Raw genomic sequence first — 504,235 nt, forward strand, 5'->3', positions numbered from 1 at the left:
AAAAAACAGAAAATGATAAATGCTGGAGATGATGTGAGAAAATTGAAACACTAATGTATGGGTGGAGTTGTGAACTGATCCAACCATTCTGGAGAGCAATTTGGAATTGTGCCTAAAGAGTTATAAAAATGTACATTCTCTTTGGCCCAGCAATACCACTTCTAGGTCTGTATCCTAAAGAGATCGTAAATACATGAAAAGAACCCACATGTACAAAACGATTTATAGCAGCTCCTTTTTGTGGTGGCCAAGAATTGGAAATTGAGGGGATGTCCATCAATTGGGGAATGGCTAAATAAGTTATGGTCTATGAATATAATGGAATACTATTGTGCTATATGAAATGATGAGCAAGTAGATTTCAGAAAAACCTGCAAAGACTTATATGAACTGATGTTGAGTGAAATGAGCAGGAGCAGGAGAACACTGCACACAGTAACAGCCACATTTTGTGATGACTAACCTTGATAGACTTAGCTCTTCTCAGCAATGTAAGGATCTAAGACAGTCCAAAAGACTCATGATGTAAAATTCTATCCACATTCAGAAAAAGAACTTTAGTCTGAATGCAGATGGAAGTATGCTATTTGCTCTCCTTTTCTTTTATTGTTTTGTTTCTTCTTTCTTATGGTTCTTCCCATTAGTTCTAATTCTTTTTTACATCATGACTAATGTGAAAATATGTTTAATATGAAGGTATAAGTAGAGCCTATATCAGATTGCACACCATCTTGGGGAGTGGAAAGGAGAGGTTGGGGGAGAAAATTCAAAACTCAAAATCTTATGGAAGTGAATGTTGAAAACTAAATATAAATTATATATAAAAAAGAAAAAACTTAGAACAATTAATTAAACTTTAAGAAAAAAAAAAAGAAATAAGCCCAGAAAATAATAGCAGGAAGAAAAGCTCCACAGATCAGCAAAGCAAACCGACCACCAGGAGTTACACAGAACCAGTAGAGAACACGAAAACCCAGCGCAAGAGAAGTAATATATGGGAATCAGGATCCTATAAGACCATTGTAATCCAGTTGAATACACTGAAGGGAGCATGCCAAGCAAGTGTTCTATTGCAAATCTATTGGTAACTGTGCAATATCATCGTGAACGAAATGTGTCTTCCGACTGAATAGAGAAAAATAAACTCTTTGGTGGGTGTAAAAGTTTGACTCATTAGAGTACCTTGAATCTAGGGTTGCTATATGGGTGTGGGTCACGTTTTAGAGGGGTGTGCTGCAAGGGTGAAATAATACAAGGAAATTGACCCATAGGAGTGAAATGATCTGTCCAAGGTACTACACTAGAGAAACTGGTATTTGAACCCAGATGACTGCAAATCTAGCTAAATCTATTGCCTCTCCCTCTTGAATCTAGGCCACATAATAGTTACTCCATATCCTTACTTAGATATCACTCCAGGCTTCATTCATTCTCCTCATACATTCATATTCAACATTCCCTGCAGAACAATAATCTTCTGTTATACTTGTTTAATCCTAGGACATCTATTTTGTTCTTTTTGTTTTTATACATAATGCTATTATGATTATTTTTGCACATATGATATAATGATATTATTGTCATTAGCCTCCTTGAAAATATAAACCCAATAATGAAATCTCTGAGTTAAAGCTATGAACATTTTAGTATTTTTTTGTTGGATAATTCCAAATTGTCTTCAAGAAGGGTTACAGCAATTCACAGTTCCATCAGCAGTAAATTAGTGTGCTTATCTTCCTGAGGGAAGGCTGTAGTCATTTCAACAGCATATTGTTCTGATTTTCTCACCTTTACTAATATTATGGTTGTGAGATATGATTCCTCAGTTGTAATTTAATTTGCATTTCTCTGATTATTAATGATTATGGGTACATTTTTGGCTGGTTGTTGAAAGTTTGTATTTCTTTAGAAAATTATTCATATCTTTTGGCCATGTAACTATTGAAGGAATGGTTCTAAGTCTTATAGGTTTTTTATATAGATTTGTGATGTCAGACTTATCTGAGATATTTAATGCAAAGATTTTTTCTGAATCATAAATTTTCTGCTAATTCTAACTGTACTGATTCTATTTGTGCAGAAGTGTTATAACTTTATGTAAGTGAAATTCTTATTTTGTCTTTTAAATCTCTATTCCATGCTTAGTTATTAATCCTTTTCCTATCTATAGTTGTGAAAGATATAACTTCTTATCCTTTTCTAATTGTTTGCATGGTAAAACGTTTTTAATGTTTTGGTTATCTATTCATTTGGAATTGATAGTGTTGTATGGTTTAAGGCCATTGTCTGTCAAACTGCTTTATAATCTTCCAAGTAGTTCATATTGAATAAATAGTAATTTGTATCCTTGCAATTATGAAAACTAGACTAGTGCATGTATCTGTTTCAACAGCAGGTATTTCACTGATCACGTTTTCCATTTTGTAATATAATTTGGTGTCTGGTAATGCCAAATCTACTTTGTTCCTAATTTTTTTGAATATTTCTCTTGATGTTCTTGACCCTCAGTGCCTCCATATGAATTTTTACTTTATCAAAATCTATAAAATATTCCCTTTGCAATTTGATTGACATTGCACTAAATCTGGAGATTAATTGGTCAATATTATCACTGCTACTATACAACCTATAGCAACATAAATATTGAATATTCCTCCACTTATTTAGGGTTTTCTTTACTTCTATGAAGACTTAAAATTTCGTTTATATATTAGTAGGCTATCTTAACTCTCAGACACTTAAGTGTTTTATTATTTTAAATAGAATTTCTCTTCCTCTTGACTTTTTATTAGCAAAACAGAATTGCTCATTATTTTTGCAGATTTATTTTGTATCTTCTACTTTATTGAAGATTCTGTGTCCCACTTTTTGTTGATTCTTTACAGTTTTTTTGTTTTAGTAATTCCTCACCTGCCAATAGATCTAATTTGGCCTGGGGTTTTTGGGGGTTTTTTTTTTTTGCCTATGCTTATGCCCCTTTAATTTCTTTTTCTTTTCATCATCACAGGTAGCTTTTGTCATACTATGTTACATAGAACTAGCTATTACAGGGATCATATTGGAAACACTTTCAGTATTTTTCCATTGCAAATATTCCACCAACAAGGAGAGTCTTATGCAAAATAGACTTAGAACTATGGGTTATAAAAGAAAATAAGGTTGATATGGCATGATCTATTATTGATGGAGCCATACCAACTCTTTGTGATCACTGCTTCCTCTTCTGGTTGTATACTAACCATCTTTTTAATAAGACATTCCAAAATTCACCAGGATTTGAAATCAAGATCACTGGCTTATAGTTTGCAGCTTGTATTCTGCTCCTTTTGGGCAGGGGCTATGTGGGAATCAGAACATTTGTGACCATTCTCCATAATCTTTCAGATATCACTAACAGTGTCTTAGCAATCCATTCACAAGTTCTTTCAGAATCTGAGAAAGTAGTTCATCTGGGCTAAGTGACTAGAACTCATCAAAGGCATCATAATGCTCCCATACTATCTCCTTTTTATTGGATAATCATTTGTTCATGACTTTTCTCCTCCAAAAGTTGTTCTTGATAGAAGAACCAGAAGTCAAATAAAAGCTGAGCAATTCTGCCCTCTCTCTTGTTGTCAGATATTATTACCCCATCCAACTAGAGTTGTAGTCCTATCATTTCTTTGATACTCTGCTTTTCCCCAATATAGTTAAAAACTCAAACACATCCCTTTTTGGTTGTCCTTAGTTGTTCCTTAGCACTCCAGACACTAGTCTTTATTTTTACATGAAAATTTTCTTCTTTTATCCTTTTTTATCTCCAAATTTATTTAGTTATTTATTTTCAGTTTTCAACAATCACTTTCATAAGTTTTAAATTTTCTCCCTCTTCCTTCCCCCTCCATCCCCAAGATGGCATGCAATCTTATATAGACTCAACACATACATTCCTGTTAAACACATTTTCACATTAGCCATGTTACACAGAAGAATTAAAATGAATGGGAGAAAGCATGAGTAAAACTAAACAAAACCAAACATAACAGAAGAGAAAATAATCTGCTTCATTCTGTGTTCTGACTCCATCATTATTTCTCTGTATGTAGATGGCATTTTGCATCAAGAGGTCTTTGGATATGTTTTAGGTCCTTGCATTGCTGTGAAGGGTTAAGTCTATCAGAAACAGTCCTCGCACACTGTGGCTGTTACTGTGATCTGCTCGTTTCACACAGCACCAGTTCATAGAAATCTATTTCTGAAGTCTGCCTGTTCATCATTTCTTATAGTACAATAGTATTCCATTCTATTCATGTACCATAACTTGCTCAGCCGTTCCCCAATTGATGGGCATTCCCTTGATTTCCAGTTGTTCTTGGCCGCCACAAAAAGAGCTGCTATAAATATTTTTGTACATGTGGAACCTTTTTCCATTTTATGATCTCTTTGGGGTACAACTCTAGAAGTGGTATTGCTGGGTCAAAGAGTATGTACATTTTTTGTAGCCCTTTGGGCATAGTTCCAAATTGCTCTCCAGAATGGTTGGATCAGCTCACAGTTCCACCGACAATGAATCAGTGTTCCAGTTTTCCCACATTCTCCCCACCATTTATCATTTTGCTATTTTGTCATGTTAGCCAATCTGATAGGTGTGATGTGGTACCTCAGAGTTGTTTTGATTTGCATCTTTCTAATCAATAGTGCTTTAGAGCATTTTTTCATATAACTATAGATAGCTTTAATTTCATCCTCTGAAAACTGCCTGTTCATATTCTCTTAACATTTGTCAACTGGGGAATGACATATTCTTATAAATTTGACTCAGTTCTCTATATATTTTAGAAATGAAGCCTTTATCACAGACACTAGTTGTAACAATTTTTTTCCCAGTTTTCTGCTTCCCTCCTGATCTTGGCTGCATTGCATTTATTTGGGCAAAATCTTTTCAATTTAATGCAGTCAGAACTATCGATTTTGCATTTCATAATGTTCTCTCTCTCTTTCTCTTGTTTGGTTATAAATTCCTCCATTCTCCATAAATTTGACAAATAAAGTATTCTTTGCTCCCCTAATTTGTTTATAGCATCAGCTTTTATATCTAGATCATGTACCTATTTGGACTTTATTCTGGTTATAGGGTGTCAGGCATTGGTCTATGCCCAGTTTCTGCCACACTATTTTCCTGTTTTCCCAGCAGTTTTTGTCAAACAGTGAGTTCTTACCCTAGAACCTGGGGTCCCTGGGTTTATCAAACAGTAGACTGCTAAAGTCATTGACTATTGTGGTCCAGACACTAGTCTTATGGGACCATGCAATGCTTTTATGTTCAACCTTTTACCATCCTTGCTTCCATTTCCTGTTCATATCTTTTTAAAAAAATCTAAGCTGGTTGCTATGTATTCACCCTGGTCTCTTCAAATACTTCCCATTTGTTCTCCTCAACAGTATTATTATTATCATTTTTTGCTTACTGAATCTGAATGTGAAAGGTCCTTTTCATCTTTGGTTTTCTTAGGAGCAATGATGAAAAGGATATGATCACAGTCATGTAAATGAAAAGAACATGAAACAGGAATCTGAGTAATTATAATGACCAATCAATCCTGTTCCCAGAGAATAAATGAAACATGTCTTCCTTCTTTTGGTAAATAAGAGGGGAATATTAAGAGGGGAGTGTAGCATACTCTCAAATGTATTATCTATTCAATTGTCTTTGCTTAACTGTTTTCTTTTGTTACAAGGAAGAAGCCACTACTTTAGAGAGGAGGTCAGAACAATGTTTATATACACACTTAATATCTGGAATTTGGTAGAGTGATTCACAATTTTTGGAATTGTTTATGCAGCATAGGGATTATTTGCTACATTATGTGGTATAAAAACAACAGACATCAATAAAACTTTTTTTTAAGAGAGTACGTGACCATATTGAAGATCCATATTTTTCTATGCAGGAGTATGTTCACTTTTTTGCCAGATATGTTATTTTGAGAATGCAAGCTGGCTTTCTTTTCAGTTTATAGCAGTTTGTGCTGGCATCTGGCAGTTTCTTTCATTTATAATTGTACTGTATGATCTGCCCTGGTGTTCCTTGATATATGAATTGCCTACTCTGGTTGCATTCAAGATGTTTTCTTTGATACTGAAACTGGATCTTAGAGACTAAGTTTCTCAGCAAGCTAAAAATTGGGACTCCTTTTTAACAGTGTCACATGAATTCTATTTATGCAGATTTTACCTTCTATTTCCAGTACTTCTTGGCAATTTTCTCATATGATTTTCTGAAATCCTTTTGTTTCATCATGTTGCTGTGTGGAGGTTTGTTTCATCAGGTTGCTGTGTCATTTGTTTCACTGAGTTTTGGTCAGTTCTCTTGGTTTTAGATAACTTGTGCTCTGCTAGTTTTGTTTTTACTTTTGTTCTAACATTTGTTGTTCCATTTCTGCATTTTAGGATTCTATTTATCATTCTCTTTTTTAAAAAATGAGGCATTAAGATTTTTTTCTACCTTATCTTCCAAATTGTCAACTCTCCTATCCTTTCAAATTCTTTAACAACTCAAGTATTTCTCAAGTCAACCTTGCAGAGTTTGTTCTAAGAAAGAGATGAAATTAGATTATGTTCATGTTTTTAATTTCTCTCAAGCTGGTGAAACACATGGACTGCATCGGAGTTACAGTCCAGAACTGGGTCCCCCTTAGGGAGCCAGTCCAGAATTGACTCAATTTGGGAGCTGGGGGCACAGAGTTATATGTCCTTGGAAGAGCAGGTGTTCCTACAGGATGTCAATCAACTCTGATTGATCAACACACTGGAAGCTGGGCTATATTAAAATGAAGGTCTTGGAGTACATGACTTAGGTCACTACATCTGGGTCAGAAACATCAGTAGGGAAGAATCTTGACAATAGGGAAGAATCAACATTTTCTCAGACTTGTCAGGGCAGTACAATGAGCAGGAATAGACCCACTTAGATTAGATCTTAAGTCCTTCCGAAGAAGAAACTGAACATTGGAAGAAAGGCGAGTGGGGAAAGCTCTGAGTCTCCAAGATAATGATTACCAAGGAAAATAATTTTTCACATTCCTTAGAGTTTCCTCTATTTATTTTATTGTGCATCTAAATTGCCCTGGTGGGTTACTCCATTCTCAATACTATTATTTCAGTATTATTCTTTTCTTCTAGAAATTTCTCCTGTTTTTGTTGACTAAGAATTTCCTCAATATAATATTATAGTCATGCCTTGTATTTTAAACACTGTCACTTTCCAATAAACTCTAATGGAACCTTCCCTAGGGGAAAAAAGCAAACAATTAGCCAAAATAAGCCATCACAGCAACCATATCTGACAGCACAGGCAACATTCCATACCTGCAGTTTACAACCTTTCTCTGGAAGGAGATATGTAGCTCATTATTAGTCCTTTGAAAACAATATTGGTCATTGCATTTAATCCAAATTCAGATATTTCTTTTTCTCTGTCCTCTGTGTGTATGTGTGTGAGGGAGGGAGGGAGGGAGAGAGAGAGAGAGACAGAGAGACAGAGACAGAGAGAAGGAGAGAGAGACAGAGACAGAGAGAAACAGAGATAGAGACAGAGAGAAGGAAAGAGAGAGAGAGAGAGAGAGAGAGAGAGAGAGAGAGAGAGAGAGAGAGAGAGAGAGAGAGAGAGAGAGAGAATATCAGGGTTAAGTGACTTGCCCAGGGTGACACAGCTAGTAAGTGTCAAGCATCTGAGGCTGGATTTGAACTCAGGTCCTCCTGACTCCAGGGCTGGTGCTGTATCCGCTGCATTATCTATTTGCCCCCAGATATTTCTTAATATTTTCACTTACATCACTGCAGGTCATGCATATTGGCTTTGCCTCCTTTGCTTCCTTAATTCATATGAATTCTTCCTTTGAATTATTATAGCACAATAACACTACATTCCATCCCATAATTCAACTGTTCCCCAAATTATGGACACCGGATTTATTTTCAGGGTTTTTATTTTTGGTTTTCTTTTCTTTTTTTTTTTGCTATCACAAGAAATGACACTATGAATATTTTGGTATATATGGGTCTTTTCTGTCTTTAAACCTCCCCGGTTTATGTTGTTAGGTTAAAGGGTATGAATACTTTAGTAATTTTTCTCACCTACTTCCAAATCATTTTCCAGATTGCTTGGGCCAGATTCACAGCTCTGTCAATACTGTATTGGTTTCCCAGTCTTCTTTATAGCCCTTCCAATTTGATGAGTGTAAAGTGAAACCTCAAAGTGGTTTTAATTTGTATTTCTTTTAATGCCATTGATTTGGAGGATTTGGTTTAGTAGCGTGGTACATAGTGTGCATGACCTATTTTGAAAATTGCTTATATTCTTTGGTCATTATTACTGAGGGATGATTCTTAGCTTCATGTATTTCAGCAATTGTCCATCCAATGTTTATCAGAAATGTTTGATCCAGGGTCTTCCTTTCCTCATTTGACAAGCTTTTCTCATTCTTCCTACAGTGATTGTTTGCCTGTTTTGTAACTGAAGGTAAATGAAATTATCTATTTGTGTGTGAAATCTCTCTGCTCTTCATTTGGTTGTGAATTTTGCTCTTAGTCATATTAGTAAAAGATGCTTTCTTCACTTTTCTGACTTTTTCTTTATAATGTCACCTTTTATATTTAGACTACATATCCTTTGGGGGCTTTTTGGGTATATAGTACAAATGCTGGTTGAAACCTGTTTTCTGCAAAGCTGCTTTCTAATTTTCCTAGTAGTCCTTGTCAAATATGGAGGGCTTCCCTGGTTTTGTTCTTGGCTTATTGAATTCCTGTGTTAATTTGTTCCTAGGTCTTGTTTATTTTGTTCAAGTCCTTGTTTACCTTGACCCTTGGCATTTGTTCTCTGTATTAGGTTATCTTTTTTGGCTCATGCATTTTTTTAGTGTCTTTGCTGGTTTTTTCCATGAGATCCTCTTTGTAAAGATTTCTTTCCTTCCCCCCAGCGCCATTTTTGTTGATAGTTCATAGATTAAGCCCTCACTTCTTGCTGTTTTAGGGTATTATAGAAGAGCAGGGCTTAGGCAAGACTGTTCATTCACATTTCTAGTTTTGATTCATATCTCTGTGTCCTATTCAGGTCATATGTTCATTGTTCCCAGTGTATACAATGCCCATGGCTGCCTCCTTTGTTCATAGCCTCCCTGTCCTTGCCTTTGTCTAGTCAAATCTCATCTCCTGCATGAAGTCTTCCCTGGCCACCCTGCCTCACACTGAATCCCCTCTAAAATCCTACAAAACATTGTTCCTCTCATCTAACAATAATTATTTATCGTTACTGCTCAGTTGTGTCTGACTCCTCATGACCCCATGGACCAACTGTCCATGGTGTTTTCTTGACAGAGATACCGGGGTGATTTGCCATTTCCATCTCCTGCATTTTTTTTTTAAATGTAAGCAGCAGTTACATGACTTGCCCAGGGTCACACAGCTTTGGAATGTGTCTGAGGTCAGATTTAAAAATGCCACCTTATACATTGCCTTAAATCAAATTATCCTTTCTTGTATATTGTGAGGTAGGTGACAGTGGATAGGCCTGGAATCAAGAAGATTCATCTCATGAATTCAAATCCAGCCTCAGACATTTACTACCTTTGTGACCCTGAGCAAGTCACTTAACCCCATTTGCCTCAGTTTTCTCATCTGCAAAATGGGCTGGAGAAGGCAATGGCCAACTACACCAGTATCTTTGCCAAGAAAACCCCAAAAAGGGTCATGAAGAATGGGACATGACTGAAAAATAATTGGACAACAACATATTGTTACATCTTCCCAAGACTGGCAACCTCTTGAATTTCTAGATAGGGACTGCATCTCATCTTCTGTCTCCCGTGGTAGGCACTCATTATGCTTGTTGATCAATGCTCAGTCAATTTGGACTGAGTAACAGCACCGTGTACCTGAAATTTAACCCATTTCCCATCCCAAGAGCTTCACATTCTGTGTCAATTCTGTGCTGGGAGAGAGGAAACAGGAGACACCAATATCTAAAAGGGCAATTTATTTCAAACCCGAGCTACAACATAGCCCATGAATCCTTTCCCTCCCTTTCCCCACTAACCTCCCCACCCCCAATCACAGACCCAATGAGACCCCTGCCTAAAGGAAAATCCTTTCTCCTTCAGGGCCTGTGGTTAGTGGAGGGAAGCACCATGGAGAGGTTGTGCTTATTCCAAAGATGCAGAGGGTACACAACCACAGGGAGTGACACAGACAGAGAAATATGTAGCCATACAGACATACATAGAGATATGAAAACACATTCTCGGTCTCTCTGTCTCTCTCTCTCTCTCTCTCTCACACACACACACACACACACACACACACATACAGAGAAATATGTAACCATACAGATGCACATACAGATATAAAAACACATTCTCAGTCACACACAGAGATATAAAAACACATTCTCAGACACACACAGAGACATATGTAGCTATGCAGACATACATAGAGATATGGAAACACATTCTCAGTCTCTCTCACACACACACAGACACACAGAAATATATAGCCATAAAGACACACCTATAAAAACACATTCTCAGTCACACACAGAGAGAAATATGTAGCCATACATGCATATAGCTATGGAGACATATTCTCAGTCACATACCCACACATAAGTTTATAGCCACACAGACACATAGAAATATGAAAAAATTCTCAGTCTCATGCACACAAATATGTAGCCATACAGATATAAAACACATTTTCAGTCTTTCTCTCTCTTACACATACAAATATGTAGCCATACAGACATTCATAGAGATAGGAAAACAGATTCTCAGTCACACACACACACACACACACACACACACACACACAAAAGCATGTAGCCCTACAGACATACATACAGATATGAAAACACATTCTCTGTCACACACATGCAGAGTCACATAGGCACACAGAGATATAAAGCCTTGTACAGACATACACAGAGATATACGACTACGTACAGATATGTAGCCACAGCCATAGAGACACACAGATATGGATACCTCCAGGATCAAATATAAAGTCCTCTTTTTGGCACTGACAACTCTTTCCAACCAGGCCTCTTCCTATCTTTCTGGTCTTTTTACACTTTACATCCCTCTAAAAACTCTATGATTCAGCCACATTGGACTATTCCTTGCTTACGAGATTGTGTCCCTTTTCTGTGTTTCTTCAGTGATTTGTTTCTCATGTCTGAAATGCTCTCCTTTCTCCTCTCTACCTTGTTTCTTTAGATTCCTTGAAGTCTCAGCTCAGGCAGCTGGGTGGTCCAGTGAATAGAGAGCTGGGCTTGGAATCAGGAAGTCCTGAGTTCAAAATTGGCCTCAGACTAGCTATGTACTAGCTATGTGACCTCGGGCAAGTCACCTAACCTCAGTTTCCTCAACTGTAAAATGAGGATAATAACAACTATCCTGCAGTTATTGTGAGGATATTTCTAAATGGGATAATATTCGTAAAGCACTTAGCACAGTGCCTGACACATCCTTATTATATATGCTTATTCCCTTTCCTCATATGTGTGCATCTATATGTATATGCATACACATACACACACACAGACACAGACATATATATATGTATATATTCCCTGTCCTCAAATTCCACCTTTCTGGGGCAGTTTCCTGGTCCCATCAACTACTGGTGCCTCCTCTTCCGACATTGCCTTCCATCTAGCTTACGTATATGTAAGTATTTTCATGCTGTCTCCCTCATTAGAATATGGGCTCCTTACTGATTCAAAGTTATAAAAACAAGAACCATTCTTCAACAGATAAGTGGTCAAAGGATATGACAGGCATTCAAAGGAATAATAATCTCTATGCCTCTATGTCAGGCACTGTGCTGTTTTAAAAATATTATTTTCTTTTATGTAAGCTATCAACTCCCACATGAAAAAAGCTCCAAATAACTGAGAATTGGAGAAATGAAAATTAAAGCAATTCTCCAGTTCCACTTCACACCCACCAGATTGACAAAGATGACAAAAAGTGGAAAATGACAAATGTTGGAGGAGCTGCAGGGAAACAGGGACACTAATGTGTTATAAATAGAGCTATAAATTGGTCCCATCATCCTGGAAAGTAATTTGGAATGATGCACAAAGAGTCACTAACTTGTGCATACTCTTTGATCCAGTTATACTACAATTAGGCATATACCCCAAAGAGACCCCCCACCAAATAAAAGAGGGAAAAGGACCCATATGTACAAAAATATCTACAGCAGCTCTTTCCATAGTAGCAAAACAAGAAAAACAAAAAAACCCAAACAAACAAACAAACCAAAAAAAAAAAAAAACACAAAACCAACCAATCCCTGGAAACTAAACAGATGTCCACCTATTGGGGAATGTCTAAACAAATCATGGTATATGGACAATGGGATATTAGTATTCTATAAGAAATGAAGAAATGAACAGTTTCAAAGAAAACTGGAAGACCTGTATTTGCAGAGGCAGAGTGAAATGGGTAGTAATTTGTAAAATAACACTAAGAAAAAGAATTCTGAAGGGCTTCAGAACTATTGAAAGCAATAACAATTTATGATTCCAGAGAACCAAAAGCTGAAGCATGCCACCTACGTCATGGTAGAGGTGATGGATTCAAGAAGCAGAATGAGACATACACTTTGGATATAGTTAATGAAAAAATTTGCTTTGCTCGACTATGCATACTTGTCATAAGGGTTTTTTTCTGTTTTTTTGTCACTGAGGATTGGGGGAAGTTGAAGAGAGAGAAAATAAACCCTCAATTGAGAAAAATTTGGAAATTTGAAAAATTTGAAAAAAATTATAATAACATAAAAAAGAATGTGAACTCCTTGAGGGGACTTTTATCCTTTCCTTTGCATCCTTAGTGCTTAGCCCAGTACACAGTAAAGGTTTAATAAATGCTTGTTAACTGGCTGACGCAACCACTTGTGGACATAAACACACAAGCATTGCCACACACACACACACACACACACACACACACACACACACAGACAAAGCTATACATACACACACGCTGGCCAGAGAGAAAGACATTCCAACACACACACAGATCATACACACACAGAGATCTAACTATAGGAAAATATTACTATAAAGATATATTATATTATAATATATATTACTATAAAGATACTCAATCACAGAGAAATACAAAGCTACTCAGCCAGATTCTCTCTCACACACATATATACATGGCCACAGAGAGTCACAGACACACAGATACTCAACCACACACCTACACACTCGGAGAGATTTTTTCACACATGCACACACATATCCAACCACAGAAATATATTTACAGACACCCAGTTCCACTGCCATAGACATTCCTATCCCTCCACACAAATAGTTGGATACCTCCCTCACGCACACATTCATATGCAAACAAATACCCAGTCACATGCATATTTACATACAGATATCCAGGACCTCTACCCTCCCCCCACCCAAACCCCAAACCTCAGCCCTTTCACACATACAGTTTCATGCATGTAGACATATAGTCCACCCAGAAATCAATACAACACACACAGATAACTACCCCAGCTATTTATTCCTTGTGCACAGATATACAGCCACACATGGATAATCACACAGTCATTCACATACATACTCAGTCACATAAAGAAATGATCACTACACAAAACGAGCCAGTCAAATATATACCTGGCCACAGAAAAAAGAGATTAATGGCACAGATACCTTGCCCCATAGACATCCACAGGCACACAGAGAGACAGGTATTGACACGTACAAGGAGATTTACAGTCACATGTATATACACTCAGGGTGATTCTCACATTAAGGCATCCCTGACCCATCTGTGTGTCTGATTAGGGCAGTGCTGAACAGATAGGAATTGGGGGGGTCAGTGCAGCATTAGGACATATGATCTACTTTGTTCCCTCTCTTTGCCAGCCCAGTCCCTGGAGTGTAGTATGGGTAAAGACCATCACTTGGGAACAAGACCCTCCATGATTCCAAGCCCAGTTAATATGTCTTGAGGAGGCCTCTGGCCCCAAGGGCTCCTAATAGTCTATGTGCAGCCACCTCTTTTTCCTAAATTGGGATCATGAAAGGGGAAGGGAAGGGGGACTAAGGCCAGGGTTGGGCAGACTACACACTTGGAGTTTAATTATTCACCCATTCTCCAAGAGAAGGGATCTCAGTCTATCTTTTCAGGCAAGAGGACCCAGGAGCCTGCTTCAGAGTTTCAGAGATTTCCATCTGGGCTGTTCTCAGAGGGGAGAGATCATGACTTAGTGGGAGTCATGATCAAACCTAGGGACCAAAGGGTTCAAGATCATGGTTATGAGAGCGTAGCTGAGCCTGAGATTTAACAAGGGCTGGGATGGTGGCCCAATGTCCTTCATATGGAAGGAGAAGAGTATGAAAATGAGCTCAAGGAGAGGTTGGGACCATATAACCCATATCCCTTTGGGAGTCAGAAATAGGGTTTTATTCCCTGTCCTAAGTTCAATCTTCTGACCTACCTGCTCCCCCTCCTCTACTTCTCTAACTTGTTTTTCTTCTCTCAAACTAGATGACCACTAAGATTCGGTCCATTTTTAATATCTATGGTAGTTTATCGGCAGAGGGACTTGTATCAAAGGGCGGAAGAGATGAGGAATACTGCCAGAATTGGAAGTGGTGGTAGCTGGACTTAGTTAATGGAAAAAAGAGCAGGACCAGTCACCTTGTAGACCCAGCGATCAGTTCTACTTCCTCACCCAAGTTTGTTCTGAGAAGGAAACTCCCAGATGAGAAACAGCGAGAAGGAGGGTAAGCGAGAGGTGGGGAGGGGTGGGAGATGTCCCGCTTTCAATTCAGGCAGATCTCATCTTTGTGCTTTTAATGACCAACCATGTGCAAAGAGGAGCTAAGTCAGGGGGTGAGGAGGGCCCCTCCTCCTTTGGCCCCTCAAGCTCCCACAATCCTATCTTTGACTTGGAGCCACAAGTATATGTGGCCTATGAGGAACATTGAGTAATCTAATAGAAAAAAGGGGGAAGTAGGGAGATGGAGGGAGAGGCATATGAGGATAGGCTGGAAGAGAGGCTGAGGCCACAAAACCCATATCCCCTTGGGAGTTAGAAATAGGGTTTTACTCCCTATCCTAACTTCAATCTTCTTATTTTACCCTTTCCTTCTCCAAAATGCTCCTAAATTAATAAAAAAGTCTCTCAAATTAGATGGCCACTAAGTTTCCTTTCAGTTCTAATAGTCTATGGTAGTTTGCAGGTTTAGTCTTGACTCTACCCAAGGAGACTACAAGTCCTAGGATGAATGGGAGATAGGTTCTTAGAAAATGGAAGCACTGCATCCTGGGAGTAGCCCTAGCATGGGTTGTGAGACTAGCCAGGGAGGGAGTTTCATATGACTTTCTCTTGGGTAGGGGAGGGCTAGAGGATGGGACTAGGATTGACCTTCCCTTTCCCTCACCATTACTAGTCTCAGAGGAACAAGGGTAGATGTATGTGCTAAAAGCTTTCAGATAAACCTTATACAAGGGGCCCAAGAATATCCAAAAAAGATTAGATTTGGGGAGTTGTGAAGGAAAAACTGGTCACAGATCAGAACCAAGGGCCCTAGTCCATAGTCTCTTGGAGATGGAGCTATGGTAGCTGGCTAAATCTGGAAAATTATGGGTTCAAAGGGAGGTGTGATAAGGGAAGAAGTGAGTTCAGAGGCAGGACTAAGGTCTTGGTGAGGGGAAGGGTTGGAGTAGACTCTCTAGATAAGGATTATGGGCTAGACTCAAGAATGGGGTAAGGAACAGTTTTTGAAGGGTGGTGATGGTGAAGTATCTGGAGTTATACCCATGATGTCCCCAGAATGGGCCCTCTAAGGGGCTAGGAAAAGGAGAAGGGAAGTGAAGTTCTGAGGTCAGGGTCTCTGAGCAATGAGGTTTGTAGAATAAGCAGGGTTAGGACACCCAGGTAAAATAGGCAACTTCATCCAGATCCACAGGGTAGTCAGTGAGCAGGATGGGAGCCTTGACAAAGAGCTCCCCTTTATAGCTGCGCCACTTTCCTGCCGGCAGGTACACGTCACGCTCCTGCTTCCCTGGTTCCAGCACAGGTGCCACAAGCAATGTGTCGCCAATAAGGAACTGAGAGTCCACTCGATGGGCTGCTTCATCCCCAGGCGCAATCCACCAGAGAGGACGAACTATGGGATCACCTGTGTCAATCACCTCTCCAGCCAGTTCCAGGAGCAGTGGGGCTACCAGCTCTGCCCTCAGGGCTGCGAATTTACGGGCTATCTCTACCACCTCCTGGTCATAAAGCCAGGGCGGGATGGAGAACTGCATGGCTGGCATGAAGGCTGCGACCTCCAGCCAGCGCACATAGAGCTCACGCTCTGGGATTCCGGTATTCCCACCCCCCTGGCCGGCTGTATGCCCTGGCACTGCATTGCCGCCTATCAGGTCAGGCAGGATAAAGGGATAACCCAGCATGCTGATGGTCAGTACCGCTGGGATCAAGGAACGCAGACCCAGTTCATGGCCCCACACCGAGTCACGGTCAATAAGGCGGAAAAAACAAGAGATGTTCTGTGACTGGTAGCCCACGCGCACTTCAGCCAGCGAGAAGAAAGGCAGTGCCATCTCAGTGTACCGTCGGCTCCACAGGTTGGGGTCAGCCAGTGCGCGGAATGTGCTGAAGTCTCGGGGCAGATAGCTCACTTCCCCAGCATCAAACTTGAAGGAGGAGATTGAATACTGGGTGCGAAGTCTCCTCAGGTGACCCTGGAACCATTCCCGGGCGGCTGGATTGGTGAAATCCAGGACAGCACCGATGCCGTTCCACCAGCGCACCAGGGCCGGAAGCCGACCCGTGGGCTCCCGGACAAAAAGCCCCCGCTCCACGCCTTCACCAAAGCTGGATGAGTTATAGTTGACAAAGGGGTGCACCCACAGGGTGACCCGCAGACCAGCCTCCTGTAGCTTTCTAAACATCTCTGTGGCATTGGGGAACTTGGCTTCATCAAACGTGAAGTCCCCGTAGGCAGGCATGTACATGTCATCTATTTCCAAGTAGCTACAGTTGAAGCGATATTTGCGGATCTTCTCCGCAAAGTGCAGGACCTTATCCTGGTCCACTGCTCTCCCGTAGAGGGCCCAAGTGGACCAGATGGGGTCACGAAAGGCTTCTCGGGCTGGCACCTTGGACGGCTTATTGAAGTAACGCCGTACCATGTACTTATGGATTGATGTCACGTCAGAACCCACACAAACACGGTAACTGAGCTCCGGCAGGGGCTCCCGGCCCACAGGTGGCTTGTAGGATGTGTCATGATAGCGGGCCTGTAACAGAAGAGAACGCCCAGTGGCATTCCAACCCAGGTGGAAGGGCACCGAGTCATTCACCTTGATGGCCGCTGCTTTGGATGACAACCAGTATCGTTCAAGAATACCGCCAAAGGCGGCCTGAGATGAATAGACGTCACTGGTGACAAAGGGCTGGGGTGCCTGGAGGCCAGCCAATTGGATGGGCCAGTGCTGGGTGCGCATCTCGGCACCACCATACCAATGCACATCGCCTAGGAACATGGTGTGCTCCACAGAAGGGGTTGGAGCCAGCTCCTCCCAGCGCACACGGTAGCACATAACGGTGTCCTTGGGCCGCACTGTCTGGATGAAGAAATTGAGGGGGCCTCCTGTGGAGCGAGTACAACTCAAGATGTCACCCTCTCGTGCGCAGGATTCCAGGTCCAGGGCCCCAGAGGTGAAGGCCAGACGGAACACTTGCTCTCCTTGCTGGTTTCGAATGGAGAAGCCGCCTGTCCTGAGTTCCAATAGCTCAGCCCTAAGGCGCTCTGCCTTCCGGAGAGATGTGCTGTAATAGCACCAAGCAACCACAGCCGCTAAGACCAGTAGGAGCCCCAGCACTACAGATCCCAGCATAGGTTTTAGCTCTTTAGATGGCTTGGTCTTGGTTGGGGAAAAGTTGTCAGGGAGGAAGGTATACATGGTTGTGGCAGCTCTGGCAGAAGCCTGAGAGTCCTCGGCTCTCCTTCCCCTTCGATGGTAGCGCTGTCTCCCTTTTTGGGGATCCTGGGTCATAACCTCTCAAGCTGGGTATGGAAGGGGAAGGGTATTACTTTCCCAATAACCAGATCCATTGAGGCCTGAAGAACCACAATGTCTGAAAAGGGGGTGGGGGGTGGAAAGAGACAGTGTTTAGTTCTTTATTGTTACTTCTGAACTTCTGTGATCCTTTCCTCCACCCTCCTCTCTACATCCTCCTGTCCTTGCCCTTCAAAAACGTATAGTCAACAGTATAATTTCCATGGAGTAGACATCAAGATTTTTTGAAAACACAGGGTGTGAGATATGGGAAAAAGAAGAATCTGAATAAACCATTCCTAGTACTCCAAAGATGAGAATAATAAAAACTCACATTTATACCAGTGTTTTAAGATTACTAGGCTCCCTGAGGGTAGGGACTCTCCTGCTGCGCATCCCTAGTGCTTAGAAGCTAGTTAATGCTTAATAAAAGCTCTTTCATTCCTTCATAAAGAGGATTCCTCATAACTACCCCATGGAGACAGATGTCTCAGTATCAGACTCATAACTATCAACTCTGATGCATGACAAGCAGTAAGATAAAATTAATTGCAGACAGGAGAGTGATATATCAAGGTCCTTGGGTCATTGGGACACAAAATCACATAGAGGGAAAGACCTCAGGTCACTGCTGGGGGTGGGCCAGAGAGGCCATCCTCTGGGTTGTGGAACCATCTGGTCATCTGGTAGTTATCTATTTTTTTAACTAAAGATTCTTGCAAACTAGATGCACAGTTCAGTTGTACTTAACCTGCTGAAGGAGTACAAGCATGGTCAATGCCTTCTAAATTACTCTGCTTGCTCTATTACATACTCCAAAGATCTCTAATTTAGTTGACCTGTGTTCTCTATCTACCTTTCTAAAGTCTCTCCCATCCTTCCCTTTGCTTCCATTCTGATGGCTATCACTACAATTTGGGAATTTTGCCTTTTGCCTGGATGATACAACAGCTTCCTAACTATTCTCCCAACTTCTTGTCTTGTCTCCCTCTAATTCATTTCAAACATGGTGGACAAACTGACTTTCTTAACGCAATAACCCTGACCTTTGCTCAAGCTCTCCCTCCAATGGCTTCCCAGTGACCACAAGATAAAGTCCCATTCAGAGTGGTCTCAAATCTAACAATCGCCTCTGTCCAGCATTACTTCTCAGTGCTTCCTTTATATGAACCCTCTACTGATCTTTTCTCCCACTTTGAACATGTCATAATAATTTTCGCATATGTTTGCCTTGTTCTCTCTGCCTATTTAAACCCTAACCTTTCTAAAGAACCATTTCTTCTAATTAGTCTTCCCTATTGCTGCCCATAACAACCTACCTTTTCCTTTTGACTTTGTATCATTTATTTGACCCTTATCACACATTCCCACCTTGCATTGTTTGGTAGCTTTTCACCCTTGAGTCTTATTTTCTCAAATAGATTATAAACACTTTAATCAATTGTTCATGCTTCTCTATATTCCCCCACAGTGCCTGGCACATAACAGATTCTCTCTAAATATGTATTTATAGTTTTGCTGGAGAAGAGGTAAGGGCTTTGACTTGAGAGTGGTACTCTAATGCCATGGTCAGAGAGGGGAATGAAGGGGGATATATTACAAAAAGTAGGCATAGAGAAAAAGACACCAGTTTCTTTCAGTAGAAAGTTATGAACTGATTTCTTTTTCCTCCTTGAGAGCAGAGCCTCAGGGAAGATCTTTCTCAGACCAGCCTTCATCCCAGCTATGGTCACACCAGGTCTCTCCCTTTCCCCTATCCCCATTTCATACCTCTGACAAACTGAGACATGGGAAAGACCTTAGCTTAAAAATGCCAAGGCATTCCACTGCATTTGGGGCCATCTCCAGCCATCCTGACCTATGTCTTGCCACTGGATTCCAATGACTCTGGAGGAGAGTGTGAGGGTGATGACTTTGCACAGCCCTGCCTCACTTAAATCCAATTCAGTTGCAAGTCACTTGCATCACCCTCCTTTTGTCGTTGGTCCTCTTTGAGAATGAAGGATGGAAAACAATCAACACCCCCATTCCAACAAAGTCTTTCTTTAAAAGTTAATTTGGAGGGAACATCTTATACCATTTGTCCAGGGATGAAAAAGTGGCTGGTTATGGCCATTTGGCAAACCTTAAATTGCTGTATAAATGCATCATCTTCATCATCATTAAGACTGTCCTCTCCCTTGCCTCTGCCTATCCCATCCCCCACACTGAGACTCACGCATACAGCCAGATACACAGAATCACAGAGTTCTGGAGCCAGCCACAGTCACATGCAAGAATACAGAGAGAGTCACAGACAACATTAAGTTGCCCTGGATCTGTCTCTAATTCTCCATTGCCAAACTTCTAATCGGGGCAAAGAGTAGAGCCAAAATAGAGAGGAGGGAGATAAGACGTCATGCTATATTTACTCTTTCTATCCCCAGGAAAAACAAATCTGGAAGGCGGTGCCAGTTACAAAACAGTACTTTGAACTCAGCCATCCAAGCTTTTGCCTTCATTGCTTCCAGCTCCAGGCAGAGTGGATGAAAGTGAGACCCAAGGTAAACTGGCTTACCCAAAGGTTGCAAATTCCTTGATTCTGAAACTTCACTGTAGTGAGAGCTAGGTTGAACTCATGTCCTTCCCACCCACCCCTTCACATTTTGATGGTTATTCCAGGTCTAAGTCTTATCTCTTAGCTCCTATTGGTCAGGAATGGCTTCCTGTCCCACGGGTCATGTTGTTTTGGTCTGATATGAGGTAAGACAGGTATCTGTGTGCAGGGTCAGATAATCTCCTCAGATCTCAGGCTCTTGGGCACCCCTCCCCATGAAATCTCCTTCCAGTCAAACATGTGTGTGTGTGTGTGTGTATATGTGTGTGTGTTGTGGGGGCAGGATATAAAATTTAAAAAGTTAAAAAGCCATCTCTCCTTCGTCAATAATGAGACTTAACAGTATAATCCAAACCTTGATGAGATAACCAGAAATATTTGACTTGATAGCTTTTGTGGCCTCCTGCAGCCTCCATAATCTAGCCCACAGCCATCTATGAACCCTTGGCTGGACTATAGTTCAAAGGCCTATCCTCACTTAACACACTTTCCAAGCCACCAGCAGAATCCTGGTCCCCCTTCCTAGCTTTCCACCCCTCCCATTTTGTGTGCACAGGGTCTTATACGGAGCATATTGTGAGGGCAGAAAGGAAGTAAACAGGAACAGGAGAGAGGAAATGTCTCTGTTCTCAGGGATATTCTGAGCCACAGGTTCTGAAACCTTTTGGTCTCAGGACCAATTTATACTCTTAATGATAACTGATGATTTCTCCCTCTTCCCCCAAAAGTTTTTGTTCATGTGAGTGATATTTATGAATATTTTCTTTATGTGAGTTATATCTGTTGATATTTATTAGAAATCTAAAGCTCTTCATATCATTATAAAAACAATACTGATGTCACAGCCCTGCTGCAGTCCCAGGACCATATTTACTTTGAGCTGACAGAGGACCCCTCCAGCCCACATTGATTTTTTTCTCGTCTACTTTCTCCGGTACTTATAGTCTAAGTCATGAACTCCCCCGGAATCTGAGAATCTCCAAAGTTAGGAGGGCCTTTAAAAGTTAGCTAGTCCTTTCCCGACTCATTTGCAAAGGTGAAGGGCCCAAAAGGGTACTATATTGCATATAACATGAAATTTTTTATTAATTGGTTTTTACCAATTTTTCCTTCCCTTAAAAAATTATTTGTTACAAGAAATGGGTCTCTGAGATTGGGAGACATACGGGGGAAATCTAGGTAATGTAATAAACAAAAGATATAGATGCAAATCAATTTCTTCAAGTCATCTATCTGGTCCAACCCATACCTGAACAGGACTCCCTCAAAATATCTCTGACGGTAGTTATCAGATTTCCAATTAAAAGCCTCCTTTCACAGGGAAATCCCTATTTCTTTTAAAGGAAGACAGGAATTTAAAAAATTCAGAGCCGTCAACGTCCAAAGCAGGAGAAGATGTAGATTATTATCTGTTCTGTTTCCCTCTACCCCCACCCTCAGCACTGAAACATTTACTGTATTTACTATATTAGAAATCTTTGGAAAAGTAATATTGGAATGTGGAAAACTTCCTACAGAAATCTACTAAAATCATTATCAGCACCAAACTCCTTTTTCCAATTCAATTTCATATGGACTCACTATATGCAAAGCATATCACTTGGTTTTGGGGAAGCTCTAATTATTAGGAAAGTTTTCCCCTATGCTGAACAAAAGTCAGCCTTCTTGACTTTGATCACATCTTTGTTTTGCCTTGTTTCTTCCACTAGACTTAGCTCCCCAAAGGGGCAGTCTTCTCTGTTTCACCCATACATAGACCAGCACGGAGGCACTCAGGAGATTTGAATAAATGGAAGCTTCCTTATGCCCCAGCGGGCAAAGCTAGGGCCAGTGGATGGAAATTCCAAGGAGGTAATGAAAAAACTCACAATTAGAGCTGTCCCTAAACAGTCCCTGGACAGTGTAAGTTAAGAAGGGAACTCCCCATCAATATAAATATTCAAGTTGCATTGCATGTAGACCTAGATCGGTCCTCTAAGTTTCCTTGGTCCTCTGAGATTCTGTGATGGGGCAGATAAGACCCATACCCTAGGGGAGATGAGGATAGGAAACAGACTCACTAATGAAGAAAGACATGAGCATGTAAATACAGACATGGACAGATACTTCATGGTGTTTACAAATGACAGGCATATTTATTGGACTAGAGAGATGTCATTGGAGTTTCTTATGTAGGTGGATGGAAAAACTATTTAGCTCAATGGTATTCAAGCTGCTGCCAGTCTGGGCAGCTGCTGAAAAGGAGTGGCTTAAAATCCAAATTGGACCTACACTGGGGGAGGGTGATTTCTGGAGGGGTCTGGCAGCTGTTCTGCGGTTACTGATAACCCGTTGGCAGATTCACCAGAACACCACCCTGTAATCAGCATGGTCTCCCCTGCTGTCTGGCTGTGGGATACTCATTTATCCTGGAAAGGGATGCTAGGTCTGCCACGCATTTGCCCTGGATCCTCCTCCTCTATTCAGCCACTTATAAGTCTGAGGGGAAGTGCCAAACTCCTTCCCACAAGCCTTGGTGTCTTGCCCTTGTGGCTCCCCGTTTTGTCCCCCCCACACACACACCCTTTTCCTGCCCTTTGCTATTTACAAGTCTCACTCAAAAGTAACTTGATCGCCAGCCCAGACCTCAATTTTGCCATGCAGGATAGTGCCAAATGAAGCTTGGATCGGATGCTAGAGAACAACTGGCCTGGACCCAGGATCCCAGCCCCCACCTCATGAGCTCTTCTTTGCCCCCCTTCCTAAACCCACAAGGGCCTTCCACGGTGACTCCTCACCCAAATTCTCAGTTCACCCAGCCCCCAGTAGAGCTTTATCAACCCCACTCCCTGGTCCCCCGGGGGTAGTTTTATTCACCCAAACAGCAGCTCCATTTCCCAGAGGGGTGCCTAGAGAGGACATGTAGGTCGCTAGTCACACTGGAAGCCATAGCCTGATTTGGGAGTAGACTTGGAACCTAAAGGACCTGCAGAAGCCATCTGGTCCAGTCTTCTCCTTTTATGTGTAAGAAAACTAAAGTTCTTCTTATGGTCACCCAGATGGTAAGCGGCAAAGCTGGGACCAAACCAAGATCTCCTGACAGCTCAGCCTTTTTTCCATGACACAGGTGTCCCACTTCTTTGCCTGGGGCTCCTCCCCCTCTTCCCAAAGCGAGGGCAAAGGAATAGATTGAGCTTCCCAGAGGTTCTATGTTCAACTCCTCCACTCAGTGTTTCACAGCCTGTAACTGATTGAGACAGAGCTAGACTGACCGGCTCCTTCATCCACCCCCAAAACCCTGCCTGCAACCAAGCCCGTCTGACCTACCCCCAAAGGAGGCTCGGGGCACCAGCAGTCACTGTTCCTCGCTGTTCCCAAGTCTCCAACCCACTCGCCCCCGAACCCACCTACCCGAATCTAGGAGGAGGTGTCCTTCTCACAGAATTCCTTAGAGTGGGTCCCCTCCCCTCGGTCAGATTTAGCTAGAGCTCAGGGGCTGGGCTGGGTTCTAGGGACAGGGGTGGGGTGGGGTTTAGGGTTAAAGTCTGAAGCAACAGGCTAGGGCACTGTTCAGTTCTGAGGCCCTAGAGGGATTCCTCCCCTCCAGAGCTGAGTCCCACCCCTCGAACCCCTCCCAGCACATCTCCCTAGTCTCCCATTCTAGTTCCCTCCTCAGTAGCGCCCCCACCGCGACCCCAGTCCCTCCCAGCCGCTGCTCTCCCTTCCCCAAAAGCTGGCTCCAGACTTCAGCGCCGCCCCCCCACCCCGGTCCGGGAAGACGGAGCACTTACGACTAAAGCTGCGTCCCCCCAGCCGGGCAGTTCTCGGACCCTGGCCAAAGGTGTACCAGGGCTAGCAGAGCCTGCTCCCAGGCGGGTCCGGCCGCTTTCAGCGCGTCCGATCGGAGCTTGTTTACGGCGCCTCTGCAGCCCACAGTCGGCCTCTTGGGCGTACCGAGGGTCCCCGGGAGTCCTCCAGCCCCGCGGTACGCGCGCCCGGGGGAAACCCCTGCCCGGACCCACTGGGGACACCCGCCCCCATCCTGCTCCTCCCCCAGCCCCGTTCCCCGAGCTCCGCCCCACCCTGGGGAAGCCCATGGCCCCAAAGCCAGCTCCCTCAGTCGGGCCCCGGAGGAATCGCGTGTTCCCCGGAGTTCCTGCGTTCCACCTTGGCAGCACTCCTCCCCTTCTCGGGAGAGCCCCCAACCCCGACAGTTCCTCCCCTTCCCTTCTCCGGAGATCCCGCCACCCCGAGAACCCCGCCTCTTCCCTACCCCTAACTCGGCCCCTCCTCCAGCCCTCGTCCTTTCTGGACCCCGCTCATTCCGGGCCCCTAACTCTGGAGCATTCCTCGGTTTCTCACCTCTCACACCCCAACATGGATCCTCCCTCCCTTCTCTCCCCCACAGTCCTCTGCAGCCCTCGAAGCCAGCCTCCCCTTCCCCGGGCCCGCTCTTCTCCCCATCCAGGGCAGGGCAGCTGTTTGTTGGGCTGGACAACGTTTTGGGAAGGGATAGTGACCCACCTTCTCCCCTTCCCTCCTCCCCCCTTACTGGAAAAAGTAGTTTTAGAGCTTGAGTTTTAACCTTTTATGTCCTGAACCCCGATGGCAGTCTGGTGGTCGATAAACACACTCTTCATGTAATGGTTTTAAATGCTTGAAGTGCATAGGATTACAAAAGAAACCAATTATATTGAAATTTATAGTGTCAAAAAACGTTTAAAAAAAAACAGCTTCACGGACACCAGGTCCAGAACCCTTATTTTAGCGACTCATTGCAGGAGGCGCAGGGTGAGAGAGAAAGATGGAGCCAGTGTTTTGGGTTTGCAGGGATTTGGTGAGAGGATTTTGGAGAGGATGGGGGAGGGGGTAGCGTGGGGTTGGGGTTAGGGGACCAGTAACTTTCTGCTCCCCTGCCTCTCATCTAATTGGTACAAAACCTGGCCTTTGGCTGCTAGGGGTTCCAGATAAGAGAGTCTAGGTATGGGGGCAGGATGCCTTCTCCCCCCCAAGTTGATCAATCAACTTGTTGAATTGACAAAACTTAATTAAGCTTTTCTTAAGGACCCAGACCCTCTCCCCTGAAAGATTCAGGGAGTCTCCCCTTTTTTTCTCACATTCATCCCTAGAACCTGTTCCTCTATTTTCTAAATACTCAAAGGTGGTGTGTCTTCCTAATCTCCATGAAGGTTTGAAGACCTGGGGCCCAGTTCTGGCTCAGTCACTAATTGACTGTGACCTTGTCTACCAAAAGGGCCTGGACCAGAGGATCATTTGAATCCTTTCTAACCCTGACATTCTGTGGTGCTATGTTTAGAATCCCCTTCTTCATCCTATGAACAACCTAGGCCCCCCTTCCCTTCCACCAACCTCAGGATTATTTATAGTGTTACTTGTGTTCTGGCTGGGAGACCATGTGAGTCATTGTCTATTTTAAGAAGAGATAGTATGAGCTGGGATAAATGGGAGTGTCCCCCAGCCATTCCTTCCCTACTCTCCTCCACTCAGGGGCATCTCACAGGGGTTGGTGTAGGGCAGGACATCAAAATAAGACAGTTCAATTTGTTCACGTCTTTTTGTTGTTTATCTGTGTCTCTTTCGTGACCTCATCTGGAGTTTTCTTGGCAAAGATACTGGAGTGGTTTGCCAATTTCTTCTCCAGCTCATTTTACAGATGAGGAAATTGAGGCAAAGAGGGTTAAGTGACTTGTCAAGGGTCACACAGCTAGTTAATATTTAAGGCTTGATTTGAATGCAGGTCATCGTGACTCCAGCCTGGCACTCTGTCTACTGATAGTGTCTGCCCTCCAATGTCACAGGTTTCCTAAAACCTTCCTTTGGGGGAAGGATAGATACCTTTTGATAGGCTAGACTACAGAATCTGCATTAAGGGAAGATTTCCAATCCACAGTCCCTATTCTGAACTCTTCTGCTGTTGCTTTACTTCTTAGATCCTTGGAGGGGGAGCCAGAAGTGTCAGAGTTTAATGAGATGAGGCACCAGGGATGCTGGACTGTAGTGGCCCTGGTGGAGCTGTTGAGTACTGAATTGAGAGGATGCTGGGCCAGGGATGAGACCACTGGAAGGAGACTAGGAAGAAATGATACTTTGGGGGAGACACTTTGGGGGTGATAAAACCTGGATTGGGGAAAGTTAAGTCTTGAGGAGGTATGGATCTTGTAGAATATGCATGTAATGGAAATAGGTGCTATAATGGAAAGGGTATTAGATTTGAAATCAGAGAATCTGGGATTTGAATACTGCCTTAGATGTTGATAATCTGTGGAAACTTTGGGCAACTCACTTCCTTGGGCCTTTGCTTTCTCAAGTGCAAAACAAGGGTGTTAGACTAGATAATCTCTAAAGTCTCTTCCTGTGATCCTATAGCTTTCTCAAGTGCAAAACAAGGGTGTTAGACTAGATAATCTCTAAAGTCTCTTCCTGTGATCCTATAGCTTTCTCAAGTGTAAAACAAGGATGTTAGACTAGATTATCTCTAAAAGTCTTTTCCTATGATACCATGCTCATAGTAAGTTTTCAGATATTGTTGATAGGTGGGTTAAAAGCAAGCCCCTGGAAAGCACCGCAAATTATCTCTGCACCTCACCCTTTGCCTCCACAGTGCAGGGTCCAGAGCCTAGGTCTACTGCATTTTGGTCTATTCCATGATTCTAATGGTCCCTGGTCTACCATGATGGCAGGAGATGAAGGGAAGAGGGTGAAGTCCTTGGGTTAGACAGTTGTGTGAAAAGAAATTTTTATGGAAAGGCTAGGGTATAAGAAGGTATGACAAGAGCCTTTGGAGGATAATGACAGAGAAGCAAAAAAAAAAAAGTCTGGTCGCCAAAGACCAGATGAGGGAGAGACAAGGACTATTCATTGATGTCTTTGCATCTCCAGGGCCTAGCATAGTTCTTAGCGCATGGTTGTTGTTCAGCTATGTTCAACTCTACATGACCCCATAGGCTTTGTCCAGGGGGCTTTTTCTTGGCATGTATGCTGGAACAATTTGCTATTTCCTTCTCCAGTGTATCCCCATTTTAAAGATGAGAAACTGAGGCAAATAGGGGTTAAATAACTTGCCCTGGGTCACACAGCTAGGAAGTATCTGAGGCCACATTTGAACTCAGATCTTTCTGAACTCTGGGCTCTGTGCTCTATCCACAGTACCACCTAGCTACCCAGTATATAGTAGGTGCTTCATAAATACTTTTGTTGAGTTGAATTGGACTGGGGCACACAGTTGGGCTAAGTGAGCCAAGCATCGTTGCTTTCTATCCTTCTCAGGCCCCAGTGTAGGGGATTCACAGAGCCCTCTCCCAAGTACCTATTGGGATGTGGCTTAAGTCTGGGGGTGGGGGAGAATGAGGGATCTGGCAGAGAGAGGAGTTGAAGGGGCTACAAAGAAGAGACAGATCTCTGCAGGCGGGGTGGAACTTGATTTACTAAACCACCCCGCCCTCTGCCCTGACCACGGCTCGGCTCTACCAGCAGCGGTGGACAGGGGCCTCCGACACGAATTCGGGGTGGATGATGTAGTTATTTCTCTGGGGTCCTCCAATCAACTTGAATTGACTGGTGTTCCACCTGCAGGGGTGAGAGGAAATTGGAACAGTCCATCCCGTTCATAGAGATGATCTGAGCCTTGCGCAACTGACCTCTAGAACTCCTTAACCCTTGGGTTCATATTATGGTGGGAAGGGCCTGGTCCTCCAGGCGCCATTCAGTGGTCTGCACTGTATTTCATTCTGAGGCCCACATGGTGAGAGGGAGGGCTACAAAACACCCGGTGAGAAGGAATGTGGGAGTTCCTGATTTCAGCCCATATCCTCAACTTCTATATCCAATATCTCCTGCCCTAATAATGATCCAACTCTGAAATCCTGAGACTGTGGCCTGTGGATCCCATTGTCCTGGAAGCTTGGCCCAAAGACTAGGCTCCATGACCAACACCTGTTAAGACAATGGTGTCCCCTTCCAGGGCTAGACGTAAAATATTCCCAGTTAAAAAAAAGGACAAAACTGAAGGAGATGTATCCAAAGAGAGGAAGGGGAGGGAAGGCCCACCCACCAAAGGAGTCAGGTGCACTTACTTAAGGTTTGTATATGATGGAGGGAGGCGGGGGTAAACCACACAGTTCATTCCTGGCCTGTGATTGTAAGGCGGGGCACTCCTATAAAGCAAAAGGAAAAGGGATATCAGATTAGGCAGTTGAAGTATTATCATTCTCTAGTTCCCTTTCCCTCTCAAACTCAGGTCTGTGCAAACCAGAGTTAGTAAATTCTTGATACCTGTGGACTTCTGTGTCTGTCTGACCATCCAAATCCTGCCTGTTCTTTGATGCCCAGCTCAAGGTCCGCCTCATTCGGGAAACCTCCCAACTGTTCCAGTCTACACTGTTCTCTCTCTCCACTGAACATCTAGGGCACTTATCTTCTGTACCTGTCCTCTGGACACTTACTACAAATGACCTTATGCCACTCTACATCCCAGGGTTGTCTCCCTGACCAGACATCAAACTCCCCAAAGACAAAGATTATGTCTTTTCCTTCTTTGTCCTCCCTGGAGCACAGGTCTAGACACCCGGGGGGGGGGGGGTCAGAAATGAAAACTTAATGTAGATTAAATGCCCCAGTGGTTTCCATGTGATATTCTCCATCCTGGGGCCTATGTCTTTATACTGCAGAGGCACCAATTTCTCTGAGCTCTTGGAATGAACTTAAAAGATCCCTACAGACCTTGTGGGATCATGAAATTATTGATCTGAAAAGATCTTTAGAAATGATTTAGTCCAAATTCCTTATTTGACAAGTGAGAAAACAGAGACTCAGAGAGGAAAAACTCACCATTATACAGCTAAGTTAGTGGCCTAGCTATGAGGCGGTCCTTTTGGTGGGACCACCCTCCACTGAGGTTCCTGGGGATGTGTCAGTATTTGAGCCCCTTTGGATGAGAATTCAGTTGTGGTTGAAAGTGTCCTATGGATGGGGACCTTGGGCCTCACCCCTAGATAGTTCTTAAGTCTTCCAAAGTGCATCCACCACTATTACTAATGCTATATGAATGTGGACAGATTACTTCCCCTCTTTGAAATCTGTTTATTTGTAAAATTGGAATAACAATCCCTGCTCTGACCATCTTCCAGGATTATGAGGATTAAAGGAGAGAAGACATATGCCAGCACTACGTAAATATAAAGTAAAACGTAGCTGCAATGAATTATGACCCTCAGTGTTTCTCCCTCACAACACTTCCTCGAGGCTGGGAGAGTTAAGGCTATTTGTTTTCATTTCAGGGACCTTCATATAGGATCATAGGATTTAGATCAGAAGGATACTTAGAAATTAACTAATCCTGCTGCCTCATTTTATACAGATGAGGTCAGAGAAATTAGGTGACTTTCCCCAATATTACTCAGATAAGGAGCAGAGCTGGAATTGATACCATCCCATATTCTTTCCTATATACCACTTCCAGTGCTCACACAGAGAGTCAGTGGCAGAAGTGGGACTAAAATCCAGGTGCAGGGTCTCCTGAGTCCTCCAGTCCCACAGGAGGGGACTTTCATTAAGGTCTAAGGATGTGCTTTATTCGAGGGCCCCTCCCAGTTAAGTCTATTTGTTAAAGTGGAGGGAGGCTGCCTGGGAGAGAGGAAAATAGCCAGGCTGGAAGCTCTTTATGGCCATATTGAGAGGGGAAACTTAGATTCCCTGGGTCTGGATTGGGAAGGCAAACCTGGGCCTCCCAGAGCAAATAGGAGTAAGTCTGGGCTAACCATGGGCAGAAGAGGGACACATGGTTGGGGTTTTGGAGGCCCCTGGCATCATCTTGTCTGCATTTCTGCCTTCATGCAAGCCCATCTTGTCTACCCTCTTAGTTCTGTACAATACCAAGTTTGTTCACCACCCTCCATGAGAGGCCACCCTGAATTTCCTCTACAGTGCTAATCACTGTGGGGTAGAACTGGACGATCCCTTTGAACCTTACAGTCATTTGGGCAAGATGGCGCTCGTTGCTGGGCGCCCCTGTGGCATAGTAGTCCATGCCTCGAAGGCAGTAATGTCGGCCTGTGCAGGGGCTCTCATATCCCTGGAATGGCAAACGGCCAGGTACAGTGTACCTTGGCTGGATGGACGGCAGCTGGTTCCTGGACAGTGAGTTCAGCATGTTGACCACCACCTCTCGCTCTGCCAGGGCACAGAGAGCCACATGCAAGAGAGAAATAGAAGAGAGACCAGAGACACAGGGAGATGGAGGAGAGACCAGAGATACAGAGAGATGGAAGAGACACCAGGGACACAGAGAAATGGAAACGACCAGAGACACGGAGAGATGGAAGGGAAGACCAGAGACATAGAAGACAGAGATTATAGAGAGAATAAAGCACAGAAAGAGATGGATAGAAAGAGACAGAATCATGGAGATGTGGAGGGAGATTGATGTACATAAGATACAGAGGGACAGAGACAATAGAAGCCCAGAGATATGGACAGGGACGTAGAAAGGAAAAGGGGGCAAAGATGGAGAGACATAGCATTAAGAGACATGAATAGGAAGATAAATACAGGCAAAAAGAAGAAGCAGAATTAGAGCAACAGGCAGGTAGACAAACAGAGAAGGAGAACGAAGTAGGCAGTTACTTAACCTCTTCATACCTCTAAGAACCTCCCCAACCCATCCATGCCTTTAGACCCATACCCATGACCAATTACCATAGTTGTTGAAGCGATCGGGTTTGGGGGGACCATCCAAGGGCATTCCCCGAACCGTTGTTTCCATTCCAGTTTCCTAAGTGAAACAAGAACGACTTTAGACTGAAGGAAAGAAATTCAAAGGCCAGGATCCAATGTAGTTCCTACTTCCTTCTTTTTCTAGCCCAGGAAGTCCTTCTGACTTCTACCCCTCCCCCAGCTCCCAATCTTCTCTAGGGCCCCTCACTTTTCTCTCTCTCTGAGTTCATAGTTTCCTAGCAACATCTCCCATCCTCTCTCTCCTCATATGTCTTACCCTCCTCACCTTTCTCCATTCATTTTCTTTGTACCTTCCTTCCTAGGGTAACTATATCCAGGCCTATTTCCTGCCCTAACTCCTCTGAGATGTGCCTGTCTGAGATGAGTCTTTCATTAGAAGAAGCCAGAGGGTGGAATATACTTCTACCCCCTCTGCCCTTTCTCCTTAAGAGTTTCTCTGAGAACAGAGTTGGTTTTCTCTGTTAGATTTCATTACCTTTATCACTCTCAATGAGGGATTGAATACGGATCCACGGTTCATTCTCCCCCCTCCCCCGTTGGATTTTGGAAGGCTCCAGGAACAAAGCCTGTTTTTCTCTCTCACTTTTGAGAATGATCTCACCTGGTGGTCACTGGTCCCAACCTCTCCCCCTCCCTACTGCCATTGACATCACAGCAAGCCATTGTCCATCTTGCTTTCATCACAGAGAACACAGGGAGGGAGGGGCTTCTGGGTTTCAGGATGGAGAGAAGGAAGTAGGCAAGTGACTGAATGGGCCTACCCTCTGCCTCCAGGTACTATACTGCTTCCCTATCCAAATAACTCTCAACATTTCCATCCCCAAATTAGGCACCCAGGAAAGAACACTAAAGTTGTATAAGGTGCTTTTCAGAGTTGGGTAGACTGCTTAAGGTGAACTCCATATACCCCTCCTTCTCTTGTATCTCCATGCCATCCATGCTCCCCCATATGATCTGACACTAGAACCCAGGTGTCTTCCAGTCAGTCATTAGTTGTCTATTATATAACAGGTACTATGGTATGGATACAACAAAAATGAGACAGTTTCTGTCCTCAAAGAGCTTATCTATCCAGATATGTACACATTCTTGAGTTCAGCGGCTACTAACTTTGAACCCAATCACTTAGCAACAATCCACACTGGGCATTCATTTTTCCTCTCCTTTGTCTCTACACTGCCCCTACCATCTGAACTTCTACTTCTATGAAGAGGAAACTGAAGTACTGAGTAACTCCCTGTATGCCAGATTAAATACCACCTCTTCCTATAGCCTACACCCCTATTCTCTTGGTAATCTCTTTCTCCCTCTGAAATCTGAATACTCCTGACATTTGTCTCTTCTCATTTAGCACTGAAAACATGTCTGGCATTATTAGTTAATTGAAAGGTGTTTTTTAAATCTTTTCCAACTGTACTATAAACTCCTTGAAGGCAGCAGCTGTATCTTACCTACTTGTGTATCTCCCATAGCACCCACCACATTGACTTGCACAGGGGAGATGCTTAGGCAATACATTGACCAATGCGTTGACATGTATCCATAGATACGTTGATGACAGATGGCAACGGTGTATGATTTGTGTTTTTTAAAAAGAGACATTGGAGAGGGCCCCACATGCAACCCAAAGAAAGAAAAAGCTGTAACGGTGTTTTAGGCATGATGCTAGGGTGGAAGGCAGAGAGGGAAGGTAAATGTTACCTGCATGAACCCTCTATCCCGCCCTCCTCCTGCCCCCATACTTGCCCATGTTGTGCCAGTTGAAGGGATACCTTTGGCAGTCTTGGGAGGTAGGTAGTATGTTTGTTCCAACACGCGCTGTTGTATGGTCCTGTCCTCCACGTTGAAAACCTGTCTTCACTAACAAAGGTTGGGTTGTATCTCTCTGTTAGGCCATGATGAGTAGGGGTGAGGAGAGATAGAAAGCATGTCATTCCTTCCTGCCCCACCACTAGTCAGGGCTCCAGCCTCAAGAAATAGGCTTCCCTTCTGTGTCCTCTCCTGGTTGGTAGTCAACCATAAGTAACCACACCCTCTCAGGCCAGGTGTCCTCATGGAATAGCAGCGTCTCCTTCCAGGTGTGAGGAGGGATCAGGAGAAGATTTGATTCCAGGGGTGTCACAGGGCTCGAGAGAGACACACAGTTGAACTACATTCAGCTCAGAAGACCTATTTTCTTCAGAGGCCTTCTGGACTCTCTATCTAGTCCCAAGATCAAGCCTATGCCTACTCCTCTCCCCAGCTCCCACAGGTGGTTAGATTCTCTGTCTAGACTCCAGTCATCTTACTTGCCCCACCCCCTCAGCCACTGATAATACTATTTTTTGAGTTCCCCAAGCTCAAAAAAAAAAAAAATCTCAGAATCGTTTTTGGATCTTCTGCTTTGTGCTATAATCCCTTTCATCCCATCCCATCTCCCATCCCCCATATATCCCATATCCTATGTCCCATCGCACCTTATCAGTCAGTGAGTTCTTTGAATTCTTCCTTTAAAAAGTCTCTGGAATTCCTTCCTTCCTTTTCTTTTCCATTCTTTCTGAGACTGTTACAAGAGCCTCCTAATGGATTTCCCGGAATCATATCTCTTCTCCTTCCCCCCTTTTCCTGACCACCATCTCTAGAGCCCCCAAAGTAATCCTCCAAAAGCACTTTCACTCTGATTACTCCACTGCCTGTCTAAAATGACTTCCTATTGTACGTAGGATAGATTAAAACTCTTCATTTTGAAATTGAGGGGCCCTTAAAAATATGACCCCCTCACTTGAAATAGTAGGGGTGAACGTGAGAGCCATCATCACAGGGCAAGACGAATTAACAGGACTTGGAAACTGTTTGGATGTGTGTGTGTGTGGGGGAGCTGGTAGTGAGGGAGAGAGAAGAGTTATGGACCTAAATGAATGAGCAAATTCTGTTATCCTTAATTAAAACAAGGAAGCCAGAAAGGGAAAAGATGGTGGGTTGTTTTAGGTACATTGAACTAGGAGATATCCAGGTGATGTCCATCTAGTCATTAGAAATGCGGGTTTGACATTTAGGAGAAATAAGGGCTGGGGATATAAATTCAGGAGTCATCCATATAGATATTCTGATAATCAAAGTTAAGACAGTGTCTGTGTTAACCAAAGTAGGAGATTACAGGGGAAAAACAGGAGACAAATGAAAACAAAGTCTTGACGCATGACTATATTAATAAAGTAAATAGAAAAATAAGGTGACGGGGATGGAGAGAAGCTGGGAAAGGAGATAGAGTAGCAGTGGTTATATGGGTAAAATGAGAACCTGAAGAATTCAGTGTCACAAAAGTCAAGAGAAATGTTTGAAGAATGAAGGGGTGTTTGATATTGTCAGACACCACAGAGAAGTCCAGGACGATGGAACAAAGGCCTTTGATAATTAGAAAATTATTCATGTGACCAAAGGACCACACCCCTTTGGTGGCGAACAATTTTTTTTCTTCTCCAGTCCTTCTTGACCTAGCCAAACCTTAGCCGACAATCAAGGTTGTAGCTCAAATCTTCTTTCATGAAGTCTTTCCTGTAACCCACCAATGATCTCCCTCTAATCTGAAAACAGGTATCTGAGCCCTCAGTCACACCCTGCTGTTCTGTTTTGTCTTTTATTTCCTGTATCTTTTCTCAGACTGTGAGATCCCTGAAGTCAAGGGTTCTGTTTTTAACTGTCTTTCCTGCTTAGTATAGTTCTGGTCAGCATGGGCACACAGGGTGGGGAGGGGTATGTATTTAAGGCAGAGAGATAGACTTAATAAATGAATTTTTCTCTGATAGGGAGAGGTTGTCTTGGGACAAGAGTCAGGGGATCCCTTCACCCAAGGGTCAAGGTTCTTCTCAACTAGATAGGGTACATGGGTTAGAGTCCCCAGTCAAGGGTCATAGGTACCTTCTTGTTCAGAAATCCAGTATTTCTGGGGTAAGTAGGGGTTTCCAGGCACAGAACCCTTGTAGCTATACTCCTCTACAGCACGCTTCACCATTTTCTCCAAAGATTGTCGATCTACGTGGTGTTCCACCATGGGTTTTTTGAGGCCCTAGACATTGTTAATGGGAGAAGAAGGAAGAAATAATAAATACATGGCTGAATAAAGGGTCTTGTACCCAAAGACAGAGGCTGTGTGGCCCACAAGAGGATACAGGAAAGTCAATTCCCAGACCCTGTCCTATGATCACAACAGTGGCAGCCCAAAGTCCACAGTGTCATACCTTGAGCTCAACTCTCTCTCCTCCTGCCCCAGTTGTCTGTTCCCCTAGAATTCCCTTCCTGACTTTGCACTGCTTTCCAGTCTACTCTATGAAGTACCTTTTCTCCCAGTATCTTCATACATTACTCCTCCCAATACCCCAACTCCTAACGTCTATACTACTTACATTACCCCCAAACTTCTCCCTATCTCCTTAGGGTTCTCTCCCCCAAACCACGCCCCTTGCATTAAGGATAATCAACATTCTGGCAGTCAAAATTAGGAGTACTAAACATCCTAACACACTGGAATGATTAGTTAGATCTAATAAAGTGGAATTTAATAGAGATATACACCAAATCCTACATATAAGGCTCAAAAACTCAGCTGCACAAATGTAAGATGGGGAAAGAGGCCTAGTTTGAGATAAAGAATTAAGGTGGAAAAAACCCAAACCAGAGGGATTTAATGAATTGTTGCATCTGAATCTGCAATGTGACATGACATAAATAGAAATCCAGTGCCAGGAATGAGAGAGATAATAGTCCAGCGCTACCCTACTCTGCCCCAGTTCAGACCACATCGGGAATACTGTATTTAGGAACAGCTAGGTGGCGCAGTGGATAGAGCACTGGGCCTGGAGTCAGGAAGACCTGAGTTCAAATTCAACCTCAAATACTTTGTAGTTGTGTGATCCTGGGCAAGTCATTTAATCCTGTTTGCCTCAGTTTCCTCATCTGTAAAATGAGCTGGAGAAGAAAATGACAAACCACTTCAGTATCTTTTCCAAGAAAACATTAAAAGGGGTCACACCTGAACAAAACGACAACAGTGAGTGATCAAATGAGATAATATAGGTGGCAACACTCCTGTGACTGGAGTGGAAGGGGCGGGGAATCTCCTTACTTTCTCCAACTGGGGAACTACATTACCCACAAGGCTTTGTAGGCAGAGTCCTACAAAACACTAAACTTGAAGAGACCGAAGAAGCAGCAGGTGGGGCAGAATCAGAGTGATGATATCAAGCCTAGTTATAACTCTCTCTGATACCTAGCCCTGGGGATTGTGTGGGTGCCTGATGTCTCCTCCATCCCTGAAGCAGTGTGAGTTGGGAGCTTTGAAAGGAGAACTTGAACTGGGCTTCTTGCCTATTTTTAAAAATACAAGTATTAATTTCTTTTTTTTAAATTTATTTTTATATTACAACATTCATTTCCACAAAATTTTAGTTCCAATTTTTCTGTCCATCTCTCCCCTCCCCCACCCCATAACACCTTGCATTCTGATTACTCTTTCCCCCAATCTGCCCTCCCTTCTATCACACCCCACCCTTCCCTTATCCCCATCTTCTCTCTTTTCTTGTAGGGCAAGATAGATTCTATACCCCATTACCTGTATTTCTTATTTCCCAGTTATATGCAATAACAATTCTCAACATTCATTTCTAATACAAGTATTAATTTCTTGCAAAAAGTTTGAGCAGGTGACATATCTTCACTTCCATTCTTAATTGGTTATCAATGAGGAGAATGGCTGGGAGCTGCCAGATTGGGGAGGGGCAGTGAGTTCTATCTCCTACCCAGTCCCCATGTGTCCCCAAACACATGGCACCTCTGTTTCTTTTGTGAGTATTATTTTATGATCTTAGGTGAATAAGTATCCTGAGATGGGAGTACCCAGGTGACCAGTGAGATGAGGCAGTCCATGAAAGCCATCCAATCTGAATCTCAGAGCTGGTGATTGTAGCAGCTGAGTTCTATGAGAAAATAGCACAGTCACTGGAGCAGAGAGTGAGAAATCATTTCCTTGAATCTTTTCTATGCACCCTCAGTTCCAGCTAAGTCATAAACTGCACTAGCTTCTCAGCCAACCAAAAAACATTTCATCAGGAATGAAAATGAAAGTAATGTAATGAAAATGAAAGCTAGTATATATTGATGTTTTATGGTTTGCTCTTTACAAATATGATCTCATCTTATCTTTATAACAACCCTAGGAGGTAAGTGCTATTGTGATCCCTTTTACAGATAAGAAAACTGAGGCAGAGGTTAAATGACTTGCCCAGGGTCACACAGGCACTAAGCTGCCTGAGGTAGTTTCTGCATTCAACCTTCCTGACTCCAGCTCTAGCACTCCATCCACTGGACCAGCTAGCTGCCTCATTGTATCACTGTACTATCCCTTTAAGTAATTCATGGTTAGAAAGCAGTTTCTTAAAATTCTTGTGTTCAGCTGAAACCAGGCAGAGAATACTGTGCATGCTTCTCTGTCACTGACCAGGAAGAGTATACCTGCTGATGCTCTAAGGATTAGGCCCTCATTGGATCTCTTCTTTTAACCAAGCCAATTTGATAGTATATTAATAAAATGACATTATGTACAAAAGATCTTTGGTTGATAGCACAAAATGCAAAGATCATAGAACTTGTGCTAGAGGGGATCTTCAAGGACATTCAGCCAAATCCCATTATTTTACTGATGAGAAAAACTGAGGCACAGAGAGGCTATGGTAAATAACCTCAGGCAGCATCAGTGCTGGGATTTGAATTCCTAAGCTTTCAAATTCAGCATTCTTTCCATTGCACATTGGAGGGCAGAACCAATCATGACCTGATTGAATAATCCATATACCAAAACTTTAGACAAAGGAGAAAGAATCTGGGATACCACCAATGAAAGGTTAAACCAAAGAGTCACAGAAGCTGCCATATAGCCTGAAAGGAACCCTGCTATTCAAGCTAATATCCACAAAGAAGGAAGAATGAAGAAGATGAAAGATACTACTACTGAGTAGTCTTCAGCAGGAATTCATTGCCAGCAGTACCTAACCATGGGAAAGGTTGTCAGTGGGGCAATATAGTCAAAGGGGACCTGCTAGAGAATGTTCTAGTTATTTCTGGTTAATTCTAGCTCCTTGGAAGGTCAGGTAGGATATCCACTTAGCTAGAGAGGAAATCCTTGAAGCTTGACTGGGGCACAAATCAGGATGCAGGAATAGCCAAATTCTAATTCAGAGAAATGTAAGTAGTTATTAGGAAGCTTCAAGTGACCTGCCTTTGCTATTTATGTGAATAGCACTCCCTAAAGGTTTAACTCCCCCAACTTGTACTTATACTCAAGGTTGGGTCCCCAAAGGAGTGGCTGCTACCTTAGGTTCTAAAGGGTAACCCTGTGAGTCTGCATTCCTAACACTCTAGTTCACAAGTGTGCTTTCCACGAACAGACAGACAATAAACATAATTAGCTCTTAAAAGGCAAAGGTATTTATGAAGATTTTACTGTTAAAACAATACAAAACATGCTAATCCCACCACAGAACTCTGACTAGAGACATTGAGGTTTGCCAGAGTTCTGAGTCCAGATACACAAAGTGGAAGCCAGCAACCAGCAGAGTTAGGTCAGGACCAAACAAAGCCTCACCACCTTGTCAAGAGTGTGGGAGGGGTGGAACCTAGCCCTGGCACTAAAGTGAAAGTCATGGACTGAGGCTACAGATAGGAGTGAACAAAATAAGACACCAGATACTATGAAAAAAATACAGTGGGTCTAGAAAAACCCAAAAGAGGAGACTAATACATATCAAATATAAGCAAAGCCTCAGAGAAGAAAATGGCTTGGCTACTAGGACTATGAGAGTAACTGGAAGAAATGAAACTAGTTATAATAAATGAGAAGAAAGTTGTAGAGGAGTTTTTCTTTTTTCTTTTTGGTGCCATAGACACCTTTGAAAATTTAATGAAACTTACAAATCCCTTCCTCAGACATGTTTTTAAATGCACAAAATAAAAGACACAGCATTAAGAAAATCAATTGTATTGAAAAATAGTTGTCAAAGTATATTAAAAATAGTGACAGACTGAAGATTAAGAAAACTTCTGCTATAAAAGAAAAAAATTGGAAGGAAAATTACTAGCTTAGATGTAGCCAAAGCAGTCCTTAGACAGAAAATTTATACTGTTAAACAGTTTCATCAATAAAAATTAGAAAAAGTAGACTCTAAATTGAGCATTGCAACTAAAAAATACAAGGATACGAACAAATCAAAAAGCCTGTAAAAGTCAATACAAACATAGAAATTCTGAAAATCAAAGAAAAGATTAAGAAAATTGAAAGAAAGTTGGATTGATAAAACTAGGAGCTATTAAAAAATTAATGAACTAGATAAACAGCTAGTCTGATTTTTCAAAAGATAGAGGAAAAACAAATGATTATCATCAGAAAGGAAAAAAGAAAATTCACAATTAAAGATAAAATTAAGAAAACTATCTAAAATTATTTTGCGCAAATATATGCCAACAAAACTGATTACTTAGATGAAGAAATAAATGAATATTTACAAATATAAACTATTCAGATTAGGAAAATTAAAAATAGAGAATCTGAATAATCTAATTTAGAAAAATAATTGAACAAGTTACAAATAATCTCCCATAGCGTGGAAAATCCAGAGCTAGATGGATTTGCAAGTAAATTCTATCAAACACTCTAAAACAATTCATTCTAATATTACATAAACTGTTTGCAAAAATAGGAAAGGAAAGTATCCTTCTTCAAACTCATTCTATTTCACAAATATTGTCTTGATTCCCAAATCAGAGAGATGGCACAGAAAAAAGGAAATATATAGAATCAATATCTCTAATGATTTCAGTGTAAAAATAATAAATAAGATATTATCAAAGAATCTTCAACAACATATTTAAAAGAGCATATCCTATGGCAAGCTTGTATCTATGCCAGAAATGCAAGGTTGGTTCAATATAAGGACAAACATAGACATGATAGACCAATTAATAACTAACAATAATAACTACATGGTTATATCAATAGATGCTGAAAAAGCTTTTGACCAAATTTAATACCCATTTTTGTTTTAAAAAAACATGAAAATCATAGGAATAAATGGACATGTCCTTAATATATTACAGGGCAGCTAGATGGCTGGCACAGTGGATAGAGGGCTGGGCTTGGAGTCAGGAAGACTCATCTTCTCGAGTTCAAATTTGGATTCAGGCACTTAGTAGCTGTGTGACCCTGGGCAAGTCACTTAAACCTGTTTGCTTTAGTGTTCTCATCTATAAAATGAGCTGGAGAGGAAATGGCAAACCACTCCAGTATCTTTGCTAAGAAAACCTCAAAAGGAGTCATGAAGTATTGGACACAACTAAAAAAAAGACTGAAAAACAACAATAAAATCAATCTAGAACCAAAAGTGAATATAATTATTGGAGAACTAAATTGGATATAGTTAATGGAGAAAGACCTTTCTGAGAAGAAAGGGGTAAAGATATCTATAATTAGCACTATTACTTGATAGTACAGCGCTAGAAATGCTATCAATAGCAATAAAATAAAAATGGAATTGAGAGAATAAGTATAGGCAAAGAGGAAACAAATGTATTTCTCTTTTTTTGTTGCAGATGATATGATGGTCAGAGATGATTCAAAGAATCTTAAAATTAACTTAAACACTTAAGCAAAGTTGCAGGACATAAAATAAGTCCCCATAAATCACCACCATTTCTGTATGTTATTCATTAAATGCAACAGGAAGAAACAGAAGGGGAAAATCCATTCAAAATAAAGAACATAAAAGACATTTTAAAATACTGGCAGATATTATATGAATATAACTACAGAACACTTCCAGGAATGGACAGACCTAAATCACTAGAGAAATATTAAATACTCATGGGTAGCCTGAGCTAATATAACAAAAATGACAATAATAAGAATTATCTAAATTAATTTCTTATTCAAGGATGTGCTAAACTACCAAAGGATTATTTTCTGAAGCTAGAAGGAAAAATTAAACTCATCCAGAGGAATTAAAGTTCAAGAATATTAAAGGAAATAGAGGAAAAAAGTAGGAATGATGGGGCCTTAGAAATACCAGATCTTAAACTGTACTTTGAAGCAGTAATCATCAAAATGATTTAGTACTGGTTAAAAAAATTGAAAAGTCAATTGGTGGAACAGATTAGATCCACAAAATACAGAATCAAATTAATGTAATAGCCTAGTGTTTGATAAACCCAAAGACCCCAACTACTGGAATAAAGACTATTTGACAAAAGCTGTTGAGAAAATGGAAGGTATCATCTCACTCTGTATTTAAAGATAAATTCCAAATGGACACGGTATGTAGGTACAAAAGGTCACATCACACACAAATGAGAGGGACAAGAAAAGAAGAGAAACCTTTTACAACAATGAATAGAGGAAGAGTTCATGGCCATTGAAAATAAGAGATAGGAAGACTGCAGAGGAGAAAATGTACAATTTTGATTAATAAAAATTAAAAATTTTTGCACATCCAAACCCAGTGCAGTTAAAATTAGAGGGAGACAATTAACTTGAGAAAAAAAAAATCTTTGCAACAAGTTGCTCTGATAAATGTCTCACATCCAAGATATTCAAAATTATAAGAACAAGAGAATACAAGAACAGGCGTCATTTCCCAATAGGGAAATGACCAAAGATGTGAAAAGGCAGTTCTCAGAGCAAGAGTTACAAGTTATCCACAGCCATATGAAAAAATGCTCCACTCTAAAGTTCTATCTGATACCCACAGGATGGAAAAAGCTGACAAAAGGGAAAATAACAATTGTTAGAGGGAATGTGAGAGAACAGACACACGAAGCTGTGAATTGATTTAGCTGTTATGAAAATCAGTTTGGAGCTACGTGGTCCAGTGATACCAATATTAGGTCTTGAAGAGACTAAAGAAAGAGTGGTAGATAAAAAAAAAAAATTATAAGAACTGTTTTTAGCTATAGCAAAGAACAAGAAACTAAAGGGGAACCTGTTGATTGAGGAATGGCTGAACAAATTAAAGTATATAAATGAATGAATAAAGCATTTGTTAAGCATGTGTTTAGGGTTAATTCATAGGGCACTATACAGGAGTGACAATGGCGACCACAGAATGCATGGTAGACAATGAATTTAAAATTATAATTATCCATTCTTTTTATAAAGAAGATTTGAAATTTATGGCCCAACAGTCCATGCAAGAGTTGGAACTCAGTGGACTGAGGGAGGACTACCTATATTTGGATTATGGAATACTATATTTGGAGTTTCCCAGGGAAGTCATGAGTTTTATGAGAAAGTAGAAAACAAGATACTTGAATATTCATACCTAACCAACACTTCTGTGGTTTTACCATGGTTTTAAACTAGCTCACCATGCTACACTGGTAAATATAGTTGACTTAAATTGTGAATTTGACTCAAGGGACCTGGGCTCAAATCCTGAACCTACCACTTACTACCACCTTTATGACTTTGAGAAGGCTCTTCTACTGTCCTGAATACCTCAGTTTCCTCATTTGTAAAATGAAAGGATTGCATAGTATAGCATGGGCATAGCCTGTGAACACCATACGGTGTGCAATCTGGCATCCTTTCTCTCTCTTTCTGAACTGGTTCATTCACTCCAAATTGCCCTCGTGGTGAAAAGTCTGGGTTCTCGTGCCCCATACTAGGGAGATTAGCTACAGTTATGATCACTATTCACCACTGCAGCATATGAGCCTCCATTGGTATGATTCCCATTTGTACAAAATCAGCACAAAACCATGTACAAAACCATGATACACCATTGACTCAAACATAAAACATTTGCTTAATGATAAGGCAAAAGCTGAAGCAATCATAACACTTAATAGAAAGCAAAAGCAGAAAAAATTATAGATTTTACTCAACAGAAGATTAAAAACTGGAATAATCAAAACATTGTCACCCACCCACAAAACTATGTCACACTTCCCATCAAAGTACACAGTTTTTTGGGGAGAAAATGAGCATATACTTATAGAAATTTAGCAGGGAGACACATAGTGTAGAAATGTATGTGTCCAGAGTAACACACAACTCTGGATTACAGGTCTTGAAGTCCTTGGTCCTTTCAGGAACAATATGTACCACAGAAAGCTGATTCTCGGCTAGTTGCATCCCTTCTAGTTCTTGAGACACCCCTGCTGGGCAAAGCCAATTCTCTTCCATGGATGAAACTTCTTGAATTCACAGCCACTCTTATTAGGGTGCTGAGAAAGTATTACACTTTTATAGTGACAGGCAGTTCCCTTAAGCCAGAGAACTGCCAAGCTCCTCAGATCTGCAAATCGCAGATTAGGTCCAATACTCTTCTCATAGCAAAACACAGGTTCCAGCAAGACAGATACAAAGCTTGTCTTCCCCCCCACCCCGACCTGAGCTGCGCACCTCGCCACACACACACACACACACACACACACACACACACACACACACACACACACACACACACTTTTTTCTTCTCTCAAAGCAGAGATATCCCTGAAAGGTTGCCTCTCAGCCTGTAGATAACACAAGAGACCAATAAACCTCAACAGTTCTTTACACAATACCAGAATTCTGTTTGTCTTCCAATAAGCATCCAGTAGTTGTTCCAACCTTTCTCCAGGCAATAAAGCAAAACAATGCCTCTCTTCTAATCAGCAGTTCCCAGCAAAGGAGCTAAAGAGTCAGCTGTCTCTGCTCAAAGCCTTCTATCTTTTGTCCCCCCTTGTTTGGGACTCCTAAACTATTTTGCTGTTCATCTCTTCCTACAGCTTTTTCTCCTGCTTGCTTCTTAGTAGCTACTACTACCTCAAAGCAGAGCCTCCTGGCCTTTAGTGATTCTTCTTTACCTAATGAAGTAAAACTCCAGGAATCAGTCTATCTACAAGGTTATGAACCCAATAGTCCTTATGTAATTTCCCCATAATACCCGAATAGTCAATTGATTAATAATTTTTTTTGGTTATAAACTTTTCCTGACCTCAATCTTAAATTTTCCTATTTACAGCTTTCTCCCATTGCTCCAAGTTCTACCTTCTTGGGTAATCTGAACAATTTCCCTCTTTAGTAATACAGACTTTCAAATACTTGAAGAAAACCGTGTTTCCTCAGTGCTTTCTTACACAGGCTAAACATCCACAGTTCCTTTAGCTAATCCGCTAAGGCATCAACTTGAATCACTTTATCATTCCAGTTGCTCTCCACTGACACTCATCACCTTTATCTACATTCTTTCTAAGGTGTAGTGCCAAAATAATTGTGTGCAATGTTCCAGATGTGGTCTGACCTGGTCAGAGTACGGAGGGGCTATCACCTCCCTCTTCCTGGAATTTATGTCTTCCTCAGTATAGTCTGAAATCATATTAACTTTTTTGGGTTGCCATATAATATATTTGATTCATATTTAGCTTGCAGTTCATTAAAATTTCAAGGCTGTTTTTATAGAAAACGACAGTCTGCCATAATAAATTATGAAATTGATTTCAGAGAAACTTGTGAAGACTCCTATGAACTGATGAAGACTGGAGTGAGCAGAACCAGGAGAAAAAATATATACAATAACATTGTGAAGACAAACAACTTCTAGAGGCTTAAGAATTTTGCTGAAATGAATGTGCAACCATAATTCTGGAGAGCTGATTATGAAGCATGCAACCCACCTACTGATAAAGAGATGATAGACTAAAGATGAAGAATAAGACATACATTTTTCAGGCATGGTTAATGTAGGAATTTGATTTTGCTTGGCTATGTATATTTATTATAAGAGCCTTCTTTTTCTTTTTCCTAATTTTTCTTCTTAATAATGGGGGGGGGGAAGGATAGGGATAGGGATAAGATAAGGGAAATAATAAAAAAAAAAGAAAGAAAAAAGGATTGTTAAAGCATCTTTTTTTTTAATGCACAGAAGGAGGAACAGAAGGAAAAACCAGAAAGAATCACTGTAAAAGAGCACAGCTTTAAAAGTTATATGTTGAATTTATTAAATTTAAAAATTGAAAGCTGTACATAATAGATACCTGCAATTTCATGTAGAATCTACTAGAATCCACTTCTTATGTTCTACTATGTATATCAAAATACCCATTCTATTTGGTGTTTGTCAAATTTAGAATAAAAAAGTAAACTTTATTTTAAGCACCTTTCACATGTGAAGACAGTTTCTTGAATCTAATTATAAGATCTTATATATCCTTATTAAATTCCATTTTGATCCTTTTGTATCTTGACTCTGACATCTAGTGTGTTAGTTATCCCTTCCAAGTTTTATATCACCTGCAGATTTGATGAGTATAGTATCTGTGCTTTCTGTTTAGTTTTAAGAAATTGTTTTCCCCTCTTCCCCCACCTTTTTTTTAACTTTTTGAAAGAAAGGAAGACTTGATGGGAGGGATATATTTGGAAATGACGATAATGTAACAACAAAATATATATATGTATGTGTATATGTGCATATGTATATATAAATTTAACGGTAGGCATAAATAGATGGTGCATTCTCTTGGGAACCTCTTCCTAGGTTGACATGGAAGCATTAAGGACCAGTCTTTGAATCCATTTAACATGTTCCAAAATTTATCTAAATGTACTTACTGTCTAGACCACCCTTCCCACATACCTCTGTATCTTTCCCACAAAAGACGAACAAAAGATACTTTATCAAACACTTTGCTACAATCTAAGTATACCGGATCCACTGCATCCCCCCCATGTAAGGCACTGTGCTTTTATGGTCAAAGCAGAATTTCCGTAGCTCAAAAGAAATGTGAGATTACAAATTTAGAAATATCTCCATTCCAAATGTTCATATGGATTATTTATGCCTGACCTTTGGTAGAACCTTCTGAGCTCATATTGGTCTGATCAGCCACAGTAGGATACATTGTACCTTGACCTTGATATAGTGACATCATTTTGGCTCCCTTTGAGTATGAAAGACAACACCAACCAACGAATATACTGGTTAAGTAACATGATCAAAAAAGAAAATAATGTCAATCTAACATGACCTATTTTTTCTCTTTTTACTTTTAAATAGCTTTTGTTTTTACAAATATAGAACTTCTTCTTTCCCCAGTGTTAATTCTTGTAACAAAGAAGAAGAGCAAAAAAAAGCAATTCAACATAATTAACCCACATACAAACTGAGTCTGACAGCATATGCAATTTTTTCATGTCCATAGTTCTCCACTTATGAATAAAAAAAGGAGGTAGTGCATTTTCCCTCAAGGACAAACTTAGTCATTATATTTATACAGCATTCAGTTTCAGGTTGGGTTTTTTTTTTTTCTCTTTCATTTAGATGGTTGCAGATAGCTAGATGGCTTAGTGGACAGAGGGCTAAGCCTAGAGTCGGGATACTTGAATTCAAATTTGACCTCAGACACTTACTATATATGTGATCCTGGGCAAGTCACTTAACCTCATTTGCCCTAGTTTCCTCATCAATAAAATAAAATGGAGAAGGAAATGGCAAACCATGCCAGTACCTTTGCCAAGAAAACCTCACATGGGGTCACAAAGAGTTAGATATGACTGAAATGTTTGAACAAAAACCACAAAAGCCATTGTACATTTTTTTTGGTTCTGCTGATTTCACTCCGTATCAGTTTATATAAATCATACCATGATCTTCCAAATTCTTCAAAGTCATTATTTCTTATGATGCAGTAACATTCCATTACACTAATATGTTATAATTTGTTTAACCATTCCACAGCGAGCGTGCATCTACTAGGCAACTCTCCTTCTGTATTGACCTCTTTCGGGTATAAGCCTAACAGTAGGACCTCCAGTTCAAAGAGTGAACATTTTAGCCACTTTTAAAAGACATACATAATTCAAAATTCCTTTCCAGATGATTGAATTGACTTATGGCTCTGCTAACAAGTGTTTTAGTGTTCCTGTCTTTCCATAGTTCCTTCCAATATTAACTATTCCTAGTTTTGGTCTTCTTTGCTAATTTGTTGTACTTAAGATAAAACTTCAGGGTTGTTTTGATTTATATTTCTCTTATTAATTACCATCATATTTTTAGCAATTTGGAGCAATCTTTCTCATGGCAATTAATCATTCGTAATTCTTTTGAGAGCTATTTGTTCATATCACTTGACCAACTATTTTAAAAATATTTTATTTTTCCTCAGTTACATATAAAGACAATTTTAAACACCCATTTAAAAAAACTGAGTTCCAAATTTTCTCTCTCCCTCTTACTTCTCTCCTCATCTCCCCCTAAGATGGTAAACAATTTGATACAGTTGACCACCTATTTTTTATTTATTTATAGTTTTCAACATTCACTTTAATAAGATTTTGAGCTCTAAGTTTTTTCCCTCTGTAATGTTAATGGAATAGGAAGATCTTCCCCATTCATTAATAGGTCTATGTGACCACATGTGTTTAATCATAGATGTCTTGTTGCTTTAAACTCCAACCCAGCTGTGATACTTCCTGAGTCACATAGAGCCCATTGGGGGAGAAGCTTGCTTAGGGGAGGCTTCCTTGTAGGAAGGCTTTCAAAATTTTGGGTTCTAAGGTAATTTGGCACTGAGTCACCAGGGTTGTGATGCCTTCTGGCTCTGAAAATGTATGTATATTCTGAGGTTGCTTTGGGGGCATGCTTATGAGAAGGACCTTTTGATTACCTAGGACTCTGAGTAAGCATTTTTTTAAGAGCCCCCTACCTACTCAGATGTTGTTGGTGCTCCCCCCAACCGGTGGTATATTTAGGGGGTTGTATTTGTTCAGGAAGTTGGAGCCCTGTCTGTTCATCTTTGTGCTAATTACTCTGCTTGTATTTTCTCCATGTTTAGGCTGTCTTTCCTTTGTAAAGCAAATAAAAGAACCTGTGCAGGCAGGCCATCCTGGGTGCACTAGGGTGCTTGCTAATACACCTTTCCAATCTGATTTAGGTTATATATGTACAATTACATTAAACATATTTCCACACTTAGTTTTGTTGTGAAAGAAGAATCAGAACAAAAGGGAAAAACCATGAGAAAGGAAAACAAACAAAAAAAAGAAAATAGTGTGCTTTGATCTGCATTCAGATTCCATAATTCTTTCTCTGGATGTGGCTAGCATTTTCCATCATGAGTCTTTTGGAACTGTATTTTCTGAAATCTGCCTGCTCATTTCTTATGGAACAATGGTATTCTATGACATTCATGTACCACAACTTGCTCAGCCATTCTCCAATTGATGGACATCCCTTCAATGTCCAGTTCTTTGCCACTAGACCACCTATTTTTGAAGAAGCCACTGGGTTTTGTGACGACTGCTTTCTCCTCCAGATATTCACTTGACATGGCTTCGTGCCATTGAATGTAAATAAGCTCAAGAAATGGAACTATTCTATTTTTGTTTTTGTATACCCAGTACCTAGCACAATGCCTTGCTCAGAGGAGATGCTTAATAAATTATTGTGAATTGAGTGGCTGAATATATACTAGATTTTCCCCCCAGGAATTGGAGTCAAGCACACTGTCACATAGATTTCATTTTTTAAAAAAATTGTTATATTTTCCCCTCCTTCAGACCTGTAATACCTCTACCATTGCAATCATTCCATTGCAGTCATCTTTTCCACATTGTGACTTTTCCCATCATGATTTTGATGTCACAGGTTGACATAAGAAATGAAATGGGAATTTGGGGCAAAGTTTTGCAGAAGCTGCAGACAATATCAAAGGTCAGCAGATAACCAAATACTTAACCCAAATTATGCAATAAGGTATTGTAAACACAACAAAAAAGAGAAAAGAATTAGACTTCTTTGGTATTAAGGGAGAGCCAAAAAATTTGACTCAGATTTTCCAAATCAAGGGCACTACACCCCTAACTTCCAGATGTGAAGCTTAACTATCTTCTAGCTATCATGTAATTATTCAATAATCATTCTCCATCAGTTCTTTCAGTACCTGAGAATGTTGTTTGTTTGGGCAGCAAAGTGATCTTTTACTATGTCCTTAATTATCTTGGATGTTAATGCCTTGCTATTTTTTTTTGTTCAGCCCTTTTCAGCCCCACAGTCATTCTTGGCAGAGAAAACAGAACAAAATAATAATTGAACATTTATGCTTTCTTTCTATTATCAGTGAACATCATTCTCCACCCACCCAAACAGTTGTCCTATTCCTCTCATTTTCCCTATTCCTCATCCCCTCACCCCTTTTTTTATTTTGTTTTCCTTAGTTCATTCTGAATGTTAGCACTTCTGTTAATCATTCTAGAGCTGGGACATCCTTTCATACTCATTCTTTGTTAACTTCCTCTTTTAAATCTTTTAAAACATCTAAGTTGATTGGTAAATTTTCTGCATATGCAAATCAGCCTCTTCACACAACTCCATTTTTCCTCATTGGAATTATTTCCCTTTATCTTCAGCATTTCATTTTGAGAATTTCCTATTCTTCCTTGGTCAACTTCTGTAGAACTTTAGTTAATGGAATCCTACACCTAGCCTTCTTTTGAACTCTATGGTAGACTATGTCTGACATTCTTTTCCTTCTCTGTCAAGAACTCTAGGAGGGAATGGTCATTATCCTTCTGGTTTCCATTTTGTAACCCACTTCAGTAAAATTTCTCCCTGTTAGTGAGATTTAGGTCCCAAAAAGCATTTCCCATTCTAGTTCCTTCTCCTTGGGAAAGACAGAAATTATTAGATACCAAGAAAAAAATGAAACAATTCTTGCCCTCAAAGAGTTTATATTTTATAAGAAGAATCAACACATACATCTTTAAATATGTGCAAAATAAAGCTAAGGTAGATTTGAGGCATGGGCAGAGGAGGGAGGCAGCCAGCAGCATTTAAATTGAGGTTTTAAGAAAACAAGGAAGTCTAAAAGGTGATGATAAGAATGGAATATATTCCAAGCATGGGGGATAAGCCATGCAAAGATATGGAGATGGGAAGGAAAATGTTATATATGGTAAATAACAAGGAGGTTAGCTTGACTAGATCTAAGAGTGTGTGAAGGGGATAAATGTATAATAAACCTAGAAAAAATGGTTGCAAAGGGCTATAAATGCAGAACTGAGGGGTTTGTATTTGATTCCAGAAGTAATACGGAACCAATGGGATTTATTAAGCAGGTAAATGACATGCACAGACCCTTGCTTTAGGAATATCAATTTGGCAGCTGTGTGGAGGATGGATTGAAGAGGGGAGAGGGAGACCACTTGGGAATTCATTGCAATAATACAAATGAGTGGAAAAGACAAGGTCCTCAATTAAAGTGGGAGCTGTGTGAGTGAAGAGAAAGGGTTAGATGTGAGAGATATTGTCTGAGTAGAATCAATGAGATTCAGAAATGTATTAGACACAGTGTGCGAGGTAGCGAGACATTGGGGATGATTCTAAAATTCTGATTTTGGGTGACTAGAAGGCTGATGGGTCCCTAACACATACAGAAGGGCTAGGAAGAGTGGTGGTTTTTGGTGGCAAGGAGATGAGTTCTGTTTTGGACATGTTGAGCCTATATTCAAGAGGGAAATGTTAACTAGGCAGTTGGAGGCATGGGATTGGAGAGATAATAGATATACAGATCTGAGAATCATTTTCCTAGAGATGATGACTTAACCCAAAAGAGTTAAAAAGGTCACCAATAAGAAGACTGGCAAGAGAGAACAGAATAGGGCTCAGAGCAGAGCCTTGGGGTACATTCACAGCTAAGAGGCAGGGTATCAATTATGATTCAATGAAAGACGCTAAGAAAACCAAGAGAAAACAGTGCTATTAAAGCCCAGAAAAGGTTCAATAAACCCAAAATCTCAGCTATTGGGGTAAAGACTCACTATTTATTAAAAAACTGCTGGGAAAGCTGATGGCCGAAATTAGGTTTAACACCTCATGGTTTATTCCAAGATAAGCTCCAAATAGATGGATGACCCAGATATAAAAGGTCACATCTTTAAAAAAAATTAGAACAAGAGCCTTTCAGAGCTATTGATAAGGGTTGATGAGTTCAAACAAGGGCAAAGAGAAACACAGAAGATAAAATGGACAATTCTGATTACATAAAATTAATAAGATTTTGCACAAACTCAGTACAGTAAGATTTGAAGGAAAACAATTAACAATTACTTTTGCAGTAAGTTTCTCTGATAAAGATTTCATTTTCAAGATGTATCAGAAATTAATTCAAATTTATATGAATAGGACTATTCAACAATTGATAAGTGGTCTAAGGACACATGTAAGCAGTTCTCAAGGGAAGAGAGCCAAATTATCTATAGCCATATGAAAAAAAATGCTCCAAATCAATCCTAATTAGAGAAATGAAAATTAAAGCATCTCTAAAGTTCTATTTCACACCCATCAGATTGTCAAAGCTGACAAAAAAAGATAAAGACAAACATTGCAAGAGATGTGAGAAAATAGACACATTGATACTCTTGGTAGAACTGTGAATTGTTCCAGTCATTCTGGAAAGCAATTTGGAATTATGCCCCCAAAGTTACTAAACTGTGCTTTGATCCAGCAATAGCACAACTAGGCTTATATCCCCAAAGACATCTCATGAGGAGGCAAAGCTCCTGTATGTATCAAAATATTGATATCTATTCTTTTTGGTTTTTTGTAGTGGCAAAGAACTGGAAACTAATGAGATGCCCATCAACTGTGGAATGGTCAAAAAATCATGGGATATAAATGTAATGGAATACTATTGTGTTGCAAGATATGAAAGAGATAGCTTTCCCTACCCCACCCCTCAAAAAACTTTGGAAGAGTTGTATGAATTGATGCAGAGTGAAGTGAGCAGAACAAGAAAAGCAATTTATCCTGTAACACTAATACTGTAAAAACAAACAATTTTGAAAGACTTAAGAATTCTGATCAATGAAATGATCAATTATGATTCCATATATCTGATAAAGAAGAAAGCTGCCCATCACATAACAAAGAGACTAATATACAAGATAAAAATTATACTTTTGGATATGGCCTACGTGAGAATTTGTTTTAAATGACTATGCTTATATGACACAAACATTCTCTCCTCTCCTCTCTTCTCCTTTCTTTTCCTCTTTCCTTCACCTTCCCTTCCTTTTTCTCCCTCCCTCTCTCTCTCTCCTCTCCTTTTCTTTTTTCCTTCTCTCCTTTTTCCTCCTCTCATCTTTCTCTTCTTCCCCTCTCTTCCTCCTCTCTTCTTTCTCTTCTTCCCCTCTCTCCCTCCTCTCTTCTTTCTCTTCTTCCCCTCTCTCCCTCCTCTCTTCTGTCCCCTTCCTCCTTTCCTTTCTATACTTGATAATTGAAATGACTTTAGCAATGAATTTATAATATATAATAAATAAAATGTAAAAATTTAATAATAATGGTAAAAACTAAAAATTATGTTTTTAAAAAAAAACAAAAAGGAGAGAATAGCCAGGAGAACAGGATGATTGACAGTGTCAAAGGCATGAGGAATGAGAAAAGTCCACTGGATTAAGCCATCAAGAGATGATAAGTAAGAATGGTAGAAAGCTGTCCCATGTCACATAGTTGAAACAATGGGCAATCTAGTAATATACTTAAGGGCATCAGAGAATGAAGACCCACTAAACTATGCATCACAACTACCTATTACTTGTAGTGAATTTTGTCTGAGAACCTGTTAAACCTGTTAAACCATAAGAGACTCGGGGAGTTAGTCAATCAGACTCCAAGAAAAAGGGCCTATCCCTGAGTTGCAGATAGACTGTTAGAGCTGGACATGGTTCAAATGGAGAGGATCTGAAGAGTGATTTGAATGTAAAAGAAATTGCCTGTTGATATCATCCAGAGGATTAGGGAACTCAGGAAAACTGTCCTGGACCAAAGGGGACTTCTGCCTAGATGGTGGGGAGAGTTGAATCCAGACACTGTGCCTTTCCTATCTTATATATGTCAATTGTGGAGGTCCTGAGAGGCCTTCCATAGAGCTTGAGTCATCGAGGGCTGGAAGCAGTGATGTTATATGATTGGTGACTTTACAATGAATATCAGCAAACTGTACCTGCATACCTGGTACAGTGTTAGAAAACTTTGTACTAAGGATTGAGTGTAGCGGGTGCAGTAATTTGGGTTGATGGTGGACATAGGATGACCTTTATGTCAAGATGGCCTTTTAAAAAAAAAATCTGAATTTTCACTGATTTTATCAGCATAAGGTAGGTCTGGGAAACCTGCAGCCTTAAGGCCACACGTGGCCCTCTAGATCCTCAACTACAGCTCTTTGACTGAATCCAAACATCGTAGAACAAATCCTTTTATTAAGGGTCTTTTAGGGAGTTCTTGGTAAGAGAAATTTCTTCTCCGAGGTCAGCAAGTTTTCTACAACTTGTAGTCTTAGACAGTTGCCTGGGGATACTCAGAGGTTAAGTCTTTGCCCAGTTTCACAGTAGGCAATATGTGTTGTACTTGAACCCAGCTCAATTTTATTTGCCCAGGGCAATCATGGAAATTGAAAGGAATCTTCTTACCACAAGTCTACTCAGTACCTTTGCAGGTTGTTAAGTAAAAGTCCTTGAATAATTTGAAGGAGACCCACGCTAGTGACCCAGGCCCAGAGATATGATGACAATTAAAAGAAATGTGGGACCATAACTCAGATAAGAGTTTAAACTGTGGAAACCAGAGAAACAACAAGAGGAAAAAAATGATGAGGCAAATATGGCACAGTGGAAAACAGACTGGACTTCAAGTTAAGAGTACCTAGTTTTGCCTTATTATAGCCTGGGCAATTTACCTTTTGGGGCTTTAGCTTTATCATCTATAAAATAAGGAGACTGGACTAGGTTACCTCTTCCTTCCAATTCTAAATATTTGATCTTCTAAATTCAAAAAATTAACTTAATGCCTAAAATTCTCCTCTAGGTAGCCAGCTAGTCAAGCTAGCTAGGTGTTGCTGGTTGGGGTTTGTATCACAAAAAAGTTAAAGATAGCTCATAAATCTTTCCAGCTAATGAGCTGGCAGATCCTTCACTCTATGGAGAAGAAGCTGAATTGTAGCTACAAATCAACTGGTAGCACCTGGTAGCAATAACTTATCAGAGACACCCAGCAAAGAGTCCATGCACAGAGGCACTCAGCAGAGAGAATGGTGTAATGACAAGTCCAAAGGGTATCAGTGACTCTGCAGCATGGGGGGTGTAGGGGGGAGGAGGTTCAGAGGTCACAGTGAGAATGAATAATAGGTTTAAGAAGAGTAAGACACAGGGAAGTTGGGAGGACATAACATTGTGATCAGAAAGGAGAATTTCAAGAGTTCAGAGTAACTGGTGATTCAGTTTGCTAGGTGATGGCAAGATATGAGGTAATTAGTGACTGAGGGAAAGTATATATATATACATATATATGTATATATATACATATATATATATAGGCTATGGGAATTAAAGAGATTGATAAATTGGGATATAGCTGATAAATAGGGAGACTGACAATGTGGGCTTCTGAGAGGGTATTAGAAGAGACATCAACAGGAATTGGAAGAAGAGGGGACATTAGCTTAAGCCCCCAAATATGAAGATATGGGTGGAGATGAAGGTGATAAACTAGGCACTCAAGTCCTTCATAAAGGAGAGATACTTATATGAGAACCATGAGGATCTGGATAGGGTCATAGAGGCAGATGAATTAAACCTCCAAGGAACAGAGGCTGATCAAAGATAAGAACACCTGCAGGGTTTAAAAATAGCAATGAGAAGCAGAGAGTATGTCATCTCCTCATCCTGGCCTAAGAAGAACATGAAAATGAAAATAGCTAACATTTATATAGCACTTACAATGTGCCTAGCACCATGTTAAGCACCACCGTTATTATCTCCTTTGATCCTCACAACAACCCTGGAAGGTAGGTGCTATCATTATATCCATTTTACAGATGAGGAAACTGAGGGGAACAGGGGTTAAGTGACTTGCCTAAGGTCATACAGCTAGCTAGTAAATGTCTGAGGTTGGATTTGAATTCAGGTCTTCCTGAATTCCAGGAACTCTTGCCACTAGCTGCCCTTGTTTATAATATTACGTTTTAAGATTTCAAAGCATTTTATACATGTTATCTCATTTCATTCTCATAACAACCGTGGGAGGTAGGTGCTATAATTATCCCCATTTTATAGATGAGAAAACTGAGACAAAGAAACATTCTAACTTGCCCAGGATCATACAGCTAATTAATATGTGAGGACTACACGAATGCTTAGAAGAAATGAAGCAAGATAAAAACAATGAAATAAAAATTCTGGAGGAAATAATTAGAAGAAGAATACGTAGCTTAGAAAAACAAGACGTAACCTTGCCCAAGAAATGGACCTTCTGAAAACCAGAATAGATCAAGAAGAGAGCAATGATTTCATGGGACAGTTAGAATTATTAGAACAAAAACAAAAGATTGAAAAAAATAGAAGAAAACATAAGCTATCTGACAAAAACCTGACAAAAAGGAGGAGAGATATTTTAAGAAACACTGAACTCCCTGAAAACCATGGTTTAAAAAAATCAAACCTGCATGCTATATTTAAAAAGATTAAAAGTGAAAATTGTCTAGTTCTTTTAGAAACAAAAGGCAAAGCTAAGCTAGAAAAAAAATCTGCCAATCACCTCCAGAAAGAAACCACGAAAGGAGAAGTCATCTATGTCATAGCCAACATCCATAGCTCTCACATCAAAGAAAAAGTACTTGAAAAATCCAGAATTCAAGAAATATTTCAAGTAACAAAGACCACAGTCAGGATTACACAAGACCTGGCAGCTTCTACTCTATATGAGAGGAATCTTGGAATCCAATATACCAAATGGCTACAAATACAGACTTATAACCAAGAATAACTTAACTATGCAAAGCTGAGTATAATTCTATAGAGGGAAAAATAAATCTTTAATGGAACAGAAGACTTTCAAGCATATCTGATAAAAAGACCAGAGCTGAGTAGGAACTTTGAAATGCAAATACACAAGAGTCAAAGGAAACCTAGAAAAAGTAAATTAAGTAGAACAATTTGAAGGAGCTGTATGATAGTGCTAATGGTCTAATCTGAAAAAAACAAACAAGCATTCCTTCAAAATCTTAAAACTTCAAAGGGTATTAAGGGAGTAAGAAAAACAGAGAGAATTCAGTAGGGAGTGGTGAGTTGGTTTTATTTTGAAAGTTTTAAGTGGGAAAAAAAGGATAAAAATAATATACCATTTGAACAAAGGGTGAAGGTGGGCCTTCCATTTTGTCATAGTTGTGATGGATGAGGACAGTATAAAAATATGGAGGAAGAGGTGGGAGGAGTAGGCATTATGGAGCTCACTCTTACCTGAAATGGACAAGGGAGGGTTGAACACAAGCACTAATAATTTTGTATAAAGTTCTACAGGGAAATGAGTAGGGATTGAGATGATTAAAAGCAAGAATAAAATGGGGGAGGGAGGGTGTAATATTTGAAAACAATGCCAACTTCTTGATCATCAAGGGGAGTTTTAAAAGAAAAGGAGATAATTAGAATCTATGGGGGTACCCATTGACTGGAGAAAGACTAGACAATTTGTGATTGCTTGTGATTGTAATGGAATATTGTTGTACAATGAGAAATGATGAAAAAGATGAGAATCCTGGGTAAAAGTGAATAAGATCGGGAGAAAATTTACACAAGGACAACACTGTGAAGAAATTAATTTTGGAAGACTTAATTAAGAACTTAATCAATGCAATGATGAACCACGTCTCCAGAAGACTAACAATGAAGCGTTATCTACCTCCTGACAGAGAGATGATGGTTCCAAGGTGCAGAAAGAGACATACATTTCTGAATATGGGCACTCTGTGGATTTGCTTGCTTGACCACACTTATTAGCTTTGTTTATTTTGAATCTGCCTTTATTTAACTTATCTTTTGTTGTAGTTGTTTCTTCCTCTGTCATATTGACTCTTCATGACCCCGTTTGGGATTTTATTGGCAAAGATACTAGAGTGATTTGCCATTTCCTTCTCCAGTTCATTTTACAGGTGAGAAAACTGAGGCAGACAGACAGCTAAGTGATTTGCCCTAGTAAGTGTCTGAGACCAGATTGGACCTCAGATCTTCCTGACTCCAGGTCCAGGGCTCTATCTGCTGTGCCACCCAGCTGCCCTACTTAACTTACCTACCAGAGTAGAAATAAAAATCTGTACAAAACCAAATGTTCACTATGATCACTTCTGCAGACAAGTAAAATTCCAATATATTTTTAAAAAGTCAGTGCAATCAGTACCCTCAATTTCAGAAATCCATCGCTTCTGTGAAGCCACAGCAAAACTAAAATATAGTTAAGAATTGTTTAAATTCAAAAATTGGTTTGCTAGAAAGCTAAGTAAGCAACCAGCAGTTGTTGCTTTAATGAAGAATTCAATTCTTCATCACCAACAGTGTCAAGTTTGCAAGCGATGAGGAGTGATAGACTTCACCCTTACTGTGCTTCATCTTTAAGTCTTTTGATGGATTTCCTACCAGTTCAAGGACAGTTGCACTGTATATGGCAGCAATTGCTTCCACTCCTGGACTTTGGAGTCTGTGTGTGTGTGTGTGTGTGTGTGTGTGTGTGTGTGTGTGTGTGTGTGTGTGTGTGTGTGCATAGTAGGGTGTAGGGGTGGGGTTGGGTAGCAATAGTGCTGAAAAAAAAATCAGGCCACGGAAACATTTTTAAAAATGCACAAAGAGAACAGAAGGAAATTTGGGATGAAAAAGAGATTAGCAGGACAGACTTGAAAATAACATGAATTTTGTTGTACAGTTTTTAAAAAAAGCAAGAAGTATGAACTAGAGATTTATGGTTTCATAGCCAGCCTTCCTTTAGCCCTCTGCCATGCATACAGAAATGCTTTTTTTTTTCCTGGGGAAGGGGGTGGAGGGAAGGATTTTAAGTTCGGAATACAAAAATAAATTTAAAGAACCCAATATACGCAATGTCTTTACTACAACAGTGCTAATGGGAAAAAGCATCTAGCACAATGAAGTAGAAAATGGATGTTGTGAAATTACAAAGAATAGGCCTGGCCCCAGAGGACAGATAAGACACTCCACTTTTTTTTTTTTTTTCAGAATTGTCTAAGGGAGTCACTAGGTACAGAACATTACAAATAATTTAAGTTTTATTTTGTGTGTGTTGGTTTTGATGATATTTTTCTCTTCCTCTTTTTCTTTTGTCAAGAAATTCTTTGTTATAAAGAAATGGCTTTCTGGGGTGGGGAGAGAAAGTAGAGATAAAGTAGGAAGTCTAGGTGATGTAAAAAGATTTATATTGAGAAAAAAAAGAACTAGAAGAGACTTTAGAAATCATTTTAATGAGAAGGAAACTGAGGCCCAGAGAAGTTTGGAGGTTCATAGATGTAGAGCTAGAAGGGACCTCAGAGGCCATTTAGTTCAACTTCCTTATTTTAGAGATGAGGAAACTGACACCTAGGTCAAGGTAAATGACTTGATTAAGGTCACATAGTTAAAGATCAGCATTGGGATTTGAATCCAGATCCTCTCGCTTAAGAGCCAATGTTCTTTGTACTCTATTGTAATTTCTTTCCTTCAAAGGGGAAATGATTTATCTAAGGTCATATGGGTGGAAGTAACTGGACCAGGATTAAATCCTGTGACTATATCATTCCTCTTTCTACCATGCCATTTAGCTAGTCTATCTCTCTTCTCTTTCTCTGTGTCTCTCAGTCACAGGATCAAAAATTGGAAGGAACCTTGGAGATCATTTAGTCAAACCTCCTCATTTTATAACTCTTTTTATACTTTATAGAAAGGAAATGTGGGACTGGACTTGGGAATCAAGAAAACTTGGGTTCGAATCATGCTTCTGACACTAGCTATGTAACCATGGGCAGATTAATTTCTCTGGGTCTCAAGTTTCTTCCTTGATACATTGGGGATAATAATATCTGCCATATCCTACACAGGGTTATTGTGAGTCACAAATGACTTAGCACATTCAAAGCATTTTGCAAATGTTAAAGTCTTACATAAATCCCAGTTGCTATTATAACCGTGTACCCAAGTACACATGGCAGAGCCAGAATTAGAACCTGACCCCTCGAACTCCAAATCTAGAACCTTCCCATTTATCATGTTTTCTCTACCTACTGTAATAACTTTCTAACAAGTCTCTCTGTTTCCAGTCTCTTCTCCTTCTAACCATTGTGTGCCCTGATGCCAGATCAGTCTTTCCAATGCACAGGGCTAGCAGATCACATAAATCTGCTCAAGGCAGATCAGTGGTTCCCCATTGCCTGTGATAGAAAGTCCTTAACCTGACTCTGGAGAAACTACTGTATCTCTGTCTCAAAACTGTTTTTTTTTAATTTATGATTTTAAAACATCCTGAAGAAAAGCATTTGCACAGATCCCTTGATGAAAGCATTTCGTGCCAGTAGGTCTTGTGATAAGAGATTGGGCTGGAAAATGGCACAGTATTTAATGGCTCAGCTTTAGTATTAGACACAAATTAATTTTTTATACCATCTCTGAGCCTCAGACACTTTAAGTGGAAGAAACTTAATCTCTCTTGATTAGAAATATAACATCTCAGGATTTTATGTGGACCTTAGCAGTTTCCTGTTTACCCTCCACCCTCCCCACACCCCAGAACCTCTGTCTTCTGCTGTTTAAAAAAGGCTGAGAGAAGAAGAAGTCTCTTCCTCGTACAAAGATAACAAAAAAATCAGAAAGAGCAGGAAACTCTGAAAACTACCCATTAAAGTGTCAAATTAGTGCCTTCACTCTGATAAGTTATAAGCAGGTAGTTAAAAACTTATCCTAGAAGTCCACCTATACAGGCTCTTGATACCAAGTGACAATGAAGTCCCAAGTGCCCACATTTACTATATGTCCTCCTGCCCCAAGTTTCTTAAAATTTAAATAAAATAAATAAATATTTATTAAATATTAAATAAATAAATAAATAAAATTTAAAAATAAAAGATTCAGGCTGAGTTAAAAAAAAAAACTATTAATATTGCTACTTGTATCTTAGAACCTCAGACTCTAAGTTTACATGGATTGGGTTCAATCTTGAAGTCTTCTCACAAGTAACTCTTTCTAGCTCATGCCCTCACAGAGAAATTCTAGAATTTGGTTCATTTTGCTCCTACCCAGTGTCTCCCTTTGATCCTTCAGAATTTGTTTCATGTCTAGTTCTTCTCAGAAGCAGTTTTAGTACAATTCCTGTGCAAGTATTCAAGCTAACAATACACATCTGATATAGGAAAATGTTTATTTCATCACATGGAAAGCAAAAGTATCAAAGATCTCACAGGAACCTATAGTCACATAGTATCTTTTCTTTCCCTTACTGAGGACTATCTTTCTACAGAAACCTTAGTGTCACTCTATTGCTTAGTCTTTCCAAGAAATGAGAGGTAACCCCTTTCTCACTGGACCTGTACCATCTGAATAACTCCCATTACTAAGAGGATATGGGTCATCCAGGTTTATTCCTCCAAAATTGTAGCTCTTTTACTTGCTGACCCTCCAGATCCTCAGGCATCTAGCTGCTCCTTTCCTATCCAGTAGGCACCACTAGGAAGTCCTTCTCTTTCTAGAAGACCGGGTCTAGGACCTCTCCATGCAGCTGGTACATGTTAGAGGCAAGACTTAGAGTGTCTTAGACCAACATCTTCCTAACTTGGAGGCTGATTGTTCTCCGTCTACTTGGTATGCTGTCTCTCTGGGGACCCTTTTTGGGCATCTCACTGTAGCAGCCTTGTAGGAAAACAAGTTTCTATCATTCATGGAAGAAGAGAGAATGATCATTGGCACTTGCCAAAGGATAATGTACCCCAAGTCAGGAAGGAACTATGTCTGCCAAAAAGGATGAGGCTTCTAGAGAATTCTTAGAGAGAACTATCTAAATTGGCTCCCTACAGCTCCCTGACTACTGACCTCCCTGGCTTTCTTTAAGTGTCAACTAAAATCCTGCCTTCTACAGGACACCTTCTTCAACCCCTTTTAATTCTAATGTCTTTCCTCTGTTAATCATTTCCATTTGCTTTGTTTGCATATTGTATCCCCCAATCAGATTGTGAGCTCCTTGAGAGCAGGAGCTGTCTTTTACCTCTTTTTGTTTCCCCAGAAATTAGTACAATGCCTGACACATAGTAGGTGTTTTCATAAATGATTATTGATTGAATTGCCTGATTCAAAAAACCCTTGCCTGATGTTTAAATCCTTTGACTATTTAGTGCCACCTTCCTTTTCCCAACCTTATCTGACATTATTTGTCTCACAGATACTGCTTTCTAGCCAAGTGTAAATATTTTTTAGTCCCTCAAAGACATCCTGAGCTTTTTGCCTACTATGCTTTTTTTTGTACTCTTTGCTTAGAACGTCCTTCCCTTCCTTTCTTTGCTTGCTGAATTCCTAGTTGTACTTTAAAGTCCAATACAAATACCACTTACTACATAAATCCTTCCTTGGTCTCCTGTTGCCCAACTGATCTGGTTTTCTCATTCGTAAAAAAGGTGGGGAGAAGGGGAGGGAGAGATTTGAATTAGATTAGGGATTCTTAGCTTTTTGAGTGTCCGGGACCTCTTTGGCAATCTGTTGAAAACAAGCACCCATTCTCAGAATAATTTTTCAATGCATAAAATAAAACATGAGATTGCAAAGAAAACCAGTTCTATTGAAATAGTTATCATAATATGTATTTAATAAAAACCATAATTTCAGAGACCCTAGGTTAAAAAAACTGAACTATATGATCTTTGTGCCTCTTTTTCTGTCTTAAATCTTATGATTCTATGACTTTAGATATGAATTTATTTTGTACCTCATGAAATATTCTGTATTTTATCTCATCAGTGCTTCTGTGGTCTTCCCCTTTCCTTTCTATTTGGAGGACATAAAACCTTAGGCCTATAAAGTCTTCCACACAGGGAAAGAGAAAAAGCAGAATTTGAGGGATGCCACCAGACTCGAGACTGCTTTGTCTCTAGAAAAGGAAGAGGAGAGTGGAAACTGTCTTTCTCTGAGCTTGCTCAGGGGCAGGAAGCCAAGGACAAACCAAAAGGAAATATATCTGTGTCCCCTTCTCAACAGATTATGGCGAAGATGATTGGTAACGTGAAAGCGGGAACAAGAGCCTTTTTTTGTATACTTCTAGAGATCTTAATAATCTTGCACAGACCTATGAGTAGATAGAATATTGCTGGTATGAAGAAACTATGAGTTTCTTCTAACAAAACAATGAGTTTGCTGGAGAGAGTATGATGTCTCCAAGCAAAACAATGAAAAACACCTGCTTAACTTGCCCCATACTAGTTCCTAGAACATTCTGGTCAATGCTGTGTCCTGCTAATGCAACCATAAATGGTCTCCTAAATTTGTACCTTCCTCCCAGAGCTGTCGTGCTCTCAATTTCTCTTTCTACTCTGTTCAACCACCCCCAGTTTCTCCTTTGTCTTCTCAATCCATTTGTAAGACCATAAACTGATCAACCACACTTAGCTTAAGTGGCTGTGAGACCTGATGGAGTGTCTCCACTTTAGTTTTTCCCTTACAACCACAAGTAATACAACTTATATCGGCTAAACCAGAAAAATGGAGTTCTTAATACTGAGCTGATTTTTCAATAGTGATATGAACTACTTAGAAGAGCTCCTGATCTTCTGAGTTCACCAGTTCAGCTCCCAAAGTCTAGCATGGTAATAAAGTAAATTAGGCAAAATGTAGGTTATTCTCTTTATTTGGGGGTATACTTATATTTGGGGTATGTACATAAGCATAGGCAAGTAAAAACATTACTAAGTGACTCACACATAGGATTTCCATTAAGAGGGGGAACAGAGGAAACAAGTATTCACTAAGTGCTTAATATGTGCCAAACACTGTGCTAAGTTCTTTATAAATATCATCTCATTTGATTCTCACAATAACCCTGGGAAACAGGTATCATTATCAGTATTCCCATTTTATAGTTGGGGGAAGTGAAGCAGATAGAGGTTAAACGACTTGTCCAAGGTTATACAGCTTGTAAATGTCTGAGGTCATATTTGAACTGAGAAAATGAATAAGGAAGAAAGAGGGCTCACCACAATGAATAAATATTAGAGGATAAAAGTATGAGGAGAAATCTCTGGAAGGAAAGAAGAGGTCTGCAATAACAGTCGTAACTACAAAGGAGATAATAGACATGCTGCCCGAACCTCCAAACTGGCTTAGAATTACAATCTGTGATATAAAAGAAGATCTCCAGTCTATAATGTTTGGAATGAAATCACTGAAGGAGGAATTCTAGAAGATGCATATGAGAGATGACAAAGTAGAAAGTATGGTGGAAAATTTCAATGAAGACGGGACTCTTTGAGGAGTAGAATGACTCTGGAAGAATGAAACAGAAAATTGTTTAAGTGGAAAACTGGAAAACCTATGACCTTTAAAGATAAAGCCACAGAGCGAGAGGTCCGAACTTGGTGAATCAATATGAGAGTTCTTGGTCTTTCAAAAAAAATTAAAAGAAAGAAAGGATCTGTTTATGAGATTTTATTTGAGAGTCTATTTTGTTTGCCCATTGTTCTAGCCTATGTCTTGATTTTAAGTTGATTCACATTGATTTGACAGTCTCCTAAATCTTCAGATTTTTTCAGTCTTCTCCATAATCATGTGTCCTCTCTCCCTTCTTATACTTGTGAAATCAATATTGAACCTAAGTTTAAGATTTTTGCATTTGTCCCTGTTCAATTTCATCGTATTAGATAAAGCTCAATGTTTTTAGTCTGACAAGACATTTTCTTTTCTTTTTAGGGGGAGGCAATTGGGGTTAAGTGACTAGTCCAGGGTCACACAGCTAGTAAATGAGGTCAGATTGAATTCAGGTCCACCTGACTGGAGACCAGGTGCTCTATCCACTGTGCTGTCTAGCTGTCCCAACAAGATCTTTTTGTAACCTGCCATTTAGTGATTTCTCCCAGTTTGTACCATCAGTAAATTTGAAGAGGATGCTGGCTATTTCTGTCTAGGTCATTGATAAATATGTCAACCATAAAAGAGAAAAAAAAGAGTCAAGCACTAATTTTTAGTGTACTCCAGTGGAGGTTTCCTTCTATACTGACTACTCTTTTTTAAGCTTTACCTTTCAACCAGTTCCAAATTCATCTAATTCTATTATTAACCAGATGACATAACTCCATCTTTTCTAGAAGAACATGTGAGATACTTTATCAAGTACTTTGCTAAAATCGAAGATAAATGCCTGTATTTTGGCAAAAACACTTAACATTTCTCTGATGTACCAGTTTAAGCAGCTAGATGGTGTAGTGGATAAAGAGCCAAGCTGTCCCAGACACTTACTAGCTGTGTGACCCTGGACCGATCATTTAACCCAGTTTGTCTCAGTTTCCTCATCTGTAAAATGAACTGGAGAAGGAAATGGCAAACCACTCCGGTATCTTAGCCAAGAAAACCCTAAATGGGGTCGCAAAGAGTCAGACATGACTGAACAACAAAAATAAACCAACAAACAACCAGTTTAATAACCCTTGTCGTAAAAGGCAATAAAATTGGTTTAGTCTAACCTATTATGGAAATGGCTTCTTTTTCTAGATGTGTACCACCTATTTCTTTAATTTTATCTGCTATATACTGGAAATTTTGCCAACCTGGGGATAAAAATACAAAAAGAAGGAAGAAGAAAAAGAAGAAAAAGGAGAAGAGAAGGAAAAGGAGAAGAAGAACAAGAAGAAGAAAAGGAGAAAAAGAAGAAGGTGAAGCAGAAGAAGGAGAAGAAGGAGGAAGAGGAGGAGAAAGAGAAGAAGAAGAAGAAACAGAAATGCCTATTCTTAAGGAGCTTACATTCTATTGGAAGGTAAGATATACTTTTTAAGGCATACGCAGAATAAATATACATGGGATAACTACAAGGGAGTTAGGGAGTGAAGGCACTAGAATTGGAGGGGATCAAAAAGGTTTCATGTACATCAAGTGGTCCTTGAGTTGAGTCTAAAAGGAAGTGAAGCATTCTGAGGGAGAGGTGACAAAAGTGCCTTCTAGTTATCGGGGATGGCCCATACAAGGACACTGAACTGAGCTGCATGATGATATATATATATATATATATATATATATACATATATATATATATGTATATATATATATATAAGTCAGTTTGGGCCAGTAGAGTATGAGAAATTTGCAGATTTCTTCCCACTCCATGTTTTTTCTTTTAAGAATGTTATTTGTCTTTCTCCAATCAATCAACGAACAGACATTTATGAAGCACCTATTATGTGCCAGAACTGTGCTAGATACTGAGGATACAGACAGAAATGAAACCATTCTTGTCCTTGAGGACCAGTCCCAAGGTAATCCTCTCCCTTCCCCCTAATCACGTAAATATCACTGACAGAAGCTCAATGATCACATCTGGTAGTTCTTCACATCCCCTGAGGACACAGTTCGTTTGGGTCTGGTGATCTGAATTTTTCAAGGGCAGTTAGGTACTCTCTTGCTTTGGATATAGAAATAATTCCTTTATCTTACTAATGCACATGGTGGTGGAGTTATGTGGGAAAGAGTAAAAACACATGATTAAAAGGAAAAAGAGATAGTATCAATAAAAATAGAATTCTGGCTCTATCTTTAGTAGGTAGGAGGAAAGGGGTGATGAAGATTAGGTTGTTACCATGTGATATAAGGAGGGACTGGCCAAGCCCAGCTCTTAGGAGCATTCTGTGTGATCTACCTGATGCAATCTCCATATGGGTTTTATAGTAGTTATCTCTTCCACATCATGTGGGTTAGGAGTGTGCACACAGCACAACACCCCCCCACCCCACCCCCCCCAATCTGGAAAATCTGCATAAAATTTTTTAGCTCTTCCTTCCTACCAGAGAAAAAGTCTGAATTATTATGGTATTAAAAGATAAAATGTTGATTTTATACAATAATATATATATATATTCTGCATTTCTGAATTCTAAACTTTTTCTGTGTCATCTGCTGGCCTTTGTATATTGTCTGAGGCAAAACTCTCAAAAAATTTCCATTAAATTGAAACTGTGATGGGGAAAGTTGTGACGTGGAAGGGATAACTATATATTGTTTCTGGTCTATTTGCCACATGAAGAAGATTGATTGGCTAAGCTGCAACTGAGAATACTTATAAAAGGCACCAACTATATGATTCTACCTCTCTTTCCTGGCCAGGAAAGACATGCTATAAGCCTCTGGATGGGGAGGAGCCTGAAGCACTCCCCACCTAGGCAGATGTGGGCAGATGTATTGTTTTTCTCTTTGCATTTGTTCTGCTTCCTCTTAGGTGGAGAGCACCAGACTAGTCTGCGACATTGTGGGCTTTGAACGACTGGGGATCCAATCACCAGGGAGCTGGAAAGTGGAGTCCTTGCTTGATGCTGAGTATAGTGAGAAGTGAAGTACTGAGTCACCTGCTTGGTCCAACCTAGCAGCAGATCAAAGGGCACCTGGGAGGGAGCAATACAGTGTCTTCAGAAGTTAATTTGGTGGTGGTGAATGCTTTAAGATTGAGCCCACTTTCCCCAGGGACTAAGATGGTAAGAGGAAAGTATATTCCCAGGTATTTGTGTGAAATGCTTTATAACTGTTCTTGCTTTATCATGGTTAATTTCTCTTTGTAAAACTATTTGGTGGTAATTAGTTAAATGATATTAGATGACTATTTATAGAGGATATCAGTGATGTAACAGAAAGGCTGTTACTAAGGGTTAACATTGGGAAGAATACATAGGAATTGAAGCTTGATCCAGTAGCATTAGAGAAAGATATATCTGGGCCCTCAGGACTACCCCAGAATCTTCCCTGTGGGAGAGATGGAGCTAGCTTTGCTCTGGGGGCACTGGACTCTTCAGGGAAATGGGAGTTTCCTTTGGGAAGATTCCCAGAGCTTATAAAAGAGACAATGAGATAGGTTTTATCTGTGTTTAGTATGGGCAGGAAGTGAGGAGGGATGTTTGTGTATTGTATTAGTGGACAGAAGGGATGTTAAAAGCAGGCAATTAAAAGGTATCTGATGCTGATCAAAAGGAGAAAATATAACAAGCTCCAAATGGAGGGAAAGTTAAATATCACCCCTACCTGTGGCAATCCACAAGTTTTTTACTTTTTCTTTTTGTCATGACTCCAAAATAAACGAAAGTGGGAGGGCAGGGGAGCCAAGTAGAATGACTTAGCTGTTGTAATGAACTACATTGAATTGTTTTAAAGATCTTGGAGCTCTGGTGTGAATTTAAAAATCTATGATACACTACTCTTCCTATCTCTGACCTCCTCCTCTCTGTACCCCCCCCCTTCTTTCCCTTTTTCTTGACTCTCTCCCTCTTCTTTCCTTCTATTCCCTTTCCTCTCTTCTTCCCTCTCCCTCCCCCTCTCTTTTTCTGCCCCTCCTACCTTTTCCCTTTTCTCTTTTCTCTCTCCTTCCCTCCTCCTCTCCCTTTTTCTGCACCCCCTCCATTTCAGCCCTTCCCATTACACTCTCCTATCTCTCCCTCTTCATTTTTCTTGGGTATCCATGGACTGGAATTAGTCGTTTTCTACCTATTGGATGAGGTCTTGGCTTTGGTTATCTAAATGGGAAACTGGCTAGAAGAGGTTCATAGGACCTATGGAAAAGTCTGGATGAAATGCAGTAGGCTATAGTGAGCTTGTGTTGGGATTTCCTGGGACTCCAAGCCTCAGGGAACCCAGACACCTCTGAGGGATTCCCTGGGGAAGAGTCCAGACAGACTCCAAAGTGTGGATGGTGATTGCCAAAGAAATTGCCACTTTATCTACAAGTCTCTGAGTGGGTTACTACTCACCATGGTGAGTTCATCCTTTTGCCCTATTTAGGAGTATAATAATATGAATAAGGGAATGCCTGATAATTTTCTTCTACAAATATCCTTGGTATGCATTTGTTTTTCTGGTGAAAGTAAAGTTGTGCTTTCATTCTCTGACATTCACAAATTTCTTAAGGCTAAGAGCACCAGTCAATAGGTACTGAACTATGGTTAGCAAACTCTCTCGTCTTCTTGTCCCAATTCAGATCGTGCAACACACCTGTCTGCTTGAGGGACAACCACACCACCCTTTGCTGCCGCTTTATCTCATCCCCGTTTGGTTTAGATCTTTTCTTCTCAAATCCCAATCCAGCGCTGTTTGGCTTTTCCCGCTGTTCCCTCTGGATCACCATTCTTCCAGTTTCCCAAATGTGTAAACTTAGCTTCACCTTCAACTCTTCACTCTCTCACGCATGGATGCTAAATCTTGCTGGCTTTCCTAACTCCACAACATTTCTCCAATCATAGTCTTCTCTACTCAAGCACATAGACTACTAATAGATCTCCCTGTTTCAATTCTGTCTTCGCTTCAGTCTATTCTCCACTCTTCTGCTAAAGTGATCATTCATACATTCAAATTTAAATATGTGACTCCCCTGGTCAATCACCTCCAGTGGCTCCCTATTGTCAGTAGGACGAAATATAAGCTTTCTGTTTACCTTTTGAAGACTTTTACAAACTGGTCCTAACCCACCTTTCCAGCTTCACTGGAAAATCCTTCTCTTTTCACATTCTACATTCAGTCAAACTGGCCTTCTCTGCGTTACAGGACACTCCAACTTCTTTTCTCCCCTCCTGTCTATCTCAAAATCCCTTGCTATCATCTCCTAGTCTGTCCTTTACAACAGACTTCAATGAAGAGGTGATCTTCTAAACAAAGCCATCTTCTCTATCATTGATCTTGTCCCTTTCCACCTCTTCCAGCAATTATTTACCCACTCATATTTCTTTAATTTCAGTCCTTACTTGTCTAGTGTATCTTTCGTGATAATCTATAAACATGCCCACATATATCCCACCCTTAAAAAATCCCACTCTTTTGTTTTATTTTTTCTTTCTTGTGGTTCCTGCCATTCATTCTAATTCTTTTATACAACATGACAAAAGTGAGTTTAAGGGGAGTGTATATGTAGAGCCTATATTAGATTGCATGCCATCTTGGAAAGGGGAGAAGGGAGGGAGGGGGAAAAATTTAAAACTTATAGAACTGTATGTTGAAAACTCAAAATAAATAAACTTATTTTAAAAAATTCTGCCATCCCCTCAAACCATTGTCTTAGATCTCTCCTTCTTTTCATGGCTAAACTCCCAGAAAAAGTGGTTTATACTTTTTATGCTCTTCTCTCATTCACTTCCTAATCCCTTTCAGTCTAGCTTCTGACCTCATCACTTATCCGAAAAATTACTCTTTCTAAAGTTGCCTATGATCCCACAACTGTCAGATCCAATGGCCTTTTCTCAGTCCTCATCCTTCTTGATCTATCTGCAGCATTTGACTCTCTTTTCCTGAATATTCTTCTTTGGATTTTCATGATCCTGTTTTTGGTTTTCCTTCTATGTCTGTCATTCCTCAGTTTCCGTGGCTGAATTATGATCTATGAGTTGTTCCCTAAATCTGTTCAGGCCTTCTCTTCTTTCTCTATGCTCTGTCTTGGTAATCTCAGGACTTCTCAGGAATTTACCATAGGCATCTGTAGGCAGATGATTCCCAGATCTCTATACCCAGCCCTAGTCTCTCTCTCTCTCTCTCTCCTGATCTCCAATATCCCACATCACCAGGTTCCTATTGAATATTTTCCTTCAGATGTCTCATATGCATCTGAAACTTAGTATGTTCAGAAGATAACACTGTATCTTTTCCCCTCAAGCTTATCTGTCTTCTAAATTTCTCTATCTCTGTCAAGAGCACCATCATCCATCCTTCCAGTCATTCAGGTTCACAACCTTAAAGCCATCCTCAATATTTTACTCCCTTTTACTCCTCCATTCCCACATCCAATCAGTTGTCAAGTTTTGCTGATTCAATGATTTTAAAAAAAACCAAAACACCTCAGGAATTATAGACATCATTTCAAATAAATGAAACTATTAAGATCTAATATACATTTATCAAATAGTATAGTAACCAAGTCTTGCAGGAAATGCTAACTAAAATGAAAAAATCTACATAGAAAGATACTAATTTTGGATAACCTTAATGTTCCTAGACAAATCTAATAGGACAATAAAGAAAAAGGACATTATAGATTTAAACAAAATGTTGGAAAGGTTTTGATATATCTAAGGAGACTTCTAAAGGGAAATCTCAGAGAATACATGTATGCTCAGGTGCCCATGTGTCTTAAAAGAAATGTATTAGGCCAGAAAGAAATAATTGACAAATATGGGAAAGCAGATATCTTAAATGTCATTTATAGATTATAATGTGAAATTGTAAGAAATGGGAACAAGAGATGCAATCCTAAATTAAGATTAAATGATGATATGCTAAATAATGAGATCAAAGATAGATCACTAGATAATTTTTAATATTATGAAAAAGTATGATCATAATGAGTCAATGAACTAAAATGTATAAGTTATGCCTAAAGCAGTCCTTAGAGCAAATTTTATATATATGAACACATAAAGAAAGGAGAAAAAGGACTAATGACTTGAGAATGCAATAAAAAAACCAGAAGGCTGACAATTAATAATCCCCAAACAAGTATAGAGATTTTTAAATTTTAAATGTGAGATAAATAGAACAAAATATTTTTAAAACTCGAACAATTAAATTAAATAGCTATTTTTTTAAAAAAAGACTAACAAAGTTTATAAATCACTAGCTAATCTTCTTTTTTTTATAAAAGAGAGAAAAACCAAGTTAATAGAATAAAAAATGAAAAGGATTATTCACAACAAATAGAAGGGACACAAATAAATACTAGAAATTACTGTACCAAATTATTTGACAATGAAAATGAAAACTTAAATAAAAGTAACAACTGTAAAAAAGAAACTGCAAACAAATAACATAAAAAGTTAATCCCGGAAAGATAAAAAAAGCTCAGAAAAGTGAGCATCATAAATGAACTCCCATTTAAAAAAAAAGCACAATTCCAGGTTCAGATAGGTTTTCAAGTAAATTTTATAACATCTGAAACTATGCTACATAAACTGTTTTCAGAAACAGAGAAAGAAAATACTCTGCAACATTCCTATGAGATAAACAGATTCTAGATTCTGAAATCAGAGAACGAAAGCAGAGAATAAGAACTATAGACTACTGCCACTGATAGTGATGCAAAAATACATAAATAAAATTCAGTCAAAAGGCAAATAAAAGTCATTCTGACCAAGTTGAAATTATGCCAGGAATGCAAAGATGGATCAACATCTTATACTATAGATTGAAATAAATTCAAAATAGATGAATAAAAAGTCACACTACTAAAAAGTTAAGGGAGAATGAAAGGTTATATCTCACAATTGTGGATAGAGAATGAATCACAGCATAGAAAATATTACAAAAGACAAAACAGATAATTATTAAATAAAAAAATTTTTTAAAGCTTTTGAACAAATAAAATTAAAGCAGCTAAACAGAAGAAAAGATAAAGACTAGGAAAAAAGATCTTTTACACAAACTACTCTGATAAAAGTACAAAATGCAAAATCTATTGAAATTTGACACAGATCCATAAGATCAAAAGCTATTTCCCAAAGGACAAATGCTATAAACAAATGGTTCTCAAAGGAAGAAATGCAAACTATCAAAAGACATTTTAAAAAATGCCCCAAATTATGAATAATCAGAGAATTGCAAATTTTAACAACAACTCTGAAGTATCTATCATGTGACACACATGAAATTGGCAAAGATAGAACAATTCAATGTTGACCAGCGGTAGTCTGGTTAGACTAGGTATCCTTCCACCAGAAGGAAGAAAGGAAATGGAGGTTTAAAAAGAAAAAGTTAGAATGACTGATGAGTCCATTGACTTTAGCCCCTAACATGAAAGAAGTTCTAACACCCTTATATTTATTCTTAACTGATCCATTTATGATCGGCATATTTGATTGGCATTTTGGGAAGTTGTGTTTATGGCAGTTTGCTGCACTTGTAAAAGTCTCTAGTTCCCTGAACCTTTATTTAGGTTGTCATCCTTCCCAAGACCAGAACCCTGATCAAATAGACAGACCAGGGATTCAGCAAAATAGGCATTACTAGTCCCAAGCACTTTAGAAAACAATTGGGAATTATGCAAGAAAAGGTACAAAAGTGTTTATCTTCTTTCTCCTACTTATTGAGATAATATGCAAAGGTGAAAAAGATTTACCTGAAGTAAATCATTAATAGCAATATTATTCGTAATGACAAAAATGTGAAAGCAAACAGTATGCCCTAAGACTGAGGCCAGGTTGAACATATTATGTCAATGAGTGCATGTAATGGAATATTTGAAGAATTCAAAGTAATATAGGAAGACTCAGATAAACAAAGCAGAACCAAAAGAACAATATACACTATTACAACAGCTACAGAAATGAAGATACTTTTAAATGGAAAGAAAATTCAGATAATATTATTGGACAATGTTGTTATCAATTTGTCAAGAATATCTACCTATCCTTTCTTTTAAAAAAATGGAAAACTTCTAAAGGGAAAGATAACTTGCAGAAAGTTGTCATTTTTCAGATAAAGAAAATGAAGATTTAAAGAGGTAAATTTGCTTGAGGTAATTAGGAGCTAGTACTCAAACCTAGGTCTTCCATTGTCATGACTGTTTCTCCTTTGTGTTACTCCCTCTACTGATACATATGGGTAGTGCTTCAGATAGGAACTTGGGGACCTACTCGACTTAAAATTAAATTTATCCCAGTCCACAGACTCACCAACAACAGTTTAACTAGTATAGAATCAGCTCCCAATAGCAAATTCAAAATGTCAGGTTTCTATTTTGGAGATCCTCCCATTAACAGAAGATGAAAGACACTATACCTACCCTATACCAGTAGCATCAATTTCCTGATTCAAGAGCAAAACATATAGACACTCATAATGTGGGGAAAGGAGAATCAAACTCTGTATTTCCAAATGCTCCAGGGACAGGGTTCCTTAGGGAACTAAATCTTGCAATGAGCAACTCTCCATCAAGGCATCCAGAGCTATAAGTTCTGAAAGAACTCGTAGAATGAAGGAGCTTGTGTAGACAACTAGCACTGAGTGGGTGATCAAGGGGAATCAACAGCTTTCTTCTCTGTGGCCCAGAGAGGTGAATCCACTGCCTCATATTGTAACACTGCACCTTTGGGTTCAACATACCAAGTGACCTGTTCCCAGCCTTGGCTAGAGATGGATACAGAAGAAAGACAGCAATCCTTTTCCTACCTTTCTTTTGTCTTAGGGGAAATAGGGTTAAATTAAAAGCAGTAAATAACATCTGAACACTTGCTAGATATTACATTGCTAAAGTTTTGGCATATATTATCTTAGTAGAACAGAATCAAAGAATCATAGACTGGTAGAGCTAGAAAGAATCCCTTACTCAGGACCCCTTGCCATCACTTCCTACTCTGCCGCTGACTAGATATGACTTTGGTCATGTCCATTATGGACCCTCAGTTTCCTCATCTGTAAAATGAAGCCATTAGTTTAGAGATGATCTAAAATCCCAGACAAATCAGTTATGATTGACTTAGCTCTTCTTGGCAATGCAATGATCCAAGACAATTCCAAAGGACTCATGATTGAAAATGCTATCCACATCCAGAGAAAGAAGTGATGGAATAGGAATGCAGTTTGAAGCATGCTATTTTCATTTTTTTTGGTGATTTTTTCATTTTGTTCTGTTTCTGCTTTCACAACATGACTAATGTGGAAATATGTTTTACGTGACTGCACATATATAACCTCTATCAGATTGCTTGCCATCTAGGGGAGGGAGAAGGGGAGGGGAGGGGAGGGGAGGGAGAAAAACTTGGAACTCAAAATCTTTCAAAAAATGGATGTTGAACATTTTCTTTACACATAATTGGAAAAAATATTATTAAATAAAAAAATAAAATCCCATCCAGCATTAACTTTCTAAGATTAATTAGTGAGTTACTAAGATTCGTAATTTATTATTGTAATAAACAGCAGAAGCACAGCATTATAAAATTTTAGAGTTGACCTTTAGAGGGAACTTAGCTATGATTTAATAACAGGAAATTCATTACTACCCCCTACCTACCCAAGGCAACCTTTTTCTGTTGATGAGCAGCTTTAACTATTATGCAGTTTTTCCTTATATTGAGAAAAAAATTTAACTTCATTGCTAAACATTGGTCCTAGTTCTGCCCTTTGGAATCAAGCAAAACAAGTCTAATCTCTTATCCACTGGACAGTCCTTCCAGAAGGAAGATAGCCATTATGTCTCCCTAAATCTTGACCCCTCTGTCCTACTTACTCCCTCTACTGGTAGATAAGAACACAAGCTCAGTAAAGCTTCATAGAAGAAAAGTTGAACTGACTAGAGTGCTAGGTATAGTTCCTATGATAGTTTATGTATATATGTATATATATATATACACACATATATATGTACACATATGTATATATGTATAGTTGTGTATACATACATGTGTGTGTGTGTGTGTAGATACACATATATATCCAATATATAGCCAAGTATAACTGGGCCCCAGTATATGCATCTGTAAGATGAGGCTAGGTGATTTTTAAATTCCCCTTGCACTTCTAAATCATCCATAGGCCTCCTATAGCCTCTCTCCCTTCAGGACCTCCATGGTCTGGTTCCAAATTGTCTCCCATTGTTCCAACCAGGCCCATTTCGTCTCACTGCTTTACTTCACCTGTGTTCACACCACTTTCCACTGTCTCAAATGCCCCTTCCCCTCCACTCCCCTCTCCCTAACCTAATCTACCCCCTTCTTCAAGCTTCCTGATCAGTCTCAACCTAGCTCTTGGTGATGTAGCCCTTAGAGATGCCACTAAGCTTCTGCAGGCATTACTCTCAATTCCCTGAACCTGGATCTAAACCTATATTGCCTGCCATTTTTATTTAAAATCTTGTCTTTTCACCTAATTTTAAGTTCCTTGAAGGCAGAACTAGACCATCTTAAGGTTTTTGTGTCCACCCCATTGTCTAGTCTCATGGTCTTTATAAAATGGTTACTCAATCATCGGAACACAGGATCCAGAGCCAGCAGGACTTATCATTCTATTCTCAGATTCTCTAGTGGGTTCCAACTGATGGATCACGAACCCTTGGTGGCTATGGAGTTGATGCAAGGGGTCTTTATGCAAATCCAAGAATAAGCCTTCCATAGACTGATAATATCACATAACATGTATTACTAATTTTCAAATGTAGGTAGATGCTCTTGTGACTAATAGGCATTCATTTAGAAAGTCTTACTGAATTCATACTAGTTTTTATCATCATTATGTATTTTCTCATTCAAAAAGTGCTAAAAATCCAACTATCAGATATAAACTAGTGAATTTTTTGTGATTGTATTTAAAGGGAGTTCTCATATTTGAAAAAGTTGGAAATCACTGATCTAGTCTGAGTCCTTCATTTGATTTTAGTTTTGATATATTTTTTCAAAATACCAGAATCACATTCTAATACTGTTCCCTCTTGCCCCAACCCCACCCCATCTTCCTTTATTAAAACAATTAAGCAAAATGAACTGATATTCTTGTTTGATATTCACAAAGTTCCCCTCCCCATCCATCTTTCAATTCCCATCATCCCTCATTTTACAGAGGAAGAAACAAACCCAGAGAATGGAAAGGGCCTAAGATGGCAAAGCTATTAAGTGAAAGAGCTAGGACTGAGACACAGGGCAGGGCCTCTGGCTCTGGGGTTCTTTTCCTCTACCACACTGCCTCAATCTATTGGCTAATTATCTTTACCTTTCACACTGGGGGCTTCCTGAGAGGAGAAAGCTTGGTTTCTTTCTCATCCTGTCACTTGTCTCTGTCAGGGAGATGGGAATCTCCTTACCTAGATGCCCCTTGATCTTTGAACCCGGCCTCTATCAAGCCAATATTTCCCTTCTTGGTGACTTCTACCTTCTCTCTCCATATCCTGAGTTTCCTCATCAAGGTTCAAAAACTTATAGCCAAGTTGTAGATTCAGTTAATTCTCTCAATCTTGTCATTTTATACTTCATGCATGACCTCTCTTCCTTCAGGGATAGAGTAAAAGGGAATGAGGCTAAATATTGGAAAGAATTTAACAGCAGAAAATAAAGAATTGTAGAAATGGGTCCCGGAGGGAAGGCAAAAGCAGAAAGGGAAAAAGAAAGGAGCCTGACCTGCTTTATTTGGATGATGGGTAATCCTGACCCACTAGTATCAGGGGCACTGATAAATTGACCCCTAAGAGAGCAGTAGCAAAAAAATATTTAACTTGTTTACAAGCTAGTTGTTTAGTTGTTTGCCTATAATAGGGGCCCTATGGATGGACTAGCTCTGTAATTCCACTGTAGCATTATCATTCAACTCCTGGAATATCAGTGACCAGAGTTGAATCCCATATTCCTATGCCTCTATGCTCAAAATAAATAGCCACCTCAGTCAGGAAGAGTGAGGACAATTCTGTTGTAGAACAAAGACAGACAAAAATGGGTCTCTGATCCAAGTCTCATTTCCCCTTCATTGATACTGATAACTGCGATAATAACTATTTCAGAAATCATGGTGGTGGTGATGGTGACTGAGTCTTTGGAATAATTCCAGTGAGATGAGAGAAATCCGCATCCCTGATCTCAGAGAGTCCAGATTACAGCTTCCCAGCCTGAACCCTGCTGGAGTCATTACCTAGAAACAGTGTGTTGGGGAAGTAGCTATGAGAAGATACTTGGGTTCCAACCCTAGCTATTTCCCACTATTCTATGTAGCCTTGGGAAAATCATTTTACTTCTCAGTCTCATTCTCCCAAATTATCAAGTAAAGATAATTCTTGCCTAGATTAGCCTATGGGGTCAAGTTAAAATCAAGGACATAAGTCATTTGAAAGTGGTGAAGCGCATTTATTAAAGAGAGATAAGGGAAGGGGAAGTTCTAAGGGTTAGGGAATCTCTGCCCTTTGATCTAATTCCTTACTTGAGAGACAAAATCTAATCCCTACAGGACAATTAAAGACTATGAAATCTCATAGGTACCTTGTGTGGTCTCAGCGGGTTGCCTTGAATGACCTCCTCTCACCCTCACCCCCCCTCAGCCACCCTGCTGATTATAGGAGATTCCAGCCTGTTCTCTTTCTCTTAAACAAGAGTGGGTGATTGGTTTCATACATACGAAGGCTTTCACAAATATGTACACTCCTATATAGAGACACACAGATCCAACCATGGTCACACACACACATACTACATATAACAGAACCATAGAATCTTGGAGTTGACACCTCAGAGACTCATGAGTCTAATCTTCCAATCCCAGAGACATACACAAGTGGCAAACATTTCATCTCATGCAGTCACTGACATACATACATACACACATACAGAGGCTTGTGTGTTGTCACAAATACACTCATCCACCATCACACTCTTTCACAAATGGCTCTCGTGATGTCTCATCATGTCTCCTTCCCACACCACTCTATGTTTCCCTTCTTCATTCCCATTTTTATTCCTCTACTCACCTGGGTTACAAACTTGTTTTCTTCCCATGCCCACAGTGGTGGGTCCTTATAGTCTTGTTTAATGGAAGCTGGGGGTCTGTAGGAATCAGTGTAGGTACTTATAGGAGTCTTGGTCTTATGAGCAAAGAGGAACATGGTGGAATCCAGGCACCACCTTAGTGGGTAGTGCCTTCCAGAGTTGCTGGCTGAGCATCTGGAAGTACCCTGTTCCCGAGGATATGTACCACTTGTCTATAGGTGGTGTTGGGCTGCTGTGATCCATCTCCCCTCTTGGGCCCCCCCCCACAGACACCCTCCTATCCCCATCCCCCCACCCTGCTCCCCACTGATCCCAGAGTTGCCTATTGTGACATCATTGCAGACCAGCTCCCTCCCTCCCCATTAGGGTTAACAGATGGGTCCCAGGAGGTCATAGGTTAGAGCTGCAAGGGATCCTGGGGACCATGGAATCCAATTTCTTCATTTTTTAGATGGGGAAACTGAGCATAAATGATTTTGCCCAGGGTCACAGAGCTAGTAAGTATCTGAGGATGTGAACTAAGACGTTCTTGTCTGTAAGGTCCAGCGTCCTCTCAACTATGCCATACTGTCTCTAGATCAACAACCCCCCCAATCCAACCAGTTATTCTCTTTCCCCTCTTCTCCTTCATTAAGATTTCTCATAGGCTCACAGTCTCAAAGGTGAAGAGGATTGGTATATCGTCTAATAAAATTGCTTGCTTTCCCTGTTCCCATTTTCTGGACGAGAAAATTGAAAGATGAGAAGTGACTTGCCCAAGGGAACACAGTCAATGATACAGCTGAGATGAGCAGCCAACCCTAAGTGTATTTCCAAGATGCAGGTTTGTTCTTCAGCCTCTGAAGGATAAAGCCTGAACCCAGAACCTTAGGGATCCCAGAAAGGCAGTGAGCTTCCTGAGCTTAAGGAAGCTTCCCTGTCGTAGAGACCATTGGGGTTACAGAGAGTGGATCCCTGAAGAGCCTTCTTGACGGCTGACTGGACAGTTTTTGATGTTCCAGACATATCAATTTTCCCTCACTGAGACCAGGAGGAGGAACAAGGGGGCTGGGCAGCCCAAGTAGGAAGTGATAATCCTTTTTTTATATAAACTCTAGATTTTGGTAAAGGCCAGAGTTTGAAGAATCTGGACCTTGACAATCCTTTGATATAAACTTTAGATTTTGAATTAAGAAGAGCCTGGACCTAATAGTCTCCTTTGTTTAGAGGATGCCTTTTGATGTCAAGCAAATGGGACTTCCTTACCAGACCCTTCTTCTAGCATCCTAGTGATGAGTAAAACACAGACACCTTGGGTTGTAACTTCAGCTTTGTCAACTCCGTTAAGATAAACAACTTCAAAGGCCTGCTTAGGACAGGATGTCTGTAATCTGGGTGATGGGACTTTTCCTTATCTTGAATCACAAAGGCATGCTATGGAAAGAAGATGCCCATAGCTTGGGATCATAAAACTCAACTGATGCTACTTTGTTTACAGTGTGTTTATCTAAGAGAACTCCTTTCTCACGGCAGTATGTATATAAGCCAGAAGATTTCTGTACTGGGTAGCCAGGACTTCTTTCTGGCTCCACAATGTATTATGTTACCATTTTCTTTAATAGGGAATTGATTAATTAATTAAATCATAAAATGTATTCATTTAGCCTGTTGCCTTTTCTTTAACCAAGTTTTCAGGTCAACAGAAGGAACAAGAGAGCTGAGAGCAGAGCATCCCTCTCAGAGTGTCAGTCCCCTCCCTTTGTAGTCATTCTGTATATACATTTGTACAATGCCTTGTACAGGCAGACTGTCATCTCCCAGCGGTGAGATGGGTAGATACCACCACCACCTCCACAAAGAACTTTCATTTCCTTGATTCTTTCTCCTTGTCCAACAGGGACCCAGGAGGACAAGTACAAAGTCAGGACAACCTGGCTTAAGTGTCTTTCAGCTCTAATGGCTGTGATCCTGCCTCAGGATGCTGGTTGCTTATCTGTACTGGTACAGTGTTTTGTCACCGAGAGTTCTTTACACCATGTAATCAGAGGTTTAGCCTTTCCCCCTTCCTCCCCTCTCACCAACTCTGAATTATAAATAGTTAACAAATGCACATTGACTTGAAAAGCCTGGCTCCTTTTAGAGACAGCCAGGTGGTACAGTGGACAGAGCACTGGGCCTGATGTCTGGAAGACGAGTTCAAATCTAGTCTCAGACATTTACTAGTTGTGTGATCCTGGGCAAATGGCTTAACCTCTGTCTCAGTTCCTTCATCTGTAAAATGGGGATAATAATAGCACCTACCTTCCAGGATTGTGAGGATGAGACCTTAGTGTAGTAGCCTGAAACACTATATAAAAGTTTCCTTATGTCCCTTCCTCAATGTGGGGCTAGGTTGAGGTTATGAACGTTGCTGGCTAGCCAAGGAGACTCAAGGCTCTCTGTAAGATCAGGCCATGCCCTGAGTCATAGTCTAAGGGAGAAGAATCTAGAACCCAGGTATCCTACATCCTAACCACACTTCCCCAGGTGTCTCCCCCACCAACCCCTCACCAGGGAACCAGGGAGACATGGGCAGGCTTGTTCATATTATGCTTTTTAATATCATTAATTGTGTTACACGACACACAACCAGGAACGATGATAAATACTGCGATGGAAATGTTAAAAAAATATTATACATGTCTCATGTCTCCAAAAAACACACCTTTTAAATAAATTAATGCAGAGTAACTGACACTCCAAAGGAAGAGAACCCATAGTCAGGAGGCCTGGGCTGAGGGCCAGGGGCAGGGCTGGGGACCAGCAAGGTTAAGGCAAGTACCTACAAGGACAGGGTCAGAGGGAAGAAGGGAGGCGAGCTGGCAGGAAGGGGTCATATCATGGGAGAGGGGGAGCTGTACAGAAAGCTTGATTCTTCCAAACCTCATGAAGTGGCCTAGAGGCTCCTGCTTCCCTCCCTCCCTCCCTCCCTCTCCCAGCCTGGGGGCCAGACACAGAGGGCAGAATACCTTGGCTCCCAGCAGTGAGATGAGCAGGTACCACCACCACCTCCACAAAAAACTTCCTCATTTCCTTGATTCCTTCTCCTTATCCTACAGGGATCCAGGGAGGGCAAGCACAAAGCTCATCAGTCCAACCCACATCAAAACACAGGCATCCTGTCTGCATTCTAAGGAATTAAGCCCTACTGACTGGTGATGGTACAATCCCTAGTCAGAAGTGAAGTTATAGGGTCCACCTGAGAGGGAAGATGCAAGAAGACAGGTAGGTTCATGGGGCTGACTGTAGAGCAGGGATCTAAGGGAAGAAAGGAGGTCTTAGTAGTTGAAACAGGGCAGTCTAGGTCTTAGGGGTGGGAAGACCACTATTTCTGGGGGTCAGAAGACTTCTTACACATGAATGGGGGAGAAGAATAAGCCAGTCCCAACCTTGGATGGGAGTCCTATTTCTGCCCCAAGGATTTGCAGATCTGCTTGTGTCTGGGCCTCTCATCTCCCATAGGCACCAATGCCACCATTGCCGTACACTGGATGGGGGTGGTCACTGGAGGAAGATGGGGAGCTACAACTTACATGGCTGCCCACTTACCCCCATCACCCTAAGGGTCAGGAAGGTGTTTCTGAGGAGCCAGCAAACAGTAGTGGAGAGGGTGGTAACCTCTCCACTCTTTCAGAGTCACATCTGGCCTCTCTGGGGACATTAAATGGTTCTTGGACACTGAGTGTGGCTGGAGATCTACAGGCATACATAACTATATGTATATACATATACATACATATGTACATAATTGTGTTGGGGCAGAGGGAGAGACAGTTCAACTAATGAGTGACTATACCTGTATGTGGTACCATATGAAGGACTGAGGGGGAAAGCACTCCTTTCCCCTCTACCTATCAGGACAGGGAGATCCTCTTCCCTTGGTAACTAAGCTTGAGAAATTTTGGGCTAGTCTATAACCCCAATCCCACATAAGAGGTGGGAAGGCTGAGGCTGGGCACACAAAGATAGGCTAGAGGGTAGGCAGGGAGGGAAGCCTTGCTGGGCTTATGTCTGGGGAAGGTCCTGCAGACTGTTTCACAAATCAACTTTTCCAGGGTTGGCCCATCCCAGGCTGGGACAGAGAAGACCAAAACTTGGCTTGGTCTGGTCCACTTTGATCCTGCTTCTTCTACCTCCCAGCCTTAAAGGCAGGGACCCTCTGGACTGTCCTTCCCCAAATACCTTTTTGTTTTTACCAAATACATAGCTCCAGAGAGCTAGGCCAGTGCCAGTAAGCAAACACTTTTCCCTTGTACTTGATCAGCCTTTGAGGTCACTGCCCATCCTGAAACTAAGAGCATCCCTTGGCATTTGGGATCATGTTCTTTCCTTCCCTAATAAGGGGAGGCAAATTCAGGATCCAGAACTCTCAGGAAAAAGGGTCCAGGATTTTTTTTGCCTTTTATGGTGCTATTAGGGCCCGATTCCCACTCTGACCCTTCTAATCCAATACCAGTAGTAGCACAGATGTGCATGTCCCTACACACACTTGTACAGACACACACACATATATTCACTCTCTCTCACACGCACACACACATTCTTAGAACTAGATACACACATACTACTGCTATGCCCAAAGACATATAATGACAGACACCTACATGTGTACACATATAACCCCCCCACACACACACACACACTTCCCTGAAGATGCTTATTCTATGCAACCTCCTTGGAGCCTCATGAAGGGGAGGACGTGGACAAAGGTGATGATTTCCCGAGCAGCAAGTTCAGTTCACTCATGAGTGATTGTGGGAAGGAACCTAGCTGTGTGGGTAGGGGAGAGCAGGTTAAGAGGCAGTCCCTGTACTGCAGACCCAAAGGAAATCCTGGCCTACTGGGAAAGGCAGAACCATAGGGCAAGGGAGACAGGCAGGCCTGGTGGGGCTCAGCTCTAGCTAACCACAGAGTAGGGAGGGGACTGACATTAGTAACTCCCTCTCTTTTCCTGCTTCCAGCTCCCCACAAAGGCTTGATGGAGAAAAGGGGAGGAGTGGGGTGAGGCTGAGCCAGAGGCAGCTCCCTCGATTCACCACCACCCCTAAAACCCACAAGGGCACTAACAGAACTAGGCAGGCAGGAGTTTGTCCTCACTCCCACCTTGGTCCTGATCTCATGTACACTGCTGCTCCTTTGTCCCTCCACAGAAAGGAGAGGAAAACACACAGATGGTAGGTGACAGAGAAGGAGAGGGAGAGAGACAGAGGATGACAGCAAAACATGAAGCTGCTCCCCTGGTGATGGAGATGGGAGGGCTCCCTTCTACCCTTATGTCCCCTAGAAAAATGATGGGAAACAAAGCCCAGAAACTGTGCCTGACTTGGACAGAACAGAAAGGGAGGGGAGATGGAGACTAAACATTGAAAAAATCTAAAAATCAGTGTGTAGGTCAGAAGGCAGGAGGAAGACAAGCCAGGGCCAGGAAAGATAACAAGTTCCCACAGTTCACATCTTGAGGCTGAGCCAGGGTCAGTCAGGCCGGGTTAGGCTGAGTAGTCTTGGAGCTGGCCTTGTTGAGCCATTCCAGGAGGAGTCTTTGGGGTGTCCTTCAGCTGCCAGGTGTTCTATTTCTGTAGCAGATCATCATGGGGCAATCTCCAAGGACCTCTGGGGGAAAGACTTTGAGCCTGAGACATCCTGGGACATCAGACTGGGTCATGGCTTGGCCTGAGGACAATCTGGAAGAGCTCTCTTCTGAATGAAACACAGATTGACTTACCCTAGGCCAATGGAGGCCAGAGCTGCAAGCTGCTTCCCTTGTCAATCCCCTTTCAGCCCTCACTAACCCCTGGTATCTCTTCTTCTCCCATCTCCCTCTCCTGCTTTCCCTAGACTTTTGGCCAGTTTATCTGCTGGAGACAATCATGGCTGGGAAGCCAATGGAGGTGGTGGTGGTTTTAGGGAGAAGGGGAAGCTGGCTGAGTCCCCTTTAAACAAATCAATGAACAAAGAGCCCCTATCACCCTCCCCCCACCCCCCCAGTGAAATCTCATTTTGGTTTCTCCCGGCTTCATGAACACAGAGGTACACGTCCTACCATAGGAGGAAGCAATGGCTGTTAAGAAGTTGGCCAGTGGCTACGGCCAGGACCAAGGCCCCAAATGGGAACTAGGGAGGGAATGGGCGCCAGATGTGCCTCCTCCCCGCTCTGCCCCTGTCCTGGCCCATGCTGGCCGTTACTGGATGTGGCAGGCAGTAGAAGAAGTGGCCTGGCAGCACATGCACGTGGGGTTCACAGATTTAGGGGGGATGAGGTCGAGGTCCTCGTCATCAGGGATCTCATCTAACCGGTAACCATCCTTCAGCAGCTGGATGTTCAAGTCTTGGTTGATCTGCTGTAGGCAAAGGGGAGGGCGGTCAAACCTGGGGTGAAGGTGGGGGCAAGCAGGCCTACAGTCCTAATTAGCCCCAGAAATTAACCTGTAGGCTCTATCCTCCACCAAGCAAAACCCATCTCTTCTCCTTCCTAGGCCCCTCCCCCTATCTCTGAGGCCTGACCCTCCTACCTTCCAGGTTCTATTTCTACCACCCAAATACCCTCTTATCTTTTATCCCTCCCCCACCCCCATCTCTAAAGTCCTATCCTTTAAGATTCTACTCCTGCCTCTTGGCCTAGGATGCTATTTCTTGTCTTCTCTTCCTATATCTCAGTTCCACTCCTATGTCTCAGACACTCCACCATATATACCTCCCAGGTTGTAACCCTATTTCAGTCTCTGCTCCACTATTTTTAGCACCAAGGAGAAGCTGCAGGCAGGTACAAGTCTTTCTTCATGGTGAAAAACCTCCAGACATTCCCATGACTCACCTCTGCTGAGGAATAGCCCGAGGAGGAATATCTGGACATATCAAAGTCATCATCACTGTAAGTACAGATAAGAAGAAAAGATCATTGATGATTTCAAAGTCTGGGTCCTCAGTCTCACTTCTTTGGGGGGGGGGGGGGTGAGGACTAAACATTGTCCCTGAACTAGGGCTGTGGATGAATTTTCACTAGTTAATGGACTATCCCTGAAATTAATTTGGATTCTCAGTGCCAAGGCCTAACTCCCCTTCAACAGAAATAGTTTTATAGAGGCTGGATTGTTTAATGGGAAGAACACTGGTTGTGAAGTCAGAAACTATCAAATCTTAGTTTAGATTTAGAGATAACCTCATTTTTACATATGAGAAAACAGGCCTAGAGAGGTGAAGTGAGGTGCTTAAGTAACAGACCCAGAATCTGAATCCAGGTCATCTCTCTCCATCCAGTGCTCTTTCAACTACAACATGCTGACCTCTGTGACTTCCCTTTTACCTAAATGGGCCTCAGTTTCTTCATCTGTAAAATGAAGGCATTGGTTTGAAAAATCTCTAAGGTCCCTTCTGAATTGAAATCCTTAAATATATCTACGATCCTACGAAGAATCCTTTCCCTTGAGGGTGGGGGAATCTGAGGAAAGGATGGGAGGCGGGTAAGAAGAGCCCACCTCCTGGCCTTCCCTCTCCTTATACCCCCATTACAATGGTTTAGGACCATCTTAAATGAACTCTGAGCTCATTTTGTGAGTCCATTCAATCATACCCCCCAAATAGGACTCACGAAGCATCTCTCTTCTTACTCTCTTTTCCAACCTCCTTCCCTTTACTGGTATTAATCTAAATTCTCCCTTTTTTATTTTTTGCTTTTTTTTAATTAAAATTTTTGAACTTAACATTAACAAAAGATGAACACTTTAATATACAAAGTACAGAGAGGACTGTGTACAAGACTGTGAGTATTAGATAGTCTGTGTTTTTAAAAATGTTTCTATTAAATTTAACATGATAGTACCAAACATTACCCTGGTTGTGTCCCTTTTTAAATTTCTGTTCTGCTCCCCTACTTCTTTTTTATTTTCTAGGCAAGTCCTCCCTTTATACTATTTTCTGACATGCAAACTGGGCTCTGGGAATTTCCCTCAAGTGGTGCAGAGGTTCCCAGAGGAATGCTGGAACCTTCCATGTCAACCCACCTATCTTATTCTAAGAATGCTTGAGGTTCATTTGCCCTCCGTTTACTGTTTCCTTTTATAGATGGGGAAGGTCAGGTTCTGAGAGTGGTGATGACACGCCCAAGAGGAAACAAAGATCAGAGGCACAGCGAAGAAAAGGGAGTAAAAGGAAGCAGTCCCCAGTCCTCCTTCAGCACCATCTCTTTTTATCCAGATGAATGAATGAAAGAAGCATTTATGAAGAGTGAATGCTTGCAATGTTGTTTCTCAAAGGACAGTGTGAATACGACAGAAAAGGAAAATGACAAATTTTGGAGGAGATGTGGGAAAACTGAGATATCAATGCCCTATTGGTGGAGTTGTGAACTGGTCCAACCATTCTGAAGACCAATCTTGGAACTATGCCACAAGGACTAAGAAACTGAGAATACCCTTTGACCCCATAATACCATTACTAGGTCTATATCCCAAAGAGATTTTTAAAACAGGAAAAGGACCTATATGTACAAAAATATTTATAACAGCTTGTTTTGTGGTGGCTGAGAATTGGAAATTGAGGTGATACCCATCAGTTGGGGAATGACTGAACAAGTTGCAGTATATGACTGTGATGGAATACTATTGTGCTATCAGAAATGATGAGCAGGATGGTTTCAGAGAAACCTGGAAAGTTTTCCATGGATTGATGATACAAAGTGAAGTGAGGAGAACAAGAGAACATTGTACTCAGTATTGTTGCGCTTGTCCTTCGTTGCTGAAGAAGACCACGCCATGAGAGAAATAATGACATGACTTGCACTTGACTTTGTTTTGAGGGAGGGAGGGCTGTGCAGGTCACCAGCCTCACTTCTCCTCCAGAGCCATGTGAATCCAGTGACCAGATACTCATCAGGGTGACTGGAGATGACCCAGGATGCACTGGGAGACCTTGGCCTCTTGAGGCCAACAGCAATACTGTATGATGATGAACTGTGAATGACTTAGCTCTTCTCAGCAATTAAAAGATCAAGACAATTCTGAGAAACTTATGATGAAAAATGCTCTCTACCTCCACAGAAAGAACTGATGGAGTCTGAATGGAAACTCCATATATAATAGCATACTATTTTTTACTTTCTTTTTTTGTGTGTGGTTTTTATGTCTGTTTTCTTTCATAATGTGACTGATATGGAAATATGGTTTACATAATTAAACATGTATATCCTATATAAAATTACCTGCCTTCTCAATGAAGGGGGAAGAGAAGGAAGGAGGGAATTTGGAACTCAAAATTATAAAAAAATGAATGTTAAAATTGTAATTGGAAAAAAAAAAATTTAACATTTTAACAAATGGACCATGTGGCTCATAAGCAGGATCTCTTACCACTGGTTGGAATCACTTACTCTTATTAATATTGATATAAAATATTTTGCTATTGCAAAACTATACTAGTAGGATTCTAGGGAAAAATTGTGAGCTAAAGTGATTGAACTACATGATCTCTACGTAGGGCACTCAGACAAACAGGGCAGTGCTTGTACTATTATGTCAAATTCAATATAAACTTTTAGAAAATCAAGCTTTAGGCAACAGAGTGTTCAGCTTTAACACTGCAGGACAAGAAGGACATTCCTTTTCCCTGGGGGTGAGGCAGTCACTGAGGTACATGTCAGAGAGAACATGGAAAAGTGAGGAAGGAGGGAACTGTTAGCACCAAGTCTGGGAGCTTAGGATCTGTCAATCATTTCTGCTGTCCAATAAAAACAGCTGTCATTTGCATAGTGCTTCATATATATGATCTCATTTGATCCCTGCAATCATACTGTGAGATGAGAACCACAGGTATTATTCCCACTGAAGAGATGGGGAAACTGAGACTCAGAGGATTGAAGTGACCTGCCCCAATATGGTTACACAGCCAGTAACTATCAAAAGCTGCATTCCAAGGCAGATCTTATCTTGCTGACCCCAGACTCAGCACTCCATTCTCTCTCCCAATGAGAGGAGAGCTACGGGACAAGAAACAGAAACTTAGTAAGGAAACCCTAAGTCTGATGAGGGTGAGGCTGTGAAATGGAAAGACGTTCTATGCCAGGCAAACAGGACTGGGAAGAGTTGCCCTCTGCTACTGAAGTAAAGAATCAAGGCCTCGGGTTCAAATCCTGGCCCCACCGCTTACCACCTTTGTGACTTTGGGCAGATCACATGACCCCTATGGGCCTCAGTTTCCTCTTCTGTAAAATGAGCAGGTTGGACTACACGGCCTCTAAGGGCTCTTCCTGATCTAAATCAATAATCTTATGATCCTATGAAACCACATGGTTGCTAGTAAGGCCAGGCCCCAAAGCGAGCCTGGAGCAGCAGACAAACCACACTGCTTCACAGCCCGAATGAGAAGCTGGCACCGGGCTTCGGAGGAGGTGGACAGAGCAGTTCTAATCTCTCTTGGATTCTGGCTGTTCTTCCATCCCAGATTCTATGTAGACTTTGGTCTCACACTTTCCTTGAAGGACAGGAGGTTCAGGTGCCTTCTTCAGTTACTGTAACCATCCCTCCTCCTACAGGGCTGCCAGCCATGGGCAGATGGCTTCTCTGTCCCTAGTGAGGTGAGGGTGATACTTCCAGGCCCTGGATCCTATCATCGGAGAGTGAAGGGAGGTGACTACACAGTTAGTACATGGTAGCCTAGAGCCCAGGGGAAAAATCCTGGGACCAGGTAGTGCTTTTCTTATGCAGGAGATTATGAGTAACAGTAGGATTTCCAGGGCCTGCAGCCAAAAGTCTCCAGAAGGAGCAGAGGTCAACGAGGTCAGCAGCACATGGCTTAAAACCCAAGAAGATATTTTTGGAAGTGAGGTAAGAAAGCCAGGCTCCAACATGGGGACCAATGTGATTGCAGAGTGGAGGTGTAACAATGGCTTAGGGGTCATGTCAATGCCCCAGTCTAGCATGGTGCCTTGCATACAATAGGTTCTTAATAAACATTTATTGAATTAAACCCCAGGACCAAGGGAATCCACACCCAGGGAAGACTAGAAAATCAGTTCTGGATAGCTGAAAGAACTATCTCTTCCCATCTAGAGGTTCCTTTTTCATCTCTCTCTCTTTCCCTCTCTCACTCTCTCCCTCTCTCTCCCTTTCTCTCTCTCTCTCTCTCTCCCCCTCCTCTTCCTCCCCCCTCACAGTTTCTCTCTCTCTCTCACAGTCTCTCCCTCTCTTTCTCTCTCCCTCTCTCTCTCCTTCTCTCTCACACACACATACACATACACATACACACACACACACACACACACACACACACACACACTTCATTTATTTATTTTAGGTTCAGGTCCATCCTCTGTCCCAGGCCTCCATACCTGTCCGTGTCAAGGGCCACCAATGGCTTCTCATCTGGACTCTGATCAAGTGAAGAGTATCCTTTATTGGGGACAACCAGCCTGGAAAAAAACAGAACAGATGGGTCATGATTAGCGGGCCATGGCAAGCCCTTTCCATTTTTTTGCCTGTCTGTTCTGAGCATTATGCTAGGGAGGTCTAAGCTTTCCATTCCATCCCAAAGGGAACAGCTGGCATACTGAACTCTGGACAGAGTGGTCCATGCCAGGTACTCTTGAATACATCAGGAGCCAGGTACCAAGGGAAGGCCCTGTCTGAAGTCTACAAGCAGGATGGTCAAGGACATAAACCTAAGGATTGCCTAAGTCTGGACCCAGGAGGGCTCAATGCTCCCAAGTCCCTACCAATTATGGGGCCACTGTCTACTTCCTCTCCCATTCATCATATCCCAGGCCCCTATTCTAGAAGAATAAAGATGAAAAGGAAGTTCTGTCAATTAGGGTGATCTGAATGACACAGGAGGGGACAGAGAAGAAAACCTTTACCTTGTCCGGGCCATCACGTTGTTCTTCTTGGGCTGCTGGTTGACTGGACTGCCCATGTTGCCATTTTTCAAGGAACCCTTTCGAGCGAGCTCTCGCTGTTTCTCTGCAGAGGAAACATGGTTATTATGAGGATGAGGCTGATGCCTCACGGCACTCTGGTTCCTGACAACAGACAGACAATGGCAGCCTGGAATGGTGAGGGAAGGAAGCTGCCTTTCTTGCCCTCTCCCACTTGGAGGGGCCTTTAGCACCAGGCCATCCACTGAAAAGGAAGCTCAAATCATCCATTTTTGTAAAGCAGCTGAGTTCTAGGGCCTGATTTAAACCTTAAGAACCTCCAACAAGTTCCTCCCTCCAACTAGCTTTGCTGATTCCTATAAAGAAGATATCAACATCCTCTCCTTGCTATATAACTAGACCCATCCCACCCCTGCAGAAACTGAGGGTTTCCCCAGTCCTCTTGGGAAGATGTCTCTTTACCAGGCCCTATTCCTGAGTCTCCAACATCTCTCTGGAGTTCAGGGTCTCTGCTTTTGTCTGCCAGCTGGTTAGCAATTCTGCCTTCATGTTCATGCTAGTGACAGCCTGGATCACTCTGGGCACAGAAATATTTTCCTCACCTGAGCTAACAAGAATCAGTTTATCCTATCTGATGAATTCTGATACACTCATAAATAGAACAGAAGAACTAGGAAGGACCTTAGGGACCATCTAGTTCAAGCTTGTCATTTCACTTATGAGAAAACTAGGGCCTAGAAAGAGGAAATAACTTGGCTCCAGCTAGGTGGCACCCAGCTCAGCAGAGTCAGCTTCTCTTAAAATCTCCTGAGGCATGGAGGCCTCTGTCCAGCTGCTGAAGGCAACTCTCCACCCTAGGCCTTCTCCACTGCTCCTAATTCTAATCTGTTCCTACCCAGCTCAACCTCAGTCATTGACTAAGTTTTCTTTTTCTTCTGCTTTTCCTACCAAAACCCTTTTCTCTTATTTCCTCTGTTTCTGGTTTTAAAAAAGGGCTGATTTTATTTGATGTCCTGTTTATAGAACCTAGAGCCAGATAGGACTCCTTTGTTTACAAATAAACTAGTCATCTAACACACTTAGACATAGACATTGGCCTATGAGCTACTCTGGTCCCTGGGGCCTATGCTCTGGGAGATGACCCACTATCAACTACCCCACCCTCAAAGGAAAAGCCTGGGTAGCTTGAGGTCTTTCTGCCTCTGCCTGTGTGGATGGGTGTGTGGGATCAAATCACTAGATTCTCTTGCAGGATGTCTTTTGCCCATTCACTTACCTGGACTGACCAGGCTCTTTCTACATTTTGTGAGTTTCACAAGGACAGTTCTTGGGATGTGGGGGAGTGTACTTAGGTTATTTTTTCTTCCTTCTCGCCTGATCCCTACTGAGACAAGAAAACCAGCAAATCGATAATGAAGAGGGTCAAGTACATGGTGGTCACAAGAGCAGAGCATCAGAGATTCAGAACTGGAGGGACTTTATCCATAAGGTCATACACAACGCCCTCATTTCACAGATGAGGAAACTGAGGCCCTAAGAGGCTAAGTGATTTACCAGGGACTCTTCAGGAAAGGAGGTTTCCCATCTTTCTCCCTTCCTTTTATCTATTTTTAATTCTCTCTACTGAAAAGCAAACCTATTAATTTTGTGGCATTGCTATACTGGTTATCTGAGCTCTAGAAAGCACAGAAGAAGGAAACAGCTGTCTGAAGAGTAAGATGAAAGACAAAGAGGTCTCCCTAACCCTAAGTATCTCCCCCACTAAGTGCCATGGGGTCTGAAATATCACCATTTGAAATAAGTCATTTTTGGTCTTGATATATTCCAGGCTTTCTGAGTTCTCTATTATAGCTATACCAGAAAGGGTCAAACTTTAATTCATTATCAATCATCAATGCTTGGGCAAAGATTAACTAAACAGAGAATTGAGAATAAGGTCTTGGTGAAAGGAATGAAAGAATAATGCCTTGGTTGGAAGAGGTTTCCTGAAGGAAGGAAACCCAGCCTTTCCAGACATCACCATTTTGCCATGGTCTCACCTTATCACGTAAGCGATATTGTTGGTGAGTATGGTGAGTGGCAGAATGTATGGGACAGTGGGAAGCCCGGGTGGCATGTATAAGAGGTAGCAGCTGACTGCCCTTCTGCCATGCCTCTGCCCTCTTTGTCTTACTAATCACGAGGAGCTCCCTTCCCTTCTCTGTGCTGTAGCCCCTCTCCTCTTCTATCCCCCAAATCAACCTGCATTTCCACATTGAGAAAATTGGCTGGGTTATGCTAGGAAAGAGACAGGAAAGGATCAAGGGGGTTTTTTATAATCACATTGAGGACATATAACTCATGCATATGGAACAATACAAGGGACACTGATAAGAACAGCCTGGAGGAGGAAGGAGTGGTAGAAAATAAGATTAGAGAGGTAGAGTGGGGTTAGATTGCGATGGGCCTTGAATCAACTTAGAATTGATGCAGTAGGCAACAGGGAGCCAGTCAAGGTTCTTCAGTAGAGAAGTACTGTAATGAAAGCCAGGCTGTCAGAAACTTAATCTGGTGATGGTATGTATCTTATTATGGAAGGGAAGGAAATCAGTAATCCCTTGGTTGATTTGTGTTGATGGCTCAAACAGATGATCTTGGGCCTCACCCATGCCTGTAAAAATACTCCTGAGATCCTAACAGTGGTAGTGGTGAGGTTGGGGAGTGGGGAATACAGCCAATCTGCTCCCAATGGCCTGGAGGAGCTGTCACCAGCCCAGCAGGCTCTAGCAGTGGAGTACGGGGGAAGACTATGTTCCCGTTTCTCTCATCTTATCTCCTACCCAGCTCTACCAGGTGTTGACTACCTATTTTTCCTTTCTAATGAACAGCTCCCAAATTAAAAAAAAAAAAAAGGTTTTCTTGCCAACTGAATTTGTAGACAGTCTCCTGGGAAGGAAGCCTGAGTTGCTGTAGAAACAAATCACTGCTCTTGGGGGAGAGTTTTTCGGGAAGCTGATGGAAATGAAATTGAACCTTCTTATTCATGGCTGGAGTGAGACCAGCTCTGATCCAGGAAGGCAACAGCTGTCCCCAAAGGCCTCCTTCTCCTCCTAACTCCTGGAAGTGCTCTGAACAGCAGCTGCTGGGGCTGGAAGAGGGAGATGGATCTGCATCCTAAGTTACAGGTGGCAGAGCTAGACTAGACAGACTCCAAGGCCTCTTGCAGCTCTAAATCCCATGATCTCATGAGCAAAGCTAGAGTCACACACATTTAGTCTTCTTTGGGAGAAAGTGGAAACTTGAAATTAATTCAGTTAAACAGATTCAAAAACATGATATTTGGGATTTTAAATATCCTTTATGGAACTAAAAATTTACAAACAAATATATATAATTTGGTTTATTTAAAAAAATTATTTCTTTGGTATAACTGTTGGCAGCTAGATGGCACAACTTAAGTGCAGGGTCCAGCACTCTGGCCACGTAGTTATTTAACCTCTCTCAGCCTCAGTCTCCTCATCTATAAAATGGGAATAATAATAGCATCTATTCACAAGATTATCGTAAGGGTCAAAGGAGAGAGCATACGTAAAGTGCTTTGCAAATCTCAAAGCGCTATATAAATGCTTCCTATTACTGTTGTTAAAAATTAATCACCATCATCATAATTATTGTTATCACAAAGATATGGGAGGACCCAGAGAAAAACTCAATCTCTTGGATCCCAAAATGCCTGTTCCACTCCTGCTGGGGTCCAATTTGTTCTTCCCTCCACCAGTGCAAAACATCACAACCCAGATGTGTTCTCAGCTCTTTCACATCTGGGCTCACTATTAATTGTAATTTCTGAAGCCAAGGGAAGACCTTCCCTTCTTCCCTAAAACAAAACTGGGGCCTGAAATCCTTGTGGTGGGAGGCTAAAGGTTTGTACAATTAGGGAGAAGGGTTAAAGTGCCAAATTTCACAGGAGGAGGAAAACAGAGATTGGCATTTATTCTAAGGCATAAAAGCTTGATATCAAGTCAAATCTTCTATGACAACAGTATTTCTAGGACCATAGTTTTAGAACTGGAAGGAGCCTCAGAGGACATTTCAGTCCAGTTCCCTCATTTCACAGAGGAGAGAGGTTACGTGATTGTCCCAGGCTCACACAGCTAGTATCTCATGTGCTCAGTATTCTATGAAATGTGCCTGGTGGGAGGTAGGAAGGGAGGGGGAGAGGGAGAGAGAAAGAGAGGAAGAGAGAGGAGGAGAAAAAAGCCATTGGGTTAGGTAAGTTGCCAGAAGGATGGAAAAGTCACAGAAAGTCACAGAAAACTAAGGCAAAGACAAACGTTTATTCCTTTATGATTGTGTGAAGGTCATCCAGGCCTCATCCCTCCTGGCAGCCATTAGGGCCTCAGCCTCAGGCAACTGTGGGCATGCTGTGGAGGAGTCCCTACCAGCTTAGGCTGTTGTGCTGTAGTCCCCAACAAGAACACTAGGTGGCGATCACAGCTGGGGAGTTTCAATGTGGGGACCTCCGCCTCCACCCAGTAAGAGGCTCAGTCACTCTTGCCCGACCCAGGGCCTCAAATCCAAATCCTGGGGCAATGCCGTAGTGTGGCATAGCTTCACAGGGCTATACATCAGAATGGGAGCTCCTTGAGTTCAGGGTTTGTTTCTGCATTTTCTTTGTACCCCTGACACAGTAGTGCTTGCTAAGGTTGTCACACGGATGATCTATGGTTCATGTCTGAGGGTTGACTTCGCCCCCACCCTGCTGTGGGTAGGGCCTACAGTAGGGTGAGCCCATTAACCTCACACCACCCTGCCCCCAGAGACAAGCTATCTTGGCCAGTCACTGGGGCACCACTCCACCTAGGCCTTCTTTGTGGCCAGAGCCTCATAGGGTGCTCCCCCGAGGTGGGGAGCTAGGCTTGACTCAGGGCATCTCTTACCTTGATGGCAGCCTTTGGGGGCTTGTGTATCCTTCCCTCTACTCTATTTCTATCTGTCACAGATTCCTTTGTCCTCACCAGTTTTCTGGGCTCTCGCCTATGCTAATCTCTTTTAAGCTCCCCACACCAATTTCTACCCTCCAGCTCTCCTGCCTCCCCCCCCACGCCCCCCACTTTAAAGGTTCTGAGTGACACAGCTACTTCCCAGAAAGCTACATCAGGAAATGGAATGACAGAGCCCTGCAAGCTCAGCTCCCTCCAGGGCCTGGCTGGTGAAGGCTGGTATAAGGACCTCACCAGTGTCTCTGCATGGGGCTGGCATGTAGAATCCTGTTCTGAGGGAAAAGAAAGGACTGGTTTGCTGTCCTGGCTTCGAGAACTTAAGAGAAGGCTTTGAATGAGTGTAAAGACCTAGGGGAAGGAGAGGGAACAGGCAGATATTGAATAGGATAGTCCTACAAAATCACTTAATGGGGGCATGGGTGGGGAGAGAGGAGAGGCAGGAGGGGAAAGGCAGAAGCATTTATTAAGTATCGACTATGTGCTAGATACAGTGCTAACTGCTTTAGAAACACTTCATTTGCTCCTGACAACAATCCTGAAAGGCAGATGCAATTATTATCTCCATTTTACAGTTGAGGAAATTGAGGCAGAGGTTAAGTGACTTACCCAGGGTCACATGGTGAGTTAGTGTCTGAAATCACATTTGGACTCAAGTCTTCATGATTCCAGGCCCAGTTGCTTTATCCACTGAGACAGTGGATTAGACTAGAAGGCTAAAATGGGAGGAGGCTCTGTGGCTCTGATGGATAAAGCCACAGGAAGCTTCCAAAGAGACCTACCTGGAGCCTGACCTGCAAGTATTTACAGGAAGTATATCAGAAAAACACTGAATAAGAAGCAATGGCCCAGGACACAAAGAAACCCTCGAGGCAATCCTGGGGGTGGCAGGCCAATGGGAGAGGGCAGAGGTCTTGGGGTAATTGTCCTATCTGTGCCAAGATTCATCAGTTGTTGAGGAAAGGGGCAGGGATACCAAAAGGGAAACAAAGTGGCAGCAGGCATTCTGAGAGGGGTCGTGTTTGGGCAGATGCAGGCCCTGAACGGGGACAGATGCTTTGGAAGAGGCAGCTTACATGTGAATGGTACAATTAAGAAAAGGGCTATCTTTTTATGAACTTTGGAGGGTAGCTGTGGGTAATTACTCCACTTAACCTCTCTGAGCTCAAGTCTGGGCCTCTATAAAATGAGACTATTGACCTATTCTGATCTCTTAGGTCTTTTTTTAGCTCTTAAGTTTTACGACCTGTGTAATATGACTGATTTTTTGAGATGACAGAAACACTCTATCTGCTTTTTGTTTCCCCTAAATAATATTTTTTCCCCTAAAGGAGAAGGTAGACTGGCTGAAGGAAAACATAATATAGGAGAAGTAGCAAAAATTTGTCCTGCATTTGGTCTTCCTAATTGGTCAGTGGTGAATCCAGGCCTGCGGAATGTGAGGGAACCCCTGAGTTAATGCATCCAGGTGGGCAAATTCCCTAACTGGCTTTACTTTTCCTGGGGCAGAAGATGCTAATCTTATCTGGGAGCCAGGAGGCCACGGACCAAGAGAGTATCAAGACGGGCTAAGTTATTCCGAGGGATTTCAGGTAGCTAAGACAGTTTAGGAAGTTTAAGTAACCTCAAGTTGGGGACTAGGGAGCTTTTTTTTTCTTTGAAGTTATGTGGTTTTCTAGTTCCCTGCCCTGCTGCATTTTTCTTGTGTTTATCCCCTTCTTCCTCTCTAGGAAACCCCACTTTTATGGTCTGGAGTGTGTGGCAGACAGGGAGAAGAATGGAAAGATGGAGTAGATGCTGTATGGGGGAGTCTACGACATCTGGGATTGGATGTGCCAAGATGCCAACGAGGCTCAAGAACCACAGAGGTCAAGGAAGCAGTGTCTTGAGCCGGGGTTTAGAGATTCGAGGAGATTAACTGCAAGGAGAGAGTCCCAGGGCCAAAGGAAAGGCCTATCTCAAGACTTTTGAGGAGCTGATGCAGATGAAAGAGGCCCAAGAGGCCTGGAGGGCTGGATCCTTTATGAGGCCAAATGTTCTGGACAGAAAACAGACTGTGAGAGGAGACAACCACGCATGGAGGGAGGGGCATGGGGATGTGTTCAGTTCTTGCAGGGGACAAGATCTCAGAGGAGGGGAGAGGGCTCTTGAGGATGGGATTCGTACACAGTACATCCCTTACTAGTTAGGCCAGAAAGTGCTCTCGCATTCTTCCATTCAGGGCAGCACATATGTGTGAGGGGCTCCTCAGACACCATGAGATCATAGATTTGGAGGTGAACTACAGTCCTCTCATTTTACAAATGAGGAAACTGAGGCCCAGAGATGTGAAGTGACTTGCCAAGAGAGCTAGTAATCTATTTTCTAGGTGTTTGAAAAAGTCAGGATGTGAATACAAGTCTCAAACTCTAAAGATTGTGTGCTTTCCAGGGTCCCATGCTGCTTCTTCCTGGGTGGGGTGGGGAGGACTTCCCAGAGCAAGGAATTCTGTGAGCATAGTCCATAGGATTTCTAATCCTTCACAGACCAGAGCCTGAGTGACCAAGGGCAGGAAACACCATGCTCACTATCCACTCCCTAGCTCATCCCTCTCTAGGATCTTTTTTCACACAGAAAGGCCAGGGACCTGCCAGGTAAGAGAAGGAGGATAGGCCCCAGGGGCTACTGTGTATAGCTGCTCTCTGACCAACTGCCTCCCCTGCCCCCTTACCCCCCTGCCAATTTCAGCAGAGAAACAACAGCTGCTTCACCTAATTAGTATGAATCCCAGCTGGAGGAGCCAGGCCGACGAGCAGCAGGATAGAAGGAGGGGCTGGGGGAGACAGACGGTAGAGGAATAAGCCACTGCAGGATGCTGAGGAGAGGAGGAGATGCTAATGGTATTGATCGAGGGGCTGGGTTCCCCCCTTCAACCTCCAGATTTCATTTCTTATTGCACAGCCTTCCTTTTGGTAGCACAGATGGATAGGGGATCAGAAGGGTAGAGAGAGGAAGGGCTACATGGAATGAGGGAGGGTCTTGAGGAGTTAGGGAGAATGGGGAGAGGGAGCTAATGGTCCACATGGGAAGGGGATAGGGCCTAACATTCCAGACTGGGAAAGGATGAGACCTGAAGGGTTAACCCATGAGGGGCTTGAGAGGCCAGAATGAGAGGATGCAGCCTGAGGGGTTAGGCAGAGAGAGAATAGGGATCTTTGGTCCATAGTATTTTAGAGATGGAAGGGATCTTAGAGATCATTTATTCCAACTCCCTCATTTTACAGATGAGGGAATCGAGCCCTAGAGAGAAGTAGGGCCAGAGGATGGGAAAGAAGGAGATGGGAAAAGATGAAGACAGACACGTGTGACATGTACATGGGTTAGGGCTGCACTGGGCCCAGTGTGGACTGCTGAGACTCAAGTGGGAACAATCATCCCTACTGCAGTACAGGTTATGGGGATGAGAGTGGCAGCTGAGTCCTCAGCATCTTGGACGACATCAAGCAGACCCTCCTGCCAGCGATGGCGGAACTTCCAGACCCTCCTCTCCCTATCACCTCTTCACTCTCAGGTTCTATGGGCACCATGATGCCTGGAAAATCCTAAGATGCAAATGCCCAAGGAAAAAACGTATCTTTCATGATTTCTCTTCCATGCATTGCCTTCCTTCAATTTCCTCTGCATGGATCCTAGGTCAAGCATTCTTGGGTTATGGCAACAGCTTCCTAACTTTTTTCCCCCAATTCAAACACTTTTTGTTGTTCAGTCATTTTCAGCTGTGTCTGACCCTTCATGACCCCATTTGAAGTTTTCGTGGCAAAGATACTGACGCAGTGTGTCATTTCCTTCTCCAGCTCATTTTACAGATGAGGAAACTGAGGCAAGCAGGGTTAAGTGACTGGTCCAGGGTCACGCAGCTAGTAAGTGTCTGAGTATAAACATTCATCAGGTGTCTAACATGGGCAAGCCATTATGCTAGGCACCGGACTATAAAGACAAAATAGCCCTTATCCTCAAGGGGCTTATATATTCCACTGTACACAAATAAGGAAATATTAAATAACGTGAGAAAGAAGAGAACACTGTGGAGAATCCGGAGAGGCTTCCTGTACAAGGTGGTGTCTGAGATAAGCTTTCATCTTGTGAACAACTTTGTACTCCAATCAAGCCGTCCTGCAAAGTCGGCTCTGTCTTCCTAAAAATTCCATCATGTTGTGACTTTGCCCAGAAATCTTCTGTGGCTCCCCATCAACTAGAGAACAGAGCCATGATCTGACTCTTCATCTGAGTCACAGAACCTGGCTTTGCGACCTGGAGTGTGACCTTGGACGACTCATTTACGTTTTCTGAACTTTGGTTCCCTCATCTGTAAAATGAGGCAGCTCCAGGAGGTAATCCCAAGGAATCTTCTGTCTTTCAGTTCTATTATTCTAGCCTTCCAGCCCTGAAACTCCCATGATTCTCTCTCCATTACTGTATTCTAGTGATAATTACACTCTACAACTCAGAGGACCCTGCAGTTTCTTTTCTCTCTCTCTGTTTCCTCTAAACTAGAATGACCTCTCACTTCTTCTGCTTGCCTAAATGCTATTTATCTTTTAAGGCCATCGTTTTGGAGGTAGAACTGATGGGCTGCTTGGGTGCTTGTGCTTGGACCCCAATTCCAAGACCATATTTCTCTCTAGCCTCAAAACACTATTCCTGGCAGTTTCTCTCCAGCCCAAGGACACTATGCCTAGCAATGACTGATGAGCGGGCCCCAGCAAAACACTTATCTCTCTCCCTGGTATAGTAACAAAGCACATCTATAGGAATTATTAGTTTGAATTGGCTTTGTACTGACTCATAAAGATATTCTGTACCTATACCAACTCCCTACCTTTTATTTTATGCATCCTGGACTCCTTATTATATGTATCCTAGACTTAAGACATATGTACACTCCCTGCATCTATCTTGTCAAAACAGTCCTCAGTTGGCCCTGACTGCTAGTCAATTTATTGAAGAAATAGTCCTAAAAACCACAACTCTCTGTGGCCTGCTTTGGGCTTTTCCTGGTGAATTCTGGGTAAAATGCCTGTGTAATAGATACAAAAAGTGCATGTTCCTTTAAGAACTGACCACTCCTTAACCACACCCTGAATCACCTAATTAACATACCTGGTATATGTTTTACTACAATTTATCATATGTAAACTTTTACTGTACCTCTCTAAGGTTGTAGTTTCCTTAAGAACTTTTGCCTGTTGGAACCATAAAAATAAACCTTTGCCAACTTGACTTAAAGATTGCTTGAGTCCATGAATTCATTGCTGACCACCCTGTCCTGCTCTCTGGTCTTGGAGGGATCCCTGAACTCCCTGTAAACCACATCAGAATTATGGTCACAACATTTCCTGCCCAAACACCTGCCACTGTATCCAAAGAGAACAGAGTTCCCAAACCCCTTCCTTAACCATTTTTTGCTCCTGGAAGGTTGACTGTCCCCAGTAGGGTACAAGGAAAGACACTGTAATAACAGGGGACAAGGAAGGTATATTTGTAATCTATTATATATATAGATTAAGCCCATGGATAGTGTTGAGCTGCCCACCTTTCCGTGGTGAGAATACTCAGCAGTACTGCCTAGGGGGCAGAAGCCCATGCACACTCACCCAATTTCACTTGGAGTGGGGATGGTTTGTAATTCATGGCTACAGTCTCTCCTTCCCGAGCATCACAGTCTCCATCTGAGATGGATGCAGCTGCTGGATCCTGGGGAGAGAAAACAGTTGGGAAGAGGTCACGATGAGCCAAACACAAGGACTTCAATACATTGGTTGCCTTTTCTGACTCAGAATCTCTTGAGGGAAAGGTTGATGCGGACTGCGACTTGCTTCCTCTCAACTTTTTTCAGGGGGAGGAGGTAGTCTGGGCCCCATTAATCACTCTGCTATGTTCTACAAATCCTTCAAGACCCAACTCATTTCCCACCTTCTTTATGAAACCTTCCTGGGTGGTCACAATATATATCAACATATTAATATTACATGCTTAATACCGCCCTGATTTTTTCTTATTGTGAATGCAGGGTATGAGAGAAGGGGTAGGACGGAAAGGAGAAACGGGAGACTGGTTAGTCCTCCTGGGCATACACATGGACCAACACTAGCACGGTTTGGGGACAGGGTGGGAGGGAACTGCTCAAGACCCATCCAGCCCAAGAATGGTCCTATTTTTTTGGACGTCCAATTCTTTTGTGTGCTTACTCAGTCACAAACCTTATTATGCAACTTGTTCGCTCTCAATTTCCTGTCCCACAAGGACATAGGTGGCAGTTTCAAGGTCTCCTCCCTCTGACTGGGGCCCCAGGCTTCTTGGAACCCAACCTCCAGAGCCTAACTTCTTAGCCCTGACTGAATTTTTGGCCAGCGGCATAGCCCAGGGTTTGGTTTTCCCAATTAATTTCTTCTTAGTGCCAGAGGGATGTTGACAGGTGCAATAAGATGGAAGCAAATACTTCATTGTCTGTCCTGGCTGGTGGGTTAACTGTGAGCACTTTGAACTGCTGCAGGGGAACCAAGGCTTAGCTCCAGTTCACAGGGAAAGGAGGGGCCTGAGGGTAAGGGGAACTGGCTTCTGGTCCTACTCCATCTCTAGTGCTTTCGTTTTCCTACTGCTAAAAGCAGCTGCAAATCCAGCAAGGTGCCAGGCTGCTACTATAAGCACACCAAAAAAACCACAACTGTTTCCTGAACTCTGAGATGAAAGTGTTAAACCAAAGTTCCAAACATAGCATAACCCATCCCAACGGGCCCTATGGCCAAATCATGAATCTCTTCCTCCTAAATTATTGTTCAAACATTAATTGATCACAATTACTCTCCAACTTCTTGAAGTTCACATCATCCCAATTGTACTGCCCTCTCTCCATCTTTTTCCATGTCACAAAACAATCTCCTGGATATTCTCCCTCTTTCTTTTTCTTCTAAAATTTTATTTTTGTTGATGCTTTTTGTTTCTAAATCACATTTATTTCCAAATATATTCCTCCTCTAATGCCTCACGTGGCAAGCCATCATTTGTGTTGTTGCTGTTCAGCTGTCTTCAGTGTTGTCCGACTCTATGTGACACCACTGGGGTTTTCTTGGCAGAGATACTGGAATGGTTTGACATTTCCTATCTCAGGCTCATTTTACAGATGAGGAAACTGAGGCAAACAAGTTTAAGTGACTTGTCTAGAGTCACACAGCTAATAAGTGTTTAAGGTCAGATTTGAACTCTGGAAGATGAGACTTCCTGACACCTTATTTCCCTGCACCACTTAGCTGCCTCTGTAAGGCTGATTAGTTTTTTTTCAAGCCAGTTCAGTAAGACCAACCAAGATATTCACCATCTGACAACATTTCAAACTCCTAGTCCCCTTCCTCTGCAAAAAGGAGGTTCATTTTCTCAATCTCTCCAAGGCCAAGCTTCTTTCTCTTATACAATTACAAGGCTTTCAGATTCAATGCATTGATTGCTCTTTGCCTTGATGTTGCTGCAGTCCATGTTTTCTTGGTCCGGCTGACTTCACTTTGCATTAGTTCAAGTCTTTCCATGTTTCTCTGAATTCTTCATCTTCATCACTTATAACTTAGTGAGAATCCATTAAATTCATGCTCATTTGGTTCAGCCATTCTTCCATCAATGCACTTTGCCTTTCTTCATGGTTCTTTGTTACCACAGAAAGTGATGCTGGGAATAGTTTAGAATATAAGTGATTCTTCTTTGACCTTGTTGGGGTAAGTACCTAGAAGTTCTTCCACATTTTCAATGGTAATGGCACTTCGTTTACACTCTTTCTCTCTACCTTTTGTTTGCATTCTTGAGGTAAAAGAAAGAAAGCTGGATATGGAGGCAGAGGTCTTGGGTGCAAATCCTATTTCTGCCATCTGGGTGATTTTGGACAGGCACATCTCTTCTCTAGGCCTCAGTTTTCCCATTTTTAAAAAAATCTAATTCTTATTTTCAGTTCCAAATTCTCTCCCTCTCTCCATTAAGAAAGCAAAAATTACAATATCCATTCAGTTTCCTCATCTGTGGAATGAACAGTTGGGTTGTGTTAGCTAACTTCTACACTTCCTTGTCACTCCTACATAATGCTATACCCCTATCACCTACAAATAGAAGCACGTAGAGGACCTTTATGTCTAGAGAGAATTCTTTTTCCATTTGGACTCTGCACAGGAAATCTTCCATGAGAAAAACTTCCGTTGAGCCTACATCTCCCCATTTTATGCCTCATTTGAAATGGATAGTTATTGCTGAACTTTGTCGTTGCATATGCTAAGGATTTTTTCAATGATCTTAATGTAATCAAAAGATACTGAGTTGGAGGAAAGCCTTAAAGATTACTCTAAAACAACAGTATCAGCATGTATAAAACCTTACGATCATGTATTCTCTATTTTTGTTGTTGTTCACGCATTTCAGTCATGTCCAACAATTCCCGATTCTTTGTGGGCTTTTCTTGGCAAAGACACTAGAGTGGTTTGCCATTTCCTTCTACAGCTCATTTTATTGATGAGGAAACTGGGGCAAACAGGGGTAAGTGACTTGTTCAGTCACACAGTTAGTAAGTGTCTGAGGCCAGATCTGAACTCAGGAAGAGTCTTCTTGACTCTAGGCCTGGCACTGTATCCACTGCTCCATCTAGCTGCCCATTCTCTACTTACCTCTCAGTTAATTGTAACTATAAAGATGTGATCTGTTGTGAACAAGTCATTAGTGAAGCCTGACTTCTTCCTTTTAATATTTTAATCAAGAATACCCCCAATGTGTAAGAGGTCATTTTCATAAAGATTTTGTAGAAGTCTTTATACTTCACAAGTCTGTTTTTCAAAAGGCACAAGGACAAACACGAGCCTGTCAGAGGCTCCTTCTCCTATGCTTAAGTCTAACTCTATGAGATGCAGCATGGACTGGTGCTTTGAGTCAGACCTATGTTTAAGTGCTGGTTTTGCTACATTACCCCAGCTATGCCACAGTAAACAAATCACTTATTCTCTTTAAGCCTCAACACCCTCATTTGTAAAATGAAAATAATAGTACTTGTATTACATACATGTAATACATGACGTTGTCACAGACAACAGAACTTAGGGAGAGATGGGAACTTAGAAGATTCTTTGAGGAGAATGCTTTGTAAATTGTAAAATTTAAATTGTAAATTTAATAATTTGTAAATTTGGAGCTTAATAATTTGTACAATTTAATTGCAAAATTGTAAAACCATATACATAAGTAAATTATCACAAATATCATGACCAACTTCCTCTGTGATCTACCACCAGTAGAGAAAATGGGGTGGGCAAAGTATTTCAGTGGTAGGGATGGAGGTGATTGGACATGAGTCACACAAACTCTAGTCATATGCACATTAGCATGTTTCCTTTCTGTTGAACCAGATTCAAAGGGTGCCTAGGATAGAAACAATGGCTCGAGGATGAACCTGTTAGGAGTCATAAATAACTGCTATGGCACACTCTGAATCCTGAAGGTAACTCTACAGTGTTCTCTACACCTATGGAGAAAACTCTTGCTAAGGCTAGGAAGTTGGCAATGCTTGTCTTGTATATCTTTCAGCTCCTCTTTACCTTCTGACCAATGAAGCCCTCACTTCTCCCCCATTAACCAGCCCCACATCCCTCACCTTCAAAGGCAGTGCTCCATGTCCTGTCCACCTCATCCAGTGGTTCCTACTGGAGTTACTACAAAGGCTCTTCAAATCCACTTGTGAATACATAAACAAGCAAGCATACCTCCTAAACACTAAATAAAAATTAGATTTCAAATACATCTTCCTATTTTTAAAAATTTAATTAGATGATGTTGTGATGAATAAAATTCACGTTGATTTAAAAGCATTACTGAATTCAAAGCTTTTTTTTTAATCATTATGTATTTTCCTCAATCATATGGAAGTCTATGAAATTTATTTGTTAAAATGGGTGCCCGTGCTCAAAAAGCTTGGGAACCATTGCTCTAAACCAGTTTTCTCCCTATTAAACCTTGCTCTCACCTAGCTATCAGAAGGGCTTTATATGAAAAGCTAATTCACTCAGAAATTAATGACAGGTCAAGCCTTCATGTGACATCCATCCATCTTAGGGGAATAAGCATTAGAAGTTCTAAAGGGAAATTTCAGGCAATCTGGTAGGCCAGTGGGGAGCCCTTAGTGCCTTTCACCTTCAACTACTCAGGCAGCTCCCTTCTCTGCCCACACTTCATGGAACTGGTCAGACAGCAGGCTGGGCTGGCCTAAATTACAAGGGACAGTCCCCCTGCAGGTCTAAGCTCCATAATGACCTCAGCACTGGGCCCACTGTATCTGATGGCTTAATAAAGTAGGAAAATGTAATAGCCCCACGGACTTCTGTTCCTTCTGAAATAAGGGGGTGGAAAAACAGTGTTTGCTAAAGGAGGGAAAATGAAACTGACCCAAATGCTGAGGAAGTAAGCCTTTTTCATCCTGAGCATACACTGATCTGGCCCTTCTCTAGCTTCCTCCAGCTCTTCAGAGTCTGAACCCTTTATGCTATGCTGTCCTGTGTTGTTCTCAGGCTGTTTTCTCTCACAGTGCCTGAGGAGTCCCTATGTTCTGGGTCCCAGTCTGCTTCTTTGTCTTTTTTTCAGCAGAGTTGGCACAGGACTCCATGGTGGTGAATGGTGGGCTGGGTCAGTTAATCTGGCCTTGATTGATTCTCAAGCACTAGGAAAGAGATGGACCTGAATTAAACGAGAGAAATCCTATGGCTTAAAGATATCGCTTGCCAACCTTCCTTTTTCCCTTCCTGCAGTGTTCTAGTGCCAACGCAAGTCTTTAGGTTGGCAAGGCTGAGGAGCAAGAGGGGGCCCAGGTGTTCAAGTGGCAAGTATCAGAACCATTTTGTCTGCTCCCTAAGAGCAGAGGATGGCAGGACAGGGAGGGATGGTAGCTTACTAGGGAGGTAGTAGACTAGAGCAGGCCTGGCTGCTGGGGTGGGGGTGGGGGGATGCGGAGCTGGGCCAGCATTCCTAAGCTTGGACAAGGACAAATTTTGAGGCGGTGTGGGGGGAGAGCTAATACATGTTGAAACTGTTGGCAGTGGCCACAGGACACCGAAAAAAACACTGCTGGGCAATTACAGAGTAGAATGTGGAAGAAATAAGGAGAAAAAGGGCAGAAGAAAGAGGCCTTTTGAATCTGAAGAGATGTAGCTGCTGTGTAAACATAAAGGGCAGGTGGGAAACAGGCAGGGGAGGGTTGGCTTGAGACGTTCTGGCCTGCCCTTTGGAGTGAAGTAGAAAGCTTGAACCCAGTAGGCGTGGGTACCCATAAGTTGCCGCTGGTGGTGAGCATCATGGTCTGGAGGGCTGCTGGCTAATGACTGATCCCAGCTAAGGGTGCTGGGCTTGGTCCAAGCCAGGTGCCTGCATGTGGCACTTAGAACCCTCAGCAGAGCCCAGCTAGGTAATCCTGGTCACCATCTCCAATGCAGTAAAGGAAAAGGATGTGAGTCACTATCCTATTGTCCTTCTGGTTCTCCAATCAGAAGGCACAGGAAAGACCAGAACTTGCTGCAGACTGGGTCTGGCCAGCACCTCTGTGGAGAACCTTCTATCTCATGGTTCTTCTGAGAGGGGCCTCCAATTGACCATGTGGGGTTCTAGTTTCCATATGCCCAACTTTAACGTGCATTAGGTGTTTGATCTACTTTGTCTAAAAGCAACACACCAATCCTTCTTTCCTCTGCTTCCAGGAGAACCAGGGGAAGTATCTGCTTTGAAGCAGGGGTCACGTCTCTACCTCAGCAGAGCTAGTTTATAAGTTCAGTGCTGGCTGCATCCCTGATGTAGGGAAGACTAGGTTAGGGAGATTTTTAGCTCCCAGTGGGACCCAGTTTAGGTTGCTTGTCTTTCAAAGAATTGCAAGGGCATTTCTCAGGCCAAGCCTCCTAGCAGGTGTCTGATGCACCCCACTTCTTTCCCCTTCCTTCCCCCATCCTCAGCTCTTCCTGGAGTGTGCATGGAATAGTTCAGACTATACTAAGACAGTGGAGGAAGAAGGTTAAAAAGGAGGAAGAGGAGAGAGAAAACATGGATTCTGCCTCCAGATAAGCTTAGCAAGATGTGTCTGTTCCCAGCATTATGCAGATTGTTCTAGAAATGGCACTTGAGGCCTCTAGCTAGGCCCTCCACCAAGCTGTGTGTACTTGGAGCCAGAAAGGGTCTCTCAGGCCCTTGCCTCAACCTCTGAAGCATGAGGCTAGAATAAAAATACATCCCTCTTTTCAGTGGTCCCATTGAGATCAATACATACTATATCCCTGAGGCCTCAAATGATTGGCACTACCCATCAGAGATTCCTGACTGAAACAGGAAATGGACTAACCTTCCTGATGGTGGGCAAGAGGGTGGCCCTAATTCTGATTCCCAGCAAGCAAAGGGCTTGGGGACTAAACAGCAGAAGCAGCCCATGCTCCCAACTGGGGAGAGGACTAATCCAGTGTTCATCCTTGATCTCTTCAGCACCTGAAACTGCTGACCACACACTCCTACAAAGACTTGTCCCTGGGTTTTCATGACACTGTTTTCTCCCTAGTTTTCCTCCTGGTTTGGCACCACCCCCCAATTCTCTTTTGCTAGGTCACAATCCACATCCTATACTCTAAAGGTCTGTGTCGAAGTTTTGGGTCCTCTATACTAACCCTCATAGTGATCCTCTTAGCTCCCAGCTTTCAGTTACTACCTCTATACAGATGCATCCCAGATCTAAATGTCCTGTCCTAGTCTCTCTCCTAAGATCCAGCCCCCATTAACAACTGCCTATTGGACACCTCCAACTGAACATTCCATTATCATCTAAAATTCAACATGTATAAAACAGAACTCATTGTCTTATCCCCTAAACCTACTCCTCCACCAAACTTAACTACCATTTCCCCAAGGCATACAGGTTCATCCTGTTATAATCAACTCTTCCCTTTTCTTCACCCTCCTCCTTGTCCTATTTGATCAGTTGATTCTACTTCCATGAAATATCTTGCATACATCTTCTTTTCCCATGACCACCTCCCTATTTCAGCCCTTAGACCAAGCATCCTAATTTGACTCCCAACTTCTAGTCTCTTCCCTTTTACCAACCTATTTTCCAAAGAGCTACCAAAAGAATCTTCTACCATTCCTCTACTGAAGATCTTTAGTAGCTCTCCATTGTCTCTGGGACAAAATACAGCCTTCCTGACATTTGAAGCCCTCCACAATTTGGCTCCTGTCTAGATTTCTAGGCTTATCACCATTACCACTTAGAATCTATATTGCAACCAAAGTAATCTAAATTCTCAGAATTCTCAGAATTTGGCATTTCATCTACCTCTGCTATGCAACCCCAACTTACTTTTCTTTCTCTTAGAATCTCTATCTTCTTTCAGATTTTGGCTTATGTACCTCCTTCTGAGGAAAGCTTTTCCTGATTCTCCCTAGCTGTTGGTGTTTACTCCCCTATAAATCACTGTTTACATGTTGGAAATCCTCGATAAAATGTATGTTTCTGGAGGGCAGGAACTTTTATTTTCATCTTTTTATGTCCGTTCCTAGGACAGTTCTTTGTATGTGGTAGATACTTTGCAAATGTTTGTTGCATTGGATTGCCACATAATAATAACAGCTAATATTTATTTAGCACTTTATGGTTTACAAAGTGCTTTACCTAAGTTATCTAATTAGATTCTGCAACATCCATGCAGTATATTCCCATTTTACAGGAGAGGAAAGTGTTATTTTCTGTTCCTGGTCAAGCCTGCAGCGGTCTAACGTGCCATGCTACCAATTAAACCCGGATTACAGAATTTGAGTCTACTCCCTTTCCAATCCAAAGCATCATGAGAGCTCATCTTGCTTCCACCCCAGTCCTCTGATGGGAGATGGGAGAGAAAAGACTGTTCTGAGAAAGCTGTGTCAAAATTGGATTCCCCAATTTCTTACTCATGTATGTCAAGCCTGGAAAGTACAACTGAAGCAAGAAGCAAAAAGACTCGAAGGAAAATTCTTTGCTCTCATGAACCTGCACCATATACTTCACATATGGCTTGTCCAGAATTGGCTTAAGGTAAGACCATCCATTGCAGGAATCCTTGGTGTAGATGCCCAAGCTGACAAGCTACTAGTCTTTAGTAGTTGGTGAGCCTATCCAGAGGCTCCAGGATGGAGAGGTCTAGCCATCACCAACCTCATAACAAAAAGGGAAAACTGAGGCAATTGGACAGCACCTTTTTTTTTTTTTTTTTATAATACTGCAATCTGAGGGTGAGAATAACGGCTGCCTGATAATCATGCCACAAGGCACACGCTGGTACATGTGCTGGGGGACACAGTGTATCCAATGAATATAATGATAAATGGCACTTTATCAGGGTTCTAGAGTCCTCAACTTCGCAAACAACACTCCTCTGAATGAAGGGCACTTTTAAATGTATCCTTAGAATCGTGGAACTCCAGATCTAAAAAGGAACTGAAAATTTCCCCCAGAAAATAGAGGATCAGAGAAATGAAGTGGCTGATTAAGACTAGAGGTGGGATGAGAACATAACTAGCCTGACTAACCACCAGTTTAGTGTTTCCCCATTCCAACACACTGATACTTCCATTTATTCTGACAATGCATTTGGGGAGAGATACAACATATAACAGGAAAACAAAGCACAGGGATAAAAAGTAACTTCTCTGGGTGGAAAGCATTCATTTCAGGGATGTCTAGAGACTGGTTCTGAGACCAATATTATTTAAAATTTTCCTTCATGATCTGGACGAGATCTGGATTGCAGAGTAAAATTGCCAGGTTTATTGTTGACACAACTTTTCTGAATAGTAAGAAGCCAAGCTGAGAAGGGATAGACTTGTAGGCCTGCAGAATGTTTTTGTGTGGTAAAGTATATGGTAATGAATTAAACAAAAGATAAACCAAATAATTATTAGAAGGTAATGGGTTCTGAGTTATAAGTAATGACCCAGGAAAAGGACATACCTGCTCTCTGAATACACTGGCCCAATGTTCTATCGCAGCCAAAGACCAAAGGTTAGCCATTGTCAAGAATGGGACCAAAGACAGAATGTCTTTCCCTTGCGTAAATCAGGGTACAATGTCTGAGCTGCTGCCTCTCCTCTCCTCACCATCCCCTACTTCCAGGAATACCAATATATGTCTGATTACTGTATTTCAAGGCTTGATATAATAAAGATGGAGAAGGTCCCAAGAAGGGCAATCAAGATGATCAAAGGGATTGAAGAAATGAATGATGGAGAGGCTGCCAAAGAGGGGCAGACTAATATAATTAGGATTCTTCAGTCTACACGATGAAGCTTGAAAGATGACAGGATCAAAATTTATAAAATCATGCAGGGCATGAAAAAGATACATTTGGACTTATTCCTGAATCCCGGAATACTCCAACTAGAAGGTTGGTAAGGTTAAACCCTGGGGTTAATCAGATCCTAGGGCCCTAAAAGGAGAAATCTCAAAATGGTGTGACTCTAAGGGAAGGACAGGAATAAGAATTTATATAGATTGTGTCAGGGTTGTGCAGTTGTTTCAGTCATGTCTGACTCTTTGTGGCCCCATTTGGGGTGTTCTTGGCAATGTTACTGGAGTGGTTTGCCATTTTTTTTCTCTAGATGAAGAAACTGAGGCAAACAGGGTTAAGTGACTTGTCCAGGGTCACACAGCTAGTGTCTTCCTGACTCCAGCCTGGAACTCTTATACACTATACCTCCTAACTGCACCTATATAGAGAGCCTACCAAGTGCTTTACAAATATTATCTCATCTGATACTCACAACTCTTCTAGGTAGGTATTAAAAAATCCCATTTTACAGTTGAGAAAAATGAGGCAAACAGAGGTTAAGTGACTTGCCCAGGGTCACACAGATAATAAATGTCAAGTATCTAAGGCCAGATTTGAACTCCAAGGCTGGTGCTCTATCCATTTCGCCACCTTGCTGTCCCACCCCTCCTCCCTTTATTAAGGAACTATCTCAAGACAATAGACTCATTGAGCTCTGTGTCAAAGAAGTATAGATACAAGTATACTCTCATGGTATAGTAGAGTCAACAGTTAGAAGTCTTGAATTTTAATCCTGACTGACATTTACTGGCTTAATGCCTCTGGATGAGTCATGCAATTTCTCTGAGCTTAGTTTCCCTATCTGTAAAATGTGGATGATAATACTTGCACCTCATGGGGTTTTAAGGAAAGGGCTGGGTAACTTTCAAAGTTATACCAAAAACATGATCTATTATCATTATTTTAAATATTCCAAAGTCAGCAAGAGAAGGCAGGTTAATAATTAAAGGCATCACATCAAAAACTTGTTCAACACAAGCGGCTCTCTGTCATCCCAGCTCCTGTGTCCTGCATTGGCAGGGTACAAGTGTACACCTGTACTTTCTCTCAAATTGTAAATGCCTTCTGAAAAAGACTGAATTTTCAGGGCACTTAGAAAAGAAGAAAGTATAAAGGAGGCCAGAGGGAAAATGATCCCTGCTCTAGAATCAGATTGGCTCTGGCAGTTTTGCTCCTTATTAATGTTGCCAGGAAATTAACTTGACCTTTTGGATTCCAGATTCTAGTCTGCTTTTCGTGGCTATTGGTGCTGAGTCACTTCAGTTGTGTCTGACTCTCCATAACTCTATTTGGGGCTTTCTTGGCAAAGATACTGGAGGAGTTCACCATTTCCTTCTCCAGCTCATTTTCCAGATGGGGAAACTGAGGCAAATAGGGCTAAGGGACTTGCCCACGGTCACAAAGTTCTTAAGTGTCTGAGGCCACATTTGAAGTCAGGTCCTCCTAACTCTAGGGCCTGTGCTCTCTCCACTGCTTCACCTAGTTGCCCCTAGTCTGTTTTGACTTTATACAATTCCCTGATTCCTCAAGTCTTGCCTGAGTAGCTGAACTGGTCTAGACTTTCCCTAAGAGTTTCTGCCTTTTTGGTGCTTGAGATGTGATATGGTCGAGGCAGTTTGTTAAAGTTTGAAAATGGTAATTTTAAGACTGATGCAAAGCAGTCTTACTTTATGTTCCATGCAGGATATTTAGGGGAGAGGATTTGCAGCACTGAGCAAAGTTTTATGGTGATCATGACTCCAAGAGGTGGTACAGATTGAAAAAAACAACAGGTTCAAAAAGGGCTTAAATAAGTACATGGCAGATCCATAATTGATTTTAAGAATCAGTCAGCAAGTCTATATGGAGTACTTGCTGTGTTCCAGATGAAGGCTAGGGGCTGTAGATAATACAGAGATATATGAAAATATCCCCTCCCTTATCAGGATTTTAGTTCTTATGAGGGGCCAAAAGTAACACACAAAACAGCAACAAATGATAGGTCAGTATAGAAAACACTCCTGATTGGTCTGATCATTGTAATGTGCCACATTTTAGGAGGGGGCACTGACAAGATGATGCATGTCAGTCAGTCAACAAACATTTATGAAGCCCTTAGTAAACACCAGGCACTATGCTAAGTATTGGGGGATACAAACATGCTGAAAAAACATCAAACTGTCATATAAGGGTTGAAGGAATTGGCGAAGTTACTTGGTGAAAACCAAGGGGAGATGTGACAATCGTCTGCAAATATGAGAAGGGTTGTTATGGAAGAGGAATTAGACTTATCTCACCTAGCCCACGTGGGGAAAACTAGCACTGATGGGTATAAGTTTTAAGGAGACAGATTTCAGTTCAACATATAAAAGTTTTCCAATGGGCTTTTTCATAAGACAGTGAGTTTCTCACTTTTCAGCTCTTCAGGAAGAGACTTGGTACACTCTGGAAGGGTGTGATTATAGAGGGAATTCATAATCATGGTAGGGATTTGACTGGACAACCTCTAAAGTCTTTTCAAGTATCACTACCCACAATAATGATTTATTTAGAGGGAATTAAGGTTTACAAAGAACTTTCCTTATAATATCCCCAGGAGTTAGGGTACAAGTACATTTCCATCTTACAGATGAAGAAACTGAAGTTCAGAGGAGTTAAGTGACTTGCCCCCTGGTTACATGATGAGTGTCTTAGGCAGGATTTGAACTTAGGTCTCCAGACTCCAAGTCCAATATGCTAGCCATTATGCCAGACCACCTCTCAGGGCAATAAAATTTTAACTACTTGAATATGAGGCATAGATTAGAAGTGTTAGAAGTCTGGGGTGTATCTCTCACTTTCACAAAGAACAAGTATAGCCTGCCCTAAAATTCCTTGGCATCTCCTTCATAGATAAGGCATTGAGCTGGGGAGATCATGGAGCTGGGTCAGTATTACTGATTGTCATTTTTAACGATAGGAATTATATTCCCTTTATCTAGATGAGGAAGCTGATACCCTGGTCAGACCTAGGAAGAGAACCCAGATCTCCATCTGAATACCCTGCATGAAGCCAAAGTGTCAAAGGGAAACCCATGTAAGAAAATCAAAAGTATCAGTTCTTTTTCTTTTCAGTTAACAATCATTTAAGTGTCTACTACGTACCAAGCAGTGTTGAACACTTGATAAAATTTTTCATGTTATTCTTGTAAAAAAGGTGGAGAGATGCGTATTTGATAATAACAAAAGAGATGGGCTTCAACCCATCGTGGGAAGGCTCAGTTTCAACACGGTAGGGGATCTCTAGGGGAAGGTACCAGGGACTTGTGCTTGGCTTCCAAAGTATCAATTCTAATTCAGCAAAAAGGTCAGCCTTAAGATAGCCATGTTCTTCAGACTAGTGGAAAAGGAACAGGCTGACGAGAATTGTCTGTGTAGGCTGGGCAGGATATGAGCAGTGAGAAATGGGGGTCTTTGTCTTCTGCATGGTGAATGAATGGTAATCCAAATCCACGAGAAGCTCCATGTTGCCCCTTTTAAGGGGGACTCTCTGTACGAAGGGGACAAAGAGAAAGCAGCTTACGGTAGAGAAGGACCAAGCTGGCTGACAGGACCAGATGGAAGTCCTGTAGGACTCAGGCTAAGATTAGGGGAGGGGAGGAAACTGAGCCTCCTCAGTTCCATATGTTAGTAGCAAACAAGACAGTGAGAGTGGAGTGAATGGTTCTATTAGTGATATCATCAGAAGACTTCCTTCCCTTGGAGATATCCTGGAAGGACTCAGAGGATCCCAGGGGACAAGGGATTACCATTCTAATGTTACTATTTGAGAACAGGGCCTATTTCTTGGGACCCTTAGGATTCAGAGCAGGGATTAATCTGGTACATATAGACCTTTGAGGTGTTCAAGAGTACATTTCAGGGGGTCTCTGAATGTGGTTGGAAAAAATTACAGTCTTCTTTTTATTAACCTTTATCTGAGATCTGTTATTTCCTTCAATCATTTAAAAGCAGTATTCTGAGAAAGGTCCATAGGCTTTAAGAGACTGCTAAAGGGGTCCATGACACAAAAATGGTTGAGAACCTCTTAACTAGAGGCAAAAAGCTCCAAGAACTCAAAGGGGCAAGCACTCCAATCTCAGCCTGGAGACTGGCTTTCCTGGGTCCGTAGCCAGGAGACAAAAATCGGCTCCTTTTGTTAGGGTACCATCATTCTTGACTCAGTGACCCCCAAGTATCCTTTTTACCCTGAGATTCTTTCAGTTAGGACTTCAGCAGCACAGGCTGCCCCAGAAACTGCTCAGCTCCCTCTGGTTTGTTCCCCCAAACCTATCCTGCCTCTGTCCTCAGCCCCCGCACATCACCCTTTGCTAAAAATCATTCCAATTGTTCTTGCTCCTTCCGCCTCCTCACACAATCACAGCCATTCCCAACTTAGCTCCTTTCCTCAAGAAGGGCCCCTTTCCCTGAGCATCTGCCCTTGCTCCCCTGATGTTCCCAATGGCCCATGGACTCAAATCTAATGCTTAAACACTCCTTTTCAGCCACTAGCCTGTGGCCCGAGACCCAAGAGTGGATAGGTCTTGTCTTCCCAAGACAAATTCCTTGAGGGCAGAGACTATGTCTTCTTGAAATGTCAAAAGCACAAGACTGGCTCATTCATAGCAGATGATCAGTTGGGGACTCGTTAACTTATGGACTGATTATGTCTCCAGGGAACAGGAGCTGTTTTCTTAGGGGACTCCTGGGAAAGAAGTGCTTATGGCCCAAAACTAACTCTTTGCTCTACTTTTCCCATTTCAAAGGCTAGAGGGAGCAAAATGCCAGGCTTTATGATATCCTACCGGCCAATTAACTCTTGGTTCCTTTTTGCCATATTTTAAGAAAAGCTTGTCAGGGACAGAAGTGTTTGAGGAACATGAGGCCATTGATCCTCAGGGGCTCTTTTGTAGAGATCAGATGGATGGAGATTTCTGATATACTGCTATTCATTTTGGGATTCTCTCCTCCAAGACCCCAGACACATAGGACAAGAGCATCTTGTCAGCCTCTTGCAGCCTCAGCAGTATCCACAAGGCATCTGTATCTGAAGGAAAGAACAGTCAGCCTGACACAGAGCAATCTACTACCCAGCCCCTCACATATGGCTATTGTTTCTGGATATGATTCAATGTGAAGATGATGGAAGGTTATTCCTGGGAAACCAGCTTCTGGTAGGAAGGAGGTATGGAGAGACTGTCTGGGGACATGGAAAGCTACAGTTAAGAGGGATGAGAATTATAAATTCCAAGGGGAAATATGGAAGCTTCACACCTTTAGAGGAGTATAATGGGATTCCCTCTTCTCCTTTTCCTCTCCCCATGTGCCCCAGATACATATGTCCTTCCTCAGTGTGAATAGACAGTCATGGCAACATAGTGAGTTTGGTTTCCTAGAGCAGGTTGCCTCTGCCTACAACAACACACCAAGATCTTTTTCTTACCTGCTCCTCTCTCCAAGGCTAGATGGACCTGAGGGCTTGTGTACTCTCAGGCTTCTGGCGTTGGTTAGTGAAGGTGACAGGAGGACAGGCAGGGCCTAGAAGGACTTCTTGGAAGCTGGCTGGGGCATTCTCAGAGGGACTATGTCTGTGAGGACTTATGGGTGTCTGTGTACGTACAGTAAAATGCAGGGTTGGTCTCTGCCTCATGTCTGGCTGATTCTGCTGACAGTATATCACTAAGCAAACCCTCACGCCAAACAAAAGGGTGGGCAGCTTTATGTCTTCTAGGACTGTCTTACCAGCCAATACAATCCTGAATCCCTGCTGATACTGAGCAGTGCTGCCTTTAGCCCCAATCCTCAAAGCTCTATCCTGACAGAAAGAGATACCTGAGTGGGTAGAAGGGTCAGAGAGGAGGGGAGACTGGAAATAGCCAGGGGAGGGGCATCCTCAGAGAGGAATGAGAGAGAGTAGCCAGAAAAGGAGGGAAGAAGTACAGAGAAGGGACAGGGAGAATTTAAATCCTGGCATAATTTCACAAAGAACTCTCCTGTTTGTGGTCAAAACTCTGTACTATTTCTGTTCTCACAGTTCCATTCATTGGCTGATGCTTGCCTGAGGGATTAATGCAGTGCCAGCCACGGGGCCTCTGATGATAATAAATAGCCAGCATTTTAACATTTACATATGTTATGTCATTTGATGCTCACAAGAATGCTGGGAAGTAGGTGCTCTTATTATCTTGTTTTACAGAAGAGGAAACCAAGGCACAGAGAAGTTAAGTGATTTTGCCCACCCAAACGGTAAGTATCTGAGGCAGGATTTGAACTTGGATCTCTCTGACTACAAGTCTGACACACTACACACTACGTTATCTAGTTGATGAGAAACCCTGGGAGGTAGCACACTGCCTGGGAATTGGCAAAGCTGAGTTTTAAACCTGTTTCTGCTACTAACTCACTATGTGATCCACTTCATTTTTCTGGGCCACAGTTGACTCATCTGTAAAATAAATTGGTTGGATAGATGATCTCTCAAGTTTCTTTAACATTTTATGAAGTAAGATAAGGTGTGGAAAGTGTTTTGCAACCTGAAAGCACTATATTAATGTAGACAGTCCTTATTCTTAAAGCAATGAGTTGGCTTCTATTTCATTGGTGTTTGCTGGTAGTCTAGGAAAGCTTTATAGGTGAAGAAGGCAAGGCCTAGATTGATAGAAAGAAAGGGGAAGAACAAGGGACTGGGAGAGAAAGGTAGAGACAGGGGGCAGGGTTGTGTTTAAGAAATGGCCAGCATGATGAACAGGTGGACTCCAGAAAATCCTAGAAAGACTTATATGAACTAATGCTGAGTGAAGTGAGCAAAACCAGGAAAACGTCATACACAGTAAAAGCCCTAGTGTGTGATGACTGACTTTGACAGACTCAGCCCTTCTCAGTAATGCAAGGACCTACAGCAACTCCTAAGGACTCACGATGGAAAATGCCATTGGAACGCAGAGCAAAGCAGGAGGCTTTCTTCTTTGTTTTGTTTTGTGTTGCTCTTTTTTCTTTCTCATGGTTTCTCCTATTCATTATAATTCTTCTATGCAACATGACTAACGTGAAAATGTTTGTAATAGGAATGTGTGTATACAGCCCATATAGGATTGCATGCTGTATTGGGGAGGGAGCGGGAGAAAATTTAAAACTTATGGAAGTGAATGTTGAAAACTAAAAATAAATAAATAAATTGGAAAAAAAAACTAAAAAAAAAAAAGGAAAGAAATGATCAGCAATTCTCCTGGCCTGAGGCAGTCTGTATGGAAAGATGACAGCAGAGATGATAGGTAGGGTCTTCTGAAGTTCCAGTTTCCCACAGCTGCCAACCATGAGCCAATAAGGTTCACAAAAGACAAAGCAGAGCCAGTCACCCAGGGAAACATGGCCAGGACTTTCCTTAAGGAACACCCCAGTTTCATTGGCCCCTCAAGGCTGCACAGAACTCTAGGGGTTTTCTTGGGTAGTAGTATATCTTTAGGACTGGACAATGATTCAGGTTTGTCTGTCTGTCTGAGCAACAGCCCTATAGATGGAAGACCTTTGCTTAACCCACAAGGCTAGCACCCTTGGAACCCTCTGGGGGAGCTAGAATTGTAACAGAGATACCACATTCATTTCCTTCTGCCTCTGCTCAGCAATAGAGCCAAGATTTCAACCAGTCATTTCTTGAGGCCCCCTCAGTGGATGTTTGAATCTGCTCCAAATCAAAGGGATAGATGCCACCATGCCAAATGGCCAAGCCCCATGTAAAACCCTTTATCCTGCTTCTGGCAGGGTCAGGGACCACAAGGCGTAGCTGTTTTAGAAAATGACAGTCAATTCACTGGGAAGCCTCAGGCTTTGACCCTGGATTTTGCAGTGGGCTACACTAACAATTATCTGGTTGGATTTCCTGGTGTTCTTATAACTTCCTAAGATGTTTCCCACCTTCAGAGTTAACTGAGAGCTTTGGGACAAGGGCCACACAACAGCCTGCTCCTGCTGGGGTCTTGAGTCACCTACAGAGTTCTCTTCCTTCCTGGGGGGCTGAGGCAGAGAACTGTGCTACTCTTCTCAGCTTGCTTTGCGCCACTGTCAACTCAGTAAAGGACTCTAGACAAAGTACAGTTCAGATGAGGGAAAAAAATAATCTAATTAAATGTTTAACTGATTAACTAACAAGTATGTATTGCTCACAGTCAGCTAGGTGGAGCAGTAGATAGAGTGCCAGGCCTGGAGTCAGGAAGACTCATCTTCCCAAGTTCAAGTGTCTGGACTCAGACACTTCTTGCTGTGTGACTCTAGGCAAGTTACTTAACCCTGTTTGCCTCAGTTTCCTCATCTGTAAAATGAATTGGAGAAGGAAATGGTACGCCACTCTAGTATCTTTGCCAAGAAAACCCTCAAAGTATTCATGAAGAATCAGACTCAACTGAAAATGACTAAAAACAACAAAACATACATCGTTCACCTAACATGTGGACAAGACCTGTGCTAGGCTTGGAGGGGCCCTGTACTAGGATTACATAAAACAGTCCTTGATCAAAAGAAACTTACAACCTATGTATGGAAACATGACTAGCCACAGGAAATAATTATGCGATAGAATGGGTATTTTGAATATTACAGGAATCAGAGACATATTCTTGATCTTAGCCTTATATAAATCTTAAAATCTCTAAGATCCAGAATCCTGAAATTTTTCTCCTCCCTCTTCTCTCCTTCCATCTTCTTTCTCTGCCTCATAACTCCTGAATATATTCTCTGTTCTCATCATGCCCACAACCCTCTAGGCTCCCTCAGTCCATTTCCCCTAGCTCTAGCCTCACTTTCCTCCGTTTGAAATCTTGTCTCTAGAGTGAATCCGCTCTATTTCATACTGTCCTCTGCCTTGCCCCCTTCTCCCTGTGTCATCATCTACTGCACCCCCCAGGATAGCAGTCCAAACCTTTCCTTTCTTTCACAGCCTGCCAACACAACCCCACCCCGGCAGAGATGGAGTTTCCTTCTACTTTACCAAGATAACAGAAGCCTCCTCTTCCCCAATTCTAAACCTCAAAATCTCCCATTCAGAGGCATCTTTACCTGTTCCCTACTCTCTGAGGAGCTGGCGCTTCTCACTGACACCCACGATTCTCTTCTCTCTAGATCCCTCCAAGAGTTTGCACCCTCTTTTTAAATCTTTAACCTCTCTCTCACCACTGGCTCCTTCCCAGCTTTCTTTAAACATACCTCGATCTCTTCCACTCTTAAAAACAAAAATACTTTCACTTGCGGCTTCCACACCCTCAAACTGCTTTCCTGTATTTCTCTTCCCTTTCCCAGTTAAACACTGGATAAGAAGGAAGTCTCTTACACTCATTGCCTCCTTTTCTTCCCCTTCAACTTTTTTTTTCAAATTAAATATTTTATTTACTTACAAATGAGCATCTAGTGAATCAAAAGGTATGAGGAATCAAAACGTGTGCTCATTTCATATGAGCACACAAATTAGTTTTTAGGTATTTTCTTCTACTTAGTCATTAAATTGACAGGTTCAAACATTAAGTCAGTATAAATACAAGACAAACACGATGTATGTTTGCAAAGCCATAAATGTCCACTTAATTTTTTTATAAAAGGGAGATAATGTAATTGAAAAAACTGATTACAGATTTAATCATTGCTACCCAAAGCAGAAAGATATTATTATGGAGTACTATTTTATCTCTGAAGCGTCAGGATAGCTACTTGAGCAAAAATAAAGAGACTATAGTGAAAGTTTTGGCCATCTTGTTAAACATCCTGAGTTTTTGTCTGCTCAAAAAAATACAGAATTTCCAATATACAGTTTACTTATCACTTATCACATTAAAACAGAAGAGTGTTAATGTGTTACATGCAAAAGCCACATTACGAAGTGCCAGTTGATTGTAGTTTTCCACAGGTTATTGGCAGAAGTCTTATCTTCCATTTGGCACACATTTTTGTGAAACCATCCATCGAAGCTCTCCTTGGGACAAACCAACAGCAGATAACTATTTTTCCATTTTTTCCTTTCTCTTCTTTTCCTCTTCTCTAGAATGCAGATTTAAAATTCCTCAAGATGAAGACTCCCTCTGTCTCCTTTCTGCAAGCTTTAATCTTCTATCTTCTATATCTGGTGGGTCCTAGGGCCCATCTCCCAGGAAGGGCAGGCATGGCCCCATGTCCACTCTGTGCTGTGTCCCTCCAGCTTCTCGATCCCTTGCAATCTGGCTTCTGACCCAACCACTCAACTGAAATAGCTTTCTCTAAGATTTTCAAAGATCCAGTGGTGGATCTCTTAATTGCTAAAGCCAATGTTTTTTTCCCCTCAGTTGCCACAGTTCTTGATCTCTAGGCAACTTATGATACAGTTAACCACCCCCTCCAGCTGGATATTCTCTCCTCCCTGAGTTTTCATGATATTGCTGTCTGACTACACCTCCATCTCCTTTGCAGACCAGCATGCATGTCTTTTATCTCAGGGGTTGCCCAAGATCCAATGCTGCCTTCTTTTCTTTCTCTATACTGTCTTCTCTTTAGTTTACATGGCTTCAATGGCTCTCTATGCAAATGAGTCCCAAATCTATGTATAAAGTCCTCATCTGTCTCCTGATTTCCTGCTAGATATCTCCAACTGAATGTCCCATTGACACCCTGAACTTGCTTGTTTGAAACATAACTCATTATTTTCTCCCAAATTCACTCTTCCTCCCAAACCTTTTATCTTTCTTTTTTATCTAGAGCACCACCATTCCAGTCCTCTCACAATTTCAGAGCCATCCTTAACTTTTTCCTCTCCCTATTCCCCATATCTATTCAGTTGTCAAGATGCTTCAATTTTACCTCCAAACCTCTCCCATCTGTACCCTTCTCTTTACTCACATAGCCATTACCCTAGTTCAGAAGATCCTGATTATCTATTGCCTGGCTATTGCAATAACCTCTTATTTGGAGGTTAGCTTCCAGTCCATTGAAATAACTGCCATGATAATCTTCCTAAAGCACAATAATCTTCCTAAAGTCTGACCAGGTCACTCACCTGTTCCAGCAGCTTGGGTGGCTCCCAATTGTCTCTAGGATAAGCAGAGGGGAAAGGGGAGAGTACCTTTGGCATGATAGTCAGCTTATGACTCCTAGATCTTGACTACAGAGTCAAGACTGGAGAGGCAGAGAAGTGAAGTCAGAGCAGGTGTAATGGTCTGAGAAATTTCTACATGGTTTTTTCCAGATCACCCCCACCCCAATTACTTTGTATTTGCTTATCTGTGTATGTGTGTAATGAATCAAGCAAACCACCTGTTTGGAATGTAAAACTCTTCACCCTTGGCTCCAGCCTGTTTCTGGACTTTACACTTCTCAGTGGGGAGCTTTCGGTTCCCTATACAGTGCATTCCATCTTCTACCTCCATTTCTTTGCACAAGCTGTCTCCCATGTCTGGAGTGCTCTTCCCTCCCCTCAACTCTGTCTCCTGGAACCCCTAACTTCCTTCATTTCTCAACTCAAGTGCTACCTTCTAACAATTATTAAACACCTACTATGTGTCAGGCCCTAGAGATACAAATACAGTGAAGGAAACTATCTCAGAGGAGGGGAATGGGAGAGGAGGATACATGTAGGTATATACAGAATAAATAAAAATTATTTAAATATGAATTAGCTTGAGAAGGGAGGCATCAGCAGAAGGTCTTCACCTAGGTGATACTTAAGTTTCGTCTTGAAGAAATTAATCCTATGAGACAGAAATGAGGAGAGAGTGCATTGCAGACCTGGGAAACATCCAGTGCAAATGTACACAGATGGGAAATGGAGTGCTATATATGAGAAACAGAGATCAGCTTGGCTGCAATGCAAAGTACGAGAGGGTGAGTAAGTTCCCCTGAAGCTGGAAAGAGGGGTTGGGGACAGGCTGTGAAAAGCTTTAAAAGCGAAACAAGGAGTTTATAATTTGATTCTAGCAGCAATAGGAAGTAACTTGCATTCATTAAGGAGAGAGATATGGTCAGATATGTACTTAAAGAAAATCCCTTTGACAGCAGTGTGGAGGATGGGCTGAGGTAGAGTGAGAAAAAAGAAGGGCCTGGGTGTGGTAGCTGTCGTCCTTTGTTCTGGGAGAGGAAATGATATCACTATGTTGGGATAGAAAAAAGCAAGTGGTCCTTTGTGAGAGATGTGGAGGTACAAATGGTATGATCTGGCAAACCGACTAGATATGCAGGGGGAGGGAGAAGGTGAGCTGAGGATAACAGCAAAATGATGAACTTGGAAGAATGGAATGGTGGTGCTTCTTCATAAATGGGGAAGTTTAGATGAAAAGATTTGTTTTGGGGCATACGTTTGAGATGTTTCCATGATATATAGTTTTAAATGACTAATAGACAATAGGTGATGAGGTACTGAAATTCAAGGTAAAGAGAGGCTGGAGATAGAGGCCTAGGAGTCATAAGCACAGCAATGATAATTAAATTCCACTCAGCAGAATGTAAGCTCCTTATGGTCAGGAATTGTTTTGTTTGTATCCCAAGATCCTGATACAGTATGCTGTATACATGTGATTAATAAATACTTGTTAAGTTCAACAATATGCACAAAGTCATGGAGGGGGTTTAGGGGAGTGTTGAGCATGGCTTATAGGTGGGATAGTGAAAAGACCCTAATAAGAGCAGAATATGCATAACGGGGAAAGGAAAATAAGGTGGTATGATTAAGGTGGAGGTATGTTATTAGGACCTCAAAATGTAGTCAGAGGAAGCAATAGCAAAGGAATGGCAAACAAAATGAGTGTTCAAGGAAACCTTCACTAAAGTTGTACTTGGTTCTTGACAGCTGTTAGTAGCTCTGAGAATCTAGCAACCTGCCATTCTACTTGACAGATAAGGAAAGTGAGGCTCATTGAGGTTAAGTGACTTGACCAAAGTTAAACAACTAGCATGTGGCAGAACTAATATTAATGTCTAGATATTCCGATTCCTAGTTCAGAAGCTCTTTCAAATGAAGGGGAAGCTTTTAGAATGCATGAGCTTTTCCAGGGCACATGCAGGAAGCTCAAAGCTAGGGGATGAACCCAAGAGGTGAATCACTATTAGCAAATGGGGTGGGCTATTAATGCATGAACCACAGAAAGAGGTAGACGAATAAAGAGGAAGGAGGAGAACAGGATAATGCAGTGAGTGCCACAGAAGCCAAAGGAAGAAAGGGTTTCAAAGAAGGAAGGGGTGGATAGGGTAGAAGTCAAGGAAAAAAAATGACAAAGAAAAGGTCAGTGGGTTTGGCAACAAAGAGGTCACTGGTGACTTTACAGGGTATAATTTCATAAGAGTGAAGGAAATAAAATCCAAATCAAAGAGTTGAGGAAATAGAGATAGTTAAGAAGTTTGGCAATTAGGGGAAGCAAGATCAAGGAAAGGATTTTTCAAGATGAAGAAGTGATCATGTTTGCTAGAAGGGAAGAAGTCAGTGGAGGTTGAAGGGAGTAAGTAGAGAAGGGGATAAGAGGAGGTGGGAGGTAATAGGATCCAACCTCCTCCTCTCATAGAGACAAGAGCTGGGTTCCTACGAGAATGGACACAAATACAGAAGTGTAGCTGATGGCCTCCATTTCCTCAAGAAAAAAGTGAGGTCATTATCTCTTGGGATGAGAGGACAGGGAGGGACCTAGGAATGGGATATGAAGACAGAGGTCTGAAACAGCTGTTAAAAGTGTTCTCTTGGGAATCAATATGAAATTAATAAAAAGACTGAGTTCTCTTTGTCTACAGCTACATCATGTCAACCACACTGTGGCTTCTCTATCCCCTTGGGGCTGCAATGAAGACTACCCAGATGATAAGAGATACTAAGTCATTATTAGTTACCAAACACTCCTGTCTGGACCCTGGCTGAAGAGATAATGGAAACTGCCTAGACCATTCCTGGGCCATTCAACCTCTCTTTTGTAAAAGCACTGAACGGTCCCTAACCCCTCTCCGCTTCCCCATATTCCTTCTGATCCACTATCCCCTGATACCCAAGCACAATATCAGCAAGGGGAAATACTTGCATGTCATATGTCACTGCTTACAGTGGGTGGGTAGTAAAAGGCTATGTACAAAACTGCCCTTGGGTCCTGGATGCTAGGTCCCAGAGTTGGGTGGCATGAAGCTAACCTCCCCTATTCACTAGTGTCCAAAAGCTCAGGAATAGGCTTCTAAGTATAGAGAAGGCCCCACTCGGGCTCCCATCATGGGACAAAAGGGCAGCACATTCTGCTATGCTATTGTAAGAATACTTCTCTACAATCTCTCTGTGGTGTCACCAGAAAAGTCTTGCCTGACTACACAGCCAGAACTCTTGTTCCTGCTCAGCAGTGTCCCCTTACCCTGAGTACATTCTCCTCCCTAGAAACTTTGTGTTCTGTTCTTGGGCTATGGCACCAGGCTGCGGGTGGGAGGAAAGGATCAGTCTCAAATAGCAACCAGGTTTGGACTGGTGGGAGTGGAGAGAAGGTGAGTCATTCAGTGGTCAGCCTGAAGCCCCAGATTTACACAGCTCAGGTGCTCATCAAACTTTTATCAGAGTAATTCTTTGAGAATAGGGATATAAGGATTTATGAGCAAGTATATGTAATATACAGATGACCCTCACTTTGAATTCTGGAAAGGTGTCCCTCAAAAGTTATAGGTTAAGGAATTTGGGGACAGAAAATTTTAAACAGTAACTGCCTAATAGAAGAGGCCCCATGGTAAATCCATTTGTAAACTGAAACATCTTTTCAGAATGTGAAGAATCCCCCGAATGGCCTGGCTGATTAGCTTAGATTTGTGTCACTTTCTCAATGATGTTTCCTTCGCCTTGATGTTTTAAGGGGAACAGGGCCCTAATTGTATTTCTGAAAGTTGTCTCTATTTGGGTTTATGAATTCAACCACATTTGGTTTGGAAAAGAACTCAAAACAGAAACACAAGGCAGGGTAGCACAGTGGAAAACATGATGAGTTGGGAATCAAGGAATCAGAGTTCAAATCTGGAGTCGGACAATTCCTAAGCAAGCTTGGGCAAGTTATTTAACTTCTCAATTTCTTCCTCTGTAAAATGTGGTATGGGTAGGAAGGGAGGAAAATGGGATTAGATATCTTTTAAGACCATCACTACCTCTAGCTCCAAAGATAAGATAGTAGGATACTTATATGTGGGAAGGAAACCAAAGTCACTCCGGGCTGATAAGACCTTGCATCCATTTAGCCTGTTTTCCCTAATGATTCCAAAGTACTTCATGTGTATGTTCGGTTGCAAAAATTATGTCTCTCTAGAGACCCACAGACCAGGAAATCAGGAGTAACTAAAGCCAGGGGCAGAAAAAACTGGGATTCATGGTAGAGAACTGAATAAATAAATGTATGTGTGTATACACACACACACACACACACATTAATAATTAAGACGTGGTCCTTAATACATAATGGGCTGCAGTGAATCAGTGACCATAAGGAAGGATTTCATTCCTCTCAGTTCCTCCCCAGCCCCAAGGTGTACTGTCCCAACAACTTGTGCTGGTCTAAGGCAGGCTGAGAAACAAGCAATCCCTTGGGTTACAAAAATAATACTGACAAAGGCCTGGGAGGGGCCTCCCTGCTGATCAAGCCAACTTTGTGGAAAAGTATCATCTGTAATTGCCAGACTGGAGCCAGATGGGTTGCAGGTGGACGTCACTGTATATTTTCAGAAACAGTATACACAGTTTTTGTTTATTTTTTTTATTTTAAATGCCTAAGAGAAATGTATTTTAGGGTACCCTGTAGGGAATTCTTTGATAATGCAGTTATGTCAATTTGTCCTTCAGGGGAATACAGATCTAGAGAATCATAGAACAAGAGCAGGAAGGGACTTCAGGGTCATCTTGTTCAGTTTCCTCAATTTAGTAAAACCTGGGGAGGTGAAGAGGTACCCAAGTGGTGAGATAAAGGCCTGGATCTAGAGTCAGGAAGACCCGAGTTCAAATCCTGTCTCAGATACTTCTTAGCTGAGTTAACTCTGAGCAAGTCACTTAACCTGTCTGCCTCAGTTTCCTCATCTGTAAAATGGGGATAACAATAGTGCCTACCTCCCAGGAATGTTGGGAGGATCAAATGAGGTAATATTTATAAAGCTCTTTACAAATCTTAAAGTGCTGTATAGCTGCTTTTATTAGAGGCAGCTAGATGGGAAAGGAGATAAAGTACCAGACCTGGAGTCAAGAAGACTGGGTTCAAACCCAGCTTTAGACACTTACTAGCTGTGTAACCTTGGCCAGTCACTTGACCTCAGTCCCCCTCAGCTTCCACAACTGTAAAACAGAGATCATACCAGCACCTACTTCCCAGGGCGGTTGTGAGGATAAAAATTAGCTAATATGTAACTGCTAGCCTTTTTCTTCTTACATCATTGTTGTTGCTGACATGCCCAAGGTCACACAGTGTTAAAGGTCAAATTAGAACCCAGGTCCTGACTCCCAATGTAATCCTCTTTCATCATGAGTTGTTGAAAGCCCAGGACCCTTGTTAGATATGCTTTGCTGAGGAGGGACATTTTGTAGTTTTTTCTTCCTGAACAGAGGTTCTGAAACAGGCCACGTAGAAGAAAATGGGCAGTGGTTTGGGGAAGGCGATGAATGAATGAATGAATCCCTAAAGGATAATGGAGAAAAACAGGCATTTAGGCTGGGGAAAAGATTTGAAGAGGGCTAACAAAGTGGCCGAGGTTTACAACCCAGAGAGTTGATCTTGATAAATATTGCATTAAATAAAACATGTCAATTTTCATAGGATCACAGATTTGGGGCTAAAAAGGACCACAGAGGTCTCCCTGTTTTATAGATGAGGATACTGAAAGTCAGAAAGTCTAAGCGATTTGCCCAAGACCACACAGGAGTGGCTGCCCAGGTCCTCTGACATCAAGTCCACTATTACTTCTGCTGTTTTACTGCTGAGTTGTTTTCAGCCACATCTGACTCTTCATGACCCCTTTTTGGGTTTTCTTGGCAAAGATACTGGAGTTTTCTTCTCCAGCTCATTTGGCAGAGGAGGAAACTCAGGCAAAAAGGGTTAAATGACTTGCCCAGGGTCACACAGCTAGTACGGTCATATTTGAACTTAGGAAGTAAGTCTTTCTGACTTCAGACTCAGAGCTCAGCAAGCTCTATCTATCTGTGCCACCTAGCTGCCCTACTATTGCTTCTACTATAACACCGTAAATTGCTGGTTTAGCTGACCCATTTCCTGTGGCCTCCCACAATGCTTTCCCTCAGAGGGAAAGGAAGACCTGGAGCTGTCTTTCAATTCTCTTTGAAGCCTGGGGAATTTTTTCCTCCTGTAAATGAAGGCTGCAAAGGGTCCTTGAAAACACTTAATTTTCTTTCTTTATTTCTTCTTGTTATAGCAATAGTAGAAGGGAAACCCTACCTCAAATAGCACTGCCTGAGGCAGGAAATGAAGAAGGAAATATAAAGCTCGATATATGAATGAGTGTATACCCCCAGGGTTGGACATCTAGTCAGGTTACTGCCTATCAGAGATGCTCTGAAATTTAGAAGTATGAAAAACTTATTTGGCTTTGTGGCTGATCAGCATGTAATTTACTTTGGTTCAAATGAATATGCATTTATTAAGTGCCTACCATGTGCCAAGACCAGGGCTGGTTATGGAGGATACAAAGAAATGATTCCTGCCCTCAAAGAGATTACATTCTATTGTGGGTGTGTGGGGGGGAGGTGACAGGGTGGAGGGGAATTCCAGGGATAGAGAAGAATAGCCTTTGATAACACTGGCTAATTCCCTGAACACAAAAAGTAAGGCCAGACCCCTGGGCTCTAAGCTCCCTGTCCTTGCCTGCTTTCGAGTAAGAGCTGCAATAAAGCAGCATCAACTGGGCTTACTACTATGGCCAATCACTCTCTCCACGCCCGTTGAGAACTCACACTCAATCAACAATTTTTAGAAGCACATTTTGCTATGACAGTCAGTTTTATAATGTGGGGATTTACAAAGATAATTTCCTTATCAGCAGTTACAAAAATGACATCTAATACGATCAGTTAACATCTAAAATCAAACTCACAGCTAACACATAAAGGGGAATAGGTTTGGCAATGGTGCCAAATATTCAGACCTCAGAGGAAGGGACTGCCTGGGATCCTACCCTGCTGCCACTCTGGACTAGCTCTGGCCTGAATGAAGAGGAGTATGATGGAAAGATCACTGAAAAACCTGGGTTTGAGTTCTGAGTCTATCATATAATATAGTGATGTATGAATTACTTGGAACAACGAAAAATTTGATATGGTTCCATTTTTATGATCGTGATAGTTATGTATGTGTGCTTCTGATACTGGCTTGGCTCTGAACATCAGGCTTTTACCACACAAACTAAACTGAGCTAGCTTCCATACCCTAAATGAGTTCTCTTTCATTTGAGTGTTGGATTCACTGCTCTCTTTTGTTGTGCTTTTTAAAAATGAATATTGCTTCAAGAAAAGGTGCAGAAGATGTAGCTCTTAAAGATCCCATTTCAATGACTATTAGAGATATGACAGTGACTACTGGTATTCAAGGATCATTCAAGCATGCGATGAAAGAGGATCAATCGCCCTGAAGTACTAAGGAAAAAGTGGAACGAAAATAAAAATAACCCTAGAAAGTGAAGATCTATTGTTATAAGTCAACTTAATTCTCAGAAAACAAGCAAAGAAGGGTCTGGCAGTGCATGGGTTTGTAAATAATGTTACTACAGTGTGGTATAGACTTCTTGAAATTGGAAGAATATTGAAAAAACCAGTTAAAAAAAAAATCCCAGGTGGTAACCATTGCTTTGAAGAAAAACACTTGTTACGCTCAAGACAAACAAAGATGAGAGTGCTAAAGATTGGAGAAAAAGATAATTTTTATTGATTAAACTCACTTTTTCATTCAAAGCTACATTAAAACAGTTGACAGAAGTCCAGGTGAACCTGTCAAATTAGGCTTCTTCTTTAGACTATAAAACATCCATACAAAAAATATTTGGGGGCATTTTTTATTTCTAAGGGTACTGAAAATCTTCTCCCTTTGAGAGACCTCTGATAAAACACACTATTACACTGAGAAGCAGAACTGTTCTGGAATTATAAAATTCCTAAATGGAGAGAATACACTGTGATATGACCTTGTATGATGCCATATATCTCAAAAAGTTAAAAAAAAAAAACTTATTGAAGAGATGGAGGAAGACATGCTTTAATGGCCTGGGAACTTGTCTGAATTAAATCCTACTGAAAACCTATGTGCTACAATCAAGACCAAACTTGGAAAAATGAGCTATTTTTCAAAGGTACAATTAATATCCAACAAAAATATGGCATGATAAAGAATTAAAAAGCATGCATTAAAATCTTGTAAACTCAGTGCCAAGAGCAAAAGGAGGACATACTGCATATTTAAAGTTTTTATAATTGCAAAAATTTTGAAGGCTCATTGTATATCAGTGTGTATTTTAATCTGATCCAGCTAATTCCCACATCAGTCACTCTTCCTCTGAGTCTCAGTTTCTTTATTTGTTAAAAAAGGATGATAATCCTTGCCCTACCTATCACACCGAGTCGTTGTGAGAATCAAATGAGATGAGCATAAAAGTTTTCTGAAATTTGTAGTGTATTATAACAAGTGAGTGAATTATTAACACATGTGAGGAGGGCTGGGAAGATGGGAACATGAAATGGTTGGCCAAATGCTTTATACCAAACAGAACTAGGTTTTCAACAAGAAGACCTGCAAGGCTGCTCTTCTCTCTGAGCAGCTAAAGATGGGGTCCACCTAGAAGAAACCCTGAGAACACCAACCTGAACTTATGAGCCAGGGGGAACCATGTACTGTCTCTCCGAAGGTCCAATCCACTGGATAAATCTCTGGAGTCTGCTGACAAATGAAACCTTTTTTAGGAAGCCTTTCAGTGGGTCTCAAGCCTGTTACTTCCTCATTTCTCCCCTCTCAGCACTCTCTCCACCTATCCCTACCCCATGACATATGGAGAACTCTTTCCTATAAAATGTCCTTAGGGCTGCAATCTAGGCCAAGATTGTGAGTCCTGACAGCCTCCATCCCCTTTCCTTGACTCTGGATGCCACCCCCCTCCTCTAATAAAATACTGGATCAAAAAACATTGGGCATATGAGAAGAAACTGAGAAGAGGTGGAAAAAATAACTCGCCTTGGTGGGAGCAACAACATAATTTAAACTCCAAAACTGTTTAAATAGATAGACGGTTCAGTTAGGACAGGTGTGCCAGCCACCCACACCCTGGCAGCTGAATGCAAATCTGCGTGTAGCCCTCTAGAAAATCTTTTCTGTCCATGCCCCTGTGGTAGAGCCCAGTGGGAACCCTGGACTTGGATATGGTTGCAATACTCCCAACATTATGCTAGAATGTGTCAATATAATGAGAAGACAGAGAACCTGTATTTAGGGAATGAGGCAAGCATTGTTGCTGGGATGGATCTGACTGAGGCTGAAAAGTCGAGCAAGTCCATCTTGGGTCTAGAATCTCCATGCTTATAGAAGGGGCTAAAAAGACAACTTGAGCTTTCTCCCTGCCACCTTAAAGGTTGGCTTTCTGTCGGAGGTCAGGTAGCAAAGCAACAGGGATAAAATTCAGAAGAATCTCAGGGTTTATATATTTTGACTGAGGCCAATTCAATATGTATTTTTTGAACCCCGTGATTAAAGGCCAAGCATGCACTACTGAAACAAATCAGAGGCTTCTCTCCCTCAGTGGACTCTAAGAACACAAACAAACCCAGTCTGGGTTTTTGACTTTTTGTAAAGAGACAAAGGTGAGTTTACATGAGGCTAAGGCTGGGGAGCAGGAGGTGACAGAGCCAATCTCTCCTGGTGCTTCTGGACTTATGACACAGCAGCAAAGGAAAGGCATGGTGGTTACTGTTAATGCTAATAATGACAGCTTATATTTCTATAGCACATATCATGGAGATATGGTTGACAAGTCTAGCTTGTTGTATGAACTTCTAGATGAGCTCCTTCCCCCCTCACTGGAACACAGAGAATGATCATTCCATCCTTCCTTTCTCTTCTGGGTTTGTGAGAAAGACAAGGGAGAGAATGGCCTAAGAATGCTCTGAGCTTGCTGGAAGAAAAGTACTCTCTAATACAAGGCTCTGTGGGCTACAGGATTAAAATCCTCAGGGGAAAATAAAAAAAGAAATGGGGAAGAGGGTGGAGCTAGAAAGAAAGAAAAGCAGACAAGCTTTCCCTGATATCTGCAGAGGCGCCATAAAATCCAAGGGTCGAGCTTAATGTCTTTCAGTTACTATCACCTTCCTCCAGACTTCCCCAATCCTCAAGGGAGCTTTATGAAAAAAAGAGTAAGATTACATCCAAAATAAATAAAGCCAGATACTGCACAGCTCATCCCAGCAAGAGCCCCTGAATCCTGTTGGTGGGCTGGGGCTGGGCTTGGGGATTGAGACTAGGTTGGCAGAAGGCACTAAAGGCTGCATGGGGAGGTAGTGAAGTGAATAAACATCAAACAAGAGATTAGACCACTCAGAGGAAACTGCTTCCCTATCATCAGAGCAGTGACCTTTAGCATCCCAAATAAGCCTGGCAGGGATGAAGATGGAAGCAAAACTGGAGTCCCAAAGCATGGATTACATAAAACTATGACATGAGGGATGGCAAGATCAGGGAACAGGCTCTCTTCAAGGCCTAACAGGGCTCTGAATGACTGCTTCATTTTCAGGATGGAAAGCCCCTTTCAGGTTTGCATATGTTGCAAACAAATGAAAGATCATTTAAGAGTTCTCATAAAGAACTTTTTGGAGAACGAGCCAACAACAACTCCCCCTAAATATACAGCCTGCAAACAAACTTTCAGCTTCTTCGTCAGTGACTATTTTGGCCAGCATGCTAACAATCCTTGAAGAAGAAACCTTCAGTTAAACAGACAGAGCATTAGACAGAGCATCGAATTATCAATAACACATATTTCACTGATCTAATTATGTTTTTAAATGTTATGTCTTTATTCTTACACATCACCTTCATTTCTGAATATATTCTTCCCCTTTCTCCCAGGCGAGCAGCCATCCCTGCTTTAAAAAATTAAATAAATCAGTTAAATAAGAAGGAAAAGGTGGTGGGTGGGGAACAGTTTGGCAAAACTAATCAACACAGCAGAATCTTAGTGCATGTGAACTTCCTTCACTTCTGCACTTTCTCATCTCTTCTTCTTTGGGGTCAAACTTTCATCTGCAAACTTTCATTTTCTCATCTGTTCAGAGATAACAGCTTATAGATGGTGGATCAACAGATAATTTACCCTGAAATTACCACCTATACCAAGTCTCAAGAATGAAGATATAAGAATCTAAGAATTCACCAAGGATAAGAAAGAAGCTACCACATTATTCTCTAGAAACTTTTCTTTTCATTGATATTTGTGATGGTAAGGTCATAAGACATTGTCTAGTACCTTTCTCCCACCTTCAGGCAAGTCTATACCAAACTATGGACTAAAACAGTTTATCCAGGAGATTATTCCTTTGCCAAGGCCAAACCAGTTGGAGTCTTTCTTTAGCTCACAACTTCTAATAAAGTTTTGAAAGCACAAAAGATATATCAATAATTTAGAAGCCACTTACAACTCAATTAAAGCCCACTCTAGTTCTGAAATCCTACAAGAAGCTGATAGGATCTGCTGCAAAACCATTTCAATGAAGGGACTTTCCAGGCCTACAAGTGAATCAGAGAACAGGACTTACTTGTCTATAAGGACAGGGCCAAGAATAATCAGGGCCTAGCAATAAGGGAGGTTAAGATCCAGATCTCAGGCCTCCAGAGACTTCAAGCCAAATGGCTCCAGTAGAGGGTAAAATCAGGAAAAGGAAACAAATGGAAGCAATGCCAGAACACTGTGCTATTGGCTTTATTCCCATGTTAACAACAGAGACCAACTGGACCTGCAAGCCTTGCAAGCCCTCGAGCTCAATTTTTTGACATACCAAATGATTTTCTGGCATCCATCTATCCATTTGGGCAACCTCAAAAATACAGATATAACTGGGTGGGCAGACAGGCAGGCAGATAACATCAGGCCCAGGGGAAGCCACAACTGATTAACTGTATACTTCACAAACCAGACAGGAAACAAGGCAAACCAGACAGGAAACCAGGTCATTAGATGGACCCAGAGAGAGGAAACAGCTGACTGCGTCAGAATCTGAGAAATGAGCTCCTGAGATCACCAGCAGCAGCTACTGGCTTCCCTGGCATTGCTCCTAAGAGAAACCACATGCCACCCTCACCACCACCCAATCCCTAGAGAAAGACAAACCCTGGCCTCCCATTGAATAACATCCAGAGCGGTTCAGAAAAGAACTAGAGAGAAATTACAGCTACTGATTCAAATGGTGTTAACCATTAAAACAGTGGTTTCCTGAGTTGAAAGAGGAAAAACCAATTTTAACAACTCTTTACATACGGACTGAAAGAAAAATTGGTAAAGACTAAAGACCTTTCTTGCTCTTACTCCACTGCTTTCTTACCTCAGGCCTGCACCACATACCACCCTTAGGCCTGTCTTGCCTTCTGGGGACCCTCCAACTGTCTAACAGTTGTGAGATGGATCACAGACGAACTAGAAGTCTGACTTCTAGTTCTACAGGTTTGGTTTGTCGCTTGCCTTCCCTGTTCTGCTATTTATTACTTTTGTGACCCTGGACAAATTAGAATCTCTCTAAGCCTTGGTTTCTTAATTGGTAAAATAAAGAGATTGGACTAGCTGACCTCTGAAGTCCTTTCTAGCTCATAATCCATGGTGTGATAAATCATCTCTGCTGTTGTCTGTTGGCATCTTAAACTCTGAGTTGTTCTTTCCCTCTCTGGAAAGAAGGAGCAGCTTGTGGCAGAGGGGTAGAGAGCTGGAGACCTGAGTTCAAATCTAGTCTCAAATGCTTACTAGCTAAGTGACTCTGTGAAAGTCACTTCCATCTGTCTCAGTTTCCTTATCTGTAAAATGGAGATCACAGTAGTAACTACTTTCCAGGGTTATTATGAGAATCAAATGAGATAATATGTGTCCCTGACACAGAATCGGTGCTTAATAAACGTTTATTCCTCTTCCCTTTTCTCTTTTTCTGTCCACCCAGAGGTCCCCTATTGAAATTTTGGACTGGGTCCTGTTGACTAGGATAGTAAAGGAATTTTAAATCATACGTAAAGCAAGGTTGAAAGAATTAAGGATATTTACATTAAAGAAAAAGGAGGGGATATGAGGAGAGACTTGACAGCTATCTTTATGCAGCTGAAGGGCTAGCATGTAGAATAGAGTAGGGTGGTAGCAATGGAAACAGAAAAGAAAGGGGAGATATTAAAAGATCTTGAATAAAAGTGTAAGAGTCATTTTGCTTTCAGTCATGGCTGACTCTTCATGATCCCACTTGCGGCTTTTTGGACAAAGGTTCTGGAGTGGTTTGTCATTTCCTTCTCCAGCTCATTTTATAGATGAAAAAACTGAAGCAAACAGGGTTAAGTGACTTGCCCAGGGTCACATAGCTAGGAAGTGTCTGAGGCCAGAGTTGAACTCAGGAAGATGAGTCTTTCTGACTCCATCCAAGAACTCCGTCCACTGAACCATTTTACCTGTTAAGAGCTGTTCAGCAAAGAAACAGCATCTCACAACTGGAAGTTTCCTAGGAAAATCACAGATTTAGAGGTGGGAGGGACCTAAAGTCACTGCAGACAACTTATTATTTTAGAGAGGAGGAGACTGGACCCCAGGAGGCGAAGTGACCTGTCTAGATGGTCAAACAACCTGTAAGCTCCAGGAGTCATGTTGGAACTCAGGTCCTCTGGCTCCAGATGCACTGTACTAAGTATTCAAAGAGAAGTTGCCTGACCACCTGAGATATCAGTAGGATGCTTTCCTAGATTAATGTGGTCTCCTGAGAGACAGCAAATAGAAAGCAGACCTTGGGGTCCAGAAGACCCTAGCTGAAGTCCCACCTCTGACACATTCTGGTTTTGTGACCCTGAGCAGGGAACTTGACTTCTGGGTGCCCCGGGCAATGCTCTAAGCCTAAATTGTAGAACAGCTGCAGATCTGCACTGGGTGAAGGTATGTTTTCACCAACAACTGCCTAAACCAATAAAATCACAGAAGTGAACTCATCAAAAAGTAACTTCTTCATAGGATGGTCATGAGGATCAATGAGATAATGAATGTAAAGCAATTTGCAAGCCTAAAAGCACTATGGGGATGTCAGTAATCGTGACTAAATCCAAGGCTGAAGCACATGGCCTATGAAATACCTTCCAGCATAGAATTCTGCGATCTTTACAGAAAGCCCAGTTTCTGTGAGAGTAAAGATAATACTAACTAGTCTATTTGGAGCCAAAAAAAGGGGGTTAACTCCTGGGGACCAACACGTGTGAGGAAACCTTGCTACCTTCCCAAGTCACCTCAGTGTCACTGGCCCTACTCAGTCCTCTTCATTTGGAGTTGCCTGCAGCACCTGACACTATTCACCACTGCCTTCCTTCCTGCTATTTTCTCCTCACCTGGCTTTGGTGAATGCTCTCTAGGCCCCCTGATGTGAGTAGAACTATCTTCTTCTTAAAGCAAATTGAGGATCAACCTCTTGCCCACATTGCCTTAACTGACACATCTATATAACACATTCCTTTGCTAACTATATTGTCCTGGCTTCTTAGTCATGCCCACTCTCAATTTCCCAGGACAAAGGGTCGATTCCTCAGCATTTGGGGAAAGGTAGCACCACAGAAAATAAAACCTTCTTTATCCATATCCTGAATGGAAAACATAGGTCCACATCCCCTTTCAAGAGCTATATGTACACCTATGCCAAGACAGAGCTGGTCCCAACTCAGTTTGCCCTGGGCCACCAGGAATAAGCCCTACTACGTATCATGGTTCCTTCGGTAAGCTAATCCTTCATTCAGTGACCTTTGCCCACTGTGATTTTAGGCAAATCACTTCAATCAAACTTCCATTTTCTCATCTGTAAAATAAAGATTGCAGTGTGTATGTTATCTGCCTTAGGGAGTTGTGGGCAAGTCCTCAGTAGACTATGATGCACTACGTAAAGGTGTGCCATTAATAATTATGGTGCCTGCCATGCCACCGTAGAGCAGGGTCCCTAACCTAGAAGCCAGATGAAACTTTCCTTGACTGTGCCTTGCCTTCATCAGTCTTCAAAACAAGGGTCTGTCAACCCTATCTTCCCCAAAGCAGGCTACTTTGGGGCCCATGCTGCAGGGACTCAAGATGTTGCTCTTTTCTCCAGCTCACTGGAAAAGAACAAAATATACTGGCTACTTCAAATATTACCCATGAGTCTCTGTGTGAATCTACTACCTTGGACCAGGCCAGATTCCCTCATGTCATGTCTTGCTTTCTCTTGCTCACTAACATCTATTTGCTGCCTATCTATCAAGCTTGTTTTCCATACTGCTGTGAGACAGCACAGATCAAGGCAGAAGGTGGAAAAGACTGGCTTTGGCTCATGCTGTCTACATTTGAGGTCGCTCAATGGTTTCTTGAAGACTATATAACCTTGAGAATAGAGTCTTTTGGGATTCCTTACATATGGCTGTCTTTTCAATCGTTAGGCATCCACAGCAACATACTCTCAGGATTTGGTTCTTAGCATTCCTGATCACTAGAAGAACCATTCTGTCTGGTTATGGAGGACTTCTATATTTGCTATGTGCCTCTACTGTTCTCTAACTTCTCCTTGTTAACCCAATTCCATAGGAACTCCATCATGCCCTCACTTCCTCTTGTTCTCCTTTCTCCTTAGACACGCTCAAGCCAAGTCTTTTTGATCCATTGCTCAGGTGAGTCTGGGATCCCTAGTTATGGCATTCTCCTGATTTCTCCCCCTTTCTTCTGAGGCTTAGGTCCAGTCATTTTAGTACACATAAGCCCAGCTGTACAAAGAAGTAATTAAGCAGTAAAGTGATAAACCAGAATACATTATAGTAAGGCAGAAGCCAGCAGTTACAATTTGCTCTAAATATAGGGGCACCATGGTGTAATGAATGGGTGTCAAGTGGCAGAGATAGTAGTCCTGATTCTACCATTAACAGTTTAAATGACTTTGATCAAGTCCATCTCCCTTCCTGTACATAACTTCCTCATCTGTAAAACACGAGGATCAGACAAGTCTCATCCAATTTTAAAATTCCTTGATTTTACAATACTTTGGTCCACTGAAGGCAGAAAGGCAACAGGCAAACCCCTAAACAACTTCTTTCGGAAGCTCATGCCCAGTACATTCCCCAAGCACAGTATCGAAGGAATACATGGTTTTTTCTCTCTTCCCCTGATTGGAGTGGTTTTCTGCTTTATGTTCAGTGCTTTTTGTGCCTCACTCTGGAAACAGCTGCATTGCAGTAGAGAAAGAGACTTGTGGTTGTCATTGTTTAGGTCATTCTGAAACTTTTTTTTAAGGACATAAGGAAGTTGCTCATGGTGAGTTTCAGTTTCTGTCTCTTCAGAGTGTTTATTAATAATCTTGCTAATCTCTACTCAGTTTCCTAAACTCTGATTCCTATCAGGTTTCCTCAGGGCATTTTTCATTCCCAGTGATTTCTTCAAGCTAGAAGCATCTGCTTCACTTCCTCTTGGATACTTGTGCTCATGAATGTTGCAGATTTAATCACTCTGATTACATTGCTGTGCAGTGGTCACTGAGCTGCTTCAGGGAAACACATACAATCCATGGAGAAGACACATGTAGCACCAGCCCTGTTTCTTGGTTTTCTGTTGGATTATCCTTTCTAGCACCACTGGGGCCAGTAGGAGACGGCTGAAGTTTATCTGCTAAAGCACCTGCACATAGGCAGTTGGACAGGAAAGGCTGATAGCAAGCAGTAGATCAAACTGGGGAAAAAATGGCCAAATACCTCAGAAATAGTAGGTCCTTTCTTGTAAGGGCCAGACTTACAAACAGAACAAACTCAGCCCCAAACTAAACTCTGACAAAACCATGAAGATGATCAGAGAGAAACTTTCTTCTCTCATTTTATCCTTAGCTCTTCCTGTCAGGACAGAAATATCTGATAAAGCCATTGACACTGGTAGGGTTAGGGTTTTCATATTTATTTTATTCCAGCGTTACCTTTGCTTGCCCTGCACTTAAACTTCCCTACATCATCAAACATTTCAGTCAATGCTCTTTCCACCACCTTAATTTAACTGAGACCTAGACTGTCCCTCAGTATACCACATTCCCTGTAACACTCTCCATTGGAAAGCACAGTCATGCTCCCAGCACCATTTCTGTGGTTTCACCTGAGGAACAGCTGTCCTGGGTCCTTTGTCTATCTTACTGAATGTTGACAACCTGTTTTCTGGATGGAGTTCCCTCTAGAGAATTAGTTTCCACACAGATAATCTATCTAAATTAGAGGAATAGGGTGTTGTCCCTCTAGCTCTCTCCATTTCCACGGAGAAAAGTTAGATTCTCCTGACAGGATTAAGTTTAGGAGAAGGGAAATGGAAGAGGTCTGGGGGAGGGATAAAGAGATGCTTCAATTCTGCCCTGATGAAGCTCAGCTCAAATTTAACTTGCTTCCTAGCGACCTAGTATAAGAAGAGTGGTGAATATCAGCCTTAGGTGGTGTTGGTAGTCAAGTTATGAAGTATGATTTGGGAAGTTCTAAAAAACCCCTCTGTCCCCAAATATCTCTTCTCTTGACCTGCCACTGTGACTAAAATTTATATTCAGAGCAATTTCTTAAGGGTGTTCTGGGGGCATGAATTTTAACTGGAAGAAGACATTGCGTTATAAGATTTTAGCTAGTCAACTCTATTGCTCTGTTTCATAAATTTCCAAAGCAAAAGGATTCATGATCAAGGAGCTGACCTACTGGGCTTTGGAGAACAGACAGATTTTGTTGGTAGGTCTTATACCTGCATGGCTTTTTAGTGCCCAAGGTCACCTTATACTAGTATAAACTAGTTATGAAATAAACTTATTAACCTATTATGTCACACAGCTAGCCTAGAGCAAGGACTTAAGCTGACAAAATACAGGACAAAGTGTTAATGGAGTTCAAAGGCAGAGAAAGATCTGGGATGTGGAAAATAGTGAGCAGCATATGAAAAAATCTCTAGCCGTTTCACAATTTTGTTGAGGATAAGCCCTGAATAAGCAGATCCATTTGGGGGTCATGCCCACCAAGTCCTCAGAAATAAGTTAATAACATAACTCCTCTCCTCCGACTTTGCTTCTCTTTTTAAGATGACACTGGCAAAGGATGGCTTTTCCCTCCAAGAAAGTTGCTTACCACAGTGATGTCGTATTCAGCCTTTATGAGGATTTTCTATTTCTGTATCTAGAATCAAGAACCAGGTACTGCTAATGGGAGCTCATCAGTCTCTCATGTACACCTAAAGAGTTCTTCCTTCTCTCCATGCTGCAGATATGTGTGTATGTATGCATGCATGTATAAAATGATGGTTAACTCCTTTCCTTCTCATCACTAACATATAAGACTTCAGAAAGTTAGTATGGAAAGCGCACTGGATTTAGTCAGAAGGTCTGGGCTTAATTCTGTGTGGCTGCTACTTCACAGCTGTCAAATCTTAGGAACTTCCCCTTTCTGGGATGCAGTTTCTGTATCTTAAAAATTAGATAGGTCAATTAGATAATTGTGAAGGTCCCATTCTAGCTTCAATCTTACAATTCTCTACAAAACTTGGACATGAAACACAGCAAAATAAAGGATGGAGCTCTAGCTCTCTGGAAACTTATGATGAAAAGTAGGTAATAATTAAGACAGATACACAGCAAGACATACAAGGACACAGGTTCTGATACCACAAACCAAGAGTAATACCAAGAACCTTGGTCCAGAATATGCATCCATACCATCCCCATTTAAGCCTTGATCCCCTTTGTGGATGTTTGGAAGGGGTACAAAAATGAGTGATAGGAAGAAGCAGTCATGTCGCTACCACTCAGGGAGAGAAAGTTTTGTAAAGAAGGCCAAGAGGGACACAGGATCAGTCTGAAAGGTTCCAAAGACTGCAAGTGGCACAAATACAAGAATTAGAAAGCTGGAGAGAAAGTTTAGGAAAGCTGAGATGATGAGGGGGTAGAGAAAGATGAAAGACTATTAAATGGGAAAGAAGAGGGGAAAAAAGCCCAATCACTAGGAAGCACAATAATGCCTACAACATCCCTATTATATCCATTCAGTTTACTCCAGTTCTATCTTTTTAGAACGTGGATATCATCTGAATTTCTTTTCCAGTTCTAGGCCAGTTCCCTCACTTTATAGATAAAACCAAGGCTAAGAAAGGGGAACTAAGGTACCCAAGGCTACCCAGCTAAGTAATAGTGGAGCTCAGATTCAAATTCAGGTCTTCTGACTCCCTGTCTTTTTCCTAAACCACATCACTTCTCTTTAAAAAACAAAAACATCCAAGCTTGGCTTTACTAAACTATAATGCAAAAGAGAAGTTAGTGGAGAAATAAAATTCAAAGAACTAGATGGGGTTTTCTCTGTCAAAGCGAAAGCTCAGATCTTTAATTGGCCCTTCAAGAGATGACGGTTTCTCTGATTCTTTCTACTATGTGAATTTTAAGGATGTATTATCCATTGTAGGGAATAAACATCACCAATCCACAGTATTTGTGGAGGAACTTTCATCATCAGAGTTCAAGTGGGGAAGGGTAAAGCAGGGTTTGAACTCAGACACTGGTAGGCAGCTATAGCCACAGGAAGGTTTAAATATTTTATTTTTCAGCGTGTGCCTGGAAAATCAAATCTTTCTGTGTAGTTATTATTCTTTAGGAGACTGTATCTTCAATAATCTATCTAACTAGACATCCACTGATATCTTTTTAAGGAGTAAGATTTTCTGTAGCATCTGATCTGCCGAAGCAAATGTACAGACCAAAAATTTTAGACAGTATGTGTATATATACTATATGGACTACTTGTGTAGATAACAGGAACGTATATAGTATATATTTTACACACACATGAACAGGAATATGCACATTCCTATTCCCTACATAATTTCTCTTGTATATGTACATATGTATGCATATACATACATATACATACATGTACACACACCCCCACACAAATTTATTCCTATAGGTAATAGGAATTATTGGGTAAAACCTACTAACTAGTAGTAGTAAGAAAGAGTGCTGGCTCTAGAGCCAGAGGACTCGAGTTTAAATCCTGCTCTGACCCTTACTACCTGTATGACCTTGGACAGGTAATGTAACCTCCCTGGGCCCCAGTTTCCTCATATGTAAACTAAAGGAGCCAGACTCAATAATTTCTAAGATCACTTCCATCTATGTATCTATGATCCTATAATCCTTACACACGTGGTAAGTGTAAAACCCACGCTACTTTTTTTTCCTGATGTAATATCATAACAAGAATACAGCAGGAGCCAACTTCTTAGAAACAAAAATAGAATATGAGTGAGTCATGAGAAGGATGGCATGCAAATACCAAAGAGATAAAGAGACAGAGATTTTGATGAATAAATCTATTGTCCAAGACACAGCAATTTATTAAAAGAAAGTTATGATTAAAATGAAAAAAAATTTTTTTATACCAGTTTTGGAAGCCACCCACTAGCCCTTCCTAGAGAAAATAATACTGTAGCATTTTTAATAGTCAAAGACACAATGTCATATTATTTCTTTGGTATTGGGCATGAACTTGACTATATGGAGCTATTTGAACTCTTGCCCAGTTACCCTCATAACCCCCTAGAAGTCATTACTGTCATTTGAATGACAAGAGAATGATCTCAAAGCTCTAGGGACACCCACACTCACCCCAGCAACAGCTAAAGGGTTTGAGGTGTTTAGTTTCAGGACTTTTTAATTCAAAAGTATCATTTGTACCAGCTAAGAAACAGAGGGGTAAATCAGTAGAATAGATTAGGTACACAAGACACAACAGTCAATGATTAGAGCAGTCTTCTGCTGTTTGATAAACCCAAGGACCCCAGCTTCTGGGATAAAAACTGTCTGACAAAAACTGCTGGGAAAACTGGAAAACAGTGTGGCAAAAACTGGGCATAGACCAATGCCCGACACCATATAACAGAATGAAGTCCAAATGGGTGCATGATAAGGCTGATACCATAAACAAATTAGGGGAACAAGGAATAGTGTATTTGCCAGATTTATGGAGAATGGAGGAATTTATGACCAAACAAGAGAGAGAGAATATTATGAAATGAAAAATGGATAATTTGATTACATTAAATTGAAAAGGTATTGCACAAACAAAATAAAACCAAGATTAGGAGGGAAGCAGAAAATTGGGAAAGAATTTTTACAATTAGGGTCCAATAAAGTACTCATTTCTAAAATATATAGAGAACCGAGTCAAAGTTACAAGAATACAAGTCATTCTCCATTTGATAAATGGTCAAAGGATATGAACAGACAGTTTTCAGAGGAAGAAATTAAAGTTATCCATAGTCATATGAAAAAATGCTCTAAATCACTATTGATTAGAGAGATGCAAATCAAAACCACTCTGAGGTACCACATCACACTTATCAGATTGGCAAACTTGACAAAACAGGAAGATGATAAACGTTGGAGAAGATGTGGGCGAGTTGGAACACTAACTCATTATTGGTGGAGCTGTGAACTGATTCAACCATTCTGGAGAGCAATTTGGAACTATGTGTGCATACCCTTTGACCCAGCAATACTATTTCTAGGGCTGTATCCCAAAGAGATCATAAAAATGGGGAAAGGACCTACAATGTACAAAAATATTTATAGCAGCTTTTTTTTGTGGTGGCCAAGAATTGGAAATTGAGGGGATGCCCATCAACTGGGGAATGGATAAACAAGCTGTGGTATATGAATGTAATGGAATACTATTATGCTATAAGAAATGACAAACAGGCAGACTTTCCCAAAACATTCCCAAAGGACTCTTGAGGCAAAATGCCATCCACATCCAGAGAACTATGGGATCGAAACGCAGAATGAAGCAGAATATTTTCTCTTACGTTATGTTTTATTTTGCTTTTTCTCATGGTTTCTCCCATTCATTTTGATTCTTCTGTGCAACATTACTAATGTGAAAATGTGGTTAATAAGAATGTACGTGGAGAACTCATATAGGATTGCATGCTGTCGTAGGGAGGGAGGTGGGGGGGAAGGGGAGAAAAATCTAAGACTTATGGAATTATAAAAAACGGAAACCAAACAAATTAATTTTTTAAAAAATGATGAACATGCAGACTTCAGAAAAACCTGGAAAGACATATGAACTGATACTGAGTGAAATGAGTAGAACCAGAACATTATACACAGTAACAGCTACAGTGTGCGAGGACTATTTCTAATAGACTTATCCCTTCATAGCAATGCAAGGACCTAAAACAGTTCCAAAGAATTCAATGCAAAATACCATCCACATCCAGAGAAAGAACTATAGAGTCGGGATGCAGAATGAAGCAGACTATTTTCTCTTTTGTTATGTCTTTTTCTTATGATTTCTCCCATTTGTTTTAATTCTTCTATGCAACATGACTAATGTGAAAATGTGTTTAATAAGAACGTATGTGTAAAACCCATATAAGATTGCATGTCGTCTTGGGGAAGGAGGAAAGAGGGAGGGGGAGAAAATTTAAAATTTATGGAAGTGATTATTGAAAACTGACAACAAATAAATTAGTTTACAAGAAAAAAAAAAGCCAGTCAGAGCTCACTGGAGTCATTTGGTTGAACCGAGACAGCTATTTTCATCTACTTTGTAATAGATTTGCTGTTATTAAGTGGCTCATAAAAAAATTAAATGTGTATATCTTTTGACCCAGCAATACTGCTTCTAAGGCTGTATGCCAAAGAAATCTTAAAAATGGGAAAAGGACCACATAAACAAAAAGTCATAGCAGCCCTTTTTGTGGTGGTCAAGAACTGGAAATTGAGGGGATGCCCATTAACTGGGGAATGGTTGAACAAGTTGTGGTATATGAATGTAATGGAATACTATTGTGTTATAAGACATGACAAACGGGCAGCCTTCAGAAAAACCAGAAAAGACTTATATGAACTGATACTGAATGAAGTGAGCAGAGCCTGGAGAACATTATACACAGTAACAGTCACAGTGTGTGAGGACTGATTTTGATAGACTTAGCCATTCTCAGCAATGCAAGGACCTAAAACAGTTCCAAAGGACTCATGATGTAAAATGCCATCCACATCCAGAGAAAGAACTGTGGAGTCGGAAAATAGAATGAAGTAAACGATTTTCTCTTTTATTATGTTTTTTTTTCTCATGGTTTCTCCCATTCGTTTTAATTCTTCTATGCAACATGACTAATATGAAAATGTGTTTAATAAGAATGTATGTGTAGAAACCATATAAGATTGTATGTCATTTTGGTGAGAGAAGAAGGGAAGAGGAGAAAATTTAAAATTTATGGAAATCTATGGTGAAAACTGAAAACAAGCAATTAATAAATTTTGGGGAAAAAGTATCTTTTGCAAAGAGACCCATGGAATCATTTCTTTGGTTAACCAGAAGAGAGGTACCACGGTCCAGAAGATGGGCCATGGTACCAGCCCACTGCAGCTATCTGGGGATGACAACTTAAATATTTCCAGAGAAGAAGCAAACTGGACAGTGTACAGTCACAGAAATGGAAATCAAGAAACCCAGATTTTCTTTGTCAGCAATAGCTCAGTCACTCCTCCAGCTGGACACTCTTAGGCTCTTGCACTTAAGGCAGGTATAAATGTGGTTCCTGTCCTGAATTCCATGCCCTGCTTCTCTGATCAGTTACAGCAGCTTATCCCATCCTGACTCATGGGAACTGGGGACTAGGTAGCATACCCTATAAGGAGGCAGAGCACTTTGCCACTTATCAGCAATTTGATCTCAGATATATCATTTAACCTCTCAAGGCCTGAGTTTTTTCAGCTGTAAAATGATGACACTGGACTAGATATCTAAGCTTCTTCTAGATCTGACAAAGTGTGATTTTGAGTCAGAAAAGTTGCCAACATCAGTCTGTTTGGTTCTACTTGTCAATCATTTTTTGGACTTTGGTCACCAAATTCTACCTCATTATTCTACAATGATAAAATAATTCCATTAGCTCCTGGAGATGATCCCAGCCTCACCAGATTCTGGAATCTATGATGTGTCCACTGATGTCCCCAAAAGGACATTTGGTCAATGATCAGAGACGTCATGGTATCTGAGGACTAACTGGATCCCCCTTCAGGGTGTTTCCTGATTTTCTCTTCCTTAGCTCTGTGCCTTGACAGAGTGGAATAATACTGGCATAATGAAAGTGGTTGAGATTACTGTCCATAATGGACTTGGAAGTCTATAGGGAAAAGTGCTTTAAAAAAAGAGGGCTTTTTCAAAGTATATGAAGATTTGAGTCATGGAAATAATGACTGACTAAAAGAATTCAGTAGAAAACTGTATGGGAAAACAATCAGCATCCAAAATGAGGACAAAGAGTCAGCAGAATAAGAGTATAAAAGGGACTGTCAAATATTGAAGGTGAGAAGGTCTCTCCTTCAAAGCAGTATACTTGCAGACATCCAGGAGAAGAGATCAAGATACAGACTGTCTTTTGGTTTGGTGACAGCTTAGCACCAACTTAGATGTTCTCTCATTTGCATCTGTGCCTTATTTTGTAGTTCTTCATGGAATCTTACACATAGTATGTACTCAATATTTGTTGAATTAAGTTGAATTCCCTCACAAAAAGCCTTCAGCCTGGCAATAACATATTGCCCTATCTCAGATATGCCTCATTTCTAGTCTAGGGGCTACAGAAAGGACCCCACTCTCTCAAAAGCAATGACAAGAAGAGTAGGTAGTTGCCCAAAGAACTCATGTCAGCAAAGAACAAAACGTGTTGGTTTCCTTCTGCTTCATTCAGAGGAAGTAAAGGTCCTGAGCTCCCATCTCTTGGAGGCAGGAGACTAGCATATATCTTGTCATTTAAGAACAGACTGTAATGGGCATTTGGGGAGTAACTTGTATCAAACTTGTATCTTCCTTTCTTTTTTTTTAAAGAACATGAATCACCCTTCTCATCTGAGGATCAATATAGGGGATCAAACTTGGCCCTATACCCTAAGAAATGGTCTTCGTGATTATTTTTCATTTTTAAAAATGCTGAGGATTCATTTTTGAAAAAAAAGTTTTTAAAGTAAAAATCTACGATCACTTGAATCTAGTAAATCTGTTATATATGTCCATGGTACAGATGGGAAATCTGAAGCACAATGAGGTTAAATGACTTGCAGTTATTAGGGAAGGAAGTACTCCTTCCTCCCAGAATCAAATTGAAATCCCAAGGCACAGGAACCTCCCCCCACCCCACCAACCTGATAAGATGAGAAAATTATGCTATTGTGAAAGCTGAAGATGATTTCTAAGAAAAAAGAAATTATCTTGGTTTCAAATGCCCATTGCACTCTGAAAAAAATATCTCCTTTGGGGACAGGGGGAAGGGATCAGCATTAGTTATTGACCACATTTATCTTCATGTTCACTGAAGAAATGTAGATACTGTCTGAGCTGAATGAATCTTTAATTTTAACCAATTTAATATTTAACAAATTTCAGGTAATCTGATAAGCTTTGAGTTTCAGGAAAGTACAAAAAGTTGCTGTCAAAGAAATGCTTTCTTTAAAAAAAAAAAAGGCACCCTCCCTTCTACCTCTACCACATATTGTGATTATTGGCAGGGGAAGTCTTACTTCACTACAATCTACATACTTCATCTTCATAGTTAGAGGGGCAAAGAAGGGCTAAGTAGAGCTGTTGTTTGGGAAAGAAATTCAGTTTATACATTTAGCTAATTTCTGATAGTTTAAAGTAAGTACTTTGTTTCAACTCAAAATCTACCATCTTTTGCCTCCAATGAATGTTTTTTGAATGTCAGGTTCCCCTTTCTAATGCTAAAGGTTTAGGTAGAAGCTTCCTCATTACAGACAAATGAGTTTAGGTAGAAGCTTCCTCATTACAGACAAATGAAACAACTTGCTTAGAGGTGAAAAACTGAGCTAAGATGGCAAGGCCTAAAAGCTAGTTTAACGGTAGAGCTCTGAATTCACTCTCTTCCCTAGGAAATGTATTCTAAGGTCATTTTTGCCCTCCTATGCTAAACCCAGCCAGTCAGTTGCAGATTATCTGGACCTAATGCTAAAATCCTTTCTTTTCTGATTATTATCATTCATGTGGTGCCTGAAGAATTGTAGATAGGAGCAAGCTATGGCGCTGTTCCATCAGACCTTCTAATGTAATTTAGTTTCTGAAATATTAGATCCTGAAAGGTGACATTTTTATCTCTAGGTGACAAGAGAATTCCCAGGTGAACCATCTAAATAGAGAAATGGGTCCTGTCATATGTTAATAAACAATACCAAAAAAAAAAAAAAGACCAGAGAATATTTGAAGGGAAAATAAAAATAATAAACAATGATAGAATTCTTCATAATTTGCAAAGTATATTACATATGCTATCTCATTTGAGCTTCACAATAAGTGAGGTAGGCCTTATTATTCTTATTATTATCACAGTTTACACATGGTGAAACTGGAGCTAATGGAAGTTAAATGACTTACCCAGGGCCACACAACGAAGTAAGTGTGTAAAACCAAGTCCTCCCTAACTCTCAGACTGAGCAGTTGGGTTGGTGACTTGAGGGATCATTTTAGGGGCTCAGAACCTACAGAGGTACAGTCTGGGAAGAGGTAAGACAGATCCAGTACTATATGGGCACTCACTACGTGTAAGAGCTTCCTTTTAGATTCAAGGCTCTTAGGTATTCAAAAGCTTCTTGCCCACTTGAGTCCTCACTACTAACTTCTAAAGATTTGACTTCAGGTCTAATAGCTCACCTGGAAGTTGAGCATTTGAGTCCAATGTAGGAGTTTCTAAGCGCTCTTTGGCCCCAAGGCTTATCCTAGTTGAATCCCTGCTGAAAGACATAGTCAAAGAAGCAATTTCACCATGGAAACATTGTGTACCAACTGTTCTTGGGTATTACCGGCTAAGCCAAAATGGCTTCCCTGGAGAGCCACAGATCAGGCTCAGCAATTAGCATGCAACACACATATAATTAAACACTGAAAGCCAAATCCTTGTGGACATTTTGTCTGCTTTCTGGTCTGCCTTATAACTCATTCTAACTACCAGCGTGTAGAAATCATGAGCAACTAGGTCTATTCTGATTCTTTTCCTGTGCAAAAGGAAGTAGTTCTTGACTTCATGCTTTCTGACATCCTATCAATGTGTCTGGCAAAAAGATTTTCCTTCCAACACAAGATGGGGGAGGCTTCCATGGAGCTGGTCAAACGGATAAGAAGATAAGAAATGAGACACTTTTAGAACAACAGGCCTTGTCTTGAAAAAAGAGGGCTCTGGCAAACAAAACTCCCCAGAAGTACAGATGCCTGCCTGGGTCTTTGCTCTGGCTTGGCAGGTGTGTGTCTTAAAGTGAGCCTCCTTTTTTGTGTCTTATTTCTCCTCTCTACAAAGTAAAGAATATCTGTCCTTTCCTCTTTCCTTCCTCATTGCCTTTGGGAATTAACTAGGTAATCATAACAAAATGAATATAGATAGATATAGGACAAAGACTCATATAACCTCAAAGCTCATTCTAGTTCAACACTTACCTTGAACAATCTTATCTCTAATATACGTCTGTTCCAGTAATTGTCCAGCTGTGATTTAAAGAACTCCAAGTGAGAGGAAGTCCCCTATCTCTTGAGGTGGCTCATACTACTTTGGCCTTATGTTAAGGTCAAATTTTCTTCTTTACATCTTCAACCCATTGTTCCAAGTTTGTTAGATTTGGATGGGTAGGGGTAGCTGCTGCTGTCCCTAGGCCCTCTTCGCTGGTGACCTATAGACAGGTATCTCAATAGAGTAGTGGAGGCAGATGAGGGAATACAAAGGGTTGAGGAGACAGAGTAGGTAGTGAAAAGGTGGAATTTTATAGAGTTTAGCAATGAAATGGGTGAGATGGGGTTGTAGCTGAATGGGGTTATAAAGGTCAAAGGAATGCTTTTTTTTTTTGGATTAAAGTGATTTGAGCATATTTCATAGGCAGAAGGGAAGAAATCAGTAGGGAGGGAGAAATTGAAAAATGCATGCAAGATGAAATGCTTGCTGAGGAAAGGACACTAATAAGCTGGGGAGTATCCAGAAGGCAAGATAGTGAAGGGCCTTGTAATCATTACATATAAACATTAGTTAATGGAATTAGGGCTGTTTTGGTAGGATAAGAGAAGTCTTGGGGGTACAGCAGGGAGGATGGACAGACAGGGTGCCAGGACGTAAAGCTATCCTCAAGGATTACAAAGTCTGTCCTGTAAAAGAGAGAGCAGACTCCTGCCAAAATTGAATACAATACTCCACATAGAGTCTCTCTGGCAGTACCATGCCTTCCGTAGTCCAGAACATGATGTCTTTTTTATTGACGTGTAAGATCAAATTAGCTTCTCTGAGAGCTACTCCACATGGCTGACTCACACTGAATCTGTAATCCACTAATAAATTCAAATATTTTTTCAAATGAAGCACTAACTAGTCAATCTTCTCCGATCTTGAACTTGGGAAGTTGATTTAAATTTTATCTCCTTTGACTCAGCCCAACATTCTGGCCTATCAAGATCTTTTTAGATCTGGGCTATAATCCAATGTGTTAGTTATCCCCCCAGACTTCTGCCATTTGTAAATTTTATAAGCATGGGATGATAATAAATGATCACTGTAATATGTGTGTAAATGATATATATTACACATACACACATGCACATGTATGAATACATATACATGTATGTGTATATGCACACATATATACTGCTTTGAAGTTGCAAAATGCTTTATGTTAATTATTTTATTTGATCCTTACAACTCTTCTGAGGTCAAAGTACAGATATTACTACTGCACTGTGTAGATGAAGAAACTGAGACTCAGATAAGTTAGGTGATTTGCCCACAGTCACACATTTAATGACAGAAGTAGTATTCAAACCAAGGTCTCTCCTGATCACAAGTCCAGAGTTCTTTTCACTTTACCATTTTACCTCTCTTACCCTCCATGCTCTTTTACAGGTCATTAATAAAAATGTTAATACCATAAAGCCACACATAGATACCTGGGCACTCTATTACATACTTCTTTCCACGTTAACATAACCATTCATGACTAACCTTTGGGTCCAGCCATTCAACCAACTTCTAATTGACCTAAATGTATATATCATCTGGCCCATACCTCTTCATCCTGTCCACACAAATTACATGAGATTCTGTAAAAACGTTTAGCTAACATTTACCAAAGTATGTACACAGCATTCCTCTGATCTACCATTCTGGCAATCCCTTCAAAAAAAGAGAAATGAAGTTAGTCTGGCATTAACAATTCTTAACAAAGCTACACTGCCTCTCTGTGATTGCTTTCTTTTTCTAAATGTTCACTGATAATCCTTTTAAGAATATGCTCAAGAATTTTCCCAGGGATTGAAGTTAAGCTTAGTGGCCTGTAGTTTTCTTTCTCTCTTTTTAAAATAATTCTGCTGTACTTCTTGTATTCTCTATGATACTATGATAACTAACAGTGACTCAGCAACCTCATCTGACAATTCATTCAGTACCAGAGGAGTTATTTTATCTGAATCTGGTGCTTTCAATTCATCAAAGGCAGCTAGGTGCTCTCTAACTCTCTCTTAGCACAACCGCTGAGATCACAGAATCAAAATGACTAGAAAAAAATCCCGAGAGGTCATCTTACCCATCCCTTGGAAGGGCTACAGCTTAATCAAACACCACAGGCAACTCTGATTTGGAGGATATTAGGGAGATCAGCGTCTGTCCTCTTCTTCTTGGAAGGGATGCCACTCCAGTCTTGTTAGAAGTGTTACTTCTATTGCTAAGACTGTTACATGAAACTTAATGCTTGGTCAGAAGTAATGAATCAGAAGCAGGAGAGTGAAATGATTTGCCAACATTCCCAAAGTAAAACTGGGACAAAGATGAAATTAGAATTCATAATCCAACCTTAAATTTTTAAAAATTATTTTGAGCTTTATTGACACTTAAAAAAAAAAATATATATATATATATATCACAATCATTTCTGGATATATTCTCTACCCCCTATCCAGTGAACCTTCTTATTCTAGAAAAAGAAAAATGATTAAACAATCTCAACCCCATCTGACAGAATATGGGACATCAAAGGGAGGAAGGTACATTTCTATATCTCTTCTCTTGGGTTAAGATTAGTAATTACAACTACACATTGCTTTGGCTTTAATTACGTGTTCTTTAAGTTGACAAGACTGTGGTTTGGGGTTAAAGTGGTCTCCTGGTTCTGCTGCTGATGTGACTGCAGCAGTTCAGATCCTACTTTCAAGTCATCTGGTTTTATCCCTCATGTAAGGTCTTATTTATTTTTAAGCTAAAGATTTTTTTCAATTTTGCAAGGATTTGGAGATATAATAACAATTCCTTAATAAGATAATTACTACTGAACATCTAATGCAATTAAAAGAGAAAAATAACCATTGTGTCTTATCAAGCAAAGAGAAGTATTATCAATGTTTTGATATACTTATTCAAGTATTACTTGTGACCAAGGGCCCAAAGGTCTAGGTTTAAAAAGATTAGGTTCAATCCTGAAGACATCTCACAAATCACCTTCTTTTGAGTCACACCCTAACCCAGGGTGTCCCTTGAGAACATCATTAGTTCCTATATAAGCACTTAGGCCAACAATACATCAAATAAAAGGTAGACTTAATTTAACTTTATTTTATAAAAACTCAAATTAGGAAGGACTTACATCCAGGGCAAGGAATAGTCAAAAGAAATCTTCTCTTTTTTCATTGGGTCTCCATATTCACCAGGGACCTATAAAGTCTTCCAGATTTTTAGTGCTACCTTAAGAGTGAGGCTCTCACATAGGAAATATGATTTGGGGGGTCCTCAGAAAATCAATCCCTATGTCCTAGGCCTACACAGTCCACATAACACACATTACTAGTGAAGGGGAAGGTCTAGGTTTGCTCCTTATTGTGGATCTGTCCTTTGCTGCTCCTTAGCTTTGGCTACTGCCTAGTCCTGGACCTTCTCCTCTGTTCTCCAAAAGGCCTTATCAGGAACTTCCTCATACTGTCCTGCTGCCATTCTTAGGGCCTTTTCTCCTGGTGTTATGTGGCTGCTTGAAAAGGCTTTGAATATATGTAGATTTCTTCAGGGAACTGAGTCTAGTCTCTACGTCTAGCCCCTCTCCTAGTTTTGTTTCTCACCTCTTTCTCTCTATGTCTCTAGATCCTCTTCCTCCTCAGAGCAATAGCCAAGCTCTGAAACTAGGAATCAATCATCCTTAATTGTCACCAGGCCAACAAAATATCCCAGCAAAAAAGTTCACATCATCAAAGGGAAATCATCAATGCAAGACAGAGCACAAATGTGGAATCAATAGGGACATTTATAACTTGTATTTTCTCCTTCTTTAACCTTGATCAGGTTCCTCCTACACATACCTTCTACACAAATATAAAAAAGGATAAGAGAAATGCATGATTTTTCATTAAATAAAACAAGTTTACAAAGATCTCAGAAAGCCCTGTTCTTTATCTCTCCCCTCCCTTTCTCAACTAAATTCCTCTCTATTACTCATACATTTTCCCTCTCTGTGCTTTTGCATGCCTGGAAATGTATTTCCTTTTTATTGTCACCTCCAGGAGTCCTTCTCTTCTGTTAAGATGCAGTTCAAACCTCATCTTCTGCAGGAAGCCCTTCCTCATACCTTGAAATCCTACTACTCTCCCTCCCAAACTACCTTGTATTGAACCTAACACATGCTATAGGATTCACACTATATGCTATAGTATATAATACTATAATGTATATATTATAGATAATATATTTAACTACCATATATCCCATACACGTATTTGTAATTATTCACTTTATGTTGTATACGTAGCATATGTATGAAGTACATGCATGTGTGTATGTGTGTGAGTGAAAGTGAGAGTGTGTGCGTGTGTGTGTGTGTGTGTGTGAGAGAGAGAGAGAGAGAGAGAGAGAGAGAGACTGAGGGATCTTACTAGAATGCCAGCTTCTTGTCTGGAAGGATTGTTTCACCCTCTTTATGTGTATTTTCAACGACTAACAGACAGTGAATGCTTAATATTTGTTGACTGTTAAGCCTTGTCTTTACTTCTGTCTTTGTCACAGTGCTCCAAGAGCAAATGCTGCAGCCTACTACAGTATCAACTTCTCAGCCACCCAAACCCCAGATATATATGGAAATCTATTCCTTAAAAGGCCAGAAGATCAAGTCGAGGCAGAATTAAATGCAGCTGTCCCAGTTCTACCCAAAGTCCCTTGAAAAATGCCACACCTCCACAACCATTACCAAAGAGTTACCGGGGCTTTCATTAATGTTTCTAGTGTCTCTAGTGTCTCTAAAAGTTCCTGCCCATCATCACATGTAGGGTACCAGATGCTCTAATCAACGTTACCCCTACCCTCAAATTTGTATTTAAAATACAAGGAGGCCTAGCCCACCATAATAGGTACCCCACTATTTTCTTCCCTCATGACTCCTTTGGTTCAATCAAAGTTTCTCTGCTGGGTTCTTACTTAAGTAGGCAGCTCATCTGTGGTTAGAAAGAAATCAGATATGCTGGAACATGAAGAAGTTTCACTACTACCTCAGGGTCTGCTTCTCAGGTTCCCCTGGGAATGCCAACATGGACTCAGAATATTACTTTTGATCAAAGTTCTCAGAGCTTCCGATGGCTCATGAAAATGAAGTATTTGTAAGAGATATGGAGCTAGATTCTAGGGAGCTGAGCCCCACTCCTAACCACCACTAGTGCCCATCAATCTAGAGAGAGTTTGGCAACAAGAGTGCAACTTCACTGCAGTCTCTCATACTGCCAACATTTCTAGTCTGAGGCACAAAAAGAACTTTCAATCAGATAATCAAATCTCTTTTATGTGAAACACCATCACCTGGTTACTTTCTCCATAGCAGGGTGATAAGGAAACACTGTGGGTTGGTTTAAGGGAGAGTCCATGGGGAAAGATCACGTAAATATACTAGGGAATTTATAACTCCCTCTTATTTATTAAATAATTCCCACAGTGATACTCTAAGGTGGACATACCAAACATGAGGCAAAAGAGTGAAGTGACAGACACAATTCAAATTCACAATACCAACTTACTAGTTTGCATCTTGGCCCAACAAATCCCATTCCCCTTTACACACCAACGACCTTCCTCTACAAAACTGTCCCACAAGGTTATTTTTGAATTGAGTTACAACTGGAAGGAAGGAAGAAGACTTTTAGGAATGCCTCTCACTCCATGTCCCAACAAAACACACACACACTCTCTCTCTGGTATTCGTAACTATCATGGATGCCTCTGGTAGTCTGGCAAAGTCTTGGGACTTCATCTTCAAATATTTGTTGCCTGCATTCATAATTGAAGGAAATATTACAAACACTTCAATTAGAGGTTAGTGAAAATGACTTAATTTTTTCCCCATCCAAATTCATAGACCTACTGAAATCTACCCACATAACCTCTGATCTAGATGTCAATAATTAGTCCTGTGGTTCTACACCTGGCTTTTTTTTCCATAGGGTGATTCAGCCAGGGCTAGAGCTTTAGGAATTCTCAGGTTAAACCAAATTGAATTGCAATGACAAGCAAGTGAGCATCAAGGCAGAGAAGACTGAATGCAGTTCAGCTAAGGTCACCCAGGAAAACATTAATTTCATCCTTGCAGACTTTCAGCAGGTGAGGGTCAATCAATTCCCTGTCTAGGTCTCAGGTCCCCATTTGTTATATCAGGATAAAACCTTTTGTCTATCTCCTGTTCTTTCCCAGGTTTATAGAAGGGTTAAATTAAAGCAGGTCTGTAAAGTGCAGAGCTGTTGGGGAAAGAAATATCAGGGAAGTGCAAAGAATATCAATATTCCAGTTCTAAGAGACAAATGCTTTCCAGAAGATAAACTATCCACTGAGGAAGATGAGTTCTCTGACCAACTTTTCTCATCACTGGAGAACATTCTCATGAAAAGCCCTTCCCTTCTAACAAAAGGACTGAAATCTCTTGGGAGATGAATACAACTTTCCATAGAAAATAAGCCAGGTGAAAATGAGGGCAAGGTCCTTTTAACATACAGAGATCTGTAGAACAAGATGGGAAATAAATGAAATAAGTCAGCAGGTTCTGATAAAAGCTTCCAGACTCACTCTAGACACAGCCTGAGCAACAGTCCCCAAGAGAGCTATCCAGGGTCCTGGACTTCCTGTCTGGACTTAGACAGAGAACCAGCTTTCTATGCTGTTTGACCCATAGCCTTTGCTTGCCATGACACTGTACTAACTTGTGTCTTGCCTGCCCTGCCCTGCCCTGCCCTAAGTGTTGCCTAAGTGCTATGCTAGTTTGTTGCCTTATTCTAAAGTTCAGCTCTCCTTAACTAACCCAGATTAACCATTTGCCTCACTGTCTGATTTTGACTACTTCCAATATGTGCTGCTTGCCCTGGCTGACTTCTTGATAAATGTCTCAATGGTGCAGGGTCATGGTATGTATGGGGGAAAATTCACTGACCCTACTGGACTCTTCCTAAGAGATAAACTGTCAACATTCCACCTTTTTAATCAGCCCAGTGACTGTACTCCATGCCTCAGCTGCAACTGTTTATACAAAGACCAGGTTTTCCTCCCTATTTGTACTGCAGAGTCAGTACTGCTGCATGAGTGATTAGATTGTCCTCTGTCTGTACTTGAACAACAGCTATCACTTCTGTTAGAGTAACACAGTTTTTAGAGGGGTTTTGCAAATAGTATTAAGAATTCACCAATTTAAAGCTTTTTAAAAGCCCAGAGGATACCTAGGAGACACAAGGTATAAAATCAGCATTCTTCAATCCCTGCCTCCTCTAAACTGTTACCATACACAGTAGCTCAATTAGCAATGGAGAGGGCTCCCACTTTCTAGTACATGGAGAGAGAACAGCAGTACTCAACCTAGGACTTTCAGGCCTGAATAGCAATATGGCCATTGTCTCAGACGAAGAGGTTTTCTCCAAGTTTTCCAAAACGAATCCCTTCACCTGTTGTCTTAATCCCATCTTCTCTCAGCTGGCTTCAGGACCTTGATGTATCTGTTATCCTTTGGCATCTTCAAATTTCTCTCCACTGGATCCTTTCTCTGTGACTACAAAACAGCTTTAAAGTACTTTTTCTTAACCTTATTGCCACTTCTCTATCACTCGTTTATTCACTTTCCCTGCCTCCTGCCTCCCTCTAATCACTGTCCAATCTCTTGAGAGGTCTATGTTCCCTTGCTCTTTAAGTAATCTGGCTTCAACTCCCTCTACTCTATTGAGATTGGGACTGCAACCTGAAAGGTCACCAGTAACCTCCTAATCACCAAATCCAATGGTCTTTTCTCAGTCTTCATTTTTCTTTGACCTTTCAGCAATATTTGACGCTTCTGTCCACCCTCCTCTTGAAATGGTCTCCCAAACTGCCTTTCGTGACCCTGCCATCTGGACCTCTCCTCTCTGATCACTCCTTCAATGGTGCTTTCTTCTCTCATCCCCCAGCTCCAGACCCAAGGTTTAGACCTGGACCCAGGACCCGTTGTTATTCTATTACATGCTTGCCCTGACCGCACAATTTCAGGGATTCTGCTATCATCTCATGGTTGATGACTCCCAAATCTGAAGCCCCATTTTTCCCCTGAATTCCATACCTACATTTCTAACTGCCTGCTGGACATTTCCATCCACTATAATTGCTGATGTTCACTTCAAATTAAGTTTCTTAAAACTGAACAATTCACATTCCTCTCAAATCCAGCTCCCTTCCTGATTCCTCTTCGCTAATTATCATTTATTCTCTCACTCATCCTGAGTCATCTTTGACTGGTCCCTCATTTCTCATCCACATCCAACCTGCCATGATTTCCTCTGCAGTCTCCTGAATCTATCCAGCCTTTTCCTCTCCCACTGCCAGAGTCCTCATCACATACTTGAATTGTTAGAGTTTCAATTATCGAGTCTTCCTGTCTCTTCATCATCCTCCACAGACGGCTGCCATATATTAGCTTTCCTAAAACACCACTTGGATCCCATTATTCCCTTTCTTGGAAACTTTCAGTGGCCCCTCACTGGTCACAAAATACAGATGGAACTCTTAAAGCTGGGATTCATGGCTAACAATTTGGCCTCAGTTTATTTCTTCAGCCTCATCAACACCTGTTCATCTTCCCAAATCCTTTGTTCTAGTTATATTAGTTTATTCATTATCTTCTGTATATATTTTAAGTTTCTGTATATTTTTTACTTTTGTTCATGTCACCCTTCAACCCCAGAATATCCCTCCTTAGTATTTTCTGCTTATATAAATCCTTTTTAAGATTGACCTTAAATACCACCTCCTCCTTAAAGCCTTCCTGGTCTGCTTAAACCTAACAATTTCTAGTACTTCTGATTTTTCTTTTTTAAATTATTTGAATAAGAAAAAATCTACTTTCTCTCTCTCCCACTGCTCCCCTCCCCATTGAAAAAGGAAGAAAAGGGAAATCCTCATAACAAATATTTGTGTTTGAACAAAACAAATTCCTTCATTGGTCACGTCCAAAATATATACGTCTCAATCTGCACATTGACTACCTCTGATTTTTCATTCTACCTTGACCAGCACCTCCCTTCAGACCTTGATGAAGAGAGAGTAAGACTCTAAGCCCAAGAGATTTGGGAATAGAAGTACCTCCTAGACCAGGTTGGGGCACCTGCAGCCTTGATGCTACATGTGGCCTCCTAGGTCCTGGGGTGTGGCCTTCTAGCTGAGTCAATCCTTTTATTAAGGGGATTAGTTTTGTGAAGTTTGGATTCAATCACAGGGCCATACTTGAAAGCCTAGACCATTAACCCACCCATGCCCCATAAGTCATCACTGAAGTGAGCAACTATTATCAAGGAGCAAACCATCATCTTTATGACTACCACCACCAGCAGCACCACTGCCACCAACTGACGGGTAAGCCCAAGAGCCTTAGGAACAATAGCAGACCCCCTCTTTCCTGACCACATGCTGGGCTTGCAGCCTAGTCCACTCAGTCATTATATAGGCAAGGAACCTCTAGCCATCCTCACCAATTGCTGACTGCCACCTATGGGACAGGCATGACAATCCAGTTGAATCAGCAAAGGATCCTGAAAGACAAGAGGCAGCATATGCTAGGCAAGTGAAACCATTCCACCTCCAAGTGCCACCAACTGGTAGGGGGCACAGTTCCTGCCTCCTTAGCAGCTTCAGCAGCCACAATTTCTGAAGATTTGGAAAAGAAAGCTGTCTCCACTAAAATTCATGGCACTATCAGCTGGTTCATCAGAAATGGATATGGTTTTTGGAGTGGAAATTCAAGAAGATACATTACCATTTGTTTTGCCCCTGCCATCTAAGGACTATGAAACCTTTCCATCTGACTTGCAGCTGAAGCCTCCTATACATAATGTGAGCTCTTTGACCTCAGGGACCATCTTGCTTTTCTATCTGTATCCCCAGCACTTAGCACAGTGCTTTGCACATATTAAGCATTTAATAAATGCTCATTCATATCTTCACTGCCTGTATTGTTTTCTGTCATTGCTTATGTCACTGTAAGGAACTCTTATTTGTCTCTCCTTTTACACTGGTAAGCAGTTTTCACCACGCTTAGGTTTTGTTTCCCCAGTGAGACTATAAGCACCTTGAAGGCAAAGATTGTATCTTACACTTCTTATCCCTCAATGCCTTGCACTGAGTAAAGGCTCAATCATTATTTGTCAAATGACTGATCTAAAACGACATATTCAATAAGTGTGGAGCTGGGGAGAAAAGGCATCTCAGAAAACCTTGTAGGAACTGATGGATGGGGTGCACTGGGAGATAAGGAAAAGATTTTACTAGTAATAACTGTCTTCAGCATAAATTCTTTAGTGCTCTGTGTTCCATCTTTCATTCACACTTGGCCCTCTAGCTGTGCAATACTGAAGAAACTACTCAATGAGATAACAATGCAGTAAGGAGTCTTGTATTTGTGTATATGAACGAGCTAGAGTTAACCCTCCAAGACTTAATTTTATAATACAGCCAAAGAGGGAGATCTGAAGGCTAAGAAGGGCCATCTCAGTTCCTCAGTTCATTAGACTCTGTAAAGAAATTGCCAAGGCCCAAAAGACGTCTGCTGCATCTCCATTTTAAGCCCACATAGGCTTTTCTCTTTTATTTCTACTGGGTCTGCATCTCCCCCAAATTTATGGAACAGACAGCCTTCCTCTCTCTTTACCTTGGTTACCTAGCTGGGCAGTGATTCTGGGGACTCCAGATCCTTTAGATTCTCCTGATTTCATTGTGAAAAAGGCCTTTCATCCTCATGTCACCCCAAGTTAGAGGATGGATTTTTGAAAATGAATTTTACTAGTAACTAAAGGAAGTAAGGAAAAAATGCTAAGAAATAACATGTATATAGCACTCTACAGGTTAAAAAAATACACATAGTTCATCTCATAAAACTTACAAAACTACCGAGAGCCTGAATGAGTCCATTTCTCAAGGCTTCAATTTCATCTTAAAATGAGGAGAGGCTGAAATTAAATGACCTTGAGGAGAAGTGGGAAAATCATTGTCACAAGAATAAGAACACCGGGTTCAAGTCATTGTCCTCACTACTTGAGCGGCTTTGGCAATCACTTAATCTCTTTTGGACCTCCGTTTCTTCATGTGTAAAAATGAGTAGTTCAATTAGATCATTTCCATGAGTCCTTTTCACCCTAATATTTTAAGTTTCTAAGAATTATACAACAAGGAAATCAAAACCTACGATAATCTTAGAATAACCAAAGACCACAGGCACTGCTTCTTGGAAAAATTCATCTCTCTACAATCTGATTAGAATGCTGGTCTGGCTTTATCATATTAGAAGCTGGGTGGGAGAAAGTTATGAAAGTTGTTCTCCTTCCTTGCTAGGGTAATTTCTTTTTACTTTCTCTACTTTAAGGAGGAATGGGGGAAGAGACAAAAAACCCTGCTAATTCTACTCCCAAAAAACATCATGGTAAATGCACCAATTGCCATCAATTGCCTCCTACATTCATCCACAAAAGACCCAATTTACCTGCACAGCCTACCTCAGCTCTTTCAGGAAGTACCCTGCTCCCATTTCTATCAGCCCTGGGCCAACCAAATCGTTTCTTTTCATCTGCTTCTCTTACTACCATATGCTACCAAAGAGCATCTCACTCTCAGACTCTAGTCACCAACCTAAACTAGCAAAATCAAGTGAGATTACACAGACCTGGGAGGTAAACATTGAAGCAAGACCAAAAGCCCAAAGACATGTTATATGAAAGTTCATAAATCAGGTATGTACCCCATTTTTCTGGTTCCTACTTTCTACAGTACTTCCAGACCAAACTGCTACAGGATGCTTGTGGAATTGAGAAGACAGTGTAGTAGAGGGTTCTAGGCTTTTTTTCTGTTCTGAATCCCTTTGGTAGTCTGTTGAAGTCTATGGACCCCTTCTCAGAATGTTTTTAAAATGATAAAATAAAAATACTCATAAGATTAAAAAGGAAATGAATTTTATTGAAAAATAATTGTCAACATATTTTTTTTTTTAAAGAAGGTGATGGACTCCAGATTTAGAACCACTGATCTGAGATATGAGGTTTTAAGTTTAATTCCCCCGCTTCCCATAATTTCTCCTTGGGCCAGATCTTGCCAGGTTAGAATGACTCAGTGGGCCTATACGAGGCAGAGGGGTATTTCTTTATTCAAACCTGCTTACAGTCTTCTCTCTATGATCTGCATCATTCCTATCACTACCATAAAACATGTTTTATTTATTTTAAGCCTGGAAGGAATTTTAGAAATCATCTAGTCCAGGGCTTCTTAAACTTTTTCTATTTTCAACCCCTTAAATACTTCTTAAGCTATGAGTTGTGACCCCCACAGTTTAAGAAGCCCTGAATTTTCACTTCACAGAGAAGGAAACCAAATCCTGTATAGGTGAAGTGACTTGTTCTGGGTCACAAAGCCTGTGTGTCAGTTCTTGTGGCTCTTGTTACTCTTTCCACAGCCCCAAATCTACCTATCTCATAGCCACACACTCAGCCTGGCTTCAGACAACAAAGCTCAGTTATTAGATTCTTCATCTAAAAACTTCTAATCTAAAAACAGATAATTCAGAGAAATACATCACTGACATTTGTGTAGCACTATATATCGCCTTCATATTTACTATGCTCTAATATTTCCAGCAATCTTGCGAGGTGAGCAGGCTAAAGATTATTACCCTCATTTTACAGACAGGGAAACTGAGAGTCCCCCTGTCCCCCAAATTAAGTAGCTCTGCCAAGGTCCCAGGGCATGGCAAGGATCTCTCTCTGGGAACAGAAACAGGTCCCCTGACTTCCATAACACCATGCAACAAGAACAGATAATATAATGAGAACCAATATTATTGTGAGAGGACATGCTAGTTTTTTTTTTCATAATATATAATGACTGTGGTTTTATACTATAGAACTATGGAACTTTAACTGTGGAATCTATGTGATGATGAGGCAAATAAGCAACTCCCCTCCTCTCCCCCCCTTCATGGAGAAGGCAAAAGGGACCAACAAGCATTTATGAAGTACCTATTATACATCAGACACTGTGCTAGGCACCAGAGATATAAAAACAAACAAAAAGAAACACCACATGCTCTTAGCTCTGAAGAACGAAAGAGAGCTGTGAACCACATCTGACCCAGACCTCTCTCTCCAAAGAGATGCCAACCCGACCAGCAGCTGCTGAACAAGAGAACGTGAGAAAAAAGGGAGTAGCAAATGAAGGAGGATACCAGGAAAACATCCAATGGTAGCAGAAAGGGAAGGTGATTCTCTCAAGGACAAGTAGAACACTGAACGTAGGAGAAGAAAAGGTTGTAAGATTCCCAAGAACACAGTATCAATACCTACAGCCAATTAAGCTCTTCATGCTTATCCCAAGTAGGTTCATTCAGGCAACCTTCCCTGAACAGGAACTAAATGAAGAACCGCCCCTGGCCACATCAACAGAAGCTTCTTCCAAATCACCTTTCCTAAGGTCTTGATCACCTAGCTCTTTCTTACTCTTATCTCCATTTTATAGATAAGCAAACTGAGGCTCAGAGACTTGCCCAGAGTCACCCAGGTCTGCCATATACCAAGCTGAGTAAGATGGCTCAGGAGGAGAAAGTGAGGCTGGTGATCTTGCACAGCTCTCTCTCTCTCAAATCAAAGTCAGCGGCAAGTCACAGCATCATCTGGATGTCACGGTCCTCTTCAAGAACGAAGGGCAAACACAACAACAACCAAGTTTAGCGCTCCACAGACTACACCACACTGCCTCAACCATTCCGGAATCTTAAAACTGGAGTGAGTGCAAAAATGAAGGTGTAATTCTCATATAAAAAAGGATTTTTACATAGTCTGCATTGTTAGGGAGGGGCTCAAAATACATGCAAAATTTGGGGTCACATCTTTGGTCTGGGGAAGATGAACCAGCAAATGGCTTTGTAAAGGTCCACAAACATCTTCCAGAAGAGTATTTTGATAAATATGTAAATGAATGACTGCAGCAGATCCCTAGTTCTTTGTTCCCTACTGGCTCCAAGTAAGCAAGTACATTTCTGCATCTATAGATACATAAATTTAAAAAGAATCAGAACCAAAATCACAAATTTCTTGTTAGGAATTTAGTGGACCAAAGGATCTCTGTAATGCTACAGGATCCAGGCATTATCAACTGTGCTTTTAGCCCTCCAAGGCATCATGCTATAGCCAGATAGAGGAAAGAGATAAGGAGAGAGCCGGATGGTTTCATAATGTCTCCTAACAATCAGATGAAGTCCAGAAAAAGCTAAACAGCCTTGTCCTTCTCAAATGCTTTCCTTTCCCATCAGCGTACAATAGTCAAGCTCTGACTGACCCACAAGACCAGATTCAGGGGGCCTGCCTGGACCAGTTGTTTCAGAAACAATGCCTTGATGCTCAAAAAAGGAAGCCTAGTGAATCAGTGAGAGAACATTGAAGAATGAAGGACGAATCACTCAGGAGATGCCTGCCAAGGACTGAAATCAGACTTATTCTTTCACATCTATGTAATGGATCCTTCCTTAAATTGGAAGTAATCTGAGTTTGAGAACTATTGTGCCCACCCTCTGCACCAGAGCACCTTCCTGCCACCCCCTCCTGGCTTCAATGGAAAAACTGAGGCAGAGCACATCTTATAATCCTACTCACTTGCCAGGCATAAGGAAAGAAGCCCTGACTCTAATCTCAGAAACTGATTGGTTCGTTCCAATAAAGGCTCATGGCACAATGGCTAGAAGTCTGGAAGTGTTAGCTCAGCTGACCGCCCAATTCTAGCTGACTGTGGGGCTACCCTCTAAGTCTTTCTGTTGAAAAGACAAAAGGTGGCAAGGGAAAGATGTGATGCAATCAAGTGATAAAAACTGATGGCAGGTTAGTAATGTTACAGGTAAAGAAAGTCTAAGAAAGACGATGAAAAGCATAAATCTAACTTGCTTTATAACTAAAGAAGGCAAAGTATTTGGAAGAGTGGCTGTTGCCAGGTTCTAGGGGAGAATACTAATATCATAACTTGATAACTTTCCATGCTAAAAATTGGTCTTCCTATTACCTAGACTCTTCCCCTCTCTTCTCCATTCTAATCAATAATGGCATTACAGTTTAGTGTAAAGATATACCAACTGTGCATCTCTTTGATTTCTAAGAACAACCTCTAACTATTCTGAAACATGCAAAAGAAGAAAGTAAAAGCAGATGGTATATTTAGTTTGGGACAAAGCTCCATCCCCCCACCCCCTCCCACCCCGCAATGCCTTGACCTCTCCAGGGGAGAAGTGGGTGTAACCACAGAGCAAGTCTCAGTAGCTCAAACTAGAAATAACTATTGGCCATAGCAGGCTTTGAGTAGATATAGGGGAATGACAAAGTATAAAGGGAAATAAGTTCTAATTAAAATAACCCTAGGAAATGAATAATTTCTTCTTCCTATATAGCACAATGAAGTACTAAACAACACTTAGGGGTAATAATAAAAGAATTAGTAAAAAAAAAATTTAATAACATTTGTATAGAGCTTTAAAGTTTGCACAGTGTTTTATATCTATATTCTATCTGTATCTACATTATATTATATTATACATACTATAGATAGCATATATATCTATTATACATAATATATATCTATATTCTCATTTGATCCTTATGACAACCCCACAAGGAGGGTACTACGGATATTCTTAGCTCCATTCTGCAGATGAGGAAACTGATACTCAAAGAAGTCACACAGTTGGTGACAGATGCAGAAATGAGTGGAACTCAGGTCTCCCTAACTCCAAATCCAGTCCCCTTCACATCACACTGGGCTACTGCTATGTTGTTTGTTAATGAGTACTCTTAAGATACTTTATTTTAAAGAAAGTTAAACTAAGATATTTTTTCTCCTCAACCAAATTATAAGGTTCTTAGTAAGGAAAGGAGCCCACTCTTCAAATTTAAGGGCTCCTATCATCCCGACTCCAGAACTGAAGAGTTCCAAGATATACGTGTTGGCAGGGATGACAGCCTCTTGTTCAGCTCCCTCACTTCACAAATGAACCAAAGTGACTCTGGCAGTAACAAAGCAAGAGTAAGCTTGCACAGAATCAGGTCTTGATGGCTAATTAGCCCAGAGCTGCAGTGGATGGAGCATGGATTGAGCACAGAACTGAATTATAGTCATGGCTCCTTCTTAATATTTGCTGCCTCCTTTGTGCACTACAGGCCTACTGATACTCAACCCTGACTAACTCCTACTCTGAGTTCCCAGCTGCTGAATGTTACTGGAGAAAACTATGAATTAAGCTAGACTTTATCTACTACACATTTAGAGTGCTTCACCTCGGTTAGGCCTTTACTGCTGCTCAGCACTACTCTTATTGACTCTTCTCATTCCCCACAGGGACTGTTCCAATTTTTTCCCTCAGTTCTTGTGAGCCAACTGCAGCTCGACCCTGTATCTACCCACTTCACCAAGGAGACTGGCACTGCCTGGAAAGAGCTTCCCAACTCCTCTTCTTCAAAACTACTTCACATCCCTCATCAATTGACCACATGGGGTCACAGACTTTGAGTTAGAGAGGACCTTAAAAATCATCTAGTCCAACTGTCTCATTCTACCAGCAAGGAGGTTAAGTGACTTAGGTCACTTGACTCCAGATCAAGCGCTCTTCCCACTATAGAGTGTTCCCACACATGTGTCTCTAGCACAGTGTATATCACTATATACCAGGAGCTGCTCTATGTACAGGGGACAGAGAAAAAAGATTAAATGATCTCTGACCTCAAAGAGCTTATATTCTGTGGGGGAAACGCATACATGAGTAAGTAAATACAAAACAAATTCATAGGTGGAGCAATGGCTGGAGTGCCAGCCCCAGAGTCAGGAAGACTCATCTCCCTGAGTTCAGGTCCAGCCTCAGACTCTTACTAGCTGGGTGACCCTGGGTAAGTCCCTTAACCCTGTTTGCCTTAATTTCCTCATCTGTAAAATAAGCTAGAGAAGGAAATGACACACTGTGCCAGTATCTTTGCCAAGAAAATCCCAGATGGGTTGAGAGACAGTTGGGCATGACTGAAATCACCGCACAACAACAACAATTTCCATGAAGCAGACTAGCAGCCGAAGGATTTCAGCAGAATTTTGAAGGAAGTTAGGGATTCTAAGAGTTGCTTCAAGGTTTGCAAAGTATTCTACAGTATTATTTCATTTTATCCTTACAATAATATCCCTGGGAAATAGATGCAATTATTATTCCCATTTGACAGGTGAGGAAACAGAGGCAGATTAAGTAAGTGCCTTGCCCAGGGTCACACAGCTAGTATCTGGGGCTGGATTTGAACTCAGGTCTTCCTGACTCCAAGTCTAGTACTCTATACACAGTGACATCTATAGGTAAGGAGGGAAGGCACTGTAGAAAACAGCTTGTACAAGATCACAGAGATAGAAAATGGAAAGCGATGTAAAAGGTAGAAAAGTAGGCCATTTTGGCTAGAACATAGCATGTAAAAAGGGGAATAATGTGTAACAAACCTAGAAAGGCAGGCTAGAGGCAGATTGGGATACCAAAGAAAGGAGGCTATTTTAACTTTGAGCTAATAGACAATCATTGGGTCTTCAGCTTTCTTTCTTTCTTTCTTTCTTTCTTTCTTTCTTTCTTTCTTTCTTTCTTTCTTTCTTTCTTCTTTCTTTCTTTCTTTCTTTCTTTTTTCTTTCTTTCTTTCTTCCTTTCTTTCTTTCTCTCTCTCTCTCTCTTCTGTCTCCTCCCCTCTCCTCTCCTCCCCTCCCCTCCTCTCCTCTCTCTCTCTCCCTTCCTCTCATCTTCACAGACTTATACTTTTTTAGTTTTCTCTCTACCTCTATAAAGCGTTCCCACTGTTTCTACTTCCTCAGGACCTTTACGGCAGATAATTCACTAATGTTTTGTCCTATGGCCTCTTCTTTATGCTTTCTCCTTCAGCAATCTTATTTGCTCAGATAATTTAAATTGTCACTCTATGCAAATCATTCTCCAATCTAGAACTCCAGCATGACCTCCTTCATGAATTCCAGGCCCACAATTCCAAATGCCAGGCTCTCCACTTCCCATTTTAAGCCCCTAGGGTAAAGGATAAGGGAAGTGTTAATAGCAAGCTAGTGCACTGGGAGAGGATCCAGAATGGTGCAAACTTCCGTCAGTGCCAATCCTGGTTCCAGTTTAAGCTCACCAATTCTCAGCCTTCCCTGGCTTCCTCAGGTACTGATTGAAAAGGATGCAGCCAACTAGAGGGAGAATGGTTCACTAGGACTTCATTGAGTGGAGAATAACCAATGCCTGACTGCCTAAAAAGCCCACATAACCAAACAGCAGCAGCAAAGTCACAGGCCCAACAGTATCACTCAGGCATCCTGCTGTGCTACAATTCAGCAGGGCTTCCTTGATTCAGTCTCTCTACTGGGCTTGCGTTGCAGCCTGACTACTTAGGGCTTACCTATAAGAATTCTATGACCTTGGCCATTTCCACCCCATCCCTATGGCCCCAGTTCAGCCAATAGTTCTATTGACCACCTGGAATTTTATCACACTTGCCAAGCCCAATATGGAAAAATGACTCCCTGAGGGCTCACCCTCAAGTATCTCCTGGCTCTGATATATATAACATTAAAACTCTATGCAGTCTTACTCGACTTGCAAGCAAGTTTTAGGAGGGAGAATACTGGAAGGAATGGGGGTAGGGGGAAGATCATTAACTTATTGTCAAGCCCCAAAAGGAAGGAAGAAAGCTCTTTGCAAATACTCATCTGATAATATTGGATCTGCCTGAGAGAACAGCAATTTACACCAACTGCCTTCCAGAACTGTTTGCCACAGTGTTTACTACAAGCAGCAGAAAGACAAGGAAGAAACAATTCCAATGGCAAGTTGGGTAGGCTAAGTTGTTCTGATCCACAAATTACCATATAGACAGGGTGGCAGGACTTCTGTTAAATTAAAAATAAATAAGCAAAAGGCAAAACATGAAAAGGCCACCCACACTGGTCAAAAGGCTCTGAGTGTTCTGTGGGCGAGATGTGGTGAATCTTGTGAGTGACAAGAGCCTTTGCCAACACAGTATTTTTCCACGAGCCATTTTCCAAAGCCAGGAAATGCCTGGAAAAACTGAAAGAGAGAAATAAACCTAGGCAGCACATGGCTCTTTAGATACAACCAGGAGCAGAGTTCACACTAGAATTATGGGAAAAGAGATGCTCTTATCCCAGAACACAGAGGTTAATCGGCTAGAAGTTTTACTTGATCTTAAGACTGTTCAGCCTCAAGGGAGTTCGCATTAATTTCTATTTACATATTGGATATTTAAGCGTTTCTATTTAGGTACTGTACAGAAGAGAACAGACAGTTACTGAGAGACTATTTCCTCAGAGTGGCAGCTGGGGGCACCTTCACAAAGTCTTCACAGGTGGCCCAAACTAGAGTGTTCTCTCCTTACTTTTGGATCCCATAGTACCCTGTTTATGACTTCATTTGCATAATCTGCCTTGTATTGTAGTTATCTGTGTCCTATCTCCACTAGATTTTAAGTTTCTTGTGGAGAGGGGTCAGAGCTTGTCTATCTCCTAATATTTCAAGTAGTAGTCACTTAATAAACGCGTTTTTTTGGGGGGAAAAAAAGCCAGGAGATGGAGAAGACAAGTAAAAAACCAGAAGGGATAAGCAAGACTCTGAAAACGAGGGAGGTCTGTGTAAGGAACACTTTCAATAAAGAGAGAAAGCCTGGGAGTCTCCCTAAGCAAAGCCCATAGGCCTACTGCTCCTTAGCTGGTACCTATATGAATTCAGAAGGGCAGCTAGGTGGTGCAGTGGATAGAGCACCAGTGCAGGAGTCAGGAGGACCTGAGTGCAAATGTCACCTCAGACACCTGACACTCACAAGCTGTGTGACCTTGGGCAAGTCACTTAACCCCAATTGCCTCATCCTGGGTCATCTCCAGTCATCCTCTGGAGGAGAAGTGAGGCTGGTGACCTGCACAGCCCTCCCTCACTCAAAACAAAGTCAAGTGCAAGTCACATCATCATTTCTAATGAGAAGATCTTCTTTGGCAAGGACGAACACACACACACATATGAATTCAGAAGAAAGCTACCAAGAAGGTCACCACAGAACCTGTCTTAGGTCTGCAGGAAGACAACAGATTGAAAATGGCATCCTCTGAGGTCCTGGTGAAATGCTAGGTATTGAACATAAAGCAGCAGCAATTGTGTGCTCTTCCAAAGAGACTTGTGCACAAGCCGAGATGGAATTTCACGACTAACAAAAAATGGTTCCACAGAAGCAACAGTCAATTGAATTCTTTTCAAGGCCTCCCACCTGCTCTTTTCTATCTGTGGACAGTTTATGTGGAAAACAGAAGAAGGCACAATGACCATATCTGCGTTCCCTTTTTCTAGCCCTCTGGCCTTCAAAAATCTTAAATCTTGAAGCAGCAGGGCATTATTGCTATTACTACTGGTCCTAAAGTTACTACAAAGAATCACCTGATGTCTTCAGAGCATCTTACAGAGCCCTTTTAGACCTTGCCACAAAGATGTCAAAAAGGAAGAAAATGGTCTTCTCTTCATCCCATTAACACATGGAAAAACTCCATTCAGTCTATGGCAGAGCTCTGGGAAGTGCTCAAGGCTGCTGAAAGAAGTCAAAGCTTTCCCTCAGTTTATGCCATCTCACTCCTGACTTTGCCCAGCCTAGTCAGTTGAATTCCAGGAAAACAAGGCTTGGATCACTTCCAAAGTCAAGAGAGACTTCTTAAATCTTCAGATGCTGGAAACCCATCCATGTGACTTTTGTGACAAATCTTAAAGCCAATATTTAAAAATTCAGAAGTGGTCAGTCACTGAAACCTTTGAAAAAGGCTAACAGTATAAGTCAGTACAATTAGTGGACTATGGGACTGTGGCTGACAGATATATTAAACCTGTTTCACGAGCAATATTCTTTGCTGCTTCTTTACCTCTGGACAGCCTATGTGTCATTGATCCCCTTATTTTTTATTCCTCATTTTATCTCCCAAACCTTCATCCCATCCATAGAAACACTGCATCCTTCTGCCTCCCAGCATTTCCATTAACCTTCTGGACTGGTCACGTTCTTTATTCAGCCAATGCTCGAACAGATAAGAGAAGGCCTGCTAAAAGCAACAAACCCAGGGAATGGGAGTATCAGTGATCCTAGGAATTCTCTCAGGCTGGGCTTCATGATTCTGTTGGTACAGTAGCACAACCAGCAAATCCCTCTTACCAGCTGATGCAATCTGCATGTTAATTTGCAAGGGCTTATGAATCTGTCTGATTTTGCTTTATAGCTGGCAGCTCCTCCGCTAGACAACAGGACCTGCCCCCAGTTCAATATCCTTTAGCATTTGATTTTTGTATTTGTGAGGAAAACATTAAGCAAACCATTACTGACATATGAGGGCCAGGACACAAAGTACCAGCATTCAGCCTTCTTAGAGCACCAGATGTTTTCTCATCTCTGGAAGGATGTGAGTTAGTCGCTCAATGTTAAAAGACTTGTGCAGGAGCCTCATCATTAGCAGAAATGGGAATTTTGCTAGTTAAATATTAAAGATCCCCACTCTATTAATAGCTTTTTCCATCCTCACAACAAAGCTGGAGAGCACAGTCATCATTTTTGCTGCTAAAGAGGGGCTGACTGGGCCTTCACATGCCTTGCCCATCTTCCTCACCCTCAAAAACTTGTGTGATATTACAAAGTGAAAGGGCTCTAGAAAGACAGATTTGTAACAGACTACCAAAGGTGAGCCCTGCACTTACTCCCCAGCTCTATCACTGAATTACTAGATACTCTGGAGTAAATCTTTCATCAGGGAGCCCAGACCCTCCGTGGCCCAATTAGTTTACACAAGAAATTCCACTTTACTGGAACTCTTCACTGTCTCTCATGTACACCATTCAATAAATTAAGCACCTACTATGTGTAAAACACTGTGCCAAGAGCTAGAAATGCAAGACAAAAATAAAATAATCCCTTCCCTTCAAGAGCTTCTATTTGATGTATGTATGGAAAATGGGATGAGAAAAGATAAGTAAGCACAAAATATGTATAAATTAATGTCAAGGGGCAGAGATCACTAATGATGGGGTGGGGGGGGCATACAAGGAAAGGGCTATAAGGAGGTGGTACCTGGGCTGTACTTTAAAAAAATCTAGGGATTCTAAGAGGTGGGGAGTGCGGACATTCTAGTCACTGGGGATAAACCAGTGGAAAACTGTCTCCTTCTTGAATTCACATGTTTGGTCCTATGAAGGGTTGGCCTGGATGGCCTCAGGACCTCCTTCCAACTCTCCATCCAGGGCCTTATGACTGTGTGTTCTCTCTTTCTCTCTTTCTGGAACGCTCTCTTCTACTTAAATGGCTTCCATCTATCCTTCAAGGCGGAGTTGTGTTATTTCCTTCCTGAAGCCTATCCTCACAACTCCAGTTTTCTCATGTGGTCCTTCAAGATTTGTGACAGTTTCATGTTCTACAACATTTGGGCATTTCATATCTGGTCCTCTGTTTTTTAAGTCCTTTCATGAATGCAACTCATCTTCCCAACACAATCAGAAACTGGATCATTTCCTTCTTCCGTATCCTCTATCCACATCCTAAAAATAGCTGACATTTACACATGATGTCCTAGTGCATTTTTAAGGCCTAACATAGCACTAAGACTTTTGGGACACTCTGAATAGCCTATAGAGCCCTTTAAGGCTTATAAAATACTCAAATCCTGTCTCATTGGGACCTAACATCCTTGTGACATATAAGTATGTTAGGAGTTATGTCCATTTTATAGATGAGGAAACTGAAGTAGAGAAAAGTGAAGTGACTTGCCAGAAGGAGGCTCTGAACCCATCTTTCCTGCCTCCATTTTGAGGGCTTTTCCACTATTCCCCACTGTTTCTTCAAACCACCAACCACTGACCTAACAATAATCATTACAAACATTTATCTAGCACTTAGAATTATCTTATTTGATCCTCACAGCAACCCTGGGAGGTAGGTGATACTATCCCCATTTTACAGATGAGGAAACTAAGGTCCAGAGAGGTTACACTGACTTGCCTAAGGTCACAGAGGTAAAGTTAACAGACATTTAATCAATCACTTACTATGTGCCAGTTACTGTGCTATGCAATAGGGATAAAAAGACAGATTTGTTTAGAAGTCCCTGCTCAGAAGGAGCTCATAGTTTATAAATGAGAGAAACAACATGCCAATACGATGTACGATCAAGACACATACTGAAAAAACTGGAGATTGTGTCAGAAGGAAGGCACAAAGATTAAGAAGGTCTGGGAAATAAGTAGCAAGTCATTAGCAAAATAAGTAGCAGAGCTAGAATTTGACTGAGCTTCTAACTGCAAATCCAGCCTATTTCCCAATGGAAAGAGCACTGCCCACTATCTGAGTAGGAAAACATGTTCTCTGACTCTAAGTCTAGTATTTAAAGAATGTTCTTTCTGGAGTCAGGTTCATATACTGGCTCTTCTTCTCCTTGATAGACTTCCTCTCTAGGTTTCAGCAACGCTGCCCTCTCTTGGTTCTCCTTCTTAGGATCCTTTTTTGAATCTCCATCCAGGATGTGCCCATTCTTCTCCCTCTATACTACTTCATGGTGATCCCGTCAGCTCTGATGGATTGAATTAGCATCCCTTAGACCTACTTATCTAATCGCAGCCTCTCTCTTAACCTCCAGTCTTACATCCCCAAATGTCTATTGTACATCTGGAGTTGGATATTGCATAGACATTTTCAACTCATCTAAAACGAAACTCATTTTTCCCCCTCTGCTCCCCAAACCCTCCCCTCTACCTAACTTCCTCATTACTGTTGAGGCTACCACCATCCTTCCAGTCACCCTTTACTCAGCCTTCTCTTTGTTCTGTCTCTCTCTCTCTCTTCCCCCAACCCTTCCATACATCCAATCTGTTGCCAAATTCCACTGATTCTACCTTTGCATCATTCCTCATATATTCTCTCTTCTGATAACACTCCCACCACCCTGGTGCAGGCCCTCAACACCCTGCACTTAAACTATTGCAATAGGTTTCTGGTTGCTCACCCTGCCTCAAGTCACTCCTTACTCTAGTCCATCCATCACTTAGCTACCAAAATGATCTTCCTAAAACACAGTTCTGACCATGTCATCCTTTCCACAGCTAAGTAAACTCCAGTGGCTCTCTATTATCTTCAGGTTCAAACAGAAGATCCTTGTTTGGCTTTTAAAGCCCTTCATAACCTAGTCCCTTCCTACCTTACTAGTCTTCTCATACCTCACCCTCTCTCTCCCCACATACTCTTTGATTCAATAACATGAGCCTTCTTGCTGTTCTGTTTCTCAGAAACACTCCATGTCTCAATTCCACTTATTTTTCATTGTCTGTCCCATGCCTGGAATGCTCTCCCTCCTCGCCTGGTTTTCTTCAAACATCAGCCAAAACTCCACCTCCTCAAGAAACCTTTTCTATTTGCCCTATAATGTCCTAAGATTAATATCTTATATTAAATACTCAAGTAACAGGGCTACTATCTTTTCATGTGTCATAACGTTATATAAACTTAACAGTGTGCTGCTGCTTGTTAAAAATGCTAATGTAATTCTTTGATACTGCTGAGGATCCACAATCTAAGGGAACATACTACATCAAAACAGCTAGCAACCCATGTATGCCTTTCAGTCTAGGTGATTTTTTGGTCCATGCAATCTTAGCCTGCATCAAAAGAATTATGGTATCCTGACCAAGTTAAACAAACTCACTGTAGTCTGCAATGTTCAAACCACATCTATAATACAGTGTTCTAGGCATTGCATTTTAAGAGACATTGATGATCTAGTCTACAGGATATTAAGGAAAAGATACCTCATAAGGGGAGGGGTTTAGAAACCAAGTCAAATATAAAAGAGTAGAAAAAAATGAGTATATTGAAGGCAAGACAAGAGCTATCTTCAAAGGTCTTAAGGGCTATCTTGAAGAAGAACTAGTATGAACAAAAAATGTGTTAGGGGGAAGCTTTTGGCTCCAAGTAAGTTTTCCTGTTTTGCCCCCTTTCACTAGGGATAACTGTACATTTAAACTTGAACTAACTTTTAAGTGTTCAATACTTCAATGTCTCTGTGGTTTCAGGGCACAGGTGCTTTTTCTGTAAGTAAAGACTGCAATTTGTCCAGGACTTCCATCTTATTCAGATGTTATTCAAACCTTCCTAGAAAATCTTATGATCTATGTGGAACATGAGTTTTACGCTAACAGTCCATTTAGGACATTCATTCAGGGAATAAAACTGTACCATTTAACCACACATAGAAGTGTGAGCATCAGTTTCCTCCTCTGTGAAATGGAAACAATAATGTTTTGATTACCTACCTTGCAAGGTTGTTGTGAGGAAGGCACTTTGTAAATGGTAAAGGAGTATATAAATGTGAGTTTTTATTTTCATAGTTATCATCATGGAAATCATGGTAATTTTGGAATGTTGCTCCAAATTATGCCTAAGAGGCATAATTGTTTTGTCCCTTTTTGCCAATTCTGAAAAAAAAAAAGGACACACACTGGAGCCAGAAGACCTGGGTTCTGCCATCAAGTATCTGTGTACCAGAATTCACATCAATGCCCTTCTCTGGGTCTCAGTTTCCTCCTTTGTAAAATAATGGGGGTTGGGCTAGATTGCCTCTAAACAAATCTGTTCCTGAACTGGTTTCTTGCCAAGTCAGGGAAGCAGGAAAAGACCTTCACATAATGCCCAATCATCGTCATAGAGCCTTGATACTTACAAAATTCTCTACTTTGTAACAGAATAAGCACTTAGTGTATGTTCCAGGCTCTGCACTAAATTCTTTACAAATATCATCTCCTTTAATCCTCACAACCACCCTTGGAGGTAAATGCTATTATTATTCCCACTTTACAGTTAGGGAAACTAAGGCAGACAGAAGCTAAATGACTTGCCCAGGGCCACAGAGCTATAAAGTGTTTGAAGCTAAATTTGAACTCAGATTTTTCCTAACCCCTGGGCCAGTTCTCTACTCACTGTGCCAACTAGCTGCCAATTCTATAAGGACAATTCCTGATCATGCACAGCTGTTTCACACACAACCGCAGTTCTAAGGTTCCTTTTCCACTCCCTCAGCTAAACCTTTAAAGGAGCATGTGCCTTTAGCTCAGAACATCTAGCAGAGGCCAAGTATAGTCATTTTCTTCCCTTAGCTCCAATGGTCCAATATTTCCGGATGGGAGGCAGTGACCTAGAACTCTGGAACCCTCCAGCAATTTTCTTTAGGAGACCAACACCCAGATTTCCTATATAGGAGAAAGGCAAAGGGCCAGACCCAGGTAGACATTGCAACACAGAGCATCATCTCAGTCAATAAAGCATTTCCCTCCTTAATCAAAATGCTACAGGAAAAAACCAACATGGGTCTTTTCTGACTTTTTGTAGCTTGAACCAATTTCACTTGCAATTATCAAGGGTGCTGGAGGAAAAGAAGTTGTTCGAGGGTGAGCCCATCTATTACTAACCCTCTGCCTCAGTGCCAGCACAGAACAGCACTATGGATTGCTACAGTTCCCAAATCACCCATAATGAAGTGAAAGCAGTTTCAAGTAGAGGAAAACACCTGCCTCCTTTCAAATGAATGTCCTCCATATGATTAAGGAACATCTGAGATATTCCACGGAAAAACTAGTTATCAAAAACATTTGAGGGGGTAGCTGACTGCAGAGTTCAACAGGGAAACCCATCCTTGAATTTGAGTGAGTATACAATACCTAGCCCAGATAATCTAACAAACATTACGAATAATAAAGCTAGGAAAGGTAGGGATCACATCCAAAATAATTAACCCTCCCCAAATCTTGTAATTTTGTGCCTTGATGGAATCTTTAAAAGGTCTAGTCTAATTGTTGCTTCTATAACTAACCCAGAACAGACAGAGATAGATCTGGCCAAGTATTGGCAATATAAGACATATGTTCCAAGGCTGCCATGTGGGCCAATTTTCAGTGGTATATGGATCTGCTGTCATGCTGTGTTCTGCTACTTTAAGGACTGGGTACAAGCCACCTGCAAGGTATATGAACCTCTGAGTCTCTGTTTCCACATGGATATCACGAATCAGCAAGGATCTAACCATTCACTCTAACTCACATGCACAAAGGAAAGGAGTCAAATATCTCAACACATTTTTTAAAATTCCCCACTTCTAAATCCATGCTAACATCTCCAAAAGAGGATACAGATTCTCTTGGGAACTGCTTTCATGGGCAATAATGGTGTCACAAGTTCTTCCCTAGGGCTAATTCTAAAACTTTTCTTTTACCAGTTGGAATCCATTTCCTCCACTGTCTTCAAAAAGATCAAGCTTGATTCTAAAAGAAATTTTCATTGGCCTACCATGGAAACACAAACTAGTGATTGTTTTAGGTATCTAGAGATCCAGTAAATCTTGCATGCTCCTGTTGAGAATGTCATGACATGCATGACATCCTTAAATGCTTAAAAACTCCATTTTTCTTTTTGAAACAAATCTTGTCCTCTCTTCTTTCTCAGCTGCAGTTGGAAAAGCCATGCTGTACCACATAAGCAGAGTAGACAGTTCTTGTAGCAGGCAACCTGTCTTGGCTGTTCAGCAAAGACAACAGCCTGAATCAAATGTAACCAATGGGCAAAAGGATGTGGCAGCTGGAAATCCATCCCTAAATCGCAGTGGCACTAGCAAAACTCCCTTACCCTCTGAAAGTTCTTAGGAGAATTCATGATCTTGGGATTGTCTGGAAGGCAGATGTAGTATAAATAGGGCCCAGGGAATTAATCTCATTTCATTTCCTTCTCAAAGGATAAAGAGAGACAACTGGGGCCCAATCTTACCTTGTGAAGATCTCAGGGTCTTGGTCCGTTCAACCTAATGATAAGCAGGCCAGTGTAGCCAGTTTACTATGGGGCTTGGGAAAAAGAGATAAGCAATGGGCAAACTCCATCCCTAAACCTATAGCCTAGCCTAGTTTCACATATAACAGTAGCAGGGCTAAGATCTCTTCCTAGTGACAGTTAATGCTTAAATTAGCACCTTGGAAACATATTTTCTTAGCTAGCTACAGTGTTCCCCACCCCTTTTAAAGCTTAAAGTTCTCCTTGAAGCAAAAAATGAAGATATTCTCTCCCCTGTTCCCCTTCTCCCTACAACCCACAAGCTTATCAGACTTCTAAACAAGGAATACTATTTTTATACTACCACCTCAGGGAAGTTATGAGTATTTCAGTAATTTGATTAGCTGCTGCCATAGAGGTGAAGTACCAAGGGTACTTCAAAGATACAAGGTTGAGAACCTTAAACTCCTGACTGACAGCATAGAAGTTTGTTCCAGGCAGGCCTAATGACGATGCCAACAACAATGCACTGCTCCCCACCGCGTCATAACCTGCTATGTCCTTAGAACTTCAAATTCTGGCAACCTTACTTTGTTCTCTGAAAGGTCTAAACTATTTTAGTAGAGAGAAAGATTCTCAAATTCCCATGACAATTCTAGGAGTTAGAGAAGGTTAGAAGTGAAGGGGATGAATGATTAATCTTTATTTCATAGCTAGGGTAACAGGTTCAGAGATGGGAAGGGACAGACGAATGGACCTCTCTGTCCTACCCAATAACCATTCTTAATTTTCATACCTGCCTAATACTCCTTTAGCCCTCATTTCACTTTTTAAATTTTTTTTTTCAGGATCCAATTTCTGTTCCCTTATGGTTTGAGTTTAGTGTCTGAAGATGAAGGAGAATGACTGGCTTGGGCCTCCAGGAAATACTGAGCTCCGTTCTTAGAGAAAGACTGAATTAGACTCTCGATTCCCAAAGCACAAGCTGCTGTAGGGGTGGGGTAATATAGGTACTTAGTTCTCTTTAAATTGGTGGCTGGGGATCAAGTAAGAGAGAACAATATACTAATTATAGACTAAACTTCCCGTTATTAGGAATTATAACTATGCTACTTATCCCATCACTGAATCACAGCAAAGTATTTCCTTGCAGAGTACACCCATAGCAGACTGAAGGATCTCAAGGAAGTCAAAGAGAGCCAAGACACTTCCATTAAAATGTCTGGTGTCTGCAAGCAGTAAATATAGACAGTTTACAACCCCATTACCATATAACCCCAAAACAGCTAAGGACCCAGCAACATCCACTGTCACTCAAAGCAGAAACAAGCATCAACACAAAATCTCAAAGCCAGAGCTCTGGTGGTCATCCAAATATACTGACATATAATTATTCTAGGCAGCTATGGAAGGCTTAGAACGAGAGGGCTCAAAGTTCTTTCTCTTCCCATGTCCATACCTGCCTCCTTCCCATCTAGACAAGAGAAATCACCCAACTCCTTTCTCTCTCCTGTGGAGATATTCCTCCTTTCAGTCTTACCCCTTTCAAAGCCAGTGCATTCTCCCCTTAAATCCTCTTCTAGACCATAGTCAGAGGACAATCAGAGTCATTAAGGTGATCCATTTCCCATCAACTCTTGAATGTTTTCAGCCACTGCTCTGGTCTAATTGTTTAAGAAGCTGTAATCTATAGATTATTTGCTCTAAAAACCACAAAGCCCAATAGTGTATCTATTAAAGGTCCCCCAGGTCTGGAGAAGAGGAAGTATGCTTTGTAGATTCTAAGCAAAAGAATGGGAGGAAGAACCAGAAGATGTAGATTAAGGGTTTTCAGAGATCATCTCTAGCATGGAATCAAATGAAATCTCTTCCATATTCACAGGTAGAGGACTCACAAATCCCACTCCATAAAGCCCTAGGAGACTCTTCAGTTTCCAGTCATATCTCTGGGGGGCAAGACTCCTGATCTCTCCCTCCCCCCTCCAAAGAATAAAACAACCCAACTGGACAAGAGGTTACCACCTTAAAACCAAGTTGGGGGTCTTTTTTCATTCTCTCCTTCCTCTGTAACACCTCTAGATCCCACTTCAGGCCGCATTCCAGAAAGAGTTCTATATGTGGCAAGCCTGTTACAGAGGATGGTCCTTAGCTAGCATAGCAGCAGACAACCTCTTTCCCCCCCCACCTACTCCCAGGTTCAGATGCCCTGTGTGTGTATTCCCTTCTACTTTCCTCTTCCCAACACAACTGCGCTGGGAACGATTACATCATTCCCTCACTGACACAGGGGCTCAAACAGGCAAAGACTGTTTGCAGCATGTTCAGGAAGGGATAAAGGGAAGCCTTTAGACTGTCCAAACATTCCCCTTGGGTAGTAGGGAGGCGCTGAGGGGTGCGGATAAATTTATGCCTGGGGTTCCTGTACTACCAGCAAAGAAGGACCTGCTTTCCCAGACATCCTTTCCAGGACTTTCCGGGGAACATGAGGTCCCTTAGCCTTTCTGCAATTCTGGCCAGTGCGTAAAACTAATGGTCTGTTTTACAGCTTCACCATCATGCCACAGAGCCCAAACCTTCCAACACACTGGCTATCACAGGTTCCCAGGTTTTAGTCTCCCTTCAACATCTCCATCAGCTCCCCCTTCATTTCCCACCCTCAGCCGCTTGAAAGGGGTGGGGGAGCTCTTCAGTTCCATTCCTAGGGACGTTCGTTGGCCTCCTCCCCTCCCCCCACTCCTCCAAAGGTGGCCCCATCCCAGCAATGCCTACCCTTGGCACGAGTGCCAAGCTTCTGCCCATCCCACCTCCTGCTACCTCCCACTCCCCTCTCGCGGCTCAGCCTGGTTCAGGCTCCCCCTCCCCCCGTCTCTCTAACTCCCCACCTCCAGCGGCCCCGCTGCGGGCATCGTCCTTCTCCCCTCCCTTCAGGTTTCCTAGGCCATCCCTGGCCTCCACCCCCAGCCCCCTACAAAGGGCCTCTTCATCTCCCCCTCGTCGTCCCGGCCGCTCCGCTTCCCCGCGGGCCCCCTCCTTCCAGCTGCTCCCCAGACCTGCTTCCCATTAGCGCCCTCCGGGCCCCGCACCCCCGCCCCGTTCCCAGCCTGTCTCCTCCCCCGACCACGGGGAGATGCTCGCCCTCATCTGCCGGTGCACGCCTCGCCTCAGCTCTCCCTGCGCCGGATGGGGGGGCCCGCACACCTGGCCCCCTCCCCCGCTGCCGCCCGCCCGCCCTCACCAGCGGCTGCATCTCCGAGTGCGCCGTGGGCACCTGGAACCGGTCGATCTCCTCCATCATGGTGCCGGGGGGCTGGGGAGGGAGGGGACGCGGAACGTGGGCGGCGGCGGCGGCGGCGAGGGCGCAGCTCCCCCGGTGCAGACGGCGGGCGAGCGAGCGAGGAGGGAAGGTGGGACGGCGGAGGGGCGCCAGCAGACAGGGCGGGCACCGCGGCCTCTCACAAGGCAGCGAGCGGGGCCGTCGTGGCCGGCCGCAGCCTCATCCCCCGCGCCCGCGCCGATCCCGCTGGCTGCCTCCGCCGCGCCCGCTCCCCGCCCCAGCTCGCCTCCTGTCAGCCAGCTCAGCCGCCGCGGTGACTCGGCAACTCCACTTCCGGGTCCGGGACACCGCCCGCCCCGCCGGGCCGCATAATTCATGAAGGGGCAGCGCCCCGCCACCCCCCTCCCGCCTCCGCGGATTCGGGAGCGCCCGGAGAGGGGCGGGCTCAGCGCCGCATTATTCATGAGGGGGCGGGGCCGCCCCGCCCCCGGGACAATTCCCCCCTCCCTCCCCACGGTGGAGGGGGGCGGTGTTGCCGTGGATGGGATGACCGCTTCGGCGCAGCGAGCTGCGCCTGCGCCCGGGCTTCGGGTCCGTTGCCGGGGTAACGGCGTCAGGACGCAGCCCACTCTGGAGCTCTTCTCCCACACCAGCGAAGAACAAACGGGAAACGGGAGAAAAAGAGGGAGGAAAAAACCCAACTGCGGCAATGAATCCCACCCCGCCCCCCCACCCGCGGGGGGTCACGTGACGGGCAGGCCTCGAAGCGGGGAGGAGGGGTCGCGAGGCTTCCGGTGTGTCGCCCGGGTAACGGATGTACACTTCCCGCCCGCAGGCTTTAAGTCGGGATCCCAAGCTTCCAGGAGCTACCTGTTACCAGGACCGCGATGGCCCCGAAAACTTCGGCCCGTAGATCGGTAAAGCTCTCCTCAGTTCTATGCGTCTGTGCCTTTATTCTCATTTCTGAGCCGAGCCCTCCCCAGGACCCTGTGGCCAGTCGTTCCGCCGACCCTCGGCCGCCTCGCCAGGGTCCCTGAGTGCGGTCCTCGCCCTCACTGCCTTTGCCCCCTGGGCGGCTGTGTGGGGAGATGGCGCTGCGGGATGTGACATCGTGAAGTGTAGGTCGGTGCGAACGGCTGAGTGGTGCTGGAGACGAATCAGAGGAGGCTCCCTGGGGAAATCTGTCACCCTGGTCCCTCGTTTACTAAGCGTGACTTAGCAGAGGGGAGCTGGGACGGCTGAGCTGCGAGAGCGGCTGGTGGAGAAAGCGGCTGGTCCCTGAATGACCCTTACACCGTGGCTGGGCCTCTGCGTATATGTGATATAGGTGCTATATATAGATTTATAGATACATATACTATATACAGATATATATATACCATATACAGAGATATATACACTATATACAGATATACTATATAGAGATATATACTGTATACAGATATATATATACCATATACAGAGATATATACACTATATACAGATATACTATATAGAGATATATACTGTATACAGAGATATATATACTATATACAGATATATATACACTATATACAGAGATATGTACTATATACTATATACAGATATATATATACCATATGCAGAGATATATACACTATATACAGATATACTATATAGAGATATATACTGTATACAGAGATATATATACTATATACAGATATATATACACTATATACAGAGATATGTACTATATACTATATACAGATATATATATACCATATGCAGAGATATATACACTATATACAGATATATATACACTATATACAGAGATATATACTATATACTACATACAGATATATACTATATACAGATATATATATACCATATACAGAGATATATACACTATATACAGATATACTATATAGAGATATATACTGTATACAGAGATATATATACTGTATACAGATATATATACACTATATACAGAGATATATACTATATACTACATACAGAGATATATATATACATATATGTATGTATGTGTGTGTGTATATATATATATACACACACGTCTGTTATATTTGTGTTCCCTTGTGGTGTTTGTGTTCCTGGGGAAAGTCTTATGGATTGCACTTTACTAAAAGATGCTTAGGATTTTGGAAATAGAACACATAAAAAAGAGAGGCAATTATAAAGTAGTAAAGTCATTAACAATTTCATCCTTGACAACATCTTCTGAGTCCTTCCCTTTTCTCCAGCATATTGGTTTAGTGATTGAAGAATCCTGACAAATGACCCCCCAGCTGATATTTCATTATCCCTTAGCCTCCAACCTACTTCATCCACCATCTCCAACAGGAATCCTTAAAATGCATCCCTCTCTATTTCCATACCCATTCTTTATCCACTTTTCCTAAGCCTCTTTTCTTTTGTCTCATACTCTGCACTGGCTTCCCAAATTAAGTGTCTACTCAGTAAAAATCTCACACTGTGCCACTCAAGTCACTGTCTCCTCTTTTGTCCTATTTTATGGGAGTTCTAGGAATCACCCCATTGGGTCAGAGCCATAATCCAATTAAACGAATGTTCTGTTGCCAGCAGCAGCATCAGGCAGGGTTCTGAAGAATGGTATGATTAGTTATGAGCTAGAGAGTCTTATGTGAATGCTAGAGCCCAAGTGGTTCCTTTCTATCCAAACCATTTTAAAATTTGTTCACATTCCTTTTTGCCCCATACCTTAATCTGATGAATTCCATAATTTCATGTAAAATAAGACAATGGGGAAATGTATGCAAAGTGTTCTGCACTTTATAGTGTTTAGCACTATATAAATCTGAGTTATGTTTTTAAAGTTTTATGAGTTTATAAGTTTTAAAATGATGATGATGGTGATGATCATATTTGTCCTAAGATTACTCATCTCAGATTCCAAAGAGAGGTCCCTCTCATCCTAGAATTTGTAAGTTTGGTGAATAGGCTATGTTCAGTTTATTTAGGTAGCACATGATCTTATAGCTATTGATTGTGTTTCCTCTAGTCTCTACTATCTTAGGCAGAAAAGACCTGCAGAATCATAGAATCTTGGAGTTGGAAAGGGGCCTCAGAGGCCATCTTGGGTAACCTATACTTGAACAAGACATCCCTGCCAAATGGTCACACAGGTATCGCTTGAAGTCTAGTGCAAAAGAATCTACTACATCCTGGGACAGCTCATTTAACTTTTGGATCACTTTGTTAGGAAGTTTTTCCTCATATCAAGCCTAAATTCACCTTTTTTGCAGCTTATGCCTTATTTTGTCTTCTGGAGTCAAGCAGCAGTCTAATCCCTCTTCCATGCCGTAGCTTTTCTGCATAGATGGCATCATAAGAGGTTATGAAGGAGCTAGCTTCAAAGCTCTCATTCTTAAACAGAAATAGAAACTCAGAGGAAAAAGCAAAACTTCTAGATAGGCTTAAAAGAAAAATTTAAAAATCAGTCAGGCAATGACTGAACTTAAGAAGAGTCCCAAAACAATGAAAAGTCAAATGGTTAAAAGAAAGAAAGAAAAATACAAGGAGAAAAGTAGATAGAAATTCAGTTGCATCAGAAAGCTAGACTCTTCTCCTATTATAATAAAATGAATGAAAATAGTTACTATGTGCCAAGCATTAGATTAAGTGGTAGGGATACAAATAGAAAAAATGAGAGTCCCTGCTCTCAAGGATCTTATACTTTAATTGGGAGAGACAGTACATGTAAGAGAGTTCAGTTGCAGGGTAGATAACAAGATCCAGGTTTTTTCAGAGTATAGCAGAAAGTCAGATGGCAAGATCCAGAGGGCTTTAGGATGCTGTTTCAGGCCAGATTATAAGGCCTGGTAGTCCTCTGTCTCAACAGAAAGATTGTACTTGGTAACTCTTAGCCCATGCCAATGGAATCAACATCTGTGTCACTCTTCTTGCATGGCCATTCTGAAGAGGTTTGTGCATCTCTGACATTCTAGCTGGAGGTGATTGGGATGGTGAGGGATGCTGAAGGAATTAAATGAAAAAATTCCCCCAAAAAAGGAAAAGCGCTGGAAATAATGAACTGAACCTAACTAAAGAATCTCAGAACAAAATGTTGTTGAGACTAAAAGATTTGGAAATATCTCTGGAAAATATACATATTACACTGGATTCAATGAAAAGTAGAATTATTTTTTACTAGAGGCTAGACTAGCAGAAAAAAAAGGGTGGAAGCAAAAAAGCAAACCCAGAAAATTACTGAACTGGAGAAATGTTTGGAAGAAATGTACAGAAAAATGATAGACCTAGAGGACATAGCAAGGAGAAGAAATTTAAGACATCAATCTTCCAGACAACTGTGAAGAAAAGGATAGTGTATAAAAGCATAAAAAAATTTTCATCAGTACTGGAAATAAGAAACATTATAAATAGATCCAATTCAAAGAATGCCAAAATTCTATATTCATATAGTTTGACTCTTTCCTTTCTCTAGTTCCTCAGTAGAATGTAAGGTCTTTGGGGGCAGGAGCTGTTTGATTTTTATCTTTTTATCCACAGTACCTTGACATAGTAATAAATACTTAGTAAATGTTTATTGAATTAAATCCCTTCTATACATTGTACTTGTCATTCTCTGCACCTTCTCAAAATCTATTATCTTTCCTCTAGTGTAATGATCAGAACTACACATGATATTCTAGGTAAACTGCACTTCATGATTTTATTTTAGGCTTAGGTAATATTTTCTACTTTCAGTCCCTCTCTGATGATGCATTGGGTTAGCAACCTCAGGGACTGATAACCTCAGGGATCTATAGTAATTTCTTAGGTTATGATCCTTTAGAAACTGCTTTATTATGAACAAACTGTTCTTTTTTTACTTTCACTCCTATCTCCTCATTCTAATTGAAACATGCCTTCCCCCTTTCTTGACCCCTTCCCCATACTAGATCCCTTGATACATTTTCTGACTTGTGTTTTTCCTTCTTTATATCTTTAAAAAATAAGACAAAATGTCAACTTGGTCTTGAGTGCTTGTCTTATGTAGATAAGTTGAAAGAACCAGGCACATTTTTAGTGTGCAGATAAGATTCAGGGAAGACATGATACCTATTTTCAACTTTTTGAAGAGTAATCATATGAAAGAGGGACTAGCTTTGTTCTATTTGGCCTCAGAGTACCGAGCCATGGCTAATGGGTGGCAACTCCATAAAAAATAAAAAGACAAATTTAGCTTCAGTATCAGGGAAAACTTCCTAATAATCAGTGCTGTCCAAAAGTGGAATGAGCTGCCTCAAGAAGAGGCAAGCTCCCCATCCTTGGAGGTGTTCATGCAGAGATTAGGTAAACACTTGTCAGGTATGTTACAGTGGATATTTTAATGACATATGACTAGATTAGATGGCATCTGAGGTCCCTTCCAACTCGAATTCTGAGATTCTTACCACTATTAATATTCATTTGCTTGTATCTCCATGAGCCCTCTATAGTTTGTTCCTCCCACACACAAGACTTCTGCCCATAGGATTGTAAACTTCCTCAGGATGGGGAGTTGGTTATTTCCCAACTCCCTCCCCCCATCTTTCTTTCTCTAAAACAGTGCTTAATACAAAACATGTACTTAATGAATATTCACTGGGTTGTCCCTTTGAGACAGTCTGCCACCTTTTGATTCATTGAATATTTAAGCACCTATACGTTCAACATACTGTGCCAGGTGGGGATGGGAAATGATAAGGATCTGTGATTTCATTGATGTAGGGGACACTTCCCATGAGTCTTTAGAGAATTGCTGGGAACGTTGAAAGGTTAAAGTGATTACCAATTTATCAGGAATGTGGAGAAAAAAATGAGTTCCTCAAGGAGTTTATCTTATGGTAGCACCAACAACCTCTCTTCCTTTGAAGTTTCCATCATCTAATTACACCCCCAGTCCTTGGTGCTGCTATCTGTTGATCACCAAGACATTCTTTCACTTTTCTTAATGATTGTCTTCTCTGTCAATTTAATTCAACAAACCTTAACTAGATATTTATGGTGGGTGAGATACTGTGTTATGTTCTGGAGAAAAAAGGCAAAAATACTCCAAGAAAAAGGTCCCCTTTTCTCTGAGTTCACATTCTGCTAGAGAATATCTTCTTCATCCTAACTTCTGGTCCCTCCATTCATCTACATTTTCCCAGCCTATCATTCCTGACTTCAGTTCCCTTCTCTTATAGTCTATGATCAACAGTACAATCCCTCTCCCTGTGACTTTCCCCTGTTTCCACCCTGGTAATCTCCAACACTGGATGACTCTTACTTTACACCCTTCTCAGCTGGTAGGGCACACTGCACATGTATGCTGTCTCATCTCAACTGAGACCTCACTGCTATACGACAATTCTTTTATTCATATCTGACTTTTTTATCTTTAATTTTATTTTTCAACTAATAAGTATTTATTTTCTTTCCCTCCTCCCATTTTAAAAAAAGCTAAAACCCTTATATCAAATATTGAAAGTCAAGCAAAATCCAATGTTACCTATGTCCAAAAGTTTATGTCTCATTCTGCATCTTTGATCCATTGCCTTTGTCAGTAGATAAATAGCATAGTTCATCAGTCCTCAAATCCTGGTTAGTTATTGCATTGAAAAGCATTATAAGTCTATCAAATTTGTCTCATAATGTTTTATTATCATATGAATTGTTCTCCTGGTTCTACTCACTTTGCTCTGCATTAGTTTCCCAAAGTTTTCCCTGAACATTTTTTCACATGGCCATTGGATGGCTTGGATTTTTTTTTCCTTTGAGAACTACCTGTTCCTATCCTTTCACCATCATTCAATATTCAATGTAAGTGAAATGGATGAATATTTACAAAATTATAAATTGCCCAGATTAACAGAAGAAACAGAATACTTAAATAACCTCATCTGAAAAAATGACGTTGAACAAGCCATCAATGAACTTCTAAGGAAAAATCCTCAGGGCAGATAGATTCACAAGTGAATTCTTCCAAACAATTAAAGAACAATTAATTCCAATGCTATGTACACTATTTGGGAAAATAGACAAAGAAGGAGTTTTATGATACAAATATAACACAGATAGATATCTCAACCAGAAAGAGAGAAGAGAAGGAAAATTATAGACCTATTTCCCTAATGAATATTGATGCAAAATTTTTAAATAAAGTACTAGCAAGGAGATTATAGCAATATATCACAAGAATAATAAATACCCTATGACCAGGTGGGATCTATACAAGGAATGCAGAAAACTATTGGCATAATTGACCATATCAATAATAACACCAGGAGAAATCATATTATTATCTCAATAGATGCAGAAAAAGCTTTTGACAAAATACAACACCCATTCCTATTAAAAAAATACTAGAAAGGATAGGAATAAATTGAGCTTTCCTTAAAATGATAAGTAATATCTATCTAAAAGCATCAGCAAGCATTATCTGTAAAGGGGATAAGCTGGAAGCCAATAAGATCAGGGTGAAGCAAGGTTACCCATTATAACCAATATAATGAAAATGATAATTCTACCTAAACTAATTTACTTATTTAGTGCCGTACCAATAAAACTACCAACAAATTATTTTATGGAACTAGAAGAAATCGTAACAAAGTCATATGGAAGAGCAAAAGGTCAAGAATATCCAGGGAATTTTTAAACGTGTAAAGGAAGGTGACCTCATCATACCAGGCCTTAAACTGTTTTATGAAGTGTTAATGATCAAAACAATCGGTACTGGTTCAGAAATAAAAGTGATGGATTAAGGGAATAGATTAGGTACACAATACATAGTAGTAAACAGCCATAGTAATCTAAAGTTTGATAAACCCAAAGATCCAAGTTTTTGGGACAGTAACTCACTATTTGACAAAAACTGCTGGAAAATGTGGAAAATAGTTTGACAGAAACCAGGTGTAGATCAACATCTTGTACCATATACCAAGATAAGGTCAAAATGGGGACATTATTTAGACATAAAGAGTGATACCATGGACTATGATCCTTTAGAAACTACTTTATTATGAACAAACTGTTCATGTTTAATCTCTTCTTTTTACTTTCACTCCTATCTCCTCACACTAATTGAAACATGCCTTCCCCCTTTCTTGACCGCTTCCCTGTACTAGATCCCTTGATACATTTTCTAACATATGTTTTTCCTTCTTTATCTCTTTAAAAAACAGGACAAAAAGTCAATTTGGTCTTGAGTTGATGTCTTAGGGACTAGAAGGAACTAGGCACATTTTTAGTCTGCAGAAAAGATTCAGGGAAGACATGATACCTATCTTCAAGTTTTTGAAAAGTAATCATATGAAAGAAGAACTAGCTTTGTTCCATTTGGAATATTCCATCATGGAATATGGAATAGTTTACCTCTAAGATCTATGGATAAGGGAAGAATTTATGACCAGATGAGATAGAGAGCATTATGAGATATAAATGGATAATTTTTATTACATTAATGTTTTTGCAGAAACAAAACCAATGCAGCCAAGATTAGAAAGCAGAAAGCTGGAGAAGAATTCTTTATAGCAAGTATCACCGATAAAGGCCTCATTTCTCGAGTATATAAAGAACTGAATCAAATTTACAAGAATACAAGTCATTCCTCAGTTGCTAAATGGCCAAAGGATATGAACAGGCAGCTTTCAGAAGAAATCAAAACTATCTATAGTCGTAGGAAAAATGTTCTAAATCACTATTGATTAGAGAAATGCAAGTTAAAACAACTCTGAGGTACTAACTCATACCTTTCATTTTGGCTGATATGACAGAAAGGAAAATGATAAATGTTGGAGCATATGTGAGAAAATTGGGACACTAATGCATTGTTGGTAGAGTTGTAAACTGATCCAACCATTTTACAGAGCAATGTGGAACCATGCCTAATGGGCTATAAAACTATGCATAACCTTTGACCCATCAATACCACTTCTGGGTCTGTATCCCAAAGAAACAGAAAAAAAAAAGGGAAAAGGACCTATTTGTACAAAAATATTTATAGCAGCTCTTTTTGTGGCGCCAATAAATTGGAAATTGAGGAGATATTCATCAGTTGGGGATTGACTGAACAAGTTGTGGTATGTGATTGTGATGGGATACTATTGTGCTATAAGAAATGATGAACAGGGTGACTTCAGAAAAACCTGGAAAGATTTACATGCATGTAAAATTTACATGCATGTAAATTACACATATGTATGTGTACATTATGTGTAGTGAAACAAGAAGGAGCAGGAGAATGTTGTACACAGTAACGTTAATATTGTATTATTATTGTATCCAATGTGAATGACTTAGCAATTTTCAACAGTACAATGATCCAAGGCAATCCTAAATGGTATCCATCTCCAGAGAAAGAACTGATGGAGTCTGAGTACAGATTGAAGCATGCTATTTTTCATTTTCTCTGTGTGTGTGTGTGTGTGTAGGGGGTTTGGGAGGGTCAATGTTTTCTTTCATATTATGACTAATATGGAAATGTTTTCGCATGTTTGCACATGTGTAACTGATATCAAATTGTTTACCATCTCAGGGAGGGAGGAGGGGAGGAAAGGAGAGAATTTGGAACTTAAGATTTTACAAAATAAATGTTAAAAATTGTTTTACATGCAATTGGGAAAAAATAAAATATTATTATAGGAGTAACACTTGAATCATTTGTGGTCCTGATTGTGGCTCCTCAGTACTTGATTTCTTTCAAACTGGCTGTTTGCAAATACTTTTTATGTGACCTGGAAACTATATGTTCACTGGAGTTTTCATTTTGGGGTTTCATTCAGAGAGTAACTGGTAGATTGTTTCCATTTCCACCATATCCTCTACTTCTAAGAAATCTGGATGGTTTCTTGAAATATGATATCTGTACTCTTTGTCTGGACATAGCATTCAGATAGTGCAATGATTTTTAATTCCCCTCTGCCGCCCATTTTCCAGGTGAGTTGTTCTTGCTGTGAGATACCTTACATCAGCCTCAACATTATCATCATTATCTTTTTCTTTAACTTTATTTTAATATTTCTTGTTGCCTCATAGAGTTATTGGATTCTATTTGGTTCATTTTAGTTTTTAGGGAATTTATTGCTTCAGGAAGGTTTTCTACCTCTTATGCCAAGCTTCCTAATTCCCTTCCCTTCCCTTTCCTTCCCTCTTCACAACCTGCTCTTGTCTGAGAGTAATTTTTTTTATTATCTAGCTCTGGTAGTATGCCATTTCTGCCTTTTAGGGATTCTTTCTTTCCTGTTGTACTTTTCCCTGAGAATATTGACCTGAGGATATGGAGTAGAGGGAAAATAACAAGTAAAACCTTCACCAAATAGCTTGATCGAACTTTGGTAGCTTGAAGGAAATACATTGCAGCATTCTGAAGTCTGTCTTTCTGCTGGACTCAGGGGAAAGCAAGATCAAAAGTAGAAAATAGGGAACAGTTATAGAAATAGTAATGCATCAAAGTGAACCAATGTACTTCCTGAAATTTGGGGGAAAAAATGAACCAAAATGAGGTTTGGCTTTGCCTTCTCCTGTGGGAAGGTCAAAGACAAAATCTAATTATACATGGGGCCAATCCATATTTGAGGCAGTATTGCTTTTTCTATAATAACAGGCCAGTAGGTTGGCATTTCTTTTAGCAGTCTGAGTCATATATTTGTCTAGAGCTGGAAGAGATGGTAGAAATCTTGTGAATCCTGGCATTGGTGTAACAGGGAGAAATAGAATTATTCCTCTTTCCCTGAGGGAAGAAGCTGACTGTGGACCAGGGTGGCCAAGTTCAGTGGCTGAACTGATCTGATCTTTTATTCCAGTGCTGATATAACAAGCAAATCCATAAGGAAAGAGGAGAAAATTTGCCAGAAAGCAGGAGAGAAATTCTTGTTAGGCAGAAAATCACTGAGCAAATACAAATATCTTTGTTCTGTTACTTTCTGAGGTCCGATAAAGGGTCCATTGGCTTACAGGTATATTAAACTATCTTGGGCATGTCAAATTACTAAAATCCACACTTACTTTGGTGTTTCCAAGAAAGAAAATTATCCAGCCTTGTTGGCAAATAGCTTATAAATTGGCATTCCTAGGGGTCCGTGTTGCAATAAAATAGACAAAAAAGGTAGATTTTCCCTTCCTTTAGCTTGGTCTCCAAGCATTACTATCACATACTGTATTTCTAACAATCATTTACTATGGAAATGGCTGACATTCACAAAATGGAACTAGCAGGAGATCACAAAAGTATTTTACTAAAATGCCAACCTCAATGCCTTTCAGCAGCTGCTTTGACTTCCTCCCCAAAGTGCTCCTTTCCCCCTTTTCTCTCTGTAGTCTGCTAGTTTGGTTGATATTTCTGCAAATGAAATTACAGTCTTTTGTGCTTCGCACAGAGAAAGGAATATGACAAATGCTCTGTGTTGAAGGTAAGAATGAGTTTAGTGGGATAAGGAGGCTCTTCAGATTTGCTTCCTAGGTGCAGCTGACTGGCATCTAGTGAGGAGTAAATTTTTAGTGAAAAAAAAAACAAAAAACTTAATGAAAGAAATTCTAGGCTGAACATGACGGTGGGTGCAGTTAACCTCTCTGACCAGATGTCGGAAACTACAAATTGATTAGAAATTTAAAAGAGTACCTTGAGAGGACATGTGGTATAATGGGAAGAATGTGGGATTTGGTCACAGGACCTAGGTTCAAATCCAAGCTTTGTTATGTGTATAGCCCTGGGAAAGTAAAAATTTATCTGGGTCTGAGGTTGTTTCCTCATCTTTAAAATGAGGAGCTTGGATTTGGTGACCTTGTCTCCACTGGGGACCTCCTGCCATACTGACATGGAACCGTGAAGTCTTTGAGTCCGACCATCCAACCAGGCACAAATCCATCTGACTGTATTATTGCCTAATCCCCCTCCTTCCATACTCACACAAGAGAGATAACTTTATCAAAAGTTGGCTAAAATCGAGGCATTCTTCTCATCTACTAGTTTAGTAATCCTCAAAAAATGAGAAATTAAGTTAGCCTGTTCTTGATGAAATGAAAGTCCCAGAGGAAAGAATTGTAAGGAGAATAAATAGCTTGTGAAGCTCATCCAAGTCATAGAGTCCCTGAACATTAGACTAGATCAAGCAGAAATGTTAGCACAAAATCAAAAGATTGGGGGAAAAAATGTAATATAATTTTTAAAAAACTGACCTGGAAATAAATCAAGGAAAGGTAATTTAAGAATTCCTGGACTCCCTGAAAACTATGATTTTTAAGAAGTCTGGATGCTATACTTTAAGAAATCATAAGTGATAAATGCTCATGTTTATTAGAATCTGAAAGTAAAGCTAGAAATAATCCACTAATCACCTCCTGAAAGAAAACTCCAGAAGCAGAAGTTCCAGGAATGGTCATAGCCAAAATCTGGTGCTTCCATGTTGAGGAAAAAAATACTTCAAGCATCTGGAAGTCAGGATCACTCAAGACCTAGCAGCTTTTACTGTGAACAGGAGAAGAGACTGTTAATATAGCATTCTAAAAGGCAAAAGATATGTGCTTGCAAACAAATATAACTTACCACAGATTTGAATATACTCCTACAGTGGAAAAAAATGGTTTTGTAACAGAATAGATGACTTTCAAGCATTCCTGATGAAAATATCAGAGTTGAGTAGGAAATTTGAACTACAAACATAAGAGTCCAGAGAAAATTAGAAAGGTAAATTTGTTTGAGCATTTGGAAAGGACAAAATGATGATGCAGTAATATTCTAATGGAGGAGAAGAAATAAGTAGAATGTTAAGTCAATATCTTCAAAGGGTATTGAGGGAGTTAAATTTTAAAAAATCAAGGGCCTGGGGGTGGATTGATTCTGTACTGAAGATTAAAAAAAAAGGGAAAGAGAAGTGTAAATTAAAGCAAGACTACTGTGTAGATATATTTTGCTTGTCTTATTATTTATTACAAGAGCTTTCCCCTGTTTTTGATGGGAATGAGGGGGAGGCTGGAACAAATGATAGTGAAGCCAAGAAAAAAGAAGACCATTGAAATACTTTTTAAAATGCACAGAAAATAACAGAAAGAAGTTCAGAAGGAAGCGCAGACGAGAAGATGGGTAGAGTTCTGGACTTGGAGTCAGGAAAACTTGAATTCAGACCCCACCTCAGACACTTATCTATACTAGCTATGTGATCTTAGGCATGTCACTTGTCCTCAGTTTCCCCACCTGTAAAATGAGAATAATAATAGCACCTAGCCCACAGGGCTGTTGTAAGGATCAAGTAGAACAACATGTAAAGTGCTTGGCTAACCTTAAAGTGCTATATTAATGGTAACTGCTATTCTATACCTTTTTTTTAAAGCAGACTATATGAAATGAAAATCATGAATGACAAATGGGGCAGAGGTGGGGGAAAGGGAACGTTATTAACTTCTTTCTTTTCCTCTGCTAGGAAACCCTGAGGTTGCTATATGTATGTGGAACAGTTAGTATGGAGAGCAAGGGAGTTGTGCAGCCAGGAGACTTGGAAAGAAGAAAACTAGTGTACTATCATGATGAATGGAAGTCTAGTGTCTGCAGTTAATATCTGGAGTACTGCTGTACCTAGCTTTAAGATAGATCAATAAATCAAAAAGCCTTTATTAATTAGCTACTATATGCATCAGCCACTGTGCTAGGCACTGAGAGAACAAGGACAAAAAAAATAAAACATTCTCTGCTCTCTAGAAACTTAAATTCAAGATAAACTGATAGAAGGTATGTGTGTTTGTGTGTGTGTGTGTGTATGTGTGTGTATGGGAATGGGATATATATGTCTACACACATCAATATATATATATATGTACATCTACAAATATATATGTACATATATTTATATCTGTCTTGAAGGAAAAAGGTGGTGCTGAAAAGTTTCTCATAAATCTAATTTTTCGTAGACTGATATATTTAGAAGGAACTAAAGAGATCTTGTAACACAACTCTCCTCACTTACAGATAAAGGTCTTTGATTCTTCATCCTTACACTGAGAGGTTAGACTATACAATGTCAAAGAGCCCTATAATTCTCTGTGACCTATGTGAAAACTGTGGCCCAAGCAGGTTAAGTGACCTGCCATCATGAATCTTTTCTTGTAAGGAATCCCTTTCTACTATAATTTAGTTTGTTTTGTAAGTTGTCACCTTATTTTTCCAAGTACCAATTTTTTCATCAGTAAACTGAAGAGGCTGGCTTAGATGACCTCCAGGTCTGACCATCAGTCTATGACTTTTTAAAAGTATATACATAATTTTTTTTTCAGTTTTCAACATTCACTTCCACAAGAATTTGAATTCCAAATTTTCTCCCCATCTCTCTCTACCCCCCACTCCAGGACAGCATGCATCCCATCCACCCCTTCCCCCAGTCTGTCTTCCATTCTATCACTCCCACTTCTTTCATTTCCCCTCCATTTTCCTGTAGGGCAAAATAGATTTCTATACTCTGTTGTCTGTACAGCTTATTTTCCAGTTGCATGCAAAAACAATTTTTAACATTCATTTTTAAAGCTTTGAGCTCCATATTCTCTCCCTTCCTCCCTCCCTCCCTCCCATCATTAAGAAAACAAGCAACTTAATATAGGTCATACATGTGTAACAATGCAAAACACTTCCATAACACTTATGTTGTAAAAGACTAATCACATTTCCCTTTGGCCTGGCCTGCCCTCCATTTATTCCATTCGCTGCCTTAACCTGCCTCCGTACAATAGTGTTTGCTTTTGATTATCCCTTTCCCCAATTTGCTGTCCCTTCTTTATCTTCCCTCTCCTATCCCCTTCCTCCCTGCCTTCCTGCAGGGTAAAATAGATTTCCATATCCAATTGAGTGTGTGTTATTCCCACACACTCAATTAAGCCAGATCTCATGAGAGTAAGGCTCACTTATTTCCTTTTATCTCCCCCATTTTCCCCTCCACTGTAAAAACTCTTTCTAGCCTCTTTTATGTGAGATGATTTGCTGAATTCTACCTCTCCCTTTCTCTTACTCCTAGTACATTCCACTCAACAGTAAATATTATTTTTTAGGTGTTCTCCCTTCGTATTCACCTTACCCTGTGCCCTCTGTCTATGAGTATGAATGTATATATATATATATATATATATTATATATACATACACCCATATACATACGTACACATATATAATATATACATACATACACACACACACATATTCCCTCTAACTACTCAAATATTGAAAAAGGTCTCATGATTTACAAATATCATCTTTCTACATAGGCATGTAAATACTTCAACTTTAATGAGTTCCTTAGGACTTCTCTTTACTGTTTACCTTTTCATGTTTCTCTTGATTCTTGTATTTGAAAGTCAAATTTTCTGTTCAGCTCTCGCTTTTCAACAAGAATGCTTGGAAGTCCTCTATTTCATTGAAATTCCATTTTTTCCCCTGAAGTATTACTCAGTTTTGCTGGGTAGATGATTCTTGGCTTTAATTCTACCTCCTTTGGCCTCTGGAATATCATATTCCAAGCCCTTTGATCCTTTAGTGTAGAAACTGCTAAATCCTACGTTATCTTGATTGTATTTCCACAGTACTTGAATTGTTTCTAGCTGCTTGTAATATTTTCTCCTTGACCTGGGAACTCTGGAATTTGGCTACAATATTCCTAGAATTTTCCTTTTGGGACCTCTTTCAGAAGGTGATAAATGAATTCTTTCCATTTCTATTTTACCCTCTGGTTCTAGAATATCAGAGTAGTTTTCCTTGATAATTTCTTGGAAGATGATATCTAGACTTTTTTTTTGATTGTGGCTTTCAGGTAGACCAATAATTTTTAAATTCTCTCTCCTGGATCTATTTTCCAGGTCAGTTGTTTTTCCAATGAGGTATTTCACATTGTCTTCTATTTTTCATTCTTTTGGTAGTCTATAGCTTTCTAATTCTGTTTATTCTATCATTCTGCTCATTTTCTGACTTTCTAAAATTTAATTTTAAATATTGGATTTTCTTAAAGTGATTTGTACCTGGATATGAGAGCAGGTAGTAGGTGGTATAGTAGATGGAGTGCCAGGTCTGAAGTTAGGAAGACAACAATTAATGAAAACCTGGATTTGAAAATCCTGACTTTAAAATAAGATAAATTTGGAATTGATTATGTGCGTTATGTAAAGAAGGGATACTCCTATGGTAGCCCTTAATAAATGTTTGTTGAGAGACAACTTTTGTGGATTAGCTGTTCAGGGTGCCATATATGAATAAACCACCAGATGTCAGTCCAAGCCCTTAGCTACCAGCTTGAGTAAACTGCACAGGCGTGAGTAGTCCCGAGCTATTCTAGGTCCTAGACCTTTTTGCACATAGGTAGATAGAGCCTTTCCTTTTAGTGTTTCAGACTAAGTTTATGTCTAATGGTTCAGCCCCCATTCCTTTGAGATTCTGCCATCTTTTCCAAACATCACAGGACTAAAAAAAATTACTCAATCATATAGAATTCATTTTAAACTGACATGAACAGAATGCAGAGTTGTAAGTCTTGGGCAGCAGGACTGCTCCTGGACAGAATTTGAAATCTCAACTACCCGCCCCCAAACTTTGGTCTCACTTGGGCAGCTGGGTGGTGCAGTGCACCGGGCTTGGAGTCAGGAGGACCCCTCTCCCTGAGTTCATATCTGACCTCAGATGCTTACTAGCTGTGTGACCCTGGGCAAGTCACTTCACCCTGTCTGTCTCAGTTTCCTCATCTATAAAATGAGTGGAGAAGGAAATGGCAGACCACTACCGTGTCTCTGCCAAGAAAACCCAAATGAGGTCCTATTTGGACACAACTTAAAAATGACAGAATCACGACCACTCATTGCCTCATGGGCTTTCCTGCCTCCTCCTGGCCAGTAGCTAGACAAAGTTTTGCTGGTTACTTCGTAGGCCAAATCCGAGGGCAGGAGCTGTCGAATTCTTTCTGTGGGTCTTTAAGTGTTTCTTCAACTATCTTGACATAATATACTTTTCTGGTATTGCCTCTAGCCTGAAATGGAACAGTCCCCAACTATACTCCAAACTCAAGCTGGAAGTTCAGTTGCCCCAGAGTTTTCAACCTCCTGTGTTTTTCCCAAAAAGCACAAGACTCTCTTTTTGATGTTAACATGATCTCCATTTATATTAAGCCTCTGAGGCTACTGAGACCCATACCACACCATCTCTTCAGCACCTGCAAGTTGAGGATGGTACTGATAAACAGTGCTTGGGGCAGCTAAGCAGAGCAGGAAGTTAGGAAGACCTGAGTTCAAATCCAGGCTCAGATGTGGTCAAGTTGTGTGACCTCAGGCAAATCAGTTAATCTCTGTTTACCTCAGTTTCTTCATCTGTAAAATGGGAATAATAATTGCACCTACTTCTCAGGGTTGTTGTAAGGATTAAATGAGATAATATTTGTCAAGTGCTCAGGACAATGCCTGGCATTGTGTTATATCAATGCTTTGAAGGGCTACTGAAACCATGTGCTACAGTGGCATTGCAAATACAATGTGACTCAATACAGACATTTAAGACTTAGATCCAGATTCTGGTTGGCCTCCTGGATGTTCCTCAAATAGAAAATCCGTCTCTTGACTTAGCATTTTCCCTTACTAACCCTCATACCTGTGATGCTCTTCATTTCTACTTACTGGTTTCCTTCAAATCCCAACTAAAATCTCACCTTCTACAGGATGCCTTTCTCAGCTTTCCCTCTGATTATCTCCAGTTTATCTTGTCCGTATCTCATTCGTACACAGTTGTTTGCATCTCTCTCATTAGTCTGTGACTCCTAGAGAGCTGGGATTGTCTTTTGCCTTTCTTTGTATCATTAGCACTTAGCACAGTGCCTGGCACCGAGTAGGTGCTTAGTAAATGTTTATTGACTATGGGAAGTACACTTACATTAAGCAAAATATATTAGAATTTAGTAACAAATACATGGGAAGAGGTAAACGATTTCTCCATCTTTCCAAGAAGGGTTGCTAGCTATCTTGTACAAGTGCAGGAATTTGCATCCTTGACAGATTCAGATGAAACTGCAAAGTCTTTGTCTTAGAAGTGTTATTATTTTAGACGTTGCTTACTTCATCTCCATCCCTCTGTTTTCAGAAAGGTATTTTGTGTTTTCCTGCCATATGTCCTGATTTTATATTTTGTTGGTCTTATCATTTTGGGGCTTGGGGCAGGGCAGAAAGGGAGGTACCATGGAGCTTGGGATGGGCAGGGAATCCTCCTATGCAAATATGTTTGATTCTAGGATCTGGAAGCATATGCCAAAACCATGAGGTTTGAAAGACAGCATAGCTCTAGAACAGATTTGGATGTTAATTACTATTCTTTCAGGACTTAAGTACATTTGACCTTTTTAAAAAAAAATCAGAAATTGAGACTAGTAAGGCATTTAGTTTCAAAGCTCAGCTTAATGGAAAAATGCTTATGAATTTAAAAGAAAGAAAGAAAAAAAGGGAAATGCCAAATAGTGTCGAGAGGCTCAGGATTTGATGGTACACAGCCTATGGCTCTCCATATGCCCAAGTGCTTTTTATTTCAGAAGCAGTTGAATTACAGTACAATTGTGAAATTCATGCTGCTGAAGAATACTAGCCTGAGCTCGTCAGGGTAGAGTCTCTGTGACTGAGCCTCTGCTTGGAAACTATACACAAATGTCACAAACATTAGGGGAATAATTACAGTCTGGGGTCTTTAAGTATCATAGAGTTATGGAATTTAAATGGCGCAATTTAATATGATGTATCCACTCATATCTAACCCTTCCCTTTCCTAGGCAATCACCCCAGGTCTGGCTTCACTTTGCATTCTTGATGATCCTTTACAATCATAGCATTTCAATCCTATGCTTTTCTCTGCCCTTGAGCCCTCCCTCCCCCAGCCCCTTGCCTCAGTCTTCCCTTCTTCCCTCCCTGCAAGCCAATCCTTGACCTTGGATAATCCTCACTGGCCCATTTCTCTGCTCCTACTCTCCAGCATCAGAGGGGTGCTAGAGGAAGTCACGAAATAGCCTTAACTGGGTCTGCTACAAAGGTATGCTTTCTAACCTTAGCTGGGCCCTCACTACAATGCAAAAATCCTTCTATTCATCTCGACTTTCTATCACACACTTTCTGTAGCTGTTCAAAACCTTCTCAAAATCAACCTCTCTGACCCCCTTCTTTCCAAGCCATCCAGCTGATTATCTCTCACCTTTCAACATCTCTTTGTCTTCTCTGGCTTTCCAGATTCACTTCAGACAATTGCTTTTTCCTCTTTTCAGGCCAGACCACTCACTGCTCCCCAATCTGAGTGTTGTTCCTGCTGGCTGCATACCTGGAAGGGACTCTTTCCACACCTCTCTAACTATTGAAATTCTCCTCCTTTGATGGAAAACTGAATGGCTCCCACTATGGAGTGACGGTGACTGAAGCCTGTCCCAAAGTGACCCTATACCCTTAGTTATTCAAGTGACTTTGATTTTACCTCTCCTATGAATTTGTTTTCCAAATTGTAGTTTTATATTCACATCTTATTTCCTCAGTAAAATGTGATCTTTTTTTTTTTTTTTTGAGATTAGAGATTGTGTTGTTTTTCATCTTCGTATCCCTAAAACCTACTTTGGTGAACATAACAGAAATTTAATATTTGTTGAATTTCCAACTTGTGAATTTTTTATTGCCATTCTCCACTACTGAAACATGTTCAAGTAGAGACTCGTTACACTGTTTGCCTCCTAGCTGAAACAGGTTTCAGGTTTACATCAGGTGAAAAGATAATATAGTAGATAGAAGAATACCAGACTAGGATTCATGAGACCAGATTCTAATCCTGTATCTTTCATTCACTGGCTGTGTAACCTTAAGCAAAGCACAGCCTCTCTGGACTTCAGTTTCCTCACCTATAAAATGAAAATAAAGGCTACGTTTTGACCTCTCATGTCTCTAATAGCTGATAATAGAAACTAACATGTATACAATGCTTTACAGAATGCAAAGTAATTTACATCTATTAGCTGCATTGCAAACCTATGAGGTAAATGCTACAAGTATTATCTCCACTTTAAAGATGAGGAAACTGAGGCCCAGAGAGGTCATGTGGACTTGCCCAGGGTCATATAGCTAGTAAGTGTTAGAGATGGAATTCAAACCCACATAATAATACCTAACATTTATATAAGTGCTTTAAGGTTTGCAAAGCACTTTATAAATATTCTCATTTGATACTGACAACTCTGGAATGTAGGTGCTGTTGTTTTCCTCACTTTGTAGATAGAAGAAACCAAGGCAGACAAAGGTTTAAGTGACTTACCCAGGGGCACACAGCTAGTATTAGTGTTCAAGGCAGGATTTGAAGCCACTCCTGATTCTAAGTCTAGCACTTATCCCATTATTGCTTGCTGCATCTCATCATATCTAAAAGTTATGCGTTACCCTGGGGAGGTTCAGGGTCCCTTACCTGGCTCTCTTCACAGTCAAGACCCAATTCAACACATTACTGCTAAAGAGGGGTTCAGTTCTACCTGTTATGCACACCACCAGCACCAGAGGGCACTTTGGGGTAACTGCCAATTCCCTTGTGCCTTAAACTGTCGGTTGCCGCTCACTCCTTGGTTTGGCCCCTTTGTGGTAAGTGTCGGAGTTCTCATCCTTCTGAATTTTAAATATCTTATGTTTGTGTGGGTTGGTGTTAACCAGATCAGATCCACTGCCTAATCTCCATTCTACTTAAGAAGACTTCTCTCTTCTTGTTAGGTGCGCCTCAGTTAGCTCTCCCCAATACTTATTAATCACATCGAACAAATGAATGAATGAACAAAATAAATAAATAGATTAGGTAGATAGATAGATAGATAAAATAGGGGCCTTTTTCACATATTCCATTCAGTCTCTGGATCCAGCCCCTCCCAAAGGCAGAAATCCTTTTGGAACTGAAATCTGACTTTCTCCTCTCCTAGCCTGGGGACAAGAGCTGTCCTGGAAGTTTGTTTCTCCTTACTTATAGTTGAAATCTGAGTAAAGGGGGATTTTTCATATTCATATTTTGTTTTCCCAACACCTAACCTTTCCTGACACTTAATAAATGCTTGTTGATTGAAGTGTAATAGTCTGTAGTTCTCACACAGACTTTTCATTGATACAACACAGGAAATAGAACACTTTTGATGGTCTTTCCCAAAGGGTTACATGGTTCTGGCAACCAGAGTAGCACCAGGCACTCCTCAGTTCGCCAACACTCAAGGTGTCAGTTCCATCCCTTCATGTTGATCTCCTCACTGGATCTCTTTGGAATAAACTCTTGGAGCAAAGTTATTGGTTTTCCCTAAAGAGAAAGGTAGTTGTTGTCTACTATAAGAATCACTTCAAAACCAGATAGTATAAAGGGGACAAGAGAGCTATTTATTCCATCAACTCCATTTTTCTCTCTCAGGTCTTTGAAAACACACACATTACCAATGTCTTTCCCAGGTGTCCTGCCCAGCCTTTGTGTGTCTCTTGGCTATCATACTCCTGAGTAGTATCATACTGATTCCTTACATTTGGATGGTACATTATGATTTTTTACTAATAAGTTTGGTTTTTAGCAAAGGAGCTAAACATAAATCTATAACTACTAACAAAGTTTGCTCCCTGAAATAATTAAGCAAAGTAGCATAAAAGAGTTTCACACAAAGTCACTTTTGTAATTTACTATTGGTTAAAAGAAGTTGGGGCAGAGGGGTGGCACAAGGGGTGCCTGTCCTGAGTCAGGAAGACTCATCTTCCTGAGTTCAAATCCAGCTTCTGACATGTTTCAGTTGTCTAACCCTGGGCAAGTCACTTAACCCTGTTTACTTCAGTTTCCTCGTCTATAAAATGAGCTGGAGAAGGAAATGGCAAACTGCTCCAGTATCTTTGTCAGGAAAACCCCAAAACAGGGTCATGAAGAGTCAGACACTACTTAACAACAACCAAAAGAATTGTCATCTGTGTTTTACCTGAATTATGTTGTCCTTTGATATTGTCTTCATTTGCATAGTTGTCTGTGAATATATTCTTTTGGCGCTTCTTTCTATGTTTAGCAACATTTAATATAAATCTTTCTATATCTTGATTCTTCATATTTATCATTCCCTGTAGTGCTTTAAAGTTTTCAAAACACTTTCACATACATCATTTCATTAGCTTCTTACAACAAAGGGAGCTGGATACTGTCCCAGTTGTGATTCTGCATCTGGTACAACAGAACCTGAGGGTTCTGGCAAATAATCCATTTAATAAAAATATATTCAAATACCCTCAGGTAAAAACTGTTCCCAAGAAGGTGAAAAGGTAATTCAGGAAGAGAAAAGCAGGTAAAAGCTCCTAGCAAGGAGGTTAACAGTTGGCAAGAAAGCACCCAGGAGGGAGCCCTCTGCCACTTTCCTAAAAATCAGTTTTACATTCTTTCCCAAAGAGTCCACAACTAGGCCCCAGATCAGTCTACCAGGGGGCAAAGTTAGCCCAAATTATTCCAAGACTTCGGCACAGCCTCCTTGCTCCCAACAGCCCAGGCTGGTTTTGTGGGAGTGTGGGGAATTAACTCATTCTTTCTTATTTCTTCAAGTATCCTGTCTCTCAACAAATGCACACTGTGTAATACAACTTCAATGGGAAAAGACTATGATTAGGAAGTTAGGGAGATTGAATTAAAACCTACTTTTCCTCTAGTCTAATGTCTTTTCTACCCCAGTCTAGTGTCCAGATTGTGATGTATTCTGCACACACACACACACACACACACACACACACACACTTGTTATGAATATTCCAGTATGAAGCAGATCAAATCCAGTAGGTCAGTTTGTCTGGAGCATACAGTGCAAGTGTGGACTGCTGGTACTAGAGTAATTGGTTAGTATTTTAATACAGAAACAGATTACTTCTTACTGATTACCATGTTATAGCCAAGTTTGGTTGTTTTGATTTTAACAAAAGGAAGAAGGGTAAGATAAGGTTGGAAATATTGTTAGGACTATTATCACAATAGTGGTAAAGGTTTAAGACCTTAGAAGAATTAGTAGATGTCAAGGCCCCAGAAAGAAAGACTGGAGGAGTCATTAGAATTGGAAGGGAACTACAAGACCTAGTCTAACAACACTCTTAATTTTACAGATGGGGAAACTGAGGCCCAGAAGAATGAAATTATTTGCCCAAGGTCACAGAGCTAGATAAAGTTGAGAACTGTCCCTAGTCTAATGTTCCATACGGCTCACCATAGCATGGGTAATTCAGCAAGTACAATTACTATTATTATTTTTAACTATTTAATTTTTATTATTATTATTAGTCTTGCTACCTTTAGGTGGGGCATTTGAGGATGGGTGTGACTTCCTGCATGGATTCTGACATGCGCCCATCCTCAAACTCCCAGCCTTTACATACAATTACATTTTATCATTTGAGTCATGGTTATCATAAGCAATGGATCATATCTGCCCCATACTGCCTATTTAATAAAGAAATAGTGGTCTATTTTGGAAGTCCCTGAGTTATTATTTGAATCTTCAGATCTACTATTCCATCTACTGGCCAGGTGGGAGTTTGGTGACAGTCACGACGGGGCAGGATCCATAGTGCTGAGTGAACTCTTCCATGTTTGTAGAAGGGAGAGGCGTAGGAGCAGAGAGACTTACAAAGATAGGTCAATGACAGAGCTCATCAAGTCAATATCAGGAAATGAATAAACAAGTCAATAAATGGACAAGGGTCTGAGAGGCAACAGGAAAGAAGGAAGGTCACAGTCAGAAATATACAACAAGGTCAAGAGGAAGTATAATAGCAGGCAGAGTCTGGGTTGCAGACAATGAGGGTTCAGAGTTAGCTAACAGACCAGGGATCTAGCTGGAATCACAGCTGAAGAGACCTCCAAGGCTCTCTGGTCCAACTCATACCCAAACAATAATCAATAATGATTCTTCTATAACATACTCAACCAATAGTCATCTAGTCTTTGCTTAACACTTCCCTGAAGGAAAGCTGACTACTTCCTGAAACAGCCTGTTCTACTTTGGCATATGTTCCCCTCAGAGGACCTGGATTGATGGTAACAAAAATAACTTTATTAAAGGAGATTAAAAAAAAAGGAAAGATTAATTGGGGGAGATCACATTTCCAACAGGGGAGGGGGCTAGTAAAGGACCCTACTAAGTGGCTAACAGAAACTTTCCATCATCACTGGCTCCATCTAGATAGAAGCTTCATCAGCCAACTAGACAGTGCCTTTTATCTAGACCCTCCTTAATGTATGACAGAATCACAGAGGGCAGTCATGCCATTGCTATAAATAGGAGAGTTCTTGCCATCACTAGCAGGTGGAGTGGGTGTTGGATACCCAGCTTCAGAATGTGGTCACTACTACAGCTGAAAATGAGGGAGAGACCCTTTTCACCCTTTATTTTCATTTGAAGTTTTTCATAAATTCTATCTCCTATAAGATAGCTCTAATTGTTAGAAAAATCTTTATTATAGCCAGCTTAAATTTCTCTCCTTGCAATTTCTACACATCACTTCTGACTCTGCCCTCTGTATTCAACTAGAACACATCTTAACTTTCTTCCACATGACAGCCCTCCAAAAATATTTGAAGAAAGCTTCCTAATTCTTCCCCGGGAAAAATACCACAGCTCCTTCATCTAGTTGATCTGCAAATAGCAAGGAGTCAAATCCTTTCACCATCCTAGTTAACACTCTCTTCCCTGTTGATGCCTTTTCTCAAAGGCGGCGCCTTTGAGTGGAAGGGAAGGAAATAAGCCTTTATTAAGCACCTACCATGTGTCAGGCACTGTACTAGATGCTTTACAAATAGTATCTCATCTGATCCTCAAAAGAACTCTGGGAGGTAGGTGCTATTATTTTCCCATTTGACAGTTGTGGAAACTGAGGCAGACAGAGGTTAAGTGATTTGTCCAGAGTCATACACTAGCAACAGTCTGAGGCTAGAGCTGAACTCAGATCTTCCTGACTCTAGACCCTGTCCTCTGTCCACATGATAATTTTGTTTAGTTGTTTTCAATCTTGTCTCTTTGTGACCCCTTTTGGGGTTTTCTTGGCAAGGATACTGAAGTGGTTTGCCATTTCCTTCTCATTTTATAGATGAGGAAACTGAGGCAGTTCAGCTTAAGTGACTTGCCCAGCATTACATAACTAGTAAGTGTCTGAGGCTAAATTTGACCTGAGCTCTTCCTGATGTCAGGGCTGGCACTGTGTCCACTTAGCTGCTTTAGACAGGCAGCACTGAGAGATTAAGTGACTTGTCCACAGTTATGTAGCCAGTTTTTGGCAGATATGGGACTTGAGCCCAGATCTTAACTGCAACACTGGCTCTCTAAGCACTTTGCCATGCTGTCTTTTGTGCTAAGAAATGACTTTCTCTCAAATATAAGGTACCCTGGTATAATCCAGAAATTCTTAACCATTTTTTTTATGTTATGGACCCCTTAGGCAGTCTGATAAAACCTACCTATCTATACCTTTTCAGAAGAATGTTTTCAATTCATAAAGAATATGTAGAATTACAAAGGAAACCAATTCTATGGAAATACAGGTATCAAAATGTTAAAAAAAATTCACAGACCCCCAACTTTACCATACCCTTGGTGTAGTAGAAGGAACACTCAGACTAGGAATCTGGAAACCTGGATTTTAGTCTCAGTTCTGCCACTACCAAGCTGTGCAATTTAGGGCAAGGCATTTCAACATGGCAGGCCTCAGTTTCCACATCAGTAAAATGGAGGGCAGCATTGAACAAGATGATCCTGTGAGACCTTAGGTGAGTCCCTTAACTTCTCTGGGGCCCATTTCATACGTCATTGGACTCAGCTGGCTCCTTCCAGCTTTGCAGTCCTGTGATTTCATCTTCTGCAATGCTTTCCCCGTCTGTAACACAGTAGTCTAGCTGTAGTGCTGTGACATTGTCCTATTTTTTTCAGTTCATTACTTTATTAGTAGTCAACTACTCAAACAGCTTCAGATTTTCAAGGCCTGACAACTGATGTAGCAAGGAGAGGCAGAAAATGACTGTTGATCAATTGACCTTTTTAGTCACAGTTGTATATAAAAACCTCATCAGGGAATTAGCTTCTGAAGCTAAGGAAAATGTACTCTAAAAATGTATCTATATGAATAATTTTCATTGATAACTTTTGTTTTCACATAAGCAACATTTCTCCAAATATCTCGTCTCAACCTCTTTCTAGAGAGCTATCTCCTATCAAAGATCAGATGACCATGTATAACCTGACCAGAATATTCTGCTGGACTCCTTGAAGTCTGATCAATTAACAAGCATTTTATTAAGCACCTGCCCTGTGCCAGGCACCCTAGTAGGCACAGGGATACAAGGACAAAAATGAAATGCTTCCTGCCCTCCATTCTGTCCAGAGGGGAGTCCTGGGGTAATGAGCTCCCTGTCACTTGAGGTCTTCAGCAAAGACTGAATAACTGGTCTTTGAGGATACTGTGGAGATAATTTTTACATTGGTTAGATTATACTAGAATCTTTCTAACTCTAAGAGCCTAGAATTCTGTGCTGTGTCCTTCAGTATTTTCCAAGATTCTCTAATGCTAGCTGAAATCAATGTTCATGTTATAATTATTATTGGTAATGAAGGTAGTTAAAGTCACAGCTCACAAAGGCCGCATCTGATGGGAATACTCCTCTGCAATCTGATAGCAGTAGCCACTGAATTCACTTTGCCTTTAAAAAAAAAACACACCCTGATCATTAACTTAATGTGATTTAAGCAAGAAAATTTAAAACAGCTTTGCAGAGTACAATATAACATGTGTAGGCCCAATTCAAAATTGAACTGCCAACTTTAAATAGAAAACAAGATCTAGTTACCATCACCCCCCATAAATGGGTCCGTAAAAACATTTATCTGGCAATAAAATAATTGACAAGCAGTTTGAGTGTAATTGTTTTTGGCAGTTGGAAATATTTCAATTAACACGCTGTAAAAGCCACACTATAATAAATGTAAAACAGGCCAATGAAATAAAGCAAGGATCTGACTTGGCTAACTAAGGTGAAAGAAATCTAAGCTCAGATTACAACTCCTATCCCTGAGTCTTTCTATGGGAGGAGCCAGGGCTACTGAACATTAGGTGGCTAGTGAACATCTAGAAAAGCTAGGCCTGTATTCCTGAAAAGCTGTCCATGACTTTTCCATTACTTACTGAATAAGGTTTAAATTCCTCATCAGGGTGTTCAAAGTCCTGAATAATCTGGATTTATCTCCAAATGAATGGAGAACAAGGGTGCATTTAGATGATCTCCAAGACCTTCCTGTTCGCAATCTCTGCCCTTGAAAGTTATCAAGTTTAACCACCTCATGGAAGGAAGGGAGGAAGGAAGGAAGAAGGAAGGAAGGAAGCAAGGAAGAAAGGAAGGAAGGGAAGAAGGGAGGGAGAGAGGGAGAAGGAAATAAGGGAAAAATGGAAGGAAGGAAAAAAGAAAGGAAGGAGGAAGGAGGGAAGGGAAGAAAAGAAAATGAAGGAGGGAGAGAGGGAGGGAAAGAAGAAAGGAGGGAAAAATAGAGGGAAGGAATAAGAGAAGGAGGAAGAAAGATGGAAGGGAGGGAAGGAGGGAGGGAGAGAGAAAGGGAAAGAGGGAAAAACAGAGGAAGGAAAGAAGGAAGCCTTTATTAAGCACCTCCTATGTGCAGACCCAGTGCTAAGGACTTTTACAAATATATCTTGTTAGATTTCCACAATAACCCTGGGAATTAGGTGCTCTTATTATCCCCATTTTACAGCTGAAGGTGAGACCCTGAGAAGTTAAATCACTTGCCCAAGGTCACTGGTAAGGTAGTAAATGCAGAACTGTGGTTTGAACAGGCATCTTTTGACTCCAGATTTGATATTTCTACTAAATCACACTACTTCTACTATCAAGTTCATGTCAGTTAATAAACATTTATTAAATACCTATCCCAAATATTTGAAAGGATGTTATGGGGAAGAGAGATTGGATTTATTTTAATTGATCTCAGAGGCAAAAACCAGAAACAATGGATAGAAACTGCAGAGGAAATGTAAGGCTTGACTTATAGGTAGGAACTTCCTAATAATTAGAACTTTCTAAAAGTACAATGGGTTTCCTCAGGAGATTATGGGTTCTGCCTCATTGAAGGGCTCCAGTTTATCATGTAGCAGACAGATGTTTAATAAATACTGATTCTGGTATCTGTCCCCTTCCTTCTCCCTACTCACACAGTCACCATTTTGGTTCAGGCTGACATCTCTTCTCCCCCAGAGTAGTGCAGTGGTCTCCTGATGGGTCTTCCTGACTCCCTGTTCCAATCCATCCCTCATATAGTTAAGTAGCTGGCATTTATATAGGGCCTTAAAGTTTGCAAAGTGCTTTATATGTATCTCATTTGATCCTCTTAACAACCTTGTGAAGCAGGTACTAATATTGTCGCCATTTTTTGGATGAGGACGCTAAGGCTTAGAGAGATGAAGTAAATTACCCAGTTCCACAGCTAGTAAGTGTCTAAGGTCTGCCTGACTCCAAGGCCAACACTGTAGCATGTAGCTGCCTCAGCCATACAGCTGCCCAAATGATTTCCTTTAGGGCAATGGTGGAAAGAAGTTACTCCCCTTGTTCAATAGACTCCAGTGGTACCCTATCACTTCTAACCCCACCCCCCCAAAAAACAAACAAAAAAACAAAAACCAAACCAACAGTTCTGTCTTTTAAAGCCCTTTAAAACCAGACCTCAAGCTACTTCTCATACTCAGTCTAGTTAAATATACTTTTTGCTGTTTCTTCCCCATCTCCCATCTCTGTGCTTTTGCACACTGGCTATCCCTACACCCAAAATATACTTACTCCTTATCTCTACCTCATAGAAAGGAATTCTATGATTCATTCAAGAATCAGCTAAATCATCCCCTTTTCTGCATGAAGCTCTTCCTTATCCTCTCAAGCGCTAGTGCCCTGCCTCCTTAAACTACCTCTGTTTTATTTAAAATATGAATTTCATGTATTTAATTTATGATTTTTATTTATGAATTTTATTTAAAATATCAGTAGAGGTAGTTTAGGGAAGGCATTAGTGCTTAAGAAGATAAGGAAAGGCTTCATGTAGAAAAGGGGGTGATTAAGCTGATTCTTGAGGGAGAAAGGAATTCTGAGTCAGAGGTCAAGAAGGGGAGAGCTATACATGCGCACGCCCGTACTTGTTGTCTATCCCAATAGAACAGAAGCTCTTTGAGAGCAGGAATTTTTAAATTTTTAATCTTTGTGTCATGGTAGAAATTTACTAAATACTTGTTGATCAGTTAATTCAAGCAGAGGCTAGATGTTAGAGTGAAGAGTCTTTGGGGGATATTATTTGTACTACATGGCTATGTTCCTTCCAGCCCTAAAATTCTACGTTTCTGTGACCAAGATGAAGTAGGTTCAGAATTGTTTAAGAGGCTAGACCCAAAGGATGGTCAGTAAGAGTTTGAGGTCAGTTTAGGAGGAGGTCTCAGGACTGAGTCACTTTTTCAGTATGCTCAACTCTGGTTCTCTGAACAGTAGGACATCTCTTCACTTCCTTTTACAGACCAAGGGCGTGGTTAGGAAGATTTCTTTAATTAAAGGTAAAACATGGGCCTCATCCTTTTTCTTTTGTCAAGTTGATCAGGCAACTGTTCATACTCTGTCAAAGAAATGTACTCAAACATCTTGATATCCACTCTTTGTATAAGGAGTTATCTTCAGGCTATTCCTGGCCAAATTATCTTTACAAGTATTTGAAGTTCTGTTGTTTGGAGGAGAGATTAGATTTTTGACCTGAGAGGGTTAAACTAAAAACAATGAGTCAAGTTACAAAGAGAAAGATTAAAGTTTGATGTAAGGGAAAATATCTTAACAATTAGAACCATGAGTCTAAGAGGGAACTAGGATGTCCAAGAAAGCAATTAGGTCTTACTTATCAAGCAAAGGCTCTGATGATCACTTGTTGGAAAAATGGGGATCATAACAGCACCTGCCTCCAAGGGTTGTTGTGAGGATCAAATGAGATAATAACTGTAAAGTGCTTAGAGCATAGTAAGTGCTGTGTAAATATGAGCTATTGTACTCTAGAAAAAATTCTTGGTCTTTTCTTGTTTGATTACGTGACCCTTGAGGGCCTTTCCAAGAGAGACCAGGGATTCATTTTTAGCTATTCCCTCCACCCAGAACGCCGTTCCTTGCAATCCCTAATGGGCAAAACATTATCTATCCTACAGGGTCTAGCTCAATTATGCCACTTGCTTAATGGAGCCTTGAAATGGTAAGCACTCAGTCAATGTTTGTTGAATGAATAAACCACAAAAACCTATTTACTCAATCTTGTATAACAAGAAATGTCATTTCATGAGATTTTTAAAAAATATTTGTTAGCTTGCATGCCAACTTGTTTTGCAGGGGGAAAGGCATAGAAAAATTCTATGAAGAATGTGATAAGCCCCTTCAAATTAAATTAGTGATATACTTTGGTCCTTGGTAACTTCAGTGCAGTAATTGAATAAGTGAGGAGAGCAAAAAATATACTGTAAAACGTGCTTCAGGAATGAGGAATGAGAGAGACCAAACTTAACAGACTGCATAGAAATCTCACCCATATAGATAATGAACATTTTATTCAGGAAAAAATTAAGAAGACACTAGAAATGGAAAGTTTTGAATAGTATCACAAAAATAAAATCAGTTATATTTTAATAGATAGGAGATTACATTACTGACATGGGAATCATTCATGAATCAACTGTTCATGCAAGCAGACCAACAACGTGTTAGAACATTGATCAAAATTAATAAATGCTAGAAAAAAGCATAAAACTGAGGGGGGAAATGATGTGCAGTTAAAAGAACTCTAGCCTGACCCACTTAAACAAGTTATTTTTCCTTCTCCTCAAATGAGAAATACATACAAAAAGGATATAACCCTTGCGCTTGGTTATAACAAATTTTCAGAAACTTATTGGATATAAATCAATCAATATAACAAGGAGACCCAAAGAATAAAAAAAAAAAAAGCAACGTAAGAAGCAGAGAGAAAACCAAAGAACATGCTGGTTTAAAACAAAGACTTCTCTATAAAATCTTAACAGTGGAGCCCATGAAGATTATGAGCAATATTGCCTCATAAAACCAAGAAACATTGGAAAAGACAAGTTTAAAGAAAGCAGCTTGAGAGATGAACTAAACAATATGATTCGGAGCCGAGGGAAAATGGAAAAGATCTGTAAATATTTTTTTATAACAAATTGTTTTTACCACCAAGGACGGTGAAATTTTCCCATCCATTTAAGGGTCCAGGTCCCATCACCCCATCAGCATCACCACACTCTCAGATATTCTTTTAGAGAAAGTGTAAATTGCCCTGATGAGAACTAAGATATGAAAAGCAGCTGAACTAGACCAACTATGCACAATGGAGATCTGTATTGGAGACAACACAATTTTAAGGACATTGAGGGATTGTCTCCCAAAGTATCTAAAGGAGGGAAAGATAGCAGAGATGTGAAAAAATAGCACATATTATTACAAAAAGGGGAACCAGTTGAGTATTAATAACTTTGTATCCAAATGCCTACTTTCTCAACCATAAAATATTTTTATGAAAATAATCTTCACACACATTAAGGGCATCAAGGTTATTACAAGGGAACAGATGGGTTTCTGGAATATCCCACAGCAGATCATGTCTTTGCTACTACGTCCCAACTTACTGAATAATATGCAGTGGTATGTTGGAGCTGGCTTGTCCAGACTGAAGAGCCTGGCTGAATTTTTTGGTGTCTGCATTTACACCTCAGAAATTGGTAGATGCCACAAATCAGGGCTTGATTTTTTGTTTTGTTGAACTTCCAAATCAGGAAGTGATGGAGAAAATGTTACTAACGTAGCTAAAACTTAAAAGTATGTCACATATAAATTTTTCTTGAGAGGAGTTGTTAAATATTTACCAGTGCATCCCCTGGTTATACATAATAAAGCCAGGAATGTGGAATGGGTGGCTGAAGAACACTGACCTTGGCCCCCTAGCCTTACCATTTGTTTTGGTTCAAATTCGTTGGCAGCTAAGGTAGAGAGGTTTTTAGGAATAGATAAGAATAATATCTCAGAAACTACCTATGTGATCCTGGGCAAGTCACTTCCCATGTTTGCCTCAGTTTCCTTCTCTGTAAAATGAGGTGGAGAAGGAAATGGCAAACCACTTCAGTATCTTTGCCAAGAAAACCCCAAATTAAGTCATGAAGAGTTGGACAGGACCAAACAGCAATCTGAACTGAAAGAATATCTAAACTATTATTGGATAGTTATCTTTAAGAGAAGGTTTTTATTTTCCTCCAGAGATAGCGGTTGAAAAGGAAAGTTCTCATCTTAGGTTAGGGGAACACTGCCAGGTTGTGCTATAGTGTCCTATCAGAGAAAAGTTATAGCCTAGGCATATAGGGTATACCTAGCACCCAGATGTCAGACTGGGGCCCATGGTCCACCCAAAAATACAACATAGCATGAATGTGTGGTTTTCTAAGTCAATGGGATCTTTTTTTGTGGGATCAATATTCATTTATTTGTTTTTATTTGGGCAGCCAGCCCTAGTCAGGAAGACTCATCTTTCTGAGTTCAAATCTGACCTAACACTAGCTGTGTGACCCTGGGCAAGTCACTTAACCTGTTTGCCTCCGTTTCTTCATCTGTATAAAGAACTAGAGAAGGAAATGACAAAACCACTCCAGTATCTTTGCCAAGAAAACCCCCAGTGGGATCATGAAGAGTCAGACACGACTGAAACGACTGAACAACAACAGCTATCTCCCATCTCCGTTTTCTTCTTTCATTCAACGTCAAGTGAAGAAGTACACATGAAATGCTTACTGTGTGCCGGCCAGGTGCTGTTCTAAGCCCTGGCAATACAAATACAAGCAGAAAGAAAGATGGTCACTGAGAAGGCCCTCATCCCCTCTTGCACGATTGCTGCACTGGGCTCCTGTCTCTCTTCTGTTACCTTCTCCAGTCCAGCCTAACTGATATTTTGAAAGCCCAAGGCTGATAGATTCTTTAGGATAAAATACAAACTGCTTGCCACGTTCAGCCTCCAGACTGCCATAGGTTCATTACACATTGTTCTCCTTCACACACTCCTCCTTGCTGTTCCCCAAATGTGACATTCCATCTCCCCTCTCATTGCCTTTCAAGGTGGCCCAGATTCCTGAAATGCACTCACTCCTTATCCCTACCACTTAGAAACACTGGCTTCCTTCAGCCTTAGTTCAAGTGACTACTGAAGGCCTCTCCTGATTTCCTAGAGTTGCTGGTGTCCTCCCCCAGATATTACGTTGTATATATTTCCTATTTGCTTTTCTTTGCTCACGTGGTTTCTCTCATGTAAGCTTCTTGAGGGGTGGGGACCTGTTTCATTTTTGTCTCTTGTGTCCCCGGGGCTGAGGACTATGCCAGGCACATGTCAGGAGTTTGACAAATACTTGTTGAATAAAAAAAATGAAAGGAGAAGCAGTGTAAAGGATGCTATCAAAGAAATTTATGATTAAAAAAAAAAGATTGTTCACCCAGTGAAAGCAAGGGATAACCAGTAGCCAGCCTGCATGTTTCTGCTCTGTTGTTCTAGAAGAGGACCAATGACATCACTATGGTGATGTCTTGACTTGTGCATAAGTCAGATTTAAGTGAGGCAGAGTTGGGCAAAGTCATCAGCCTCACTTTTTCCTCCACAATCGTTGAAGTCTAGTGGCAAAACAAAAGTCAAGATGACTGGTGATAGCCCAGGATGCAGTGGATGACCTTGACCTTTCTAAGGCCTTTGCATGTTTCATTGGTATTCTCAATCCCAAGAACATGTCAGGCAACATGAACAATTATGCAGGATGAGCAGGCATGGCTATGTTGTGATCCTTTGGAAGGGATACTCACGTGGATTAGATCAAAGACCCAATGGAATATTGGAGTTTACGTAATCAAGTGTAGAAACGTAGTCCCATCCCCTTATTTTACAGATGGCGACCCTCAGATTCAGGGAGATGAAGTGATTGTCCCAAAGTCCCAGAAAGACTTAATGGTGAAGCTGGTAGTAGAATCCATGTCTCCTGACTTCCGCTTCATTCTGTTCTACCGTCTCTAATTCAAATAGCATGTATATTTGACTTTGGAGTACAGTGTGTAATATCTTTGTAGATTTTTCCCCCACATTATTTTTCAGCATACTTAGATCAGTGTTTATTTTCCCTACGCCCACATGAAGTAGGTGGCAGAAGAAGGTGGCCTGAGAGCATAATAATATAATATAATAATAGCAGAGCAGACCTGGGTCAACAAAAGCACAAAATAGGTAATTAACATGCAAATAATGCTGAATTCGTAGAAGTACAGAATGTTAGAGAGCTGGAAGAAACGTTAGAGCTCATCTAGTCCCCCCAAATGAAATAACTTGCCCAAGGTCACCCAGTTAGACTTCGCTCCTTCTGATGCCCCATTTAATGTTCTGTCTTAACTACAATCTACTACAAGTCTCTCCTCTTATGACATTTTTCATTTGACTAAACAAATGATTCACTGTACTGCTGCATGCTGACCATAAGCAGTGCAAAAGCCCTATTATATAGTCAGACTCTTACCTACATGCCATAAAGTGGCAGGTCTTTTAGCCAAATATGATAAATTTACTGGATGATGCCAGAAGTCCAGAATCCTGCCTGCAATCATGAACCCCTGGGGACTAATCTCTCTGCCCCCAAAATAGACAAAAAAGATTGTGGAAGTAATTATACTTAATGGTTGTTTGTTTTTTTTAAAATAACAATGCATTTCATTTACCAGTGTAAATGACTTAATTTTGCTCTGTTAAAACCTTCCAAATTATAAGCCATATCATCCAGAATTGCTTGAGGAGCCAACTCATCTCAACGCATCAGGCACACTGAGGTAGGGAAGGCCAGGTATTCCAGTTGCCAATATCCCCCCCCCTTTTTTAAAGTGTGAATTCTTCCCTCTTACCAAATTACCTGTAGGTGATCACTTTCAGTTTGACAGAAATGACCTTCTGTGCAGATGGGACTATCTTTCCTCTTTCCACTGCAGTTGTATAATATAAAGAGCATAAAAGATAGAGTAAGAGCCCTGAGTTTGGACCTCTGCTCTGCCATTCACTACTTGTGTAAAACTGGGCAAGAGTCTTCTTGTGTCAAGTCTAAAGTAAGGAGATTGCACTAGACCAGTGGTGTCAAACTAAAATAGAAATGGGGGCTGCTAACCCATACATAAGGATCCCTATGGGCCACATATTGACTTAGTTTTCAATGTAGTATTATCTATGCTTTGTTGTGTTTTATTTTGTAAAATATTTCCCAGTTACATTTTAATCTGGTTTGGGCTGCGCTTGGCCATGTGTGTGACAGCTCTGGACTAGAGTGCCTCTAGGGTCCTGTCTAGCTCTAAATCTATAATAATACTATCTTAGAATTATTCTTTCACAATACTACCCACAGATACCTTTCCGCTAAAGCCAGACAGGGCTCCTCTGCAGTCCCCCGAATCTGCTACGTTTATTCCTGTCTCTAAGCTTCTTGTGCCACTGTTCTTTCTCCTTGGGCTGCTCCCTGCCCCCTTCCTCTCTACCAATCCAAATCCTACTATCCTTCAAGTCATTTCTACTTTTCTCATTGATCTCATTTCCCTTTGCAGGCAACCTTAAAGTCTTATCACTTCAGCAAGATTGTAATCTCCTTGAGAGGAGAGACCTTTGTCATAGCCCACATTTGCTTCTCCCTTGTCTCAGTGCTGAACACATACTAGGGGCTTAACACATTCTTGTTGAATTGAATTAAACTGAAAATGCAAAACACCTGACACTAATCTTCCCGGTTGGTCTCCCTGTGTCAATTGGGCAAACCTGGAACAGATGGCCTTCAAATAAAGCACCCTCTTTGGCTTAAGCCAAAAGCATGTGCAATCTCTTAGGGAATTATTTTATGTGATTTTTAAAAAGTGGTATGTGCTTTGTCTAAAAAGCCTCAGGGCTCAAACATAATAATATCATTTGCAGCATTACCATGTTTAGGTCAACTCATTTTCTGTTTCTGTTCCTTCTTTAGAGTGGCACTGCACAACAAACTGCCAGGACAACCAGGAAAAGAGTAAGTAACGACTTCTTGGCAGAGTCTTTGTAAGGGTTTAAAAAAAATTCCATCTGGGAAAGGGAAAGTATATTGGTATTTGTACTGTAATTTATTGAAAAAGGGTTGTCATAGTTTTCCATTAAGAAGGGAAATAAATGGGCAACTACGAAGCTAAAAATGGAAGTTAAAATTAAAGTACATTTAAGGTAAATTATGAATTTGAAAAAAACAAACTTGTGTGCATGATCCAATTTCCTCAATACAAAGTCAATCAGCCACATATGCTGGGTAAGATGATGAGGCTCTCCTACATTAATAGAAGAAATTTTGTCCTAGGGGCTGTTCAGTGAATGACTAATGAATAAGCCCCACCTTCCTAGAGGCTACTGGACACGTTGAGAGCAAACTATTAAGATCTTCTGAGCCTGACATGGCCATGCCAGTGAATAAAGGAGAAGTTTTGAGTGCTCATGAGTCCTTAGGGAGAGGACTCTGGCTACTTAAAGATGTCATTGTTACCACAAGTGAAAGAAGGCAGGAGTCCCATAGGATAGGGATACTTTTCGTTGTAGTTTCAAGATATGCTGCCATTGAGATCAGTAATGGAAAATAAAGAAACAAAGGCATCAAGTTACCTTTGGTCTACATCCCTGAGTCCCAAGGTGAGGGCTACCTCCCAGCATTAAGGGGTTGCTAACCAGGGAACTAGAAAGTAATGATGAAGGAAACACGCAAAAAGCTGCATGTAAGCCATCTGTTTGCACTAGAGATTCAGGAACTAGCAGGAATTGTAACCACTACATAAAGTCTATGAGGGGCAACATGATGCAGTAGATAAGAGAGCATGCCTCAAAGTCAGGAAGACCTGGGTTCAGATTCTACCTCTGATATAGATTTTGTGAGCTGCTGTTGGTTACATCCTCTAAGTGACCCAAGTGGCTCCCAGGCTCAAAGTTACACAATGGTTGTTGATCATCGATGGTGGAGGGAGTTTCCATACTAGGAAATTCTCTACCAATGAACTTACAAATCTGAACCAAAAACACAAGACAAAGGATATCACTGTACTTTGCTGGATCTGTGCTCTGAATCTGGATACTTATTTGGATTTGGATACTTATTCCAGCAGTATGTTTAAGAGCCCTCCATGTAAATCCTTTACAAAGAATTTACCTGATGTACTACATTCTTCATTTGGATTGTTTAGTTGTATGGTTGTTTTTAAACACTCCATGGGAAGCAGTGTAGGACTTGGTCTATTCCTCTATTATCTCTCCCTTTCTTAATATGACTGGCTTACATCCTGTTCTAAATGGCATAGATATCTTTTTTGTCATTTTTGTAATGTAAGTCACATATAATAAATGATAATATCCTGCAGCCTTTTTATTCTCACCATGAATCTCTCCATGATCCTTTGGGTTTCCTATAATTTTGGGGTTTTTTTATAGTTTAATATATAACTCATAATTTTATTAGCCTTTTAAAATTAAAATTTAGGCAGCTTGGAAATTTTGACATTTGGCAATCACTTGACTTTCTGGGGGAATTAAAGTTAGATAAATGGCTTGCATTTTACAGGTTTTCCTGAAGATTACAGTTAATGTCTATCTAAAAAGATAAATAGGTGCATTCATTCCACAAATGTTTTTTGTCTGCTAGGCGTAAATCACTGTTCTGGGTGCAGTGGGAAAATACAAAGATGAATAAAATAGTACAATCCCTCAAGGAGCTTGTGATCTACTAAGGGAGATAAGATATATACAGAGATATCAGCAAAAATAGAAGTAGATGATTAATCTTATAAAAGTTATTCATGAAGAAATACAGAGAAGAGAAAATTACATCCAGACAAGATGTAAAATTTGAGCAGGGTTTTGAGGGATACGTAGGATTTTGATAGTTAAAGATGTTGGGAGAGAATTTCCCAGATACTCAAATACAGAGGCAATAAAGTGCTGGATTTGGGTAAGGGCAACTAGTCCAGATCATACAGGGCACAAGGGGCACATATGAAAATGATGGGGACATTGGACAAAGTGGGTTGTGGAGACACTTGAATACCAGTCTGAAGTTTAGGGACTTTATTTTGTAGGCAATAGTGAGTCACTAAAGGTTTTGAGGGCTAGAGGTTTTATGACTAGAGCTGTGTTTTGGTGGGGTGGGAGGAATCATCTGGCAACAGTGTGTAGGATAGTTGAAAAGCAAAGAGACTAGAGGAAGGGAAACCAATGGTGGCACCATGGATATAGTGCAGATAAAAGATTGTGAGGGCCTGGCCTAGGGAGGTGGTGTGGGAATGGGGCATGGATGCAATAGAGATGGATTTGTGCTAGAAAAGAAGGTTTAACCAACGTAAAAGAAAAGAGACCTTTAAAAGAATGAGAGCAAACTGCCCTGGGCATTATTAAAGAGGAACCTTCCCACATCTGCCACTGTCCCCTTCTGTTACTACCACCTAAGGGATCAAGGGGTAGTCTTAACTTTACCTCATTCCTGCAGTTTAGCCTCATTCCTGTTCCATGCCTTACCTCTAACAATGAGTCATTCAAATCATAGTTTATTGGATAGACCTCTCATCTGGAATAAAATAGCTAATGTTTACTAGCTATGTGACCTGACCAGCTCTTAACCTCTTGGTGCCCCAGGTAAGTTTTTATTTTTTCCCCAATCCCATGTAAAAACTATTTTTAACATTCTTTTAAAAAATTCTGAGTTCCAAATTCTCTCCCTCCTTTCTTCCCCACCCACCTCATTGAGAAGGAAAGCAATTTAATATAGGTTATACATATGTAGTCATGCAAAACACATTTCCCTATCAGTTATGTTGTAAAAGAAAACAGACCCCCCCAAAAAAAAACCTAATAAAAATAAAGAAAATAGGGGGGAAAAGCATACTTTGACCTATTTAGACTCTATCAGTTCTTTCTCTGGAGATGGATAGCATTTTTCATCATCAGTCCTAAGTAACTCTTCTTAAGGCTAAGTTGCAGAAATTTTGCCAGTCAGATAAAGAATTTCCTCTCTGGGAGTTCTCTAAACCAATGACATTTCAGGTCAGAACAAAATACCTTTCCTCATTACTCTTCTACCCCCTAAAATGCTATAATACCTATCATACAAAATTGTTGTGAGGTTCACATAAGTGAAGTACAGTGTTTTGCAGACTTTAAAGTAGCATGTAACCTTTGCTGCCATTCTTTTCATATTAGCCCTTTGCAGCCTGTCATGTAGAGGGCAATATCTACTTTGCTATGGCTCAAAGAAAGCTAGAATCTTCGAGTTGGAAGTGACCTTAGAAGTAATCCAACTTTGATTAAGTAACTTGGTGATGGGAAACTCATCGCCTCTCAAAGCACTTGAAGATTTCTTAAATCTTCTTAAAGTTGACAACATGTTTTGCAAATATATCTATTATCTCATTTAATCCCTACCACAATTTGGTCATCCCCATTTTATAGATAAAGGAAACTGAGGTTTAGAGATATTGGTCACATTGTAAATGTTGGAGACAAAATTTGAATCCAGGTATCCCAGACTCTAAATTCATTAATCTTTCTATTGTACTACACTGACTCTCTCAAAAAGTTAAAACTTAAAAAAAAAGACTATTTAAAAATGAAGTTAAAATTAAGCAATATAAGTAGAAGTAATTTAGTCTGAGCTCTCATCTAATTTAAGAATCCTCACAGAATAGCAGATTTAGGGCTGGACAGGGACCTTACAGGTCATTTAGTCTAACTCTAATTTTTCAGATAAAACGTTGTGTTCAGTTTACTCTCTGTCAGCTACATATACATATTGTGGTATGTTTTGGAAATAGTGGCTAAAAGTGAAGGCCTGGCTCCAGGCAAGAAAACTCACCTATCACAGTCCAGGGTGGTTTCCTGAGTTCAAGGTTCCAGTATATGTTCCTTGTGGCGAAAGATGAGGATGATGGCCAGAGTATAGGCAAAATAGTTTGGAAATGGTGGCCTGGATGTGATTGGATGAGGAAACTGGGAGCCAAAATAGTTGAAGGATTTGCCCAAAATTACACAGTTTGTAGTGAGGATCTGAACCCAGGACCTCTGACTCCAAAGGCAGCATCCAGCTTCTGCTTGGATACTTCTAGAGATGGACACTTCTCAACAATGAAACCCATTCCATGGTTGAACTTTTCTAATTTTAAGAGTTTGACTTTATATTGATACAAAATCTGCTTTCCTATAACTTGTACCTATTGTTCCTATTTCTGTCCTTTAAGGCAACACAGAATAATTTTATTCTCTCTTCCACATGGTGACCCTTCTAATATTTGAATGCAATTAACACATATTCCCTAAGTTTTCTCTTGTTCCCAAACTTGGGGGTATTTGTGAGTATACTCTAGCTTAATTTTAGCAGCTAATGTAGCAACATAAAACTGACTTTTCTGTTTCAGACTCCAAATGCTTGGACTAATGACCACTTCTGTTAGTTATGGGCTCTCCTTGGATCCCCTCTGAGCTACCTTAATTCTTAGGTTCTCTAGCCTAGTCCAAGTTCCATAAACTCTCAGCTTTTGTTTTTCTTTTTTTTTCTTAGTCATATTCACAATTCCTGCCCAGAGGCCCTCTCTTTCTCTGGCCCCTGTTATTCTTTTTTCCCCCTCCTTTCTTCCATCCTATGTTAAGATACCTCTAGTCTCAGCCAATCCAGGGTCTATACCCCTAGGCTATATGTATAGTCTGGACTAGAGCTGTTCATCATAAAAGGAACCAAACTCTGTAAATAATTTTGACTTTTTATGACTTGCCAACTGGGAAGAATAAAAACTTTCCAGAGAGACTTGAAAACAGATTTGTTAAAAACCAGATACTTACATTTCTTGTGTGCCATGATGAAAAATCCAAAAAGAGAAAAATGTAGCATTTGGAGCTCCTGGAGAGTGTTCTGTGTCATAGATAGAATCCAGGATAGGTTTTCCCATCAGGGAAGCTGACCTAATCTTTTATTTTGGCATCATCGTTCTCACATAGTTCCATATGTGTGTGTACATACATGCATATACATGTTCTGTATGTCTGCTTTCTCCCCTTATTTTGGTTCAGGTTTTAACAGTGGGGCATTAATACTTGCCCCTGTGTTAAGTCATGCTGACATATCTAAGATTCCCCTCTCCCTCCCTCTTTTACCTTCTGTCACGGTACAGTGGCAAGAGCAAAATCACCTGATTTGAGTCCCAGCTCCAAAGCTGTGCAGTCAGGAAAGTCACTGAAACATTTTTTCATTCCACTTCCTCTGTGAAATGGGAACATAAACCTCATCTCCCAGGGTTGTTATGAAGAAGACAGTTTGTAACCAGGTTAGGATTGTTCATTCTAATGTATCACCCTAACTCTGGGGATTTCTCAACCAAATTATATCATAAAAATAACGATCTTAAATCCTTTAAGCCAACTTGAAACAAGACAGCAAGTGATTGAAAAGATGGAGCTTTGCAACATTTAGTAAAATTGAGCAGGGTTGAATTGCAAACCACACTCTTTTTCTGTTTGGTCCCTTTTATGTCTATAATTTGGGTACCTACCACTAAGGGGACAGAGGTGCTGATGAGACACACATGGGCTCTGCGGTTAGCCTCTATTTCCAGTCATTGATAATTGATGTCTTAAAGCCTCTAGCATAATCAGTCACTATTACTTTTCTTTATAAAAATATAATTTAATAGTATAGGTATTGATTAAGTATTACTTATATTTACACGTTAACTTAAGGGAAATAGCATTTGAAGTGTGCCTTAAAGAAATATAATACCTAGACATAGACTGATGGTCCACTTCTCTGTAATTAACTGTTTTCTAACAGAGCTTCTGTTTTTGTTGTTGTTCAGTTGTGCCTGACAAAGGAAACGTGAGATGCACAAATCTAGAGACTTCTCTATCCCAAATGTTCAAACAGGCTATTTGTGCTCAACCTGTCAGAGAACCTTCTAGCTTATAATGGACTGATCAGTCACAGTTGAACACACTGTACCTTGACCCCAACGTAATGATGTCATTGCTTCTCTTCAAATATGAAGCACAAATAATAAATAAGTGTTTCACTTATTACAGGGTTTGTTTTATATTTTTCTCATTTAGAGTGAGTAAGGTCTGCTTAAACCTTCATTTACCAGTTCCGATTCTATGGTATCCACTCTCTAGTCCTAATAACTCTGTCTCCAGAGGTGCCATAGCTTTCCCTTATCCCTGAGTCCTTTAGGGGAAAAAAAGGAGAAAACATCATTCATTTTTTGCTGCTAGATCTCATCACTGTTAAGTTCTTGTGAAGGAAAACCTTTCTGTGGGTTCCTGATCCTCAAATAAGCTAATGGTCATGCTATTTGCTCTTGTTGGATAGAACTAGAAATGATAGAGAAAAAGCTCTAGGGTACTATGAGACTTGAGCCTAGAAAAGGACAATAACCATTACCTCATCTAACATCACTGAGCTCATGATACTAGGCCTGTTTTTACATAGCCAAATCAAAACAGAGTGGTTGGGTTTTAGGCACCCTTACCTCCCCTCTCTTTCCATTCCCATTTGGCCACATGAAAGAATCATAGATCTGGAAAAGACTTCGGAGGCCATTTAGTTCAGCCCCAAGGACATAGTTTTTTTCCTCTGCCTATCCCCTATTCCTCTAAAACACCATCCCCTTAGGTATTACAAAAGGTGATTTATAAGTACCTATGGTTCCATTTCACTGTGGAAACATGGATGCAGCTCAGCAACTTTTCTGTAAGTTGTCTTCTTGACAGGAGGCACTGAGGCACTGAGAGGTTAAATGACTTTCCTGTGGTCACTCAGCCAGTATGTGTCTGAAGCAGGACTTCAATTCATTAAACAAGTATTAAGTACCTACTGTGTGCCACGCATTGTGCTAAACACTGAGGAATACAATAAAAGCCTAAAGATAGTCTATGACCTCAAGGAACTTACTGTCTACCTAAGACTTTTGGATTGGAAGACTCTAGAGGAAACATAGCCAGGGAGCAATGACAGATGAAGAGCACACAGGTTTTCAAAGATAAAATATCTTTTGATTTAATCCTGATCATAAGCACTAACTTATAGGGCATGAGGTCTCCCATCTTCTTAGCTCCTTTCCTGCCTACCTTCGCCTTGATTTTTTTCCTCTATGTATCAGTTCAGGTTATCTTGCTGTGTATTTGGTTTCTAAGGCTGTTATGTTTAAAAACTTCAGAATCTGTTCCTTTAGTTGTGATTATGGGAGGCTAGACACTGAGGCAGGTACTTCCATCAAGTTAATAATGTTCTTGGGATGCCTTAGTTTAGACTGCTGGCTTCTGGACCTGGGAACATTCCCTTTGCTTTTTCCACTGACGGGTGAGAGGGACTCTTCCTTACCTGGGCCTGAAAAACTATCTCCCCTTGGACTTCTGTCTAGTTACTGCTAGGCCATCCTTTGGAGACTTTTATATTCTGGCCTACTCTAACTTGATTTCACCCATTTGACCTATCCTTTCTTGTTTTGGCCAATTTTCCTGAATCACATTCTAATAGCCAGGTAATCTTGTTGGACTGATTCCTTTATGATTAAATTATTTCTTCCATTTTTGTCTTACATGGTCTTCAGACCTCATGGGCTGGACCATCAGTCAGATTCCCTTCCTTTCTCCATATCTACTGACACCCCAGATACTCATTCCTTCCTCAGTGAGTTCACTGACTGGCCAATAGTGTTTCCTCTCCAACTCTTGCCTTTCTACTAGGGGACTTTACCATACATATTGATATGGCACTCAAACATCTCAGCTTCCCTCAAACATCCTAACTTCTCATTTCCTCAGTTTACTGATTTCTCATGACCTACTCTTCCATTCCACCCCAACTACACATGGCAATGGCCATACATACTCTTGATTTTGCCCACACTCACAAGTGTTTCATGTTTTTGATCTTTGGAATTTCTTTATGTGATCATGATCTTTTCTTGTTCTGTCTTTCCCTCTGCTTTATGACATCAGTCCTTCATCTTTACCATGATCTACAGTTCCTCCATCCCTCAGTTCTTTTCCTGTCATCCTAATGCTGACTATACTTTCCTCCCTTCTTCAGCTTGACCCCTTGGAGAATGAATTAAGTTCTTATTTTCTCTCAAGTTCTTTGCTTCCTTACTTTATCACCAGTCAACTCATCCAAGTGCCATCCTTGAATCACTCCCACCACTCACTGCTTTCACTCTTATTTTTGTGCTGTTCAAGAGAGTTTTTGCTAACTGGGTCCACTACAAGGTTATATTGCATAATATTAACTGGTCCTTCATGGTGGCAAGGCAGTCCTTTCTTGCCAACCTAATTGATTCACAATCCCACTTACCACAGAAGTTTTCCAAATCTTTTCATCCCTCAAACCTCTCACAGCCCTCCCTCATCCTTTCAACTGAGAACTTTGCCTCACATTTCACTGAAAAAAAATGAGGCCATTTTGAGATAACTCCCTCTACCCCTCCCCCCATGCCTCATTTCACATCATTCAGATGCCTTCTGCCCCTATGTCCTCTTTTGCCCGTTTCATACAAACAGACAGTCATCTTCTTTGCTAAGGCAAACTCTTCTGCGTGCATAAATGATCCCATCTTCTCCAGCAGACTGCCTTCTCTATCATCCCTACTCTCTCAATCTCTCTTTTCAGTCTCTCCCTGTTTACTGCCTACAAACACACCCATTTCTTACCCATCCTTAAAAATCACACCCATCCTCACTAGGTATTATTCTATCTTTCCTCCTTTCTTGTAACTAAACTCATTTACAATAGGTGCCTCTGACCTTCTTCTTAACTCTTTGCAGTCTGGCTTCTGACCTCATCCTTCAGCTGACATTGTTCTCCCCAAAGTTATTAATGATCTCTTAATTTAATGACCCTTTAGTTATTTACATGTTATCTCCCACCTTAGACTGTGATCTCCTTGAGTACAGACAACTATTTTTGCCTTTTTTTCTATCTCTAATACTTAGCAGGAGTGCCTGGCACATAGCAAGAACCTAATAAGCAGATGTTTGTTAACTGATTTGTTGATTATTTCAGAGGCTAGGCTCCCTTAGATTGCTCCCAGCATGGGCTTCTCTTCTCTCAGTGAATTTCTCTTTCATTCTGAATCAGTGTCCTCTGGTGAGCCTGACCCTCTCTCTACTCATTGATTGAATTAAGCTCCTGAACATAAAGCGAAAGGGTCAAGAGATGCTGGTAATGGGCACCTTTGCTCGTTCTTAACCAGAGGATCTAGTCATTTCCCTATGCCAGGGTCATGAGACCTAGGATCCAGATTCATGCTTGGGTCTCACCTTTTTGAAATTAGACCCCCCAAAAGTCAACAACAATGAATAACAATAATCCTCTTTCTCTTTTCTTTTTTTAAAAACAGTAATTGTAGATTTTATAATGCATGGTTATAGAGTAATATCAACATATTCTAACTTCTGCCCTGTCAATAATTCAGCAAGAGGTAATTTCATCATAATCTTGCTGATTCTTTCCCTTCACATTGGCACCATTTCCTTTCATCAGAATATGGTCACCTAGGTGACCAACTCACTTGCTTTTGAAGCTTGAAGTTTATATCAGAGTTATTCTGCATTTAATATAGAGGTTTCTTAACAGTGAACAAATATTTATGAAGTTTTTGCTTTGTGCCTATCACTATGCACTGGGGCAAAAATGAGACAATCTCTTCCCTCAAGGAGTTTGTATTCTATCAACATATAAATAAATAAATAAATTCGAAATAAATACAAAGCCGGTTTGTAAGGAAGAGAATACTTGAAGCTGGGGAGGAGGGGTTACTAATTAATTCACCTTGAACGTATATAGTAATCTGGACTGACACAGGTTTCAAATGCTAATTCCTCCAGGAGAAAGAACACAGTGACTAAGATGAACACATAGATTGAGAGAAGATTTTGATATAAAGGGGAAATGAAGACAACAGGAAAATAACAGGCATCTAAATCTAATCCTAGGTTGATCTTATCCTTTTATCCCTTTTGAACCTTTTAAATATATGGAACAAAATAGTTTCAAAAAGTAGTTTTACAGTGGTTGCTTCAGAGGCTTTCATCAGTCTCTGGTAGATCATCAGGTGATAGGACTACGACTCAGTCATCAGGGGAACAACTCATTCAGAGAATTTACTTTGATTGAGAATTATTAGCAGAAATACCCTCATAATCTTAGTTTTTATAGAGCCATACATCTTAGAACTGAAAGGGACCTGCGGAGATTGTCTGGTCAGTTTGGGTAAGGTCTTTATCCCCCTTTTACAAATGGAGTAACTGAGGCCCAGAGAATTTAAGTAACTTGCCAAAGATCAGGGGGTTAGTATAGGGCAGAGGGCATGTTTAAACCCAAGGCTTATGTCTTCTAGCAGAGGATTTTTACTACACCTTTCTATCATTCTTTCATCTTGCTATGTAAAAGAAACGCTACATCTCTCAGCACCACAGCATTTAAAGTCTGCAGGGTTCTAGAGATGAAAGTCCACACTTGATTTCAGTTCTACTTCTGATGAACTAATAACTACCACTATTGAGTAAATATTTCTCTCTCTCTTAAAAGAAAAAGTCACAATTTTAACTTAACTCCAAGAACTTCATAAGTCTTTCAATAGGCAGTAGCATATGGATTAGGGAAGAGGTGTGCTGTTGCCTATTTCTCCGCCATTTGTCTATTGTTAAATAAAGTGTCTAGTGTACTAGACTTGGAGTCAGAAATACTTGCCTTCACCTGTGGTCTCATATACTCACTAGCTGTGTGACCTTGGGCAAGTCATTTAATCTCTCTGTGCTTCAATTTCCTCTTCAGTTAATGGTGATATCATAATAGCATCTACTTCACAGGGTTATTGTTACAGTCAAATGAGATCATATGTGTAAAGTACTTTGCAAATATTATCATGATTTTTATTTCATTGCAGAAACAGCCTTTGGACTCAGGAAGAACAGCTCCTTTCCCAAGCCATGTGTGGCAGACTTTGCAAAATTGTAAATTAAAAAGGCAGTCTGATTTAAGTGCAAATCATCACAGTACTTAACTTTAATGCAGAAAATGCTTTGAACCCTTAAACTTTTTAATCAGAGGTTTGGTTTTTTAATCAAAGGAAACTATATCAGGCAGGGATGTTTCGATCCGTCACTGCAGCAATCTGTTTTCCATGGTTGAACGAACAGCATGATATATTTTGATGTTTAACCTACTTATACTATGAGCTCTACCAGAGGGCAGCAAATCTGGGATGTTTGTTTCTTTTAGGGTGTAAAATGTTCTGGGAGAGAATGTCTAACTACCCATGCCCCAAATAGCATTACTCAATCTAAATGTGTTTGAAAAGATTCTGATTAGAAACTTATGTAACAATAATTTTAACACCAAAAAAAAAGAAAGAAAAAGAAGTAATTAGATGTCATTTGTGGTGCCTTGGGGCAATTAGACCATAGACATGAGCTGCTTTGTTATAATAACATGTTAGCAGTTTATAAGCTCATTTTGAAACAAGAGAACATGGCCAAGGAAATTTAGCTTTTGAATCCTAAGTAGTAAAAACAAAGTGATAAAAATGCGGTCCCTGGGAGACTTTGTGAAAACAATGTTCTTTAAGACATATTTTGTCCTTTCTGAGCTGGATCAACCAAGTCTGGCCAATCTGAACACTTCCATTAGAAAGAATGATTTTCAAAATGGATAGAACTCAAGATCTCAGTTATGGATATAAATTAACTATGCTGTATTTGTGTGTGTGTGTGTGTGCAGGATGAGGACACTGGACCAGATGTGGGAGAAGGGACAGATGAGTGGACTCAGGCCAAGACGCTGATCAAACCCCCAGACCAGTTGGAGCTGACTGAAGCTGTGAGTAAATTTGCTTCTTAGTTTCCAGCCTCTTCAGCCCCATTTCATTATCTTTTCTTTCTCTTGTTATTAGTTATTTCAGTGGCGTCCAGCTTTCATGACTCCATTTAGGGTTTTCTTGGCAAAGATACTGGAATGGTTTGCCATTTCCTTTTCCAGCTCATTTTACAGATGAAGAAACTGAGGCAAGCAGGATTAAGTGACATACCTAGGGGTCACACAACTAGTAAGTATCTGAGACCATGTTTCAACTCAGAAAGATGAGTCTTCCTGACTCCAGGCCCAGCACTCGTATCTACTATACCACTTAGCTGCCCCAAATAGATAGGTTTCTATCTCTACTGAGTAGGCATTTATTTTCTTAGAAGTGGAAAGTCAAGTACCCTCTATTCATATGAGCAAAGGAGTATAGCACGAAACAAGATGTCCACTTTTCCTGTAGATTCATGTTTAAAAGGAGAATAGTCTTTATCTAGTTCTGAAGAGGACCCTGCCAGCTTCCATAGTGGGGTGATCTGGAATGCTCAAGCTACTGGATAGAAAGAAGTTTATACATTTTTATTACCAGGTGGGTTTTGGATTGCCATTTGTTTTTCGGCGATCATCCACTAGGATCACTGTTGTTGCAATGTTAAGTGGATACTTCAGCCAGTTTCTCTGACAGCTTTTGCCACGGTGAGCTGCTAAATGTTTTTTTCTAGGACTGTTGCTAATTTGATGTAAGAGTAGACTTCTCATTTGACAGACCTTGTACCCCGCCACTCTCCCAGAGAAGTATATGATGTATCTGAGGTCCATGAAAGGGGCTAGTATAGAGAAAACTGAGGGCCAGTGACTTAACCAGAGTCACACAGATATGAAGTGACCCCAGTCAAGGTACAACTCTTCTGGGTCTCATTTTCCTCATCCATAAAATGAGAGGGTTGGACTGTATGACCACTGAGATTTCCTAGCTCTACTCAGTCTATAATCATATGATGCTGTGTTGTTTGGTCCTTCTGGACTTCACAAATGGCATCATAGGATCATAGATTTGGGCTAGAAGGATCCTTAAAGGGCATTGAGTTCAACTCCCTCACTTGACATATGAGGAAACTGAAGCTTAGAGATGTTAGGTGACTTCCCGAGGGTCACACAGCTAGTAAGCATCTGATGCAGGATTTGAACCCAAATCTTCCTGACTCCAATGCTGGAGCATTCCATTTGGTAAATCATGCTTGCCTCTGGAGTCTTCCCTGAGAGGAAAAAAAGTGAACTTTGTCTTTGGGGGTCCTTCATGCTCTACTTGCTGTACCCCATTTCCTTCTTCAAAGCACCCCCTATTTATAGACTTACATGCCTGTTACCTCCTTGTTGTCTTCATCTCTTCTTTATATCAAAACCTTCCCTTGGTGCCAAATGTGACGTTCTTTACTCAAACCTTACTCTTTGTTTAAGTCATTATGTTCCTTCTCAGAAGGAATTAGCATTTTAAGCCAATTTCAGTCCTGATTACCAGGTACTTTCAAGGTGTGGGGGGAAAGGCACTAAACTAAGATACTTCCCACCAGGGCTGAACAGAAATATTAAAGAAAAGATATATAGGTATTTGAGCTGCATCAGCCATAGAATGTTTGACTTTGGGGTGCATGAGGAGGTGCCCATGCTATTTTTTCAGTCAAAAATTGAGTTGGAGTAATCTACTCCACCTTACACTTTGACTCGTTCCTGCTCCAGCCCACTAGAGGAAGTCTCAATGAAGGCATTTTCTGCTATTTTAGATCACTTAAGATATCGTTGATTTGCTGTCCTAAAAGAGGTTTCCTATCCTGAGCTGTGTGCCCTGTAGGGAGGCACCAACCATGAGAGTGGGGCTCAGGACAGAGGTTTCTGGGTGGAGGGAAAAAAATAAATATTTACATAATGCTTACTTTGTAGTAGGCACTGTGCTGGGCACTTTACAAATATTCTCTCGTTTGATCTCCAGTGTAGGAATATGGCTGGTGAGAAGTAGGTGAGGAGTATGGAGAGTGAGCTTAGTCAGGAATGAAGGGTGTCTGGCTGGAGCCCCTTGAGAAATGAGGAGTCAGACTAGAGAATTAGGAAATTAAGAAGATCAGGAAAGTGGGCCTCTGGGAGAAGGTCTTTTTTGGGGTGGGAAGGCGATTGGCAGTGAGGAAGAAAAGTAGTCCAGAAAGTGACACAGTGGACTATGGAAGCTAACCACATGCTAGATGCTTAATTAACCACATATACTGTATGAATAAGGATATAATGCAGTGCAGGCATAATGGAATGTAGAGACTGATTTCAGAACAGAAGATGCATACACAGGACAGGATATGAAAACCAATTGTGGCTACAAGATAGGATGTAGAAGAAGGTATGTTCCATTAATCATTTCAAAGAAATATTTCCTATTACTTCTTGACCGTGCATGGATGCCAGTAAATCCGTGTCTGGCCTCAGCATGTGGCATCACTTGCCTAAGACAGCCTTTCTAATTGCTCTATGGACTACCACAGAGCCACATCTATAAGTCACATATATTGTGGGAGCTAGAAGGGGCACTCAAGATTATCTGATCCAAGCCCTTCCCTTTACTCTGGTCGTAGAAAGAGAGGTTTATCCTGACTAAGAGACTTACCCCGGTATCACAGGTAGAAGAGGAATTTTGGTGGTAAGGGAAATTGACTTCATTTGTATTTTATTTTTATTGATGCTTTTTTGGTTTTTGTATCACATTTGTTTCTGAATATATCATTCCTCCTCTACCCAAAAAGCTTTCTTTTATAACCAAAAAAAAATTAAAGAGAGGGAAAAAAGAAGCTTACAGTGTATATGCAGTGAAGAAAATTAGTCACATTTTATCATCTCTTCCCTGGGGCCAAGTTTGGTCATTATAATTGCACATCATTCAGTTTTATTTTTTCCTTCTGTTTACGTAATCATCGTGTGGTACTTTCTTTTATACAGTTTTTTTTTAAGTTTTGAACTTTAACACTTAAAAAAGTGTATATTTGTATGCAGCAGAACACAAAAATAGGATTCTATGTGAGACTATAAATCTCCATTTCATAGCATTTGCTTTTTAAAAAAATTATGTAATTATACACTTTACTTTCACAATTATTCTGATTGTGTCTCCTGTTCTCTTCTGTGCATTAAAAGAAATGTTACAGTGGTCCTCCTTTTGCGGGGGAAGGGCCTCACTGTTTTTGGCTTCCTCTTACTGCAGTCCCCTCCCAGTTAGAGAGAGAGAGAGAAAGAAAGAGAGCGAGACAGAGAGAGAGAGACACACGCAGAGAAAGAGAGAGACAGAGAGAGACACACAGAGAAAGAGATAGACAGAGAAAGAGAGAGACAGAGACAGAGATAGACAGAGAAAGACAGAGAGACAGAGTGTGTGTCTTTATTACAAATAAACCTACTCAAACAAACTGAATCCACACAGTGGCTGTGCCCAAAGATGTGTGTCTCTCCCCCTCGTGCCCCTCACCTCTCTGTGAGGAGGTGAGCAGAATGCTTCACTGAGGGTTCTCTGGGGACATGGTTGGTCATCTCTTGGATTAGAGTTCCTACATCTTTTTCTTTACTCTGATTGCCCTTGTACATACCTAGGTCCTGATTACCTTGAATAAAGAATTTCCCTGAAGTGGTCACTTGTATTCAGATTTGCTCTACATATTTCCATTGAGCTGGAACCAATTACTATATTTTACATAATTATAACTTCAAATAGCACAAATTCAAATATGTTGTGACTGCTTCAGGGGATTTTTTATTCTCTCTGATAGGATCTTAGCTGTAAATTGTTCACTTTGCATCAGTTCATGCTACCTAGGATTCTCTGAAGTTGTGTTTTCTCATTTCTTACAGTGCAATAATGATCTATTGCGTTCATATACTATGATCTATTCAGTCATTCCACAATTGATAAGGACAGCCCTTACATTTTAGATTTTTTTTCTTAACCTTCCCCCATTTAAAAAATCCCCATTCAGGATCAGGAAGTTTGTTTTGAATAAAACTGTTCCTTTCCCAGTTTTATGTTCCCTCAAACCCACCCTCCACACCTCAGTCTGTCTATTGAGTCTGATGATTTTCTACACCAAGCACCCTCATGTTTATTCAGCCCTCCCTCATCCATTTCAAATAAGAGTGAAGTTTTCTTGATGCCCGCTCCACCGGCCCCTTCCATGGTGTTAATATATACACTTCTTCTGATGCGCCCCAGTCATGAGAAACAGCCAGTCCCACTCCCTCCCTCCTCTCTCCATGTGTGAATTCTTTCACTCTCTCCTCTGTTCCCTCAGGATAAAATCAAGCCATTCCCAGGACTTCTGCTTTTCTTCTTTAACTCGATATTTTTGGAAGATGATAAAATTCTGAAGGAATATTCATTTCTTCTCTCCCATCAGAATGTTAGCCCTAACTTAGGCAACTTAGCTAGGTATCCCAGTGGATAGAACCCTGGACTTGGAGTCAGGAAACCCTGAGGTCAAATCCGGCCCTAGTAACTTACTAACTGTGTGATTCTAGGAACATCCTCAAACCTCTTTATGCCTCCTTTTCCTCATCTGTAAAATGGGGATAACTGTATCAATTACCTCCCAGAGTTGTTGTGAGGATCAAAGGAGAGGATATTTGTAAAGCACTTTGTGAATTTTAAAGTGCTGTGTAAATGCTAGCTGCAAGTGCTAACCTCCTAAAACAGCTCCCTCCAATTGCTCAGATAAATTGATCTTTACCTTTCTAACATCACACTTATACATCTCCTCTCCTTTGATGCTGCCACCACCCTGGTGTAGGCCCTTATCCCCTCACTCCTGGACTATTGCAAAATCTCCTGGTTTTTCTCCCTTCCTAAAGTCTCTTCCCCAGCTCTCACCCATCTTCTACTCAGCTGTTATATTAATTTTCCTAAAACACAGATTTGACCATGTCATCCCTTTTTCAGTAAACTCCATGCTCCTTTATTACCTCCGGGATCAAATGAAAAATCCTATGTTTGCCATTCAAAGCCCTTCCCAACTTTTCCAATCTTCTTATACTCAGTTCCACTATATATACTCTATGATCTAGTGACACTGGCCTCCTTGCTGTTCCTTACTCAAGATACTCCATCTCTAGACTCTGTGCATTTGCACTGGTTGTTCCTCATTCCTGAATGTTCCCTTTCCTGATCTCCTCTTCTTGGCTTTCTTCAAGACGTAGCTCAAGTCCTACTTTCTGCAAGAGGCCTTTCTTAGTCCCACCCTACTCTCAACACCTAGTGCCTTCCCTGAGAAGACCTCCTGGCTTCTGTCAAGTCCAAGCTAAGATTCCATCTCTACAACAAGCCTTTCCTGATCCTCCTTAGTGTTGGTGCCTTCCTTTATTAATCATCTGCAATTTATCCTGTTTATATCTTGTTTGTGCATAGTCGTCATTTTTTGTGTTTTCTTCCCCATTAGACTGTGAATTCCTTGAGAGGAAAGAACTTCTTTTGTCTTTTCTTTATATCCTCACCACTTAGCAAGTGCCTGGCACATAGTAGGTGCTTAATAAATGCTTATTGATTGACTTTTATAAGTTTCTCTGGATTCTTGTGCTTGTATTCAAAAGTTCCTACTCAGCAGAAATGCTTGAAAGTCCTCTATTCTACTAAATTCTACTAAAGTCTACTAAAGACTCATTTCCCCCATCCCTGTAAAATTATATTCAGCTTTGCTAAGTTATTTTTGGTTGTAAGCATATAACTTTTGGAATATCATATTCCAAGATTTCTGGTTTTTTTTTAACAGAAACTTCTTGGTCTTGTGTGATCCCAACTATAGTTCTTTGATAATTGAATTGCTTTGTTTGGAATGCTTGCAGTATTTTTTCTTTGACAGTGGGAGATCTGGATTAGGCTGTGACATTCCTGGGACTTTTCCTTTTAGGGTTCCTTTCAGGAGGTGATCAGTAGATTCTATCTTTACCTTGCCTTCTGGTTCTAATCTGAGCACTTTTCATTATGACTTCTTTAATAAGCATTCAGGTTTAAAAAAAAAACAAAACAAATTAACCATGGTTTTCAGGGAGGCTAGTTATTCTTTAAAGATTTCTCTTAATCTATTTTCCAAGTCAGTTTTTTTTATGTTAGGTATCTTGCATTTTTTGCTAATTTTTTTAATCTTTTGATTTTGTTCTAATATTTCTTGCTGGCTCACGGAGGCATTGATGTCTATTGGTATGTTGTACTTTTCAGGAATTCCATTATTTGAGTAATATTTGCCACTTTCTTATCTAAGCTAATTATTCTTTTAATTCTTTCCTCTGGATCTTTTATTTCATTGATCTCTTGCTTTATTTCCTTTGTGTATGCATGTAGTCCCTATGGAAAATCCATTTTTCCCTTTAAGTCTCAGCTTGAATGATTCTTTCTGGGAATCTCTAGACTTGGAATATTTTTGTAATATTGGTTAGTGTTTTCTTTGATTTATTCATCTGTCCAGCTTTAGTTCCTGAAGGCTTTGTGCTAGGACCAGCCTCCATTCCATCTACCTCCCCTTTGGCTTGATATCCCATTGGGTTACTGTGCTAACCTCTTTCTCCAAAGATTAGGTTCCCCTGGATCTTTGTGGTTCAGATCATTGGATCTTTCAGGCTTTCTCTGACATCTTGAGTCAGAGGGACCTCAGAGCTTTAGGCTATCCTGATCTGAGCACTGTGGAAATTGCTCACCATTGCCTTTCCCCCTTCTACTACCAGGGGTTTAAAAAGGTCGCCATCCTGGAATCCTTTTGACCACCCTGGGGCTTTGTCAGAGAAGCCTCCCCTCTTGGTGCCTCATTACACCGAGCATGGCAGGCTTTACACGTCTCATCTCTCATTGAATTGGTACTGACTTTGCTGGAGGGACCACCTCTCCTATTACAGGTGGCTTCTGGCTAATTCTACAGTTATAGGGTAGAAGAAGTGACATACTATAGTTTTTCATTGAATTTCTTCATCTTTACTTGGTGTGGTATGAAGTTCAGGGTTTAACTGGTTTAAGTATATTGGATCTAGGTGGTCCCATTTAGGCATCTGCCATTTTGGCAGGCTATGTAAGGTATTTTCTTAATTTTGCTTACTTTACTCCAGTTCATATACATTTTTCCCATGCTTTTCTGAATTCTTCATATTATTTACAGTGAAAGAACATTAATTAATTTAATGTACCACAACTTATTCAGCCAATCCCAAATTGATGGGTACCTGCACTGTTTCTAATTCTTTGTTATCATAAAATGTGCTGCTGTCAGTATTTTGTTATAGTTCTTTCTGCCTGTCTGCTTCTAACCTCCCTGGGATAAGTTACCTAGCAGTAGACTATCTGCATCAAAGGATAAGGGGACCTTTCTGGTTTTGTAAGAATCATACCATGTAGACAATCACTTATTTCACCCTCTGGTCTGGGGATTAAACAAGTATTTTTATTAATTTTTTTCAGTTACTAATGTTTTTCAGCTAGTTCAGTTTATTCCTTTTCATTATTCCCCACTACTGAAGAAAAACTACAATAATGTCAATGAAAATCCATTTTAATAAATGTACATCGTCAAACAAAACAATTTTTTACATTGATTACATCCAGAAATGTTCAGCAAGCATGCATTAAGCACTTACTATGTTCCAGGCAGTTAAAGTTCTTCCTCCCTTAAAGTCCCACTTCAGTAAAAGGTGATGCTGGGTTCTCAAAGGCTGTGACACAGAGTGTAAATTCCTAACAATTTGGAATGACTTTTAACATCAGTCCAGTGACAGACTCTGTGTACGTCATTCAAGGGCCAGCCTAGCAAAGTTCAGAGAGACTCATCACCAGAATGTGGTTGACCACTGGATGATGAAGTGCTTAGGCCATAAGCAGCTCATGAAGACCATCTACTGAGCCGTGGAGGAATTATGCATTCATAGATGTGAAATTGCATATCTTTTGAAATAGCATTGGTGTTCTTGTCAACTCAATATGCAGCAAAAGAAAAGTCAATTTTAAATATTGTAATTGAGATGAAGTTTGACCCCTCTAAATCTTTAAAAAATGATATTGTCAAGACAAAGAGTTGGAAGAATTTGGTCTAAATGGCTATTGGTGCTTGTTGCTTGGCCATCTCCCGAGAGAGGTGTTGTGGATGACCTCGATGAAGCAAAAATCAGGCACTTGGAATAGTAGGTTAGTAAATGCTCATTGGTTCAAAGCAGGGTGTGAGGACCCAAAGTTATTGTCTGCATTATGTCAAATTCTTGGTCTGTCTAATACCTTCAATAAAACTTACATTTTTTAGGCATGCCAAAAATATTGCCACACTTATTTAAATGATTGAAATATAAAATATTCTCTTTTTTTTTGGCATTCATGAAGTGACTCAAAAGTATTGAGAACAAATTTAAACAAATATGCATTTACATGAGTGTTTTCCACTTTAAATCCACTAGCCAAGCCTCACAAGAAAATGAATATCATTTCTTTATAGACTCACACTCTGTATTTGACCCAAAATCCTCACCTTAGTCACTAGGTTTGTCTTCAGATGACTTTTAATTGCTTGCATATTCAGAGCAACACTTTACAGATGAAGATTTGTCACCACTGAGGACAGTCAGAAGAATGGGCTGCAGGGTCTGAAGGCAATTACCCAAGATGAAATCCAGAAATGTTTTGTGTAATGTCAGTCCCAATGAAGTAAATATCTGGTTTGAAGATGGCATCTCTCACTTGGATATGTAATTTCTAATATGTTCAAAAATCAGTTATGTGTGTGCCTTGTGTAATATGAAATGTTTTCGCAAAGACTAGCAAATACAGCGAATTTTTAAAATAACATTTTACTTTGCCTATGTAGAGATAGCCAACCTAGATTCTTTCGAGTAGGTTAATTAGACAATGACTTGATAAATTTTGACCTATTTATGTAACCACAGAACGGAAGAGTTGGAAGGAAACAGAAAGGCAATTTAGCCCAGTGTGTCTCAAATCAATTTGGCCACCCATTGGGAATTGACATATATTGACAGACTGTAAATACTGATTACCATCTTCATGGTGAAATCTAGGAATATGTTATACTCCTATGATAAATGAGAAGTGGGGAAGTTTTGTAGCAAAATAGAGGAAATTCAGTCTGTTTTCGTGTTTGGAAAAGTCCCATTTAATAAGTATTTTTGATACATGATTTTATACTTAATATTTTAAGCAAAAATATCACTAGTATAAAATCTTTCTCATGGAAATGAATTTACATTGTCCAGAATATTAGAGTGTTGCCTAAAATGGTTTGGGAAATGTTGGCTTGGTCTATTCCTTCATTCTGACAGATAGGGAAAACTATGGTCCAAAGAAAGTAAGTCACTTGCCCAAGAATACACAGCAGATTAGTGCCCGAGCTGGCACTGAACCCTCGTCTCCTGACTCGGTCTTTGTTCTCTCCCCTGAGCCACACTACCTCTCTCTGTGCCACTAAGAAGGGTTTGCATTATTCTGGGTGTTGCAGTGATAGCCAGATTGTTGGCTGGACACATACATTAGGAATCCATTCTGTCCCAAGGGAAGCTTCCTTTGAGCACTGAGTTTTGCATAAAGCACAGAAAGTCTGGGAAGCATGACAGGAATGAAGCTTTGCTAACACGAGAAGGAGAGTCGCTGGGAAAGGGAGTCTTCTTGGCTCCTGCATGGGTTTCTCCTTGCAGATTTGATGTGTGTGTGTGTGTGTGTGTGTGTGTGTGTGTGTGTGTGTGTGTGTTTTCTCAGTAAAAGAGTGAAAACAGTTGGTAGCTAATATGGTCTTTGGCCTGAGTTTCATTAACCTTGGCTCTGCCTAGTGTTGCCCTCCAGCTCTTTAGAAATGTGGTCCCCAGAAGTGGCTGATCGGAAACATAGGGTGTAATGTCATCTGTGTTTGGGGAACTGTGTGAGAAGTTTGCTGGTTTTTCACGGGACTTAGGCCAGTCCTCTGTGTGGAGCATGTTTTTTATTAATGTCTTCTCTGTGTTTCTGTCCCATAGGAGTTAAAAGAAGAATTCACTCGTATCCTGACAGCCAATAACCCACACGCTCCCCAAAACATCGTCAGATTCAGCTTTAAAGTAAGTGTCCTTTGAGCTGTCTGCTTGCAGCTTGTGTCAAAGGGAGTAGATCCAGTACAGGATCATTTCATAGGTCAGAAAGATATAATGGATTTCAAAAACCCTTTAAGTCTTGTAGTGTTAAGAACTTGGGATTTTACTAGGAAATGGATTTCACTTTTCTTTTTTCAGTATTAGTTTTCCTTGTGGTCTTGTGCTGAGGAATTTTAAGAATTCCTGTTTTTTTTCTAGCAGCAAATTTATACCATAATGGTGCTAGGCTGGATCACTTATAGACTTATAGAATTTTAGAGCAAAAAAGACCTTGAGATTCACTTATTTTACAGATGAAGACAATGGGAAGTTGCATGACTTAACTGTGGTCATTTGTCTGGTTCGTGGCCAAACTAGAACTAATAATGATGATGGTGATGATGATGATGGTGATAGCTGCTAACATTATTATATATCACCTGGTTTTCAAAGCTTTATATTCATTATTTCCTTTGGGTCTCCTAGTAGTCCTTAGAGGTCGGTATAACAGGTACAAGGATTATTTTTTTCATTTGATAGTTGAGGAAGCTGAGGGCCAGTAAGGCTAAGAGACTTTCCTGTAGACAAATGGTCAGGAAATGTCCAAGGTGGGATTCAAACCTAGGCTTTTCTGACTTCAAGTCTAGAACTATGGTCTAGAGTGCCAACTCCCAGGCCAGTGCTCATTCTACTATTCCTCCTACCATTTCCATGGTTCCTAGGAATTTCCTACTTAAGAATTAATGTAAAAGTTTTATTTATGTGTGTATGTGTATCCTATATATGTTTATACATGTATGCATAAATAGGTACCATTCTATGTACTATATATACATATGCATAAATTTGACTCTAAGATGGTGCTCTACCCACTACGCTGCTAGTTGCACACACACACACATACATATATGCACACATATAGATGTGTATATGCATCTATGCATATGTATGTATAGTGTTAACCAGCTGCACACATACGATATATAATATATGAGTTATATATTATATATAGATTAGACTTATATACAGTGCATGTGTGTGTGTGCGTGTGTGTGTGTGCGTGTGTGTGCAGCTAAGTAACATAATTGACAGAGAACTAGGAAGACCTGACATCAGATCCTACTGCAGATATGTGTCCCTGACTGTGTCATTTAACCTCTCTCAGACTGTTTAATAGCACCTTTCTCACAGAATTGTGAGGATCAAATGAAATCATATTTTTAAAACATGTTGCAAACCCTAAAGCATTGCATAAATGCTAGGTTTTATTTTTCCTTACTGTATAATTATTATATTAATGTATAATATTATCATTATTCATTATGTTATGCTACCTGTATACATACGTTATACTAAAATTATTTTGATAATAAATATGAGGATGCCCAGGTGTTGTCCTGATAACTGTTCTCACTGTATAAACTGATTAGGATTTTGTTTTGGCATTGATGGCATCACCTTTGTACAAGATGTGGAAGCTTTGATTATGATGGCTGAGGAAGATTGTTTGGTGTGTTAATACTTCCCAGTCAGGCTCCAGCCTCTGTTTCTAGTCTGATTACACACCCTCCATTCTGTATATTTCTTTACACAGTAGTTTCTTATTCCTGTCTCTGGGAATCTGGTAGATCCCTCCAAGGTTCAGCTCAAGTGCCATCTCTTCTTTGGAGGAGGCTTTCCTGATCCCCTCTCCTTGTTAGCACCTCCTGAAATCCCTTTGTATGCATTTTGTATGCCTTTTTGTACTGATTTTTCTGGGTGCATGCTCTCTTCCCCTTTGCCCAGTAGAGTAAGTTCCTTCAGATCAGGGACCATCTTGTTTGTCTTTGTATCCACAGTGCCTGAGACATAGCAAATGCTTGTTGTCTGATTTACTTTAAAAAAAAAAAGAAAGCACTTGATACAGTAACTCAAACTCCTGCATTCAAGATTCTGTGAATCCTATAAGGTATTTCCTGTGCATTTGTCAGAATCATCCAAGATTCCAAATAGGATGATTGTCATAAATAATTAATCATTATTATCAAGGAAGCCACAGAATGAGGAGTTATACTTGTCAGACATGTTTGCCACTGTCATGGAAGATGCCCAGTTTAGATTTAAAGAAGGGCTCCTTGAGGATACTGATCGGAACTTTCGATTTTAGATTCTAAAGGCTTCTGTTTGTGGATGATGCGCTGATTTCATCAAGCCTCAGGCCGCTGCAGAACCTCCTAAATGAAATCCATAACCCCTCAAAACAAAGTTTGGCCTGCTTATCCACACAGGCAAAATCAAATAGATGAAAAGTGGTTATTGTCCAGACCATGATTTCCAGTTGGGTGGACAAGCCACAGAGAAATTCCTTCTTGGAGGGATACTGGAGGTCTTTAGGCAGAAGGGTGACAGTGTCATCTATGGATTAGGAAGGTTATTTTGGCAACTGTGTGAAGAACATGTTGGAGGGAACAGAGGAAGATAGCAGTTAGGACACCATTAAAAGAATAAAAATAAGAAGTAGTGAGGGAACGAACTAGAATTGCAGTGCAAATGGAGAGGAGACAATGGATTTTAAAGTGTTATGTTATGAAAGTTAAATTGACAGCATTTGGCAACTGAATGAGGGAGAAAGAAGTCAGAGATAAAAGAGATTTCAGGATTGAATGATTGGGAAAATGGCAGTCCCATCAACAGAAATAAAGATGTTGAGAGAAGGGCAGGTTTGAGAAGTCAATTAATTCAATTCTGGATATGTTAAGTTAGAGATGGTGATGGTACTACCAGGAAGGACACCCATGACTCAGGTAGTTCGGCTTCAATATTGGAATGAAATGAGACATTTGTAGACTATCTAACTGTTAACAGGAGTTTTACTTAGCCATAGTATGGAAAGGATACGTTATTGATTAACTAGGTTGCAGTTTCCCTACTTCCATGTTGGTCATGTTGGTCTGCTGGTTAGGAGCCTGAGGAAAGAGTTGCTACCTCCTCATGTGTTGGCTTTTTGTACTTAGGTTATGAGGAAGCTACAATATCAACCCTGTGTCTCAAAGATGGTTTCAATTTCTTTTAAAGAAAAACTTAGCCTATACCTACCAGACATATATTGCTTTTACCACAAAGGTCCCACACAGGCATTTAGATATGTAGGACTAGAGTTCAGGGTAACCATTAGAGCTGGATATTTAGATTTGAGAGTCATCTAAAAAGAGGTGATAATTGAACTGATTGGACCAGATGAGAACTTCAAGGGAAAGGGTTTAGAGAAAGGAGAAGAAGATAAGGAAGATAAGATGGAGCTTTGGTGAACACCCCCACTAAAGGCACAGGAGAAAAACACAAGAGATAGAGAAGGAGCAGTCAGACTGATAAAGAAAAACTAGGAGAACAATTTCATGGAAACCAAGGAAGGAAAGGGTATCCAGGAGTATGAGGTAGTTGATGGTATCAGAATTCGATCCCTTGCAAGGAACGTCTCTCTTCACAGGAAATCCACATAGAAAGAGCTAAATCTCACACATGTTCCAGGGACAGAAAGGAAGAGAGAGGACAGTCTCTCCTTTTAAAATCTGCCATGAGCGTGGTTTTTCCTAGGACAGTGATCAGTTCATTTTGATGTAATCTCTCCCCACCCCCATCCTTTAACCATCACAGTGCCTAGGGTTTGCTATGTCATCTTAAAGCACTAAGCCTTGTGACATTTTTCCACGTTCATCACCTAGGAGCTCAGTGGGTGCAGACCCATCAATCACCATGCATACTCCATGGAGTTATACTCCAGTTCACCTTACTTGACAAGGACAATAGGTTGGAGGGAGGGTGAGGAAGGATTATAGTATCAGAGAAAAATAGTGAAAAATAAGGCAATATATTTGTCCCTGTAGGCAGGGAGCAAGCAGTCAGTAGATGGGGAAAAAGTGAAGCTGAGAGAAGGAATGACTGATGGGCAAGCCAGTTTTGGAAGAAACAGGAGACAAAATTAAGAGCAGAAGTGGAGAGCTGTCTAATTTGTCTTCCACCTTAATATCTATAATAGTCAACAATAGCGAGGAATGCTCAGACAGATGACCCTCAGGGGCTATATGATGCTGAATCATCACAGGAAGATTCTATTTCTTTCATGTCTTGCTTACTAAGGCAAGGGGTAGATTAAAATATTTTAGAAAGTATGTAGCTTCCCTACTACATAAGTAGTACAGAAAGAAGCTGGTGATCAGTTGGGTTATAACAGTGTTGCTATTAAAGGAATTTTATTTCCATAACCTTCATTATAACAGAATTTCCTGTAACATGATGGGCAGGCTGTTAACACCCAGATATCCCATTTGGTCTAGATGTACTTACAGATTACGAACTCACAGTTATTTAGATCAAATGGACTCATTGTGGACCAGCAGGAATTGCAGCATGAAATGAGTAGTGACTGGAAGCGTTCAGGTTTCAAAATATATTTTCATATAAGCCAAAATGTTTATGTTTGTTGGTAAGTTGATAATTTTAAAAATCAATTATGATTATATCAATTATCAATTGATTGATTGTATCAATTATAATCAGACTCCTGCCCCTTATTCTTACTAGCTGTGTCTCCTTGAGCTAGTCACTTAGCCTCTATGCCTCAGTTTCCTTATCTGTACAATGGGGATAATAGTACCTGCCTTACAGGGCCATTATGAGGATCAAATGAGATAACATACGTACTGCATTTCTTAAGACTTCAAGCTAGGTATCATAAGTGAAGGGTTGAGGATTGGCAGGATGAGAATAGTAGTAGTGGCAGCTAGGTGGCACAGGGTATAGAGTATTATATTGGAATTCAAATTCAGCCTCAGACCCTTCCTAGCTGTTTGACCCTTGGCAACTCACTTAACCTTGATTGCTTCCTTCCACCAAAAAAAAAAAGAGTGGTAGTAAAAGATGGCAGAGGAGTTGAGGCTGGAAGGCAATGTTGAACAGGTAAAGGATGCAAAGAAAGGAAAATGAGTCCAGCACAAGAATAATGGACAGGGAAAATGGGGAGAGGGGGTTATAAGTACTATAAGTTTTGCTGAGCATGAAGTTAGAAGGAGTGAGAAAGAGAAGACAGAAAGATGCTATGATCAGAGGAAAAAATTCTGAGCTCAATATCAAGAAAGAGGTACTCTTACAGGTGACAAGAAAAGATGTAGGATATGTATATCCCTGTATCAGTAAGCACCCCAAGGTACACAGGGGGACCTGCTAGCACAGGTTCTTAGATCTGCAATCATAAAAGGAAAGGCAACTTTGGAGGGGTTAACAATCACTTTAATCAAGCACATGTATCAGTCCTTTAACCACGGACATATATCATTCATCTATTTCAGGGGAGTCAATACCCCGAACTTCAAAGAAAATACAGAGAAATTAAAAGTCAATAGACATGCTTCCAAAATATCTGACCATTAACATACATACGTTTTTACCAGAGAGAGAACATCTGGGTTTCTCAAAGCTTGAGGGGCAGGGGTGGCTCGAGAGCAGCTTCCAAGAGTCCTCTTCTGGTCAAGCAAACACTTCTAGTCAGTGAGCCCCAAAGTAAAACCTCACCCTCAGAGTATTTATACACTCTTGAAAGCCAGAGGGCATAACCCTCTGACCTAGTGCCTCAATAGAAAACGCAAAAAGGTACTTGGAACCCTCCTACAAAATAACTCCCCTAATCAAGCTTCCCACATCAATGAGTGGGAAAGAGCCTCCTTAGTCACATTCAAACGGAGGCATTATACTTCTTGATTATATTAAAACAAAAGCAGTAAAAGATCTTATTTTACTTGCCATTAAATCCCTGTGAGAGATTAAGGTAGGATGTGAAACTCTAAGTCATGGAAGTTGAGGAGGCTGAACATGGAAGCCAAGGTGTTTGAGGTGACATCATCAGATGTATTGAAGTCCCTATGTACTAGAGCAGGGGTTAGGAGAGAATAAACTTTAATAGGTACATGGAGTTAGAGCTGGAACCTCTTATTTTACAGATGAAGATAACAGGTCCACTACAATTAAATGAGTGGTCCAGCTAGAAAACAGCTAGAAAGTGTCCGAGACAAGATCAAAGACCAGCACTCTATCCATTATACTGTGCTGCTTAACTCATGTTGATCATCTAACCAGCAGGCAGTCTGGAATTAAGAGCCTTGGATCCAAATCTTAGCTGTGATGCTTACTGTGTGATTGTGCACAAGTCCCTTAGTTTCTTGCTGCCTCAGTTTCCACATTTTATAAAATACAACAGTGTTTGCATTAGCTACGTCATGGTGTTGTTGTGAGGAATGCTATAGAAATGAAAATCATTAACAGATTCTCCCTTTCCATGTAAAGATTCCCTAGGCTATGGCAAAGATGTATTTTGAAGGCTGATCTACTAGCCAAGTAATTGGGATGGTTCCTTAGCTAAGAATCTGCCAGGCAGAAGCTCCACCTACCTGGAGAAAATTTTAGTTTCTAGCTCCTGTAAAACTGTAGTTTTTAATCCTGTAAAATCATGAACTTAGTTATAAGGGGAGCAGATATAGAGATGCAAGGAGGCTATAATGTTAATTACGTTAAAGAGAGTTAAAGGTCTTTCCCACCTGCCTGCCCATTAAGGGAAATTTGATTAGGGGAGATTTGTTTTGTAGGAAGGCTCACACCTTTTGTTAATTTCTAAGGAGGAGCTCATTCTCAAGGGTTGTGATGCCCTCTGCCTCTGAAAAGTGTATAAATACTCTGAGGTAAGGTTTTGTTTTTGGACTTGCTCATTGGACCTGTTTGTTTGGCCAGATTAGACTCTGGGGAGCCTCTAAGGAACACCCTTCCCCTCCTTGAAAACGCTGATGTTGATGCTTCTCTCTCTGGTAATCATGTATTGCTTATTGTCTGCTGGTCTTTATTTTTCTGTATTTTCCCTGAAGTTCAGGATGCTGACTTTTTCCCTTAAACTAAGTGAATAATATATGAGCCCAATTAAAGTAGATTGTTGACCCTCAAAAGTTGCTTTCCTTTTAGAAAAGTACATCTAAGAACCTGTCGAGCAGGCCCTCTTGTGTACACCGGTGTCCTTGCTGTGACAGAGGTCTGTCTTTTTTTCTGGTAGAGGGACCGTAGTTTGTACCTTTCTAAACCCCAACTAGGAGAATGGAAATAATTTTATAGTAGTGAGCACTACGCTAATAGAACAAATGGCATTCCTTGCAAAAAGAAATGTCACACAAGTGCTCAGAAAAAATTCAGTTCTGTACAGATGGACCAAGGTTAGTCTTGGGAAACATCTTTCTAATGAGATTGATATAACTTCTGTCTTGACTCCACCAAGAAGAGGGTCACAGGTCCCATCTGAATCTGTCTCATTTCTGGCTCATCTCTACGTGAATTCCAATCAGTTCACCCACAACCAAACAGATTAGCAATAACTATTGTGAACACAAATCATATATCATGAGCATATAAGGACATCAATGAGAATGACTTCTGAATCCAAAAGCAGGGTAGCTGGATCATTCTCCCCTTTCCCTTCCCAGTGGTAACAGTCCCCCATCCGCATATACACTTACAACACCAATAAGACAAGTCTCATAGTGTGAATGGAGCTAGAGAATAACTTTTGCTTCATAGGAGAAATAATAATAATAGTTTCAAAAAAAGAGAGAGAATGCCTATATGCAAATGAGGCATTGAATTTGTGTTTTGTGAAAATGGAAATGTCCCTTGGTGGCAGAAAAGCGCCTTGTCTCTCATTTAAAGTTCTGCACTGCTCCTCTTCTGTCTGTGGAAATTGTAATGAAGTTATGCTGTAGATTTATTTACCCAAGCATTCTTTTATTGCATCATTTCCAGAAACCATTTAGAAATATTAAGTCTGAATAGCAGTATACAAGCATCTTATCTTAGATTATCTTATTGATTATTCTAAGACTTATAACCTAAAATTGTTCAAGTTCTTCAGGAAAAAAAGCCAATCACATCCATCCAAACATAAGAATTTGGGAGGAGAAAAAACAAAAAAGCAACCATCCCCTTCTCTTTCATTCTCTAGGTTAAAGTAACAGGATGATGTAATAGTAAATGCTTTCTTTTCCTATGAAACTTTCCTGGAAACCTTCTAAGGCTATTAACACACTAGGATGGCAAATTGGCCCATTAATAAAGCTCTTCAATAGAGCGGAAGCTGAGCTAGAGAATGCCTGACCCCTAGAGCCAGGCAGCTTGGCTCATGCCCAACGGTGGTCAGTGTTTTGGACTATTTCGCATAGAAACAAAGCTTAGCAAATTGACCAGACTATCCCTTCTGCACACTGCAACACCCTGTCTCTGTCAAATCAGATAATTTATGGAAAGCACTTTGCAAACCTTAAAGAGTTACATAAATGTCAGTTGTTAGAAATATTACTATCAACTGCGGACTGATTCCTAACTGACAAGAAATCCCATTACTGTCCCACACATTTCACAGAGGTCCTCATTTGTAGCCTTCCTTTTAGATTAAGTAAGAACAAGTTAAGGTGAATTGTGTGGTTATCTGCAAGATTTTCATTTTGAAGATTTTATTTCAGAGTACAAATTAATAATAATGAAGAGGCCTGGCCCCTGAAGTTGCCCTTTTCACCGAGGAACTGAATGCATTTTTCCTATTCCCAGTGAGTAAAAGCAGGATCCCACCTGGCCCTGACTGGCAAATGGGAACTCTATCAGGATGCAGTTTGTCAACTCTTCATACAGTATTTCAAAAACCTTATCTGCGCATGAGTTCCACATGGGTGCCTTCAAAAAGCACTCAGTTCCTTTTTTATTTGTAATATTGTTTGTTTACATTTCCTAACTAGGGAGGCAGTGGTGGTGGTGGTAGTTTGAAATTGTTGGAATAGAAGGAAGGGTTGGCTCTCAATGTCATAGGGAAGTTCTCCTGCCAATCCTCACACTGCATCAGCCTTCCACACTTGGGATCTCTCTTCTGATGGGGTAACCTATAGGCAGGGCCAAGGCCATTTTTTAGGGAGCCTGCAATCTGAGACTTAGGATTCCTAAGGCTCTGTTTCTTTCAGATCCCTTGTAAATAGGATGAGAATTCAGATTTGTTGGCTACCCAAACTGATTATTTTGTTTGTTTAACAGTATTACATCGTATATTCACTTTTTTTCAAGCGATTTCCAATGTGTAGCAGACTGTTTCAGTTACTGATTCCTAATGTTCATTTATTCCAATAGAAATCAGTGAGTTTTTTCACTAGACTCCCCAATATACCTGTTTAGCTCAGTTACTGGTCATTCTAACCCTCCCAGCCCACCACCCCACACATTTTCTACCCCAACACCCCATTTCAAAGGGATTGGTATCCTTTCTAGCAGGATACCAGGCTGGGTGAGATTTCTTTCGTTCAGCCACACGTGGCAGAGTACATTTTGAAAGATCCAGTAGTGAACTTTCAGTCAGTACAAGGGAGCTTTCACAATCAATGAACCTCTCTCCCACCCCTCCCACTGAAGGCCACAAACTTCTTATTCCTTTTTGGTTCTCTGAACCAAATCATCCCCCTTCTGCCACTGCCATTCTGTTAAGATGGGATGTGCCCACTTCTCACACACCCACATCCATCTTTCCCTTCTACTGAATGTCTTCATTTACAACAAACTTCAGAATTCTGTTTTCTAGGCTTCATAAATGCATGTATACAAATGCATAAATATTACTAGCATCAGATGATTAAAATTATCTTTAAAAGAAATCCACCCAATCCCAAACTGAATGATAACAACACCTATCTCCATGCATTTGTACAAGCTGTTCCCTGTACTTGGAATGAACTCCCTTTTCATCTCTTATGTCTCAGAAATCTGTATGCTGGAAACATAAAACAACTGGCCCTTGGAAACAGACACACCTGTAAGCTGAACAGGCTTTTACGTTTAATCTGCATCATTAACATTTTCTCCATCCCTTTCTTAAGTCTAGACAGTCAGTGAAGCATCAGTTCAAGCCCTGATGTGTAGCATTTGTTCATTTTCAAGGTGTAAATGCCTACACTGACAGTTTAACTGGACTTTCCTAAGCTAATCAGAGCGAGCTCCAGCGCACCTCTGCTCTAAATGCTTGTTTTTTTGTATGACCCAACTTGGATGCAGTCTAGCCTTCTCTGGTCCTCCTGGCTATTCATATTTTTTCTGTCCTCAGTTTTCCTTGCACTATCTTCATATGTGCATATCTCCTCTCTCCCTAGAACTATGTAAGCAAAGGACTGTTTCAGTTTTGTCTTTGTATCCCCAAATATAGTACGATGGCCTTACACAATTTAAGGGCTTATTATTTTGGATTGAATTGAATCAAGGAAAAATAAGGAAAGGTAAATTAGCTTGATTCACTTAAAATCGCAATTCCATCCATTGCACGGATCACCTGCCAGCAAAATTCAAAAAAGATAACCCCTTTTTTGTATGTCTCTGTACCCCACAGAGGTGAAGTCAGATGCTATGAACATCAAAGACAGCCTTGAAGGGGAAAAGAAGAGGGATCCTAAAAAGACACCAGGCAACCTGAGAAGAAGGGTGGGGACAGTGAGGTAGCCAGCCCCAGCATTGCTTTGCCTGAACATAGACTTTTTTTTTTTTAAAGTAATTAGCAGGTCTTGTCCTGTTGACCTTACGTGTCTGATTTCTTGCCTTAAGCATGGCTCAGCTTGAAAGTCTAATAACTGTAGAAACCAACATCTATAGCCTTGGGCTGTTTGAAATTGGACAAGTATTTGAAAGGTAGCCTATTCCAAATATGACTGTAGTCTTATGGGACATATCTGTAATAGTGTATGAACAAAAAGATCAGTGATGCATTTGTGGATTAGGAAAGAATTCCCATCTGTCCTTGGGGAGCCAATCTATTAGAAATGATTCCAGGAAAGATGATAAACTGAGAATTTATTTATTATCATTGGATGTGTAGCCCCCACATTCTTTATGGCTTTTTAAAATGGTATTCTTTTTTAATGGGCCAAAGGGATTCCTGACTGGAAGAGATGAATCTGGGGTTGTCTTCCTGCTTAGTTGACCATAGGCATGGCAGCACACCATGTTAGCATCCTTGTGTATAATTGGGCCCTTTTCTGGGGTTCTTTGAGGTTCAGTGTCTGGAATCATTGCCATGGAGTTAATGACAGTGAGATGGACCTCCCTTCTATTCAAACTATTTAAGTTTCTTCACCTATCTTGGGGGACAAGAATTTTTACTTTCATGGGCCAGAAAGGGGCATCCCAAGGCCAAATTGTTGTTGACAAAGAAAGCAAAGCAGAGTTTGAGTAAATTCAAGCCAAGAGAAAAAATGTCCTTCTTCTGAATTACTCAGGTATGACCTAAGATGACTCTCCTAAATAAGCAGGGTCAGTGCTGAGACTGAGACACTAGACTGGAGTTTTGCTCTGAAATGTAAAATAAACTATTTCTATAATTACTATTAGAATTTATAGTCATCATTATTTCTCCCTAGAGTTTCTGACTAGTGACAAAAGTACAGACATGGCAATAGGGAGAAATCGCTTCCAGCACACCTCTGTGACTAACTTGGGTGAACTTGGGCAATTCACTTAACCTCATTCTCATTTGTTAAAAGGGTTGTACTGATGATTGCTAAGCTTCTTTCTACCTCAAAACATTGATAATCCTAATATTCCTTCTTAGTGTGAGAAAAACCTGATAAGCAAAGGCAGTGGCAGGACAGAAAAAGGGTAGGGGCTGAGAAGCCAGGAGAATGGTGGTACCACAAACATAAACAGGGAAGTCAGAAAGAGAAGTCATTGTTGGAGAAAAGAGAGTGAGTTTAGTTTTGAACTTGGAGGCACCAATAGGATCCATGGGTAGAGATGAAGAGCTGGAACTGGAATGAAGATATGGAGCTAAGAAAAGGTCAAAACATGGATTTGGGATCTATATGCATAAGGTTGGTCACTGAAGTCATAGGAATGGCTTTTTGATATGACATGCTTTTGCCAGCCTTTTTACTCTTATAATTAGCTGGAAAGCCACATAAATACAGTGGCTTAATAGAGTCCTTCCCTCTCTCCCCACCCTCCACCCTCTTGATGGTAAAATACTTCTACCAGGGATATTGGTCCTTTCTAGTTGGTAGCAGTTGATTTACATTTGAAAGTGTAATCATGGTCAGAAAATTAACTTGGTGAAAATCCTGCTGTAACTCTTCACATGTACATTTTTTTCTTTTCTCTTTCAACAAAAGCCTTTGTTGCTGCTCAATTTATTAACAATAAACTCTAGCTGAGCATCTTCTCCTTGGAATACTCTAGTAAGGGACCTAAAATCACTCTGCATGGTACCAGTCCTAGGCTTAAAATCTTACGTTGAATAAAACTTGAACAAATCAATTTCCTTTCCTATAGTATTTAAATTGTTTTCTAGGCAATGGAGCTCTGTATGAGTTCACTTGATCTGAAAATCTTTTGAGTGAGTGGCAATGTGACATACTGCAAAGAAAACTTGTTTGTTCCTAGTTCCACCACTTATTACATATGTGACTTTCAGTGATCTGTCTGAAGCCTTAATCTTCTCATCTAGAAAATGAGAATTCATAATAGTACTTGCACTTCAAGGGTTATGTTGATAAGCAATTAAAATAATGTAGGCAAATGTTGTATAGGAATACCAGTTATCATCACCATCACCATCACCATCATCGTCGTCGTCATTGTCATTTTAGAGTGTAAAGAACCCAGAAGAGCCTATTTTCTCAAATGGTTGTGAGGATCAAATGAGATAATGGGCATGAAAATATTCTATAATCGAAAAAGTACTCTGGAAATGTAAGCAGTTATTCTATAGTAGTAGTTGCATTGAAGATCAACCTACCCTGTCTCCTGAGTGAAATTAATCCATTCCATGGTTTAACTGACCTGTGGGTTTTCTTTTGCTTCATTCATTGGATAAGCTGAATGCATTACTACTGGCATTTCTTTTAGATATCTTTGGTACTCCTTCTTGAATACCTTGATAAAGAAACAAATCTTCTCTTTGCTTGCTAACAGCAAACAATAATGGCAGCTAGGTAGTGCATTAGATAAAGCACTGGACTTGGGATCAGGGAGACTCATGTTCATGACCTCAAATCAGACACTTACTAGCTGTGTGATTCTGGGTAAGTCACTTAACCCTGTTTGCCTCAATTTCCTCATCTGTAAAATGAGCTACAGAAGGAAATGGCAAACCACTCTTGTGTCTTTGTTAAAAAAAATCCTAAATGGAGTTAGAGTGAGTTAGACATGACTGAAATAAGAAGACTGTTCTAAGGTTTGAGATCACTTTACAAATGTTATTGCATTTTATCCCCACAACCATGATGGGAGGAATATCTTGAGAGGGAGGTGATATTATTAACCTCGTTTTACAGATGAGGAACCTGAAGCACAGAGGGGTTAAATGATTTGTTATGGCCACACAGCTAGAGTAATAGTCTGAAGTTGTATTTGATCTCAGTCGTATTGAGTCCAAGAATGCTTTCTCCTCTCTACCACCCTTGCTCCACAGTAGGTAGCAAGGAAATTAGCAAAAAGTTCTAAGGATGCAATCATATTTAACTTTTACTTTGTATTAATGATTAGGGATTGTGCCCCCTATCTATAAGTATTCCCCCAGGATTTATTCCAGGCTATACTCTTTTCTCTCTCAATGACCTTGTCAATTCCTATGAGTTTAATCACCATCTCTACAGCATCTATCCCCTTTTTTTCCCATGAACTTCAATCATACTTTACCAGTTGCTTATTGGACGTTTCAAACTGAATGTTCTGGAGACATTTCAAATTCAACATACCTAAAACAGAATTTATTCTCTCCTCCATTCTACTCTGCCTCCAAACCCACCCTTCTTCCAAATTTCCCTGTTTTTTCCCCAAGACATCATGGTTTTTCAGTATCCTACGTTCATGAACCTTTGCATTATTCTCAATTCCTCACTCTCACTCCACATATCCTATCAGTTGCCAAATCTTACTGCTTTATAACATCTCTTTCAGCCCCTTCTCTCCACTCACCATCATGGTTCAGGCACTTATCACCTCTTACCTAGATTATTTAAGTGAGTTCCTAACTGGTTTTTCTGCCTCAAATTCCTCCTTGCTCCATTCATCCTCCAAAATCTTGCCCAAGTGACTTTCCTTAAGTACAAGTCTGATAATATCACTGTCCTACTCAACAATCTGCAATGGCTTCCTATTGGATTTTGAATCAAATGTAATTTCTTCTCTTTAACTTCTAAAGCCCTTTATAACTTGGCCCTAGTCTGTCTTTCGAGCTTCACTGGACATTGCCATACCTCCTGTACTTTGAGATACAGCCAAACTTGACTTCTATCAATTTCTTACACATCACCCTTTACTTCCTATCTCCAGACCTTTACATTGACCATCTCCTGTTCCCAGAATGCCCTCCCTCCTCCTCTTTCTCCCTCTCTCTTTCCTTCTTGCTCTCCTTCCCTCAGTCTTAGAGAGCCTTCTTTCTTCTAGGCATAATAACTCAAGTAACACTTTCTATATAGGAAGCCTTCCCTTATCCCCTCAAAGCTAGTACTCCTCCCTTTTAAACTACCTTGCATTTAACTACTTTGAATATATTTTTATTTATTTACTTGTTATCTATGCTGTACATATTATATATGTCTTATTGTCTCTAGTATTAGAATATAAGCTCCTTGTGAGCAGAGATTGTTTTATTGATTTTATTTGTAACACCTAGCATGGTACCAGGCACACCGATCTAACATTTATGCTGCATGTCTGGCCCATGTCCTTGGGTATCAAAACATTATTGACATTTTCTGACTAATAAAAGTTTTGCTATGTTTGCTTTGGGAAACAAATGTGAACTCAATTCTCTTCCCCTCCCCTTCCTTCATAAAATATTGAACCTGCTGACCTGACTCAGTGTTCTCTCTCCTTAGGAAGGAACGTATAAACCTATAAGTTTTGTAGACCAACTAGCAGTCCACTTCAGCTTGGTTGGGAACATGATCCCCAAAGACTCAGATGAAGGCAGAAGGCAAAATTATCGAGCTGAAATGGCACCAGGTAAGTTTCTCAGTCAACCCAGAGACAGCTGTGAAAATGATAGATTCCCTATTCTTCAACAACTCTCAAGCAGAAACATGGAGTCTGCTTCAGCTATAGCAAAATGGAAGCATCTGATTATCCTGTCCTTGAATGAGAAGTACCAGAACTTTCAGGACTACGCTTTGATGGCTGTAACAGCAATGGCAACTTGTCAAATGTTCATGGATATAAACCAGTAGAAAGGCATGAGTCCGAGTAATATGAGCTCAAGGGCTCTCAAATGGGTAGAGTTCAATCAAATGTCTTTTCTTTCTTTTTTAAAGAAGGTTCTCAGGAGGTTGAGGAGGTGCAGCCTTCAGAAACAGAAGGTGGTGGTGAAGGTGGAGAAGGTGAAGAAGGTGGAGAAGGTGGTGAAGGTGGAGAAGGTGAAGAACCAAAGGAAGCAGGAAGCCAAGGGGACGTTCCGGTAAAGTATTTGGTTCCAGACCTGTAGATGTTGGAGCTCAAGTGAGCAGAGCAGCTTTCAGACTGAACAGACTCATTTTATAGATGAGGACACCCAGGAAAAAGAAGTGTCTCACCCAAGGTTCCCTAGATAATTAGTGACAGTACTAGAACTTCATTCAACACACACTGATTCTCTTGGGAAAATCTTTTAAAGTGAAAAAAAAATGAATTTTACGTGTTGATTATACCTGGGACTGTGTTCTAAGTTATACATGCATCAAATAAACCACAGCTTACTGGATCACAAGATGCATCTATTGAAGATGAATCCCTTTTTCAAGGATCTGGGATTTTGTCAGTCTGGATATTCTCCTTGCTTACACAAATTGAAAGCATTTTATGAGCTAGGAAACTATAGTTCAAGAATTTCTGTGGCCAAAAAATATCCACCACCCTACAACCAATCTGGTAATAAGCTCCCATGCATTTAGCCCTTGTGGGCCATAAACAAAGCTTTTCAGCATGAAGTGGGATCTGTCAGTTTGCATTTTACTAGCATAACCTCCATGCCATTACAAAGCCTCAGAGTAGGGCTATAGTGCAGTCTAGATATAATAGCCATTAATTAAACATAAGAAATTATAATTTTGCTTGCCATCTATGGATGTGGGAGAGCTTGGGGTGGGGGGAAGTATCATTCAGGTGGCCAAGATTGCTTTAAAAAGCTGTCCAGGGAAATTAAATTGACTTATTCTTATTCAGTTAACATTTACTGAATGTCAGCAGTATGTGTGAGACACCATGCTGGGTGGGCAAAGTGGGAAACAGGGTGGATGGTTCAAAGAAGAGAGAACTACAGGGCTTACAGTTATGCAGAAAAGATAAGACACAAATACAAATGACTGAAACAAAGCAGAGGGTGAAAAGTGTCATCAGAGAAGCAAAAGCATAGTGCAATGAGAATTCTTAGGAAGAAGCTATTTAAAACAGAGGATCTTAATCTTTTTTGTGTGTCATGGATCCCTTCTGTAGTGCAGTGAAAACAATGGATCCATCTTCAGAATAATGTTTTGAAATGCTTCAAATGAAATGCATAGGATTATACAAAGGAAACTAATGATATTGAAATAAGGTTATTAGCAACAACCACCATAATTCCAGAGAACTGATGCTGAAATATTCTACCTTTCTCCTAACAAGGGCAATGGCCTCAGGGTACAGATTGACACAAGGCAAATGAGGAAATTTGTTTTGCTTGTCTATGTATATTTCTTACAAGTCTTCCCCCTCCCCCCGCCCAAAATGAGAGGGAAGTGGGAGGGAGAAAAATTAAGTGAAATAAGTTAAAAATGAGAAATATACTTATCAATACACATACATACATACATATATGTATGTATGGGCCCATGAACTTATTATATATGTATGTATATGTTGGTTGGTTGTTGTCCTTCATCTTCAAAGAGGACCAAAATGACATCACCATGGATAAAGTGAAGTTTCTGTGTGTCCGACTGTGGCTGATCAAACCAATATGAGTTTGGAATGCTTTATCACAGGTTGGGCACAGATAATCCGTGTGAATATTTGGGGTGGATATCCCAAATTTGCACATCTTGTGCTTACTTTGTGTTGTCTCAATTCTGCTTTGCTCAAAGAGCACAGCACCGTTTCTGATGTGGGCACGTCATGCTGAACAGTCCTGTGCCAGTGTCTCCCTTGTTGCACAGTGAAATCCAAAGTTCTTGAGAGAGACCTTGAAAGTGTCCTTGTATCATTTCTTCTGGCCATCATGTGATCGCCTGCCCCATGCAAATTCTCCCTAAAATAGTCTCTTTTTTTCCATTTTTTAAATTTATTTTAAGTTTTCAACATTCATTTCCACAAAATTTTGAGTTCCAAATTTTCTCCCTGTCTCTCCCCTCCCCCCAGCCGAAAACACCTTGCATTCTGATTACCCCTTCCACCAGTGTGCCCTCCCTTCTAACACCCCTCCCTTTCCTTATCCTCATCTTCTCTCTTGTCCTGTAGGGCAAGATAAATCTCTATACCCCATTTCCTGTATATCTTATTTCCCATTTGTATGCAAAAACAATTCTCAACATTGGTTCCTAACACTTTGAGTTCCAACTTCTCTTCCTTCCTCCCTCCCCATCCATCCCTACTGAGAAGGCAAGCAATTTAATATAGGCTATATATGTGTAGTTTTGCAAATGACTTCCGTAATAGTCATGCTGTAGAAGACTAACTATGTTTCCCTTGATCCTATCCTGCCCCCCATTTCTTCTATTCTCTCTTTTGACCTTGTCCCTTCCCAAGAGTGTTTACTTTTAATTGCTCCCTCCTCCCATTTGCCTTCCCTTCCATCATCCCCACCCCCTACCCTGCTTATCCCCTTCTCCTCTACTTTCCTGTAGTGTAAGATAGATTTTCATATCAAATTAAGTGTGCATATTATTCCTTCCTTGAGCCAAATGTGATGAGAGTAATCTTCACTTTTTCTCTCTCACTGCCTTTTCCCCTTCATTGGAAAAGCTTTTTCTTGCCTCTTCTGTGAGAGATAATTTGCCCCATTCCATTTCTCCCTTTCTCCTCCCAATATATTCCTCTCTCACCCCTTAATTTTATTTTTTTAGATACGATCCCTTCCTATTCAACTCATCCTGTGCTCTCTGTCTCTCTCTTTCTCTCTCTCTCTGCGTGTGTGTGTGTGTGTGTGTGTGTGTGTGTGTGTGTGTGTGTAAAATACCTCCAACTACCCAGATACTGAGAAAAGTTTCAAGAGTTACAAATATTATCTTTCCATGTAGGAATGTAAACAGTTCAATTTTAATAAGTCCCTTGTGATTTCTCTTTCCTGTTTACCTTTTCATGCTTCTCCTGATTCTTGTGTTTGAAAGTCAAATTTTCTTTTCAGCTCTTGTCTTTTCAACAAGAATGCTTGAAAGTCCTCTATTTCATTGAATGACCATTTTTTCCCCCTGAAGTATTATATTCAGTTTTGCTAGGTAGGTGATTCTTGGTTTTAATCCTAGTTCCCTTGACTTCTGGAATATCCTATTTCAAGCCCTTCAATCTCTTAATGTAGAAGCTGCCAGATCCTGTGTTATCCTGATTGTATTTCCACAGTACTCAAATTGTTTCTTTCTAGCTGCTTGCAATATTTTCTCCTTGACTCTGGAATTTGGCTACAATATTCATAGGATTTCTCTTTTTGGATCTCTTTCAGGAGGTGATTGGTAAATTCTTTCAATATTTATTTTGCCTTCTGGCTTGAGAATATCAGGGCAGTTTTCCTTTATAGTTTCATGAAAAATGATGTCTAGCCTCTTTTTTTGTTCATGATTTTCAGGTAGTCCCATAATTTTTAAATTGTCTCTCCTGGATATATTTTCCAGGTCAGCTGTTTTACCAGTTAGATATTTCACATTATCTTCCATTTTTTCATTCTTTTGGTTTTCTTTTATAATTTCTTGGTTTCTCATAAAGTCCTTAGCTTCCATCTGTTCCATTCTAATTTTTAAAGAACTATTTTCTTCAGTGACCTTTTGAACCTCCTTTTCCATTTGGCTAATTCTGCTTTTTAAAGCCTTCTTCTCCTCATTGGCTTTTTGGACCTCTTTTGCCAATTGAGTTAGCTTATTTTTAAAGGTATTGTTTTCTTCAGCATTTTTTTGGGTCTCCTTTAGCAAGCTGTTGACTTGTTTTTCATGATTTTCTTGCATCTATCTCATTTCTCTTCCCAATTTTTCCTCACCTCTCTTGATTTTCAAAATCCTTTTTGAGCTCTTCCATGGTCTGAGACCATTGCATATTTATTTTGGAGGTTTTGGATGCAGAAGTCTTGACTTTTATGTCTTCTTCTGATGGTAAACATTGTTCTTCCTGTCAGAAAGGACAGGAGAGAATACCTGTTCACCAAGAAAGTGACCTTATGGAGTCTTATTTTTTTCCCTTTTTTGGGCATTTTCCCAACCAGTTACTTGACTTATGGATCTTTTGTCAAGAGTAGGGTATACTCTGGGGACCTGTAAGTTCTCAATTCCTCCTAGGTGGCACAATCAAGGGAGAGGAGTTTACTCAGGGTCCTCCGTCTCTATCATGCTCTAGGACCATGCTCAGGGCTGAGATTCAGATCAGCTGCTCAATTCCCCCAGGGGCATAAGCTGAGCTGCTCCAACAATGTACCCAGGCTGGTGCCATGGCTGCTTGCTGCTGCTGCTGCTGCTGCAGCTCCTGCCATCGCCACCCCAGCAGCTGCCTGGACCTAGAACTAGGGGAGGACCCTGCTTCCTTTTTGCTCTAGCTGAAAAAGCCCTTTCACTGACCTTTAGTACCTGTGGGTTAAGGGATCTGTGAACCACCACTTCTGCTGGGGATTCTGTCCCTGAAGCCTGCTCCAGTCCTGCTCCTCCCGGTGTTGTGCGGCCAAGGCTGGGCTTGGCTCTGCTCCACGTCCAATGTGACAGACCTTTGCTGTCATCCTTCCAGGGTTCCCTGGGCTGGAAATCTCCTCCACTCCATTGTTCTGTGACTTCTGCTGCTTTAGAATTTGTTGAGAATCTTTCTTTACAGGTATTTTATGGGCTCTGGGGGAAGAGCTAGAGTATGTGCATCTTACTACTCCACCAGCGTGACTCTGCTCCCCCTAAAATAGTCTTTTTGGCAAGTGTACATTTTGCATTTGAACAGTGTGAATAGCCCATCAGAGTTGTGCTCTCTGAAGCATAGTTTGAGTACTTGGTAGTTCAACTCAAGCAAGGACTTCAGTGTCTGGTACCTTATCCTGCTAGGTGATCCTCAGAATCTTCCTAAGACAGTTTAAATGGAAGCAATTCAGTTTCTTGGCATGGTGCTGGTAGACTGTCCATATTTCACAAGCATATAATAATGAGGTCAGCACAATGGCTGTGTAGACCTTCAGTTTGGTAGTCAGTCTAATACCTCTTCTCTCCCAAACCTTTCTTTGGAGCCTCCCAAACACTGAGCTAGCTCTGGCAATGTGTGCATCAACCTCATTGTCAATGTGTACCTCTCTGGAAAGTACACTACCAAGGTAAGTGAACTTATCCACAACATTCAAAACTTCTCCATTTGCTGTAACTGATGATTCCATGTATGGATGGTATGGTGGTGGCTGATGGAGCACCTGTGTTTTCTTGGTGTTAATTATTAGGCCAAAATTAGCAAAGACAGCAGAGAATTGATCCATACTTTGTTGCATCTCAGCTTCAGAGTCTGCATTGTGTGCACAATCATTTTCAAACAGAAAATCATGCACCAGTACTCCCTGCACTTTGATCTTGGCTTGTAGCCTTTGCAAATGGAAGAACTTGCCATTGGTACAGTAGTTAACCTTGTTGCTGTGTTCATCCTCATTGAAAGCATTTGTCAACATGGCTGAAAACATCATGCTAAAAAGTATGGGAGCAAGCACACAGCCCTGTTTCACTCCATTGGTGACTGCGAAGGCATGAGAGCATTGTCTATCATCCAGAACCTGGGCAAACATGCCATCGTGAAATTGACATACAATATTGATGAACTTCTCCAGGCAACCAGATTTTGACACAATTTTCCATAAGCCCAACAAACTAACAGAGTCAGAGGCCTTGGTCAGATCTACAAAGTTGTATACAGACCTCTGTTCTGCTCCTAGCATTTCTCCTGAAGTTGTCGGGCAGCAAACACCATATTGACTATTCCTTGGCCCTTTCTGAAGCCACATTGGTTCTCAGGTATATGACCATCTTCTAAGTGAAGGATCAGCTTATTAAGGAATCTAGCAAGAACTTTTCCAGCAATGACTAAGAGAGAGATCCCCCTGTGATTGTCATAGGACAATCTATTCCTTTTACCCATATAGAGATGGACAATGGAGGCATTGTTGAACTCCTGGGGGATAACCTCCTCTTGCCACATAACCTAGAAAATTTCAGTCAGCTTTTGTATGAGCAATGGTCCCCCTACCTTATAAAGCTCACCTGGAATAGAATCAGCACCAGGTGCTTTGCCTCATAGAAGGAGCCTCATGGCCCTCAAAGCCTCTTCTTCAGTTGGAAGTTCAGCTAAGGAGGGATTGACTTCAACCTGAGGTAAAGGGTCAGTGACATCAGCATTGATTGATGATGGTTGGTTGAAAACACTAAGGAAATGTTCAGCCCATCTCTCTAGGATCATGTTCTTATCACTAATCAATGTGGCTCCATCAGCACTGAGTAGTTGTGATGCACCTTAGATTTTTGGTCCATAAATAACTTTCAGGGAATCATAAAAGTGCTTTGGATTGTTACTATCAGCATAAAACTGAATTTAATCTGCCTTTTTATTGAGCCAAGGATCCTGCATCTCTCCAAGCTTTGCTTGTACTTTGCTTTTGATGGAATTAAGTGCTACCTTCTTAGAAGTGGATGAACTATCTTGCTGGTAAATCCTGTGGAGTTCATGTTTTTCATTTAGCAGCTTCTGAATTTCCCCATCATTTTCATCAAACCAGTCTTGTTGTTTGTGAGTGTTCTGACCCAGATGAGCAAATACAGTGCTGTACATCAAATCTGAGAGCTGCCCATTCCTTTTCTGCTCCACTGTTGCCAACTGCATGTTGGCTCAACTTTTACTCCAAGTCAGCAACAACTGTTCACACTCAGAGAAGAACTCTAATTTGTTGACATTAATTCTTCTGGTAGCCATTTTGCCTTGGGGGCAGCATATGTGTGAATGTGAATATTTAGCTTGGAAAGGGAAAGTCTGTGATCAGTCCAGCACTCTTCACCACACATTGCCTTTGTCACTCTCACATCTTCTCTGTCTCTTCTTCTTATAATCACATAGTCTATTAGATGTCAATGTTTGCTGTGAGGGTACATCCATGAAGTTTTATTGCATTTTGATAAATGGAGGACAGTGCTGGTGATGAGAAGGTCATGCAATGCACAAGTCTTCAGCAGTAAATGACCATTGCTTTTGCTGTTTCCAGCTCCATTCCTCTCTAGGACTCCCTGCGAAGTCTGGTAGTCTGAGCCTACTCTAGCATTAAGGTCTCCCAGAATTGTAAGCTTGTCCTCTGAGGGTCTCTAGGTCTTCATAAAATTTTTCTTTGACTTCATCAGCGGTTGTCATGGTGGGAGCACTGGCACTGATGATGGTGGCATGGTGTTTTCCTGCTAGTGGCAATTGCATTGTCATGAGCCTGTCATTCACTCCTTTTGGCAGGCACACCAGCTTGCTGATTAGTTTTGATTGCAAAACCCATGCCAGTTTCATGGCACTCCCCTTCACTGTGCCCACTCCAGAAAAAGGTGTATCCAGCTCCAACTTCAGTAAGCTGGCCTTCATTTGCCAACCTTGTTTCATTCAGGGCTGCAATTTGGATGTGATACCTGTTGAGTTCTCTTGCAACAAGAGCAGTTCTTCTTTCAGATCTACTGGATTTTGTGTTGTCTATCAGTGTACACACATTTCATGTGCCGATGGTGAGTGGAATCATCTTTCCAGATGTTTTAGTACATTTTGTACATTTTTTTGTGTTTTGACCACATAGTGGGATTGCCTGCCTGCCGTGGTAATCAAGCCAGGGTTGGGTAAGCAGACAATGTTTAGGGCACCTTTTCTAGTCCCCTTCCTCACACCAGGAGGTGAGCAGTGCGATCCTTAAAAGGCTGCTCAGACACCCAGGGGGTTCCTGAGTCCCACTGCTGCTTCCAGTGAGAAACAACCCTATGGCCTGGGCCACTTGTGTGCAGGGTTGTGACTACAGCTCCCAGTGTATCCACACCTGCTGCTTTATCACTTACCTGTCGCCACAGGACTTTGAGGCATAATAGTAAAATGATATGGGTGATGTCTTTTGATTCATGGGTAAATTGGATTTAAGTGAGGCAGAGTTGCATGAAGTTGTCAGCCTCACTCTCTCCTCCAGAGTCCTCATAGTCCAGTGGCAGGACAGAGTGAAGACAGCTGGTGATGGCTCAGGATGCAGTAGATGACCTTGGCGTCTTTGGTGTCTAACCAAGCTCTAAGTGTTCCACATCACCTGCTTCAGCTGCCTTCATGGCCGTTGGAACAAATTATTCTCATTCGCCCATTCCACCAGAGGAAGTCTTTACATGCTTGGGGTAGACAATCCCCAACTCACCAATGGGTTTGAGAACCCTTGGTTACTGTCAATCTGTTTTGACCGGTCTGCTGAAATGGTTTACTGGGGTGTGGCCGCTGCGCATGCTACGGCTTCTTAGAGCCACAGGTGAGAGTTAGGTGGAACAGGTGGACACCAAAGGTGGAAAAGAGCCCTGAAAAGGACTCAGCAGCCATCACACCAAAGGTCCTGGTCCTCCCTGAACACACCCTATGCCCTGTGTATATATGTAGGTATAACACAAATATATCAACTATATTATGCATATATGTGATCATGTATATATATATATCTGTATATACACATACATGTATATAAATATATACAAACATTTTATTTATATATTATATATGTATGTATGTATGTATACGTGAAACTAGTGAGTGAACCCTGGTTAAGAACCCTTGGTTTTAAGCCTTGAACCAAAAAACCTTTGATCCTGAGAGTTTGAAAAACTGAGGTTTCCTGAATGTTGCTCTTTTATTCTCCTTTAATTTTTTTCTCCATCATCACTGCCCTCAACCCTCACCAAGCAGAAGAGCTGCTTTTTAAATGAAAAGAGATCACAGCAGGGAAAGCTGAGGAGTGTGGATATAGGGAGGGAGAACTGAGGAGGTCCTTGGGCTTCTGTCCCACAGGTGACCCTATTAGACTCATCACGTGTATATCAAGTTTCAAAGCAGAGGCAGAACTAGCTCTATCCCTCCCCTAGAGACCCTCTGAAGAAAGGAATGCAAGTGATAGAAAATGAAGGATTATGCTAGACAGTAAACAGGGCAAAGTAAAAATATAAAAATATGGGTTATTTCTATTTACCATTAACAAAGAGAAAACAATGATAAGCAACCCCTTGAACAAGTATGTAATTTGTGACTCCAGATAGTTTCCCTGGTTTGGGCAGTTTCAACCTCAGGGTAACTCTTTTTATTTTTATTTTCTTTTTCAAAAAGCTGGGACAATTTACTTTTTGTCCTATGTAATTTTCATTTGTGATTTCTTGAAATATAGCTCTGAAAAAACAGGCTTTAAAAAAGCCCAAACTCTTTCAAATGCAGTTATTTGACTAGCCTTTAAACACTCTGTCTCTCATTGAATGGCCAATAACAACTCCCAACCCAAGCCTTTATCACTTAGGTTTTGATGGTTTAGAATGAGTATAAATAGCAATTGTTTTCCATTCTGGCCAGAGAATCTAAGGGTCTTCCCCTCCCAGACTGATAGTTTTGTGATGGTAACTGAGATCATCTTTTTTCTCATTTCTTACCTATTCTTTAATCAATGAATGGATGTTGTCCCAGACCAACTAAAATCAGGAAAAGACCTTAATTTAGAAAGGCCAAGGTCCCCTACTGTATCCTGGGCCATCATTAGTTGTCTTGACTTTTGTCCTGCCACGGGACTTTCATGACTCTGGGGGAGAGAGTGAGGCTAATGACTTTGCACAACTCTGCCTCACTTCAATCTCATTCACAAGCAAGTCATGACATCACCCTCATGATGTCATTGGTCCTCTTTGAGAACAGAGAATGAATAATAACAACAGTAACAACCTAAAACTTCAGCCATGACCCATAAAGTTCTTCTTTAGGTGTGAATTTCCAAGGTGATATTTAAACAACCAGGTCTGATTTGTCAGTCACTTGACCTCTCAGTTTCCTCATCTTAAAATGTGGATAATAACACATATATTACCTACATCACATGATGGTTGTGAGGAAAGCAATTTGGAAACTTGCAAATGAGATCTGTATGATTTGTGGTTGTTCTGGTCTATTGAATAAACACTCCTTATTCAAATGCTGCTGACTTTTCCATCCCAATAACAAACTTCCTTCTTTTTTTCCTTCCTCACCCCTCATCCCTCATTCTTTTCATTTGCTGGTGGGAAGGATCTGGATTTGGGAAACAAACTATTTTAGAATCTTCTTATTGTCACTCCTACCATTGATGCCCATTTTTAAGGACATTGAACATCTAGAGGAGAGTATCTAGGGAAGAGCTAGAGGAGGGTGGCCATGTTGATAAGGATCAAAAGGCTGTGCCTTATGAGGACTGTCATATGGAAAAATCAGACTCATTCTTATCCCCAGACTGTAGAATCAGTGAGTAATATTTGCAGAGGCTGATTTAGGCTTGATGTAAGGGCAGGGAGGGGAGAATTCCTAATAATTGGAGCTAAAAATGGAATGGGTTGCCTCTGGAGAGAATAGGTTCTCTGTCACTAGAGGGTATCAAGGAAAAACAGAACAATCACTTGCTTTCTGGGGATATTGTATAGGGTGCACCAGAAACACTATGAAGTCCCTTCCAACCAAGATTCTGTGAAATCTGTTCCATGTTTCTTCTGTTCCTTACCCGGTATCCATTAAACTAAAGTTCAGTCATTTTTCAAGAGAAAATATAGTCAAAGTGATTCTAAGTTCAAAGCCAAATGTTATTCTGTGCCTTTCCAGACAGCTGAAGAAGCAGCAGAAGGGGAAGCAGAAGTGGAAGCAGAAGAGATTATTACGCCTAAAAAGCCAAAGGAACGGAAACTCACCAACCAGTTCAATTTTAACGAAAGAGCATCTCAGACGTTCAACAACCCTTTACGGGTATGTCGCCACACTGATTGATAACCCTACTTATCTTTTTTTGAGGAAATTTTTCCCTGGATAATCTCAGGGATACATTGGTGAGTCTAAATTCCAGCAGATCCCAGGAGGAACAATCTGGGTATCATCATTAACATCTCCAATAATAATTATTTCCTAAGTTCCTATTAGGTAAGAGATATTTAGGGTGGGAAGGGATATAGGGACACAGAAATGCATTAGATAAGCTTAATGGACCTCCAGGGGCTTAAAGTATCATGGGAATATTGGAAGCATCAATGAAGAGATACATCTTACAATTCTAAGTAGCATATGTCAAGTGCCATATGAATGGTGCAAACAACAAATGCTACGGGAGCTCAGATGGAAGAACCTCTGTGATGGAGTAGTAGGAGAAAGTTGTTTATTATTATCACAAATAATAATAATAACAACATATTTCTGTTACACTTTGAGATTTACAAAGAACAGAAGCCCTATGAGACTTGAGTTGATTTATGGTGGGAAGTAATGGAAAATAAAGTGGTTGAGGTAGGGGCCAGATTATAGTATATTTTGAATGTTAGGAAGAAGAGATTTTACCATTGAAGGGTTGTGAGAAACATGCTCACTCTAAACAAAGAACAATACTCACTGTGAAGCCAGGAAAGTTCTCATTTTATTTTAGCCAGTTATTCTACATTCCTAGTGAACAGGTTTCTCCTAATGGAGAGGACTCTTGCTCAGACAAATGCAACACTTTTTACGCTGTTCCCCAGTTAGAATTTCCTGCCTGACTCTCCATTGGTTAGATGCAGCCTCGTGGACATCTCCCTTCATGTTCTCCTCTCTGATAGGTTCCCTATCAAACAGCTCGTTAAGCATGCATACAAGTTTCTGACCTTGTTATCTGATCAAAAGCCTGTTTCTGCTAGGTCACAGCTCTGACTAGAACCAGCCACCTCTGACTTACATTCTGTTAGCACTCACAGCTGGGAGTTTTAATCCTGTGGAAACAGAATTTCATTTTTTTGTTTCCCACAAATTCCCTCTTTTTTATCAAAATTTTTGTTTCCACACCTAAATCCAATCAATATGTTCTCACTTTCTTTCCCATATGAATTCTTCCCTTCATCTATCTCCCCTTTAAGTAAATATGGAAAAGGAAGGGGAGAAGTTGATCTGTGCATTGACAGATTCCAAGGGGACAGTCCTCTTTTATAAACAAATACAGATACCCAGAGGAGAAAGGTAAATCAATAAATTGTCCATTTAGAAGTTTCATCTCATACAGCAGTCTAGGGGAACATCATTTAATGCAGTTTTCTGGTCTGGATGCTCGTTTAAGCCATCTTCAGCACAGCATCTCAGCATCTTCCCATCACCTTCCTGTAGAAACCCAGATTCCATTCTTCTACAAAACTGCTATCCTTATAAAATCAAAATTGCAACCTTGGCCAATTGGCCATTCTCCGTTCCCCCATCAAGAGGAGGAGATTTCACTAAGGAATTAATAACAGGCCCCAATACCTACACAAATACATTGAGTAATCAATTTTAACTCAGTATATATCAGATCTTAAAACAATTTCAGCTTCTGGTCACATTATGCTTCTTTAAAGCATTTACAAGATAGACCACAAACTATTCTTCTGTTGACGTAAACTAATTATAACAAAACTGAGACGAGAATAATATGCTGATTCCAAAAGCCCCTGAACTGATTGTCTTCATACTGTTACTAAGGATTAAAGGACCCTAATTTGTACAGGAATACATATATTCCTGTATATATGTATTGGTATATACATATATACATACATATACATACACACATACATATATATGTATATATACCAGTAACAAATGTCAAGGCCAAATAGTTGGTCTAAAATCCTAAACCTAATAGCTTAATCTTACTATAGTAACTTCAGATCTTCCCTAACCAACCTATTATGTAATAGATCTATTATTATGCTTACAAAACTTTTGATTATAGGAATTTGCCGTTTAGAGTAGGGACATAGCTAAAGTAAGGTTGCAGCGTTTCCCTAACTCCATGTCAATTCCAGGCAGAAGTTGTGTAAATTGCCAACTGGCATTTAGCCAGGTGTCAGTGGAAGAAATTGAGTCAGGAGAATCCTGCCTCAGCTCTGACAGACATCATTCTCCCAGCCTTCCCATGAGCTCACCCTTTTGTAGTTCAGTGGCTCAGATAGCCTTTCTTATCCATACCTGGAGTTAGACTCAGAAAAACAGTCAGTTAACAGTCCCATAAAATATTAAACTAGCAAGCTCCAATAATCCGTTTCAGATATGACTAAAATTTCACATTGGTTGAGGAACATCTTTAAAGTGAACCTTAAGTAGCTTGCATATATTTCTACACTTGTTCTATTCCTAATTAAATAACATCATAAAATCAAATTTACCATTAAGATCATAAGTAATTGCCCTAATAGATTTGCATCTGTTTCCCAAGCTTCTCTGCCATTCTGTAACCATGCTCAGTCTGAAAGAATGAGATACACATATGATAAATTCAAACACTAACTTCATCTTATGTTTATGTCATGGAATGGATTCACATCAAAACAGAAACATTTAGCTTTTCCATTAGTGCAAAAGTATTCCCCCCTCTAAGAAACTTCTGGAATTCTTTTCCCCAAACTGAAGATGTCTCTGGTTTAGTCTCAGTGATTAATTCAGTCAATTGTATCAATACCCAATGGTTCTACTATCACTTGGAAACGTGCAAGGACCTTATTCTGTACAGATACACCTTTATTATAGTTAACTTTAAGTTGAGTCCCAGCCTTAGTCTATGGGATAATGATTCAACATTGTGTTTGTACCTTTGTTTCTTTTCCTTTAATTATTCCCATAACATTTAGAAAGAATATTCTATTCTGGGGATTTTATCTTTCACCAGACTATACAAGAGTACCAATTTGATACACTTCAGTTTTGTTGGATGTATTTTACGTAGAGACTACAAAGCAAGTTTATCCAAATCTGAGGCGTGCTGCTTTCTAGCCTCCTGCCTTTAGGGTGATGCTTCCAGGCTTTTCCAGCTCCAGCAGTTGCCCCTCCCTCTTCTTCCCTTTTGCCTGGTGGGGAAAAGTAAAAAAAGTTCTCTCTTCCTAATCTGATCTGAAATAAATAGAAAAACCCTGTGACTGTTTACACTTCACCTGAACTCCTCAAATATCAGGCATTCACCCCCAAAACTCAGAAAATTCACAGTAGGTTTGAATAAAACTTTAGTATCAAGTTATTACAACAAATTACAAATAGAAATTTGGTAGACCTAAAAATCATACAAAAGATTTTACAAAACATTTCTTCATAAAAAAAATTTTCCTTTCTTAAAAACAGTTTACAATTGATCACAAAACCCTCTTGAATCTAATTAACAAAAATTATGAGAAAAGATCTTAAATAAGACTTTTGTATAATTACCAAGTTTTCTTTTACAAGCATACTTTTGTAAATGACTTGATTTATGGCAAAAACAATTTTAAGTAAAACTTCCTTTAAAATAAAGATAAAACTTGGAAGTTTATGATTTCTTAAATTACAGTACTTCAGACTAGAATGACTTAACAGCTTTTTAACCCATCCATCTCTTTTTTTTAACAATGCAATTCCTAGTATAACAACATTTAGATAAGAGAAATTGCTTTTTCAACAATATATTATTATATTTTTTATTATTATAAAAGTTTATTATATATTTAAAACTTGAAGCAACCCTTTATCAATTTAGGTGAATGCATTTCCAAATCATCTTGCACAGAGAATTATTCATCTTATCACTAACACTTGGAAACTATCACGCTAAACCACTAAATATATTTTTATAATAGCCAAGATTTCAAAATGGAAAATCTGCTATTAATATTATTATTACTCATTTATGACCAAATATAACAGTTTCAAACTATCAAATTTTATCACATTCTTTTAAAAAACCCATTCATAAGCAACAAAATCCAGATTTTAAAATTGCTTTAATACCATTTCTACCTCAAAGAGAACTTTAGAAATACAATACAGTTTAGAAATATAGTAATAACACAGACAGTAACTTCAGATGATATCAATTGCATTTCTAGAAATTACTGATCTTACTACTTTTGGTATTTAAAACCCATTTCAAAGTTATCAGGTATGGAACAATTACCTTAGAGGGAGAATGATAATGTTATTTCTAACATATGCCTGTCCTTGTGTCAAGCACTTTATAAGGCCAAATAACAATATGTAAACATTTTAATTACATAACTGCATGTGTATTGGTATGTATGTACACACACACATACTTAAGTCCAATACCTCTGGCCTTTTAAAAGGAAGTATTATCCACAAATTTACACATTTCCCCCAAAAAGACACATGACTGTATATTCTCAGCTTTGAACAACCCCTCCTCCACTTCAGCATTTCGACTGGTAACTCCTGTCCTTCGGAGATGGTTTTACAAAAAGGCTTGAATCAGATTAGCTAAGGGGTTTAGCCCAGACAAAAGGCCTAAAGAATTTGAACTAGATGTGGTCTGCTTTCCTCCCAAGCAGAAGTTTTTGGAATTTAATAATTAATTGAACCAATATCTTTACTGTGATCAATACCAATATTGATTCAATAAAACTTTCCCAGAAATCTGTCCTAGAAGGGGATAGACATAATCCTTTCTAACTTTCCATCATTAAATCAGGCTGCAAATTTTCCTTTTCAGTGCTCCTGACCTTACACTTCCTAACATTCCCAAATCTTCTGAAATAAGATGGGGGAAGGGATTGGCTAAGAACCCCTGGACCAAGTAGCTGCTGTCCCACCCAAATTCTTCCTTTTTCTATTCTACCTTCCCGAACCCCACTCTGACCACTCCCATCCTCCTTTACATTTCAAATAAATTAAATACTTACCAATTTCACCCAGCTTCTCTGTACCTTAAAAAATAACAACTAATAATTAAGTTAAATGTTAACAGTTTATACACCAAGAGAACCATGTTTCTCCCCTTATTTTGCAATTTTGCCTTATTTTCCTTCTCAGCCCCTGCTTCCTCTGGGCTGCTTGGGTTCTGATTCTCTGTCAGTTAATTCTAAAAAGCTGCTGGCTATTTATTATTTAACTTTTAGTCTGATGTTCCAATTTGACCAGTGCTGGAACCCAACAGAAAAGAATCTTAACTTCCTGCTGAAAGCCCAAGGGGGGAATTCTCTCCCAATGTTCTCTTTCTCTAATTACAGACCTTAGAAATTTCCCACCACAAAACATGAAACGTTTCTCAAACACACACGTAAGACATTAGACAAAACCTTTGACAAAATAGCATGCATGAAAAACCAATTTAGAATTTGAATTCAGACCAGTCAAAAGAAAACTCAGAGTTGCCATTTCTCTGACTTTTAGCCCATTTCAAAAGGATATCCTTTCTGAGATCTCTGCCACCTCAAGCACCATGGACATGCTAAGATATTTCCATACCCTCCACTAAGGGCCTATTTTAGGAGGGATGCCTTTCTTTCCTAGTTCCCATCCTATTTCCCTGGACTGAGACCTTTTTATGTTACAATCTCACTGTGGCTTCTCCATTCTGTTCTCACAGGCCCGGGATAAGCCACCTTCCTTCAGGTTGTTCACCTTTACCAGAACCACTCTCAGACCTGTAGGATACTCCAACCATCAAAGTGATACTTAAATAGTCAATTTTCTCACTTTGACCTGTGTACAGGGTCTCCTGGTTGTCACGGATATATGTCTCTTATTATTTTACCCACATTCCCAGTCTCACAGTGATTCCAAAAATAGTCTGGGAAAGTTGGCAGTCTAAAGAGAGGAAACTCCACCTGTGGATATTCGGACCATTGAATACCAACGGGCACCTCTCGTTCTCCATAATGGGGTTCTCCATTTATGATGCTAGATTCCCCTGATGAAGTCCCAGATTGGGAGAAAAGTGCTTTCTCTAAACAAAGAAAAACACTCACTGTGAAGCCAGGAAAGTTCTCATTTTGTTTTAGCCAGTTATTCTACGTTCCTAGTGAACAGGTCTCTCCTTAATGGAGAGGACTCTTGCTCAGACAAATGAGACATTTTTTACGTGGTTCCCAATTAGAATTTCCTGCCTGGCTCTCCATTGGCTAGATAGATGCAGCCTCCTGGACATCTCCCTTCATGTTCTCTTCCCTGATAGGTTCCCTTTCAAACAGCTCATTAAGCTTGCATACAAGCTTCTGACCTTGTTACCTGATCAAAAGCCTGTTTCTGCTAGGTCACAGCTCTGACTAGAACTAGCCACCTCTGACTTACATTCTGTTAGCACTCAAAGCTGGGAAGAATTTTAATCCTGTGAAAACAGAATTCCTTCTTTTGTTGCCCACAGGATTTTGAGCAAGGGAATGATGTGTGAAACCTGAGGTGTTAGGAAGATTAATCTGGCAGTGATATAAGAAATATGATATAAAAAATGGATTGAAGGCAGGGAAAAGTAGAGGCGGGGAAACCTGTAAGAAAGTAGTGTGTTGACTACTCCTCCAGAGGGAATCACACTGCTGTGATGGGGTCATTTGAATGGTAAGAGTGCCAAGTTACCCTCTGTGGAGTCCTAGGATTCCTGAAACAGAGCAGAGATGGCCCCAAGAGCATCGAAGGTCAGTATCTATGTCAGTGGTATCCAACTCCAATAGAATCGGGGCCACTGATCTGAACATGAGCATTCTTTTAGGCTGCATGGTAACTTAGTTTTCAAATATATTATTTTCCGTGTTTTATTTATTATTGCTTATTTTATTAAAGATTTTCCAATTACATTTTCAGTTAGTTCAGGGGACACTTGGAAAAGTTGTGACCACGTAAGGCCAGCTGGCTCTGTGTTGGACACCTCTGATCTAGAAGGCTCTCCTTTGAAAATTTGGACTTAGGGGAAGTTCTTTAGGACTGTACCTCATCATTTGACCCCCCCTGGGAATTTCTACCATCCAGCCTTGAGCCTGTTCCTTGTTGAAGAATGCCATGCTGTGTTTCTCTCAGCCTGCTTTCTAATGACACCTTTTTTTGGAAATTTTAAAATTGTTCCGGTCTTAGAGGTAGGAGAAAATTTAGAAATCTGAACAGAAAAAAACTATGCTGGTTATTCCATCTGTCCTCTCCAGCCATATTTCCCATGAGTTCATTCTCTATTCTAACTATGCCTGGACAGTGTTCTATTTTTTTCTGTAAATGTTAGAAGTTTTTAAGGACTTCAGATGTACTTCTTATCATTTTTTTCTCCAGGACCGAGAATGTCAAATGGAACCCCCGCCTAGAGCAAACTTCTCTGCCACAGCTAATCAGGTAAACCCCCTTTCGGTGGGATGGAGTGTGGCCTAATTAATATAAAATGGCCTGGGAGTCAAGTGGCTCCCTACTCTTCCCTGCTCTAACGTAGAAATCATTTTGCCTTCCCGTGTCTCTATTTCACACTTTGTGAACTGGAGGATAACTGCAGCCCTCTTGGTGTTCTTAAATATACTGCAAACCCAGCCCACTCAGACTTTGTCCCCCTCTGCCTTTGCGGTGGCATTAATGTGTAATCTGGGTGCTCTGGTACTTAAATCACTCTATGGATTCGTTTTGCTCTTCTTGATTCCAGTTCCCACATGGTGCCATGGTATTTAAGCAAATGTAGAAATTCATTTATGTGTATGAAGTTATTCAATTACATTCCTATCATAAGCCCTGAGGTTGGCTTGGAAAAAGTGACACTGAAAAGCATTGCTCTTGATTATGTCTTAACCAGAGATCAGAGGATGAAATTGAAGTCCTGGGTAATGTGCTAATGTCTTCTAGGCTGAAGGAAGTTTTTCTGGTAATGAGATGATGGAAAGATTCTGAGAACCAAATTGCTCCATAAATCACACCATAACTTAGGTTTTAGATGAATACATTTAGGAAAAGTGCAAGCAAGACATCTTTGAGCCTTCTGTTTGTCTTTACAGCAGTTTCTGCAGAGTGGCATTATTTTTTCTTCCTTTGCAAAATGAAACCAAAGTTATTATCCTGCCACATCTCCATATTTATTTCACTGGGTATTTGTGAAATGTTTATTTTGGGGCAATAGGAATGGCAAATAACCTTAGAAGGTCCTAGAGACTAGAACCCAGGTACCCTCTGATGTTTTCACAAGGAGGACTCACAAGGGGCTTAGCACAAGACTAAGGATGGCTTTGATTTAGATTTGATTCCAAGGCACTTGGGATGGTAGTAGATGTTTTTAAAATGTAGGGAATAGGATTTCAGAAAAAGATGTCAAAATGAGGATTTGAAATTAGATATATGATGGTGGAAAGAATTTAGCTCAGAGGACTGATTTCTCATGTCCTGCTGGTTCAAAACAGTTCATTCCAAAAAATGATGAAGTTTTAAAGATGATTGTTAATTAATACACATGAAAATTAAAGGAAAAAGGGACAGTAGAAGATGAGATGGATAGAGGGTGTCATGGAAATAACAAAAATGAGCTTGGACAGACTTTAAGAGATAGTGGAGGACAGAAAGGCCTAGCATGCTATGGTCCATGGGGTAATGAAGTATCAGACACGACAAAACAAGGACAGCAACAACACATGAAAATATATATGCCACAGAAAACACTGCCATGGACCCTGCCCTCAGAGGGTTTCCTGAATTTCAAGGAGATATGTCTGGTAATGGTTTATTAATCCTTTGAGGTTAGAGAGTGTCCAAAATGGTGTACATCTTGAACTTGCCTTATTCCCTGCCTTTCTACCAATGAAGCCTGGAATTAGAATGAGGGGAGACTTGGATTCGAATCCTGCCTTCAAAGCTCACTTACTGTGTGGCCACCAGCAAATCATTTGACCTCTCTGAGCTTCAGTTTCCTCCTCTGTAAAACAGATACAGTAGTTCCAACAGTCCTACCTCACTGTATTGTTAAAAAGATCAAAGGAGATAACGTATAGTAAAGCACTCTATAAGCCTTAAAGCACTAGACAGTCGTCTTTGTCTCTTTAGCTGATCCTGAGATTTTGAACATGTGACCCTCACCTAGTATGGTGGCACATATCATTAGAGTACGGAGCTTGAACTTGGGAGCTCTGAACTGATGTGGGCTGCGCCTCTGGGCTTCAGCACTAAGTTCAGCATTGATATGGGGAACCCTATGGAAGGAAAAACCAGGCCAGACTGGAAACCAAGCAGGTTAGAGCTCTAAGGAGATGAGGGTGAGGCTGGGCCTGCGAAGGCCCCTTTCTAAGTAGATAGAGGGAGAGAGACCAACAAATATATAAGTACATGAATGAATGGATACATAAATACATGAATGAATGGATTAATGAATCAGTAAATATTCAAACAGATAAAAAATAAATGAAGTGGCAACCCTGACTCTTCTGCAGTCCGTACAAGTACTGTATTTCCCCTCTTCTTTTTTCTCCCTGCCCTCACCTTTTCCTACTTAGGCTCCTAGGGGAAAGAAAGTCGGGAATAATTATGAAGGCAACATTAATATAAGAGATCTAGAGGAAGTCAAGAGTTTGGCATCCCAAGCAGCAGTCGCCCCATGAAGACACCCCATGGTTTGCTGCTGCTGCATCATGCAGTGTCCCCAGCCTGTGTTATTCTTGTGGTAGAGGACTGACGTGGGGAGGCCCAGGCCCTTGATTCACTGCAGTAAATAGCGTGCATTTCTTCCAGTTCCTGCAGATATTCACCAGCTCTTGAGCTGCACTCACCATCATTCACTGTCATTCACAAGGATGCCCTTGCCATTCTGTGCTATATGCATCATTTGATGGTACATAGGATTCTTAGAGTCACAAGGGAGCCTAAAGTTGTCCAGATCCCCTTATCCTACAGATGCTAATTAGTTAGCTGGGTTGGTGGCACAGTGATAGAGCTCTGGGCCTAGACTCAGGAAGACCTGAGTTCAAATCTACAAGTCACTTCATCTCTGCCTCAGTTTCCTCATCTGCAAAATGGGGATAATAGTAGCACCTCCCCCCCCCGCCAGGGTTGTTTCAGTGCTAAAAACCTTAAAGTGCTCTTTAAATGCTGGTTATTATTATTACAGATGAGGAAAGTAAGGCTCAGAAAGAAGTGATTGACCAAGGTCACTCCAAGGCCATAGTTGTGTCTACTAAACAACACTGACCCCTCTAATTTACCCTTGTTTTCTCTCACTCCACTTTCAGATCTATACTGAAAAGTAGAGATAGTAATATCGCTTTCTAACACAGACCAAGAAAGCCAAGGTAGGAGTGAAGCCCTCATTTTGTTCCATCCTCCAAGGAAAGGATTTTTTTTAAAAAAATCATCACATTCAAAGTCCTACAAATTACCAAAGAGAATGAGAGCTTTAAAAAAATGTTGTACTACTGTGAGATAATTTGTTCCATTTCCTGCTACCTACTGATGGGACCAAGTGGTTTTAAACATGGTCAGTGCCTGGTTTCAGCTGAGTGTCACTAAATGGCACTTGGTTTACTTAATGAGGGAGTCCCAGTTCTGAGGTTATTTTAAAATTACATTTCATTCCAAGTGTAATTTCTGTCTTCATTCTCTCTTGTCCAGTGGGAGATCTATGATGCGTATATGGATGAACTGGAGAAACAAGAAAAGAGCAAGGAGAAGGAGAAGGCAAAAGGCCCAGTGGCTAAAAAACTTGGGAAGAGAATGATGAGGAAATCGATATCCCTGGAATCCCAGGTACTGAGTAGGTCTCAAAGCCTTCTGTCCTTTCTGAATGCTTTTCGGTTTGTCTTTTTTTCCTTTGGTTCAGCAGTGACCAAAACGGTGACGATGCTGGTGCCCAGCTGCAGAAACAGACAAAACAAGCCAGCATTTGTTGCCTACTATGTGGACCCAACCAGTTTTTCCTTGTTGAGTAAACTCTCAGAAATGCACCTTGTAATCTGAATTGTGCAGCTATGAAAGGAGGAATAAGAGGAGGGAAGTAGATGCAGAAAAAGAGGACTCAGAGGCGATAGCAGCAGAAAGAGGGATAAAAACAGGCTGACCACAGGGAGCCAAGCCAGCTCAAGTCCTGGAATTCAGGAATTTCAGAGGTTTAGTAAGGGGAGGAAGATGAAAGAGCCCTGGGATAGAAGCCTGAATCCCCTCCAAGGACTCTGAGAGTATGAGCTGATTGATGGCCCTAGAGATTGACTGTGACCCACTGAGGGCTAAGGCCCAGGGCAGGATCCTGACTTTCTGTGAATCTTTAGAGATTAGACAACTTGATCCCTCTTGAGTTTTGGAATACTTTTTACTAAAACAAATGTTTGCGTGTTGGAAATAAGATTAACAGATAGCATGATAGAGGTCACAGAGAGATTTGGATACCTTCTCCAGTGTTCTACCTTTTGAAGTTCAAATAAAGGAGGGGAAGCAGTGTTAGGGCCAGCAAGGATTTAGGACTGTAGGGGAAAAGAAGGTGGAACAGGGTAGTCAATCCTATTGCAGAAGCCCAGAGACCCTGTACTGAGAGCCAGGAGTAAGTGGAAACTCACCTAAAGTGAGGAAGACAACGAGGGACACATTTTTATATATATGCATTTTTAATCTCAGAGAATTTAATATTTTGTCCCACATAATTTGTGGCAAATCAAGTTACATATATTTCAGTGAAACCCTGGTAACTTGCACAGTGCCTGGCATATAGAAGGTGCTTAATAAATGCTCCTTGATTGAAGACTCAAAATCTCAGTTATATGCACAGGGGATTGTCTTAGTCCTGAAATAGTAACAGTTTCTCTTTTGGCCAGCAACCCTGAGGATCCTCCCCTCCCAGTTTGATTTTTTTTTTTTTTTTTTTTGGTAAAGGGGCCATCCCTTGACTCACTTCTTAAAGAGGACTTTTCAATGAATGGGCATTACCTCACTCAAAGTGAGAACCTGAAAAAGACCTTAGCCTAAAAGGGTCAGGGTCTCCCATTGCATCCTGGGCCATCTCCATTTGTCCTTATGAATGTCTGGTCACTGGAACCAGATGGCTCAGGAGGAGAAAGTGAGGCTGGTGACTTTGCACAGCTCTCCCTCACTCAAACCAAAGTCAGCTGCAAGTCATGTCCTCATCTTCCCAATGTCCTCTTTGAGGCTGAAGGATGAACACAGCAGCTGTACCTAAGGCCCCTTTTATCTGCCCTCTGAGCACACTACACCTAATAGCTGCTGTCTGCCTGCAGTAGTAACATTTACTGGGATAAAGAAGCTTTCTCAGCAACCTTTAATGATGGTCTTCATTTCCACTGTGTTTATTGTAGATTCCTGAGTGCTTGGGAGATATTAGAAGTATATTTTGGGAGGGGAGAGGGGGTGACTTGTGGCTTTAAGAGGGGTTTTTAAGGTAGTTCTTACTTTCCCTTATTTAAATACCCTTTTCCACTTATTCATTGCTAGTTCCTTATCAGCTATACCTCTGCTCTTGATTCCTGGGACATAGGAGGCAGGAGCTCTTTCAGCAATCTTCGTGATTATATGACTGATCTCCGTTCAGAAAGTCTGGCTAATGACTTGGTCATTGTGTTCTGGGCTTCCCAATGAAAAGTAAAGTGCTAGGAGAGCAGTCAACAAGGAGAGACTTAACAGCACTTACCTGTTTCCTGACAACCTTTCTTTGGTCTGCTGATGAGGAGATGTACTTGTAGTGCTCAATAAACTGATATAGGAGAAGGGTCAAGGGGAGAAAGGCTGAGTCCCCTTACTTTGAAAATTACTCTGCAGTGGGAGAAACACGGCCACCATCATCAGCACCAAGAAACGTTGTTGAGCGCCTGGTTAATAGAATGCTTTGGAGTGATTCTTCTGAAAAAGGGAAATTTATTGAATGAAAAATAGCAAAATCATTCCTCAAAAGACCTCGTAAAATTTCAGAAGGCAAACAAAACTACTGTCGTTAGTTCAATGTTTCAATTTGATTATAACAGCATATTAATTTTAGGTGAAGTTAATGCTGCAGCAGAGTGTTCGTTATATTCATTTTAGAGTATATTAAGCCTCTTGCCTAGTCACTTTGTACAGAACCTTTCTGCCTACTTTACAGGACTCAGAGCATCCTTTTTATTATATTATTTGTGTATTTGCTTTTCTGATTATGATTTTTTAAAAATTATTTGTTTGAAGTTGAGTTGTTGGCCAAGAACACAACTCCAAATGATCACTTCATCCCTATTAAGAAAATATATGATTTATGTTACAGTAATCCACTTTATCCCTCAGCCTCCAGAAATACATCAGGAGCAAAAATGGGACCTGACTGATTCTTTCAGAATCACAGTAGAGACTTGTGGCCTTTAGGCAGAGCAGGAGAAGCGCTTCTCAAATAAATGAGGACTGAATGACCTCCTCTGAAAGGGTCTGTTGGCCACCTGAAGATCAGCAGATATGGCCATGTGACATTAGAACAGTTGTCATAGAGGTTTGCAGGAAAAGATACTTGGCCAGGAACACATTTGTCTGTATCTTCATTGCTCTTCTTTTGTTTTCAGTCATTACCAATTACAGAACTGACTGAGGGAAAGGGACAAAGAAGGGCATCCAACGATGATGCAGGACAGTACTTCATGCATAGATGCACCTCGAGATCTAGCTAAGAGACCATGGATTCCTGCTCTGTGGCAGGTTTGGAAAGGGAATCGCTGGTTCTTAAGCATGAACATTTTCTCTGGAATGATTATACACACTGGAACGTTCAGTCATTCAGGTGCAGGATTTATAGGACCCACAACTATTCAGAGGGGTGTCCAGATGGGAGTACCTTTGTCGTCACCTTCCCCAGAACCATAAGTGGTCACCTTTTGCTGAAGAACAGGACCCCAGATCCAAAGTGGACTTACCACTGGCCTAGGAAGTCTTGTGGCCTTCAAACTGAGCATCTTCCTCTGCTCTATCTTAGGTATAAGAAGACTGGAAAGGTAGGAGGGGGTTAGGTGATGAAGGCCCTTAAATGCCAAACAGAGCATTTTGTGTTTGATCCTAAAGGCAATAGGGAGGCATTGGGTTTTATTGAGTAGGGGAGTGACATGGTCAGACATGTGCTTTAGGAAAATCACTTTGGTGGCTGAATGGAAGATGAATTAGAATGGGGAGAGACTTGAGACAGGCAGACCAGGCTATCACAAGTCTAGGCACAAGGTAATGAGGATTTCGTCAGAGTGATGGCAGTGTCAGAGGACAAAAGGGGGAGTTTTCAAGAGATATTACAAAAGTAAAACTGACAGGGCTTAGCAACAGATTGGATGTGGTGGGGTGAGAGATAGTAAGGAGTTGAGGATGACACCCCCCCCCCCATCGCCAAGGCAATATACTGAGAGCAACTAAGAATATGCTTGCATAGTTCTGAATTGCAAAATACGACACTCTCCATATTGAAGGCAGAAGAAAAACAGACACCAGACACCAGAAAGCCAAATCCATCACAGTAACCATGAAGTCAGTACACATTACTGCAGCGGACAAAGCCATTCCCAAGCCTTCCCCCCAACTCCCACCCTCTCCACACACACACAACCCCGCCCCCCCAGGGCCTTCCCAAAAATAAACACTCTTGAGCCTATCTGTGCCTGCTTCTATCTTCTCCTCCCTCCACCTTAACTGCTCTTACCAACTTCCTCCCAGTTCTGCTCCACCCCTCCTGTTTGACTGTTCAGCAAGCTCCTCCCACCACATGTGACTTAGGCTTCCATGTGATTTAAGCAGGCCACATGGGCCTATTAATGAATAGGCAAGATCTTCCCATTTAAATTACCATTACCCCCCACTCCCATTGCAGTCCTGAGGAACTGGGAGGATTGTGTTTCTATCTATAGTAATAAGGAAGGAAAGTGGAGGGGCAGGACTTAGGGAGAAAGAGAATGACTTCCATTTTGGACACATTGAGTTTAAGATGTCTATTGGACATCCTCTTCCATCAGAGGGAAAAGCCTGGAAGCAGAGGAATTAGGAAACTATTACAGTAGACCAGGTGATAGGTAATTAGAGCCTGAACTAGTTGTGTTGGCAGCATGAGTGGAAAGGAGGTAATGTGATGGATGTAAGAAATATTGCCAAGACAGAATCAACAGCACTTGGCAGCTGCTGAGCTGGCAGGGGGCTAAAGGAAAGGAAAGAGGCAAAGATGACTCAAGCCTAATTGATGGCTGACTAAGAGGATTGGTGGTGCCAACAGGAGAAGTAGGAATATGAAAGGGGAGGGGCAGGTGGGGGAGCAGGTGGGGGAGCAAGGGGGATGGTGATGAGTTCAGACATGGAAAGAAATGTTGAGTTTACCATATCCCCTCAGCCTCTCTTGTGAGCTTTATCAGCCTCCTTTTTGGTACTTGTTGACTACTTACATGCATATTATATCCCTGTTATTAGCCTAAGTTTTCTTGGGGGTAGTTGTAATTTATATATTTTTGTATTCCTTAAAATACCTTAAATGTGATTAGTATTTGGTCAGTAATTGTTTATTAAATGAATCCATATGAGAAAGGAAACAGCCAAGTACCATTTTATTGTAGTGGGTTTATCACTAGAAGAGAAATACTGAGACATTTATCACTGCCAACTCAAGACATTTATTTTCTTTTTTCTTATATTTTCTATTTTGATGTGGCAGATGCTTTCCAACCAACACTTAACCCCCCCACAAAGTACATTCTACCAAAATATCTAAGGTCTAACAGAGCAATTGCTATTGGCATACATTCAAAACATTTATGTTCAAAGCACCATGTAATGAATTGATTGTCGTATCTAATTTAATTTGCCTTTGTTGGGAAACTTAGTGTGAAAATCCTTGCCAAGCAGGCCTTTTAAATGGCAAACTATCCAATCTAGGTGGGGTGGTGTCTGGGCATCTTTCTGCTGAACAGATAGAAGTCAACTTGTCATTTGGTCTGAGAGTTAGGAATCAACAATCCCATTAGCGTTATTATATTTGATCAGACTCTATCCTTTTTCAGTTGAGGCATGGGTGGGTATATAGATGTGATCAGTATCCTACCTCCTCTCTCTGACTCGGCGTTTCATTTGGCTTGGTTCCTACCTCTCAGGCCTCAGTTCTCTAGAAGGAGGCCTGACCTTCAGCAAAATGTAAAGTAGATGAATTGTTACTCTTGGTACCTTCCCACCTTTTATTTCAATCTCCTGGACTTCATCTCAACACTTGCCCATGAGTGCCTACTGTTCTTCTTTTGTCTCCTCACTGCTCAGAGCTCAAGACTACTATGTTCCATGCCCTTTGCTTTCCATTATCAGTACTTGCTTTGCAGCAGTCACATGGTAGCTACCACTCAAATGTTAAAGATTTGTGATTGCTTCTCACCTTACCCTTCCTAAGATAATTTGGGTTTTAATGAGTTGATAGTATTTTAACCCAAAGAAACAGAGCCCAAATGAAGGCAAACATGGAAAACTTCTCCTATGTGAGAGACATTTGGGAGCAGAAGGATTTTCATGGTTCCAAATTTCATCCTGTAGGTTGCTTCCTTATCCACTTATTTGTAGGACTGGCACTCTATATTGAACTGCTTATCTCTTGGAAAGTTCCAATACTTGCTATGACTCTTATTTTGTAAAAAAATGTTATCTCAAATTTTTCTTCTTCCTCTCCTGTGGGGGAAAGTCTTTATTAAGAGGTTTCTGCCCAAGAAACCAGGGTAGACAAGCCCATGTACAATATTTCAGTCATACCAAGGGAAATTAGATCTGGGTGGAAGAGATTTTGCAAAAGCAACTGAATGCTTTGTGCCAGTTTGGGAAAGTGAATCTTTTTTTTTTTTTTAATTTTTTTTGATTAATTAATTTATTTTTACTTTTCAACATTCACTTCCACAAGATTTTGAGTTCCAAATTTTCTCCCCATCTCTACCCTTTGTTCACCCCAAGACATCATGCATTCTGATTACTCCTTCCCCCGATCTGCCCTCCCTTCTATCACACCCCTCTCTTCTCTTATCCTCATCCCCTCTATTTCCTTGTAGGGCAAGATAGATTTCTATAACCCATTGCCAGTATCTTATTCCCCAGTTGCATGTAAAAACAATTTTTAACATTTGTTTTTAAAACTTTGAGTTCCAACTTCTCTCCCTTCCTCCCTCCCCACCCATCCCTACTGAGAATGCAAGCAATTCAATGTATGTGTAGTCATGCAAAATGCTTCCATAAAAGTCATGTTGTGAAAGACTAACTATATTTCCCTCCATCTTATCCTGCCCACCATTTATTCTATTCTCTTTTTTGACCCTGTCCCTCCTCAAAAGTGTTTATTTCTAATTACCCTCCCTTGCATTTTCCCTCCCTTCTGTCATCCACTCCCACTTATCACCTTCCCCTCTACTTTCCTGTAGTATAAGATACATTTTCACACCAAATTAAGTGTACATGTTATTCCCTCTTTAAGTAAAATCTGATGAAAGTAACATTCACTCTTTCTCACTTCTTCCTTTTTTCCCCCATTGAAAAAACTTTTTCTTGCCTCTTTTATGTGAGAGATAATTTACCCCATTTTATTTTTCCTTTTCCTTCTCCCAATATATTCCTTTCTCACCCCTTAATTTTTTTTCTGTTTCAATTTTATTTTTTAAATTATTTTATTTGTTTTCAGTGTTCTACAATCACTTCCATATATCTTAGATTTTTTTCTCCTCCCTTTCCCTCTTTCCCCCCTTCCTCTCCACTCTGTCCCTGAGATGGCATACAATTTCATATAGGTTCTTACACATACATTCCTATTAAATACATTTTCACCTTAGTCATATTGCATAGAAGAAATTAAAATGAATGGGATAAATCATAAAACAAAACAAAACATAACATAAAATAAAATGGTCTGCTTCATTCTGAGATCAAATTCCATAGTTCTTTCTCTGGATGTGGAAGGCATTTTGCTTCAAGAGTCCATTGGGGAATTTTTTAAGTCCTTGCATTGCAATGAAGTTCTAAGTCTACCGGAAAAATGCCTCGCACAGTGGTTATTGCTGTGTACAAAGTTCTCCTGGTTCTGCTCCTTTCACTCAGCATCAGTTCATACAAGTCTTTCCAGGCCTCTCTGAAGTCTTCCTGTTCATCATTTCTTACAGCACAATAGTATTCCACTACATTCATATACCACAATTTATTCAGCCATTACTCAGTTGATGGGCATTCCCTTGATTTCCAATTTTTGACCACCACAACGAGAGCTACTATAAATATTTTTGTACATGTGGGACCCTTTCCCATTTTTAGGATCTTATAGGGATACAGTCCGAGAAGCAGTATTGCTGGGTAAAAGGGTATACACATTTTTGTAGCCCTTTGGGCATAGTTTGAAATTGCTCTTCAGAATTTATCCCTTAATTTTATTTTTTTAGATATCATCCCTTCATATTCAATTAACCCTGTGCCCTCTGTCTATATGGACATAATCCCTCCAGCTACCCAGATACTGAGAAAAGTCTCAAGAGTTAAAAATACTATCTTTCCATGTAGGAATGTAAACAGTTCAACTTTAGTTAGTCCATTATCATTTCTCTTTCCTGTTTACCTTTTCATGCTTCTCTTGATTCTTGTGTTTGAAAGTCAAATTTTCCATTCAGCTCTGGTCTTTTCATCAAGAATGCTTAAAAGTCCTCTATTTCACTGAATGACCATTTTTTCCCCTGAGGTATTATATTCAGTTTCTCTGGGTAGGTGATTCTTGGTTTTAATCCTAGTCCTTTTGTCTTCTGGAATATCATATTCCAAGTCCTTTGATCCCTTAATGTAGAAGCTGCTAGATCTTGTGTTATCCTGATTGTATTTCCACAATACTAGAATTGTTTCTTTCTGACTGCTTGCAATATTTTCTCCTTGACCTGGGAACTCTGGAATCTGGCTACAATATTCCTAGGAGTTTTTCTTTTTGGATCTCTTTCAGGAGGTGATCAGTGAGTTCTTTCACTATCTATTTTACCCTCTGGTTGTTGAATATCAGGGCCGTTTTCTCTGATAATTTCTTAGAAGATGATGTCTAGGCTCTTTTCTTGATTGTAGCTTCCAGGTAGCCCCAGAGTTTTTAAATTGTCTCTCCTGGATCTATTTTCTAGGTCAGTTATCCAGTGAGATATTTCACATTGTCTGTTATTTTTTCATTCCTTTGGTTTTGTTTTATAATTTCTTGATTTATCATAAAGTCATTAGCTTCCCTCTGCTAAATCTTTAAGGAATTATTTCCTTCAGTGAGCTTTTGGACCTCCTTTTGCATCTGGCCAATTCTGCTTTTTAAGACATTTTTCTCCTCATTGCCTTTTTGGATCTCTTTTGCCCTTTGGATTATTCTCTTTTTATGGTGTTATTTTCTTCAGCAATTTTGGTCCCCTTTAGCAAACAGTTGACTCATTTTTCATAATTTTCTTTCATCACTCTCATTTCTCTTCCCAATTTTTGCTCTACTTCTCTTACTTGATTTTCAAAATTCTTTTTAAGGTCTTCCATGACGTGAGACCAATTATGAATTGGTCTTGAATTATGAATTTTTCTTGGAGGCTTTGGATGTAGGAGCTTTGACTTTGTTGTCTTTTTCTGTTTGTATATTTTGGTCTTCTTTGTCACCAAAGTAAGATTCTATAGTCTGATTCTTTTTCCGGTTTTTGCTCAAAGAAACAGAAACACTCTTTTCAGAGAAATGTCTTCCTATCTGCCCATTGCTGCTTCTGGAGAAAGGGTCTTGATCATGTGGTAGCAAGAGGACTGTTTTATGTTGTGGTGTTTGCTTTTTGAAGGAAGGGAGAGTGGCCAAAGGGGCATCTTGTTCAATTTGTTCCCTGGTCCTAGGTCATACTAGATCCAGTGGCAGCTTCTCCCTTTGGACTGAGAACTGGGGATCCATCTTTCTCTTAACCTGAAGGTATCCAGGGACTAAAAAAAAAGTGACACCAGGCAATCAGCATAGCACAGTGCCTAGCACATAGTAGGTGCTTTGTAAATGCTAGTTAACAGACTGACAGTCATTTAACACCTAGAAATCTAGGAATCTCTTAGTGGGAAAAGTCCCTTCTATCCCTAGTCAGAGGCCATAAAAATTGGAAAAAAGGAAACAAACATGAGAATTTCATGACTCATATTAATATAATCAGAAATTGATAGCATAAATTGAGAGTTACAAATCCTTGGTCCAAATAATCATGATAAAAGATTGGAGTCCTATTTTGTGACTCTTTTGTAAACCTATGTATTTTATTTTGTGTATTTTTTTATTATTTTATTTTTCCTCAGTTATATGTAAAAACAGTTTTCAACTTTGAGTTCCAAATCTTTCCTTTCCTTCCTCCCCCCCACCCCTAACCCCCACTGAGAAGCAGGCAGTTTGATATAGATTATATATGTGTGGTCATGCAAAACATATCCATAATAGTCATGTTATGAAAGAAAACATAGACAAAAAAATAAAGAAAAATAAAGAAAGTAAAAAATGTGTGCTTCAGTCTATCTATAGTCAGACAGTATCAGTTCTTTCTCTGAGGACAGATGCCATTTTTCATCAGGAGTCCTTCAGAGTTGTCTTGGATCGTTGTATTACTGAGAATAGCAGATCATCTTACAATACTGCTACACAGTACATTTCATTTTGCATCACCATATGCAAACCTTTCATTTTTTTCTGAGAGCCTCTTGCACATCATTTCTTATAGCATAATAGTATTCCATCATAATCACATATCACAACTTGTTCAGCCATTCCCCAAATGATGGGCGTCCCCTCAAATTCTAATTCTTTATTCCCAGAAAAGAGCTGCTATAAATATTTTTTGTACCTTTTCCTTTTTTGCTTTCTATCTCTTTTGGGATGTAGACCTAGTAGGGTATTGCTAGATCAAAGGGTATGCACGGTTTTATAGTTCTTTGGGCATAGTTGCAAATTGATCTATAAAATGGTTGAATCAGTTCACAACTCCACCAACAGTGCATTAATTTCTCATTTTTCCAAATATCCCCTTCGACATTTGTCATTTATCTCTTCTGTCCTATTAGCCAATCTAATAGGTTTGAGGAAGTACCTTGTTTTAACTTGTAGGAATTGCTTTATTTCTCCAGTCAATAGTGAGTTAGAGTATTTTTTCACGTGGCTATAGATAGCTTTGATTACTACATCTGAAAACGAATATCTTTAGATCATTTATCAATTGGGGGATGGCTGTTATTTTTACAAATTTGACTTAGTTCTCTATATGTTTGAGCAATGAGGCCTTTTATCAGAGAAACTTGCTTCAAATTTTTTTTCACAGTTACTATTGCTAACTGTATTTCCCTCCATCCTATCCCCATCCCATTTATTCTAGTGTCTCTTTATTTTCATGTCACCCTCCCCTCCCCACTTCTCTTATCCCCTTCCCCTTCTACTTTCCTGTAGGGTAAGATAGATTTCTATACTAATTGCATGTGTATGTTATTCCCTCTTTGAGACTATTCTGATGAGAGTAAGGTTCACTCACTTCCCTTTATCTCCCCCCTCTTCCCCTCCACTGTAAAAGGTTGTCTTGCCTCTTTCATGTGAAATAATTTACCCCATTCTATCTCTCTCTTTCTCTTTCTCCCAGTACATTCCTCTCTCACCCCTTAATTTTCTTTCTTTTAGAAATTATCCCTTCTTATTCAACTGACACCTATGCCCTCTGTCTATATATTCTCCTTCTAACTACCCTAATAATAAAAAAGGTCTTTTGAGTTATAAATATCATCTTCCCATGTAGGAATGTAAACAGTTTATCTTTATCAAATCACTTATGCTTTCCCTTTCCTGCTTACCTTTTTATGCTTGTCTGGAGTCTTTTATTTAAAAATCCAATTTTCTGTTCATCTCTGGTCTTTTCATCAAGAATACTTGAAAATCCTTTATCTCACTGAATGTCCATTTTTCCCCTGATACATTATAGTCAGTTTTGCTGGGTAGGTGATTCTTGGTAGCTCCTTTTGTAATAGTAAGCACCCTGACATACAGAGGTGAGGGGGCTGCTATCACAGGTTATTTGATCTGTTTTTCTAAAAGAAAAGGCAACTTTTGAGGAGTTAACAATCTCCTTTAATCAAGCATATTTATCATTCACTTAGTTTAGGAAATCAATAGACAACACTTCCAAACTGTCTGACATAAGCAATACATATATCACAAATCAACAGACAGGTCCAACTGTCTGACCATAGTTGCCAGAGAGGGAAGCACCAATGTCTGGATTTTCAAAGCCAGGGAGCTACTTAGTGGCTTCCCAGAGTCTCATCTAGCACACAAATCTTCTTCCAAAAACTAAGCTCCAAAGTAAAACCTCACCCTCAGAGTATTTATACCGTTTTTAGAGCCAGAGGGCATCTCAACCCTTGGGAACCAGTGGCTCATTAACAAAAGGTATGGACCTTCCTATAAATCTTCCCTAATCAAATTCCCTTTATTGGGCAGGGAAGATCTTTAATCACATTAATAATACAAATACATATACTGTTTCTAGTTAAAGAAACTCTTGTTTCTGTACTTTACTCCTAATAAAGACTCTTGGTTGATAAAGCCAAGACTCAATAAGAGGCACTTGAATATACTAAAACAAAAAGAGCCAAAGATCCTACTTTGCTTACCCTTACACCTTTGTCCTCCAGAATGTCATATTCTAAGCCCTCCTATTCTTTAATATAGAAGCTATTAAATCTTGTGTTATCCTGACTGTGTCTCCATAATACTTTAATTTTTTTTCTTTCTGTTTGTTTGCAATATTTTCTTCTTGACCTGGGAAGTTTGGAATTTGGCTATAATATTCCTGGAAATTTTCATTTCGGCATGTCTTTCAAGAGGTGATCAGTGGATTCTTTCTATTTCTGTTTTACCCTCTGGTTCTAGAATGTCAGGGCAATTTTCCTTGATAATTTCTTGAAATATGATATCTAGGATCTTTTTTTGATCATGGCTTTCAAGTAGTCCAATAATTTTAAAATTATCTATACTGGATCTATTTTCCAGGTGAGTTGTTTATTCATTGAGATATTTCATATTGCCTTCTAGTTTTTCATTCTTTTGCTTTTGTTTTATTGTTTTTTACAAAGTGATTAGCTTCTATTTGTTCCATTCTAATTTTTAAGGAATTATTTTCTTCAGTGAATTTTTGGACCTCCTTTTCCATTTAGCCAGTCCTACTTTTTAAGGCATTCTTCTCCTCATTGGCTTTTTGGACCTCTGTTACCATCTAGCCTGGTCTGTTTTCAAAGATGGTATTTTCTTCAGTATTTTTTGTGTCTTTACCAAACTGTTGACTCTTTTTTCCATGATTTTCTTAGTCAATGATTTTTTATGATTTTCATTATTTTCATTGTCAATTCTCTTTCCAGTTTTTTCTCTCTCTCTTACTTGATTTTCAAAATCCTTTTTGAACTGTTCTGTGTCCTGAGACCAATTCATATTCTTCTTGGAGGCTTTGGGTGTAGGACCTCTGACTTTGTTGTCTTCTTCTGGGTATGTGTTTTGATCTTCCTTGTCACTGTAGTAGCTTTTTATAGTCAGAGACTTTTCGTATTGTTGATTCATTTTTCCAGCCTATTACTTAATTTTTAACTCTTTTTCAAAGTAGAACTTTGCTTCCAGAGTGGAGGGTGCACTGTCCCAAGATTCAGGGGATTTGTGCAGCTGTTTTCAGAGATACTTGTAGGGACCTGTAAGTTTTCAGTTCTTCCAAGGTGGTTTGATCAAAGGAGAGGTGATACTTCTCTCCTGATCTGTGAGTGACCACAAGCACTCTTTTCTGCCCTGGAACTGTGAGGAGAGTCCCCATTCTATTGCTGCCACAAACTCAGATGTGCTAGTGCTCCTGGGACTGCCACCTGCACTGATATCAGGATCAAAATATGGGCAAAGCTGCTATCGCTGCTGCTGCTGCCACTACTGATTCAGTCACTCCCAGGCTCTGCTCTTGGTTTGCTGTGCTGGTGCATCCTGGACTGGACTGCACTGCACTTTCACCCAGGTGTGATAGACCTTTCCTGTTTACCTTCTAAGTTGTCTTTGGGGTCTGTGAGCTGAGAAATAGCTGGAATATAGTCTGGAAATGGTCTGGAATAGACCTTTCCTACCAGCCTTCCAAGTTGTCTGGGGCTAGAAATTTGTTTCACTTCATCTTTTTGTGGGTCCTGCTACATTTTTAAGGGTATTTGGAGGGTTTTGGAGGAGAGTTGAGGTGAGTCTCTTCCTTTACTACATATTTTGTGTACTTAAAAACATGATTCTGGGAAGGAGTCCATAGACTTCACCAGACTGTGAAAGGGGTCTAGGACACAAAAAAGGCGAAGAGTTCTAGGAACCAAGATGGCAGAGTAAGAAGTAAGTTGTTCTTACCCTCCCTTACTGACCTCTGAAAGCCCAAAACATGTCACCCCAGGAAAAACTCTGGAACAGGTAAGCCAGCAGAAAGACAAGGTGCAGCCTCTTTGCAGATGATATGATGAAATACTTAGAAAATCTTAGAGAATCAATTAAAAACTACTTGAAATAATTAACAACTTTGGGAGGGGCGGAGCCAAGATGGCAGAGTAGAAGGATGGACCTGTAGAAGCTCCCCTCCATATCCCATAAAAAACCTGTAAAAAATGACTCTAAACAAATTCTAGAGCAGCAGAAGCCACAAAACTACAGAGTGAAAGAGATTTCCTGCCCAAGACAGCCTGGAAGGTTGACAAGAAAGATCTATTGCACCAGGTGCGAAGCAGAGCTCATCCCAGCCTTGGCTGTGGTGCAGCAGGGACAGGACTGGAACAGGTTTCAGGGGGCAGAATTCTCAGCAGCAGCCATGCTCTAAAAGGACCTAGACATCATTTTTCATGAAATTGTCAAGGAAAACCGCCCTGATATTCTAGAACCAGACAGTAAAATAAATAGTGAAAGAATTCACTGATCACCTCCTGAAAGAGATCCAAAAAGAAAAACTCCTAGGAATATTGTAGCCAGATTTCAGAGTTCCCAGGTCAAGGAGAAAATATTACAAGCAGCCAGAAAGAAACAATTCTAGTATTGTGGAAATACAATCAGGATAACATAAGATCTAGCAGCTTCTACATTAAGGGATCAAAGGACTTGGAATATGATATTCCAGAAGTCAAAGGAACTAGGATTAAAACCAAGAATCACCTACCCAGCAAAACTGAATATAGTATTTCTGGGTAAAAAATGGTCATTCAATGAAATAGAGGACTTTCAAGCATTCTTGATGAAAATACCAGAGCTGAATAGAAACTTTGATTTTCAAACACAAGAATCCAGAGAAGCATGAAAAGGTAAACAGGAAAGAGAAATGATAATGAACTAACTAAAGTTGGACTGTTTACATTCCTACATGGAAAGATAATATCTGTAGCTCTTGAAACTTTTCTCAGTATTTGGGTAGTAGGAGGGATTACACACACACACACACACACACACACACACACACACACACAGACATAGAGCACAGGGTGAGTTGAATAGAAAGGGATGATATCTAAAAATAAAATCAAGGGATGAGAGAGGAATATATTGGGAAGGGAAAGGGAGAAATGGAATGGGGCAGGTTATTTCTCATGAAAGGCAAGAAAAAGCTTTTTCAATGGAGGGGAAAAGGGGGGAAGTGAGAAAAAGTGAAGCTTACTCTCATCACATTTGGCTTAAGGAGGGAACAACATGCACACTCAATTTGGTATGAAAATGTATCTTATACTACAGGGAAATAGGGGAGAAGGGGATAAGTGGGGTGGGGGATGATAGAAGGGAGGGCAAATGGGAGGAGGGAATAATTAGAAGTCAACACTTTTGTGGAGGGACAAGGTCAAAAGAGAATAGAATAAATGGGGGCAGGATAGGATGGAGGGAAATATAGTTAGTCTTACACAACATGACTATTATGGAAGTCTTTTGCAAAACTCCACATATATAGCCTATGTTGAATTGCTTGCCTTCTCAGGGGGATAGGTGGGGAGGGAGAAAGGGAAAGAAGTTGGAACTCAAAGTTTTAGGAACAAAGGTTGAGAATTGTTTTTGCCTGCAACCTGGAGATAAGAAATACAGGCAATGGGGTATAGAAATCTATCTTGCCCTACAAGAAACGAGAGAAGATGGGGATAAGGGAAGGGAGGAGTGTGATAGAAGGGAGGGCAGATTGGGGGAAGGGGTAATCAGAATGCAAGGTGTTATGGGGTAGGGGAGGGGAGAGATGGGAAGAAAATTTAGAATTCATAGTTTTGTGGAAGTGAATATTGAAAACTAAAGAGAAATAAATAAACATAAAAAAATAATAAACAAATTTGGCAAAGTTACAGGTTACAAAATAAACCCACATAAATCATTTGCATTTCTGTATATTACTAACAAAGTCCAACAGCAAGAGATAGAAAAAGAAATCCCATTTAAAGCTACAATAGACACTATAAACTATCTGGGAGTCTAGCTGCCAAAACAAACCTCGGGACTATATGAACACAATTACGACAAAGAAAGACAAGGTGCATCAGGCTTCTAGCTCAGGAAGTGTGTGGGATTAACAGGAAATTAATTAAACAGAACCCTCTCACTCTGGGGTTGGGGGAACAGTACAGGACTGGAGGTGTCCCAGCAAGCCAGCAGCAAGCTCTACCTCAGAAAACCGGGGGAGATCCTGAGTCCCAGGGTAGTGAAGCAGGCAAATGCCAACACTAGGACCCCTCCAGTGCCTCAGCACAGGCAGAGGAACCAGTAGACACCAGCTCTGAAAACCCCTGATGTTCTCATGTAGCCAAATTTCCTGGTGCTTCACCACAGCTTCAGACTGGCAGACATCCTCTAGCAGCTAAACATTTCAGTGTTTTGAAGAAGCCTGGGTGAGCAGGTGTCCCCCAGGAGCCAAACTCCCCACCCCCACCCCCAGAGCTCTAGTATTTCTGACCCCAGGTAAGCTGCCAGACCCCTACAGCCTCCAGTTGCCAGCACCTGAGGCCCCAGCCCACAAAGTCAGTGACCAGGTCCTGAGTTCCCAGCACAAGAAGCTTGGATCAATGCCCTCTGCACTTCAGCAGGATTGCTCAACTTTTAAAAGCCAGGAAATAGGCAAACACCATGAGCAAAAAGCAGAAATGGACAGTGACCATAGATTCTTATTATGGGGACAGGGAAGACCAAGGCACAAATTCAGAAGAGGACAATATCGTTAATATACCTGCATCCAAAACTGCAAAGGGGAATATGAACTGATCTCAAGCCCCAAAAACCTTCTTAGAAGAGCTCAAGAAGGATTTTAAAAGTCAAATAAGAGAGGTAGAAGAAAAAATGGGAAAAGAAATGAGAGGTATGCAAGAGAAAGTCAGTAGCTTGGAAAAGGAAGAGCAAAATTGACTTTAGAAAACAAGTCCTTAAAAAATACAATTGGTGGTATAGAACTCGGCTGGGGGCTATGGAGCAGCAACACAACTTCTCAGACATTGACAGCAGTTGCCCGACTTTCCAGCACCACTACTACTCCCCCTCCTGCCAGGAGTTCTGCCTTGGCTGCCAAAGGCTCTCACTGTGCTCACTCACCACCACCACCTGCACAGTGTGACTGGTGCCCTACAGGCTCTTCACTCTTTTTTAGAACAGTATGGTCTTCTCTGCTGCTATCTTCATCACTTTATTAGGTTTGTTTGGTTACCTCCACTTTGTGAAGATTGATCAAGAAACCCTACTGATCATTGGCTCTCTTGGCATCCAGATGACCTCATCCTGTACCTCAGGGAAAAAGAGTACGACCTTCATTGACATGGGCAAGGTGAAAGACATTGTCGACAGTGAAGCCATTTACGTGCAAAAAGTGATCTACTACTTGTGTATTTTATTGAAGGACCCAGGAGAACCATACAGGGTGTCACAAGTAGTACCTATCTTCCAGAGTACTGGACTGGACTGCTTGATTGAAGTATACAGGAGCCACTAAGAGATCCTAGCCTACCAGGCAGTCACATCAACAAGCCTATACATCCCATCCAGCAGATTCTCTTGGTCCTTCCTGTCAAGATAATCCCAGATCCTGGATTCATTTGTTTTGGCCATTTCTAATGGCATGGCACCATGGTGTGGTGGAGAAAGTTCTGGTCTTATAGTTTAAAAGACTTGTGTCTGAGCTCTCCTTCTTGCACATGCTGGCCCTGTGTGCCCAAGGAAGTGCTGGACCTCTGAGGGCCTCAGGCAGGGCAGGTACCCACCTTGGGAGTTCCTTTTACCAGAACAATCACAGGCACAGTCCATAATGATAAGTGCCAGACCATCAGTGACACCCAGCTATGATGATCCACATGGAAATCAGACAGTGCAAAGAACTAGAATAAATGATGGAATGTCTTCACCACTAATCCACTGTGTGAAGTTATATAGATTATTTCTTTGTATGTTAGTTTTCTTTCCTACACAACAGGAACAGTGCCTTATTTTTGTACTGCCTTATTTTTGTACTGCCTTCATTACCTTAAAAACTGTTTGTTGAAAGGCATGTATGACTGTGAAGTGGGGATAACAGCAGTCTACCTCATTGTGTGGGATAAACTGTATTGTGTAGGTAAACTATAAGGGAGATGATAATGAGGGAGGAAGAAGCCAGGTCAAAACAAGGTGTTGTTATATTGTGATTGTTAATAAAATGGAACTCGGAAAATAAAAAAAAAACTATTGGTGAAAAAGGAGGCACAAAAACTCACTGAAGAGAAGAGCTCCTTAAAAAGTAAAATGGGCCAAATGGAAAAGGAGGTACAAAATCTAATAGAAGAAAATAATTTGTTAAAAATTGTAATTGAGCACGTGGAAGCTAATGACTCTATGAGATATCAAGAATCAGTCAAACAAAAACGAATGAAAAAATAGAAGAAAACATAAAATGCCTCATTGGTAAAACAACTAAATTTACAAATTTTTGGTCTACCTGAAAGCCATGATGAAAAAAAGCCTGGACAGAATCTTTCAGGAAACATCAGTGAAAACTTCCCTGAGATCCTAGAACCAGAAAGTAAAATAGCCATAGAAAGAATCCACCTCTGGGGGGGGAGGAGCCAAGATGGCAGAGTAGAAAGACAAACATATGCTAGCACCGAACCCACAGCCCATAAAATATCTGTAAAGAAGAACTCCCAACAAATTCTGGAGCAGCAGAAGCCACAGAACAACAGAGTGGAGGAGATTTCTGTTCCAGAGAGCCCTGAAAAACTGACCTGAAAGGTCCGTTGCACCCTGGACCCGGAGCAGAGCCCAGCCCTGCCTTGGCCATGCGGCACCCAGACGAGCAGATCCGAGCAGGCTTCAGGGATGGAATCTCCAGTGGCCACACAGGTTCCTCCACCCACAGGTCAGTGGGAGAGTCTTTTTGGCAGGCAAGAGGGGAGTGGGGTGTCCCCATAACTCAGGCCCCCTCGGGAGACAGCAGCGGAGGTGGCAGCAGATAGGGGCTCCCAAAGCAGGCAGGAGCCCAGATCCATTGTTGAAGGTCTCAGCATAAACCCCCTGAGGGAACTGAGCCCTGTGTGGCAGCCCTGCCCTGACCTGAGCACCTGAACTTAATCTCACACTGAATAGCAGCCCTGCCCCCACCGAAAGCCCTGAGGCTGGGAAGCAGCATTTGAATCTCAGACCCCAAGTGCTGGTGGGGTGGATCTGGAGGCGAGGTGGGTGTGAAGAGGAAGCTCAGAAGTCAAGTCACTGGCTGAGAAAATGCCCAGAAAAGAGAAAAAAAATAAGACCATAGAAGGTTACTTTCTTGGTGAACAGATATCTCCTCCCATCCTCTCAGATGAGGAAGAACAATGCTTACCATCTGGGAAAGACATAAATGTCAAGGCTTCTGTATCCCAAACAGACAAAATAAATATTCAGTGGGCTCAGGCCATGGAAGAGCTCAGAAAGGATTTTGAAAATCAAGTTAGAGAGGTGGAGGAAAAACTGGAAAGAGAATTGAGAGAGATGCAAGAAAAGCATGAAAAGCAGGTCAGCAGCTTGCTAAAGGAGACCCAAAAAAATGCTGAAGAAAATAACACCTTGAAAAATAGGCTAACTCAATTGGCAAAAGAGGTTCAAAAAGTCAATGAGGAGAAGAATGCTTTAAAAAAGCAGAATTAGCCAAATGGAAAAGGAGGTTCAAAAGCTCACTGAAGAAAATAGTTCTTTCAAAATTAGAATGGAACACATGGAGGCTAATGACTTTATGAGAAACCAAGAAATCACAAAACAAAACCAAAAGAATGAAAAAATGGAAGATAATGTGAAATATCTCACTAGAAAAACAACTGACCTGGAAAATAGATCCAGGAGAGACAATTTAAAAATTATGGGACTACCTGAAAGCCATGATCAAAAAAAGAGCCTAGATATCATCTTTCATGAAATTATCAAGGAAAACTGCCCTGAGATTCTAGAACCAGAGGGCAAAATAAGTATTCAAGGAATCCACCAATCACCGCCTGAAAGAGATCCCAAAAGAGAAACTCCTAGGAACATTGTGGCCAAATTCCAGAGTTCCCTGGTCAAGGAGAAAATATTGCAAGCAGCTAGAAAGAAACAATTCAAGTATTGTGGAAATACAATCAGGATAACACAAGATCTAGCAGCTTCTACATTAAAGGATCAAAGGGCGTGGAATATGATATTCCAGAAGTCAAAGGAACTAGGACTAAAACCAAGCACCTACCCAGCAAAACTGAGTAAAATACTTCAGGGGAAAAAATGGTCTTTCAATGAAATCGAGGACTGTGAAGCATTCTTGATGAAAAGACCAGAGCTGAATAGAAACTTTGACTTTCAAACACAAGAATGAAGAGAAGCATGAAAAGGTAAAGAGCAAAGAGAAGTCATAAAGGACTTACTAAAGTTGAACTGTTTACATTCCTACATGGAAAGACAATATTTGTAACTCTTGAAACTTTTCAGTATCTGGGTAGTTGGTGGGATTACACACACACACACACACACACACACACACACACACACACACAGCACAGAGTGAATCGAATAGGATGGGATCATATCTTTAAAAAATGAACTTAAGGGGTGAGAGAGAAATATATTGGGAGGAGAAAGGGAGAAATGGAATGGGGCAAATTATCTCTCATAAAAGAGGCAAGCAAAAGACTTATTAGTGGAGGGATAAAGAGGGGAGGGGAGAGAAAAACATGAAGTTTACTCTCATCACATTCCACTAAAGGAAGGAATAAAATGCACACTCATTTTGGTATGAAAACCTATCTTACAATACAAGAAAGTGGGGGAGAAGGGGATAAGTATAGTGGGGGGGATGATGGAAGGGAGGGCAATGGGAAGAGGGAGCAATTTGAAGTCAACACTCTTGGGGAGGGACAGGATCAAAAGAGATAATAGAAGCAATGGGGGGCAGGGTAGCATGGAGGGAAATATAGTTAGTCTTACACAACACAACTATAATGGAAGTCATTTGCAAAACTACACAGATATGGCCTATATTGAATTGCTTGCCCTCCAAAGGGAATGAGTGGGGAGGGAAGGATGAAGAGAAGTTGGAACTCAAAGTTTTAGGAACAACTGTCGAGTTCTGTTCTTGCTACTAGGAAATAAGAAATACAGGTAATGGGGTATAGAAAATTATCTGTTCCTACAGGGCAAAAGAGAAGATGGGAACAAGGGAAGGGAGGGATGATAGAAGAGAGGGCAGATTGGTGATAGGGGCAATTAGAATGCTGGTGTTTTGGGGTGGGGGGAGGGGACAAAATTTGGAACCCAAAATTTTGTGAAAATGAATGTTAAAAGTTAAATAAATAAATTAATTAAAAAAAAAAAAAAGAATCCACCTCCTGAAAGAGACCTCAAATTGAAAATGCCAAGGAATGTGGTAGCCAAATTCCAAAATTACCGAATCAAAGAGAAAATACTATAAGCAGCCAGAAAGAAACAATTCAAATATCAAGGAACCACAGTCAGGATTATGAACCTTGCAGCTTCCATATTAGAAGATCAGAAGGTATGGAATATGATATTTCATAAGGCAAAGGATTACAACCAAGGATTTACTGCCCAGCAAGCTGAGTATAATCTTTCAGTGAAGGAGATGGACATTCAATGAAATAAGGGACTTCCAAACCTTCCTGATGAAAAGACTAGAGCTCAACAGAAAATTTGATCTTTAAATACATGACTCAAGAGAGGCATTAAAAAGTAAATGAACTCGCTTTCAGTTGCAAGAATGTAACCAGCCTGTTGAGATTCATCCTCAGAGTCATGGCTGCAAAAGCCTGCTATTCAAGTAAACTACCTACCTGGAATTCCCAGGGTTCTGATGCCTTTGCACTTAACTTCAGCTGGACTACCCAGAGCTCCCCAATGCCCATGACCTAGGTGACGGGGACAGCCATCCAGGTGGGAACCATCTTGCCTAAGTGAAAAGGTGATCCATATTAGACCAGGTCAAGAATTGATGATGTCCAGAAGCAAGGGACTGTGGAAATGTTTAGAATGTGAACTCTGAGTTAGATTGGACCAGCCAGTGTTGCTGACTCAAGGGGCATGCTGGGAGGAGCAGTGACAGTGATCCTCTCTCCTTCCCTTCCTCCTCCAGATATTCCAAAACCATGTGGCTAACCATATCACTCCCCTGCTCTAAAAGTTTTAAGGGCTCAAATACCTACACCTCTGTTTGGCACTGGAAGTCCTTTGAAATCTGGCTTCTGCCTCTTTCCAAGCAGATCACCCATTTCTCTGTCCCACACATTCTATGTTCCAGTTCCAGTCAAGCATTCCTTCTTGCTGTTATCTATGCAGACATCCTACCTTCTGCTTCTACCTTTGCACAGACTATCTTGAAAGATTGAACTGCTCTCCCACTCTGCCTTCTCTGATTCTTTTTATCCTTATCTCAATTCAGGCAGGACTCAGTTCCATTGTCATCTCCTGTCTGAAGGCATTCCTGATGACCCCATCATTGTCAGCATTTTCCTTCCCACTCCCATCCCCCCCAAATTGATTCGTTATTTATTTGTTTGTTTTTACTTCTCTTTGTACTTGTTCTTTCTCCCCAAAAGAATATAAACTCTTTGAGCGCAGAAACTGTTTCTGTCTAGTGTTGCCTTATACAGTGCCTGGCACAAAGTGGGCATTTGAGAAATGCTGGTTGAATTGAATTGAATTCTCCTTCTGCTTACTCTTTTCTGCATAAGTTCATCCAAGTTTTTTATGTTACTTGGATTTCTTCATGTTTGTTATTTCTTATTGCACAATGATGTTCAGTCATAGTCTAAGCCACAGCTTCTTCAGGAATTCCCCGAGTCTTGGACACCACGTTGTTTTCATTTTTTTTGGTACCACAAAAGAAAGTAGTCAGCAATTATTTTACAATGCCTATCACATAGTAAGGGCTTAATAAATGCTTGTTGATTGATCAAAAAAAAAAAAACAACAACAAAAAAGGTGAAGAGCCCATGCTTTAACAACATGAAATTCATCACATGATGGACAACCTTCTAGTGAAGAGCCTCTTTGTAGTTGGCTTAGCCGATTTCTGGGTGAATGAGATATAGTTTGTCACCAGGCCTGGACAAAGAATCCTTCAGCTGAGATCATATCTGTACATCACTTAACCCAGTGCCCAGCACATAAAAATACTTCATAAAGGCTTATTCCTTTCCCCTTCCTTTCCTATTCCAGCTTAGTCATATGGCTTCATAGATCTTCGACTTCAGAACCCCAGGGCCACCTCCATGTCACAGTGAAATATTGGAAAAGGGCTTTGCTTGAAAAGTTGTTATGTATGCCCACTCAAAAAGTCCACTTTACCAGACTTTGTAGGGTAGCTTATTTGTAGATGCCCTTTCTTCCTTTCTTTTTCTTCTAGCTAATTAAGCCTTCCTTTGAGCTTGGCAAAACCTTCCAGTTTCCACTGGAACAGACTGCTCTGCATCTCACTTCCAACCTTGACTTCTATATTTACTCTCCTGTTATCCATGGCTTACTTTGTCGACCATTTTTTCTTGAGTACCTAATGTGTGCCTTACCCTGTGAATGGTTGTTATAGGAGAACCAGAGAAGAAGGCACATTCCCTGTCTTTCAGGGGGATTTATATGCTAATTGGACAGAAAGAATATACAAAGAAAAAACTAGAGAAAATTACAAGGCAAGATATAATCAAATACTAAATTTTAATGATGTAAGAAGGAGGAGACAGAGAGTAGATATAAAAGTTTCATGGGGAGAGTGGGATTTAAGCTAGCCACTAGAGGCTGGAAATGCTTCTTTTTGGAGCTGTCTTAGCACTCCTCAGAATAAGTGGTGTCAGGGCTGAAGGTTATAAAAAAGCCTGCCATCTCTGTAGCAGGCTGTCTGACCACTTCCATTTTCTCCCATGTGTCTCTCAGATGCATCAAATCCTGTTGTATCTTTAGGTAATTCTTAGTTTTGGATTATAAGCTAAAGATGGAAGGCTAGAAAACTGTGAGATTGAGGCTCCCCATATGACTAAATGTCTCTGAACATCTGACTTGATGCCATGGTGGCTTCAGTTCAGTAAAGATAGTTATAGGGTACTGTGGATCTGGGATACAGAAGGAAGCTTAAGTGATGCCATATGTACCAGAGGAGAGTCTGATCTGACCATGTCATTACCCTAGTCAACTAATTCCAGTGGCTTCCTATATGACCTTCAGAATAAAATATGAACTCTTCTGTTTAGCTTTTAAAGTTTTATACAATCTGGCTCCACCCTCTCTCTCCAACCTCACAGGACGTCACTCCCTTTCCCTCCACTTTGTGATCCAGCCAATTGTCCTTCTCTCTGTTTCTCCTCTTATTTCCCATCTCTGTGCCTTTTCTCTGACCTCTTCCCATGCCTGAAATGCATCCTTACATCTACTTCATAGAGTACCTCTCTTCCTTTAGGGTCTAGTGCAGGCACTGTCTTCTGCATGAAGTCTTTCTGATGCCCCCAACTGCTAGCTCCCTTCTCCCAAACAACTTTATATTTAACTACTTCATGTGTGTATTTCTTTATTCATTAACTTTGTATTTATGGTGTATATATGTGTAGATGTACTTATTATCCCCCCATTCAAACATAAGTTCATTGCAAGGAGGGATGGTTTCATTTTTTGTACTTGCATTCCTCACACCTAGCAGAGTACCTAGAATATAGTAGGCACTTAATAGATATTGACTGATCAACTGATCACCCTTGGGTGTTCCTGCTGCCACCAAGATGAAAGGGTGCATGAACTTTAGCAAGAGAATTCAGAGGTGCCAGAGAGTATAACAGGAGCTGGTATATGTGGCAACTAGATTAAAGTTTGTAGTGAGAGGGCATCTGATGAGTTAATGAACAAGATGGTAAGAGGACATTTGGTGAGAGTGAGTACAGAGAAGAGATTGGTTTACACTATGCTGCTAAAAAAACACAGTTACAATGCTTCAGTGTTGGTCTCAGGTGTCCTCCCCTTCTCTATAGCCTGCATGGTGTGTGGATCTATTTCTGAGTGTTTCTTGGTGCAAGTTGTAGCCCCAGCTGCTCCAGAACCTGCACACAATAGAATTGGGAAGGTAAGCAATGATGAGACACTGACCAGCTCCAGTCTAATGCTGTTGATCTGAATGCTACCAGCTGAGCTTAATCCCAGTTTCATGTTCCATGAGAAAAACGTTTAGAGATTATTATACATAACAGGTAGCTCCTTAACAATGCCATCTGCTTTTTTTTTTCCTTTCTACAGAGTGACGACATAACCAAGGTGACCCAAGCAGCCAAAATAGTGGAGCGGATGGTCAATCAGAACACATATGATGATATTGCCCAAGGTATGGCACTCATTGCAAGAGTATTTATAGCTCTTGTTTTCAGGAATTCTCACATTTCAAGTCAGCAAATGTGAAATGAGTATCTTCTGGGTAATTGGCCCGTGCTAGATATTGTAAAGTAAGAGAAAGAAGACATAGGTGCAGACCTAAAAGAGTTTGTGATATCTTTACAATTAGGGAAGCAAAATAGATATTGATATGTACATATGTATATCAATATAGATATGAGAGAAATCATGTAGGAAGATATAATTGTAAAATGAATGTTACTGATGAGAATATTATGGGAATTTAGAGAAGAGATAGATGTGGCTAGAGTAATTGGGGGAAATTTTACTGAATCTTGAAAGATTAGGAGAATTTTGTTTGGCAGTAGAAGAGGAAAACTCATACGATCATAGACCACCTAGTACAACCTTCTCATTTTGCAGATAAAGAAACTGAGGCCTAGGGAAATTAGGAAGGGTCAGAAGTTTGCTACCTCACTACTGGGATCTTCTCTATACGGAGCCAAGCAGTGATCCTTTCCATTGTAGCCAAGAATCGTTATGAGAAGAGGCATGAACATAGTGTGTACAGGTTGTAATATTTGAGCAACAGCAGAAAGTTCATGTAGGGGAATGGTTGGAGAAATCCTAAAGCGTAGCAAAAAAACAGGAACTTTGAATCACATCTCAGGAATGAACAGCAAATTATTAATGTTCCTCTAGAATGTTGCTTATCATGGACCTCTCAGGCTTCAGCAACTCCTTAGTTATTAATTTAAATAAATTTTATTAATATTTTCTTTTTTACATCATTATAGTCATCCCATGTATCCCTCTTCCTCTGCCTCCCAGAGAGGCATGGCATATGACAAATAGTATTATTTAGAGAGGAAAAAAGTCAGTACAACAGAACAATATGTTGAGAAAGTCTAAAAACAGGTACAACGTGAACCTATCCACTGAGGGATAGGTTGGAGGTATCTTCCCATATCTCTTCGTTCAAGTTCTGCTTGGCTTCTAAACTTCTGTTACATTTACTTTTGATATTTTGGTGTGTAATTCTTTCCATTTACATTGTTGTAGTTTCTTTGTGTATTGTTTTCTTGACTGTTTACTTCACTTTGCATTTGTTCATGTAGACCTTTCCATGCTTATCCTAGGTGTATTAATTTTGTCTGTGCAGAAGTTTTTCAATTTCAAGTAATCAAAGTTACCTATTTTATCTCTGGCAATTGCTGTCATCTCTTATTTGGTTATGACTACATCTCCTACCCATAGCTATGAAAGCTATAGGATCTATTTCTCTTCTAATTTTTTAATGATCTTCAATATTAAGGATGTTTATCCAGTTAGAATGTGTCATAGAATATGGTATAAAGTGCTGGTCTAAGCCTAATTTCTGCCAGATTGCCTTCCCAGCAGTTGTTTTTCCCCACCAAATGAGGAGTTTTTTTCCTAGGTTGTTTTTCCTACGTTGCCCACTTTGTTCAACACTGGGTTATTGAATTCTATTGTCTCCTAATCTTCCATTGATGTGTCTCTCAATTCTTTCACTAGTCCCAAATGGTTTTGATGACTATTGCTTCATAATATAGTTTGAGTTCTAGAAATGCCATTCCCCCTTCATCCCTATTTCTTTTTTTATTATTATTTTATTTGTTTTCATTGTTCTACAATCACTTCCATATAACTTAGATTTTTTCCCCTCCCTCCTCCTCCTTTCCCCCCTACCTACCCCTTCCCTCTCTGAGAGGAAATACAATTTATATAGGTTCTACACATATATTCTTATTAAATACATTTTCACCTTAGTCATTTTGCATAGAAAAATTAAAATGAATACGAGAAATCATAAACCAAAACGTAATGCAAAAGAAAATGATCTGCTACATTCTGCAATCGAATTTCATACTTCTTTCTCTGGATATGGAAGGCATTTTACTTCAAGAATCCCCTGGGAATTTTTTAAGTCCTTGCATTGCAATGAAGTACTAAGAAAAATTCCTTACACACTGTGGTTGTTGCTGTGTTAGGATTAGGAAAAGGAACTGAGAATGTTTAGCCTGAAGAAGGAAAGACTTGGGCAGGAGAGGAGAGAATGAAGAGAGAGCTCTTTGGGTATCTGATGTACTGATAGGTAGAAGAAAGATCAGACTTGAGAAACACTGTTGCGTAGTGGATGAAATACTTAGCAATCATGTCTTTTAACTTAGCACTTCAATTTCCTCACCTATTAAATGGGGAATATAATATTTGTGGGGTTTTTTGTTGTTGTTTAGTTGCTTTTTGGTTGGTCTGGCTCTCTGTGACCCCATTTGGGGTTTTCTTGGCAAAGATACCGAGGTGGTTTGCCATTTCCTTCTCTAGTACATTTGACAGATGAGGAAACTGAGGCAAACAGGGTTAAGTGATTTGCCCAGGGTCCCACAGCCAGTAAGTATCTAAGGCTGGATTTGAATTCAGAAGGGTGAGTCTTCCTAATTGTAACCCAGCCCTCTCTCCACTGTTATCTACTTCATTAGGTTGTTCTGAGGAAAGCCCTTGGAAAACCTTTAAGTACTGTATGAATGTTAATTACTGGCGTTGTCATTTTACTTGGCCTCTGAGGGCAGAAGCACGAGGAAGTTACTGAGAAGGAAATGTGGACTTGATGTTAGGGAAAACTCCCTCATAAGTAGAGATACTCAAAAGGAGAATGAAATTGTTTGAGTTCCATAATGATACTGGAATTCTTCATGTGGAGATTAGATGAGCAGCTGACATTAGGTCGTGTTCAGGTACAGGTTAGATAGGTCACTTCTGCAGTCTTTCCCCAACTCTGAGATTTGGTGAGAAAAATGTTAAAGAGGAAGTTAGGGACCAGATGTTGGCATCAGGTGCAGGGTGTAGGAATATAGCTGAGGCCCCACATCACAGATGAACATCAGAGACTCCAGCCTTACCTTATTTAGAGAGAGAGCAGATGTTTTAGGCAGCTTTGAATGCTGGTACGTTATTGTGAGACTGAGTCAACAGTAGTTCATAATGGGGTGTGTGTGTGTGTGTGTGTGTGTGTGTGTGTGTGTGTGTGTGTGTGTGTGTGTGTGAGAGAGAGAGAGAGAGAGAGAGAGAGAGAGAGAGAGAGAGAGAGAGAGAGAGAGAGAGAGAGAATAATAATATAACCGACATAAGACACTTTAATTTTTGCAAAGCAGAATTATCTCATTTGGGCAGTACAACAACCCTATGAAGTAGATATGACTGGCATTATTATTTTCATTTTATATCTGAGGAAACTGAATCCTAGAGTTCATGATTTGCTCATTGTCCTTTAGCCAGAGGTGGTTGTCCTGACTCCAGGTGCAGCGTACTGCTATCCACTCAAATGAGACAATATATATAAAGTCATGTGGCTACCTTAAGGTGCTATATTAGAATTAGAATTATAGTTAGGATTATTATACAAAGTAAGTCCCCTAGAAGACTATAGGGGTTTGGCCCTGTCCATCTGCATTTTTCATTGTTTCCTTAGTTGTGTGATCTTGACTATTCTAAGCTCTGGGGAAGCTAGGCAGGTAAACCTGAGGAGGCAAGGCTGTGTCCTTGCCCCACCGTCCCCCACCAGGTATGAGGGGGCATGTGGTCCATTGCTGCACTACATCAGGAATTCTTAATGTGTGTGTGTGTGTGTGTGCGCGTGTGTGTGTCCTGGTCTCCTTACCCAGTCTAGTGAAGCTTCTGGACCCCTTCATAGGATGATGTTTTTAAATGCATAAAATAAAACGTATGAGACTACAACAAACAAATGATATTGAAAAAAAGTTACCAAAATAATCAAAAACCAAAACCAGTTCACAGATCTCAGGCTGAGAACTCTTGCACTGAAGCCAGGACTTAGAGCTAATAAGGGATCTGAGTGGTCATGACATGACATGGGCATGGCATGAGCCGTCCTGCAGTTGCAGCCCCCACCTGAGGAGTTCATGGCATAATTCCTCTCTGTAGTCTGTTATCAGCCTTTTCATATTCAGCAGCTCCTCAGTTACTGATTATGTTCCCCTCAGTTAACAGATTGCTCATTATTTTTTCACAACTGTGGCCACCCCCTTGGTACCTTGGTGTTCATCATTCAAACTGGGAGAGCGGAAAAAAAAAAACAAGATTGCTGGGGAAAGTAGCCAAACGGAGCCCTTCTTTATTATTCAGGCCTTGAGAAAAATGACCTTGAATGCTTTTCAGAATTGTGGAATTAAAAAGCAGTTATTAATGAATTTGTTATCTACACAGCCTGACTTGCTGAAACCCAGTCACTGCAATCACCCCAGTGAAAAACTCAAATCCTAATTAATGGGGGGGGGGGGGGCGGCGGGGTGAAATGGGCATCTGTGAGCCATCTTCATTTAAAAGAAAACAAGTCACATCGAATTGCTTTAAAGTTTAATTTTGTTTAATTGAATAAGTTTTTCTTAGAGGATGTATAATTATAATGACAGAGAAAACAGAAGTACTACAAATTATCTTCTTTCCCTTAATGTGGTAATATTAAAAGGCCAGCCATGCTTCAGGATTTCTGACATGATTCAAGGCTAGCATCTCACTGTGTAATCAATCAGCCTGTCTTTTTCCTTTGGCATTTTTGAGGTTCTTCTCACTCCGGAGCTTAGGTTATCACACCCTGATGTGTGATATCTCATACGTGAGACAGACAGAGAAAGCAAAAATGAGTGTGTCTCTTCCACTCAGCAAGTAGATATTGAATGTCTATCCCTGTACTGTGGAAATGGAGAAAAAAGTTATGATTCAGCTCAACCATATGCAAAGTTTAACCATTTCTTGAGAGAGATGAAACTAAATGCACATGCCACAAAACAGTACAAGACAATATGTGAGTGCCAGGGATTGTGTCAATAGTAAATGCTAGAGGAGGTTAGAGAAGGGTTTGACCACAGTGGTCAGGGAAGGCTTTGCAGAGAAAGCAAGATTTGAAAAGTACAGGCAGGGTTTATATAAGTGGAGAAGAGAAGTGAGGGCACACTAGGAAGGAAGGTGACAATTACTGTAGCTTGTATAGGGGACAGTAAGGAGCATGAGCTGACCTCTAGTCCCATGGAGCCACATATGGTGGACCATTGTGCAGAATGGGAACCATCTTCATCTGCTAGAGTCTCTAGGCCCCTTCTAGGCCCAACTCAGATGCTGCCTCTTTCATAACCCTTGCCTTCTCCCACTACACAATTGTAGGAGTGATCTCTTCCTCCTCAGATTCCTCATAATACCTTGCCAACACTGGTCCTGTGCATTTATATTCTTTATATTCACAGGTATATGTATATTGCCTCCCACTTAATCTGTTAGGTCCTTGAAAATGGTCTTTGTATCATAGACATTCCTGTGATCATACAGCTAATATTCCTGTACTCTGTGAGTTTTGTCTTATGAAACCATTAGTGTAAAGTGCTCTGTACACAATAGGCAATTGGTAAATGTTTGTGAATGACTGTATGAATGAAGATTCACTTGATCAAGAACTGCTGAGACCCAAAGAATAGTGGTTAAGAGATCATTGTAAACTTAGAAGTAGGTTTATCGTGGAAGGTCCCAGGAAATCTGTCTTCGCCTGTTCTGCTCAATGGTTTTTTGCTTTGTTTTGTTTGGTTTTTTACCAGTGACATAGATGAGGGCGTGTATGTCCTGCTTATCAAACTTAGAGATGACACAAAACTAGTCAGGATCATTTACAGGATGGATGACAAAATCAAATTCCTAAGAGACCCCAGAAGATTAAAATGATGGGCAGAACGGAATAGCATAAAATTTAAAAGGTTCCAATTGCAAGTACTGAAATCAACTGAACAAGTCCAAGATCAGAGACACGGGTAAATAATGGGTCATCTGACAAAGGCCTGGGAGAGTGGGGGCGGGGGGGGGAGGCAGGGGGCGGGGAAATGGTGTTACAGTACAAGTCCAATAGGAGTCGATGGAATGATATGGCAGCCAGACAGATTCAAATAATTTGGAGCTTTATAAATAGAGGATGAGTGCCCAAAGTGAGCAGTGATTGCTCTGTGCTAATTGTCCCTTTTCAGACGCCATTAGGAATCTTGTGGTTGGCGCCAAGTCCCACTTTTCAGGAAGAGCATGGATGAGTATGGAGCACATCCAGAGTATGGTGAGGGGATTGGAAACCATATCATTTGAAGGAACTTAAGAACAGAATATTTAGCTATTTTTAGGTAGTTCAAGAGTTGTCATATAGAAAGGAGATTATTAGGCTTGTTTTGCTTGATTCCAAAGGACAAAACTAAGAACAATGGGTTAATTCTGCAGAGGCAGATTTTGACTAGATATAGGAAAAGCTTCTTAATATAAGTGGACTTGGTAGGTAGTGAGCTTCTTATCTCTGTAGGCATTCAAGTAGAGACTGGATACTCACTTGTTTGGTATGTGCAAGCCTGGGTTAGGCTAGATCTTTTTGAGTGTCATAGAACCCTTTCACAGTCTGGCAAAACTTATGTTTTGTTGTTAAACAGATTCATGTTGTTAAACATATAAAATAAAATACATAGAATTACAGAGGAAACCCAGTCGTCTTGAAATAAAGTTATTCACTTTAAAAACAAAAAATCAGGCTCATGGACCCCAAGTTAAGAATCCCTAGTCTAGATAATTTTTAAGAATATCTCATCTGAGATTCAATGATGCTGTCTCCTCTACCATCTACCCCTCTAGGTACATTACTCTAAATTTTTTCATGTTGCTCCTCTCCCATCAGGACCATATTCCCAACTCCATCATCTTCTGTCAATTCTACTCCAAGTCAGATGTACCCATGCCTTTTGACTCAGGCAACAATTTGCAAATATGATCAAGAAATCCCAAGTGACACCAATCAGTTAATAAGCATTTAATAAGAACTATGTACCAGTCTCTATGATAAATGCTAGAGTTTACAAAGAAAATGAAAAATGAGTCCATGCTCTCAAGGAGCTGACATCCCAACAGGGCAGATAGCACATATGTAAATTGGTACTTATAGGATAAATTTAAAGTAAGTGGAAGGTCACCTTAGAAGGGAAAGCATTGTTAGCTGGTGGAACAGGAAGAGATTCCTGTAGGAGTTAGCACTTGAGTTGGGTCATTAAAGAAAGCCAGAGATTTAAAGAGTCAGAGGTTAGGGTGGGGGAACATTCCATGCATTAGGGACAACCAGTGTAAAGGTATGGAGACAGGAGATGGGGTTTTGTGTGTGAGAAAGGCCAGTAAGGCTAACCTATATAGCATATGGAGAGAAGTAATGTGCTGTTAAGACTGTGAAGATTAGGAAGCAGGATATGAAGAGCTGACAGTTTAAACTGAAGAGTTTATATTTTATCCCAGAGGTAATAATATTTAGAGTTTATAGAATTAGGGGCTGGTGGTGTCTACTTGTGGTTGTTCAGTAGTTTCAGTTGTGTCCAACTCTTCCTGACCCCATCTGGGGTTTTCTTAGCAAAGATACTGAAGTGATTTGCCATTTCCTTCTCCTGCTCATTTTACAGATGAGAAAACTGAAGCAAGCAGGGTTACATGACTTGCCCAGGGTCACATAGCTAGTAAGTATCTGAGGCTGGATGTGAGTAGGAACAAAGGAGGCATATGGTGGGAATAATATAGGGCTGGGGTTTGGCAAGGCACAGTTGACAATAGGGCAAAAGAACATAGGATTGGAGAGTAGTGGATAGTGAAAAGTTGATTTGGTTCACCAAAGGGCTGAGATTGGGAAAGGAGGAGAATGTAGTCAGAGTAGTGCTTATGGTCTGAGGTAGAGCTGAGAGAGGAGGAAAAGAAATGGATGTCTTAGTGAGGACAAAGAGTAGTTTTGAAAGGAGTAAAGCATAGGCAGAGATGTAAAGAGAAAAATTATAATCAGATAAAATGTGGAGCTCTTGAATATAATGAGGTAGAGTAGAGGTTAGCAGATTGAAGAACTGGGAATTAGGGTATTTGAGGGAAATATGCCAATGAGAGGGAAATGGAGCCGTAGTCTCTGTCATCTTTAAAAGAACTTTTGGGCATGTTACAGAGGTTTTCTTGAAACAGTTCTTTCTCCAAGTATTCTCTCTACTTGGAGGTGGTGAGTCTATAGGAAAGGTTCTAAAGATAGTACTTGGAGGTGACTCTACTATTAGTTAAGAATTGGCCAGGTAGTAGCATTCAACCTTCATACTTGTTTTGGGCAGATCCCCTCCCTCTCCTTCCTCTGGATGTATTGCTCTAGAACTCAGAAGCCTCTAGATCCATTCCCTTTGGCCTGCTGTCTTGGATCTCTAGATTATGCTCAGCTGCTCTCTTTGAACCCTGAGATAGCATTATGATTTTCTCCTCACTTATTATTCACTAATATACACTTGCTTCTACATATGGCTCTTAGGCTTATTTAATAAGACATCTACTTGTTTTAATTGGTATGGGATTCAAGTGTTAGAGTTAGAAGAAAAATGGAATCTCAATTGACTTTTACATCCTGGAAACGTGGAGGGCATGGAGGGCACAGGTGGCATTTTCTCTCTTTTTGCCATTTGAAGTTTGTGACTTTGGAAGGGAAAGGAAGATATGGGAAGCAAATGGCTATAAAGATTTCATAAAAGAACAGGGTCTGATTTTATGGAACATGACTTATGTCAGGACAATGAACCACTGGCAAGGAATAGAGTGTGTCTCATAAAACTTGGAAAGAACACATTTAGTGGGGCCTAATTAAGAAGGTTCTGAATTGGAATAATGGGGAAGCTAGAAAAATGGACAGATAAAACAGTAAAACCAGATATAGAAGTTATCTATAGAAGATAATATGTGTGATATAGAATGGCATAGAGGAGAAAATATTTAGGGGCAATACTTATGACCTTGGATGTGTATTAACAACTGATGTAAGACTTAGTCTCTTGACTTGAACTCCACTGTTCTTTCCAAATACAGCTCATTGTCTCTCATCTCATGGTTATAATATTCCAGTAGAAAGGTATGTGTGTGTTTGTCCTTCATTGCCGAAGAAGACCATGCCATCAGAGAAATGATGACATGACTTGCACTTGACTTTGTTTTGAGTGAGGGAGGGCTGTGCAGGTCACCAGCCTCACTTCTCCTCCAAAGCCATCTGGATCCAGTGACCAGATATTCATCAGGATGACTGGAGATGACCCAGGATGAGGCAGTTGGGGTTAAGTGACTTGTCCAAGGTCATACAGCTAGTGAGTATCAAATGTCTGAGGTGAGATTTGAACTCAGGTCCTCCTGCCTCCTGCACTGGTGCTCTATCCACTGCACCACCTAGTATGCCCTTCTCCAAAGAAGCCTAACATGCTACAAGGCAGAGGAGCAGTGCTTTATCTCAAAGAGGACTATCTGTTGTTATGGAAATTCTTGAGCCTTAGGGCAGAAGCATGGTGGAAAGCATTTCAATGAGGGAAAGAGAACTGATCATCCACTTGTAGAAGTCATCATCACAACAGTGCTAGCTAGCATACTTTAGAGCAGCTAGCTGTGTTTTGGGAAAGAGGTGGGTGAGAAAGAGCAATGACAGATAAAGGAGGAACAGTCATTGGTAAAGAAGCCCTCACCAAGGCGGGGCTATATGGGGGAGTATGAGCCAGAGGATGTATCAGAAGACATGAAGAAAGACAGCAAAGAGACAAGAAAGACCCAAGAGCCAAAGCCAGTCAATGATCAGAATGAGTCCAAGGGTCTTGGCTCTGAGTGTAAGCCAATCAAACAAGCTGACAAGTAATTAACAATTTCAATACATTCAATATATGTCATACTATATCTTTTTAAGCTAAGCTTGTGTGTGCTAAATGGGCGTACTTCTTAAAGGGATAATGTTGTCAAACATTGGAATGTGCATGCTTATAGGAATGTAACACAGACCACACAGGTAGAAAATAAGGGTGATGCTTTTCTTGAATTATTTTTAATATTAAATTATTTAACTCTATTTAGCATGATTAGTTATAATTCTAAAAATAATTACTTAAGGACCTTTTGGGCATGTAACAGAGGTTTTCTTGAAGCAGCTCTTTCTCCAAGTATTCTCTCTTCTTGGAGGCAGAATGAGGCTATGGGAAAGGTAGAATTTGGAAATAACTTTACTATTAGTTAGGAATATTATAATAATAATCCTAAATTAAAACATCAAATTATATATTTAATTATCTTAAAACTTTATTTTTATTTAACCTTTTAATTTTTAATTCTGATTTCTCTCTCTCCTTTCTGCCCTTCCCTCTCCCACTGAGAAAGCAAAAAATAGGATACTCATTATACATATGAAGTCATGCAAAACACATTTCTCCATTAGCCATGTTGCAAAAGAAAAACAAAGTAAAAGAAAATACACTTCAGTCGGCACTCATTCAGTTCATCAGGTCTCACTCTGGAGGTGGAGAGCATTTTTCAGGGGGATACTTTTCTAGTAAACATTACAAAAACAACACAAAGGCAAAATATAGTAATAACAGGGGATTTCAACTATTTGATATAAAAATATTCTATTTAAAACAGAACAGCTAATGAATTCTTGGCTTGTGTTTTTGCTGGTTTTATTGCTTAAAAGGTTGAAGAAACAGTGAAAGAAACGACTAGTTTGGACTTAATTCTAATCAACAGGAAAGATTTGGTTGTGGATATGGAAATTATAGGAACCTTGCAAGAAAGTTGATTGTATTATCTTAGACTTCACAATAATAAAGCCTAATAAAACTGGGCATAGTCATGTATGCTTGATTTAGGAAAACAGCTTTCTAAATATTCAGAGGAAAAACTAGGCCAAATCCCTTTTAGAGGAGAAAGAGACAAATGTGACTGCACAGTTTTGAGCTGAGATTTTAAAGGAATATCAGCCAGAAACAGGAAGAAAACCTCACCAAGGATAAATGCTGAAGAGGATTGTGAATTTATAACAATGATATCAGGAAGGATGAAGGGCAGAATGAATGGGGGCTGCAAAATAGGCAGGAGACAAAGAAAGGAAATATTTTAGTTATTTCTGGAGAAGAGTGAATGGGGAGTAATGCTCCTACTTGGAGGAGATGGCATATTCAAAGATGACAGAGAAAAGGTAAATTAACTATTCAGATTTGATTTTGCTTCTGTTTTCTCTGTCAAAGAGAGTGATCTTTAGACTACACTCATTAAAACAAATTTGGTTAAAAGGATATTGAAGCTGAAAATAGATGAGGAAGCAGAAAGAGAACATGGAGTTCTTTTGAGTGGGTTCAGGACTCTAGACGTAGAGGAATTATAAATTATTATTATCCCAGCATAATGAAAGAACCTGCAAATATAATCATGAAACTAAAATTAATCATCTTTGAGAAATCTTGGACAATGAGATAGTATGTCCGGCTTTGGAGGGACAGATTGTGAGATAAGAACATTTACTTACAAACAAAAGCAAGTAAGAGTTTAGACTATAAGATAAAAAAGACATTGAATTATAAAGTGACTGATGGGTCACCACCTACTGGAGAAGGTGAAACTAATCTATTGGGACGGAGCTCCATTATCAAATCAGGGCAGGGTCCCACTAATACTTGGCTTCCTAGTGCCTGATCCACTCCATATGGCCTTTGCTCTCTTCTTAAGAAGTAATAAGGAGCCATTCCCCCAAGATTCCCAGGCAGTTCCAGGGCTATTTGGAATAACTCTCTGCTACTGTCATTTAGAGATGGGATCAATGGAAGAGAGGTGATCCAGACATCTTAATTTGGAAACTAAGGCCTCTGCTCTGTGGTGCCCTCTCCCTGACTTGCTGTAAAAGTGAGGCATAATCACCAAATATTATTATTACAGCTTGAAGGAATCTGGGAGATGCTGAATGAATAAAAATAAAATCAGTTATGGGGCACAGCCTCAGGTTGCTTCCTGTATCTCTCCTCTCCCCTGCCCCAATCCATCCTTCATACCACCTGCCAGCATAATCTCACTCATTCATAGAACCTGCCATGCTACTCCTGCTCAGAAATGGTCACAGGTTCCCATTGCCTTTGGAATAACATTCAGACCCTTTCGCCTGGTATTCACAAGAACCTTCATAGTCTGATGCCTCTCTAATCTTTCCAGACTGATCTCTTAAACATACTTGATGTCCTGGTAAAGTGGACTGCTTTCTTTGACCCCGCCACCACCTTACACCTTTCTACCCCAGGCCTTTGTTGTTGGAGTTTCCAATGTTTGAAATGTCTTCCCTCCCTCTTTTCACCTTTTGAATTTCTGTCTGTCCTTAAGAGCCCAACTTAAATGTTGTCTTCCTTGGTCCTCTGTTAAAATAGCTTTTCTCCTTTGGATGTCACAATAGGGGTATTTTGCACCCCTTCTAGTTTACTTACCGTGTATCATGTGTTCTAGTTATTTTATAACATAGTTACACTGAAAAGCAAAGATTATGTCATATCTAAACTTTCTATTTCCCCCAGCCAGGCCTAGCACACAGTAGGTGTTTTATAAATATTTGCTAAATTATTGTGGTTGAATATATTGCTGGAATCTCTTCCGGGCCTTTCCCATTTCACTTCCATCGCAGCCAGCTCTTCTTGTGACACGCTCCCCTGGGTTCCTATGCTGCCTCATCTTTCCTTCTTCTGATCATAGTAGAGGCCCTTAGATAGACATCATCTGCTCCAGTGACCTTATTTGATAGATGATTTTCCCAAGGTCACTCTATAAACTAATGCTGGAGCTAGGCCTTCTGACTCCAAACCCAGTCCTTGTATCACTATGTTTTATAGCCCTTTTCTTAGATCTCCTGGTTCTAAGGAAGCTCTTCCATAGGATGTAAGCTCCTTGAGAGCAAGGACCGTCTTTATTTGCTTGTATTTGTGCCCCAGGTGCTTAGCATAGTGCCTAACATACGAATACTGGAATTTATCCTTTCTGGCTGGGTAGCAAATGACCCTTAAGTTTCAAGGCAACACCCAGGCTCTTGAGCCCTGCTTTGCCAACATTCTTGAACTCTGCCCAATGAATCCCTTAACTGTAGGTGCCTTCTTTCTATACACACTGCATGCCGTTCTCATCAACATGGCATTTGTGGAAAGAGTCCAATTTAGAACAGAAAACCTGAGAATTGTAATCCCGGATCTACGGTTGTGTAACCTAGGGCTATGTCCTTACCTTCCCTGAGCTTTAGCTAGGTCCTTAGTTATAAGATGGTGATAATAATACTTATGCCATCTACTTTACAGGATTGTTATGAAGATCAAATAGGTTAATATAGGTAAAGCACTTTAAGCACTATATGACACGTACATTTCTCTGTATAAAATGTACATGGTGTTAATTAGGATCATTATCTCTTTCTGACCTCATAAATTCTCTCAAAGCCCCAAGCTCTTTCACACTCCTCTCTCTCCAACTCCCAGCATCACCTTTCTGAAGCCTCTGACCTCCTATCCAGAGTACCTAGATTTTCCTCAAGGGAGCCACGTCTTCCAGGCACTTGTCTTCTTAGACAAATGTTAGCCTATTCCTCATTTTGTACTTCTCTGACTTTGGCCAAATCTTGGTCAAACTGGATTTACTCCAGTGATTTTGTGAAGGTGGGCAGAGAACTGGGAAAAGACAGAAAGATGTGAGATGTTTTGTCCTACCTTATTAAACAATTGGGGGTCACTAGGGTTCCTTGTTCAGTAGAAACATCCCCATGAAGCCAGTCCTAGGAGGAATGAGGTCCTAATGACCACAGCCTAGATACCCAAGTGTGAAGAGGACCGTTTGATTTCTCCAAGGATCTCTTTGAAAGCTATGACCTTAAGTTTCATTTGTGGATTTTCAAATCAATATAAATAGTCCACAATCTATGGAACAGATATGTTAGAAAAAATTTGCCCATAAAGTAAATTTATATATAGTGAATACTACTTTACCACTGATTGTCATTATAAAATCAAATACTCCTATAGTTAAAAAAAAAAAAGATGTCTCTGAAGTATAATAAAAGAACATATAATGTAGCTAATCTTTAAAAATCATTCAAAGGAAAAAAAGCATAATTTTCTGTTAAAATAGTAATCATAGCATGAAAAACATTTAGAATATGAAGTATCTTTTGAAATTATCCAGCCGACCATTTCCCAGACTATATTCTCCTGTGTGTTGCCAGAGTATTCCAAGCAATTAAATAGAGTTCCATGAGAAAATGCTAATGCTAATGAAATCTCCCTAAAATATTAAATTTTAAATTATGCATGCACATTATACATTTGATACTTGCTTGGCAACTTTTGGGGGTTGAAAATGGACTTAGTTTCTTTGAAATATTTGTAAGTGCCCTTTGTCTAAGCACAAGGATATTCCCTATACCCAGACCCTATTTGCCAGACTAACATTTATAGATTCCATCTCAGTGTTTTGATACCAAATATCTTTTGTGGACAAATTGGTTTGGAAAGTGACAGTCTAGCCCAACCTCTTCCGTTCATGAAGTGCCCTGTGCAAGGTCATGGAGCTTGCACAGATCTTCCAGGATGACTTTCACTTTGAATTTTATGCCTTTTACTCCTTACCTCTCACAAGTCAATTTCTCCACCTTCTAAGACGTCTTCCTGTGTCCTCTCCCCTGCCCCAGTCGGTCCTTCATATCACCTGCCAGCAGACTCTCACTCATACAGAAAGTTGTCATATCACTCTTCTGCCCAGAAATGGTCAGTGGTTCCCGTTGCCTTTGGAGGAAAGACCCCTCACAGTTTGGTGCCTCCCTAACCTTTGCAGTCTGATCTCTGAAACATACTTAACACCCTCATAAAGCTGCAGAAAGCCCATCTAGGCCTTTGTAGGAACTGATGTGAAGTAGGTATGAAATATAAATTTGGGTCAGAAGACACTGAAAACGAGGGATTCCATAATTATTCTTTGACCACTTTATTACATTTGTCTGTGTGATTTATCGATGGTTGGATTTCCCAGAAAAAAAATAGATGAGTGTTAGGGGTTTAATTTTTTTTTTTTTTTTTTTTTAAGATTTTAAGTATTATGAAGATGCTGCTGATGAGTATCGAGACCCGGAGGGCACCTTGCTTCCTCTCTGGAAGTTCCAATATGATAAGGCAAAGCGCCTGGCCGTGACTGCCCTCTGCTGGTGAGTATCTTGGTTGCACCTTCAAAGTGTTCTGTGCTCCAAAAATGGTTGTTTCTTTAACCCCGAGTGGGTATGAAATGACAGTCTAGGAGTGGAAGTATGTGTTGGACATTTGTCTTGTACAAACACAGCTTTCCAACTAGTAAAATAACGTAAATGAAGGGGAACAAATGAGAATACTTAATATCTCACATGCAGTTTATTTTAACTTCTTTCCTGGAGTAATGTCCTTTATTTAATTCTTTTAAAACCTCAGTAAGTGGTTGGAGCTTCAAGATCTGTCGTTAAGTACTATGTCTCCAATGGCCAGTTACTGATGGATATGTCAGATCAGTTGTTAAGGGATAGAGGTGAGAGGGTAAGTGATCTGATCAGCATGAGGGATCAGAAGGGAGGGAAGGAGCACCTATTATGTGCCAGGTACTACACTAAATGGTTTACATATTATCTCATTTCAACCTCACAATAACCCTTGGAGTTAGGTACTATTATTATTAACTCATTTTACATTTGAGGAAACTGAGGCAAACAGAAATTAAGTGACTTGCCCAGGGTCACCCAGACAGCAGATGACTGAAGTTGTATTTGACCTTAGGTCTTCCAGACAACAGACCCATTGCTGTATCCACTGTGTCATCTGAAGAATTGGGTCACCTCTAGTCATAGAATGTTCAGGTTAGAAGGGACCTATTAGAAATCATTCAGTCTAACCTCATAGAGAGGTAAAGAAACCGAGACCTAGAGATATCAAGTAAGCTTGCCCAAAGTTATATGGGTAATTCACTGTAGACTCAGAGTTAGAACTGTAGCCTCCTAACTCTCGGTGCTGGCCTCTTTCTGCTGCAGTAGCGGCTTACATTCATTCCTAGATTCTGATAGTCAATTCCACACAGAGGGCTAGAGTTAAGAAGGTTTTCTAAGATAGGAAAACACTGATGTTATGAATAAAAGAAAATAGAAAATCATTTTTCACAGGGCTCTAGAGATTTCTAATCATTGGTGAAGAATGACTAGGCCCAACCATCTAGCAATATTTGCAAGTGACTTGTATCTTTGCAGCAAGAAATAAAGACATATTCTGCATTTATTCAAGCAATAGAGAAGAGAGGAGAGGAGACACAGTTGCTCCAATGGAATGGAATGCAGGGGTGGAAGGGGAAAGAATTAAAGTGGATTTTGTTGGTTTTATCCCCATTGTGTTGCAAAATCAATCAGGGCATTGGGTAGCTGGCCTGGAGCATGCGCAGAACAGAGCATAAGTGAAGTCCAAGGTCCAGGGCAAGCAGGAGGCACCAAAAATCAGGAGGAATGACTCTTAATTCAGGGCACCTGGAGTCAAAAGCTTGGGACCAAAAAAAAAAAAAAGTGGACTGAAACTTTTTAGTACCTTGGATAGCTCTTTGGAAGAGAATTGACTGTCACAGGCTGAGGTCTGACTGGGGGCCTTTATGTTCCCAGACCCAGGGCTGCTCAATTGGCTTTGTCCTGTGGATGAAGTTCTCTAGTTGTCAGCAGTACCTTTACTCAGCTAGAGTAGGCTCAGATCTTCTGTGACAGAGAATGTTACAAATACCTCCAAGCATTTTCAACATTGGTATCCAATGGGAGGGCAATGTCTTCTGGCCTGATGTGGGACTTTTAAAAGGCATCAGTGAGGTGAGGAGGAAGAATGTCCTTAGGAGCTATATAACAAGCTGATAGTTCACCCCCTGACAACCCTATCCTTTCAGGGCTGGGGATAGAGACTTGGGCTCTCGTTGTGGCCCTAACAGATGAGAATAGGAGTCAAGTCAATAGTCCTGCTTTATGGCCCCTCTAACAACCCTACAAACACAATAGTGCTTTCAAATATTCAGATTGGGTTTGGGGAGGGTGGTGTAAGTCCATTCAGACTTGAGCTTACTCATCCGCAGAATGAGGAGAGAATCAAACATTTTATTCTCTTTTGTCTTTGGACTCTGAGTTCCTCCTCATTCAGTTGCAGCATCTTGGCTATTTTCAGCTCCAGATTTGAATATTTCACTTAGGGCAAAGCTATGAACATAAGATGTAAGTGAGGGAGACTAGAAGAAGCATGAAATATATAAATTTAGAGACTCACTTAAGATTCATCACGAAGGAGGGGAAGTAAAAACTATTTGAAAAAAAAGTCTTCAAAGGGGAGAAATATTTCCCACTCAAAATGTAAGAATTTAGAAACTGCTCTCCTCAGTCTGCCTCAAATACTACCCGACTTGGTATTGCATAATGCGTTTTCCCAAATAGATATCGATCTCAAGGGTAAATTGACACCCTGGTTTCTAGGTTTCCATTCAAATAAAAAAGGAAGCCCTGAAGGGTCAGTAAAGTTGACTTTTCATTGAAAATGGTTAGTACTTGGCAGTTTTCTACTGATTTTATTTCTACCCAGAGACCTTTCTGTCAGTTATTAGCCACATTTATGTACTGCTCTAAAGTTTAATTTTCTCACAACAACCCAATGTATTCCCATTTTCAGAGGAGGACATTAAGGTTCAGAGAAATAAAATTACTTATTCTTTATGTTTGGTTCCATGATTGGGCAACATTCACTTAATTGCATTTTCTCTTGTTTATTTTATGTCTAATCAATTTTACAATAAGAAGTAAACATATATATATACATATAGATAGTATCAAAAGTAATTTATCAATAATCCTAAAGCATTTATACTTTTATGACCATGTTTTACATACATTTGCATGTATATATAATTTATCTGGTTTGTCAGTATGTATATAGTATTATTATTTCAGTTTTCATGTTGCATTATTTCATATAGATTTTTTTTTGTAGTCTTCATTATTTGTGGCAATATAATATCATCGGAGATTTATGTAGCATGGTATGCTTAGCCATGCCCCAACTACTTGACCTTCATATTGTTGCTAATTTTTTATTTTTTTGGATAATGCTGCTATAAATTCACAGAACAGCATAAACATATACAAATAAATCTTTTCTTTTTTTTCCTGGAGTCTGAGTGATAGAGTTATTGGGTCAAAGTTTTTGTATGTTTTTATGACACTTGTATATAACCAAATTGTTCTCAACAAAGATTGCACTGACTTGCAGTTCTGCCAGCATTGTCATCAATCACATCTGTGGGTCTACCTATGTCCCCACAGCCCTGTCAACATTGTTTTAATTACTTTTCTTTATTTTTCTGCCAAATTAATTGAAGTTCTGGTGTTTGGATTGCATTATTATTAGTGAATAATTGTGAATAATATTTGTGTATAATTATTAATGAAACAACATTTTTCAAGTGTTTACTCTTTGGGTTTCCTTTCTTGCAAATAGCCTTTTGCTGTGTTACCTCTAGCTCACTCTGGCTCTCGTTGATTGGTCAACAATAGGTCTCAGTTCAAGCCCCACTTAGTGGTCGTCGTTTGGGCCCTGATGACGCAGAGTGAATGTAAATAGTAATTATTTCTGTTCTTGCCAGAAATCCTAAGGGTCTTCTCCTCCCCTTAGATTGATTTTTTTTTTTAATAGGTAAAAGAGGCCTTTCTTTGTCTCCTTACCTAGCCTTTAACTACTTAAAGAGGCCTATTCATTCAATGGATTGAATGGTTGTATCTCACTTAAAGTGAGAATCTCATAAGACCTTAGCCTAATATCCAGAGTCATACATGGCATCCTGGGCCATCTCTAGTTGTTCTGACGAGTATCAGGCCACTGGACCCAGATGACTCTAGAAGTGAATGTTAGGCTGGTGACCTTGCACAGCCCTCCCTCACTCATCAAAAGTGCAAAGTCAAGTGCAAGTCATGTCATCATCTTGATGTCATGGCCTTCTTCGAGAACAAAGGACAAACACAGCAACAACAGCCTAGCCTTGATCATGGAATGGACTTTGCCTCAGTCAAACTGAGACCTGGGAAAGACCTAGGGCTTCCACTGCATCCAGGGCCGTAGCCAGTTGTCTAGATCTGCCACTGGTCCCAGATGGCTCCAGAGGAGAAAGTGAAGCTGGTGACCTTGCACAGTTCACTCTCACTTAAATCCAATTCAGTTGTAAGTCATGGCATCACCTCCAAAATGCCATAGTCCTCTTCCAGAATGAAGGACAAACAACAACCCCTAATAAATTTGTATCAGTTCTACTATGAGATAGGATTTAACTACCTAGGTTCTGAATATAATTCAAACATTTTTTAAAAAATGGATCTGATTTTTGTCCTCTTAGATTACTTTTTTTTTTTTTATAGGAATCCAAAATATAAGGATCTGTTTGCAGTGGGACATGGCTCTTGTAAGTTACTTTCACCTCTACATTTAAACTACACCAGTTTGACTCCCCTAATATTCCCAGCCTCCTTTGTATAGCTAGCACAGACTTATTCTCACCCCTATTCTCCAGGTTATACAGTACTATTTGTCAACCTCTCACATGCCGAGAGTGCCACTTGGCCATCTTCACTGGCTTTGAGTTCTAAAAATGATCACCACAAACTCGAGAACATTTCTTTTAGGAATAGATTCTTCTCTCGCCTCCCTGTATACAAAAGCGAAATCAAAATGCTGATCAATAACTTCTGTACCCAGATGAAAGCTCAGCCTTAACAATGTCTTTTTCTTTTACCTAACATTATATTGGGTGTATTTTTGTCGAAGTTACAGTTCCCAACTCTTGTCAGTCTTCTTAGCAGCCCAGCTTCTGCCATGCTGAGAGGATTTCCGAGGCAATCACTGTGACTTTGATGTTGCATTTATTCTTGATTTAATCCTGGAACAGTGCAGTAGAGCCTTTGCCACACAGCTACAAAGACACTAAACTAGATTTAAGATGACTCAAGTGGATAAGAGCAGCAGCTGAATTTAGGAGCCAAGTACCCAGGATCAAGGAATCGATCATCTCTTCTCTGCCTAAGTCAGCCAGCACTTGGAGTATCATGTTTAGTTCTGGACATCCCAGTTTAGGAAGGATATAAAAAAGATGGAGACTATCCAGAGGAGTGTGACCAAAGTGATGAAAGACCTTAGGTGGTACAGTGGATAGAGTCAGGAGGACCTGAGTGCAAATCTGGACTTATACACTAACTAGCTATGTGACCCTGGGCAAGTCACTTAATCCCAATTGCGCCACCACCACCCCCCCCCCCAAAAAGAATCAGTTGAAGGAACTGGGAATGTCCAACTTGGAGAAGAGGTTTAGGGGGAGCATGATAATCATATTCATATAGAAATGATAGCTGTCATTTGAAAGAGGAATTAGTCTCATTCTGTTTGGCCCCACAAGGAAAAGGTAGATATTGATTCAGAGAGACAGATTTAGACTTCATGTACAGAGAAAATGCCTAACAATTAGGTCTACCCATAAGTGGAGTGTGATGGTTACCTATATTATTCTCAGAAGTTTTCTGTACTCAGATTTCCCTAAGTATGTATCTATCTGATTTCATGTAAGCCCCAACAACAACTTTTTAGCCACTGCATTGCAATAAAAGCATGTGTTTTGGGGTAGAGGAGAGAATGGATGGTAAGAGAGATGGGAAGAGTCTTTAAACAAAGGTCAGATGACCACTTGTTAGATATGTTCTAGAGTCTAGACAAAATTTTTTTTAAAAATATGGGTTGGATTAGGGAGCCTCTGAAGTTCTTTCTGGCTCGAAGATTTTTTGGTTTAAGGATCTTCCCTGACGTATCCTAGATCCAGGCCAGAGTCTTCTGAGATTCAGGACACTGCTCAGTCATTCTCCACACTTCTTTTTTTCTATATGGGCAAGCTTCCACCCCTTTCAGCCAGTGGGCTGGTGCCCAACTGGCCCACATCTCCTTCCCATGTCGTGTCATTGGCCATCCCATTGAGAAATGGTTTCTACATGAAGCATTCCCTTCATGTGTAAGAGTTATTCACACTGTATGTTAGCACAGTTCCAAAATGTTAATATGTGTTTTGTTTTGTTTTCTGGCACAGAGGACTGAATTCTCTGAACAGAAAAACCTTTTTTTTTTCTTGCATAAAAGGGGCAGATAGGGTACTATGGTGACCACTGGAACTCACAAATGTGCTGTTTGGCTCAAATTCCCTTAGGGCTTCAAGCTGTTTGGGAATTTTTTTTTTAATTTTTCCCACCAATGAGAACCTGGTGTTTCTTGGGGTCTTGTGGTTTCTGCTGCCTTTGAAGATACCCTTAATGCCTGCTTTGTATCCCACATCCCAGTGGATTTCTGTCAAGGAGGAAATGTATTTGCTGGTCCAGGGTTGGTTCTAACTCTATGTTCTATATTATGTCCCAAACATTATTCAGATTTGACCAAATGACAACTCTATGTGACAGTGCTCTGCAAACTGAAAGTCATCTACATTTCTCAAAGAAAATTGGGATGATAATATTCATTACTATTATTACAGCTGTGTTTGTGGTCCAGTGTGGTTATTATAGCCAGCCTCTGTTATTTTAAAAAAGTGATATTTTATTGTAAACTTTAAAACCAACAAAAAAGAAACAAAATGTAAATGGGAGCACCCATAAAATCATAAAATCTCCAATTTGTTAAAAGGAATATTACATGTGGATATAAAGCCTTCAACAAAATATCTTATTGGCTTTCATGTGTACTTCTAAGCACTTTTCTATGTACTTATTATATTTGTTGTGTTATTTCTATGCAATTAGAGTCAAGATTATGCTATTCTGATGCTACTTTATTTGCTTAGCCTTTATATATCTTCCCACATTTCTTTGTTTTCCTCGTATTTGTCATTTTTATGGTATAGTAATATTCCATTATACTGATAGATTGTAATTTATCATGTTTCTAATTCCTAAACTTTGGGGCAAATAGACTATTTTCATTTTTTCCCTTATGACACATAAAGCTTCTATGAATGTTTGTGTACAAAAAGGCGTCTCCCTGCACACCCCTTTTGGTTTTATCCCAATATATTTAAGTAGAATAGGTAGATCTCCTGAGTTAAAAGGTATAAGTTTTCACAGATTTGCCCAATTTAGAGTTGGAATGGACCTCAGCCATGTAATCCAATCTATTCTTAAAAAGGAATCCCCATTATAACATACTGTCAAATGACAAATAGTCATCCATCCTCTGCTTGAAGACCTCCAATGTGGAGAGGAGCATTGCCAAGGTGTGACCCATTCCCTCCAGAGACAACCCTGTTAGGATAGTAAGCCTCAGTTGGCTTCTTTATAACTTTCACCTTTTACTCCTAGTTCTTCCCTCTGGGACCAAATGGAAAAAAGTCTTAATCCCACTTCACACATGGAGAGCCCTTCAAGTACCTGAATAAGTACTCTTTGAATCCTCTCCAGTCGCAAGATACCCAATGCTTTCAACTGATTGTCATATCATATGGATTAAAGTCCCCTTGTTGTCTTGGTTTCTGTCATTTGGACACTCCAGATAAGCAATGACCTTCCTAAATTTTGACACCATACTTTAGATATGGTTTGACAAAGAGAGAGTTTGAAGGGACTATCATCTTATTCCTTGAAGTTGCATCTGTTTTAATGGAGCCCAAGAATACATTAGCTTTTTCTTGACTGCCACACCATACTACTGATTCTTTTTTGAGCTTGCAGCATACCAAAACCCTCAGATCTTTCTTTTTAGATGTTTAAACATGTTTCCCCTACCTTGTACTTGGAAAGATGATTTTTTGAACTCTCGTGTAGGACTTTACATTTATTCCTTTTGAATTTCTTTTTTTCATCTTCCTTTTGAATTTCATCTAATTAAACCTAGTGTAATATTCTTACCTGTCGTGATCTTTTCACATCTTGTACCATCTAGTGAGTGAGCTATCTATCCTTCTCAACTTTGAGTCATCTTTAAATCTGATGATATGCCATCATGCCTTTATCTAATTCATTGATAAAAATGTTAAATAGCACAGAACCTGGAGCACTCTACTAGAGACCTCCTTCCAAATTGACATTGAACTCTTCATTACCACTCTGAACACAGCCATTCAAACAATTCTGAATCCATTTGATTATATTATCATTTAATCATTAGCTCTTCATCTTTTCCACAAGAATAAAATGAGATAATTTCCCAAATAACATTTCTAATATCTAGGCAAACTTTATCCACACCTTCCCTGACATGTCACAGTTTCTGTTGTGTAATAAGACATCTCTTTTCATGCTGATCAGGCCTCACTAAATTTTACTATTTTTAACTATCTTTATCAACTTGATGGCTACAAGATGGTACCTCATCATTGTATATATTTCTCTGATTATTAAGCATTTGAACAATTTTCAAGAGTTTATTAGCAAATTGTCTTTCTTCTTTCCAGACCTATCTGTTTATATCATTTAACTACGTATCTATTGAATGACAGTGCCCAGACAAAAGTAGTAGATGAAATTAATATGAACAAATATGTGAAAAAGTATTTATTATATGCATACTATATTATATATGTTATATATGCACTCACACATATATATGTAATGCTTTAAGATTTGGGAAGCCGTCAAGATATATTAACGGTGTGCCTACTATGTGCCAGGCATGTGCAGTAGGGATGTAAATACAAAGTGTGAAATAATCTTTACTATCTCTGAGCTTACGTTCATGTGAAGGAGACCAGAAGTACATATATAAGTAGCTGTAGAATAAATTTAGTGGTAGAGTCATTCTCTGTTAGTAGAGAATAAATACAGAGTGATAATTAAACCCATGAGAGCTAATGAATTTGCCATTAAATTGTAAGGAGGAGAGAACCTAAGACAGAGCCTTAGGGAAAAGTCACAATTAAAGAGTGTGATATGGATGATAAACCAGCAAAGAAGATTGAAAAATGGTCAGACAGGTAGAAAAAGAACCAGTAGTGTCAAAAACCCAGAGAAGAAAGACTGTTCAGGGGGAAGGGTACAACAGTGTTAAGCACAACAAACAGGTCAAGAAGAATGAGAACTGAGCAAATAAGCTATCAGATTGCACAATTAAAAGCATTGGTAACTTTGTAGGAAGCATTTACAGTTGAGGGAAGAGGTTAGACATCAGATTTCTAAGAGTTGAGAAGTGTTTACCTCTTTTGATTCTCAGTACAATCTGTTGAAGTAAGTACTACTATCTTCAGTTTACAAATGAGACAGAAAACTGAGTCTTGAAGAGATTGTGACTTGCCCATGATCATACAACTAGTAAGTGGGAGAGATAGGATTTGAATCCATGTTTGCCCTGATTCCAAATACGGGACTCTTTCCACTGTGCCATGTTGGCTTTCCATAATAGATATTACCCTTATAAGTTTCTTTCAGTTTTTATAGATTCATTAGATAGATTTACTCCAGTGTTTTTCATTTTTCTTTTGAAATATAACAGTTTATCTTATAAACCTCTTTAATATAATAAACCCATTTATTTGGTCTCCAATAATCTTTTCCATTTGCTTAATACTTTGACAATTCGATATTTGAATAACTCTGGAATCTCATTAATATGCCACCTACTCCAATGGTACAGATTGCAACCCATCCACACTTTGAGTACTACCCACTTCTGGTGATTCATGTGAGTATAGATGACACTTCCAGAAGGAGCCTAGAAATCATTGCCAAAGATTACAGATCCTTGGGCAATAAACTGAAGACCACAGGGGCACAGGTGGCGTTTTTATCACTGCTGTCCACTGAGGGTAAGGAATGCAAAAGAGAAAAATTTTTCAGAAGTGAACAGCTGGTGAGGAAAAGTCTGAGAGTGAGATTTGGATTTCTGGACCATAACTTAAAATACAGACATAACAAGCTGTTGGCCCAAAATGGTGTACACTTCACAAGGGCTGTTAAGAATGCATTGGTGTGGAGTCTTGCAAATCTAATCAAAAGGACTTTCGACTCAATGGAAAGAGGAAGGGAGAAAATTTCCTACATATATCCAACAAGCTACATACTACAGAAAGAGAGCCACAAAGGAGAAAGAATAGTAACAGTGGAAACACTGGAAGCTCAGTGGAGACAACATCTCCACAGACATCTATATGCAAATGCCCAACAAGCAAGGTAAACTAAAGGTCCCAATGCAAGGAGGGAAATTTGACATCTTAGATATCCTGGAGCTTGGTTAGATGAGACTCATGACTGGAATATGGGTCTTGGTGGATATGTTATATTTAAGAGCACCTCAGACACTTGACACTCACTAGCTGTGTCACCTTGGGCAAGTCACTTAACCCCAATTGCCTCATCCTGGCTCATCTCCAGTCATCCTGATAAATATCTGGTCACTGGATTCAGATGGCTCTGGAGGAGAAGTGAGGTTGGTGACATGCACAGCCCTCCCTCACTCAAAACAAAGTCAAGTGCAAGTCACGTCATCATTTCTCTGATGGCATGGTCTTCTTCAGCAACAAAGGACGAACACACACCAATATATTTAAGAGAAGTAGGTCAGGTAAAGAGTAGGGATTGTATTATATACTAAAAAGACAAACTCACATGAACTTCTTACTCATTTCCTCTAAGTGTGTATTACAGTGACAAAAATCAATTCTGTTTTGCCCCTGTTCACCCAAATGCCCCCCCTTTAGGGGAGGCAAAATGGAATGCATTTGGGTGAATGAGGTAAAACAGAATTGATTTTTGTCATTGTAATATGCACTTAGAGGAAATGGGTAAGGAATGGGTAAGGAAGATGTGATATTGGTGGTGGGGTACTTCAGTTATCCACACATCTGTTGAAGCTCTGTCTGCCAGACAAAACAACTAACAATTATTACCTTGCCTTAATGAGTTCATCCTTCAAAAGGTAAAGAAATCAACAAAAGGGAATTCTATTCTGTTTTTTTTTCTCACCAACAGGAAGGAATTGGCTTCTAGAGTGAAAATTATGGGAACTTTGAGAAAAAATGGCCACTCCTTTTTAAATGATATGAGAGGAAAGCTCATTGTTGTTTGACATGCACCCTAAATTTTAGGAGAGTAGTCAGTCACAAAAACTTTTATTAAAAACTGTGTGCCAGGCACTGTTAGGTATGGGGGCAGGGGTGTACAAAAAGAGCAAAAATAATCCCTATCCTCAGTGAGCTTATAGTCTAATGGGAGGGGCTAGAGAAGATAACATGTGCATAAATAGGTGTATACAAGATACCTACAGAATAGATGAAAAGTAATTTTAGAGCAGAAGGTTTAGCAACTGAAGGAACCAGGAAAGGTCTCCCGTAGATTTCACAGAAAGGCTAAATAGGATCCCACAGACTAAAAGTCAGTTTAGGAGATAGATGGTGGACAGACAGACAGACAGATAGAGAGATAGAAAAGGAAGGAGGAAGGAAGGAAGGAAGGAAGGAAGGAAGGAAGGAAGGAAGGAAGGAAGGAAGGAAGGAAGGAAGGAAGGAAGGAAAGAAGGAAGAAAGGAAGGAAGAACATTAAGTGCTTACTATTTGCTAGGCACATAAAATGGTGAGAGTTTGGGGGCACAGCTGGAAAGCAGGAGGGAGAAAAGATTGTAGGAAATGGTATGGAAGCCCGGGCCTTGGCAAAGTGAGGCAAAAGATTATCTATCAGAGATGGGGGCTGGAGAGAGAAGTCCAGGTTCCTAGAGGAATCTGATTATGGTATATGGTTAGACAATAGGGCCATGATGGGTGTCTGACAGTGGGTGTGAGGGTGTGTGTGTGAAATCCAGAAGTGATGTGCAGTTTTGGTCCTTGGCAAGATATGAAAGCATCAAGAGGAAATTCTGAAGATACAAAGAGAAGTAATTTTTATAAACAAGAAAAGGGGGCATCATTTGTAAAGACTAATATGGATGAATAAGGAATTTGGGAAACAACTTAAGATGTTTAGAATACACATACAGAAGATAGAAGCAAGGCCAGGTAACAGGATGAATACAGAAGTGTGGCACCATATACCCAGAATGAACTGTGCCTAGAGTGGAAAATTAAAAATGGAAAAAGACTTTTTATTTATCTACATTGCGAAGGGAAAGGGAACAAGCCATTATTATCTGCCTACTATCTGCCAAGCACTGTGCCAAGCCTCATTTGATCCTCACAGCAACCCTAGGAGGTAGGTACTATTATCACCCCCGTTTTATAGTTGAGGAAACTGAGGCAGAAAGTGGTTAAGTGACTTGCCCAGGATGACCCAGCTATGAAAGGTATAACTCTGGATGTGAACAAAGGTCTTCCAGACTCCGGAGCCAATGCTCTGTACACTATAGCTGCCCCTTTTTTCTTGGGAAAAGATGACTCAAGATGGTCTAGAGCAGCTGTTCAGAGTGTATGGTATGATAATTGGTGAAAGGAAAGCTAGAACTGATCAATTCCTAGTTAGTTTCTGTTTTCTCTGCTGAGGAGAATGATCTTTGGGCAGGAAAAAAGCAGAACAAAAAAAGTGAGAGTAAGAGAAGAGCTGCCTCATCAGAGTATTGCAAGTCACTTGGCCCAGGAAAACAACATCCTTGGGTACTAAGATAATAGATAGATATGATTTCTAACTCATCATCAATGGTGTGGGAAAGATGGTGGAGGACAGATGAGGGCCCTTTTTTTCTGGAGAAGAGCAAATTATTTCCCCATTTTCAGAATAGGAAAGAGTAATGTAATCTTTACACCGTAAGCCAGAGAACTTTTATTGGATTTTTGGCAGCATTTTAGAACAGGGGTTCTTAACTTTGGGGTCTGTGAACTTGTCTTTAATATTTTAAAAACTATTTCAATATAATTTCGTTTCCTTTATAATCCTATGCATTTAAAAAAACACATTATCTTGAGGATAGGCTTCATCAGACTGCTAAAAGGCCCATGACAGAAAAAAAGGTTAAGAACTGCTCTAGAAAAAAATTTTTTTTAAATGATGATTAGTAAACATTCAGAGAATTGATCACAAAGAACTATTCCAGTTTCAGAAAGAGTAGATTATGGCAAACTAACCTATTTTCCTCTTTTGACATGGCTAATAAACTGGGAGATTGGCTAAAGTTTACATAAAATATGCCCAGATTTTAGCAAAGTATTTGAAAAAGATTGTTTTGTTGTTATTGTGGGGGGAAATGGATGGTATAATTAGATGGATGCAGAACTGATTAAATGGCTGGACCCAGAAAGTAACCATTCATAATTCGATGTCAGTTTGGAAGGTCTCCAGTGGATCCATGCTTTGTCCTATGCTAGGGAACATTTTTATCAATTACTTAAAGGCACAAGTATCATCCTTATCAAATTTGCAAGTGACACAAAGCTGGAGGGACAGCTAAAACACTGGATGAGAGAGTCCAAAAATATTCCAACAAGCTATACGATTGGGCTGAGTCTAAAAACATGAAATTTATAAGGACAATTAATATCCTACTCTTGGGCCCAGAAAATCAACTTCACAAATCAGGGGAAGCATAGTTAGAAATTTGTCTGAAAAAGATGCATGAGTGTGGTGGACAGGTCACTCAAAATATGACTGATCAATGTGCTATGGCTGCCAAAGAACCTAACATGGTCATGGGGTGTGCTAAGAGAGTCAGAATTTTCAGGAATCTGAAGTGAGAATCTGCTATACTCTGCCCTTCTCTAATGACCTCTAGAGCGCTGTGTTTAATTCTGGCACCATGTTTTAGGAAGACATTGACCATCTGAAAAATACCCAGAGGAAGGAGGTCAGCCAGGGTGGTGGTCATGCCACCTGAGAATAGGTTGAAGCAACTGGGAATGCTTAGCCTGGAGAAAAGAAGAGTCAGGGGCACATGATAACTATATTCAGACATTGAAGAACTGTCTGTCATATGGAAAAACAATTAGACTTGTTCTGTTTTGTCCTAATGGTTAGAATTAGAAGTAATGGATGAAAGTTATAGAGAAGCAGATTTAGGCTGATGGTCAGCGAGCATTTGGCAAGTACCCAGATGCAAGGAAAAGCTTAATGATTAAATTTGCCCCACCGTGGAATGAGAAGTCTCAAAAGATAGGGTTTCCTTCCTCCTTGAAGATCATTAAGCAAAGGTTGGGTGACCACTTGTCAGAGATACTACAGAGGGGACTCTTTTAGGACGTGGGTTAAACTTGATGGCCACCAAGGTCCCTTCCAACTCAGTGATCCCGTGTTCCTTCTCGTCTTCTGCAATCATTGGTCAGTCTATTCCATCCATCCTCCACAAACAGTTGCATATTGTCTACTCATCAGGATGAGTAAACGCTTTTTCCTCTACATCTCCTCACCTTTCATGAACCTCAGTGGAGCCTCACAGGCTGCTCATCTGTTATGTCCCACCCCCCACCTCCACCCCTGCTCCTTGAACTTACCATGTGATTGGCCCAACTTTTCTAGCTTTTTCTACCTCTTCCTGAATATCTTTTATACTGCTTCTGATGAACCATGTATCACACGCTATCTATACACAGCATATGTATCTACTTTGCTGTCTGGCTGACCTTCATCTTTAATCCTTTGCAAGTAAATAATCATTTGATAATGTAATATCTTCTTTATCTTTTTCCTTTTCCCCTTCCCTTCCCTTCTGTTCCCTTTCCCCTTATCTGAAGCACATACATTGGACAACACTAGGCTGCTGCCTAAGGGCTATTTTCTGGACCCTCCTGCCTTAACAGATATTACCAATAGTAACTATTGCTGTTTCCCTCCCAACTTGATGTACTTCTTTTTCTTTGCCTCATTAAAGGAGCCATTCCCTCACTACTTCTTAGACAGGCCTGTTGACTGAATGGGCCTTACCTCACCCTGAGTGAGTACCTGAATAGACCTTGGCCTCTTTAGGCCATCTCCAGTCATCCTGATGAGTATCTGGTCACTGGATTCAGATGGCTCTGGAGGAGAAGTGAGGCTGGTGACCTTGCACAGCCCTCCCTCACTCAAAACAAAGTCAAGTGTAAGTCATGTCATCATTTCTCTGATGGCACGGTCTTCTTCAACAATGAAGGACAAACACAACACCAGTCCTCTTTATCTCCACTATTAAGGTAATAATAATAGTGGACATTTGTGTAGCCTTTTTTAAAGTGTTTTACACATGTTAACTCACTTAATCCTTACAACAACCTGGTGAGGCAGATGCTACCATTATATTCCCATTTTACAGATGAGGAAACTAAGGCTGAGAAAGGTTTAGGGATTTACCTAGGGACGCACAGCTAGTGTCAAAGGCATGTTTGAACTTGGGTCTTCCTGACTCTAGCTAGACTTATGGCAATATCCAACTAATTGTAAAGATATAATTCTTTTTTCTTCCCATTTTTTTCTAGCTTTAAAACTATTGAGATCACTAACTTTGTCTCCTTCCTCTTCATCCAATAGAATGTCAGTTCCTGGAGGGCAAGAACTCTTTCCTTTTTTATCCTCACTTTAGCACATTTCTTGACACATAGTAGGTACTCAATGCTTGTTTATTGTTTGACTCTACTGAAATTTCTCATGGTATATCATTTTTTAAATTTTTTAAAAATCATGCTGCTATCCAATTGTCTCAACAAATTTTATTGAATAATGATTTCTTTCCCAGTATTCTATAATCTTGGGCATGGCCAATACAAATTCATTTTAAATCTAAATTAAATTTTAAATCTAAATCTAAATTCTGGATTCCTTATTCTACTCCATCTCTCTCTCTCTCCCCCTTGCTTTCTCTCTCTCTCTGTCCTTCTCTCCCTCCACCCCAGAAATAGTTTTGATAATTGTCCCTTTATAGTATAATTTGAGCTCTGGAAACACAAAGTTTCCTTCATTTTTCTTTCTCATCTTTCCTCTAAATATTTTTATATATTACATTCCTCTGTATTTTCTTACCCAACATCAGGAGCTCTCTGTAATGCTACTTAATCAAGAGGGCAATTCAGGGTAGCCCAGGGGTGGGGAACTTTTGGATTTGGATTCAGTCAAAGGGCGGCACTTGGGGACCTAGAGGGCCACATATGGCCTTGAGGATGCAGGTTCCCCACCCATGGTAGCCATTGTTCCATTTTCACAGGATAGTGTCCTAAGCAAAGAAGGAAAAAAGTGGGGTTTTCTCTAGAGACATTAAGGAAGCATCCAGACTTATAGATATCCTAGAGGAAGAATTGAATGGACTTGGGCTATGCCTGTGAATTGAATGTAGGAAAAACAAGGAGTCTGTTTTCCAGCCTCATCATCCTTTTAGCTGTGTTTTAGTGCTCACCACTGAAATATCCAGAGCTTTAAGCCCTCCCTATTCTAGGGCCCTGCTTCTTTGCCTACTTCTGACATCTTCTTGGCAAGTTCTGCAAAGGCATAGGTTCCTACCAGCATCACCATGACAAGCCACTTCTCTTGTGGTGGGAGTGGGGAGGAAGAAGAGGGCCTCAGGAAAGGCAGAGATGAAACAAGAATCTCCATTTGAGAGGGCTGTGTTCATCTTTGTTCCATTAGAATTAAAACTCTTTATGTACAGAAGGTCTTCTGGTCACCATGCCTTGTGGGAACTATGGCTCAGTCCATCAACAATCCATCATTAATACTTAGGGCACCTCGGATGTGCCAGATACTGTTGTAAGTGCTGCAGATACAATTCCCCAAATGAATGAGTCATTCCCTATTCTCAAGAAGGCTGAATTCTGTTGGAGGAAACAACCTGAACCTGTGTACATATGGACAGACTAAATACATTGGACTAGGAATCAGAAAACATGACTTAGAATCCAGGACCTGCTATTTATTGATAGGAGACCTTAGGCGAGTCATTTATCCTCTCCTGGCTTGAGTTTCCTTCTATATAAAATGTGGGGGGAGAGGCAACATGACATCAGTATTTATAAATCTCTAGTTGTAGTAAATTTCCCCCAGTTTTGTACAACGTAGGCAGTGGGTACAGTGGCTGCTTGATGAATGGAATGGTGTCATCACCAAGTCACAGGACTTTGGTCCAGATTCCATCTCTGACATTCCTTGTCTGGCCTTGGACAAGTCACACCCTGAGCCTTGTCTTCCTCATCTGTCAAATGAGATGGTTAATCTAGAGGGCCTCTGAAGCCCTGTTCAGTTCTATTACCAAAAATTTTTTATTCTTTAAAATATGTAAGCTTAAAAAACAAACAAACAAGCTGGTTCTTCCTTCCTGTTTTTCCTGTTTCCTCTGCCTCCACCTCCTGGGACAAACCTGAGAGCTGCCCTGCTGAGACCATGCAGGGTGGAGCAATCTGCGGTCAAAAATGTAAAGATTTGTTACTAGTCTACCACACAGTTTGGGTAGGAGAACACTGAACTAGATGTGCCCTAAGATTGCTTCCAGATCTGATATTTCTATTGTTTTGCTACAGTGATATAAAAGGGAGTCACATATGAATGCAGGGCTATGGAAGGGGCAGTTTCTATATGGGTCAAGTGTCAGTGCAGTCTAGTTGGGCATCTCTTCTCAAGGCACAGGCTCCCACTGTTTTTAGGCAAGATTGAATGTGAAGCCCTTTAGGAAGCTAAGCATACAATCCCTGAAAGGCCACCGGCTTTCCAAAAGCAAGAGCACTCCCCCAGTCCCCAAATCCAAGTACCATTTCCCCTTACCAAAGGTTCTGACCTCCCAGGCCACTGGGAAAGTCTCCTTCTAATAAAGCACAGCCAATATTCCCTCTGCGAGAACAGAGCCATGAACTGCGTAAGGCCAGAGACCCAGAAGATGGCACAAATATTATTGCCGTCCATTGTCCGCCATCTCCTCCTCCTCTGGAGAGTAAGCATTTGGAAAGGTTTAAATCTTTCTCAATGATTTGTCAGTTTCACTAATTAAGTAATGTTAATTACATTTACTGAAAATGAAAATTAATCCACCTCACTGCATCCTGCCTTCCCTGTGCAAAGTATATCATTCACTGAGTTGCAGGCCGTGTAAAATTTACAGTACTAATTATGTTGTCAGATCTATTAGTAAATACAGTCCATAAAGCGCAATGTGCTAACTTGATTGGAGGGCAGGTTCATCCTAGTTGTTAGTTTAATTACTGTTTAGTCATTTAAGTTCTCAAATGTTTGCTTCATTTTCCCTAAATCAAATTAAATACATACAAATATGTGTTCTGTCTCCAAGGGGCATGCTGTTGTTTCCAATATTATTTAAAATCAGATTCCTAATTGAATTGGTACATGCAGGCCCAGCAGCACAGCAGTTACTAAGGATCATGACCTAGTACTCTCACAGCTTTATAGTAACTCCATCAAATGCTAGCAGACTATTTCCAGTTAGAAATGGCCTTTCACCCCCAGGCTTGGGAAAAGGGCCAATCCAATGGCACAGAAGAATATAAGGCAATGGACTTGGCCTCTTGAGAAAATGCCTAGTTTCAGTGATTTGGTGGCCTAGGAGAAAGTGCCTCTGCCTACAGGAGCTGTGGAAGTCAGGCCTTCCACCATGTGTCAAGCAAGATGGCTCCACTCCATAGCCTCTGCTTCCAGGGGTTGTGGAAATCCAGGCCTGATACCATGTGTCAAGCAAGATGGCGCCACTCCATAGCCTCTGCTTCCAGGGGTTGTGGAAATCCAGGCCTGATACCATGTGTCAAGCAAGATGGCGCCACTCCATAGCCTCTGCTTCCAGGGGTTGTGAAAATCCAGGCCTGATACCATCTGTCAAGTGAGATGGTCCATTCTACTCATCAAGCCAATGTGGAGGGCAGTTCTCTTACTGCAACTGGAGGAAGGAAAGTCAGGAGCTTGGAAATCTAAAAAGGTGCTTGCCGGAATTCTCCCACACCAGGATGGCTGACTCTCTTCACCTGCCTTCAGACAAGTTTGCTTCCAAACCCATCTGGCAACACAACCCTAGGGAAAAGTCTCCCAGACTTACACATACTTCACAATTTCTCAATCCCAACAGTTAGAAGGTTTTTCCTATCATCTGCTGTGACTGGGGTGAAGGAAACCTCAGCCAAAGTAAGACTTCATCCCTTAACCACGCTTGTTCTACCTGGCTGGGATTTGTCCCAGAGCTTTTAGGGAACCATTGGAGAAGGGATTTACCCTAATTGCAATGAGCACCTTTCTGTCTTCAGGCTACAGCCACTGAAGTACAGCTAGATGACTGCTGCTTCATGTAGTTTGTCAAGTTCCTCTCCACCAACTGAGGGAACCACCTCCCATGCTACTCCCGATGGGTTTTGTGGGCCTCATGTCAAGTTAAGGATTTCTAGAAATGGAAGACCTGCTCTGAGAACATTTCAAAATACTTTTTTATCTGCATAGTATGGATATACTTGTGCAGCTAGCCACTGCCCTCAGCCCATTTACCAAGTCCGACTAAAACTTTAATCAACTTTCAATCCATGTTGGTGGAATGCTTAAATAAATTTCACATTTCTACAGCATTCTAAGGTTCACAAAGCACTTTCTTCACAATCATCCTGTGAGTTAGGTAATGTACATAATAGCCTCATTTTAGAGATGAGGGAACTAAGGCACAGTCACAATCAAGATCACGTAGTGAAATCAAGATTTGAAGCCAGGCCTCCTGACTGAATCCAGTACTCTTTCTAACTATCTAGCATCTCCCCTGAGGCTTTTTGCCCCTCCTCATCTGGGGGGGCTGACAGAGCTAAAGTATTCTCTGCAAGGTACTAATATGGTATTATTCACATAAGAGTTGCAAGTTCTTCAGGCATCCCATCCAACCTGTGTCTGGTCAAGGTCACCTTCTACAACATTCCCAAAAGCTAATCAATCATCCAGCCTCCAGCAATAAGAAATCCATTCACTAGCTCCTGGAGCAGCTCATTATACTTTTTGGATAGCTCTAGCTGTTAGGAATTTCTTCCTCACCCCAAACCAACACCTTATTGCACCTTTCAACTACTGTTCCTAAGCCTATCCTTTGAGGCCAAGGAGAAATCCAATTCTTGCTCCCTGATGGTGCTTTAGATACTCAAAAAAAACTGTCATGTCCTAGTGGAAGGAGTGCATTTGGAGTTAGGAGTTGGATTCAAGTCCTGCTTCTGTCTACATCTGTGTGAACTTGGGCAAATCACTCAATCTCATGGTGTTTTAGTTTCCTCCTCAATAAAATAAAAGCAGTTATACTAAATGACTTAAGGGCCTGCAATGGAATCCTGACTTCACTGACTAAATGACCTCTTAAGGAAATATTCTGCAATCCCTCTAAGTCTTCTCTTTAGGCTAAACACTTCCCATTCCTTCAAATTATTGTCATGTGACAGGATCTTGAGGCCCTCTGCCATTCTGGTTATCCTCCATCTCGCCTACGTCTTTCGTGAAATGCAGTGTCTGGAACTGAATGCAGCATTCCAGACATGTCCTGACCAAGACATGTAGCTGACCTGTTACCTCCCTTGTTGCCTCTCAAGAGGATCATTTTCTGTCTTTTCTATCACATTATTGACTTCTGTAGAGTTTGCAGTCCACTGAGACATAACAAGCTTTCTCAATTGTTGTCTAGTCAGATCTCTGTTAAAATGAATTATTCGAAATAAAAATGAAACTGAGGACAAAGTTACAGAGCCATCTGTGATTTAAATTGCACAGCTATCATTTGTATATCAAATCAGGTCGTCTCACACCTCAGAGGTCAGAGACCCAGAGTGATTTGCAGAGCTGATTTTTATAACAGAAAAGGGGAACAAAAAAGATTACAGAAACTTGTTTTGAACATAATTCAATTGGACAAAGCAAGTCAAGTGACTAGTTAGCTTCTCCCAGGTTCTTTTAATCCTATCCCAGAAGGTCTTGCCTTACAAGTGGTACCCTTTGCAACCAGGAAAGAGGACCTTGTGGTCAGTAGTTAGTAGCCACCATGCATCTTCCTTAGAAGATTCCATTCTTCGGGGCATAGCCAAGAGGGCAGAATAGAAGGACAAACCTGCTGTAGCTCTCTCCCCAAAGTCCATAAAATACCAGCAAAAATGACTCTAAACAAGTACTAGAGCAGCAGAAGCCACAAAACAACAGAGTGAATGAGATTTACAGCCCAAGGCAGCCTGGAAGACCAACAGGAAAGGTCTATTGCACTGGGCTCAGAGTGGAGCTCAGTCCAAGGAGTGCAGCCCAGCCTTGGCCATGTAGTGTGGCAGGGACAGGACTGGAGCAGGCTTCAGGGAGCAGATCCCAGGTAGCTGCTGCACTTCCCAGATTTCTCAACCCATAAATGCCAGAGAAAGCTTCAAAGGTCAGTGAGAAAGCTCTTTCACCTGGGTGAGAAGGAAGCAGAGTCCTGCCCTAGTGCTGGCCCCAGGCGGCTGCAGCATCCATTTTTGAAGCCCTTGACCTAAAGACCCTGGGGGAATCAAGTGGATGATCTAAATCTCAGTCCCTGAGTGGTGGCCCTAGGGTGAGGAGGAACATTGGCATGGTGGAGCTGGTGGAGGCTCTGGTGAGGGAACCTACTCACAGATCCTGGGCAGAAAAGCTTGTGGTTGCTCCCAGACCAGAGTGTAGTCCAGGAAAGGAGTAAACTCCTCTCCCTTGGTTGTGCCACCTTGGAGGAACTGAGAACTTACAGGTGCCTAGAGTATACCTCCCTACTGGACAAAGAACTCAAAAGTCAAGTGACTGACTAGAAAAATGCCCAAAAAAGGGAAAAAAATAGGACTATAGCAGGTCACTTTCTTGGTGAACAGGTATTTTCCTCCATCCTTTCTAAAGAGGAAGAACAAAGCATATCATTAGAAGAAGACATCAAAATCAGGGCTTCTTCATCCAAAACCTCCAAAATACATTTGCAATGGTCTCAGGTCATGGAAGAGCTCAAAAGAGAATTTGAAAATCAAGTAAGAGAGGTGGAAGAAAAATTGGGGAGAGAAATGAGAGCAATGCAAGAAAATCATGAAAAGTGAGTCAACAGCTTGCTAAAGGAGACCCAAAAAAATGTTGAAGAAAATAACACCTTTAAAAATAGACTAACCTGCCCCAGCTGCTAAAGATGGAGCCATGAGTCGAAGGGCCCGAGCTCGGCTCCCAGCTTCAGCCTCACATCCATTGTGGTGGTGGTGGCAGCCCAGGAGCTGGGACTGAGCCCTGAATTCCACCCATCTGCCAGTCCAGACATCCACGGGGAAGGCAGGAAGTCAAATGGTACCAGGTCTTTGGGAAACTATGTGGCACTGCATCATGAGTGACAATAAATGTGATAGCCATTTTTATAGTGTGCAAGTTGCAGATTCAACTTTCACAGTACTAAAACATTACTAGCAATTAAAACCAATAGGATCTGGAGCTCAGGGAATTGTTTGTGCTGCTTTTGATACAGTTGTTGGGATAAATGTTGCTGTCAAGAAATTGAGTTGGACGTTTCAGAATCAAACTTATGCAAAGAGAGCTTATTGTGAACTCGTGTTAAAATGTGTCAATCATAAAAATATAATTAGCTTATTGAATTAACTTATTGAAATATAATTAGCTTATGTGAATACACATTTCACAATGTGTATTTGATTATGGAATTAATGGATGCTAATTTATGCCAAGTGATTCATATGGAATTGGACCATGAAAGAATGTCTTACCTTCATCAGATGCTTTGTGGTATTAAACATCTCCATTCAGCTGGTATAATACACCAAGATTTAAAACCCAGCAACATAGTAGTAAAGTCAGATTGCATATTCAAGATTCTTGATTTTGGCCTGGCACAGATGGCATGTACTAATTTTATGATGACTCCATATGTAGTCACACTATTACAGAGCACCTGAAGTTATCTTGGGGATGGGATACAAAGAAAATGTTGATATCTGGTCAGTGGGATGCATCATGGGAGAACTGGTGAAAGATTGTGTGATATTCTAAGGCACTGATATTGACCAGTGGAATAAAGTTATCAAGCAGTTAGGAACACCATCATCAGATGTTATGAAGAAATTGCAGTCAACTGTGAGGAATTATGTAGAAAACAAGCTGAAATATCCTGGTATCAGATTTGAAGAGCGTTTCCCTGATTGGATATTCTCATCAGAATCTGAACAAGATAAACTGAAAACAAGTCAAGCTAGAGATTTGTTATCGAAAATGCTTATAATAGATCCTGACAAGCCAATTTCTGTTAATGAAGCCTTATGGCATCCACATATTACTGTTTGGTATGACCCTGCTAAAGCAGAGGCACCACCACCCCAGATTTATGATGCCCAGTTAGAAGAACAAGAACATGCCATTGAAGAATGGAAAGAACTAATATACAAAGAAGTAATGGACTGGGAAGCAAGAAGCAAGAATGGTGTGGCAAAAGATCAGTCTTCAGATGCAGCAGTAAATAGCAACACCACTCCTTCTCAGTCCTCATCTATCAATGACATTTCATCCATGTTGACAGAGCAGACATTGGCTTCAGATAGACAGCAGCCTGGATGCCTTGACAGGATCCATTGAAGGCTGTCGATGATAAGTTAAAAATTGCAAACTTGCAATTGGAAAAGAACTCAATTCCATGCTTGTAAGTTCATGGAACCAAGAAGGGAAAGTCCATGTTCTGCATGGCCTAGTCAGTGCAATGCCTGTGCTCGTACTCAGCTTTAATTTGACTGCCTGCTTGATGTTATAAAAATGAAAACAACGCAATGTCTGAGAAAAAAAATCAAAAGCCAACCAGAATATTTCAGGTGAGCAATTATAGTAGGTGGGGGAAAAAAGATAATTGTGATATTAGCAGTGACCATGTATCTTTAACAAAATTCTGGACTTACACACATGTACCATCACAATCTTGCTTATTTATTTAGCTTTGCTTTTTGGCCTGTCTTGCATTCAAAACTGTGGTGTGCAAAAGTCCAGTGATGCTCCAGTGTGCTTTTTCAAGCCAGTTCTTATTCCTCCTAAGTAACATGGTGTCTACAATAGAAGAAATAAATAGTCGTATGAGATTTAATCAACTATTATTGCCTATTTTTGCTCTTATATCATAGTATGCTTCATCCTATAACTTTTTTTCTTTCAGAACAGGCATTTTAAAAGTACATATTTAGTAATAAAAAAGGCAGTTGCTTTCCATGAATTAATGGCATTCAAGGCTGAGGATGAATTATTGTAATATATATATGTGTACATATATATATGTTGATATTGACCACTACCCAAATAAAAATATTTATGAGGAAAAAAAATAGACTAACCCAAATGGCAAAAGAGGTCCAAAAAGCCAATGAGGAGAAGAATACTTTAAAAAGCAGAATTAGCCAAATGGAAAAGGAGGTTCTAAAGCTCAGTGAAGAAAATAGTTCTTTAAAAATTAGAATGGAACAGATGGAGGCTAATGACTTTATGAGAAACCAAGAAATTACAAAACAAGACCAAAAGAATGAAAAAATAGAAGAAAATGTGAAATATCTCATTGGAAAAACAACAGATCTGGAAAATAGATCTAGAAAAGACAATGTAAAAATTATGGGGCTACCTGAAAGCCAGGATGAATAAAAGAGCCTAGACATCATCTTTCATGAAATCATCAAGGAAAACTGCCCTGAGATTCTAGAATCAGAGGGTAAAATAGATCATGAAAGAATTCACTGATCACCTCCTGAAAGAGATCCAAAAAGAAAAACTCCTAGGAATATTGTAGTCAGATTCCAGAGTTCCCAGGTCAAGGAGAAAATATTGCAAGCAGCCCAAAAGAAACAATTCTAGTATTGTGGAAATACAATCAGTATAGCACAAGATCTAGCAGCTTCTACATTAAGGAATCAAAGGGCTTGGAATATGATATTCCAGAAGTCAAAGGGACTAGGATTAAAACCAAGAATCATCTACCCAGAAAAACTGAGTATAATACTTCAGGGGAAAAAAATGGTCATTCAGTGAAACAGAGGACTTTCAAGTATTCTTGATGAGAAGACCAGAGCTGAATGGAAATTTTGACTTTCAAACACAAGAATCAAGAGAAACATGAAAAAGTAAACAAGAAATAGAAATGATAAGGGACTTACTAAAGTTGAACTGTTTACATTCCTACATGGAAAGATAATATCTGTAACTCTTGAGACTTTTCTCAGTATTTGGGTAGTTGGAAGGATTATGTCCATATAGACAGAGGGCATAGGGTGAGTTGAATAAGAAGGGATGATATCTAAAAAAATAAAATTAAGGGGTGAGAGAGGAATATATTGGGAGGAGAAAGGGAGAAATGGAATAGGGCAAATTATCTCTCATAAAAGAGGCAAGAAAAAACTTTTTCAATGGAGGGGAAAAGGGGGGAGGTGAGAGGGAAAAAGTGAAGCTTACTCTCATTGCATTTGGCTTAGGGAGGGAATAACATGCACACTCAATTTGGCATGAAAATCTATCTTACACTACAGGAAAGTAGGGGAGAAGGGGATAAGTGGACTGTGGGGGGAATGATAGAAGGGAGGGCAAATCGGAGGAGGGAGTAATTAGAAGTAAACGCTTTGGGGGAGGGACAAGGTCAGAAGAAAGAATAGAATAAATGAGGGAAAGGATAGGATGGAGGGAAATATAGTTAGTCTTTCCCTGCATGACTATTATGGAAGTCTTTTGCATAACTACACATATATAGCCTGTATTGAATTACTTGCAATTCAGTGGGAATGTGTAGGGAGGAAGGGAGGGAGAGAAGTTGGAACTCAAAGATTTAGGAACGAATGCTGAGAGTTGTTTTTGCATGCAACTGGAAAATAAGGAATACAGGTAATGGAGTATAGGAATCTATCTTGCCCTACAAGAAAAGAGAGAAGATGGGTGTAAGAGAAGGGAGGGGTGCGATAGAAGAGAGGACAGATTGGGGGAAAGGGTAATCAGAATGCATGGTGTCTTGGGGGTAGAGGGAGGGGAGAGATGGGAAGAAAATTTGGAAATCAAAATCTTGTGGAAACGAATTTTGAAAACTAAAAATAAGTTAATTTTAAAAAAAAAAAGAAGATTCCATTCTCAACTTAGATTCTAGGCCAAGGAAAAAGAAGGGGGTTTATCTACCAAGACTGGAAAGAGGAGCTTAACCTCTGGCTAACCTTTCTCCAGCTGCCAGAAAGAGGAACTTAGCTTCTGGTCAACCCCGCTTTCTGCTAGAAAGGAAAACAACCTTTAAAAAAAGCCCCTTATAATACTATGACTATTTTGTTTTTCTAAATTATCTGCTACTAAACAATAAAGTCTATTCACTAAATCTATAGGTAAACTAGACTTGAGACTATCTATGTCAGGCTGGCTTAGCTTTTAGGGCTAGCTTTTCCTAAAGAAAAGAATTAATCCTATAATCAAACTAAAAATAAATAAAAATAATCAATACTAATTTATTTCCTTTTCACCTCCCTTATTCTCTAATTAAAGTTGATTTTTCATTTGTCCCTCTCCAGAAAGAACTGGATAAGCAAAAATTATAGACCAAATTGAATAGGATGAAAAATGTTACTGTTACTGTTAGCAGTCATAATAATAGCTTTTATATAGTGCTTTAAGATCTGTAAAACACTTTATATGCATTATTTCATTTGAAACTCATAACAGCCCTGTAAGGGAAGCAGCTGGGCAGCTGGGCAGCACAGTGTATAGACTACAGGACTTGGAGCTGGGAAAGATCTGAATTCAAATCTTTCCTCAGCCACTTGCTAGATCTGTGATATGAGACAAGTCACTTAGCTGCTTTAAGCCTCAATCTCCTTATCTGGAAAATGGGGGTAATAGAGTTGTTGTGAGGATAAATGAGATAATGCTCCTAAAGTGTTTTGCAAACCTTAAAGTACTATATGATGCTAGCAATTATTATCATCATATTTTCCATCCTACTTAATTTGGCCCATTATTTTAGCCTATCCAGTTGCTTTTTTGGAGCATAACTCCATCATGTAATATATTAGCTATGCCTCCAAGCTCATCTAAAAATTTGTCAAGCATACCCTGTCAAAAAGGGAAATGAGGTTAGTCTGGCATGACCTATTCTTGATGAAGCTCGGCTGGCTTATAGTGATTACAGCTTCCCCAAATGCTCACACATCATCCCCCTTAATAATGTATTCTGGAATTTTGCGGAGAATGGGAGTAGAATCTACTTTCATAGACTTTGTAGACTTCCACCTATTCCCATGTTGGAAAATCAGGACATTTGTCTCTCTCCAGTGTTGCAACACCCATCTCGTTCTACAAGATAATTAGAAGGTCATGGACAGCGGCTCCACAATCACATTTGCTATTCCTTTCAGTTCTCTGGGTTAGAGCTCATCGAGATCTGGTCACTTGAATTCATTGAGATCAGACATGCTGACTCCTCTATTCCCTCCACAGAGGCACAGGGAAACCAGTTTGTAGATTAGAATGAAAATGGCACATTGAACTTTATTTTCTACATGCTATCTAGGCTTTTTATTTATTTAACTAGTCACCTGACTTCTTTCGGGCCCTTAAGCTGTGGGACTGGAACTTATTCCCAGTTGCAGGAGACTTAATTCAATAGGTTTACAAAAACACAGATATAACATTTATGACTATCTGGATAAAGAAACTGTGCTCAATGGTTCAGCACTTAGAGGAGACCCATAACCAAGACCCTCCTTCCTGAGTCTAATGAGGATGTCAGTTGAGACTGCCCTGTCAGAAACCAGGAGGTGTAATGAGTTGCCAACAGTGAGAACCTTTGCCCTCTAAGACCTTAGCCAGTAGCATCTTGGGAAGCTAGTCTTTGGTTCTTGCTGCAGCTAGAATATGACAGGCTTCCTTTCTGAGAAAGGGTTTGACTTGCTTTCAGAGTCTCTTGGTCTCTGCTGCATCATGTCTGCTTGCTGAATTTTCCACTGCTTTGGCCAAATTTCTGGCTTCTGTTCGCTCTCCAAATTGGACCATCCCATTATCATCATTCCCTAGCCCTTATCTTGAGTCTTCTGGTTCCAAACTCCTACCTTGTCTACAATGGCCCATCATGATAAACACAGTGTTAAGCTACTCATCAGTGTGTCCATCTGCTTTTAGAAGCTGGTTCTGCTGAAGGTGAATTCTTAGCTGAGACCTTGAGGTTACCATATTATTGTTTTCCAAGTTTTGACTTCTGTTATAGTGGACACAAGGGACCCAATTACAGAGTGGTCAGCTCAACAGTCATAACTGGGAAGACTCAAGAATCATTTAACCTCAATCCTCAGCCACCTCCAGGAGCACCAGGTCCCAGAGAGAAGCTACCAATTAAGCCTTCTCCAATCCCTGGGAGGGAAATAGGAGCTAACTATATTTTAAAAACATTAGTAAACGGCCTACGGTGATTAGAGCACTGTTGGGCACTTAAGGAAATATAGAGTTTATCATGAAAGTAAATAAGCGTTCAGTTTAGAATTTCAGTAACCCTTTGTACCCTCCCTTCCTGAATTTGGATCAGGCAGAGGTCCAGCTAGCTTGAGTTTAGAACAAGATTGTTTTCCATGTCTCACTCTCCAGTGCGGAGAACTGTCCTGAGAGGTGCCCCACTGGACCTGATGCCAGCACTGGGATTGGCACATGTCCTTATTAGTGATATAGAAGGAAGAATTAAGAGGATATTCACTCATGTGAAGTTGTCATTACTTATGCCTTAGAAAAAGAGAGGAAAAGAATTCAGTCAGTAATAGAACTCAAGGGGACCTTGTTAAATTCTACTGATGGTCTATTGAAAACAGAATTAAGTTCATCAGGGAAGAATGCAAGATGGTACACTGAATGGTAAAAATTAAACTGTTGAAATGATTTTATTTTTAAAATCAGCATCTTCCTGAGGAGCCACTGAAGTCAACCTCTGATTATAGGTATACCCTGTATAATTTGGCCTCAACCAGTCATGTTGCAATAACATCGATAATGTATTATAACAAAACCCCAACTCAAGTCTCAAATGCCCATTTTAATTACCATTTGGTCAACTACCCATCTATAACATACTTTCATTGGAACTAACTGCCACCTATAAGATAATTCCAAGTAATATGTTTTAGAGAACTAATTAACAATGTTGGAGCATGCCTCTATTTGAGGACAGCTGTATTGGAATATGCATTTGGTGATTATCATGGACTCTCATTGAACATATCAAAGAAATAGATTTTTACAGGCATAGGCCTTTGTCTTTGTAATGGTTTTAAATTTGTTTGTGTTTTTCTGTTCTTTTGGAATGTGATATTTGAATTGTGTTCTTTTCTGAGAAAAGACTTTGTGTGAATTTTAAAGAGAAATGAAGTGTAGAATTTTGGAGCAGAAAGGAAATTTAAGGATAATCTAGTCTCAATCCTTCCAACCCCTCTATCTCTTTACAGAGTAGGAACTTGAGCCCTCAGAAGGTAAAGTTACCTTTTTTAATTTGTTTTATTGATACCTTTTGGTTCTACACCAATCATTTCCCTTTAACCCCTTCCCCTACCATAGCACCCCATCTCCACTGAACCCTGCCTTATGTCAAAGAAAAATCAACTGAAAGAGTGATTATACCTTAAAGTCTGCTCCACATCTGTAGTCCCTCACTTCTCTAGGGGGAGTAGACAGAGGTGTTTCATCAAGTTTCTGGTTTCATTTATGTTATTGTAGTCAGTGTGTATATTATTCTCTCAGCTCTGCTTACTTCACTCCACATCATTCATAGAAATCATCCTGTGTTTCTCTGAATCTTCCTAGTTGTCATTTCTTACGTTGCACCAATATTCTATTTTATTTCCATACCCACAAGTGTTTTGGATGCAGAACACTTTTATAGCCAGTGCTTTCACACTTCAGAAACCAGAATCAGCAAGTGCTATGAAACCAAGGCTTGATTTACTGTTTTGTTGATTGTCTAGAATTAAAGCAATGGAGAAAATGTGAACAGTGCAGGTTAAACTAAAAAGTGTGTCATGAGTACTTTTTTTTTCCTTTTTTAAAAGCTTGTTGTTAAGAAGCATTTACCAGCATACTACTGCATGCACCATGGTTTATTCAACCATTCCCCAACTGGTGGGTCTCTGTTTCATTTCCATGCTTATTTCTGTAAAAATGCTTTTAAAAGGTTCTAAAGATGATGGGAGCATACGTTCTTGTTATTGTTTCAGTCGTGTCTGACTCTTTGTGACCCCATTTGGGGTTTTCTTGGCAATGATACTGGAATGGTTTTACTATTTCCTTCTCCAGCTCATTTTATAGATGTTGTTTTTTTAGCTGTTGGTTTAATTGGTTAGTTGTTAATTTAGGTTTTTTTAGATTTTATAGTTGTTTTGCTACCATCAAGATTGCCGCTATGAATATTTTGCTATGTAAAGGATCTTTTTTTCTGCCATTAACCCCTTTGGGGCCTATACCCAGTAGCAGATTATGAAGTGTAGTGATATGAAGTTTAGGGACTTTTCTAAATGGGATTCCAAATGCTTTTCCAGAATGGTTGGACCAATTCGTTATCAGTCAGTCGATATGTGCTAAATGCTGGGGATACAAAGACAAAACAGAGGCAGTCCCTGACCTCAAGGGTTACATTCTAGTAGGAGAGATATAGGAAGGTATATAAGTATACACAGGATGTAGACAAAATGAACACTTTGGGGAAGGAGAACAGTGGTATCAGGAGAGATCAAGAAAGACTTCAAATAAAAGGTGGTACTTGAGCTGAGTCTTGAAGGGAGCCAGGGATCCCATGAAGCAGAAGCAAGGAAGGAGGCTTTCCAGGCACGTGAGAGAGCCAGCACAAAGTCGCCATGACCAGAGATGGAGTGTCAACTGTGGAAGTCACTAGAACTGGATCACAGAGTGCAAAGAAGGGTATAATATGTGGAAGGGCGGGCCAGGTGGCACCATAGTGCACAGAGCACCAGGCCTAGAGTCCAGAAGACTCATCTTCCTGAGTTCAAATCCAGCCTCAGACACTTACCAGCTGAGTGACCCTGGGCAAGTCACTTAACACTGTTTGCCTCAGTTCCTTATTTATAAAATAAGCTAGAGAAGCAAATGGCAAACCACTCCAGTATCTTTGACAGGGAAACCCCAAATGGGGTCATGAAGGGTCAGACATGACTAAACAAACAAATATGTGAAAAGACTGAAAAGGCAGGAAGAGTCCAGGTTGTAAAGAGAGTTTTTGATCTTATCTTTAAGGTACTTGGAAGCCACTGACGTTTAATGAGAAGGGTTGTGACATGATCAGACTTGTGCTTTAAGAAAAGCAGCTGTGGATCAGGTTCATGCAATCGTTTTTTTAATTTTGTTCATGCAATCACTTTAAAATTTTGTCATCACAGTTTTCTGATTTAACTTTTTAATCTTTTCTAGCCGTTGCTTGGCTAACAATTCTCCCCTTAACTATAGGTCTAAAAGGTCCTTTGTTCCATGATCCATTTTTGCATGTGACCTTTTATATTTAGGTACAGTGACTTACCCAGGGTCACAAGGCTGTTTAGTGGCAGAGCTAGTAGCAGGGCCCTGCCTTCTAGTTGATGTTTTATCTACCACATTCTGTTTCTTCTGAATCTGACCCAAGACACTGATGAACAAGGGCAGGGGAAGGGAGAAGGGCTAAGGAGAGAATGTTGAGGTCCATGATGTAGACATGGAAGGTGGTAAGTGCTGTCCAGCTGTCTTTGAGCGAAGAGAGTGGAGCTGGGACCAGAACCTCTCAGGGTCCTGTCTCTATAACTCCTTTGTGGTAGCCAGACACTAATGAGCAGACAGTTACCTCCCAGTTAGCAGATGTGAATTTCAAAACACTAATTTAGTTAAATTCAACAAACAAATGTTTGAACACCTACATATGTAAGCTTCTGTGCTGGCACCCTAGGGAATACAGAGATGAATAAGACATAGTCTCTCCCAGATCGGCTCAATTTCCTGACTTCAATGAGCTGGATTATAGTGAAATTTTGTGTGGTAAACACTTCGTAATACTGTTAGACAGGAGATTTGCCACTCACAGCTTCCACTAAAGGATGAAAAGCCACAGGAATGACTTCCAATTTTAATTTTCTGGTATGTGTTTCTTCTCCTGCCTCTACCCAGGGATGAGGGAGAGGGAATAGCAATAGAACTTGCCCTACGTTGAGGCAAAGAACCCTCTGTGGTACAGCTTAAAGCCTCTGCAGGTCAAGAAGTTTTAAAAAAAGCCATAGCTACAAGGGTCATACAAAGAGAAGAGTTGATACAAGCATTGGATGGGTCAAGTAAATAGCTGGAATTCATAACTGATGGTGCAGAGTGATGAGTTGAAGGGTTACAGGCAAAAAGCAATGACCAGGAATTGGTGCCAGGATGCTAGTCCAAGGAGTGATTCCCCCCCAAACATCATACAAACGTCAGGCAGAGTTTGATACCAGTGTGATAATAAGGGACCAAGTCCCACAGAAAATCCCATAATTCAGCTTCTTTTATAGTGTTTGAGTTGTTTTGTTTGTTTCGGGTTTTTTTTTGTTTTTTGCCTGGCCTAATGAACCCAATCCCACCTTTCAGCTTCCCCCCAAATTGTTAGCAGTTGGATAACCTCCACTACTGTGAGTGGGGGCATTAATCTCTAAAAAAACAGTTATTTCTAAGCAGAGGGGACCATAGTGAGCTGTTAAGAAAATGGCTTGGCTCTTGAGAATCTTAGGGAGCCAAGTTCTTTGTATACAGCAGGTACTCAGTAGTGGTGTGGAAGGGCCACCTTAATTCTAGCTTTGGCCCCCTCATTGCAGCTTTGAGCAAATCATTTAACATCTCTGGGGCCCAATGTCCTTATCTGAAAATAAGAGAGTTGGATTAGATGACCTTTAAGGGCTTTAAATGAATGACTGCATGAACAAGTGAATGAACTAGGAATTGCCTATTGTACCTGTTTTATCAGGTAGTTAGAATCTGTCCCAGCAATCCAGCATCCCTGGGTGTAAGTAGATCTTGGGTTACCAGTCATTACCAAGGGCCTGACACTGACAGGAAAAAGCTTTTGTTGACAGGATGGAAATTTCGTTGCATCAAATCCTGTTTGAAGCAGACCCAGAAACCTCTTGGTTACATGGGGATCATGTAGCAATGGTAGTCAGTATAAGAGGATCTTTTGGAGGGGAGGTGTAACAGCAAGGACTCTGGAATACACAGGAGGTCCTGCTGTACAGGTTCTTAGATCTGCTTTTCTAAAAGAAAGCAACTTTTGAAGGGTCAGCAATCTACTTTAATCAAGCACATATATCATTCACTTAGTTCAGGGGATGAGATCAATACCCTGAACTTCAGAGAAAATACAAACAGGGAAATAAAGACCAACATACAGGGCTTCCAACTGTCTAACCATAAGCAATACGTATGTCACAAATCAGCAGACAGGTCCAACTGTCTGACCATTACATACTTACGTAGTTACCAGAGAGAGAAGCACCAACATCTGGGTTTTCAAAGGGGGAGGGGGGCTCTTTAGCTGCTACCCAGAGTCTTGTTTGGCCAAACACTTCCAATGAGTAAGCCCCCAAACAAAACCTTACCTCAGAGTACTTATACACTTTTCAGAGCCAGAGGGCATCACAACCCTTGAAAATCAGTGGCTCATTAGAAATTAACAAAAGGTGTGGACTTTCCTTCAAAAGAAATCTCCCCTAATCAAACTTCCGTAATTGGCAGGCCCATTAATGGGTGGGTAAGATCTTTAATTCTCATTAATATAATTAACATTACAGGTGGTCAGGCAGGGATTTTGTCAGGGGGTCCTCAAAAGCATGGTGGATCATTTCATTCCCAGCATTGCCCCAAAGCAAAGAGAAATGGGTGGGGGGGGGAACATGATAAGAAGTGGGTGTCTAAGGGAAAGATGGAGCTAGTGTAAAAGAGATGAGACACAACCTAGATTAGGTAGGATAGAGAAGAGCAGAGAAAGGAGAGTGGTCATGCAGACTACTACTGGCACTCATTGTGGAGCAGAAAGAAGCAGGTTTATTAGCTACTAACCTGTTCCTGGTAGCTGGCCAGGTGGTAGTGGTCATTCTTGGTTTTTATAGGGTCCCCAAAGTACTCAGCTAGTCAAAGGAGTCACAGAAGTCCCAAGTTGGACTTCTCACACCAATTTTAAAATGAAGCCCCTAGATCTCTCTAGCTTGGCAGTAGCCAAGTTCAGCAGGGCTATTCTAGAGCAGAAGTGCCTCAACCACTAAAGTGTTATAAGGTCTGATGGCCAGAGGGGTCCATAGGCCCTCCTGGGCCCAGAATAAGTGGGAGAGGTTTTTGAGGTTTGGGGGAGATGGGAAGGATGGGAGCATACTGGCACAACAAGGATGACTAGCCCTTCACCCCAGGTTATGGTGATCCTCAAACTGTTGAAATAGTTGTTGGTTTAGTAGTTTTTCAGTCATGTCCAACTCTTTGTGACCCCATTTGGGGTTTTCTTGGCAAAAAATACTGGAGTGGTTTGCCATTTCCTTCTCCAGCTCATTTTATAGATGAGGAAACTGAGGCAAACAAGGTTAAGTGACTTGCCCAGTGTCACATAGCCAGTAAGTGTCTGAGGCTGGATTTGAACTCAGATCTTCCTGACTCCCGGCCCAGCCTCTATCCACTGTGCAACATTGTTGAAACAGACCTCCTCACAGTTTACTGGATAACGGACTGTTTGGGTGACTGAAGACCCAACAGATTCCTTACCTCATCCACTTCTGTATGTGACCCAAGAATCCCGCCAGAGCGAAGTGATGGAAAAGTATTCTAATGGGCAAGACACTGGCAGGAGAGGGGAATCTGTTTTGTATTTAATACCATCAAAAAATAATTCAGTCCTGCCAAGGAGCCACATAGAGGCAGGTCAGATTATAAATGGGTGCACTAGAATAGAGCAGTTTCTGTAGATAAGACCCTTCAAAGGAACTCTCTTTCTCCTCCTATCAAAATTCAACGTCCAAAACAAGTTCTTATATATGTATCAGTAAAGGTATTTAGTCAATGTGAGTCACTAATGTTACATTCCTTGAGGCATTTACATTTTAAAGCTCATCCCTGCTTATGGATAACTTTGCCCAGCAGCTAACAGATGTGAGATTGTTGGGAAATAGAGTAAGGAAGTTTTGGTCACTTTCTCCTCTTACAAGGCCAAACCTGGCTGAATGCCTAACAAAGTGGACAGGTACCCTCTGACTTTCCTCACATTATTATTCTTTCCCACCCTTCCTTTCTCCTGTGGTTTTAAACTGACCAATTTTCCTAAGGAAAAATGTCTTCCACCTACAGTTACTAAGAGCGTACAGAGTCCCAGGCTAGAGCTCCAGGGCTCAAATCAAGTACTGCTTTTGGCTCTTTGTGTCATCTCCTCTGACTTGACACCTGAGGTCCAGACTCATGCCACAATTCCAATTATACCGCAGTCCAGCAAGACACAAGGGATTCAGATGTTCTTTTTTGTAATAATTGTCCTGAAAAGTCTCTGGAGCAGGTGAGACCTAAACCAATTACCATCACCCTGTATACCATACTCTTTGCCACTTTCCTAGTATACCCTGTTGTTCTCCAACCTTTCTGCCTTCAGCATGTTTTTTTCTATCTGCTCATTCATCTCATTCATAGAAGGACAAAAAAACCTCCCTTCCCATATCCATAGGATCCCCAGAGCTCCACCTTCCATTTCCACTCTTCTTTGCTTTCCACCACCTCACTATAACCCCAGTCCCACCAGAAGCTCTGCCGTGGTGAAGTAGAATAGCCAAGCCCCACTTCCAAGCTATATCTGCGAGTCATGGGACTTAGGAAATAAAATTCACTGAATCGCCCTCACTGGGCAGTTCACTCTCCCACTGTCTCCTGGAGTTCAGTGAAATGAACTGGGCTGACTGGAGCAGCAGTGGTTAGACAGCCACAGCACCACTATCTCTTAGAGGATTCAGGAGAGGGACCTGTGAGTGGATTATTTTAGCCAAAGGACAGATGTGTTCATTTAGGGTTGCAGCTGCTACTACTAGTTGGCCTAGCTGCATTCATAGGAACAGGACCAATATTATGCAAAAACAAATTTTTCACATATATATATATACATATATATATATATACACACATACACACATATATACATGCATACATGTATATAGCAGGGATAACATCTTGGAGAACAAAGCCAAGTCCTAGTCCCATTGTAGCTTGCTGGCCTGATGTGCTCTCTCACCACCTCCCAAACCTTACCCCAGGCTGTCCTCAGGCTGCTGGAGTTTCTCAGGACCCAGGCTGATTTAGAATCCAGCCAGGAATCCCAGGACAGCAAAGCTGACTTGGCAGCATTCACCCAGCTCATGGCTTTCCCTTCTGGCAAGGACAGGTGTAACATTTCCTTGTCTGATCCGTATTTCCTGAGTACTTAGCCAACATTCTTGTCATTCTCTTGTATAGTGCCCATATAGAACAGATATGAATTCCTGTAGGATTGCATGGTAGCTGAACACACACTTCTTAAGCCAACTTTGGCAAACCAAATAATACACTATTTGTTCTCAGCAGGAGGTTCCCATAAGAAACTCACTCCCCTTTCTCACCACGGCCTATTGTGGAGATGTTCCTGGGAAAGGAGAACTGATATGTTCTTTCCAGCCACTACAGGCCAGTGTTTCATAAGTTTACCAACGGCTTGGATCCAGTTGTCTGCACAGAGACCTGCCTTCTGGAGACTGATTACAATGTCAATGGCTGGAGGTGGGGGAAGACGGAAGAAAGAAAGAGGGAAGGAAGGGAGAATCTGCCTGTATCTATGTGTGTTCATGGAGTGAAAATACTGTTGATATGACAGCTCCTGTCTTAGCAGTGATCGAGAGGTTTAGAAACAGAGGAGGCAGCAGAGTTCTACTTTCTGAATACTTTGAGAAAATCAGAGATTTCAGCAGGGTCCTGCAGCAGGCTTTGGTGGCAGTGTGCACAGCAGAAGGAAGAGCAGAAGGATCAAGGTGGCCCCACCTTCTTCATTCCCTGTATCATCTTTATCACAATGCCCTCCATCCCTGAGCAAGCCCCATCCCTCTGGATGGAACAGAAGTTGCCAACGCAGAATCAGAAAAACCCTTTCAGATTAGAGGACCCTGGTTTTTTTCTGTATGAGACAGAAGATATTGGAAGAGGTACCTTCTGTATAAAAAATCAGTATCACACGAATGCCCAAGGTAGCCATGAGGTGCTAAGGACAGCCAGCAAAGAGCTTTGACCACACGATTGTTCATTCCCTTCCTCCCAAATAAGGTCAGGACTATTACCTTCTGGGAGCTAAGGTATAGACTACTGACAGATACAGTGGCCATCTGATAGCCCTTACCTCAACCCTCCCAAGAGTTGTGCCAGTGGCTCCACCCTAAGCATGCCCGAGTCTCTGGATGGAAGAAGCAAGGGCTTTCAAGCATCTGCAGAGTGAGCCTGCTGTCATGGGGCTTGGAAGTGTGGGTTTATAGTGACGTCAGTTGCCATGACAAGTCCAAGAAGGAAAGGGCTAGAGCACCTGTCCCCTTGGGCTGATGTCTTTCTCTTACTTTAACCCCCTCCGACTCTGCCCAGGTAGTGTGGTTGCTGCCATTACTGCACCCAAACACTAGGGGCACACTGACACCACATTTGTTTTCTATCTACCCCATCCAAATGACATTAGAGGGGAAAATCTACCATACTTTCCCCTTCAGTTTCAGTTAACTCAGCCTCCATGGTGAAGGCCATCTTTACTTCCAGCCTCTCTGATAGACACTAGCTTCTTGCATCATCCAGAAGCAGTCTTCCCTTTCTTTCTGTTTGAAAATGCCACACTCTCTTTTGGATTGCTTCCTAACTTCCATTTCTAGTTTGAGTGATGCCTCTGGCTCTCAGTTCATTCACACAACAGAAATTCTCCTAGAATCACAGAACTGGAAGGGACCTAAAATATAATTTAATCCAACCCCCTATTTATCAGATGAAGAAACTGAGGCCTGGGGAATTTTATTACTTGCTAAGTATCACAAGGGTTAGCCACAGAGCCCAGATCTCCTGACTCCTAGACCATTCTTCTTTCCACTACACCAAGCTTATTTATGACTGATTGATTAGTGCAGTGAGTGAACAAGTCTACCAATTCAGATTGCCAATTCCATCCACCACTATAAGATGCTCACTGATCAAGTTGAGCGCCACATTGAGTTGTTTTCTAGAATCAGAATACCAGAAATATATGCATATAGATGTATAGAAATATATGTGTATATATGTATATATACACACATATATACACACATATGCACACATATATGCACTTGTGTATGTATATACATGTGTGATATATATACACATGCAGATACATTCAGATTAAATTCCTACCAAGAAATTGGTGGACATGGGTATGTGAAAAAGTGAAACAGAGTTGGGAACTGGAATTTTCTTGGCTGTCTCTTACTCAGCAATGGTAAAAATTAACCTTCAGTTTACCTGCTGACTCCCAAAGATGAAAGGGCAGGAACAAGGAATCAGTGATTAGCTTGTAGTTTGTACCGTACTGTAGACTACAGTTAGTCTAAAGATGCTCCAGACTGAATCCTAACCTACAGCAGGCTACCCAATCCTTCATGTGACCCAAAATTTTGGCTAGAAGTCAGATGATAATGGCAGAATGGAAAAGATAAAGGATTAAGGGCCAGGACAAAGGACCTTAGCTCTGCTACTAATTGTGATTTTAGACAAGATCACCTAATCTTAACTGTGCTTAAAATTTCTAATCTGTAAAATAGGGATAGTAATCTAATCCCTCCCTACTACGTGGAATTGTTGTGAAAATCAATTCAATTCAATTGACCAAGCATTTATTATCAAATGAAATAAAGCTTTGAAAAGTAGAATGTGATAGTAACCTAAAGAGTTAACCATTATTAATAGTAGCAAGCAGACCAGCTTGGTAAGCAACAGTTAAAGATGATGTTATATATTTTGAACCAGGATTATGCTGTGGAAAAAGGAATGTGACTATGGAAGTAGGGGTAGTATTACCTAATGATTTCTTGTCTACAGTTATGAGCACAACTGGGGCTTGGAAACTAGATTCCTGGGTGTAGTTGGGCTATTGACAGGGAAAGTAGGAATAATCCCTAATCGAAGGACAACATGCACAACCTGGCATGTGTTATGCTAAAGGATGACTGAGTAATGTGGTCCCCCTCCCATGTCCCATTCCCAGTCTAACTCCACAGCCTTAGAGACAAAGGGAAGAAGAGCCATGAGGGCCCCACAATAACCCTCTTGAAGAAAGCTACTTGAAAAATAGGCAAAGCATCTGGTATTGCCTCTGAAGTACAGCTCATTCTCTAGTCCTTTGGGTGTCTGTAGACTCAGCATTATCACTTATGTGCTCTTTTGTCCCATCCAAAAGGGTCTATTGCAAAAGAACATAAAGGAAAGAGCAAGGAGCAGGGTATAGGATGTTGCCTTCCTCTTAAAAAAAAAAAAAGGAAAGAAGAATTTTTTGAAAAAAAGGACAGGGGGACTGAATACTAGCCTTGGAAGGAGGTATATATTGAGTAGAGCTGGGTAGAATTCACAAGGACCAGGAAAGAAAAGCCGATAAAGAACAGTGCTGGGCTCTGTTTACATTCCTGCGCCTAACGGAGGGAAGCGGCCTTCCTCTGACACCTTTAAGACTTCTGGAATTTCTGCAATCATTCCCTTATTTGTTATTTTTAATGTGTTTTCAGTTGTCACTAGCAGCAAGTGAAGGTCAAGCGAAATGGTTTGTGCGGTGCGTTCCAACCTCAGATTCTATGAAAAACCTCAGAATACCTCCCAAGGCTGTGCCGCTGATTCAGGGACAAAAGAAGAGAGAGGAAATGACAGGAGAAGCTGAGAGATGATGATTACTGTCTTGCAGGGATCCAAAGAGAGAAACTGTTTAGGAGCAGTAACTGTTGGCAGCAAAATGTGAGTAAGGCAGGCTGGTCCCTGGGGCCCAGAAAGGAAAGACTAACAGAGGCAGCTGCCCAAGACCACAGTTTCTCGGGAGACCTCTCCACCAGGAGACCCCTTCCACCCCCCACAGCATTTGAAAACCTTTGGGAGGAGGATTTGCAGGCCTATCAACCTGGTAGGAGTTTGAGGAGGGAACAGTCATCCAGACAGACGGAACATAGTCTGTCTTTTTTGTGTGCACATGGGCAGTGGTTGAGTGCCTGCTCCCATTCCTTTCAGCCAAGCCACAGCAGCTTCAGGGAATATCAGTTGTTTGAGAGGACACCTCCTGTTAAGAATACAAATGTAAAGGTAGAAACAGATGTGTCATCTGTGGTGAAAAACAAGAGTTGACTTTTGCCCCTTTTGACTTGGGATGAGTGGTCATCTGCAGCTGAAGGATTTTACAGATGAGGAAACTGAGGCCTCCAGAAATGAAGTTCAAGATCACACAGGTGGTAAACGTCAGGTACTCAGACTCCAGGGCCAGTACTATCTCTACAGTATCATGCTGCTTCCTATACCAGAAAGTCTAATCTCAACTTGGTGTCAGGCATTACTTCCTAACATGAAGCACCTGGGTGTACTTTGGAGTCCTCTCACTTCTCTGGTTCATGCCCTCACTTAATGGAACATGGGAATGGAAATATTGGGCACTTTGCTAAGGATAGCCAGCAGCTTCTTTTACATTCAAGGTCATAAGTTTCAAAACATACCATTTTATTTGCAAATCAATAAATATAGAAAGGATTCACACCTGAAGCCTCTTGAGCAGGAATTCTTAAACCTTTTTGGGCTGTGGACCCTTTAGGCACTCTGGTGGTATTGTGGACCCCATTGTTGAACAATATTTTGAAATGTATATAATACATGGGATTAAAATTAAACCTATTATATTAAAATAAAGGTATGATTTTTTTCCTATCTGAAGTTCATAATCCCTCCAAACTCTATGTATAGACCCCTTAGGCTAAGAATATGCTTACCCAAGAAGGTCAAGAGCCTCCAACCAGCCTCTATGGCCCCAACCCATAGTGGGACCACCCACTCCACTTCTCCACTAGAGAAGTACACAGTCTCCACGATTGACAATGCTGCCCTGAGTAGAGCCTCATTGAGGGAGAGAGCCACCATGGAAACTCTGTCTTGCTTTCATTAGCTCCTAGCATGCTCATCTCTGTCCTCTATGCTCTGCTTCCTGTATTGAAGTTCTTAAGTCTGTTTTCTACTCAGTTTATAGTAACTCGGTCCTATTTGACTCCTCCTTTCCCCATTCCCTGAGAAGTATTCCTCCCCTGTAATTAATACTTCTCACTGAATCCTGATGATTGGAGATGTGCTCTTGCTCTCTCTTCATTTGCTTTCCATCTCCCATCTTCCTCAGGGGCAGCTGGTCTGGGTTATGTGAATTACCCTGGGCTACTTCTCAAAAGATCTCCAGATGAGAGCTAAGAGAAGCAGAGGTTACTGCTCTTGTCAGGCAAAAGAACAAAAATTTGTGATCTTTTAGCAAATGTCTGAAGGAGTGAGACTCTTTTTGAAAACCGGCCTCAAACCTAAGAATTCAAAATAAGAAGTCCAGATAGAAAGATGGCAATGGGATGTCAGCTTTGTCCAACCACACAACGGGGAAGCTATCCCTCTCTGGCCCTGGATTAACCCTTAGTAAAATGGAGGCCATCATCAGGTTGTGCTGACAAACAGCAAGGAAATCACAGGTTTCTTTCCCTTGAATTTTGGGCTTCTGAGATATTAAATGAACTAAAAATTGAGGTATGGTTCACATGAGAACTAGTATGATCTGTAAGACCTATGATGATCCCAGCCATCATCTGAACTCATAGCATCTTATTATATTATCATACTTATCTATCATACTATGCTCTAATGTTGTTGTTATCTATGTGCATATCATATTGCCTCTGTTCTGGGCCAGACATAACTCTGATCTGTTTGGTGGCTCATGTCAAGGTTTGTATCAGTGACTCATCGGAGTGAGATGTTTGTAGACCAGTGGTGTCAAACTCAAATAGAAACGGGACCAGTAAGGCATACATAAGGATCCTTGTGAGCTACCTGTTACTTAGAAAGCCACACATGTTTAAATATTTCTTTTTAAATTAATACATCAATACATTAAAATCATATAGGAACTGACTTTTATTCTGGTTCAGGAGGCACTTAGAAGTATTGTGGGCCACATGTTTGATACCTCTGTTGTAGTCTATCTAACATGGAACAAAAGAGTTACTTAGTAGATGGAAAGGCTACTCAAGGATACAGCATTGATTCAGCTGCCTCTGCCTCTGAATGTGCCATGTTGGTGCACCTGGACAGAAAAGCATACTTCAAGCCTGAAGAACCCTGGATGACTTAAATGATGTGAGCCTTCTCTTGGATCAAGGAAGGCTCAGCAATGGTTCTGCCTAGAGGGCAAAGACCTAGATGTTTCTCCTACCAAAACTTTCTTATACTAATACCCTTCCCATACCTTGCATGGTGCCTTATACATGGGAATTGTTTAATAAATGTTTGTCAAATGAATGAAAGAATACTGCAGACAGATAACAGCTGGACCCAGAACTGAATAAAAAGAGAAGATAGGGCTCGATTGCTTTGGGGGAATTGCAAAACACTTTCACTGATTTCAAGCTGCTAAAAGTCCATCTGTCTGACACTGTTATTGTCTCTGTGTTGCTGTATAACAGCATAGAATACTACACAGCCTCAGAAGAATCACAATTTCAGATGACCCAAAGGGCAATGGAAAACCACATTATTTTTAAGCCCCCAAAATATCCACCAGGTAATGTGCTTCTCTGTCTTTTTCTCTCTGGAGAATATGGGTGATATTTCATTTACTGGCAATGTCTGAGGAGGACAAGTGTACAAATGAAAGCCCTTAAGGAACCCCACAAGCCAGCTGGAGGAATTATGGTGGAATGTCTTGCAGAATTACATCGTTCATCTTCTTACTACTAAAAAGGCTTTGGCCAGTTTCATACCTTCTGTTCCATCCAGGACAAAAAGTACTAGTACTTACATCCCGTTTGAGGGTGGACTGTTTACCTATTTGTATACTCTGTATTCCTGAAACTTCCCAATATGGTATCTCCCTCCACACCTCACAAATGATCTCCTATCCCTAGAATGCACTCACTTTTTAAACCAGCTAACAGGATCCATTTCTCCCTGTAAGACTCAATTTATTTGCCACCTCTTCTGTGAAGTGTTTGTTTATCTCCCAGCTAAAAATTGTTCTTCTCCCCTATAAAGTTTTCTTAGATCACTTTGGGGCTCTTCTTTAGCCCCATAACACCTATCTTCATATTAACTTACCTCTCTTTCTATGTGTTGTATTTTTCTTCCACCCCCAACAAAGTGGAAGATTCTTGAGTGTAGAATCTAACATTTAAAAAATTCTTTATGTCCCTGGAACATTGCCTCACACATAATAAATATCTGTTGAATTAAATGATAAGCTGTAGACATGGAAGGGACCCTTGGGGTCATCAGCTTCAATCCTTTCACTGTAGAGATGAAATGGAGACTTTGATAGATTACATGGTTTGCTGAATGTCACACATATAGCAAAGCTAGAATCCAAACCTAGGTCCTGCATTTCTAAAGATGCATCTTATTTAGCTCCCTAAATATCCACAGGGTGATGTGCTTCTATGTCATTTCCTCTCTGGAGAATGTAGGTAATGTTTCATTTTCTGGCAGTGCCTAAAATCACTAGTTTACAGCTGGTGTTCTTTGCACTATATCATACAACACTGCATCTTCATTACAGTGAATGAAAATAAAATTCCTTGGTCAGCATAGAGTACCTGTAGGGGGATGGGTGGGGTGGCAGTGACTTCATTGGTAAAAACTGGAATTGAGAGAGGTGAAAAACAAAAAGGAAGAGAGGGTCAACTGAAAATACTTTTCTAGCACTTTTCTAGCTTTCTGCCACACAGTCTCTCCACATGTGCTCTCTCAAGATTTTATTATTATCAGGTACCTGGAGCATGGTCAGTGGATTGAGTGATTGGCCGTTACTCTTGTGAAAGAGTTTTCCATTTTCTAGGAATAGTCTTCCATCTACAGGTGATTGTCACAGAATCGTAGATTTATAGCTAAAGGGGACCTTAGAGGCCCCTGAGGACAACCTCCTCATTTTACAGATGATGGAAGTGAGGTCCAGGGAGACTGAGTGCCCCAAGAGCCTTATGTAAGTATCCCTCGACTCCTCCCTCAGGTTACTGAAGTTGAGTTCTCAACCTTTGGCAATCTGGTAAAGCTATGGACCTCTTTTCAGAATAATGATATTAAATGCATAAAATAGGATACATAGAATTACAAAGTAAACTGATTGTATTAAAATTCACTTATCAGAATATAAATACTTTTTAAAAACATGTTCATGGACCCCAGGTTAAGAACCTCTTCCTGAAAGGTTCAAGAACCAAAGCAAAGAGGAAAACAGAGAAGGAAAAAAATGAGAGGAGGAGGAAAGAACATTACTCCTGAAATGTTTATGAGAAAGGACTCTACTGAGAACTAAATCAGCTACCAAGCAAAATGTTATGTAATATACTCTAGTTGGAGACACATTCTTTAATGGTTACATATGATTTTGACTGGGAAGTGTTGGTGAGATAGAGATAGGGAGGTGGAGAATGGCAGAGAATCAAAAGAGAGTGGGGCAGTAAGGAAATGGGAGAATGGTAAGAGTATTCACTTTATTTAGGTAGATTGGTGCAAGGAATTTTATTTTCATTTACTTACCAATTCAAATACAGAGAGCATAAAACCTGGAAATTGGTACACTGTGAAATCCTTGGGGAAAACACTTGTTATAGGAAAGAGTACCTGTCTCATAAGAAGCTCAATAGGTAGGAAAATTAATTAGGAAATACTGAGCATCTGGGACAGAGGTGAATGGAAAGGACCTTTGACCCAAGAGCTACTTCTTACCCTGGTGTTATTCCTCTGAGACTGGAGGTCTCAACTGAACAGTGATCAGACCAGCAAACATGCATTCATATTCCTCCTCAGTCATACCTCCCTATACCTATCACATATAGAAGAATAAAAGGGAAAGATATTTGGGTTAGAAGAGAGAATCCAAGCAGGTATAATCTTGAATAATAAGTAGAGGGAAACATCAGAAAGTCTATTTCTAACCATAGCTCTGGATTGTTACTTGAAGGAGTTTCATTACATAGGCACTTCAGTTAGTCCATTATAACAGAACTGTTTGCCCACAAGTTGCAAACCACAGGTTTCTTTCAGTCCTCAATAGAGCATTGTTTCCTCCTCTTCTGTATACACAGAGAATTTACCACTTTCCACATTAATATAAGTCAAGCCTGACCAATAGAGGGTACATTGTCTTCCCCTACTTGCCGTATTGAAATGCTGACCTGAATATATCATATGATTCAGAGCTGAAAGGTATTTTGGAGATCATCTTGTCCAGTGGTTCTTAATCTTTCTTATGTGTCATGGATCAGATTGAGGATCTACTTTGCCCTATGGACTCCTCAGAATAATATTTTTAATTGCATAAAATATGTAGGATTACCAAGGAAACCAGTTATATGGAAATACAGTTATCAAAATGTTCTTTTAAAACAAGTTTATAGATAGGTGTGGAATAATGCATATAATGTCAGATTTTTTTTATGTCTTCATTAATTTTGTTGAACTGTTTTTTGTCCCTTTTATTCTCTGCTATGAGGGATAGATGACTTTCTGGGAAGGGGAGGAAGAATCATATATTGGGAAAAGTAAGTGATGTAAAATCAAAGTCAAATCAATAACTATTTTTAAAAAGTTCATGGATTCCATGTTAAGAACTCTTGATCTAGTCTAAACCTTTCATATTACAAATGAAGAAACTGAGGCTCTGAGAAAATAAGTAATTTGCTTAAGGTAATACATCTAATATGTGCCTAATCTGGGATTTAAACCCCCAGCTTCAAATTCTGGGTTCTAAGTACTCTAGCCAACTGGTTCTCATATTCAAGTGAAATTAGGCTTCTTGTCCTCTTTTCTAGCCTAGGGTTTAGGACCTGTTTCCCAAGCTTCTATGAGGGACAAACTGGAGACTATTTGCACAGTTTTGAAAGAATGTGTCAGCATGCCATGTGGCCAGATGTGAGGCTGTTGGTTTCCAATGAGATAAAGCATTTATGTAGGCATTGACTGTTTAGGATCATGTAACTCACTGAGGCTGAAAGGGACCTAAAAGAACTTGTAGCTGTTTCCAGGCCAGACCAGACCTGTTTCACATCACTTTGGCACCCCCCTCCCTAACCCAGCCAAGTACTCCAGCCAGTTATTTTTTCACATGTCCAGAGACACCATCCGTAGCAGTGGGCTGGCAGCTGTCCAGAGTGCTGACTTGGCTGAGCCCCCAGGGGTTTTGATGTCTACATGTGACAAGTTAACAAACCACTTGAACATCATAAGTATTGCTTGTTGTGAGGGACAGAGGCTATTACATACTTGTATTGTCTATAGGACACAGTGAGGGAGTCCTACCCATTTTCTGGTTAAAAGTGATACCAGATCCACCCTCAGCCAGCTGAAGGTTTTCTTTAGTATTAAGTATGGAAGAGTTGCTAATGACTATGGCATTGTAGCACTTAGTTTGCCCCTGAAGTGGCTAGTGTTTTGCCCATACATTCTGATTTGCAGGCATCCCCTCTGCTGAGGGCTAAAGCCACTGGTCCAGAGTATGTGTTATAATAGAAATGTGTTATAATGACTTTCAAGATGGAAGTGACCTTATTGATCATCTAGTCCAACTTTATTTCTTCCATGTACCCAGGCAAGTAGAATTCTCATGTGGGTCCCTATTGGTTAGTATGTATCTGTGAGGGACTACAGTGAATAATTACTGGTCCTTGCTCAGTTGAGGCACCAGTGGATTCATTGCTGAGGATGAAAGTCAGCTCACCCCAGGCCTTCTGCACACTGTCATTTGAGTTACAGCATTTTGAAGCTCAAATTTTTACCCATCAATAGAGGGAGTAAAACAGAGAAGAGGCAACAGCTGTCACAGACTAATCTGCAGTATTACACACCCAGGGGCCCTGTAAGGTCATGTAGGGGACTCTGACAAATGATTAATATAGCATAACATAGAGATGATTAACATTGTACTCTGTTTCATGGTATTAAAAAACAATATTTTCACCCTTTTCTTGGGGTCTCTGAACTCAGAAACAGCCATACTCCCTTCTCTCTCATCTCCCTTCTTGACATGAATTATTGACAGCCACACCTTTTTGAGCCAGGTGTCCTGATACAGCAGAATCTTTTTCTGGCATGGGTATGGATAAGGCACAGGCTCAATCCAAATGGTGTCATAGGGCACTAAGAAAGAGACAAAATCCAGCTGTGTCCAGCTCAGAAACCCCTTGTGTCAGGTGGCTGCTGTCCAGCTTCCAAGGCTGGATGGTTCTTAGTCCTGAGCTTCTTCTCCCAACTCCTCAAGAAATCTGGATTATCTCTCTCTTTCTTCCAGCTCCCCTGCTCAGTCCAGACTATGCTTTCCCTAAGGCTCCCCAGATCCTCAAGAAAGTCACCTGTTTAATCTCTCAAGCCCTGTTCCCAGCATAGGTTGAGCTTCCTCTGTGGGCTGAGGTCCCAGTTCTCTAATCAACTAAATTCTCCCTCTGAAGATTACCTTTATGTTTTTATGTGGCCTCTGACTTGCTACCTGGCTTCTCTTTCTGTATCTTCCTGTGTTGATCAACTATCTTTATCTCAGCCCTGCTCTCATCCTACTGCCTCCTTGAACTCAGATCACCTTTGTTTTTACTTCAGACTCACCCATCTGCCTTTGTTAGACTAATCTCTTATTCCTTCCTCGTTAAGCAGAATATTCTGGTCCTTGGTTTGGGTATTTTCTCTCCCTCACTATTCCTCCTGCCATGACTGAACTCAGTTGGCTCATGAGCCAGCCCTGAGCAATGTCTGTGCTCTCTTCTGGGACTCCTATGAAACCAATACGTCCTTGGTCACTTTTCTGGGCCTCTGTAACTACTGTGGAATTGAGGATGGCTAGACTAATTGGTTACTTCACGTAACTTATGGAAACCTTGTACTTTAGATAATTTAAGAAAGATATGAACAAGTCAGAATGCATCCAGAAGAAAACAGCCAGGATGTGGAAACAGTTCTGTGAATAACTGCCGGGGAACTGGGCTTGTCCTGGAGAAAAGAAGACTGAAAGGAAACATCAAACATTTTAAAGACTGTCGTAACAAGAGGAAATAGACTATGTATATATCCAAAGAAAAGAACTAGGATGATTGAGTGCAAGATACTGAGGCAAATATTAGTTCACTGTTAGAAAGAACATCCTACTAATTAGAGCTGTCCAATAATGAAATAAATTTTCTCTTGAGGTACTAAGGGTCCCCATCACTGGAAATATTTGAATATGAGTTGTGTGAAAAAATTTTTAAAGTTAGCCTTTATATAGTGTTTTAAGGTTTGCAAAGCACTTTACAAATACTATCTCATTTAATCCTCACAACAATCCTGAGAGGTAGGTGCTATTGTTATCCACATTTTGCACATGAAAAAACTGAGACTGAGAGAGGTTAAGTGAGTTGCACTTAGTCACAAAGCTAATAAGTGTCTGAGGCTCCATTTGAACTTAGGTCGTTCTGACTCCAGGCCCAGAACTCTATCCACAGTACTGCCTAGCAACTATTATAAAGAAGATTCTTGCACTGGAAAAGTGAATGACCTAGATAACTTCTAAGGTCCCCAAATTCTAGATTCTCTTAAGATTTAGGAGTTTGAAGAGTTAATTCCCTAACATAACTTGATTCAAACAATTCTTAATTAGTTCAAGAGGTCGTAAAAAATTGAAATCTGATAATAATCCAAAACCATAATTTAGCCAGTGATTGCAACTTTCTTCATGAAGTCTCTGCCAAAGCTACAATTAGCAAGATGGATTGGGTTTTTTAATTTTCCCTTTATCCTACTCCCCTCGTACTTATTCATTTCTCCTCCATTACACACACACACACACACACACACACACACACACACACACACACACACACACACACACCCATAATGCTTTAGGACTCAGTCCCTAGAAAACCGAGAATTGACTCTTCTGCAAACCTTGTATTTGGAGTCAGTTTTTTGGTGTTTGTTTTGAGGTGGCAATTGAGAAACAGGCAAAAATAAAAGTAAAAAGTTTTACTGAGGAACACGAGCTAGTAAATAAAAACACCAGAAAGCAGGAAATGCTAAGCAAGAAATGTGACTTTATCGTAAAGCAATTGGCATTAACTAGGAGCAAACACATTAGTCACAGATGGAGAAATATCACATTATGTCTAATCTCCTGTCCCGTCTTTCAGAGCAGTAAAATGTACAGGCACTGCCTTTTGCTGAGGCAACACTAGTATGACAGATTCCAACCCCACCCCCCATTTCCATCACCCCCAGGGCATCCAGCTGTGTAGCGAAGAACAGCTTCCCTTCTTAGCATCTTCCTCGAGCCAGGCTAGGGGAAGTTCTCCTAGTCTGGTTATATGCTGACAGGGGCGTTGGTTAGAAAGTGTGTATTGGACATCTCAAATCTTTTCCACTACTAGTAACTAACTCATAGCCTAGGAGGCCACCCAGACATTAATGTTAACATGACCATCTGTTGCCTTGAGAAGCCACAGCAGGGACCAAATATACTGGGAACTGGGGAGAAGGGGTGGATGGATCCTCTGCCTTGAAGTACATAGGATGAATTGGTTTCTTGGTGAGGATTCAGACAGAGTGGCAAGCTAGGGCTAGGAATAGAAATGAAAAGATCAGAGGATTTGAGAATTTCATACACAGCTTCCATTGTTTTAAGAAAAACAGAATGCATAAATAGCATAGTTTAGAATGATAAGATCCTACAATGTTATAACAGCTAGCAGGGACCTGGGAAATCATCCAGCCAAACCAACCTATTTATCATACAGATGAAGACAGTGAAGTCCGTGAAATCACAGTGAAGTGATTTTGCAACACACTGTGAGTTAATGGCCAAATTCTGGGAATTAAAATTGGAAATACATCCTGGTCCAGAAGATATAAGCCCTCTGAAACCCAAGAATTGGCCTTAGCTGTGAACATCCCTATGGTGAACTGTGCTATTAGGGGCTGTTCTTTGTCTTTAGTGTCTGACCGGTACTATTTTGCTATCTTCTAGTGTGTAGCATTTTCATTCATTCACTTAGCAAACATTTGCTGATCTCAGGGCCCTGTGCTGGGTTCGATGGTGGATACAGCAATAAATAAAATAGAATCCCTGTCTTCAAGGAATTTCCAATCTAGTAAGAGAAATTAGATGCATAAAATAGTAACAATATCAGAGAAGTTGGAAACTCTATAGAAGTTCAGCAGTTTCTGTGTTAGGCTTCGAAAACCACGTAACATTTCCACTGAAAGTGTTGGGACTTGGAGGATGTATCTAATTAACCACTCTGTTGACTTTCTCCATTGGTTAGGACCAAAGTAATATAATTAAGGAGAGAATTTATAGTTAAAGGTGAGAAGAGGCTGGTGATTATAGCAATTACTGTGAAATTGACTAGTCTTTACAATGTGCTGCTGTTTTCACCGGTTATTAAGGGTCTACTCTGAGTACTTAGAGGCAACTTACGAGGTGCTGGGCCCAGAGTCTTGAAGATTCACCTTCCCAAGTTCAAATCCGGTCTTAGACACTTAGTAGCTGTATGACCCTGGGCAAGTCACTTAACCCTGTTTGCCTCAGTTTCTTCATCTATAGAATGAGCTGGAGAAGGAAAATGGCAAACCCCTCCAGTATCTTTACCAAGAAAACCCCAAAGTGTCAGACACAACTGAAAGTGGCTGTAACAAATGAGTACTTACGTTACACTAAGCCCAACTCACTATTCCCTAGAGGCACTTTCTTACTGTGGCTCTCTTGGTCCAGCTCCCCTATAGAAGGACCACTTATCTCAGGTTCTATGGCATACCTTAAGGTAATCCATGCTGCTGGAAGGGCATGGAACAAATGTTTATGCCAGTCAGTCAATATTTATTAAGTTCCTGCTTATGCCAGGCACCATGCTAAGACACAGACAGCACCCAGAAGGAAGCTGAAAAGAGACCAGGGGATGTGGGGGCATGGTAGAAATGTAGAGAAATCCCAAAGTAGTGCAGCCCAGTGAGAAATGAGGCAATGATCTGACCCGGGCTCCCTCCTGAAATGGAGGTTTTGGAGTTCATGGCTGCACTGTCCAATCAAGGTCCAGAGGGTGGTGATGAGGTGGAGTACTAGGGCTAATGAGATCTTTCTGGATGATAAGATTCTCCCAGTAACGAGCTTCCAGGGACATGATGAAGAAGACAGATGGAAATCCCAGAGATGCCCAATTCCTTTCTTCTCAACTTCTGGAGACTTTGAGCTGGAAGATCTAGTGTTCCCAGGAAGAACCATGTGTCTATCTTGGATTTGGATCAGACCCTTATTTAATGGCAATTATCCTCAGTGAAGCTTGCTGAGGATGGTTCTTGGTGATGAGAAAGTACAGAATTCTATTTTATTGTCCCTTCAAACCTACTGAATGTCCTCTGTACAGACTAGTGGCCTTTATAACATTTATATCAGTACTGAGCTTCCCTATGTGCTAACCCCCTATTCTGGGATATGCTACAGAGAAAACAAGAAAAGGAGACATTAGGAACTCACAGTCTTGTTGGGTAGACAAGTTTATTAAGAACCCTCCCCCCCCCCCTTCCAACAGTGCTTTTCATACCAAAGGTGCTTAATAACTGTTTATTGAACTCAGTCAAATGCAGAAAGAAGACAAAGGAGAATATGGGAACATAGTAGAAAAGTCTGCTAGGAAAGTCTAGGATGCTGTGTAACCAAGCACCAAAAGAGTATCACTAAGATATGAATACTCTTAAGTAGGTATTTAGATGAGGTAGAGAAGTTGGTGGGGGTTGGAGCAGCTAAAAAAGGCTTCCTGCAGGATAGTGCTTTCCACTTTTTGATTGTCTGTGTTAATGTTAATGATCCAAGGTGCTTGCACAAAAAAAATTGTTTTTCATGCTGCCTTATACAATAAGTAACTGTGAAATATTCTTCATACTTCATATGCTATGAGTCATATATTAAATTTCCCTGGGGTTCATAACACATTGTGCAGTTGTCATTGAAAGGACTTCAGAGAACCATAATCTGGGACCACTGAAGATGAGTCCTTACCTCACTTTTCCAGAAGACTGGTCGTGCATTTAGGGTTCATTTTCCTCATTGCCTTGGAGCAGAATTCAGCACAAACTATCCCTGAGAAAAACTTCCCTAGTCGACTAAAAAATGTGCTGAGGGGAAAATCCTACTCCATCACATTGGAAGATAGTAGATTAATCCTCTAGGTAGTTAAAGCTTCCAGAGACCAAAACATGAAGGGGGAAAGGAAACCTAAAACAACATTTCTTTCAACCAAAGATTAGGAAGTAATGTGCCCTGTCTTTCTAATGGAATGTTTTGTTAGCCCTTAGTAAAGGCAACATTAAAATCTCTTCATTTTTCCTGTTTTGACTGACAAAAGTATTTCATAGATGTATCCTTGATCCAGGCACAGGCCTTGCAGTTCTGACTTTCCAGCTGAGTTACCTACTTTTCAAGTGCAGGATTGTCAGTTGTGGCCATACCTAAATACTGACCTTTAAACTAGATTTGGTTATTGATCCCAACTGCTGGGATGACAAGATGATTGTGTCCTACCACAGCCATCTGTAAGAGAGGATGACCAGGTCACAGTGAGACTGGAGTTGAGGGATACCAAAACAGGAGGTGAAATTTCTCTTCTCTCTTACTGTTAATTCAAGAGTATAATTTCTGCTTCTAGCCTCTTATGCTTGGTAGGCCTATGGCATTGTGAGGAAAGAAAAAAAAGGCTTCCAAATATTCCCCTTGAACTACAGATTGAAAAAAATAAAATAAACATGTCTCCCTTTCTTTTACTTATTAGAGAGATTAAGATCTGTTCTGGTTTGAGGACTATGAAGGGTCTGTTTGTGAATGTTAGAAATCTAGATAACAGTAATTCAGTGCAGGCTTTGGTTTTAAAAAGGCCATCGTGTATGGTACATTTGGAGAGTTTATCTGGAATAAGCACTTTAATGTCAGTGCATTGGCTGGCAGCTGCTATATCTCGTGCATCTCTTTGCCAGGTCAGAGCTTAGTGGTCAAACAAGGACTTTTAGCTGAAGACAAACCTTCCCCACTTGGTGGCAGTGTGGAAAGCTGCTTGTGGGTTAGGTAGATTTGAAAGTAATTTAACTTCTTCTCTAGCTAAGCCTTTGTCCAGTGCAGGTGGCCTCCATGCTCTAAGGCATATTAGTTGTGCCTTTGGGGCAGTCAGAGGGACAAATGGTCTTGCGGGGTGAGTCAGGGGCTGAGGAGGACCACTGTGGGTTAATCAGGAGTAGAAGATTGAACACACTGGTGAGACGCTTTCTCAACCACAATAGCTCCTGCCAGTCTTGGCACCATTAACTAAGTCCTTCACCCTAGGCTGCAGCAAGAGTTTGGAGATGGGACCTATTAAGGTGTCTGACAGCCAGGGAAGGATCTGATGTTTGAAGTGGCAAGTGGAGTCACCAGAATTTTTGTGACTCATGAACCCAGAGCTCTGCCCACCACTCAGGCTGCTTCACTCACTGCCTCATTAGAGGCCAGATTTTGACTTGCAAATGATGGAAACACAACTCTTAGGTGAAAAGAGCACGAGGCTAGGGCTCAGGTGTTTCTGATTCTACTCCCGGCTATGCCGCACTAAAGAGTTATATGACAATGGGCCAATCCCTTAACCTCCCTGGGCTTCACCTTCCTCATCTGTGAAGTGAGGACAGTAATACTTGCATTATCTAACCTGACAGAGTTGTTCTGAAAAAGTGTTTTGTAAAGGAGACATTTACTCCAAGGATTCCAGATTTCATCCGCTTGGTCCACCCTTCACTGACACAAATTCCCTTAGTAATCTGTTTTCGTAAGTTGCCATGAAAGGAAGGAAGGAAGGAAGGAAGGAAGGAAGGAAGGAAGGAAGGAAGGAAGGAAGGAAGGAAGGAAGGAAGGAGGGAGGCAAGGAAGGAAGGAGGGAGGCAAGGAAGAAAGGAAGGAAAAGAAATCCAGCATCTTGTGGTTAATCCTCTGATGATGAGTTTTCTCAAACTTGTGTAGGCTGATTCTCCAAATCTATTAAATTGCCAGGATATATTCAAAGACTTTATAGCTGGGTAAAATTTGGCTGAATTAGCAGCATATCCTTCAGGAATTCAGTATCCCCTCCATACAATGATGAGGTACTAGAATAAAGAGGACTTCAGTGGAAGGTAAAACATAAAGGGGAATATTTATAATTAGATGTATAATAAATGATAAAATCATATTTCTATATAAATGAATAAAAATTGTTATGTGTCTAGCACCTAGCAGGTCCTTAATGACTGTTTATTTGTTCTATTGATGAATTAAAATGGGAACTATTTTAATCATTGACTATAGCCGCTATCATCAACAGCAGCAACAATAAGTGTGAAGCAAATTAACATTGATTCGAAGTAGGCAACAGTTATTACAGTCACTCTGATTCCTCAAGAATCACGGTCCCTCAACAATCTTGTGAAGTAGGTTGTATGAGAATATGTCCGGATGCATACGCATACATAACATGGACATTATCTTTTTGGGAAAGAGAGGAGAATTCTGTGTGGTATTCTCAGCAATGGAAGATGGCTTCCAATGAGCTATATCCCCTAGGTATCTGAGCCTCAACACGTCTATAACAAAACTCATTATCTTCCCCCCAAACCCTACTTTCATCCCCAATTCCCCATCACTGTGCTGTAGAGGGCATATCATTTTCCCAGTTTCCCAGACTTCCAATGTAAGTGTCATTCTCAGCTATTTATCCTCACTCTCTGTATCCAATCTGCTGTCATCTTGTCACTTTTCCCTTTGTGACATCTCTCATATGCATCCTCCTCTTTTTACTCACATAGCCTCAGCCCTGGTACAAGCCCTCATCACCTCAGTCCTGGACCATTATAATAACCTTCTGCTTAATCTTCCCTTTATTTATTCCTCTTGAGTACAAAGAGTGAGAACAGAGAGGTGGAGAGAGTCATAAGGGTTGTTGTGCTTGTTCTTCCTTCTCAAAGAGGACCAGGACATCAGGGAGATGATGACATGACTTGTGGTTGACTTTGATTCAAGGGAGGGAGGGCTGTGCAAGGTCACCAGCCTTACTTTCTCCTCCAGAGCCATCTGGGTCCAGTGACCACCAGGACTACTGGAGATGGCCCAGGATGCGATGGGAGACCCTGGCCCTTTTTAGGCTAAGGTCTTTTCAGGTTCTCACTTTGAGTGAGGTAATGCCCATTCAGTGAATAGGTTTCTTTAAGAGGTGAGTCAAGGGATGGCCCCTTTAATTTAAAAAAAAATCAAACTGGGAGGGGAAGACCCTCAGGGTTGCTGGAGCTGGAGGGGACCCCAGAGATTATCTAGGCCAACTTCCTCATTTTACAGATGAGGCCCCAGAGGGGGAGTGACCTAACCAAGGTCAGGTAGTCAAGCCCCCCCAATCAACTCAGCACTCCTGGCTCCAAATTCAGGGCTCTTTCCACTACCTTTTCATTGCCAAGCCTGGGTGTGGGATCCATCTTGTACTTGCTGTAGGGTCCATCTGGTAGAATTGTTTCTTTGATTATAGAAATTATACTTTTGGAATGAGCTTCTTTAGAGAGACAGTAATGCATCCCATTTGTGTAGGATTGTGTAAAGCATCAGATGCATGTTAGTACTAAACGTGAGTTAGTGTTATCACTCTAGGTGATGGTTATTACTCTGTCTTGTCTGCTGTTCCAGAGCTTCTCTCCCAAATGTTCATTTTCTCCTAACCAGCTTTGTGGGAGGGGCTGTAATGGTGGGAGTAGAAGGTATGTGGAAGCTAGGCAGAATTGACTAGAAAAGGGAAACAGGAAAGGGAGGGGCAAAAAGAACAAGGGAAGAAAACTTGCCCTGCTGGACCATCCCTGGGGCCCAACAATGCCCCGGCAACCACTTGCTTACTTGACTCTGAACCTCCCCAACATTCCCCTTGACAGCTCTTCAATTTAGCTTGCACCCTGTTAACATGTTATGCTGCATCCCCTCTCCCAGGTCACTCCCATCCCCTCCTTCTGCCTCCCCGTTGAAATGTCCTCTCCCTATGATCCATCTCCATGGCGTAGTAGATAGAGGGCTGAACTGGGAATCAGGAAGACTTAGATTCTGTCTTGCTCCTGACACCTCCCTGGGTGACTCTGGGCAAGTCATTTAACCTCTGTATAACAAGAGGGTCATAAGCAGAAAACCTCTAAGGCCTCGTCCATGACCCCATGAGCCTTGCAAAGTCACAATTTCTGTGCAAGTGTGGCTGCTGATGATCCACCTGATGCTCTCCATACATCATTTCCTATGCATCTCATAGCAACCCTGTGAGGAAACCAGTACAATAAGTATTATACCCATTTTAAATTTGGAGAAACTGAGGCTCAAAGAGGTAGAAAGACTTTTATTCAAGGTCATGCAGCCATTCAATAGTAACGCTGGGACTCCCTGGCCAATACCACTGACTTATTTCAGTATGCACACGGAAGAACCTAAGGAGTCACTTTCACTCCCACACAATATACATTTCACAGGGGCCTTCTGGAAAATACATCTCTCATGATGCTGTTCTCTAATCTGTAGAAATTACTCTAACATAGGTGTTTCAGGCCAGGCAGGTACCATGGGAGGTGGGGGAGGGATTGTGAGAAGGTAAAATGGAGTGGAAAGAGATTTATGGTCATGAGGATCCTTGCAGTGATACCCTTCCCATTATACAATCTCCTCTCCTCTGTCCCTTGGTTCTGCCCTTGACCTGCCTAGTGACTGGTATAAAACATGGGGAAAGGGTAGAATCTTTGTGTTCCTGGTGGGGAGGTGCATTGGAAAGAGCATAGCCCTGGAGTCAACCCTTCCACTGATGAGCTGTATGACCTTGGGCAAATCACAGACACTCTGAACTTCATTTTTCCCAGTTGTAAAACAGAGCTAATACCACTTGTCCTTCTCAGCTCCAGGGTGGCTCTGAGAAAAGCTGTTTGTAAACTTTAAGGCATTATAGAAGGATAAGGCCTTCTTCTTTATTACTATCACCATAATCGTTATTATAGGCATCTGCATGAAATTGCCTGGCCAACCTGTGACAACCCTTTCTCTTCAGAACTATAGCCAATGAACAGAAAGCCTCGACATTATATTCTCTCCGAACTGGAGAAACTGGGACCCTGAAATGGCAACTGAATGACCCAAAGGCCCCCAGGATAAGCTGGAAATAGAATTCTGGGTTTAATGTCATTCTCTGGCTACTCAGCCAGATCTCCTTTGCAGCTGAGAGCTCTGTTCCATCCAGAGAGAGTCCACAGGGCCCTCAGGCCCCCAGCCGGAGAACTGGAAGCCATAAGGCTGGGCTGAGCTGGGCTGAGCTGAGCTGAGCTCCACGGTGATACATAAGCCGAAGAAAGTTTTCCTTCTTTGGCAGCCAGCTCCCTTTCCCCAGCCGGGGACAGGAACACAGGAGATTAGAAGGTATTTCCAGCCAAAAACAACCCCACCACAAAATGATTTTCTGACAGATTACACAGCCATAACAACCACTCCTGCAGCATTACAGACTTGTCACTGGCTTGAATTCATTTCCCTTTCTGTTGTGTGGCTTTGATTCTTAATTATACACAGAGATCTCACTCATAAGTGGTTCAAGGGAAGGAATTCCTGGCAAATACCTTGGAGTGGGTGGAGATTAGCTCAGTATCTTGTGTATTAGGAGCTATTTTCAGGAATGCACTGGATTATAAAAGAGTGTGTTCCTTCCCCCCCATTCCTGCCCCCTTGGGTATCAGTCATTCTTTATCTCTTTATCCAGCTTTATCCTCAGCCTTCTCAAAGTGACCATAGGTCCACATTTCCTAATTCCATTCTGTCTCAGTCCTGCTCTCCCTCCACCCCTATTGGAAGAGTCAGATGCTCCCTGCTCCTGGGGATGCTTGCTGTGAGGTGTTGGGACCATCTGTTGTCCTGTCTGCAAGTTCAGTGGCCCGCCCGTCTGGGTTTGGCACTAAGTCATCTGGAATCAATCATTCCTGACTGGTATTTAGCGAGTGCTCCAGGGGCTTGAGGAGGGGTCCCAGGACTTAACCCCAGAGCTGACATTACCTCCATGTAGATCAATCTCCAGCAGGGCTGCATGGGTTCCCAACTGGAGAAGAGAAAAGGGAGTTTGGTTCACAGTTACTGAGAAGGACCCTGGGGGTGTTGAGGGTGAATCAGGAGGACAGGCGCTGTGTAACATTTAAGGACATGGAAGCCACGTGTGCTGGCCTCTCTAGTGCTCTGGCAGTTCTTCCCTCTCCACAGCGCCCAGTGACCAAACACTTGCACAATGTTTACACGACATCTCATCCCCAGTTCCCAGCTCGCTCCGGCCAGGGTCTGCTTTGCCAGCTGGGACAGAGCATGTGGAGGGGGGTTGTACTTTTTTAGGTGGGAGGGGGGATGATGAAGAAGAATTAGGAGACCTGGGCTTTCTGATGGACTGCTTCCTGACCCTAAATTGTGATCCCACTTCAGTAATTTGGGGAATAAACCCCAAATGCAGTTATCAGGGCTCTTGTCTCTGAATCTCTCTGGTCAGTTTTCTTTCTCCTTTCCCAAGAATGTCTCTCCCACATCCCCAGACCAAGTACTGCTTACAGCATCATAGGACTTAGAGCTAAAAAGTACCTTAGAGATCATATAATTCAACCCCATCATTTTACAAATGTGGAAATTGAAGTCCAAAGAGATTGGGTGATTTGTCCCAGCTAACACAGGTATGTGAGCCAGGTTTTCTAGTTCCTAGCCCAGGGCTCTTTCTGCTCTATTATACTGTCAGCTTTGGGCCTCAGTTTTTTCCTCTGTAAAATAAGAGGGTGTATTAAAATGATTTCAAAGGTTCTTTCCAATTGTAACATTCTATGATTCTGTGCCCCGGAGTGTGCTAGCCATCTCCAAGGAAGCTATACAACAAGAGAGCCAAAGAAAAGATTGAGTGAAGGCAGAATGCCTTGTGGGTACTGCTCCTTTGGCCGTGAGTGGCCCAGGTGCAGGGAGATGTCATTTCCCCAGAATGGTAAACCAAAGCAGAGATTTCTAGGTGAGGGGAGAAAGCAACGTCAGAGTCAGAAGCAGAGCTCAGATGTAGGATGTCGAGTGGCTTAGCGTTAGTGGTACCTTCTCCTGAGCTGTGTTCCTTCCTCCGAGTGCTGAGGATAATAGGTTTCGCATCAAGAACAGTATTATTGAGAAATAAGTTAGAATAGAATTGTTCTTCTTTTTTACAGTTAGAAAGAGCCTTAGAATGGCCTCTAGTTCAACCTCCTCCTTTTATAGATGAGGAAACTGAAGCCCCAAGAAGCCAGGACTCACCTCTCCTGACTTTCTGGGCCAGGGCTCTTTCCACTGTCTAAAGTGGGGATTGTTAATTAAACACAAAGCCTTTTCGGGGTGATCCCTTCCAAGCAGATCTTACCTTCCTCTGTCCTTCTCCCTCCCCTCTCTCCTATTGTCCCTTGCCCATATGGAATGGGTAAGAAATCTGGTCAGGCACAGTAGACTCCCCCTGGGGTAGTCCTGAATAGGAGGAAAGGTGCCTAGCAAAAGGGGCTACTTCTGCAAAAGGGGTTGTGCTGTCAGGATATAGTATCTTAGATGTCCCTGACAAGCTGCCTGGAGGTTGGTCATTGGCCGGTCAAGGTAGATGGGTATTGAGCTGCCCTGAGATTCCCCTAGAAAGTTCTCAGAGAAGTGTGAGCCCTAACTAAGATAATTAACTCATTCACCATCCTTATTACCCTCATTACTACATAGGAACAGCAAGTGTATCCATCCCTGACTACAGCTCTCCCACTTGGAAGTACTGAAAGCCAAAAGGCATCAGTTCTTGGTGGCCTCCAACACCTCCTGGCAGCACCATTAGGCCCTGAAAGGTTTTTGGCATAAGTAGTTCACAGTCTAGATGCCGGAGGGAGGAAGCAGCCCCAAGCTCTACTGAGCAGGACAGGGGGGCTGCCCATTTCAAAGTCCCATGCTAGAGACCAACCGTTGCCCGTCTTTCTGTTGAGCACCCATACATTCACATGAGGAGGCTTCGACAAAAGCAACCATCCTGGAGCTCAAAGCCCATAAGATGCAGAGCAGCTCTCAGTCGGCCAGCGCCCAAAGGGGACGTCTGTTTCTGTGATGGAATCCTGTATTTTCCATCCGGGAGGAGTCGGGCCAGGGCTTCCTGGAACTGACCCAGAAACGGTCTTCCCAGCTGCTCCTGATTAATAATACCTTGCCTTTTAGAGCTGGGTGGGTGAAAGGCAGGGCAGCCCCAGGCCGCCAGAGGAAGAGGAATCATAAGCACACTTTGCTCTTCTCTGCTCTATTTTTCAAAGTGGCCAATCAATGGTCTTGGCCCTCCAGGGCCCAGACTTTGTAATGCCAGGCTTCTGTCAAGGGAGGCTTTAAATTGCTTTGGGCCCAAGGGGAGAAGTGGATGGTACTTTTATGCCGGGCCTGGTGCAGCCTCTGGGCTGCTTAAGTAGAGCTAAGCCTTGTTTCTAAATTAACCATCCAGCCTCCCATGGGGAGCCCTCTCTGCTGTTAACCTGACCTGCCTTTGCCCTTTCCTTTCTCTCCTTCCCCCAAGGTGTCACGCTGTCTTCTACCTTCCCCTTTTCAAAATCCACTTTTCAATAGAATCCAATAGATTCATTTACCCTAGGATAGAAATGTCATTATTACCCTTCCCCAGGGGATTTGCATTTCTACCGAGGGCAGGTTCTTCAAGAGCATGAATCTCTAATGGTAGAAGTCTAGGAACCACGATAGACCATTTGGGAGAAATTTGGGAAAACAGTGCCTTCTGAGCCCCTTTACCATCACAACACAGAGTAGGCTCTGTGCCTCCTTATGTGGTTAAGTCCTGTCCTTTGGAACATGGGACTCATTTCAGTCAGTCAACAAGTTAAGTGCCTACTTTGATCCAGATACTGGAGCCTATTTCTATCATAGCAGGTGGACCCAATCTCAAGATAGGGGTCTTGGTTTTGGCCATCACTAATCTCATTACTAATCCAGGGTGAGAACCTCAGTCGACATTCTTAGATTCATACATCCCAGCTCCTCTAGACAATTCCCCAGCAATTCCCATCCATACTGACCCCTCCTTTTCCTGACTTCCAATATGCTTTCTGTAACCAAAATATAAACTCCTTGAGGGCAGGGACTATGCCTCCTTTCCTTCTTTTCTCCACTATAGTGTAATCTAGCAAAGGGCTGGAAGCATTGAAGGCATTCAGCCAACATTCATGGGCTCAGACACCTCTCTTACAAATAGCTCCTGTTCCTCCTTCCCTCACCACATGGAGTACCCAATGCTGCTGCTGCCACTGCTGCAGCTTCAGTTCAAATCAAGGAGTGCTTCCTGTGTGCTCGACACTGCTCACCACCCCTAGGAGATACAAAGATGAATAAGGCACTCTCTGCCTTCAAAGAACTTAGAGTTTAAGAGGGGGAAGAGGGAGGACCAGAAGAAAAAATAAGGCATAAACTAACTCCACAGTATAGTACAAAGCAGTATGTGATACGTATCATATGACTGTTACAAAGTAGATTCCAGGGGATCACATAGGAAAGAGAACCGACTTCTGCCTAGAGGGACCTGGGAAGGCTTCAGATAAAAGATGACATTTGAGCCACTATGGAAAAACAAAACCATAAACTTAAGAAGACTTCTATGTTCAGAACTGGAGAAAGGGAAGAAATTGAGAAACAGGAATGATGAAAAGAGTCTGACCTGGGGGATAGAGATGGGGGCTGGTTTGCTTTTATGTTGACCCCCTACTCCCTGAATTGTCTGTTTCATTTTTTTATACTGCCTGAAGTTCCAGCAGCTAGAAGATGGTTTGGGACAACAAAGTTTTCTCTTTGAAAAAAATGTAACTAGCTCTAGTAAGGTTAGGTCTTATCAGTCAGTCCTTCCCACACTTCCCACAGTTCCATCATACTGCCTTCTTTCTAATAGGTTACTGAGACAAGGGGCTGTGAGGAAAGAGGAGAGATGATTGGATGACAGAAGTTGTACGTAATTTATTGTTCAGTTTTAAAGCCAAGGCTGATCCGAGCAAAAGACTTATATACAGTATAAAGGCACTGAGTACCTGAGGGAAAAGGTAGCAGGACGTAGGAGAAAAACAGTGAACAGAAAAGGAAGTGGTAAAGAGATGGGTCAAATTGTTCCTTATTGAATTTTTTCAAGTGTCAATTCTGCATCCCAGAAAGATGGTCTTTCCTGACACCCCACCCCGTCCCATACATAATTCAGGCTAGTGTCATCAGACCCATAGCCAGTAATTTTAGCACCTGGGACAAGCAGAGAGGACACCATGTTTCACAAGGCCTTACTGGGTGAGGGAACAAAAGCAGTTTCGCCACAGATATAGGGGTACAAGGACAGCATGAGACTATGAGGCCTGGGACCAACATCTGGATATGAGAAGGAAGCATATCCCCCCTAGAAATCAGGCACCCTTTGTCAAAGCACCATTCTCCCCACTCTAGTTGTAGTTCTGAGTGTAATTAGTACCATAATTCCACTACATTATGGGTTAAATGGACCTTTCTGAGATAGCTTGGAAATGTAAGCATCGTTTATAACATTGTTTCTATGGGAAAATACAGTCTAAGTTCCAAGCAATGGATTTACAAATTAGCTTTTGGAATACAGCCTGTTTGTGAGTTGGGGGTGGCCTATACTGGTTGACTTGGCTTGGCTTGACTTGACTTGACTTGACTTGACTGTACTCTACTGTTGCTGCCAAGAGGTATAATTCACAGAGGCCTCCCTTTTCTGATTGTACATTTTTGATGCCAGGCATTAGGTCATGTAAAATCAGCAGTGCCCCCAAATTGGACAGTGCTACTAAATATACAAGACTGGAGGAGGGAGAGATCAGGACAAATCACCAACAGACGCAGAACTAGGATTTTTTCAAAGATTTACTAAGCATCTTTGGCTTTCCATCAGTCCTAATATATACCTACACAGATCAAGTACAGACCCACACAGACACCCAGATCTCTCTCTCTCTCTGTCTCTCACATGCACACACACATACACATACACGCACACACACACACAGAGTCATTTACTCTTGCATTCATACATTTATACTCAGCTCAGAGTTACCAGATGGGTGGCCTCGCAGAGGAGAAGCCAAACCCTTCTGCTCCAGAGAAACAGAAGAATTGCAAAGCACACAGCAGCTTCTGCTGTAGTTATGGTAGAATCCTTCAAGAACCTCATTACCAGGAATCCTTTTCTACACACACACACACACACACACACACACACACACACACACCACACACAAACACACAAACATGACAGCTAGGTAGTGCAGTGAGTGAATCTGAAGTCAAGAAGACCTGAGTTCAAATTCCTCCTCAGACATTTATCATCAATATGACCCTGGGAAAATCATTTAATCTATTTGCCTCAGTTTCCTCTTCTATAAAATGGGAAGAATTTGTTGTGAGGATCAATTAAGGTATTGTTTGTAAAGTGTTTTGCTATATTGCTACCCATTATTATTTTTTAAATGTCCTCACTAGTTGTGTTCGAAGAGTCCATGTTTTGTCTTGGAGATGCTTTCCTAACTCTCCAGCAATCCATCCCCTCTGAAGTTTTTGTCCTTTCTGCCATTTCAGGCTTTCACCTGGTCTCTGACTGGGCTGAGCAACTGAAATCTTTAGCTCAATAGTGTCTTTTCCTGTAGTTGTCTCAGGTCTTCTTTGTCCCCATCTGGGAAGGATCTTTGCTGAATAGGGATCTCCCCTTTTTTGCAGTCTTAAACCTTCTTTTTCTTGGCACTTGGTGATTTTCATGTATAACTTTTATTCAGATACAAATGACACATTCATATGAACCTAGTATTCTGGCTTACTTCAGTAAAATTTAATAGAGCTTTAATCTCCTTCTGCAGTTTCTTGTTTGCTGCATTAATATCATAAGATAGCCTTGTTTTGCTACTCACTATCTGGTTCATCTTGGGTAAGTCCATTAAGCTCTTTGCAAAAGCCTCATTATCCTCATCTCTAAAATGAGGATCTTGGATAGATAATTTATAACATTCTATGATCCCATGATCCTTCTTCAGTTACGTAAGACAGAAAATTTTTATTAATTCATTAATGTGACAATGATTTTTAATTTACTATTACAATTATTATATGAGTAATTACTATACATGTCTGAATATAATTTACACTTCTACAAAGAGATGTCTTTGAAAGGAAAAAAACACGTGTGTATATACACACACATACACACACAAATCCAATTATAGGACACCCCTGGGTTTTATGCAAACCAGATTTTTGCCTAGTGGGGTAGCACCCCTGGGGTGGAATATAGCCAATACTTTGACCAATATGACTACAGCAGTTATTAATCTGTGACCTACCACAGTCACTTAAAAAGTAGATCTTGTTTCATACCAGGCATATTCATACTTTGCATTTCCAACAGGTACTTTGTAAATCTTTGGGATACCATAAACCTTGTTTCTGACTCCCTTGAAGCTCTTCTTAGGAAGGACTATACCTTTACCAAAGTCTTTGCCTTTCTTAGTCCAGGAGATACTCTATTTGGCTCTCAACCAGATACGGATGCTTTCCCATCTCCAGCTGTCCTGATGAATATCTGGCCACTGGACTCAGGTGGCTCAGGAGAAGAAAGTGAGGCTAGTGACCTTGCACAGCCCTCCCTCACTCAAATCAAAGTCAGCTGCAAGTCAGGTCATCATCTTGATATCATGGTCCTCTTCAAGAACAAAGGACAAACACAGAACCACAACAAGAAGGAAGCCTACCTGAACTCACAAATTCATTCCTGGGTCAAGAATTGCATTCTAGAGCTCTGCCTTCATGTATCCAAGAATGTGCCATTGACCTCCAACTCATATTTGGAAGATGCCCTTTAAAAGACAAATTCACCCTTCCCCTAGCAAGGTAGAGTTATCTCTGGGGAATCTTCAAAGAGTTTCACTCAGAAGTATCTGCCCTGTCGACCCACTTGGAATCTGTCAGTCATCTCCAGCTAAATCAGCTCCAATTTCCCCACCTTGCCTCAGAATGCCCAATGCCCACGTCCACCATATTGACTTGGCCCAGATCTTGCTGTTTTTTATCTTCCCCAAACCTATGCAAGCCCTGGGTTGAATTTTGCTTTAAAACACCTGCTTCATTTGGTGGGCTGCCAGCCTTGTGAGATACCCCACCCCATCCCACCCCACCAACCTGGCTATTTGCTGGTTGTTAGCAGCACTGTGGCGCCACCCCCTAGTTGGAGAGCTTCTTGGAGTCTAAAGACAGTAATCCTGGATTAAAAACTACAAGATTTGAGATTTCTAGTGCTCAGAGTGTCCTCTGACAATCCCCTTGCATCTGTTTGCCTTCTATTCCCTGATGCTGCTCCAACTCCCCTTTTCTTTCTCCATTTCCCTAAAGGGTTCTACCCCTGGCACTGAAATACTTTCCTCGTTAAAAGGAAGATTAGCAGATGGTAAAGATGGATTCCCATTTAATGCTTTCACAGTACAGTTACCAGAAGAATTAAAAGAGTATTTTACCCTTTGACTCAGAGATTCCAATACTAAAATTATGCCTCAAAGAGGTCAGTGATAAAATGAAAGTCTCCATACACATCTCTATGCATATTGTCATATGATAATTAGAAATAAAGAATTAGAATTAGAAATAAAGTAGATCCCAAGCAATTGAGGAATGGCTAAGCATAGTGTAGATGTCATGGAATGTTGTTGTTGTGTTCATCTGTTGCCGAAGAAGACCTCGCCATCAGAGAAATGATGACATGACTTTCACTTGACTTTGTTTTGAGTGAGGGAGGGCTGTGCAGGGCACCAGCCTCACTTCTCCTCCAGAACCATCTGGATCCAGTGACCAGATATTCATCAGGATGACTGGAGATGACCCAGGATGCAGTGGGAGACTTTGGCCGCTTTAGGCAAGGTCTATTCAGGAACTCACTTAGGGTGAGATAAAGCCCATTCATTGAATGACTGTTTAAGAAGTAGTCAGGGGATGTCCCTTTTAATGAGGCAAAGAAAAATGACTAAATCAGACTGGGAGGAAAACAGCCACAATAACTATTGATAATCACTCGTAAGCCAGGAGGGTCCAGAAAACAGCCCTTATGATGTTATGGGATATTACCATGCTATAAGAAATTACAAATACAATGAATATAGAGAAGCATTGAAAGATTTACACAATCTGATGTAGAGTGAAGTAAGCAGAACTGAGAAGATATTATGTATGACTACAATAATATAAGTAGAAGGACTGTGATAGTTAATGTTACAAAATGACAAAGAACAAGCATGACTCCTAGAAAAGATAGGAGAACATACTTTGATAAAGATATAGGAAGACTCCTTTGGAGAGCTGAGAGGTCCACAGATATGGTACATTGCATGTTTTCTTTTGATGTACTGATCAGTTTGACAGATTTTCTCTTTCTCTTTTTCTTTAGACATATTGTCATTGGCATGGCTTTCAGGGAGGGAAGAAAGAAAAGGATTCTGGGGCAATTTCAGTGATGTAAAAATTGTGGTGATATAAAAAAAGCTAACAAATTTATTTTTTAAAAAGAAGGTATTTCAAAGGAGAACTTTGGAGAGAAATATATGTAGCTTTCTGTATCATTTCATGTCAGAAGAAGAATGCTTGTAGATTTTTCTATTCTAAAGGGTGTCTAGAATTCAACATGTAAGTGGGGAGGTTACCCTATATAATAGTCAATTCTACCTGTCATCTGTTCTTTCTTCTCTGTTGGGACTTCTGCTACCTTTGCTCAGGCTCTTTCTGTCTTTTACCTGTACTATGACAATAATCCCTCAGCTGATTTTAGCACTTTTCAGTGTTTCCCCTTTTAATCTGTTCTATGCAGTGCTGCCAGATTCATCTTCTTAAAGCAGAGTTTTGATTATTTCACCTCCCTATTTAAAAGAAACAAACAAACAAACCTTCAGCAGGTTCCACTGCCACTGAAAAAAATACAAACTACATAGTTTGTCATCAAAGGTCATCTGAGATCTGCTTCCTCCCTACATTTTTAGCTGCATATCCACCAGTTTTCTTAATGCTCCAGGGCTAACCTACAAATGTTCAAAAGTCATACTCATTCTGGAATGAACCACACTTCCTAAAAGCATAAGCATATAATTCCCCTCTTCAACCACTCACGCACGTGCACACACACACACACACACACACACACACACACACACACACACACACACACACACACACACACTTCCTCCAAGCCCAGCGTTATATCTCTAGTAGTCTCTGGAACAATGGTTTGGGGGTGAGTTTAGCTTGAGCCAAGTTGAACTTCTCACTGTTCCCCAAACATACTCCATGCTTTCCTGCATCTGTGTTTTTATTTGTATACTTTCTGCCTGGAATGCTCTCCCCACCATATATAAAAATAACAATAGGTAATAACATTAATTATATAGTACTTTAGGGTTTGCAAAGTGCTTTATAAATATTATCTCATTCTCACAAAAGTCCTTGGAGGAAGGTGCTATTATTATCTCTATTTCACAGATGAGAAAACTGAGTCAAAAAGCAGTTAAGTGATTTGCCCAGGGTCACACAATAAGAGTCTGAGGCTATATTTGAACTCAGGTCTATCCTGATTCCAGAGATTCAGTGTTGTGTCTACTACACCACTTAACTCTCTGAATTCATGGTCACCTCCCTAATCCTACCCATCGTTATAGACCTCACCCAAATTTTATCCCCTCAGTGAAGTCTTCTCTGGTTCTAGCTCCACCCTTCCTCCAACTCCCAACCTCAACAGATGGGATTATTACTGCTTCAGCCCTCACAGAGCACTTTGTCCCTCTCTTGTACCACTTATTACATTCTGCTTTGTGTTGTGGTTATTTGTATACATGTCCATTCCGCTCAACTAGATTAGAAACTCTCTAAAATTGGGCGGGTGCCACATGTGTCTGCTGAGGACAGAAAGACAACTTGAGTTAAGACTTTCTGCTTTTGATTCTAAGCTGGCCCAGACTTTGTGGCTCTCCTTAGCTGGGTCCATCTTTACAGCACTGAGGACTTTAGAAGACGAGGAAACGCAATTACAGACCAAATCTTTGTCTGAAAGAAATATTTTCTCTAGTGGTTTTTGTTTTTAAGATAATTGTAAATGTACCAAACAAGTGAAAAATGGGAATGAGTATTACTATCCTAAAATTAATTTAAAACCACAGGCCACTGGACTGCAGGATTAGTAGGTCAGTACTAATCTACAGGTATATGAATCATACAGTCTGTTCTTACTTTCTAAAAGCATAAGAATATAACCTCCAGCATACATACACATAAACAGGTACCCCCACAATTTCTCAAAATCCAGAGTTCTATGTCTGACAGTCTCTGTGTAATGACAGAGGTGGTTTGCCATTTCCTTCTCCAGCTCATTTTACAGATGAGGAAACTGAGGCAAACAGGGTCAAGTGACTTGCCCAGAGTCTCATAGCTAGTAAGTATTTGAGGTAGGATTTGAACTTAGGTCTTCCTGATTCCAGGCCCAGCACTCTATCCATTGTACCACCTAGCTGATGGTAGGCATCTTTAACTTCTCAGAGCATTTTCATTTCCAATATCCCCATCAAACCCTGTGAGGTAGGCAGGTAAAGTGAATGTTCTTTTGACATCTGGACAAACTGTCCCCTAGGGACAAATGTTCTCAAGGACAGAACTGGAGGGTTGGTGAAAGCAAGACTGGATCTCAGGCCTCCTGACCCCCAGTCTAGGGCTCTCTATCCCACTATACCTCACTATGTGTACAGTAACTCACTCCTTCCATCAGTTCATAAATCTTGGTTTCTTGACTCAGATGACTTCATGAAGCAAAACCGGGGCATGCTGCTCTTGTACACCCTGAAGAACCCCAGCTTCCCAGAGTACATCTTCAGCAGCGAGTGTGGCATCATGTGCCTCGACATGCATGTTGAACACCCCTACCTGGTGGTCGTGGGCTATTATGACGGCAATGTGGCTATCTACAATCTGAAGAAGCCCCATTCACAGCCATCCTACAAGAGCTCGGCCAAGTTAGGAAAGCACTCAGAACCTGTGTGGCAGGTGAGTGTTCACAGACGTAAGTGGGAGGACAACTGGAGGGAGTGGGCACAAATTAGGAATCTGGTGAGGACCAGGTAAACATGCAGACTTGAACTTGGGGAAGACCTGGTGCCCCAGGGCAGATTCTGTCTTTGAAGATCTCACACTTTTCCCACAGCCCATAGATGAGCCACTGAGAAGAGACTCAAGAGAATTATCTGGGAAACATCTTCTGGTTCGTAATGGCAGCACAGCTGCTAACCGTGTTGATAAAATTCATTGCAAAATATTCCTTCCTCTCCATTTGATTTTAATGACTTCTAGCCAGAGGAAGCAGACAATTTTCCCCTTCTTCAATGTGAGCTAATGACCTCAGCATCCTTTGTGGATTTTCTCTTGATTTTCTTGGAACAAAGTCAGGAGGTTTCTTCAGGAGCCTAATGGGGTGACCCCTGAGTTATGTCTATAGAATCACCCCCCATAGATTCCTTGTAATTTCTGGGGGGGGTTGGCCTAGGCCTGGGCTCTTTTTGTCAGGAATGGCAGGTGGAAAAAGCAGGTTTTCATGGCTTCCTCAAAACTAGCTGGTCTAGGACAAAAGTTATATATATAGTACTTCCCAGCTAGGATACTCCCTTAATTTACTTATATTCAGACTTAGGGGACTGGGTTCCCAGAGGGGAGCTGCCTCTTGGGGTGCACTGGTGGCCTATATGTGTCTGCTGCCAAAACTATAATTCATGAACCTCATCAATATGCCTCAAGCCAACAGACACAATTAGCTCTTATCAAAAGTATTTATTAAGATGGGGAGGGGGTGGAGAAACACTATAAAACATCCCCCTCCAAAATCATAAGTGACTCTCCTGTATGTACATTCAGCATTTATGGAAAAAGTGAGATCAAATTTAGAGTTTAATGGTACTGAGCCACATATGTAGAATACACATATAGCAAAGGCAGCTCTCAACTCCTGGTACTTCAGGATCTAGAAATCTCTGTAGAATCCTCCCATTGTTCCCACTGATGTCTCTGGCTACTCCACAATTCAACTCACAATTTCCAGGGCTGGCTCTTTCTCTTAAGTCCACATCCAGCTCTCTTCTCTGCTGCCAGGGGTCCCATTCCTCAAAGCGGCTCTTTCTCTCAAATGCCTTTCTGCGTTTGTCTGCATTTGTCAGGAGTATGTGTATCTCCTCCTTAAAATGTGCCTTCAACTCTCTCAGACCATAAACTTCCAAACTGTTGGATGGTTTGTCTTTCTCTGGGCAAGTAGCTGCTAGGTATCATGGCTGGTCAAAGGCAGGGGGTAAAGAAATCTCCTTTCTTCCCAACTCCCCTTCCTCCTAGGTCTTATTCCATGAACTCATTCTGGATTGGAACTTTCTGGAACTATTCAGGGTTTAGTTATTTAAAACACCCACAGGAGTGGCTAATTTGTTTGCTCAATCTCTTTATTCCCTTCTCTGCCTCAATCAGAGAAGTGTTTGCACCTCATAAAGGTGTTAACACCTCATTACCTCATCTGTTTGACTATATTTTGCGACTATCAACTAAGCTGAATCAGAGAAATCACATACTTTCTCCCTTACACATATCTCATGGAGTAATATTTCATCATCTCATGGTCATCAAACTGAAAAGAATTTAGTATCTTAGCATAACCTCTCATGCAAAACCTTTAGAGGAACATTAGCTAAATTAACCTTATCTAGTGACATATAATAAAGAATACTTTCTAGCAGCTAACGCAGTTTTTCTTCATTTTGCCTGGGTATTGAGGTACTCCAGCTGGGCCTTTACTTTCCCAGGGGCTGCCAAAAAAGCAGAGGCACTGGATGTTCCTGTCATGGAATAGGAGGAGGAATGTGGTTTTTAAAACCTGGTCACCCTCACTCTTTCAAAAGACTGTCCCCTTTGGATAAGAAACCATGGGAAATGGAAGGGAAGGGGAGGCAAGGGAAGAGGAGGGAAGGGGATGATGGACTGAGGGGGAAGGAAGGAAAGACTCTAATGCCTTGGAAAGAATACTAAATTTGGAATTGGGGGATGTGGCTCTGTGGTTTACCACTAGTGTGATTTTTAGGATTACTACTGAGGTCATTTCCATTATTTGAGTCATTTGCATGTTTATGCTAAGCTACAAATTTCCCCGATAGTCCATGTGTTTGATAGTTCCCATAAAATCGCCCCTCCAAGACATTTTGCTTACTTAATGGAGTTCAGCCTGCCAGGTACTCCTTCAGCCAGAGCTCAGAGCACAGGAGTCAGAGTCAGAGGGTCCAACTTTGGACAAATCCCTCTCCTCTCTGAACCTCAGGCATGAACCAAGGCATGAACCCTAGTTCTGTGTCCTGTAAGAACAGAATCTGGTGATCAGTAAGTACCAGAGAGGAAGAGGACCAGGATGCCTGGCTCCTGGTCCAGCTGTGAGCAAAAGACTTGGGAACCAGTGGGCCTTTCAAAGCAGAGGTACATGAGTTACACTGCAGTTTTCCCTCTTTTTGTGTGTGTCTTCAGGCTGCTTTGAACCAAGAGGCAGACCAGGAGATGAGTCTGGGCATGACCTCTGTGAGTCTGAGAGAGGTGGGGAAATCATGGAGGGGAATGAGTTCAGCAGCAGAAGAGGAAAGCGCTGGGGTTTTAAGGAAGCTCAGAAAAACACAGTTAGGCCCTTTTTTCTCTCTGGTGAATGCTTATGGCATCTAACTAGCCTTTTGGCCAGTGTGGAAGTAGCAAGGATAGGCCCCTCCCCCATTCCCTAACGGTTTTTTACTTTTCCAGTGTCCAGATTCTCTTATATAGTAATTTTAAAAATAATCTGTTTTTATATATCACTTTAGGGATTACAAGGGCAGCTAGGTGGCACAACAGATGGAGTACTGACCCTAGAGTCAGGAGGACCAGAGTTAAATCTAAACCCAGACACTTACTAGCTGTGTGATCCTGGGCAAGTCACTTAACCCTGTTGGCCTCAGTTCCCTCTTCTAGAGAATGAACTGGAGAAGGAAATGGCAAACTACTCTAGTATCTTTGCCAAGAAAACCCCAAATGGGGTCGTGAGGAATAATCAACTAATCGGTAAAACAAATTAAGGGTTACAAAGCACTTTCTCCACAACAACCCTCTGAAGTAGAAAGTGCAAATGTAATTAATTTGATGAATAAGGAAATTAAGGTTCACTGACTTCCATGATCAGATAACTACTACTCAACTGAGGCAAAATTCAAACCCAGGTCTCCTCTCTATAGCAAGCTATCTCTTACCTAACACTGCAAACGCCTGCCCCCTTAGAAGTGGGTGGTAAAGGCCCTGCCCTCAGGCTGGTTCAGCTTGGAAGAGGCTTCAGTCACTAAAGCAGCTCAATTCTGTCTTGACGCATGGACCCAAACTCACTGGAGCTTGTACTTATTTCATGGCAGTTCTTACTCATATTGGTCATCTAGGTGGTATAGTAGCAGATAGAGTGCTACACCTGTTCAGATCCAGCTGCAGATATTTGCCAGCTGTGTGACCCTGGGCAAGGCAAGTCACTTTACCTCTTATGCCTCAGTTTCCTTGTCTGTAAAATGGGAATGATTATATGATAATAATAATAACAATAATCCAGCATTCCAGGATTGCTATGAGGATAAAATGAGAGAATATGTGTAAAGCACTTTGCAAACCTTAATGCACCATGTAAATATTAGCTATTATTATTAGCTATTAAATGTTATGCATTATAAAGCATTTTCCTCACAGCAATTCTGTGAGTTAGATAATATAAATAGTATTATCCCCATTTTACAGAAGTGGAAACTGAGAAGTTAAGTGACTTGCCTAAGGTCACACAGCTAATGATTTAGGATTAGATCCCAGGTCCTTCTGACCCTAAATATATGCCTCTTTCCACTACATAAAGCATATCCAGAGGAAAATGACCAGACCAGTGAAGGATAAAATGAGATAACATATGTAAAGTGCTTTGCAAACTTTGATGTGCTATATAAATGTTAGCTATATATTATTAGGGCTTTAAAAAGCATTTTCAAACTCTGTCTTCTAAGACTGGGTTAATAGAATTAGAAATGTCTAGCCTGAAAGAGTGGGGATTTGGATAGGGTAGAAATACGAAGGACATGATCATCATCTTCAAATATTTGAAAGACTCTTATATAGAAGATGGATTATACTTACTGGATAATCATTAGGGCTGCTCAGTGATAGAAAGAGCTGCCTTGTGAATTACAGAGCCCCCTGACCCAGAAAGTGCTTGAACAGAAAGCCTACCTGCCAGAAATAGTGGAGAAAGGATCCTGGTATAGATAATCAATCAGTATACATTTAATAAGCTCCGACTGTGTGCCAGGCACTGTATGATGCACTGGGGAGGCAAAAAGAACAAAACATAATCCCTGCCCTTAAGGAACTTACAATCTAATGAGCAAGACAACATGCAAAGCAAGCTATGTGTAGGAAGTAATTAACATAGGGAAGCATCGGAATTAAGAGAAGTTGGGGAAGGCTTCCAGAACAAGGAATGCTTTTATTGGGACTTAAAGGAAGTCAGAGTGGTCAGTACTGGCCTTTCTGGATTCTTGTGCCCCTTTGCACTCTCAGATTCTATGCTCCTATGATCCCACTTATTCTACTGTACTCCCAAGGAATGCTGGGAGATTCAAAAGCATTCCCTCGATCTGGGGTGGTTTGTTGAATGAGAATGTTGTAATTACTGCCATGCTCTGCCGAGTTGGGGAGCTCTTGTCCTGGAGACCTACAGAGCTGACCTTCTCAGAGACCCTTTCCAAGGTCCATCCCAGCAGCCCAGAGTTTCATCTTAGGCCCTTATAGCGTCAAGGGCATTTAATTGGTTTAGAATTTAGGACTGTCCCTTTGATATGGCAAGATTGGACCCAAGGTAGCTGTAGCTAATGAAGAGGCTCCTCACAGCCTCATCTCATTTTCCCCACTGAATTCTAAGGGACCCCCTGGCAGATCCGTAGCATTAATGAGCCTTCTTTTCATGCTCTCTGCCCACTTATCCCACAGTGTGGACCACGGGAAGTTAGACAATAGTCATTCAATCCTATACAAACGGGAAAGGAACGGTCTGACTTCCTGCCTTCATTCATGCCTTTATTTTTCCCTCTCAGTCTCATTCTCTCTCTTTCCTTTCTGTGAAGGGGATACAGAATCTTAAAAGTCAAAGCCCTTGCCTCCAGTCATGCTGAGAACAGACTGACAGGATGAAACCTGACATCCTGTTGGCCTTTTTAGCCCTGGATTTCTCTGCTCTTGGGTCTGCTATGAGTCTACTCCCTGGGGCTTACCTTAGCTTCCTATGGGTTGAGAGCATCTCTGCTATTTCAGTCTCACGAGGCTGGACAGAAAGCTTAGGGCTTTACTGTAAATCATTTCCAGTTTCTGACCTTTCTCAGGTACTAAGAAGGTAGAAGCAAGAGTGCTCTAAAGTATTGTCTTCCACTCCATTCAATCCAGTTCTCAAAGTCTGTACTCAGTCTCTTGGTGTACTGATCCCTGTGCTGGGCAAGACTTCAGGGAAGATGGGGAGAAGCTGGGGTCCCTAACCTTTGGGGGCCTTCAGAGCCTCAATAGAGAAAAAAGACACATAATGAGGCTTGTGAGACTCAAGCCAAGTCTCAAAGGATTGTTAGGCCAAGGAAGAGGTGAGTGGGAGAGTTTTCCCAGTTGGGGAATCATCCCTCTTTCCCACAGGCAGAGAGAGATTGTATGATATCTTCAGTTACATCAAAGGGTCGTAGGATGAACTGGGAAGTTGCATCTCCCAGGTGTCTCACGGCCCTGGTGGTTGAATTTACTTTTCGAAGTACATTCATGATCTCACTTATTATTCAAAATAGCCTGTGAGGTAGTTAGGGTAAATAAGACTCATATCCATTTTACAGATGGGGAAGAGTATTATGATGTAACCCCTTTGGGCAAAGCCATGAGCTCACCATCATTTGAGGTGATCAAGGAGTGACTCAGTGGCACCTGCTGGGAATATTATGGTGATGATTCTTACATAGGGCAGGAAGTTGAAGTAAGTCGTTTTCTAAGGACCTACTCTAATGTTCTTTCAATAAAAACAATAATGCCCAGCATTTCTAATGCTTTAAAATTTGCAAAGCTCTTTAGACCTGAGGTAACATGTCTAAAATGTTGTCTCATTGGATTCTCACAACAACTTCATGAGGTGGAGTCTATTCTTATACCCTTTTTACAGATGAGGAAATGAAGGATGAAAGTTATGATTTTCCCAGGGTCACAAAGCTAATGTGTGTCAGAATTAGAAACAGAACCTCTTTCTCTTGATTCCCTCCCAATATTTATTTCATTATGTCCCACTGCCTCCAGAGCAGCCAAGAGGCTAGAACTCAGTCTGGGATCTGCAATCGTCAGAGAAGGTCACTCACAAGTTCCCCAGCACACCAACCCCAGAAACTATCTGTAGGAGTGTTGGATGGGAGATGCCATGAAGCAGATTTAGGCTTGATATCAGGGAAAATTTCCTTATGCTTGAGAGCTAGAGCCATCCAAAAGCGATGTGGGCAGCCTTCGGAGGCAATAGGGTTCTCCCCAAGGAAGGTCTTCAAGCAAAGTCTGGATTCTTTTGGGTTGTATGGGTTGGGCAACATGCATCTGAGGTCCCTTTGGACGCTGAGATTCAGTGATCCTGAGGTTCTGAGCTTCTTACCCCAAGTGTATACACACTTTGATTTGAGCTAGCCACTATGCCACCAGTGCTAAATGGCCTAATGGGTAGAAGGCTGTCCTCAAAGCTAGGAAGAACCAGGTTTGGGTCTTGCTGCTGACACATACTGGCACTGTGGCTCTGAGTGAGTCAATTAACTTCTCAGTGCTCTAGCCAAGTCCTGAAAACTCAGGTGCAGAGAAAGGAGTTGTCTAGCTGCATTGGTAGAGGGAGTTTCCCAGCTGGAACTCCATGGAGGTTTTTTCTGCCTAATTTTGTGACTCCTGAACAAGATCCAGAAGAAAAGACTGTTGAGATACCTGGGTCTAGCACAGCCCCTGAACAAAGGTGCTCTTTTTAATAAATAGAAATGAGCAAATTGTCTTCTAGCTGTATGAAGCAACACATCACCTCCTATTCCCCACCCCCACACCAGCCAGCCATACCCCTGCTATGGAGAAGGAGAGCAGTTACCCAAGTAAAGGGTCCGGACTGCAAGCAGGACCTCTGAGGTCATCCACTCCCCTCCTAGCCCTTGAACGATAGCCTGGAGATCTCCCAGGAGTGGAATGAGAGCTTCAAAATACCTTAAAGACTGGGAGGAGAGGGGTGTAGCTAGGTGGTGTGTGGGGGAGTAGAACACTGGCCCTGAAATCAGAAGGACCTGAGTTCAAATCTGGCCTCGGACACTTGATGCTTACCAGCTATGTGACCATGGACAAGTCACTTAACCCCAATTGCCTATTTCCCACCCCTCCAAAAAAAAAGACCATGAGGGAAAAAAGGGGCTCTGGAACAAATAGACCCTGAGGTAAGAGTCTTCCTACAGGCCCTATTCCCAAGCCTATTGGCTCTGCACCAGAAAGGCACTGGCATGAGGAACTGAGAACAGAGAGGGCCTGTCACGTATGACCTTGGGGCTGGGCAGTTTGGGAGGAGGACCGGTGCCAGCATCCCCAGGCAATGGGCAAGAGGGACAGACACATGTCTATGGAGCATATTTAGAGCTGGAAAGGACCTTAGAGGTCGCCAAGCCCAACCCTCTCCTTTCAGAACTGGGCCCCAAAGAGGCCCAAAGTATCTATCCCAGAATCACAGGGCTGGAACCCAAGCACTCTGACTCTGGTGCCGCAGTACACTATACACTGCTGCCAAAGCTAGTCACATCATAGCAAAGGAAGCCTGGCTGGAAAGGGCTGTGATCATCCATCATCCCTCTCTTGATTCCACAGTCTGTGTGTATCCCATTAGCTTCTTGTTTTCCAAATCTGGTAGAGAGCATCGAATGACAGATCACCAAGGAGGAGAAATCCGACATGGAGAAGACATAACAAGTTTACTTGGCTTTCCCCCAGGAGCCAGGCCAGGACGCTGGCTAGTTCAGGCTGAAAGTGCCTGAGAGATAAAGTTCCCTCTGTTTTCCCAGGGAGCCAGACTCCTACTAAAGGAGACTGCTAACTTCATTGTGGCATTTAGAGACTAGTGTTGTCTCCCTTTCAGAGTTTGTCTTTGGCACCACCATCCTCCTGTCTGGTACCTGTCCCCACTGTGCACCCCTCCCTTTCTTCCCTGCCTCACCCCATCCCAACACATACATGCACCTGGATCCCATTCTCCAAAACCAGCTTGCCTTTCACCTGGCTGTCAAACTAATCCCTGCCACGTATTAGTAGCTGCCAACAGCTATGAAGTCCTCCCTCTCAAAGACCTCTGCCTTTTAAGGGGGGCGGGGAGGTTATGAAAGATTAAAAAATGTTCAAGACCCCAGTTCAATCAGCAAACAGCTATGAAAGCCTACTGTGTGCAGGGCACTGTAGTGATTTCTAATGAAATGTCAAAGCTAGGGGAAACATTTTTGAATAGAGTTTACCCTTCTTGTTATCATCCCACCACACTGGGCTCTTGGCAAAGTGAATACCACCTGATGCTAAATTTAAAGACCATGATTTCCTCAGTGCCACAAGGTCTATGGGAGGGAAGTCATGTATTCTTCTTTGCAAGTTAGTCCAAGGAAGGAAACCACTGGTCAAAGTCCCATGTTACCTTACCAAAAGCAGCCAGGCATCGGAGCAGACAGACCATTGGCTTTGGAATCTAGAAGACCTGAGTTCAAACTGTGTTTTACGTTGACTAGCTATGTGACCTTAGGTATGTCCCTTAACTTCCATCGGTCCCAGTTTCCCCATCTGAAAAATAGGGGTCACAATAATGACTTATATCACAGGATTGTCGATCAGGATGAATGAGAGACTATTCCAAATGCTGTGCAAACCTTAAAGCACTATGAGATGTTATCTGTTATTATTATTTGTTTTTATGCCTTTGCCCAGATTCACTCATTGCCTCATGAGAACAATTCCCCCTTTTTCCATACTGACTGAGTAATCTTCTCCTTCCTCCTTACTAATTGATAATCAGACTCCAAAATGAAACCAGAAAACATACTTAGTCTTTGCTTAAAGTCTCAGCTTTGGATCCTGGCTTTACTATCTCCACACATCAGACTTATGAGTTATGTCAAGGGAACACCCCTATTCCTCCTCCTGGTGGAGACCTTAGTTCATTCAATATCACCAGTGCCATGTACTCTTAATCACTTGGAGAACTGAGTCTACTTTGGAGTTTAGGGCATTTTCTCTGGAAAATGTGTCCCAAGGGCATAAACTGATTAGAGTTCTCACTCATATCCTAGGATCCCTTGGCAAGGAAGCAGAGCTTAGCATTGCTAGAAATATTTTTCTCTGAGTTTTGTATTCTGTGCTCCCTATGAACTCATTCTCAGGACTGACTTGAACCCTTGGGATACATGGATCTAACCCTCTTCACTTGGCACTACAAGATTGAGCCTTTACTGACTCCCAAAATGCATAGTCAGGAGGCCCAAGCACAGAGGTGACCTCATCCATTGTAGATGACTGACCTTTGCCTAAGGAGGTTCAGAGGAGAGAAGGAACCTCCAAGGATGCTCCCTGGCACACCACCTTTATCAACCTTGCTCACTGGAATTTTTTTTCCCAGAGAGTTGAAAGTCTGGGTCACTTCAAGTATCCAATTCAAACTTTTAGGTTCTTTCTACTGCCCAGCTTTTGTTTGGAAAAAATCCTTGAGTCGTGTACCATTTCTAGGCCATTGTCCAAAGGAATTTGGGAAATAGGACTGACTCAGGCTATGATGGCACCAGTAAATAGGTTTTGGGAAATCCTTTAAGTCTTCAACCCTACCTTTTGCCCCTTCACAGCACCACTTCTACTCTCCACCTTGAACTTTCTTGCTGCTTCTGTCCCTCTTGTCAGGAAAGCTGTTGATAAAACTCATTTGGATCCTCAGACCCTTCTGTCCTCCTCCTTAATTGCTTCTCTTTCACTCCCCTCAGAGACTGTTCCAAACCTTCTCTCCTCTCCTCAAACCTTCCCTGGTACTAGCTCCCTCAATTTTTTCAGTGGAGGAACTTGCGGACTCATACTCTACTGAGAAAATCAAGATCATTCACCTGTAAGCTTGACATTATCCCCCATTCACTCTTTCTTTACACACATTTTTGTTGAAGAGGTGTCTTTTCTCACTAAGCCAGCTCCTCTATGTGTTCCCTTCATCTCATTCTAGAATGCTCCCACAGTCATCCCATTTCTCTCCTCTTCCATCTACCTCTATATGATTTAATATCTCTACTATTAGATTATCTCTAATACATAATCTCATTTCTCTAGTCCTTCGATCTACTGACTTGTTCCTTCTTTGTCATATTAAAACACATTGAAATTTTCCCCTTGCTTAAGTAACCCTCATTAAAGACTGTCATCTCTCCTCGTTCACAACCAAGAACGGGGTCCTTGGATCTGTGATTTCATTAGGATAGGAATTTCCTGAGTGAAAGGACTTCTCTCGATGCAAGTTGTCACCCGCTTGTCTGACCATGCCTCAGTTTCCTTTGCTGTTTCATCATCCATATCAGTCCCCCTAAGTGTGAGTGTCCCTTCCCCAACACCCCCAGACTTCGTTCACGGCCACTGTTCTCTTTTCTCTGTATACCATCTCCTTTGGCAGCCTAGACACATCCCACTGGGTTTCATTATTATCTCTTTGCAGATGGCTCCCAGATCTATACACCCAGCCCTAGTTTCTCTTCTGAGCTCCAGTTACCCCTCTGTAACTCCCTTTTAGACATTTCAAACCAGATGTTTTAAAGACATCTCCAACTCAATGTGTCCCAGACAAGACTAATTATCTCTCCTTCTTCTGAACTTCTTTCTCTCTGTCAAGGGGACTACCATTTTCTACTCACCCAGCTCCTAAACCTCAGAATTATCCTCCACTCTGCTCTTCCTCATCCCTCAGAACCCATTAGTTGCCAAATCTTGTCATTTCCACCTCCATAACATCTCCATCCATCTTCATCTCCTTATTCACCACTTTAGTTCAGGCCCTAATCAACCATTTGCCTGAAAATTGCTGGCACATCCTAATTGGTATCTCTGCCTCAAGTCTGTTCTCTCTCTAACCCATCTTCAGCAAAGCTGCTAGCGTGAGTCTCGTAAAGAGAAAGTCTGACCGTGTCACTCTTCTGCTCAGTAAATTCTAATGACTTCCTAATACCTCTGCAATCAACTATAAATTCCTCTATTTAATTTTTCAAGCCTTTCACACACTGGCTCCAACATACCTTTCCCTCAAAGATCCAGGCAAAATTACCTTTTCGCTTGTAGCTCACACTTTGCTCTATTTCCCACCTCCAGGTCTTTGTGCTGGCTGTGTTCTGTGCCTGGAAGGTATTACCTCCTCATTCTGCCTCTTCAAGTTCCTTATTTGCTTCAAGACTCAGCTCAAGCATCACCTTCTACTTGAAGCATTTCCTAACCCCCAACTGCTATTCCCCTCCTGGCCAAGTTAACTTGTATTTGTCTTGCAAATTTGTATTTGCACATACTTATTTATCTTCATGTTGTCTCCCCTTTTAGATTTAAGCTCCTTGAGGGCAGGGGCTATGTTGATTTTGTCCTTGTATCCCTAGTACCTGGCACATGAGGTACTTAATAAATGCTCCTTGACTGATTTGTTCACTGACAAATTCCACCCTCTTATTTTACAGAGGAGAAAACTGAGGCCCAAAGCTGACTCAGTATAGGGAAGTAGAGCAAGACCTGGACTAGGAACTAGAAAACCTGGGTCTGAATCCATCAATTCTGGCCCAAATGATGACTTAGGAGACTCCCTCTCTCTCCTTCAGATGTCTTCCTCAGAGTCTCATCTTCTTTCTCTAGGATGAATGAGGGATGGGACCCCAGACTAACTACCTGGAGGCAAGAAACTCTCTTTGACATTCCACAATCTGAGGGGACAAGACCTGGTCAAGTCTGTTGCAAGGGAAACCTCTGTCAAACAGGGCTCCCAAACTCTGTGTTCTTTCTCATTTTCCATCCTCCTCCTTCAGGCAAGCTTTTGGCACTTGTTCCCAAGGATGCTAGATTGGCTCTGAATGAACTCTAGACTAACTGGAACGCATTTTTACCTCATACATGATAGTACAAGGAATGTGGCTCCAGTCATGGTCCTGGGTCCTCATTGCCATCTAGGCAGGAAGCCTTTGATCCCACACTAAGAATGGTGCCCAGTACATAAAGTACAAACACTCTCATTAATGCCACTTTTCAGGATGATTAATTGGCTCAAGAGTCTTATCCACTTGAGCCATACCTTGAACTTGACCTTTAAAGGAGAGAACAGAGATAGGGAGCTGTTGAAGAGAGACCCAGAGAGCAGAGAACAGAGAGACTACACAGAGACTGGAGTCAGGTCCCTGAGAGGAAAGAAGAAACTTGCATATTCAGGCAGGGCCCTTCCCCCACAGCCTCTCTGGAGTTTATGGGAATGTGGAAGGAGTGAAGGAGCTGCTGGCAGATGAGCCTCCAGGGCAGGAGTTCCTGGACCAAACTTCCTCAAGGGAGGAAGGGCAGTTCCAAGACAATGGTCTTCTTGGACCATTCAGAGGCATTGCAGAAGACAGAGCCAAGGGACAAGACTGCAATATGGAGGAACAAACTTGAACTTTTGCTTTTAAGTAGCACTGAGGGTTGTGTGGACCATGCATATCTCTATCAACCCTGAATTCATTCCTCCCTTTAGGGCAGCCCCACCCAAGTCTAGAAGGCTATATAGTTCTCTAGAAAGACTGAAGAACATGTTGCTTGTCTCTCTAGCAATACTGGGTTCATTCCCATTTTGTAGAGGTACAGTCAGGATATATCACTAGAAGTGACTATAATAGATCCCAAGAAGGAGGTGCTCACCAGAGGGAAAGAGGTTGACTCTCTCAAGATCTAAAGGACTTTTTCCTTTATAGAAGAAACCCTCAACCATAGGATAGTGGTGTGGGTCTGAAAGACTATATAGGCATCCATGGAAAGTAGAAGCCCACCAGAAGGGAAGGAAAGTTGTCTTGATTATGTATAGACTCTGGGTACAAATGATTCAAGTTTTAATGTATTTTTGTCAGGTTATATGAAGAGCTGGTCTTGCGTTTTATATATTCTTAGACTATGTACTTTAATGAGAACTGAGAGAAATTTTTCCTTTTTTTTTTTTTTAAAGACCTAGAAAATGAGCTATAGTCTGGCATTCCTAGAAGAGATTCTATCCCTAGGAGAGGGGTACAAGCTACCTCACCAAAGATAGACAGACAGACAGAAACAGAAACAGAAACAGAGACAGAGACTGAGAGAGAGAAAGAGAGATTGTGGGAGATTTTCCCAATGTTGAGGCTGCTTTGGATAAACCCAGAGCTTCAGTTCAATACCACGTGCTACAGCAGATTTAGGTGTGAAAGGCCAGGACTCCAGCAGCTTCAATTTCCTCCTAAACTCTCAGCCTCTAACTCCGGTGGCCGCTACCACATTCATGACGAAGCTTTGAAGCTTTCGTCTCTTGGTCCAGACGGGCTAGGTTTCAGGAAAGTGCTTTTAACTAGGAGAAAGAGACACATTCTTCTACCCCTTTAAATTCCGAAGAAGAAAAATATGACTCTGTTAAAAAGAGCTAACCATAACAGCTACAATTATTCATTCCTACACCGTAATAGACGACACAAGATCCAGTCCCTTCCTCACTAATCTTCAGTGATTTTTTTACTGCTGCTTAATCTAACCCTGGTTTCCCCTTCAAGATTAAGAAAGTATCTTTCAGATTCATCCTGAGCCTTTTAAAACCAGGAGCTTTTCCCTGGGGATGGAGCCTTGTCCACCACTCCGCTACTTTTGGCCCATTTCTAATAGCAACCTTTGCCAAGAGCTTCCTTCCAGCCTTTGATCTCCCTTTTTCCCAGCCATACATCTATTCATTCTGCTTAAGCTGTTAAGCTAATGAGAGAGAGAGGGAGGGAGAGAAATGGCTTTATTTGGCCTTTTAGCTTTGGAATCTGGTCCCAGCCCTGTGCTCCCTGATTTCTTTTATTGTTACTTCATCACAAAGAAGATAAAGGAACAGTCGCATAGCGTTGTGATCCAGTCATTTCATGAGCCTCTCGTGCACTTACTGCTTCTGACCGACTCCCTTTCCCCTGGTCATCACTTCCTTGCCAGCCAGCTTCTGAGTTCCTCCAAGCTCCCCCATCCTACTCCACTCCTGCCTCCATCCCCCAATCAGGTATCTAGCTGCTAAGTGTTCTGTGAAATAAAATTTCCATTCTTTGTTTAAGCTTGCTCATTAAACACTTCTCTTAGCAGCTCCCCTGCAACTTAACAGCCTGGCCTCTGGCACCACCTGTCCCCTTTTAAAGAGCCTGTGTCCCATTCCATAAAATATAACTCTTTAAAAAAAGGAAAAGAAAAAGCAGACGCATTTAGATAAAGCACAGCCAGGTTTTAAAATAGAGATATAAAGTGGTTTCTTCACCTCAGGTCTTAACTTTACACCCCCTGAAGGTAAACTTCTCAATTCTCGGTGTTCCTGAGCAAACAAATGAGGGTCAAAGCTGTCTTGAAATGTGTCAGTCCAACTGGAACATGCTTCTTTATCCGACTGCTGACCCGGCAATAGTCTATTTTGTGGTTGTTGTCGTTGTGTTGCAAGGTGAGTACTGTCATGGGATTTAGAATTGAGAGAGACCTTAAAGATCATTCAGTCATAGAATCATAGATTCAGAGCTGGAAGGGACCTCGAAGTCCAGCAGGTACGACCTCTCCAATATACAGATGAAGAAACTAAAGCAAAGTTAAATGACTTACCCATGGTCACACAGCTAGCAGACATCAAAAAGCAGGGTGGAACCCATCTTCCTGATCCATGCCCCATCCACTCCATCACGCTGCTTCTCTGGGGCCATGTCTTCTAGGCTGGTGTAGTTGTATGTTAACACGTGGTGGGGTACCACATTCAGGGACAGAGATAGTACAATTCTACTTGGTCAGTTCTATTATTTCTTCTCCCTTTTGGCTTATCTCTCTGGTCCCCACTCTTCAAGCTCTGCTTTCTCTCCTTCCTTTTATTCCTCTTCCCTTTCCCTTCTCTCACCTCTTCTTCTGAGCCTCTCCTAACCTTCTCCCTTCCCTACCTAATCTATCCTTCCTTCTTAACACAACCTCTGCCATTACTTTTCTGGAAGTTCTTAAAATCAAGACTCTTCCAAAAGATGTGGTTGCCCTGATCTTTTGCATGAATTTGAACTGACTCTTTGGCACCTTCAATAATCCCCTTTTCACTAACAGCCTTAATTATATACATTAGCCTTTCTTTCTTGGTCTACCCTCAGGGACCCCTGTTTGTGAGAGGCACTGAGTGAGGACCCAGCTAAGGATTTTGATTATATGGCAGTCAGCTCAGAGCAGATCCTTCACATCTCCAAACTACAAGCAGGATTGGGCAAGAGTGCTGCTCATTCCAAGCAGCCATCTTCACTGCCAGAGACAACATGGAATGTTCCTTGTGTCTCTAGATCATTGTCTATTCCCCATTAGTCTGTTTCCATCACAACCTTTCTATCTGTCTATATATAATATCTATATGTATGTATGATGCATATGTATATATGTTTGTGTATGTATATGTGTGTGTATATATCTATCCTCCAAATCTAGATATATAAATATATATGTCTATGTATGTATGTATGTGTGTGTATATATATGTGTATACTCCAAATCTAGATATGTAAATGTATATGTGTGTATGTATGTATATGTGTGTGTGTGTATAAATATATATATGTATATATTCCAAATCTAGATAGTACTTGGCCCATTTCAGAATCTTCTCTTAATTGTGAGGATCTGGTCTGATCCTCACAATAACCTTGTGATGAAAGCAGGACAAGTTTTGTTATCCCCACTTGGCAGATTGAGAAATTTCCCAGAGTTACCCAGGAGAGAGCCTAGACCTAGTCTTACTAGAGAAAAGTAGCTCATACCTCATGTCCTATGAGTCAGTGCAGTACACACCTCATCCCTGAAGGTGCCTGGAGGGGGAAAGCATTTCTTATCCAGGAGAGGGAGGTCTATGACCTTTTAGTCCCCTTGAGAAGATATTCCAGTCAGTCTTCAGATCTAAATTTTTTAAGGATCAAGAGAAGTAGTCTCCCTAAGGTGTGATAAAGAAGTAGCTTTTTGCATTTTCAATGAGAGGCTAAATGACTGGTATAAAAGAAACTTAGTTTTCTCTGGTTTCCTACACATATTTAGACAGTTCATCTTGGCATGTCAGCCAGCTCACCCTGTGTTTAGACCGATAGTCCTGTCTTCCAAAAAGCAAGTGGACCTCAGCCCAGACATACCCTCTGAGGGCATGAAGCAAAGAGGAGGGGGAAGGAGGCTGGCTGCCTGTGGGTTCAGGGACTTAGGAAGATTGCATGGATTCTTAAACAGTTTTTGAGTTGTTAAAGAGTGTGGGGGACCCAAGAAATGGCTTGGTAGAAAGGAGGGAGGGCAGGCTGGACAGAAGATTCATTTTGTCGCCTTCAAATGTGGTTTGTCTAATTCCCCATTAGTCTGTTTCCGTGAACTCAGGCCTAAAATATCCAGTTACACCCCAGAAGTGACACAAGATGAAAGGGAAGGGTGACAGGAGTGAAACAGGGCAGACAACAACTGAGGAAGGAGCCAGCAGAGAGAAGAGGAGGAGAAGGAGGGAGAAAACAGAAGAAAGAGGGAAAGAATAAATGAGGAAAGAAGGAAAAAAGAAAGGGAAAGAAGGAAGAAGGAGAGAAAGAAAGGGGGAATAAGAAAAGGAAAGAGAAAAATAAGGAGGGGAGGAAAACTATGTGAGAGGAAAGGAAGAAAGGGATAATGGGATAGGAGAAGAGAGGAAGGAAGTTAAAACAAGAGAGGTCTAAAGGGAATAATCATAATTCCTAGTCAGTTGGGATCATTTCCCTATGCTGGACATTTTGTCAAAAAAAAAAAAAATAGAAACAAAAAGCTGAGTTGTGTCAATGGGCCTGGTTGAATAGGGTAATGAAGTAGAGCTTCAGGGTCCTAGGAGAGGTGGCTCAATGTCCCCTGGAGCAGGGAGTTAAGGGGGAAGTAAGACACCCCAGCCTAGGCCTCAACATTACCCTGCTTCACCTCCCTCCACACCTTTTGTCCATACCCTCAGTCAGCTGGAGCAGGAGGTTTAAAGAGGCACTGGCAGAGATTGGGCTGTTCACCTGAGAAAGCTCTGGTCCTCTTTAGCCATTGAGCTAACTTTCCCTCACCTTACTGTTGGGGTTAGAAAGAAGGCATCCAAACATACCAGGCTTGTAGGTGTTACTGAGGAGACAGCTTCACCTCCATCCCCTTTACAAGGACAACCATCAGAGCAGGCCTAGGTAACAGCCTGGGAATTTTAGCTGAACACCTTCTTCAGTAGGAGCCAACTATAATGTGGCAGCCAAAAAAAAACAACAACAAAAAACCAGTGCAATCCTAGGCAAAAACTAACCCACAATCTGGTGTCCCAAACTCTGCCTTGGTCAGACCACATTTGGAATATTAGTTTCAGTTCTTAGAACATGAACAAACTGGAGTTCTTCTAGCAGAGGAAAGCTAAAAGATGAAAGGCCTGGAAACCATGATTGGAGGATGCTTGAGACAACTAAAGGAGCTGAGCCTAGAGAACACCACCTATGTCTATGTGCCAAGCCCAAGACCACAGAGAGTGTCTACAGTGGAGGAAGAATAGCAGGAGAAAGAACCAGACATTCCCAGGAGACAAATCCAAGAAGAGCTGCTATTTTCTTGTTATTGCACTTCAGTTGTTTTCAGTCATGTCTGACTCTTCAAGACCCCATTTGGGGTTTTCTTGGCAAAGATAGTGGAGTGGTTCGCCATTTCCTTCTCCAACACATTTTACAAATGAGGAAACTGAGGCAAACAAGGTTAAGTGGCCTGCCTAGGGTCACCCAGCTAGCTAGTATCTGTGGCAGAATTCGAACTCCAGGCCCAGTGTTCAATCCACTGCACCACCTTGCTGCCCAACTATCATTTATATAGCGCTTTAAGGGTTGCAAAGTGTTTTGCAAAAGTTATCTCATTTCTTACTCCAACCCTGGGAGGTTATCCCCATTTTTATAGATGGGAACTTTAGGAAACTGAAACACAAAAGCTTTGAATGGTATGTGCAGGGTCACACAGCTAGTAAGTGTTTGAAGTGGGATTTGAAACCAGTACTTCCTCCAGAAGTATAAAACTTCAAAGGAATAGAATAGGTAAATAAGGAGTGGAGACTGGAATAATATTGAATATTAAGAATGTAAAGAAATACAGGAAGATGGGTAGGTAAGATGGAGCATGGTGGAGAACATGGGGGCAAAGATCAATCAAGGCTAAAATAGAATAAGTGCTGTATCTAGATATAGACCACCAGGACAGAAAGATGAAATGGATGAGGAGGTTGTGAGACAGATCACAAGCCCAGCATCACAACATAATATTGCAACATTGTAGGGAGATACTTCAATTATCCAGATTATCAATGCTGCTTTCTCCCTTCCAAAAGCTGATGATTCCTTGACTTGCCTTAATGATAATTTCAACCTTCAGAAGAAAGAAAACAACAAAGGCAAATTCTGTTCCAGATCCAGTTTCTACCAACAAGAAGGAACCGGATGGTAGAATGGAAATGCTGGGAGTTCTGAGCAGAAATGGCCACCTCATCTTTGAATTTGTGATTGAGGGAGGAGCAAGTTGAACAAATCTGACATGCCCTAGATATAGGGAAAGCATATTTCAGGGTTCAGCAAAAGGGTCAGTAGAATGCCATGGATTAAAAATTCCGGAGGAAACGTCAGTCCGTAAGGGAGGGATTAGGATCTCTCAAGAATGAAATTGTGAAAACCCAAAGAGAAATAAGTTTGATGAAGAGGCAAAGAGGAAGGTGTTTAATCAGTTGATCAATCAGCCAGAATTCATTAAGCACCCACTATGTTCCAGCCACAGCGCTAAGCACTAGAGATACTAAGAGAAAAGCAAAACCACATCTGCCCTCAAGGAGTTTAAATTGTAATAGGGGAAACATGCATGCACATATAGAGGTATATGAATGTAATTCAAATACAAGAAAGGAAGGGGAGGCACTAGCAGTTTAGGGGACCAGAAAAGGCCTCCTGAAATAGGTGGTATTTGAGTTGAGCCTTAAAAGAAACAAATAATTCCAGGACTTAAGGTAAAAAGAAGGGGTAGTGAATAAAAGGGCATGAAGGAGGGGAGAAATCATTATTTATTAAGTGCTTACTATGTGCTAGGCACTATGCTAAGCTCTGGGGATACAAAAAGAACCAGAAGACAGTCCCTGTCCTCAAGGAGCTTTCAATCTGGCAGGAGAGACAACATACAAACAAGTAGATAGAAAGTGAGCTATACGCTATATGCTTAGGGGCCACTAGTTGGTACAGTGTATAGCGTGCCAGACCTGGAGCAAGGGTGACTCCTCTTCCTGAGTTCAAATCTGGCCTCAGACACTTACTAGCTGTGTGACCCTAAGGAAGTCACTTAACCCTGTTTGCCTCAGTTGCCTCATCTGGAAAATAAGGTGGAGAAGGAAATGGCAAACCACTCTAGTATCTTTGCCAAGAAAATCCCAAACGGGATCACAAAGAGTTGGACTTGAATGAAATAATGGTACAAAAAAGCTCTCTGTATGATACATAGGAACTAAAAGAGAGAAGCCACTGGAATTGAGAGGTTGGGAAGGCTTCCTGTAGAAGGTGGGATTTTCATTGGTCCCTGAAGCCAAGGAGGTCAGTAGTTGGAGCAGAGATGGGAGAACACTCTTATGTATGCACAGAGAAATCACCAGTCAACTTAGATTAAAAAGAAAAAAGCAAATAAGATGGAAGTAAGGGCAGGTATGGAAGATGAATGCAAAAGTGTGGCAAGATCCTCTAGGAACAGTGTCAGTAGTGATAAACTCAGAATGAGAGGCTGATTCAGAGAGCTAAGGCCAGCAGAAAGAATGGTTTGGGTTTGGGGAAAAGATGAGGAAGATCAAAGAAAGGGCTGAGGAAGCATGGAATGATAACGATCAACAATGAAGAAAAGAAAGAGCCTCTTAATTCTAATTTTACTTTTTTTCTTTGCCAAGGAGAATGACCTTGCAACTGCAAAGGATAGAACAAGTGACTAATAGGCGGTGACTTGCCATACAAGTAGGGCAAGAGTGAAAAAGCACTCACTGCCCAGGAGGAAGCTCGAGTCACCAAGCCTAGATAAATGACATGGTTTAGAAACTGGCAGCCGTGATGGCTGAGCCACTCTCAGTGATCCCTGAAAGGTTGGACAATTAGAAAAGACACCAAAGGATTGGAGGTGGGAGAATATGATCCCAATTTTCCAAGAAAGGAAGAGAATGGAGTCTCTAGACTCAAGGTCAGTGAGTTTGACCCCAATTCCTGGCAGAATTCTAGATAGCATTATTAAGGGGATGGTTTGTGAACAGATTAGGAAGCCTGGGTCCCAAGGATGCAGCCTGGCTTCATCAAAAGCAAGTCTTCATTATTCTGGCGACTGACCTTTATAGAGGGCTGTAAACGTCCTGAAGTGGATTATTGGTGTCATCTCATTTGATATTCACAACAGTGCTGGGAGGACAATAGTACAGGGGTTATCCCCATTTTGCAGATGAGGAAACTGTGGCTCAGAGAGGTTAAATGACTTGTCTATGGCGGCACAGCTAGTGAGTGTCGCAGATCGGGTTTATACCTAGGTCTTCCTATCTCAGAGTCATGCTCTCTATCCCACCGTGCCATGCTACCAGTCTTGTTTCCATTGTGATTTTTTTTTCAAATGCTTGTAAACAACTATCTTCTCTTAAAAATCCTTTTTCTTAAGTGGCCTGCAATCCAGGCTCTCCACTAACCCAGTTGCTCTCCTCTGGATGATGATCAGCTTAATAATGAATTTCCTAAAATGTGGCTACTAGGACTGACCAGAATGCTCCAGGGAAATTTCCATCATTTTACCAGGAACATGCTGTCAGTATATTTATCCTAGGAAGCATTTGATGAAGTCCTGTAGAAAAGATGGGGATAGTTGACATAGAGGATAGTAAATTTAGGTAGATTTAGACCTTGTTGAATGGCTAGACCTAAAGAAGACTCCTTAATAGAGACAGCTGGTGCCACAGTGGCTAGCGCACTGGGTCCTGAAGAAGACCTGAGTTCAAATCTAGCTTTAGACACATACTAGCTATGTGTCCCTGGGCAAGTGACTTAACAATTATCTGCTTCAGTTTCCTCACTGTAACGTGGGGATGGCAGCACCTCCCTGGAAGGATTGTGGTGAGGTTCAAATAAGAGAATATTTGTAGAACGCTTAGCACAGTACCTGGAATGTAGCAGAGCACTTTAACAAATGCTTGTTCCCTTTTCTCTTAATGGTTCAATGACAACTTAGAAGGAAACCTTCTGTGGAGATTCCAGGAGTCTGTGCTTATCCTTGGGTTTGCTAACATTTTTGTAATGACCAGTACAAATTTGGGACAGCTAGTTGTTGCAGCAAGCACTTGGACACATCCACAATGGCAACCTTAGGTTGCATTAAGACAGTTATGGTGTCTAGCACTAGGGAGGGGATAGCCCCATTGCACACTCCCCTGATCAGACCACATCTGAAGCATCCTGGTCAGTTCTAGTAGCCACATTTTAGGAAAATCATTAATAAGCTGGCAGTCATCCAGAGGAGAGCAACTGGGTTAGTGGAAAGCCTTGATTTCAGGCCATTTAAGGAAAAGTTGTAAGAATGGAAGTTTTTGAAGAGAAGGTCATTGTTTACAAGTACTTGAAGAGCTGGCCTTCAAGTGTTTGGGACATTAGGCTTCTTTGGTTCCTGAGAGTAGTTCACATGCAATGGGTGAAAGTTGGAAAGAGATGAAATTTAGGCTTTCAAGTTTGATATAAGAAAAAAAAATACTACAAAAATTACCAAAGGTGTGACAAGGAACTGCTAGAAAAATTGGAAGCAGCTTGGTTAAAAAAAAAAAAAATTAGACCAGGATCTTACATCACACGCTACAAGAAGTTCCAAATGGATCCTTAACTTAAATATGAGGTTGCATAATTTATTTAAGAATAGAAAAAAATGGAAAGAAGGAAGTCTTACAACCTAGGTAATGTGAGGTAATGTGAGTTTCTTAAATAAGGGTTAAAAGAGATCCCGTAAGCTAAAGACAATTTTGAGTACATAAAATTTAGAAACTTTTGTATGAACAAAATCATCAGAGCTAGGGTTAGAAGGAAACTGCATATTCAGGGAGAAGGAAGTGGCAAATCATTCCAGTATCTTTGCCAAGAAAACCCCAAAAGGGATCACGGAGAGTCAGACATGACTAAAAACTGACTAAGCAGCAAGTGCACTGAGGGAGAGGGAAGGAAATCTTTGTTATCATTTATAAACCCTAATAAAAGTCTGGTAGCCAAGATATATAGGGAATGAACCCAGATCCATAAGACCAAGAGAAAATCACCACGAGATAAGTAGTCACAAGGTATTCGTTCATTTCTCAAAACTGAAAACAATTAACAGCCATGGGAAAGACAATTCCAAATCTTTAATGATACATGCGCATAGAAAACAACTCGGAGGCTTTACCTCACATCCAGGGTATTGACAAAGATGACAAAAGATGGAAACAATCAGTGTTGGAAGGGCTACACTAATACACTGTATGTAAAGTTGTGCATTGATTTAATCAATTTGGAAAGCAATTTGTTTAACAAAAAAAGTTACTGAAATGTCCATACTGATCCAGAGATCGTTGTTAGGTATATAGTCAAAGACAGAAAGAAAGGGAGAGAGAGAGAGAGAGAGAGATGTATATGTATGTATATGTGTATATGTGTGTCTATATATATAGACACATGTGCATATACGTGCATGTATGTATATACATCTGTGTGTACTCACATGCCATATATGCCATGTATACATGCCTACATGCCACATGCATACATCCACACATATATATACCAATATACCAGATAGGTACATAGATAGATAGATACCAAAATATCCCTAGCAGCAAATTTTATGGTAGTGAAGGACTAGAAACAAAGTGGGGAGGATAGGTGGACAAATCATGGTACTTGAATACAGTGAAATGTTATTGAGTCTCATAATGCAGTGGTGCTAAACTTGGAACCATATGGCCTGAGTTCACATCCCAGTTCTGCTGTTTACTTTCTGTTTCACACTGAACAAGTTATTTAGCTTCTCTGAACCTCAGTTTCCTCATCCAAAAAATAAGGTAGGTGGCATTACCTCGAAGGGCTCTTGTAGATCTAGACCAGTGATTCCATGACCTCATAAGGGAAGACATATTTGACCTGATGCAGAGGAAGCAGAACCAGGAAAATGATACCCACCACGAGAAATATAACCTGAATTAACAATAAAACTAATATGCATGTTGTATAAACACAACAATCAGTCTGGTTGCAAAGGAAAGAGAAGAAGATCCTTCCTTTCCTTGGAGAGATGGGGGATTGCGATCACCAGCAGACACTCACTATGCAGGCTGGTTTTGCTGAACTGTTTTTCTTCGTTATGAGGGAAGGTTCGCTGGGGACAGATTAGTGAGTGGGATATGCAAAAACTGTCGTGATTTTAAAACAGAAGTCATCGGTAGAACTCTCCAAGTGGAACAGGTTGCTTTGAGAGGCAGTCAGTGCTCCATCACTGGGGGTATTTCAATGAAAACCACATGCCTCCTGTTGAGGATATTGTAAAGGGAATTCTTCAGGCAGGGAGACCTTTGGGGTACCCTTCCTCTCCTCTTAGATGCCATGAGACTGTGTGGAAAAGAGAAGTTTTGGGAATCGTGGTTCCTCAAATGCTATTCATCCTTTGTTCTTGAAGGGGGCCAGTGACATTACGGGTGTCTTGACTTGTGCATGAATTGGATTTAAGTGAAGCAGAGTTGTACGTTATGATAATATTAATATAGTGGGGTGTATGGGGTGTTCAGGAAGGACTAGCCCTCTGGTATGAGGTCTGCTCATCAACCTTTGGTGTCTACCTTCACCCAACTTTCACTTGGGTCTCCAAGAAGCTGTAGCTTGCACAGGGGCCACACTCCAGTAAAACCATCTCAGCAGAAGGACTGAGAGTCCTCAGACACCTGAAGGACAGTCATATAGAAAAGGAATTGTGTGTTCTGTATGGTTTCAATTGCAGAATGGGAGCCAATGAGGATAAAGGACTAACAGTTGGGATTGTCCGACAATGAAACTAAGTCTCTTGAGGTAGTAAGTTGCCTATTCCTAGAGATGTTTAAGAGGAAACAGGATGACCACCTGTCACAAATATTATAAAAGGAATTCTTACATGATGTGGGAAGTTAGATTAGATGATTCTAAGAAGTCTTTTAACTCTTAATTGTCTGTAATTCTTTGGGATAATTCAGTTTGATTGGGACATCCTATAGCTGAGGAAAACCATGTGATCAGGAGATAGATATACAATCAAGACTTCATGCCTAAGAGATGGCTAGGTGATGCAGAGGCCAGAGGGCCAGGCCTCCAGTCAGAAAGACTCAAGTTCAAATCCTGCCTCAGACACTTACTAGCTTTTCACCCTGGGTAAGTCACTTAACTCCTAAGAGCCTCAATGCCCCCAACTTTAAAATAGGAATCATAGCAGAATCAAATGCGAAAACATTTATAAATGTTGTGAGGACCAGAGGCAATAACATTTGTAAAGTACTTAGTACAGCTAACAAATCTTTGTTCCCTTTGCTTCTTTGTTTACTTCCTAAGTGAGGTCAAGCCAGGAAAACTTCGTTTTTCAAAAATGCCTTTCTTCCACAAGCAGCTAATGCTCAGCTTCTACCATCCCCATCTCCATTAGAGAGGACCCCATGGTCTCCCTACCAGGTTCCTCCACCCCACACACTTTCCATGAATATGCTTCATTGTCTTTCTATCCCCATGCACACATCGTGTGTATATAGGCTGTCTGGGAGTCTTGGAGGATGGGAAACTAGGAGCCTGGAGGGTGAGGAGATTAGGAAAGTGGAGAGAGGGCTTCAGGTTGGAAGGCTGTAAGGCCAGAGGGAAGGAAAGCTCTCGATCTGTAGGTGGGACATAACCAGGGCTCATCCCCAAGCCTCTCAAGTTAGAGAGCTCATGCAGGTCTGTCATCAAAACAATGAGGCTCAGCCTCAGCTCCTGAGAATGATTAGTTAGAACAGGAGACTACCAGCTGGCGCCTTTGGGTGTCCACCATCTCTGCCTTGCAGCCAGCTTTCTTTTTTCTTTATTAGAAGGTTTGGTTTTTGCTGTTATGTCCCCATGGTCTCACGTAGCACCTGACACGTGGTACGCTCTTATTAAATGCTTGCTGAATTGAATTGGATGTAAAAAGGCTCTACAGTATAAGAAGAAACAGCAGCTCAGAAGCAGGGGCTATCTCAGCCTTTACAAGCTGACTTTGTCATTCATTCGTTTCTGTAGGACTCTTTGTGATCCCAGTGGGGTTTTCTTGGCAGAGATACTGGAGAGGTTTGCCATTTCCTTCTCCAGTTCATTTTCTAGATGAGGAAACTGAGGCAGACAGGGTTAAGTGACTTGCCCAGGGTCTCACAGCTAGTAAGTGTCTGAGGCTGGATCTGAACTCAGGTCCTCCTGTACCCAGAACTCGGTTTACTGAAGGATGGTCGTCACCCACCCTCCAGTGGATGCCCTTCACAGCACTTGCCCTGGCTGCTCCAAGTACAAACCTTTCTAGTCATAGGAAGTTAGTTACATAGTAAGAGTTAGGGGGTCCCAGCTCACAGATCCGTCTGGGACCCATCGATGGTTATTATTTCAGGTCAGGTGGCAGAAGGACGACATGGACAATAATCTGAACTTCTTCTCGGTGTCATCGGATGGGAGGATTGTCTCCTGGACTCTGGTGAAGGTAATTATCCCCCATCCCCATCCAGCCCCATTGTGTGTCTCCAGCTTCTTACGTTTGTTTATCTCCACCCCTAATGGCACAGTGGATAGGGCACCGGACTCAGAATCAGGAAGCTCTGGGTTCAAATCCTACTTCAGGTGCTTACCAGGTGGGTGATCTTGAGCAAATCACATAGCCTCTCTGGGCCTCAATTTACTCATCCATCAAATGAGGGAGTTGGACTTGCCATCCTTTAAGGTCCCTTTCAGCTCTCAATCTGTGATCCTATGAAATGAGCTGGGGCTAGAGGAAATTCCCTTTCCCCTGGGAACCTGGGACAAAAAGAACCCAAAAAGAAACACTTTCTGCCCTCTACTCCTCCCCCTGCATCCTACCTCTCCTTTTCTTTTCCTTCCAGGTTTTACAGGGATGGGAGAGGTTCATGGTCATGGGTATTGGGAGCAACATGAAGGGACTGGGAACCTGGTGCACAGAAACAGGGCGGTGGGACAGGTAACTGGAGGAGAGTGTCAGGGAATGATGGAGGTCAAGTTGGCCATGGGCCAACCCTGCCCAAGACCCTTTAGAAACTTTAGGCAAGTAGCATATGGAGGGAATCTCACTACAGGTATCTTGTCTACCCCCTAGTGTCTAGGTATCAATCCTGATTTTCTTAGTTCAGTCCTTTGGAATCCTCCCCTCCCAAGCACTGGAAGTCAATGGGTTAATGATTCAGGTGCTCCAATCCCTACTCATGAGTGATCCTTCTCTCCCAGAAATAATTCATTGCAATGAAATTCAGCAACTACTATTTAAGCCCCTACTATGTGCAGAAGAGATCCATTTAGATCTGGCCCCCACCATCACCTTCACAACCTAATGAAAACCTAGGATACATGCATACATACACACATACACACACACAAAACAAATTATAGAAAATAGAACATAATAAGTACATTTTAATAGCAAAACTGCTATTCAAGGTCTGATGAAGGAAAGGTTGTTTTAAACTATGGGAGTGAGAAACAGATGAGAAAGAAAGATACAGAGAGACAGAGTGTTTGTGGAGGAGGGAGCATTTGAACTGAGTTTTGAAGAATTACAACAAGGGAAATCCAGGACCCTTCCTGGTGCAGAGGATGAAGCAGCATAGACAGGTAAGCATCAGGGGGCTGACCCTGAGCTGAAGAGTCTAGGTGTTCCTAAGAGTTCAGGGCCACCAGCATTTTCTGAACCCTGCTGTGGTCCTGCCCCTGTGCTGGGGTGAGGATGGGACCAAAACAGGAAAGGGGGCAAATACAGCTCAGGTGAGGGAAGAAGAGCAGCAGCACAGTCTGGCTGGGGAAATAAGACTCCCAGAGAATAATCCTGTCAGATAGGGTCAGAGCTAAGGAGAGAAGAAAGTGGATCAGCATGAGGAACTTCCTGACCATTAGAGCTGTCCCAAAATACCATGAGCTGACTCACTGGGCAACGAGCTCCCTGTCACTGGAGCCTGGATGGCCATTTTTTTCCAGCATATAGTAAAAGAAATTCTTGCTAAGGCACAGGTCTAACTGAATGGCCTCCGAGATCCCTTCCCTTTGAGATGCTGTGATTCTGTGATGGAATCAAGTGCTCAAATGTATGCTCAGATCACAGTGTGTGTTCAGGAAGCCAAGAAGTCCCTGGGGCCTGGAGTGTCAGAAAAGACCTGCTAGAGATGTTGATTAAGCAAGACCCTGAAGGACATGTAGGGTTTCATTAGAAATACCCAGTCTTGGGACATGATCCTGAGATGGGAGGTACCAACTGTATCCTCACTCTAGCCAGGGGTTTCTAAGTAGTGGGTCTGTCCCTCAGCCCTGATTTCAAACCCTGAGCCCAATCCTATCTCATCGCTTCAGGCCCAACAACCATCCCACCCTCCACCCCCTGGGGTCCATGACTTTGTCCTCAGGGTCTTGTATTTCCATCCATAATCTGAAACAGAAGGTAGACTCATGAAAGTAGGTGGTTAGGGTGGGGTGGGAGGGAGGAGTGTCAGTGTCTAGTTGGGGAGCTAAGACTCACACAGAATAATTAAAAAACAAGATAGTGTCAGACCTAAGGAGAAGGTGGAGATTTCTGCTCAGTCTAAAGTTAGAGTTGAAGGAGGCCTTTGAAATTATCTAGACCAAGGATTGTTAATCGTTTTTGTGACCTGGACCCCTTTGGAAATCTGATGAAGGCTATGGACTCCTCCTTTCTCAGAAGAGTGGTTTTAAATCATTGAAGGAAATTCTAAATTTCAGTTAAGTTTAATAAAAATCAAGATGGAATTTTTTTTCCCCATTCATTTTCAGACCCCCTGAAATCTTTTATCCAGGTTAAGAATCTCAAATCTAGACCAACTTTCTCATTTTATAAATGAACTAAGACCCAAAGAGCTTACTTGCCCAAGTTCTCATTTGTAGTAGGTGATAGATTCTTCCCTTGCTGGGAATTAAAGTCAGTTACTTTTAATGCATTTTTAAGATACTGCTAAAGAGTATTGTAAAACAAGGATATTGGATCCAAGATGGTCACTTCTCTGGAGTGAGGAGGACCTGGGTTTGAATCTCACCTCTGATATTAGCTGTGTAAATTTGGACAAATTATATAATCTCTCCAAGTCTGTTTCTGTCCCTGGAAAGGGAGGCCTGCAGTGCCTGCCTCATAAGGTAATAAGACATAACAATATCTTAAATGACATTATGTAAAGTGCTTGGTAAACCTTAAAGTGAGAAATCAGAGTCAGCCATGATGATTTTCACTCAGGCACTGAGCTCAGGGTGTGTTAGTCATCTCTGAATGATCGATAAATAAGTGAAACTCCACCAAAAGGTAAAACGGGCCTTTGCAACCAGCTGGTAAACATGTACCAGACCAATGGAACAAGACAGACAAAAATAGGTTGGGGCCAGCACCATGGAGACCTCCAGGAGGGGTAAAGGGGTCTGCAAGAGAATCAGCCTAAAACCTGGGGTTCCCAGGGGAACTTCCTCCCTCAAATGGGAGGGGCGCATCCTGAAGAACAGAGGTGCAGCCTGGCCTATAGCCAGACCACAAGAAATGGCCTAGGGGCAGAAGGAGGCATCTCCCCACAGATGGGACCAGGACACAACTTCCTAGGTGGCAGAGGATGCTGCCAGGAGCTGGCACCTCAGCCCACCTCAGATGAGGGCAGAAGCTGAATGTCCATGGATCATCTAGACCATCAGAACATTACTCTGACCTATGCACCTGTCTACTCCAGTTCTCAAGTTAACATTAATTTCCTCAAAAATTTCCCAGTTAAACCTGCTGACCACTTTGGGGTTTGAGAAGTGGTTTCACACCTCAATCAAGTGGAATACTTGGCTCACTGCTAGTGGCTCACTGATGTAGGAGAAGCCCAGGAGTAGCCCTGGGGTTATAGAAAGCAGAGAGCCAGAAAGATAAGAATGGAGGAGGGGGACAAGGGAGCTCCTCTTTGCTATAGCTACCCAGTATTCTAGTCTCTACCATATATGTCCTAGACCCCAGACTTGCACCTGAGCTTTGATCCCACATAAAAATCCAGTTTGCTTATGAGGTTCCCCTCTTAAAGCCAGTCATTCTCGAAGTATGTTCCAGGCTCCTCGGGATTCCAGGGGTTCCCAAAAACCTTCCACAGGGAGTCTCTAAGGTTAAAACTATTTTCATAATAATACTAAAAAATTTTAAATTTCTAATTCAGTAAATATCAGACATAATCCACATAAACAAATACTCATGGGAAGGGGAGGGGGAGGGGGAGATCTTCAATAATTTTTTAAAGTAAAAAGGAATCCTGGGAATAAAATATTTGAAAAGGGGGCAGCTAGGTGGTACAGTGGATAGAGCACTGGCCCTGGAGTCAGGAGGACCTGAGTTCAAATCCAGCCTCAGACACTTGGCACTTACTAGCTATGTGACCTTGGACAAATCACTTAACCTTGATTGCCTCACCAAAAAATAAAAAGCTTGAAAATCACTACTCTAAGATTTAAGTTCGTTAGAATAGCCAAGTTCTCCCTACTTCTTTAGCAGCAAAGATTCCCAAGTCCACATTCTCTGATCCTTCTCCCTACCACCATCACAGCATGTGGAAATGCTAGCCAGTGGAACCCAGGATAGGTGGTGACACCACCATCTTTTCTGCCCACAGAATGAACTGATGCACACAGACATCATCAAGCTAAACGTGGAAGGCTTCACAACTGAAGGTCCAGAGGAACTTAACGTGTACACGATTGGTATGAGCCCCGCCAGCCTCAGACCTGTCAAGCCTGCCTCACACAGGCCTTGGCCTACCCTATCTGCTCACCTCAGTCTTCCTCATACCCAGCTTCAGGGCCTCACCCCAGCCTTATCCTTGTCCAGACAGCCTAAGGCCGTGAGGCGGCAGAGGAATCCCAAAAGAGCCCCTCTCTCCTGGATCCTGTGGTTGAGACCTTGATCCTTCATTAACTCCCTGGAACAGTTCCTTCTTCCTGCACTCCCAACCATGTTATATCCCTGGGCACGTGGTCTCCTAATGCAGAGGGACATTAACATACATTAGTTATTTGTCTGCCCCCTGGAGGTGGGGCCAGAGGACTGAATAACTCTAGTTAGGAAACAATAGGAACTGGAGGAGTCAAGGGTCTTGGCCAAGGTAAGTCAAGTCAACTAGGATTTATTAAGTGCCTGTGATGTGCTAGGCACTGCGCTAAGTGCCGGGGGAAGCAGGCAGGACAGGAAACCAGAGTTTTCTTTAACTGGAAAAAGTGGGTAAAAATGGACTTTTTTATGCAGAATTGAAACTGGACTTTTTAGAAAAACCAGAGCAACCCTGCTCACACCCAGCAAAAATGTCATGGAGTAAGACAGCCAGGCTGAATGAAGCTGGTGAAGATGGGCCCTGTTCCTGTGCCTGTGCCTGATTTATTCAGTTTGTCCCTTCACAGAAACGTGCAGCCTGGAGCAGAGTAGAGACTGCTGACTGACCAAAAGACTATTGGCCTAGAAGGAGCATGTGGCCGCTGGGATGGCTCGCTGTGGGGAGGAGCCCCTAGAGTGCAAACTCTTGAGGACAGGTTCCATTTCATTTTGTCTTTCGTATCCTCAGTGCCCTGCACATATTAAAGCACTTAATGTTCATTAAATGGACCATGGCTTAGTCCAGGGGTGGGGAACCTTCAACTCCCAGGCCACATGTGGCCCTCTAGGTCCTCAACTACAGCCCTTTAACTAAATCCGAACTTCACAAAACAAATTCCCTTAATAAAAGGATTTGTTCTGTCAGAAGGCAGCACCTGAGGACCTAGAAAGGCCATAGGTTCCCCACCTCTGGCTTAGTCAAATGGTGGGATAAGTCAGACTCCCAGAAAGCCAGGACCCAGAGACTCCTTAGAAACTCCCCCTTCATCAGAAATAGGGCAGATAATGAGGAAAGGGCCTAGCAACATGCCACAAGCAGAGGTGTGGGCGGAGGGCAGTTGGTATCAAACCAATGACAGCCAATGGTTATAGAGCCTCACAGAAGAGAATGTCGGTCACAGAGTTGTGAGTAGCAGAGGCCTATTCAGGCTTTCATGAAGCCCTTTCCAGGCTGGTCCCAATCCATCCTTATACATTATACATTATACATTACTTTTTGAACCACCATCTCCTCAAACTGAATTTCTTGCTGTTTCTCACATGAAACATTCCATCTTTCATTTCTAGGCCTTTGCACTGGCTCTCCCTCGTGCCTTTCAGGCACTCCCTTCTCACCTCTGCCTTGTAGAATCCCTCATTGCCTTCAAGACTCTACTCAGGCACTACCTTGTACACAAAGCTTTCTCTCATTCCCCGCCCCAACTTCTAGGACCCTCCCCACCAAATTACTTTGTATCTGTATTATCTCTCCCAATTCAATGTAAGCTCCTTCAGAGCAGAGATCATTTCCTTCACAGGGTCTCGTACATAATAGGTATATAATAAGTGCCCATTGGTTGGTTGACAGTCAGTAGAACTGGTATTGCTTGCCAAACGAACCTCTCTCCGGTCCTTGAGAGGATCAGAGAAAGGGACAACAGGAGCCACTAGTTTGAGAGGAGTGGGTGTGCTTGTTTCGGGGGAGGACACTGGAAAGATCACAATTACTGTAACCAGCTTACAAGTGTGCAGGACAGGAACTTGGTCGAGGAAGAACAAGACTGAAGCCCAGTAACAAGAACCAGGGTAAGACACCTGCAAGGCAGCAGCCAGGCAGGTGTGATTCTTTGCTGTTAAACCACTGGTATTGGGGTTCTTAGTTTCCCTTGACTAGTAGTAAAAAGACCTTACATTTGAATGCCAATTTTTCTCTTTTTTAAATTTTTATCTATTTCCTTATTATTTTTTATTTATTTTGAACTTAAATCCAAAAAGACACACAGAGAAAGAACATTTCCATGCACACAGCACAACATAAAAAGAGCATTTGATATAAAACCATGAAATTGCATTTCACCCTGTTTACCTGGTTTTTTTTAAACTATCAGCATACCAAGCACTTTCATGGCCATTTTTTTCCACTTGATCTTCACACTAATCTTGGGAGGTAAGGAAGATATTCTCCCCAGTACAAAGGAGGCAACATGAGACACAGAGAGAGCAAGAAGACGCCCGTAGGTCACAAAGCAAGTCCGTGGCAGAGCTGGGATTAGAATCCAGGGCCTAGCTCATTTAACAGCACCACTCTTATAGGAAAGGTTCAGTGAACACTTGATTCCAGACCCAGGAGCTGTCAGAAAATAATGCAGAAGCGGCCAGAATGGCTATGACAGGGGACTGAATTAGGTTCCTTGCAGCCAGGTTGGAGTATAACGACGTGTCTTGTACCACTCAAAGAGTCAACAGGTGGGCAGAACGCCTAGAATGCAGGCAAGAGGCCAAACCAGTAAACAGAGCAGGGATTTGCCTGGAATGTTCAAGCCAAGGCCAGGCCTGGCACTAGCCTGAGCAGAGTCAGGGCACAGACATAGAGAGATGGTCCTGGTGAGATAGGCAGGGTGAATTTTGAGACCAGGGAAAGGTCAGAGGAAGGAGAAAGGTGCAGATGGATGAAAGTGGAGCCAGATTGGGCTCTAGGCCTTTTTGTGTTCTGGATCCCTTTGGCAGTCTAGTGAAGCTTAGGGACCCCTTCTCAGAATAATGTTTTTAAAAGCATAAAATAAATATATATTTTATATATAATATAATATATAAAATATGTATATATAATATGAAAATTTTATATATATATATATATATATATATATATATATATACATATATATAATACAGGATTACAAAGAAACCAAATGCAAATATCAAAATTTTTTTAAAAAAAACAAATTTGTGGACCTCAGGCTAAGGACACCTGATCTAAGCAACAGTTAGGCAGGTATCAGGTAAGCACATTGCCCTAACAGTGCCTGGCTCTAATGGGGCCATTTGAAATGCTTCCAGGGCCAACTGTCTTATTGTTGGTGCGTAGAATTACCCTCCAATTACTTTCAAGAAACATTAGGTGCCAAAGATACAAATATGAAAAATGATATAGTCCCTACACTCAAGAAGCTTACAATCTAGTGAGGGGGGGAGGCCTCTACATGAATAACTATAATGCAAGTTAGAAAATGATTAACTTGGATAGCCTGAGTGATTCAAGGAGAGAGGAATCATTTCCAGCCGGGGGGAATTAGGAAATTCTTTGAGTAGAGGAGGTGATATTACATTTGGGCCCTGAAGGAAGAGAAAGTTGTCAGTAGGAGTTTAGAGGCAGGAGAGGGCAGGAGAAGATCACAGAACAGTGCATAATCCAGTTTGACCAGAGCATAACACAGAGAGTCCTATAGAAGGAGGCTGGAACCCGATGGCAGAGGGCTTGGAATGGCAGACTCTTGAGACTGTGTTTTATTAAGTGGCCACTGAGGAGCCCCTGAAGGTTTGTTGTTTGTTCGTTTGTCTGTTTGTTTGTTTGTTTTAGAACATCAATGATGTCATGTGCCTTAGGAAGATGACTTTGGAAGTGCGTAGAGCGGAGGGATAAAACATGGTCACTGGCCGTATTGTGACCAGCAACACTCTGCAGTAGGGACTAAACCAGATTAAAATGTAATCGGGGAATATTTAACAAAATAAATCAAACATAATAGAACACAAATAATGTTAATATATGGTTTCTAAGTCAATATGGGCCACTAAGATCCTTATGTATGGTTTTGGTGGCACCCTCTTCTATTTGATACCATCAGGGTAGACAGTGGGGAAAAAGAGGGGGGAGACAAGAGACCAGAGACCAGTGAGAAGCCCATTATAATAATTATCCAAGGGAGAGAGAACGAGGAGCTGAATTTAGGGTGACAGCACTGTAAACAGAAAGGAGCCAAAACATAGTAAAGGTATCTCAGAGAGAAACAATAGAACCTGATATTTGATGGAATCAAGAGGATTAAAGTTAGTTGGGTTCCCAAGTCCAGGTAACTGGGAGAATTTTCACAGAAATATGGAAGTTTGGAGAAAAGGCAAATTTGGGAAGCAAGATGATGAGCCCAGTTTTGACCATGTTGAGTTTGGGGTATCAGTGGGACACTCAAGTGGAGAGAGACAGTAGGCAATTTAAAGCGCTGAAGCTGGAAATATAAATTTGAGATGGAGGGGATAATTGAAGTCATGACAATAGATAAGGTTATCAAGAGAGAAGGTGTAAAAGACAGAAAGTGACTGAGACCAGTCCTCAAGGACAGGAAGAAGAACCAGCAAAGAAAGTCGAGAAAGGGAAGAAAATTAGAGAGAATAATATTGTAGAAACCAGCAGATGAGAGAATAGAAGAAGGAAAAGAGTCTTCCAAATTTTCAAAGCAGAATTCTTTCATAATAATTATTTTTAAAAAGGAAGCAGCCTTGAATGTCCCAGAACAAGGAAGTGGTTAAATGGGCTACATTCATGTAATAGAATATTATAATGTAATTGAGAAGAATAAGGATGAGAAATACAAAGAAATCTAGAAGAACATTTATGAAATAATACAAGGCAAAAAAACCAAACAAACAGGAAAATAGAGCAGCCAATAATAGTATTATAAAGGCAAAGATAGGCTCTGTGAAAGTTCAGGACCTGATAGAAGCATGATAGTACCATGATCTGTCATGAGGTTCAAATTTAGCTCTTGAATGAATCTTAAAGAAAACAGTGGGATAGGATGATGAATGATAGGTCATGACTCAGTGACCCAGAGGCAGAAGAACTCAGCTCCCAATGGGATGATGTTGGAGAAACAGAAGTTGTAGAAAGCCATGCAGATCTGAGGAACCACGAGCAGAGGCAGCCACCACAGGCCTGGGGGATGAGACTGCTTGGGCTGATTGAGCATAAGGTATCAGGAGAGAAGATGTGCCACAGAAACCCCTCCGACTACATGCCCCTCTTTTCCAACCGTGAGCTCCTTCATGGGAGTCTGAAGCCTTTATTGTGTGAGGCTGTGAAATTATTGAACTGTCTTTGTTTTAAATGTGTACTTTTTATTAATAGTGGTAACCACTGGCACTTGCTAGTGGAGGATAGCTATAGGGAATACAGTTGGAAGCAGCAACTGAGGGAGAAACATCCCCAGAGAAGACAAGAACTCTAACCCTGAAGGGTTTTGCCAGAAATATTGTCTCTGGCTGGGAGCTCAGAGCTAATGCAAAGATGGAACGAGTTACAAATCCTTTGATACGACTTCCCAGAGTGGAGAAGGGATATTTATATTAGCATGTTATTTGTCCTTCATTTTCAAAGAAGACCGATGATGTCATGAGGAAATGACTTGCACATGAATTGGATTTAAATGAGGCAAAGTTGCAGTTATCAACCTCACTCTCTCATCCAGAGTCATTTGAAGTCCAGTGTCAACACAAAAGTCCTGACAACTGGTGAGGGCCCAGGGTGCAGTGAAATATCTTGGCATCTTTGATGTCTGACCAAACTCTATGTGGTTCTAGTGCCTGCTTTCAGCCATTCTCATGGCTGGTGGAACAAATTGTTCTCACATGCTTGTTCTGCCAAGGGAAATCTTCACATGCTTGGGCTAGACCATTCACATAACTCATCAATGGGCTGGAGGCCCTGTCTGCTGAGATGGTTTACCCAGGTGTGGCTGCTCATGTGCTACAGCTTCTTGGAGCCACAGTGGGGAGTTGGGTGCCCTGTTGGACACCAAATGTGGATGTGAGGGGTATTGAGATTCATCACTAGCTCAAGGGAAAACTAGATTTCCATTTGTATGAATAGGAGAAAGTATGAAATAATGAGATAACAGAAGAAGTGGAATTTGTTGACCATGGAATAAGTATTCCAGAGGACACAATGGGAATCATAAAGAAATAGGCGTTGGAAAGATAAAGGAATAAAATAGAATACATGTTAGGGGAGTGGCATTAGAGGAAAGTAGTTTATACCCAGGAAAGTAGTGGTTTCATATGACATAAATTAGGAGAACAAGTTAAACTGGATGGATACCTTAGATGTAGGGAGAGTACACACTAGGCAAAAGTTGATAGAGCAAACCAACCCCAAACTTCTATGAAGTTTCAGTCTCAGGTGCGATCCATGGTTTTTGCAGCAGGCATGTACTGGTCTCATGCCTTTCTGAATTGCATCCCTTAGGTGGTATTAATAGCTTCAGCTGGCATAAGGCTAATAACTTGAAGGGAGGTGCAGAGAAATACATGGTTGATCCCAAATTTTCCTACATGGTGAAGAATCTCCTTTTATGAGTCAAGGAGCATTTGCAAGAATTCTGAAAGATGAAGATTGGGCTTCGTGGCCTGGCTTCTCTCTATGAGATACGTCTGATGAATTTTGAAGACTGAGAAAGACCTCAAAGAAGTCCTGGGAATTAAAGCTGGGAATAAAATGGAACATTCTCTAAGCTGAGGACAGAAATCTAAGGGTCTGGTTTCTCCCCAGTATGAATGTCAGGGGTTTGAATTTTTCCTGGAGCTCTAATCTTCTCAAGAGCACAAGTGTTCCTGAAAGCAAATGGCTCAGTGTCCTGCCTTATCATGTTCAACAGGGGTTCTGAGAATTTCTGAGTCCCCTCTCTTCACCAAAAGACCAGTCTAAGGTCATAAGGCTCCAGGGACAATGTTGGAATTCTGCTCTTCTAGCTTCCAATTCCAGGTTCTTAACAAGAGCCTAGATCAACCTGCAATGTCATGGCTTGGCTCTTGGAATGTGATTTGAAATCTCCCTCATAGGATATAAGCTAAACAGTCTCAGGCACTTGGGGATGTTTTTGGATTGTGTTTGTTTGTGTTTGGATTGTGCCTAGCCTTGTGTTTGGATTTTGAAACAACCTCCTTTGGTTCTGTCCCATGGCCTTTAAGGACTTCATAGGATTACTGACTGTGAAGTAAAGTCAGACTGTTCAGATTAAAATTCCCTCTGGTTGTCGAGTTACCACTACCTCCTTTCTTGCTTCCTACACTGAGGAGTGCCAACCATTAGAAACACTATGCCCAGGCTGCTTTCCAGTCCAGGGTCCAGAGCTTGCCATACTAACTCTGTCTAGGTTCTCTCCATCCTGCTGCTGTTCATCCTTCATTTCTGAAGAGGAGCGATGGCCTGTAGTGAGCTCCTGAGAGCCAGGCTTTTAATCTTACCTTCGGGTCTGTACAGCAGAGACTTTGCTGAACATAAGACTGTCAAGTCTGCACATTGTCCACCCCTACCTATAAACTCAACGGCTTCTCCAGAAGTGTCCAGGAGATGTCCATAGCTGAACATCACTCAGAAGAACTAGCGAGGATGAGCCCCAGCCCCAATCAATGGAGTTCAAAAGGAGGACAGCATTGTCATGAGCAAATTATAACTGGATGCAAATATCTTTATATAAGCTCAAACCTGTTTGGACCCCTGGTTTCCAGAGTTCTTGCCAAACTTTACAATGCATTTGCTTGTTTTTGATCCCCAGATCCTGACACCACCCCACTGTGACATGTGCTTCTAGATCTTGGGTATTCCTTCCTTCTTGCCTCTGACTCCTGCTTGCTTGTTAGTTGCTCTGATGATGAACCGTCTTGCCTGAATGGCCCACCTTTAGCTTCTAGCCTTTCACTGAGACATTACCTGTACCTACAACTTGGAAAGCTGTCTGCCTTGAGCAGATTAAAATTCATCTTGGAGGAACAGAACACATGTAATGACTAGGCTCACTCCCTGTGTGCCTGGCACTGTGAGGAGAGAAGGAAGGAAGGAAGGAAGGAAGGAAGGAAGGAAGGAAGGAAGGAAGGAAGGAAGGAAGGAAGGAAGGAAGGAAGGTAGATCCAATCCCTATCCACTGGGAGCTCATAAGTTGGAAGGCTAGTCCTCAGAGGTATGAAACAGAATAGTCATAGGATCAGTGTGTGATCAGGGGTGACCATACTCACTATGTGTATGAGGAAATTGCCCAGAAAAAGAAGTTTGTGACGTTTTCTCAAAGAAATGATTCAGATATCAAAAATGCAATTTACATATTATTACGCTGACTTAGGCAATGCTATGCTGAAAAAGTGACACATTGTTGATAAGGTAGAGAAAACTCTGTTCTTTCTCCCTTTCACCATTATATGAAACAGCTATCAAGAAATATGATAACTACTGAGGTAGAAATATCCTGAAAATTGAGAATGTTCAGAAGCAGATTTCAGAAAGTAAATCCTTTCCCAATGTAGTAGTGGTTTGATTGGGAGTGTAACAAGGAAAACAAGAAGAATTGGGGAAGGCATCATGTCATAGTGGCCAGCATGATGGACTTGGAGCCAGTGAGATCTGAGTTCAAATCCTGACCCTGACACTTACTAGCCATGTGACTTTGGGCAAGTCACTTAACCACTCTGAGTCTGTTTTCTTATCCGTAAAATGAAGATAATACCCCAAACCAGGACACTTCATAGGATAGTTGTGATGCTTACATGAGGTAAAGGACAAAAAAAAAAGCTCTTTCAAGTGAGAAGAATGAAGACTTAGAGGAAACATTCTTCTTTGATGGTATCTTCAAGTATTTGAAGGAATCTAATGTCAAAGAAGAATTAGGCTTATTTTGCCTAGCTCTACAGAGAAGAACTAGGAACTGTTTGTGGAAATTGAAGAGGGGCGGGTTTTGAATTGCAAATATAAGGAAAAATTTCCTGACAGTGGGAGCTGTCCCAGAGTGGAATGAGATGCCTTGAGAAGTCACCATCAGTGGATGTCTTCAAGAAAAGACTACTGGTCCACTTGACAGGGATGTAGTACAGTGGATTCCTCTTCAAGTCTGTATTGGATTAAATGGCCTTTGAGATCCCTTCCAATATTGAGACCCTTTGATTCTAAAATTCATAACTATCTTCCCCCCCTCCCCATGCATCCCTCATTGGGGTCCCCATATTCTCTGGGTCCCAGGAATCTCTGACTCTTGGAGCTAATCTCACCACTGCCACCAACCCAATTTAATTCCAGATTAAGTGCCTACTATGTACACATCATGAGAGGCAAAATGGCATAATGCATATAGAGATGATCTCAAAGCCAGGAAGACCTGGCTTAAGTTCTGACTCTGTGTGACCCTGGACAAGTCACTTAACTTCTTAGTGCTCTAGGAAATTCTCTAAAACTACAAGTTGTAGACAAAAACGTTGTTGATGTGTAAGGGTAGAAGTTGCCTCATTGGGAGTTCCATGTACTAATATAGAGGGCAGCTAGGTGGTACAATAGGTAGAGTGCTGAGCCTAGATTCAGGAAGACAACTCCTCCTGAGTTCAGATCTGGCCTCAGAGGCTTTTTAGTTGTGTGACCCTGGGCAAATCACTTAACCCTGTTTTCCTCCATTTCCACATCTGTAAAAGAGCTGGAGAATGAAATGGCAAACCACTCCAGTATTTTTGCCAGGAAAACACCAAATGGGGGTCACAGAGAGTCCCAAATGGGGGAGAAAATGACTAAACAGCAACAAAATCTAGTCATAGATCCATTCCCTATCCCCTATACAGACACCCCTGTACTAGATGCTGAGGATACAAAGACAGCCCCTCCTCTCAAGGAGTCTTTATTCTATGGGAGAATGTAACCTGTACCTAAATAAGTGTGGAAGGAAGAACTAGCAATTGATGGGGTTAGGGAAGGCTTCACAGAGGGGACAGTACCCACACTAAGTCTAGAAGGAAAACGGGAATTCTGAGAGACCGAGACAAGGAGACAGGAGATGATTTGTGCAACTGCCTGGCTATATAAGATGGAGTTCATGAAGAGCCAGTTGTCAGTTTTAACTGGAACATACAGTTCATGAAGGGGAGTTGCATAAAAAAAGATTTGGAAAGGTAACTAGGAGCCAGATGGCGGCAGTCTTTAAGTGCCAGGCTGAAGAGTTTGTGCTTTTTCCCAGAGCCAATGAGGAATCACCAAAGGTCTTTAAGCAAGGGAATGACATGGTCAGGCCTATGCCTCGGGAAGATTATTCTGGTAGCTGTGTGGAGGATGGATTGGAGAGTGTGGTGACTGAAATCAGAGAGATCAATTAGAAGAGTCTATTAGGGTAGCCCAAGCAAGAGACAATGAGGGTCACAGCTGAGAGAGTGGGCAGAAGGCCACAGATGTGAATGATGCTGCAGGGGAAGAAATGACAAGATTTGCCAACTTGGACTGGATTGGATAGTGAGTGGAGGGAGAAGAGTCAAGAATGACTCCAAGGTCATGACACTGACACATGACACTGAAAGACTAGAAGAACCATGGTGCCCTCAATGGGAATAAGTAAGTTTGAAGTAGAAGTTTTAAGGGCAAAGACAATTAGATGCATTTTTAATACACGATTATCCCTTTCACATCAAGAGGCTTAGGGGCATGACACCCCGCAATCTAGAAAATCAACCTACCAGAAGAGTCTGAATTTTTTCTTTTTCTTTTATGGGGTGTTTACAGTATTAAGAGATAAAATATGTTGATATTATACAATACTATACATATATTTATGCATTTCTAAGTTTCTAAACTTTGTCTATGTTGTCTGCTGACCTTCATGTGTCCTCTGTGGCTTCTTCAATACTCCCCCAAAATTCCCATTTAATTTCTTATGCCAACCCTCAAAACCACAATAGAGAAAGTCATGATATGGAAGACATAACTGTATTGAGTTTGAGATGCCATGAAGAAATGTCCAGAAGGTAGCTGATGATGTGAGATGAAGGTTTTAGGATTTAATATCTAGATTTGGGAGTCATCTGCATAGACTTAATACTTGAACCCATGGCAGCAAATGAGATCACTACAGAGAGAGAACAGGACTTAGGAGGCAGGAGATGTATAATGTACAAAAGAAACCAAAGAATAGTGGGTTGGATGGTGAACTGGGAGAGAGTTGAGAGGTCAAGAAAGGTGAGAATTGAGAAAAGGTCATCCAATTTAGCAGTTTAAATACCATTTAAATTTAAATGTCATTTCAGTCAGTTGATATGGTTGGAAGTTAAATTAATAAGGACTAGGAAAGAGAGTGGATGGTAAAGTAATTCCAAATGTTCTTTCTTGTAGTTTCTCAATGAAAGGGAAGAGAGACCCTGGATGATGATCTGAGGGGATGGCAACTCCATGAAGGTTTTTTAAGGATGGGATAGACCTGGGCATATTTGCAGTCAGCAGAAAATAAGCCAAAAGATAGGGAAAGATTGAAAATGAATGAGAGATGTCTTACTTCCTGCTTAGTTGTTGGTGCTGTGTGTCTTCCATTTTTGAAGAGGACCAGTGATGTCACAGGTAACATCTTGACTTTTTCGTGAAGATTGAAGTGAGGCAGAGCTGCACAAAGTCAGCCTCACTCTTCTCTTCCAGAGTCATGGAAGTCCGGTGGAAGGACCAAAGTCAAGATGACCAGCAATGACTGGAATGCTGCGGATGACCTTGGCGTCTTCCATGGCTAACCAAGCTCTGAGCACTCCACACTGCCTCCTTTAGTCATCTTCATGGTCATTGCAACATATTGTTCTCATCCCCCATTCACATGTTTGGGGTCGACCTCCCCTCACTCACCAACGGGTTGGAGGGCCATCAGTTACTCTCAGCCTGGCTTACCCTTTCTGCTGAGAAGTTTGTACTGGGTTATAGCCACTGCCCATGCTTAAGTTAGAAGACAAATAGGAGTGACAGAGGCTTAAAATGTTGTTTCCCTTCTGGCCTCCCCTCCCCATGGGGTCAAGTCCCTCCTATTTCTGGCTTAGACAAACAGAAGCAACAACAACAAATCAGGCTTCCACTAAATTCTTGTCTGAGATTTGGGAAGAGACTTTGAAGTTTACTGGAATAAGAGACTTTTGTGCTTCAGGGCAAGGTGAGGCAAGGTGGGGAAGAATAGATTGAGATCCTATTTCAGTGTCTCAAGCAAAAAGTCCATTCCACAACCACACACATCCCTAGGCAGATCTACTTCCAATAGAGAATATTAGACAGATATCCCCAGAACTTGTCATAAACGAGCCCATGAGGCATTCACAAGCTCAGGTAGAAACAGCCTAGGTTGGGGTGCTCATAGTCTACTGGACAATCCTATTACAAGCGGGGCTGCTCCTCAAACATATACTTGAGGGGCTATATATATATACTATCTTGCATTATTTCTTTCCTTAATTACTTTCTTCTTTTGCATGGCAATTGGGGTTAGGTGACTTGCCCAGGGTCACACAGCTAGTTAGTGACATGTATCTAAGGCCAGATTTGAACTTGAGGCCTCCTGATTCCAGGGCCCATGCTCTACTCACTGTGCCACCTAGCTGCTCCATTTGCTGTATCCACTGCCCCATCTAACTGCGCCAGTGCATAGCTTTCATTGTTTCTTAACTGTTTCTTCTAGGAACATCATCTCCCTAACTCAATTATAAATTCCTAAAGGACGGGCCCTGGGTTTTATTAATCTCATTATCCCCCACAATACTCATGATAGTAACGATAACAACACACCCAAGAACAGCTTCTGTCTAATACTTTAAGGTTTGCAAAGCGTTTTACAAATCCTGTCTCCTTGTGTCCTCACCACAACCCCGAGGTAGGTCCTATTACTGGCCTCATTTTTATAAATGAAGAAACTGAAGGAGACGGAGGGTGAGTGATGGGCCCACAGGTACAAAGTAGTGGAGGCTCTATTTGGACTCAGTTCTTCCTGACTTTAGGTACAGCTCTCTATCCATTGCACCACCTAACACAGAAATATTTATTGGGTACACACACGCGCACACATACACACGCACCCATACATATTATTTTTAAGAAAGAAAATGTATGAGATGAAATGGGACAAGCTCCTAGCAGAGATCAATGGTCCACCTAGACGGGTATGGGCAAAGAGAAGGGCCACCTCTTCCTCAGGGACAAGAGTGAAAGAGTGGAGGATGGGTAAAAAAGCTAATGGGGTTTGAGGTATAGACTAGGTAAAATGAGGGAGCTTTTAACAAATATTCTTGATTTTCTCAGTAAAGTATGATAGGAAGAAGCAAGCCAGAGACATTGGGGGCTTGGAGAGAGGAGAAAGAAAAAACAACCACTCAGGGGAGTGGGATAGAGGGTCAGTCATGGAAAAGTCAAAGGATGCCCTAGCAGCAGCACGGCCTACCTGAGACTGGAGAACATGCATTTGGCATGATGGTGTGTGTCTTCCTCCAGGGAGCCTTCAACCAATGCAAAGGAATGGCCCATCCATGAAATCCAGAGGCCAGTGAGAGCTGATGCACCTGAGGCAAGCAGAGAGCGGGAACCCTCAGAGGAGATAGAAATGGACCTAGTGGAGGACAGTGATTCCATTAAATTGGGCCATTACCTCACAGTGTGTTTTAGGTGTACAGAGAAAGAAGAGACCACTGTGTTCAGAGATGACTTCATGGAGAAAGTGAGACTTAAGTTCAGTCTTAAAAAATGAGAAACATTTGGGGGGGAAAATCAGTCCATGCATTTATTAAACACCTGTTATGTTCTGGGTTCTAAGGAATCAGATAAAATTAAAGTCACTCCCCTCAAGCTTACATCCTATCAGGGAAAAGTGCACATGCACATTTAAGTCAACTCCAAATAAGCAAAGAAGAGGAGAGAAAGAGGTAATAATCGAAGCAAAGGAAGTCTATTATTGTGGAAGGAGCACCACACTGGGAGTGAGGAGATCTGGGTTCCAGTTCATCTTGGTTTTTCCAGTAACCACTGGTTAGTTATATGAACTTGAGTGAGCTTCTCTGAGGCTCAGTTTCCTCATCTGTAAAATAAGTTTGGGCTTCCTAATCTCTAAGGTCCCTGGCAATTCTGAGATTCTGTGTCTTCTGTCATCAAGGCAAGAAGGGGTACATGCATGGTCAAGGAGATTTTGTCTGAGTTGGAGAGAGGATTCAGAATAGGAAAGAATGTGGAGTGAAGGTTGTATTGACACACAGGGTGTGGCAATTTTAAGTGGCCTTTAAAGTCAAACTGAACTCTTTTTGTGGTGGCAAGAACTGGAAATCAAGAGAATGCCCATCCATTGGGGAATGTCTGAACAAGTTGTGGTATATGAATGTAATGGAATACTCTTGTGCTATAAAAAATGAGGAGCAGGAGGATTTCAGAGAAACCTGGAAAGACTTATGTGAACTGATGCTGAGTGAAGTGAGCAGAACCAGAACACCAGCTTTGACAGACTTAGCCCTTCTCAGCAATACCAAAGGTCCAAGATAGTTCCAAAAGACTTGTGATGGAAAATGCTAACCACATCCCGAGAAAGAAGCATGGAGCCTGCCTGCAGGCTGAAGCAGACTATCTTCACTTTTTTTGGTTTTTCTTTCCCTTGGTGTTTCCTTTTTATTCTGATTCTTCTTTCACAACATGACTAATGTGGAAATATGTTTAACATGATTGTACATGTATAACTTGTACATTGCTTGCTGTCTGGGGAAGTGGGGCAGAGGGAAAAAATTTGGAACTCAAAAGTTTACAAAAATGAATGTTGAAAACTATCTTTATATGTAATTGGAAAAAAAAATTTTTTTAAATAAAAAAGAAAGTTAGGCTGAAGAGGATGGGTTTATCCTGATAGATAGCTGTACCCGACTCTTGAGTGGGAGCCTTAGAATGGGAAGCTGGTTAGTGAGTAGTTACCACATCTGCTCTCCTTGGCCCAAGAAAATGGCATCGCATACACGTCATTGTGTGTGGTTACATGGAATAATGGAACGTGTGTTCCCCATCTCCCCTGAAATAACCATCCTCAGTTTTACGTTGGTAGTATTGTTTATAGAACCCTGTCCTGTTGGCAGAACCTAATACCGCAGAAGCTGTCACTGTCTGTAAAGCCAACATGTCCTGGTAGAGATGGGCATTACTTAGAGAGGCCGTCTCTGCACAGCCATCACAGACAGAGCCTGTGGCTGTGTGGACCCATCACTGTTTGCAGAGCACAAGTGCCTTGTCTCTTGCCACCCCCCCATCCTTTTCCTTGCTTTTCTTTTACCCATCTACTCTTTGTACTTATCTTGAACACAGTTGTGTAGCATCTCTAAAGAGAGATCCACAGAAGGGCAAAGGCGTTGGGGATGAGGGCAGAGGACTGTTCTTTATTACCTCTTTGCTCAGTCTGGCAACAGACTCAAATGGGAAACCTGATGGGGCCCAGGGTGATGTCACTCCCATTTCCCTTCTAGGCTGTGGGACGGCCTTCGACTTCCACAAACAGATCGACTACCTGTTTCTCGTGGGCACCGAGGAGGGTAAAATCTACAAAGTAAGACAACTATGCCCATCATAACCCCTAATCCTCGGGGTGGAGGGAGGCCTTGAGAGATCTGGCTTCCCCTGCTCAAAGCCTCCCCCTCTCAGGGACTCTGGATGAAAGGAATGAAGGAGGGAGGGAACTAACGTCCTTTGTCAAACCAGTCTTAATTGTACCTATCATTCCATGCTCCCCCCAAGTCCCTCCTCTCGTCTATCTCTTCCTATCCTATAAGAGCACTGTATTTGGAATCTTGGGTTCAAATCCCAGCTGTGCGCTTTACTAATTATGTGGTCTTGGACAAGTCAGTTGAGGTCCATGGGTCTCCATTTTCCCCATCTGTAAAATGTGGGGATTAGACTGAGTTCTGAGGTCTCTTCCAGCTCTAAATCCTATGATTCTCTCCTCTCTAAGCCTCTAGCCAAAGTTAAACAGCCCCAGGCCCACCCTCAGGAAGCCAAAGGCCCTAGAGAGACAGACAAGACAGATATAGAAATGGGGGGATCCAAGGGCTGACATAAAACAGATGCCTTCATTAATGAAATCCAGTTCATCACAGGTTTCCCAAGGAATGGGTGGGAGGGGCCATTCGGAGCCTTTCAGGGAGGACCTGGGGAAAATTCCCTGCCTTGGAGCCCATTGGCTCAGGAAGGCTTCATGAAGGGACCTGCTTAAATGGAAAGGAGAGGGTGAAAGGACTCAGCAATTTTCCATTAGGAATCCAGAGTCTAACTAAGGAACTTCCGGGAGCTGATCTCAGTCCAACAATGAGCCTTTATTAACAACCACTGGGTACCCAGCCCTATGCTAAGGGGAGGAGGGGGCATAGAAGGGAAATAGAGAAGAATCAGACACAGTCCATCCCCTAAGGAGTTCTTAGTCAGGCTGGGGAGACAAGATTCACAAGCCTTAGACAGAGTGAAGTATCAAGGGCCGATTGAGGCAGGAAGAGTTCAGAGAGAGGGGAGCTCAGTGGGGGACTCACTGAGTTTCAAAAAAGCTCAACCTCATAGAATAAGAGGAATTGGAGCTGGGCCTCATAGGGCCTCTAGAAGCTTTCTACCAATTCAGTATGTTTCTGAAAACATTTTATTTGTACTGAAGATTAACAACCATTCTCCTCCCCTCCCCACCCTGCTAGCTGCCCGCCCCGCCCCCCCAGCAACATGGTAACTTGCTAATTTTTAGCCCAGAATAATTTTGGAAAACAGAAAAGTGCTCTGCTATTAGCATTTCTGAAGCCAAGTAAATCATTATCTTAATTACCCACAGGGCTCTCTGCATTCTTATGAAGCAGCAAGCTTAGGCCACCCCTCTGCCAGGGATCAGGGATCTGCTTGGTATGCTAGGAAGTTTCAGCGTGGTGGCAGGGAGAGGGAAGGTCCCTGAAAGAGGAACAGAATGGGATGGCCCTGGCCAGGGGTGCCAGGGCCCAGTCCCTGAGGAACAAGTAGCCTTAAGCACAACTGGAGTGAGTGCGAAGGAAGGCTGAGGTATAAGGGGCACCAGAAAGCTGCCCCCATCCACCCACCCACTCCAACCTGTTACCATGCTTGAAATCTCAGCATCTAAGATTTAATCCTTTGGGTTAAGGTTAATATTAATTAATAATCTAATCCTTTGGATTTTATGACCGAGTCCTCAAAGAGCATTTATGAGAATGTAAAACCTCTTAGTCACTAACACTCCAGTGTGAATGAGCAGAAAACAGCAACATAGATAGAATAATAATAGTAGCTCTAATTCAAGTCCCCTCATTTTACAGATGGAGAAACTGAGGTCCAAAGAGGTTGAGTGAGTTACCCAAGCATATTTGGGTATTAAGGGGCAGAGCTGGCTTCAGACCCAAGTCAGACCCTTTAGGGGGAAGTCTAACCACTTTCCCTTTCTTGCTTTCTCACCCCGTTGCACAATGGATGATGCACCCCATTCCTCAGTTAGCCTGTCTCCTCCCTCCAGCACTCTCCTCAGCCTAAGACCTTCCCTCTAGCCTTGACAGGTCTTGGATTCTCCAGAGTCCTTAGCCATCAACCCTCTTCCTTCTATTTCCATTGACCATTTTTTCCTTTTCTCTTTTCAAAGAACTGTGGGTTGGGGGAGTGAGGGAGGGATAGAGAGACACTAATGTCTCTGAGACCCAAGATGAGAGAGCCCTTGGCTAACTCTTCACATGTGGACCATGTGGCTGCTCCCACACACACCACTTGTCTCCCTGACTCTCTCACTTCCCCTCTCCTGGTCTAATTGTGACCCTCTGCCACTGAGACTGTCTATGGAGCCTTTTCCAGGAAGATCTGGGGCAAAGGGACAATGGAATTATCTGGATATGCTGCCTATCTAAAGCACCCAAGCACATCTTCCTCTGGTTTTGTAGAAATTGGGTTGGGGTTCTGAGTGTGGACAATCCATTGGTAGGTCCTGTGTCTACACAGGGAAACATTCCCTTCCCTCCTCCTCCCCACCCTTCCAAACCTAAGATGCATGTTCATCTTAGAGGCACAGTGATGGCTTGTGGCCACGGATAGGTAGCCTATCTATCTAGGTGACACTGAGCCTGGAGTCAAGAGTTCAAATCTGGCCTCAGACACTTACTAGCTGTGTTACCCTGGACAAGTCACTTAACCTCTGGTTGCCTCAGTTCCCTCATCTGTGAAATGGGGATAATAGTAGCACCAGCCTCCCAGGGTTGTTGTGAAGATCAAATGAGATATTTGTAAAGTGCTTAATATTAGCACAGTACCTGGCACATTATAAATGCTATATAAATGTTAAATATTAGTAGTAGTAGTCTTTATCCAGGTCTAAAACAAGCGCTTGTCTTCCTTGGGCCCTGGGTTTTGCTCTTTGGTTCTAGACCCTGCCTCTGTCCCTCTGAAGCCTCTCAGCTTTGATCCTTGCCCCTGGAAGGAAAAGCCATCTCGTGTCGAGCTCCTTAGCCAGTATTCTCTGTTCTAACCCTGTGGATGGCTCCCTTGGCCACTGTTAGAGTATCCCCTCCAGTCTGGCTGCTGGCCTCAGGAAAATCTATCACTTTCTCTGTTTTCTCCCTGGCTGGAGTAAAAGCCTTGTTCTCTCCTGGGTTTGAAGATATTTTTTCATTCTGATCTGCCTTAACCTCCTTCTTTTGCTCCTCTGCTTCTCGGGTGAGACCAGGCTTCTTCCCTGTTATTTTTCAGCTAGACACCAGGCCCTGTCTCCCTAGCACCAACGAGTGACAAGAGCACAGAAATCTCAAGAGCTGAAAGCAACCTCAGCTGCCATCCAGGCCAACCTTTGCCCGAAAAGGAATCCTGTCTGCAGTAGCAGTGACAAGTAGTAATTCAGCCGCTGGGAGAAAAACTCCAGTGATGAACTTTTGAGGAGTTCAAATTATTAGGGAGTTTCTGCTTATATAGAGTGGAAATTCGCCTCTGTAACTCCATTTTCTCCTAGTTCTGTCCTCTGGAGGCAAGACAAAAAGGTCTAGCCCTTCTTTCTTACAATAATCTCTCAAACACCACAAAACAATTGTCTCATCCCATCTCCCCAAATAACCTTCTCTTCTGCAAACTAAACATTCTCAGTTTCTTTTTTGTGTGTTTGAGTTGGGTTTTTTGGAAGGCAATCAGGGTTAGGTGCCCAAGGTCACACAGCTCGTACATGTCTGAGGCCAGCTCTGAGTTCACATTCTCCTGACTCCAGGGTCAGTGTTCTGTGCACCTCAGTTTCTTCAAATGATCTTTGGTCTCCAATCTTTCACCATTCTGGTCATCCTCTTCTGAATGGTAGGGAACAAATATTTATTAAATGATTAATATTTGCCAGGCACTGACCATGCTAAGTCCTGGGGATACAAATAGAAATCTTGAGGGAAAAAAGATAATTTCTACCCTCAAGGAGAGGGAAGAAATATAGATCTGAAAATAAAATAAAATTTAATTTTAAGAAAAGATCATATTCACTTGGTTGGCTAGTATGCTGATCACCTCAGTCAACCAGCATTTATTAAGTACCTACTACATGCTGGGCACTTTACACTAGTGATTCCTGTTGTCTGCTTAAATCTCCAGAACTTTTCAACATAAACTATGACTTGAACATGCCTTCTTTATCTCATGCCTGTAGAGATGATTTGTTAATTTTTAAAAGTGGAGCAAAGGACTTTACGTTGATCCCTATTAAATTTCATTTTACTAGATTCAGCCCATCATTCTAGACTCTCAGGATCTTTTGGGATCCTGACTCCTTCCAATGCGTTAGTTCTTCTGCCCAGTTTTGTGCTGTTGTCAGTAAGCCTCTGTCTCTGCTTTCATCTAAATGATGGGTAAAAGTGTTGAACAGCACGGGGTCAAGGACAAGTCATCCCCAGGACACACTCCTAAGGGTCTCCCTCCACAGGGGCAGGTTAGCCAATCTTTTGTTCCTCCTTTGCCATATGATCTATCTCTACTTCTACCTGTCAGCTTGGAGGGGTCCTAATCTGCCCCTGATCTTGAGGAGACTCCACTCTGAGATAGCCACATCCCTGCCATCCCAGGGTGATGTGGGGGACAAGTGACTTCTACTGCTTTTCTGGCCTGATTTCCAGAAATGTTCTTGTTTTCCATCTGCTCTGTTTTCTACAGCAAGGATTTTTTCTTTTTTTTTTTTTTTTACTCATTTATTTATTCATTTGTTTTTTTGTTGATGAGGAAGCATCTTTTGCTTTTACAGATACAGGGAAGCTGTGAAAGGGAGGTTAGCTTGGGAGGAGAATGCCCTGGCTTACATTCTGAGTCTGTCTCTGTCCTAGTAAATGACAAGACAGATCACACGAGATTCCAATTCCTTCACAGTCACAGAATCACCAATTTACCTAGAGGTCATCAAGTCCAATACCCTCATTTTACAAATGAGGAAACTGAGGCACTGAGAAGTTGAATGGCTTGCCCATGGCCACACAGCTAGTATGTGTCTGGGGCAAGATTTGAACTCAGGTCTTCCTGATTCCAAGCCTAGTACCTAGCTGCCTCTATCCTGAGGACAGAAATGACTCCTGACCTTTGATCCTATCATAGTGCTCCAAAACCTACTCTAGCCAGTTCCTTGACACGTTTGAGGCCCACAACATGGCTGTGGATGCAGTGACCTGGAACCCATACCATTCCAAAGTCTTCATGTCCTGCAGCTCTGACTGGACGGTGAAAATCTGGGACCATACCATCAAGTGAGGGAAAAGGAGTTCTGGGACCATATCATCAAGGGAGGGAGAAGGGAGGGAGCAAACACCTAGAAACCAGATATCAAATAAGCCTGGGGCGGGGGTGGGGGTGAGGGTAGAGGGGAGCAGCATAGGGATCATCCCCTTGGCCACACCAGAAGAGGCATCCCATAGCCATTTTCTGACTCATCTCACCCTCTGCTCATATTTCCCTTGATCCAGGAAACCCATGTTCATCTATGATTTGAATTCTGCTGTGGGTGATATAGCTTGGGCCCCATACTCCTCTACTGTCTTTGCTGCGGTCACCACTGATGGGAAGGTAAGAAACCTGTCACCAGTCCCATCCTCCAAGTTCCCATTTGCCAGCCCACGATCCAGGAACAACTCCCCAACCCATGGAGGTCAGGTGGCAGAGCCTTGAGTGTCAGTCCATTTGATTGAATAGTGAACTCAGCAACCTGTGGTAGAGTAGGGAAGGATTTGGTAGGGCATGAATTTATTCTGGCCTCAACTAGACTTCTGAGATTACCTCCCATTGATGTGGAAAATATATCATCAATATACATACCCAGTTATTTGCATGTGGTCTCCCCCGTTAGAATGTAAGCTCCTTGGGACAGGGACAGCTTTTGCCTTCCATTGAATCCCTAGCACTTAGTACACTGCTGGTCACAAGGGACTGACTGACTGATTTCCTGGTGAGGGTCCTCCAAGCACAAGACTCAGCCTGAGCATTCTTATCACATTAGCTCTGATTGGTAAAAGTCCATATCCAGACTTGGGAGTCTCCAGATTCCAGCTGAGAGGAGAGCAGAGAGGTCTATCAAAGTAGCCCCAATGGTCCCTAAGTTCTGGGTGTGAAGGAAGCTTAAGCATGTTTGGAGATCAAGCCTAGCCAAACTTGGGTGTGTGTGTATGTGTGTGTGTGTGTGTGTGTGTGTGTGTGTGTGTGTGTGTGTGTGTTAGATAGCCCGTGCTAAGGCTCCAAATGACTGCAGAGAATGCATTTGATCACACTCAGCTCCATGTGATGCCTGAGGCCTCCCTCTCTTGGCAGGGCAGGTCCCTGAGGAGCCTCTTAAGGTGGCATCTCATAGCTCACAGAATTTAGGGCTAGAGGGAACATCAAAGACTACCATTCCAAAGCCCTCATTTTGCAGAAGAGGAGGCTGCAGCCCAGACAAGAGGGATTTACAAGGAGTAAGGTGCAGATCTAGGAATCCAACCCAGGTCCTTCTCCACCATCCTGACTCTCAAGAGGCTGAGCATCAAGTAACTGGTGGTTGGCAACTCAGTCATTCCAGGCCCGAAGGGAGAGAGGGACCACCCCACAGCAACATTCTTAAGTCAAAATTTGTCTGTGGTGGGCTTCCCACTCCCCCCCTCAGGTACCCAGTGATCTCCTAGATAACAAAATGTTTAAAAAGGTATCTCACATTGGACTGAATTCATTAACCCAACTCAACCCTCCACCAGAGAGATGTGTCTGAAGACAGTGAGTCCTTAGCCCAAAGAAATTAAGATCTCCTGATGAGATTTTAGATACCAGGGCATACCCATTAGAAGAATGTTTCTAAAGAAGGAAGAGCTTCTCACAAAGGAAACCAGAACTGGAGAGGACCTGGGAGGTCATCTATTCCACTCCCCTCATTTTAAAGATGAGGAAACTAAGGCCGCAAGAAGTTGTGACTTGCCTAAAATCTCACAGGGAGTAAACATCAGAGGCCAGCTTGAGACTGGATCCTCTAATTCCAGAGCAATCGCTCCTTCCACTGTACCAAATAAAGATGTCACAGGGTGTTTGCTTTTTTCTCATCTAAGTTCACAGATTCTTTGAAATCCATCCAGAGCCTCTTGGAGGTCCGTGGACTTCAGGTTAATTATTACCCCTGCTCTAAGGGTTTTAGGTCCTTTTAGTGTTTGCCACATGGCAGTGGTAGCCTCTGATGGGAATACCTGTCCTTCCATTGGGGCTTTGCCCATGAATTACTCTGGGTTAAAAAGAAAATTGGTTTAGAGGTCAGAAAAGCCAAATTCCAATCCTGACTAAGGCGCTAATTGTCTATGTGATCGTAAGCAAATCATTTTATCCAGGCTTCAGTTTCCTTGTTTAGAAAAAGAGGGGTCTGGACCAGATGAAGGTCCCTGACAACATTCTATGATATAAATCCTTGCTGTTCATGGCCCTGTTACCCAAGCACCCCTTTGTCTGGGTTGCATCTTTATTTACATACCACTTACTATTACCTCATGACTCTGATGGCTGAGCTCTTTTGTTATCGTTGTTGTTTTTATTGTCAAAAACCCAGCTCTCAATGCCTCCTCCTCCCAGGCCCATGTGTTCGACCTGGTCATCAACAAATATGAGGCTATCTGCAACCAGCCAGTAGTGTCCAAGAAGAAAAATAAGATCACCCACGTGCGCTTCAATGCCGTTCACCCTGTCATCATTGTCGGGGACGATCGTGGTCAGGTCACGTGCCTCAAGCTCTCACCCAACCTGCGCAAGATGCCCAAGGTAAGCCGCTTGACCTGGACTGTAAACACTTCACCTGGGCCCCAAGAAATGCCAGGCATCTGGAGAACAGGTTGGGGTTTCTGGAGAAAATTCTGAGAAAACTGGGTTGGTCTGAACAGTCTCTGGATATTTACTTCACTTGTCATAGCCCATCCTAGGCAAATGGAACTAGACAGAGCTGAGGGGGAGGGAGGTAACTAGGGGCAGTAGTTCTCTGGGGAGAGAGGGTGAGGAGACCCATTACATATTATATATATTGCAAATCTGAAAATCAACCATTCCTATGAATGGTTCATGTATGGATAGCATTTTCTTTTTCTCTACCTCTTTCTCTCTTCATCCTTCCTTTCTTTCTTCCTTCCTTTCCTTCTTTCTGAGGCCCACTGTTTAAAAAGAGAATTTTGTAGGTGGGGGGCTCAGAACCCAGTGGAGTTGGGATACTCTTCTAGGGGCAGCTATATTTGGGAGGTGGGGTGCTTATATGGGTTGGGGGTGGCAGAAGATTCAGTTCGATCTACAAAAGGAGCTGGGAGAAAACTCAGAAAGGTAGAGGGAAACATACTCTGGTGGCCAACAGGCTCTGTGAGTTCATTCTATTTGAGAGAGTTTTCTCAGTCTGGGGACCAGAAAAGGAACTAAGGGGAACTAAAGGAAAAACATTGTGCTGTGTTTGGGAGCCAGGGGAAGTTTGGAGGGGCTGTCAGGAAAACACCCACAGTTAGCACAATTTGGGAAGCAGGGAAAGGATTGTAGGAATTAAGGAAGTCCATGAGGACCAAGAGGTGCATGGCCAGATTTGGCTCCACTACAGGGAGGAAGCACAGGAGACTGGTAATGGGAAGGACTGCTTTTTTGTGATGCTGTATGTACTTGGGCTCATGGCTACCCCTCGGGTCACATAGGCTTACCCATGGAGACCCATATCTTCTTACCACTTTGCCATGGGCTCTTTGAGAAGCAGGATCACCCAGCAGCTCTGTAATCAGGGTGATGAAGAGCACTGAGCTGCACTTGACTGAATCAGGAGAAAGTAGAAGTTTTGAGAGGACAACAGTGAACTTGGTTTGTGACATGTTGGTTTTGGACTATTGATAGAACATCCAGTAGGAGATGCCCAATAGAGATTCTGATTTGTGATTCTAGGGAGAGATGGAAGCTGAAGGAAATTTGGGTGTCTCCACATAAAGATAGAGGAAGGGATAAGATTTTCAGGGAAGAAAAGGTTGATCCATTATCTTTTGCTGGCCTGTAGGTGTAATTTGGAAAGCTGAGATCAGAGACAAAGTGGGATAGGGGTTTTCCTCAACAGCAGAATGCTGCATAAGGAAAGATAAATTAAATCAGCTATGAGAACAATGGCTTTCCCTCACTGACACTCACCACATGCCTCCTTGGATCTACTGAGTCCTCTCCCTCTATCAGATCACTGTAGCTGTGATAAGGTTAGGACTCGCCCAAAGTCCGGAGTCTACTCCAGCAATAGTTCATAGGGCAGATCCCAGCCCCGAATCCAGAGTCCATCCCAGGCCAGACAAACCAAGCCCAAAGGGTTACATTCTTTCCAAGATGAGCTTCCAGGGGAGCTTAGGCTAAGCTAGGCTGGGTGGGCTTAATTGAGCTGCAGGTAAGAGAAAGGATTGGCTGATTTGTTTCTCATACAAAGCAATGTCCAGAGCTAATAAGACCTCAGCTGACGCCAAGGTCTTTCTCTTCCAATTTAGTTTCATAGGCAATTCCAAAGTCATGAGATTAAAAATAGGGATCCTATATGTGTATTGCCCAAAATACAACAGCCTGGCTAAGCTGCTATGCAACTAGGCTTCCTGAGGTCCAAGGGGTCCAGAATCACAGAGCAATGTCACTGAAAGAACTGTAGAGATTATATGGTAAAAATCACCTGGCTGAGGTTACATAGCCAGTTCACGGCAAGGCCTGGACTCCAACCCAGGTCTTTAGACTCCAAATCCAATGGTCTGTCTACTACCACACACTACCAGGACATGTAAGCATTCAGGACCCTGAGGATAGCTTATCATTTGAATTTGACTTCCTCAGAGCAGTAACAGTAAGGCCAGGGCCATGACTGGGGCCAGAATAGGGACTGGGTAGAAGTGGATTGCTCCTATCTCATCAGGAATAGATATTAATGTTAGTATTAATATTTGTATTAATAAGCAGGAACAGTATGGTCTCCTACCATGCTCGCTTCCTCAGTCTCACCCCCCCCCCCCCACACACACACCCCAGTGCTCCAGCTGCCTGAGTTTTTATTAACACAGGGTGCACGTCTCCATGGATGGCTGTTCCTGCCAATTTAGTAGTAATGGTCAGAGTAGAGACAATGGGCCCAAGATGGAGAATCAGAGCCCGGCCTGTAATTACTGCTAATGCCATCGTTGGGCTGGCTATAAATACCACAGAATAAAGGAGGCATGGAGGAGAGGGGTTTTAATTGGCTAAACGTGCCGTAGTAAGCAGGAGCCGTGTATACAGCCCAGCTTTGAGCTCTGGGCCTTGTTTCAGGAGTTAGTTGTACTTGGAGATGAATCTTGTAGCTGATAAAATATGTTCTTAATTAATTTGCACTGAGTTTTAGGAGGCTGTGAAAATGTGTCTGCCTGAGAAATCCTGCTTAATGAGGGCGCGTTCCTGGCGGCTGGGCTAACTCTCCTGGGGATGCAGAGAGAAAAGCATTTGGTCTTGCTAAAGAAGGGGAGTCCTAGCCAAAGGGCAGAGCCATCAGCTGGACCAGAGGCCTCTGGTAGCCCAGGCAGGTCTGGCATAATGGCTTCCCATCAAGTGAACAGAGAACAGTTATCACCTCAGAGGCTTGAAAGGATCTGGCTGAGCCAGGAGGGGATTACAAAATGGCAGGTCCAGAGGAGCAGCATGCCTTCATGCAAAATGGACCTGCAAATATACCCAAAGGAAAGAAATGATGGGATGTTGATTGGTGGGTCCCAGAGGTCCATAGCGGAAGCACTGGCCTATATTACCAGAATCAAGAAAGCAAGGCCGTTGGGCTGTGAAAGCAGGAAGGCAGCAGCTGCTGTGGCATCAGCCTTTCTTTCTCAGATTGCCTGTAGGCAGCTTACATAAGGAAAGATAGCCCAGGCCTCTCAGGGGTGTTTCTAAACTGGGGCTCATAGTTCAGTTTTATAGGAAATTATGTTGGAAGGAAGGAGAGCAAGAAAGCCACACAGAAGAGGATATTATGGCACCAGGGAATCTAGTTCCCTCTTTTCCCAAGTATTACATGCATTTCTGAGGAAGCATCATGCATGAGGCTGTGCTAAAAGCTGCCTGAAGTCCTAGGCACCATCTTACATCAAAAAGTTGGGCAATAATGACTGTTCCATTGACAATAACTTGACTCTGAGCTCTCAGGCCTGCCTTTGTCAGAGATCATGGGACCCTTGTGGTCAGTGGTGTTCTTTAGGGGTCACCCTGACCCCTAAAGAGCTCAGGTGAAATGGACGGACCGAGAAAAGCACAGGCAAGAGTCAATTGAGAATTTGGGAGCGTCTTTATTAGCCGGCGGCTGTCCACAAAGGAGGCAGCCCTGAACAAAGGTGTGTGTGCCTTTTAAGCATCTTAGCATCTCCAGGTACAGCCTTGCAGTTCCAATAGCACACATTTTTCACAGAACAGTTTTGACAGGGGTTCCTAGGTGCTGCTAGGCAAGGGGGCACAACAGAGAGGGGGGCCCAAGCAGCTGCCAGGCAAAGGGGTACAACAGAGAGTGGCTGCTAGGCAAAGGGGCACAACAGAAAGTGGCTACTAGGCCCAACCCTGCCTAGAAACTCAACAGACATTTCTCAACCCAGGGGCTCTGGGGGGGAGGGGAAATAATGTCCACTTCACTGGAAATGAAAGTTGGCTTTATGAAATGCAATTGGTCCAACTCCTAGAATATGCTTGCCATATCAGAAACTGTCCTTCTCTTCCTGAAAGGGTTACCTTCTGAACAGGTCAGAAGGTAACCTCTAACCTAGGCCATAAACTTTGCTGACCATGACAAGTTTCTGGAGAGCCAGCCCTTTCTCAGAAAGGACCCTTGTCCTTGGCCTATGGATTTTCCATCTCCCAGCCTTTGCTGAATTGTATCCCTTGCTCAGGATGCCAGCTTCCTTTTTATCATTTAGAACTGACTTGGCTCTCTGGCTCGAGTCCTGTGAATTCCAATCATTGACTACATATGCCTCCCCCTTCTTCCACCACTGCCTCTGTAACTTAGCACCTGATCCTGGCACCCACGCTTTTTTTCCCTCTTTTTATTCTTGACACCACACACTCCAGGCCAAAAAGTGTGTTTTTGGAAAGAAGGAAAAAGAATCGCATACATAAATATCAAAAATAAGATTTCAGGCAGTTGAGACTATATTTGAAAATAGGGTGGAGGGGGAAGAGAAGCTCTTTTCAGAACAGATTGGACAGTACCCAGACTTAGAAAACTTTTCTATAGTTAAAGTTCTCTGGGCCTTGCTTGGCCCCCATGATTCTCTATGACTGGAGTTTATAATCTTAGACTCAGAACCACTCCCACCAGATCTGAAGATTTGGGATTCCCATACCTGGGTACCTTGGAGCAGACTGGCTCAGTGGTTTACAATCCCAGACTCACGTGCAGACAATCAGGATATTCCATGATTATAGCTGGGATTTTGAGGTCTCATCTCCATGCTTCCTTAATCATTAGCTAATTCCTTTCCCATGCCCCAAGAGAAATAGAAAATAATTCAAAAGATATTATTAGAGTTGTTCCCACTACCTAGAAAAAAGAATAATTTAGCCCAATACCAAGTTTATCCCCAAAGTTCATTGGATAACCCTTTTTTCTTCCCACCCAAGAGCAGGGGGTATGGCCGTTTTAATATCTAGGCAGGTCTGCTGTGGCAAATCTAACCATTAAGCTGCTGTGGGGTGATTAAGAAGAACTCACATTTACTTTTTAAAAATTTTTATAGATAACTTTTATTTTTATATCACTTTCATTTCCAAATATATCTCTCTTCCCTCCCCTACCCACTGAGCTATCCCCTGTAACAAAGTATTAAAAAGAAAGAGGGGGAAAAAAGCAGTTCAGCAAACCAACCAATACGTCAACAGTATCTAAGATTGTATGAAAATTTCCACTCCCGTAACCTTCCACTTCTGTAAAGGAAGGAAGGAAAATATGTTTTCTCAATGCTTCTTCAAGGCTAAGCTTTGTTTATTATAATTAACAAAGCATTCAGATTCATTTTTATTCTTTCATTTATATCATTATTGTGTATATTGTTTTCTTAGATCACATCTCGTCAGTTCATTGCTCCTCCCTGCTTTTCTGAATTTTTCATATCCTTTATCGCAGCATACTATTCCGTTATATTCATATACCACAATTTATAATCCTTCTCCCATCGATGAGCACCTACTTTTTTTTCCCATTGCTTACTACCAAAAAAAAAATTGTTCTTCATTCTAACGCACTGGAAGTTCATAAAGCATTTCCCCCACAACAAACCAGTGAAATGAGCAGTACTGGAATGATGGACCCCATTTTATAGTGAGGAAACGGAGGCTAAAGTGAGTCAACTTGTCCAAGGTCAGACATTGAAGTTACATGAGAGCCTTTGTCTTCCAATTCCAAGCCCAGCATGTTCCCCACACCCCACATTGTCTCTATATACAGCTGAGATCTCTGCAAATAGAGTAAACTAAGGCTATAATATGAAAAAGAGGAGAAGGTTCCATTGTATCAGTATACTAGGACTGAAGAGGAGGACAGCACCGAAGCCAGGGGTTTTCATAGACTCTAAGCCCTGGAAAAGACCTTCGGGATTTTTTAATCCAACCCCCTCCCCTCATCTTAAAGTGGAGCCCAGAAAACTTAAGTGACTTGGTTCACAGTCACATTAATAGTAAAGTCTGGATCAGGATTCAGATCCACATCCTCTGATTCCAAGTCCAATGTTCAGGGAAAATGTTGAATTCTCTAGGCCAGTGAAAGTCAGCAGCCTGGGATATCAAAACCTTGACCAAAGATACTGAGTCTCATTTATATCATTATTGTGTATATTGGACAAAATTCCCTCCAGAAACATTCTTTTCCCAGCTCCATAACCCAAGCCCAGACCATGCTGCCCAGGGGCATATGTCTAGATACTGGAAGGTCATTTTCTGAAGGACTCTTCTCTAAGAAGACCTCCATGTCTCCTGATTGCACTGGGCATCAGGGAGATAGCAGCGAGACTACATACTCCAAAAGCTGCTGCTGATATCCATTCATTCAATTCATCAAATATTTACTGAGCATGTACTACGTTCAAGACCCCAAATTTGATCTTTAGCATAGGCTGAGGAAAAGGAAGGACAAAAATGGGAGGGGTCATCCCTGAGATTCCTGTTATTTGTGGGTAGTGAATATTCCTCCAGCCATTTTCTCTCTTTGGCCATTCACATTGGTTTCTGGGAATGAAAGCAGAAGGCAGGTTATGTCTGATTATAGACAGGGAGGAATCAGAGATTTTATCTCAGGCCCATCCTGACGTGGATCCAACTTAACTCCTTTTCTGTCTCTCGTAGAGAGGGGAGCCTTTAGGCAGGGAGTTGGATATTTGAATGTCTGAGTAGGTGGTAAGCTAGGAAGCTGAGTGTCTGGGAGCTAGGTGTCTGAATATATAAATGCTTCCTTTATCACATATTCATTTAAAACAGTAGTCATTGGTTGTTTTCCTTATCACCACTGGGATGGGGGAAGGAATAGGATCTCAGATAGGCTGGGAGATGGACCTTCCTTCCATCTGACTTCCTACTGACTTCCATAAGTCAGTAGGAACAAAGATCCCATTTTCCATCCTGGGGCAAAGACCAGGACAGAAAAGAACTGGTCAGCATTAGGTTTAAAAGGAACAAGAAGGAGAAAGTACCATGCAGGGCCTAGGTGGAAAGGAAAAGAGCTAAGGAAACATGACCTTATCTCTACAACCCCAGTAAGGGAGAAAGGGGAATAAGAATTCTGTGTTCTCTGTATCTCCAGAGACATGATTTGGTGATGGAAGCCGAAGGAGCTACCCAGAAAGCTGCCTGATGGGGAGGAGGGAACTCGATTAAAACCACCCACCTAAGATGCCATGACCTTGGTTAGGATACCCAGCCATTCTTCCCCATCTCACTGGGGTCAGGGCCTGGCCAGGAATTGGAGATAGCCTTCAAGCTCTGAGAAGAACCTCATGGTGAAGGCTTTGGCACTGTGCTGATGTGATGCATTCTGGGTAAACAGGGCAGAACCAGCCAGTAGGCAGGGCCAGTTGCACCTGGGGATGCAGATCAGTAACCAGCAGGTTTCCCCCTTTGGACAAGTGGTGGCAGGAGGAGGGGCATGGGGTCAGCTCAGGAAATGACTCTGGGCCTGCTGGGGTGAGTGCGGGGCTGGGGATTGGAGTGAAACATGCAAGAAAGGAAGGGCATTTTGGCTTGGGATGGTGTTTTCAGCCTCCCCTAAATTTCCGGTACTGACACAGAGTCCTTGCTTCCTTGCCTGGTTTCAGTTCCTCCCAGAGGGTGGTACTTGGGTTCACAGTCCTCTGCCTGGGTGTAGGCTCAGATTCTACCTTGATGTTCTAGTTTCTAAGATTTGGGTTTGCTGCCTCCATTTGTACCAGCACCTCCACCCTTGATGAGTGATTAGGGGCAGTAAAGCCCATTCTCTCTTTGTCTGATAGGCCAGAAAACCATTCTCCATGGCTTCCACTCCCCACCTCACCATATGAGCTAATATTTATAAATCTGTGCTTAGCACAGCGCCTGGAATGTCACAGTAGGTGCTTAGTAAAGGCTTGTATCTTTCCTTCCTTTCCTTCCTTCCTTCCTACTCTTGTTTCTTTCCTTTCCCCATGTCAACAACCCAAGTTGCCACAGAGACCACTTACTGAACTTTAAAAAGGCACTTGACTTAAAAAAAAAAAGAATATTCACTAGAGACAAGCCCTGCCCCCCCCCAAATACCCCAAAAGTACAAAAAGGAAGTTTCCATAGAAGACAAGTTTCAGGTTTCTCTGAGCCTTACCTAATGAAATCTGACCAGGGATGTTCTGGCTGACCCAGATGCTTGGCCCTGAATATGTTTGGCTCCTTCCATCCCAGAGTATGATGCCAGGTCCTGAATGGCAAAGGGGCAAGGCTTAGATTTCAGCTAGACCTAGAGGAGCAGTCATTTGAGGATCAGAGTGGAGAAGACCGGAAAGTACCAAGAGTCAAAAGGGCAGAGAGTTGATCTGGACTAAGGGGGGGAGGAATCCAGAATTGCTGAAGGTCCAGGCAGGGTCCAGGGTTTAGGAAGTCAGGCAGAAGGTAAAATAATAGTATTGGCCTAAATGATCTCCACTTTCAACTCTGAAATCCACCATAAACCCAAGCTAGAAGGCTGAGGAGCAAAATCTCAGAGACTCAAGCCAGAGAATCTGGGGAAAGGAAGGTCAGAATCTGGAAAGGAGATCTATGGGTAACAGGCACAAAGAATCAGTGGTAAGAACAGGGCTCTATTCTGAGCTCAAAACCTCCCAAACGAAGGGCCCACCATATAGGCTTCTTGCACAAAGCCAGAGCTTGTTGCAATGTAAACAAGTTTGGACAGAGGTGCTTTGGCTGGCCCATCTCCTTGGCACAGAGCAGATCTGGCTCATTTCAAAGGTTAAGACAAGTGGAAATGCCTGGCTGGCATGGGGAGAATGAGGCGGCAGGGAGCCAGGAAGCTCCTGATACCAATGCCTGCTTTCTCTCCCTGTTCAATCTGTCTTTAGGCTAGGCCAACTCATCCAAGCTTCAGCTAGGCACTAGTGCCTCAGTGGATCTAGACACTGCCCTTTGCTCTCACACCCAGCCTCTGCGTCCCTGACATCCTTGATATCAGATTGACAAGCAGCAGCTTGTCTCTTTCTCACCCCTTCTCTTAGCTTTTGGCCCTGACAACATGGCATCCTCTCCTTCCATTTACCAGCCCAAGACTGACCTCCTTTCAGGTCCTAAAATAGCAAGTTCTTCTTGACCTTCCTGTTTGGGCTCCTTTTTCTGGCCACTGGCTTCTTCTGACTCTCAGCTCATTGGCAAATATAGGGGTAAATATCCTGGGTCCCCCTTTCTGGGTCAGGTTCCCTGTCACCCGCACCTTATCTCTTTCCCAACTTTCTGCATATTTCCTAGGATGGATAGGATAGGCTGGGTAGGATCTTTGAAGTCATCTAGTCCAGGCTCTTCATTTTGGGGAAGACCCATGCTGTGCTAGATCTGGAGTAAGAAGAGATTTGGTTTCAAACCCTGGCTCTGGTACTTACCAGCTATGTGACCCAGAACCAAGCCACTTTCATGAATTTGTGTACATTATAGAAATCGGAACTAGCCTCAAGTGGCAGAACCTGCATTCGAATAAAGGTTCTCTCACACCAAGTCAGGGACAGCTAGGTGGTGCAAAAGAGAGCACTGGCCCTAGAGTCAAGAAGACTCATCTTCCTGAGTTCAAATCCGGCCTCAGACACTTTATTAGCCACGTGGCCCTGGGCAAGTCACTTAATCTGGTTTGTCTCAGTTTCTTCCTCTATACAGAGAAGGAGGAAATGAAGAACCACTCCAGCATCTCTGTCAAGAAAACCCCAAATGGACTCATAAGGAGTCAGACACAACTGAAACAACTGAACAACCACAAAAGACACTGTGACCTCTACACCATACTTCTCATCGATAGGTGCAATAACCACCTTTTGTGACTCTTCCCAAAGCAATTCCAATTTCAAGAAAACTGTGCTGTTATTGAGGCCTTGTAAAAGTAATATCCTGTATCAGACCATGTACTTCCATTGCTGATTCAAAAAATATAGTTCAAGTACATATCAACTCAGAATCAGCACTCTGCAACAAGATTTCCCAGACAATACATTAAAATACAGGGAGAAACTGAGGTCTGCAGTTAGTTACATGTACTTTTATCCGCAGGGACCCATCTCTTCCTGCCCACTACCCAGTTCCATTTGGCTTTGGGTCACATTCAGCTAAAGGCAAGTTAACAATCTCTGCCCCTCCCTGGTCTCCCATGGACTGACTATACCTCCCCATATTACCAGGCCCAGATGGTGAGGGACTAATGCCAGGACAGACATGGGTACAGGAAGGATCGATGCCAGGGTAGGGGGAGGTTTATGTCAGGGTGGAGGTGGCTGTCAGTACAGGCTGTGCCAGGAGGTGGGGCAGAGGGCCCAGCCACCCCAGGTGGCATCTGGGGAAAGGAAGTAACAGCAGTAGGGCTGAAGAGGTGCCAGTTACCCCCAGCACGGGGCAAGAAACGAAGCCAGTGGCATGCAGGGCCACAGCATGTGCCAGGGCAATCAACGGGTACAGGTGGCACATAGATGTGGGGGTGGCTGAGCCAGGCCAACATTCCCATAGACTCTGAGTGGGGCCTGAGGTCTGCTTGACAGATTTGGACACAGATAACAAGGTCTCTGCTTTATAAGGACAGACAGACAAATGAATAGACACAGAATGATTCCCTAGGTGGGAAAAGAAACAGCTGGTCATGCAGACTCAAAGCTGGTCAAAGCTGGCATGCAGGCGAAGAGAGCTCCAAAGTACAACACACTGGAGCTGCTGAAAGCCACTTCTAGGAGGCCCTCTCTGCCTCCTTCATTCCCCTCCCCAGCCTGTTCCTACCTTGTTCCTTTCCTCCATAATGGTTCAGAGACCTGAGGTGACTGAGACCCCCCCCCCCCCCAACCCCAGGGCATTTAGTTAGATTAGAGCTAAAAGGAACTTTGAAAACTATCTAATCCAACCACTTCATTTATAGATGTGAAAGAACAGGACACCCAGACATTAAGTATTTACCCCTAGCTCCCACTTTGGTGGCAGACTCAGGATTCATACTCAAGTTCCTTAACTCCAAATCTAGCACATTTTCCACTGTACCATGTTGCTTTACAAGGCAGAAAGGGAAGAAAAAGGAAGTGGGTCTTCAATTGCCAGGCAGGGGAGGTAGGAAGGCAGCTTGAGCCATAACAGCCATGTTCGCCTCCTATCCTTTCACTGTGCCTGGAGTGTCCTTGAGTGAGACCAAGGGGACTAGGTCCCCCACTGTGGAGACACCACGATGGGTTCTCTGATCTCTCTGTAATTATCTCATAAGTCCAAATCAGGTCTCCTCAAAAAGAGAGTGCCTCCTTGAGGCCAGAAAGCACATCTGCTTCTTTTTTCCTTTCCCACAGCCATGAAGGGAAGAAACACAGTGACGATGCCAATCTCCCTTTTCTCTCCAAATACGTATATTTACACCGAGGTTCAGAGCCCTAATGGTGGGGCCTGTTTTCTTCTTCTCAGCCAATTCTGTGCTCCATTCATTTGGGACAGGCCCTCTGTCCAGATCTATGAATTTTCAGAGTTGGAAGAGACGTGAGGGTGCATCTTCTCCAGTGTGCAGCTGAATGAGAATCACCTCTCCCTCCCCACCCTAACATATCCCACAAACACACAGCCAGCTTCTGCTGAATCACCTCGAGTGATGTGGAAACTTCTTACCCCCAGGGTGACCCATTCTATTTGGGGGCAGCTCAAATCGCTAGGAAACTTTTCCTTGTTTAATGGCCTAATCTATTTCTTTGCCACTCTAGCCACTGCTCCATGATCTATCCTTCAGTGTCACACAGAACCAGTCTACTTCCTCTCAAACAGTCCTTTAAATAATTAAATATCTGTCTTCCCTAAATCTTCTCTCCAGGCTGAACATTCCCAGTTCCTTCAATCAGTCTGCACATGGCAGCATCTCAAGGGCCTATCCTCTCCTGGTTACCTATCCCTGGGTACCCTGTGGTTTATCAGTGTCCTTCCTAAAATATGGCAGCCAGGGCTGGATCTAAGACTCCCCAAGTGTGTGATCAGGGTGCTGTTACCTCCCTAGTCCTGGCTTCTGCCTTTTAATCCCTGATTGTGACCTGAACTTTCTTATCTCGACAACTGTCCCCATCCCTGTCCTTATGCCTTGGATGCCCTCCTTCCTACTGTGAATTGTTGAAATCTTAATGCAAATACTACCTCCTCCAGGAGGCCTTTCTGTGTTTCCAGGAGACACCAGTTTTCTACCTCAGCCCTCACAAAGTACTTTATTCTACAGTTCTCCAATGCCTTTACTATGCAATATTATCTTTGTTGGTGTCACCTCTTCCTCAGCTGTAGATTTCAGGGGTCTGGGTTCTAAATCTGAAAACTAGATCTAAATTCTGTAGATTCTAGAGTGTGAATTCCACAAGACAAAGAATTGGGGTCTTATCTAAACTTTGTAGTTCACCCAGAATGTTCTGCACACAGGAGATGCTTGATAAACATTTGCTGAATGAATGACTGAATGACAGACTCTTTGCCGGGTGGTTGGCATTCTGTAGCATAAGAGGAAGAGAAGATTGTATTCTGGGGCATAAAGGAAACCGGGTGGCCCTGGTGCAGGAGACCTGATTTCCAGTTGAAACTCTGACGCTTATTAACCGTATGTCATTGCCCTCTCTGGGCATCAATTTCCACATCGGCAAATTAATTTTAATAATTAAGAATCATGTTTAATAATGCTTATGTTACCTGTCTCACAAGTCTGTGAGGAAAGTGCTTTGTTAAAAAAAGAAAAAACACTATGTAAATACAAAATGTTAGCAGTAATAACAGAGGAATCTAGAGGCGGGGACATAGGTTTAGAAGGGTCCAACTCCATGGCCTTCACAGCCAGCTCAGTTCTTAGCACCTCTTGGGTTCTCTTTATCAAAGTCAACATGACCACCTGTGAATCTGTGGGAAGGTGGCCCTCCTAAAAAGAAATTGCATTTACTGTGTGAGGGAGCAATCTGGTGTGAGGAATGTTTGTGAGTTACCAAGGATCTAGAATTTGGGGGCTTTTTAGCTGTAGTTTAAAAAGAAAGAGGCTGGATGCTGCGGGTTCTAGAAATCCTGTCACAGGAAGAACAGCTGAAGGAACTAAGGACGTTTAGTATGGAGAAGAGAGGTGACATCCATCTTCAGACACAGGAAAGTCATGAAAAGAATGTTGAATTTGTAGTTGGGATATCTGGGTTCAAATCCTGGCTCTGCTCCCCACTGTGTGACCTCTGGGCCAGAGTTTCCTCACCTACAAAAATGGGCATTCAATCAGATGATCTCTAAGATCCCATGGGATTGAAATCCGATGGTCCTACTTTGCTGTCATGAGAAAAAAGGATTAGACTCATGCTATGTGTTGTCCAAGAAAGTAGGACTTGGACCAGTGAACACAGTAACAGGATAAGGCATTTATGAATTGGAAGCAAGATAGGAAACTTGTGCAGCCAGCACACAGGGGCCTTTGAGCTTTCCCTGTGACAATCTGACTTGATTTGCCTAAGGCTTAACCTAACCTTGGATAATCTCTGAGGGTCCCTTGCACTCCTGCAAATCCATAGTTATGATCCTTCATAGTATCACAAGATTTAGAGTCAAATGAACATCACTAGAGGACAACTAGAATGCTGAAGGGCCTCAGGATAATCTCGTATAAGGATTGGTCAGAAAAACTGGGTATATTTCACTTGGAGAAAACTGGGAGGGATATAAAACCTGTCTTCAGGATTTGAAGGGTGGAATGAAAGAGCAATTAGATTTGTTGTATTTGGCCGCAGCAGCAGAACTAGTAACAATGGACAAAAGTTGAGAAGAGGGAGATTTAGGTTTGATAGAAGGAAAAAAACCTTCTAATAATTAGAGCTATTGTTCCAAGGTACTGTAGAATGGGTTGCCCTGACAGGTGATGAATTACCGCTTGTGGCTGACAACTTGGGTTATGGTAGAGATTTTTTTTTCAGGTATGAACTAGACTAGACAGGCACTGAGGGCCTTTCCAACTTAAAAATTTGGTTATTTTGTGATTTAGAGCTTGCAGAACCTCAGAGATCATTTGGTCCAACTTTGTTATTGTACAAAGGGCAACCACAAAGATGGTGGTCATCTAGAGCAACCCCCTCATTTTACAGGTGAGGAAACTGAGGCCCAGTGAGGTTAAGAGACTAATTAAGGTTACACAAGGAGTAAGAAGCAGAGGTCCTCTGTGTCTAGGTCCAACCTGCCAACGTTGGACTTGATTCCAAATCCAGTGTTCTTTCTGCTGAAGCTTAATAATGCTGAATACTTAATCATACTGAAGCTTGATACTGTGCCAGAAGCAATAGTATTTCTTGGGATTAAAAATGTACGCATTAAAAAGAAGGTTTAAAATCATTTTTCATTGCTCACCACTTTACCCTTCCATGCCTGATGCCTCCTGAGGTTTCTTTTTAAAAAGCTCTCCACAGAAGCTGAATGTATGTTTTCTTCCCTCAAAATATTTCTCTGTATCTAGTAAAAGCACACAGGAGTCTTCTACCAACCAGATGTCAGTAAATGTTTGTTGTTGTCTTATATTAGAGGTAGCAGTGATGGTGATAACTATTTGGAGAGGCAAAGAAGCTTTCTCCCACAGAAACATATCAAATAATCAATAAGCATTTATTAAATACTTACTATTACTTGAAGAGCTTATCCTAGCACAAATAGGATAAGCAAAGCTAACAGATGAGGAAAAGGGTGCTCCAGAAGCAGAGGTTCAAATACTACTATCTTTGTGACTCTGGACGAGTTACTTCACCACTACTGGAGTACGTGACCACTGAGATCCCTTCTCAACTCTAGATCCGTGATCAACTATGATCTCTGACAAGTGTCTGACAGTCAAGACATATAGGGAACTGACTCATTTATAAGACTAAAAGCCCAACAGATGAGTGTCAAAGGATATGAACATACCATTCTCAAAAAGATTAATTCCAACTATTAACAAACAACCACAGGAGAGAATGCATCCAATCACTAATAACGTGAAATGAAAAATTAGAACAAGTATGAGGTTTCACCTCATATCCCGCAAATTGTCAAACATGATTAAAGATGGAAATGTTGGAAGGGTTAGAGAAAAGACAGGCTTACTCATACAGTTTTGGTGGAGCTGTGAGTTGGTCTGACGATTCTGGAGAGCAGTTTGGAATTTTGCTAAGAAAATAACCAAAATCTCCATACCCTTTGACCCCAAGATCTCACTACTGGGGCACTTATCCCAAGAAGGTCAATAATTTAAATTTCAAAAAAAGAAAGGTCCCATATGTAACAAAATATTTATAAGAGCATATATTGTAATAGTAAAGAACTGGAAACAAATGTGATGCTCATCAATTGGGGAACAGTTAAAAAAGGTGTGGCACATAAAGATAATGGAATCTTATTGTGATATAAGAAACAGTGACTATGCTAAATACAGAGAAGCATAGGAAGACTTACATGAACTGATGAAAAGTAACTAGAAACAGGAAAACAATATACATAATGACTTCAACAGCATAAATGAAAACAACAGCAGAACAAATGAAACCGAATGCTGTGAAATTATAATGACTAATCTTGGCCCTCAGGAAAGAGCTATGAGAATGGACCTCCCTTTTTTCTTTGTAAGTGGGGGGAACTGCAGGTAGGGAGCACTACAGTTAATGTCGAACTTGGCCGATGTATTGATTAGTTTTGCCTAGCTGGTTTCCCCCTCCTCCCCCACTTTTATTCATTGTAATAAGGGAGAGCTCTCCAGGAGGGGGAGAAGGGGCATACTGGGAAAAATATAGGTGATAGAAAAACCAATATGTCAATATTTTTAAGTAAAGTAATCCAACGTTCCTCCCCTATACCCTCGCCTACCTCCTCGATTTATTCTGAGCTACAACTGGAGCTGCCAAGAACTGCCAAGTAAAGTCAGCCTGTTAAGTTCCTCTACTTGACGCTTTGTTGACGGCTATCAAAGTACTTTGTCCTCCACTAGAAAACCAGAAACACAATTACCAGGCGTCCCAGGCCGTTTACAAGGAGCTCCCAAATATAATCTCTTAAAGAATTGCCATGAGAACAGCCACAGAGCAGTAGGTCTAACAAGGGATATGCCTCATATGTGGGACACCCCTAGAAATTTCTAAACTAAAGGAGGGGAGAGAATAAGCATTTACTTTTCATTTATATTTAATAAGTACTTACTAAATGCTAAGCATTTTACAAATATCATCTGATTGGATCTTCACAGCAGTCTTTCCAGTGCTATCTTTATTTTACACTTGAGGAAACTGAGGCAAACAGAGGTTAAGTGACTTGCCCAGAGCCACAGAGCTAATAAGTGTCTGGGTTTGAACTCAGGTCTTCCTAACTGCAGTCCCTCTGCTCTATCTACTGTTGCTAGGTGGTACAGTGGATAGAGCAATGAGCTAGGAGTCAAGAAGGCCTAAGTTCAAATCCAGCCTCAGACATTTACCAGTTGTTTGACCTTGGGCAAGTCTCTTAGCCTCTGTTTGCCTAGGAGGCAGCTAGCTAGGTGGTACAGTGGACAGAGTGCTAGACCTAGAGACAGTAAGACATGAGTTCAAATCCAGCCTTAGACACTCACTAACTAACACTGGACAAGTCATTCAACCTCTGCTTGCCTTAATCCACTAGAGAAGGAAATGGCAAACCACTCCAGTATCTTTGCCAAGAAAACCCCATGAACAGTATGGTCCATGGGGTCACAAAGAGTCAGACACAACTGAACAACAACAATTCATTGCACAGCTTCTTCCAAGGAGTGTAACATCATACTGAATCACAAAAATCACATTACCTTAGAGTTAGGAGAAGACCTTAGTATGTAACCCAATCTCTCCCCTCCCACACACAAGAATCCCTTCCCTGAGAACCAGTGGAGTAGGGAGAAAGATGCACTGGAATGCAAAGGCATCTGCAGAATGAGGGGTGGGCTTAGAATGATCAATCTCTAAGGTTTCTTGCAATTCTGAAGTCCTGTGATGCTGAGCACTAGTCCCAGCTCTACTCCTTACTTGGGTAACTCGCTTAACTTCCCAAACCACAGTAAAAGAGGAATAATAAATTTTCATTCTCCAGGCCAATGGCTCCACTGACTTCACAAGCTTTTTTGTAAGACTCAAATGAACCAGTGTTCCTAAAAGGCTCTGTATTTATAAAGGGTATGTAAGTGAAGCTATCATACAAATCAATATTTCAGGACTGTCTTTTTTCACAAAAAGGAAAATGTGTACAGTTTTCCAGATGAAAACAAAAAGATACATGATTTTCTTAGGAAATTATTGGTCCAAAATCCTTGATGGATAGTCATCAGACTTTTACTTAAAAATCACTAGTGATGGGCTGGTTCCTCATGAAGTGTCACTTTTCCACTGGAAATGGCTATAATTATTAACTGGTTCTTCCTTATCCTGAGCCCAAATCTGCCTCCCTGTGACTTCCATGGGCTAATTCTAGTTTTGCCCTTTTCTATGACAGCCCTTTCAAGTATGTGAAGCTCTCACGTTCTCTACATCTTATATTCTACAGACTAAACATCCCATGCTACTTCACAAGTATGTGGAGCAGAGAAATGTAGGGACTCTCTTGACCTCCATAAGGCAAGGTTTTAACCCAAGAGCCTCAATCTCTAAGGGCAGAATTATAGACCAGAAGGAGGAAGGCCTCAGACACTTACTAGCTCTGCCACCCTGGACAAGTCATTTAACCCAATTTGCCTCAGTTTCCTCATCTGTAACATGAACTGAAGAAGGAAAGAGCAAACCACTGCAGTCTTTGCCAAGAAAATTCCAAATGGAGTCACAAGGAGTTGGACGTGGTTGAGCAACACTGAGCTGAACTATTACCACTCCCGGTGTTCTTCATATTTCAGGGCCTTTTCCATACATTTCCTGGGATGACCCTCTTTATTTCTAGACAGGTGTATCTCCATATCCCCAATACCTACCATAATATCTTACACTTAAAAAATGCTTGTTGATACTATCGTAAAAAGGAATCATTACGTGATCCCATTGGGCCCTCCATCCCTAGTTGGGCATCTATAGTTCTCTATAACGAAGGATCTAAGAAGCCAATCTTCCCCAACCCTCTCCTCCCAACAGTGCCTAGTTTTCCTCTTCAAGGATCCCCTCCCTTGTGCCCCAGCTACAGAGGGGAAGGTGTATCAGCCCAAGGTCAAGTTGATAATAAATCTCAGAGCTAAGACTGCCTCCAAGCCCAGTGTTTTTTTCCATCATACCATTCATTCTGATCTCTCTGCCTCCATAGCATGGAAGGTTAGCCTAGCTCCACTGCCCCATAGCCCCTGCCCCACCCAAGGCCTCAGGATGGCTTCTCCTTCCCCTCTTTGTGGTAAAGTACCTATAGCTACCCTATCTCAGGCAGGCAGCAGGAGTTCCTTCCTCTTGGGAAGAAGGATGTGGTCCAGATTCCACCCATCCTTGGCAGGGGACTGGGGGGTGAGGAGTGGGGGGGGGGGGTGTACCTCAGGAAGAGAGACAGAAAATCACAGCACTTCTAAGCGGAAGAAAAGTGAGAGGCCATCTGGTCTAGTCCAGCCCTGATCCAGGAGACCCTCTACAGCTTATTCAGCTACAGTTAGTGGAGGGGTCCCTTTGGTTGGGAGGCCTCTGATCAGTCTGAGACCAGCATTTTTCTACCCAGTTCTCCTATTCCTGTCCCCCAAAATGATTGGATTCTCTTTAGTTCCTGTCTATTCGCAGTCCAGGGATGAGGTCTGTTCCCCAGGCTGTCCCTCAAACAAGTCAAACAAGTCCCCTCTTCTTCCCAGTGACAGGCCTGGGTTCCCACAGGAGGTACTTGTTCCCCGGACCCTGACCATTAAAGTCTCTGATGACGGTGCCAGGCATCCTCCTTAGCCATTAACACATTTCTCCTGGTGGTTTAATAGTATATCTCAGCAGTCACATGGTTGTCCTTCCCACGTTGAGTCTAAATGGACTAAGTCGAAATCTCAGTGTGATTTCTTGTAGGCCTTGTTTAGCAGCCATTCTGTTAAGACCTTCCCATCCTTCCTGTTGCTTGGTCTTGGAGTCAAAAGAATTGAGCTCAAGTCCTGGTTCTGATACAAACCATGAAAAGCCAAGCAAATCACAACTCTTGGGCCTCAGTTTACTCATCTGCAAAATGGGGATAACACGATACTACATACTGTACAGGGCTGATATGAGAAAAAGTGCTTTACAAACTTTGAAGAACTATAAAAATATGGGCTGTTTTTTCTTCCCAGGAAACAGGCTAAGTCGGTGATGCTACGATGTCTTCTTCCTAAGGAAGCTACTAGGTGGAGGAGTAACTCAGACTTCCCTTCTCTGTCCTGTCTGGGTTGCTCCCAAAGGGATGTCTTGTCTGTCAGAGCAAGAGTGGTTGTACACCCAGCCTCCACCAAAGCCCCCAAAATACTAATCAATCCTCCATTCTTAAAACTATCTCTAAGTCATTTAACAGGGGCTATAGTCAAATAAGCCAGAAAGCTCCAAGGGCTATCATCTTGGGACCTACCTGTGCCATGTAGTCTAATCCAGTACGTGTAGAAGAAATGAGTGAATGAATGACTGTCTCAGGCTATCCTAGTGGCTTCAGCATGGGGGCTCAGCTTAGATGGAGAAGCTCCAAGGCCTCCTGTCACTTCTCTCTCCACCCCCCCTCACCTCCTCACCCCTCTGTGTGATTTATTACAGGAGAAGAAGGGGCAGGAGGTGAAGAGAGGCCCAGAGGTAGAGGTCGCCAAACTGGACAAACTGCTAAACCTCGTGAGGGAAGTGAAGAGTTGATCTAAACTGTCCCCAGATGGCAGCACCCCACTTCCTGACCTGGCCCAGACAGAACGCTCCATGCCTCAGAGCAGGCACCAACCCCAGACAACCCCTTCCCCTAACCCCTTCCCCTAGCCACCCCAGACATACCCTCCCCTCCCTCAGTGTTAATGCCCACACAACAGGCAGTGATCATATGACACACACCTCCAACCCCAGATCCTGAGCAATACCAGTGGTCTTTCTCCGGAGCTGAGGGAACAAGAGATCCCTGCAGATGTGCCTGTGGGGGTTGTTAATTACCCCCTCTCTTATGGATATACAAAACATTACAGGCCACTGACCCAGTAACCCTCAACACCCTCTTAGACAAATAAACAGGTCTCAGAGTTTACCTATCTAGTTCCAGAGTTCTTTGCCTGGCCCAGACATAGACACTGTGAGAGATGGCTGAACCACAATGCAGTTTATTGTTCTGTAAAAACAGCAGTGGAACCCTGGCAGAGGGCACAGATGTACCCTCCTGGGTTATTGCAATGGCTTTGCCCAGGCTGGTCTGCCCACCCACCAAACACACACATGATCAGGACTGGGGTGGGATGGCACAACTCCCTGCCTGCCCCATGAACTCTAGTGCAGGGGTTCCCTGACTTCACCAACTTCAGGACCCAGAAGCAATTCTCAAGTACTCCCATTCTCCCCAGTAGGGAATAACTTGGCTTCTGTCCCATCCATTCCCAGGGGCCAACTCTGTCTGGTCTGGCCAACTCCTATCCTTCCTGCTCCACAGAGTAGACAGCCTTACCCCAGTCCCCTCCATTTCTTCCACCTTTTGCCTCTAGTCCAGAACACGGGCTTACTCAGGCCCCAACCCAGGAGGCATCAGCCCCATGAGGGGAGCAGACCTGGGAAGAGGGAAGTAGAGGATGTCCTTGACCTCCCAGGGGCCAGTCCATGGCTCATGGGAGACAGATAGAGTGAACAGGAAGGTCCCTCCTTTCCCTTTGTCCTTCTAGGTCCATGGGATCCTCCTTCCATGGGGACTCAGCAGTCTGGGCAGGTTAGGTGATCCCAGGATGTCAGATGTTAGGGCTGCAGTAGATGGCTGCCTTCATGTCTAGGCTGTGTTTGCTGAAGTTGCTGGGGTTCCTGGGGTTGCTGCGGTTCCTGGGGTTGCTGAGACTGCTGGGAGGTGGGCACCTTCTCAGCACCAGTACACACTGGGTGTACCCGGCAGGCCCGGCACACAATGGTACAGAGCAGCAGAAGCAAGAGGGCAGCAACACCATTGAAGGAGATGGCGATGATGGCCCCAGTGGAGAGTCCCGCCCCCATCGCAGGACAGGGCTTCCCTTCACCCCCCACATGCCACCATGGGCAGCTCAACCCCTGGGCCCCAGCCCATCCCTGGGGGACTTGGCAGGAAAGACGGAGGCACTGGCAAGAGGGCCTGTGGCAGCCGGAACCCAGGTATCCAGGGAGCAGAGAAGTGCTGTCCCTCGATGGATGTCCCACTCACTGCTGAGAAGTTTTCACCTTGGCCCGGGGCTGGAGGCAGAATAGAAATCTCATTAGCCAAGTAGACCCCTGGACTGGGCTTGGGATGGGGAATATTTCACCAGTAGGACTCTGAGGTCCCCTTGCCTGTCACTAACTTCTGCCACTGGCCATCTCTTTCTGCCATATGGGGGAAGTGTATTTACCCTGGAAGGAGAGCAATGTGGGGAAGATACACTTTTGCTACAGAGAGGTCCCTTCCTCAGCTAAGTTCAAAGTAAAGGACATGGGTCCTCAGGGTTCTAGGTCTGAACTGGGTTCAAACCCTAGCTCTGTTACTATGGGATCTCGGGGCAAGTCATTTCCCTAAATTTCGTCCTTTTTCAATGAGGTTGAACCAGATCTCTATGGTCTTTCTAGCTATAAATCTTAAAATCCTATCATAAATTTCTTTTTTGAAAGTTGGTACAAAAGCAAATTTGGAAGTTCTGGGGTCTGTCCTCATAATTGAGTATGGAGATACAGGAGTTATCTGGCCCTGACCACTACTTGTCAGGCACGCAGCATCAATCTCTGTGGCTATACGGAAGCCAGCCCTAACCTAGAGCAGGGGTGCTCTGAGAGCAGAAAGCTTGTCTCCCAGACAAGACAGGGACAGCCCATGGAGTCTAGACCCAGAGTTCAGGGCCCTATTTCTGTCCTATGTCTTAGCCACTTGTGGTACTGAGGCTACAGGTAGGCCCTAGAACCAGGCAACAGATGGTGGGAAGCAGTGATTCTATTTCGGGCTAAAGGACAACATTCAATTTTCCCATCCTGAGGCCTCTCTGCCTTGCTGGGCCACCACCAGTTTGGCCTTCGTCCCCCTCCCCCAGCCTTAGTAATCCAGGCTACTGAGTTGGGGGAAGGGGGGTTCCTGCCAAGCTGCTCCCAGGGGATGGGGTGACTCCCAATCAAAGAAGACTGGCGTGAAAGTAGTAAGAAAATCACCTTGCATGGACCTCTAGGTGACATTTACGGGGGGGGGGGAACTAGAGCCAGGGATCTCCACCCCCCTCCAGGGGCCTCTCCTTCAGAGTTCCCAACACTCCGACTTCAGCATTGGGGGATGGGAGGGGGACAGGCAGGAAAAGAATCGAGTCTCTCCCCAAGAGTGGGTTGGTTGGACCCGTGCACGGCTATGTACGGGGATACGTCCCCCTCCGATCTGGGGGGGGCTGGGTGGAGCAGGGAGAGGGAAGCAGAGGCCAGAGGACCTCGCCGGGCTTGAGGACGGCAGCTCCCAGGGACAGGAGCTGCCTGCCCCGAGCACCCCGGGGGGAGGGGGCAGGAAGGGACGGCAGCGGGGGTCCGCTCACGAGCACCCTTCCCCCCACCCCTGCCCCAGCCCGGGGAGGCCCCACGCCGGGCACGCGTGGGGGGGGGGGGCTCGGGCGCGGTGACAAAGCTGGGGGATCGGTCCCCTCCCCCACACTCAGATGCCCACCAGACGTGTCCTTCCTACCTCCGCATCCTCCCTCGGGGTCCGGCCCGGCTCCAGCCTTGGCCCAGGCCCGCAGGAGGCGGCGGGCGTGGGGGGAGGGCGGCCCGAGGGGCGGCCCACGGGGGGCGCACGCAGACCCACGCCAGGAAACTTTGCAGGGGTCAGCGCGGGGAGCGCGCGGCGGGGCCGGTACCTGGGTCCCGAGCGCGGCGGCCCCGAGGCCGGGGCCGGGGCTCCAGGGATGCGCCGCTCCGGGGCCGCCGCGGGGGCCCTCCCGCGGGCGGCGGCTCGTCCTCCTCCGGCTGCGGGTGCGGGCGCCGCACGCTCCGGGGCCTCGCCTGGCGGGGGGCTGCCCCGGCCCGGGCCCCCCGGCGGAGCCTCGGCCGCGCTGCGCCTCCCGGAGCCCGGGGCCGGCGAGCCGGACTGCGGGCGCTCGAGCTCCGGCCACGGCCGCGCTCCGGCTCCGGCGGCTGCAAAACAGCAACGAGCCCCGCCCCCAGTCGCCTGGCCCGGCCCGGCCCGGGCTCTGGAGCCGGGTAGCGGCCCCCCACGCGCGCGCGCGCGTCGCCGTTGCCGCCGCCGCCTCGCCATTGGCCGAGACGCACGGGGGGCCTTCTCCATTGGCCAAGCTCTGGGGCCGGAGGCCGCCCCCTAAGCCCCGCCTCCCGCCCGCCCCACCTGAGCCCCGCCCCCTCGGCTGGAGTCCGGAGCGCTGCGCCGGGGACCAGGCTCGGGAGGGCGGGGGAGGGTGAATGATGGAGCGGTCAGGCGGGGCTCGGATGCACCTTCCCCCGCGGGAAGCTGATCCCGCTGCTGCTTCCCATCCGAGGGGCCCGGGAGAGGCCCGCACCCACCCATGCGAGAAAAGTCGCGGGAGGGCTCTGGGGGATGGGCACGGGCTGCCAGGGATTGCCAAAGACTTGGCTGTTTCCCTCCTGGGGGCCAAGACTGTCTCAGCCCCCCACTCGCCCCCCATGGTGGGAGGAATCAGCTCCACGAAACAGGCACGTCCTGACTGCCCTTGGGAGGGGAGAGGAGATGAGCCCTTGAGGGCAAGGAGCTCAGTCTTGGGGGATGCCCCTCAGCCAGAAAGAGCCCAGAGAAATATCATCCTGCGCTAGAATGGGTGGCGTGCCCCCTAGGCTGGAAAAGTTCAGTTAGGTTTAACAGGGAAAAAGCAGTTGTCAAAAAAGAACTGGGACGAACCTTGGGAGTAAGGTATCGTCATCTTAAGGTCCCCGACAGCTAGACTCTAAATCTAGGGAGTGGACTTTAAAATGTTCAGAGAAAGGCTAAGTAAAGATCTAGTGACTTAAGATTCTGCAGGAAAAATGGCCTAAAGAAAATGGGAAATTTTCAAGAGCAAAGTGACGGCATAAATAAGTGATTCCAATGAATTAAAGGGGGGGGGGATTTCTGATAAGATGCGTATCATTTCACAGGGAATTCAGTGACCAACAAATTTGACAATCAGTTTTATAGAGGATGGAAGCAGTGGCAAATTATTGAGGATGAAGGCAGACAAGTCCTGAGAATCAGGAATACTAGAAAGCCTAGAGTGAACGGATGTTGTCAAGGAATATGAAAGAAAGGAATTGGACCTGTTATTTCATTATAAGGAAACTCCCTCTACCAATAAGGCAATATTTTAGAGAATTGCCCAAAGTACTGAGAGGATAAGTGATCTGCAGGGTCACAAAGCCAACCTAGGTCAAAGGCAGAGCTTGAACGCAGGTCTTCCTAGCCATGAGACTAGCTAACTCTCTATTTATTTTCTCACATTGTTTGCCAAGACAACAACAACAACAAAAGATTAATTTACAGTTATTTGGGGGGAAAGAAGAGGATCGAAGAAGAAATAGGGAGGTTGCATTGAGGTGAATGGGACAATGATATTTTGCTTTTTAGAACATTTTCTGTACACCTTTTTGTTATTTTTTTTTTGCATTCTGAACCTAGCAACAAATAAAATGGGTATTTCCATACCCATAGTAAAAGAGGAAAGAGGATTGTTTATGAATTTGAGAATGTTATATAAAACATCCTAAATTCAAAACATAATTTTCAAAGCTGTCCTTTTTGGCTCTGATTTTTTTCTGAGAAAGATAAGGTTGCGAATTTCTACCAAGCTGCTTGGATTCCTTGAATTCTGTACTTTGTTAGAGATAGGGACTCTGGAGGTTTCCACATTTGATATGTCACTTCAGAGTTTTCTCTTTAGGTGAATTGGCACAATGTTTGTTCAGTGCCCCATTGACTTCAATGGGAGAGAACCTAAAGATTGGGAAAACTTCTAGGCAAAACTCAAGAGATTTAAACCAATTATTTAGATGAAGAGAATAGAGCTAGATAAAACTGTATCTTTACTGACTGCAATATATTCAATGTATCTGTTGAATGAAAACTTCAATATTAAATGAAAACTTCCATATTCCCCTTCTGTTCTCTTCTAATCATTAAAAAATGCTTCATTGAACCTTTTAACTTTCTTTTTATGGGTCGTTCTGTCAACCCTTCCCTTTTTTGTCTCCAATTGAAAAGGAAAAAAATGAAAACAAAACCTTGTGATAGATGTGCATAGTCAAGGAAAGTAAATTCCCACATTGGTTGTTTTTTAAAAAAAAAAATGTCTTATTCAGCATCACAAGTCCATCTTTTTTCATTTTTTTGGTTAAGAGGTAGGTAGCATGCTTCATCATTGGTTCCCTGGAGTTGTGGTTGGTGACTGCATTGCTAAGAGTTCTTAAATCTTTCAAAGTTATTTTTCTTTGAAATTTTGTCCTTATTATATAAATTTTTCTCCTGGTTCTGGTCACTATATTCTGCATCAGTTCATGCAAATCTTCTAAAACCATCTCTTTTACCATTTTCTTGCAATATATGAAGAGAAAACAATACTACGCAACTCTTACCTTATTTCTTTATTCTCTAGCAAGGAATCTGGCCCTTAGCCAGGGAAAGATAGAACAAAATGTTAGGAACTGAAACCCAAGATAAAAGAGTATATCATTCTACTCATTGAGTTCAAGGAGCAAAGTCCTCATGGAAAATGAAATTAGTAGCCGATATGACTGTTCAGATACTCTTAGTAATCTTTGAAAAATTGTGGAGAATAGAAATATGATAATACTAAAGAGAGAAAAATATCCTTTTTTTCAAAAAAATAGATTATATGATATATAGAGCAATGAGCTAGACTTCAATTCGTGGTATAAAAATTTCTAATGCTTATTATTAAGGGAATGATTTCTAAATTCTTTAAAATGGGACCAATGAGTATTAGAATCAGCACAGGTTTATTAAGAATAAGTCATACCAGATAAACTTCATTTCCTTTTTAGAACTGGCAGATTAGGCAATCACATAAAATAGTACTTCTAGATTTCAGCAAGGTCTTTAATGAAAATCTTTCATGATACACTTGTGGAGAAGATAGAGATGAGCTACATGATAATAATAGATTGATTCAAGACTGGTTGAATATTTGAAGACCCAAAAAAGTAATTAATGGGTCAACTTGGAGAGAAATCGCCAATGTAGGGCTCCAGACATCTATTCTTGGACTTGGCCATGAGATGGTCAGCATCTCAGCTAAGAGTTGAACCAAGACAGAGATGACACCTGAGAAGAATAGTTAACATTTTGGATGACAAAGAATGGATTCAAAAATACCTTTTTAACAAATTTATGTAAGTTGCTTATTTTTCATTTTTCAACATTCACTTCCACAAGAATTTGAATTCCAAATTTTCTCCCCATCTCTCCCCACCCCCACCTCAGGACAGCATGCACCCCATCCACCCCTTCCTCCAGTCTATGCTTCCTTCTGTTACCCCCTACTTCTTCCATTCCCCTCCCCTGTGTTTTCTGTAGGGCAAAATAGATTTCTGTACCCCTGTACATCTTATTTTGCAGTTGCATGAAAAAGCAATTTTTAACACTCATTATTAAAGCTTTGAGTTCCGTATTCTCTCCCTCCATCCCCACCCACCCTCATTGAGAAAGCAAGCAATTCAATATAGGTCATACATGTGTAGCCATGCAAAACACTTCCATAACAGTTATGTAGCAAAAGGCTAACCACATTTCCCTCTGTCCTATCCTGTCCTCCATTAATTCCATTCTCTCCCTTGACATGTCCTCCCACAATAGTGTTTGCTTCTGATTATCCCTTTACCCAATTTGCTGTCCTTTCTATTATCTTCCCTCTCCTATCCCCTTCCCCGTTGCCTTCCTGCAGGGTAAAATAGATTTCCATATCCAATGGAGTGTGTGTCATTCCCTCCTTAAGCCAAATCCCAAGAGTGTAAGGCTCACTTATTCCCTTTCATCTCCCTCCTCTTCCCCTCCATTGTAAAAGCTCTTTCTTGCCTCTTTTATGTGAGATGATTTGCTACATTCTACCTCTCCCTCTCTCTTACTCCTAGTACATTCCACTCAACAGTAAATTTTATATTTTTAGGTATTCTCCCTTCATATTGAGCTCACCCTGTGCCCTCTGTCTGTGTATCTATATAGATACACACATGCTCCCATGTACATATACATACCTACACATGTATATCAAAATATCTTGACAGACAAAAATGATTGACCAAATCTAGTGTGATGAAACTTAATTGAAATAAACGTAAAGTCCTGAATTTAAGTAAAAAAAAAAAATCAACAGGGCAAGTACAGGATGGGAGAGACCTGGCTAAACAACAGTTTATGTGAAAAACAATCTAGGGATTTAGTGGAAGACCTGGTTAATAAAAATCCATTCAATTAAATTAAATTCAACAAATGCTTATTAAACACCTACTGCATTCCAGGGTGTGCTAAGTGTTACAAAGCTACAAAAACAAACACAAAAATAAAACCATCTTGATTTTAGGAGCTTCTGTTTACCTTGGGGCAAGGGGAGGAAGGCATGGAAAGTACAATGTATGTGTGAGTGTGTGTGTGTGTGTGTGTGTGTGTGTGTGTGTGTGTGTTTGTGTGTGAGAAAGAAAAATTGATTTGAGGGACTTAGGAACTCTGAACAACACACTGTTCAACCACAATCCAGAGGACTCATAATGAAACATCTACCCACCTCCAGGCAGAAAGCTGATGGATTCAAAGTGCAGATTAAAGTCTTTTGTTTGGGTTTGGGTTTTTTTTGGTTTTGGTTTTTGGTTTTTTGACATGGATAATGTGGGAATTTCTTTTTCCAGACTACATACGAAACGGATTTTATTTTTCTTGATTTTTCGATAGGGGAAGGGGAGAGGAGAAGGAGGAAAAAATTCATGACTGAAAATAAAAATTGAATTTAAAAAAAGCACTTTCAAGGATATCAAGAACCAACACCTGAGGAGAGATTGAGAAAGTCTTCCCACAAAAAGTGACAAAGGAACCAGGGATTCTTCAAAATGAAAGTGAGTTGGAAATCAACAGTGACCTAGCTACTAAAACAGCTGATGTCATCTTAGAGAGCTGAAGTGTGCAGAACAGGGAAGGAGAAAACCAAGAATCATTTATTAAGCATGTATTTATTGTGCAGAAGGCACTGTGCTAAGCACTGGGGATATAAACACAAAAAATTAAATATCACTTGCTCTCAAGAAGTTTACATATTATTACGTGTTCACAGATAAATGAAACATATACAAAATATATTTGTATAGGATATAGACAAACACACAGTAGTGATAGAGGTGAACATTCATAATTGGAAAAATTAGGAAAGGCCCTTTAAAGGAGGTGGCATGAACCTTGAGAGCTGGTAAGAGGGACAGCTAGGTGGAACAGTGGAAAAAGAGCTAACCCTGGAGTCAGGAGGACCTAAATTCAAATCCAGCCACCGACACTTACTAGCTGTGGCACTAGACCCTGGGCAGGTCACTGAACCTTGATTGCCTCCCCTCCCCTCCCCCCCACCAAAAAAAAAAGAAAGAAAGAAACTGGATAAGAGTTATAAGAGGTGAATGTAAGGTGGGAGAGCATTCTAGATAGGAGCAGCCTTTACAAGGGCTGAATCTCCCAAAAGATGGGAGAGGGAGTAAAGAAAGATGAAATTGGCCAGTTTGGCTGGATCATGTTGAGGGTAGGGTGTTAGGGAATGGTAAATGGGTAATTAAACTTTCAACTGGATAAGACTCACTGCTTCCCAAGACAGATCATCCCACTAGTACACTAGGAGAAGTAGACAAGTCAGCTGGGCTCCTTCTTTTCATTCCTCCATTAGCCATGGCCAACATTCCACAGACACCAAAGAAAGCAGTGCTGTCATATGGACTATAGATTAAACTCGTTCTCTTAGACCCCAGAGGGTGAAATTTGGGACAGCAGGTAGAATTGGCAGGGAAAGAAAAGCTCCCTAACAATCAGAACTGATTGGAATAGTCTGCTCTGAGAGGGAGTGAGCTCCCCTTCCCTGAAGGGACTCAGGCAGAGCCTAGAGAACCAACCATTCTTCAAGTACGTCCTAAGGGAGGTCCTTGATGGTGTGTGTATGGATTGCAACAGATGGCCTCTGAGTTCCACTCCAATTCCGAGATTCTGGGATTCTGTGAATAAATATTTATTAAGTGACTCAAAATCACAGTTCAAAGGGCACTGTAAGCCTCAGATTGAGGAAGAACTAAGGCTCCAATTTTCCCTCTGACACTACTGGCTGTGTCCATAGTTAAGTTGTTTAATTTCTCAGAACTTTCTGCAACTCTCTAGGATTATGATTTGAATAGAAGTTGCTAAGCTACATCAGTAGAAGCTATTTCTACACAAGGTGTTCCCCACACTCTGCTAGGGTTCAGAGAAGAGGGAGCTAATTGAAGGCTAGGGGTTCAAGGAAGGCTTCATGGATGAGGCAGGAATTAAGGGAAATGGAATTTGGAGATAGGTAGGATATGGACTCATTTGAATGAGTTGTGGGTGGGTGGAGACTTGTGATCATGTGTGCATGAGTGTTTCTGGATTCTGACCTACAGTCAGAGGTAGAAACAAGCACAAGGAAAATACGGTTGGCTGGGACAGAGGGTACTTGTTTATCCTTTGTTGTTTTGTCCTTCATTCTCAAAGAGGACCATGTGCCACGACTTGCAAGTGAATTGGATTTAAGTGAGGGAGGGCTATGCAAGAGCACCAGCCTCACTTTCTCCTCAATCTGGGTCCAATGGTAAGATCAGGATGATGGGAGATGGCTGCTGTGGGTACTTGAGGGGAATGGCGGACATGTCAATTGAGGTCAAATCATGAAAGGCCTTAAATGCCAGGCTAAGGAGTTTGGATTGATAGTGAATCACAAAGGACTCACTGGATTTGAAGTCAATTGACTTGACAATTATCTTGGCTCTACCACTTAATAGCAAATCACCTGAGTTTCCTCATCAGTAAAATGACAAGATCATCTTCAAGGCTACTTCCAGACCTAATATCCTGATTCTGTGGGGGAGCTATTGAAAGATCCTCAGTAAATGAGGGAAAATAACCAGAACTATATTTTAAGAAGATGAATTTGGCTGATAGTGGAGTGAAGAATGGATTGGAAGTGGGAGAGACCAGAGACAGGGATGTTAATCAGGAGACTATTACAATAGTCCAGGCAAGAGGTCATGAGGTTCCAGCTTAGTGTGGTCTCAATGGGATGGACCAGGGATATGCTAATAACTGTTTAAGCACCAATTCTCTGGAAGAAAAAAAAAATGGATGTATAATGCACTTAAGCTTAATCTTCATTATTAACATTTTATCCGTCATTTTCTTAAGTTTAGACAATCAACAAGAAATTAAGCCCTGATTTGTAGCTTCTGCTGGTTTCCAAAGTGTGAATGTGAATACTAGAAATTGGACAGTTGACTCGCACAAGATGGTAGGAGCTGTGTCAAGCACACTCCTAGAACAGACCTACACTAAAAATCAAAGTCTTCTTGGAAATGAGGACATTTCTTTAATATGACATTGCCCTGCAATGGACTGCTTCCCTCTCATCTAAGCATTCTTTCTCTTCCTCCTTTGCTGGTGCCTCATATTTTTAAAGAGATGTCTTAAATAAAGGCATCTCTTAACACTGTTCTCAAGAGCTTAACCTCAAGTGCTCAGTATTCTGGGGGCTAAGCCAAGACTTAGGAACCAGTCCCAGCCCTGCCTATCTCAGGCCAAAGCTAAGGGAGCTTTGCCCAGGGCCCGGGGAAACTCGAGGAGCATGAGATCAGACCTGTTGTTTGAGCCCACACAGAAGGGCTTTGTGTGAGGGACAAAGAGCCCTGAGCACAGAAAGAGCCAGGCCAGAATTGGGGGTGGGGGGGTGGGGTGCTGAGGCAGGAAGGAGAGAAAGGGGCAAAGAGAGATAGAAGGATACACTTTGTACCCTTAGTCAAATCTTCTCTGTCTTCAATAAAAAATCCTCCCAGACCCTGATGACCCCTTAAGCTATCATTCTATTTCTTGCTTCACTTTCTCTGACAAACTTTTTAGAAAAGAAGAATGTATTTACTATCTCTGCTTTCTAACCGCCCATTTTCCCCTCATCCACTTGGAATCTGGCTTCCTTCCACCCCTGGCCTATTTTTAAGGCTACCACTGACCTGCAAAAGCCTCTTCTCCATCCACTCCTTTTCTTTGCCTTGCTATAAAGCATTTGACTAGTTCTCAACTAGAACCTCTTTCCATTCATTGTGATCTGTGACATTGAATTTAGTGGATATGTTCCTGCCAGTTTGACCACTCAGTCTTTGCCTTTTACACTGGCACATTATCTCCTGACCCTTCCATGTAGGCATCTCTCCCCCTTTTCTTCTCTGTATATTCTCCTATGTGATATATTCCTATGACTTCAACTCTCACCTCTATTTGGAGTCACCTGTGACTCCAAAATCTCTATGCCCCAAGCTCTAGCTCTGTACTTCCAATTTCCTGCTGACCATCACCAGGATGTCCTACCACCACCCCAAAGTTAGCATGTTCCAAACTTAATTCCTCATTCTTTTTAAAACACTCAGTGTTTTCCCCAACCTGTCTCTTTCTGTTAATGTCCCCATCATTTTCCAAGTAACCCAGCCCTGAACTTCAGAACCATCTTACGGCCTCTCACTCCCCTATCCCAATCACTTATCAAATCCTGTCCATTCTACCTCAGCAATACCTAAGACTCGTCTCTATCTCATCTTCCACTAAAATAATCCGAGTTCTGCCCTTTATTGCTGGTATTACTGAAATAGCCTCCTAATTGGTCTCTCTGCTTCCACCATCTCTCCTCTCTCATCTATCCTCTGCACTGCTTCCAGATGAATGTTCCTAAAGCCCAGTTCTAATCATATCACTCCCTCACTCAAAAATGTCAGTGGTTTATTACTGTTGCCAATCTTCTCGGCCTTACATCCAAAGCCTTCCGCAGCCTAACCCCAACCAACTCTTCTATCCAAACCTCTTCACATGCTAAGCCTTGGCCCATCTGTCCTCCTCACTATTTCCAGAGCATAGCATACATTTTCCCACCCCTGCAGTATTGCTCATGATGCTTCTTCTACCCAGGATGCATTTCTCTTCCATCTAGAAAATCCTCTTCATCCACCAAGGTACAGAATAAGCATCATTTACCCCATGATGATGTCACTGATGCTGTCCTAGACAGAGAAACAAATATAAAATATAGGCAAAGTAGAGGGACAAGGATCAGGAAAGCCCCAGTGTAAGAGGTGGAAATTGAACAAAACCTCGAAGGAAGTTTTTCTGCCAGGTAGAGGTGAGGAAGGAGTATATTTCAGGAATGGAGAACAATCCAAGAACCCAAAGGAGAGTAGCATAGCCTGGGATGGTGGGCTGGAGCCAGGTTGTGAAGGACTGTGAATGCCAGAAGTTTATCGTGATGCTTATAGGGAGCCACTGAAGGTTCTGGAGCAGGTGATTAACAGTCATATTTGTGCTTTAGGAATACCCATTTGGCAGTTCTGGAGGATGAACTGGAGAAGGGAGAGCTGAAGGCTAGGAGATCAAACAAGCTCCAGGTGAGAAAAGATAACAGCCTGAAAGAACTCTACCGGTGGCCTTGTGAGTGGAAAGAAAGGAATATATGGGAGAGACGTTGAGAATGTAGGCACCACAAGACTTGATTACTGATTAGATGGGGAGCAGAGGAGAAAAAGGAGAGGAAAAGAGAGAAATTGAGAATAACTCCTAGATTGTAAGCCTGTGTGACTGTGTAGCAGGAACCAGGAAGTTGGACAGAGGGGATGATTTGTGGAGAAAGATAGTGAGTTCTGTTCTGAACATACTGGGTTTAAGATCTCAAGGGACACGCAGTGGAAAATGTTGGTGCGGTAATTAGTGATATGTGATTGGAGTTCAGGAGAGAGACTAGGACTGGATATAAAAATCTGGGAATCATCTGTATAGAAATGATAAGGGCAGAGCAGCAGCTGAGTAGTGCAGTGGACAGAATACTGACCCTACAGTCTAGAGGTCCTAGGTTCAAATGCAGCCTTAGATACTTACTAGTTGTGTGACCCTGGAGAAGATACTTAACCCTGACTGCCTCCACAAAAAGAGAAGAAAGAAATGAAAGGGGAGCATCCCTGACAAGCGCTCACCTAACCTCTTAAAAACCTCAGAAGGAAACCCCTCTGCCTCTGTTCCCCTTTTGGACAGCTGTAATTATTAGGAATTTTTCCCTTCTCTCCAGTTGAAATCTGCCTCTGCAGCTTCCACACATGGCTCCTAGTTTTGCTTTCTGTTCTACCCGACAGCCTTTCAAATCATTGAAGGCATGTATCATGCCACTCTCCCCTTCCCCACCACAATCTTCTCATTTCCAGGTTAAACATTCCCAGGTCCTTTGACCTATCCTTGTAAAGTTCCTGTCTCCTCACCATCCTAGAAACCATCCTCCTGGCAACCTTTAACCTGTAACTGTTCTTCCTGTGGTACCTGGAACTGGACTCAATATGACATGTGCATAGGGCAGAGTGCAAAAAGACTCTCACTGCCCTCATTCTTTTTGTTTGTTTGTTTTGGGGAGGCAATCAGCATTAAGTGACTTGCCCAGGGTCACACAGTTAATAAGTGTTTGAGGTAGATTTGAGCTCAGATCCTCCTGACTTTGGGGTAGTGCTCTATCCATTGCACTACCTAGCTGCTCCTCCCCTATCATTTCTATGTAGATGGTTCCCAGATTTCTATATCCAGCCCTAGTATTTCTCCTGGACTCCAAGCTAGCTGTCCCTCACTGTCCTCATTCTTGATGGGCATTCTCTGCCCCTCAATCCCACATTGACTGTTTGGGCAGCCATGTCAAAGTGTTGACTTTCAATCTTCTAAAACCCCCAGGTCTTTTTCACACAAACTATTGTCTACCTATGCCTCTACCAACTTGTACTTGATAAGCCAACTGTTGAACATAGACTTTACATTTTCTCTGTTAAATTCTATCTCCTTAGATTCTGTCCATCTTCAAGCCTGCCAGGATCTTCCTGTAATACAACTGCCATCTACTATGTTAACTATCTCTTCCTACTTTTCATCATCTACAATTAATAAGCATACCATCTATGGTTTCACTCAAGTCATTAGTAAAAATGTGAAATAGCAGAGGACCATGGACAGAACTCTATATCATAAGACTTCCTTCCCAGCTGAAATTGAGTCAATACAGCCATTCTTTAGGTCCAGTTGACTAATACCTTATTGTTCATGAGGATAGCATTAGAGACTGTGTTAAATGCTTGGCTGAAATATAGATAAACTATCTTCATAGCATTTGGAAAGAGTGCTGGAATTGGAGGCAGGAAAGGCCTGGGTTCAAATCCCACCTCTAACATTTGCTAGTTATGAGATTGTGGGCACTTATGTTCTCTGGGCTTCCGTGTCTTCTCCCATAGGTAGGGTCAACAATACCTGTAGCACTTACCTCACACTATTGTTATGATGATCAGATGAAAGAATGTGTACAATGGGTATTCAAGGAGAACCAACACCTCTGGTGTGATGGCTTGCTGAGCTCTTCTTAGGACTGCCCATCCTCCTTTGGTGTCCACCTGGCACTCAACTCTCATTTGTGGCTCCAAGAAGTTGTACCATATGCAGCAACCACACCCTAGTTAAAACCATCTGGGCAGACAGAAAACCAAGTTGAGGATACCCGATGGACCACAAACCTACCAGTAAGTTAGAGGGATGTCTAGCCTGGTACATGAAGATTGCCCCCTGTAGAATGGTTGGATGAGAACAGTTTGTTCCACTGGCCAGGAAGGTGGCTGAAGCAGGCACTGTGGGGTGCTTAGAAGTTAGCCAGATACCAAGGATGCCAAGGTCATCCACTGCATCCCAGACTATCACCAGTTATCCTGATTTTTGTCTTGCTAGTAAATGACATTTTCTCACATTGTAAGTATTAATTACTTCAATTAATTAATTAATTACATCATAAGTATTCAATGACTCTGGAAGAGAAAGTGAGGCTGACAACTTTGTGCAACTCTTCTTCACTGAAATCCAATTCACAAGCAAGTCATCACCCTGTGATATCACTGGTCTGCTTCAAAAAAATGAAGAAGAAACAATATTTTACAAATATTAAAGTGTGATATAAATAGTTGCTATTATCTTTATTATCATATTCCTCTGCTCTACCAATCTAGTTACCCTACCCCCCCCCACCAAAAAAGGAAATTAAGCTAACTTCTCTACAGGATTAAACATTTCAGAGCCTCAGTGTGATCATCTATTAAATGGGATTATTAATTCCTGTGTATTTCACAACACTGGTAAGTATAATGGTCTCTCCTCACTCATAATCCTTCTTGACCTCTCTGCAGCATCTTACACCATTGACCACTTTCTCTTCCTGAGGACTCTTTCCTCTCAGGGGTTTCTCTCTTGGATCTCTTCCTACCTGGCCACTCTTTCTCAGTCTCATTTGCTAGATCGGTATCCCAGTAACTGTGGGTGTCCCTCAAGACTCTGCCCTAGGAAACTTTGAAAATGACATAGGTTTTCTTGAAATGGAAATTTATTGTTGTTTTTATCAAATTTTATTTTATTCAAATTATATCGAATCCTCTCCCATGTTCTGCTGTGTACATGGCAATATTTTTTTTCTTTTCTCATTTTGTATTTAAATTTAAAGTAAATAATACATACACAATAACAGCCACAGTATACGTGAACTATTTTTGATAAACAGCGCTCCACAGCAATGCAAGGACCTAAAACATTTCCAAAGGATTCATGATGCAAAATGCCATCCACATCCAGAGAAAGAACTATAAAATCAGAACACAGAATGAAGCAGACTATTTTCTCTTTTATTAAGGTTGGTTTTGTTTAGTTTTACTCATGCTTTCTGCCATTTGTTTTAATTCTTCTCTATAACATGACTAATGTGAAAATGTGTTTAATAGGAATGCATGTGTAGAACCCATATAAGATTGCATGCTGTCTTGGGGAGGGAGGGGGAGAAAATTTAAAACTTATGGAAGTGAATGGTGAAAATTGAAAACAAATTTGATTAAAAAATAAATAAAAACAAAAAAATATAATTTATAAAAAAAAAAAAGGTCTGCCCTGAGTCCCCTCTCCTTCAATACCAACTCGTTTGAGAATCTCAATCAGGTCCCATGGGATTAATTATCATCTCTATGCAATCGATTCCCAGATCTTTAGATCCAGTCCTCCCCTCTTTCCTGAGGTTCCATGTCACATTACCAACTGTCTTTTGGACACTTCCCATTAACATTTCTCTCAAGCATCTCAGCATGTCACTTAATAAAGGCTTGGTAATTGGTTAATTGTTATAGTTAGGATCAAATAAATATTTACAACTGTCTGCCAACTAGAAGGTGCTATATAAACATTAGAAATTATCTATATTTCGTATATATTCAATAAATATTAAATGAATGAATGCATGAATGAAGGGAAAAAAGATGGAGAAGGATGATGTGTGATCTTATCTTTGAGTGGTTTTGTATGATATGAACAGTTAGGTGGCCCAATGGATAAAGCATGGTACTTGGAGTCAGGAAGACCTGAGTGAGTTGGAATTCTGCATCAGATGTTCACTAGCTGTATGACCTTGGGTAAGTTACTTCACCTCTCTGAGCCTCAATTTCCTCATCTGTAAAATGGGGATGATAATAATAATAATACCATCTATCTTCCTTGATTGTTGTGAGGATCAAGTGAAACAATAATTTGTAGAGGACTTTGCAAACCTTAAAGTGCTTTATGAATTCTAGCTGTGATTGCTGTTATGGCACCTTTTTTGAAGTGCTGGGAGCATACTTGTTTGTATCTCCTTGTATTCCCTTGGTTGGTGGGAAGAGAAGTCACAAAGCCAGGGATTAGGCAAGAATATGGTAGGAACAACTCCTAGTCTGCCATGACTCCCAGGCTTCCTAGGTGGCTGACACCAAGCCTGGGATTACAGAATGGATAAATGAGATCAGCACCTCAGGCCCTGAATCCCAAATCACCATGGGGGTGATCTAGGACAGAGGATGCCATTCACTTTGGGGTCTCAATGCTGGAAGGAACCCCAGGGATCGTTTAATCCAATCCATACTGGAATGGGAATTCTCTCACAGCACCTGCCGAGGCTAGGAATTGGATGCCACAGAGTGAGATTGGAGCCTAAAGGGGATCATGAGAGCTAAACTAGGGTGGGGAACTTTAGTTACTATTAAGTCAGAAAGCTTAGGTTCTGAAACTGGGCACTTTTTGTTCACATGCAGTTCCAATTACTGGTAAGTAACCCTTTAAAATGCACTCTTGTGGTCTGGATTTTGTGGTAGATGGCTGTAGGAAAGCAGAGCAGATATGAGACCAGAGCTCTGATCGCAATGGTGGGGGTGGGGGTGGGGGTGGGAGGCAGGAGAAAGGAGAGAGTCACCAGGGAGCAGATGCAGCAGATCTCTGACCCCAGGGAGCCAAGCAGGCTGTGAGATCACCAAGGTCAGGAGGATCCAATTAAGCTCAGTGAGATGGGAACGTTTAAAATTAGCGAAAGATGAAAGTACTGGAACCAAGGGCAAGGTCCCCTGTAACAGTTCCAAGTAAGAGCCCGTGCCCTTGAGGAGCTGACCAAGGTCAGCCAGTCTCAAAGCTAGCTCTTTTTAACCTGTGTCAGCTTTGAGTCAGGATGAATGATCCTGGAGCTGAAGTCATCAGAAATGCAATTCTCAATGGCACCTTGCTCCTGAAATCCTCATGGGGCTTTAACCTCCACAGAAATGCAGAGGGTCAGCAGGAGACCAGGGGAAATGAACGTGGGACGAACACCAGTGTTAGCCAGTATGTCTAGCTGCTTTTGGCAAGAAAGTGCCTGAAGAGGAAAGTACGCTGGCAAACAATAGATCCTGAGGTCAGGGATCAGGAGGTCTCTCCTCTTCCCCCACCCCCACAGTGAGCCCAGCTCACTGCTTCTTGCTTATCTAAGGAAGCCTGCAGCTACTCCTTCCAGTCAATCATATCTGCCCTTGGAGAAAGATTTTGTATAAAATGTAAATCCTAGAGGTCATTCCCTTCCTGCCCTGATCCCTCAGTGTTATCAATAATAAAATTAATAAGTGTGAAAGAAAATCTAACTGGGGGAAATGCGAGCTACTACACTCCTGGGTCCAGCATGAGAATGATCTGAGCTTGTTAAACCTGAACTGCAGAGAGTGCTTTTTGTAGACTACCACTGCAATAACCCCCTAATTGGTCCCTTTGCCTCCAATCTCTCCAATCCTGCTCTCTAATCTACCCTTAACATAGCTGTAAAATTAACTTTCCTAATGTTCGAGTCACTCCCATACTCCAAAACTTTCCATGGCTCCCTACTGCCTCTGGATATGTGTAGCCTTTAAGGACCTCCAGTGTCTGATCTAGCTGCTCTTTCAGATTTATTTCACATTCTCCCACCTCCTGCCAAGTGAGGCTACGGGCTGTTCCTCAGTCCTCTTTCTTTCCACCTGTGTTCCTTTACCAAAACTACCCCCATGCCTGGAATTTACTCCCTCCACATTTCCATCTGCCACCATTCTTTCTCTTCAGAACCCAGCTCAGATAACTTCTCCATGAAACCTAGCTGAAAATTGTTTCTCCCTCCTCAGATTTTCTTTGGGCATTGGAACTGTCCTTTGTCTTAATCACGTGACCTATCATACTTACGTAGGTACGTGTTGTATCCTCCCCTTTAGACTGTGAACCCCACAAAGGTCAAGCACTGGTATCTTCAGGTCTAATAAGATGTCTGGCATGGCAAGCACTTAGACTGGGCTCATAGACTGTTAAAGATGGAAGGGACATGAGAGTCATCTTGTCTAACACACATAGAGGAGGAAATTGAGACCTGGAGAAATTAGATGTCCAAGGTCACACATTTGCAATCACAAACACACACATACACACACACACACAGAATTACATAAGCACACACTGTCACAAATCAGAAGCAAGGTGACCCCACAAAAAACCCCAAATCAGAAGTCAGAAAATGTGGGTTCTATGCTGACATCACTCCTTCTGAGCTGTGTGCTCTCTGAATCTCATTTTCCTTGCTTGTGAAACAGTGCTAGGTTCTATACACCTCACAGCTTGCAGTTAAATTCAAATGAAAGAACTTTAAAAACTTAAAAAGACTTATAGGGATAAGATGGTTGGTGTCATATGATATGCAGCTAGGTGGTGCCATAGGGCACAGAGTGCCAGCCCTAGAGTCAGGAAGACTCATCTTCCTGAGTTCAAATCTGGTCTCAGACTCTAATTAGCTGTGTGACTCTGAGCAAGTCACTTAAGTCTGTTTGCCTCCGTTTCGTCATCTATAAAATGAGCTAGAGAAGGAAATGGCAAATCACTCCAGTATCTCTACCAAGAAAACCCCAAAATGGGGTCACAAAGAGTTAAACTTGACTGAAACAACTCAACAACACATTATGGGACTTTTAACTTCTTTCTTGTTTTATTGACATGTTTTGTATTTACATTATAAACATTTACAAGACCAATTCCCACACCACACACACACAGACACACACACACACGCTCCATGAGAGGTCTCTTAGATCTAAATAAAACAAGTAAAATAGAAACATAGTGACCTCATCTGAAAGTGGTTGCAACATTCCCTACCACTGGATGAACAGTTGATAGAATGCTGGGTCTGGAGTTAGGAAGATCTCAAATACTCACTAGCTGTGTGACCCTGAGCAAGTCACTTACTCTCTGTCTGCCTCAATTTATTCAACTGTAAAAAAAAAATGGGGATAACTATAGATTCTACCTCACAGGATTGTTGTGAAGGTTAAATGAGATATTCATAAAGCACAGTGTTGGAGTCATATAAATGCATATCTCCTCCCCTCTCCCCCTAACAACATCCTCTCCTCACACACATTCATAAAAATATAGTCTATGACAAAATTAAGCTTTGAAGAATAACCATGCCTTGGACTTGTGACAATGTATATGGGTGACTCTGGACTTGTGTCTGTGACTGTTATGTGTGACCTTGGATGAGTCATGTAATCTAGTAATATGATCATAAATGCACACAAAATCATGAATAATCACACACTCTCAGTGCTGACCTGTCCTCTGCACCCTCTGTCCAGCGTGACCCTACAGATCTCCCACAAGCTTGGCCTGCCCCCTGGTGGTCACCATCCCCAAATCTCTGCCAATGCCAAAACCTTGGAATCACAACACCGTGGATTCTTAAAAATTGGGAGGAACATCAAACATAATTTAATCCAGTTTCCCAATTCAGCATTCCCAATGGGTGATCATTCTTTCTGTTCTTGATTATCTGCAGTCACAGGGAACTCACTACCCAACAAAGGCAGCCATCCACTTTTGGACAGCTCTAATTGATAGGAAGTTCTTCCTTAGACTGAGCTACTCAGCTGTCTCCCTATAACTTCCACTTGTTAATCCCAGTTCCACCCAATGATGCCAAGCAAAACAAGCCTAATCTTTTTCAGTGGGACAGCCCTTCAGATACTGGAAGGCAATGTTTAGTGTGGAGTTTACAATGCCTCTACCTAGGAGAGAAGAAAACATTCCAGAGCCCCACTGACTCTTTCCATGCCTTCTCTCCCACTGTTCAGCCCACAGAATCCTCTACCTTTTCCTCCTAATTATGTACATTTTGGGGTCCTCTAGGAAGATGAGACCACTTAACTCAGGGGACCAGGGCTGAGCTCTCTATTCCCAACTTAGAGATCTCCAACATCTGGTTAAAGAAATGGAGTCTGGTGTGACATCCCTCTTCCTTCATTTTATCTGTTGAGTCCTGTTGGCCCCAGATCCTTTCCTGCCCCTCTCCAAGCCCTCTCCTGCTCTCCTCCAGATTCCTCTAGAGCAGAAGTCCTGAAGATCCTATGATTTCCCTTGTTCTTCTTTTCTATCTCTTTCCCTCCAGTCCCAGTATCTCTTCCCCTCTTCTCCTGTCAGCTCTTAAAATGTCCTCCTCCTGCCCCTCTGCTTTCCCCAGGTCTGGCACTGACAACTACAGAGATTGTTTTCCCCGGGAGGCTGTTCTGGTTAAGATCACAAGCTAAGGCTCAGGGAGGACCAGGGCTGGAAGCTGAATCTCTACATCTGTTTGGAAGGACCTGTTTTCTGGCTCAGACCTGGACTCCCTAGAGTCAGGGAAGGTCTCGGATCCTAATAAAGATTTACGAGGCTCCTCTTCACCCTGCTGTCTTATGGTACTGAGTATGAAGATCTTACCTGCAAGACACTTTGAGACCTTTCTGTCTCTCTATTTCTCTCTCTGCCTCTCTCTGTCTCTCTCCATCTCTGTCTCTCTGTTTTGTCTCTCTCTCCCTATGCCTCTATCTCTGTATCTTTCTGTCTCTGTCTGTCTCGCTGTCTGTCTCTCTTGTGTCACTGTCTCTCTGTGTCTGTCTGTCTGTCTTTTTCTCTCTCCCTAGTGGGTCCAGATGAACCTGACCACCAGGAGAAAACCCAGTAAAGTTAACACTGCCCTCCAGCTTGCTTCAGACCAGCTGCAGACCTAGCTGTAGATAGCCTAGCCAGAGCCCCTCCACTCTCTTATTTTATCCACATTCGATACCTACCACAAAACAGGGTCAAGGAGGAGTCAGGATAAATTTGCTCCAGTGGAAATTCTCTAGGGATAAAGGGTGGGGAGTGGGTTGAAAAATTAGTCATAGCTCTGAGAGGTTAGAAAAATAAAAGCTTGGGGACCCCTGCCCTCATCTGGAACTTCTAACCATTTTTTTCTATAGCTTTAGGGCACTAGAGGACAACCCCCTCTCCCCAGCTCCCTGATGGAGTCTCTGGGATGAGATCAGGAATACCAGACTGAAGGGTGGGAAACCTGGGTTCTAGTCTCAGCTCTAACACTAACTCCTGGGGGTGACCACGGCCATCTCACTCCAAGCTTCTAGGCCTCAGTTTCTTCATTAGTAAAAAGAAAAGATTGGACCAGGTGCCCTCCTCAGATCCCTTCTAGGTCAAAAAAGGTAAAGGGTATGAGCTACCCAGAGGTCACAGTCTTAGCATGAGAAGGAACCTCGGAGGTCATTTATTATTCCTGAAATTTTTTTATTTCTGGAAAATGAATTCTAAAAATGTTATTATTCCCATTTCTGAAAAGGCATCCCTTGTACATTGTATCTGACAAATGGTCCTCAGGCCTCCACTTGAAGACCTCCAGGAAGAACAAGGCCCTCTCATCTTTGGATAGCTCTGAGTGTTAAGAGAGGGCCATCACCAGTAGTCCTGACCTATGCCTTGCCACAGGACTCCAAATGACTGGAGGAGAGAGTGAGACTAATGACTTTGCACAGCTCTGCCTCACTGAAATCCATTTCATAGGCAAGTCAAAACATTACCTTCCTGATGTCACTGACCCTCTTTGAGAAAAAAGGATGAACAACAGTTGTTAAGAGGACTGCTAGGTGGCGCTGCAGTGGATAGAGTGCCAGGTCTGGAGTCAGGAAGATCATCTCCTTGAGTTCAAATCTGACCTCAGACACTTACTAGTTGTGTGATCCAGGGCAAGCCATTTAACCCTGTTTGCTTCAGTTTCCTTCTCTGTAGAATGAGCTAGAGAAGGAAATGGCAAATCACTTCAGTATTTCTGCCAGGAATAAGTCCAAATGGGGTCACAAAGAGTTGGACATAACTGAATATCAAAACTAAGAAGGCTTTTTTAAAATTTTCCTTTACATCAAGACTAGACTGATTTGCCTTGATCTTCTACCCTTTGCTCCACACTCTGCCCTTTTGTTCCCATCCCTTTCAATGCAGACTGAGGATGAAGTGGGGGGAGCCTGGAATTAGGTGGGGGAGGCAATAAGGTATTAACAGCAATGACAACTTAGTGTAGAAGGAGATAAACAGAGCCCCCAACTTCCAGAGTAAGAATAGGGCCCTCAGACTTGGGAAAGTAGGGTATAAGGGGATGGCATGAGGCTGAGATGATTTAGAAAGCTGACTCTCCTTTCCTTGGTCTCCCCCTCAACTCCCTTCACACACACACAGACACACACACAAGCACATGCACATGCACATGTATATGCACACTCACATACATGCACACACCCCACACACATACGTAAACACACACAAATGCCTTGGAGAACCCAACTGGGGTGAAACTAGGACTGAAAAAGCTGAGAAGAGAGGTTAAGTCATCACAAAGTATCTAGAGGTCTCCTTTAAGGCTCTCAAATTTATAACCATCCCCCCGCCAACACCCATCCTATCCTCTCGGTCCTCTTGAGATCACCTATTAGTGCTTTACACAATTATATTCCCTTTCCTTCTTGGCCTCTTAAATTCCCACCCATCCTTTTGCATCTAACCAAAATGTTCATTGCTGGTCCTTCTTTCTTGAAGAGGACCAATGATATCAGGAAGGTGATATCTTGACTTGCAAGTGAATGGGATTTAAGTGAGGCAGGACTATGCAGAGTCACCAGCCCCACTGTTTCCTCCAGGGTCATCTGAGCACATTGGCACGACATAGGTGAGAATAACTCCTGCCTCTCCTTCCTCTGTCTACATGGGGGTCACACCCTTATGTGTAGGCCCTCTGTCCAAAGGAATAAAACTTTTGATCCCTTATACTTCACAAGGTATCTTGAGGTTTGGGGGCTAGATTTTTTTCTTCTGTACTTACTTATTCTAACCAAAATAACAGCTCTCACAGGAAACCTTCCCTAATCTCTTACGCCCCCCAGTAACAACATGTCCCCTGGGGTCTCAGAGACACATCACGTTTCACTTTTTAACTTTCTAAAATACATTTCTGTAGTGGTGTGTGTCACAAGTATTTACGGTTCTACTTCCACTAGACAATGGTAGACAATAGCTCCTTGAGGGCAGGGATCGTTTCTAACTTAAACTTTTTCAAAATCTCTCCCAGCCGCTTAATAAATACTTGTTTTACTCTTCAGCACATTAAGTACTTAATAAAGATTCATTTTTGCTCATTTAATCTGAGGTTGTTGGTGTGGGCAGGGAAACTTCAAGACTCACTGACCGTGGTCATTACTCAGAATCCTAAGAATCTGAAAGGACGGTAGGGATCCTTTAGTCTAATACTTCATTTTACAGATGAGGAAAACAAGGCCTGTAGAGGTTAAATGACTTGCCTATGAACACATAATTTATATAGGGTAAAATTCAAATTCAGGTCTTCCCGCCCTCCATAGACCATCCCAGTTTTTATCTCCTGCTACTTTCCAACACATGTCCTCTATTCCGATGGCCTAATTTATTAGAACTAGAAGAAGCCCTTCTGGGATCCCTACTTAACCAAAACCCAGAAGCTCCTCAAGAGCAGTCAAATGAATTAAAGGAATATTTATTAAGGGACTACTAAGTCATTCTTAGTTCTTAATAAGTTATTGGGAATGTGTTGTAAGAAACCAGGAAATGGGGTAATCATGTCAACACACAAACATTTTTTTTTTAATACTAGCTTTTGTGAATGTTGGAGAAGTTCATCCCCCAAGACCCACCCTCTACGGTTCCCTTGCCAGGTGACTGGGGTCCCAAAGCAGGGACAAACGTGTGACCTGCTCTTTGGTTTTATACCCCCATCTTGGGAGTCCTTGAACCATAGAAGAAAGGCAGGCAAGCTAATTGCTCTTCATCTACTACCCTTGGGGGTCTTTGACCCACATCTAATGAGTTTGTTGGGTAATCCAGCTCTAATCCTCAATTATTGCCTTCACACATGCAAAGTTTATTCCTGCTGTTTACTCTGCTTTGAGGAGAATCTCAGAATTGGAAGGGACACTGGAGGTCATATCTTTTCTTTTCTTTTTTTAATTTTAGACAAATATTAAAACTTAAATACATAATAAGAAAAGAAAAAGAAACATTACAAGGTTAAACATAAAATAAGAAAAGAAACTTTTCATGTGCACAGCAGAACAAAGGAGAGGATTCAGAATATATGGCAATAACTTATTGTTTCCGGAAAGCCTATATATTAAATACTGTGCATTAAGTGGAAAGCTATCCATTTTTTCTTTGCTTTCTTGGAGATTTCTTTTGCTCTCTGCTGTACACTTTTTATTGGGTTCTTTTTTCCCATTCTTCCCCTCTACTCACCACCCCAAGGCTATAATGGAGCATGGATATATTTCTATGTAGGTATGGATATATGTATGATACATATATACATTGATATATACATCCATACATAAACATATACTTTCCCTAAGAGATTCTAGTCCTAATGTTGCTTTTATGTTTATACACATCTCTTTTTTCTTATTTCTCCTAACTCCTCTACTTTACTTCTACACCTGCTACCTTGCTCTCCTATGACAACCTACTCCCACCCCAGCAATCCCTCCCGGAGGCCATATACAGAAATACCCTGTTTTCCAATAGCATTGAACATCTTCTGTCCCAGGGACGGAAAACTCACTATCTCAAAATGCTTCCTTATTAATGATCTTCATAACTATCATTTCTATAGAACTTTAAGATTTGCAAAGTATTTTATACACATTGTCTCCTATGGTCCTCATAGCAGCCTTATAGATCAGCGCTATCATTGTCCCATTTCACAGATGTGGAAAGTGCAGCATATAGGCTTAGGGTCTGGTAGGAATCGGAAGCAGGATTTGAACTCAGGTCTTTCAGACTCCAAAGACACAAAGCTACTGTACCTGTTACACTGAGCTGAAATCTGCCTCCCAGTCACTTCTACCCATCTTCATTTTCCTCTTTGGAGTCAGAAAGAATAAATCAGATCCTTCTTTCACATGACAGTCCTTCAAATGTTTGAATGTCCTTCTTCCTTCTCTCTGCCTGGCCAGATCCTACCTTCTCTGGCCCTATCCTTCCCAGGAAGCTGTCCCTGACTGCTCCAGCCCACCCTCACTTACTCATTCCTGTCCAGGCAGCTCCCCTTCATCTCTACCTCCTGGCTTCCCCGACTTCCCATAAGTTCCCACTAAAATCCCATTTTCTTCAGGAAGTTTGTCCTCACCCCTTTTCATTCTAGTGTCTTTCCTCTGTTAATTTCCGTTGACTGTATATAGTTTGTAGTATTTGTTTGCTGTTTCTCCCATTAGATTGTGAGCCCTTGAGAGCAAGGATTGTCTTATGCCTCTTTTTGTATCGCTAAGGCTTAGCACAGTGCCTGGCACATTGTAAGTGATTAATAAAGGTTTATTGATTGATCAGTTAATCTTACACTTTCGCCCTGTTGCCTCCAGGATTCTCGCTCCAACCTAGACTTCACACATTGAAACTAGCCTCAGCCTGTGGGAACTCTCCCTCTGATTGGCTCCTTCCTCTCAGAACCTCTATTTAATTTAAGGAGGGTGCCCAAGCCAGCGAAGCCTCAATCCCTCTCCGGGTTGTATTCCTGACCTTGCTCGACTTTGTACAATGTCCCTGCTGGGTATTCTCAGTCCCTCTTTTTTTCTCCTATCTCCCCTCTCCCTTTTCAGTTAACTTTTTCCCCCATTCCAATATAATGTTGAGGACAAGCAGTACCTTTCTTTCTGCTTGTCTTTATAGTTTGAAGGCTTAACTCAGTGCCTGGCACATACTAATTAATTAATAAACACTTGCTGACTTCTCTGAAGAGTGCTGATTCTGGAGGTGGAGGGTCTGGACTCAAATACCACCTTTGATGCTTAGTACCTGGGCCTCAATTTTCTCATCTGTAAAATGAGGGCATTGGAACAGACAGCCTCCCAGATCCCAGTCAAGTGTAGGGCTATGCTGCTCTGAACTACTGCGGCTCTTACTGTGTACTGCAGGTCTGTCCCCCCAACCACAGTGTGAGTCCCAAGGGCAAGGATGATGTCGCTCTTTTGTCTCCCCAAGAGCAGAGCCCAGCAGAGGGTGGGCCACAGGGGGAGTGGAGATCAGCCTGGATCCACTGACTTGATTCCTCTCCCTGGCCCATGCAGCACATGCTAAGAGGTGTTAGTGATATGACAGAGCACAGCCTCTCTCCACATGGCCCCTGCCCCAGGGGGCCATATATCAGAGTCTGTAATTCTGTCCAAGCTCCACTGACTTCATTAACTAGGGGAAAGGGGGGAAGGGAGAGGAGAGAAAGAGAGGGGGAGGGGAGAATCCTTCTTCCTCCCCACTCCAATCCAGGATGCTTCAATAATGTATGGGAGGAGGGCTTGGGGAGAAAAAGGCATAGTTGATATGATCCTATGATGGGGGGAACAGGTTGATGGGATGGAAGAAGCAGGTGTGTGTGTTGGGTGAGGGGGGGGGGTAGTTTTGGGAAGAGCTAAGTGCCTTGAGCTGCCTTCTGTCCTTTAGCTGGAGTCTCTCCATCTACAAAGGGTCCTGTTCAGGTTTCCCTCCCTGCTTTATCCTGGAGGTGGAAAGAAAAGCCTCCAATCTCAAGACTCAGTTCTGGGTGGGTATGGGCTTTAAAGGTAAGGTGAATATTACACATCCCACGAGAGTCCCACCCTGTAGTCTGAAGGTAATACATAGTAAGTAAGTACAATAACAACAGTTAGCATTTGCAACTTTACATGGATTATTTCATTTGATCCTTGGCACAGCCTTGTGAGGATCCCTGTGATTCTTCATTTTACAGATGAGAAATCCAAGGTAGATAAAGTAAGGTTCAAACTCAAGTCTTGCCAGTCTCAGGGTCCAGGGCTCCATCCATTATACCACCTAGTTGTCTAGGTGAATGATCAGACTATTGTGTGCTAGGCACAAGGGTCTAGGAAAGAATACCATGACTGAAAGGAGGGCAGTAGCAGTAATCAAAGGGGATCCCCTCCTGAAACCTCACTGGAGCTGTGCCTCCCATAGCACATAGCCAAGGGGCCAAGGATAGGGGGATCCTCACCCTGAGGTGATCCCTCAGGATAGAATTCCCTCTGCCACACATGCTGTTTCTTTCAATAACCCAGGTAAGTCATGGCTAATGCCTTGGTACAAGGGGAGGCTCAAGGTGAGGCTGAGAGGGAAGGGGGAGGTGGGCAAAGAGGCACAGTTAGGGAGAAGGGTTCTACATTTAGAAGAGGCTGATGAAGTGGTTCTTCAGAAAGGCTTCAGACTGCGGACTAAAAGTTTAATTCATTCATCCCCTGTCTCCACCCAAATAGGAGAAGTGGGTCTGTTCCACCACCTTGGGCTCCCTAACTCTAACTGCTGGGTCAAATCTTAGAATATTAAAGCTAAAAGGGGTGTCAAAGACTGTGTCATTTGACCTTCTCATCTTGTCAATGACAAAACCAAAGCCCATTGAGGGGAGGACCTTACCTAAGGCCACAGAGCTAATCATTGCTAGCTGGGGTTAGATTCTTCCCCCTACAGTTCTCACTTGCACCCCCTCTTCTAAAGATAGAGTAGCAGTGGTCCTTACCAGTTCTCTCCCCAAGTCTCTCAAACCCCATAGCCCTCTCAGTCACCAGGACTTTAGTCCCTACTGGCCCAGACCTTGGTCCCTAGCACTAAACCCTAACTTCTGGGCTACCTAGGTGCCAGCTTCAACAATCCCTGACCGCTGCTGTTCCAACCCTGATCCCAAGACCTCTATAGTCTAAGCAGGGACAAGTTCAAGTTGGGGATGCCAAAGACCAGTGTCTGCTCCCCACAGAATGAGGCTGAGAAGCAAGGATTCCCTGAAAGTGATAGAGCCTGTACCCTAATGGACCGTTCTGTGACTTGGGTTCAAATCCTCACTCTGACACTACCTGTGTGACCTTGGGCATGTCATTTAACCCCTCTGTGCCTCAGTTTCCTCATCTGGAAAATGATGGGGTTGGACTAAATAAATGTGAAGTTCTTTCTGTTGCTTTAGGAGTCTATGGTCTCCCATTGCCAGAAGTGGGGAATCAGTAGAGGTTTGAATTCAGGCACGCTGCATCCTGTGACTTAACCTTCTGGGGACACCAGAAAGGTAATCATCTTCCTGTGACCCCAGACCCCACTCCCAAGCTCCAATTTCCCACATCTGGAGTTTCTTGTGCTCTTAGCTGCCTTCATCCCCAGAGGAAAGGGGGGAGGGGAGTAGATGAAGGAAGGTGGAAGGGAAAAGGGGAAGGTGACTCCTCCCACTTCAATGAGCCATCTTAATGAATCTCCTTCTTGAAAAGTCCGCCGCAGACTCCTCCCTCTACTCCTGCTCCAGTTGGGCTTTAGCGGTAGGCTGCCTCCAGGTCTCTTCCCATTGAGACCCACACCTATGTAGCTCTGGCTAGGCATCCTGAGCTCCTTCTATCCTAAGCTCCATCCTGGATTTAGTTCCCTCTATGGGAGACAGAGGCTATTAAACCTCCCTAACCTCTGCCCATACTGCTTCCTCTTTCCTTCTACTACCCACTCACCCCAATTTCTCAGGCAGCTGCTGGGAACCAGCAGATTGTAAGAAGTGTTTGCTGATTGATGGACTCGGGGAGGAGGAAAGTGGGGAGAGATCCAAAGGAGAAAAGATTGGGGCATAGATTGAGCAGAAAGAGTCAGGGAGAGATGAGGAAGACTGGGGAGAAAAGGAAGGGACAGAAACAGGGAAATCCTAAAATGAGAAACAGAGAAAGGGGAGAGGATTTTAGGGGACCAGGCTTGGCTCAAACATCTCTCTCCTCAGATCTTCCCTTGTCTCTATCATAGAAGTTGGAGCTGGATGATGGAGTCAGTTTCAGTTCCAGATGGATTCATACAGAGTTGGATATTGTAAAGTGTCTATAGAAAAAAATAATGTAAAATACAATCTACTTTTCTCCTCTAAGTCTCATGTCTCTTCCCTGTTGTTGTTCAGTCACATCCAACCCTTTGTGATCCTTTTGGGGGTTTTCTTGGCAAAGATACTAGAATGTGTTGCAATTTCCTTACCCAGCCCATTTTATAGATGAGGTAACTGAGCACAACAGGGTTAAGTGATTTTCAAGGGTTACAGCTAGTAGGCATCTGAAACAGGACTTGAACTCAGGTCTTCCTGACTATCAGGTTCTGCACTCTATCTACTACACCACTTAGCTGCCCTCTATTTTTCCTCACTGAAGGATTATTTTCTCCTGTTCTGTCATCAGGTGGTTAAGGATAGGGATCCATTCATTCATTCATCTTGCCCATCAAGATCCTGCCTTTTTCTAGACGAGTGAGTAGCAGTGGCCTGATCCCCTGGACACTCATCCAGGCTTTGACAGAGAGATTGTTCTCTGTTCCCTGTATATACTTTGTACTTTCCAGCTGCCATACCTTGTCCAGGCTGTTCCTAATTCCTAGAACACCTTCCCTTCACTTCAGCTGTTGAAGTCCTTCCTAAGTCTACTTAGATGCCAGTTTCTCCAGGCCTTTCCTCTCTGACCTTGCATAGCCCTTTTTTTCTAGGTAATTTAATAATTTTATTGAAAAGGCCAACATGTTTATTAATAAAAGGATGGCCATTTGGCCATCTCTCTTAGACCTAATAAAATTATTCCCTTTCCTACCCTTGAAACCTTTGGCTCTATGACCCACCTAAAGAAAGGCACAGTCTCTGTCTTCTCTCCCCCCAAAAGAAATTGATTCCTCTAGGAGAAGTGCAGGAAGAATGGGATAATTATTCCACAGTTCTAAAATATTAACTCAATCTATATTTTAAATATTCAGATTGTCTTCCCAGAGATTCCTATAATTGTTTCCTAACATCATGTTGAGGCAGAGGGTCATGTCAGCAGGCATGACCAGTTTAGACATCTCTCTTTCTCCAAGCTAACAATGACTTGGATATAGAAAAATACTATAATGTAATACATAATTAATGATAAAGAATAAATTTGTAAAGAAATGAAAATAAACCAATGATCATTTAACTTAAATAAAATTGTTTCTGGAAGACTCAAGTCTAAGTTGCAGATACATTATTCATATTAGTATTTTTTTCTTCCACAACAGGTTGAATTCCTACCTTTTGACCCAATTCTGATGCCACCTCCTTCACGAAGCCTTCCCTGATCTGATACTCCTTGTCAGTCTTCTCTAATATAGTACTTTTCTCTGTACCTCTCCAGTGTGCTAACCAGGTGTTGTTGTGTATCATGGGTCCAGAGACTTAGAGCCTCAGAGGCTAGTCCAACTCCCTAATTTTACAGATGAGGAAACTGAGGCATAAGAAAGTCAACAAAGCAGTTGTCCAAGGACACATAGGTGGTAAATATCAGAGGTGGAATTTGAACCTAGGGCCAGTGCACTTTCCACCTGTACCATAAACATTACCTATTTTGTTTCATGCTCCTCCCACCAAGAGCAGGAATGGTGTATAATCTAAATTTGGCATGATCTCTCAATTCATTGCACATAGTAGGGTCTTTATAAATGTTAGTGTTATATGATGCTATATGGGGAGGAGCATGCTATTTCAACAATAGGCCTTTGGAGCATCTACTCTCTCCCTTTATCTCCCTCCCTCCAGCTCTTCTCCTTCCTCTTTCCAACCATTTGCTATCCACATCCCAACACTCACACATCTCTAGACTTCAGGTTAATGGATCCTAAATCTCCTGGATATATTCTATGATATGATATAAAGTAGGCGGTTCAGGGCTTACTTAGTATATGCAGTTATCACACACACACACACACACACACACACACACACACACACACACACACCACACAAAACCCCTGTGGAACAGGGAGGGAGATTAGGGAGGGAGAGACAGACAGGCAATCAGTCAGGTAGGTGGACAGACAGAGAAGACTGGAGGTTATTTGTCATTTCCACTGTCATTATCAAATGGAAGAATATTTGTGAAGTGCTTAACACAATGTCTAGCCCTTCCTCCTTCTTTCCATGCCCTGACACATGCCTGTACAGGGTATCCAGCTTCCATATCTGCCATCCCCCCCACGCCTAGCTCCATCCATCAGCCACACAGACAGTAAAACACAGGCCTGAGTGTAGCGATCTACCCTGGGCAGGAGGCAAGAAGAAGAATCCTGAGGAAAAGAGGCCCTCCCCCCAACCCTGCACTCAGGAGGTACAGAATCGAAGAATCTCAGAAGCAAAAGGTACCTTTCAAAATCATCTCATGAAACCTTCCATCTGTGAAAGGGAAAGGAGTTACATTTAAAGGACATTTGGGCAGGGGTGTGCTGGAACCAGCTCTGACCAGCTCTAACCAAGCTCTCTAGAGATGACCGTTAAATTTTCAGTAAGGGCATTTACACCTCAGAAATTGCCAGACACTGTAAATCAGGGCTTGAATTATTTTTTGTTGATTGTCCAGACTTAGGAAAGTGATAGATAAAATGTTAATAATGGAGAATAGACCTTAAAATGTGTCCTCCATAAAATTTTTCCCAGAGAGATGGTTGTTAAACATTTACCAGCATACTCCTACATAAGGGTCAAACCTCAGGAGTCCATAGTTGAACAGACAGCTAAAAGGGAGAAGCAGTGGGTGGGGAAAGCATTGAATTGGAAATGAGGAAGGGGAAAAGGCAAGGAACCAGAATTTATTAATTCTACTACTATGTGCCAGGTACTGTACTAAGCACTTTGCAAATATCTCAGTCTCATATGGCCACTACTGTGCACCCTCTTACCTACCTATCTTGAAGCCGTATAATCACTCTGAGATGTGACCTCTTTCATAAAATCCCCTGTAACTACCTTCCCTCACACACACACACACACACATGTCTGTTCCTACTCAGCTAAGTAGAGCTGTGGAGCGAGTGTTGGGCCTGAAGTCAGGAAGACCTGAGTTCAAATCCAGTTTCAATTACTTACCGTGTCAGTCAGTCAAGAAACATATATTAATCACCTACTATGTGTCAGGAACTATGCTTAGCGCTGGGGAATACAAAGAGGGTGAGCCTGGGCAAGTCATTTGACCACTGTCTGCCTCAGTTTCCCCCTCCTCCTCAGATGGGAATATTAATAGTATCTACCTCACAGGATTGTTGTGATAATCAATTGAAATAATATTTGTAAAAAGCTTTGCCTGGAGGCTTGGCGCAGAGTAGGTACTTAATAAATGCTTCGGTCTTGGCATTGAACTCACATTTATATGGTTGAATTGAATGCCTTTGTATTGTTGGCTTTTGATTACTCATCTATGCTTTCAGATTAAAACCTCCTTGATAGCGGAATCTATGTTCCTTTCTCTTTGTAGCCACCCCCACCATCTGAACATGATGCTTGGCCCATGACCTATGTATGGTTCCATTGGAATAAGGAAGTGTCTGGAGGAAACTCCTTCAGTCAGTAACTGCTTTGCAATTTCTGGTCTCCGAGAGTTGCCTCGGGGCCACTGAGCAGTTGTACATTGATCACACAGTCAATAGTTGTCAGAAGCAGGATTTGGGTCCAGATCTTCCTGATTTGTAGCCAGTTCTCTATCTATAGTGCCAAGCTACCTTGCACAGAATATTCAGTGGTTTTATGCTGACCTCAGTTTCCTCTTTTGTGAAATGAAGAGATTGGGCTGTAAGGTCTCTTTTTTTTGTTCTATCTGCCTAGACAGCTTCCACATCCAGGATGATCATTAAGATATAAGAAGCATATTTAGGGGTAGGGGGCCTCATTTGGGGTTCAGGGCGTATGCTCTGAATCCAATTCTAGCCACTCCCCCCACCTCTGGGAGGCAGTGTGGGCTAGAGGATAAGGCATTGGACTTAGAATCAGGGAGACAAGGTTCAGGTCCTACCTACCTGCTAGTTGTGTGATCCTAGACAAGTCACATAATCTCGCTGTGCCTCAGTTTCCTTGTCTCTAAAATGCAGGGGTTGAACTTGATGGTCTCTAAGGTCATGTCTAGCTCTAAATCTGATGATCTGGGTCACACTATTCCTATTTTAGGGAACCTTGGGAGCAGTTGCTCAGTTTCCCTATCCCTACCCTCATCTCTGGATAGCTGGCTGGCCCATCATGGCTCAGTAAACATCATGCTTCATTAGAGACTGATGTTGCCACCCCCCCCCCCACACACACATACACACAAACGTACACACTCCCTACCTACAGCCTCTGATGCCCTAATTGCTTTCCCATGTCACACTAATTGAGGCCAGATTACTACTACCATGGAACTACGAGGTGGGCTGAGGGACTGATCAGAGACCTCAGCACCAAATGGATACACCCAGGGCAGATCCAGACACTGCTCACCCATTAGACTCATCCTTCCCTCCATCTTTCAGAAGAGGAAGAACTTGGAAAGGGCAGAAAGGGAAAAGACTAAGCTGATGGAGACAATAAACTCTTGGGCTCCATTAATAGAAGCCCAGGGGCCAGAGTGAGTGAAGTTATAATAAGACTGGCCTCTTTCCTGCTCTGACCATATCTGGAGTATTGAGTTGAGAGTTCAAGGTGTCATATTTGAACAGAGAGTATCGACAAATCATGAGGTGTCTAGAAGAAGGCAAAGAGATTGGTGAATCCATCTTGTAAGATGAGGAGCTGAGGGAACTAGGGATGTTTAAACTTCAAGATTTCAGATCGTATATTTGTCTAATCCAGCCACTTCATTTTTATAAAGGAAAATAAGGAAAAACAGTTGGCCAAAGGCACATAGTAAAGTATCAGAGTAAAGGATGCCAAGCCAAGCCCTCTCACTTCATATCCAATGAATTTTCCACTGCATCACAGTATCTCAGAGGACCACTATGCAAAACTGGCCTCCCCGACTTGATTTGTGTAACTCTAGAGGGCTGAACCAGGACAGGAGGATGGAGGTCATGTGGATTTCAGCTCAATGTAAGAAAAGGCTTTCTAACTCCTAAGCAGCCACTGAGTTTCTTGTCATGGAGGGTGTTTAAATGTAGGTTGAATGACTGCTTGCCAGGGATGATTCCTAGAGCATTCCTGCATAGGGCAGGTGGAGTTACTAAGCCTTTTAACATCTAGACTTCTCTGGTTCTAAAATGACGCAAATGTTCTGAGAGATGTTAATTATCTGTCTGCTCCTTTTCACTTGTATACTAATGGGGGAGTAGGGGAACAAGTATTTATTAAGCCCTTACTACATGACAGGCATTTATTAAGCACCTACTTTGTGCCAGGCACTGGATTAAGGTCTTTATGAATATTATCTTATTTGATGTGCACAACAATCTGGAAGGTGTGTGCTATTATTTTTTTCCATTTTGTAGATGGGGAAATTGAGGCAAACAGGGCTTAAATGACTTACTCAGGGTCACACAACTAATAAGTATCAGAGGGTGGATTTGAACTCAGGTCTTTCTGATTCCAAGTCCAGAACTCTATCTACTATACTACCTAGCTCTTCCCTAACTCAGATAGTTAGGGAAGTTCTTAACCCGGATCTGGGCATTAAATTCTCATCTGTTTGATTGATCTGAATCTGGGTGGAACAGGGATATAGGAAGAGGCAAGCACTTGTCATGTACCCTAGGCTCGAGGTTATCAGGAGCTATTTGTCATAGTAAAGGTGTCACTGTTTGCTCTGAAGAGAAGGGGATCTGGAAAAGAGAAGTAGACCCCTTGTCTTAGATTCTCAGTGTGTCCTGGGGACCTCTGGCTTTCTCCAAGACCCTTTCTTTCAGGGAGTCTGTGGAATTAAAACTCTTTTCACAATAATACTCAGACATTTAAATTTCTAATGTGGTAAGCATCAATGGATATAACCCATATGAAAGCTCTTTGGTAGGTCCTCAGTAATTTAAGTATAAAGAAGAAATCTGACTAAAAAGTTTGAGAGCCTTTATTTTAGAGCAAAGATTCCTAAACTGTAGTTCCATGAACTTGGAGGGGAAAAAATTTCAATCTTTATTTTCACTAGCTTTTGGCTTCTTTTGTACTGCTATGTATCATGTTTTATGCACTTAAAAGTATTGTTCTGAGAATGGGTCCATATGCTTCAGCAGACTGCCTAAGGGGCCTATGACACAGCAAAGGTTAAGCACTCCTGTCTCAGTGGTTCCCTGAAGTACTCTGTCTCCACCCCCACTCTCCTGGTCCTAGGCCCATAAATCAGTTCTCCTGTTAGGGACTTTGAATCCCTAATTAGTGCATAATTAATAGCCAGATGTTCTCTATGGTAAAGGAACATTAATAAATGTCAGGGGCCTGCTGTCTGTGAACAGGACACTGAGCCTGGGAAGGAGAGGATACCAGGAAATGGGCTCTCTTCATGAAAAGAGTGGGATTCAGGCTTAGCCTAGACTCAGAGTTGGGCCTAAACCTAAATATGCCCTTAAATGGAACCAGAGCTGGGCCTTGGCTTGTGTATTGTGGGCAAGTTTGGGAAGCCAGGGCCCACCCAAGGTTCTGAGACTTCACTGGAAAACACATGACTTGACTTATCATAAAATAAATACCTATGTGGCTTTGAGAAGGGTACTTTCTAGAATTAGGGCTATGCCTTGTAACCAGTGTCCATCTGTGCCCTCCTTATCCGTTCTGAATTATTATTTTTCCTCAGGGCCTGGGGTGATGATAATTTGAGGACAGAGAGCAAAGGGACGAGCAGAGAGTTCTAACAGTGATTGCCATGTTCCCTCTCCTCCCCAACCACACACACACATACACACACACTAGGAGGCAGAGAGCATATGCTTGCTCCAGGGCAAGAAAACTTGTTCTAAGAGGAGGGAGATGAGATCAGAACATGGGCATCCAATTGGTTTTGCTCCCCCTCCTTTGGCCTTAGGAGATATGTTGTCATTTGCCATCTTTTCCTTGGGACAGAGAACTACCAGGAGAGCTTGATGCTACCCACCAGTGACAGAAATTACCCACAAGGCCTGTGCTGCACTAAGATACCAAACCAGTCTCAAGGCCACCAATACAAGTGGCTGACACTCATGAGGGCAGGATGAGACTGGCTGGTGCTATGATTCCTTCTAGTCAGGCAAGAACTACCCAACTCTGTGACCTGTCTCTATTTCTCCATTACTTGCAGAGTTGAATCCAAGTGTGTCCCTTACACATGTACCCTTCCTTTAATCTCCTGCATGACCAGGTGGGATGCAAGTGCCTCCAACATCTCAAGTGGGAAATCTGATAAGAGGAAACTTTTGAGAGATGATTAGGTGAATCATTCCATGAGGTTCTTAAGGGTTTTCTTTGAACTTTTGCTAAACCTGTACTTTAAGTCTATCAGTCTGGAAGGAGGTAGAGAATGGATTAGAGAGAAGAGAGAAGTGAAGCAGGAAGACCAATCAATTCAAGTGAGAGGGAATGAGGCCATTTATATCCATGACAGGTTATCATCTGACCTACAGTGACTTGGAACTTTTAAGGGTTTTCTTTGCAATTTTGCTAAACCGTAATTTAAGTCTATTAATTTAACAGGATGTGGAGGATGGATAAGGGAGAAGAGAGAGTTGAGGTAGGAAGACTGATCAGACTAGGTAAGAGGGAATGAGGCCCTGAACCAGGGTGGTGGCTATGAGAGAGGAGAGAAGGGGACCAATGTAAGACCGATCACTTACATCTCTAGAATCTATTTAACAAACCATGTAGCTGCAGAAAGTTGACTCTCTAAATATAGAAGGTTGGACCAAGTTAGATTTACCAATTGCAAGGATGTGAGGTCTCTAGAAGTCTAGGTGGCCTTTTCTTATAATCTAGAGACAAAAATTTGCATCACCTCTGAACTGGAATTCAGAACCTAGTCCATAAGGATTTCTTCCTTGACCATCCCTTTTGAAATTGTATGGTTAGCTAGAGTGATGACTTGCACAGGCACATAGAAAGTACATGTGTCAGAGAGACAATGATGGGGCCACTGACCTGGGACCAGACATAGCGCCATGTAGTAGACAAATGATGGATGATTGATAATTGTTATAGAGACTAGTGGTCTTACTGTGAGTTTAAGAGACCTAGGAGCTAAGTGGGTGTTGGGTACTATTGCTACATTAGCTCCTGAAAGGATCATTTCAATATCCTCCAAGTACATAGACAATCAGATGCTTGCATTAGTGTATACTTACTAAAAAATGTCCCTTACCTTCATGTTAGGTGTTTACCACAGTTCCTGGCTTAATAAATATTGATTAATTGATCCCTTGATTGATATGTTGTCCTTCTAGGCCCCACCATATCTATCAGCCTCAGACCCAAATTCTAGTTCCAATTTCTAACCCTCTGTCATACCCTAAAAGTCCAGAATGAGATTTAGAATTGGAAGATGGCCTCTGGTTTAACCATTCCCCACATTTTGCAGTTGAGAAAACTGAGTCTCAGAAAGGTTGTCACACAAGGATAGATGACAAACTGGGATTTGAATTCTGGTCCTCTCACTCAACATGTCATATCCTTCCCTCTTTACCAATGCCTACATTTTCATAATGTTGACTGCTCATCTCCCCTCACCAGCTCCCCTTACCTTCACCCTTTAAAGTGAATACCCGACTCTATTATGATTCACACTGGCTTTGCTCTGGTAGAAGTTACGAGTTAGAAGACCTGGGTTCTACTCTCAGTTTTGCCACTTACTATCTGTATGGTCTTAGACAAGTTGCATAGAAACTCATAGTTGAAAGGACTTCCTTGGTGATCTAATCCACATGGTACCTAAACAGGAATTCCCGCTTTATATCTCTGATAGGCTGTCATCTGACCTATAGTGGCTTAGAACTCGCTACCTCCAGTGCAGTCTATTTTCAACCTAATTAGCTCTAATTAGGCTCATAGGATTGTAGATATAGAGCTAGAAGGAACCAACTAGCTCATTTTTATAATGAGGAAACAGAGTTTCAGGGAGAAAAATCAGCTTTCTCCTGTTGCACAAATAGCAAATGGTAGTGCTGGGACTAGAAACTGAGCGTTTTTCGTTTTTTACTTTAGATCCAGTGTTCTTTCCACTACATTATGTTACCTCCCCAGAGTGGCATCTGGAGGCAAGGCTGAGTCAGTCAGTCAAAAAACATTTGTAAAGTACCTACTATGTTCCAGGCACTGAGTCTCTGGACCTGTGTATTAGGGTTGGGATCTGTAACTTTGTAGGCCTGTGTTCACTGGTGCAGTGGATAAAGTGCTGGACCTGGAGTCATGAAGACCTGAGTTCAAACCCGGCCTCAGACATTGACTAGCTGTGTCACTGGGCAAGTCACTTAGCCCTGTTTGCCTCAGTTTCTTCATTTGTAAAATGAGTTGGAGAAGGAAATGGCAAACCACTCCAGTATCTTTGCCAAGAAATCATCAAATGGAGTCACAAAGAATCAGACATGCCTGAAAAATGACTAAATGACAACAGTCTTGTATGTACATGCATTGGTAATGGGTCATGTTTTTATGAGTCTTACTCTGCACATACATGTTGATATCTGCATGTACCTTCATGCCTATATATTTTTTTCATTCATTAAACAAATTTATGAAGCAGCATTATGCTAGGCACTAGGGAGAGACCAAGATGAAAATGAAATAACCCTTGTCTTTGAAGAGCTTACATTCTACTGGGGGAATAACATCGTAGGTAGAAAAGGGGAGATGCAAAGTGATCACCGTTGAGGCTGGCCTCATGGGATGGGGCCATGGAAATGGAAAGCATGAATATCTGGGAACGGCAGGGTAGGCCTCCTGGAGGAAGAGGCCCTCAAGGTGAACCTGGAAGGAGCTAAGCTTTTTTACAAAGAAAGGTGAAGGAGCGTGTTCTGCATATGGTAGATAACTTGTGCAAAAGCACTGAGATGAAGGATGGAATGTTATCTTTGATTATATGTGGTTGACTGTTTCTGTCCACTGTTAGTTATTTCCTACTTGTTCTGTGTTTGTTTAGTCATGTCTGATTCTTTGTGAACCTGTTTGGGGTTTTCTTGGGCATTTCCTTCTGCAGTTCATTTTATAGATGAGGAAACTGAGGCAAACAGGGTTAAGTGACTTGCCCAGGGTCTCACAGCTAGTAAATGTCCGAGGCCAGATTTGAACTCATGAAGATGAGTCTTCCTGACTTCAAGCCTGTCACTCTATCCAATTCTCCACCTAGCTGCCTTATTTATTCTGTATATATCTTCTTTGTATATAGTTTATCTGTTGCTTCTTTCATTGGATTGTGAATTTCTTGAGGGTAGGGATTTGTCTTTTGCCTTTTTTTGAGCTCTTAGAGCTTAGCACAGTGCCTGGAATATAGTAGGTGCTTCATACTTATTAAGTTATTTATTGTAAATAAGCTAGTTTATTTATTATTAATTAATATTTGCCTATTGACTGATTATCTAAATCAGAGGTGGGGAACATGCAGCCTTGAGGCCACATGTGGCCTTCTAGGTCCTTGGGTGTGGCCTTTAGACTGAGTCCAAGTTTTACAGAACAAATCCTTTTATTAAGGGGATTTGTTTTGTGAAGTTTGGATTTGGTCAAAGGGCCACACTTGAGGACCTAGAGAGCTACATGTGGCTTCTAGGCCACAGGTTCCGCACCTCTGATCTGAATATACAGAGACTACGAAGTAGGCAGATTTAGCAGGAACATGAATAGTAATGGTCAGCCAACAAACATTTGTTAAATGCCTACTAAGCGCCATTCATTATATTAAGTGCTGAAGATGGAAAGGCCCAGTTTCTGTTTCCAAGGAGCTCACAATTTAATGGTGAAGGAGAATAATGGGCAATGATCCTGGAAAAACAAAAAACCAGGCTGAGAAGAGTTATCAGTGCCAAACAGAGAAATTGGCATTTTATCCTAGGAGCACTCGGGAGTCGAAGGCGCTTCCTGAACGAGAGAATGACACGGTCAGACCTGTGCTTTAGGACTATAAATTTGGCAATTTGTGTCGGAGAGTGGATTAGAGAGGGAAGAAAATTAAGGCAGGGAGACCAATTAGCCCAGGTGAAAAGTGATGAGGGTCTGAACAAGGAAGGAGGAGGAAGTTGGCTGGGTGAGGCATGGCGGAAATAGTATTGCCAAGACTTGGAAACTGACCAGATATATGTCAGGGGAAGGAGGGGGAAGAGGCAAGGATGACTCTGAGTTTGCCAACTAGGGTGACTGGAGAAATGGCACTGCCCTGGACAGAAATAAGGAAGGTAGGAATAAAGGAAAATGGCAGAGTTCTATTTTTAACTTGTTGAGTTTGTCTAATGAAATATCCAGTAGAGAAGCCCAGGAGACAGTTGGTGATATAGGCCTGAATTCAGCAGGCAGACTAGAATTGGATCTGGAGATGATCTGCATAAATATGATAATAGAACCCCAGAGGAACCGATGACATCATCTGGGAAAAACAAAAGAAGAGAAAAGAGACTGGGACGTTACCCTGGTTATACCCACACATTGGGGGTTGACCATGGAGTCTCAAGACTATCCAGACAGGTAGGAGGAGATGAAGAGATGAGTATCATGAAAACCCAGTGAGGGCAGGGCATTTAGAAGGGATGGTTAATAATGTCAAAAAGTTCAGAGAGGACAGGGATGAAAAGAGAGGAGAGGCTATTGAGTATGGCAATTAAGCAGTCATAGGATGACCTTGGAAGAGAGCAGTTACAGTTGAGTGATGAGATGGAAAGCCAGATTGCAAACCAGAAGTGAGTAAGTGGAAACAGTGAGTATAGACAGCTTTTTATGGAGTGAAAAAGAGGCTTTAGACAGTTTAAGGAGACTGATTGGGTCAAAATAAAGCTTTTTAAAGATAGAGGATGTTTGGGTATGTTTGTGAGTAAGAGGGAGGGAGATGGTGGAAAAGGAGCAGTGGAAATTCAGGAGGGAGGGGAGGACTGAGGGGACAACCTACTAGAGGAGACAGAAAGAATAGGGTCAAGAACCAAAAAAGAGAAGTTGGTCAAGAAGGGCTACTTTATGGTCCGAACTGCAGCAAAAGAGGGAAGAGCTAAGGGTGATGTAGAGATTTCAAGTTTTTTAGTGAAGTATGAAGTGAAGTCTCCTGATGGGGATTGGGGAGGAGTTGGCTTTTGTCTGTTTTCTTCTTGACTTGTATTTATACCCCCAGCATTTAACACACAATACCTGGCATGTAATAAATGCTTAATATTAGTAATGATCATATATAATATATAATAATCAATGAGCATCTAAAAAAAGAGAAAGTTTGGGACAGCCACTGTGAGGAAGAGAACAGAATCCATTAGGGGAGCTAAAATGGTTTCGGGCGCAGTAGTGACGACTCAGTTGAGATTCCGTAACCTACACTTGTAGCAGACCCAATCTCCAGTGCTCCAGTGTGCAATTGTGTCCGCTGTTGCTCAGCAGAGCACAAGTTTATATGTGAGTGCAGGTGTCTGCCCTGAGGCCACCAGGCTGTTCGGATTGGTGAGTGCTTCTCCTGGACCATATTTCCCAGAAAACTACCTCCATCCCTTTTCCCTTCGCCCCCTATTTTACAATCATTTCCTTTATAGCCTTGCCAACAGCTTTGGTGTAGCATACACGCTCTTCCCTTAATGACCTTCCAGTTCTGGAACCATTGTCGTATGATCAAATCTATCCTGCCGCTGTTCGTAGATAAGAGCATGTCAGTCCAAATCCCTGATGGCCCCCCTCACCATTCCTGTAACTTGCTGGACCAACATGTCCTACATGGCCCCCTTTCCCTTTTGGGTTATTTCTCCCACTAGAAAATAAGCTCCTTGAGGAAAAGGGACTGTGTTTGTTTTTGTATTTTTGTATCCCCAGCACAATATTTGGCAAATGGCAGGCACTTAATAATTGTTTGTTCATTCATTCAGTCTGCGTACATAAGGCACATATGTGTGTGCATCTGAGTCTTGTTCGCCATTTAAAACGCATCTGTATTTAAATAAGTAAAAGCCCTACAATGGCACAGAGCAATTGGAAGCACATGGACCTATGGACTGAATTGAAAGCCCAAGAGTAGTTTGGAAACAATCTGCTAGATTGAATCATCTGTGCTTCCTCTATCCTATTTAGAATACCTTGGGCTCATCATCAATGGTTTGTTCCCCACTCACCTTGCAGTTGGGCAGTTCTCCTCGATGTCTGACCTTGATCCAGTCTTCTCAAAGCTCCTTACCTTTCTTTTAAGTCAGTGGTGGTGGTGGTGGTGGGGAGGGCTTTGAATCATTGAACTGGTCAGTTATGGGGTACCCAGGCCCAAAGTCAAAGTGCCCAAATCCTTCAGCATTCCCCCATCCACCCCTGCATCCTAAACTGTGCTCAGGCCTAATCTTGCCTATAATTAGGTAGATTCTCCTTAGGCAATTAAAAAAAAAATACAATAGTACCAGAGACACAGCATGTGCAAAACAAAGTTGATTATTCACCTGATTTTCCTGACCCTGGTACCCAATTTCCTCCTTCTGTTGAGTTTCCCATTACTACTAATGCTAACACCTATCAGTCAACACCTTGGAATCATATTTAATTCTTGCCTCATCCTTGACTTTTCTCTCTTCTTTACCCCTCAGTCTAATCATGTGCTGTCTTTTCTCAAAATCGACTTCCCTTGTTCTCCACTCCCACTACTCTTACCCCAGGTAGACTCTCATTTCTTCCTGCCAGGACTACTGCAACAGCCTCCTAAGCAGTCTCCTTTTATCCATGACCACCAATTCATTAAATGGCTGATCTTCATACAGCATAGCTTTGATGTCACTCTCCTACTCAAAAGCCTTCCGCGGCTCCCATTGCCTACACACTAAAGTTCAACTCCTTAGAGTTAGAATGACAAGATTCTCAACAATCTGGTTCCTGGACTGCTTATCCACTCATACCCTGTACTACAACCAGACTGGACTTCTCATTGTTTCCCAAACAATGAGAACATGAGTATTTTTGCCTCCATACCTTGGCTTAGTTCTCTATCTCACTCCCCAAACCCCAACCTATTGAAATCTTCTCAAGTCCCATCCTAGAAACTTACCCTGACCTCTCCCTGTTCTCTGATCTCTTCTAGCCCTTAAAGTATCAGTCACATGCTCTTGGCCTTGATCACACACTGTTCTGGCCTTATTCTAGGGTTTCTTTGTGTGTGTGTATGTATATGTTTCCTGGTAAGCTAGGTGGTGCAGTGGATGGAGCACCAGTGCAGGAGTCAGAAGGACCTGAGTTCAAATGTCACCTCAGACACTTGACACTCACTAGCTGTGTGACCTTGGGCAAGTCACTTAACCCCTCATCCTGGGTCATCTCCAGTCATCCTGATGAATATCTGGTCACTGGATTCAGATGGCTTGGGAGGAAAAGTGAGGCTGGTGACCTGCACAACCCTCCCTCCCTCAAAATAAAGTCAAGTGCAAGTCATGTCATTATTTCTCTGATGGCGTGGTCTTCTTTGGGCAACGAAGATGAACACACATATATGTTTCCCCAACCAGGCTATAAATTCTCCAAGAGCAAGACTGGGCTGGTACCTTTTCCTTCCCTCCCTGTCACACTTTATAATTCAGCCAGACACAAGCACACAAGAAATCTCTGAAAATAACTTGGACGATTAGTGTTCCTCCATGTAGAACATTGGGCAAAAAGGCCCAGATCAACTACACTTAGCTAGGCTTTGTGACCTTAGAAAAATCACTCTACCTCTTTGAGTCTGGGCTTCCTTATCTGTTAAAAAGATAATAGGATCATAAATTTAGAGCTGAAAGGTGATCTCATGTAGCTCAGCTCTCAAAGGAGGAAACTAAAGCACATAGGTTTAGGAGACTTTCTCAAAGCCATCAGGTTTAAGATTTGAACCCATGACCTCTGAGATCATACTGGTTGCACTACTTTCTTCATGAGATTGTTTTGAATTTCAAATGAGATAATGTTTGTGAAGGGTTTTGTAAATCTTAGAACACTATATAAATGTAAGTCATTTTTATAGATTCATGACAATACCCAGGATTTTTATTAGCGTTCTGGCCACAGCAACTCATGGAGCCAATTTCTCCAGAAAACAGTCTATGTATGCTGCCCCTCCCCAACCCATCCCACTCCCACAACCCATCCAAGGCCTTGTTCTGGATTACAGAGCCTCTCAGAGTTGGAAGGGATCTCAAGGATCATCTAGGCCAGTAATGTCAAACTCAGAACAGAAATAAGGGCCACTCATCTGTACAGATGGATCCCTGAAGGCTACATACTGACTTAGTTTTAAAATGTAATGTTATCTATGTCTTATTGGTAATGTTATCTATGTCTTATTGTATTCTTATTTATTTTGCTAAACATTCCCTGATTACATTTTAATCTGGCTTGGGCCACACTCATGAGTGTTGGGGTTGACTTGACACCTCTGATCTCCTCCTTCTACATGCCCAACAGTTTAGTCATCCAGCCTCCACCTGAAGACCTCCAGGGAATAGGAATCCATTCCTCAACACCATCAGTCTACTCCACTTTGGGACAGTGCTAATTATTAGGAAACACTTCCTTGCACTGAGCGTAGATTTTGGACCATAACTGAGTGCCCCTCCTCCTCTAAGAAAAGATTGTGTTCATTTGAGTTCATTGATTTTTGCCTTTCTTTGTGTCCCAGTCACTTAGCACAGCGCCTGGCACATAGTAAGTGCTCAATAAATCCTTGTTGACTGACAAAATCTGCCATTTGTCTCCTTCCTGTCACTTACGCCATCATCCTGAAAAAGCTTCATGCCATATACAGACATGGAGATGTCTGTCCCTACTTTCCTTCCTTCAGTCTTAACTCTGAAGTGAAGCAATTCAACAAGGCACTTTTTGCCCCACCCTTGAATCCCTTGCTACCCTCCCACCCCCAAATATAGGTATTCCCCAAGGCTTTATCCTACGCCCTCTTTTCTCCCTTGGTAATCTTATCAGCTACCACCAAGGTTCAATTCATTCAACACAGAAGACTCTCAAATCTATATATACACAGGCCATATCTCTTGACACAAATCTAGTCCTTCATCACCAACTACCTGCTGGATATCTCCATCTTGATATCCCGAAGGCTGGGTAATTGCCAGTCATCCTGACCTATGTCTTGTCACTGGCCTCCAATAACTCCGGAGGGAGAATGGAGCTGATGACTTTGCACAGCTCTGTCTCCCTTAAATCCAATTCACTTGTAAATCAAGACATCACCCCCCTACCATGTCATTGGTTCTCTTGAAGATAGAAGGCTGAACATCCACAATCCCAAAGGCACCTCAAATTCAACGTATCCAGAACTGTTCTTCCTGAACCTCATCCCTCCACCCAACCTCCTTATTCTTGTTGAGGACATCACTATTTTGTCACCCAGATAAGAAAATCTGGAATCATCTCTGACTCCTCTCTTCCTCACCCCCCCCAAATCTATTCAGTTGCCAAGGTCTGTCCACATTTCTCCCATCAGACTTCATCCCTCACCCTTGTTCAGGTCTCTACCACCTCTGGTCTTGATGGTTATAACTGGCCTCCAATCCCACCTCTTCACAAATAGCTATAAAAATTAATTTTCTCAGAGCACAAGTCTGTCCATGTTACTCCCTTGCTCTAAAAGTTTCCATGGCTCTCTATTGCCCCTAAGACCAAAAGATCCTTTACAGCCTAGTCCTGCCTTACTTCATCTGTCACAAGCGGAGCCTTACTCCCTCTCATTATCTCATTTCTAGTCAAAATGTACTGCTGCCAACCTCCCTCCAAAAGCTCTCTCTCCTGCCTCAGTGTACTCCTACCAGAGATCCCTAGAACGCTTTCCCTTCTCATGTCTTCCATTTAGAATCTTCTTTCATCAAGGCCCAGCTCAGATATCAGCTCCTTGAGGAAGCCTATACCCATTTTCCCATCTTCAAGTGTTCTCTCCATCAGATAGTCCCAGAGCACTTGTGGGATCTCTCCTTTGCCCCTGTCACTAATTACCTTGTACTAGATTCCTCTGTATACACCATTTGCCCCAGCGGAAAGGGCAGAGAATCTATCATTTTTATCACTGTATTCCCAG

At 41.6% G+C, this 504,235-nt stretch overlaps 5 protein-coding genes, 1 long non-coding RNA gene and 2 pseudogenes across 17 annotated transcripts; 4 read left to right on the forward strand and 4 right to left on the reverse strand.

Annotated features, from left to right (window-relative positions):
- Positions 1 to 9,995: 9,995 nt before the first annotated feature.
- On the reverse strand, positions 9,996 to 25,161 carry MYORG (myogenesis regulating glycosidase). Its single transcript, XM_072606205.1, has 2 exons — positions 25,018 to 25,161; positions 9,996 to 18,159 (listed from the first exon to the last, which is right to left on the reverse strand). The coding sequence occupies exon 2, from the start codon at positions 18,075 to 18,077 to the stop codon at positions 15,936 to 15,938; it is 2,142 nt and encodes a 713-aa protein (XP_072462306.1). The 5' UTR covers positions 18,078 to 18,159; positions 25,018 to 25,161; the 3' UTR covers positions 9,996 to 15,935.
- LOC140502152 (uncharacterized) lies at positions 18,858 to 87,636 on the forward strand. Of its 2 annotated transcripts, XR_011966546.1 has the most exons (6): positions 18,858 to 20,623; positions 64,952 to 65,213; positions 65,613 to 65,709; positions 66,666 to 66,918; positions 84,624 to 84,754; positions 85,945 to 87,636. It is a non-coding gene; the product is annotated as an uncharacterized lncRNA (long non-coding RNA). The 2 variants fall into 2 exon arrangements; XR_011966547.1 differs by lacking the exon at positions 65,613 to 65,709 and having other exon boundaries at positions 85,945 to 87,635.
- SPMIP6 (sperm microtubule inner protein 6) lies at positions 28,074 to 78,137 on the reverse strand. 3 transcript variants are annotated; one of them, XM_072606367.1, is made up of 7 exons: positions 77,850 to 78,137; positions 35,305 to 35,452; positions 33,180 to 33,292; positions 31,369 to 31,444; positions 30,777 to 30,843; positions 28,749 to 28,829; positions 28,074 to 28,242 (listed from the first exon to the last, which is right to left on the reverse strand). In XM_072606367.1, the coding sequence occupies exons 1-7, from the start codon at positions 77,982 to 77,984 to the stop codon at positions 28,140 to 28,142; spliced, it is 723 nt and encodes a 240-aa protein (XP_072462468.1). In that variant the 5' UTR covers positions 77,985 to 78,137; the 3' UTR covers positions 28,074 to 28,139. The 3 variants fall into 3 exon arrangements, with proteins under 3 accessions (XP_072462468.1, XP_072462459.1, XP_072462477.1); XM_072606358.1 differs by having other exon boundaries at positions 30,644 to 30,843; XM_072606376.1 differs by having other exon boundaries at positions 30,639 to 30,843; positions 77,850 to 78,081.
- Positions 80,425 to 180,412, reverse strand: FAM219A (family with sequence similarity 219 member A). Of its 7 annotated transcripts, none has more exons than XM_072606427.1 (6): positions 179,910 to 180,301; positions 100,359 to 100,458; positions 89,729 to 89,831; positions 89,204 to 89,284; positions 84,698 to 84,752; positions 80,425 to 84,221 (listed from the first exon to the last, which is right to left on the reverse strand). In XM_072606427.1, exons 1-6 carry the CDS (start codon positions 179,967 to 179,969, stop codon positions 84,066 to 84,068), a joined length of 555 nt encoding a protein of 184 aa, XP_072462528.1. In that variant the 5' UTR covers positions 179,970 to 180,301; the 3' UTR covers positions 80,425 to 84,065. The 7 variants fall into 7 exon arrangements, 6 of the variants coding, with proteins under 6 accessions (XP_072462528.1, XP_072462520.1, XP_072462536.1 ...); XM_072606419.1 differs by having other exon boundaries at positions 80,425 to 84,224; positions 179,910 to 180,296; XM_072606435.1 differs by lacking the exon at positions 179,910 to 180,301 and adding an exon at positions 147,980 to 172,591 and having other exon boundaries at positions 80,425 to 84,224.
- A 196-nt stretch (positions 180,413 to 180,608) lies between these two features.
- On the forward strand, positions 180,609 to 457,475 carry DNAI1 (dynein axonemal intermediate chain 1). 3 transcript variants are annotated; one of them, XM_072606216.1, is made up of 20 exons: positions 180,609 to 180,865; positions 215,987 to 216,028; positions 227,783 to 227,881; positions 237,869 to 237,949; positions 252,865 to 252,991; positions 253,297 to 253,439; positions 264,008 to 264,148; positions 271,409 to 271,468; positions 274,706 to 274,840; positions 299,787 to 299,871; positions 314,832 to 314,949; positions 319,183 to 319,226; positions 383,733 to 383,980; positions 409,925 to 410,014; positions 414,165 to 414,252; positions 429,632 to 429,711; positions 434,736 to 434,884; positions 435,101 to 435,200; positions 437,214 to 437,399; positions 457,007 to 457,475. In XM_072606216.1, the coding sequence occupies exons 1-20, from the start codon at positions 180,836 to 180,838 to the stop codon at positions 457,097 to 457,099; spliced, it is 2,139 nt and encodes a 712-aa protein (XP_072462317.1). In that variant the 5' UTR covers positions 180,609 to 180,835; the 3' UTR covers positions 457,100 to 457,475. The 3 variants fall into 3 exon arrangements, with proteins under 3 accessions (XP_072462317.1, XP_072462325.1, XP_072462336.1); XM_072606224.1 differs by lacking the exon at positions 457,007 to 457,475 and adding an exon at positions 447,369 to 448,133; XM_072606235.1 differs by lacking the exons at positions 180,609 to 180,865; positions 215,987 to 216,028 and adding an exon at positions 226,937 to 227,016.
- Positions 290,363 to 292,140, forward strand: LOC140523296 (phosphatidylinositol N-acetylglucosaminyltransferase subunit H pseudogene; annotated as a pseudogene).
- LOC140502074 (mitogen-activated protein kinase 9 pseudogene) lies at positions 326,239 to 337,681 on the forward strand (annotated as a pseudogene).
- A 57-nt stretch (positions 457,476 to 457,532) lies between the features above and the next one.
- Positions 457,533 to 461,289, reverse strand: LOC140504034 (uncharacterized). The gene is made up of 3 exons (XM_072608568.1): positions 461,268 to 461,289; positions 460,083 to 461,081; positions 457,533 to 458,629 (listed from the first exon to the last, which is right to left on the reverse strand). The coding sequence occupies exons 1-3, from the start codon at positions 461,287 to 461,289 to the stop codon at positions 458,436 to 458,438; spliced, it is 1,215 nt and encodes a 404-aa protein (XP_072464669.1). The 3' UTR covers positions 457,533 to 458,435.
- Positions 461,290 to 504,235: the final 42,946 nt, after the last annotated feature.

This window comes from Notamacropus eugenii, chromosome 1 (genome assembly GCF_028372415.1).
Source record: "Notamacropus eugenii isolate mMacEug1 chromosome 1, mMacEug1.pri_v2, whole genome shotgun sequence".
Lineage (NCBI taxonomy): Eukaryota > Metazoa > Chordata > Mammalia > Diprotodontia > Macropodidae > Notamacropus > Notamacropus eugenii.

Excerpts from the sequence above, each read along its gene's own strand:
- FAM219A (XM_072606393.1), bottom strand. The coding sequence starts at position 114,991 with ATGGCCTCATGTTCCTCAAACACTTCTGTCCCTGACAAGCTTTTCTTA. Across the intron at positions 89,832-100,358 it reads CCCACTCCAAGTGAAATTGG|AGAAACAGCGAGAGCTCGCT; the intron begins GTGAGTGTGCAT and ends TTTCCTCTGCAG. Across the intron at positions 89,285-89,728 it reads AACGTGATGGCCCGGACAAG|GCTGGTTGTCCCCAATAAAG; the intron begins GTAAAGGTTTTC and ends GTTTTTTTCCAG.
- MYORG (XM_072606205.1), bottom strand. The coding sequence starts at position 18,077 with ATGACCCAGGATCCCCAAAAAGGGAGACAGCGCTACCATCGAAGGGGA.
- SPMIP6 (XM_072606376.1), bottom strand. The coding sequence starts at position 77,984 with ATGTTCCTCTTTGCTCATAAGACCAAGACTCCTATAAGTACCTACACT. Across the intron at positions 35,453-77,849 it reads AAAACAAGTTTGTAACCCAG|GGCCTCAAAAAACCCATGGT; the intron begins GTGAGTAGAGGA and ends AACAATGTCTAG. Across the intron at positions 31,445-33,179 it reads ACCTCCCAAGACTGCCAAAG|GAAACTGGAATGGAAACAAC; the intron begins GTATCCCTTCAA and ends TGTTTCACTTAG.
- DNAI1 (XM_072606216.1), top strand. The coding sequence starts at position 180,836 with ATGGCCCCGAAAACTTCGGCCCGTAGATCG. Across the intron at positions 410,015-414,164 it reads TCTCCTGGACTCTGGTGAAG|AATGAACTGATGCACACAGA; the intron begins GTAATTATCCCC and ends TTCTGCCCACAG. Across the intron at positions 429,712-434,735 it reads AGGAGGGTAAAATCTACAAA|TGCTCCAAAACCTACTCTAG; the intron begins GTAAGACAACTA and ends ATCCTATCATAG.
- LOC140504034 (XM_072608568.1), bottom strand. The coding sequence starts at position 461,289 with ATGACGATACCTTACTCCCAAG. Across the intron at positions 461,082-461,267 it reads GACGATACCTTACTCCCAAG|GGCAGTCAGGACGTGCCTGT; the intron begins GTTCGTCCCAGT and ends TCCCCTCCCAAG. Across the intron at positions 458,630-460,082 it reads CCCCGAGGGAGGATGCGGAG|CCCCGGGCCAAGGTGAAAAC; the intron begins GTAGGAAGGACA and ends TTCTGCCTCCAG.